Source organism: Schistocerca piceifrons, chromosome 2 (genome assembly GCF_021461385.2).
Source record: "Schistocerca piceifrons isolate TAMUIC-IGC-003096 chromosome 2, iqSchPice1.1, whole genome shotgun sequence".
NCBI lineage: Eukaryota > Metazoa > Arthropoda > Insecta > Orthoptera > Acrididae > Schistocerca > Schistocerca piceifrons.
In genome coordinates, this window is record NC_060139.1 from 820,414,661 (window position 1) to 820,991,376 (window position 576,716).

At 41.4% G+C, this 576,716-nt stretch overlaps 1 protein-coding gene across 1 annotated transcript; it reads right to left on the reverse strand.

Moving 5' to 3' along the window:
• Nucleotides 1–171,551: 171,551 nt before the first annotated feature.
• LOC124775898 (protein NDNF) lies at nt 171,552–437,779 on the reverse strand. Its single transcript, XM_047250733.1, has 8 exons — nt 437,668–437,779; nt 261,822–261,937; nt 253,999–254,245; nt 244,467–244,728; nt 218,765–218,992; nt 204,779–205,000; nt 194,501–194,790; nt 171,552–177,621 (listed from the first exon to the last, which is right to left on the reverse strand). Coding segments are annotated over exons 1-8 (1,512 nt in total). The 5' UTR covers nt 437,670–437,779; the 3' UTR covers nt 171,552–177,476.
• Nucleotides 437,780–576,716: the final 138,937 nt, after the last annotated feature.

Genomic DNA, 576,716 nt, shown 5'->3' on the forward strand with positions numbered 1-576,716 from the left:
TTTTTTGGATTACTACAGTTGTCATATATTGATGAGCCAAAACATAATGACCACTGCCCACCATGAGATTGCATGTTGCCTGGTGGTGTTGCAGGCATGTGATGTGGTAAGGAAAGTATGTAACCATAGCAAAGACAGATAGGAATCATACTTGTGACAATAAAGCCTGTAAAGGGGGAAATCAAGTGGTAAGTATCATGTCTAAGAAAAGATACACCAAAGTCAGTAAACAAAGTGTTAACAATCTTGGTACATCCTTTGTGGTAGTCAGAAATTGCAGGACAGACGCAACACACGTATACAGACTTTTTCTTCTTCTTTGTGAATAGCAATATTTACACTACTTTATCATAACTTTTATCCATATTCCCAACACATTTTTACTGATTGTTGATAGTTTTAAGTAACCTTTTACGGTAATATTCTACTATGAACAAACAAAATTTGAAAAATGAAACTTCCTGCTACTATATACAAGTTGTAATGGATATAAGTGCAGACATTTTTGTTGTACCTTGATATGTACACAAAGTGTGTTGGCAGCTTTTTCATTGCACTGAACAGTCTTCACACAAACATGTCACGAACTTCATGCTCTAATGTTTTCTACATGGTCATAATTGCATCACTAACTAGACTAATTCTGTCAGTAAAGACTTATCATTTTGTGTCCACACATCCACATTACACTACCTGATCTACTGCACAGGGGAAAATAAACATTAATGGCTTGCTCTTGCCACATGTACTTGGAGGTACTGTGCAACCTAAAAACATACAACTTGCAATAACTATAATTATTAGAATGCAAATGACATAAATACTGATTGATGTTGTTCATTACTCTATCCTCAGTCACCATGAGAAATATGTGCAGTTATAACTGTTACACTGTGTATTTATTATATGGCTGATGTGCATTTAATACAATCAGTTGTAAATTATAGACAAAAAATTTAGAAGCTACAGAAGGAGTTTTATTTCACATGTGTTACGCATAATTAACTCATACTGCTTTTCAACAGTACATCCAACCCATCTGATTTTCCCTTCTTAGGGTAAATTTTCCAAAAAAATTCTGAGTAACTGACACCACAATTGAAACTACTGGCATGTAGCAGGAAATGTTTTAGACTAGCAGGATTGCCAGTAAGAGTTACAGAATTATGGGGGAAGTCATTGTAGGCAGTGATTTCAATACTGATTTCCTCTCAAACAGCATTGATCAAGTACACATGATCACCTTTGGTTTGTTCCTATTGTAGGGTTCTCAATAAGAATAGGAGGACTTGAAGGATATAATGCAACGGCAGCTGATAACTGATTTCTAAATTCAACTGCATTTCAAGGAATGCACTGCATGGCAAAGAGTGAAGGTCCCAAAAGAGCAGGAGGAAACAAAATGAAACTTTGTGGGTTGAGATGTTATGTGATGCTATGACAGTGATTACAAATTCAGGTCAAATTAAAAAAGAACTTGGCAGTACATGTCTACTTGCCAGTATGATGTTAAAACCCCTCTACCTGAATATGATGAATGGCCCACAACTGTTGTAACAGGTCATTGATGTAGTGGCACTGGGATGGAGTTGACATCCAGGCCTACCAGGCCTAGTAACAACATTAAACACAAACAACACTAATGCACTCTGGTGACTGTTCTACCTCTCACAGAAAATTCCAGTCCTAATCATTCACATACTCACCGATGATGTATCTGTGTACAAGCAACATTGACATCTGACCATGCCATTTGCGTTCTTCACTTATGAGGCAATGTGGACATGAACCCCTTAATCAATGGTTTGTCTGACAATGTTAGTGAAATGGCTGCAATAAACCTTTCCCATAAATTAAACTTAGCTAAGGAGGGGAAAACACATTTTCAAAAAATTGTAAATACTATCTCAAAGAGTTAGACAAACAATGAGAAGAAGTTTACATGGCTCCAAACTAGACGAGAAATTTTATTTTGCTTTAAAATATTATTGTAGCACTATAAATCTAGTTTTCCTGTACACAGTGGAAGTGGAAATTACAGTGGGAGCTAAGACAAAGATCATCTGACATTCAGATACCTGTGTATTGCAACAGGAAAAGAGAGCTTGATTTACTGCAGAGGACTAGATGTAGTCTAGACTTGAAATACAAGAAATACTGCAAAGTTCTTAACCATCTTGAGATAGCAAAAAACCTTGCATTGTGCACAAAAAGCACAGAATTTCAAGCAAAAAATGATGGCAGTTTGAAACATACAGAAAAATGAAATAAATATTGAGCAACAAAAATGATATTCAACTGACTGATGAAAGGATCTGCCAGCCAGACAATGTTGCACTCAAATCTTTGATGTTTAAATTCAATGCATACATTCTAACAGTAGTAGTAAACAGAGGGACAAAAACTGGACGCTTAAAAGCAGATCCATAAGAATTAAATAAACTAGGCAAACTGTCTAAGGGAAGCATAGTGACTTTCTTATAAACAAACATATTTCTAATTATTTCAACAAAGTCAATAATATGAAAGGCAAACATCCCAAAACATTTCACTGGGGCATACCGTAAGTTATTTCTACACTTGTCGATGACTCTCCATTGTGTTGCTCCCCTACTTATGTACAGATATTTCCAGATATGAGTTCTCTCAGATTTTCATATTTTTAATTTTCTGCACATGAAATAACTTATGATGGTGCCAGAGCAGCAGGACTGGACTTCGTTGAGACTGCAGTCTTGAGTATGCTGGAACAGACAAGCTTCAACACGTGTAATACTTTTGTTAATCAATATGAAGAGTTTCTTCTGTTACTATCTCCATAAATTGTCTCAAAAATTGGCAAATCTTTCTCTTTGAAACTTTACATCATAGGGAACATGCAGAGAGGTTGGGTTCCCAAGATCGGAATGGAAAAGTAACAGGAAAGCATATTTACAAATGGATATCCCACCATATTGTTGGGTGGCATGCCTTTATATTGGGCTTGTTACGTTGCTCCAACCTCGGATAATGATGCATAGCACGTACATGAAAGCTCATGCACGTACTTCATCTCCGGGAGAGACAGCATCTGCCATCCTGCCTTGAAAAAAAAAAAAAAAAAAAAAAAAAAACACAGTTAACAAAACCTCCAAACAGTTTTTCAGACTCTTAATCACTAAACTGTTACAGCATTTGAAGATTGTGACCATTATTCTTCAGCTAGATACACATAGGGTTAAATATCACTCTATAAGAGTGATATGTAACACCATATATTCTACCAACCAGGTGAGTGATGTCATGGTAGTTACATAAAATTAAGCATTTAAGCGGTTAGTACTGCAATAACAGAATTCTTTAGTAATTATATCTGATACTGTGCATAACATATCTACCTAACTCTAGAGGCTATGACAATAGGTTGTGGTTCATTTTCAATTCAAAACTCCTTTTCTCTTACCCTAAATACAATATTTGAAGCATTTAATTATTTATAATAACAGTGTGATTACATAAGTGTATCACTGGTTTCCAGTTTAAATCAAGTTTATGAGTTATTCTTGACATATCTTACTTCATTTTGTTAATTAATAATGTTTGGTACTCTCTCCTATCCCTAGTTGAGATACATGGACACTTAAGTGGTAGTACATAATATTTATTTACTTTTTTGCGTGTAGAAAACACTACATTTTGTTATCACACCTCTTTTATGTTTTGTTCACTCTCTTTTTAACTCTAAATATAAAGGACATGTTATACTGATATGCAGTCCATACAATTTTGTAATAGTTTTGTCACATTCAGTCGTTACAAATATGCAGGATAAGCTATGTTTGGAGCACCTAGTAATGTCGTAAGTTTTTTATACCAATCCTTATGTCTGCTAATCTTTGAATCTGGTGAGTCTACAAAACTTTCCCATTTTTTAATACTTTATTAATCCAGTGTAATTAACAGATCACTAAAACACACATAGGTTCCTCTAGTATACAATTTTGGAGTAAACCTCAAAACAGTTAGTATTCTAGTACTGTAGAAAGAATGTACAAAATTTACATCTCTCCTTAAAAGCATATCTCATTTCTCACACCTCATACAATACTTTTCACAGTGATATAAGAGCACCCATAAAATAGTCAGTATGGGGCAGGGTGGTAAGAGAACTAGACCTAGGCATATGATGTATTTTTAATATTTTGGAAGGCAAGTGGTGACATGTAAATAGCCACAAAAAATTGCAGTTCTGGACCTGTTAAAAACTTGTGTAGTACCTACCTTAAAATCATTTTCTTGAAAGAGAAACACCTGACTACACTGTACTTTTTCCTTTCCCTGTAGCTGGAGAGAGGGGGTGGTAGATGCCCCCCTTGTCCCCAGGTCTGGGTACACTTGCAGTGATAGTGTTCCCATACAATGTCACATTGAAACCACATTCAAGTCCAAATCAGAAGTCAAGGTGGTCAATGAAGTACAACATCTAGAAATGGAAGCACATTTATCACTGACATTGTACAACTGGAACTGATTTGGATGGAGAGTGCAGCTATTTATATAAACATTGAATGGTGCAGAATGCTGGTATTTATACATGCATGGAATATTTCTCAGTATACTAACATTAGAAATGTAAGATATTTCAAGAACATTCCAGAATTGATAAATATTAAATAACTAATAGTTGCCAGTGGTCTGGTTTGAACTGATGATCCCAGTATGCTGACCAGCATGATAACCACAAAGCCACACTGCATGTAATGTAACTCATACTCTCTTTCCTGGAGAAACATCAATCTGATGTTTCAGAAATTCTCATGGGAGCTGACTTCAACACCATGGATCTAGATCTTGTTAGTGGTCCTCTGTATGACAGATCCTGACATCTGCACCATGTTCTTACAGCCTCTTCACTATGATGGGCATTGAAGGTAGCCCCTCCTTAGAAGCTTTGTGATTGTTGAGTGGGTCTTCAGCTTTCTTGAACTTCCCATCGTTGACTTGCACCTCTGGACTGTAGTAGAGCTTCATACAGAGGACATTGAAGATGATTCTGGGCTCTTGTCTTCTTTATGAAGAGCCATCATCCTTGACTTAATATGTGACATCTGACAATAAATGAAGTATACAATATGGCCCAGAGTAGAGCTTTAGTAACTTTTGCAGTAGTCCTACTTTCTTCACAGATGTAAGTATCCAAACCAACTCTCATAAGCTATATGTTGCTGGTCAGTGCTTAGCACTCCATCACTGTCGGTCCTCCTCCTGAGTGTCCAGGTCCTGATAATGCGGTATTTCATGTAGTCATGGTGAGTATCATCTGTTCGTAACAGGAACAGTGCATCCACTTTAATACAACTCGCGACCATGGAACAGAATGGTATGAAGCCGATAGTGTCTTGCTTCACTGTGTTGTATGCAAATGTCACAGTGGGCCGTATTATATCCCAAACTTTCTGCTCCACATCAATGTACATTGAAAACATAGCTGCCAGTGTCTTATTAAGCATTATGTGAGGCCATTTGTCTGTGAATAGTAGGCAGAGTCATCCTGCGGGTGATGTTAAAACCTGAAATTACCTCTGATGTCAGTCTCAGCTGGAAAACTTTTCCACATTCAGGTATCATCATATAGGGTATCCTGTGCTTCAAAATGGAGTCTTATACAAGGAACTTTGCAATTTCCAGAACTTCGTCAATCGACAGAGCTTGAGTGACTCCAAAGATGATGAAGTAGTGAGTGCATCGATTTCTGTTTGTCAACTTCGGGAAGCTCCAAAAGAGGTCAAATCCAATGCTGAGGAATGGCACAGCTGCAGATGGGATTGGTACCAGATGACCTGAAGATAAATATGGCAAATGCTTCCATCATTGACATCCTTTAGAGTGGGTCATGTAGTGTGTAACAGATTGGTAGAGACCCGGCCAGAGGTATCTGCATATTATTATGTCTAGAGTCTGCATGAATCCCTGGTAGCCAGATGTTGGAACATCATAAAAAAACTTCAGGGTAGATGGCCACAGATGAGCTGGAACAATGAGCAACCATTTTCACTCCATTGGATCATACTCCTGCATATATAATGCTCCATTAATTAACTGGAATTGTCCCTTGGTTGGTTTCTCCTTCTTCAATGCTTCTATGGTTTTCAGCAGTGATGGATCTTCTTTATTTTAAGTCATTTAATGCAGCAGTGACTGAGATATCATCTTTGTTGTTCTGTTCTCCCAGAGTATTACTTGAAAGACAGTCAGTGTCCTTGTGTTTGCATCCAGTTTTGTATAGCAGTGTGACACAACTCATGAAGCCTCAGTGCCAATCTTTCTTCTCAACCTGATCGATCCTCCAGGCTAGTCAGCCAGCAGAGAGAATAGTGGTCTGTCACAGAGGTGAATAATTGGCCAAATAAATATGGGCTTAACTTGTTGATGACTCAAACCACTTCAAGGTACTCTTTCTTGGGTGTAGAGTAGTTCAACTCAGACTTGAAGACTAGTCTGGAAGCATAAGAGAGCATCGCTTCTGCACCTTCCTGAATCTGCAATAGAACTACTCCATTCTAAAACTGCTAGCATCACTGTGAAGTTATTTCTCTGCATTCTTGTCGTACAGTGTTAGAACTGTATAAAATGTTAGTGGCTCCTTAAAGATGAGGAAAGAGACTTCTTGGACCTTGTTCCAGAAACATTTGTTGTTTTCCGGGAGTAGTTCTTGCAAAGGACACGCTGTGATACAGAAGTCCTTTATGAATAACTGGTAGATGAACACATTCTAAAGAAACATCTCACATCATGAATGTGCAGAGAAGTTGGAAAATCTGTGATTCCTCTGGTTTCTTCTGGATTGGAATGGATTCCATTGCCATTCACTAGATGCCCCAACATTTTTACTTCTTGTCTGATGAACATGCACTTTTTTCAGATTCAGGTAGAGGCCCCCAGTTTGAAAACACTTCAACACTATTGTCCAGTGGCTTAAATGTTCTTCAGATGTCTTCAATAAAACAACAATATCATCCATATAACTAAGGCATTTAATCAATTTAAGGAGCCAAAGCAAGTTGTCCATCGTATGGTCAAAGGTAGCTGGAGAGTTACATAGTCCAAATGGCATAACTTTAAACTCAAGAGGCTGTCAGGAGTTTTGAAGGCAGTCTTTACCCAGTCAGTCTCATCATTCTTGATTTGATCATTGGTAATTGATGAAGAAGTGCCATGAGCTATCCTTCTTCTTTATATGGATGACAGGAGAGGACCAAGGCCTCTATGAACATTCAATGATGTTAGCTTTCAGCATCTTCTCCACTTCCTCTTGGATTATCTGTCATTCAACAGTGATGATAAAGTGTTTTACCATGGGCTTCAGATAGTGTGCTTGTTTTGGGAGTAATAATTGAATTTAAATTTAAAGTGTGAAGCACAAGCTGTCTTGTCACTAGACCCACAAGTCTTCAGTAGCCATGCACTTTGACTGAAATTAGATGTTGCAGGATCTACACATAAAATGAAGAACCAAATATCTCATTTGTAAGTCCAAAATGGTAGCTCCTACTGGTGATGGCCAGGTCTCATACAGTCTCTAATAACAATTACACACAGGTAGCTAGTACAGACATATGCAGAGGTTAATAGTCACTGTATTTTTCAGAAACAGAATTGAACACAGTACTTAGGAAGTGCTCTGAGATGCTTCAATCTTAATTAAGTAAATACATCACAAAATTAATGTTTTGGAGCTAACCAAAACTACACATTTTGACACATACTGCTCATATGAATGAAATGTGCCCACTCAGCCTTAATTAAACCAAATGTACAAAAAGCACATACGGGTCTCAAGGCTGGGCTGTACATGATGCCAAGCTAATACTGAAGTTAGACTGATGAAGACTGAAGCAGAACTAAATGAAGACTAAGAGCAGACTGACTAAAATGGCATGAGTATTGGCCTTGTAAAGATTCGCTCCATGATATTAATGACCTTTGTTAATTCATAATAGGTATAATTTCATTTCTGTAGGTTAGAAGTTCATCTTCTATTGAATACTGAATCTGTCATTATATTTGGTCTGCATTTTATTTATCATCAGCAACATCTTCTAAAATATGCATTACCATTTTATGCCTGTGCAGTGCGAACCCCAGGTTTATGACCTTGGGATCAATCTTGTATATCACAATTTAGTTATTGTGAAACTAGAATTTTTTAATTATGGTCTCTTTGTCATCAACATAGGTGTCACTAGATTCACAAAAATCTGGAATTCAAAAGTATATCAATATACCCCTGAAATTTACAGTAGTCTGACTATAACTGGTACTGAAACTTCAGACCACATGAAATCTTTAATAGAGTATATCTTTTGAACTAATTAAGTTTGGGGTAATGTAAATATGTTGAGGAAAAATAGCTTTTTAATTTGAAAGCAATATCTCCTTTTGAATCTATGTATAATCACATAAGATTTTCCCTATTGTTAGTTAAATGAAACTTTATAATTGCAATAACTTCTCTTTGTCATGATTTCTGATACAACTTGCAACCAGAACAACAAACTGAATGATCTGAATAATAAAGTTTTATGCACATTGGGATATTTGTTTTTACAATTTTTGAAAATTTGATAACATGTGCTTTATATGGGAACTTGAGCATAGTAATTTTGAAAAGAACATTAGTGAAAATATTATATGGAACTTAATATTTGATAAAGGAGTGTACTAAAAGTAGTATGATGAGTGCTAACCTGCTTTATCACAAAGTGACAATTGCTTTTTCAGGAGTGCGTAATGTAATAATCACTTTCAACAAACCAAAATATACATTTTAATTATAACTGTACATACTCATCTGAATTTTGGTGTTATTTTTGATGATGATCTCAGGTGTTAGGGTAGAGGCCTGCTTGGAATAATCCTATGTGTGAAAATGTTTTTCTGAATAATGTATTTAGTCCCTTTAATCTACAAACAAACATATCGAAGAATGTAGATGATGCCAGGTTTTTCAATTAACTCTTTGTAATGTTTATTGCAGTCACTTCTTTTCACATAATTTTGAAAATACATGATAAAAGTACTGACATGGGCCATAACCAAATTTTGATACACACGTGACTATCTGACTTGCTAACTGAGTGGCTAACTGGTAGACACTGCCATCATCTATGAGGGTCACTCCAAAAGAAATGCACACTATTTTTTTTGAATCCATCTTTTATTCTACATGTTTGAAAGTTTTACAGTGTGCAGATACATCCTTTAGGAACAATATTTTCATTTCTCCATATAATTTCCATCCCTCTCAATTGCCTTTCACCATCTTGGAAGCAGCACCTGTATGCCCGCACGGTAAAATTCTGGACCAATCTGTTGGAGCCACTGTTTGGCAGCATGCACAAGGGAGTCATAATCTTCAAACCTTTTTCCAAAAAGAGAGTCTTTCAGTTTCCCAAAGAGATGATAGTCACAAGGAGCCAGGTCAGGACTGTAAGGCAGGTGTTTCAGTGTTGTCAATCCGAGTTTTGTGATAGCTTCCATGGTTTTTTGACTGACATGTGGCCGTGCATTGTTGTGCAACAGCAAAACATCCTGCTTTTGCCGATGTGGTCGAACACGACTCAGTCAAGCTTGAAGTTTCTTCAGTGGCATCACACATGCATCAGAATTTGTTGTGGTTCCACTTGGCATGATGTCCACAAGCAAGAGTCCTTCGGAATTGAAAAACACCATAGCCATAACTTTTCCAGCAGAAGGTGTGGGTTTGAATTTTTTTTCCTTGCGTGAATTTGCATGAAGCCACTTCATTGATTGCCTCTTCGTCTCTGGTGAAAAACGATGGAGCCATGTTTCATTACCTGTCACAATTCTTCCAAGAAATTCATCTCCACCATTCTCATACTGTTCGAAAAGTTTGCTGCATACCATTTTTCTTGTTTCTTTGTGAGCCACTGTCAACATCCTGGGAACCCACCTGGCACAAACCTTTTTTAATGCCAACACTTTCAGTATTCTGCAAATACTTCCTTCCCCTAGCCCAACGTAGTGTGACAATTTGTTCACTGTGATATGTCTATCAGCAATCACTAATTCATTAACTCTCTGCACATTGTCTGGAGTGTTTGCAGTATGAGGCCTGCTGCTGTGAGGACAATCCTCAATCTTGCTGTGCCCGCTTTCATCATGTAACCTGCTTACACACCAACTAACTGTACTGCGATCGACAGCAACATCTCCATACACATTTTTCAACCTCTTGTGGATGTTTCCCACTGTCTCGTTTTCACAGCACAGGAATTCTATGACAGCATGTTGCTTCTGACGAATGTCAAGTGTAGCTGACATATTGAAGACATGCTGTGATGGCCCCACTCACGGGAACAGGTTGAACCAAGTTTGAAAACAAGTGGGAAGGATGTATCTACACACTGTAAAACTTTCACACATGCAGAATGAAAACTGTATTTTTACAAAAATAGTGTGCATTTCTTTTGGAGTGACCCTTGTATAAATACATGATGACAATTGCTATTTTTCATAGAATTGTATGGACATGAGCAAAATTGAAATTACAATCAATATTTGTGGAATTTTGGTAACTTACCTATAAATTTTGTTATTGCAACTGCCAATAAAAAGCTTCTTATGGCCAGAACTTACATGGAAGTGTCTTTTTTTTTAAATACTGAAAACTGATGAAATGTTCTTTGCCAACATCTGAAAATAATTTTAAATTATACACTAATTATTTATTGCCTTTTTCTACTAATAACCACACAGCTTAATGTTCTTGGATGTAATGCAAAAGTATAGTTAATTTTTGATAGCACAGTTTTTGTTCATAACATAGTTTTGAACTTGACTGTATAAATTGAATGTTCTACTGACTTGTACAATTATTGATGATTTTATACTGCACATCCTAGTTGGAAGAAGAATTCATGCAATCTACAGTTGAAAAGTATGCAAGATCTGGTATCGATCTAGCCACTACAGTATGGTATTGTATGATTCATTGTATCCACCCTGGTCTTCTTAATTACACACCCTTCTCTCCCACCCCACACCCAAGTATCTCTTGCAAAAAATTTGTGTGTGAGATATTGTAAATGTACAACAGATGAAACAAGATGCTATATAAAAATTATACATTTAAAAAAGAACCAGAAAAAAAACTGTGATGGTAAACATTGTTATGTAACCGTGCTTAGACTGGGGCCAGAGAATGCAAGGTACAGACCATTCTAGAGAGAGCAGTCTCTCTATGGAAGCTGGCCATAGTATTCCAGGTGGAAATACAAACTATTGAAGTATGTGTGTGTAGAGGAGCATTTGCATAGGTACTACAACTATTGTACAATCTATATTTATTCAGGCAGCCAAGTAGCTCTGAAATCTATACCAGCTCCTGTGACAAGATCAAAGATGATTCCAGAGTGCCATGAAACATTTGGGGGCTAAGGGAAAGCAACTGGGTTACATGGCTTTGAGTCACTGGTCACTCAAGATTGGTTGTCTGATTTGAGGGAGGGGATCAAACAGTGAGGTCATTGGTCCTGGTTACTCAGGAACTATCAACAATGAACAAGCTGATAGACTAGCCAGGGCAGGCACTATGACTTCATTTATGGATGTCCACGCTGAGCCACATTCTAGCCCTCAACTTGAACAAAAAGCAGCTCTCTATGCGAGTTTAAATGCATACAAGACAACCTGCAACTCCCTATCCATCAAGACGTAGCTATTCTACAAAGAAACCAGCTCCGGTAAAAAAAAAAAAAAAAATAAATGAAAACAGCCATAGAACTGCAAACGTCTCAGTTCAGTTTAACCAGACTCATGGGAAAAAGACTAAACTTCTCATTGCCAGAATTTTCCCTATGTAAGAAAGAAACCCCCTACCTTAGATCAACAGTAGAGAACATGGACAATGTTTAACAGAATACACACCAGTCATGGTAGAAGTACGGACTCTTCCCAGAGAGGGTTAGTCTCCATCTCCAAAACGCAGCTGTGCAGTAACCAGGCAAACCATTCATCAAATTGTTATATAATGTTCCAACATTGTCATGGAACTTTCAATGATTTCTAGATGGCAATGAATTATGCTACTGATTACATTAAAAATTTAGATGTCTGTTTGCAAAATACATGTATCATTGCTTGTATTATATTTGATATTGTAATTAAAAAGGCACATGATGAATGGATAAATAAATATGAATTGGGTCAGAACATGTTCTAACCATTGTTAAGGTGATGATAAGATCCCAACTACATAGCTGGATCAGAAGGCAGCACATAGAATATTAAACTATGGTCCAAAAACAAAAACAGGTGTGGTGTCCCTTCCCTCCTCCTTCACTCGCCAGGAGGAGACGCGACTCATAACAATGTTTGTCACCATTGGTATGATGTGGAACAGCACTTGTAACTCTCATAAGAACACAACTCCTAGTGTGGTTTAGAAATATTCTGTTATCTGTCCACAACAGTCTTCCCAGTTTGTGTGACCTGGCAAACTGGAATTGTTTATTTTTATTTTTATGCCCAGTTAGCTCTGTGATGAAATAAAATCTTGATTCTTGATTTCATCTTTACAGTCGTTTTTCACATCATACATAGTGAGGATGAAATTTTGCTGTTTACTATTCCGCTGCTATGCCATTGCTATGTCAAGTTATTAACACCGGTCCGACGTAACGCCAGAGATAACTTATGTTGGAGTAAATGTTTTTTTAGCACCATAATACTGGTTTAAACTAATCATTTTTCACTGTCCATTATTCATGTACTTGCTTAGTCACTTAAAATGTTTAAAAATTAAATCAACTTGCCTCAATACACATTGTATTGTCTGTTTAATGAGTTAGGTGACACATAAGATTTATCTTTTGATTCAGATTTTATTGTTCTTTCTGTAATTAATTGTTTGTCTCTATTACACACACACACACCAATATATCATTCAAGATTAACTTCTGATCAGTTCAGTAATCGTGATGCTGACGACATCTTTAGACTTATCGGTCTACTTCTCTTTCTTCGTGTCTTTGTTTTATTGTGTCCTCCTCAAGACTAGAAATTGTTTTTCTGTCGGTGATCCATTGCTAGGTTCGATAAACCAATATCACTCAACTGAAGTCTAACACTTGTCTTACTATACCGTTGCATTGAGAACAGTAAAGATTAACTTTCCTCAGTTGAATGACTGAGCAATACTTCAATCTCTACCTCACGAATTATCAAACTTCCAAAACTGAAACAATCTAATAGCATTTGCATCCTGACAACTATCATAAAAGTACTCTAGAGTGACTCAAGAGCAACTAACTAACTGAACATTTCCATATTCGAGTTGAATTGTAGTCGCATGGAATTTCCTTTTCAAAGTGGCTGGAACTCTCTTCCATGGTAAATGTTAGCTTTGACTCAATTACTTTCTTGGATTTAACCTTCATTCATATAATTTTGAATTTATTCTATAGATGTTTGATAAAGAATCTAACACAATCCTTTCCTTTTATCTCCCCTTTTTGTATGCTATTCTCAGTATTTGAATGATATAGGTGTTAATCAAAATATTACCAATGTAGATTTTATCATCAATAGTTGCCATCACTGTCAAGATGACTCACTTCTCTACTTTAAGTTTCCACAAAGTTTGTTAATTGGAGTTTTCTGTCCTTGGGGTGTTACACATGCCCCCCCCCCCCCCCCCCCCCCCCCCGGATGATGAAGTGGGTACGTGACTTCCCGCTTCAACGTCCCTAGCCAGGTCAGTTCCTTGTTTTTGTTTTTGCACACACACATTTACACGAACACATATACAAGATTGAATTGTTACATCATTTGGTACACTCATATGAACTTAAGATCCATAACTTATTAAAATCATCATTATTGTTCATTTTCTTTTTGAAGCATCACCACACTGATGCTGCATCTGCACCACACCATGTGAGCTGCAAACATGGTCCAGTTCAAAGCCAGTTTCTTCTTCTCCTGCACCATGGCAAGGCTGCCACAGCATCGGATTGTATAAGGCAGCAAGTATGATCTGATTACTTGTGTTCATCTGGTGACCTTCATTGTCCAGTGGCTGGTCTCCTGGTAAACTGCACTAATAACTCAGTACAATCTGCCATAAGACGGTCCGCATCAACACTGTCATTTAGTCTGTAACAATTAGCTCACTTCTCTCTTATGCACATATATTATACTACATGTTCTTTGTTTTCACCATGGCATATTGTTTCTACACTTAATTGATCATGTTTGCATTTAGTCTGACTAATCTCTTGTCACTTCACATGTGTCCTATCGGTCTATTAACCAGTACAGCTTTTTAAACACTGTCACTGTTTTATTAGTAATGTTCTATCATTGAAATGTTTTTCACCCTTTTTAAGTTTAGAGGTTTATCTGTTTATATTTATTTTCCTTTACTCATCTCTTACCTCTTTTTTTTCTTTTTTTTCAAAATAAGTGATTTTTACTTTTAAATCAATTTCCTTATTCCAGAATGATCATGACAAGATGTTTCAGTATGCTTGCATACTTTATATTAAGTTGATGCCTCATTTATTGCATAACATGATGAGGCACATCAGTAGAAGAATGACAAACAAAAATTAATAATTAACTTAAAATAGACACATACCTAATTACTTAATAAACTTTTAACAAAAGCCACCATCTTTCTCGATGGCTTACTAAACAAAACTTAAAGAAACATGTTGCAGTTACTTAGTAAACTTTCAATGAAACTTGTCAACTTCTTTGATGACTTAAAATTTAACTTAAGTGTTACAAGAACTACTACTACTGATTAATTGTCTACTAATTCTACATAGAAAAATTCATAAACATTGTTCATGTCTTCTTGCTTCCCATCTTATCCTACTTTATATGTGCAAAAAAATTAAATTCTTAATCAATTAAAATATTTCTTAGATTCTATATGAAGATATACTCCTTTTATCTTCTTGTTATCTTCATCTACCAGAAGGTAACTTCCTGTGTGTGGTATTTCAATAATGCTGTGTGGTCGTTTGTATAAGCAACACGATTTTCTATTTAACTTCTTTATCTTTGAAGATTTGGGATGATTCATTAATAACACACAATCACCAGCTTTATAGCTAACTCCTCAACCTAGCTTCTTATCGAACTGACTTTTTCAAACATTAGCTTTATGTTGTAATCTTAAATATACTTTATGTATAACCTCATCATGATCCTTTGTCTTATTACGTAAGCATGGTAACTTACCAAGCCACTTATTACTACATTGATTATTAAATAAAATCTCATTAGGTGAATAACCGGTTGACATATGTGGTAATTCATTATACATTTCTTTAAATTTTGCGATTAATTCTATCCATCTATGATGTTGGCTACGCACATATGTTCTTATGAATCTGTTCAATTCTCGAAAGACTCTTTCTATGGGGTTCCCTGACGGATTAAAGTGGGCAATGAATACATGAGGAATTCCCCATGTCTTCATTGTTTTGCGCCACACTTTACTTCGAAAATACAATGCATTATCAGAAATTAGCATTGCAGGTTTCCCCATTTTAACTAAATAATCATCTATGATCCTTCTTAATATAGGTTTCACATTAGTTGATCATAACACATCAATTTTACATATTTTGTGAAAAGATCATACATTACAAAAACATATTTAAAATTTCCTTTTGCTACCAGAAATGGCCCACACATATCACATGATACGATGCTTAGAGGTTTCCCAGGTATTATCAGATGCAACAAATCTTTAACACAATAATTGACCGGGTTTGCCTTTTGGCATACCCTACACCTCTTGAGAATTTCTTCAGCTCTTTTCAGTAAATTTGGATAGGAACATAGTTGTTGTAATTTCATTACACACTTATGAGCTCCAAAATGTCCCCATCTCACATGTGTGAACCACAATAAGGAATCAATACGCCATGAGGGAATACATATCTTCCACTCATCCTTCTCAGTTTTATGATAAAACAAAACACCTTCTTGCAATTGGTAATGACTATTAACTTTATCAGTCATTCCTGTTCTTAAATCACTTATTATTTTTCTCCATTTATCATCTACTTTATTCATTCGCCCTATTCGCGAAGACATTTCATTAACCTCGTTCTTATATGGAAGTGTTCATAACATCATCACCTTAAAATCCATTACTCGCTCTTCTTCAACCTCATCAATCTTGGTATTGTGTAACCTCAACAATGTGTCAGCGACAGCATTGTCTCTCCCTTTGACATACTTAACTGTTACATCATATTCCTGTAATAATAAGGCCCAATGCGTAAGTTGGCCTTGTAACATCCTACTTATCATTAAGAATGTCACTGCTTTATGGTCACAATATATTGCTATCCATTTACCATACTGAAAATATCGGAACTTTTTTAGTGCCCATATAATTGCTAATACTTCCAGCTCAGTAGTACCGTATGAGTGTTCACAACCTGATAAGGTTCAACTAGCAAAGGCAATAATTTTTATAGTTTCTTCTTTATTCTCAGCATCCATTTGGAATAATGTAGCTCCTAGTCCTGTTTCCGCTGCATCTTTTGCTATGAAAAAATCTTTATCCATCTGTGGATAATGCAACAACGGAGCATTTATTAATGCATTGCGAATCTCGTCAAAGGCTTTTCTACAAGATTCTGTCCAGTGCCATGATACATTTTTCCTCAACGATTGCAACAGACAGTCTTTATTTAATAACTGCTGAGATACAAACTTTCTGAAGAAAGATGCCAGACCTAAAAATGACTTTGCTGTTTCTTATTTTGCAGATACAGACAATTTCTTATTGCATCCAACTTTTAGGATTTGGAATAATTCCTTCAGGAGTTACAATATGACCCAAGAATTTAATCTGATTTCTTCCAAATTTGGATTTTGCTAAATTAATCATGACTCCACATATTCCAGGAATTTCTCAAATACACAATTCACTAGCTCAATATGTTCTTCCCAGGTCTCTGTGGCGATCAGTAAGTCGTCACCATATTCAGTGACCTGCTCTAGTAACTCCAGACCAAGTATTGTATCCAAAGCAGTTATAAAAACACCACCACTAACATTCAGTCCAAACAGCATTACTTTAATTGGTAATTACGTCCTAGGTAAATGAACGCCGTATACTTTCTTAATTCCTTAGATATTTTAATTTGCCAATACGAGCTTCAGAGGTCAGTGGAGGTCAAGAACTTCACCCTGTGAAATTTCTGTAATAGTTCTTCCAAATTCTCTGGGTGAGTCCTCATAGGCTTAATAATCTTATTAATATCACAAGCGTCTAAGACTAACCGAATGTCACCATTAGGCTTAGTCACTGTCAATAATGGGCTTGAGTATTCAGACTAGGAAGTCTCAATAATTCCCCAGTCTATCATCTTTTTGATCTCTTTGGTTACAGCTTCTCTTTTTGACCAAGGGACTGAATATGTAGTTTTACAAAAAGTTGAATGAGGGTATGTTTCGATACAATATTCAAAGTCCTTAATTACACCTGTTTTTTTATTAAATACAAAGAAAAATAATTGCAAGACTTCTCTCAATTCAGTTTGTTGTTGGGGCATTAAATATTCTGATTCTTGTACTTTTTCAGCGATGCTCGATACATCGGTCTCAGCATCAGTTTGCCTAACACAATCATTATTCTTGAAATGCAAAGCAATTACAGGAAGACAATTAGTGGTTAGATTCTGGAAATACTTTCCTAAAATAATCTTCTTCTTCAACAAAGTTATCTTTAATGGTTTGCCTTTAGCCATAAAAGTACACACACCTTCCTTAATATCAATCACTGCACCATAATCATATAAAAAATCCATACCCTAAATACATGGCATTGACATTCTAGACACTACCAAGAAAGTGCAGTCTATGGCTACTCCTTGTAGTTCCACTGTCACCCATGTCTGCTTAATTACGCATTGCGCTTTTGTGCTAAATGCCCCTGACACTGTGCAGCCTGTTATTGGTAAGGTGAGTATTTTTTGTTGCTGGCTAACCATATTCAAGCAACCCAATGTCATCACACTAACTGTCATCCCTGTATCTATCAATAGATTAACTGGTAAATTATTAATCTTTACTATTACAATCACTTGCAAAGTAACCCTTTTTCATTTGTTTCATTCCTTGGTTCTTTCATGAGATCTTCCCCAATATCCGGTTTCATATTATATTCAAGAATATTTACTGACTCGCAATGTTTGCCTCCCTCCTCAATACCAGCCACCTGAGGAAGGCCTAAAATGACTGGTACTAGTTTGACCGTCTGTCATTTAGGTTCCTCGGTGGTTCAAGTACCTCTACTAAATGAATTTCATTTCCTGTTGGTGGATATGTATTATCTGCAACTTCATTTCTCTCATCTGTCAACGGTATGGGTCTGGTAGATCCAGAAGACGTACCTGTAGTATTAGTGTTTGTCCAACCTACATTATTCATGTGATACATTCCCCAATTTGATTTATTCAGTGGCTCCATAGGAGTACAATTATTCCTAAGGCCATCGTCGCAACATGGATTGTTTGACAACTGCTGCCCCCAAACCTTCTTTTCCTATTTGTATTTACAACATTCACCTGTTGAAAACCTCCTGCTCCTGGTATCTGGTTATTATTTCCTATGAAATTCCCTTTAGAGTATTTCTAATTCATATTCCAATTTTGATTATTCTTTTGTGTAAGATCCACATATCAACTACTGTTCTTAGGATTATTGTTGCTTCAGTTAAAGTCTGGAGAATGACTATTACTTTGATTACCATTATTCCATTGATTGCTACACACATTATTCCTAGAATAATAATTACTATTATTATTCAGACATTGTCTCGCATCTTCCATCAGCATGTCGATCAAATCGATTACTGACATAAATCTTTCTAAATCACTATTGGATACATGAATAAGTTTCTCTCTGATATTAAAAGGTAATCTGCCTTTTAATATTCTAATAACCTCCCTACTCGAAATCAGTTCAGTTCAATAATGTGTCTTGTTGAAATAATGTTCAAAATATTGTCTCAATGTTTCTTTCTTTGAATTGTAAAATTCAAGCTGATAAACCTCTATACGTAATCTCTCTTGTCTACTGATTGACCAATATTTTGCTAGAAATAGTTTTTCAAATTTGGAACACATATTGCAGGTTTTGCTTATCTCAGTGGCCCACAATGCTGCTTCTCGTACAATTTTTGATACTATGAATTGTAGTTTGTCATACTCTGTCCAACTACATAGAAATATCCTTTTTAAAAGAATTAATAAGTACTTTGAGATTAATGTTATTCTTTTCACTCAAAAAAATAGGAAATTGTCTGCTTTCGAAAATACTATGTTTTACCTTTAATGATGAAATACAACTTCTTTGAACATAGGGATCATCCTCTTCATCCCATTGGCTGTTTACTTCCTATGGTTCATCTGTATACACACTGTGTTGTACTTGCGGACATTTTCTCTTGCAGTTAGATTTTGTATGGCTACCTATTCGTTCATTTTCCGGCTTGGCATTACTATTTGATTGTTGCTCTGGTGAGCGAATGAAACTAATTGCTGAGTGACACCCTTTGGTGCATTCATTGACAAATTTGTGTTTAATATGTTTAAATTCCTTAACAAGAGTTTCTATTGAAGAATTATCCCTCAGTGTCTGTCCTAGTACCTGCTTCTATGGGCACTTGATGGCAGACTGTACCTTGCCGTCAACTTCTATAGTCTGCTGTTCTATCCATTCAGATAGATTCTCTTCTAGCTTCTTACTTTGGTCTAATAGGTAAGTATCTATTTTACTCAATGACCCGCTCTCTAAATCATTTAAATGACCAGTTAATCCTTCTATTTTTTCAGTAATACTGCAATTATTCTCAGTCAAGGTGTTAACCTTTTCTGATACGACCCCAAACTGTTCTGAAAAATTACTAACAGTTTTAATGGATTTTGTCTATACAATCAATAATTTTAACTCCTTCTTTTTCTTGATTAACTAATCTGGATTCTATACTACCAATTTTATTATCAATGTTAACCTGCTGTTGAATAAACTTGTCCTCCCAAGCAGTGATCATTTTAGCCTGTGGTTCTGCAAATTCATTTTCTAAGACCGCTTGTTGATCCCTAAATCTGGCATCAGCAGATGCTTGCTGCTCCACTATCCTAGCATCAATGTCAGATAATCTACTTTCTAACATCTCCCACTGTTCAGAAAATTTAGTATTTAAAGATGCTTGTTGTTCAGCTACATCAGAAAATTTAGCATTTAATGTCACTTGTTGTTCAGCTAGCTTAGTATTTAAATCATCCAACATATTTAGCTCTGATAGTATAGCACTAAGTACATCTATATTTCCTGAACCAGTTTGTGCAACATTCATCATGCATTCATTGCCTGCTTTATCCTTGGGATCAAAATTATTATCATCTCATTCCATAACCTTACTTTCCATTCCAGAACCAGATACACTAGGAGTAATAATTTTGTCCAACCCTGTAAATGATTCTTGTCCTACGTTAATGATTGTTCTGTTAATCTCCTCATTTTCAGATAATTCACTTAGTTCACCACCAGATTCTGGAATGGTTTTGTCAAAATCACTATGTAATCTCCTACTTCACTTTGACATGATGGAAAATCTTGTTAACTACAGTCTATTACAATTAAAATATTCAAATGACACTACATTTACTCCTACTTGACACGAGCACAATGAAAATCTCACTATTACCAATATGGTAAAATAATGAAATCTACGGTACCTGAATAATCTCTTATTTTGATTAGTGCTTACTGTTTATCGCCTATTTGAGGTTGTTGCAGCTTCACCCACATCCCTGCAGGCAGCATATGTTGTTGTTTGAAACAATGTTCTGCTCTCGAACAGTTCTCTGACAAGTTGTGTCACTCCATCTGCAGATATCTTGTAGTCGCCAAGCGTTGACCCTCACGTGACACGTGGCAGTCGTAGAGACGTCGAACTCCACGCATCGTCTCTGCTGGCGTCGTCGATGTGAAGTGCCAAACGATGTGTAGTCCAGCATCATCAGGCCTCACGCTGTAGGCGAACAATGTGTTGCTTGGTGTCATCGAGCCCCGTGTTGTGGGCACCAACTGATGTGACATCACTTCCCTCCTACTTCACTCGCCGGGAGGAGACGCAACTTGTAATGATGTTCATTCCCGTCAGTATGATGTGGAAGAGCACCTGTAACTCTCCTAAGAACACAACTCCTTGTGTGGTTTAGAAATATTCTGTTTTCTCTCTGCAACAGTCATCTCAGATTGTGTGAACTGGTAAACTGCAAGCATTTATTTCTATTGTTATGCCCAGTTAGTTCCATGATGAAATAAAATCATGATTCTTGATTTCATCATTACGGTCATTTTTCACATCATACATAGCAAAGATGAAATTTTGCTGTCTACTATTCTGTTGCTATGTCAAGTTATTAACAACAGTCTGACGTAACTCCAGAGATAACATATGTTGGAGTAAATGGTTTTTAATGCGCCATAATACTGATTTAAACTAATCACTTTTCACTGTCCATTATTCATGTACTCACTTAGTCATTTAAAATGTTTAAAGAGTCAATCAACTTGCTTTAATACACATTATATTGTCTGTTTAATGAGTTAGGCAACACATAAGATTTATCTTTTGACTCAGATTTTATTGTTCTTTCTGTAATTAATTGTTTGTCCCTACAACACACGCACACCAATATATAATTCAAGATTAACTTCTGATCAGTTCAGTAATCGTGATGCTGACAACATCTTTTGACTTATTGGCCTACTTCCCTTTCTTCGTGTCTTCGTTTTATTGTGTCCTCCTCAAGACTAGAAATTGTTTTTCTGTCATTGATCCATTGCTCTCAAGGCTAAGTCCGATAACCCAATATCACTCAACTGAAGTCTAACTCACTCATCTTAGTATATCCTCACGTTGAGAACAGTAAAGATTAACTTTCATAAGTTAAATGACTGAGCAATACTTCAGTCTCTACCTCAAAAATTATCAAAGTTCCAAAACTGAAACAATCTAATAGCATTTGCATCCAGACAACTATCGTAAAAGTACTCTAGAGTGACTCAAGAGCAACTAACTAACTGAACATTTCCATATCCGAGTTGCATTGTAGTCACATTGAACTTCCTTTTCGATGTGGCTACAACTCTCTTCCATGGTAAATGTTATCTTTGACTCAGTTACTTTCTTTGATTTAACATTTGTTCATATGATTTTGGCTTTATTCTGTAGATGTTTGATAAAGAATCTATGATAATTCTTTCCTTTTATCTCCCCTTTTTGTATGCTATTCTCAGTATTTGAATGATATAGGTGCAGATCAAAATATTACCAGTGTAGATTTTATCGACTATAGTTCCTGTCACTGTCAAAACTACTCACTTCCCTATTTTAAGTTTTCACAGAGTTTGTTAACTGGGGTTTTTGTCCTTGGTGCATTACACAGGGAAAGCTAATAACACAGACTCCATGTTTCAAGGTAAGTTCTGTAATTCTGAACTTTAACAGAAAACAGATTAAAGTCATGGCAGGACTCATACCTCAGCATGGGAACTGTAAGAAACACCTACACACTTCTGGTATAGACGAAAAAACCGCTAAGTGTATGTGGTGAGGAGGATGATACCACACATTAATCTTCCAATGCAAAGCTCTGGAGGATGCAAGTCACAGACTATTCAGGTTGGTAGAGCCTCAAGAAATAATGCCTAGTAAGGAACCAGCAAAGGGTCTCTTACTACTTCTTAAGGGTACATGCAAGCTTTTCAAGAATCACAGCGGGCAAAACCACAAAATAAACTCAGTTTTGGTGCAGGCAGCAGTCGGCTAAGACCACTGTTATTTTCGTCTCCCTGCATAAATCAAGTCAAATCAACTGTGCTTTGTGAAATATGTAATTTCTTATAACTGTGTAGTGCAACTAAAATCTTTTTAAAAATTAATTTTTCAGTCCTATGTTACATAATATACAGGCAAAATATGAAAAATTTCTGGCAAAGATTTAAAGGACAAATTTGAAAACAAATATTTCAGTTTTCACATGTGATTCATAAAAAAAATTTAACTGCAAAGAAAACATTACATAAATATCCTAATTATAAATTATATTTCATGTATTGACCTTTTAAGTGAATGTTGTAACTTAACATATGATAATTTATGCATGTACAAATCTTCTTCTTCTTCTTCTTCTTCTTCTTCTCTTAAGTTGCCAATCCTAAGATTGATTTGCAGCAGCTCTCCATTCAGTGCGATTGTCGGCCAGCCTCTTCAATTCCGTGAAACTTCCGCATCCTAGGTCCTGCATTTTTTCTAGGTCTGCCTCTTGCCCTTTTGCCCTCCACAAGGCCTTCCATTATAGTGTGGAGAAGACTTTCATGTCTCAGAATGTGTCCCATCCATATATCTCTCCTCTTCTTGACCGTCTTCCAAAGAACTGGAACTTCCTCCGCTCTCTGCAGGACTTCTTCATTTGTCATCCTGGCCGTCCATGGAATTTTTAACATCCTTCGCAGACACCACATTTCGAATCCTTCAATCCTTCTTCTTTCGTCCTCTCCAAGTGTCCAGGTTTCGCTGCCGTAGAGAAGCACACTCCCAACAAAGGTCTTTATTAACCGCTTCCTTAATGACAGACTTATCATATTTGATGTGAGGAGTCCTTTCCTTTTATAGAATGCAATCTTTGCCTGATTTATTCTACTTATTACATCTTTCCTACTACGACCATCTGATGTTATTCTGCTTCCCAAGTAGACAAAGTCTTGTATTTCTTTCAGCTTCTCTCCATTCAGCCTTATATTCGTAATTGCTTGATTATTTTGTTTGCTTGCAACTAAGATTTTTGTTTTTGACTTATTAATTTTCATGTTGTACCATGTAGCAAGGGTGTTTTCCATTTCCTCCAACACTACTTGTAGTTCTTCCTCATTTTCCGCTAGGACAGCAATGTCATCCGCAAAACGCAGCATATCAACTATTTTTCCCTGGATCCTGATTCCATTAGCTTGTCCTAACTTTTCTCTGACCTCGTCCATTGCTTTCTGTAGGTACATATTAAAGAGGACAGGGGAGATTGCACATCCCTGTCTCACACCCTGTTTAATTTTTGCTTGTTGTTGATGTTCCCCACATCTCACTATTGCCACCTCTTCTTTGTATATGTTCCATATCATTCTCCTATCCTTGTACTTAGCTCCAGTTTCCCTCAATATCTGGAATAGTTTTTTCCATTCAACCTTATCAAAGGCTTTTTCGAGGTCAATAAATGCTATGTAGGTGTCCTTTCCTTTTTCCATTCTTTTTTCTATTATGAGCCTTAGGGCCATAATGGCTTCTCGCGTACCTCTCCCTCTTCTAAAGCCAAACTGGTCTTCTGTGAGCATGCATTCCACGTTCCCTTCAATTCTTCTGAGGAGGATGGTCGTCAAAATTTTTGATGCATGTGATGTTAGGCTGAGGGTTCTGTATTGTGCACACGATTTTGCTGGCATTTTCTTTGGTAATGGAACAATAATACACTTTTCGAAGTCCTCAGGCAGCTCTCCAGTATCATATATTTGGCAGATTAATTTATACAATTTATCTTTTATTTCTGTTCCAGCTGCTTTGATGATTTCTGCAGGCAATGAGTCAATTCCTGGTGCTTTTTCGTGCTTAAGTGCCTGTAGTGCCTGATCAAATTCAGACCTTAGTATGCTGTCTCCTAGTTCATCTTTATCTACTTCGTCCTCACTTTCAATCATGTCATCTTGTACGTTGCCTCCATATAATTTCTCTAGGTATTCCTTCCACGTAAGTGCTATATCTTCATGATTATACACCATCTTATTATCCTCTCTTATTAGGGCATTACATCTAATCCTTTGTCCTCCTGAGAAGAAGCGTTTCACTGTTTTGTATGCTAATTCAAGGTTCCCTGTCTTCAGAAGGTCTTCAACTTCTCTGCATCTGTCTTCAAGGAATCTTTCTTTTACTTGCTTCAACTTCCTGTTGATTTTGTTCCTAAGCACTCGGTATGCCATTTTCCCTTCTTCCGTTTCATTATTTTTGAGCTTCCTTCTTTCCTCAAACATAAGTATTATTTCATCAGTTATCCACTCCTTCCTCTTTTCAGGTTTTTGTTTTTCAATTATCTCTTCAGCTGCTTTTATTAGGCCATCTCTCATATTTTCCCAATGTTGTTCTACATTCTCTATAGGATACTGTTGAATTAGATCCTTAGCCCTTTCTTGGAACTCCTTCTGTGTCTCACGGTTTCCAAGCATCCCTATATCCAGTTTTCCATTTCCTATTTTCTTCCTTATGCATTTGAACTTGAGTCGGCATTCCGCAACAACCATGTTGTGATCACTCACAATATCTGGGCTTGCGTATGCTCTAGAGTCTTTTAGTTGATTTCTAAATCTATTTTTGACTAGAATGTAATCAATTTGGTATCATTCTCTATCCCCTGGTGACTTCCAGGTGTATCTTCTACGGGGGTGATGTTGAAACCACGTGTTCGATATTATCAGTTGATTCCTGTTACAAAATTCTATAAGTCGGTCTCCTCTATCATTCCTTTTACCAAGGCCGTAGCGTCCAACAGCTGGCTGTACCTCTTTATCTCCTACTATTGCGTTCCAGTCTCCCATGATTATTAAATTTGTTTCTCCTTTGATTCCTCTCAAGGCTCCATTTAACTCTTCATATACAGCTTCAACTTCCTCATCCTCCTGGTTTGTGGTAGGCATATAGACCTGTATCACAACCGTCTCTGTAGGTTTGGTATCCAGACTGACAAGTATTATCCTTCCTCCATATTGTATATATCCCTTAACTCTCTGCCCCAATTTTTGACTCATAACTACTCCAACCCCACCTGCTCCAGGTCTATCTTCTATCGTTCCTGTGTGAATTATCCTGTACTCATCACTCCAGAAATCTCCGCAGTTAGGCCATCTCATTTCAGACACTCCTAGTATATCCAACTTCATTTTCTTCATTTCTTGCTTAAGGTTTTCAAGCTTCCCCATCTGCAGTAAGGTGCGGACGTTCCACGTTCCAATTCTACTATAGCTCTTTTTATTTCCTTTCTTCCTATGAACTGTTGAAACGAGATCTCTGGTAGGCCCCTCCCGGAGAACCGAATGAGGGGCTATTACTCCGGATTGCATTTTTACTAGAGCTTGTTTCATATTCATATTATGGCTGCTGATACTTGAGAAATCTAATTAGATCTTTAATGAGGTGGTTTCTCCTTGCCTTCTTCATTCTATGCCGTTGGCCATCATGTGGCTCTTCCGCCTTTAGGGACAGTTTCCCATCCCAAGGACAAGAGAGTGCCCTGCCTCTATCTGCTCATCCACCCTCCTAGGAGGCCGTTTCGCTTGGTAGAGGGTGTCTCCTTATTCCGGGAGATACTCGGTCGCCATATCCTCGTTAGTGGTAACAGGGTGTACCGTGCAGCAATCCTTGGCTGCAAACCGTGAAGGTGAGGTTGGCATTTGTATGGAGAGGCTGTTTGAGACACATCACATACCTTAGAATTTATTTATTATTCATGCTGATCATACAAGCAATGGTGTTTAAGAAAACATCATAACTGAAAATATATAATGAAACGTTGGTAGTCCACCCTAGCTTTTATCTTCTGCAAAACATCTGTTATATGACAGTGTTACAACATTATTCCTGTTTACACTGCATTTGCATAAACTTTCAGTTGTGATATATAATAGATTACAGAATTTCATTGCCTTTCACCTTAGTGACTAATTTAAAAAAAAAAGTAAACATGAGGTTTTTGGTATCTTTAATCTTGTTGGAGTGAGTGTGCCTGGAATCTTATGTACATATCGAGGTGTTTTTCCTGTTGTGGCTTGATTTAAAGTGATTGCTATATTGTGAGTTGCAAGTCTTTACTCATTCTCTGTAATAACAGTTACCTTCTTTTCCAAACTTCCCAAGTGCCATCTTGTTTTCCCTTGATGTTGTGGTCTTGCTACGCAATGCTACATATTTGATCACTGACTTCTTTCCCAATTGCCGATTGCAGAGGAGTGAAGGTGGTAAGAGAGCTTCTATATTTAAACAACTCACTATGAAATCACAAAACACAGATTCCATAATTCTTCTATATTCAAATAAGCTCTCAGCTCACAACAACTGATAATTAAAAAGCCTTTTCAGGCAACATGTTCATAAATGATGATTCAGTGCTTGACTAAATCCACAAGTTTGCACTTAATTTGAGATAGCATAGCATAGAGTCTATTTAGTAACATTCACTTTTCTTTTGTGCTCAACTGTTTTTGTCAGGACCCTTTATTCTTTGGAGTCTACAACAGCCCTAAAGCATGACTGCAAAGTGCAAGTAACTCCTCACTGGCCAGTCCAAACTATGCATTCATCATCCCTTTCTGCACTGTGCTCACATTTTTCTTTATCATATCTGCAAATAAATTCCAACAAACCTGAGCACAGTACATGCTCTTCACATCACTCCTAATTAAAATCATGTTTTTCACATGCACATCTTTCATCAGTCTAGTAAAAGCTTTATAGCATCATGTATCACTACAGATTCCCCTCTAAGATAAAAGATGTTGCATGGAATAACTTATACAACTAAAGATTGTGTAGCTTATCTTATAAGTTATCCATAAATTAATCTAACTTTTATATCCAGGTCTCATGTGACCTAAATTCAGTGCATTCCTTCCAGCATCAAACCAATGCATTCAGTCATCATCAATTTCCTTACATTAGTCACCATGGCTTAAAACCGATTTGGTTTCTGAACATATAAATATTTATGTCTTTGTATTTCAGAAAGATAGTACTGTAAGATTAACCTTAATTGAACAAGATGTAGTTTCAGGATCTTGTAGTAACACATTATTCATCATGTAGTTGTTGTCATTTGTCCTAATGTCTTTGTGGGTTTTCTGGCTATAGCAACTGACTGCACACAGAAAACTCCAACTTACTATGATCAGGCACTTTTATTAAGGTTTGTATAATTACACAAAACACAAGAAAAACAATACAGAAACTCACAACACACTTATCATAACCTGCATCCACAAGACTGAACCAAAAGAATGAGTCCCCAAAGACTGTTTACTCTACACTTCATAGGTGGCGGTTACTGGCAGTCGATAGTCACAAAAAAAAAACCACCCTCCCCGGGGGGTACGGAGCACTGGGGGAATGACGTGGGCATCTTCCTGTGTAGTGGTGTTGTGGATGCTCGCTGGTTGCTAGAGGCGTGTGCAAAGAGTCCATGCTGTCAGTGCAGGGTGTACTAGCACTGGTATAGTCCACCATCCAGTGGGGGGAGGGGGGGCGGGAAGTACTAGTCAACCTGTATGCATGAAGTGGACTGGCACAGATGATGTTGGTGTTGCAGTACAGGCGAAGAGGGGGATGTGAATCTCGAGCATCCCGTCAGTACTGAAAGTTGCAGCTATGCCAACCGTATCCACCCCATTTGGGATGGGGACTGTGCTCAGGATGGTGATATGTGACGTGGCAGTGGACTCATGTGAAGTGTCCCCTATGCAGAGGAGATAGATGGACCCCTCGTAGAGTTGCAAGGAAAGCTCATCATGTGGGCAATCAGAGGCATTGATCAAGATGCAAATTTCATCAACAGTGGACATAGGGGGCACTAGGGGAGGTGGTGAGGAAAAATAATGTAGTTCAGGAGGAACACTGGAATACTCTGTGGGGGCACTGGGTGCCGCCACTTGCAATGAGATAATGTCACACACAACATGTGGTTAGGCCTGAGGTTGTGGATCGTCACACACAGTGCCTGAGTGAAACAAGGATAGAGTATCGTCACACACAACAACTGAGCTGCCCACAGGCTTGCTGCACATATGATCATGGTGGTGCACAGAGGAGTGGGCCATCTGTGTGAGATCAAAGTTGTCACCTGACAGGGGAACACTCGATTCAAGAGGGTGTGGTACAGATTCCTTGACCGTCCTGGCTGGTTTCACATGCTGAAGGGAACTGTCTGTTGATGTCCACTGACAAGAATGTCCATAGTATTGTCTGTGCGAGCCACTACTCAATGTGGGCCAGAGTAAGGTGGCTGTAATGCCAGGTTGACTGTGTAATCCCGTAACATAACGAACTCACAAGAGTCCAGTGCTGAGTGCAGAAAGACCCGAGGACAGGTGTGCGGTCATGGAGGGGCATGCAGATTGCAGCTATGTGTGTTTAGACATGCTCAACAAGAGTGGGGAGTTCAGACAGGTTGATGATTGCTTCATCATTGATGAACTCTGTGGGAAGAACTAGGGTCTTGCCATACAGTAACTCCACAAGTGAAGCCTGGAGATCTGTCTTGTAAGCTGTGTGTATTCCTAACATAAGCCAGGGAAGGGTGTTGGAGCATTCACTGCTGTGCCACATGAGGGCTCCTTTCAGAGTCGTGTGCCACCACTTGACTAGTCTGTTGCTTTGTGGTGGTAAGCTGTAGTGAGGAATCTATCCACCCCACAGAGTACACAGAGTTTGTTGAACAGCAAGGATTCAAACTGCCTTCCCTGGTCAGTGGTGATGGATGTAGGGCACCTGAATCGAGCTGCGCAGGAGGATACAAATGTGTGTGCTATGTAATCTGCTGTGATGTCCTGCAGGGGTATTGCCTCCGCCTAATGTGTAACATCAGGGTCACCAATGTGGTTTTCTAGCTGTAGCAACTGACCACACACAAAAAACTCCAACTTACTATGATCAGACACTTTTATTAATGTTTGTATAATTACACAAAACACAAGAAAAACAATACAGAAATTCACAATATGCGCATGTAACCTCTATCCACTAGACTGAACCAAAAGAACAATGAGTCCCAAAAGACTGTTTATTCTGCTCTTCATGGGGGGCAGTTACTGGTGGTTGATGGTCACCACATCTTTGTCAGTCACCTCTGAGGATCTTAACAACCATGCAGGTAGTTGGTCATTCTATATATACCCAACATGTGACAGTTACTACTACTTGGAAAAATGTATTACTCATTCTAGTAGTTAACCTCCCCCATAAAACATATATAAAACTCAACCTATTTTTTATATGGAAGGAAAAATACAAAATCTCACATACAAAGTATATAAAAGTATTTCAATTTTTTTTTGTAAAGATTCTACAAATAAATATCTAATTTTATTGCACTCTAGTTTTTTCTTCAATTATTGTAGTAAATCTTTACATTCCTTCCTCTACTTACAAAGATTACACTGTACTTCTGTATTTGAAATATAGATCTATCTGTACCTGTAAGATAGTCAGAAAAAATTGAAAGACAATAGAATAGTTAAAAAGGAAGAAATTTCCTCATAGAAAACTAAATTGGAAAAAAAATGAAACAATTAATTTGGAACCTGGCAGTTGTTGCCATACCTAATCTGCACAGAGGGCAGATTATCCTAAGGACCTAAACATTTTTATTATATCAGTGCTATAAAGTCTTTTTTTTTTTGCATCCTGTTTTGGAATTGATTAAAAATACTGCTTTGAGGTGTAGATCCCTATTATCTTGAAACGCCCAGCACATTTTAGGAAAAACTCACTCATCCATTTCTTTATGTTTGAACACTGACAATACTCTTGTATTAGCACTAAATCCTTTATATTAAATAATTGTATTTGCTCCCTTTCTTTGTATTTGTGTACTGTTAATTATGGCTGATTACTCAGATTGTCATTTACTATCTTAGTAACTTACCTGGAATTTGACTATTTAAATAGCTTTAGCAGAGGTTTTCTGATCAAATTCTTACTTAATACTTCGACAGGGGACAATCCTGTTGACATATGAGGTAGTTTGTTTAGTATTTACATGGAACTCAGGGATCATCTGAACCCAAGTTGTAACTCAGTATGTTTGTCAGAGCAACATGTATTACATAAATGAACAATTTCCTTCATAATCATCTCACCTGGATCATTTGCAGATGGTATTTCAGTATCAGTAGTTTTACATTGGGTACTACTAATAATATGTGAATAAATTCAACATCACTTATTTCTAATGGTAGCCAAGTTTACTACCCACTATTCCAGCAATATATACTCCTGTCACAAATAATAAGGGATATTTATTATTATCTTATTTCTAAGAGTGTGCAGGTATTCTTGTGAAATTAATGAAATTAATGAAATTTCCTCCTGAGTCTATATAAATATCTACATTTATATATAATACCTTTCCCCTGATTATGGGTTTTAATTTCTTGTCCTCTTCTATATTATCTTCTTGTAATGACCATTTTCTTGTAGGTATCATATGAGTGACTGCAATTAATTTTTCTTTGTTAGACATAGGATGCATTCTGTTTTACTGCAGTATCAATGGTGTTTGAACCTCACATCCTTATTACATGTAGCTGTGTGGAAAAAATCGGATTATGATGTAACAAGGAAACATATGGTACATACAGGTAAATATCATCTGATTCAAATACTGATCTATTCCACAAAATACAACTTAATGCCATGATTTACATGTTGTTAGTGTGCAGTGTATAATTATAATGATGCCTCAGTGGTAATCGCTTCTGTTCCTTATCAGTTTTCCTCATAGAGTGCTTTACTAGCATGTGATATCTGTGCTATGATCAGAGGATGGTCTTCAACTTATTCAAAAAACTTCCATATTATGGATGGTGTCTGACTGAATGCACAAGCAAAACTTGCCACATAAATTAATGCAGTTATTGTAACAATATTCTTCATTTAAACAACAAAATGAATTTTGCAAGTAGCTTTCAATATTACTGTCTCAAAATGAGATGGAAAATTCAACTTTTCAGCAATCTGGCTTACTTATAATTAGCACATGAATATATTTAACTGTTTATCAGAGTAATGGTGTCCATACTCACATGTTCATTACACTATTCTTCACTACACATCTTGCTTCTTGTAATGACCTACATCCTTCCTCAGTATATACATATATGGGCATCAATAGCATCTTCCACTAATATCCCTATCACAATTTCATTGTCCGCCCCGATAGGTGAATGGTCAGTGGGATGGACAGCCATCCTAAGGGGCCGGTGTTCGATTCCAGGCTGAGTCGGTGACTTTCTCCACTCAGGTACTGGGTGTTGTGTTGTCTGCATCATCATTTCATCCCCATCCAGCATGCTGGTCGCCCAGTGTGGCGTCGAATGTAATAAGACCAACACCAAGGGGGCCGGACCTGCCCCATAAGGGGCCTCCTGGCCAGTGACGCCAAATGCTCATTTACATTTCCACAGTTTCATTATTACCTTCTTTTGAAAGTAATTAGTCCCATTGTATCATTACACAGTATTCTACATTTCTACATAAACTTTTCAATTTCCATCCGTTATTCCAAACTTTCCCAGTACTACAACATGAAAATGGAACGAATGGTCATTATGACACTATTTCATCATAGTCCATATAGATTTACGTATATTAATATATTATATCAGCCTAATAATGTCTGACATAAAAAGATGCTTCACTGTTTGCTAGTACATCTGACCTTTCTAGGTAAGACGGCTCTTTCATATTTAAAGGTAGGTAAACAGGACAAATTTTTCCTCACATTGGTATCTAGTTTTCACTTGGTAAATTTTACATCTGTTACTACATAAATGTTATAATGCCAGTTGTTTGTACTAATGGTATTTGACAAGTGAAGGTGTGGATTACTGATCCCCTTCATTCCACTTACTTTTATCCTATGGTATTCATGTGCTTATTAGTACATTACAGTTAGGCTTGTAACCAATTATATTATGCAAACTTTATCTTTACTGTATCATATGACAATTGATAAGTAAAGCAAAAATGAATCAAATTCATATACAAATAACCTTATAAACACAGGTTTGGCAACGAAAAAGCCAGGTTAACATCTGTTATTCCCAAATCTTACATTAATAGTTGACTTAGTCCTTATATTCACTGTTTTTTTTTTTTTATTATTAAAGTAACAAGTTTTCAGGTATCTTGTAGTGTAAGGTATCTATAACTCTGTGTGACATAATAAACAACATAGTAATAAAAAAATCAATATTATTTACAACTATATACAGTCTTTCACTACCTAACATTCAGTAATCTCTAAAACCAAATAAGGCATCCCTTCCCATCCAACCAATCTACACCTACATCTAAATCTATATGGATACTCTGAAAATCACATTTAAGCGCCTGGCAGAGGGTTCATTGAACCACCTTCACAATTCTCTATTATTCCAATCTCGTATAGCGTGCCGAAAGAACAAGCATCTATATCTTTCCGTACGAGCGATTACCCTTATTTTATCATGGTGATCATTTTTCCCTGTGTAGGTCAGTGTCAACAAAATATTTTCACATTCAGAGGAGAAAGTTGGTGATTGGAAGTTTGTGAGAAGATTCTGTCGCAACGAAAAACACCTTTCTTTTAATGACGTCCAGCCCAAATCCTGTATCATTTTGGTGAAACTCTCTCCCATATTTCGTGATAATACAAAATGTGCTGACCTTCCTTGAACTTTTTCAGTGTACTCCATCAGTCCTATCTGGTAGGCATTGTTTCAGAAGGAATTTTTTGAAATTCATCTCTTTATGGGCAGAGGAGGAAAGATTTTTTTGACACTATGTTGCTATTTAAACAATTTTGAAGGTAGACCTAAAAAAATTGGTATTTGGTTTCACACTCAGAAATAAAGAAATGTATGTTTCAATATTTTTGGAAATGTAACCCCTATGAGGGTGAAATAGTGAGTGAAAGTGTTTCTTGAAAATAAGTCATTATTGAAGAACTACTTATGTATTTTTAAAGCCACTACTATGAAGAAAACTGGCATTTGGCTTCCCTGTTACAAATAAAAAAAAAGTCTTTCAGTGTTTCTGGAAATTAAACCCACAGCGGAATGAAAATGGAGATGAAATGTTTTATGAAACTATTTCATTATGAAAGCAGTTTTAAAGCTAAATCTATAAACATTCGAATTTGACTTCTCAGTTATAAGTAGGAGAAAATACATTTAGCTATTTTTGGAAATTTAACCACTAAGGGAGTGACAAAAGCATTTTCAAAGCTAAATCTATGAAAATTAGTTTTTAGCTGCTCAGTTATATATGAAAAAAAAATGTGTTTCACTGTTAATGTAAATTCAGTCCCTAAGGAGGTGAAATATGGCCGACTGATTCACTGCCTCATCATCACCCAGTGTACACTGCTAAGGATAGAAACTTGAAATTTGGTGAGGGACATAGATCTTATAACTTAGAAGGGATTGTTAAAAATACCATTCCAAAGTGGGTAATACCGGGGATAAAAGGAGTTCAGAAAATATATCACTATTATGGCAGTTTTGAAGACAGAACTACCAGAATTGATGTCAGTCAGAAATTAAAAAAATGTGTTTCAGCATTTTTGGAAATTTAATCACAAAGTGGGTGAAGGAGCAAGTGAAAGTTATTTTGAAAATAAGTTGTTCTTAAAAACTACTAATGTTTTTCAAAGTTAATCTATGAAAACTGGTATTTGACTTCTCAGTTTGAAATAATAAAAAAAATTGTTTTGGTGTTTCTGGAAATTCAGCCCCCTGAGGGAGTGAAATAGGGGATGAAAAGTTTTATGTGATTATTTCATTATGAAAACATTTTCAAAGCTAAATTTATGAAAATTTGAATTCGGCTTCTCTGTTAGTAATAAAAGAATACACATTTCACCATTTTTGAACTTCAACTCATAAGGGGTTGAAATAGGGCACGAAAATTTTTAAGAAAATATTTCTTTATACTAAAAATTTTTTAAAGCTACACCTATGAAAACTGGTATTTCACTTCTGGGTTAGATATAAAGACATATGTGGTAGGGGATGAAAGTTTCTATGTAAATATCACCTCAAGCATGCAAAAGGCATGATAAAGAAAACCCTTGGACACCAGCAACTAGAATGCTTTTTGGTCAGACATACATTTGAAAAAGACCATACTTCTATGGCCTTAATTAGCTTGAATTTTGAAAGAAAACAAAAAAAAAAAATCTGCATAGACCATACAGTCTACATGAGCTACAGCAGTTGGCTCTAAGCTTCTCTTTACATATAAAAGGAAATTTTCTGACTGATTCACTGACTCTTCATTGCTCAGACCAAAAGAGTACGGATATAAACTTGAAATTTGGAGAGGGTGTTGATCTTATACTATAGGCAATGTTTCAGAAGGAATTATTCAAAATCCACCCCTAAGGAGGTGAAATAGAGGATGAAAGGTTTTTTGAAAATATGTCACTATTAAAGCAATTTTGAAGCTAGAAGTATGAAAATCGGTATTTGGTTTCTCAGTCAGAAAAAAAACAAGTTTCAGCTGTTTTGGAAAATCAACCTCCAAGGGTGTGAAATAGTGGGGAAAAGATTTTTTTTAAAAATAAATAGTTCTTAAAGAACTACTAACACATTTTAAAGGTACATTTATTAACATTGGTATTTGATTTCTTGATTAGAAATAAAAAGATACATGTTTCAGTGTTTTTGGAATTCCAAACCCTAAGGGGTTGACATAGCAAATGAAGACTTTTATGTAAATGTATCATTATTTGAGCATATTTAAACCCAAATCTATGAAAATTTGTATTTTTGAAATTCAGGCCCTAATGGGGTGAAATAGGGGATGAAAATTTTTATCACAATATTTTATTATGAAAGCATTTTTGAAGCTACATCTATGAAATTTAATATTAAGCTCCTTAATTAGAAATAAAAAGTATATATTTCAGAATTTTTGGAAATTCAGCCCCTGAGGAGGTGAATATGGTTAAAATTTTTTATGAAAATATTTCATTAGATTAAACATTTTTAAAGATAAATCTAACACAATTGGTGTTTGATTTCTTGCTAGGAAATAGAGGAATACGTGTTAGGGAATGAAAGTCACTATGTAAATATCACAACAAGTAGTCAAAAGGCAGGTTAATAAAAATCTATGAATCCAGCTACCACACACACCTTTTGGTCAGAAGTACATTGAGAAAAGACCATGCTTCTATGACCTTAATTAGCTTAAAAAGATTAGAAGATGTTGCAGTTTGTGAACTAACTGAAAAAAAACTATTTAACACTCGACACCACATCAAATCTGCTTTGTCAGTATTTTTATTTGAATAATCAAAAACTAGCTGCCCAAAAGAAATTGCAATAAGAAGTGTACTAGGTCCCTGAAACCAGTAAAGAAATAAAATTTCTTTTGTGTGACTCATAGCTGATTATTTCAGTAAATAGAAGATGAATAAAATAGTAAACTTGTCAGAGTTGCATGGAAAAAGAAATGGCTCTTTGATACATTAACTTTTCATTGGATCTAATATATGTTTATTTATAAAATTATTTTTCTCATAGGTACTATACAAAAGACATGAGTAAAACAGGTAGGTGCTAAGCTTGTCAACAATAATGCAAAACATTGTACATCACCATTATGTGTTATAATGTCCTAGACAGTATATCTTTTCTTAAGGAAAACAATGTTTATCATCATGCAAAACATTTTCCTATACAAAAAATTTCCTAGCACTGCTAATAAATTCATCAACACAACAGTGCTTCTCACTAGCATAGAGCAAAAATAGTGCTTAGCATAAGATTCTATCATGAAAGTATAGTTTGTCCAAGGTACATCATTCACATCATACAATAAACAAGACGAATCAGTCCAGAATGAATTTTTCACTCTGCACTGGGATGCATATTGATACGAAGCTTCCTGGCAGATCAAAACTGTATGCTAGACTAAGGCCTTTGGTTTTCACAAGCAAGTGCTCTACTGACTGAGCTACCCAACCATGACTCGTGACCCAACCTCAAAGCTTTACTTCTGCCAGCACCTTCCAGACTTCACAGATTCTCTCCTGCATAACTATGAGGACTAGCACTTCTGAAAGAAAGGAGATTGGGGAGATATGGCTCAGCTGTAGAGTAGGGGATGGTTCCAGAATGAATTTTTTGCTCTGCAGCAGAGTGTGCACTGATATGAAATTCCCTGTCAGACTGAAACTATGAGCTGGACTAAGACTCAAACTCAAGAGAAACTGAAAATGTAAATTTTGGTGCAGATAGCTTGGCAGTAGTGGATGTTTGTTAACAAACTGTTACTCATGGTATGAATGAGATTGCAAATTGTACTGACATTTTACTCAAAAGTTGCACAAATATTAACAGAAACATAAATGAAAGCATTGAAATGGAGTTGAAGTATCTCAAAATGAACCTAAAAAGAAAATTTCTAAGTAATGGTGAATATGTATGCAAAGCAGTTTTTGTCAGAAGACACTGTGGAACTTTAGAGTATTAACTCAAACTGTCAAAAAAATGTTATTTCAAGGGTAAATACAAATGAAAGTAGTTATTTGTTGATGAGAGTGACAGAATTAGTAATGATACCAAGGAAAACCATTATGGACCAAGCCTTTGAATGAAGCACTTGTGAAATGGTTTGAATTCACAAAACCCAGGTATTTATGACACTGTATGGCATTATTGGTTAATTTGAGAGATACTTATGGGGCCTGAAGATAGCATAGTGGAATACTCTAATTGATTGTCATCAAAATAAAATAACATCATAGTTACAGAGCTGTTGGAGAATTTCATTGATACTGACAAAAGTGTATGGGTTTATGTAATGAAAAAATGAATAATAGCTATGTAGTGTAGTGTACAGTAAAACAAAGAATTATTTAAAGTCAAAAACATATTCTAGCCAAATTATATATTTTTCAGTGTGTACATGCAATGTTGAGTTAAAACAAGTGCATTCAAAGAAACTCATGTTAGAAGTAGAAACAGACAATTTCAAAAATAATGAACATCTGTGTACACCATAACATTAAAGACTTCAGGAGTGTATACATTCAGTTGTATACAATGTGTCTGGTGAACACAGAGTTTTAAGCTGATGAGGATCTTGTTTCAAAAATTTTGATTTCCAGAACCACATCCATCCTCTAACTATCCTGTGAATCTTTCAAGTTATCTTCTATTGTCATGCTATTTCGTTCAATAGCTGTTAGGTATGTATAAACCAGAGAATTTTAAGTATAGTTACACAGCAGTAATAATGACAAGTTTATTTACCATTTTTTCAAAAGTCATGTATGAGTCTGAAATGAAGTCTGAATTCAGTTAGTTAAGGCAGAGAAATTCTGGAACATGGTTACACTAAAGATATTTTATACTGTTCTGAATGAAAGATATATTTATATTTATGCTTGTATAGTGGAGAAGTTGTCTTACATTTTGAGAATGTACATTTTGGCTGTCTTTCAGGAGAAACATTTTTTACATTTGTTGTACTGTGAATTACTGTGCTGTTTGGTTTCATAGAAGGTGCATAAATACAAATTTTGGAAATACTTGGAGAACATTTGTACTTTATTTGTAACTGGAAAGAAAGGAAGTCACACTTGTTAGTTAACTATTCTTGTTTTAAAGATCTGTGGTCAGCAAATGAATACAACCATTGCATACAATGAGAGAAATGATAAAAATTTATTTTGAGGAGTGGATACTAAGCTGAAAATTTCAAACCTAAAGAGCGCTTCTCAATTATTTCAAGAACATATAAGTCTAAAAGAAGATTAGATTGAGGAGATCATTTATCTCACCACATATGTAATATCTGAAAGCTATAACTGGTGAGAACTATGTTTTATATGAGTAACTTAAGTGTGGACTGGAACTTACATTTTTTCCAATATGTAAAAGAACTTTTATAATTTTCGAAGGTATTAAACATGTGATGGAGAGTAATGATCTGAGAGCTGATACACTATGGTCACAATATCTTGTAATATAGAGACAGTACATTATACATTTGTGGTTAATTATGAGGATTTGTCTATGAGTAGTGTGATGATGCGATATGGTAGGATTATGTGTATGCTCTGAAGATATATAGGATTTTCTTCATGTTTACATGAAAACTGATGAGATACATGGTACATTATACTACTTTGGAGGTAGTGATTATAATGTGAATGCTACATGTTAGTGAATTTTATTTTGCACAGATGATCAGCTACATCATATAATAAATGTTTGTACTTTCTAATAAGATGGTTCGTAATGTGTCTGGCCTGCTGTCAGTCTCACAGTAATGTGAGGAAGTATGTATTTATAATGAAACTTATCTTGAGATGATGAAAGTTGTAGAACACCTACTTTTGGAAAATGTCTGGGATGAAGTAATGTTGCTGAGTAATTTTTGTAGCCAGTCTGCATATGGCGAATCACCTAAAACTTGCACTGCAAATATTGCAGAAATAGAGAGTGCTAGTGACGTGCAGTTTTCACAGAATGGCTCATATTGTTAGCAAATCAACAGATTCTAACAATACTTAGAAAGTGTATTTTTTGTGCAAACATACACTTTTTAAATGGAACAATGCCTATTGAAATTAACCAAGCAAAAGTGAGGTAAATTAGAATACCAGTGGTGTTTGTTGCAGGATTCTACTGTGAGTTGTTTACAAGATACCACATTTTGTAAAGTTCTCCCACAACAACACTTGTACAATACCTATGGTAGCACACATTAAAGAACAGTGTAAGTGCCTACACCAGTTATGTGGATTCTGACCAGTAATGAGACAACTGACCATCACGAATTCTGTTCAAAATAACCACTGGCAGTTGCAATACATGCTTCTAGTCTGCTATGTGCACTGTGCTGCAGCACACATGCTAGCATTTCAGCAGAGGTGTCTGAGCAGGCTGCAGCAATTCATGACTGCATATCATTGGCTGTAGTTGCTGTGTCCTTGTAGGCAGCATCTTCCAGCTTTCCCCACAGAAAAAAGTCTACAGACATAAAATATGGGGAACAGGCTGGCCAAGGTACAGATCATCTGCTCCCAATCCAATGATTTCAAAACAATTTGTGAAGACCTGCTGTAGTACTTTGTGCACTAACGGCTGGGCAGCCATAATGTTTGCACCACAGGTTCCTCTTAGTCTGTTGAGGAAAGTGTTCCAGCACCCATGGAAGATGGCCTGTTAGGAGGCTGTAATACTTGTGCATGTTCAGTGTTCTGACTATGAGAAGTGGGCCTATGAGATGACGGTTCACTATCCCGCACCACACATTCACACTCCATGGATGCTGATGTTTCACCTGATGAAGCTAATGGGAATTGTCAACAGACCAATAGTGCATGTTTTGCTGGTTTATTTGGCCATGATTGGTAAAGTGGTTTCATCACTAAACAAGATACATGGTACGTTTGGAGTATCCTGTCTTAATGGCTATCTACATAAATTAACATGATTCTCATAATCATTTTCAAGAAGCTCTTGATAGAGAGAGATGTGACAGGAATGGAAACTATGTTGATGGAGAATGTGTAGGGCCCTTGCCTGATTCATGCCACTTCCTCAAGCAGTTGTGTGAGAGCTGACGTGTGGATAAACTGCAACACAGCAAGAATATTAATTTCCCCCTGTTCTGTTCTCACATGTTTCCTTCTGTTATGTTGCCTAGGTATTACAGTACAACTTTCACATAAATGGTTGAAGAGGTTGACAAAAACTGCCAAGATGGTTGATGTCTATTGCGATATCTTGCTACATAAACCATACAATAACAAACTGCATTTTTCCTACACTCTCCATACGTCCTGAGCATGCCAGCTTTTTCTGTATTGGTAAGTCCCATCATCCACTCATGACCTACTGCCTGGACTGTCACATACGAACTGACTAGCAAGTCACAATGCACTCAAGGAACATTCAAGCATAATACAAGCAAATAACAAAATCATACCTAGCAACTATGCAGAATGAATTGCACAAACAAGAGTTGGTGTGGAAACTTTTCAAAATATGATATCTTGTAAATGACTTGCACTAGAATTGTGCAACAAACGCCACTGGCGTTCTAGTTGACCCTACTTTTAGTATGCTAATGTCAACAGGCATTGTTCAATTTAAAAAAGTGTATTTTTCCACAAAAAGTACACTTTCTAAGTATTATTACAATCCATTTATTGGCTAACAAGACAAGCCCCTGACTATTAATTCATTCTGTTAAATCCTCATATCAATAGCACTTTCAATTTCCACAATATTATTTGTGGTACAAGTTTTACGTGGTTCACACTTTGTACGCATATATGTGTGTGTGTGTGTGTGTGTGTGTGTGTGTGTGTGTGTGTGTGTGTGTGTGTGTGGGTGTGTGGGTGTGTGTGTGTGTGTGTGTGTGTGTGTGTGTGTGTGTGAGAGTGCATGTGTGTGTATACTTCTGTATGTGATGAATTTAAAACACTACTAATGATGACTATACTAGAAGACTATCAAACTTACACACTGACACTTATTTGTAGGAAGAATCATTTTGGAAAATATTTCTTAACACTGAAGTTGACTACAAGTTATCAAAAGTAAATGGAATTTATCTCGATTCAAGACAATGAAATGATTATTAAAAATTGTGAACACATGATTTTGTGGTGATGCTTTTGATGCAAAAAATATTACTGTTTGTGTGATATGAAAGTTAGATACAGAAAATATTGATATAAGCTTACTCGCAATGCTACACTTTATGTTCTTCTGGATAAGTTGATAAAACACCAGAACTGAATTTTAGCCAAAATAATTTAACTGGATAAACAAAAAATCTACTCACCAACTTGCAGCAGAATGCACACATAAAAGAGGATTATAATTAGCCAAGCTTACAGAGCCAGTGGCTCCTTCTTCAGGCAGAAGAGTTGAAAGGAAATGAAGAGGGATGAAGAAAAAGGACTGGAGAGATCTAGAAAAAGGGGTAGATTTTGGGAAAGTCACCCAAAACAACAGGTCAGGGGATACTTACCGGACGGGATGAGAAGGAAAGACTGATTGTTGGGGACTGCATCGGATGAGATTTGAAACACCTGAGACTTAATGGTGGAAGACAGGGTAGTATGCAAGACAGAGGTTACTGTTTAAACATTGTGCATGAGTTAGTAAGAGTGAAGAGCTAAGTGCATTGTACGTAACAGAATTGGGGGGGGGTTGCTAGTGAAAAATACACAGGTAAGACAATGAAAGATTTAGAAAACTAAAATGGAGTGAAGAAAAGAATAGCTACTGTGAAGAAATGCTGGGACAGAAGAAATTAACATAAATTAAGACCAGGTGGGGCTCGTAGCACTAGTTTGCACTTGCGGAGATCTGAGAAACTGGTCTCTGGGGGAAGAATCCAGATGGTCCATGTGGTGAAACAGGTACCGAGATCACAATTGTCATATTGTAGAGCATGCTGAGCAACAAGGTGTTGCTAGAATACAGCTTCTGCCTATGCCTATTCATCCTAATTGGTAATTTGGTGGTGGTCATGCCACTGTAAAAGGCTGAACAATTATTACATAAAACATGGTATATGATGTGTCATTTCACAGGTGGCTGTCCCTTTGGTAGTATTTGTTTTGCCTGTTACAGGACTGCTATAGGTGATGATAGGAGCATGCACAGGGCAAGTCTTGCAGCAGGGATGGTCACAGGGGTAGGAGATATAGGATCTGACAAGACTTTTGCAGAGATTGGCGGGGCAATGAAAAGCTGTTCTGAGCAAAATCTCAGGCAGCATATGATCTCATTTCAGGGCATGATTTTAGGAAGTCATGGCCTTATCAATTGCAGCTGGTTAATACATTCTAGACAAGGATAATACTGAGTGACCAGTGGTGTGCTTTGAAGCTGTGTTTTGGAGGGATCAGCAGTACCAGGACTGGAAGTGATGGCCCAGGAAATCTGCTTTTGAACCAGGCTGGTGGGGTAATCACATCCAGTGAAGGCTGAGTCAAGAATGGTGGTGCATTGCTGTAAAGAGTCTGTATCTGAACAAATACACTCCTGGAAATTGAAATAAGAACACCGTGAATTCATTGTCCCAGGAAGGGGAAACTTTATTGACACATTCCTGGGGTCAGATACATCACATGATCACACTGACAGAACCACAGGCACATAGACACAGGCAACAGAGCATGCACAATGTCGGCACTAGTACAGTGTATATCCACCTTTCACAGCAATGCAGGCTGCTATTCTCCCATGGAGACGATCGTAGAGATGCTGGATGTAGTCCTGTGGAACGGCTTGCCATGCCATTTCCACCTGGCGCCTCAGTTGGACCAGCGTTCGTGCTGGACGTGCAGACCGCGTGAGACGACGCTTCATCCAGTCCCAAACATGCTCAATGGGGGACAGATCCGGAGATCTTGCTGGCCAGGGTAGTTGACTTACACCTTCTAGAGCACGTTGGGTGGCACGGGATACATGTGGACGTGCATTGTCCTGTTGGAACAGCAAGTTCCCTTGCCGGTCTAGGAATGGTAGAACGATGGGTTCGATGACGGTTTGGATGTACCGTGCACTATTCAGTGTCCCCTCGACGATCACCAGTGGTGTACGGCCAGTGTAGGAGATCGCTCCCCACACCATGATGCCGGGTGTTGGCCCTGTGTGCCTCAGTCGTATGCAGTCCTGATTGTGGCGTTCACCTGCACGGCGCCAAACACGCATACGACCATCATTGGCACCAAGGCAGAAGCGACTCTCATCGCTGAAGACGACACGTCTCCATTCGTCCCTCCATTCACGCCTGTCGCGACACCACTGGAGGCGGGCTGCACGATGTTGGAGCGTGAGCGGAAGACGGCCTAACGGTGTGCGGGACCGTAGCCCAGCTTCATGGAGACGGTTGCGAATGGTCCTCGCCGATACCCCAGGGGCAACAGTGTCCCTAATTTGCTGGGAAGTGGCGGTGCGGTCCCCTACGGCACTGCGTAGGATCCTACGGTCTTGGCGTGCATCCGTGCGTCGCTGTGGTCCGGTCCCAGGTCGACGGGCACGTGCACCTTCCGCCGACCACTGGCGACAACATCGATGTACTGTGGAGACCTCACGCCCCACGTGTTGAGCAATTCGGCGGTACGTCCACCCGGCCTCCCGCATGTCCACTATACGCCCTCGCTCAAAGTCCGTCAACTGCACATACGGTTCACGTCCACACTGTCGTGGCATGCTACCAGTGTTAAAGACTGCGATGGAGCTCCGTATGCCACGGCAAACTGGCTGACACTGTCGGCGGCGGTGCACAAATGCTGCGCAGCTAGCGCCATTCGACGGCCAACACCGCGGTTCCTGGTGTGTCCGCTGTGCCGTGCGTGTGATCATTGCTTGTACAGCCCTCTCGCAGTGTCCGGAGCAAGTATGGTGGGTCTGACACACCGGTGTCAATGTGTTCTTTTTTCCATTTCCAGGAGTGTATGTTTGCCTCGAATGCCAAGGCTGTATGGGAGGGAACGTCTGACATGGAAAGAATGGCAACTCTCAAAATGTAAGTACCATCATTTGTTGGTAGGTTTAATGTGGACAGAAGTGTGTAGCTGGCCTTTGGTGAAGATGAGACCATCAAGGAAAGTAGCATGGGATTTGGAATAGGACCATGAGAAATTTAATTGGGAGAAGGTATTCAGAGATTTTAGGAATTTTAGCATGTCAGCCTCACCATGAGTCAATACGTAAAGACATCATCAATGTTTCTAAACCAGACTAGAGGCTGAAGGCTTATAGATTCTATGAAAGCTCCCTCCAAGCAACCCATGAAAAGGTTGGCATAGGAAGGAGCCTTCCTGGTTTCCATGGTTATACCCCTGCTCTGTTTGTATGTCTGTCCCTCAAGGATGAAGAAATTGTTGGTAAGTATATAGTTGATTAAGGTGAGTAGAAAGGATGTCATAGGTTTGGAATCAGATGTGTGCTGGCTGAGAAAATGTTCAGCAGCAGACAGCCCACATTTGTGGGGGATGTTGGTATAGAGGCAGGTGGCATCAATGGTAACAAGAAAGGTGTGTGGTGGGAGTAGGATGGGCATGGATTTCAGATGTCTAAGAAATGGTTGGTATCTTTGGTACAAGAGGGAAGTCTTTGTACTATAGGTTGCAGGTGCTGATCAACTAAGGCAGATATACATCCGGTGGGTGCTTTGAAGTCAGCAAACAAATAGGGCGGCCAGGATAATTAGGTTTGTGGATCTTAGGAAGAAGTTAAAAGGTGGGGGTGCATGGATTAGATGGGGTGAGAAATTCTATGGATTGAGGTGTTAGTCCTTGTGAAAGGCCTGAGGTTTTAATGACAGAGTAATGGTCAATTTGAAGCACAGGGATGGGAACTTGATGGCAGACACTGTACATAGAGGTGTCAGATGGCTTCACTAACATGCTCCTTTCAATCAGTTACCACAGTGGTACATACTGTGTCTGCTGGGAGGATAATGATGGAGTCATGATCAGTTTTTAGAGCATGTAGAGCCTGGAGTTCTGCAGAGGACAGTTTAGTGTCATGTTGTAGAGACCTGGGTTGTGAAGCAATGCTGGATGTGAGGAATTCTTGGAAGGCTTGGAAGCAATGATTTTTGAGGTAGTGGTGGTGGATCAAGTTGGGATCATGGTCAGAACTGTTCTAGGCAGGGAATAATGTCAGGTTTTCTGTTGGAAAGGATTTGAGATTGGGTTGCAAAATGATATTTCCAACTGACATTATGTGTGAAGGAAAATAGGTCCTTCACCAAAGCACCATGATCAAATGCAGCTTTAGGGCTGAAAGTGAGACCCTTAAATAATAAAGATAATTCAGGAGGGGGCAGTGCTTTAGATGAGTGGTTGAGGACACTGTACTGTTGTGACTGGTTCTTGTAATTATGGGTTATTCTTGGTCTGGGTGGCAGTGGTGAAGTCTATGGGATGTTAAGGAGGTCGGCCAAGCTTGGTTTGTAGGAGAGAAGTGATGGTTGATGGTGTGGCTATTTAGGGAGCTACAGAGGGACAGAAAGCAAAACACCACTGTTCAGTTAATTTAGGAGAAGGTGGGATAGCTTTCTGAGGTGAAGTCTGTCATGTTTGAATTTTAGTATATCTGAATTTTAGTATTACATTTCATGATTACCTAATTTTGTCACATGACTTTATGCTGTATCATTTAATAAGATTGCTATGCATTAATGTGACAGTATGAGAGAGAGAGAGAAAGATATTCTTTATTACTCTGCAGTGAAGTGTGCTTAGATAATTATTCTTAGATAGTAAGCTTTTGTTCTTGTTAAGATTTAATTTCATGAGAGAGGAGTCTGTTCTTTATTGTGTAGTACAAATCAATGCCATTGCAAGATTTTGAAGAAACTTTGTATATACGATAGAGAACCACTAATTCATGTGCGAGAAGAATTTCATTGACACTAAGGTCAATAAAACTTAGTTCATTTCAAAAAGTTACATGTTATTTCCACAAACAACATACACTCAAGTGTGATCTATTAATGAATACCAGCTCGAGAACAATTCCAATGGGATCATTCAGTTCTAATTAAATAATTTGATGCTTTCTTCGGAAAAAAAGTAATTTTACAGATCACTTTTTTTGCCACCAGTGTTTCTAAGAACTGAAGGCAAATCTAATTGCTATGCAACAGAGCCCAAATGAATATTTCCCCGCAAGTTTGATTAACACTTTCAGCTTCAGTACAGCATCTGCAGCAGCTGGAGCAGATCGCCGTAACAATGGAAGCTTATAGTGTGAAAGCAGTTTCACCCACTGCCCTGTGTCCCATCAACGGTGTATGTATTCACTACAACAGAACACACCCACAGACAATCACTCATACATATAAAGCCAAAACACAAGTTGGTGTGGGAAACATCTCAGTATAAAAGTCTCAGTATAGGCAAAATACAATTAACAGTAAGTGAAGATAGCTGAGCGCTTTTATAACTAACATGCATCCCCAGTGCCAGAACAAAATACTTTAGTTGTTAAGATCGTATGTATGGGGCCATTTTGTCTTAAAGTTGAATTAGTAGGTAACAAGATTTCCTGAACCATTTAAACTTTAAATGTATTGTGTTCAAACTGGTCAAATTTTAATTGTGCATCAACCATTTAAAGAACTTTATATTCAATCTGTAGTTGGGTTCTGACTCAGCTACAGAACTTTATTTTCAATCTGTAGTTGGGTTCTGACTCAGATACTAGTAATAGAAACTGAAGATGGTTATTTCAGAGAAAAAAAACACATTTTGAAAAAGTTTCAAGGAGAAATGAGATGTCAACAGAATACCTCCTGGCGAAACACTGTAACCCTCAAAATAGAATTTTTTTAGGAGAGAAGAAAAGTAAACAAGCAAAATGTTTTCAAATGCTTAATGACATGCGAGGTAGACTGTATAAGGCACCTTGTCATGGTTCACACAGCTCCCCCCCCACCCCCCCACCCCCCCTGTTGGAGGTTTGAGTCTTCAATCAGGCATGTGTGTGTGTGTGTGTGTGTGTGTGTGTGTGTGTGTGTGTGTGTGTGTGTGTTTGTGTGTGTTGTCATTAGCATAAGATTGTTTAAGTTAGATTAAACAGTGTGTAAGTCTAGGGACCAATGACCTCAGCAGTTTGGATGTTTATTATGCCGCTGATAGTCAGTTTGATCAATTTAAATGAGTTCACTAATAATTAATGTACCATAATTTTGAAAATTTCTGACTTTAGAATCAAGATATGAGAGTTATCATTGGATGTCTATGCAAGAACATTGTAACTCTTTTGGAAGTATCTAATTTATTCAGATTATAATGTTTACGCCACTGAATGTATTTAATACAATTCCTTGGCTTTATTCCGTATAAAAATAATGAAAGAGAAACCATAATTGCAATTTGCATTACTCATTTTTGTATTTCCCTTTGCTTAACAAAGTTCATCGAACACTAGAGGTACCATTGCAAAAGAAAGTTCTGCAGTGATTAAGTATCACATTGGGAGTTCACTTTGAAGTTCTCATAAAAGGGTTTATATTTTTCAGGAATAGGAATATAACTACACCAGTCTAGCAGATGAATTTTAATTTTCCACAGATAGCAAGTCTCCATACAGTCTGGGTAGGCCATTCAAGATAATTGTCCTCAGGTGAAAGTGTAATGTTATTTTTACCTCTATAAAGTTTTGAAAAATCTGCAGAGTATATCATCATGCAAACATAATCCATTATTTTGTATTTTGGATCTTTGAATTTGCTTAGCAGTATCATCTTGCTCTTCAATATCATCTTGCTTTTCAGTATCGTCTTGTTGCATGTAACATATCAAAAATAGTTGTTTGGTCTTGCACTGCTGTTACCTTGATCCATTCAAATGGCTCATACACAATATGGTTCTTCTCGTTTCTCTCAAATACTGCAAAATTTCAATCACAAGGCAAAAAGCTATGCTCCATGATTAGAAATTTTTGCTCCACGGAATGAAGTACTTCAAATTCAGCAGGTATTGATACCAAAGAATAGTTTTCCAATTATTGTTCTGTATTGTTCATTGATCTGACCACATCACTAATATTCTTTCTTTACCCAATTTCAGTTCTAAAACTTTAGAGGTTCTATAGTTCAGGAAGCAAGAGGTAATTTCTACTGATCCCCTTCTTCTGCAATCTCCTGGACAGTCATCTTTGACTGGCATGCGCAGTTTTATTGACGTTCCCAACATGAGCATCATTAGTAAACGGCGAAGGCCATCCTGAACGAAGGTCATCTTTAACTTCTGCCCATCCATTTTTAAGCCATGTGAATGATTTGTAAAACCAGGTACAGCTTAAGTACTCATTGATGCAGCCTTCCTGCATCATTTAGTGTGTCTCTGTAAAGGTTTTCTTGAATTTCACACAAAATATAATGCAGACGCATTGCTCTTCTAAATCTGCTATCTTGAAATTTACAAACTGTTTGACACAATATTCTACTCAATACAGCTCTGAACAATAATTAACAGACATACAATGATGAAACTTCCAGCAATTACACTTTAAACAGATGCATGTGCAGGAATGCCAACTGCATTCCACTCCGGCACGTCATTGGTGTGAAATTATGAATCTTCCAGAATATTTTGAACGGACCTTATCAGTCTTATCAGTAGCTTCCACCTCAAATGGAGCAGTTTTCTCTCTTCTTCAGTTTTCTTTCTTTTTGCTTAAAAAAAAAATGGTTCACATGGCTCTGAGCACTATGGGACTCAACTGCTGTGGTCATAAGTCCCCTAGAACTTAGAACTACTTAAACCTAACTAACCTAAGGACATCACACACATCCATGCCCGAGGCAGGATTCGAACCTGCGACCGTAGCGGTCGTGCGGTTCCAGACTGTAGCGCCTTTAACCGCTCGGCCACTCCAGCCGGCTTTTTTTTTTTTTTTGCTTCATTTTCACTTTTTACTTACTGAACTGAACTCCTTACTGCACAACCTCATTTGCTGTGCCAGTCTCTTCACCTCAGAATAGCATTTAGCACCCAGTCACCTCAGTTATTTGTTGGATGTATTTCAGTCTTTGTCTTCTCCTGAAATTTTTTTCCTCTAGTACATTGGGAGCTATTCCGTGATGTTGTAACTCTTACTGTAACAGAGCAAGGTAGAACCATCATCCTATTTGTTCTTATACTACTCCTGGTATCAATATAATTTTTTCCCTTTTTAATATCACTTTGTTAATAGTACATATTGAACTGTTACACAAAATAGTTAATTATGATTCATGATTCATATCATTGAAGTTTATTTTGCACTGGACAGTCTTCAGACTGCTAATGATAATAGTTTACATTTGGTTCTATCAGAAATATTTTATTTAAAAGAATATCCACACTGTATGAGTTATATAAAACACATAGAGGTGAAAGTTTCAGTGAACAAATAGGTGTTTGTTCTTAAATTTTGGTTATTTTATGTGTGAGACCCCATTCTCCTCCTCTCCATGAACTCTTTTATTTTTCGAAAAATGTCCTATTTAAAAAGTTATTTGTAGTCAGAATTTTCATGTTCTAGAAAATATGAATCTCAAATAACAATTATTTACAAAATTCAGTACAATAGTTCAGCAGTCCAGATTTTTCTTATTTAAAAAATGCCTACTTTCATTAGAATCACTCTTTAGTGTGTTAATTACTTGTTTTGGAAAATTTCACCTTCTAGAAACTTTTTGGCAGGCTTTTGAATCTCTGCATATGTAGAAATCATTTTTGTAAAATATTACTTATAACTTAGCCTTTTTTCTGCTTATACAGCTCATAGGTAACCATTGAGAGGGCGCACTGGTGCGCGGATTGCGCCACTCATTAAAAAATCTCTACATGAAATATAATCAGTTGCTACCACTGTGTTCTTCTCTTGTGTATTCCTTCATTCTTGTCTTGGCTTCTGCTGTGAACAATTGTTTCTGTCTGTCATTGTTACAAGTGGAGTTATTTCATATTTCTTTCACCTGTAGGTAGTTGGTGCACAAAGTCGCCACGCGCCTACTGATGTCCCGATACCAGTAAGTATTTTTTTTTTTTCGTTTTATGTGCTGTACAAAACCTTAATGTTATAATACTTAATTGTTTTACATATTTTGTAATTATTTTTGCTATTATAGCACTAAAAGGTGCCTTAATGATGCCGAGGTTGAGTGGCTAGTCATTGAGAACCCAGATTTTCTGGTATCATATTTTGAGTTTGATTATTGTGAAGATGGGGATGATGAAGAAGAAGAAGTGATCACACAGAGTGACCATGATTCAGCAAGTGAGCAAGAATGTACCTCTGAAGCCAAAGAAAGTGATATTGAATCTGTTTCAAATGACAAATATTATATTGGAAGGGATAAAACGTGTAAGTGGAAGAAATCTTGCAATATAGCTGTAACAAAGACAAAAAGTAAGAATATTGTCAAGATATTTCCCAGACCTAAAGCCATAGCCAGGGATGTCAAGGATGATATAAGTGCATTCATTAAAATAATCAGCATTTGCTTGATCGATGAGGTTGTCAAATGTACCAACATGTATAGTTAACATAAAAAGACTAGTGTAAATTATGTGCAAGAAAACGATGCCAAAGACACAATGAGAGATGAAATAATGTGTTATTTGGATTGATCTACATGTTAGGAACAAAGAATGCTAACCATACAAATGTGAATGAACTTTGGGTGACTGATGGATGAGGCATGCAGATACTTAGAGCTGTGATGAGCTCTAGGCATTTTCTGTTCCTATTATGGTGTCTCAGATTTGATGATAAAAGAACATGACTAGTGAGACAAGAAACAGACAAGTTAGCTGCTATTAGAACAATTATTGATGAGTTTATTGGAAACTCTAACAACAGTTACAGCGTGAGAGAATTCGCAACTGTGGATGAAAAGTTACAAGCATGTAGAGGATGCTGTAACTTCATTCACTATTCCCAAATAAATCAGCAAAATATGGAATAGAGATGTTTGCTCTGTGATGCAAAAACTTTTTACACCAGTACCTTGGAGATCTATTGTCGCAATCAACCTCAAGAGCCTATGCTGTTTCAAATTCTCCTTCAGGTTTTGTCAGCAGGCTTACCAGTCGTATTAAAGGAAGCAATAGTAATGTGACTATGGATAATAGGTATACCAGTAATGCACTAGCACTGTCCTAACTGATCAAGAAACTCACATGCATTGGAACAATGAGGAAAAATAAACGTGTGATTCTGCCAGAATTTCTGCCAAAGAAACATAGAGTAAAAAACAAAATAATAAATAAATCAATAGGTAAAAATAAAAAAAATAAAAAAAAAATATATCTAAAAAGAATAAAGCTGTGATTCTCCTATCTACGATGCATGATACTGGAGCTATCAGTAAAGAAACTAACACGCCTGAAATCATTATGGAATATAATGCCGCACAATTGACAGTTTTGATCAAATGTGTGACTCCTCTTCCATAGCAAGAATTATGAGAACATGGGCTTTGGCAATATTTTTTGCACTGATGGACATTGCAGGTATCAATGCCCAAATAATCTACCATACAAACTCTAAGCATCCTAAAATCCCAAGAAGAATGTTCCTGAAAGGATTGCCACATAACCTAATGAAACCACATCTGCTACAGAGAGCTAAGATTCCATCTCTATCATCTGACATTTCAGCTTTCCTTCAAAATTACAAAGAAGCAGAAGTAGCAAAAGTTGGAGAGTCTTCTTCAAAGGAGCATGGACAATGTGTTAACTGCAGACATTCTAAAAACCTAAACACTACAGTCAAATGTAATTTTTGCTGCAATTTTGTCTGCAAATGGCATGTGACTGTTAGATACATGTGTGAAAACATGCCGAATCAGAATTAAATGTTACAAAGAAATGTGTGTGCATTGTTCACTTTCATAATAATGTAAAGTTTTATAGTTGATTATCACAATAAAGAAATAACATTGCACTGTCTCTATACAATGTTTAGTGTTTGACATGTATGACATGGAATACAATCTCCTGCTAAATGTGTGTGCATTGTTCACTTTCATAATAATATAAAGTTTTATAGTTGATTATTCCAATAAAGAATTAACGTTGCACTGTCTCTATGTAATGTTTAGTGTTTTACGTGTAAGATGTGGAATACAATCTTCCGCTAACCCAAATATATTGTTCCTTTTTTTTGTTATTTACAAATCCATGTAAATAGCAATAAAAATACAAATGAGACGTAAGAAACAGAAAAATGTGCCAAAGCGCACAGAGTGCGCCATGCGCCCACTCGTGTAAATAATGGAAGCATGCCCGCTAGAGGGTTAATCAGACCTTGCTCTTTTGCACATTGTGATTTTGTGTCCTCTAATTTAGCTACAGTTTTGTTAAGACAAGAATTTAACACTACCATTTGATCTTTATTCTTATGCACATCTGTAAGTAGTAGTGCCGGATGATGATGGAGTCAGTTAGTAGCTGGCTGTTGAAAAGTAAATTTCCTTGTGAATAAGCCACCACCAACATCTGTGTATCAATATGGGTCAGTTAGGCAGAACCTTTTGCTTATTTACTTTAATCACATTTCTCTTTTGCTGCCACTAAAGCACTCAATGTATGAGGATTATTTCAAAAGTCCAGCATACTGCAAATGCATAACTGTTACAGTGGCATGATCAAGTTTAAATTCATGTTCGTTATGAGCATGACTTAGGTGTGATGGCCATATGAGTATTTGCCAATTCGTGTGTCTGTGTTATGAGTAATTATATTTTAAGATGGAGGCTGCAACTAAGTCAGATCAGATTACATGACCAGTGTTGCTACATCAAAATTGAATTCCTATGTGAAAAAAATGTCTATAATAGGGGCTTACTATAAACTGTTTCTATAAAATGTTTTGTGCCCAAAAATTCTTCAAAGAACACCTGACATGCTTGCAGCTGATGTCCTCATTTATATGAGAATGCAAGACCCCATGCTGCCCTACCACTGGCAGAAATGCTCAACAAAGATTGAGAGGAAATACTTCCTTACCCTTCATTTACTCCTGATAAGAGCCCAACAGACTCTGATTTGTTTCTCAAATTGAAGCAACTTTTGATACAACTAATGAATCTTACAGTGAGGTAACCCAAGTAATCAGACAGCTCGACAATGAAGGTGCTCTATCCAGGTCACAGAAGTTTCCAAAACACTGTGAAGCTGTTATAAACAAGAATGATGATTATATCAATGGCCTGTAAAGATATTTTTTAAAATAAATTATTTTCTTCAGTTCTGTGTGCAGAACATTTGAGCTAAGTTCCTCTATTGTCATTTTGTTTTGTCAGATGTAAAAAAAGTCATAAATTATCAATAATATATTAATCTTCTGGTTGCACATATCAAGTCTGATGAAAACCATTGTATTAATCATTTTCAAATTTTTTATTTTGTTTTCTTCTGTGTCATAAATGGTGTCATACTTTTACATTTGTATTCAACATACTTTTCAGCTGCTTATACTGTGCTACAATCTAGGACTTAGGCTGTGAACTCAGTGATACAGAGATGGCTTTTCCTCTTGATGTGTGTGTATTCATTATGCATCACAGTTTTGTACTCATTTAGTGAATAAAACTTTATCAGATTATTGACCCAATAATCACAGAGTGAGAAACTTTATGTATGTAAATAAAATGGAATACCAGATATAGTGAGGAAGGTGTTTTGTGGTTATTTCCACCATGTGAAAGTGAAAAATATCTTAAAATGATGGAAGGAAATATTACAAAAACTGAAAGCTCAAAGACATCAGGAGCTAGCTGGCCTGGAAATTTCAAGTGCATATAACCTTAGGTAGCATAGGAACTTGATATATTGTCATAGGCTAAACAATTAAACCTGTGCATAATGATGATGTGAACACTGCAGCAATACAGACACATAAAAGTGATGTTACAGCATACAAAAAGATGATCAGTGCAGGTCAGAAAATCATCAGAATGCCACTTGAGGAGAAGCTATTGATATACATTATTAACTGTGATCTAACCTTGATGTACCATCCTTTGAGTAACCCTGCAGAAAGATGTATGAGAGTGATTGGAAGACTGTTTACAACATACTGTAGTAAGAATCATACCAGTTGGATAGATTATGTTAGTACTTTGAGGATATTATGAACAGCTTACAACATTATCAACAGGTTTTTCACCATTTGAAATCATGTTTAATTACATACCAGCTAACTTTATTTCTGAAAATGTTGAGTTTCCACTATGTGAAATTCTGTTTCCACAAGAGAGGGAAGAGGGTGTTATGGAGATGATGAAAAAACCGGGGGATAGGAAAAAGCAGACACATGATGGTAAAGCTAGATTTTCTAAGTTTGGAGTGGGAGATGTTGTGTTGGTGAAAGGCAAAAGAGAAATCTAAAGTGTTGACATCTGAGATTAAGAAAATTTTCAATATTTATATTGGACCATTCAAAGTTCTTGAAAATCCACATCCTAATGCATACAAACTTGTATATCCAAAATCTAAGAAGCTGTTTGGATTACACAATATCACTGAACTGAAAGCATATAGACATGACCCATAAGTGTCTGCCTCCATAGCACAGCAGTAGCATTACAGACTACCGCGCAGAGCGTCCAGGTTCAGTTCCCAGCAGGGGACTGGGTGTTATGTGTCCTTCATCATCATTTTCATCATCATTGACTCACAAGTCGCCGATGTGACATCACCTAAAAAGGACTTGCAATACGGTGTCCGAACTCCCCTGCATGGGGCCTCCCAGCCAACAATGCCATACGATCATTTCATTTCATTTCCATGATCCGTAAGTATCTAATTTTTGTTTGTTTGTACTTTTTCCATTGTCATGAACTTAATATGTAAGATCATGTAGTTTCTAGAGTTTTACCTTATCAGTTGACTGAGTTTAAGTCTATCTGTAAAATCCTAAGACTATATAACTGTGTTTTGTTTGTCTGTAATTTAGTGTGTAAGATGTGAGTTTTGAAATTTTTGTCTTGTCCATTGACTGGGTTAAAATCTATGATACACTATATAATTGTGTTCTGCAATGGATTTGTGCTTTAGAATTAAATATGCAGATGCCATGAGACTAAATGAGTAGATCCTTTTACAGTTTTGAAACGGGACAATAACCATAATTTGTACTGCAAAAATTAGGAGTAGTATCTGAGCGTATCTGTGTATTACCTTACTGGTCCATTCTTTTTCCTGCATTTAACTCTGATTGTTAATGTTTCGTATGTGAACACTTTTAAATCTCAACTGATATAAATCCCATATAATTGAGTTTTAAATGTTACTAAGGAGAACATATCTCATGTGATGTGAAGGAGGTGTTGAACAACATATTTAGTACACATAACAATGTTTCAGGATTTGATGTGAATGCTAGACAGGAAGTTATCTATTCGTTTGTTGGAGCACGTGATGATAACTCTAAGGAGGAAGCTGAAAGATGTGGGTAGATTCACTCCTCACACTGCTGTATGGCTGTACCCTGCTGGACCAGTCATCTTGAAAGAGATCGTGGTTGCTGGGTAATGTACTTGACCAACTGTTGACTGGAATGTGTGTTGTGTCTGATATTTGTGAACTGTTAGCCAAGACTGATAACGACAGTGTTATTCAGCATAAATGCATTTTTTTATTGGTGGATAGACTCTCCAATCATTGTGTAACCTTAAATCAGTATGTATTTTTTTTATTGATTGCAAATGAATCTTCTAGGTCTTTGTGTACGTAGGTTAGTGTGTAAGATGTTTACTAGTGTGGACAATATAATAAGATGTATACATGTTTGCTTTCATACTCTGATTTTGGTTGTCAAGCTACTGGGTCATGTCATCATTCAAAGCTAATTTATGACCATATTTACCTGAATTTATTCTGAATATTGCAATATTTTATCTGATTGGATCTTGAGTTGTGGGCAGACTTATGCTTAGCTTTGTTTTGGGTATCCCTGGTCATCACAACTGTGGGAGTGTCAACTCAAGGAGAGTGAACAATCATTGATTGAAGCTAGATGCTTCTCACAATTACTCTTTTGCATATGACTGAACTCATTGATACAATTATGAACTTTATTCATTTTGTTTTGTCAAAACATTGTTGTTGGTTTGTACACAGTTTGGTTTGGATTCATGGGTTGGTTCCCACATCGTAAACATAGGCCCTAATATTTTTCCATTATTTTGTTCCTTAATGAATCAACATATTCTTGAATACTATGGTTTATATAACTGATTGATTCCTACTCATGACTGAATATAATTTTGCTGGTCTGTACCCATCGTGAGTTTTTTGAGTCAGCTCACTTGTCGTACACTTACACTCTGAAATTTTTCTCTTCTCTTCTGAAGATTTTCAGCGAGTGATTTTATGGATGTAAACTTAAAAATTGTAATACTAGTAATTTACATTATCTCTGAATTTATATATATAGTTTAGAGGTGTAATCTTGTAATTTTGACCTTGTATTATTTGTCTTGCGATAGTATGTTCCACAGATCGTAAAAACTGATTTTATGAGTTGTATAGCAGATATTTTTCTTATGTTTTCTGTAAAATGTTATATAACATATATTTCTATACATCTATATGATATCCTGGGTATCATTTTGTACACCATTTGGCAAACCTTATAGTCTGTCACAAAATATTGTAAACACCCTGTTTCCAAATTTTGTGAGGGGGATATTGTAATGAATCTTTCTCCTCAAACATTATTACCTGTTTTTTATAACTTACCAAATGAAAGCGTTGGTATGTTGATAGGAGACAATAAAAAACACAAACACTCACACAAATTTCAAGCTTTCGTGACCCACAGTTGCTTCATCAGGAAAGAGGGAAGAAGAGGGAAAGATGAAAGGATGTGGGTTTTAAGGGAGAGGGTAAGGAGTCATTCCAATCCCTGGAGCGGAAAGACTTACTTTAGGGGGAAAAGGAACAGATATACACTCACACAAACACACATATCCGTTGGCACATATACAGACACAAGCAGACATATGTAAAGGCAAAGAGTTTGGGCAGAGATGTCAGTCGAGACGGAAGTACAGAGGCAAAGATGTTGTTCAGTGACAAGTGATGTACGAGGGGCGACAACTTGAAATTAGTGGAGGTTGAGGCCTGGTGGGTAGCGGGAAGAGAGGATATATTGAAGGGCAAGTTCCCATCCCCGGAGTTCTGATAGGTTGGTGTCAGTGGGAAGTATCCAGATAACCTGGACGGTGTAACACTGTGCCAAGATGTGCTGGCCGTGCACCAAGGCATGTTTAGCCACAGTGTGATCCTCATTACCAACAAACACTGTCTGCCTGTGTCCATTCATGCGAATGGACAGTCTGTTGCTGGTCATTCCCACATAGAACGCTTCACAGTGTAGGCATGTCAGTTGGTAAATCACATGGGTGCTTTCACACGTGGCTCTGCCTTTGATCGTGTACAACTTCCGGGTTACAGGACTGGAATAGGTGGTGGTGGGAGGGTGCATGGGACAGGTCTTACACCTGGGGGGGGGGGGGGGGGGGTTACAAGGGTAGGAGCCAGAGGGTAGGGAAGGTGGTTTGGGGATTTCATAGGGATGAACCAAGAGGTTATGAAGGTTAGGTGGACAGCGGAAAGACACTCTTGGTGAGTGGGGAGGATTTCATGAAGGATGGATATCATTTCAGGGCAGGATTTGAGGAAGTCATATCCCTGCTGGAGAGCCACATTCAGAGTCTGATCCAGTCCCGGAAAGTATCCTGTCACAAGTGGGGCACTTTTGGGGTTCTTCTGTGGGAGGTTCTGGGTTTGAGGGGATGAGGAAGTGGCTCTAGCTATTTGCTTTTGTACCAGGTCGGGAGGGTAGTTGTGGGTTGCGAAAGCTGTTTTCAGGTTATTGGTGCAATGGTTCTGGGATTCAGGACTGGAGCAGATTCATTTGCCATGAAGACCTAAGCTGTAGGGAGTGACCTTTGATATGGAATGGGTGGCAGCTGTCAAAATGGAGGTACTGTTGCTTGTTGGTGGGTTTGATGTGGACGGATGTGTGAAGCTGGCCATTGGACAGATGGAGGTCAACGTCAGGGAAAGTGGCATGGGATTTGGAGTAGGATGGTTGGTTGTTTTGGGGAAGGAGACCAGACAGCGAGGTCATCGGTCTCATCGGATTAGGGAAGATGGGGAAGGAAGTCGGCTGTGCCCTTTGAAAGGAACCATCCTGGCATTTGCCTGTAGTGATTTAGGGAAATCACGGAAAACCTAAATCAGGATGGCCGGACGCGGGATTGCACCGTCGTCCTCCCGAATGCGAGTCCAGTGTCTAACCACTGCGCCACCTCGCTCGGTGATTTGGAGTAGGACCAGGTGAATCTGATGGAACCAAAGGAGTTGAGGTTGGAGAGGAAATTCTGGAGTTCTTCTTCACTGTGAGTCCAGATCATGAAGATGTCATCAATAAATCTGTACCAAACTTTGGTTTGGCAGGCTTGGGTAACCAAGAAGGCTTCCTCTAAGTGACCCATAAATAGGTTAGCGTACGAGGGGGCCATCCTGGTACCCATGGCTGTTCCCTTCAATTGTTGGTATGTCTGGCCTTCAAAAGCGAAGAAGTTGTGGGTTAGGATGAAGCTGGCTAAGGTAATGAGGAAAGAGGTTTTAGGTAGGGTAGCAGGTGATCGGCGTGAAAGGAATTGCTCCATCGCAGCAAGACCCTGGATGTGCAGGATATTTGTGTATAAGGAAGTGGCATCATTGGTTACAAGGATGGTTTCCGGGGGTAACAGATTGGGTAAGGATTCCAGGCATTCGAGAAAGTGGTTGGTGTCTTTGATGAAGGATGGGAGACTGCATGTAATGGGTTGAAGGTGTTGATCGAAGTAGGCAGAGATAAGTTCTGTAGGGGCTTGGTAACCAGCTGCAATGGGGCGGCTGCGATGATTGGGTTTGTGAATTTTAGGAAGTAGGTAGAAGGTAGGGGTGCGGGATTACGGTGGGGTCAGGAGGTTGATGGAGTCAGGTGAAAGGTTTTGTAGGGGGTGTAAGGTTCTGAGGATTCCTTGAAGCTCCACCTGGACATCGGGAATGGGACTACCTTGGCAAACTTTGTATGTAGTGTTGTCTGAAAGCTGACGCAGTCCTTCAGCCACATACTTCCGATGATCAAGTACCACGGTCATGGAATCCTTGTCAGTCGGAAGAATGACAATGGATCTTTTGTGGCGGTGTTCGTAGCGACAAACAATTCGCTGTAGAAACGGCTTATGAAGTCACCGCCACACTTTTAATAGCGGGCTGACCGGTCCGCTGGAACAGTGAACAGAAAGATGAAAACCCAAACACTCTGATTAAATAAAAGTCGGTACTTATCTTTATTAACGAAGATACAGAAACACAGGGGTGAACTCCGTGTCTACAGAAATCTGTCTAGTTCGAGTCGGAGCGGCTAGGTCAGCGTCGGCTGACGACAAACAACAACTCTGCTGCGATGAACACACAAATGACTAGCAAGTACACAATTCGGTGGCGAGTATACAACTGAGCGGCGAATACAGAACTGTCCTAGCGCTCGCAACTCCAGCGCTTAAGAAGCCAGAAGCCAGCGGTGGCGCGCGCAGACTTGCGGCGATTTTCTGTCTCCCTGGCGCTGCTTATGCGGACGGCGTCCGGACTTTGATGCTGCCAACCTTTTGGCAGCGGGCTCGGGTGGCATTACTGGCTAGGATATAACAGGATCGGTCAGCCTTCAGATCATGGATAGCCTGGGCTTCAGCTGTGGTGATATTGGGAGTAGGATTAAGGTTTGGAGAAGGTGATTTTGGGGAAGAGGAGGTGGATCCCGCTGTGATGGAGGATGGAACTGTTCCAGGCAGGGTTCAGTTTGGATAGTCTCTTGGGGAGTTGGATCATTAGGAGTAGGATCAGGATTATTTTTCTTCATGGCAAAGTGATATTTCCAGCAGAGAGTATGAGTGTAGGACAGTAAATCTTTGACGAGGGCTGTATGGTTGAATCTGGGAGTAGGGCTGAAGGTGAGGCCTTTGGATAGGACAGAGGTTTTGGATTAGGAGAGAGGTTTGGAGGAAAGGTTAACTACTGAATTGGGGTGTTATGGTTCCAGATTGTGTTGATTAGAATTTTGAGGTTTTGGGGGGAGTGGAGCTGGAAGTGGGAGATTGAGTAGATGGGAGAGAATGGGTCTGTGTGCAATGAGGGGAGGTTGAAGTTTGTTGGAAAGGTTGTGGAGGGTGAGTGAGTTGCCTTTCCGGAGGTGGGAAACCAGGAGATTGGATAGTTTTTTTTGAGGTGGAGGGTGGAATGCTGTTCTAATTTGCGGTTGGCCTGTAGGAGGATGCTCTGAACAGCTGTTGTGGATGTGGGAGAGGAAAGATTGAGGACTTTTATTAGGGATAGGAGTTGACGGGTGTGTTCATTGGCTGAGTTGATGTGTATGTGAAAGATTAGGTGGGTGAGGGCTATGGATTGTTCAGTTTGAAACCGGTATAGGGACTGATGGAAAGAAGGTTTACAGCCAGAGATGGGAACTTGAAGTGTGAGGCCTTTGGGGGTAATGCCAAATGTCAGACAAACCTGAGTGAATAAAATATGGGAGCGTAATCTGTCTAGGGCGAAGGCATGTTTGCAGAGGGATTATAAATAAAACTTAATGGGGTCATTGTGAGGATGTTGTGAGGGTGACATGGTATCAGAAGGTGGAAAGTGTAACATGAGGCTGAAATGAAAATAAAAATATATGGGGAGAGATAAAGATGAACTAGAAAGCAACTGGAGATCTGGTGTGAAAAAAGTCGAGAAATTGTTGGTTAAAGCTGAGCTATGTTGATCCTGTGGGGAAATTAGGCTGGTAAACAACAATGTGCACAAAGGTTAGGTGGTTGTGTTGCCTCCAAAACATGTTAAAGGGTGGAGAAATTCAGAAAAATTTCGAAAAAACTGTGTGTAAATATATTAAAAGGAGTGGTTTTGTGGTGCCTGAAAATGAGGCTAGCAATTGTCTGATGAAGAAATAATGACGTTAAAACCTGTGGGAAGCAGCTAAAAAATGATCGGTGATGTGGGAAAAACGGAAATGGAATTAAAGGTTTGTAAACTCTTTTGCTTTGCAAACTCTTTGAAAATTGTGAGTACTTCAGAATGTAAGTAGTGGTGGGCATGCCTCTGATGGTAGCAGATGTTTTTCTGAACTTGGCAACAACAATGTAATTTTTTGGTGTGATAAAAGTGAAAATTGTAAAGTTGGTGTGATTTAGAAGAATGGAATAAAAATAAAAGGTATTTATAGCAACAGGCAAATCTTCAACAGTTATTTTGTCATCAATAACTTAAGAAATTGAAGTTTCAGCTGCAAGACTGTATCCCTAGATCAGACCTTGAGCCATCGACAATGACAACGAGATAATCAAGACAAATAAAAAAGTTATTATTTTGTAATCTTACTCCTCTTGAAGCTTTTGAAAATAGTGAAGACACTAAGACAGTGAATTTAATAGTGATGCATGGGAGGGTAAGATTACAAAATCTTTAGTATTATTATTCAGAGTATTAGTTGAAGTATATTTTAATATTTTTTGGTTTAGATTGGTTTCCACTTCCCTTGCAATATTGACATCAAGTGCATCTATCAAAAATAATAAAAGAAGAAATTCTTACATCCATCTTCATCATCAAAAAATGGTAACAATATGCCATCAGCACTTGATAAACAAGAGTGTTTTGTCATAAACGCTTTTTGTGGTAGATCAATATTAGTCTGTTTCCCTATAGGGAAAACAGTGTTGCATGCAAATGTGAAAATCAAACTACACTCAAATAGAAAAAAAAAACAGTTGTTATTATTTCTATATATGTAAATCATTCATGAGAAATGCAATTGTCTCACCATCAAGTAGTGGTGACATATACTAACAACACTCGATAAATGAGCACACTTACCAGTGCCATCGCTATCAGCATGCATGGAATGTTTCATGACTGATCGGACTGAAGTGAGAAGGAGCTGATCAGTACAGAATATTTATATGGCCAGCACACACATCTGATTACAGGTGCATGTGTCTCAAGAAAGAAATCATCAGGCAGGTCACTGAATTCATGTGAATCTAGTGCAGTGCTGATGTTTGTGCATGTCCCACGATGTTCACACTTTTTCATGAGAATGACAGTGTGTTGTAGTTCACATGTACATACTTGAAATCCAGCATGCCCCTGCATACTATTGAGCCATAGATGTGCATGTTCACTGCACCTGTAATCTGATGCACCTCTGTGTTCTATTGAGTGGTGCTACATGCATGTGGCACAGTGACAGAGTTCTGCACGAGTTGGCAGTACATTATCAGCAGAGTAAGCTAACCAAGGTCACAACACAATGCCTGCCAGATCCCACAGCTGCCTGTTAATACCTGTTGGCACAAGCTGCCTGCTTATAAGCCACAGCTAATCCCATCTGCTGGATACGACTCGCAAGGGTCCATGGTGCTTCAATTGTCATATTCTTCTTCTTTAAAAGAAGTGCAGCAGACAACATTAGTTAAAAACTTATCTACAGCCTGTCAGTTAGGAGGTGGAAAATAGGAAGTGAATGAATAAACAAGCAGAATTTTGTAAAGAAACAATGTACTTGACTGGGAAGCTAAAAGAATAACAGTTCTACATTTTACGAAGCGATCGTAAAACCATGTTATCTCCTCTTCAACTGCTTGAGAGCAGGACTGTGGAAGTATTTGGTATTCAAACAACTCCCATGAATGGAAAGTCAAACGCAATTAGACTCCAGAATTCAGTATGCACAATAGTTTCAGATTTTGTTTGGCTGATAGAGATAAGTGAGGTACTTTCCATATAAATTATCCAGCACATTTTGTGCTCTTCTTTTCTTTGTCCTAAAATGTATGAGTTATCATCTGTAGCACTTTGAACTAAAATCAGCTCATCAAAGGGCCCCATCAATATTTTGAGTGGAATGTACACACTAAAGAGTTATCTATTGGTCTATGAACCATCTTTTGTTTTGTGTGGCATTCACATTTGATGTTGATGCAGTGACTATGTACTGAGAGTTAATGTGATATGATGTTTATAGCATGCCTGTTTTCAGTCCCATTTAGTTTATTTCTTGACATACACAGGTGAATGCATTACTTGAAGGTGTGATGTTACTGATAGTGCCAAGGCCTTCTTGGGTGTAAATATACATTCCAAATAGGGCAAACTCTTGCTTGGAAGTATCAGTCCATCTCAATGCTGAATAATACAAGATTATTCTAAATGATGGACCCATTTTCAAAAATTCATATGTATTCAAGTACAAATCCAAAATTAACAAGCTTTATTCCAATGAAAAGGGGAAGTTTCAAAGTTTCTGGAGGGCGGCGGTGGGTGGGCAGTGGTGGTTTCAGAAGCAGCTGGTAGAGTTCGTGCAGCAATAGGGCTGTCATTCAGTTTCACTGTCAGTTGTGAATGAGATGGCGAGTGTGGAGCACAAGGTTTTCTGCATTCTTGAGTTCACGAAAAGTTAGTCACAAATTGCAGTGCAGCAGGCATTTTGTTACAAGTTTGGTTTTCATCCACCAACTTGCAAAAGGAATGTAAACAGACTGCAAAGGAAAAAAGCACAGGCCGACTGTGTGTGTCAGAGGATGACATCTGGTGGATTCAAGAAAATTTGGTGCGCAGTCTCTGAAAGTCTACCAACAGAGCCAGTAGAGCACTTGGAATACCCCAACTAGCTGTATGGAAAGTTCTGAGATGGCATTTGCTGTACAAGCGCTACTGTCTACAAGCCCAATGACAAAGAGAAGTGTCTCACATTTTGTGGTTATGTGCTAGCAAAGATGGAGGATGACACATTTCTACAGCATGTAATTTTTAGCAATGAAGCAATGTTCCACCTTAGTTCAAAAGTCAACAGACACAATGTTCACATGTGGGGTTTGGAAAACCCACATTCACCATTGCAACATAAAAGAAACTCACTGAAGAGCAATGTGTTCTGTGCCATATCCTGTACAAAGGTTTATGGACCAAGATTTCCTAATCTCACATATGTGACAATTTCTTATGGGGTTATGTGAAGGAAGCTGTTTATGTCCTGTCTCTACCAACCCCTCTGAACAATCTGCAGAACCGATCAATGCTGCCGTGCACTCAGTAACAGAAGATACACTTTCATGTGTGTGGGATGAATTTGGCTATCACACCAATGTTTACCATGCAGTCAACAGTGGCCACATTGAACACTTATCACATTTCTCATTATTAGATAATTATAAAAACTAATTACTTACAAATTATTAAATTTATTAAATTGATATCAATTATTATGAAACATCTTTGGAACTCCCTCTTTTCATTGGTATTAAGCTTGTTCATTTTGGACATAAAGTATTGAAAATGGGTCCATCATTTAGAATAATCCTAATTCAGATCTCGTCATTATTATTAAATTTTGTTGAAGCAAACTATTTGTTACAATAATGTTCCTTGCTAATGATACACTCTTCATACTGAATTGAAGATGTTAAATTGAGTGATATCATTGTGAATTTTCAGTCCTAAGTAGCTCATAATTCTTGTGTGTTATTACATTCTGCTTCCACTGCAAAGTTGTCTTTTGATGGATGGGCATGCCATATTTATACTAAATACTAATAATTCTGCCTTAGATGAAGAATACTGTAATTTCCTCACCACAACTAGATTTGCATTCTGATCTGTGATACTCAGCTTGAGATGGTCTAATGTCTGAACAGTCACTGGGAGATACATTGGCAGACTGGGAACCTCTACAATTTTATAACTTGAATCCACTGTAGGAAAAACTTTGTGTATATAGTATGGAATGATCTGTTATTAATGTGCAAATTCTTCATGACATTGCATTCTACATGAATAATACAGACTGGCAGTATGCCCAACACAATACTGAATCAACACATAGATTTTATCAGTATTATGCTCCCGCATTCATCCCCTTGAAAACTTAGTAGTGATCCTATTGATGCTTCATGACTCAAGTCCAATGTCTCTCCTGGTGTTTTATTCTTGGTTTTAAACATAGGTACAAACTTTTTCATGTTACTCAGATCCTTTTACAATGTATTTTATACATGCATTTATATTGTAAGTGCTATAAGAGAGATTTCCAGACCAATAGATACTCTAATCCATTTCCCTTGCTTAGACCTGTTGATGGAAAGTAGTTCACTTATAATTTAGACAAATATTCTTTTAGAGTTAGAGCAAATGACTTTGCACCTTGGCCTGAAATCACGTAGTGATGTGCATACTGCTTGTTTTTTGCAGTTGTCAGGAGAAACATTAGACAAAATGTGCACAGAGAAATGAAATGAAGCTTTGGTAGCATCAAAAATTTTAGAACACCTGGTTTCTCTTGGTGAAGTAATCACACAAATCTCCTTGTGGTCTTACATTGCTGAACTAGTCAAAGTATTAGATGGTATTTCATTCTTTTTGACACAATGTGACACAATCTATTCCATACCCCCTCTAACATCTAAACTGACAATCACGCATTCTTCAGATTTCGACATTTTCTCTGGTAATGTATCCCACATGGTTGCTGTTGTGGTCTTCAGTCCTGAGACTGGTTTGATGCAGCTCTCCATGCTACTCTATCCTGTACAAGCTTCTTCACCTCCCAGTACCTACTGCAACCTACATCCTTCTGAATCTGCTTAGTGTATTCATCTCTTGGTCTCCCTCTGTGATTTATACCCTCCATGCTACCCTCCAATACTAAGTTGATGATCCCTTGATGCCTCAGAACATGTCCAAACAACCGATCCCTTCTTCTAGTCAAGTTGTGCCACAAACTTCTCTTCTCCCCAATCCTGTTCAGTACCTCCTCATTAGTTATGTGATCTACCCATCTAATCTACAGCTTTCTTCTTGTTCAAACTATTTATCATCCATGTTTCATTTCCATACATGGCTACATTCCATACAAATACTGTCATAAACGATTTCCTGACACTTAAATCTATACTTGATGTTAACAAATTTCTCTTCTTCAGAAATGCTTTCTTTGCCATTGCCAGTCTACATTTTATATCCTCTCTGCTTTGACCATCATCAGTTATTTTGCTCCCCAAATAGGAAACCTGCTTTACTACTTTAAGTGTCTCATTTCCTAATCTAATTCCCTCAGCATCATTCAACTTAATTTGACTACATTCCATTATCCTCATTTATTTTTGTTGATGTTCATCTTATATCCTCCTTTTGAGAGGCTGTCCATTCCATTCAACTGCTCTTCCAAGTCCTCTGCTGTCTCTGTATCCCACATAAATGCAGCAAAGAACTTGGGATTTTGAGTTTTCCAATGAGTTTCAGAAGATCAATGTTTGTAAGTGAAGTGGAAAGAAAACAAAGATTTCTGGGCAGATGAGTGTAGGGTAATATCAACAGCAGTAGAAAATTGTAAAACACAAGTAGGATTCATTATGAATAGAAGGGTAGGACAGAAAACGAGTTACTGTGATCAGATTGGAAAGCAATCAACACTGGTATATATGCAGAAGGTGCAAGCTGAAGATGAAGAGATCAAGAAAGTATATGAGAATATTGAAAATTTAATAAAGTACATAAAAGGAGATGAAAATCTAATACTCTTGGGGGCTGGAATACAGTTGTAGGTGAAGAAGTAGAAGAAAGGTTACTGGAGAATATAGACTTGGGACAAAGAATGAGAGAGAAGAAAACTTAATTATGTTCTGTAATAAGTTTCTGTTAGTAATAGCAAATACTCTGTTCAAGAATCACAAGAGGAGGAGGTATACTTGGAAAAGGCCAGGTGATACAGGAAAATTTTGGTTGGATTACATCATGGTCAGGTAGAGATTTCAAAATAAGATACTGGATTACAAAGCTCACCCAGGAAGAGATATAAAGTCAGATCACAATTTAGTAGTGATGAAGAGTAGGTTGAAGTTTAAGAGATTAGTCAGGAATAATGAATATGCAAAGAAGTGGGATATGGAAATACTAAGGAATGATGAGACTTGCTTAAAGTTCTGTAAGGCTGCAGATACAGTGATGAGGAATAGCTTAGTAGGCAGTACAGTTAAAGATGAGTGGACATTTCTAAAAAGGACAGTCACAGAAGTTGGAATGAAAAGTACAGGTACAAAGAAGGTAACTGATGAGAAGCCATGAGTAACAGAGGAAATATTTCAGTTGATAGGTGATAGAAGGAAGTAAAAAATTTTCAGGGAAATTCAGGAATACAGAAACACAAGTTGCTGTAGAATAAAATAAATAGCAAATGCTGAGAAGCTAAGACAAAACGACTGCATGAAAAATGTGAAGAAATCAAAAAAGAAATGATTTTCAGCAGGACTGACTAAGCATATAGGAATGTCAAAATGACCTTTGGTGAAATTAAAAGCAAGGATTGTAACATTAAGAATGAAACGGAAATTACGTTGTTACATGCAGAGGAGAGAGCAGAGTACATTGAAGGCCTCTATGAGGGGGGAAGATTTGTATGATGTGACAGAAGAAGAAACAGAAGTGGATTTAGAAGAGACAGGGGATCCACTATTAGAGTCAGAATTTAAGAGAGCTTTGAAGGGCTAAAAACAAATAAGGCAGAAGGGATAGAAAAAATTTCATCAGAATTTCTAAAATTGCTGGGGGAAGTCACAACAAAATAACTAATCACGTTGGTGTGTAGAATGTATGTGTCTGGTGACGTACCATTTGACTTTTGAAAAAATAGCATGCACACAATTCTGAATACTGCAAGAGCTGACAAATGGGAGAATTATTGCACAATTAGCTTAATGGCTCATGCATCCAAGTTGCTGACAAGAATAATATACAGAAGAAAGGAAAAGAGAATTGGGATGTGTTACATGACAACCACTTTTGCTTCAGGAAAGATAAAGGCACCAGAGAGGCTATTCTGTTGTTGGGGTTGATAATGGAAGCACGAATAAAGAAAAATCAAGACACATTCATAGGCTCTGTTGACCTGGAAAGAGCGTTCAGCAATGTCAGATGGTGGAGAAAAATAGGGCTGAGCAATAGGGAGAGATGGCTAATTTACGGGGTGTTCAAAAAGTCTCTCCGCATTGCCTTATGATTGTTAGCTGAGCATACCATATGCCACAGTGAATATACCAAAATGAAACTCAGTAAAATACAAGTTATTAATTTATTGAATATTCATTTTTATTTACAAATTTTCACATTAAATGTTGAAAGATTACCCCCTGTTGTTGAATACACAATTCAATTTGTCTAATCATGTTTACAAACACAAGCTGTAACATTTCTTCTGTAACAGAAGCAGTGAAAGTGGATACTGCAGTTTTCAATTCATCGATGGATTTTGGACGGTTTTTATAGACAGTTGCTTTTGCTGCACCCCAGAAGAAAACGCCAGGTGGTGTTAGGTCAGGTGATCAAAGAGCCCAAAGTCCCTGTGAAATTATGTGATCACCAAAACCATCAGCAAGTAGTGACACTGAAATGCGAGCTGAATGCGCGGTTGCACCATCTTGATGAAAATAACTGTTCAGTATTTCACTTAACACAAGTTCTCCTATGAATCGGTACAGAATATCACTGCAGTATCATTTTGCATTTATGGTCTCATTGAAAAATATGGGACCCAAAATCTGACATCTAGAAATTGCAATCCAAACTCCTATTTTCACTGAATGAAGTGGTTCCTTATGAATACACAGTGGATTTGCAGTACTCCACATACAAGAATTTTACGAGTTCATGTACCCAGATAAATGAAACCACACCTCATCAGTGAAAAATGTTTCATTAAGAATATCCCTTCCATTTTCTTGAATGAAATTTTTGAACCATTAGCAATAATGCAGTCTCTTGCCATGATCAGTATTTTTCAGTACTTCTATGACTGTCACTTTTTATAGGAAAAATTCTAATTTTTTCCTTGCAGCTGCTTGGGCCGTTTCAACACTAACATTGATTCCATTTTCTTACTGACTTGTTTGGACGCATGGTCATTTTATCAGAAATATTGAGTAGTTTATCCTCAGACAAAATGCTAGGGCAACCACTTCTTGGTGCATCTGTCACTGAACCCATACTTCGAAATTTGTTAATCAAATCTCACACAGTATCGCGATGTGGAAGTGTTGTCTCTGGGAAAACTGAATTAAATGTTTGATGAACTGAAACTGTATATTTACCATTAGCTTTGAACACTTGTTTTATTAAAAACACACATTCATCAATGATTAGCATTTTAACAGTGAGAAAAACGAAACAAATGAACAAAGGAACTAAACTTAAACATTCACGTCGACATGTAACGACACACACCAATGATACTTCTGATGCTGGCTGAGATAAATGAAACAGAGGAATCTTGGGAGAGTCCACTTGAAGGGAACTAACCCAGGCAGGTGAACAATCATATGGCATGCACGGTTAACAATCATACAGCACTTAGAGACTTTTAGAACACCCCGTACAACATGTCCAAGAGCCAAGATGGAATAATAAGAGTGAACCAATTAAAAATAGTATAAGAGAGGGATGTAGTCTTTTATCCCTGCAGTACAATCTGTACACCAAAAAATCAATGATGGAAATAAAAGTAAGGTTCAGGAGTGAAATTAAAATTCAATGTGAAAGGATATCAATCATAAGATTCACTGATGTTGTTGCTATCTGGAGAGAAAGTGAAGAAGAATTACACTCAAGAGCCAAAGAAACTGGTACACCTGCCTAATATCATGTAGAGCCCCCTCAGGCATGCAGAAGGGCCGCATCACTACATGGCATGGCCTTGACTAATGCCTGAAATAGTGCTGGAGGAAATTGACACTGTGAATCCTACAGGGCTGTCTATAAATCCATAAGAGTATGAGGGGACGGAAATCTCTTCTGAACAGCATGTTGGAAGGCATCACATATATGCTCAATAATGTTCACGTATGGGGAGTTTGGTGGTCACCAGAAGTGTTTAAACTCAGATGAGTGTTGCTGGAGCTACTCCGTAGCACTTCTGAATGTGTTGGGTACCAGGCTGTACTGGAATTGCCCAAGTCTGTTGGATTGCACAATGGACATGAATGAATACAGGTGATCAGACAGGATGCTTATGTGTATGTAACCTGTCAGAGTCATACCTAGACAAATTGAGGATCCCATATCACTCCATCTGTACATGCCCCACACCACTACAGAGCCTCCACCAATTTGAACTGTCCCCTGCTGATATGCAGGGCCCATGAATTCATGAGGTTGTCTCCATACCCATACATGACCATCCACTTGATACAATTTGAAACAAGACTCATCTGATCAGGTAATAAGTTTCCAGCCATCAACAGTGCAATGTCGGTGTTGACGGGCCCAGGCAAGGCATAAAGCTTTGTATCGTGCAGTTATCAAGGGTACACTGGCAGGCCTTCAGCTCCAGAAACCCAAGTTGATAATGCTTCATTGAATGGTTCACATGCTGACACTTGTTAATGGCCCAGAATTGAAATCTGCAGCAGTTTGCAGCAGGGTTGAACAATTCTCTTTATTCATCATTGGTCCCATTCTTGCAGGATCTTTTTCTGGCCACAGTGATGTCAGAGATTTGAAATTTTATCGGATTCCTGATATTCATGGTACACTTCTGAAATGGTCATAAGAGAAAACCTCCACTTCATTGCTACCTCAGAGATGCTGTGTCCCATCACTCAAGTGCCAACTATAACACCATGTTCAAACTGATAACCTGCCATTGTAGCAAAAGTAACCAATCTAACAACTGTGCCAGACACTTGTTGTCTTTTATAGGGATTGCTGGCCACAGTGCCATATTCTGCCTGTTTACATGTCTTGGTATTTGAATACACATGCCTATACTAGTTTCTTTGGTGCTTCAGTGTTCCTGATCTGCTGAATGGAATGAACAGTCTAATGAGTGCAGAATGTGGATTGAGAGTAAATCAAAGAAAGATGAAAGTAACGAGAAGCAGCAGAAAGAAGTGCAGTGAAAAACTTAACATCAGGATTGATAGTCATGAAGTAGATGAAGTTAAGGAAAACTACTATCTAGGCAGCAAAATAACCAATGATGGCTGGAGCAAGGAGGACATCAAAAGAAGACTAGCATTTCAAAGGGCATTCCTGGCAAGAGAAGTCTACTAGTATCTAATGTAGGTCTTAATTTCAGGAAAAAATTTCTGAGAATCTATGTCTGGAGCGCAGCATTGTATGGTAGTGAAACATGGACTGTGGGAAAACTGGAACAGAAGAGAGTCAAAACATTTGAAATGTGGTGCTACAGGTGAATGTTGAAAATTGTGTGAATTGATAAGGTAAGGAATGAAGAGGTTCTTCGCAGAATTGGAGAGGAAAGGATTATGTGGAAAACACTGACAAGGAGAAGGTACAGGATTATAGGACATCTGTTAAGACATCAGGGAATGACCTCCATGGTACTAGAGGGAGCTGTAGAGGGCAAAGACTGTACAGGAAGACAGAGATCAGGATACATCCAGCAAATAATTGAGGACATAGGATGCAAATGCTGAGATGAACATGTTGGCACAGGAGAGGAATTCGTGGTGGGTGGCATGAAACTAGTCAGAAGACTGATGACTCAAAAAAAAAAAAAAAAAAAAAAAAAAAAGTGGTCTGTCCAGTAGTATTGTTACAAGATTATCAAAGCCCAAGCCCTTTCCTATATACAACAGTGCAGTGCCTCTGCTAGCCTGATTATGATGCAAAGTTCCTTTGGACATGTGTGCGATGACCACAGCTGTTACGAAACACATCAAATGAATTCATAATTGCAAATAAGGACTACCATCAGCTGTAGAATGGAATGATGACATTGAAGATTAGTGCTGGATCAGGACTCGAACCCAGATTTCCTGCTTATCGCTAGTGGTTGCCTTACCATTTTACAGCTGATGGTAGTCCTTCTTTGCAATTGCGAATTCTTTTGATGTGTTTTGTAACAGCTGTGGTCACTGCAGTTCTTATTCCTTTGGACTTGCAAGCATGTCCAAAGGAACTTTGCGTCATAATCGGAATAAACAGGCACTGCACTATTGTATTTATCTGCCAATACTGGGCAAGTGACTTTCAAGTACAACATCTGACCTGTAGGGGAATATACATAATGGATGTATGAGTTCGGGTCATAGACGCATGATTGATGACATATATAAGTTTGAGTTTGGCCATGAGTTGTGCATGGATAACCCAAAGGTAAGGGGACCACTCATGATAAGTGGGAAATTCGAGTTTGAGTCCCTGCCCACACAAATTTTCGTAGTCATCATTTCATTCTGCAGCTGATAGTAGTCCTTATTTGCAATTGCAAATTCATTTGATGTGTTTTGTAACAACTGTGGTCACCACAGTCCCTGCTTCTTTGGATGCACATGGATGTCCAAAGAAACTTTGCATCACAATCAGAATAACACATGTGCTGTGTTATGTATTTGTCTGCTGATACCCTGCAAGCAACTTTCAAGTACAACATCTGACTTTTACAGGAATCTACATAATGGATGGACAAGTACTGGTCATAGGCACATGGTTGATGAAACTGGGAGTTTTGGTCTTGCCATGAGTCATGAACGGAAAGCCCAATAGTAAGGCGAATGCTCATGATACGTGAAAAATCCGGGTTCAAGTCCCAATACGACACAAGTTTTCATTGTCGTCATTCCATTATACAGCTGATGGCAGTCCTTATTTACAACTACGAATTCATTTTATGCATTTCCTATGTGATTTGTAAATATAATGCTTTACTGATAGTGATGGCCTCCATTGCCATATTATGTCATACATGTCCATGGATATATTGTGTCTTTTAGCTTCCTGTTGCTGAATCTTTATGTTTTGCACATTACTGTGCATTACTTACTACCTGAGTTATGGGAGTGGCTCCTCCAGCTAATAAATCCATGGATTATAGCCCACCTTATGATGAGATAAAAATGAAATTATTCCACCAGATGGCTTAAGTATTGGCAAAACACTGGATGTTGGACATTTTAACACGTCTTTTTCTTCCACCTTTCTGCCTCAAGGCACCTTTCACCACTGTCACAGTTGGCTGGGTGCAAATTTTTAAACATTCTGTATGTTTTCTCTCCTTCTTTAATGTGCACCAAGCTGAATTCATTATGTGATTTAAGGTTATTGAAGCACCCTATTTAAGTTAGACACACATCACCTTATTAACCATGATTGCAGCAATACACTGTCCTATACCAGTGTCCTTTCTCCAATGTATCTGTGTAGCTCTATCAGCTATTATTTGGTCTGCAATACAGTCTTCAGAATATCATCTCGACCTCTGTTGGTACATTTCCTAGCACTCATGCCAATCTACTGTGTGGTTTGAGGTTTGGATCACCTGTTATACAGCAAAAAGTGAGCGTTCATCCAACTGTTGTGCTTTGATTAGGAGCTGAGCCATTTCATTAATGCTATTTACCCTTGATGTCTTATAACCCACTGTACAAGGAACACATGAAGTTCAGTGCTTTTCTGTAATTCCTCTGTGTAAAAAATCCATGAAATTTCTTAAGCATCACTATCCTTTAAAATGTATGTTCTCATGTCTGTCTGCAGCACCTTGGAAACTGTATATATCACACCAGTTTGATGGGAAAGATATCTCACAATTTTGTATTTTCAAGTAAGTCCAAATCACCTATGTTGAACTTCTGCTTGCTTGTGTCTACCAACTTAATAAGCTTGTATCCTGTATTTAAAAGCCCTTTACCACAGAAATCAATAGGTCTCTCCTTAACTGTGTGATGAGTAGTGCAATTGTATTCATCAGTGATATTTGGTAGAATATTTAGCCATTTGTATGACACCTGAGGATTAAATTGCTTCCATATCTGGTTTTTGATCATTCTGAGCAACTAATTTTCAAATGGGAGAATGATGAGCAATGGTTTATTCCATAACAATGCAGTATCACTTTGAAATACATATTGTAAAATTCACCTCAATGGTCAGCTGGAAGGGTGTTGGGACACTGATTCATTACAGCCATTGCCAAGGTCTATATATCATTATGGGTCAGTTGATGTGATTCCAAATATTAATGTGTTAACAACTTTGTGACTTTGCCATAAAAAATTACAGTTTATGACTGGGTTGAATAAATCAACATATTAGCATAGCAACAGCAACATATATGTGGATGATGTAATGACTGTAAATGTGGCCATTCACGTCTTTCATTGGCTTAGATTGTTGCTTGAGACAAAGCTTACCATCAGACCATAAATAATGGTTATAAATAAACATGAAGAAACTGAATATTCATGACTATAGTTTGGTGTACACTATTTGGCATTTGTCCATAATATAGTTTCACAACCATACAGTTTCACACAGGAACACTAAGTACCAGAGCAGCTACATAGTGTAGAATACCAGGTGACCAAAGTCAAAATGTCTGCTTAATTCTCAGCATCCTCCTGTAATGCAACCAGTTTTACTACAGGCTATGAATCATTTCCTGACAGTGCTGTACTCCTGAAATATACACTCAAAAATGTCTTCCTCAAGTTAAAGCCTTTGTTTGATGTTATTAAATTTTCTTTTATTGTATTTCTTTGTCTTGGATTATACAAACAGTGTCATGGGAGGTTTTGACTTATCAGTAGGTCATCACCAGGTGTCCTGAATCCATTCCACAGTAACTTTTCAATGGAAAAGTCCAAGAAATACATTCTTCATGTGAACATATGCACAAATATCTTCACATTGTAAACACTTATTGTGACTTGTTACGTTGATGGGTTATTACGTAATGAATTAAAAATGTCTGACAATGACTTACTAGAAAAATCTTTATGTAGACTTTTCCTCTTTGTCTAGAGTCAAGAGCAGAGTTTTGTACACTGCTGTAGCCAACAAGCTCCCACCAAAAGTAAAGTAAGACCTGGGAATCACTACCAATTCAAAAGAAAATTACAACTTGTTTTTTGTGGCTTCACTAACATCAGCATGGAATACCTTTGCTGGTTCAGTAGAATGCTATTATCATTTATCACAGTATACACCACTGGCCATTAAAATTGCTACACCAAGAAAAAAAGCAGATGATAAACGGGTATTCATTGGACAAATACATTATACTAGAACTGACATGTGATTACATTTTTACATAATTTGGCTGCATAGATCCTGAGAAATCAGTACCCAGAACAACCACCTCTGGTCGTAATAACGGCCTAGATACGCCTGGGCATTGAGTCAAACAGAGCCTGGATGGCGTGTACAGGTACAGCTGCCCATGCAGCTTGAACATGATACCACAGTTCATCAAGAGTAGTGACTGGCGTATTGTGATGAGCCAGTTGCTTGGCCACCACTGACCAGACATTTTCAATTGATGAGAGATCTGGAGAATGTGCTGGCCAGGGCAGCGGTTGAACATTTTCTGCATCCAGAAAGGCCTGTACAGGACCTGCAACATGCGGTCATGCATTATCCTGCTGAAACGTAGGGTTTCGCAGGGATCGAATGAAGGGTAGAGCCATGGATCGTAACACATCTGAAATGTAACGCCCACTGTTCAAAGTGCCATCAATGTGAACAAGAGGTGACCGAGACGTGTAACCAATGGCACCCCACACCACCACGCTGTGTGATGCGCCAGTATGGATATGACGAATACACGCTTCCAATGTGCGTTCACCGCGATGTCATCAAACACAGATGTGACCATCATGATGCTGTAAACAGAACCTGGATTCATACAAAGAAATGACGTTTTGCCATTCGTTCACCCAGGTTTGTCATTGAGTGCACCATCGCAGGCGCTCCTGTCTGTGATGCAGCGTCAAGGGTAACCACAGCCATGGTCTCTGAGCTGATAGTCCATGCTGCTGCAAACATTGTCAAACTGTTCATGCAGATGGTTGTCTTGCAAACATCCCCATCTGTTGCCTCAGGGATTGGGACATGGCTGCACATTCCGTTACAGCCATGCGGATAAGATGCATGTCATCTCGAGTGCTAGTGATATAAGGCCATTGGGATCCAGCACGGCATTCTGTATTACCCTCCTGAACCCACCAATTCCATATTCTGCTAACAGTTATTGGATCTCGACCAACACGAGCAGCAATGTCGCTATACGATAAACCACAACCGCGATAGGGTACAATCTGAGCTTTATCAAAATCGGAAATGTGATGGTACACATTTCTCCTCCTTACACAAGGCATCACAACAACGTTTCACCAGGCAATGCCGGTCAACTGCTGTTTGTGTATGAGAAATTGGTTGGAAACTTTCCTCATGTCAGCATGTTGTAGGTGTTGCCACCGGCGCCAACCTTGTGTGAATGTTCTGAAAAGCTAATCATTTGCATATCCCAGCATCTTCTTCCTGTTGGTTAAATTTTGCATCTGTAGCATGTCATCTTCATGGTTTAGCAATTTTAATGGACAGTAGTGTAGATTCCCTTCACTGCATGAACCACACTTGACACTTACTCCATTTCTCTAAAAGAATTCATAGACATGACCTCTGCTCATGTCAATTTTGCAAAGAATCAATGGGTACCAGATTAGCCTCAGCAAAACAAGACTTCTCAGGCATCTTCATTTCAGTTAACATCATAGAAAAATGCCAAAATAATATGTCTGTTGCATTAGCAATAATATGAATTCACAACTATTGTTAGGTGAATTCAATGACAATCCTCTGTCAAGGGTGTTGTGTTTGGTGAAACAAATTCCTCCTAGCAGTGTACATATACAAATCATTTTGCATATGACATGAATGACACAATTTTTCAGAACTTAGAAGCCAACAGAATTCATCATAAAGTACTACCAAAATGGTCTTAGCCATATTTTGAAAGACTGTTAATACACGTATCCACTCATCATGATGTGTTAAATCATTTGTAGTCCCTGAATCAAATATCCACACATTTATATCATGTTCAGTATTCATGAAATTTATGGGTAAATGATTGATTCCTGGGAGCTCTGTTAAAACTGTTCTCTTTTCTTTGTGTTTGGACAGTCTTTGCTAATACATCCCTTCTCCTAGAAACAAAAAAACTTTAAACATAACTTCTGGTTTTTCTGTTTTGCCAATCTGGCAGAACCTTTCACTTGATTATTTAATCACATTTATCTTGTGCTGCCACTAATGCAAATGATATATGAGGGTAATTTCAGAAGTCATACACACTGCACATGCATTACTGTTATGGTGCTGTGATCAAGTTTAAATTCATGTCAGCTGTGAGTGAGGCTTTAGGCATTATGGTGGTATGAGTATTTGCTGGTTTGTCTGGCTGTGATATGAGTAACTTCATTTTAAAATGGAATTTGAAACTGAATCAGGTTTGATTATGTGTAGTGACCAGTATTGTTACATGGAAATTAAATCCCTACATGGAAAGAACCCAATGGAAATTTACAACACTTTAAGAGAGATATGTGGAAATAGTGTATTGGTTTATATCACAGTATCACGATGGTCTACATCAGCATCTACTTCTTCAATGATACTCTGCAAATCACACTTAAATACCTGGTGGATGGTTCACTGAACCTCTGCTTGTTTCCCTGAAGGTCAGTAAACTGCAACAGACCACTCCTCTCAGATCATTGTTAACCTTCTAAATAATTAACTTGAGATAACTCAGGTCAAACTGTTTTACTGAGAAATATTATCCTGAGATAACTCAGGCCTCCAAATTTTGTGCATCCCTGGCAATGATCCTGATTATAAATATTGTAATTTCTTTCACTGCCTCTAGTTAGCACCAGCACACAGATTTTAATCATTGTAGTTCTGCTGTCTATGGTTTGCATTTTTTGCAGTTTTGCATTTTGTTACAGTGTATTATTAATGACTTGTGCTCATGAAGTTGTTGCGACAATACCATGTTGTTTCATTGCACTTAGGTGCAGTTGTTCCAGTATTACATCTGCTGGCAGTTTTCTGAAATGAACAGTGATCGCTCCAGTGATGTAGAGCAGTGGAAAGACATCCCTGTCTTGGAATCTGGTGATAACTCTTTTGGACTTTCATCAAGTGAGGAAGAATGTGAAGAAGACACTGATATAGACTGGTCTCAGGTGAGAGAGTGGCATGTTGTTGATCAAAATACTGATTGTGCTCCATTAAGATTTCTGTTTACTGTTAATCCTGGCTGTACATTTCCTTTTGCTGAAATATTTCATCATTTTTTGATAGGTATTTGATGGAAATGATACAGCTGTAAACAGCTACATATATCAGCTACTGCATTTCAACCACTGGATGTAAAGATTTGCTGCCATCATGTGAAGAATTTCAAATTTTTCTTGCTCTAACCATTTTACAAAGTGTTGTTCAGAAACCTGAATTGCAAATGTATTGGTTCCAGCAGGCAAGCATAACAACTCCATTTTTCAGTGATGTAATGTGCTGTAACAGGTTTAGCCAGTTCAAAAAGTATCTCCGTTTTTCTGATAACAAAGTTTATGATGCTGCAAATCACTCAAATCCTAAGTTGAACAAAATTTTGTCAGTTTACCAGCACCTTGAAAATAAATTCAATACTTTTTTTGTTCCTGAACAGCACATTATGGTGGATGAAAGTCTACATTATTACAAGGGCTGCCTGCAGTATACACTGATGAAGAGAGCAAGAGTTGGAAAAAATTCTATGTGCTGTGTGAATCATATAGTAGATATGTGTGGTCCCTGATTATTTACACAGGAAAATGAATGAAGCTGGGTGCAGACTTCACAGATTTTCCAATGTCATTACAAGTTGTTTTGACACTTGTAAAACCACTCCTGAAGCAAGGTTACTATCTAATGACAGATAGCATTTACACATACCAACAGGTAGCAGATTTCCTAATATTGAAGTCCACTGATAGTTATGGGACAGTAAAACAGTAAGACTGACCCAGAAAGAAGTGTCAAAATCTCTACAAAATAAAAAAATCATGAAAGGGGGTGTCGCAGGTGAAAGATGACGAAAAATTCTATCAAAGCATTGGAAAAACCAAGTAGACATGTTACTTCTTTCAGATATCCACACTATGGATATGGTGAAGACTGAGAAAAAGTGAAAGGAAAATAATGAAGCCAATCTTATGCTTACAATGAAATGAACACCCTTAGCTGCTTACAGGCGTTGACGTACGTCAACGGGGACAGATGAAAATGTGTGCCCCGACCGGGACTCGAACCCAGGATCTCCTGCTTACATGAAAGACACTGTATCTGTATGAGCCACCGAGGACACAGAGGATAGTGTGACTGCAGGGATTTATCTCTGGCACGCCTATTGCGAAATCCACATTCTCAACGTATTGTCCTGCACTACATTTGTAGTGCCCCCGCTCATTGTACTCATTACTTGTGGCATACTGCCGATTCCCGTAAGAGTTCAGGCACTGTTTGTGCACTTGCACAGAAAATATATATATATATATATATATATATATATAAAATTAATAGGGAAACATTCCACATGGGAAAAATATATCTAAAAACAAAGATGATGTGACTTACCAAACGAAAGTGCTGGCATGTTCTTTCGGACATGTCCGAATGAAAAAATACCATCGGTTACCATTCAGCTCATTAGAATCATATTACAATGAAATGAACACCCTTAGCTACTTACAGGCATTGACATACGTCAACGGGGACAGATGAAAATGTGTGCCCCGACCGGGACTCGAACCCGGGATCTCCTGCTTACATGGCAGACGCTCTATCCATCTGAGCCACCGATAACACAGAGGATAGTGCGACTGCAGGGGCCACTTGACCATCTTCTTCTTCTGTGCGAATGCACAAACAATTCCTGAACTCTTACGGGAATCGGCAACGCGCCACGAGTAATGAGTACAATGGGCAGGGGCACTACTAATGTAGTGCGGGACAATACATTGAGAATGTGGGTTTCGCGAGAGGCATGCCAGAGATAAATCCCTGCAGTCACACTATCCTCTGTGTCCTCGGTGGCTCATACAGATAGAGTGTCTTTCATGTAAGCAGGAGATCCTGGGTTAGAGTCCCGGTCGGGGCACACATTTTCATCTGTCCTCGTTGATGTATGTCAACGCCTGTAAGCAACTAAGGGTGTTCATTTCATTGTAATTTCATTCTAACAAGCTGCATGGTCACCGATGCTATCTGTTCTTTCAGACATGTCTGAAAGAACAGATACCATCTTAGTATATATACAATCTTATGCTTGACTAGAATGACACAGTGGGAGGAATGGATCAAGCCAATCAGCGAATGGTATCATATCCAATACCCAGAAAGCAAGGCAAGAAATACTACAAGAAAATCTTTATCCATTTGCTGGAAATTTCTGTGTGGGATTCTTTTATTTCATATGGAAAATCTGGAGGGAAAAAGGACTCCCTGGAATTTAGGTTGAACCTCTCAGAAATGATAGTTGAGAAATACAAAGGGAGCATCATTGTTCCTAAGTCAGACTGAACAGGACAAATGCCCCACTGTCTTCAGTTGACCAAAAACATTTCCCAGAAGTCACTAAACCAACAGAGAGGAACTGCAATCCAACACAAGTATGCACACTTTGCTCCAAGAAGCAGGATGCTATTGCTTCAGGATCTATTATACAAAAATGGATTTCTGGTACCAATGTAGTGTGATATATATATAAAGACACAGGGTGTACATAAAGTCTGGAAACACTTTCAATTATTTACTGCACAAGAACTAAACATTGTACAGATGTCACACATGTTGCATTTTGAAGAGAAACCCTGAAAGGTTTTTTTCATGTATACCGCCACAGCGTAGTAGTTTGATAATTTACTGATAGTCAACGCTAGTCGCAAACATGGTGAGTTCAGGTGTGGAGTGAGCTTTTTGTGTTGGAGTTCAAACAAGTGTGCTACAGCTGTTCAACAGATGTTTAGAACTAAGTATGGTAAGAAGCCACCAACAAGGAAGGTCATTTACCACTGGCACAACAAATTTGTTATGACAGGTTGCTTGTGCCAGCAAAGCGAAGCACATGTCCCATCTGATTTTTGCCTTTAAATAAAAAATTTCGATTTTTATAATGAAAAATGTGTTGTAACAAATATTTTCAGCGATTTGTGATGTGCCCAAGTTATCTCATGATAATACCTTTTATCCACTTCTGCCTACATTATCTCCTTAGATTTTTAAGATAAATGTAGGGATGAGTTGCCAAAGCAATATATTTTCAAAAAAGTGTAAAATTGCATATAAAAAATAGGTAATGTGCAGAAAGTTTTGTGACAGAAATAGGTATGTTAGGACGTTAATGACATTTTGAGGAAGCATCGATGAAAAACTTGAGAGGAAAATGTGTATGAGGCCAGAATGTCTGTCACTTCAGTTTACAGAATCATAACTAAAAAGTTAAAGTTGAGAAAAGTTACTGTCAGATGAGTTCTGTATGATCTGAGTGAAGAGCAGAAAGTAGGTTTTAAATGAATTGCAGAAGAACTGCTTCAACGTTATTGAACAGAAGGAGAATAGTTTCTATAAAGAATTGTTGCATTTGATGAAACCTGGATATGAGATTTTGAGCAAGAACAGTAGCTTCAATCATCACAATGGAAAAGTTCCAACTCTTCATGGTTGAAGAAATTCCACTGCCAACAATCACAACAATCAAAGGAGGAAGTGATGATGACCTTTGTGGATGACATGTATGGAGTCATAGCTGTAAACAGAGTGTCCAGGGAGATAGCTGGAACAGGTGCATACTACAAGCTGTTTATGCAAAATGTTTTGTGCCTGAAAATTCATGAAAGAAGGCCTGACAAACAGCTGATGTCCTCATTTTGCATAATGATGCAAGAGTGTATATTACCCTACCAGTAAGAGAAACACTCAACAAATATGGATGGGAAATATTTCCCCACCTACCATTCACTCCTGATATGAGCCCACCAGATTTTGATTTGTGTCCAAATTTGAAGGAACAACCCTGTGGAAAACATTTTGATACATAAGATGAAGCTTCCAGTGAGGTGACCCAAGTAACTGGACAGCTCTACAATGAAGGTGCCCTATCCACAATACAGAAGTTTCCATAATGTTGGGAAGCAATCAAAACAAGAATGTAAACTATACTGAAGGCTTGTACAGGTATTTTGTAAAATAAATTATTTTCTCCAGTTCTGTCTTACAGTGTGCAGAACTTTTCAGCCAATTTCCTCTATTGTCAATGCATTTTGTCAGATGTTAAAAGCATTTGTTGATCTTCTGGTTGCACTTATCAAGTCTGATGAAAACTGTTGTGATAATAAGTTTCCAATGTCTTAATTTTTTTGCTTCTCTGATATTTATTAACAGTGTCATATTTGACATACTTTCCAGCTGCTTATTCTCTGCTGCCATCTGGGAGTTATGCAGTGAACTCAGTGGTACAGAGACTTCTTTTCTTCTTGAAGTGAGTGTGACCATTATGTATTACATTTTTGTACCTGTTTATTGAATAAAACACTGTCAACATTCAACAATAAAAATCAGTGCTGTTTTGCAGGGACTATTTTATCATGTTATGGACACTGTAACCACAGAGTGACAAGTTTTAAGTGATATAGATGAAACGGAATACCAGGTACAGTGAGAAAGAAGTTTTGAGATTATTTCCACCACATGCAATTGAAAAAATAATCTTAAAATTTTGAAAGGCAATACTGCAAAAGTTACAAAACTTGAAGGTATTGAGATCTAGCTGGTCTGGAGATTTGGAGTGCATATAACCTTGAGTGCCATAGGAGATTGGGATACTGTCATAGTTTAAATAATCAAACTGCAGCACTGTAGCAGATGGGCAGTGCAACTCAAAAAATTATCAGAATGTCATTTGAGGAGAAGCCAGTGCTATGCACTATTAATTGTGGATCTTCAGCTGTCATGTGGACCAAACTAGTTTCAGTTTACAAATTGGAAAACAATATAAGCATATAATTACTCCAGCAGCAACTTAAAAAAAGGATGTTTCAAGTGACATGACTACAAATATTTTCATTGTTAAAAGATGTGATACATCACTTGAGGGATTACTGTGAAAACTTTTCAAACTCTATGGCAATCTTAAAACTGTTAATGGTGTTACCAATGATGTATAACCATTTTCGGAGTTCTTGGGAATCAACACATTATAAGACAATCAGCTTTTGTGGCCATATTTCCATTACTTTACTTGATAATTGTTGAAGTGGATAGTGAGGTGCACAGCTCAGTTTTAATGTAATTCCTCCATTTAAAATATTATGTGGATCAGTTGTTATGCATTGAGAGACAGTTTTCAATGTTTCACCAACAAATAATGTAGCTGAAATACTTTTTAGATAAGCTTATTACATCACATCACGGATAAAACTGACATGGGTTTACTGCTCACAACACTGGTTCAAGACTGGCTTGCCATGGCTACAGGCATGGTGATTATATAACAGCTAACAATTACAGTACCTTCTTGTGCATTATCTAATGTGTACATAATTAAGCTCACAAGTGAAACTGATATGCTTTCATAAAACTTACTACAGATTTTAGCTTGACAATGATGTTAACACATCTGATACAATCAGTATGTTTGTATAATTCAGCTTTTATGTTGAAAATTCATGAAACATTCACTTGCAAAAACGCATTGGCTACTTTAATTAACTGCTTCATAATTTCACTGTGAATTTTGATGCTAACATGATTTTTGTATTTTTACATCGAGTTGCATCATTAATACTACTGTCCTTTTGTGTATTAGTCTTACAAAGAATGATCTCAGTTTGTGTTTACATTTGGTTTAAAATGCATTGGATTTGTAGTGGAGTCCTTCCAGAAATTTATTGGTATTATTTATCATGAGCGTCATTTCATCATAAGTTAATTAGCTTTCATAGATATAGTAAGTGAGTAACGATACGACTGAAACTTTAAGATGTATTTGATGTTGTGTAAAGATCACATGATAGCATCACTATCTCTGAAATGTACAGTATCTGTGTTTTGTACAGTCCTATTCTGCTACTTGTCTTCTTCTGTTGGCCTCTTCAGTTGCAATCCCAGCAGAGGAAGACATTTGTGCAGTGGCAGCTGTGTTAGCTGACCTCTCTGCCAAATGCGTCCCAGGTGCAGACATTAGGTAATGAGTCTTTCTTCTTCTTCCATTGGCACTACATCCCAGCATGGGACTTCGTCTCCTCAATAATTTTTCCACAATTCCTCTTTGGACTTCACTGTAGATCTCCAGTTATGGCAACCAACTTAGGCAGTGTCTTCTCCAGCATCATCACTCCATCTCAATCTCAGTTGTTCTCTTGCTCTTCTTCCTCCAGGTTCACTGCGAAAGGTTTCCTTGCAGGATCTGTCTTATCGAATCATATTACATGTCCAGCCCACCTGAGTCTACACAACTTTATGCACTTGATCATATCATCCTCCTAATAGCAGTCATAAGGCTCATCATTCCTGCACCTTCTACATCTCCTACTTTCATAAACAGATCCAAAGATTCTCCTGAATATATTTCTTTTGTGTGATCCCCATCTGCTTTCACCCTGGTTTGTAATTGTCCATGATTCTGAGCCATACATAAGTACTGAGTGTATCAGCATTTTCTGGAGTAATTAGTCTCTCATGATAGAAACTTGGATTTGAAATGTCACAGCATTCTAAAGTAACATCAATCAGAAGCACTTATGTGGGAAATAATTTCAGTCAAATTTCTGCCATTTGCTTCTATTTTTGTGCCCAGGTAAGTGAAACATTCTAGTCACTCAAAAATCATTCCACTGATGGTTATTGCGGGCTGTAAGAGTTGATTTGTACCATTATACGTATACTTGGTCATTCCTTCATTAATTTTAAAGCCTATCGTCTCTCAACTCTATTTTAAAGCTGAGAATGAACTTTGTAGAGCTCTAAATGTTCTAGTCATTAGGTCCAAGTCATCCGGATGTTCCAACAGTTGTACACACTTATAGTAGAGAGCACTTCTTGTCTGGATACCTGATTCATGCACCACTTTTTTGAGTGCCAAATTGAAGAGTAGGCAGGAAAGCCCATCCCCTTGTCTTGGCTCAGTTCATGTGGGAAACTGGGGTAATAGCCTAGACTGCACTCACACAGTACACTGGGGGAGCCTTATGGTGACCTCTATCAAACGCACCAACTTCCCAGGTGCCCAAAATTCCTGCATTGCCTCATAAAGTTTAGCCTGCTTGATTGTGTCATATGCAGATTTGAAGTCAATGAAATGATGGTGCACATCAACATTAAATTCATCGATCTTTTATACTATTTGCTGGAGAGTAAATATCTGGTTCACAGTTGACTTTTCTGGTCTGAATACACACTGATAACTTCCAATAATGTTTTCTGCCACGGGCGAGAGTCTACTAAACCAGTCATTTAACCATATTTTATATGCAATATGTAGTAGTGTTATGCCTCTGTAGTTGCCCCATTTAAATATATATCCTTTCTTGTGTATGAAACAGACTATCCCTACATTCCATTCTTCTGGTATCACTTCCTTTTCCCAGATGAGGCACAAAATCTTGTATACCCTGTGATTTAACTCAACTCCTCTGGCTTCCAATAGTTCTGATGTTATTTTATCAGTCCCTGGTGCTATATTGTTCTTCAGTCAGGCAACTGCTCTGTTCACTTCTCCTTGAGAGACAGGAGAAACTATGGCTTCATCATCTTCTTCTGGGTGGATTAGGATCTCTTCAAGAGGGGGCTCTGGAGCATCCAACAGTTCACTAAAATACTCTACCCCACGTTTCAATATACTCATACTTGGTTATCAGTTAGTCATTTCCCATTTTTAATTTTACATACATTGATACACGGCTTAAATGTTCTTGTTTTTCCCCCCTGGAAGGGACTGTTAGCTGCTTGCTCAACCCCCACCTAGGAGGACCAGGATTTCTATCAGGTTTATTCCATTAGGGAAGTTGATTTCACCATGCCTCTAGAGCCTCCTTATCCTATGTTGTGGGACACACTTTGTCTGGCTTCTCCATCAAGACCACTCTGGCTTGGGTGACCCTGCCAGTAGCTATGCTAATGCTGGCATAGCTCTTGAGTTTGATGGAGCATGCAAGGCCTGCTGCCCAGCACTGAAGGTGGCTCTGACAAGGCAGTGTCACTTGGGAGGGAGGTGGTGTGACTAGTTGCCTTCTTTCGGAGAAATCTACGCAGGTGAGCTTCCGCATTCTGAAATATCTTTCACTCATTGTAGCTGACAATGTAGTTGCTTCTGTTGTTCTGGCACCTGGGTGGATGGGTCTTCAGCTGTGGGTACGGGATTGCCCATGTGATTGCCCATACACGTCACACATGCTTCGGAGAATTAGCAGTAGCGTGTCACATGTCCCACCTTTTTAGCAATAGATGCACTGTGGTGAGCCCTTGTTACATTTCAACAGTTCACTTGTGACTCCTGTATGCTGTATGAGCCATCCTCCACATGTAAAAGAGCTTTTGGTTCTCTGCATTGTGATGATAAGCAGAGCAGGTGACTCTTGCTGTGTCTTGGGCAATTTTATGTGTGCCACTGAGTGTGCAGCATATCAAAGGTCTTCCAGTTCTTCTTTAATGTGACCAGATCCACATAGTGAGGAAAACCCTTGAGCACAATGATCAGAAGCTTCTCAGGATGGTGCCATCAGTGAAGAATGGCATCTTGCTTATCACCTTTGTATAGTCTTCATAATTGGTGCTGTGCCCATGCCAAATGTTTCTCTTGGACTTGATAGTGTTTACAGTTGTCATCCTGTGCTTGAGGTGCTGCAGGAGCCCTCTGTAATCTTCTTTTACTTCGGTGATAATGGAATGTATCCTCTGCTCAGACCCTCTGGCTGTGGGTTCTGGGTGGGAGCCAGTTACATCAGCATTTGCCTGCTGCTTGGTTGGCAACTGATTTGTGCAGTCTTCTTGTTGTGCTGCAATATTAGTGCCCTGCTGTCTGCTCTGCACCTGTTCTTGCATCCTAGGGTCAGGAACTGCAAATGCTTGAAAGCAGTTGGCTGTTGTCATCTGCTGGTCTTCTTGCTAGTTGGTGCAGAATGAGCCACATATCTTGATCTGATTGTTTTTCAACTGTCCTTCAAGCTTGTGTCAGCTGTGTCTGGTGTGGGGGCAATACACTTGGATGTACAGATATCCACAATCATACCACCACATTCATACCAGCCATAGCTCACTTCCTCACTTCTGACTACCAGTTATGGAGGCCATGATTGGCCTTCCCATCTTGGTGACCTTCTCCTTGCAGGCATAGCCTCTGTACTAGAGTGGAAGAACACTGCCACTGCCTCTCTACCAAACGTTTAGTGTTACAATTCAGTCCAAGAGGTGGTGCTCCACATTAGTGTTCATGTCCCTGTACATATTCGCAGACCGTGTGATCTCAGTTGGGGGGACCAGATGGGACTGCCAATGAAACAGGCTCCATTGGACAGCAATCAGCCACAACCTTCTGTTTATCAAATGTGAATTTGAACAAATGGCACACCCACACCACTCTTGAGGCAATGGTACAAGGAAAGTAGCTTCCAGAAAGCCACTTGGTTCCTCAGAGGTCCTAATGCTGCCTTGTCCACCACACTCACTTAGTTCTTGAGTTCTTGGTTGCACTATCACAACATACTGTAGTCTGTTTCCTTGCTACCCAGCAAAAAATTCAAACCTCTTCTGATACCTCCACTGTTCTGGTTCATGACAGTTTCAGTTTTCTGGACACACAAATGAGCCCAAATTAGCACCCAGTCTGCTGCCCACTCACTCACCATATACATCCCTCTCAGTTACTCTAACATAATATTAAAAACAAGCTGCCAAGTTCAACTGAGGGGCATTTGAAAAGTCCATGCAAAGTCCGAGAGATGGCACCACTGGCACGTATCAAGGTCATGTTTAGTTAGTACCCTGTTTGGAAAGAACACACACCAAGTTTCAGCCATATTGGTCTATTTCTTTGTTTTTTTGCATTTGTGTGAATCAAGGAAGTCAAGTTATTGTCAAGAAATGGACGAAAAAGAATTTCATGTGGTGATTAACATTACTTTATGAAATGCAAAACGTCTCAGGAGACTAAAGAGAAGCTTGATAAACATTACAGTGACTCTGAACCTTCAATTAGAACAGTTTATAAGTGGTTTCAAAATTTTTGGAGTGGCCATATAGCCACAAGTGATGCTGAAAGTTCTGGACGCTCTGTGGAAGTTACGACTCCAGAAATCATTGATAAAATCCATGATATGGTGATGGATGATGGAAGAGTTAAGGTGCGTGAGATTGCTAATGTTGTGGGCATCTCAAAGAAATAGGTAGATAATATTTTGCGTAAACATTTGGACATGAGAAAGCTATCCACAAGATGGGTTCTGTGCCTGCTCACGCTTGACCAAAAACGGAATCATGTGAAGTTTTGCAAGGATGCTTTGCAGCTGTTTAGGGAGAATCTGCAGGACTTTAAGAATCGTTTTGTCACTGTGGATGAAACATGGATGCATTACTATACTCCTGAGACCAAATAACAATCTAAACAATGGGTTACCAAGGGAGATTCTGCACCAAAAAAGGCGAAGACCATTCCTTCGGCCGGAAAGTTAATGACGACTGTGTTTTGGGATTCACAAGGGATAATCCTCATTGAATATCTGGAAAAGGGTAAAATTCTTACAGGTGCATATTATTCATCATTATTGGACCAGTTGAAAACCGAGCTATAAGAAAAATGCTGGCGACTGGACAGCAAAAAAGTCCTTTTCCATCATGACAATGCACCAGCAAACACCTCAGCAGTTGTGGTCACAAAATTATTGGAAATAGGATTCCAAATAGTTTCACATCCCCCCTGTTCTCCAGACTTGGCTCCCTCAGACTACTATTTGCTCCTCAATTTGAAAAAATCGCTGGCGGACAAAGATGTGATTGCAGCAACTAACAGCTATTTTGCAGACTTGGACAATTCCTATTATTTGGAAGGGATCAAAACATTAGAACAGCATTGTATGAAGTGTATAAGTCTAAAAGGAAAAATAAAGAATATTTACCCCAAACACATTAGTAGTTTTTATTTTTGCATGGACTTTTTAATTGCCCCTCATATTGTAACAAAAATTATTTAAAACCATACACATTATTACAAAAAACTGTGTGCTAAGCTGGATGTGTTAGTTCAGGAATTGCTATCCAGAATGATCCAAGTGGTGATAGACACAATTTATTGAGTTTATACCCTGGGTAATGTAAGGAGATACATACTCAGCTGAATGCCTTAGTTCAAGAATTGAGCTCCAGGGTGTTTAGGGTGATGATTTATGTAATTTATTGAATTTATATCCTGACCAATGTAAGGAAATATATTGTATTTACACAAGAACTTGCAAAAAACACATTGTAGTCATTAATAAAGCCACAACTACTCTGGTGATAAAGTGATACCTTTCCATATAACTCAACATTGCTCATTCTATATGGCAACAATCAAATTCTTCATCTGCATGAGCCACACAAATAATGCTCCCCAAATCTCATCAACCATCACTCAGAACCCTTATTTTTTATTCAAACTTTCCATTATTTGGCACTTTTTACATAACAACAGCCTTAAACATATGAAAACAGTAAATGCCAACATTCAAAATTCTTCAGTAAACATTCCCAAATGCAGCAAACAATATCAATAAAGAAAAGTTCAATCAGGCAAGCACATGAACAATAAAACACTAGTAGTTTGAATTTATACACGCTTCATCCATCACAGACATTTCAACATACACTGAACAAATTATATGACTTTCATAAGCCTTAAGGTAGAAATGAATTTTTTAAATTCTCTGTAAAACTTGGTCTCAATGATGAACTGGTTATGATTTAACTTGTTACTGCCTTACCCTTTTCTTCCATCTTACTGCAATCTTCTTTCCATTAAGTGCACGATAACAATACTAGGACTCTTTTCCAGTGACTTTCTTTTCAAATTACCATCAAATAATTTCTTAAAAGTTGCCTTCCATGACCTATTCCATCTTACTATGTACAATAACACCTTGGAAAACTTGAATTTATTGGCTTTCCAATAATCCACATATATCTGCCAAAATAGATAATTCATCCCAGGCCTTCGGATTGCAAGTTTTGTAAATCCCAGTCTCCCTCACATTGGAAGAATGTCTTTCCTGTAGCCCCTTAATAACTTCAAATAAATCACCTGTTCCCATCATTTCACCAGCATCAACAGCCTTACCTCCATAATTAACAGTTTCCATTACTGCATTGTCTGATCCTATGCTCTTTTGTTTCACAGTATCGAATTCTTTTTTCCATCTGTTGCATCTGATCTCATCACAAGAAACACTCCTTTCCATTAAGTTTTTCTGCATTACCAAAAATATCAGCTATGTCATCAATAACTGCACCACCGTATACATCAAAAGCAACTCTAGTATTAACAGCTTCACTACCATTCAATTTGTCATTAGCAGAAATAAAATCATCAACCTGACTAATAAGACTAGCATATTTTACTTCTGAAACCACAGGGTTTTTATCTTCATCAACTTGAACATTATTCCCTGCCACATTCATTCACATTATTTGTATATTTGTATTTATAATGCTCTAACACAGAACATTTGGCTCCTTACTTACTATCTATCCTGTTGATCTTATTCCATACCTCACCATTCAATCTTATGCATTTGTTGAGTTATTTTCTATCTCTGACTTCAGCTTGTTTGATAACAGTTGCCCATTTACAGAAAATATTTTCCATTGACTGGATGCTTTTGTTAACATTGGCTCCTTGGTCTTTTATATCTATTTATTTTCACCTTATTGGCCTATCATTTTCGGCAGTGCTTGCAACATTAAATTTACAGGATCCATTTATATTTCAGAGTTATTCAGTCTGCTTACACTGATTTCATTCTCTGAAGGTTTACAGTCACTTATGACTTTGTTAACACCATTTCTGTTTGTGTTATTCATTTTTAAATTCTCACTACACTCAATGAAAATTTCTAAAATAGACCTCTGCACAAGTCCATTCACATTTCATCATTTACACTTATTTTTTGGAATCCTGCTGCCATTGCACCAGTGTCAGCCACTGCTTGGTCTGCAACCAAAGAGGAAAACGCAAGAGGTTGTTCATATATGCACGAAATCTGTAGGACTGCCATTCCAGATGAGTGGTGACATGTTCTCCCCAGGGGGAAGTTCGCCATCCAGCCTATAATGTCACCACTATGGCACGCAGAAGTAGTAGAAATGTTACCACTGCTGACCACAATGATGCTATTTCTTTCCAGGCTGCACCAGTAGCTGTCACCAGTGGTGACCTGCCAATGTGGCTTGCCTTGCTGTCTGCAGTTCTCAGCCAGGTCTTGCTCCTTGTTGAGACACCGTAACAGGTGCGTGAGGCAGTGATGAGAGCTACCCAAGCAATCAAACTGGCTGCCCCATAGCTGATACCTAGAATGTCCTCCCAATGCTGTCTGCACTGGGAGCAGTAAGAGAAGATCAGTCCAATCTTATACAAGCAATGTCAGTGCTGCTGGTCATGCAGCAAAAACAACACTCGGAAGGAGGGGGCAACCAGTAGCCACCACAAACCAAAAAGCTTTCTGTTTTTACATTGTGTCAGATTTTTTTGGAGGAATAGCACCTGTGTTTAACCTCTACCAGTCCAACTACTTGAAGTTTTTGTCTGGAGTAGTACTGTTCTTTAATTCTGAAGTTTATTCTCTGCACATAGCTGTCACTCACCCACCTCCTGTACACAATGTCACTGTAGTGGTTTCTAGCTATTAAAATTGGGTTCCTTTTCTGGTTTATGATTTCTTCTTTGATGCTGCCTTGAGAGAATTTGTTAGTAGCAAGGCAGTGTACATTCTGGCTCAAGAATGTGATGTCAGTGTCAATGTTTTCTCATCTGTCATGTAGTATTACAGCTGAAACATTGTGCTTCTCATATTTTGCTGACAGCAGCATCAGCACTTCCTTATATCTAAGGCCATTGGGGGAACCATGTGCCAAGGCCAAGGAGGGGAGTGAGAGGGAAGGGCCTGCACTCCCCCCCCCTTCCCCCCCCCCCCCCCCCCCACATCCCCCATCCACATGTGAACTTGCAACTTGCACATTTGCATGTGTGTTGTCAGCATGAAGCACTCCCCACCTCGAATCCAATAGAGAAGACTGTGATTGAGACATTGCAAGAATAATTTAATATGCGAAAAACACATAACACCATAATTTATTTGCCATCAGTGCAGCATGTTTTCAATTAATGAGGCAATTGTGTTGAGCAAAGAAGACTTTGATAAGTTTATTTGTTGTAAACCTCTATTGAAGAAATGTACTCACAGCTTTCAGCATCAAGAATGGAAGGACATGGTATTGGAGCATCTATGGAGCAGAATGCCAAGAAGACACATTACATGCTTGGGTCCATTGACTCAAAGTGCCACATATATTGGAATTGTTGCTATCTTTAAAATGCCTATCCAGGCTCCTGCCATGAAAGACACATAACATTTTTATCTATCTATAATTCTTATTATATTCCACATAATGTTATACTTGGTGTTTATATTTTTTGTTTTGCTATTACAGTACTTGTGGAGGTGTTCATTGCAATAGCAGCTGGTTGTAGCTTTTTAAAAATGTTAATGCACAGGACTCTGTCACCGCATTTTTTTCTTGATGCGATGACAACTGATGATGACATCTGTTCCAAGTCCCTTAAAACAAAAAAACACTGCTAAGCATTCACTTCACTGTATTTACTTTTTTTCCCCACAGCAATACATGATGGGAGTGCTGATGATGATGTGATTGAAGCATCTTGCTGTTGTCGTTGTTGTGGTATTCCAGAAAATGTAAAGATATTGTTGGCAATTATGTAATAATAAGTAATTATTGCTTAAATAGGCCAGTGTAATGTCACAGAATGCCCCAGTTCTCACAACAGTCAGGAGGAATATTGTAAATAAACACTTGCAGTGTTTTTAAACAGCATAAACAACAAATAAACAGCATGCACCTCTGGCAATGAGGAACTTATCACCCTTGTAGTGTATGTTAGCACACCAACTAGAGCATCATCCTGAATGTCTTAGCCACACTGGCATAGGTAATTTTACCAAAAATACTAACAATGGCAGTAAAGGTCATGAATATATGTACAGAAATTGACAAATAGTTCACCCAATTGTGAGAGAAGTGGAAAAGGGTTAGGATGTGAAGATGTATATCAACACTAATTGCTTCAAGGCAGTATAAGTATTAATGTTAACAGTGTGTAGGAGGAAAAAGCAGATATGCTTAACTGATAATGCTTGTTTCCTTGCAAGTGAGTTGAAGTCACTCCAGCAACAGCCATCTGATTTGTGAAAATAATGCTGCTCAGTCAAACATACTGTGTGAAATCCTGTGGCATAAGCATGTCAGTGTTGGTATGATGTTGAATCAGGAATTTTACTTGGTGTTAGTGTTAGAAAACCCTTGATTTACAGACATAATATTATCCATGGATGAATAGCATCAACTATATGATGTGTCAATACAGATTTCACCCTTGTTCCATGGAGATGTTTACTCTTTGTCGGTGACACTAGATGAATGGACAATCTCTGCAGGACGCTTCTCTGATGCAGTTAAAATATTTACCAACAGACAGTGCATACATCTACAGGAGCAGACTTTTAAGAGTTTAATGAATGTCATCTAAGCACTACAGCCTCAGCTAGACTGTCAACAAAGGTGGCAGTCATACATCTAGCAATTCTATAAGATATTGTGGAGTAATCTGCTGGCATTAGGTCACCAAACTCTCTGTCAATAGGAAGAAACCACAGCTCAACACTATGATGAGTGATGTGCATCAATGAAAGTGGAAGCATATGATTCAACATAACCAAATATGAGCATAGAGCAAATATCTTATTTAAATTTGTTTGTATACTCACTTTAATGTAAGAATTTTATAAAAAAAAGCTCTGCATCCCAATGTATTATCAGGACTTCAGATTGTAGGAAAATGAATGTTGTTCTAACACTGATAACACATTCTTAGGAAGTGTACTTTGAGATATATTTTTTCAAAAATCTTGTTTCAGCCAAAACATCAGGTACTTCAGGAGAGTGTGCATGACATTGAGAGAGTAACATATCGTTAAGAGCTGCAAAAGCAGCAATGTTCCACTACCTGAAAAAGGAAATCCAGACAGCATATTTGCATTAGACAACATCACAGTGGAAAATCAGGACAAAATCTGGAGATATTTCTGCATTGGTTATCATATGCAAGTTAATATGTTTTATTTGAACCAGACATAATCAAGGAATGGAGGGAGTTGGTGTGGGATAATGTGAACTTTCTTTTTTCCTTAAAACAGGAAAATCTGAATTTAAAGCATTATCACCAAACACATGTGGGAACCAAACAGGTCATTCGATGAATTCAATACCAAATGCAGGGTTTGTTGGAATAACTTGTGATGTGGTTTCCTGGTTATAGATAAAACTAATAAACTGAATGACGGCCAATACAAATGAAACTTTGATAAGATTCTGCATAAAAGGCAGTGTACCATAATGTAACTGTATCGGTAAACTATACACAGTGGACAAATTTGCATGTGTTTTGCACACTCATTCAGAGGGTGATAAGCATATGCATCTACATGTTGACAGAAAACTGAGGTAATCAATGCAAAATTAATTGAACTAGAAAGTCTTATCAAGATGGGGTTATAAATGGAAAGGTGTTGAATGGTAGAATACTGTGATGTGAACCATAACTCATGAGAAAACTGAAGAAGTCAAAACAGAATGAACAGATACGTGTGGTTATATAAGGGCAATAGTTAAGTGCTTGACTCTCATCATCATCATCACCCACAGTCTCAAAGTATACATAAGCTGTACACTTGTGACATTTGCCTCCCTTATTTCTTTGTTGACAGTCCTCGGTGTTGATGTACTGCATTGTTATACTGACTGAAAAATGGGGGGTGGAAGTTCAACACTGACTACTGTAAATGATGTAGCTGAGACTTGCACAGTTGCATTTCACAGCCCTTTACTTTCAGTTAACAACCACCCAAATATTAGACAGTTATATGGCCAGTTCACTATTGGTCAACTTTTGATAGCTTCATTAATAGTTTGCAGGCAAACATCGGCATACTGCTGCAATAGTTTGCTGTTGAACGACTATGAGCAGTAAATACCTAACCACACAGTTCACTACTTCTCAAATAAATTAAACAGACACTGTCATTGTTTTAACACAGGGCCTATTTATGTTACACTAATTCCACTGTTCAGTTGAAGCATTACTATAACTGATACAGACTTCCAGTTCAAAAATCAGCAGTGGACTCACTGTATAAGGACCAGAAACCAGGCCTTTATATATACTCACAATAACTGGCACTGAAACTATGCACTGTTCAATGTTTAAGTTACGGAAATTACAATTAAAACATAACTCATTTAATTAACTGAATACAATGAAAAATTCTTTCTTTTTAACAGTTCCTTCTACCACAAAGGTTATGCCAAATTATTTGATTAAATAATGAAATTAACAGATAAAGTTGCACAAACATTGCTTCTGACAAACCTGGTAATTATTCTGGAATTAATTAAGGTCTGGCTTTGCTAACATGTTTTCGAATAGAGCCAAATAAATATTTAAAGGTTCCTAGTAGTTCTTCTTCAAAAGCCAACAAAAGACATTAACTAGGAATAGTCAAAATAAATTAGGAAATTAACTACATATACAAAACTAAGCACAAAATTAGATCAGGTGCTATATTCTTTAAGACTGAGGATCAACCTTTCTCTTTTATGAAAATGCAGATTATATTCATGTATGTTAATGGTAATTAGTCAAAAATGAAATAAAATGAATTTAAGGAGGCAGATGGCAAAACAAGAGAAGAAGAAAATTGACCCCAGCTTGCTTCGTCACACACTGTCTCAAAAATTGCTTAGTATAAAGCAGCTTGTCATCAACAAAGCATAAAGTCATTGAAGTGTGGAAGGTTATTTGACAGGAGATATGATTGTTAAGTTAGGGCATTTGCAAAAAGACCAGCATCTTTCATAAATATTTAAACCAATAACTGACAGTCTGAAAGGGCTGTAACACACTATGGACAGAAGCAGAAAAAGAAGAAGAAGAAGAAGAAGAAGAAGAGGGAGTACATGCTATTAATGACTTCATTAACCACTACAATTATGCCCAGTACACACAACATGCAGGTCAGTTGTATGAAACCATATATGTTAGGTAAGTGCCCAATACATTTAACTGAGAATTCAATATGAGTTATGGATAAGGAATTTGAAAGAATGCCCAGTTTATTAAAGCCAATATTCTTAAAATCTTTAAACATCAAAAACTATACTTCAAAAGATATAAAAGCATATGGTCAAATATTACACATGACTAATCCACAAAGAGGAGGATGAATCAAAGCCTCTAAGAGTGACAAATACAAGACTATAACTAACCAATATTAGCAGCAGTGTGTAGTGGAGGTAAAGCATTTGAAAGTCAGCATGAAAAACTGAACAACCTACCTGTGGCGTATAAACATTATGATGAGCCAAATGTAATCATAAACTGATTAAAGCTACTTACAGCATCAGCTGCTGCAGGGAATATAGGTCACATGAAAAAACTCTTATCAATCTTATCAGAGCTTTGAGAAAGATGCATCATTGAGTAATTATGGAGATGGGTGTTCATGAGCTTCACAGACCAGCATGCAAAACATATCTGGGATATGTATGTAATACAAGGACTAAATGATTTATGGGAGGCTGATCTTTTAGATATGTGAGATTGCTCACAATCAAATAAAGGTTTTGAGTACATTCTAATGATTGTAAATACATATTCCAAATTTTCTTTGGCTCTATCTGTGAAGATAAAGGTGAGAAAAGCTATTTCGTAGGTTTCTGAATGACTGCTACAGGTTGGAATGAATTGGTGCCCCAACAACCTTCCAACTTACTGTGAAGGCAAGTTTTACAATTGTCATTTCAAAGGGCTAATGGAATCATATGAGATAAACCACTTCTCATCATTCTCCCATCTGAAAGCTAATATTGTAGAACAGCTGATCAGGAAGATCAAAACTCAGATGTGGAAGCAATTTAATCTTCAAGGGTCATACGTACAGCTAAACATTCTACCACAAATCATTGATTAGTATAATCACAGTATTCATCACACAGTTAATATGAGACCTTGATTTCTGATAATGGGCTTCTAAATACAGTATACACCAATATTAAGATGGTGGACACAAGTGAGCAGAAGTTCAGAATAGGTGATTTGGTACTTCAAAATACAAAACTGCATTTGAAAAGTCTTACCACTACCAAACTGACCAATGTAGATATTTAGTTTCCAAGGAGCAGCACACAAACCCAAGAACACACATCTTAGAGGACAATAACGATGAAGAAATTTCAGGGAGCTTTTACGCAGATGAATTACAGAGAAGCACTGAACCACATGTGTTCCTCATAGAGTGAGTCATAAGACATCAAGGGAGCAAGGTGTTAATGAAATGGCTCAGCTTTTAATCAAAGCACAACAGTTAGTTTAACATAAACAATATGTTTCATGAAAGGACACACAAACCTCCAGACACTCAATAGCAAGACATGAGTGCTAGAAAACATATCAACAGGGGTGGGTGTGGTATTCTCAAGAATCTACCTGTTGGACTTCATATCGCTGGATACAGTTTTTGTGGACCTGGAATGAAGTTGAGAAAGTAAGTAACACATGGTGATAAAGGAATTAATATCCTAAATGAGGCATGCAAGGAGCATGATATCACTTACACTACAATGAAGATCATTGCATTTGCAGACCAAATATTAGCTGATGAAGGTAGTCAAAAGACACTGGTGTAATACAACATATTTCTGCATTCATGATCAATAAGGCAATGCACTAACTTCAATTGGGTGCTGGAATAAACTTCAGTTCAGATTGACACACACTAAAGAAGAGAGAAAACCTACAGAATATTTAAAAATTGCATCTAATCAGCTGTGACAGTGGTGAAAGATGCCTTTGAGGCGGAAAGAGGAAGAAAAGTATGAGTTAAAATATTCAGTGTTTTGCCAATACCTAAGACATCTGCTGGAATCATTCCACTTCTAACCCTTCATTTGCCTGGCTATCAGCCATGGGCTCATTAACTGTGGTGCCAATCCAATAACTCAGGTAGTAAATAATGCACAAAACAGAGAAGCAGCAACAGGAAGCTAAAAGACATAATACGGCCATGGATGCCATTACTATCAGTAAAGGATTATATTTTAAACCATATAGGAAAGGGATTCAGCTATGAAAATCTCATAGCAATACTGTTGGACATATGATTACAAACTTATATCTACTTAAACTCATCAGAAAATTCAAAATCCCAAGTTTTTTGGGATGTTTATGTGGGAGACATTGCCACAGACAATGTGGAAGTCCAAAGAATGTGAGATTGTCAACTTAGATGTTGCGAGGAGATATGAAGCTCACTGTGTTGCATATGTTTAAAAAAAAGTATTCCTGACAGTTGCATAAAAACAAGAGGGATGACTGTCACTATGTGATTTGAGGTTGAGATGCCAAGTAGTTTGTTCTAACTTTAAAAGAATATTTGTCAAATTAAAAGCAAACTACTTTCCACTAATAGATCTAAGCAAGGAGGCTTGGAATAGAGTATTGATTGGTCTGTAAACATACAACAGCACAGCTAATGCCATTGAGGTCAACAATTAATTGCATGTAAGAAGTTGTGAAGGTGTGGTAATACCTCCTGGCTCCTATGACACTGATGATTTAAATGCATATATAAAATGATTTGTGGAAAGATTTGAGTTACATGCAAAAGTTAATATGTTTAAAACAGAGAAGAGACAATGGACTTGAGTCACAAAGGTTCAATAGCTTCACTACTAGATTTTTTGAGATGCAAGTGCTAGAGCATTGTACCACTGATTACCTGATACTAGTGTTACCTGGCTTTTTTAATCTGACTGATGTGTACTCAGGAGATCAGACTGCTCACTGGATTGTGGATGAGAAGGTTAACAGGACCCAGCACCTGGAGGGCACAATAAGTGCCTAGAAAACGCAGTGAAAGCTTTCTAGAAACACTGACAATAGGTCATTAATGTTCCACAAAATTAATAACGCAGAACAGAGTGGGTAAGCAAACATTAGCTAAGTGGGAATGGCCTTCATAGACTCATGTTGGGCAGAATTAAAGGCAAGGTTGATACGTGGGAGCAAGGCATCCAACTTGGTATCAGTCTTAGTATGATAGATAATAAGAGTGGCCTTAAGGTTCCTCTCTCAGCAAATGTAGCCTGGGGACAGGAGGGCATTCTGAAAACAAAAGTGGTTAAACTGCTTTGAAAAAAAGTCACTGATTAGGGCCCTGGATTGAACAAATATAGAAAAAACTGTAGAAAGATGGTAGATAGTAGTTGCAGTGGTAACTCCCCTACCAGGAACAAGCCAGATGAACCAGGAAATGCCATTCATGACAGCTAAGATGTAATGGTTCACTACCTTAGTTTGGGGAAGGGGGCATGTGTAACCAATGAATAACTTGTCCATATAATGTTGTTCTCTCTCCAACTGGAGGAGGCTCTAGGGTGAGTTGTGATTAGGTTTTCCCATTTTACACAGCTTGCACTCCCACACTAAATGTGAGACACCCTTACCTAGCAATGGTCAAATTATGTGTTGTTTCACCTTAGTGATGGTCTTGTGAAACCTCAAATGTCCTCCAAGTAAGGAGTCATCAAAACAGTGAAAAATGGGGCATGACAAGTTCCATGGGCAAACAAACCTTTGACTAAGGTGATTTCACAACCTCATGACATAAAATTCCCCTAATCAACAGATACTCTAGCGTCTGCTCCCCAGCAAGCAGATGCTTCCTAATAGTGCCCAGCTCAGCATCCCAGTTCTGCTTAACACCGAGGTCAGCAAAGCGCTCCAGCACCTCATTTAAGATGGCACCAACCAATTCCTCAGATGCTTTGTAGCTCTCAGTTATCTCCTTGCCATCCTCCTAAAACTTTTGGCTAAGTGCATTGGCCATTGGTTGTTATCCCCTCTTATATGCCACACTGGAAAGCAGAATGTGGATCTGCACACCACCCTCCTAGCAATTCTGCCAGTTTTCCTGGGAAGGGCCAGGACACAGCTTAATACCTGATTGTCAGTTTCAAGATCAAACTCCCTATGCTCCAGGTAGAATTTAAATTTTTCAAGTTGAAAGAGCATGGCCAAAACCTCACACTGATAAATGGAGTATTTTAATTCAGCCTCTGTCAAGATCCTAGAAGTGTAGTCTCCCCAGAGCATACTTGTAGTACATTGGAAGCACCAGCATTGGAGGCACCAGTCTGGATGACAAACACCTTTTGAAAGTCTGGGGTGGCCAAGACTGGAGGGTTACTCAAGGCAGTTTTAATGGCCTCATAGGCAGACTGCTGACTATACCCAAATGAAGGGCTCCCCCTTTTTACGTAAACTTGCCTTTTCCCTTGGGAAAAAGAAAAATTGGTGACCAATAAGGCAACATAGATGGCCCAATAACCCCACCCTTCTACATTTGGTTCTCTTTCGGCCATAATATACTCATTTTTGGGAGTGACAAATGATATGGAGCTTGCTTCACAGGAACATCAGTTGATAAATGAATTTTATGCTGAATTTTGTCCATTATACCTAAATGGTTAGTGAGGACATTGGGATAGTCTCCTGAGATCTTGAACTACTGTAGAGCCCAACACTGCTCAAGGTGGTTAATGACAAACTCAGACGGCATGAGTTAAGTAGTTTGACCTTGCCACTGCTACAATGAGAACAAAGGCCTATTTTTTCCAACTTAAAGGAAAAGGTCCTACTGGTGCAATCAAGCACCAGCCCAGTTTGCTGAATAAAATCACAACTGAGGATTGAGGGAATGGGCAAATTTTTAATGATGACCAATTTAATTGCCCATAAAAAATCACAAATGGATAATTTCCCCTGAATCTCACCTGTCACAAGCAACACTTGGCAATTAACTGCCTGATACCTCTGAAGAGTGGTGTGCAAAGGTGCCATTCTGCATAACTCACAATATTCCAATTACCAATGGTAATCTAAAAAAGACACTGACCTGACTGCATCTAACAGGCCACAGAAGGGTTCCTGGTTAAATTGAGTACAAACATTTGGCAAGGAACAACCATTAATGCCTTGGACATGAGCACATCGGCTATGAGGTTTTCACCAACCAGTCTCAACTTTGTGGATATGGCGCTATCTGTTTGGTATAAAACCTTGTTCAATTGGACAGTCACATGCCAGAGGATCCCTTTTCTACACCAGAAACTTGCTTTTCAAGCAGAAGGTTTAAATGGTAACCAATGGTTGGAATTTCGACTCTAATCCATTTTGCTGGTTGCATTGCTCATCTGTCAACCTCACACCCTTCACAGAAGACAACAATTCATTTAATTCAGAAAACACAGTGGGCTTCCGGGTGAATGCAGCCTACTACTGATCTTCTGGTGTTGTGTCCTGGAGAATGTTGAGGACACTGTCATGTTCTGTAACCATCATCTACAAAGCAGAAACTGTCATGTGCACATGCTCTATGCATTTGAACAAATTCTCAGTTGGCCATTGTACCCACCAATATTCATTGTGGACATGGGGTAATAACTTTAACTGTATTGCGTGACTCCTCGGATTTCTTAGAGTACCCCATTCCTAAAGTATTTCCGAAAGTACGCTACACAGCAGACACCAGGTTCAAGGATATAATAGATGCAATATATTAGGGTGGGGAACCTGCAAGGCATCAGCATGAATCTCAAAATGGACAATCAGCGATAACAGATCTTTGGTCTGGGGCAGTTAGTCAATAGCTAGATTGGGAACTTACAGAAACAAAAGTATAATTGTTTTAGGTAACTTAGCAAATAATTCTACAGGTGATCTATTGGGAAGGTAAGCATCAGTATTCTGACTTCATCTGACAAAACCCGGATGACATCACCTGCCACCTATTGGTTGCCACTGTAACTTAAACTCACATTGAAGCTGGTCCCTTTTTAAATAGGTCAGGCCAAGGCAGCTTCTTCGACCATCCCCCATAATATGCCTCTACAAAATTACAACAAATATTAGACAACAATATTAACCAATAATACAGTTCAGTAATGAAACCATGACTGATGTCATCAAGGCGAAGGCAAACTCCCCCCCATCCCCTTCCTCCTTGTGGAATAACCACACTATGCAGATACAATTGAAATGTTCTTTTATTGGTGGTGGCAGGAATTCACGGAAGGACCAAGCTCCAAGTTCAACATCACTGCTTTTGACAGCAACAATAATCACAGAGGGCCAGAAGATCCTAAAAATTTGCTTTGAAATTTATCCCCACCATATTCTTTAAAGAAAAGTTATAAGGAGATCAACATCAATAATCACAGAGCACAAGAAGGCTTAGAATTTGCTTTAAAAGTTCTCTTGATAAAATTTACAAGTTTGAAATCAATAATCACAAGCACCAAAAGGCTTAGAAATTGCCTTGAAATTTTTAAGTATGAGGGTAAGTCAATTATTATCCACAAAGTAGTTATAAAATTTTATTGTAATCAAATAGGAAACTTACAAGAAATTCATTTCTCAACATAGTCTCCTTGCATTTCAATGCACTTGGTCCATTGTTGCACAAGCTTCCTGATGCCCTCATAAAAGAAGGTTCTCGGCTCAGCTGCGATCCAGGAATGCACTGCTTCTTTCACTGCTTTGGTCTGAGGCAAATCGATGGCCCCCTAATGCCTGTTTGAGTGGACCAAACAAGCGATAGTCAGAAGGGGCAAGATCAGGACTATATAGAGAATGATCCAGTACTTCAAATTTCAGTTTCCAGAGTGTTTCAGCAGTGTGGACAACAGTATGTGGACGGGCATTGTCATGCAACAACACAACACCTTTTGACAGCAAACCTCAGTGTTTGATCTGAATTGCATGCTTTAGCCTGGCAGTAAGCATCTCACTGTAATGTAGACTGTTTTTTGTTGTGCCTCTTTCCCCATAATGTGCCAATACTGGACCTTGTGCATCCCAAAAAACCATAAGCATCTGTATTCCTGTGGATGGTTGGGCCTTGAACTTATTTTTGCACAGCAAATTTGGATGTTTCCATTCCATGCTCTGCTGTTTGCTCTCCAGCTTGTAATGATGGATACATGTTTCATCACCAGTAATGACCCTGTCTAAGAAGTTGTCTCCTTTGTTACCACAGTGATCCAAATGTTTTTTGTAGATGTCCAAGCGTGTTTGTTTATGTAACTGTGTGAGTTGTTTTGGGACCCATCTTGCACAATCTTTATGAAACACAAGTCTGTTGTGAATGATTTCATAGGCAGAACTGTGACTAATTTGCAGATGATGTGCCACTTTGTCAATAGTTAATCATCTGTCTAAGAGAATCATTTCATGTGAACACTCAATGGTTTCTTCATTTGTGGTGGTAAACAGTCATCCAGCCCCTCCATTGTGTGTAACACTTGTGCGACCATTTTGGAATTTTTCTATCCCTTTGTAGACACTCCATTGTGGAAAAATACTGTTCCTATACTGTATCAAAAATCTTTGATGAATTTCGGCCACTGATGCGCCTTCTGACCACAAAAAGTGTATCACTAAACATTGCTCTTCTTTGGTGCATATAGACAGTGCAGCAATAACAAAACTAACCTAGCAGCTTGAAAATTGCAAAGATATGACAACAAATACATAAATCATGCATCATAAACATAAAATGACAGTACTACCAAAATAAACAAAAATATAACTAAATTGTGGATAATCATTAACTTACTCTCATATTACAACAAGGCCAAGATCAATACAGTATCCCAGAATGCTTAGACATATTTCCTTTTACAAAAATTAAAAAAAGAGAACTTTAACAGAAATAGATCAAGGTATTTTACAATTCTTCCACAACAATTTAAGAGAGTAAATACCTCACTTCAAAACAACTAGGTCACGGTGGTGGCTACCAGGAAAACAACAAATGTAAAGACAATGACAGCAAGCACACTTGTAGGGCTTAAACATTTGGTAAATTGGCAACAATAAGTGACTGATGACCTGCTATCACCACTTGGCATGTAATGGCAGTCCTGGTGAGGTCCTAGTACCGGTCTCTATCCAGGTGCTCATTTCCTCTCCCGTCATCAAGGTGGCCGGCTGGTGAGGCACACCAGAACAATTTGTTGACCTTACCAATAAAGGGCATTCATCAACAGTCCACAGTGTCTGCTACATGACAGTTGTCTTCCTGTGCAGCTAGGACTAATGAACATTGCACTGGATAGCAATGTAATTCTAAAACATAATTTAAAAAAAGAGTTTAACAACTGAGCACAATAACTGCCCTGTCTATCCCAGTAGGACTCCTATCCTTCTCAGATCCACCAAAAAACAATACCACAAGCAGCTCAAATGATAATAAAACCAGTCACTGTGCATAAACAGGGATGAAATGCAAGTCATCAGGGGCACACGGTCCCCAGAAGTGGCCAGAAGACCTAAACACATTGTCTGTTGAGACAACCGACTAACCAACCAACAGTTGTTCCCAATAAAATCACAGGCAAGGGAAAAGATTGCAAGTGGATTGTTACCAAGAGGTCACTTTGAGAGACAACAACATGACGGGCAGTGATTCCAGCAGCACACTTTTGATGCAAAACCAGTAGCCATCAGCTTCTCGAAGAATGGAGCCTCTGGTCACTTCCTGCACAATGGGCCAACCTTCATCCCAACTGCTTCTGCTTGGAGCCCCAATTTCCTCCCAGCGTTATCCAAACAAGACTTGCACGCTGAAAAAATTCAGCCCACAGCCCATGGCGTTGTGGCAGCCCCACCAAAGACCAGAGGAAAAACCATGTAGAGGAAGTTACCTGGAAGAGAAATTGATATGAGCCAGCATGGCTAACTGATGAAGGATAGTTGTGGAGTTTGTAGGGCTTAGATCAAAGCTGTATGCATACCATGTGGATGCAGGTGCCACCCATAGATGGGCTAAGGTGTGCATCATGTGGGCTCATTGGCGGCATGATCGAAGACTGTCTTCTGATGATGTATCTCCTTATATCGTGCAGCAAGTAGTGTTTCCATTGTGGGGCCATGATGTGCACACTGCACTACAACTGAAAGTCAGTCCATCAGGTCATGAAGACATATGCTTCATCTGTGTGGATGGGATCAGGACACTCCCATCCTCACATATTCTTTCAATCTACCATAAATGATCAATCAACAACTGGTACTGTAACATTTTAACTGATTATGTATCTGAAGTTGTGTGTAAATTGTCCAATTGTCCAATGAGCTGTCACAGACAGACAGGAATATTTCAAGAATGAAAAACATTCTGAGAAGGAACAATGGCAATGAAAACTTCTTAATATTTAGTAATAAGCTAATAGAGATAAAATGACCTTTTGATTATTGGATCTCAAGTAACGGAAATATTTAAAAATTGCTAAATTTTTTTCTAGGTGACTTTCATAAAACAATTCCACCTAGATCCTGGAGTAATAAATAGACAAATAAATTTAGGTGGGCCACCCAGGGCACCAAAATTTCCAGAGTAATGAGTATGTAACTGCACAGAGAATTAAAATATTACAGCATATTGACCCATGATCCAGGGGTAGCATCTCTGATTAGAAATTAAAAAGTCATCTGCACTGGGTTTGAAACCCACCAATGCTTAAATTTTGATTAATAATCAGCATTGGTGGCCGAAGACATCCAGCATAGTAAGTCACCCTCATTCTACCAACAGCCTCATCAAAGTAGGTGCAGGAGCGGACAGAGGTTCAGGGCACTATCTTGTCCTTGGGGTGGGAAACTGCCACTAAAGGAATGATCAATGGCATGAGGGTGCAGAAGGCAAAGGAAACCACTGCATTAAAGACATATAAAGTGTTTCCACAGGACATGTGGCCTGTAATTAAAAAAGTGTCATGATGATCTCTCCATTGGCAAAATATTCTGGAGTAGTCTCCCATTCAGATCTGCGGGAGGGGACTGCCAAGCGGGAGGTGACCATGAAAAAAGATTGAATAATCAACAAAAGGATAACATTCTACAAGTTGGGTTGTGGAAAGTCAGAATCTAGAATGTAGGCAAGCAAGAAAATCTGAAAAGAAAAATGCAATGGCTTAATCTAGATATAGTAGGAGTTGGTGAAATGTAATGAAAAGAAGACACAGATTTCTGGTCAGATGAGTTTAGGGTAATATCAACAGCAACAAAAAATGGTGTAATGGGAGTAGGACTTGTTGCAAATGGGAAAGGTAGGGCAAAGAATGTGTTCCAGTGAACAGTTCAGTGATGAGTTTGTTTTCATCAGAATCAACAGCTAACAAACACTGACAACAATAGTTCAGATGTATATGCTGAAGATACAAGCAGAAGATGAAGAGATGGAGAAAGTATATGAGGACACTGAATGGGTAATTCAGTACATAAAGGGAGATGAAAATGTAATAATCCAGGGGGACAGGACTGAAGTTATAGGGGAAGGAATAGAAGAAAAGGTTGCAGGAGAACATGGGCTTGGGATGAGGAATGAGAGAAGAGAAAGACTATTTGAGTTCTGCAATAAATTTCAGCTAGTAATAGCAAATACTCTGCTCAAGAATCACAAGAGGAGGAGGTATACTTGGAAAAGATCAGGTGATATGAGAAGATTTCAATTAGATCACATCATGGTCAGACATAGATTCCGAAATCAGATACTGGGTTGTAAAGCATACCCAGGAACAGATATGGACACAGATCACAATGTAATAGTGATGAAGAGTAGGTTGAAGTTTAAGAGATTAGTCAGGAATAATCAATATGAAAAGAAGTGGGACACGGAAGTACTAAAAATGATGAGACATGCTTGAAGTTCTGTAAGGCTGTAAATACAGCAATGAGGAATAGCTCAGTAGGCAGTATAGTTGAGGAGGAGTGGACATCTCTGAAAAGGGCAATCACAGAAGTTGAGTGGACATCTCTGAAAAGGGCAATCACAGAAGTTGGAAAGAAAAACGTGGGTACAAAGTAGGTAACTGCGAAGAAACGATGGGTAACAGAAGAAATACTTCAGCTGATTGATGAAAGAAGGAAGTACAAAAACATTCAGGGAAATTAAGGAATACTGAAATACAGGTTGCTGATGAATGAAATAAATATGAAGTGCAGGGAAGCTAAGACAAAATTGCTGCATGAAAAATGTGAAGAAATTAAAAAAGAAATGATTGTCAGAAGGACTGACTCAGGATACAGGGAAGTCAAAACAACCTTCAGTGGCATTAAGAGGAAAGTTGGTAACATTAAGAGTGCAATGGAAATTCTACTGTTAAATACCAAGGACATAGAGGATAGGTGGAAAGAGGACATGTAAGACCTCTATGAGGGGAAAGATTTCTCTGCTGTGATAGGAAAAGAAACATGAGTGGATTTAGAAGAGAGATGGGATCCAGTATTAGAATTAGAATTTAAGACAACTTTGGAGGACTTAAGATCAAATAAGACAGAAGGGATGGATAACATTTCATTAGAATTTATAAAATCATTGCAGAAAGTTGCAACAAAATAACTATCATGTTGTTGTGTAGAATATATGTGTCCGGCGACATACCATCTGACTTTTGGAAAAATAATATGCACACAATTCTGAAGACTGCAGGAGCTGACAAGTGTGAGAATTATCACATAATCAGCTTAATGGCTCATGCATCCAAGTTTCTGATGAGAATAACATACAAGAGAATAGAAAAGAAAATTGGGATGTATTGGCTGATGATCAGTTTGGCTTCAGGAAAGGTAAAAGCTCCAGAGAGGCAATTCTGATGTTGCGGTTGATCATGGAAGCAAGACCAAAGAAGAATCAAAAGAGATTCATAGGATTTTTTGACCTGCAACAAGTGTTCAACAATGTCAAATGGTGCAAGACGTTCAAAATTCTGAGAAAAATAGGGGTAAGCTATAGAGAGAGACAGGTAATACACAATATGTACAGAGCCAAGAGGGAATAATAAGGGTGGATAACCAAGAACAAAGTCCTCAGATTAAAAAGGGTGTAAGACAATGATGTAGTCTTCCCCCCCCCCCCCCCCCCCCAATACTGTACAATCTGCATATCGCAAAAGTGATGATGGAAATAAAAAGATAGGTTCAGGAGTTAAATTAAAATTCAAAGTTAAAGTCTATGAATTATATGATTTGCTGATGACATTGCTTTCCTGAGTGAAAGTGAAGAAGAATTACATGATATGCTGAATGGAATGAACAATCTAATGGGTATGGAACATGGATTGAGAGTAAATTGAAGAAAGATGAAAGTAATGAGAAGTAGCAGAAACGATAACAACGAGAAACTTAAAGTCAGGACCTAGGGTCATGAAGAAGATGAAGTTAAGGAATTCTGCTACCTAGGCAGCAAAATAAGCAATGGCAGATGGAGCAAAGAGGGCATCAAAAGCGGACCAGCACTGGCAAAATGGGAATTCCAAAGAGAAGTCTACTAGTATCAAACGTGGACCTTAATTTGAGGAAAAACTTACGAGAATGTATGTTTGAAGCACAGAATCATATAATAGTGAAACACGGACAGTGGGAAAACCAGAACAGAAGAGAACTGAAGCATTTGAAATGTGGTGCTACAGGCAAATGTTGAAAATTAAGTAGACTGATAAGGTAAGGAATGAAGGAGTTTCTCCAGAGAACTGGAGAGGAAAGGAATATGTGGAAAACACTGACAAGGGAAAGGGACAGGATTATAGGATGTCTGTTAAGATATCAGGGAATGACTTCCATGGTAGAAGAGGAAGCTGTAGGGGGCAAAATGATAGAGGAAGACAGAAATTGAAATACATACAGCAAATAATTAAGGACATAGGTTGCAAGCACAGGCTCCAACTCCATGGGGCCTGAGGGGGCTTGAGCCTCCTCAAAAATTCGTTTGGGCGGACGCAGCCCCCCAATAATTTAGGAAAATTATTAGTTATATTATGTTTGTAAAAATCACAAAATTACATTGGAAATTTTTTAGTTTCCTTGTTTGATGATTGTTACCTTTTAAAATACATTCAGTAATCAGTCAAAACAAATAATTATTACAGCAGTAAGCAGGTTAACTGAAAAAAAGTGGTGTGAATCATGACAGTGTTACGGTGCTGCAGGTACACTTAAAATTTGTCCTGATGCACGAACCTTTGGGTAAAGTCTGGTGCCAGCAGGCCAGCACTGTGGCCATGGCAACATCAAAAGGACTGGAGTAGAAGCACCTGGAACCCTCCGCCTCAGGTTGCCTTGATGATTCGAGACATTATGGTGCCACGGAACTATAAAGCCCACCCCACTGTCCTAGTCATTCAGTGTTGATAGTTTCGTTCAGTGCATGCCGCAGGCATGTTTAGTGTTACAACTTTCGTGTCTAGTGGACTATTTTGTATATCTATATTTTATTCATTTACTTTAGTCTCTTAGTGTATTGTGGATAAAATTTGCAATGGATAAATTTGTTACCGAAAAGGAGCACTTGGAAGTTGATGATACTGCAAGTCAGCCTTGAACAAAAATTGATGTGTTATCAATTGCTTCGTCATCTTCAGATGAGAACTGTTCACAGTCAAAACCTGGACAATCCATAAGGGAAGATCATTTCAGAAGTCTTGGTTGATCAAATATACATGGCTAGAATATGTAGCATCTACTGATCTACCAAAAAAGGTTTTTGAAAAACCTGCAAAGGGTCAGAAACTAAAAATCTATTACAATTTTCTTGAAAAAAGAAGATGCATTTTCTTCCATAGGGTTTTCTAACTGGAAAAAGGCTTTGGAAAAATTCCATCTTCATAAAAATACATTTATGCATAAAGAAGGTGTTCTGAAACTAAATTCTCTCACTAACCGAAGTGAGGTTTCCCAATTGAATGAACAGTTAGATAGTGGTATGAAGAAAGGCCGTTTAGCTCGTGAGACAATTCTTTCTACCGTGCAGTTTCTATGCTGACAAGGACTAGCAATTAGAGGGTACAAAGATGTAAACTCAGATTTTTTCAATTGTTGGAACTCCAAAAGAATGACATACCTGAGTTTAAAGAATTGGTTAGGGTATTCGGCGTATTAGTAGATGTCCCACGATATTCAAAATGATATCATTGATCTACTAGGAAAGGCTGTGTTGAGAAAGGTATTGGCTTCAATCAAGAAGGTTGAACATTTTTCTATTATGGTTGAAGAAACAAGTGATTCTTTGATTCAAAAACAAGTGTCATTTTGTATTCGTACTGTCGATGATTCCTTAATCATCAATGAAGACTTTATTGGCTTGTACGAGACCCCCAACACTGAATGACAAACTCTGTTTAGTATTTTTAAAAAATGTATTTGCTCATCTTGATTTGTCAATGGATAACTTAAGAGGACAGTGCTATGTTGGTGCCTTGAATATGAGAGGTAAGTTCAAAGGACTAAAAAAGTTAGTTTTGGATATACAACCAAAAGCACATTAGGTGCATTGCACTGCTCACAGTTTAGACTTGTCAGTTGTAGACAGTCTCCACCATCTTACATCTATGAGGTATATTATAGCTTTAACCAAGGACTTAATAAACACTGTAAGGGAATCCAACAAAAGGATGAGACTTTTCAGTAGCATACGCTGTGAGAGCGCCAACAACCAAGCTGGTCTATGACCCATTTGCCTCACTCAATGGACTATGCGAGCTTCTTGTATCTTGAGAATATTGAAAACTTTGAAGAACTTCTCGAGCTTTTTGAAACATGCTCTGCAGAGGACAAAACAGAGGCAGGTTACAAATGTGCAGGCTACCTTGAGTCAATGTTACAATTCAAGACATTTCTTTTTATGTCTTTATTGCCATACAATGAACCCAGTAGATGATGCCAATGAAAAAGTTCAATGCCCTCATCTAAGTGTTGCTGATCTGGAAAAAATATATGAGGGCTTGATTTGTACATTGAATGGAAGGCATGGTAGTTTTGAACACTTTTGGGAATTCGGTTTAAGAGAAAAACCTTCACAAGTTGATGATCCTTCACTTCCTCAGAATCAAAGTATACCAAAGAAGTATGAAAACAATGAAGCCAGCTCACTGCACACTTTGAAAACCCCAAAGGAATACTACAAAGCTATTTACATTGAAGTTTGTGAAACAGTGCAATCTTGCGATACTGAATGGTTTGCTTCAGTTGGACTCACATAGGTCGTTGCCGTTGAACAAGAGTGCTTGCTTTTAGTAAACAGAGGTGAAACAAATTTGGAAAAATCAACTGAGTTTTTTAAAAAATGACCAAGACATTGAGAGATTGCACTTACACTTGAATATGTTAGCTGATATTGCTAATAAAAAACAACTGGTCTTAATAAACATGTGTGATGTAAGAAGAAAGTACATTACATAAGAGCCTGCAATTGGAGAAATGTTATGTGGGGTAGTGAAGCGCATTAAGCTTCTCCAAATAGTTCAAATCATGACAGTAACAGCAGAATGGTCATTTAGCATCCTTAGATGTCTGAAGTCATATCTCTGATCAACAACGAGACAGAAGCGATTGAACAACTTGGCTGTTCTTCATGCCCAGCAAGATGTTTTGGATGAATTGGATATCCAACCAGTCATCAACAACTTCATATTCAATAATCCAGTCAAACATTCGACACTTGCACCTTTCGAAACACACTCTAGCCCTAATAACAGCATAACAGTAATATTAAAAAATCTTTATAAACTAGAGAATTAAATACATACATAATGTTTAATTTTCAGTTTCAAAATATTGGTACTAGTATAGTATGTATTACTATAGTACTGTATTAGTTATTTTCAAATAGTTAAATATTTTTAGGGTGTAAGATCCAATTAAAACCCACTTTTTACATACTTTTTGACTGAAAGTATTAGACATACTGTATTAACTTTATTAACTGTATTAAAGCATTAACTCTGAGATATTGTTTTTATTTAATGAACCCTGAGCCTTATTCAGAGTAAGATTAAATTAGCTGTTTCACTTATTAATCAAAGTGCTATTACTGTGTGACAGCAATATTTTGTTTCATTCTTTTAATGATAGTTAAGGATTTATTTAAACATAAATTCAGTCTTTTCAAAGCTATATGTTCACTGCTCTGTAATAGTCTATAAGCATGATTATTACTGTAAATTAAATTATCTTTTTAGAAAAATACCTTGTGTGTTTATGTTTTGTTTCTTTTTTCAAAGCCAAAAAATGTGTCAGGCTTTTGGTTTGCCGGAGTGTTGAGTTATCGAGAGTCCAATTTTAGGGGTTCTAATGTTGATCATATGACTCTAAAATGCTTAAAAAACTTTAAAACTCACTATTTTTCATCTAAAATTTCCCATTGCAGGACCCCCAGTATGCTTCCCCCCCCCCCCCCCCCCCCCCCCAAATATTTTTTATAAGTCGGCACCCCTGGTTGCAAGTGCTACTCAGGACAGGAATTCATGGCGGGATGCATCAAACCAGTCAGAAGGCTGATGATCTGACCATTCCCCCCCCCCCCCCCCCCCCCCTCACACCTCCCCTCCCAAAATAGATAAATAAATCAATATATTGATTTTATTGGATAACAATATGTTAGACTTTGCAAAACTATATTATTAGGGAGACTGTGAAACTATTGGCAAAAAAACAGATAATTTTCAACCACAAAAATAAGTCAAATGCTGTGTGCCCAGTTATTAAATCTGAATTAGGTGTAACCAAGAAATTTCAAAAACTAACTTTGAAGGAAACACTTTTGCAAGTCCAACACAAGCATCAGAGGGCTCCAATGAATTGTTTACAAATATAATAAAATCTGATGTCAATGTAACAGATTATTACAACAAAGTAAATCCCTTTGACCTGGAAGAAAACCTCTGATCATCCTACAGTTTTTTTATAAAGTTTTCATACAGTGGGTGCAGTCTTAGCATTAAAAAACTGTTGGCAAAATCAGTGCATAGACAAGTTGGCACAAGTAACAACTCAGAAAATGTACCATGACTGATATAAATTTTGCATCCAGGAGATCATTATGTAATTTAGTGTCTGTTTTGAATGGTTAATTGGACAGTGAATGTGTAATTGGTATCATGGACAGTGTTAAACTTCAGTAATAGCTAATGCAAACTGTGACAACAGTATTGGACTGTGAACTGTGTTATTTCCAAATTATACTTACTGTGCACAGCGTGTTCTTTGTGATTTGACTATCCACTTAGAAGGACAGTGCAATTAGTGAATGTGTAAATGATTTACTTCCCACACTTGAACTTTTGTGTCACTTCATTGTTAAGTTACAGAACAGAACAATCTCATTATAGGACACTGACAGGGTGTAGCATGTGGCTAACCAGTTATCTATGCATAAATTATAATAAATGAGACTTGATCTGGCCATAGTCCACCCCGATAGCTGAGTGGTCAGCACGAAGAATTGCCATCCTATGGGCCTGGGTTCGATTCCCAGCTGCGTTGGGTATTTTCTCTGCTCAGGAACTGGGTGTTATGTTGTATGTATCATTTTATCCCTATCTGGCACACAGGTCACCCAATGTGGCATCGAATGTAATAAGACCTGCACCAAGCTGGCCAGATCTGTCCCATAAGGGGCCTCCCGGCCAATTTTGCCAAGTGCTCATTTCCATTTTCTTCTGGCCATAAACCATAGGTTATTCCACATGAAAGCGCAACTAAAATATTTCAACCGAAAGCCTGTTGTAGACCATGTCATCTGAAGTAAGCTACTTTTGACAACCACTTTCAACCAGATTTGATGGAAGCTTAGCCACCAGAGCTATATTAGCACAGGTAAATATGTTTATGCTGCATTTAGTATCATTTTTGGATGAGGATTGTTCCACCCAGGCATGTTTTAGACTTACAAAACATGTGGCAAAATAATAATAGACAGTGATGGTAACAATAAGAAGTGAGAGGGAGTGGACAGTGTAATATTACCCTCCCACATATCACCAGTAGATTTTCAGTCTCCTAAATAATTGATTTTATTTCATAAGCTCTGAGAGGCATAAGAGGTACAAATAAACTTTCTTACTTATCTTCATTTTCTTGTTGCTGGCTGTAGTTCACCACATCTAGGGATTGATTCTTGAGGCTGAAATTTTTTTGACTTCGCAGGTTCAAGATTATATGATAATTATTAAGGAAGCCTGTTGCATAATTTCTGTTTTTGCACTTTTTTTATTATGTCACATTCTTCTATACTACACTGCCTTTACAATTTCCACTCCAATAAAACCAAAACTTAGTCTTATTGCCAAAATTAAAAACATGTCCAATTTCATCAGATGCATGCCCACTACTACTAATTGATTCTGTGGTACTAACGATATTCCAAAGAGCTTACAAAACAAAAAGAGTTTATAAACTTTCTTGACAAAAGAAGAATCTTCACCAAGTTATACTATTATTTTATAAATTAATCCAGAAATAAGTTAGACAAAAATTGTCAGATTGTGCAATTAATAATAGGAATTTTGAGTATGCCAGACATTTCCTAATTTCAAATGTTTCTTAAAGAAGAGTAATTTTAACTGTACATACAGAGTTAATACATATCAACTGTAATAAAATAGTTTCTTTTTATACATTTCAGATTAAAAAGTGTTCACAAATGAAACATTAATGAACAGAGTTAAATGCAATGAACAAAAATGAACTAACAAGGTGGTACACACAGATATACTAAGATACTACTCCTAATTTTTATAGTACAAATTATGAACATTATCCCATTTCAAAATTGTAAAAGGATCTACTTACTAAGTCTCTTGTCATATATGTATCAAATTCCAAAGCACAAATCTATTACAGAACATAATTATATAGTGTATAATAGATTTTAACTCAGACAATAGATAAGACAAAACATTAGAAATCACATCATCTTACATGCCAAGTTCATGACAAACAAAACAGTTATATAGTCTTATGAATTTGCAGTTAGATTTAAACTCAGCAAATAGATAAGATAGAACTTTAGAAATCACATCATCTTATGTACTAAATTGATGACAAATGAAACACATTTACATAGTCTTATAACTCTACATACATAGTGTATATTTTCCTCTAGACTAGGCATCATTATGCATCCACATTCAAAGGTCTTGTTCTCTATACCAAATGATAGCAGTACTTGACATTGAACATACTTGCTTTGCTTACCAATAGGTCCTCTTAACTTAACAGAGTTAATTCTCACTATACAGGATTTTGTATCTAAATTGTTCATATATGCTACAAATTGGGCTATTTATTTTTTTATTTTTATTTGGCATGTGTATTCCATGGATCTGTACATGCAATCGATTTGCCTGGATGTGGAACATGTCAATATAATTGTAAAAATACAATTAATGCTCCAGAATAGTAATATAATACAATGATATAGATATTAATAAGTATCACTTTTTCTCATTTACAAGCTGGCATTGAACTAGTATAGCAATTCACACTATAACATTATAACTATAACATTAACACTATAACATTAACATAATATTGTATCATCCATCTAATAACTAAGAGACTAAATACATCTATTATTAAGGGAGTGCATTACTTCTGGAAAAGAATTCATCTAAGGAGTACAGTGGATGGTTAAGCAGGCTACCTGTGTCAGCCAAACAGTTCCCTTCCCACTGATCAATCTTAATCTTAAGGTAAGGACATCCAAACTCTGAATCATCATCTCTGTTATTAGACTCTTCATGTAAAAGAACACTTTTAATTTCATCACACGCTGTTTTTGCGAGGTTTTATCAACTTAACTGGTATCAGAGCATTACTTTGATTACTCATGTTGTCAGGTAAAGACTGAACACACTAAATGGATACCACAGCACAACTAATATCACTTATTACTGAAGGAATACTAAATATATTACTGTCAAAATTACATTTCCTACTTAGATCTTCTTTCACTTCATTCCACCAATTTGGATACAAATTTTGACTAACCACTGCTAACTTATTCCAGGTCGCACATTTATCTATGTTATCATCAATCTGATCCCAAACAAACTTCAGAAAGCTTTCACCTTTATTCTCTAGGCTTTCAGATAACTCACCTTTACTATTTGGATCATTACTGTGCATGATGTTAATGAAAAACTGCTTTGACTGGACTGGTATTCCATGACTCACTTACATCATCACAAACCTCACTTACCTTACCTATATTCACAAAAAACTCTGAAACTTCATTGATCTTAAACTCTACAAATACCTGATGCTCATCATCATCATATTCTTCAAAAATTACTTCATCAACAATATCATTAATAACACAAGTCTCATGACCATCAAAGTCACACATCTCACCGTCATTTATTTGCTATAAGCTACCAGTCTCAGACTTAACAACCTCAGTTATTTCACAGCTTTGATTCACATCTACATAAAAAAATACCACCTAATTTAGATCCAATACAGTCATAAACTAATTTACATACATCAATAACACTGTTTTCTGACCAATAGAAGAAGTCATTAGTACACATTACATCAAAATTCTTGTTTCTTTCACATTCTGATTTGTGATTAGTACCTACATCACTACATTAAACATAGTATCCCAAAACTTTTGATAAAAACATAAATGAGAAATCTGATATTCCTTCTGTTCAACTTCAGACACCTGTACCACATTATTAACACTGTTATTATTGTCTAATTGCAAGTCTAAATTGGGGGTCCTGTAGTTGATGTGTTTCCTCACCCCAAAACTGTGAACCTTCAATGAGGTGGACTGCCATTTTCTGAATAGTTACCTCTATGATTGTTTCTCCTATTAAATTGCCCATAGTTATCCCCATTATTCCTATTCCGCCAATGTTCAAAATTTCTTTCTCTATTGCCATTCTGACACTGAGAGAAGTTGCCATTATCTCTGCTTCTGTAGCTATTCACATTGTGATCTCTATCATGTCAATTTTTATGGTACATGCTTCTTTATAATGCCCTGTCCAGCATGTCAACATATCATAAAAATTCTTCATCAGGTCCATTTACTAAATCCCACTGCAACCTTTCTGGTTATCTCCTTTTGAGTGCATCAATTGATGTCATTTTGTCAAATGTTTTGTTAAGGTGTGTTAATTTCTTAAATCGATTCTTACAAAACTCTTTCAGAGTACCATCCCTATCCCTATAATTAGGACAATTTAAAAAATCACTTTTAATTCTCCCATGTTCAGCTTCCAATCAAAATTTATTTAAAAATTTTTTTTCGGAACTTTTATATGTTTCCCACTGACTTAAATTTAGATTTGCCCAAGAAAGAGCTTCACCTTCCAGACATCTTTTAACAAATTTAATTTTTTGATTGTCACTCATACCCATCACGAAACTATCTCTACAGTGCTGCAGAAAATCCACTGGATGTAAATTATCTGATGGAAAAATTGTTTGGAATGTTGTACCATGCAATACCATTGTTTGAATACAGATTTTTTTTTAAATACAGTTTTCCTGAACTGCTGAAATTTTTTGACCTGAAACATTTACATTAGATTGCATACTGTTTCCAACATTTAAAATTTTTTGATCTAAACTACTTAAAGTTCTGTTCCATTTTTTCCGCTATTACCTTATGTTCAACTCTCACATCATTAACATTTTTCTTATGATTTGCAGACTTGGCAATAAACTCATTTTCCAAAAACAATAAATTTATTTTCTAAGACATCAACTTTTTCATTCACACTTTTTAATCCCTCTGACATCCATTTTTCAGCTCTGAAACCTAATTACTAAGTTCATCTATTTTTACTATTGTTTTCAATTTTTATGTAATTTAACTGTCCTTGTAGTGAAGTAAATTTGCTATCATTGTCTGTCCCACCTAATTTGCTGTTGTTATCCATATTCATTTCCTCTAGTTTTGCCAAAATTAACTGCAAAATATCCATTTTTACTGTTTCTTTGCTGGCCACACTTTCACTCAGTTCAAACATGTCCTGACTGGGACTCACAGCTTTCACTTCTACATCACTACTACTCTCGTCTCTATTGATTTTCCTAGCAATCTTGTCTGTCATTGTTGATAGTATCTCATCACAGTTGATACAACTTTGTTGGGCAGTCCTTGGTCTTCTTTCTCCACATCATCAGGAATCTGTATATATGTATATATAAAAACCGAAAATGACACAAATCACTGTGCTTTCTTCTTTTGCAAGAGACATAACTTCATTATCAGTCAACTGATCCCAGACGATGGCCAAAATTGTAATCTTACCCTCTCATACATCACCAGTAAATATTCAGTCTCCTAAATAATTGATTCTTTTCATAAGCTTCAAGAGTAGTAAGATGTACAGATAAACTTTTTTACTTATCTTCATTTTTTCATTGTTGGCTGCAGTTCATCGCATCTAGGGGTTGATTCTTGAGGCCGAAATTTTTTTGGCTTTCTGAGTTCCAGGTGATACAATTATTATTAAGTAAGCCTGTTGCATAATTTTTGTTTCTGTACTTTTTTTTATTATGTCACACAGTTTTTACAATTTCCACTTCCATAAAACCAAAATTTTAATTCTTATTACCAAAATTAAAAACATATCCAATTCCATCAGATGCATGCTCACTACTACTAACTGATTCTGTGGTACTAACAATATTCCAAAGAGTTTACAAAACGGAAAGAGTTTATAAACTCTCTTGACAAAAGAAGAATATTCACCAAGTTAGATCATTATTTTGTAAATGAATCCAGAAATAAGTTAAGTAAATATTGTCAGATTGTGTAATTAATAATAGGAATTTTAAGTATGCCAGACATTTTGTAATTTCAAATGTTTATAAGAGTGAGCAAATTTATCTGTACATGCAGAGTTAACACATATCGATTGTAATAAAGTAATTTCTTTTTATTCATTTTAGCTGTAAAAATATAAAACCTCATTTACAAAATCATATGAAATTCATTTAGTTAAACAGATGAGATAATGTTCACCTCTATAAGATTTTAAAATATTCTCGATATCAACTACTTCTGTCAATGAAAAGTAGTGGTAGAGCAGAGGATGGTGTTCCTTCACAACAGGGACAATGGAAGTACATTTTATGTGGCATACAAAGAAATTGAAATTATGTATGGCCAATGATTAGAATATTGCTCACACAGATTTTAAAAACAATAAAAATTTTAATTGCCTGGTGTTGTACGTGGAAGTGGGGTCGACTATGGAAGAAAGTAAGACCAATGAGAAATGCAATACTGCCTGATGTCATAAACATTGATTACGTCTTGGATGGCCACCAGTCAGCATGCAACAGACATTACACTGCAGAGCTTGATACCTGAATGACATAAGGTGGAGCAGTTGTAAATAACTCCAGATATGAACCAACACAAAGATTACTTGCTGCAATAGTCAGCAAATGATGCAATGGCAGCCACAACTGGTGGCAGAAAATTGTCAATATAAAAATGTTTATATCATAAACTAATGGGTAGTTGTTCAGGCAATATGAGTAACTCAAAAGTTAAGGACAGTGTGTTTGGGGATAGAAGACAAAAGTGGGTCAAGAAAGAGGTTGGATGAGTCTGTTTAAATATTTAGGACAGAATTTTAGAGAACTGAGTAAGGAATACTAAAAGTGATATTTCTAGTTTATATTCAGGAATAACTGAAATGTGTAGTGACATAAGAAGTAGCATCAGAGAGTGTTTTGACAGTCTAGAACCAAAATCAACCAGCAGTACTGGAAGTGTAAGTATTGACAGAGTTCCAGCACCAAATTTTTTATGAAAAGAAATGACAGAGAACAGAACATTTTGATGAGGAATTAGAATCTTTTGGTAATGACAGGTTGTCAAATACAAATGTAATTCAAAATGAATGCAATAGGGAATGAAAGTTTTTGATTTTTGTTGTTTTGATTTAACTGAAGTAGTACAAATGTGTTCTCTTGGTGATAGCAATGGAATGAGTTAGAATACAAAGCAGGTAAATACTGTTGACATTGAGAAGGTGGAGGTAGTCACAGAAGATGTTGGTATAAATATTGATGCTCCTGATGGTGATGTGGTAGAATGTGTACCAGTATTAAATGAAATGGTTGTCAAAGTAGTTATTAATGTTGTGGATCTGGGGGTAGTGCAGTGAATATGGAAACAAATATTAATACATGTGATGATGGTAATAATAACAAATTGACTGCAGATGCAATGCAAGTAAAATATGTTAACATTCAGGATCTGTGGGTCAATCAGAAAATCATTGATGTAAATACTGATGTTTTTGATGTAGAGCAGGAGTGTGTATAGGTACTAAATGAAAGTACTGATGAAGTTAATGATCTTGTTGGCAAGGAATGCAAAGCTTTAATGATTAGTAAAAAGCTACTGTTGAGTGAAATGAAATTAGTAATTGTCAATGTAAATAATGTTGTGCTGATGTGTGAACTAACTGAGAGGAGAAAAGTCATTACATTAAAGAAACAAGTTTTCAAGTCATCAGTGATGGATGTGTACAGCACATTAGAGACAGATAAAGAAGTTAAAGGTTACAAAGAGTAGTATTCGATGAACAAGTGCAAAAAATTATTTTCTGTGTAAAGTCACTAAAGAAATTTTCACTGCCAAGGCTTAAAGAGTAAATCGTGATTTGTGTGCAAAGGGATTAATTTTCAATGCACAGGCAATGAGAACCATTCTGAACATCAAATTTCAAAGTAAATATGAAGGGCAATGCATTGGTGTTTGCTGGGCACAAATATTTGAGGAATTTGTGATGTTCTGCAGTGATCTTGTAGAGGTTCTGAAGTCAGTAGTGCAAGATTGATAGGAAGGGCAGGTGTCCAGTTAATTATGGACATACCAGCATGTAGGGGGTTCAGTGCTCTCTACTGAATTCATTATGTGGCAATAATGTTTATCGCAACTGGGTGTCTCATCCTTTTTTATTTCTTGAGTGAGTCAACTTCTTCTAATATCCTTTCAATAGCTTGTAAGTCAATTAGTAATTGCCTTAGATTTTGTATGATCTTTGGTACAATAATATGTTTGAGTAAAGATTCTTCTATGATTCTAGTTTATATTGGAGTAACCATTAAAAATTATGGGATGATTAGAGACAGTGTTGTGCTTCAAGAATTTCCACGTAAATTCTAGAACCACTTGGCCTTCCTCCATCACAAACCCACATTTTTTTTTTAATAGAAGTGTGAGAGAGATGAATCTGACCTACTGCGCATTGCATGTTTGTGTGTGCAGATCTAAAAAACAGTCACAAGTAAAATGTGAATGCAGCAGCCGAATGGCGGCCAACAGGTACCTGATGTACAATCCATAGAGTTTCCTTGTGTGTGTAGAGAAGGGCCTGTGCTATCCTTTGCTGGTTTAGTGACTGTGAGGATTGTTAAGAACAAATGAAGAAATGAGATTAGACTTTTAAGTAATTCGTGTGTTGGACTTGCTAAAAGCAAGCCATGTTCATAAATTATGAGTGGTTTTTAAACCAACTTGATTATGAATGTTAATTTAATGCATTTATAAAACTTGAAATATGAGTGAAATGTGAGAAGACAGAGATATTTGCATGTGAAATGTGAGAATGTTATTCTGCATAATCCAATACATCATTAAGTGGTGAAAATATAAATTTTGTATATTTACTCCACACGTTCTATTATCTAAAGCATTAGAACTTGGTGGCCAGTGAAAAAGGACCCGAAGAAATGGGAACTAGAGACGAATACGAAAAAAATGGATGTTGCATGTTGCCATAGCAACTGAGCATAACAAGATGAAAAAACCATTATGAGAAATGGGATTTAGCCCAGAAATCAAATGAAAAAGAAAATTTGTGTGAATGCAGCAAAGGGAAAGACGTAAGGAAGTAATAACATTGAAAGAACGGAAAGAAGACCTCGACGTATTAGCCTAAGAAGAGATAACAACGAGAATAATTCAACTAAGAAGATCCAGTGTGGGGAGTATACAGCTCTCACACGCATCACGGCAATGCTGACATGGAAACCAGGAACCGTTGACACTGGCATTAGTTGCTGTTCACCGGTGCTGATACCACACCTGCCACCGATGCAGCCTAAAACTTTAGGCTGGGTGAACATAAAACAATAATTGTTTGAGTATAAAGTTGAAGAAACTGTTCATTAGACTGTATTTGTGTATTTATTATACTTAGAATTATTTTTTTAAATGCTTACTAGATTTAAAATTGGTAAAACCATGGAAAATGTACAGTTAGTCGGAGAAAATTCAGAACCAGCCATGGCTATGAGAATCAGTAGAGAAATGAGCCAGACTGGACTCAGTTAGTAAATACAATTAAAGCACAAAGCGCAACTTCCAATGCTCAAATTATGACTTTAAGTGAAAAAATAGATGCCCAGAGGGCAGATTCAGTGGCTTTAAGAAAGAAATTAAATGAAATTTTAAATTCTAGATTAAATGCTCAGAAGGAAACTCTAAGGAAAGAATTAGGTTTATTAATGAGTTCTTTAAACCTTCATGTAAATCAAGTATTCACTGACTTTAGTCAGAAACAGAATGATAAAATCCAAGATTTAGCAAAAAGGTTAGAATGTGATATTGAGGAAAAATGTAATAACATAGAAACTGAAATAAAATGGGCAAAAGTCTGGGTGAAATTAACGTCATTAAATTTGTATATTCTATTAATATGAATCATACTTACAATGATTCCAAAAATGGTTTTCTTGAAAGGTGCCTGGTAATCCAGTATTTGTCACATAATTCTAAGTAAGTAGGGAGAACCATACCTAGCACTAAGAAGGCCAAAGAGTCAGACAACACCAAAATACTTCCGCATACACACAAAGAAATATGAATAAACAAACAATGAAGTTACAGATTAAAAGGATGTAAGAACCACCAAGGGTTGTAGGGGAAAAAAAAGTGTACATCTGGAAAGATGCACACATTGTTTTTTAAGTGACAGTTCTACATCGTTACTTTTTTTTTCTTCTTATCTTGTATATACATACATATATATAGATGTGTGTATATATAAAGAAAGAATGGTAGCAATCAACTCAAGTGCCAAGAGAGACAGGAGCAGGAGAGCTTGTGGAATAATTATAAAACAGTGATAAGCAAGGTTGCAGTTAATCGTGATAATCATTTAAGAAAAATCAGGGTAGCAAACACTCTGATGAAGTGATGAGTCATAGAGTAGCGCGACTTGATCGTAATGTGTAGACATAGTGTCTACTAAGATTATAGATGTCAAGAAGTGGAAGAGGACTCTAGGTTACTAGAGGAAGTACTAAGAAGTGAGAGTGAAGTGTAAAATAGTGTTTAATTTTACCAAGATATATTTAATTATAATGTACATAAACATGTATACTAGGACAATGAACCATGAGGCCTACTCATAAAGGATAAGGGGGACATACCTGCCATTTGCTAAGGATATAGGGCAGGCGTACCTACATAGAGATAGGATGACCTGTGGCTTCATGAATAGGGATGTTTTATAAAGAGCCTTACCTAGCAGAATGAAAGGAGTAAGTGCGCTCATAGGGTCAACCCACATGTAAGGCATAGGTACTGATCCTAGGAGAAAAGGACAGTTATCCTGACAGAAGTCACACATTTAATAGGAATTATTCAAGTAAGTTTGAATTCTATATACCAATAGCTTTATTATGGTTTAGGTTGTTTACAAGTGTCAAAAGGGGACACTTTTATTTTGCCCAGAGTTCCCCCAGACTACAAAAAACTATAAATAACGATACTAGTACATACTACAGAAGAAATAGTACAAGGAATTAGAATAAGGAATAAAGCACTCAAGTGTCTTGAACACCTGGAATTTAAGATTGGATAAAGAGCAGAAAAAAGAAAAAAAATTGGTCTTTATGATATCTTAGATATTGAAAGAGCTAACTCCAACATTGATTGAAATATTCACATTTTATAATTAAAGCAAAATGAAAAAAATAAGGAATAGCTAAATAATAAGGAAAAGGGTATTCACGGTTATTAAAAGAACAAGGTATACTGTTGAAATATGAGTTGTTATTATATGTGATATAAATGTACATAATGATTGTGTATAAAATACTGTGTCTTCAATCTGTAGGGAATATGCAGTGCTTCGAGAATTTCCGTGTAAATTCTAGAGCCACTTGGCCTTCCTCTGTCTCGAACCCTTGATATTTTAAATAGAAGTGTGAGAGAGAAGAATCCGAACTAATACGCATTGCATGTTTGCATGTGCAGGTCTAAAAAAAGTCACAAGTAAAATGTGGATGCAGAGGACAAATGGTAGTCAAATACCTGCTGTATGATCCATAGAGTTTCAGTTTATGTGTAGAAAAGAGCCTGTGCTATTCTTTGCTGGTTTAGTGACTGCGAGGATTTTTAAGAACAAATGAAGAAATGAGATTAGACTTTTAAGTGATTCATGTGTTGGACTTGCTAAAAGCAAGACATGTTCGTATTTTCTGGTGGTTATTAAACCAGCCCTGTTTGAAATGTATCCTAATAGAGCCTAATGTTTGATGACTTGGTTCACTCGCATGACTTCAAATATTTATATGAGAAGTGGTGAATTTGTTTTTTGTGGAAGTTGAAATATAACACCACTGAACTAAAAGTATTCTTCGAGTGCCAAATTATTTCAAGAGTAGAGAGGGAGTCTGATAAATTCCTTTAATGAGCATTATTCTTTGGAGAAGAAATTTTTGAAGATTGATGTGGCTGGATATCCAGAGAAGATCGGCTATGCACACCAAGTAAGTCAATCTATGGGAGAGAGGTGGGAAGTTTGCAAACCAGCTCCAAGTTGCTTCTTGTCGTCTAAAGTGTTAGAGCAGGAAGCAAGTGCAATATACAATGTGTATGGTATATGGTAAAATTGAGGCGGTATTGTCTTTATTTTAGTTTTGATGGTCACAATGACACTAATTTTATTTCAGCATTAATCAATTTCTTTAAACTGAAAGATAAGGTGGATTTAAAGGACAAGTGTGTCAGGATATGTGGAAAATGTGAAAGTATCTGAAAATCATATTTAAGATGTAAAGTAATCAGCTAATGTGTAGTGTGAGCAGAAAATTGTGCAGCAGCATAAGTAAAGAAAGAAAGAACATCTTGAATACATGGTTGAGTTCTATTTGTGGTAACTTTAAAAGTTTAGTGTGTAGTGCAGTTTTTTATGGAGATTTTAGTCTATCCATGTTAAAATGTGTCATGATATAGTCCTTTTGGCATCAGTAAAACAGAATAAAATTAAGGTACAGTTGCATACAGTAATGTATGGAGCATGAGAGAGAAAGGTTTGTATCTGTATTGTCCTTCAGGTTTCAGAATTTAAAATTATATGATGGGATACAGTGAAGTATGATTTTAGCTATGGGTATTTTGTTTGTTATGTTTCCAGAGAAAAGTTTGCATATAATGCTAGGATTTGTTTCTGTGGAGTGTGGGTCTGTACATTCTCTTTTGTATATGAGGAGCAAAGCAGATGTAATGAAGTATAATGATACTTCAACAATGAATGAAGTAAGATGAGAAGTAATAACAAATGTGTTAGGTATGCCATTAACGGTCAGGAAGCCTGGCTGTGCAGGAGGGTAATTATTGGGAATGCACTTCTCTGTATAACAAGATTAAAATGGGAAAGGCATGATGGGATTTCAGACATGAATGAGTAGTGTAATGCTAACTGTATATGGGTACTTGTGGTTTTGTTGTACTGAAAATATGGTTGTGCTGGGCAACATTTAGCACTATTTTTCATGACACTGAAAATGGAAAAATGACTGAGTGAGTAATATTTTGTTAAAGCAGTAGTTATGCACTGCTGCATATTTGGTTTTAAATGCTACTACTGGAAATGGCTATTTGTGTTCTGCATAATGAATGGTTTAAGGTAAAGGTGATACATTGAATGAAAAATATTTTTGCTAGTTAACTGACGACATTAACTCAGAAGTAATGTAAATTCTGACAAGAAGGAATTATTTGGTGACATTTTGGAGAATTTCATGAGGATTTAATTTCCTGGAAGGTAGTACTCTAATTTGGGCAAAATAATGTAATGATTTGAAGCAGCTTCCCTCTCCTTCATTTGATTTAACTAGTAATTATGTAATGATATTATCATCATGGTTTTGTTCTCTTTGTAATATGCTTAGTCTATCTTTCTTGAATGAATAGAACTGATGTCAAGAAAGAATGAGCTCCACAGTTACTAGATAACTTAATATATTTTCATTAATGCCCAAACTATAAACATGGCGATTTAGCACCAAGACGAACAAGAGTGAGCAGCAGCGCAATAGAACAAAGAAGTACATACATAAAGATAAAACGAACTGATTCATATCACTTGCCCATACACCAGACCTCCCCCCCTTCCCCTTTCCTGAAATTTGGTGCCCCAGGTATATTGGGGTACTGGTGGCAAACAGTTGTTCTGGCCTGTTCAGTCACTGGAGAAATGGGTGGAGGGTCTGTAGGCGGAATGGTGTAATCCTTCGCTGAAGATCTGTGGAGCCTCTGAGAGTCATGGTTTGTAGCAGCTGCACTCAAAGTCCCATTGTCCTGAGCATCAAGGTGAGTAGGTTTGAGCCACTCTATGGAGACTGATCCATGCTTTCCATTCCAGTCTATGATGAAGTCATTCGGCAATCTGCACAGTACTCAGAATGGACCTGCACTTGGTTGGTGGAGAGGGGAGTACAGTATCATTTCATAGCCATGAGTGTATTGATGTGACCAGATTCCTGTGTACAAAAATTGCTTAGTTGCCATGATGTTGTGGAGGATGCATCTTGATCCATGACATTCCCTCTTTTAATTGTCTAGGAAAATTGGATGTGCGTTCCTCAGGTGGCAGGATGGTGTGTTTGTCAGTCAATAGATCAGAAGGCAGGCATACTTGCTCACCAAACACCAACTCTGCTGGTGAATAACCTAAGTTTTCCAACACCAGAGGCAAAGCTTCCATCAATTTAGAGCTGTTTGCCATAAACTCAAACTTCAGAAATTGTCTAAATCTTCCAACTAATCTGTTGCTTGCTGGGTGGTAACTAGTTGCTGAAATGTGACTGCAGCCACATATCTGTAGCAGCTCTTGAAACAGACAAACCTCTAATTGTCCTCTGCAATCGGATGTGATCACCTGTGGTATGCCATACCTAGCAAACCAGCTTGCCAATAGTATCATAACCACAGAGTATGCCAAAATATTGGAAAGAGGGAATGCTTCTGGCCATTGGGTAAACGTATCCACCATCATCAACATGTAGCTATAATTTTCAGAACACAGAAGATGTCAGACCAAATCAATATGTCGGTGCATAAAATGGGCTGTAGGTTCAGTGAACATTCCCACATCTGCATGCATATGTTTGCTCACCCTACTCTTCTGACACTGTAAACAGCATTGAACCCAGTGGTGGGAATCTTTCCTTATTCCAGAGCATGTGACGTATTTTGCCAACAGTTTAGTTGAAGCTCTGACTCCCAGATGTGCTGAATTTGGAAAGGAGCAGGAAACCTCTTTCTAGTGTCTTGTTGGAATGTAAGGACCTAATCTACCCTGTGATGTATCACACCATAAGGTAAGTGCCAGCTCTTTCACCACTGCTATATCAAACACCAAACCATGAGATTGGTTAGCCAACAAGTGAACCATTTCAGAGACTTTCTCTTAATCACCTGCTTTTTTCTCCCAGCACACTGCCTTGATGCTTGCACAGCTATGTGATAAGTAATCAGCCACAACATTATATATCTAACATCTGTGGTGTACCGTGTTATGAAGTCCACCATGTGACATTGATGCGGCAGTGCTAGGTCTGTCATCTTCGAAAAGAATGCTGTAAGTGGTGCATGATCTGTATAAATTGTAAAGTGCTTGCCTTCTTGGTATTCTTCAAATAATTTAACCACTTCATGAATGGCTAGTAATTTACAGTCTTTAGCACTCCATTTGTGCTGTGATTCTGTCAAGAGATGGGAAAAATTGACAAGGGTTGCCAATCACTATTGATCCTCTGTTGTAATGTCACACTGATTTCCACCTAGATGATGTTGACAATGACTGCCAGTTTGGAATTGTGAATAAGATACTGTAATAGAACAGCCTCCACCACAGCATCCTGAACATTGTGGAAGACCTGCAATAGATTCTCATTCCACAGTACCTTCTTGTTCCCTGAGGCAAATTTTCCCTTCAAAAGTGGGGTCGAAAGAGTGTTTCACAGCTGCCTGTGGAAGTTGGCATTGGTAGAAATGACTCTTTCCCAAGAATCTTCATAATTCTTAGAAAGTCCTCAGAACTGGAAATTCATGGATGAGTTGTATTCTTTCATGGTTTGGAGATAGAGCTATGTGGGAATTGTGAACTACAAATCCAAAGTTCTTAAGCCTCTGGAAAAGGGTTCATAGGTGTTCCTTATGTTGTTCCACATTGTCAGAGCAGATGAGAATGTCATCCATGTATCAAAACAGGATTGAAAGTCCTCCAAGAACCTGGTGAACAAACCTTTGCTAGGATTGTGCAGCATTATTAAAAGGAAAGTGCATAAAGTTGAAATGGACAAACGAAACAGAGTAGTGATAGCAGTCTCCTTCTTGTCATCTTCTCTGACTGGAATCTGTGCATATGCCTTGCAGCAGTCAGTAACATTTAAAACTCTCATTCCTGCTAAGGCGTTGTTACAGTCATTCTTATTTCTTGTTATTATATGGTATGTGATTCTGTATTTGAGTAAGTTTTGAATAATTTATAATTCCTTGTATTATAAGTTTGTTGCCAGGTTAGCTAACCAAAATATTTCTGAATCTGGATGTCTGAATTATTTTGTAAAAAAAGTTGTGACTTGCTGTCTAGGTATTGGATTGGTCAGCTATTTGGAAATATTTGCCTAAATAACCCAGTGGGTGAAGCAACAAACGAGGAGGATACTTTCTTCCTGTTCTGTTTTTCTTCCCCCCAAAATTTTTATTTCTTTGCAAATAACTCAAGTCATGTTATTTATATGACATGTGCACAGTACCTAAAAATTTCAAATATTAACTCAGTGCTTTGCCAACTTAACTTTATTATCTATTACATTCTTTTGGTTAATGGGAGCTCATAAGTGTAATTAGTTTGCCTAGAAACCATACTAATTACAAATACCCATAATAGAGAAATTTGCTATCATTATTCTTGTGTACATATACCTGGTCGCTAACTCAGTTAGTTCTAGAGTAATTAGCAATATTAGTTAGAATGTTGTTGCTGAAATAGAAACCCATATTTCAGCAAACCAGGCAGCACAGTCTACATCTACATATACATCTACATCCATACTCCGCAAGCCACCTGACAGTGTTTGGTGGAGGGTACTTTGAGTACCTCTATTGCTTCTCCCTTCTATTCCAGTCTTGTACGACTCAATAGCAGTTCAATAGCAATTATGGTTCTGTCTAAAAGTCCACATTTAGAAGAATCTTCCTTTACTATTTATTTGCCCAGAAACATAAATTCTTAATTGTAACTTATGAAAATACAGCAAACAATAATGGCTAACTTCAGCTTTGATTATTGTGATCTTATAAACAAGGCTCCTCAGCAGTCATTTTAGTCAGTCTATGGTAGGTTATGATATGAGCAAGATCTATGCTCAAAATTACTGTACAGCACACACAGAATATTTGGTACAAATTACAGTTTGGAAAATGTACCATTTTGGTCAAAATTTTGCCACTGGAAGATCATTCTGTAATCTAGTGACTGTTTTAAATGGTTAATTGGAAAGTGAATGTATAATTAGTATCATGGACAGTTTTCAACTTCAATAATAGCTCATGCAATAGTGATATGAGTGTCCACTTGGAAGGACGGTGTAATTAGTGAATGTGTAAATGATTTACTTGCTGCATATGAACTTCTGTGACACTTCAGTATTGTGTTACTGCACTCGAACAATTTCACTATAGGACATCAAAAGACTTTCATATTTGACTAACCGTTTATCTGTGCATAAATTATAATAAATGAAACTCAATCTGGTCATAAACCATAAGCTGTTCAAAGTCAAATTTCAATTACACTACTGGCCATTAAAATTGCTACACCACAAACATGAAGTGCTTCAGATGTGAAATTTAACTGACAGTAAGAAGATGCTGTGCTATGCAAATGATTAGCTTTTCAGAGCATTCACACAACGTGCTGACATGTGGAAAGTTTCCAACCGATTTCTCATACACAAACAGCAGTTGACCGGCATTGCCTGGTGAAACATTGTTGTGATGCCTCATGTAAGGAGGAGAAATGTATACCATCACGTTTCCAACTTTGATAAGGGTCAGATTGTAGCATATCGCATTTGTGGTTTATCGTATCGCAACATTGCTGCTCGCTTTGGTCGAGATCCAATGACTGTTAGCAGAATATGGAATCGGTGGGTTCAGGAGGGTAATACAGAATGCTGTGCAGGATCCCAATGGCCTTGTATTACTAGCAGTCGAGATGAGAGGCATCTTATCCACATGGCTGTAACGGACCGTGCAGCCATGTCTCGATCCCTGAGTCAACAGATGGGGATGTTTGCAAGACAACAATCATCTGCACGAACAGTTCAATGATGTTTGCAGCAGCATGCACTATCAGCTCGGAGACCACTGCTGCCGTTACCCTTGACACTGCATCACAGACAGTAGCACCTGTGATGGTGTACTCAACAATGAACCTGGGTGTACGAATTGCAAAATGTCATTTTTTCAGATGAATCCAGGTTCTGTTTACAGCATCATGATGGTCGCATCCATGTTTAGCGACATCGCGGTGAAAGCACATTGGAAGCGTGTATTCGTCATCGCCATACAGGTATATCCCCCGGCGTGATGGTATGGGGTGCCATTGGTTACACGTGTCCGTCTCCTCTTGTTTGCATTGATGGCACTTTGAACAGTGGACATTACATTTCAGATGTTTTATGACCTGTGGCTCTATCCTTCATTCAATCCCTGTGAAACCCTACATTGCAGCAGGATAATGCAGAACCACATCTTGCAGGTCCTGTACTGGACTTTCTGGATACAGAAAATGTTCGTCTGCTGCCCTGGCCAGCACATTCTCCAGATCTCTCACCAATTGAAAATATCTGGGCAATGGTGGCCAAGCAACTGGCTCATCACAATACTCCAGTCACTACTCTTCATGAATTGTGGTATTGTGTTGAATCTGCATGGGCAGCTGTACTTGTACATGCCATCCAACTGTTTGACTCAACGCCCAGGCATATCAAGGCCGTTATTACGGCCAGAGGTGGTTGTTCTGGGTACTGAGTTCTCAGGATGTATGCACCCAAATTGCGTGAAAATGTAATCACATGTCAGTTCTAGTATAATATCTTTGTCCAATGAATACCTGTTTATCATCTGTATTTTTTCTTAGTGTAGCTATTTTAATGGCCAGTAGTGTAAAATGTTTGAACTGCAAACCTCTTCTAGACCATGTCATTTGAAATTGCTTACTTTTGACAATCAGTTTTCAGCCAGAGTCAATGGAGGTGCAGCTGCTGGAGGCATATAAGCACAGATATAAATGATTCTGTTACAAACTGGTTTAAGACTGAAGCAAGCTAACACACTTTGACTACAGCCATTCCAACTATTGCAAAGTCATGTCTTGTATTGTTATATTGAACATAATCAAATTTTCAATTAACACTTATGTGCTTTCATAGTACTGGTTATGGATTTCAGTTTTACAAATCATGAAACAGTTAGTATGTTGAAATATTGTAGTTTTCATACTAAAATTTCTTGAAATGTACATCAATGACAATGTTCTAATCATTTCTGTTAATTACTTTTTCATTGCAGTATGGTATAGCATACACTTTTATTCCTAACATGAATCCTGTGTTTTCACAATGGGCTCTATTGTAAATGCTATTACTCTTCTACATCTTAACTCCACAAAGGAAAAGTTGGGCTTGTGGTTACATTATATTGGACATATTTTTGATTTGTAGTACAATATCTCTACAGACTTACTGGTATTGGTTAAATTTCATCTTAGGTCAACTAGTTTTCATTAACACAGTAGGCTGGCAATATTGCAGTTTAAACTGACGCATGTCTATAATTTTGTGTGAACATCGCATCAAAGTATAATCTCCAATATGTCTGGAATCATACTCTTCATTTAATGCTGTCCTATTCTGGTACCAGTACATTACAAGTTCCATTACATTTGGTGCTTTGTGGTTTCAGAAAACTTTATAATGAAAGTGTTGAGTGAAAGAACTCTCACAAAAAAGTGAACTAACAGACAATTGAAAGAGGTCTTATTTAAGTGTGTATTAGACAGAACAATGTATTTTTGAACAGCACAAAAAACTGAAATAACAAGTGGGCTGACAGATATGACAGAACACAGATCATTTTATTACTTGAAATGCAGACTGAACTGTGTGCAACTGCATGAAGTGGACTTTGACCAATGGGAGAGCAGGACTGCCTGATGCCATCACCTGTGCCATTTTGAATAGCAGCCTGTCATCTGGAGCCTGGGTGACAATATTGGAGACTGACATGGCAAAATGAAAAGCAGATAGCAGTTATGATATACAACAGCCAACAATAGATTCTGGTGGCAGTAGCAATTGGTGTGAAAATAATTTGGAGTTAAGATATTTTTGTTATTCACGTGTGAATAACTGTTTGCCAAAATGAGTGACAAGGTAGAAGGAGTCAATATGTGTTTGACAATGATGAGCAGAAACAAATATTAAGAATGAGGCTTGTGATGATCACTTATTTGGAGATATGGAGGAAGAACTAACATTTGTAACTGAATGTAAAGTGGTTGTTAAAAGTGGATTTGATGTTGACTGCAAGGTAAAATTAGAGCAATCTTGTTTGTATGAAGAGGCTACTGCTAGGCAAATTATAGATGAAATGTCAAGGGTTTCACCTACTGAATATTGTGATGACAAGGTAGACGATCATAATGTAGGAATAATGGGTAAATTAGAGGTACAATTGGGGGACAATCAGACAGATATGTACAAGAAGGAATAGGTTGAATGAGGGAGAATAATCATGTTGTATTTGAATTTTTGAAAGTAATGAGTACTGACTTTAAACAAGAGTTTAAATGTGATACTGGTGGTTTGAATTCAAAAATAGTAGTGATGTTGTTGTTGTGGTCTTCAGTCCTGAGACTGGTTTGATGCAGTTCTCCATGCTACTCTATCCTGTGCAAGTTTTTTCATCTCCCAGTACTTACTGCAACCTACATCCTTCTGAATCTGCTTAGTGTATTCATCTCTTGGTCTCCCTCTATGATTTTTACCCTCCACGCTGCCCTCCAATACTAAATTGGTGATCCCTTGATGCCTCAGGACATGTCCTACCAACCGATCCCTTCTTCTGGTCAAGTTGTGCCACAAACTTCTCTTCTCCCCAATCCTATTCAATACTTCCTCATCAGTTATGTGATCTACCCATCTAATCTTCAGCATTCTTCTGTAGCACCACATTTCGAAAGCTTCTATTCTCTTCTTGTCCAAACTATTTATCGTCCACGTTTCACTTCCATACATGGCTACACTCCATACGAATATTTTCAGAAATGACTTCCTGACACTTAAATCAATACTGGATGTTAACAAATTTCTCTTCTTCAGAAATGCTTTCCTTGCCATTGCCAGCCTACATTTTATATCCTCTCTACTTCGACCATCATCAGTTATTTTGCTCCCCAAATAGCAAAACTCCTTTACTACTTTAAGTGCCTCATTTCCTAATCTAATTCCCTCAGCATCACCCGACTTAATTAGACTACATTCCATTATCCTTGTTTTGCTTTTGTTGATGTTCATCTTATATCCTCCTTTCAAGACACTGTCCATTCCATTCAACTGCTCTTCCAAGTCCTTTGCTGTCTCTGACAGAATTACAATGTCATCGGCGAACCTCAAAGTTTTTATTTCTTCTCCATGAATTTTAATACCTACTCCGAATTTTTCTTTTGTTTCCTTTACTGCTTGCTCAATATACAGATTGAACAACATCGGGGACAGGCTACAACCCTGTCTTACTCCCTTCCCAACCACTGCTTCCCTTTCATGTCCCTCGACTCTTATAACTGCCATCTGGTTTCTGTACAAATTGTAAATAGCCTTTCGCTTCCTGTATTTTACCCCTGCCACCTTTAGAATTTGAAAGAGAGTATTCCAGTCAACATTGTCAAAAGCTTTCTCTAAGTCTACAAATGCTAGAAACGTAGGTTTGCCTTTCCTTAATCTTTCTTCTAAGATAAGTCGTAAGGTCAGTATTGCCTCACGTGTTCCAGTGTTTCTACGGAATCCAAACTGATCTTCCCCGAGGTTGGCTTCTACTAGTTTTTCCATTCGTCTGTAAAGAATTCGTGTTAGTATTTTGCAGCTGTGACTTATTAAGCTGATAGTTCGGTAATTTTCACATCTGTCAACACCTGCTTTCTTTGGGATTGGAATTATTATATTCTTCTTGAAGTCTGAGGGTATTTCGCCTGTTTCATACATCTTGCTCACCAGATGGTAGAGTTTTGTCAGGACTGGCTCTCCCACGACCGTCAGTAGTTCCAATGGAATATTGTCTACTCCGGGGGCCTTGTTTCGACTCAGGTCTTTCAGTGCTCTGTCAAACTCTTCACGCAGTATCGTATCTCCCATTTCATCTTCATCTACATCCTCTTCCATTTCCATAATATTGTCCTCAAGTACATCGCCCTTGTATAGACCCTCTATATACTCCTTCCACATTCCTGCTTTCCCTTCTTTGCTTAGAACTGGGTTTCCATCTGAGCTCTTGATATTCATACAAGTCGTTCTCTTATCTCCAAAGGTCTCTTTAATTTTCCTGTAGGCGGTATCTATCTTACCCCTAGTGAGATAGGCCTCTACATCCTTACATCTGTCCTCTAGCCATCCCTGCTTAGCCATTTTGCACTTCCTGTCGATCTCATTTTTGAGACGTTTGTATTCCTTTTTGCCTGTTTCACTTACTGCATTTTTATATTTTCTCCTTTCATCAATTAAATTCAATATTTCTTCTGTTACCCAAGGATTTCTATTAGCCCTCGTCTTTATACCTACTTGATCCTCTGCTGCCTTCACTACTTCATCCCTCAAAGCTACCCATTCTTCTTCTACTGTATTTATTTCCCCCATTCCTGTCAATTGCTCCTTTATGCTCTCCCTGAATCTCTGTACAACCTCTGGTTCTTTTAGTTTATCCAGGTCCCATCTCCTTAAATTCCCACCTTTTTGCAGTTTCTTCAGTTTTAATCTACAGGTCATAACCAATAGATTGTGGTCAGAGTCCACATCTGCCCCTGGAAATGTCTTACAATTTAAAACCTGGTTCCTAAATCTCTGTCTTACCATTATATAATCTATCTGATACCTTTTAGTATCTCCAGGGTTCTTCCATGTATACAACCTTCTTTCATGATTCTTAAACCAAGTGTTAGTTATGATTATGTTGTGCTCTGTGCAAAATTCTACCAGGCGGCTTCCTCTTTCATTTCTGTCCCCCAATCCATATTCACCTACTATGTTTCCTTCTCTCCCTTTTCCTACACTCGAATTCCAGTCACCCATGACTATTAAATTTTCGTCTCCCTTCACAATCTGAATAATTTCTTTTATTTCATCATACATTTCTTCAATTTCTTCGTCATCTGCAGAGCTAGTTGGCATATAAACTTGTACTACTGTAGTAGGTGTGGGCTTCGTATCTATCTTGGCCACAATAATGCGTTCACTATGCTGTTTGTAGTAGCTTACCCGCATTCCTATTTTCCTATTCATTATTAAACCTACTCCTGCATTACCCCTATTTGATTTTGTGTTTATAACCCTGTAGTCACCTGACCAGAAGTCTTGTTCCTCCTGCCACCGAACTTCACTAATTCCCACTATATCTAACTTCAACCTATCCATTTCCCTTTTTAAATTTTCTAACTTACCTGCCCGATTAAGGGATCTGACATTCCACGCTCCGATCCGTAGAACGCCAGTTTTCTTTAAACCTGATAACAACATCCTCCTGAGTAGTCCCCGCCCAGAGATACGAATGGGGGACTATTTTACCTCCGGAATATTTTACCCAAGAGGACGCCATCATCATGTAATCATACAGTAAAGCTGCATGCCCTCGGGAAAAATTACAGCTGTAGTTTCCCCTTGCTTTCAGCCGTTCGCAGTACCAGCACAGCAAGGCCGTTTTGGGTATTGTTACAAGGCCAGATCAGTCAATCATCCAGACTGTTGCCCTTGCAACTACTGAAAAGGCTGCTGCCCCTTTTCAGGAACCACACGTTTGTCTGGCCTCTCAACAGATACCCCTCCGTTGTGGTTGCACCTACGGTACGGCTATCTGTATCGCTGAGGCACGTAAGCCTCCCCACCAACGGCAAGGTCCATGGTTCATGGGGGGGATAGTAGTGATATCAAAGGAGAATTTAAGAACGACATTGGTAGATTAAAGGTTGAAATTAAAGAAACTAAAAAAGGTATTTGCAGGTCATATTGAAAAAGAGATAAAAAATAGGGAAACTGGTGTGATTAATGTTATACTTGCGATTTTGGACAGCAAAATAGTCTGCAAAAATTATTTTTGAAAATAAGTTGAAAGAAGTGGTACAGGACACAAAGGTGAAGATAAAGACAGTGAGTAAAAATTGTGAGGATAATATTAACAGCACTGGAAAACTATGTGAAAAGAGAACAGAAACTGTTACTGATTCATGTGAGAATGAGTTTTTATTACCAAAAAAATCTTGTACTGACAATAGGGATGAGACCAAAAGAGAAATTGAACAAACTAAAACAGATCTACACAGCAAAATAGGAACTGAAGAAAGAGATACAGAAAATGAGTGTATGGCAGTTAGTGAAAAAAATAAGAAAAGAAGAACAAAAATATAGATTAGAGTATAAATTTGTTGGAATGAAAAACTGGGTCAGTAAGGTTCACAACGTAAGATATAATGCTTGTGTTGTATCTAGTACAACAATCTTCAAAAACCTGGTTTCAGATAAAACACAGTTTAAACAGAGTTTGAACAACTTTTTGATAGATAACTCCTTCTACTCTATAGATGAATATTTTAACAGGGAATGATAGACCAGCTTAGTAAAAATGTCTGCTAGATTTCAGTTTTGTCAGCAATTAGATGCAACAGTTAAGATTAAGTATTTTGTGTATGATAAATTTATTAAAAGTGCATAACAATGTTTCATTCTGACAGTGTACTAAGTCTATAAATATTAGTAATTCCAGTTTACTATGATGTATTCACATGTTTTGAGAGTCTCCTGATAAATGATCAGGATGGTAAGTATTATATTAACATGTTATTTGTTTTTAATGTTATACTCTCCTACATGTTCCACACCCACAAGAGTCATCTCTTGGTTCTCAGACTAGATTAGATTAGATTACAAATTAGATTTACTTTCATTCCAATTTATCCATAGTGGGGAGATCCTCCAGGATGTAGAACATGTTAGAAAATCAAAAATACATGACAAATATTTACAACTCAAACAAATAAGCTAATGTGCCATTCCACAGGTCCCAAGTGAAATGATCATAATTTTTTAATGAACACTATATGAAAGAATCATTTTAGAGACACTAATGCACTGAATTTAAAATAAAAAAGTTTTTTATTTATAAACATGTAATAGAATGAACACATTGCTGCACTGAAATTGTGCAGAAGTTATATTATATACAAATCAGTTGGTTCTACTGAGAAATTCATCAATGGAGTAGAAGGAGTTGGCCACCACTAAATCCTTTAGGCTTCTCTTAAACTGAGTTTCATTGGTTGTTAAGCTTTTTATGGCTGCTGGTAAGTTATTGGGAATGTGTGTTCCTGAATAATGCACACCCTTTTGTACAAGAGTAAGTGACTTTAAATACTTGTGAAGATTATTCTTATTTCTAGTATTGATTCCATGAACTGAGCTGTTCATTTGAAAAAGTGATATATTTTTAATGACAAAGTTCATTAAGGAATAAATATATTGGGAAGCAGTAGTTAGTATCCCTAATTCCCTAAACAGGCTTCTGCAGGGTGTTCTTGAGTTCACACCACATATAACTCTTACTGGACGTTTTTGGTGCCCAGAAAACTTTAGCTTGGCTTGATGAATTACCCCAAAAAATAATCCCATACAACATTTTGGAATGAAAGTAAGCATAGTATGCCAGCTTTTTCATTTTTATATCCCCTATGTCTGACACAATTTGCATTGCAAATAGAGATTCATTAAGACACTTCAGCAGTTCTGTGGTGTGCTCCTCCCAGTAGAATTTATTGTCAAGCTATAATCCCAAGAATTTAACACTGTCCACTTCTTCTATCTGCTTGTCATTGAATATTAGGCATATACTTGTGGAACACCCCTTACAAGTTCTGAACTCGATGTAGTGTGTTTTATCAAAGTTTAGTGACAAAGAACTGGCTACGAACCAATGATTAATGTCCACAAATATTTTATTAGCCAATCTTTCAAGACTACATTGATATACATAAGAAAAAGTAAGGGGGCTAAAATGGAACCTTGTGGGACCCCACATGTAATTAGTTCCCAGTTGGATGAGGCCTGATAGCTTAATACATGTCTCTTTTCTAATAATACCCTTTGTTTCCTGCCAGAGATATAAGATCTGAACCACTTTGCAGCATTTCCTGTTACACCATAATATTCTAATTTACTTAAAAGGATATTATGATTTACACAGTCAATGCCTTCGACAGATCACAAAATATACCAGTTGCCTGCAATTTTTTGTCTAATGAATTAAGCACATTTTCACTGTAAGTGTAGATAGCCTTCTCAATATCGGAACCCTTTAGAAATCCAAACTGTGACTTTGACGGTATGTTATTTGAGATAAGATGGTTATAAAGCCAATTGTACATAAATTTGATGCTATTTCTTTATCCCTTTCTTAAGCAGTGGCTTAACTTCAACGTATTGAAACCATTCTGTTCTGTGGAACAGAAATCGAATCTACTCTAATCTAAACTTTTTTTGTTAGTTATAAGAAATTTAATGATCTTCAATTATACAATGAGGTACATCCTCTAGAATTTATTACATAAATTAATGATCTGCCTTAAAACTGGAGTTATAAGGAGGAAGTGTCTTTTGAGAGAGAATATCGAAAGTAGATTCCTATAGTTGGGCAACTGATGTTGCAGAATGAAATAATTCATAGGAAGAGTTTTAAAAAAATCTTTTTTTAACTGAGCATTGGTATAGAGACAAACAGTAGAGGATTTTAAATGAGTGATAGGTATGATTCAAAAACAGGCACTATTAAAGGTTTGTCAATACTGGATTAACAAAACTTAAATATTTGGACCAGGAAGTGGGCATTGAATCTGTAAGTATTGGCTTATAAAGTAAACTTGCACTTAGAGTTGGACTGTTGCTTTTGCCATCTTTTAGGAATAATATTAATGATTTTTTGAGTTATTTGGGAAAGGTATTTTACTCCACCCCAAATCATCAGTCTTCTGACTGGTTTGATGTGGCCTACCATGAATTCCTCTTCTATGACATCCTTTACATCTCAGAGTAGCAGTTGCTCCCTATATCCTCAGTTATTTGCTGGAAGTATTCCATTCTCTGTCTTTCTCTTTAGTTTTTACCTTCTGCACCCCCTCTAGTATTATGGAGTTATCCCCTGATGCCTTAACAGTTATCCTATCGTCCTGTTCTTTCTTCTTGTCAGTGTTTCCCATATGTTCCTTTCCTTGCCAATTCTGTGGCCTCATTCCTTGTGTTATCAGTCCATCTAATTTTCAACAATATTCTGTAGCATCAAATCTCAAAGGTTTATGATTCTCTTCTGTCTGGCATTTCCCCACAGTTTATGTCTCTCTACTATAGAATGCTGTGCTCCAAACACACATTTTCAGAAGTTTCTTCCTCAAATTATGGCCTATGTCACTATTGCTAGACTGCTCTTTATGTCCTCCTTGCTCTGTCCATCTTAGATTATTTTGCTGTCTAGGTAGCAGAATTCCTTAACTTTGTCTGCTTCCTGATCCCCAACTGTAGTGATGTTAAGATTCTTGCTATTCTTGAAAGTCTCTTCGGGTTTACTGCTGGATCCTAAAAGCAACTTGACTTGATATTTTGGTGATACAACTAGTCACCATCTTCAGGATAATGCTGCTTCTGCTGATAAGACCCGCTGTGAACTGAAGCCAGGCTGCAAATCAACGTGCTATATAGGCCACCATTCAGTACACAGTGCATGCGCCGCCCATCATGGTTTCTGCCCTCCAAGACAGGGAGGTGGCACCGCCCTTAGTAGAACACTGGTGGTAATGATATATCACACTCAGGGCTGCACCAAAGGACATTCAATTTTGATGTGAGATAATACAGGATTCCATGTCTTGCTAAGAGGAAACCCATTGTCTATGTGGATTAAATTATGTGTCAACCTAATTTCAATCGCCTCTTTATAGACACTGTTTCAAAAACTGGAAATGATGGAAACTACCACAGTTTCATCAAATTTCATACTGTGTCCCTCAATTAAGCAGTGTTCTGCTACTGCAGAGTTTTCCGGCTGTTGTAGCCTCCTATGATGGCAATATTCCACACACCTGTCATGAACTGTGGGAATTGGACGGCCAATGTAAGTCTTCCCATATTGACACAGAATTTTGTACACACTGGGTCTCCTAAGCTCCAAATCATCTTTCACAGAGCCAAGTAGTACCCTAATCTTAGAAGGTGGACGGAACACACTCTTAATGTTAAAACTCCTTAAAGAAGCGGCATTCTCCTGAAGATGGTGACCAGCTGGATTGCCAAAATATCAAGTGAAGTTGATTTTAGGGTCCAGTAGCAAACTCAAAGAGACTTTCAAGACTTATTACGCTGGGAAAGCCTACGTAGTCACTTCTCACTATTCTCATTTTTGCTACTGCTCATTTCTTTTGTCTTCCTTCAGTTTACTCTCAGTCCATATTCTTCACTCATTATACTGTTCATTCCATTCAACACATCCAGCAATTGCTCTTCACTTTCATTGAGGATAGCAATGTTGTCAGGAAAGGTTATCATTGATATCCTTTCAGCCTCAATATTAATCCCACTCTTGGGTCTTTCTTTTATTTCCCTCTTTGCTTCTTTGATACATAGATGTAATAGTAAGGGCAAAATACTACATCTCTGTCTTACACCCTTTTTAATCTGAGCACTTTGTTCTTGGTCTTCCAGTCTTATTGTTCTCTCTTGGTTCTTATAGATATTGTGTATTACCCACCTTTCCCTTTAGCTTACACCTATTTTACTCAGAATTTTGAACATCTTGCACCATTTGATACTGTTAAATGCTTTTACCAGCTCAATAAATCCCATGACCATGTCTCGATTCAATCCCACATCCGGCCATCCTGATGTAGGTTTTCTGTGATTTCCCTAAATCGCTCCAGGCAATCATCTTTCACAGAGCCAAGTAGTACCCTAATCTTAGAAGGTGGACGGAACACACTCTTAATGTTAAAACTCCTTAAAGAAGCGGCATTCTCCTGAAGATGGTGACCAGCTGGATTGCCAAAATATCAAGTGAAGTTGATTTTAGGGTCCAGTAGCAAACCCAAAGAGACTTTCAAGACTTATTACGCTAGGAAAGCCTACGTAGTCACTTGTCACTATTCTCATTTTTGCTACTGCTCATTTCTTTTGTCTTCCTTCAGTTTACTCTCAGTCCATATTCTTCACTCATTATACTGTTCATTCCATTCAACACATCCAGCAATTGAAAGGGCATGGCCGACTTCCTTCCCCCATCCTTCCCTAAACTGATGAGACTGATGACCTCGCTGTCTGGTCTCCTCCTCCGCAACAACCAAACCCCCATGTCTCGATTTTTCTTCAATTTTGGTTCCATTATCAACTGCAATGTCAGAACTGCTAATCTGCTGCTTTTACCTTTCCTAAAGGCAAACTGACCATCATTTAACAGATCTCCAATATTTTTCCATTCTTCTGTATGTTATTCTTGTCAGCAACTTGGATGCATGAGCTGTTAAGCTATTGTGGAATAATTCTCATGCTTGTTGGCTCTTGCTGTCTTGGGAACTGTGTGGATAATGTATTTCCAAAAGTCTGATAGTATATTGCCTGTCTTGTACAATCTATGCACTAACATGAGCAGTCATTTTGTTACCAATCATCCAAATGATTTTAAAAATTTCAGTGGAATGTTATCTATCCTTTCTGCCATATTTTATCTTAAGTCTTCCAAAGCTCTTTTAAATTCTGATTCTAATAATGAATCCCCTATTTATTCCCTGTTGATTCCTGATTCTTCTGCTATTACATCTCTGGACAAGTCTTCTCCCTTGTAGAGGCCATCAACGCACTCTCTCTACCTATCCACTGTCTCCTCTGCATTTAACAGTGGAATTCCCACTGAGCTCTTGATAGGATCATATCCTTGTGACAGACCCAGGTGCAAGATCTGCCCAATCCACCCACTCAGCACTTCTTATTCCAGTCCTGCCATAGGTTTATCCTACCCCATCAGGGGCTGAGTCACCTGTGAAAACCCTAGTCCATCGCTATGTCACTCCCAATCCCAACCCCTTACCACAAGGAGCATATCCTTGCGCAAGACCCAGGTGCAAGACCTCCCCAGTCCACCCACCCAGCATATCCTCTTTCAGTCCTGTCAGAGGTTTCTCCTAACCCATCAGGGGCTGGGCCACCTATGCAAATAGCCATGTCATTTTTCAGCTCTTCTGCAATCATTGTACAGCTTTTTATACTGATGTGTCTACCAACCAGCTGTCCACCAGGATGAACAGTCATAGCCAAACTGTGGCCAAGAACAAAGTGGACCACTGTGTGGCACAACATGCAGCTGAACATAACATACTTGATTTCAATGGCTGCTTCACTACTCAAAATACCTGGACACTTCCTTCTGTTATAAGGTTTTCTGAACTGCACAGATGGGAATTATCCTTACAAATATTCTCTGCTCTCATGATTATCCTGGCCTAAACCTCAAAATATGGTCCCCACACCCTCCACCAAACAGTTTCCACCCCCTCTGAACTGTCATCTCCTCTGCATTCTTGTCTCCCACCCTCTTTGTTTTCCACCCTCCACCAATGTACCTGCCCACATTTCCCCATTTCTCTCCTCTTTTCCTCCTTTTTTCTCCACCTTCTTGCCCCACAACATCCTGACATTGTACTTGATGGAATTCTAGTCACGTACCTGCCCACATTTCCCCATTTCTCTCCTCTTTTCCTCCTTTTTTTCTCCACCTTCCTGCCCCACAACATCCTGACACTGTACTTGATGGAATTCTAGTCACTCATACTCTGCCAGCCAGCATTTGTCTCTCCCCTCATCCATACACTACTATCCCTTCCCCCTTCACCTTTCACTTCATACTGCTGCTTGTATCTGATGAGACAACAGTTGCATTCTCTCCTGAGCTGCTGGCGTTGGCAATCATGTGTGCATGAGGTAGGATTGCTTGCCTATATGAATGTATTTACCATTTGCTGATGTAGGCTGTGGGCAAAAGCTTTATGTAAGTGTCTTTTAATTGTGCCTGTATGCAACTTAACGTGTCTTCTTTATGATAAGTAGCAATCTACTTTTTTTCTAAATTGTTGTTGCTGCTGCTGCTGTGGTCTTCAGTCCTGAGACTGGTTTGATGCAGTTCTCCATGCTACTCTATCCTGTGCAAGTTTTTTCATCTCCCAGTACTTACTGCAACCTACATCCTTCTGAATCTGCTTAGTGTATTCATCTCTTGGTCTCCCTCTATGATTTTTACCCTCCACGCTGCCCTCCAATACTAAATTGGTGATCCCTTGATGCCTCAGGACATGTCCTACCAACCGATCCCTTCTTCTGGTCAAGTTGTGCCACAAACTTCTCTTCTCCCCAATCCTATTCAATACTTCCTCATCAGTTATGTGATCTACCCATCTAATCTTCAGCATTCTTCTGTAGCACCACATTTCGAAAGCTTCTATTCTCTTCTTGTCCAAACTATTTATCGTCCACGTTTCACTTCCATACATGGCTACACTCCATACGAATATTTTCAGAAATGACTTCCTGACACTTAAATTAATACTGGATGTTAACAAATTTCTCTTCTTCAGAAACGCTTTCCTTGCCATTGCCAGCCTACATTTCATATCCTCTCTACTTCGACCATCATCAGTTATTTTGCTCCCCAAATAGCAAAACTCCTTTACTACTTTAAGTGCCTCATTTCCTAATCTAATTCCGTCAGCATCACCCGACTTAATTAGACTACATTCCATTTCCTTGTTTTGCTTTTGTTGATGTTCATCTTATATCCTCCTTTCAAGACACTGTCCATTCCATTCAACTGCTCTTCCAAGTCCTTTGCTGTCTCTGACAGAATTACAATGTCATCGGCGAACCTCAAAGTTTTTATTTCTTCTCCATGAATTTTAATACCTACTCCGAATTTTTCTTTTGTTTCCTTTACTGCTTGCTCAATATACAGATTGAACAACATCGGGGAGAGGCTACAACCCTGTCTTACTCCCTTCCCAACCACTGCTTCCCTTTCATGTCCCTCGACTCTTATAACTGCCATCTGGTTTCTGTACAAATTGTAAATAGCCTTTCGCTCCCTGTATTTTACCCCTGCCACCTTTAGAATTTGAAAGAGAGTATTCCAGTCAACATTGTCAAAAGCTTTCTCTAAGTCTACAAATGCTAGAAACGTAGGTTTGCCTTTCCTTAATCTTTCTTCTAAGATAAGTCGTAGGGTCAGTATTGCCTCACGTGTTCCAGTGTTTCTACGGAATCCAAACTGATCTTCCCCGAGGTTGGCTTCTACTAGTTTTTCCATTCGTCTGTAAAGAATTCGTGTTAGTATTTTGCAGCTGTGACTTATTAAACTGATAGTTCGGTAATTTTCACATCTGTCAACACCTGCTTTCTTTGGGATTGGAATTATTATATTCTTCTTGAAGTCTGAGGGTATTTCGCCTGTTTTATACATCTTGCTCACCAGATGGTAGAGTTTTGTCAGGACTGGCTCTCCCAAGGCCGTCAGTAGTTCCAACGGAATGTTGTCTACTCCGAGGGCCTTGTTTCGACTCAGGTCTTTCAGTGCTCTGTCAAACTCTTCACGCAGTATCATATCTCCTATTTCATCTTCATCTACCTCCTCTTTCATTTCCATAATATTGTCCTCAAGTACATCGCCCTTGTATAGACCCTCTATATACTCCTTCCACCTTTCTGCTTTCCCTTCTTTGCTTAGAACTGGGTTTCCAGCTGAGCTCTTGATATTCATACAAGTCGTTCTCTTATCTCCAAAGGTCTCTTTAATTTTCCTGTAGGCAGTATCTATCTTACCCCTAGTGAGATAGGCCTCTACATCCTTACATTTGTCCTCTAGCCATCCCTGCTTAGCCATTTTGCACTTCCTGTCGATCTCATTTTTGAGACGTTTGTATTCCTTTTTGCCTGCTTCATTTACTGCATTTTTGTATTTTCTCCTTTCATCAATTAAATTCAATATTCTTCTGTTACCCAAGGATTTGTACTAGCCCTCGTCTTTTTACCTACTTGATCCTCTGCTGCCTTCGCTACTTCGTCCCTCAAAGCTACCCATTCTTCTTCTACTGTATTTCTTTCCCCCATTCCTGTCAATTGCTCCTTTATGCTCTCCCTGAAACTCTGTACAACCTCTGGTTCTTTCAGTTTATCCAGGTCCCATCTCCTTAAATTCCCACCTTTATGCAGTTTCTTCAGTTTTAATCTACAGGTCATAACCAATAGATTGTGGTCAGAGTCCACATCTGCCCCTGGAAATGTCTTACAATTTAAAACCTGGTTCCTAAATCTCTGTCTTACCATTATATAATCTATCTGAAACCTGTCATTATCTCCAGGCTTCTTCCATGTATACAGCCTTCTTTTATGATTCTTGAACCAAGTGTTAGCTATCATTAAGTTATGCTCTGTGCAAAATTCTACCAGGCGGCTTCCTCTTTTATTTCTTAGCCCCAATCCATATTCACCTACTACATTTCCTTTTCTCCCTTTTCCTATTACCGAATTCCAATCACCCATGACTATTAAATTTTTGTCATCATTCACTATCTGAATAATTTCTTTTATTTCATCATACATTTCTTCAATTTCTTCGTCATCTGCAGAGCTAGTTGGCATATAAACTTGTACCACTGTAGTAGGTGTGGGCTTCGTATCTATCTTGGCCACAATAATGCATTCACTATGATGTTTGTACTAGCTTACCCGCATTCCTATTTTCCTATTCATTATTAAACCTACTCCTGCATTACCCCTATTTGATTTTGTGTTTATAACCCTGTAGTCACCTGACCAGAAGTCTTGTTCCTCCTGCCACCGATCTTCACTAATTCCCACTATATCTAACTTCAACCTATCCATTTCCCTTTTTAAATTTTCTAACCTACCTGCCCGATTAAGGGATCTGACATTCCACGCTCCGATCCGTAGAACGCCAGTTTTCTTTCTCCTGATAACGGCATCCTCTTGAGTAGTCCCCGCCCGGAGATCTGAATGGGGGACTATTTTACCTCCGGAATATTTTACCCAAGAGGACGCCATCATCATTTAATCATACAGTAAAGCTGCATGCCCTCGGGAAAAATTACGGCTGTAGTTTCCCCTTGCTTTCAGTCGTTCGCAGTACCAGCACAGCAAGGCCGTTTTGGTTATTGTTACAAGGCTAGATCAGTCAATCATTCAGACTGTTGCCCTTGCAACTACTGAAAAGGCTGCTGCCCCTCTTCAGGAACCACACGTTTGTCTGGCCTCTCAACAGATACCCCTCCGTTGTGGTTGCACCTACAGTACGGCTATCTGTATCGCTGAGGCACGCAAGCCTCCCCACCAACGGCAAGGTCCATGGTTCATGGGGGGGGGGGGGGGGGGGGAAATTGTTGTTAAGGAAATTGTATTGATAACAGTAGCATTATTAGGACCCCCTGGAATTGAATGAGTGCATCTATGTTGCCTCCATAGACAAAATATTAACACTGTTATGTGGTAAGTCATGAACCAGTAGATGTAATTGTGAAGGAACAGGTAAACTGATATCCTAAGGAAAATGTACAGATATCGCAAGTGGATTTATACTACATATTCAGCAGACAATACAGACTGAGAAAATCTTCTGAGATGTGCTACATAATGTTAACATATCCATGAAGGAGTTCCCATATGGAACTAAAATACAAACAGATAAAGATGAAGATGGAGAACTGCACTTCCTCGCATCTATGAGTATACATCACTCACAGGACCTAAAAGGGAAATGGCAACATATGCTAAATTAGAGAAAGAGTGGCAGAGACTGACAGATACAATAGGTAAAGAAGCATTTTTGCCTGTGCATTAGTAACCATCAGCACTCTTGTAACCCTAAAAGTGGTGCTTAGACATCTCAGACATGGCATCCAGAAATGGAAAATGTGGAAAGACGGGAAGTGTTACGATCATCTGCATGTGAACTGTGATTCAGCTCATGGGAAAATTTCACAAAGAAGTGCACTCTCTAACTGAAATTATTCCTAACCCCTGTGTTTCATGATCACATACATCAGATTCCAGTTGAGGGATGGAGAAGATGTGATTACTTGGTGTATATATTTTTGTTACAGGGATGTATTAAAAGTATCAATGAAAAATCTTTGTTTCTCTGTTTTTATGTTAAAATAGAAATCTAGTGTTAACATATTTATATGTACACAGCAATGTAACTTGTGTAAGAAAGAAGTCTAAAACTAGTATCAAAGATTTGAGGGCAAATCTTCTCCTGATATGGGATGTGCAATGACTGAATCATTAAGAATTGCCAAAAAAGAAAAGGAAAATCATCCAAGTATGAGTATTAGTTGTAAGTCTTGAAACTTGGGAAGAGATGTACAATGCAGCCACTTCTGTCAGTCCATTAAGAGGTCTCATTCATTGGGAAACCACTGATTACATGCTCACAGCAGCGTCAGATGAATGAGCCTACAACAAATACTATATGAGTGAGCATTATATGGAATTAAGCATTTATACTAAGAAGGACTTGCAAAATTTATCTGTACATATCCCTCTACTAGGATTATCATAAATTTGCCTGCATGTAGCTATCTCTGTATGTCACTTTCATTGTGATGAGTCAATCCGCCATTTCCTGGTGGAATGTCCATTTTTTGGCCACTTACATTCTCGTTTGTTTGCCATCTGAGATATTAGCCATTTTAGTGAACAGCGCATGGGCTGTTCACTGCATTTTACTTTTTACCCATAGTAGCAATATGGCAAAGGAAATTTAATTTTTAGTTCAGGACCTCTGTTTCTCTGTGGCATATATTATAGGCCTTTCTCCATGTCCCTGTTTTTAGCTGTCTTTCTTCTATCAATTGGGATTAACATGCAGTCATTTTTAACTCCTCTCTCTGTCTTCATGTTCTACAGTTCTGATATGGGCGCATATGACCCTAATTGTTTTTGCACCCTAAAACAAAACAAAGCAAAACAAAACAAAACTTAAACCTAAGGGTTCAATTAGAGCAACAGAACGTGTCAGTTCAATGGTTAATGGTCTGCAGTAGCATATGTTACTATGTATACATGAATCTTGAAAAAGTTATGGGCTGGGATGGCCATTAGTTTTGGTAACTGGCTGGTAAATCAAGTAAGCCTCGTCTAGGTTTTGTATTTACTTATGTTGTAGAGTAGTGTCTGAGCTCTTCTGCATGTTCATTGCAAACACTTGAAGAAGTCATAAAAAGCAGATGAGAAAGCCAATCCAGAGTATTATTTCTGTATCATCACCATATTTACCTCCTTATCCTAACATCCAAGCCATTCTGCACTGTCTCTTACCACAGATATCTGAAAAGTCTCAACTGGACCCTGCTGCATTTCACTACTACACACAACTGCTCATGTACCAAGAAATGGATGAACTAAAATCCTATGTCATCTTTGATTTGAGAGTGAGTTTTTGACCAAGTATATTGTGACCCAACTCAGGTTACAACACAATCCTGTGATATCACAACACTAAAGACAGAATGAATCGTCACTCTAGAGCAGAGTGTGCACTGACAGAAGTTTGGAAGGTCAGAGATGAATAACTGGCAGAAGTAGAGCTGGTCAAGAGTTGTACTTGGATAGCTCTGTTGTTAGAACACTTGCCTGCAAAAGGCATTGGTCTCAGGTTTGAGGTTTGGTCCGGCACACAGTTTTAATCTGCCAGGAAATATGGTAACACTAAAGCCAGTTTATTTTGCATTAGTACATTCAAGTATTTTGCAAACATTCATTTTATGAGCTAAATACTGATCAGGAATCTAGATGGGATAAGATATATGGACAATGTGCGCTACAATAAATAATCCCTATCTTTTTGTGAAAACATTGATACATTTAAGAGTAAAGTGAAGAACATTTTACTTACATGCTCTTATTTCAGTTGATTGATATCTAAAAGCCAATTTGTATTTATACTACTTGAACCTTTATTATACTTACTGTTATTATTGTAGATCTTATTAATTTGAACACTACAGTGTTATGTGTAGTGTAGACTATAAGACCGGCATACAAGTTACTTAACCCATTACCAGCCATTGTCCCTTTTTTGGGACGCATATATTTTACTTATTTCTACATAAGCAATTGAGCTTTTAGGATTTATTGTTGCACCTGTAGGTTCAACTAACTGCTATAATGCCTGTAAATGTAAAATAAATAACTTTTTTCTAAGTACTTCATGTCAGGAAAATTATAAACTTGCCAATTTTTTGTTCTCGCACTTGGCAGCACTGTATGCCTGCTGGTAGTTCCTGGATGACAGTGAGTTGTGATTTAGTTGTCTGGGCGTGTTTGTTATGAACATATGGATGTTTGTGTAAGATTAAGTATACTTCAGATTTTTTCAAGTAAGTGCAATATCGATATATTTTATGCGTCCCAATAATGGGACAATGGCATGTTACACTATCATTTATTGTTGATGTGCCATATTCTTGTATTCATGTATTATACAGAGAAGAATTGCATTTTACATTCTTTATATCTGCTTTTTTTCATATTCTATTCGAATTTTATGATTCCATCAGGATAAAAATGTGCTGCGTGGACTTACGCTTGAAGAAATTCTAGCAGAACTAGAGAACCATCAAGAGAGTGACGATGAAGGTGTAGAATTGGCGATTATTCCACCCGATGCAGATGTTATAACAGATGAAGAAGACATTGGCGAAAATGTACTGAACAATGAGTCTGTTGTACAAGATGTAGCCGGTACGTTAGAGCTCATAAGCAGCCGAGATGAAGCTAATGCTACAGTTGTACCTCCAGAAGCCAAAAGAAGGAAAGTGTTAGGAGATGGAGCAGAAAGTGGTACTTTATCTACAAAAAAATATAAATGTAAGTGGTATAAGTGTCAACCAACGTACACAAACACTAGTGAACCAGGGAAGAGCAAGGAACAAAATGTTGGGGAATGTCTAGCAAATAAAACAGTGCCCCAGGTGTTTGAGGATTTTTTTTTTCTGAGAAACTAATGGATACTATTATTGAACAAAGTGCAATCTATGCTTGCCAACATAACTAAATTTTCTGCTAACCAAAGAAGAACTAAAATCATTTATTGGCATATTACTTCTGAGTGGCTATCATAAGTTTCCCCATGAGGACGTGTACTGGGAACAGGCTCCTGATGTCGGTGTTCCTTTAGTCTTCAACTCCATGTCAAGAAATAGGTTTCGGGAAATAAAGAGATTCATTCATCTCAAAGACAACTCCAAAATAGGCAAAAACGACAAGATGTACAAACTGAGGTTGTACTTTGAAATGCTGAAAGAAATTTGGTAAATTTGGCGTATTTCATTCAGAACTCTCAATTGATGAAATGATGGTATGTTATTATGGCAAACATTCAGCTAAAATGTTTGTGAGGGGAAAACCTATCAAATTTGGATACAAAATTTGGTGTCTTACAAGTTCCAATGGCTTTCTTTATAATTTTTCGCCATACTGTGGCAAGACTGACAACAAACAGGAGCCTTTAGGTGCAAGAGCAATAAATGAACCAACCAGCATGATTCCAGAATGAGAGTATCCGAATTATAAGCTTTTCTTTGACAACTTTTTCACCAGTGTTGACACACTGATCACACTCGGAAAGAGTAAAATGAAAGCTACAGGAACAATAAGAGAGATCCGAACTAATGCATGTCCTTTGATTGACTCAAAAAGAATGGCAAAAGAAAAGGAATGAGGGTTCTATGACTACATGTTTGAAAAAGAGAACAAAGTTCTGGTTGTGAAATGGAGTGACAACAAACCAGTATGTGTAGCGACAAATTACAGTACTATTACTCCTCTGAGTTCTGCTAAAAGATACTCACAGGCAAAGAAAAAGGAAATATCTGTTACAATGCCACCTCTCACTGAAGCATACAATGCCCATATGGGTGGTGTAGATCTGCTGGACAAGCAGATATCACTTTATAGGATGAGGATAAGGTCAAAGAAATGGTGGTGGCCATCATTCACACAGATGATAGATATCTGCATAGTAAACACATGGCGTGCATACCAAATCGCTAACTCTAATGAGAAGCTCTCACTTTTGGATGTCCGACGGAGAATAGTGACGTTTTACCTATCAAACAAAACAGAATCAGTACCAAAACGCAGAGGACCACAAGGAAGCAAATTGATGGTAGGATGGTGAAATATTACTGTATCTCATTGCTACCTATCAGAACCCCTCGGAGAGCATTAAAGATAACCACCAGTCCTAATTGCCCAATTGTAAGGTGACCTGTTTCCAAATTACATACAAAAATAACAACTATTTCAGTATACATATAATTCGAAAATGACGCTTTGCTGATTAACATTGTTCTTATGTGAAAAACACAATATAAATGTGAAATTAATACTGTAACTAATCGAAAGAAATGTAGCACATGGTCAGGATGTGCCAGTAAACCTATCATTACAAAATTACTACAACAATTTAAACAGAACATATAAATAAAGAATGTTAATTGAATCTCCGATATATGTTAGCACTAAAATTCAGGCACTAGTTGATTTGTTATAAACAAATTTATAAATGTAATTGTTACCTGTAACATAATTAGTCAGAAAATGTTATATTAACTCGTAACTAAGTTGAAAATAGGTTCACCTTGTTCAGCACTGAGATTGTAAATTTTTACCAGCGTGTATCATATTCGGTTTAACTTTTAATTGTGATTTTACATAAAATTGTAATTTTAATTGTAGGTAATTGTTAACAAAAGTATAAATTGAGGTCACGCAGGCGCCTTGGGGCACTCGTTTTTTGGCTGGGGTTGCGAGCAAATGTATTGTAGGCTCACTCGTTTGTTGATTGTTGTCAATTCTGTCGTTTGATGTCAACTTTGGGTACATGTGATGTAACCGGTACAGTTCAACAGGCTCGGACTCAGAGTCCTGGAAATATATTGGTGTTAAAACTGCACTGTACTTTGGAATTTATTTGGGAGTCTTCCGCAATCCTTTTCAAGGGCTGCACAGCGACGAGACGAATCCAGGAATTTTACAACACCCCGAGAACTAATCAACTCTCACTGTTGGTAGAATTGGCGTGAAAACAACAGCACATCGACTGGGCATTTCACTCAAAAGCCAAAACATTTGCAACGCGGAGGTGGGAAAATACAAACATCTGAATGTGGTGGAGGAGCTGGGATCAAGTGGAAGACTGTGCAGAGGACGACTCGCAAGAATTCCATGTACAAGAGGCAGGAACCATAATCTTGTACGTTGCAGACTGCGCCACGGACGTCGCCAGGAGCAAAAGTGAAATTCTGGGGTGACGTTGCGAATGAATCAGATAAGTACCCATTTTAATTGCTTTTATTTCAGTCGCAGACAGTGTCCTACAATTTTCTGTTCTTGTTTCATTGTGTGTGTGTGACAATTTCACCTGATAGGCAGGAAAGTGTTTTTTCTAGTGTCTAGCCACTTTGATCAAAATGAGCGAAACTCAGTTAAATCAAATAGGCATGACCACGCGGTCAGGCCGTCAATTTCATGCTTCAACTCCAATTGTACACTTAAACAGTGAAGCAAATTCCGTGAGCAGTAGCTGTTCGCCTTTTCATGGTTTTTCGGGAGCAAATCAGCAACCGAATTTAATTGATCAGATATCTCAATTGTTGAATAATAAACTAGAACAACTGGTAACTCAAAATAACCAATTAGGTAGCAACATTAAAAGAGGTCACAGAAAAGCTGGACCAAAATCTGAAATCATTGAGAGAGAAGAAATCAACGCAACAAATAACAAAGTACAAATTGTTGCATGTGACATAGAAAGGGTAGAAACCAAAGTTGACTGTTTGGAGGCTTTCACAATCTCCGAATTTAAAGAAGCAAACAAAAGCATTGAATTAGTTAACGAACGTGTCAAAAACACGGAAGTAGTCGTTTTAAATGAATTAGTGAACCGAAAAGACGAGTTAAAAATGTTGCAGGAACTCATTGTTTCAGAAAAAGAATTGGTAGGGGAAAGATTGAAATTAAATTCTGGAGTAGTTTCTGATAAGATATCTCGTATTGACGAGACAGTAGAAAGTGTAACAATAGAACTGCAAACAGTCAGCTCTGAAGTTTCAATATTGCAAAAGAATATAATGCCCAATTTTGATTCAAACCAGATGTTTGTGCATAATTGTAACAATGTTTGTTTAAAATGTTACCCAGGTGATGCGAAATTGCATCCGGTTGACTTTGTGCATCAGTGCAAAGACAGTTTCCAACCTAACATGCCAGAGACTGCTAAAGTTAAATTTGCGAAACGTTCTTTGGATGGTGAAGCCCTTACATGGGCGAACGAAAACATTAATACAAATACTACGTCTTTTGCTGATTTTGAACGCCAATTCTTGGCAAAGTTTTGGTCGGAAAACAAACAGGCAAGAATAAAATCTGGATTTCTTAATGGTGGCAAATATCACACAGGTTTTGTGAAAAACAATTAGGGACAGTGTCACATTTGAGCAAACCATTGGACGAACTGATACAGATTGACGCACTGAAACGGCGCCTACCACACCGTTTTTAGTGGGGACTTGTATATGTACCAGATGACAGTGTTGACGAATTTTTACGTCATGTAGACAAAATTGACCGTGCATGGCAGCATGATGACAGACAATACAATCAAAACCTCAGAAACACTCACAATAGGAATGGGGGGTCACAACAATATAATGGACACAGAAATAATCCTGGCGTGGTAACCAAAACAGTAGTTACAACAGACACGAAAACCATCAAGAACAGAGAAACAGTAACCAGCTTCACAACAGAAATTCCAACCAGGGAAACAGGTAACCACCTCGTTGGGAGCCTGTCAATTTGAGGTGAATAGTTATGGCACAAACCAGGCGAATAGGAAGTTAAAGAGACAGAAACGTAAAAGCAATCATAAATGTAATATAAATAGGGATTACTACTTAGATGATACTAGTTATAAGCAAAACTTTTGGGATCACATGTTGAGTGAATTGTATAATGCACATACTCAAGCAGGACTACAGTTTGAACTTAATGAACATGACTTAGCATTAATTGATGACACATTAACACCTGATGTAGACAGAACTTATGATATGTATGGTATCACTAGCTTGTTTTCTGATGAAGGTAAGGATAATGAGGTATCTATATTAGTAGAAATTGGTAGCCAAAATGAGGAAATAACACCTGACTCAGATATCGAAATAGGTAGCGATTTCAGTAGTGTAACTTCAGATGTTGAACGCTTAGTAGTTATGGCAGATGTGCATGCAGAGGCATCACCCACAGATTATTTTGATGATGATTTTGGTAAAGATAGTGCTGTGAAGGATGATGTATTTGATGATATATGTACACAAGAGGAATTAGATGGCATTATTTACGTTGAAGTTATTGATAATGGTGTTGAAGCTGAAAGTAACTCTGAACACGAAGTTGGTTCACGGGAAGATATTAAGAGTGCAAACAATGTATTGGTACCAATTTGTGTAAAAGAAATCTTAAGTAAATCTACTAATAAGAAGGAAAAAGCTAAGTTGATAGGTGAGAAGATTTTGGAATCTATTATCAGTGAAAATGAAGTTTGTTTAGAAAATAATAAGGAAAGTGAAGTCATCAAATCAGATCCATCTAGGAAAGATAATTTTAAGTCTAGTGAAAGTAAGGTACCTGTTTCATGTGTATTTGATTCCAGTCACAATGACACTCAATCTTATTTTGATTCTGACATTGAAACCTGTAGTGAAGCAGTATGTAACAACATCGGAAATACAGAAACGTCCGATCCTACCCGTCGGCTTTGACCCATGACGTCACAAATATGGCGGAAACGATAATTCCAATATGGCGGATATAAAACCATTCCATACGTATCATAAACACGAAAATACACAGATAAACAACACACACACAGGTTTCACAAAAAGCCTAATGACTCTAACGGGACAAGCGTGGGAAATTGGGGGTTTTTGGGTGGGGAGAAACTAAATATAAACAAATTTAGCCACCCATACAAACCCACGCAAGACGACGAAAAAAACCGACATCACAAAACTCAACAAATACCACAAAACACAATCTTATCTGGAATCGGACACTTCCCTTGACCTATATAGATCAACAGTAGCTCCCGATCCCATAAATTGGGATCGAACACTTCCCTTGACCTATATAGCTCAACAGCATCTCCCGATCCCATTCCCCAATACAAAAATCAAAATACATCGCAAAACATAGCGAACAAACACTTCCCTTAACCTACATATATCTACAGCAGCTCCCGATCCCATAAATTGGGATCGAACACTTCCCTTGACCTATATAGCTCAACAGCATCTCCCGATCCCATCCCCCAATACAAAAATCAAAATACACCGCAAAACATAGCGAACATACACTTCCCTTAACCTACATATATCTACAGCAGCTCCCGATCCCATAAATTGGGATCGAACACTTCCCTTGACCTATATAGCTCAACAGCATCTCCCGATCCCATCTCCCATTACAAAAATCAAAATACACCGCAAAACATTGCGAACAAACACTTCCCTAGACCTACATATATCTACAGCAGCTCCCGATCCCATAAATTGGGATCGAACACTTCCCTTGACCTATATAGCTAAACAGCAACCCCCGATCCCATCCCCCAATACAAAAATCAAAATACACCACAAAACATTGCGAACAAACACTTCCCTTGACCTACATATATCTACAGCAGCTCCCGATCCCATAAATTGGGATCGAACACTTCCCTTGACCTATATAGCTCAACAGCATCTCCCGATCCCATCCCCCAATACAAAAATCAAAATACACCGCAAAACATTGCGAACAAACACTTCCCTTGACCTACATATATCTACAGCAGCTCCTGATCCCATAAATTGGGATCGAACACTTCCCTTGACCTATATAGCTAAACAGCAACCCCCGATCCCATCTCCCATTACAAAAATCAAAATACACCGCAAAACGTTGCGAACAAACACTTCCCTTGACCTACATATATCTACAGCAGCTCCCGATCCCATAAATTGGGATCGAACACTTCCCTTGACCTATATAGCTAAACAGCAACCCCCGATCCCATCTCCCATTACAAAAATCAACATACTCCACCAAACATTGAGATTGAACACTTCCCTCCAACTATATAGCTCAACAGCAGCTACCAATCCCATGACTTAGGATCGACCACTACCCTTGACCAATGTAACTCAAAAACATCTCCCAATACGAATACCAATACCAACCTTCACAGCCACAAATTTCATTGAAACACTTCCCTATACCCCAATACACAACACATACGCCGAAAACAAAAGGGAACTTACCACAAGAAAGTTCCAGCCCCACAAACTAGATTGGCCACCCCCCCCCCCCCCCCCCCACACACACACACACACAAAAACCAACGAAAAAATACTGAACCAAAAGAAAAACCCAACCCACCCACACCTCAACCCACTCCCCTTCCCCACAACCCCAAAATAAAAAACCCACAAACAAAAACCAAATACAACATAAAAAACATCTCAATCACACACTACAACTCAACAAAAACTTCAACAAAATAGATCCTCCACAACTAAAACAAAAAACAAACACACTCCCCCTCCCGCCCCCCACCTTAACAAACACTATACAACAAAATAAACCACCCACCCCACCCTAAACCACAGCCAGCCACCCACCTACCCAGCCCCCCCTAACTAACCACTTTCGGCCTATACATTTTACCCACAGCCCTTAAAAAACCCGAAAAATACAATAGCCCTCTGGGACACTCTTCCGCCAACAGAACTCATCTAAATGAGACTGAAGGTTGGAAGAGCGCCTCTTCCCCCTCCCAAGAACTGACTTAACCACCCCCCACATCCCCTCTATTGTATTAGTACAAGCCCCTGTATCATAATTCTTAAACTCTAAACTATGGTTCACTACTAAATGATTAAATCCCCTCTCACCCAACCCCCTATAAGAAGAAAAAGCATCAGAAACTGTTGTGGACCCCGACTCTATATATTCCTCAATTAACCCCACTAATTCGGCCTTCGACCTCCCTCCCACAACCCTAAAAACACATTCGGAACCCCCACCCCCCGGAACAACAGCCCCCGACACCCAAAGACCAGCCACAGACTTCCCCCTCCCATACTTCCTTTTCCCACCTCCACAACCACCCCATGCCCCCCCCCAACTTACCCCTGTACTTAATAAATTCCGAACACACTTCATGACAAAAGGAATACCAATCTAAAACAGTCCTCTCACTCACACCAGTCTCATGCGCACAAAAATAATATGTAACAAGCACAATCTCACGCATGCCCAATCTAGACTTCTCGAACCAGGTACCGCGCCGTATGGAACGCCATATGTCATCTTTACGACAGCGCCACAAGTAACCGTCCTTGGTCCGAGAGGCCGGAACTTTAACCAATTTCATTGGTTCGCGGCACACGCCGCACTTCACGACTTCGGCAATTAAGCCAAATAGCTGAAGAAATTTGATCAGCTCTATAGCTGTCTCCCCCACCATAGCCCTCAACCGAGCACTATTAATGCGGTCTTTCATATCCATTCCTGAACAAAAAACCACAACCGAATACACTTAATAACAGACTCACCCGACGTACAGCAATCATCATTGCATTAACCATCACACAAAACCGTTAACTCACTGATACAAATTCCTCTTCAAAATGATGCACGCAGCACTCACCACTGAGCAACAGCAAACTGAGCCCAACGCACCAAACAAACGAAAACCATGAACGTACCACCAGAGGGCACAACAAACAACAACACGACATCTACAAACACGCCACACTCACAAACCAAACTCCGCGCCGTAGTGACGTCACACACCACAGCACCCTTACGTCACGGGTCAAAGCCGACGCGTGAGATCGAATCTTTCTGTTGACCCACAACATCGATACAACTGAATTAGAAAGTGACTTGCTGGCAGAGAATGTGAATAGTGACCCAAATATTACCTTAGGTAGCCCTTATGTAGAAATAAGCATTAAAAATTGGTCAGGTCTTTGTTTGATTGACACTGGCAGTCCCATTAGTAGTATCTCAGACAAGTTGAGGAACAGAATAAAAGACACGGAAAGTTACATCGAATTTCCAATCACAGGTGTACGGATTAAAGGTGCCACTGGCAAGTTTAGTAAGTTAATAAATAAACAAGCTTTAATTACATTTTCTGTTGGCAACATTAATTGTGAACATGGTTGTTTAGTTATTCCAGACCTCAATGAGCAAATGATTTTAGGGATGGACTGGATAGTTAAAGCAAAGGTGAGTTTTGATTGGCAAAATTCAGAATTACTGTTCACTGAACCAAACACTAGTATTCAAGGAAAAGTAGTGATCCAGTTAAATTCAAGTACAAGCAGTAGTAACCATATTAGAGAAATAGTTTATCCAGAGTGGAGCCATTACATGGAGGAAGAGGAAAATAGGGATCACAATAACCAGAATTTTGTTGATGATAGTTACTCCCTAACCATATCAGAAAAGGTAAAAGAAGCAAATGACTTGACTGAGTCTGAAAAACAGGAATTAGAAAATTTTCTCTGGGAAAACTGTAACATTTTTTGTGATCAACCTGGTAGTGTCAAAGATTATGAATGTCATTTGAAGTTAAAGCCACACGAACTCTTTTTCATTAAACCTTATGGGGTACCCATCTGTAAAAGGAAAGAAGTGTAGAGGGAACTCCAGAAAATGCAAAAATGGAGAATAATAGAGAGAAGTCACAGTCCATATAACAGCTCGATGGTCTGTATTTCTAAAAAGGATGGTGGTGTTAGGCTGGTATTGGATTCACGTCACCTGAATAAGTTTATAGAAAGAGAAACAGATCATACTGAATCCATGCAGGAACTCCTGTACAAATTCAATGACACAAAATATTTTTCTAGCCTGGATTTGACCTCAGGTTTTCATCAAATCACATTAGCACAGGATTCAAGGCAGTACACAGCCTTTTTATATAATGGTAAATGTTTTCATTATTGTGTTGTTCCATTTGGGCTGAATGTGTCTGTAGCCAAGTTTATTCGAGCTTTGGATCAGTTGATTGGAAGTGAACTACTATCTAAACTAATTATTTACATGGATGATATATTAATAACCAGCAAAACTTGAGAGGAACACCTTGATACTTTGTACAAATTAGCCAATAAGTTCAGACAAGGTGGTATGACCATTAAATTAAGTAAATGCAAATTTGGAGTATCAGATTTGAAGTTTTTAGGCCATATAATTATAGTCTGGGAGACGAGTCTTTGGTATTGACAGCTCGGAAGCGTCTTTCCATTGCCTAGCGACCGCAGGCAGGCAGCCAATGACGACCTGACTTTGAGCGGGTAGCAAGGGCCCCGTTGCCTCTCTGAAAACCGTCGCGCGCGCTTATGAAACTTATCAGTGTCTCGCGTGCAGGCGGTGCGGTCGTTCGTCGTTTGTCTGAAGTTGAATTCACAGTTTATTTCGTTTTTGTTGTTTTTAGTGTTTCTTTGTTTTACGTTTCGTTGTAAACAATGTCTAGTGCGGCAGGTAGTACCAGCCCAACACAAGAAGTGAAACGGAGGAAGAAAAGTGTGCTACACACCCAGGCCTGTGAATTCTTGTGCTCTGTGAGGGATTACTTTGAGAAAGAAAAGGACAAAGGTGGGCCCTTGATTCCTGTTGTTCAGGTTGTGAAGAGAACTGCAGCAGCATTGAAAATAAGTAAGAACACTGTTGTAAAGATAGGGAAAGAACAGTATAGTGTAGATTGTGACGAGAGTGGCAAAACAAAGCTGCACACACCAGGAAAGAAGTGACCGAGAAATAAGCAGGTGACAGCTTTGGACGATTTTCAGAAAGACGCTATTCGTCGTCATATATACAGCTATTATAAGAGAAGGGAACATCCCACTCTATCTAAATTACTGGTGTTGCTTCAGAAGGACGATCTTTTTAAAGGGAGCAAATTTTCATTGCGTACAGTGTTGAAAGACATAGGCTTCAGCTATTCACTGTTTAACGGATGCAAAATATTAATGGAAAGCACAGATGTAGTTGCGTGGCGGTGCAGATTTCTGTGTAGGATTATGGGTGTGGAATTCGAAAGTATAGTGTGGTTAGATGAAACTTGGGTCAATGCCAGCCATTCTTTACGTAGAGGCTGGAATGATGGAACGCCCGAGGGGACAATGGCAGTGCCTGTTGGCAAAGGAGGGTGTATTATTGTCTTACATGCAGGAACATCGAAAGGTTTTGTGCCAAACTGCTTGAAAATGTTTCGGTCAAAAAAGACGGGAGATTACCATGAAGAAATGAACAGTGTAGTATTTCAAGAATGGTTCGAGACATCGCTTATGACGAATCTGACAAGTCCATCAGTGATTGTTATGGACAATGCGCCTTATCATTCCATTGTTCACGATAAGGCACCAACCTTGGCAACAAAAAAAGATGATATCATTCAGTGGTTGAAACGGCGAAAAGTAGATTTCAGAGAAGATTTAAGGAAGGCGGAACTGCTCGAAATTGTGGCACAAAAGAAACCCCAATTTCCAACATATGTAATTGACGAGATTGCTAAAAGGCACGGGCATGAAATCGTTCGGCTTCCTCCATACCACTGTCACTTCAATGCAACTGAAGGAGTGTGGGCGCAGATAAAAAATTACATTGCTGCAAACAATAAAAAATTCACGATCTCTGAAGTGGAAACACTCCTTCCAGCAGCTATCAATAAAGTGACAAGCGAGACGTGGGCTAAAATTGTAAACAGCACTGCAAGTGACATCAGAGAGGCAGCCAAAACCGAAGGGGTTGTGGAAGAATGCATCGAAAATTTAATTATACATCTGGGAGAGAGCAGTGATAGTTCGAGTAGTGCTGAGGAAGACAATGTCAAATCAGATTCTGACAGTGATGTGAGTGGTGTTTTTCCATTACAGTAACTACAACGTATTCAGGAATGTAAGGAGGGAGTTTGCTATCGATATACAACCAGATCATCATATTGTGAGTGCTTTCTTCAGATTATAACTCTTAATACACTGACCAATTATTCTGTAGCTTGTAGTATAACAAATTAATAATGCTAATACTTAACAATGGAAACCAAAACTGCTAATGTTCAACAACTTGCGAAAATAGTTTTCATTTCAGTTGTGAAGTTTAACAAATAACTTTATTATGTTTCAGCATTTTAGATACTTGTACTAAATAGCTCTTATCAGTTTTTGAGTTAATATATTTCAAGCATCAACTTTAAATAAATTCACGCGTACCAATACGACTTGTATTTTGTCTCGCTTTTATTTCTGCTGTTAGAGAATGCGTGTAGCAGACAGGGCGCCGCGTGCTGTGAGCCACATTCGGCAACAGCGCCGTCTGCCCATCGGAACTGTCAGTACCAATCACTCATCTCACGGACTATAACAGAGAAGGCATTCTACCTGACAGTGATAAAATTTCTGCAGTTGTCCAGTTTCCATGTCCAAAGAACAAGAAACAGCTGAGGTCATTTTATGGTTTATGTAATTTTTATCGTAAATATGTCAGCACCCAACCTTTAAATGCACCGTGTTTGAGAGAGCTATTAAAAAAGAACACCATATGGGAATGGACAGATCAGTGTCAAGCAGCATTCGATGAGATCAAACAACAACTAAATAAAAGTCAATTACTCCACAGACCTGACCTTTCACTACCATTTTGCCTAATGACAGATAGTTCAGATTACGGATTGGGTGTAAATTTGTTTCAACAGAGGGAAATTGATGGAAAAATAGAACATCTTTCAATCAGTTTTGCCAGCCGAGGTCTGGAGAAACATGAACGTAATTACACAGTGACTGAGAAGGAACTACTTGCCATTGTATGGGGTTTTACTAAATACAGGAACTATCTAGCAGGCCATAAAGTCATAGTTTTCACAGATCACAAAGCTCTATGTTATATTAAAGACTGTAAACTTTTCAATAGTAGATTAACCAGGAGGGCCATATTTTTACAACAATTTGATTATAGCATTCAGTATATAAAAGGGGATCAGAATATAATTGCTGATGCATTGTCTAGATTACCTGTGGGGTAGGTCAGGAAGAAGAACTATTGGATAACTGATTTGAAACATGTGAAAAGCCTTATCGGTAAAAAGGGTTATGTAAAGGTTGGCATGTATTATCAAAACTTTAAAGGTATTTTATTCAGGAGACATAACACTGACTCTGACACCTTGAAGGTTTGTTGGCCTAGACAATGTGTTGACAATTTAATTAAGTACACACATGAGAGCTATGGACACTGGAATCGTGAAATGCACTGACAAACTTAAGGAAAATGTCTATTTTAATAATATGTTCAGAAGAGTAAGACAGGTTATACAAAAATGTGATCGGTGTCAAAGAGTAAAAGTCACAAATCAGAAATACCAAGGTTATTTACAAAGTATTGTGCCAAAAGGCAAATTGGAACTGATAGGAATTGATTTGTTTGGTCAGTTGCTGAGAACTAAAGTGGGTTATACATATTTGTTTGTAGTTGTTGACTTATTCACTAAACTAGTAAAATTGTATCCACTAAAGAAGGCTACAAGCAGGAAAATTTTAAACTGTTTCGGTAATGATTACTTTACACAGATTGGAAAACCAAAAGCCACTCTTTCAGACAATGGGAGCCAATTTACATCTAACGTTTGGAAAGATTTCATGAAAGATGAAGACATTAAGCACATCCTTATTTCTGTTTATTCTCCATCTTGTAACCCAACTGAGTGCTATATGCGTGAAATAGGCAGGCTTTGTAGAACTTACTGCTCTAAAGATCATACAAATTGGTCAAGTTACATATGTGATTTTGAAGATGTTTCGAACACCTTACAACAACTGGCTTTACGCCATATGAAGTCCATTTTGACAAACACCCACCAAACATCTTGTATGACTTGATCAATTTTCCTGTCTGTAATGAGTTAACACCGGACGAGAGAATGGAAATAGTAAAGAAAAATATTGAAACACACTGTGCCAAGAGAAAGCTTAAACATGATTCAAAAGGAAAGTTTACACAGTACAATGTAGGTGATCTAGTCTTAACCAAAAGTTATGAGAAATCCAAGGCAATCAATAGAGAGATCAAGAAATTTTTCGATATTTACATTGGTCCATTTGAAGTTTATGAAAAACCACATCCAAACGCCTACTGACTTATCTATCCCAAATCAAAAAAGCTATTTGGTTTAAGAAATGTCACTCAGTTGAAACCTTATGTGCAATAATTGCAATCCCTCAGGGGGGTACACAATCTTTGAGTACTGTGCGTGTGGCTTGTGCAAGGTGCCCCAGCTAATGTGACATTTTCTTCTTGAAAACACCGATGCCACATTCTACGATACCTTTCTGACACACAAACTTCCGACAATACATACATTAATTTTTTGTACATATGTTTGCTTATATTTGTTATGTAAGATATTTTCATGTGATTTAATTTGTAGTATAAGATACATTTTGTTTTGATTGAGTAATCTGCATCATCAGATGTATTGACAATTTGACATTTACATCCTACCGATTGTGACTATTACTGATATGTGAGGACTTTGATTGGCTAGGAAAAACCAATATGTATTTTCTAGTGAGGAACAGTTACACATCTTTACAGACAACAGACCATACTGTATTTATATCAGCTTATGCAGAAATGAAAGGTGGATTGTGTAAAGATACACTAAGCTTATTAATACATACTCAAAGATTTTATGGTACATTTGTACAGTTAAGAAGAACTATATACATCTTTTCACTGTTTTTATCTTATGTAGGTTATCCACAAGGAAGGAATTACTATGTTCTGCTTCTCATACTGTTATCCGATTGACAACTGAATTAATGTGTTACTATATATAAGACCACATGAGATGTTGAAAGACGTTATGATTTATGAAAGGTTTGAAGTGATATATGCTGTGAAGAAGGGATTAACACCATGATATACTAGATACATGTTTCACTCAGTTATGTACAAACGAGAGAGATGTTGAAATTGATATGAATTGTTGAGGATTGTCTTGAAATAAGGTAAGTGATGATGTGATTTGCATTTGTATTAAGGATTTGAGGTTGCCGACTCATTCCTGTTTCTGATTCACATGAATTGATGTTTACGGTTTATTGATGGAAGATGGTTTGATTTAATATTGCATTTTCATAGGGGTATTTGGATGAGGATTATTATTATTATTATTATTATTATTATTATTATTATTATTATAGGTTTAGGTTATATGATATGCAATGCTGCTGAGGTGGTTCGGTGGTATTCAACCCTCATTTATTAATGGTTTTGATGATTAGTTTAATTGAGAGGATTATGATGATGATGATACTGTGCAGTCACACACAACAGAACTTATAAATGATTTGAATCAGGTGAAATAGAACTCTTATACATTTTGATTGAAGGAAATGCTGATGTGAAATTACAATTGAGAGTTATTTTTGAACAACTATGACAACACACAGCACACAAATCACATTGAAAGACTATTATTTTACACTACTCACATCTCACTAGACATGATATGGAGGCTAGTTAGGTACTGAGGGGTAGGAAATGACAACTTTAATAGACAGACTGAGGACTTTGACAAAATGAAATATAAGATACCATGTGACAAGGTTCTGGATTTTTTTTATAAAATCTCCTTACTACAAAGTTGCTAACTATAGGACAATTGCATTTTCACTTGCTTAACTGTATCTTGCCACTTTCAGGAATTTTATTGACGTATTACTTATTGTCTCACAATTTATAAAATCTTAAAGCTGTCTCTCAGTTTAATTTGATCTGCCTTTCTGGATGTCTGGTAAACATTTTGAAATGTTATTGCATTTGATGTACAAAGCCAAGAAATATAGATACATATATATATATTGTGACTGTACGTAGTATATTCAGGTACTTGTGACAACAACCCGGATTGGACATAAATGAACAGTTTCTATACTGTCACAATATAAATATACATATATAATTTTGAATGTTCATGTTTGACAAGATTTGTAGAATATTTTATGGTATTGCAAACTGTTAGGATAAATTTTATTCTTCTGTCTTTTCTATGATACTATTATTCTAGAACATGTCATATGGACACTTTGAAAGTGCAACGTAATCACTTTAATCAAATTTGAAATTTGTTAGCTTAGTTGTGTTTGAGTGTTTGAAGGAGGGAAAATTAATGGATGCTCTAGAAGTGGCAAAAACAAGGACGCTCTAGAAGTGATAGTTTCTGAAAAACATTCATTCAGAAAATTTGATGTAAATTATGATTTTGTAAAAGTTTGGAAATTTCTTTGTAATCTCATATTTCCAATTCTTGTTTTCTTGATGTATATGTTTGTAGCTATTTGGAAAATTTATCTGTATGTAAAGTTTCATGATTCAGTTTTGTATCTTTTAAAATATATGCAGTTTGTGTTATTTTGTCCAACTAGTACTGTATCACATCAATCGCACTAACATTTCTGTTGGAAGAAGTTCATCTAGGCAAAACTCTTCAGGGGGGTATTGAAATATTACTGTATCTCATTGCTACCTATCAGAACCCCTCGGGGAGCATTAAAGATAACCACCAGTCCTAATTGCCCAATTGTAAAGTGACCTGTTTCCAAATTACATACAAAAATAACCACTATTTCAGTATACATATAATTCGAAAATGACGCTTTGCTGATCTACATTGTTCTTATGTGAAAAACACAATATAAATGTGAAATTAATACTGTAACTAATCGAAAGAAATGTAGCACATGGTCAGGATGTACCAGTAAACCTATCATTACAAAATTACTACAACAATTTAAACAGAACATATAAATAAAGAATGTTAATTGAATCTCCGATATATGTTAGCACTAAAATTCAGGCACTAGTTGATTTGTTATAAACAAATTTAGAAATGTAATTGTTACCTGTAACATAACTAGTCAGAAAATGTTATATTAACTCGTAACTAAGTTGAAAATAGGTTCACCTTGTTCAGCACTGAGATTGTAAATTTTTACCAATGTGTATCTCATATTCGGTTTAACTTTTAATTGTGATTTTACATAAAATTGTAATTTTCATTGTAGGTAATTGTTAACAAAAGTATAAATTGAGGTCACGCAGGCACCTTGGGGCACTCGTTTTTTGGCTAGGGTTGCGAGCAAATTAATTGTAGGCTCACTCGTTTGTTGATTGCTGTGAATTCTGTGTCGTTTGATGTCAACTTTGGGTACATGTGATGTAACCGGTACAGTTCACCAGGCTCGGACTCAGAGTCCTGGAAATATATTTGTGTTAAAACTGCACTGTACTTTGGAATTTATTTGGGAGTTTTCCACAATCCTTTTCAAGGGCTGCACAGCGACGAGACGAATCCAGGAATTTTACAACACCCCGAGAACCAAACAACTCTCACTGTTGGTAGAATTGACGTGAAAACAACAGCACATCGACTGGGCATTCCACTCAAAAGTTAAAACATTTGCAACGCGGAGGTGGGAAAATACAAACATCTCAATGGGTGAGCACAAATATACAACTAGATCCAGGAAATCATTTCTTTGTGCCAAGTAAAATACAGAAAAGATGTGCTTACTGCAAGAATAAAACAACAAAAATTTGTGATAGGTGCAATGTTGGTGTACACGACATACTGAATAGACATTCAATAGTATTAAGACATTCTTTATTTATTGTTTGTTTTGTTTCTTACAGTATTATGCATGGAGAATAAGATTGTGAATTTGGATAGCACATTTGGCCAATGTCCCAAAAATGGGACAGTCTGTAGTTTTTGTTCTAATAAACTGAAAATTTTCGAAACAACTTTTTATTCAATTAATCACTCGATGTAACGTATTTATGAATAAAAGTTTGTGAAAAATGATCTGATAAAGTTTTGGTTCAGTAATGGGTTAATTTTTGTTGAGCTGTGCTGTATAGTTTTATTATTACAACTTATTATTATGCTGCCTGAATTTCTGTACAACTTTTTTGTATCTCTATTTACATGATTTCAATTACATCTTATGTTCAATGTATAATGCAAGATTCAAGGCCAAAATAAGTAAAATGAATACAAGCTAGGCAATATGTTAATTTCCTTGGCCTGGCTCTGTATGAAACCAAACAGGGAATATGTTGGTAAATATTATTTTCATCATACAACTGTTCTGACTCTGATCAAAGAAAAATATTTTTGCTGTGTATTTTAGCTTCTATAATGGGTTTTACATATATAATGGGATTCATAAAAATCAACTGAGTAGTAAAACAGTCAAAAATGTTTATTCACAATTTCATTCATATGTACAGTAACTCATATTAAGAGGCAGTTTCTTAATAATAAATAAGAAAATCATTACTTAAGATTATATACACTGGATGGTTTATTATGTGGAATCTGCCACATTCTCAATACAAAAAGAAAACTAAGCACACAATACATTAGGAATGAAAATGGGCAAGAAATATGAAGAAACACGGTTCTGTTATTTATTCGCAAAGAAATACTTACAAGATAAGAAAATCACTAGAAGTATTGTTTGATTAGCAGACTAACTTGCAATCAGTGAATGTTCATATCTGAGGTGAAGAAAGATGAAGGAACAAAAAAAAAAAAAATAAAATAAACAGTTTTGTTATATTTTTTAATTCTGTACTTTCTCTAATTGCCTCACCTGATGAGATGGAAAACAGGTCTTTTGAGAAATCAGTACTTTGTTGCTCTGTTGTTGTACTGTGTGTAATGTAAGTGAAACAATATATCAGGAATTATGATGATTGTTTGCAGCATAATAAAAAAAGATGATTGTAATTTAACATTTGACAGACAGAAAACAAAAATATATAAGGGACTGCAATATACCATGTGGTATGGAAATAGAATGACATGAAGGAATTGTAGGAAAAGCCACTAGTAGTATAATTGTGAAACCACCAGTGGTCCACTGCTCTTTATAATTTGAGTGCATTGATCTAAATTTTAGTCGCTTACTTTTATCAATCTCTTGTAATATACAATTGGTGATTTTTGTGGTGAAGAATTTTCTTTTCCAGAAAGAGTAGGCTGTTCATCAGTTGAGCAATTAGAAAAGAAAATCAGATAAAGTGACTTATTGTCATCACAGTTTTGAGTGTTTGAAGAAAGATATTTTACATTTAGTTTGTGTTTCTGGTAACAGTAGTTCAGATGGGTCTTAGCCCTCTTATCGCTTGTCATAAGGTATTTATACAGTTCTTCAGGTAAATGACTCAAATAATATACTCACTGATTTCTACTGTGCCCATGTTCATTCCTATTTCACAAAAATTATTTGTTCAGTCTATAAAACACAAATAGCCTCATAAAAAACTTTAAAAAACATGATTCATAAAAATTTCTTGAGGTATATTATGAATACTTTTGTAAATAAAGGTAAATGCTCACTGTGTCTAAAACATATTGACTAAGTATAAACTTCTTTTGTGTTATTATTTTTATGTAGATAATAAAGATGTACAGAAGACAAAAAAAAATTAATATTAAGAAATTATTCAGAATAGCTGCTCTGTATGGTAATGGGCACTGTAAAATAAAATCACCACTTGTGCACTTTTTAACTCTTCTCTTTCTATATATTATTGTACACCAATTTAGACGAAAAATGTTCTTATTGTTTTGATGGGTCCTTACATGACATTATGATTCAAGTGCCTAATATTCATAATTGTAAGAGTCTAATAGTTTGCATTTGAGAAGTTTCATTAACTTGGAATTACAATAGGTGTGCCTTAAAAAAAGACGAAATTGTATATTAAGAATGCTCCATACAATTTAAAATTAATTTCTTGGCAAACCTTAATGAACTTATCATTCCTGACACATCAGCTCAACAACTGATCTCAGTGTGCTGTTCAGATATTTGCAACTTACAACATACCAGAAATTTTTGGTACAATGCTATTTTGTAGCATTTTAATTAACAGAACAAGGTGTGGAGTGTACACTGAAATCTTTCTTCAGACAAGAAATTAAAACTCACTCCACTTTTTTACAATACTACTGATAGAATGTGAAATATGATAGTGTTTGATCAGAAGCAATTTTAGAGTTATTTTATAACTTTGAAGTTGGCTGTATAGAGTTGACTGATTAAATCTGTAACTATGAAGAAAGACAATGTGAAAACTATTTCATATCAAGACTTAATGCTTGAAAGTGTAGGTAACACAATGCAAAACAGAAGATGAGCAATATTAATATGTAAGGGAAGTTCATCTGAACAATGAACAGGAAATGCAAACATTATGGGAGATTAAGAAAAAATAACAATAACAACAGACTACAATTGCTGAGATTCAAAGTCCAGAGCATGAACTGTATCAGCTATCCTTAGCATTCACCTGTCTCCTCAATGTCCCTCTCACTCAACATGAAAATACTGCTTTAAACAGTTATGAACTTAAGAGATTCAATACAGTGTTTTTATTTATGTGTTGTCACCTTCTCTGTTTGTGTTTTAACAGCTCAGTTGTCAGACTCCTTTCCTTTGCAACGATGATTTCTATTTTTTATTTTCTGAAACAAGAGATTCAATTTATGTAAGAAACTGAATTAGTATGTATGCCTGAAGCTTCAATATACTTCTAGAGTCAGTTGTAAAGAAAGGAACACCACTTGGGAAATATTTATTATTTTCAAAAATATGTGAAGAATTGCATATCCAGTAACAAATTAAGAAGAGGGCTGATTGTCGATAATACACAATAATTGCCAGGTGAAATAAATGAAAATATTTAATGTGCATTCTGCAGTTTGGCTCATACTTTAAAATTGTACTTCGTTATGAGTGAGACTTACATAGTAATTGAATCAGTAACTATTCAGATTCAAAAGGTCATTCAGTAGGCTGGATGAAATTGAGATGATGGTCCTGGGAATTTTTTTTCATAGTCTTTGGAAACTGCTAATGAGGGTGTGGAAATACAGATGACATAGTTTCTGTAATGCATACAGTAAATAGAACCTCTGTCAAAAAGTGATATTGATGTTATACAAACATATAGTCTTATACTGTGTGTGTTGGTATCTACACAGATATACAAATGTAGCAACAACTATGGCATTAATATAACTTGGCTACTGTCACAAAAGAAGCCACTAAAACTAGCTTTCTGGAATCATATTAATTAGAGAAACTGCTACAAATACTCTAATCAGGAAAGGAAAACAACTATATAATTGTTTACTTGAATAGTATTATGCTGTGTGTGTGGTGTGTGTGTGTGTGTGTGTGTGTGTGTGTGTGTGTGTGTGGTGGGGAGGGGGGCTGATAATGAGAGACAACAAGAAAGAAAGAGATAGAGTAATTGCATCAAATTATCATATTCTAAAATGAAATATATATTTCACATTCTCTGTTATGAAAAGGATCATTGCTACTTACCATATAGCGGAGATTCTGAGTCACAGATAGGCACAACAAAAAGACTGTCAGAAAGTAGAAAGTGAGCTTTCGGCCAACAAGGCCTTTGTTGAAAACACACACACACACACACACACACACACACACACACACACACACACACACACACACTCAAGCAAGTGCAACTTGCACACACATCTGCAGTCTCAGAGAGCTGAAACTATAGTACTGTAGTTTCAGCTCTCCAAGTCCAAGTTGCACTTGCTTGTGTGTGTGTGTGTGTGTGTGTGTGTGTGTGTGTGTGTCTACTGCTGACAAAGGCCTTAATGGCCGAAAGCTATGATTGTGTGAATCTCTTTATTGTGCCTATCACAGCTCAGCATCTCCGCTGTATGGTGAGTGGCAACTTTCCTTTTCTCATATTGTAAGAATGATATTTGAAAGAGAGACTAAATGACTATTTTATCATACTATTCGATTCAGCCATTTAATCTAAAAGAGGGACAGTGCATTGCTTAGTAACCCTCCCGGATGCACAAAAGTTTGAAAATTACAGAGGTAACAGGTAACTTAACAAAAACAGTGCAACAGAAAATAACAGGAATAGAGAACTGCTTCACAAAACAGCACTTCAGAGAAGAGATGCAAAAGAACAGATGGAGGAGGAGAGTAAGAAGAAGAATGGTAGATATGAGGAAAGGAAACAAAGTAGGTAGAAAGGAACTTAGGAAGAAAGAGAAAGATCTGAATAGCCATCATACTCAGTGGAAGGTGGTACACAGAAAAGCAGAAGGGTTAGCAAGAGTATTTTTAAAGTAACATGGAAACAAAGAATTCAGTTTTAATCAGTATGAATTGTGATAGAAACATGAAAAGAACTGTATAATACAATTTGGCTAATACGTGCAGCCCAATGGGGGGAATTGATTGTGCTATATTGCATTTAAATAAGGAAAAAAAAAGAACAACATAAAAATTAGAAATAAGGTAAACTTAACGGTTTCATTCTTAAAGAATCGAAGATTCCCTCTCATGCAACTACTAATGTAGAGCAATAGAGAAACAAAGAAAGCAACAAGGCAAAGACATAATCATTCAATAGTACAGGGTGTGAGGAATGCATACTTTCTAAAAGATGAACAACTGACAAAATTCAATGAAAGAAACATATATTTCACTTCTTGGTTCTGAATTTGACGCACATCATGTTTGGTTTTGCACTGATTTTGTAGTAAGAGAATTATAGTTTTCTCCCATAACTTGTTTCTGTTATTGGCAGTAGATGCATAAATTAATTGCTTAATGGGAATTCTGCAAAAATAAAGATTTGGTCCTAGGTTAGCTCTGGGAATTTTTGCAGTACATTTTGTGGAATTACCTCTGACACTGCTTTGCATGTGTGAAAATTTCCAAGCTGTACAGTGATTTGAACTTTATAGCAGTAGTAGTCCTTCCTGTAAATGATTGGGTTGAGCTAGTTTTCATGCCAAAGCAAGGCAAGGATTACCTCAAATAATCAACTAATTATCAGGCACTATTAATGATGCTATAATTAGCTCTTATTTGTAGCTTTATGTGCTTTTGTAATTGTGAAGGTATTTATTTAAACTAATTTGGAATAATGTTTTTCATTTTTGAAGCTGATGAACTTCCCCTTACCAGTAATTACAACTATTCTTTACATTTGACACATTTGCTTCAAGTTTAGTTTTGAATTTATTTTCAAGATGTGAGTTACTTACTTAAAAAAATTGGCAGATAATTTCAGTTGTTGATTGAGGACAATATGTCAGGCTGATTGTTCTCAGTACTAGATAGGATGTAAATAAGTTACTTTCAAATATTAATACTTCCGTACAACACCTGTGACACCCGTTTTCTATCTTACAGTTTTCTCCTTCATCTTTCTTATTAGTTTTGTTGTATATGCTAATAGTGTTGTAGCTCTTAAGAAAAATTTTATTAAAAAATCATATGCATTAGAATAGATTACTACTTACCACAGACAGGTAGGACTGAGCAGTGGGCAGGCATTTTAAAAGTAGACTGTTTGGTATTAGTGTTCAGACAAAGTCCTTTGTCAGGTCAAGAAGAAAAAAAACATACTCAAAACCTCACACACATATGGCCACTGTCACATCTGGGTGCAAAGCAATCTCTGTCATCTGAGTTTGGAGGCACAAAAGAGGTGTGGTATGAGTTGTAAGTGTCGGGGTTAGCAGGGTGTGGGTGGGGGAAATGCTCTCTGTGGGAGAGTACAGGGATGTGGGATCATGGAAAAAAGAGAGAGGAGAGAAACAGAGAAGGGGAAAGGGTTATGTAAAATCTGGATTATTTTCTAGCAGTACCAGATTTTCTAAATTGCGCCTGTGGAAACTCCCCCTGCAACATTACCTTTATTTCTGTAACCTCCCTGGCCTTAGTTTTCACTAGTCCCGTTCCTCCAGCTGCCTGTAACCCCCTTCTGGGTTCAGCCTTGCACATGCCTTTTATCCCTAGAGCAATCAGAGGTGACATTAACCATATATGTGAGACTTGTGTGTGTGTGTGTGTGTGTGTGTGTGTGTGTGTGTGTGTGTGTGTGTGTGTGTGTTTCTTCCTCACTTAAGAAAGAACTTTGTTGAAAAACTAACATCCAAGAGGTTACTTTTAAATGAGACTGTTTACTGCTTGATGCCTCCCAGCAATCTGTTCTAATTCAAATTATTATTCAACTCATGATTTACATTGTTAGGCAAGAAAATTGTGTGTTATTAAAAAGTTTTGAGCTCCTGAGAACAGATAATTATATTAGTATCCTGAGCAATGAGCAGACTGTATTTACTTCTAGTACAAGGACTATTCTATGTGCTTTTGTCACTAATATCCTAAAGAAGAGAGACTTTTCTATTTTTCAAGTTAAATAAATTCATTCAATCTGTAACAAGTATGAGTCACCAGAATTTGAATACTGTTGGCAAATTTTTTTGCTTCGATGTTTCATTGGAGTCAAACAAGATAACCTAAATGAAAATGTTTAAGATCCCTGATGTCTATAGTAAAACTAATGGCATAAATTGTATTCTGAATTGAATTAGGATGTCATCACATGTCATTTCTAAAGAGAAACTTAGGTACTACTATATAAAATATGACACTTGCTTCCTACATATCCTTTTTGCAATGCTGTCTTGAATTCGCAAAAATATTTCACTTCACATTGCACAGTTGACTGAAAATAAAAGTACAATTGGTGATTTAATATTGCAAATTATTAAAAAAGATAAACTGTTACCTGTCTTAGTAGTGTCGCATTCTGCTCTCTTAACAATTATATAAATTTTACAAGGTTCTGCAAGGTTCACAGAAGCTCCAAGTTTGGAAGGTAGGAGATGAGGTATTGGCAGAACTGAAGCTGCGAGGATGGGTCATGCTTGGGTAGCTCAGTCAGAAGAGCACTTGTCCATGGGTCCCGAGTTTGAGTGTTGGTCTGGCACACAGGTTTAACCTACCAGGAAGTTTCAAATGTTACACTTTTCATCAAAAGGTGCATTGGAAGGTAGTAACTTCTGACTCTTATAAATGAAGCATGGGATAATATACTTCTTTACATATGTTGAGAGGGAGGTGTGTGTGTGTGTGTGTGTGTGTGTGTGTGTGTGTGTGTGTGTGTGTGTGTGTGTGCACACTAATGTTCAGGGAAGGCATGAGTATGTTATGAGTAGTTGACCAAGGATGACATGATGCTTAAAGCCATTTGCAGTAGAACATCAAGAACCACTGTTTAATAAGTAACATAGACAATTTCTATGTAAGGAAATACATGGAGCAGGGTGTATCTGGCAGAAGAATTTTTATGGAATGACTAGGTACTTCTTCAATACTTGACATGTTCCAAGAGACTCTTCAGGGGTACTAAATTCAAATGGAGTTCCAGAGAAACACGTGCATGTGAAACTCAAGAAGACATGTTCATCCCCAAAACTGCTATCCATGAACTACTGAATAACTGATCACAGACAAGAAATCAGTTCAATAAATTTCAGTCCTTTATTGACTGTACATACTGTTATGTGTTATCATCCTCTTTGAAAATGTACGTAGTTCCAACTGATTGTATTAACTATTGTAATGCACAGGTCTTATGGCAAAAGGATCTACAGTTACAAAAGATGTATGTGATGTTGCATAGAGCTTCTAATGTGGCATAAAGAAGAGTGGAATTAATGACTTTGTTCTTTTCCTAAAAAGATTATAATCAATCTACATTAAAGTAGAGGCTTTTAGCAGGATTAATTCCTCCCTTTTGCTGGATGGATCTGAAAGTCTTTTGATTGTGATCCCTATAGCAGATGTGACTGGTTATTAATATAACTGCTACACTGAATAGATTGTGGCCAATTCTGTATTTGTATAGTGATACTTGACAAAAAGAAAAAAAGAACTCTGCATGTATGGGACAAGTGCACATATTCTATTGTATTCACAAAGCTGCTTTTTGTGAATGGTTGCAGACAGAACAATGAAGATATAGCAAATAACCTTCAAGAAATTTGAATACTGGTTTAAGACTCTTTTTGAACCATTTACAAAATACATATCTGATACACTATTGCAGTATCTGTCATTTCATTTATATAAAGTTTGCATTTTTTTATGCTGTCCTTTTAGAACATGTTTCTTCAGACTAGTGAATTTTCCATCTTTGTTCAATGTATGAAGAAAATAACAGACATTCTCTCAAAAATAGAAAGCATTATTGGTGGATTTATGTAAAATGTCACTTTCATTGTATGTTACTTAAGCAACCTGCAGAGTATACAGCACTCAAGCTACATTTATACTATTGTGACAGTTACATTCAGGGATAGCACTGCAGCTTATTTCTGAACTATTCTTACAGGAACCCAGGTCAAAATGTTAATAATGTATTTGTTTTGATATTCTACTTCAGTAATACTGTACAGCTATGCATGGATATTCAAGACCAAGAGTAATCTGAATTTAAAGCATCTTCACCATTACGCACATTCATTGCATAATATATTGAATGACTGTATTTAAGATTTCCAAGAGAAATCAGTGGTAGAAAATTAAGTACAATTTAATGTGAAAGAGTTCGGTGGAGGTATTGCTAACACTGTGTAAGAAGGCTATAGATTTGTCACATGTAGAGACTAATCTTGAATGTTGTGAGGTCTGTGCTGAAAAGTGGTTTAGAGTTTTGATATTTCATCTACAATCTGTGAAGACTACATTGTGTTCTCTATACATTTCACTTGGAATTTCTTCTCTCCTTGATCACAGTGTGGGAAAAGCAACCATTCTACACAGGTATGCTGGATTCCATATGTAATATTGCAGAAGCTTATTAGTTATTGGCACATACTTGGAAATTAAATTCCTATTACATAACAAATCTAATCAATATTGTATCAAACATGGTCAGAAAATATGGACTTAACTAACTGTGCCTAGAATATAAATATTGCGCAGTCTACAATTCAACATTGGTTTGATCTTAACTAATAGAAATAATACTTCAACAAAATTAAATTATCAAATGATTCACATACAAACTCATGCCACTAAGACAGTACATATCTTGAGCAGCAAATATATGAAGGCCCTATACCTGTTATGTCCATAGCCTCTTATAATATTTAGTCTTAAATGTTTCCTTACATGGAAAGGTAAGAGTCCAGGTACAGACATTCCTGCTACATTCACAACATCATCTGTTATCATTCTTACATAAGTTGATAGATGCAAGAGAATGCACACATAAACTTATTGTAGACATTCTGTTGTGGTGCGCACTGGCAGAAGATCATATGAGAGAGGTCGTCCACCTGGCCGTTGCACTGTGAGCTGAACCACATAACTGCGACCTGGTTCTAGGCCAGTGACTTCATGTGTGGTCACATTACTCGCTCTGTAACAATTATTATCAGACAATGCAGTGATAGCTATCGTACAGAAGTAGTTGTATTATACTATAAGGAGAGACTAAAGAAAATACTTTTCTAGTTATACAAGTGAGTGAGCTGAATTTATGTATCATTAAACTTTACAAAATATGAAATGCCAAAGGACTAAAATTTGTATCTCTTGCACACATTTAACTATGTATATTTTTTAGTAAGCACTCATTCCATTTCTGTCTTACCAAGCACCATGCTCTGCAATCCAGTCATAAAATTCTTTCCCAGAATATTATGAGAATGAATCTCTCCTTGAAATATTACAACTCTCTTCACTGGAAGCCCAATAACTTTGTAATGGTTCAGTTTGTGAAAGTCAAGGTTTCAACTACTCCATGTATAGTGCAATCATAATCTACAACACATCCATACAGTATGTCTTTTCTTAATTATTTACACCTAAAAGAACAAAACTGTTCACACAGAAAATGACTAACTTCCACAATGAGCATTTTCAGTGTGTACAGCCATGTCACAATTTGTGGCAATACTTTCAGTCTGTTAATGCCCATGTGGCATTATAGCAGCAACATATTATCATACCAGTGAGATGTTCTACACATCGCAGTTGAAATTAATACCAATTCAGCATTATTCTCAGAATGATAGGGTATCAACATAGATCACAAAGAATGCAGTGATTTTTGAGTAGCAGTGCTAGATGCAGTCAGAAGGAGGTGTTAGCAAAGCTGTGCAAGTGGAGCACCATCATAGTGCCTAGTCATCATTTGTTGAACCAGAGTTTGCTGCCACCACCTGATCAATATTTTTCTGTCTCCATCATGGTAGGTGCCAATGGCTTTCTGTGGTAGTTTCTCTTGTACTGATGAGTACAACACTGGTATACCTTATTTGTAATCTTTAAGAAAACTACTGTAGCACTAGCTAAAAAAACAATGTCAAAAAATTCTAAAACTTATTCTCTTTACTTAATTTTGTCTTAGTGATTTTTTTTCTGCTGCATCTGCTTTCCCATTCTGTATCGTGCTTCTGTGAATGGTTTAATCCAGACAGACAAAACTGTCTGTCCAGCAACTTAATTTGGGTTTTTTAAAATTGTTTTCAAAACTGAGAGTGCCAGTGAATTTTAGTGTTCCTGAGTAAATGGACAAAAGGATTAATGTTGAGACTGGCACTTACAATTAAGCGCATAATTTGACAAAAAGGAAATCATTATCATGTTCATTCATGCCAAAAAACTGTGTAATTATTCAATTAGTTACTCTCTCCTACATTTGCAATATGAGCTTCATCAAAGATAAAGTTTTGGCAAATGCTCTGACTGATGTAAAATCACTTAATCACCAACATAATAATATTCTCTCACACACAGGGATGGCTCATTTTTAAGGGCTAGCTGGCCCAGCCGCACCAGAAATTTTGTGATATAATTTAATTCTATGTATTTTTTCAGTATTATATCAAGTAGTTTGAGCATGGCATGATTTTGATTTAGAAAGAGTGACAGAGACCAAAGGTAATAAGGCCTCAGTTCCTACTGCTCTGTCACAGAGATCTGATGTTACTCTGAGCTGCCAGTAGCCAGTTCAGGTCCTGCTGCTACCCTCTTACATCTCTCCCAACAATTATCCTTCCATAGTGATGAACCTGTTTTCCTTTCCCCACCACATACATTCAACATTGAGGACCAGAGTCAGGTGCTCATACTCCCTCCATAGCCCCAGATCCCAAAACTGGAGTTGCAATAATGTGACCAAGCTGTTTCCCTTTCTCCACCTAGCCTCTTGCCATAGCACAGCTTAGGGCCTGCTGGATGTACCATCTCACACGTACCACTCTTTCTCTGCACCCTAGCAAATACTGTAGCCTCTCCCTGCTCCTTGCCCACCTGCATACGGGGTGATCTCACACCTATGACACAACTATCAAAGCTCCAGCTTTCATCATGAGCATCATAACTATGAGGCTAAGTTCCTCACATAAGATGGCTTACTCCTAATATGCAATACCATATGTATCGTAAAACCTGACTGTCTTGCTTATAGGGCTCTATGTTTGATAATAGGGTAACTTAACCTTGCTGCCTTAGTAGATGGTTCAGATTCACATATGTACTAAGCAGTCTGACAATTTTGTGAACTTTCTCATGATGATTTTGTTGTGCTAATATTTGATGGGCAGCATATTACATTCATGTGACAGACAGAGCTAGAGAAAACTGTGTTCACACCATCTATATATCATACTTTTCCTCACATAAACTGCAGCCTCTTGTGTGAAATCCAGAAAGTGTTTAAAACACATTATCCCCAGAAAGTAGAAACCTGGGAGGCAAATAACCCAAGTCAAGTAGCAGTCTTATTCTTGATTGTGAAGTTATTTGAAGCAAGCCTCCTTGAGCCCAGTAATAATGCAAAATGCTACAAATGACTTCTGGTAAATGGGACACCTTCCATGTAATAGACATATACTTAGAGATGAGTTTGACATACAAAATGTAAACAACAGAGAAATGTGAGTTCAATTAGTATCCAGCCAGCTCCCACAATCAGCAAGCCACATCAAGAGCCACTTGATATACTAAAACCATAACATTCTGAATCTGTTAAGTAGCTAACATTGTATCTATACAGGAAACGTTTGAAATAATTCAAAGAGATTACAGCTGCAGCAGAATCAAAGGAGACACGAGTGAAAGTTTTGCTCTGGAAAAAGAAAAAGAGAATGACATAGGAAACAATCTTCTACTTATTCATAGTCTGATACAAATTTTGTTGAAGACAATGCTTCAGAAATTCAATCTGAAGAAGAAGACATTGAATTCATATTCTGCAGTGGTCATTTCTCTTGAAACTAACATATAGAAATGGACACAGTGCACTGAATGTTATCCTTTGACTTCCAAAGAGAGTTAACTTGAAAATGAGCCTTTGTATGCTCTGAATGCACTTCTTTTGCACAAAAGATGCAGGAAATGTTGGAAAGGCAGTAAGGAAGAAAATATTACTATTTTAAGGTTTACCTGTCTTTGTATTGGTTGATGTTAAGTGTTTTATCTGACTGTCTCATACAAGGACACCATTTCTATTTTTATTCAAATTGACTTGTTTATGATTTTTCCAAAGTTGCTTATGTTAACAATTAACTGCCATGAATTCCGTAAATAAAATGTAAAGTACAATGATTTCAGGCACATTTCTGATTAACATACATACACCTGTGTCAGATGTTGTATTATAATGGAGTAATGTGAGATGATGAAAGTTTCACATCAGTGATGAGGCCAGTCTCAGCTCCACCTACCATTAGCCTAATCAAGTGAGGCACAGAGGTGATTAGTCTCTGGAAACATGTCTCTTTGTCCATGAGACTGCCATTCCCAGCTGTTCAACACCAGGTCCAGGATATAGTGTCAGCTGGTTTAAGTTCACGTGACACTTCAGTTTGGCCCACAAATTTTCAATGAGATTCAAGTTCAGCTCTCAAAGAGGCCAGTTGATCATTTATGAAAACCATTGCTAAACAATTCAACTCATGTGAAATGGTGAGTGACCCTGCGGCACTGTATCGCTTCATTGGGATAGCACACTGAAACCATCATACTGGACAAGTGCCAGCAAGCTTTCTCTTGTGGCCTACATATACTGCGACATACTGGCAATAAATGACTGACTGTCACATAGTCATCTATGGTACAGTGTGTTTTCAAATTTGCAATACCTTGGCTATGTTTGCGTTACACTTACAATAAATCAATAAACAATACAACATAAATAAATGTTATCAAGGGGACACAAACCTTAATTTCTTTTGTGGAGTTATAGATCCTCAGAACACTGCTATGTGGCTACCACAGATCTACATAGCACTTCTCTTATTTGTCTATTCAAGGCAGAAACATCTCAGTGTTTCAAACAGATAAAAGTAAATGTTATAGTATGTATATGAAACAATGTGCAGCAATTGTACACAATCACAGAAAATCAAGAATGTCTGTAAGCAAAATCATTACATTGAGAAGGGAACAAGTACACTGCTAAAAGTGTGTTATATGTGACGCTGGAAGTGTAAGAAGGCGGTCTGATAAGTCTGGTAAATTTCCATGAAAGAATGGAACATTTTTGTTGCACTTTCATTGTTGGTATGCTTGATTATTCCCAGGTCCGTATAGAGATTTTCAACTATGCACAGTGTACAGTTCATTGTTGACAGCTGTCTGAATCGGTCGGTGTGTTGATCATGATTGAAACTGGTTCCTTGCTGTTATTTTCATCTGAATTGTTGGAATGCAGCACAAGTCAAAGGAGAATTGAATGAAATTCACGCAGACTCTACAACATCATAGAAGCCCATTTACTTTTGATTAATAAATTTAAATGCGGTCAGAGAAGTACAGAAGATGAAGCGTACTCCAGCCATCCAATTGAGGTCATCACAAAGGAAACCACAGACAAAATCTCAAGAATGTCAAATGAAAATTCGTGAGATTGCTGAGACTAGGTATCTCAACTGAACGAGTGCGTAATATCCTGCATGGAGAATTGGCTATGAAGAAGCTGTGTAAGAGATGATGAGGAGTGCATCTGGCACAACATTTCAATGTCTGGCAATGTTTCATCTCAATCTGCAAGACTTTTAGCACGGATTTGTGATTCTTGATGAAACCTGGAACCATTAGTACAAACCAGAGACAAAATAGCAGTCGAAACAATGACAAAGGCTGGTAAAAGAGCTCAGAAGAAAGCAAAGACCATTTTGGCAGCTTGTATGGTGATGGCTACCTTCTTTTGGGATTCCCAAGGAATAATCCTCACAGATTACTTGGAAAAAGACAGAACCATAGCGAGATGCTATTGTGCTTCATTGTTGGATTGTAGTCGACAAACTAACCAGTTCAGATGGCTGTCAACAATGAACTGTACGCTGTATATACTTGAAATTCTCTATATGGTCCTTGGAATAATCAAGAGTACCAACATGAAAGCGCAACAAAAATGTTTCACTCTTTCATGGAAATTTACCAGACTTACCGAGGTTGGCACTCAAGAAAGTGGTCTTTCACTAGGATAATACACCATCACTCACATTAGCGTTAACAGTGTCAAAAGTGCTTGAATTTGGCTTTGGACTGGATTGGTTCCTAATCTACCCTACTCATCACACTTGGTCACAAGTAACTTCTCTCTGTTTCCAAACTTGAAACTAAGGCTTCCTAGGAAGAAATTTTCATCAAACGAAGAAGTGATAGTTGCAGTCAACGAGTATTTTGCAGAGTTTGACAGAATCCATTTTTCCAGTGGGATGGAAAGCCTGGAGGATAGCTGGACCAAGTGAATATCCCTCAAAGTTGACTAGTGAGTTATTTACGAAACAAACATTTTTCTCACTTTTTTACCACACTTACCAAACCACACTTGTACACTAATGTTCTGAAAAAACAGCACCTTGAACGACTACAGATAGGACATCTTATTCAAGGGCACATACATTAATATGTCTTGCAGAATGATTAGCATTTGAACTATGTTGGCCCACGGGATCAAGGTCAACACCGATATCGTGGCCCAACACCACCAACCAGTAAAATGTGCCTACGGCTCTCGTTGTTTCTATAAACCGAAGGTAATGGATCAGTGTGTCTTGAGCGGACGTGCAGGATGCCTCAAAGACATATGTGCGAACCATACTGTCAAATCAGTGAGTTTGAAAGAAGGCACATTGTTGACAAGAGAGAATGTGATGCATCCATTCGGGAAATTGCTGTTTGTGTGGGGTGAAGTGTTTTGGCAGGTCGCACCATCCAGACCACCCCCCGAGATGATCAACATCTCATCCTAATGGCATTGCAGGAGAGGTCTGCGTCCTCCTCAGCTTTGGCGCAACAATGGAACAGTGTACCACATCGTATGCTATCAGGGGTGACAGTCCATCGCTGTTACATGCATGTCTTCCACTATTCCGCCTACCTTTTACGAATTTCCAGAAACATGCCAGATGACAACGGCATGTGGAACGGCATCACTGAGGACAGGAATGGCATCAGATGGTGTTTTAGGACGAATGCAGGTTCTGTTTGTTTGAAAAAGGATGGCCACATTTTGTTTCATCACAGACAGGTAGAGTGGCATCACAGTGACTGCTTTCGCACCAGACATACTGACACTAACTCAAGGCTTTATGGTGTTGGGTGCAATTGGGTGGAGCCACAAATCGCACTTGGTGCATGTCCAGGGCACTGTCACCAGTGTGATCTAAGTGAATTACATCTTGCAACCTGTAGCTGTACCCTTTCTAAACATCATACCAGATGTCATTTTTTAGCAAGACAACGCACGACCACATGTTGCTGCATAAACTCTTGTTTTTCTTGGTGTCATAGGGTGACAGCTTTTTGGTCTGGCCTGCCGGATCACCAGACTTGATACCATTAGAAAATGTGTGGGATATGGTGAAACGATAGACGCAACACTGTGACACAGTGCCAGCCACCACAAATGAACTTTGGAACCAGGTGAACGCAGCATGGATGGCTATACCATATGTGCCATTCGCACCTCATGTGCGTTGATGCCATCACTCATGGAACAAGTTGTTTGGGCCCATGGCGAACCCTGCATCTACTAGGCAACAGGATACATTTTGAACCGAGGTAACTGAAATGCTAATCATTTTTGCAGAACATACTAATGTACATATCCTGTTAATATGAACGTCGTTTTCTAGTCATTCGAAGTGTTCTGTTTTTTTTTTTTTTTTTCTGAACATGAGTGTATATTGCATTGCCACTGGTGTGGGCTGTACACAACCGAAGGTATCTGAGCTTAATACATGTGAACAGTTTTGTGTTGTGGACTGTACATCTGTAACATTAATAGTAATTACAGACACCTTCATTATGTAACTGAGACTCCGTAAAGTCAGATGACATTTACTTTGTGTCAGTTTAGCCTTACTTTGTCTATAAACATAGTTTAAAAATTGTGTCCTTTAGTTCCTGTAATTGCTGTATTCAATCGTCATCTTTCCTGTCACCACATTGGCCAAGATAGTTCAAGAGAGGGAAGTGTGCCATCTGTCGGCAAGTCATGTAAACTTTACTCCGCATCTTCCATTTCTAGAGGGGGCTGGGATCGCGCCACCATTTGCCTAAATGAGCGTGGGAAATCACCTAAAAACCACAGAGAGACTAACTTGTTCATCATCCAGCGATTATTAATCTGTACCGCGAATACAATCCAGGTCTATCTCATTTTCCTGTCTTCCTAGTTAGTGCACTGCTCGTCATGGTCTATGAACAACAACCAATATGGTTAAACAGTTTGTTTGTTGAAAAATGGCAGCCTTCTCTAAATCTCTGAGGCTTCAGCGTTCAGGAATACTGCTGCAACATTAAGCGTTAACTGTTGGTTCACATGGTCTGGAGGCTGAGTGTAACTCTTGCAAGAACAAAGTGAGCAAATGAGACATACTACTCGCTCGATGCAGTGTTTAAAACCTCAGCTCCTGGAATCAACAGATGGCATACAAAAATAGCAAAAATTTGTATTACCAACCAGACAGCATCATTTGCTGCAGTTATTGTCAGACACAGCTGGCAAGCTAAGTTGCCAGCCATTAAGCCTCCTCATAACGACCAACTCTACCTTGGTGGTGCATCTCCGCAAGCGAAAATGTTGAAGTCCTACAAAGAACTGATTTTAATGGAAATTGCCATCTTGGCAGTATTAGTAACTTTTTAATGGAACTATGTAATGACTGGCCAAAATCAGAGAAAAATACCTCTACACCTAAGTGCCATCACTATTTTTTAGTCATCTCTCATTATTCCCTTGCATCATAAATAAAACTGACGTGGACATTTCCCTGCTTCTTAATTAATGTAATTTCTGAATTAACTTTGAGCCAGAAGCGCTTCATTTTCTTTAGTCTGTTAGTTCTATCACAATCCATTGAGCGCATTGTTTCTCACACACTGGATAACAATAGATCACTTTGCAGTTTCATATCCTAGAGTGTACGTTAAAAACTTTGCTCTTATATGTAAGACCTTTCCAACAATTACTGAAAAGTAACATGCTCCTAAAATTACGAGAGACTATTACCAATTTTTTCTGTGGCAGTTATATGTAGTCACAGGAGCAAAGACGTACATGGCAAAATATACTATTTCAGAATGCTCTATAAAGTAAGTTATAATCCTCCTAGTATAACTTGGGCTATGACTTGTTCTTACATTCAATACATAAGTGACACTAACGCATCCAATGTATGTTTCTCTCATTTCAGGTAGTTGAAAATGATCGAAGATCGAACCGTCAGCTGAAGGCATTACAAAATAGTTCCCAAAAATATGCTAGAATGTTGAGGACTTACCGTGCACACTTTTCCCATATTTTTTCTTGGTTTGCTGGATACTTGTTCGTCAGGAGGTAACTCATATTTTGTACAAGGTGATCAGAGACAGTCTGAAAAATTTGTAAGGGTATTGCAGTGTAGATAGTGCTGAGAAATAATTATTACGAACAAAAAGTCGATACATTGCGCCATTTCTATATCTGTTAGCAATCAGGCCATTGCGCGCGCAAAGTCAAGCGGCCCATCAGATATGGTGTTGTTAAATGAGTTCTTTGTTTTGTTACCTAAAACCAAACAAGAGAACATGTAAGGCGACCGAATTTTATGGACCTTACATGAGCTTGATTCATAACGACAGTACGATACAGTATGATATCCTCAGGCAACAAAAAGCAACTGCAGTAATCTCATGTACCTAAAACTAACAAAACAATATCTACCAATAAGGACAGGGGCATGCATAAGTAATTTAAAGTGAAACACATTTTGGAGACAAACCGAACAGGTGGTTAATGGCATTGGAAAACCCCACTTAACAAGAGAATAGCGAGCTTCAGTGCAGAAAGGGAGAAGGCCAGAACAATATATTGTCCCTTTCAAAGTAAATACAGCCGGGACTGAGGGTAAGGGGCTGGGCGGCTTTAACAGGGCTAGGTGACGACCTGGCAAGAAAAATAAAATTCACTTTTAGCAAGACGGGGATTGGCTGAAGCCATACTGGGCGATGCAGACGTGACATTGTGGGGAGATCCCCATTACATAAAAGAATTTTGAGAACTAAAATTTCAAAAAATCTCTCTCATCTCACGGTAGACCACACAAGTGTGTGAATAATAACGAGGGCATTGAGAGCTTTACTTCTGCGAAGTGTGGACGATATGCTTCATGTATCATGGCGACAGATAGCAAAGAGGTAGTTAATTATTCCTGAGGGAACTTTTGTGGGCAAAGAAATCGTGCACGTCTCTCCAACTGTCAGCGAGTGTGCAATAGCCATCATTTCGACTAGGGAAAAATTAACATTCTACAGAACACAGGAAAGTTGAGACTGAGTGAATTCAGTCAAGGCCAGAGTAGGGAATTAGCTTTTGAGATCCAGCACACACACAACACCGTTGCAGATCCCGCTTGGTGAAGTACCATTGCACATCAGGCCACAGTAAATGTTGAGTCGAGATTTTGCTCACTCCAACTTGTGTACGCTTTGACCATTGAATATCAAAAGCTTTTCTCAATTTTTGTACCTCACAAACAATACAAAAATTGGACGTCGGACGGTGGTAAGGGCCAAACCCGAGCCAGAGGTTGAGCATTCTCGTGTACTATCACCTATGCTATGGGAACAACTTACACTAAAATAATTATATCTATCAGACCACTTGAATTTGCATGCACATTGCCTTGATTCGCTAACTTCAATGCTAAATAACTCGGAAACTGCACCACATTTCGAATTTTATTCTTAACAATTATTTCTCAGCACAGCCTAACCTGCAACACTTTTACAGGCTTTTCAGATTGTTTCTGACCGCCCCATATAAGACAAGTTTGCTCATGGTTTGTGGTTTAATACTGGAGAAGGCTGCGAATCTGTTACTAATGTGGTCAAACTCTCGAATGTGTTGTTTTCAAACTAATTTGTCTGTCCCCTGCAATAACATCTCAAAATACGAATTTTGACAGCTATGATGAACACGTTGCGAAAATCGTCAAAACGTTGTAATTTGCTGGCAACTGGAAGTAACAATACATGTTCGCACCCTTATTCCATCTAATTGTTCTTGAAACTCTTAGTAAGTGGTGACTCTTACTTTACTGTATTCTAGTATAATGTAGCGGGACGTTATCAAAATTAGCATGCGTTTGCAACGGTGGATAGAATTACCAGTGCCAGAAACAGCAGAAGTGTCTTTCACACTACTAAAACGTAAATGTTGAACGGCGATTGAAGATGCATAAACGTGTAAGAGAGAGACACAGAGACGGATTCGAGAGTGGGGGCCTAGTCACTCTGTTGATTCCCACCCCCTCATTGTAAGCAACAGAACCTGAAGACCAGATCAGGTTGGTACGGCTCCCCTACTCTTAGCTACTTGAACTTTATAAATGCCTATAAGTGTTGTACTCCATAGTAGCTAAGCCCCTACATCTCTATTACTTGAAGCTAAGAGACATTCCAGGGCGCAGCCTTAAGAAAACATCAGTCGATATCAACAGTTCTAAAAATGTTGTCTGTCATCACTTAAATCTGTATGAAAAATGTTCGAAATGCTTCCTTTCTTTATTTATTTTTTTATTTACTTCTTCCATTAAGCCTACAGTCTTCTCACTGGTTTTATATGGCCTACCACGAATTCTTTTCTAGTGCCAACCTTTTCATCTCTGTCCTCGATAATTTGTGGGATGTATTCCAATCTCTGTCTTCCTTTACAATTTCTATCCTCTACAGCTCCCTCTAGTAGCTACCCTGGAGGTTATTTCCTGATGTATTAACGCATGTCCCATCATCCTGTCCTTTCTTGTCTGTGTTTTTCGTATCCTTTCTTTGTCACTTCTATGAAGAACCTCCTCATTCCTTACAGTATCAGTCCACCCAATTTGCAAGATCCTTGTACACTACCACATCACAAACGTTTCGATTCCCTATTTTTCCGGTTTTCCCACACCATACAATGGTGCGCTCCAAACGTACATTCTCAAAAATGTCTTCCCCAAATTAAGTCCTATGTTTTATACTAGTCGACTTGTTTTGGAAAGGAATGCACTCTTTGTCTGTACTAGTCTGCTGTTTGCTACGTCCATCAAGTTTTATTTTGCTTGCAAGGTAGCAGAGTTCATTAACTTCGTTGTTTACTTTCAGTGCGTATTCCCACATTAGACTATTCATTCCGTTCAACAGGTCCTGTAAATCGTGTACACTACCACTGAGGATGGAAATATCGTTGGTGAATCTTATCTTTGATATCCTTCCCCCAGGAGTTGTAAGTCCACTGCTGAATCTATTTTATTTTCCTCACCCCTTCTTTGATAGACAGCATGAATCACGTGAAACTTGGGCGCAAATATTGCGGGAATGGGAAGTGATATTGTTGCGCCGTTTTCACAGAATGGATTGGTTGTCAGGCACTCTTGTTGTTAGCCAATCAAGAGATTATAATAAGACTTAGAAAGTGTATTTTTTGTGCAAACATACACGTTTTTAAATGGAACATTAACAAACTAAAAGTAGGGTGAGTTAGAAAGGCTGCGGTGTTTGTTGCAGGATTCTAGTGCGAATCGGTTACGAATTATCTTATTTTGAAAAGTTAAAACACCAACACCTGTTTGTGGCATTCAACCTGCATAGTTTCTAGGTACGATGTTATGTTTGCTTACAGTGTACTTGTGTGTTCCTCGAGAGCATCGCTACTTGCTAGCCTGTTAGTGTGTGGCAGTCTAAGCAGTGGATCGTGATTGAACGATGGGATTTACCACTGCAGAAAAAGCCGACACGATTTGGAGAGTACAGGAAGAAAACAGTTAATTCTTGTAAGGTGTTGCGGCAAGATAGACGTCAACCTTCTCGGCAATTATTTATCAGTCTCTTCAGCCAGTTACGTGAATGTTGTGGTGCAACACCTAGACAACTTAACAGAAGGAAACATATGACAACAGAAGAGGCGGAAATTACTGTTCTTGATCCGCACATTAGCTATTGCACAATCGCACGAGGAAGTGGCATGATTCGTGCAAGTGTGCTTCACATTCTCCATCGACATAGGTTCTATCGTTATCGCATCTCTCTCCATCAACAGTTGCAAGCTGTCCAGCCCACAGTGCACGAAATACAACGACATGTCCTCACGAACTGTTCCCAAATCCTTGGATTGCATGCAGCGGACCTGTACCTTGGCCGGTCCGTTCCCTGTGGGCTTTTCTTTCTGTTGGAAAAGCTGAGGGATACTGTTTGCAAGGATATACCAACTACACCCGTCGATATGCAACGACGTATTACTGCAGCCTGCACGGAAATCTCGGCTGAAATGCTTGCACAGGTGCAGCAGTCGTTCCATACCACACTGGAAGCGTGTATCGCCTTTGGCGCTGATAATTTTGAACACAATCTATGATGGTCAGTTGTCTAGTTACAGGTCAAAATCCACATAACTAGTGCATGCACTTACGTTGTCCTTAAGTGTGTGCTACCACAGGTAATGTGCAAGTTACGGTGTGGGAACTTATCAAAATACGATATCTCGTAAACGACTTGCACTAAAATCGTGCAACAAACACCACTGAAATTTTAATTTATTCTCCTTTTAGTTTGTTAATGTCAACAGACATTGTTCCATTGAAAAAAAGTCTAAGTATTATTACAATGTGTTTATTGACTGCCAATTTATGCCCCTGCCTACCAATCCATTTTGTCGAAAGCGCGCATCAATAGCACTTTCCGTTTCTGCAATATCTGGAGTGTAAGTTTTAGGTGATTCACCTTGTGCAGGTTGAAGGGTACAGGCGAATGACTGCACCCCTATCTTATACCCATTTTAACCCGATCGTTTTTGCTTTGTCTTCAATTCTCGTAGTTCCTTCTTGGTTCTTGTACATACTGTATATACCTGTCTTTCCATTCAGTTTGCTCCCACTTTTCTCAGAATTTAGACCATTTTTTACTATTTCCCTTTAATTCAGATTCTGTCATACTCTACTGGAAAATATTAATTCATATCTTTCGGGGCTGCTCTGCCTCTGTGTCTTAAGTACGAGCCGCGCTGAGAGAAGACCAAAAACTGAACAGTCTCTGGTAATTCACCAGGAAAGTGGGACAGCAGCCAGACACTTAGTACTTGAATATGATATTAAAACCAGTGGCTGTATTTGAAACTAACGTCGTTTATGCTCTTTAAAGCATGCCACCAGTTTCGACACCACATGGTGTCATCCTCAGGCTGGTGATCGCATATATCGCATATATCGCTTCTGTAGGAGTGGTGGAGTTGTAAAGGTTGCGTAGAATTTTGTGTTTTATTAACCTTTAACAGTGGCTTGTACCAAAGTGGTTATCTTGGGGCTGCGCGGAGTGACCGCGCGGTTTGAGGCGTCATGCACGGACTGTGCGGCTCCTCCCGCCAGGGGTTCGAGTCTTCCCTCGGGCATGGGTGTGAGTGTTTTTCTTAGCATAAGTTAGTTTAAGTAGTGTGTAAGTTCAGGGGCGGATGACATAAACAGATTGATCCCTTAGGAATTCACACACATTTGAACATTTTTGTTATCTTGGGGAGTAGGGTTAAGAATAGTGTTGCTTAACACTGTTCAGCCGTAATTATGGCTGTCACTTCTGGTGGCTTTTACAGTTGTCCGAATAGCGGTGACTACTATGTTTTTGCTTGTGGCAGCTGGGTGTTTCCTGAGTGTTAGATGATGTGGGTGTCGCACATATGGCCTCCTGTTCTGTTGCATTGAACTGCTCATTGCCCATGCTGCTGGCCTCCTATTTTCAAACGCTTCTAGGTTGATGGTAGTACTGTTTGTCTGTTACGAAGTATTGAGTAGTTTATCGTACTAGGTGGTGTCACTATTATCTTCCGCATGTACGGTTGTGTTGTTGCTTTGGGTGACTGTATGTGTGCCACTCGTTACTGTGCAGGTATTCAAATGTTTCGCCGTTCTGTGTTTCTAGTACGTGTATATGTTTCCTATGACTTGCCGTTCCCAGCGTGAATTTCTATTTAGTTTTAGAGCTTTTTAATGTTTTTTTTTTATAGTTTCTGTGGTGCCTGTCTAATTAGGCTCATTTTAGTGGCCAACATATTTGCTGTGTTTATGGTTAGTTCCAAGTGACTACTGAAGTCAGTTGTGGTATGGTTGGTGGGGGTGTTACTTGCAAATTTTCCAGTGTGTAGTATTGGGATGGTTGTGTGGACTGGTTGGTCTGGAAACTTAACGAATGCTTCCGGTTTTTAAGGGGTGTGAGCACGTCGTTGTTTTGCCCTTTCGTTACTTCATATTTGTGTGTGCAGTGTTCGGTTGTGATTTTGCCGCGGTACAATGAATAGCTTCAAGTGGCATTTTTATTTTTGTTTCGAATGTGTGATTGTTTTTGGTTCATGAGTAACTGAGAGTGGCATGAAGCACCTTGTGGACGCACAGGTGTGCCACTACCATAGTGCAGTTTAGGTGTACGGAGATAAAAGATATGAACTATGCGTTTCGACTGGGACGTGTATCAATGCGCTCAACGTTTGTTACGTTTGCGGAAGTTATTAACTGGGTTCCCATTATTATGAAAGCTTTGGAGTTCTTTGCCCTGTTCTTGTGTGTTAATACGTGCATGTTCTTGGTTTTATTCTGCCGGGTTTTCATATGGGCCTTTTAAGTTCATGGTACAGTATGTGTAGCTTCATATATGTGGCTACTGGTTTTACTGATTGACCTTTTCTAGATTATCCTTTATAGCCTATTGTTGTGTGTAAATTGCGGGTTCGCCATGTGAGATGTTCCTCGGCAACAGCTTGTAGACGTATGTGCTGTGTCGTGCGTTCATACAGTACGGTTGCCGCATGTAGGACACGGCCACCGCCTTCTCGAGCACCGTGTGCTAACTCTCCACGCAGTATACTGTCCACAGTGGGAGCTCCACAAGAGATGCAGCAGTCATATCGCTGGAGTCGACGGAGCCAATTAGGATGCAGTCCCAAGTGATTAAGTCGCGTCGTCGCAGCCTGGAAGGGGGAGTCGTCTGGTGGGCCTCCTGACGTACAGAGAAGCTCTCATCTCAGTCGCGACGCTGTTACTGTGATAGTGTTTATGGGAGATGAACTCTGGTTACGGACCTGGACGCGAGTGATTGGGCTATGTTATGTTTCACCTTGATAAATTTAGACAACGTAGTCTATGGAGAACAGAGACCTGATGCTGTATTTAAGTTAGAATGAAAAATCAAGCTCGTGGTATCACGAGACATCCAAGGAGCCGCCGGCACCAGCCATAGGGGGCCAAAAATTCTGAAGATGGCTTTTACTTAAGCGGAAACGAGTAAGTTGCAATCTTGAGTGTTCATTCTAATTTATATGTTTCACCTTGTTTTCAGACTAAATCTTCTAAGTTGTAATTAATTCCAACTTTTCATTTGGTAGTTTGCATCTGGGATGTGACAATATGCATACTGCTTTAACTGTGTGGGCAACGGCCTTGCCGCAGTGGAAACACCATTTCCCGTCAGATCACCGATGTTAAGCGCAGTCGGGCGTGGATGGCACTTGGATGGGTGACCGTTCGGGCCGCCATGCGCTGTTTCCATTTCTCAGGGTACACTCAGCCTCGTAATGCCAACTGAAGCTACTCGACCAAATAGTACCTGCTCCGGTCAAAGAAAACCATCATAACGACTGGGGGAGCGATGTGCTGACCGCGCCCCTCTTATCAGCATCGTCAACTGTGAGGATGACGCGGCGCTCGGATGGTCCCAATGGGCCACTTGTGGCATGAAGATGGAGTGCTTTTAACCCTGTGGGTACATATTGACAGTGGCTGTTAGGGATATAAGTGACGGCGATCACTTTGCTGGTGTAACTGCTTGTACGTGTGGGTTCCCACCAGTCCATTACGTCATTGGTGAAAAAAATTGCGGTGAAAGTTAGATACTAATTTTGTTTTGTGTGGATAACACTACTATATTTTTATTACGTAATTTTTTCATCATCATTATTTTTTAAGGCCTTTGTCCCACTTCAACGTGGGGTCGGCCTTGTTACTATGGATTTGGCAATGTTGGTGTGACAGGGTGGTCGCATGCCATTCCTGTCGCCACCCCGCATCCCCCGGGACGGAAATTAGTGTACCCCAGCTGCCTGCGTCTAGTGTAAGCCATGAAATAGTGTGAACGTTTTCAAATGTCTGCGAATCGTGTAACTGAGGCGGTACGTGGGGACCAGCCCTGTATTCACCTAGTGGGATATGGAAAACCGCCTAAAAACCACATCCAGGCTGGCTGGCACACCGGCCCTCGTCGTTAATCTGCTGGGTGGGTTCGATCCGGGGCCGCGCACCTACGCGCCTACCTGAGTCCAGAAAGCAGCGCATTAGCGCTCTCGGCTAACCTGCCGGGGCCTGTTACGTAATTTTATGGTGAGCCATAAACTATGATTTATGTTGTCTGTGCTCTCATACTGTTCTATCATGTTGTGTATGTTTCCATATGCAGGCGCCTGAAGATGACACCATGTGGTGCTCTCATACTGTTCTATCATGTTGTGTATGTTTCCATATGCAGGCGCCTGAAGATGACACCATGTGGTGTCGAAACTGGTAGCAAGTGTTAAGAAAAATAAAGGACGTTAGATTCGAATACATACGCTGGTTTTGTTATAGTCGTTCAAGTAAAAACTGAAACGTCTGGGACTCTACTGTGCAGATTTTGCTGTCGCAAAAATTTTGTCGTTCGGTGCTTCGTTGTGTGGTAGTACGACGAGGAGAGCTGCGAATACGTCCAGCAGTTTCCGATTAGAGAGACGGAGGGAGGTGTGTGCCTACCTGTTGGCGGTGGTCTCCCCCTCGCGGCAGGTGCTGGAGAGGGGCTGCGTGGCGGGTGCGCGGCGCAGAGCGCACTGGTTGGGGCGCGGCGCGAGCTCGTCGTCGGCGTGCGCGCGCTCGCGCACGCTGAGGCAGTAGCGCAGCGGCTGGGCGCTGGAGGCGGCGCTGGGCGACGGCAGCCAGCCCACGGTGACCGAGCGGCAGCGCCGCAGCGACTCGTACTCGTGTAGCTGCGGCCGCGGCGGCAGCTCCACCAGCGGGAACCGCTCCGGCCGCGTCGTCGCCAGCACCTGCCACCAACGCCTGCGTTGAAGAAATCGCTCCGGGAGGAAGAAAGATTGAACTTTAACGTCCCATCGATGACGAGGTCATCAGCGACAGATAACAAGCTCGGATTAACGAACGTGCCGTTTCAAAGGAACCATGTTTGCATTTACCTTAAGTAATTTAGGGAAATCATGGAGACATACAAGAAGGTTGCATTAATTACTGGTTATCTACACTACTGGCCATTACAACTGCTACACCAAGAAGAAATGCAGATGATGAACGGATATTCATTGGAAAAATATATTATACCAGAACTGACATGTGATAACATTTTCACGCAGTTTGGGTGCATAGATCCAGAGAACTCAGTACCCAGAACAACCACCGATGGCCGTAATAACGGCCATGACACGCCTGGGGATTGAATCAAACAGAGCTTGGATAGCGTGTACAGGTACAGCTGCCCATGCAGCTTCAACACGATACCACAGTTCATCAAGAGTAGTGACTGGCGTATTGTGACGAGCCAGTTGCTCGGCCACCATTGACCAGACGTTTTCAGTTGGTGAGAAATCTGGAAAATGTGCTGGCCAGGGCAGCAGTCGAACATTTTCTGTATCCAGAAAGGCCCGTACAGGACCTGCAACATGCGGCCGTGCATTATCCTGCTGAAATGTAGGGTTCCGCAGGGACCGAATGAAGCGTGGAGCCACGAGTGGTAACACATCTGAAATGTAACGTCCACTGTTCAAAGTGCTGTCAGTGCGAACAGGAGGTGACCGAGACGTGTAACCAATGGCACCCCATACTATCACGCCGGGTGATACGCCAGTATGGCGATGACGAATACAAGCTTCCAATGTGCGTTCACCGCGACGTCGCCAAACACGGATGCGACCATCATGATGCTGTAAACAGAACTTGGATTCATCCGAAAAAATGACGCTTTGCCATTCGTGCATCCAGGTTCGTCGTTGAGTACCCCATTGCAGGCGCTCCTGTCTGTGATGCAGCGTCAAGGGTAACCGCAGCCATGGCCTCCGAGCTGATAGTCCATGCTGCTGCAAACGTCGTCGAATTGTTCGCGCAGATGGCTGTTGTCTTGCAAACGTCCCCATCTGTTGACTCAGGTATCGAGACGTGGCTACACGATCCGTTACGGCCATGCGGGGAAGATGCCTGTCATCTAGACTGCTAGTGATACGAGGCCGTTGGGATCCAGCACGGCGGTCCGTATTACCCTCCTGAACCCACCGATTCGATGTTCTGCTAACAGTCATTGGATCTCGACCAACGCGAGCAGCAATGTCGCAAGACGATAAACCGCAATCGCGAAAGGCTTCTATCCGACCTTTATCAAAGTCGGAAACGTGATGGTACGCATTTCTCCTGCTTGCACGAGGCATCACAACAACGTTTCACCAGGCAACGCCGGTCAACTGCTGTTTGTGTGTGAGAAATCGGTTGGAAACTTTCCTCATGCCAGCACGTTGTAGGTGTCGCCACCGGCGCCAACCTTGTGTGAATGCTCTGAAAAGCTAATCATTTGCATATCACAGCATCTTCTTCCTGTCGGTTAAATTTCGCGTCTGTAGCACGTCATGTCCGTGGTGTAGCAATTTTAATGGCCAGTAGTGTAATTTTTGTGTCGAACGACCAATATAAAAATTCAGAATGTCAGAGTTAAACATTCTGGAAGTGACCATCATCTGGTGAACAGCAGAATTTATGTCCCCTGTACTTTTAGGAGTAGTGGCGAACAGAAGAGGTCGCAGTATGCAGACCAACCAAAGATGGTAAGGTATAACTTGGACAGATCAAGGGAAGATAAACATTTACATTAACAGCGACTGGAAAACAAGTTGTAGACTGCAGAGAGAACAGTAAAAGACGAATATGAGCATACAGGGTGTTTCCGTAAGAGCGTGCAAAAATTTAACACGACGCAGAGGATGCTTAACTGAACAATTTGAGGTAGGGAATCTGGGGTCGGAGAAGCCAGCTTAAGGAGGTGAAAGGAATAAAATCACATTACCGTCTACCTTTTTATTTACATTAGTTACAGTTAACTGCAAATACCATCATCGATAAAACGATCGTAACATTTGAACTTGCAAGATCCCCTCGCTACTAAACAGATACCGTTACTACTCAGCTAAGCCGCGAGTCCGTAGAGGGTGGTATATGTGACGTACAGTATAACTGGTCAGCATTTCCACCCGGAATTTGCGAGTGGAGTTCGGACCTTCCTTGATCCGCCTTGGTGGGTCGTGTCGTCGGATTTCCTCCTACCTGTGCGCGGTGCAGCTCTCGTACCGTGCAGATTCTTCATTTGCGCATTGGATGTCTCTGTCAGTGGAAGCTAATTATCTGAAATTGCTGTCGATCAACTTTGGGGGTATCTATTTACTCGAAATTAACATTCAGAATGCCGTAATATCACTTTTATTCCTATTAGATCAATAATGAAATACTCATGTCACAAAGTACTCGCAACCGAGAGCATGGCTACCATCGAACAAGCCAGGAAGAGCTCTTAACGCCGACTGCCGACTTTGGCGCGCAGTCCGTATCTCTTACGAGTTTCGTCACAGTTCGTGGATTTCCGATAAAGTTCGTACTTACTAAGATATGCATTTGTTAATGAACGGGTGTGAATTTTAACGAGGCAAAATTATGATAAATAGTTTTAAGCATCCAGAGGCTCCTCCTAGTATTCATGTTGTCATAAATGACTTTAATTATTAAATATAAATAAACAAAATCGGTGACTTTGGCGCCAAGATGGCGGTACTTCCCGTCGTGTATATTTCCCAGGCTGACACTTGTTGCTATGGTCCAGCGCCGAGCCCCACCCCACTACGCGCGACATATGGTCGCTTCGTCACCTAGCCAGCCAGCATGGGAAACGCTCTCCGACTCATGGCCAGCTACGGACTACAGCATTTCCTAACTATAGTGAATACATCAATAAGAGACAATAATTTATTAAAACTGGTAAAAATGTCTTCCTCACGTAAGAGGCACCTTACACACTGTATCTTACAAAATGTGCTGAAACTGACGGCCATCAGCCTCAAAGGAAGCAAGACATCGGCGAACAAGTTTCTGACGCAACTTGAAAAATATCTCTGGCATCTTTCCAATCACATCACAGGCATCTACAATTGTGGCAACTAATTCCATCTCCATATCCATTGAGGTCTCACACACAGGAGACTTTAGATATCTGCATAGGAAATAATCATGGAGATTTAGGTCAGGTGACCTAGCAGGCCATGGAATAGGACCTCCCCTTTCAATCCAGCGACCAGGAAATACTGTACCGGTACTGCTCCATCATATTGTACTGTACGTCTCTGAATAGCATTGAGTAATGAATTGGTCTGTCGCTGATTCATAGCACGTTCCGTCATGGGACAATGTAAATACGATACAACAGAGCCACCTCACGGACAAGTAAAGTAAACAAAACCTGCATCATGTTTCCCTGGTAATCTGGCTCGTCCTCCCTGTTTCTTTGTAGAAAATAAGGAATGTGCATGTAAATAAACAGCACCGTAATGCTAGACAAAGCAGTAGACAAGTTTACTTCCATTTCTTCTTAAGCTGACTTCTCAGACACCAGCTTCCCTAACAAAAATTGTTCAGTGGAGCGTTTTCTGTGTCCTGTTACATTTTTGCACGCTCTTACAGAAGCACTCCGCATAAAGAAGGCCATAGATGAGGCAGCGAAAGAAGCACTTGGAGAATATGAGAAGAAGAAGAAACTAGTTTTATAGGATACAGAAACAGCAGAGATAATTTTAAGGATAATGAAGCCTATTTGACATTCCTGAATGTGAATCGCAGTTAAACTAGAGATAGAGACAGGATACTAAGTAGAGAAGTAAAAAATGAAGCGTTAAAAAGCAAAAACAAGTTGTGGGAAGAAAGATGTGAATATGAATGATGATGGGTGGGTCTCGTAGTGCTGAGCCATGGAAAACAATCAGGTCAAAGAGGGTGTCAACTAATGAAAAGTTACGTCATAATAAACTAGTCGTAGTCAATGGACAAAGTATTTTAAGGATTTATTCCAGGAAAAAATGGCCCTGAATTTTCACATAAATGTGAGGTGAGGATGCAACAGGTGGAATTATGACGTTTGGATATAAAAGTTCTTTAACGGGCCTGCGGAGCTGTAAGGTGAAGAAGGCACCAGAATATGAATCAAGAAATCCAGATTGGTCCAGTAAAATTGTTGGAGACGCTAAGGAGGCTGTTTGAAAGAATATTAAATAGAGTAGATGTTCCAACGGAATCTTACATAAGACCGGTGGATAAGAAAGGGTCACGTAGTGATCCAAATAATTGTAGGGGATTGGCAGTGATCCCCTTCTTCCGAAGAATATACTCGAAGGTAGGGAAAGATCTGGTAGAGAAAGAGGCAAGTCACAAGCAGCAAGAAGAGTAAGAGGATTCCGAGCTGGAAGATCGGTAACGGACAACATCTTCACAATGAAACTAATATGTGGAAAACGTGCAAAAGTTCGACTGGGGACGCACGTTGCTTTTATTGGCCTAGACAAAGCATACAATAATGTACCCACCAAAAAATTGTGGGAAAAGTTGAAGGAGACAGAGCTAGACCGAAAATTGCTAAAGTCTGCTATGAAACTGGATGAAAATAACGTAGCTAGAACAAGTATTGCGAATAGCTGGACACAAGAATTCGAGATGAATAAGGATCTGCGAGAGTGATGTGGGCTGTCACCAATCCTCTTTAAGCTGTATCTAGGAGTATTACTGCAGACTAGGCATAGAAAATGCCACGTTATAAGAGTGGCAGCAGAGGACAACAAGGTATTTAACTCATGTTTTGCTGATGATCAGATTTTACTAGCAGAAGATGAAGATGATCTGAGCTGTATGACAAGAAAACTTAAAGAGGAATACAGTAAGGCTCGCTGAAGGTGAACATGAAGAAGTGCGATTATCTGACTGTTGGAACGGAAAAAAGCAAATAGTTTGTAGGTAGATGAAGAAGTAATTGTAGGTGTGGAAAAGGCAAAATATATTGGGGTATTATTTGATAAACAAGGCAGAAGCAATGACAAAATCACTAGTAAAATTAATAAAGGATGAGCTGTAACAAGGGCAATGAACTCTGTGGAATAAAAGGAAAAGAAGAACAACGAAGAAAGAAATGTGTAAGACTATAGTCCAGAGTGTAATTTTGTGTGGAGCAGAAGACTGAGGCGTTAGAAGAAGAGAGAAGAATAAACTGCTTGGCACTGAGATGGATTACTTGAGACGAAGCTCAAGCTGTACTAGGATGGATAGAATAAGAAATGATGTAATCCCACAAAGAATGAAAATGAATGGGGATACTATTATTGTTCTTTCAGTATTTAAGAAGTGATTTGCTTTCGGTTCTTGTGTACCAAACCAACTCCAATCGGAGAAGACTATTCATGTGCGTTACAATAAACTTCATATTCATTTTCTACCAGGATACTTCTCCTGTAGCCAACAGCCTTGCCGCACTGGCAACACCGGTTCCTGTTAGATCACCGAAGTTAAGCACTTTTGGACTTGGTGGGTCGGTGTCCGAGTAGGCCATGTACTGTTGACAAGTGGGCTACACTCAGTCTTTGTGAGGCCAGTGGAGGAGCTACTTCACTGAAAAGTAGCGGCTCCAGTCACGAAAACTGATAACGGCTGGAGAGCTATGTACAGGCCACATGACCCTCCACATCCGTATCCAGTGACGTCTATAGGCTGAGGATGACACGGCGGCTGGTTCGTGCCGTTGCACCTTCCGAGGCCTGTCAGGCGGAGTTAGTTATTTTTCCCGTGCCACCTGCGGCAGACATATCAATTCCATTTCCCAGTTTGTGCTTGGTTTGCTTCATAGCTTCCTTGCTGTGTGGACTGAATAATGTTAGGGTAGGCTACAACTGTAGATAACTCTGTTCTTAACTACTACTTCCCTTTCATGTGTTTTGAACCTCATAGCTGCAGTCTGGCTCCTGTATAAGTTGTAGGAAACATTCTGCTCCTTTCTGTCTTCAAAATATTGAAGAGTGTAGCCCAGTAAACACCGTCAAAAGGTTTCTCTAAATATACACATGCAGTAATTGTAACTTTGCCTTTATTCAATCCAGCTTCTAAATGTTGCCTTGTGGCTTCCGACATTTCTCGTGAACATGGACTGGTGTTTTTGGAAAGAGCGCTAGTCTTCAGAGGGTTACGCCAGAGCAATTTACAAATCGAAGTGACGCAGTGGTTAGCACAATGGGCTCTTCAATTCAGAGTTGAGTTTACAGTTTCCTCCTTCTCTTCCTCCTCTTTCTCTTCCCCCTCCTCCTCCTCCTCCTCCTCCTCCTCCTCCTCCTCCTTCTTCTTCTTCTTCTTCTTCTTCTTCTTCCACGGCAGGTGCCGCTTCTCCATCCCCCAGTCGCCCTCTTCTTCTTTCTTGACTTTCCTCAACTCTTACATTCCTTGCCTACATTTCCTCCTCCACATCATTTTGCCAGTTGTGTCGTGGACGACCCCTTTCCCTCCGCTGTATCGTAGTATCCTATGTAGTACCCTATCCTCTTTTATCCCATTCACATGAACAAAAGACATCAGCTTTTTCAAAAATCCAGTCTTCATACAGTACGCATGCCATGGAGCCTGGAATGGATATGGAAAACTTAAAGTCCCAAGGGGACAAGTAAACATTGAAGTTCCGAAGGGATAGTCAAAAATTTAAGTCCAGTACATTACTGATAAAAAACAAAGGCAAATATTACGATGTCAAGTTACTGGTAATGTCGTTGGAGGTCACGTATCTTTGATGTAGAGATCGCAACTGGTGTAGGTTCATCGCTGGCAGTTCCTTGAGCGCGAAGGTCAATGTAGATAGCGGCGTCGTCATAGTAGAGGCTCCAGAGTGAGATCCTAATTGTGGGAATGCTTTCGCAATTGGCGCCTGTCCCAGGAAAGTTACTTTGTGCAAGCTGGTCGAGCATAGCGTGCGTGCTCAGCTACATACAGCCCGGGTGCCAGGATACTGAAGGTACTACTTCTGATCACATGGCCCATGGACGAGAAAAGGTCCACAGGGTCAGTGACCTTTTGCGGCGCTTCGGTTGCCATCTCGTGGTCAGGCAGAGTACGGTAATTCCTTGTTTGTCGTTTGAAGAGCATTTCCCAGCGAAGTCCTTGCCTGCATAACGTGCTTGTGTTGTTGGTTGCTGGCTAAGTAGGGGCAAGGCCTAGACACAGCAGGAATTAATGTTAGACGAGAAGAAATAAGAACTCTGAGGTTTGCACATGACATTGAAATTCTGTCAGAGACAGTGAAGGACTCTGAAGAGCAGCTGGACGGAATGAATAATGTCTTGAAATGGAATTATAAGACGAAAATCAACAGAAGTAAAACAAAGGTAATTCATTATAGTCAAATTAAATCATGGTTTGAGAAGCCACTTAGATTCGAAAATGAGACACTAAAAAAAGTAGATGGGTGTTGTTACGTAGGTAGCAAAATAACTGACGATGGAAAATTAGGATATTAACTGCATACCGGCAACAACAAGAAAACCATTTCTGAAAAAGAGAAACTTCCTAACATCGTGTGCAAATTTGAGTGCTTGGAACTATTTTCCGAAGATTTTTGTCTGAAATATAGCCTTGCATGGAAGTGACAAGTTGACAATAAACAGTTCAAACAAGAGTAGAATAAAAGCTTTTGATTTGTGGTCTTAGAGGAAGGTTATATGGGCAAACAGGATAACTAATTAGAAGGTACTGTGTGGAATAATGGGCACTTACGTGGTATGCTGATGAAGAGGATTGGAGACACTCAAACAAGAACTGTAGTGCTTAAATTTGCACAATTGGTAGTCACTGTATTCTTTTCTCTATTTTCTGTAGGACTCAGTAACAAATTTTTACTCACGAGCAGATCTTCAGAAAATACAGTGGATAAATTAATACCGAACTACAAACACGGATTTTATAAATCGTCTCTCTTCTATTCGACAAAGCATTTAAAAAAATAAAATATGATCTGAGCCATGGATCAGCATATGGTACAGGTATTATTGACGAGATACGTTGTTATTTTAACGAAAAGACCATTTGAGCATGCACACAAGTTGACTCCGAACTCTACCCGATAACTTTCCGAGATTGTACTGGGATATTTTCCGAGTATTTTGGTGTAAGAGACGCGTGGTCTCAGGTGGCTCGTTACAGAGTTGTTGCATGTCTTTTGATTTCTTACCTCTTGTATCGGCACTGCATTGAAGGTATCCGCACAACAGTGAAAATATCGGCGGTGTGCTATGTGTCTTGTTTGAAAGCAAACTTGTTGCATTCACTTACGTTACTACCCGAGCACGATATTGTTGCGCTTGAACTGCCACGACCGTTATCGGAAAAAATCGGTGACGTTACATTAAACAAGTACAGTGGTGACTGAGGAAAATGCACCGCACTGTCAAAGTTTTCAAGACGGATGTGAGTATACTATCAAGTTAATAAGTGTATCCTATGAAATATCACAGTAAAAACTCACGACAAGCCGACCGAAGCGGCCTCACTCCCATGTGCAGTAATATTGCCCTCAACTAATTCTTGCCGTTGCCAACCTTGATGGCCACTTCATTCTCCGGCCTCAAGCTTGCATGAAGCATTTCTCAGTTCTGTCTCGGTTTTGTTTTTTCGGTAGTGTTCCCTGTACGTGAACAGTGATACAAACTGATGAAGAATCGGCCGATACGCATCTCGTCCATGGGTTCACCGAATGTAATGGAAAAACGGCACAATGACTTCATGTTCAGCTTTTCCCACAGCGACGGCAACCACATAACAGTAGTTTTACAGCTGTATATAGGTGCTCACTAAGAACCAGAGCCTCTCGCGTTACTACTTTGGGATGATGTTTTACTGCAGTGGAAGTGTTTTCACAGAAACAAAGATAATTCTGGTACCAAGGCAAATAAATCATAATTATATTATTATTCTGTAATGAGCTACCGGAGACCACTGGTCCCCTATATACCAAAATACTCAGAAAATATCCTAGAAAGACCTTCGAAATATTGTCGGTAGAGTTCTGGTTCACCCTGTGCAGGTGACAATGAGTTGTACGCAGCTTCTTCTCCAACTGCGAGGTCTACATGTGCACGTCTGCCATATGTGACTTACAAACGTGGAAACAATGTTGTATATGTCAATAATTCTACATATACATCTACTTCCGTTCTGTGAAAACCACTGAGAAGTGTATGGCAGATGGTACTTCCTATTTTTACCGTTATTAAAGTTTCTTAACGGTCGCTTCACGTATGACCTAATTCCTCAGTGGGTGCTGTTCACTTTCGTCATGCTTGGCCTCCCAGGGTCCCAGACCTCAGTCTGTTCGATTATTGGCTTTGGGGTTACCTGAAGTCGCAAGTGTATCGTGATCGGCCGACATCTCTAGGGATGCTGAAAGACAACATCCGACCCCAGTGCCTCACCATAACTCCAGAAATGCTTTACAGTGCTATTCACAACATTACTCCTCGACTACAGCTATTGTTGAGGAATGATGGTGGACATATTGAGCATTTACTGTAAAGAACATCATCTTTGCTTTGTCTTACTTTGTTACGCTAATTATTGCTAATCTGATCAGATGAAGCCCCATCTGTCGGACGTTTTTTGAACCTTTGTCTTTTTTTGGTTCTAATAAAACCCCATGTCATTCCAAGCATGTGTGTCAATTTGTACCTCTCTATCTACATTATTCCGTGATATATTCAGTATTCAAATTTAAAAAACTTTAAAACCAAATTACTTCACAGAGCCTAAAGCAGACTAAAACAAGAAGAATGTTTGTTGGTATAACTCATTTTTCAATAGACCTATTGGTTTGCTTGTAATTATAACTTAAACTCAAGTCTCCGTAGTAAGCAATCAGTCGCCCCAGAGATGGGGCCAACGGAGAGCGGACGTCGGCGGAAGGGTGTCCGGCTGGTTGCCTACCTCGACGGCGTGCACGCGGCGCAGCTCCTCTCGGTGGGGCGCGGCCACCTGCAGCGTGTAGCGCTGTCCCTTGCGCGGCTGGCCCAGCTCGAGGCGCGCGTACCCGTCGACGCGGGTGCGCCCGCCCGCCTGTTGGCCGTCCACGCGCATGCGCACGTCCACCGAGCCGCCGCCGCACGCCATCACGTACGCCACCAGCTGCGGGCCCGGGTTGCGCCCCACCTGCCAATGCGCCACATCGCACTTTCATCTTGCACAAGTCACATAACAGGGATAAGTGGGGAGAAGAGTGTGCACTTAAGCAAAAAATTCTACGACGGTCTTTTTCTAAAGCGTTGCACAATGCGCAGACGCAATCGCTACGGTGGCGCGATCAAGTTGAAATTAAATTAAATTAGAATTATATTAATACCTTCAGCTGCTGACGGGTGTTGATGTATATCAAAGGGGACAGGTGAAAATGTGTGCCCTGACCGGGACTCGAACCTGGGATCTCCTGCTTACATGGCAGACACTCTATCCATCTGAGCCACCGAGGGCACAGAGGTATTCGTGGAAGACATTCTTAGCAAGTCCCATAAGAGTCCGGCGAATATGTGTGCATCCGCACAGAAGAAGAAGGTCATGGCCGGTATTGCCAGAACTATATACTTATATGGCTATGGTGTCTGTGCTTTCCGACATGGCCGAAAGAACAGACACCATTAATGACCTGCAGCAGTCTAGAATGAAATTAGAATTATATTAATACCTTCAGCTGCTGACGGGCGTTGATATGTATCATGTCCGAAAGAACAGGAACCATATCCATATAAGTATATAGTTCTGGCAATACCGGCCATGACCTCCTTCTTCTGTGCGCATGCACACATAATCCCCGAACTCTTACGGGACTTGGTAAGAATGTCTTCCACGAGTAATGAGTGTGCTGGGGTGGGACACTACGAATGTAGTATGTGGACATACTAGGTGAGAATGTGGGTCACGCGGGAGGCATGCGCAAGATAGTCCCTGCAGCCGCAGTATCCTCTGTGGCCTCGGTGGCTCAGATGGATAGAGCGTCTGCCATATAAGGAGGAGAGCCAGGTTCGAGTCCCGGCCAAGGCACACATTTTCACTTGTCCCCGTTGATATATATCAACGCCCGTCAGCAGCTGAAGGTATTAATATAATTCTAATTTTATTCTAGGCAGCTGCTGGTCATCAATGGTGTCTGTTCTTTCGGACATGTCCGAAAGAACAGACACCTTATCCATATAAGTTGAAATTCATGTCAATTGTGGGAAAGACTTTAGGTGTGACGGTCGTATATGTATTTGCTGGTTCGAGCGGCTGTGACGTGAGTGATTTAGATTTAAAATGAAAGCTGAAATCGAGTCAGGTCGGATAACACGTAATGACCAGCGCTCCTATATCAAAATCGACTGGGGGTAAAGAACACAACGGAACTTTACACTGAATAGCCAAGGAAACTAGTACAGGCATGCGTATTCAAATACAGAGATATGTAAACAGGTAGAATACGGCGATGCGATCGTCAACGCCTATATAAGACAACAAGTGTCTGGCGCAGTTGTTAGATTGGTTACTTCTGCTACAATGGCAGGTTATCAAGATTTAAGTGAGTTTGAAAGTGGTGTTATAGTTGGCCCATGAGCGATGGGGCACAGCATCTCCGAGGTAGCGATGAAGTGGGGATTTCCCGTATGACCATTTCACGAGTGTACCGTGAGTATCAGGAATCCGGTAAAACATCAAATCTCTGACATTACTGCGGCCGGAAAAAGATCCTGTAACAATGGGACCAACGACGACTGAAGAGAATCGTTCAATGTGACAGAAGTGCAACCCTTCCGCAAACTGGTGCATATTTTAATGCTGAGCCATCAACAAGTGGCCGCCCGTTATGGCCGAACGGTTCTAGGCGCTTCAGTCTGGAACCATGGGACCACTACGGTGGCAGGTTCAAATCCTGCCTCGGGCATGGATGTGTGTGATGTCCTTAGCTTAGTTAGGTTTAAGTAGTTCCAAGTTCTAGGGGACTGGTGACTTCAGATGTTAAGTCCAATAGTGCTCAGAGCTATTTGAACCATTTTTGAACCATCAACAAGTGTCGGTGCGCGAACCATTCAACGAAACATCATCGCTATGGTCTTTTGAAGCCGAAAGTCCACTCGTGTACCCTTGGCGACTGCATAACACAAAGCTTTATGCCTCGCCTGGGCCCATCAACAGCGACATTGGACTGTCGATGACTGGAAACACGTTGCCCGGTCGGACGAGGCTCGTTTCAAATTGTATTGAGCGGATGGACTTGTATGGACATGGAGACAACCTCACGAGTCCATGGACCATGCAACTCAGAAGTGGAGTATTCCAGGTGATGGAGGCTCTTTAATGGTGTGGGGCGTGTGCAGTTGGAGTGATATGGGACACCTGATACCTCTCGATACACTCTCCAGATAGACTCTGCCTGCATCTCGGATGTTTGACTGTAACATACCCTAACGGAACATTGGGAATACTATTTCATACTCCAGGTCAACATAACGAATAGCAGCTCTCCACTGAAAAACTCAGTCGAATACGGGAGTCCATAGGCTTCAGTCTATCCAGCATGCGCCTGGCTACCCTCCTCCCCCCCCCCCCCCCACCCTACCCCATTTGGGAGTCTGTAACCTGACAATGCTTTGTGCTTTATGCAGAAATTGGACGACAAGTATTAATGAAAAAATTCTATAAAAATATATGAAGTCCACTCTGTCTTTCATTACAAGTACTGTTCTATGGTATAGCTCTGGTCAGGCGTATTGGCTGGTGGTTGTTAATGTGCTGTTACCAGACAGTGAGTCAACAGCACTTGGTAGTCACATGCGCCTCTGTTACTCGTTATAGTAGTTTCTGCTTGGACTTGGATCAAAATCAGTATAATTACATTTTTACGGTGAAATATTGATTTAAGCTGTTCAGTCATATCATTATGGAAGCAGTATGCATGGACATTATTTGAACTTAAAACATTTTAGAAGCCTTAGCATTCAATTCGTTATTTGCATTCTACAGTGTGTAAAATTATTGTGGACAACGTTAGGTATTATACGTTCATAAGAATTGTAAACATAGTTAAATCACTGGAAAAAGCGCATATCAGAGCACAAAATACTGTAACTTCTGAAATTTCAAGCAAATTGACACGCTCGTGAAAAAATATAGTTGCTCAAATTAAGCAGTGTTCATTTCTGAATGGCAGTCTTCAGATTTCTTTGTTTTCCTTTTCCTGCAAACTAATTTACTTTCTTTTAAAAAAAGAGTCTTCGTTGACCCAAGATACACAACAATCATCCTGGCCCTTTCCCCAACAGGAATCTCAAGGTCCTTACTTTGGCTCGAATTTTCCCATATGTACTTCAGCGAGTGGATCTGACTAATCCAAGTTTCCTTCAAATAAAATAAGATGACGGCACCTGAAGTACGCGGAGAATTCATCGTTTGACGCATATATTTAAATCCTATATCGTTTAATATGCGTTTCGTAGACCTAGCAGAGCCAGTAAAATTTATTTTTTCAAGTAACTTCTTCCCCAAATTTTTTGATGTTGAGTACATGCCACTGTAGTAAAATACATAGACTGTCAATCTGACATCGTCTTTTGTGAGTCGTTTAGTTCTGTTAAAAAGCTGTTTTATTTAATATTTTTCCTTGGAGATTTGAACGTTGGGGATTTTCCCTCACGACACAGGCAGTGAAGAGTTCTTAAACCAACATCACAAGCTGCAGCACAGATACCCTTTACGGTAGTAATGATTTTTCTTGCAATGGATGTTTTTATTCGGCAACATACCACTGCTATTCTTGATATAATTACTATTGATTATTTCTACCTTCCACAGATCTTTCCTAGCGACTGAGCATGCAGATGTTTAAATATTTGAGGATTCTGTGAACTATGGATTTGCTTTGCTGTCAAAACTATGTTGCCTTTATCAGATGCGATCTTGCTTGCTGTCAAACCACGTCTTGTTGGGGGTTCTTCAGAAATTCTACCCACGTGCTCACAGGAGAAATCTCTCCTTGTTCCTGCTTATTCATTTTCAATTTACACAAATACTTCCATTCAGTAAATAAATTGAGACAAGTAAGACCACAAGGTACACTTTTTGACTTCAAATCAAAGTGCTGAAACTAATTACACAATAAGGAATGGAAAACAAGAATTGCACGAAAATCTACACATAGTCTCGCTACTGAAGCTCTACTGGTGCTCGAACTAGGTGACTACGGAGGCTCAGCGGTGCCATTTTCTAATGTTAGAGAGAGAGAGAGAGAGAGAGAGAGAGAGAGAGAGAGAGAGAGAGAGAGAGAACGCTACCCGAGATTAGGCTCAAGGGTGGCACGAGCGCACTAGCAGCCACCCGCCGGTACCCTCGCCAGGGCTGTAGCGATAATGCGAATACGGCTTCGTGACATCCCTCTTATTCACAGCGTTGCATATGCTCACACAAACACGTGCACATAACGTAGTCATATCTATTCCCGTAGATAGCAGGTGTCACATGAAAAACAAACAATGTCACACCACTAACAATATACCACCCGAGACGAAACTAGTGGCGGTCTTCTTCAATAAAATTCTTCAGGGTATCAGACCGCATCGTCATAATTTAAAATGCGCCAACGTTTCGGCCAGCGTTGCAGCTAGCCTTCATCAGGGCCTTACGTTAACTGCTAAATGAACACACTTGGTTCCTTAAATAGCTGCACGAGAAAACCGTGTCGTTACTTGATTGGCTGTAAAAGGAGGAGGAGGAGGGGTGAAAGGTATGCTTTATTGGTGTTTCCTTTATTATCTATCATTGCCTGAAATAGCTGTTTTCTATTGGTCTTTATATTAATCCACCCCATTGGAGGAGACGGACGAATAGCGAACAGGTGATGGCTGTGACGTCACACTGTTTCCATGCTGTCCAGAAGCCGGCTGCGGCGTGCCATTGCTTTGTGTGCTCGCGACCACTACTGCGGCTCTCCGCGTGTCTGCATGGGCCGCCACGGCTCTGCCGCCGCTCCGTAGCCCTGCTATTGCAGGCAGCCAAGACCTCGGAAGCTTGTACCCGTCCTCTCTATTCATGTTGGCGGGTCTTTTGGCTATTTCTATCGCCTCTCTAATCTTTCTTTTGAAAGTGAGAGGCTGTTTCGCCAGGACGCGGGCTTCTTGAAAAAATATTGGTTTCCCGCACTCGTCTCGGTGTTCCACCACTGCTGACTTAGTGTGTTGTTTCAGGCGGATATATCTTTCATGTTCCGAGAGCCTTGCGCTAATCGGACGTCCCGTCTCACCTATGTAGACTAATCCACACGCACAACCAATTTCATACACGGCAGCTGTGTGTAGTTTGTCAACTGCATCCTTGGTAGAACCGAGCATGTCTGATATTTTGTTTCTGCTTCGGAAAATTGGTTTGATGTCGGCATTTCGTAGAATTTTGCCAATACGTTCGGTGACCCCTTGTACATATGGTAACACAGCAATGCTCTGTGCCTCCTTCTCCTCTTCCCTATTAGTCTTCTCCCTTGTCGACATGGTGCTGTCTATCATCTGCTTTCCATAGCCATTAGTTCCGAAGTTGGACCTGAGGCGTTCAAGTTCTGTCTTCAGATGTTCTTCGTCGCTTATCCTGTACGCTCTCTTCGTTAGCGTGTGCAGGGCGGACTTCTTCTGCGTGGGGTGATGGTGGGAGGAGGCGTGAAGGTACCTGTCCGTATTGGTTGGTTTCCTGTACACTTTGTGGCCAAGTTTACCATCAGGTTTTCGATAAACTTCCACGTCGAGAAAAGGCAGCACCCCATTCTTCTCTGTTTCCATTGTAAACTGAATTTTCCTATGCTGTTGGTTAAGGTGCTTGTGGAAGTTCTGTAACTCCTCTTCTCCGTGGGGCCAGATGACGAAAGTATCATCGACACCGAGACGAGTGCGGGAAACCAATATTTTTTCAAGAAGCCCGCGTCCTGGCGAAACAGCCTCTCACTTTCAAAAGAAAGATTAGAGAGGCGATAGAAATAGCCAAAAGACCCGCCAACATGAATAGAGAGGACGGGTACAAGCTTCCGAGGTCTTGGCTGTCTGCAATAGCAGGGCTACGGAGCGGCGGCAGAGCCGTGGCGGCCCATGCAGACACGCGGAGAGCCGCAGTAGTGGTCGCGAGCACACAAAGCAATGGCACGCCGCAGCCGGCTTCTGGACAGCATGGAAACATTGTGACGTCACAGCCATCACCTGTTCGCTATTCGTCCGTCTCCTCCAATGGGGTGGATTAATATAAAGACCAATAGAAAACAGCTATTTTAGCCAATGATAGATAATAAAGGAAACACCAATAAAGCATACCTTTCACCCCTCCTCCTCCTCCTTTTACAGCCAATCAAGTAACGACACGGTTTTCTCGTGCAGCTATTTAAGGAACCAAGTGTGTTCATTTAGCAGTTAACGTAAGGCCCTGATGAAGGCTAGCTGCAACGCTGGCCGAAACGTTGGCGCATTTTAAATTATGACGATGCGGTCAGATACCCTGAAGAATTTTATTGAAGAAGACAACGGCCGCTGAAGCCTACGCTTACATAGTGGCGGTCTTGTCGATCCCTTACCACAGAATACTGGCGTGGTTATAACGTGTTCATGTGTCCAAAATCGGATTCACACACGGCGGCGACCCAGGCCATAGACTTTTCGGGGATAATGGGTTTCCTTTCCTTGGGTTCTGTCCTTCAGTTATGAAATGCATCGTTTAATGTAGCAGGCGTTACTGACTGTACATGGTATTGTAAATATTAAACTTATGAGGCGCTTAGAACGAAAGCATGAAGACCTCATGAACTCGCAAACTGGAAAATATTAACACTGTGATGATAATCTGATATCGAAAACGGTCGTGGAATAAACATATATATTCAGATATCCTGTGTACCACGGATTTTGTTGAGTTAGGAACTTACCAGAACGTTCAAACTGCCTTTAATACAACGTAGAAATATTGTTACTGACGTATCTGGGATATCTTTTGGCGCCTTTTCATTCCTCAACGGTTTGCACAAGGTGATAAAGGTCATGGATTAGTCAGTCTGTAACGGTTTTTTATGGACTGCTATGAATTTTACATTCCCCTACCATGATAATGTTTCATTTTTGACATATGTTAATGTTTATTAAGTGAAGGTGGCTGTAAACTCAGTTGACAAGGAACAATATTTTGTATTATCTGTATCAGTATACGAAAAAATGAGTTTCAAAACTCATTCATGTCCAACGTCCGCGTGTCACAATGCTTTTCGCGGTTGGAGACGAAATGACGGGTAAATAATTTGTAGCTGCAGTTCTTCAAGTTGGAACGCTCAAGTGAAACTGACCGAAAATTCGATCGGGACCTGGAGAGTGGAGCTACTTTTTAATTTATTTCATCAGCAGTACGTTCCAGATAGCAATATGAACATATAACAGAATAGAAGATTTTGAAATGTGGTGTTGCAGACGAAGCCTGAAGATTAGATGGATAGATCACGTAACTAATGAAGAAGTACTCAATGGATACGGGGAAAAAGAAATTTGTGGCACAATCTGATTAGAAGACGGGTTCGATTGGTAGAATACATTCTGAGACATCAAGGGATTACCAGTGTAATACTGGAGAGGAGCGTGGGGGATAAAAACCTAAAGGTAGACAACGAGATGATTCAGAAGGATGTAGATTGGAGTAGTTACTCGGAAATGAAGGGGCTTGCACAGGATAAAGCAGTATGGAGAGCTGCATCATACTAGTCTTCGGACTGAAGACCACAACAACAACAACAATTTGTGTTTACGTATCTTTTAGTGTGTGTTAAGCAGATGATGTTGCTGCATTTCCACGTAATGGGTGCCTCGAATCGCTGTGTAGCTATGGTATCCATTTTGTACGGAAGAGGGAGGTGCCTAATAGCTACAGTCTTTGGTGAACTTTACATGCAAACGGGCTTCGGAAAGTTTATTTTCGTTCAATACTGGCGCGTCATACAGCATTAAGAATGGAAAAACGTTCCGAAACTGGTCTAAAAATTAAGGTGTTATGTGAATTCTTCTCTTATGCGAAGCTCTTCATCTCAGAGTAGCACTTGCAACCTATGTCCTCAGTTATTTGCTGGATGTATCCAATCTGTTTTCATCTGCATTTTTTGCCGTCTACAGTTCTATTTAGTACCATGGAAGTAATTCCGTGATGTGTTACGGTGTGTCCTACAATCCAGTCCCTCCTTTTTGTCAGTGTTTTCCATATATTCCCTTCCTCGCCGTTTCTTCTGTGAACTTCCTCATTCCTTACCTTATCAGTCCACTTCATTTTCAACATCTTCCGTAGCACCACATCTCAAATGCTTCGATCCTCTTATGTTCCGGTTTTCCCACAGTCCCTGTTTCACTACCTCATAACTCCGTGCACCAAACGTACACTCTCAGAAATTTCTTCCTATGTTTGATACTGATACATTTCTCTCGGCCAGGAATGTCCATTTCGGCAGTGCTAGTCTGCTTCTTATGTCCTCCTTGCTCCATCTTTCATGGGTTATTTTGCTGTCTAGGTAGCAGAATTTCTTAAATTTGTCTACTTCCTAAACCCCATCTGTAATGTTAAGTTTCTTGTTGTTCTCATTTCTACTACTTCACTTTAGCTTTGTCTTTCTTCGAGTTACTCTCAATCCATGTTCTTTACGCATTAGGCTGTTCATTCCATTCAGCAGATCCTGTTATTATTCTTCACTTTCATTGAGGACAGTAATGTCACCAGCGAATCTTATCATTGATAACCTGTCATCATAAATTTTAATTCCACTCCTGAACCTTTGTTATATTTCTGTCATTGCTTCTTCGAAGTACAAATTGAACAACAGGGGCGAAAGATTGGATCCCTGTCCTACATCCTTTGTAATCCGAGCACTTTGTTCTTCACCTTACCTGTTATTTTTCCCTCTTGGTTCATGTACTTACTGTATGTTACCCGTCTTTCCCTGTAGCTTACCCCTGCTTTTTCTCCGAATTTCGAACATATTGCACCCTTTGACACTGTCGAATGCTTTTTCCAGGTCGACAAATCCAATGACCGTGTCTCGAGTTTTCTTCAGTCTTGCTTCCATTATCAGCCACAACGTGAGAATTCCCTGTCTGGTGCCTTCATCTTTCCTAAAGCCAAAGTGATCGTCATCTAACACATCCTCAGTTTTCTTTTTCATTCTCCTACATCCATACTCTGCAAGCCACCTGACTTCGAGTTGCGGAGGGTACCTTGAGTAACTCTATCGATTCTCCCTTCTATTCCAGTCTCGTATTGTTCGTGGAAAGAAAAGTTGTCGGTATGCCTCTGTGTTAAGCTGACTGTGCGATAATTCTCGCAATTGTCGGCTCATGCAACCTTCAGAATTGTTTGGATGATGTTTTCCGAAAGTCTGATGGTACATCGGCAGACTTATACATTCTACATATCAACATGCACAGTCGTTTGATTGCCACTTCCCGTAATGATGTTAAAAATTCTGATGGCATGTTATCTATCCCTTCTGCCTTTTCGATCCTAAATCTTCCAAGGCTCTTCTAAATTTTGATTCTAATACTCGATCCCTATATCTTCTATATCGATTTTTTTTCTTCTTCTATCACGTCAGACAAGTCTTCCCCATCACAGAGGCCTTAAATGTACTGTTTCCATCTATCCGCTCCCTCCTTTGCATTTAACGGTTGAATTCTCAATGTTCCCACTCTTGCTTTTCTGTATGCTGAGTCAGGGCTTCTGGCAGTCATTTCTTTTTCGCTTTCTTCATATTTTGCATGCTGCATTTCACCTTAGCTTCCCTGGACTTCCTATTTGTTTCATTTCTAAGCGCTTGTATTTCGGTAGTCCTAAATTTCCTTGAACATTTTTGTACTTCTTCTTCCATCGATCAGCTGAAGTATTCCATCTGTTACCATTGGTTACTTCGAAGTTACTCTCGATGTACCTACGGTTTTCTATCCAATTTCTGTGCTTGATCTTTCTAGAGATGTGTATTCCTCTTCAACTGCCTACTGAGCTATTCCTTATCGCCGTATCTACAGCCTCAGAGAGATTCAAGCGTATCGCCTCATTACTCAGGATTTCTGTATCCCAGTTCTTTGTGCACTGATTCTTCCTGACTAGGCTCTTAAAGTGCAGCCTGCTCTTCATCACTACTAAATTGATTTGCGTCTATATCCGCTTCTGGGAACGCCTTACAACTCAGTATCTGATTTCGGAATCTCTAACTGGCCATGATGCAATCTAACTGAAATCTTCCCGTACCTCCCGGCCTTTTCCATTCATACCTTCTCCTCTTGTGATTCTTGAACAGAGTATTCCCTATTAAAAGCTGAAATTTACTGCAGAACTCAGTTAGTCTTTCTCCTCTATCATTCCTAGTATGAAGCCCTTATTCTCCCGTAACGTTTCTTCTACTCCTACAATTGCACTTCAGTCCCCATGACTATTAGATTTTCATCTCTCTTTACGTGCTGAATTACCCGTTCGGTATCCTCATATACTTTCTCTACCTTTTCACTTTCGTCTTGCGACGTCGATGTATGTATCTGAACTACTGTTGACGGGGTTGGTTTGCTGTCGATTCTGATGAGAACAACGCTGTACCTAAACTACTGTTGCGGGTGTTGGTTTGCTGTCGATTCTGATGAGAACAACCCTGCCAGTGATCTGTTCATAGTAACACACTCTTTGCCATACTCTCCTATTCATAATGAATCCTACTCCAGTTATATTATATTTTGCTGCTGTTGATATCCCATATACTCATCTGACCAGCAATCCCTGTATTCTTTCTATTTCACTTCACTGGTCCATACTACATCTATATTGAGTCTTAGAATTTACTGTTTTAGATTTTCTAGTTTCCCTACCACATTCAAACTTCTGATATTCCACGCTCCGACTCGTAGGACGTTACCCTTCCGTTAGTTATTCGATCTTTTTCTCTCGGTCATCTCACCATTGGCAGTCCCCTTCCGGAGGTCGAAGTGGGAGACTAGTCTGGGATCTTTTGAAAATCGAGAGATCATCATAACACTTTTCCAGTTACAGGTCACATGTCCTTTGGGTACACATTATGTGTCTCTAATGCACTATTTCAATTGCCTTCTGCAGCCTCATGTCGTTGATCCAGACGTACATTCTCAGAAATTTCTTCCTCAAAGTAAGGCCTATTTTTGATAGTAGTTGATTTCTCTTTGCCAAGAATGCACTTTTTGCTTTTGCTAGTCTGCTTTTGATGTCGTCCTTGCTCCGTCCGCCACTGGTTATTTTGCTGGATAGGTAGCAGAATTCTTTAATTTCATCTACTTCATGATCAACAATCCTGACGTTAGGCTTCTTGCTATTCTCATCTCTGCTGCTTCTCATAAATTCCGCCATTCTTCGTTATAATCTCAATCCATATTCTGTACTCATTAGACTGTTCATTCCATTCTGCAGATCCCCTAATTCTTCTTTACTTTCACTGAGGACAGCAGTGTCACAAGCGAATCTTATCATTGATACCCCTTCATCTTGAATTATAATTCCATTCTTGAATCTTTCTTTTATTTACATAGTTACTTCATCGATGTACAGATTGAACAGAAGGGGGCGAAAAACTACATCCCCGCCTTATACCCTTTTTAATCCGAGCACTTCGTTCTCGGTCTTCCACCTTTGTTGTTCCCTCTTGCCTCTTGCACATACTGTGTATTATCCTCTTTCTCTATAACTTAACTCCATTTTTCTCACAATTTCGTACATTTTACATCATTTGACATTGTCGAAGGTTTTTTTATTTCGACAAATCATATTAATGTGTCTTGAATCTTCTTTATTCTTGATTCCTTTATGACCCGTCGTCAGAACTGCCGCTCTGGCGCAATTACGTTTCCTGAAGCCAAACTGATCGTCGTCTAAAATATCCCCAATTTTCTTTTCCATACTTCTGAGTAAAATTCTTGTGAGCAATTTGGATGGACGAGCTGTTAAGCTGATTGTACGATAATTCTCGCGCTACTCAACTCTTGTAATCTTGCGGTTACTGCAAACGAAATAAGAATGACTGAAATGCATGTCTGCTGCCAGTGCGACCGACACAGTATGCAAGCGTAAAACTTGGAGGATACTAGGAAGAAAGGAATCTTTGAATTTTTAGCATTTACATAGATCAACAACGCATGTGGCCTTTCGAGGGCAATGTGGAAACAAATCAGTACAGGGTGAAAAGTATTTAAACCGACAAACTCTGGGAGCTTATAGGGCACATCAAAACAAATATTTTCCCCTAACGTCATTTTTTCCTATGAGGAGTATTTAAACCGGTAGAAGAAGATTTCTCTGGCGGCAAATTAATTAAACCAACAAACATTTTTCCATGTTTTTATGACCAAGAGACAACACATTAACACGACCAAATTTCAATTACAGTAGATTTTAAAAAATGCCGCCATTGACACGTAAACAAAGGTTACACCGTCGGATCATGTTCTGTCTCACACGGGCAAAAACCTCAGGAGTATCCTGAAGTGTTCGTGCTGCTGCTACTATCCGGGCAACCACATCCTCTTCTGATGCGACAGGAGTTGCATAAACAACGTTGCGCATCTATCCCCACACAAAAAAGTCCAGAGGGGACATATCTGGGGATCGAGCAGGCCATGGTACAGGACCATCAATGCCAATCCACGTTTCTGGGAACCGTCGGTCCAGGAATCGACGCACACGACAACTGAAATGTGCTGGCGCCCCATCATATTGAAACCACATGCGTTGTCTTGTAGCGAGTCTTCCAGCAATTCTGGCAATGCTCTGGCGACAAAATTGTAATAGTGCCTGCCATTTAATGGCCTAGGTAGCAGATACGGTCCAATTAAACAGTCCCCAACAACATCGGCCCAAACATTAACGAAGAACCGCACTTGATGAGCGCTAGAAAGAGTGCCACGTGGGTTATCCTCACTCCAAACATGCGATCTGTGCATGTTGAAGACTCCATCACGCTCAAACGTTGCTTCATCGGTAAACAACACAGAGGATGGAAACGTAGGATGCATTTCACACTGTTCCAGGTACCACTGCGAAAACTGTGCTGTGGGTGGATAACCAACTGGTTCGAGGTTGTTGACACGCTGTAAGTGAAATTGATGTAATAATTGCTCTCGAAGGACTGTTCTTACATTCGTCTGATTCGTCCCCTTGTTACGTGCAATTGCACAAGTGCTGATTGAAGGATCCCACTCCACATGCTGCAAGACAGCTTCCTCAAATTGCAGCGTTATACCGTGCGATGGCGTCCCTGTCCTGATAATCTGCTAAATGACCCATTCTCACGCAGACGTTTGTACACAGTAGCAAAGGTCGTATGATGCGGGATACGGCGATTAGGATATTGTTGTTGATAAATCCGCTGTTCAGCTCGTCCGTTGTGGTGCGCTACGTAGTACGCACCAACTATATCAGCGTACTCACTCCAGGTGTATCACTCACTCTATTAGTAAACAGAGACAATGCCCTACTACACTGGTGGACAGCAGTTGCCTACAACTGAAGATCGTAATACGGCCTCTAACAACTGAAGAGCGTAATACGGCCTCCACCGGTTTAAATAATGCTCATAGGAAAAAATGACATTGGAGAAAAATATTTGTTTTGATGTCCCATACAACCTGCCAGAGTTTGTCGGTTTAAATACTTTTCACCCTGTATATTGGCATTCCGTCTCGTAATAATAGTGACTTAAAACAATAACAATTATTATGCATCTCAGGTAATGCATACAAAAGGAAATCGTAATGTAGGTAAAGTCCATTAACTTTGAACCTCACGTAATTATTATTTCGGATGTCTTCTGATATCCCCGCGGATATCTTCATCGACACAGGCGCCGGCTTTTATCCGCAGAGGCCTGCAGCTGAGCGCCGGCGGACCTACCTTGAACTTGAAGGAGGCGCGGCCGTCGAGGTGTCGCAGGTTGACGCTGGCGCGCTTTCCGTCCCTGAGCGCGACCGGCCGGGCGCGTTGCTCGTACTTGAGCGTCGTGCTGCCGTACGGGAAGCTCAGATTGGTGCGCTTGTTCACGGCGAACAGGTTCACGTGGTACACCTTGCCGTGCTGCAGGTGGCACAGCGTGTACTGCGTCTTATGGCCCACGCACGTCACCTGCCGACCACACGAACCCACTCAGCACCTTTCTGCAGTCAGGAGCAAGAGGAATGAATACACATGGACTCAATATCACAGTTACGGGGGGTAGCTCATAACTGTTTCACCTCTTGCTTTAAGAAAAAACAGCAAAAGGTCATTCTCCACAGTATGGCTATGATGTCGAGACGGAATGGGACACAGTTAAATGGGAGTGGGGGTTACCCCAGGGATCAATGCTGGGGCCACTCCTGTTCCTTATTTATATAAACGACATGCCTTCTATTATTAGAGGTGATTATAAAATATTTCTGTTTGCAACACTAGCTTCGTAGTAAAGGATGTTGCGTGCAACGTATGCACTGCCTCAAATAGTACAGTTTAAGACAAAAGTTCATGGCTTGTAGAAAATAAACTAACGCTGAATCACAGTAAGACTCAGTTTTTACAGTTTCTAACGTACAACTCAACTAAGCCCTACATTTTAATTATACAGAATGCGCATTTCATTAGTAAGACTGAACAGTTCAAATTTCTAGGGTTCAGATAAATAGTAGACTGCCTTGGGAAGCCCACGTTCAGGATATTGTTCAAAGACTTAATGCTGCCATTTTTGCTATTGAACAGTATCTAAAGTAAGTGATAGTTTGACACGAAAAGTAGTTTACTTTGCTCATCTTAATTCGTTTGTGACGAATAGTATTAGTTTTTTGGGTAACTCTTCCCATTGTCAAAGGGTATTTTTGGCTCAGAAACTGGCAGTTCTGGCAATAAGTGGTGTAAGTTCGCGAACTTCTTGTCGACCCCTGAGCATTAGTCTGTTTATTGTGACATTGTGCAGAAAGGCGTGCAGTATCATATATATATATATATATATATATATATATATATATATATATATATATATATATATATATATATACAGGGTGTTTCAAAAATGACCGGTATATTTGAAACGGCAATAAAAACTAAACGAGCAGCGATAGAAATACACCGTTTGTTGCAATATGCTTGGGACAACAGTACATTTTCATGCAGACAAACTTTCGAAATTACAGTAGTTACAATTTTCAACAACAGATGGCGCTGCGGTCTGGGAAACTCTATAGTACGATATTTTCCACATATCCACCATGCGTAGCAATAATATGGCGTAGTCTCTGAATGAAATTACCCGAAACCTTTGACAACGTGTCTGGCGGAATGGCTTCACATGCAGATGAGATGTACTGCTTCAGCTGTTCAATTGTTTCTGGATTCTGGCGGTACATCTGGTCTTTCAAGTGTCCCCACAGAAAGAAGTCACAGAGGTTCATGTCTGGCGAATAGGGAGGCCAATCAACGCCGCCTCCTGTATGTTTCGGATAGCCCAAAGCAATCACACGATCATCGAAATATTCATTCAGGAAATTAAAGACGTCGGCCGTGCGATGTGGCCGGGCACCATCTTGCATAAACCACGAGGTGTTCGCAGTGTCGTCTAAGGCAGTTTGTACCGCCACAAATTCACGAAGAATGTCCAGATAGCGTGATGCAGTAATCGTTTCGGATCTGAAAAATGGGCCAATGATTCCTTTGGGAGAAATGGCGGCCCAGACCAGTACTTTTTGAGGATGCAGGGACGATGGGACTGCAACATGGGGCTTTTCGGTTCCCCATATGTGGCAGTTCTGTTTATTGACGAAGCCGTCCAGGTAAAAATAAGCTTCGTCAGTAAACCAAATGCTGCCCACATGCATATCGCTGTCATCAATCCTGTGCACTATATCGTTAGCGAATGTCTCTTGTGCAGCAATGGTAGCGGCGCTGAGGGGTTGCCGCGTTTGAATTTTGTATGGATAGAGGTGTAAACTCTGGCGCATGAGACGATACGTGGACGTTGGCGTCATTTGGACCGCAGCTGCAACACGGCGAACGGAAACCCGAGGCCGCTGTTGGATCACCTGCTGCAGTAGCTGCGCGTTGCCCTCTGTGGTTGCCGTACGCGGTCGCCCCACCTTTCCAGCACGTTCATCCGTCACGTTCCCAGTCTGTTGAAATTTTTCAAATAGATCCTTTATTGTATCGCTTTTTGGTCCTTTGGTTACATTAAACCTCCGTTGAAAACTTCGTCTTGTTGCAACAACACTGTGTTCTAGGCGGTGGACGTTGGCGTCATTTGAACCGCAGCTGCACACGGCGAACGGAAACCCGAGGCCGCTGTTGGATCACCTGCTGCACTAGCTGCGCGTTGCCCTCTGTGGTTGCCGTACGCGGTCGCCCTACCTTTCCAGCACGTTCATCCGTCACGTTCCCAGTCCGTTGAAATTTTTCAAACAGATCCTTTATTGTATCGCTTTTCGGTCCTTTGGTTACACAAACCTCCGTTGAAAACTTCGTCTTGTTGCAACAACACTGTGTTCTAGGCGGTGGAATTCCAACACCAGAAAAATCCTCTGTTCTAAGGAATAAACCATGTTGTCTACAGCACACTTGCACGTTGTGAACAGCACACGCTTACAGCAGAAAGACGACGTACAGAATGGCGCACCCACAGACTGCGTTGTCTTCTATATCTTTCACATCACTTGCAGCGCCATCTGTTGTTGAAAATTGTAACTACTGTAATTTCGAAAGTTTGTCCGCCTGAAAATGTACTGTTGTCCCAAGCATATTGCAACAATCGGTGTATTTCTATCGCCGCTCGTTTAGTTTTTATTGCCGTTTCAAATATACCAGTCATTTTTGATACACCCTGTATATATATTACTTTAACATCGTTTCTTGTTAACAATATCAGCTGATTCCCAAGAATTAGCAATTAGCAGCTTTTACTCAGTTAATAGTAGTCAGAAATCCAATCTACATTTGGATCGCAGCTCATTAACTCTTGGTGCGAAAGGCGTGTAGTATTCTGCTGCATCCACTTTCAGTAAGCTTTCACAAGACTTAGAAAATCTTAGCAGTAATACACGCCCTTTCAAATGCGAACTGAAGAGTTTCCCCACGAGTCACTCCTCCTATTCTGTCCAGGAGTGCCTTGAAAAATTAAGCTTATTTCTGTGTTACATTGTTGATGGCGTTTATATAAACTTATACCTTGTCATCTTTGCAGGATTCATAAACATTTTATTTTGTCTACAATTAATTTTCTGTTGTAACTTAATGTACTGGCACGTTCCATGGCCACTGATATTTGCTCCACAATTTGGTCCTACGGAACTAGACATGAAAAATAAAATAAAGAAAATAAAATTTAAGAGGCTCCGGGCAGGTGAAATTCTGAAATTTTCAATCCTTTTCCATTGTTCTAAATCTACGAAATTTCCGCTTTCCAATGGTGTATAATATATGTATATTATTGCCTCATTTCTGGTTTGTTCATTCGTTTAAACAAAACACTGTGCGGGAGTGACCTTGTACGTTTAACTGTTCTAAGAGTGAAATTTGGTTTTTTGAACACCCCCCTCCCCCCTCTGAGGGTAATGCAATAATTTAGGAGGAGGAGATTCGATAGTTTTCAAATCAGTTCACGAAGATAAGCCATATCGAGAAAATGTAACTATCACTAAACTGGAGTACATAGATCATGTACAAAAGCGAATGAATTCGAGGTTGCGACGACTGAAAACTGCAATCAGTGGAAAGAAATTGGAAGATGGCTGAGGATTAGATGGTAAGAAAAGACTCACAGAATCTGTCGTACATAAAATTCAAAAATATTCTAGCATGGCCATCAGGAAAAATGTCAGCAGCACAGAATTCATGAGCAAATCTGTATGGGCAGTTTTGTTTCACTCCTCTTCAACAGACGATAAGCCCATTTACGGCCTGTGCCCTCCAGGAAATGCTTCTTTTGTGAGTAGTTTCTTGGCCAATAAGAGATTAGAGTCCTTGGCCGGTGCTCGTAGCGTTCAAAGGGCACTGAGACTTGTCTTGTGCTTAGTCTGTATCTGCTCTAGTGTATGCACACGGAACGGTTGGCTGGTGAGTAATCTTGTGTTAGTGTTTTAAAACTGCAAAGATATTTTCTTCCTGCATTCTTTAGTTACGACTTAATAGTTAGCGTGTAACGCACTACATAGTAACGGATTGCTCAACATAACTAAACGTAGTATCGCAGTGCAGAGAATTTACGGCTGTACTGCACCATTACGAGTAAACAGGATTCATGCTCTGTACTGCAATCGCGAATCACGTGGGGGAGAATTCGGATTCTCTACATATCATAGCCGAATAATAGACGAAGTAAATAAATCTCTTCCTAATTCATATAACGATTCTCGATATTTTCGTAAGTCTTGAATCCTTTGTGGGTAAATTCTTTGTTATGCATTGGTATAGAATGCCACCTCCGACTTTCGTATATTAATCTTCTATTTCGGATGGAGAGTGGGACATTGGCAGGTTAGTATGTAAGAAGTAACAGTAGCACCTTCAGTGGTGTATTTAAATCTCTTTATTAAAATGCGATCGGTTTCGCTGACATATTGCAACGTCGTCGAGTCCCTTTACTGGGAAAATTGGAACTATAACGAACTTGCCGTACTGCTACAATAAAGGATAAAACTTGAACTCGGCGTCCGCAGGCCTCTTCAAGCATGATGTAAATCACAGCACGTGTGTATCGGGCACTTCATGCTTGAACAGGTTTTCGCACGCCGAGTTTGAGTTTTATCCCCTGTTATGTCAGTATGGAAAGTTGCTTATAGGTCGAATTTTTGCCGGTAGAGGTGTCTGATGACCGTGCAGTGTGTCAACGAAACGGTCGCATCTCAAGAAACTTAAACACACTGCTGAAGGTGTCACCCTTAATTCCTATAGAATGCCACATAATCTGAATCGTTTTTACGTATCTTGCCAATATTGAACCAATAGCTGAAATTTCATGATTCTATGTAATATATGTGCTCAGTATGTTCATGGACTTCGGAAACTGAACTGTATAGTGCTACTGACGAACGATGGCGTTCGCACAGGTCGAGGCAAGGAGGGACACTGCACTGTTGGCAGTTCCAAGCGACAGTTGCGGTAGTGTATACATGCGCTTTGGCGCTTGACAATCTGCATATTAAATCTCTTATGTGGATTTGTTGCTTGCGACCACTGTCAGCGATGACAACTCGAAACAAATGAAATAAAAACGATTAAATAGCTCGCTAGAATCACGTTTAATGCTTAAATTGGCTACAACATTCACGGCATTACTGTACGCTCATTGTCTGTCGGAGAATGCGTGATGTAGGTGCGTAGAGCAAGCCTAAACTCGTCGTTATAGTTCACGAACGAATTGCCGGATGTCGCTTTACAACGGGCAAAATATTTCGGCAAATGACCGTGTTGCCATTCTCAAGTGTGCAGATGAACTGGTTGATTGTAGGAAGGGGGGATAGCGCCGCGGTTTTTCTCCCCCTCTCCCCCTGGTCGGCCGCTCCATCGGCCGTCCGCACCCAGAATCCCTACCCCCACTCCTCCCGCCGACACAGTGTTCCGTCCAAGGTTCACGACCAGGTGTGCGGTTGTAGCTCTGCTGTTCCTCCATTTGCCCCCGAGGTCAGGTTGAAACCTGGTACCTCATTTCTCTTCTTGAGCGTTTTAATAGGAGGGTCTCATGCCTTACTAAGGATGTACCCGCTATCACGATTTATCAGTGTTTCCCTTTCTCGAATCTCAATAGATTCCTTAATGGCCTAGGCCCAGAAGTTGCTCGTCTGTGTCAGAATCCTGATGGGGTCATAATCCATTCTGTGTAGTTTTGCCGATTTGTTAGGATGTTGTAATTTGGTGTGCCGTTGGTGTTCCCGGCAACGATCTTTGGCACTACAATGTCTTACCACATTGATGGGGTACCTGAGAGACCCTGTATTTCCGTAGTCCAAGGTCTTCACACCACCAAGCAGTGCGCGAGTTTTGGCTGGTAGGCTGAAGATCGTCTTCACTCGGTGTTCCCGGAGAATTCGTGCTATCTTCCCCGATAAAAAGGAACAAATGCAATGACCGCGTCCTACTGAGAATCCTCTTATGTTTCCGCCGATTGTCCAGAGGATACAGAACGTAGGGGTCTCCGACTTTGCCACTCCTTGTAGCCATTTTTCAGGAAAACCGCTCTCAGATGTCAAAGTTCTTGATTGATATTTTCGTTACCAGAGATGGTGCGAGCCCTGTGGACCGAAATTGACAGCAGTCTCAGGCAACTGAGGCCACATTCAAATTTTCGCCAAACTGATTTATTGTAAAATATTGAGCGCATCTCCTTCTTTCTCATTCGCTTCATCTGTGGCTGATAATGAGTAACATATGAATCACTGTTGGTCACAAAGTGGCGTCATTTATTGAAAAAAAAATATTTTTACGATCTTGACAGTGTTCCTGTTTAAAGGTGATATGAAACAATAGAAATAAAATCTTATCTTTGGAAAGCATGCAAGTATTTCGTTAGAGTAAAAATCATAAGAATTTCAGAACAGCTAACCTTCCGTTACTTCAAATATTGTTGAAACAAAGAAATGACCGTGATCAGTTAAGTAGGTACAGATTACACGTAATACTTGCAACAATGCAGCTTGCGGAGAAGTAACCGTTCAGCTTGCCACCTTTATTTATATTTATCTCTTGCAACTGGTTAAACCACACAACACGGGAAAAGACGCCAAAATCTTGCGTGAAAAGAATTAAGTTAAGCAGAAGTACAAAATGTTTAGTAGTCACATAGGTAATGTCAGCTGCCAACGACTAATTTGGAAATCAATTTTTACCTTCTCGATAAATCTTGAGTTCAGCATAACACACCGTCAGTAGTGTACAACGGCTTCCTAACGCCTCCTGGGCGTACGTTTGATTTAGTCACATAAATTGTACCAGTAACATCACAAATAATTAAGGGCTATATGACGAACGTCTAACTCCAAAGACAGACATCAGAAGAAGATCCAAAATGGTAAAAAGAGTTCCCATGTTCTAGAATTTCATGAGACTAATGAAATAAGTCAGGGAATCTAGCTCACTATTAGACTTTCATTGAGTATTTTTACAGATAACACAATATTAACAATGGTATGCAACTTGTTCATATACCCTTTACGTTACAGCAATCACGCAACGAAGTCAAAGCTTGTTCAGATCGCTTGTGAAGCTCACATGTCTAGTTGTGTTGAATTTGTCTCAATTCTAGTTGTGTTAAATTTCCATATGGTTGCTTAAAAGTGTATTAAAGTGTCGTGCAGTGCAATACCATAAATAAGACGAATGTTACGATTTAATTAAAACCTTTCAAGTGAAGAAGATAATTATTTAGTGTGGCACAATGGCCAGGTGCTAGTCTTTCGAATGGACGCCACATCAGCGACTTTCGGGTTCTAACTTACCGTAGGTATCCAACCAGGGAAAGGGAAGTTACAGTTTAACGTAGAATCCGAACCACGTGGCGTTCTTGTCGACTCCTCACATCGGTCAGAGGTGAAGGATAGATTATAGACAGACTGAAAAATTTCCTGGATTCGATCCTGCAATCTCTCGGCTGCCAGGCAAGCACTTTACCATTAGTCAGTTAGGGCCGACGGAAGATAAGAGAAAGTATTTTAGAAAATTCCGGCTGATGCTTCTTCCCAGGGTGTTATGTTAGAGATTGGCATTGCTAACTTGGACTTTGTGCAGATGAACTAGTCTGAAAATGAAAACGAACAACTGGATCTATTCTGACCACAGTTGGTGCTGTGTACATTTCGTTCCACCGAAACTCTGTGTGCAGAGTTCATCTAGTTTTCATTTTATTAGTTTTTATTTAATTGCAGCTTCAGATAAATATTTTAGAAAACGTTTCTATCAATAACTTGGGCTAGGACTAGTTTCAATTACTAAGAGTTAGTGAAGTTTCACTTTACTAGTAAAAACGAGATTAAATTTATTAATACTGTACAATGTCTCTGTTCCTTTTGGTCACATACGACGATTTCTCGCCAGTGTCTGTACTGTGGCACCTCCTTTAGAATCGTTGAATAATTTAAGAAATATTCTCATTCTTTAAATAATTTTAAGTACATGTTGAAAAAATAAACTTAGCTTACAGTGCTAATAATTTATGTAAAGTGTCATGTTCGTCTAAGAATAAGTGTAGAGTATGGAGCTAGTGCTCCTGGTCTGTTTCGTGTTTTACTGTGTATTCTATTACACGACAATGAGTCGTTCATTATTCTTTCATTATCTTATCTGGTCTGATCTTAACTTGGTCTGTGTGATTACTGTCTTTGTTCTGATGAATGCAAGTGTAACTTCTGATTGATATAATAATTATTGTAAAGATTCAGCAAACCTTCTTTACGTCAATTCCTATCCCTTACTGTCCAACAGTACCTAAAGTTTGTAGCTGTACTAGCTTTGTAGTTTTGCGGACTGATATTAAGTTGTTTCCAGTCTTAATAGTCATTACTTGTCTCTTCCGTTTAATATATCCTGCACAGATCTTATTTGTTTATCAAGTCCGATATTTCCATGGAGGTTAAAAGAGAGGGGAGATGATGCTACAGATTTACACTGCCTTGTTTTGAAGCCGCAGTAGTTGGGGCCTGCCACCATCTTAAATAGCCAACAAAGCAGACTACCGTTTACGATTGTTTCTTGTCCATTATTTCTGTCTTGTTCACACAACAACTGTTTTAAATAGTAAAAACTACAGTGCTTATATGAATAACACAGTGTCAGAAAGGCAATTTCGAACGTTTTCCTGTTCCTGAATGCATATTTGCCCTAGCAATACGACACATTTGGCCTCATTGATGTAACATGCTCTTTTTGTTGATACATGTCGAATAACCAAGAAGAGCAGGATGTGATGTGAAAGTGATCCTTTCGTAATCAATTTTTTTTTCAATTTTACTGTACTTTTATCTATAGAAAATGAAGCTGGAACTCCGAAACCAGTGATTGTTTGCTTATTGGTACTGTTTCTCGTTAGTTACATTTTCAGATTTCACCTAGTATGCACATTTTTAACGATCACGTTTGCAAAAAACTTATCTACATCTTTATTAGCCCATAAACGTGTGCAATGAGGAAAGAAGCAAAGCATTCTATCGTATCTTGTGCATGTCAACAAAATGAACAATTATTGAAAGGCCAAAGGCCAAAGAAACAGAACTGCACAGAGGTATACCTCCAAGCGGAATAGAGTTCTTGTTCTAGTAGATTGTCAGTGCATTAGTCTCACTGTAGTTTACACAGCTTGTCACTTTTAAATCTTACCTATGATGCGTCATTCAGTGTGTGGCCAGTTATAGGAATTTATGGGGCTAGAAAAGAACTAAAATAAACGTAAACAGCACAACCATAATTCATGTAAAAAGAAAATATCACTTGAACGCCTCCACTTACGAATGAAATGTGATTGCTTTTATCTTTAGACGACGATAGGATCGATTATTACACCCATGAATGACACAAACTGGAATTTTTGATGAAACAACAACGACTCCTCACAGTCACATCACCTGATACTATTTCGGATACGACCACGAAGGCGCTAGAAATCCCCAACGGTCGAAAATGAGCACGGGCGCATCAGAGTGATATGAGGGGGAAGTACCACCACGGTCAACCACCGAGGTACAAATGTGATGAACTAAAGTTTCGGGCTGTGTAAGATGACCGTCGTCAGTTTCATGTCTGTGACAGCTCCATTCTCTTTTTACGTTCATGGAAATTTTATCAAGTTGCGCGGTGTAGATCATTTATTCAGTAAAGATATTTTAAACGCAACCGCACAAGGCGAAGCTACTCAGTATCTTTGGTCCGAGCAGAATTTAATGTGTTTTCACTGAGAGAAAAGATAATCAATTATAACGGTACTTTGCGGGCAGGCGTGTCAAATAGCATCACATTAATTAAAATCGGGGATAAATAGACTTTATTTTGGAAGAATTAAAAAGGTGAAAGTAATACGAAACTTTAATAACTGCACAGTATTACTAAGAAGCAATATAATGAAAAGTAATAAAAAGAAAAGTAGCAAAGACCAAGCGGGACAGAAAGTTACAGGGGCGCGTTTGTTTTTTAATACATATAAAAGAACATGTAACACAATATTGAGCTCTCTACCTTCAGTTATCGCGATCAGGCTAGTCGGTGAAAAAGTGGTACGCGACTGCGAAATACGTTAAGGAGATTATTTAAAGACTCTTCAACCATGTTTAAAATACATGAGGTATTACGAATTGATCAGAGACGTTTATTGTCGGGTGAAGTGAAAATGATTCCGACAACATAATTCGAACTTTGTGTTAGCTGGGAAAAATACTCTAACTATTATGGTTGTGGAACCCACGAAAGTTGTACGCAACGGAAAGCTATAGTTACGTAATTCTGCAGTTTATAAAATTGTGAAACCCGTGTGCGCGGAACATTAAGAGAATCTTATCCTTGGACGGTTGCGGGGTAACTGATACAAACAACGCGCCAGCATAAAAATAGTTCGCTTATTAACTACCAGATATTAATTAACGGGGACCTAAAATACTAAAAACAGTGCATACACCGTTAAATTGACCCCTGCGTGTGAAAGACAATCACATCGAACATTTCGAGAACGAAGAATAGACATTTAAGTGCCGAATTGAGAGCCTGGGTCGTGTCGATATTTGGACATTATATGACACGCGTTATTCAGAACACGATATCGACCATTCTAATACTGAAAAGAAGGATAGGATCATCGCCTCAAATCCCGATTCATATTTCATATTTAGTTAGTGAAAAGAAAAGTGTTAATAAACAAACTACATTTCAATTTTATCCACGACTTTGGCTTCATTACGTAGTCTTGACTACATGATAAACAATATCTGTGGAAGTTGTATACAACGTATCGTCATAATATTTAGCCAACCAATATTGTGGGACACCAAAAACGTAAATGCGCGAAATTGTTGTTACAGCAGATGTATAATGTGTGAGTGCGACGAACTATATCGAGAAACTGAACATCCATTACGTACTTGCATGTTTATCTGCGAAAATGGTCCATGTCGGTACATTAGCATAGAGTTCGAATAGAATCGCTGGAACATTGCAAACCATTCAGATTAATCGAACATCTAAATACGCATAATGCTGGTAGCACCAGGATGTGTTCTTTCTCCTCACCCCCGTGGCAGTAACTGAATTAAGAGTCAACCGGGAATAACATTTAAATCAATTGACGACCATTGAGCTAGCGTCACGAATTTTCAAACGTCCACTGCCATGTATGAAGGCGAGTGACACCACGAGTGCTAACGTCGATCGAGGGGTGTCGTCGTGATCGTATTGAATGACATTGAGCGCTCACACAATCTAAATATGAATGAAAAGCAAATTATTACGACCTGTCTTTGCCCATAATTCAAGGAAGAGCAGAGATATCGTTTAACGCTGAATCACATTTCTCTCTGTTGCGACGAATTTATAACTGGCACTCTTGAAATATTCGTCCCACCCAAGAAATTTCTTTTGAAATAAATTGAAGTAATATTAGAGGGCAGTTTTAGTATGCACGATTTTAGTTTCGCGTTTAGATTTTACAACACAGAGGGTGGTGAATTATTTCCCTTTAGGGTCAGGTAACTGCGGCGAATACCTCCAGACTTGTTACGCGAATGCTGGTGTGTAATGAGTGCTTCAGCGCATGTACTGGTAGCTTTACATAACGCGTAAAGATAAATAACGCGTTTCAGTCGGTTACTCGTGTAAGCAGATGGAATGAAGCTGCAACAGCGTAGAAACGGAACCGGAGGACTAAAAAGAAAGAAAGAAAGAAAGGAAAAAAAAGAGACTCGTGGAAGACGCACGGGTTCAAATAATGGGCGTTCAGAACACGATGGTAATCTTACGACACGTTCCTTTATTTAATTACGGACATCTCTCCGCTGACAGCATACATGAATGTGTAGTAGAAAACGCATTGCGAGAATTACCGTGATGAATTCCGAGTGCGCCGGGCGTGGATGACACGGGCATTAGCGTTCAATTACAGCGCCGTAGCTCTCGAGGGAGCTAACTCAGCGGGCGAGAGCTGGCGGCGGGCCAAGCGCGCCGCTGCTGAGATATGCCTATTGTTGGGGCGGCGAGAGTGGCGGGCGCCGCCCGCCGGCCGACGCCTTTCGCGTCGAATTTTTAAGCGACACCGAGTGGGCCTGGCCGTGTTGTAATCACTCCCATAAGTCTGCTCGCAGCGGCGGAAATAATTTTTGGAGGTTCGGTGAACCCGGTTTGACATCGCCCTCCAGCACGCTATCCAAAGTCCTTGCGGTTCGTTGCAGTTAAGATTCAACTTGGTCGACAACATTCCATTACGGAATAGTGTGCATATAGTGTGTGCTGTAATGAAAACGAGCACTGTAGCTTTAGCTTTTTACGTTCTTACATACGGAAACAGTACGCAACTCATGGGCCGCGGCTCGCTTGTGGCCCGTGGGCAGCATGGTACTGGACCATTAGCGCTGGTCGAGAGTTCAAGCCAAGATAAAAAATATCGGGAGCTTCACTGATTCCACTCCTCATCAGTCGTCAATGCCAGCCAGTACGGAATGCAACAAGAATTGAAAAACTTACCAATAATTTTTCTTTTTATGTTCTAAATTACCAGTATCGTGTGCCACTAGGCGTCTGGAAGAGTACACCCTCACAAACTCCTCCACAGGGCTGGCGCGCGACCTTGGCTGGCTGTTCATGGCGTACACACATAATATTTGACAATCAGATGGTAATTTGTCGAATTGTAGTTTCTCGGACACAAATGTTCGCAAGAACGACTCGCTTGAATTTTGCTGACTGAATATCGTGACACAAGAAGAAGGAAGGTCCGTTGGTGTTATACGCTCATTAGGCAGAATATCAAGACCACATACCTGGTAGCCGGCATGTCCACCTTCGGTACGAATAACAACGGCGAAGTGCCGTGGCATGGAAGTAATGAGGTGTTCGTAGGTCGCTGGAGAGAACTGGCGCTACATCTGCACACACAAGTCACCTAATTCCAGTAAATTCCGGCGAACTCTGACGCCACGTACAATAACATCCTAGATGAGCTCGATGAAGTTCAGATCTGGCGAGGTGGGCGGCCAGCACATCAATTGGAACTCGCCCCTGTGTTCCTCGAACCACTCCATCACACTCCTGGCCTTGTGACATGGCGCATTATCTTTTTGAAAAATGCCACTGCTAGCGAGAAACATGTTTGTCATGAAGGAGTGTATGAGGTCTGCAACCAGTGTCCGGTACTCCTTGGCCGTCATGATGCCGTGCACGAATTCCACTGGACCCTCTACGTCTCGCGATACAGGTTCTACCACTGTAGACCACTTGCCCGCGAAAGGCAAAGGTACCGAGTTCGAGTCTCGGTCCGGCACACAGTTTTAATCTTCCATGAAGTTTCATATCAGCGCACATTCCGCTGCAGAGTGAAAATTTCATTCTGGCAACATCCCCGAGGCTGTGGCTAAGCCATGTCTCCGCAATATCCTTTCTTTCAGGAGTGCTAGTTCTGCAAGGTTCGCAGGAGAGCTTCTGTAAAGTTTCGAAGGTAGGAGACGAGGTACTGGCAGAAGTAAAGCTGTGAGGACGCGGCGTGAGTCGTGCTTGGGTAGCTCAGTTGGTAGAGCACTTGCCCGCGAAAGGCAAAGGTCCCCAGTTCGAGTCTCGGTCCGGCACACAGTTTTAATCTGCCATGAAGTTTCATATCAGCGCACACTCCGCTGCAGAGTGAAAATTTCATTCTGGCAACATCCCCGAGGCTGTGGCTAAGCCATGTCTCCGCAATATCCTTTCTTTCAAGAGTGCTAGTTCTGCAAGGTTCGCAGGAGAGCTTCTGTAAAGTTTCGAAGGTAGGAGACGAGATACTGGCAGAAGTAAAGCTGTGAGTGCCGGGCGTGAGTCGTGCTTGGGTAGCTTAGATGGTAGAGCACTTGCCCGCGAAAGGCAAAGGTCCCGAGTTCGAGTCTCGGTCCGGCACACAGTTTTAATCTGCCTGGAAGTTTCATTCTGCCACAGATAATCCGTTTGGTATTCCTTTTGGTAACGAGCTGGGTTAATTACCATAAGCTGGCTGTTACGAGTGACTGCGATTGCGTGTGAGAGTTGAAACTAGAATATAAGATTAGCACGGGCTTCGCAAAATTTAACTCTTGGAGGTGTTGAGGTGTGAGCCTCTTGCGCCCCAGAAAACTGCGATTCGTCAGCAGAAAACTGCCAAATTTTAGGACGGTAGGAGAAGTTGACAGAATACATGTCACTTACAACTCACTTTCCACAATCCAGATTCTCAACATTAATTCTTCTGAACCGTTGAGGCACTGGAGGCAAAGGAAATCTACGAAAAATTGTAAATAATTCAAATCCAAACGGAAAAGCCAAGTCAGTGTGGTTTAAAAATCCCAATAACATTTGAATCCAATACACTTCCAAAATATTCTTCAAGCTGAGAAAGATTTTCATGTGCAAACGTCACATTGTTCCGGAGTTTAGTGATGATTTTATCCTACAGAATTAAAAAATAATCTCTATGCTAAGCTTCGTTTCATAGTTAACTTTCATGGATGAGTTTTTTACTTTACCCATCCCAGGGGAACAGCAGTAACGTGGACCATTCCACAGGAACAGTGGTCATTTTCGGAATTTAGGGTGGCCTATGTGTGAATTCAGGGTATAGGCTATCTCCTTTCCAAAATTCATCCAAATCCGTCACTCAGCGTGAGGAATACAAATCAAGAGAGAAAATAAGCAATTTCTAGTTTGGTGCAGTGCAAATTTTATAATACTCGTACGTGCTTGCGACAACATAATCTGTCCTCATCTGTGTGCTTGTTACTAGCGGATATCCTCGCGTATCATAATCAAATCCAGCTTCACTAAAAGCCTACCACATTCTCCATTAAAGGCACAGCGTCTCCCTGTCGTATAGCATTTAACTGACACCGTCGCTGTTGGTCTTCAAGCATCTCTGAAGTTATAAGAAACGGCTGACACTCAGTGGCAAAAATGCAACAGGCTTATACAAAGGTATGACTTAAACACTAAGAGGACTGTATAAGCATAGTATTGATTACGTTAAATCGTATTATGTTGGGCACATTGAACAATAAAAGCATTTTCACAAAGACGATGCAGTTCAAAAGTCAACGAGCAAATAGCTTTTTCTAAGAGTAATTATTGTTCCACATTTGAAATTATATTCCTCAAATCAGTAAACGTCTTGTACACAGTTTTAAAAGTAGCTTATTAGTTAATTCATGGTATAAGCTAATTCCATTCTACATTTCTTCCAAATCCGTCCAGCCGCTTCAGCATGAATGAGTAACAAATATAAGGGGCGTTCAAAAAGAAACGAGCCGGAGGCATAATTTCTGAAACCAGTACCTGTATATTAGAAGTATTGACCCTGGCTGTTGAGACACTTGTCCCACTGTGTCACAAGGTGGTGAATGTCTGTCTCATAAAATTCCTGGGGCTGCGATGTTAACCAGTTCCGCACGTACAGCTGGACGTTGTCGTGCGAGGTGAATCGTTTGCCCCTCAGAGCCTTTTTAAGGAGACCAAAAATGGCGTAATCACAGGGAAAGAGGTCCGGACTATATGGAGAGTGGCCGAGAACCCACCATTTGAATTTCTGCAGGAGTGCTGCTGCTGTGTTGGTCGTATGAGGCTTTGCATTGTCGTGGAGCAGAATGACCCCACGGGTGAGATTGCCTGGTCATTTTGATTTAATCGCTTGGCGAAGAGTGGTCAAGGTTTTCGAGTAACGCTGGGCAGTCACTGTTGTCCCATGCTGCAGGAAGTGAATCAGAAGGAAGAACGTCAGAAAGAAGAACGTCAGCATAGGGGCACACTCAAGGACTGTCAGTCATAATGTACTAGCTGACGGACACAGCGTTGTCCGGATATTTATTTTGCCTATTTTCTATTAGAAAAAAATGGACTCTGTAGTGTAACATTGAAAAAATTTCATTTCCATTTATTCGTGAAAACACTTTCGAAATTATGAAAGAGTCGTACAAAGAACTATACCTAACGTACAAATGAAGAAGTGCATATCCCGGGCAGTTTCTGTATGCTGGGCACAGCTGTTTCGTGTGTCTACATCGCTTTGTAAACGTTTCTAAGACACGCCATTTCGTAGATCTGTAGACGGCTATTGTTTTCGTCTGCAGTTGAAATCTGTCAAACGTGCTGCCTAGCGTCAGAGACCTAGAAGCGTCTTAGTAACAAACGTACTGAAACCTCATGCATGATGCTGCGCTACGGTTTTTCACTCATCTCACTGTTTATGACGCGATATATTTTGAACTATGAGTTATAGAATGGTATATTTGTGTAGGTACGTTCAGCGGAATATGTACATAACGTCTGCGAAATATGTTGCGAATAGACTTAGTAACAAAGAAGTAACAAATTTAAACGTCATGCATGATGCGGCAGTTTTTCACGCATCTCGTTGTTTATGACGTCATATTTCCTGAACTACGATAGGGAGGGTCTTAACCCCACAACGACTGTTGCTTAACAATAAGGGATACGTGTACTAAGTTTGGTAGAAATCGGTTCAGTGGTTTAGAAGAAGATGAGGAACATACATACATAAATACATCCATTTTTATAATGTGAATGGTTATTGGATTTTCAGCATTATTTCGATCTCGCCACAGAGTCAGGGTGAAAATCATTAATAGCTACAATAAACCTCTAATTCGCATATAATTTTAAATACGTCCACGTCCGTCATTGAGAAAGACGGCCTCAGCTGCCACGTGTCACATTTTCACGGTGAACTGGATGGCACGTATCATATGGTTGACCCACGTGACAGAATGTGTCATACGATCGTCGTTCCTACCTGTTTTTTTACATTCCGATCAAGTTCTAGGCTTCCAAGATGAAACGATAGAGTTTCGCCCTCTGTTCTCGTGTATCACTTGGAGGCTATTTCTGGAGACAAGCAGTTCCATTTCTTGCTCCGCTTCCGACAGCTGGAGAAGTTTCTCCAGATTTCACTTTTCACTAATAAGACAGATTTTTCATTAAACCTCAGGACAAATGGTTTATTAGTGACTACGTTCTGACTAATAGCTCTCCGACAATCTTTCTTTGAAGAAGTTTTCGGATCTGTACAATCTCGACCAAGAATAGTGTATGAATGCTCAATATACTTCTACGAATGAGTGGGAATATGTGTAATTGTCGTCTACAGAACGTAATGAAACGAGGTCTCACGAAACACACGCAGCAGCGACATGTGAAAAGACGCAATGGGACAAGTCAAAGAATGGAAACTCACGCCGTACGGTTATTACTATATTTCCTTGTAAAAGAAGGAAACTTTTTCCTTTATCGAATATACACCCATAGGTAATATTATAGCGGAAACGAAAGCCATAATTCCTAACGTGATATGTGAAGAAGGTGGAGAAAAACGGGCTCAGGGAACTAGTATTCTGAACAAGAAAAAAAATTGCGGAGTAGTGGATTCAACAGGAAAAAAGAGCAAGCAGTTAAGACCCATGATCTTTCTTGAAGACACGGGTAATTCAAATAAATGTGTGCCCAAATGAAAGGAAGACTACAATTATGTGTAAAAAATTTTTGATAACAGTATTATCAATACAGTTCGTGTGGAACAGTACAACTACGCACGGCTGCCATTGACATCGATACCTCGATCACAGCTCGTTTGAAGAAAGTCGAGGGCTTCAGTGTAGAAAGTCTTGGGTTGCCGACGTATCCACTTTGCCATTGTACCCTTCACATCCGTGTCACAGGACCTTTCAGGGATTGTTTTAAGGGGTCGAAGATACGCGAGTGACATAGGAAGATATCGTGGCTGTAAGGAAGATATTCCAGAACCTCTCATCGAAATTTTTGAAGGGGTTCGATGGTCTTCTTGGCCACACATCTCACCTCATAGCCCTGACACCATCGGAATATTGTGCGCCGTCCGACAGACTGCTCTCCATACAACTCTTCCACCTCGCAATAAATTTGTGGAGGTCGCTCCCCTCCTGTGCGAAAAAACTGGATAACCGTCCTTTGCGCTACTAGAGAGAAACCCATAATGCAACGAAATGTGGAAACAACTCGACAGAAATTAGGAAAGTGCTGCAAAGCCGTTGACTCCGCTGGCTGGGAATACCACCAAGCTCTCCCTCGGTAAATACACTCACCAACTGGGACTTCGTACAAAGCCGTTAAAGCGAAGGCCTTCTTTTCAGTTGGGTGCACTTTAGGACAAAAAAAAAAAATAGCTATCCGAATTGGATGGAAGTCGGTAGACGTGATATAGGTGTACAAACAAACAAGTTTTTCAGAAAGTTTAGAAGATTTATTCACGAGAAAGAGCTTCACAAATTGACCAAGCCTATAAAACGTTGGTCCACCTCTGGCCCTTTGCGAGCAGTTATTCGGCATGGCGCTGACTGACACAGTTGTTAGATGTCCTCCTGAGGGCTATCGACCCAAATTCTGTCCCAGTGTCGCGTTAGATCTTCAAAATTCCGAGTTAATTAGAGGGCCCTTCTCAAACCTTCTCAATTGGGGCGAGATCCAGCAATCTCTCTGACCAAGCCAGGGTTTGGCAATCAGGAATGCAAACCGTAGATATTCTCGCCGTGTGCGGGTGGTCATTATTTTGCTTAAATGCAAGCCCAGGATGGCTCTTCATGAAGGACAACAAAACGTGGTGTAGAATATCGCCGACGTACCGCTGAGCAGTAAGGGTGTCGAGGATCACAACCAAAGGGATCCTACTAAGAAATGGAATGGCACCTCAGACAACCTCTCCCGGTTGTCGGGCCGTATGGCGGGCGTCCGTCAGGTTGGTATCCCACAGCTGTCTGTGGCGTCTCCAGACACGTCTTCGCTGTTCATCGAGGCTCACTTCGAAGCGGGACTCATCATGAAGACAATTCTACTCCAGTCAGCAATATTCCAGGCCGAATGTGGCCGACACCACTGCAAACAGGTTTGTTGGTACACATAAGTCAAAGGTAGCCAGCCGAAGGTACGCCATAAGCTCAGCCTTCTTGCTGTGAGTAGCTTCTTAACGGTCCTCGTGGTCACTGAAGCACCAATTGCACGGCGGTTCGATGATAATGATGCATCTGGTGCTCTGAGTGCCTCTGTGACGATTGCTCGGTCCTCAAGTTCCAACGTCTCTCTCGATCGAACACTTCGTTCTTGACGTTGTGTTCAAATTTCGAGTGTTTCGCCGATTACTCCAGCCGGATTCTTTGAGCCCAGATTCTCGTTCTCTCTTGGCTGCGGTTTTGTGAAAAAGACTGGGTTAATTCTGGATTATTCGAGCAGGGTTTTATATTTCAAGTTTTATCCTTTGATAAAGTTTAATATATGTCGGCATAGTAATTTTTCGGGTATTTATTCTGTGTTAGTTGGCTGTGAAATGGGTCACTTGGCCCGGGAAGAAGCTCAAGAGTTATTCACGGTCTTGAAATAGTTCCGGGGTTTTGACAGATAAATTAGGTGTCATCAATAAAATAGACTATTGTGTTGCTTGTCGGATGACGTGTCAGTTAGGCAATCATCTTACATGCAGTCATCCCCGAAAATCAAGGTATTGAGGGAGATAATTGGGAACATGTTGAATGAGAGTATCATGTACCCTTCTGTTTCCCCTTATGTTTCTCCTACTCTTTGGGTCACAAAAAAAGGAAAAAAATGTGGAGGTGTGTTCCGGGCAGTAGTTGAATGCTCGGTATTTTACCGTGCTGGATCTGAATCAAGATTATCACCACATCCCCCTGGCGAGGGAATCTAAGGCGGCCACGGCATTTAAGTGGAGTGGAACTTATACTAATTAAATAGGGTGAACTAGGGTTGTGAAACGGAGCAACCCTTTTATCTGGGCTTCGAGATTCGGTGTTGAATGATATTAAGTTCCAATTCGTGTATAATTACCTAGATGGTGTCATGGTCTATAGAAAGTCTTTTCCCGAACACTTGGAACACATTCGTCAGGTTTTGTTCAGTTAGGGGAGGCTGGACTCACAATAAAACCTTCCAAGGTTGACGTGGCACGTAAAGAAATTCCCTTTCTGCGGAATTTGGTCTCAGTCATTGGGGCGAGAACTGATCATTCGCGAATTCGGGATATAAATAATTTTCGACGAGCCACGACCAGGAAAGGAAATAGTCGATTCGTGGGCATGGTAAATGTTTTTCTTAATTTCAGTCCTAGGTTTGCAGAAGTTGTGGCACCTTTGAGTTTGTACGTTGAAAGCAAGAACCTTTTAAATGATCTGAGAGCCAGCAAGCAGCCATTGATGGCCTGAAGAACGTGTTAAGTAACGCTCTCGTGTTGGCCATTCCATATTTCGGCCACTCTTTTTTTTGTCCAGGAGGATGCGCCTATCTTTGATGTTGTAGCTGTATTGTTACAAGAGAAGAAAATGGCTTTGAGCACTATGGGACGTAACATCTGAAGTCATCAGTCCCCTAGAACTTAGAACTACTTAAACCTAACTAACCTAAGGACATCACACACATCCAAGCCCAAGGCAGGATTCGAACTGCGACCGTAGCGACAAGAGAAGAATGGACAGAGTCGACCCATCGTCTTGGTCTCGCGATCGTTAACTCGTAGTGAGAGTAGATAATCCATCTATGAGCTAAAGGCTCTTGCTGTGTTGTTCGCTGCCGAAAAAATGCGTCGCGAATTTCCCCCGAAGCGGACAACCAAGCCCTCACTTGGGTGCTGGCGCGTCCTCGAAATATGCGTATCGCCCGTTGGGCACTCCGAAACTCGGTGTTCAAGTCCTCCGTCAAGCATATAAGGGGACGGGAGAATGTGGTGGCGGACACCCGCAGTCGGGTGTTCGAGGAAGAAGAGTCCTCTTCCTCCCGGACCCAGATGGGAGAGAAATTGTTCATGCAGTGCTTACCGTGGTGCCGAACATGTTCACTGAGTTAAGGGAACAGCAAGAACAGGATCCCGAGTTCGGCCCTAGTAAAGGTCGCCTACAATCTGGTGGGGATGTACCGGGATACCAATTAAGGGAGGACATCCTTTGTTTGCGCACTAAAAGGAACGGAAAATTCAGAATTTTCCTGCCAAGCGCCCTGATCCTAGCCGTGTTTTGGTACTATCAGTACTATGACGAGTCGATTAGAGTGGGACACTTGGGAGCTTATAGAACACTACATAAGATCAAGGAACCATTAACGTAGCCATCTCTCTATAAGGATGTGCGGAAAATGATGAGTCAGTAACGTGATTATAAGATTGCTGAACCTAATTCTGACCAACAAAGGGAGTTGCTGCCGTCTACCCGAGTTGATTGATCAATGGAGCGTTTATTTATTGGCTATGGAAAGCGACTGACTGGCACGCAAGCAGGTTAGAGGTACATCTTTGTGGCTGTCGATGCCTTTTCCCTATTTGTTTGACAACTGCTGAGTAGAGAGGTAATGGTGGGTGTCAGTGTTAAGAACCTTGGTAAAATATATTTGTTGTTTAGTTCTCCTAAATTCCTTGTGAGCGTTAACGATCCGGCGTTTACTTCGAGGGAGCCTTCTGAACAAGCAATCAACCATGTTATTAGAACACCTTACTATGCTGAACCATCCTTTGCGGAAAGGTTTAACAGAAATCTCTAAGTGTCACTGATTGGGTATCAAGCAGAAGCCCAAACTAAGTAAGATAGCTCCTAGCCACGGCTTAATTTGGCGTTCAGTACTGAAAAACACAAAACTTGTCTCCTCTCCTTTGAATTACCCTTTATTTCTCAGAATTGTCGAGGGAAGATGTATTTAAGAGTTTATCAGGGATAACTGGTGCAGGCTAAGAATAACTTAGAAAGGGCCCATAAAAAGAATCAGCACAGTACAACCACGGCCGGCTGCCTGGAAAGATCGAGATGGGAGGTGTAGTTTTCATCAGGAATTGCTGCACGAGACGTTGGAAGCAAGGCTACAGGTAAGCTGGTGCCTCATTTTACAGCTCCATGGCGCGTCTTAGAGGTGCTAACCCCTATCACTCTCAGTCAAGAATGAGGAGATGGGTCTTTGCTAAAGCGAGCATCTCAGCCAGATGAAGGTGGACGATAATGATGGTTTTGCTTTTGTGTACTCTGTAAACCATACATCAGGGGTTGAGTTCAATGGGACCGGGGGAGGGGGGGGGGGAGGGGGTAAGCGGGGGGGGGGGGGAGAGGGGAGCGAGGAGGGGAGGGAGGCTGAGCCATGTCGCAAATTAACCTATTGCACCAGGCTTTCATGTGATCTTGCGTAGGAGGTCTCTAGCGAGCTTGCTCGCTCTCACTCGGTAGTCCGCCGAAGAGGGAGCTGATGCCTAGGGTGAAACCTCGGGGACATGAGGAGCACCTAAAAGTCCAGCGTTGGTGGCTGTGCTTCTGACAATAGGCACGTGGGCCACTTTTCACCGTAGCTGGTGGTATAGTGGGAAGAGGGACCTTTTCACCACAGAATAAGCGCTGGTAGAAGCAGAAGTACAACTTCTAACACTCAAGATCGCTATTGTGCAGCATTTATTGTGATGATCCGTTTCAGCAAACTGCTTTCCCATCGTTAGATCTTCTACAGCACATATCACTGAATCTTGCATATTATATCATGTCAGTCATATCATAGAACGGTAGTTTATGAACATTAGAACAACAGTAGGTCAGTAAGTCAAGCACAAAACAACTATTACATAAAAGAGCAAACATATTGCACTGATTGTAAAAAAAATGGTGTAAATGGCTCTGAGCACTATGGGACTAAACATCTATGGTCATCAGTCCCCTAGAACTTAGAACTACTTAAACCTAACTAACCTAAGGACAGCACACAACACCCAGCCATCACGAGGCAGAGAAAATCCCTGACCCCGCCGGGAATCGAACCCGGGAGCACTGATTGTAAAAGCTCATGTTCGTACATTAACAAAATGTGTAGTGTTGCGAGATTCACTGTGTCATTTTGTCTTTTTTCGCTATCTGACATAACGGACCACTGAGATACGCCACATCTTGCAGCCCTACCTGACAACCCCAGGGGAAGTGTAGTGTTTGCAAAGTTACGACCATGATTTGCTTCGTTCACTGCAAAAGCTTCTCGTTCATTTTGCGACATGACAACAAAAAATGTGACTTATAACTGATGGAAAAGAAAATTGGGGATTGTTAAATAAACGGTCAGTTTGGCTTTAGGAAAGGTAAAAGCATTAGAGAGGCAGTTTTGAGCTTACGGTTGATAATGGAAGAAAGACTAATGAAAAATGAAGACACTTTCATAGGATTTGTCGACATGGAAAAAGAACTCAACAATGTATAGTGCCACAAGTTGTTCAAGATTCAGAGAAAAATAGGGATAAGCTATAGGGGTAGGCCGGTAAAATATGTACAAGAACAAAGAGGGAGCAATAAGGCTGGAAGACTGAGAACGAAGTGCTCAGAAAAAAAGGATGTAAGACAGGGATATAATCTTTCACCCATGTTGTTCAACGTATACTTCGAAGAAGCAAGGACATAGATAAAAGAAAGGCTCAAGAGGGGGATTAAAATTCAAGGTTAAAGGATATCCATGACAAGATTCGCTGCTGACATTTCTATCGTCAGTGAAAGTGAAGAAAAGACCCGCCAGGGTAGCCGAGAGCGCTAACGCGCTGCTTCCTGGACTCAGGTAGGCGCGCCCGCCCCGGATCGAATCCGCCTGGCGGATTAACGACGAGGGCCGGTGTGCCGGCCAGCCTGGATGCGGTTTTTAGGCGGTTTCCCACATCCTGCTAGGTGAATACTGGGCTGGTCCCCACGTTCCGCCTCAGTCACACGCGTCGCAGACATTTGCAACACGTTCGCACTATTTCACGATTTACACTAGATGCAGACAGGTGGGGTACACTGATTCCATCCCGGGAGTACGGCATGGTGGCAGAAAGGGCATCCAGCCACCCCTAAAACTAACTTCGCCAAATTCGTTCTAACCTGCCGACCCTGCAGTCGCTGTGGGACTCTGGCGTAAGCAAAACAAAGAAAGAAAGTGAAAGTGATGAATCACAGGATGTCTTGATTGTAATGGGAAGTCTGATGAGCACAGAATAAGGATTGAGAAAATGAGAACTAGTAGGCACGAGAACAGCAAGAAACTTAAAATCAGTATTGCTGATCACGAAGTAGGTGAAGTTAAGGTATTCTGCTAGCTAGGCTGGAAAATAACCCATGATGGACGGAGCAAGGACGACATAAAAAGCACACTAACACTTGTGTAAAGGGCATTTCCGGCCAAGAGAAGTCTACTAGTATCAAACGTAGGACTTAATATGAGGTAGAAATTTCTGAGAATGTACGTTTGGAGCACAGCATTCTATGATAGTGAAACATGACTGTGGGAAAACCGAAAAAGGAGATGATCGAAGCATTTGAGATGTGGTGTTGAAAATTATGAGGTCTGATAAGGTAAGGAATGGGGACGTTCTCCACAGAATCGGAGAAGAAAAGAATATATGGAAAACAGTGACAAGAAGAAGTGACAGGGTAATAGGACATCTGTTAAGGGGGGTAGGACGTCAAACGGGCCGACTTGGAGCAGGAGTCACCACAGGACATTTTAATTTCTACTGTCTATACTTTTACAAATAAATTCATAAAACTTCGTGACCATGACCGGGAAGGATTGAGGACTAACACTCATCGCAGTGAAAGTTCAAAAACGTAGCAAAATACCTTTTTTTACATGTGAAATTTCATCATTTTTTCACTTATTACTGGCTGCATTTGTTGCTATAGGTACACTTTTCGTCCTAAGTAAGAGAGATTCTTCGATGAATTTTTCATAGCATAGAAACAGTAGTTACAGGTGTATGAAACTCTAGAATTTTCCAAATCTATTAAAAAACTGTGGAAAAATTGAGATTATTAACTATAAAACTTGAGTTTTTTCTAAACATGAGGTTTAAAATGTAACAGTTCATTCATTTTTTCATAAATTAAATAACTTCTAGAGTTTCAACACCTGTAACTATGGTTTGTATGCTGTGTAAAAGTCATCGAAGAATCTCTCTTACTTAGGAAGAAAAGTGTACCTATGGCAACAAATGCAGCCTGTAGTAAATGAAAAAATGATGAAATTTCACATGTAAAAAAAATGTGTTTTGTTACGTTTTTGAGCTTCCATTGCTATGAGTATGAATCATGAATCCTTCCTGGTCATGCTGTTAAAGTTTTATGAATTTATTTGTAAAAGTATAGACAATGGAAATTAAAATGTCCTGCTGTGCCTCTCCTGCTCCAAGTCGGCCCCCTTAAGACATCAGAGGAAAACTTCCATGGTACCAAAGGGAGCTATAATTGAGGACGAAGGTTGCAAGCGCTATTATCAGATGAAGAGGTTCACACTACTCTAAGATGAAGTGGTTGGGACATTAGAGAAATTCGTGGCGGGTTTCATCAACCTCCCCTCCCCCCCCCCCCCCCACCCCTCTCCAAGAAAGAAAGAACTAATGGCAACAGGCAACTTTGAGGCTGGAGCGTGGTATACTCACAACTATGTCCTCGTGCGTCTCTGCGCCCGAGCCGCGGCCGAGGCGGCTGGCGTTGTGCCGCTCGGCCTTGCTGGCGAGCGACGCCTTGGTGGCGCCGGCGACGTCGTGCGGGAAGTTGAAGCCCACCGGCGCGCCGTCCGCCGGCTCCGGCGCGTCTGGCGGGATGACGCCGTAGCGCTCACCGCGCGCCTCGCACAGCGTCGAGTAGTGTCGCCGCGGGTTCACCACCAGGCAGTAGTGCATCAGGTGCGGGTCCACCGAGCTGCGGCACGGCACAGAACACGTCTGTCACAGGTGAAATAGTGTGGTAGCGTTGGCTGGGAGAACTTGAAGAGTTACTAAGGAGGCTACGGGCAATTGGTTTTCCTCCAACTACGATGGACTTTCCAAAAGTCAGTTTCATCATCGTTTTCCACATGGAAACCTACTTCACTTAAAAAAAAACTTCTCAGCCGTCGATTTGTATACCCATTCGCCAACTTTCACGACTGTGGCAGTATTCCTCTCTCAGATCTCTCTTCCTCGTCGTAGTAAATACTCACGCTCTCGATGTTACTCTCGGCCGTCCACGCTTCCTCCTTCCCGGTGGCGACCATTCCAGGACTGCATCTGGCCATTAGCCGGCCGCGGTGGTCGTACGGTTCTAGCGCTGCAGTACGGAACCGCGGGACTGCTACGGTCGCAGGTTCGAATCCTGCCTCGGGCATGGATGTGTGTGATGTCCTTAGGTTAGTTAGGTTTAAGTAGTTCTAAGTTCTAGGGGACTGATGACCTAAGATGTTAAGTCCCGTAGTGCTCAGAGCCCCCCATCTGGCCATTGTCCTTGCTCCATTCGCCACTGCATCTGGCCATTGTCCTTGCTCCATTCGCCGTACGTGGCCGTACCACTGAAGGGCTCTGGTGTCAGTTCTTTGCACGACTGGTTGTTTCACACCTATTTCCTCATTTCTACTCCGCTCTGCCCGGGACGTCCTGGCTGCCTTGTTATTCTATCTCCACTGCCCATATTCCGCTTCTCTGCCATTCTTCCAAGGACCATCCTTCTGAACTGTGAATTAGTATACTTTTCACTATTGTTTGCAGACTCCTCTTCTTAGTTTCTTTTGGTATGGCTCGGCTCCGCAGAACATCACTTACCATTTTAATTGCATCTGTCGCCTGCTGGGCCCTGCGTTCCATATCTGCTTCACAGCTTCTCGAGGAACGGATAATGGCTCTGAGCACTATGGGACTTAACATCTATGGTCATCAATCCCATATAACTTAGAACTACTTATACCTAATTAACCTAAGGACATCACACAACACCCAGTCATCACGAGGCAGAGAAAATCCCTGACCCCGCCGGGAATCGAACCCGGGAACCCGGGCGTGGGAAACGAGAACGCTACCGCACGATCACGAGCTGCGGACAACGGATAATGGATCCTAAATATTTAAACTGCTTTGCAGCTTTAATAGTTCCTTGCGGCAGTGCTATGTTCGTTCCATCTGCTCCCACCACTAGATATAATTTTTTGCTCATCTTTATTCTAAGCCCGCCCCCTTACAAATGCTTCCATTAACTTCTTTATCATATATTTAACATCCTCTTTAGTTTGTGCTATCAGTATCTGATCATGGGCAAATAATAATGAGTAGATAGTACCATGCCGGAAAGGAAACCCCATACCTCCATGAGGCTACTGCATATGATTTTAAACAGGATCGGCGCCATACTTCAACCCTGGCTAAACGCTTTCGATGTCTGGAATCACTCACTCAACTGTCTCCCTACTTGAACTACTGCTTCGACTGGTGGTATATTCTTTGAATTTGGGATATCTGTAGTACTTCTATTCCTATATACTCCATCGCTTTCCACAGTCCGTTGATGGGTGCAGAACCATTCGCTTTTTCTAAATCCACAAATGGTAGGTCTACTTTCTGACTCTTAGACTACATCTACTCGCTTATTTGTCCAAGGCTAAAAATATTATTCATGCAACTGAAAACCTGCCTGCTCCCCTCGCATCTTTCAATCTTTCCCTCGGTCTTATTTTCCAATCTGTTTAGTACAACACCAAAAATCTGCTGATAGAACCCATAACACTAATTCCTTAATAATTATTCGTCTGTTTCTTGTTTCCTTCTCGTTTTCTTTTTTTTTTTTTAATGGTACACACAACTCTTGGGTATTTCCTCTCACACCACGATCTGTCTGAACAGTTTACATATAAAAGGTGACAGCTATTACTATTGTATAAGAAAAAATGTAAATTGGTTACAAACTATGGCGTGCACACACTTTATTCAACATGTTAACATCACTAAAGATATTCGGATTTAGGTTAAGACATGTTCTATATTACTGCCATCATTGGAGATAATGTGGCGCGAAACTCTGCGTGACCCGCTGAAGTGTCGGAACATCGATGCTGTCGATGACCTCCTGAATGGCTGTTTTTAGCTCAGCAATGGTTTTGGAGTTATTGCGGTACGCCTTGTCTCTAATATGGCCCCACAAACAGGAGTCGGATGTGTTCAGATGCGACTAGACTGACTATATTAATAGACCGACGTCACTTAGACTTAATGAGTCGGACTTACTAGGAAAGTTCTCTGTCGTCTCTCTCTTGTCTAGGGTCCCTCTCATGGATTCTTTGCCACTCATAAGCAGTAATTTTAAAGCGGATATAACATCTGCTGTTTCATCATGCGCTTTCCTCACCTACTTTTTATTCAACAGTGAATACTTTGAGCAAATTGATGGTATTGCAATGGGTAGTCCACTCTCTCCTCTGGCTGCAAACTTTTTTGTGGAAGAGTCTGAGGAGAGGGCACTTGATTCGGCACAACTTAAAACAAAAGTCTTCTGACGATATGTTTGTGATACGTTTGTAGTACGGCCCCACGGTGACGAAGAGCTGTGATGGTTTTCGCAGCATCTGAATTCTATCCACCGAAACATCAGATTTATGATGGAAGTGGAAAAGAGAGGCTGTCTGCACCCGTTGATCAGACGGAAAGTGGATGGATCATTGGGGTATTCCTTTTATCGTAAGACTACACATACGGCCCTGTATTTGCAGGCGCCAAGCTGCCGCTGCCCATCACAAACTATGGGCGTTCTTCGAAAGTTGGTACACTGGACTCGCACTCGGGAGGACGATGGTTCAAATCCGTATCCGATCATCCAGATTTACGTTTTCTGTGTTTTCCCTGAATGGCTCCAGGCAAATACTGGGATGGTTCCGTTCAAAGGGCACGGCCGATTTCCTTCCCCATCCTTGAAACATTCCGAGCTTGTGCTCCGTCTGTAATAATCTTGAAGTCGTTGGGACTTTAAACCCTAACATTCCTTCCTTCCTCCTCCATTTCGAACTTTGGTGCAGCTGGTACATGTTTTGTCTGCTGGAGACAGCCTTGAAAAAGTGGTGGAACACCTACAGACCGTGTTCAAAGGTAATGGATTTTTCCAACATCAGATCAACACACCTTTAAGGAAGAAGAAACGTGATCATATACAAGACTAAGAGGTGTTAGCTGGATGAAACTCTTCATTACTATATCCGTGTGAGGTGTCGTGCTCGTACTTTCATGCTTAATTGGGCCACCCCTAGTACTTTTCGTTCGATAAGACACTACCTGTTGCACGACGTTAATTCTTTTAAATTTTCACGGTCTTATGGGGAGATTACTTTCCCTGTGGGTTGATGGAGACTGGACTTATAGGATCTTAGAGGTATGCTAAACAGCCCAGCTGACATTTAAAAAAAAAATGAAATTGTTTTAAAATTGTTTGAATTTTGTATAATATTTTATGTTTTTGGATCACAGATAAAATCATAGTGGTTCACTCCATTTTAGGCCTTGGGCATGTCAAGAAGAAACAATTAGCCAATACACATAAAATTCACCAGAGCCATATGGAAGGAAATGCTTCTGAAGTGAGCTAGCACTTGCGGGATGCACCAACAGCTCAGCTCCTCTACCCTTGTCAAGGTAAGTTATACGCTCCTTATCCGTCATGAGTCTCTGGCCCGCGTTCAGAATAATTTGGAACATTTGAAAATTAGTTCCCCATCATGTTCTCAATTGCTTGGAGTAAACGCCCATCTTGATCATATAAAGTATCGATTACACGAATTACGGATGTTAATTCAGATGACGAGAAAGTAGGAATAAGCCAGCAAGATGGGGGTGGAGCACCAGATGGTGATGATGTCGACACGTAGCAATTTTTTTTATCATTTTTCAAACCAATTATGGCCATTTTGCAACGTATTCATGAATTGTCCATCGATAATAGCGACCAGATTTTAGAGTTCCTTTGTTATTTTGTCAGTTGAGAAGCAACGATTTGTTACCCTGTTTCAAGTTCCTGATTTTTTGATCACTCAAGTTGTTTCCATTGGCCAAAGGCCAATTATGAAGTATTATACATCAAGTTATCGGGGAAGTAGGCACGTTAAGGGTGTTAAGAAGGAGAACCGTTCAGCTAAATTTATCTAATGGACTGAGAAACCGGAATTATTTTTGAGTGCAAGACTGTTAGGAATCTCTCTGATTATGTTGGAACTAGAAAAGTGTGCTGAAAAGTAAAACCCCCGAATTTCTTATCCTATTCACAGTGGCGGTTGAGGTATTAAATGCCATGCATGTCGACTTTCGCGCTTTACTGACGCAAGTTGCAAACCCCTGCCGTTAAAGTGCTCTGAATTGTAGAGTGTAGCATGGCCATGTGTAACGTAACCATGTTGGTACGTGAGTAATATCATGTTGTAATAAAAGAACTGAAAGAATGAATTCGAAGAGGTTGTCCACGCGTGGAGCACCCTCTCCTGCAGCAAGACAGTGCCAGACGGGACACGAGCGCTGCGACATCTGCAACAATCCGATGCCTTAAGTTCACTGCCGCTTTCTAAAACCTAATGAACACCTTCGAGGACTTCACTCTTTACAGTGATGAAGCGGTCCAAGCAGAGGTGAGGTTGTGGGTCCACCAACAAAGTCAAACATTCTACAACGAGGTTATCAATAAACTGGTCTCTCGTTGAGTGAAATGCGTTCGTAGACAGCGGGACTTCGTTGAGAAATAAATATGTAGACTTGAAGCATAACGAAGCTGAATGTTAATAAAGCTTCTTTTATTAAAAAATCTTTAAAAGTTTTCACAAGAAAACCAGAGGCATTATTTTTCAGCACGCCTTGTACTAAAAAGGCCGAGCTGGCCTTTTACGTCGAGGGTAGTGAAAGGGAGGTTGTAAAAAACAAAATTCATGGTTTGCAGCTTGAGGATCTACCTTAGGTAACATTCAGCAGCGATCCTGACAGTTTTCTCGAACTCAGAAATATTATTCGGGGTACTGACAGTATTACTTTTTCCAATCAAGAAAGAAGTCCATCGAAACCTACATTAAAAGGTCTGAAAGGCGCGGTTTTTTTAAATCAGGCAAGGGAATTCGGAAGCTTAAGACGTAATCAACACGGCCATTTGCGTTGGAGTGTAAGTACATTAACTGTCTGTAAATCGTGCGTGTTATTGTAGTTTCACGGCTTATGCATCGTACCCTCTGAGGGTACCAACACAGCAGTTGCCTGAACCCGTCCGAAAGCTTACTCACGAAGACCAGTATACCAGTCCTCGGTCGATAATCCACCATACTGATTTGTTCAGGGTTTGGTTTACCTCCCTGTCTTACAACACAGTACGTTGCGTGTCACACTATACAAGCAGGTTACTATTATTATAATTATGAACGTTAAAGTCGTTTAAAGCTGGGATGATGACAAGTATAGGGGAGGAGGTCGAGACTAAGAAGGTATAACTAAATTCTGCCCTCCCCCTCGCATCCTTTCACGCCCTTTCACCTTGTTCATGACACATTAAAATATCTTGGGTAACTACCTTGAAAATGAGGGAAGGCCAACAGTCCTCAGACCTGCAGTTATATATAAGAGGGAAGAACGGAAAGCAACGCACAATAACTTTATTACCAGAAAGTTTAACCGATAACAAAATAAAGAAATCACATATGAACTTAAATCTATTACCTACTTTTCTATATAGTCACCAAAGTTCTCAACACATTTCTCCCGTCATTGTACCGGATTCAATATGCTCTGTTCGTAGAAGTCTGTTTGGTTGGTGTTTTCCCACCTGCGGATTGCTGATATCATTGCCGCATCTGTCGCAAAGCGCTGGCCGGCCAGGAATTTGTTCACGAGTCCTGGCCCCTGTGGTTGTCTGTCAGGTTCTTCGGCACCCAACGAGCTCTAACTTTACGAAATTTCAATGTGTCATGAACAATAGCATACACTGCACCATGGGAAATGTTGAACTGCTGCGAAAGGGCCCGCAGTTTCACATGCCGGTCGTTTGAATTTGCGTCTTTTATCCGCCGCGGCGACTCATTAAGATTCAGACGGGCCTCTCGGAAGAATCCACACCGCCTGGAGACATTGGTATGATCCATATAGTTGTCCCTATAAACGCCACGCATATCCCTGTCAATTTCACTCTGTTTATGGGCTTGGGCCAGGAAATATCGAACTACATTTCGCTGCTCATCACAAGTTGACTGTAATATGAGCACTATGTTTGCTTCGTAGCTAGAGCTGTAAATAAAAACAATATACCATCTATAGCACAAACTTAAAACTACAGGATCTTTCACAATTCATGTTATACACTTCTAAAAGTTGTAGGTTACACGTTTCTAGAGGCTGTAGAGTGGACTTAGTAGATCAAGTATTACGTAGGAGCCAATGTCCTGCAACGTCATGCTACGACGCTACAAAGCGGCAAAGTCGTAGGCGCCGGCGCCTGTAAATGTACGTTTATGCAGGGTGATTCCGTGATGGTGTTACTTTCAGAGATGATGGAGACGTATAAAAATATCAATTGGAGGTAAGTGTTCCTGTACGAGAAACGAAATAGTCGAAAGTTGTAAGCGAAAACCGTTCTAATACCTGTCACGATGGGATATATGTACCGGTACTGTTGTTGCTAAGATTGTAGGGTAGGAAACTTCCAGAGGTGGTAGTATCGATCAAAGCAAGAAAAAAAGTCTCTAAAGTGTTCTCTAAAAAGGATACGTTTAGAAAAAAATGGTTCAAATTGCTCTAAGGACTATGGGACTTAACATCTGAGGTCATCAGTCCCCTTAACTTACAACTACTTAAACCTAACTAACCTAAGGACATCACACACATCTATGTCCGAGGCAGGATTCGAACCTGCGACCGTAGCAGCCACGCAGTTCCGGAGTGAGCGCCTAGAACCCCTCGGCCACCAGTTGATACGTTTAGAGCTATGAGCACTTGTTCAGTAGAAGAGATGTTTCACACTACTGAAAATGGAACAAGTTTTGAGAACGGTTTTCAAGATACAAGGGAATTACAGACATTGGCTGCAGGCTTGTATTAATTGAAATCAGTCGGGAGAGTTGAAAATTTGTGCCGGACAGGGTTTCGAACGCGAGTCTCCTGCTTACGGGGCAAATGCTCTGACCATTACGCCATCCGGACACGGTGCTCATTGCAGCTGCACGGACTAAACTAGCATCCCCCCTTCCTCCCCAGACACAAATTCTCAACTTATCCTTACACTATGAATGTAGACTTCAATTTGTGGTAAGGTCTTATGGGACCAAACTGCTGAGGTCATCGGTCCCGAAGCTTACACACTACTTAATCTAACTTAAACTTTCGCTAAGGACGACACACACCTATACCCGAGGGAGGACGCGAACCTCCGACGGGGGGAGCTGCATGGACCGTGACAAGACGCCCTAGACCGCTCGGCTACCCCGCGCGGCTGAATGTAGATCCCCTTGCTCATTTTTGTCATGACCTGCAGAATTTCACCGATGTAAGAGATTATGTGCCGTCTCGCCTTAATATATATACAAAAGGGAAATTATATATATATATATAACTTTTGACTCATTCGTTACCGGTAGAGGGGCCTTTAACCTTTAACTCAAATTGATCCATATATCCTTTTCCAATACCGCAAAATGTTTGTAACGTCATTGCGGAATCATTCCGTATATACATACATTAATTACAGGCACCGGCACCTATAAATTTTGACGCTCTGCAGCGTCGTCGGATGACGTTTCAAAAATGGTTCAAATGGCTCTGAGCACTAAGGGATTTAACATCATAGGTCATCAGTCCCCTAGAACTTAGAACTACTTAAACCTAATTAACCTAAGGACAGCACACACATCCATGCCCGAGGCAGGATTCGAACCTGCGACCGTAGCAATCACGCGGTTCCGGACTGAAGCGCCTAGAACCGCACGGCCACCGCGGCCGACGATGACGTTTCCTGATATGAGTTTCTATGTACAACTTTATCTACTATGTCCCCTCCACAACCTCAAGAAGTGTGTAACACGAAATAGTGAAACACTCTGGTGAAATGTCAACATTCCAGCTGCAATAGCAGGGGAGAAAAAAAGGTTACTGTGTGTTACTTTTGATCACCCCACGTAATATGCGGGGCATGAAGATGATTGTGACAGTAATACTGACAAGGGAACCTCCCCATCGCACCCCCTCAGATTTAGTTATAAGTTGGCGTAGTGGATAGGCCTTGAAAAACTGAACACAGATCAATCGAGAAAACAAGAAGAAGTTGTGTGGAAGTATGAAAAAAATAAGCAAAATATACGAACTGAGTAGTCCATGCGCAAGATACGTAATATGAAGGACACTGTGAGCTCAGGAGCGCCGTGGTCCCGTGGTTAGCGTGAGCAGCTGCGGAACGAGAGGTCCTTCGTTCACGTTTTCCCTCGAGTGAGAAGTACACTTTCTTTATTTTCGCAAAGTTATGATCTGTCCGTTCGTTCATTGACGTCTCTGTTCACTGTAATAAGTTTAGTGTCTGTGTTTTGCGACCGCACCACAAAACCGTGCCCTTAGTAGACGAAAGGACGTGGCTCTCCAATGGGAACCGAAAACATTTGATCGCAAGGTCATAGGTTAACCGATTCCCCCACAGGAAAACACGTCTGATACATTCTATACGACACTGTTGACCGCATGTGCGTCACATGACAGGAATATGTTGTCGACCCACCTAACTTGTACACTTGGCGAATGGGTAAAAAGATTCTTCTACCTTGCCCGATTTAGGTTTTCTTGTGGATGTGATAATCACTCCCAAAAAAGTGATCGCATCGGACGGACAGATAATAATTGTCTGAAAATAAAAAATTAAACTTTTCACTCGAGGGAAGACTTGAAACAAGGACCTCTCGTTCCGCAGTTGCTCATGCTAACCACGGGACCACGGCGCTCCTGAGCTCAGAGTGTCCTTGATGTTGCCTATCTTGCACATGAACTACTCAGTTTGTATATTTTGCTTATTTTTTTCATAGTTCCACACAGATTCTTCCTGTTTTCTCGATTGATCTGTGTTCAGTTTTTCAAGGCCTATCCACTGTGCCAACTTATAACTAAATCTGAGGGGGGTGCGATGGGGAGGGTCCCTTGTGAGTGGCGGCAGGACTGAGACCGGCAGCAGGTGGCGGCTTACCTGGGCTCCCAGCGCACGGTGAGTCCCTTGCGGCGCTGGCGCCGCTGCAGCTTGAGGCGCGGCTTGTGGCGCACGGAGAGCGGCCCGGGCCCGCCCGGCTGCTGCGTCGCGTACAGCATCACGTACGACTGGCCCTCGAGCGGCGCCACGCGCACCGTGTACAGGCCGGGCGCCGCGGGCCGCACCTGCAGCGTGCGCAGCTGCCGGCCGCGGTACTCGCCCAGCGACTGCTCCGGCTCGGGGTCGCCTGCCGACAACACCACGGCTGGCGTCACCGAAGCTTGTGCGGGGAAAGAGCCATCAAATGAAGGGACCGTCACGGCAGCCAATGCTTGGCCCACTACTGAGTGCTCCGAGCAGCTATCTTCGTATTGAATTTGAGGACTTCTTTTTATTCTGCTACTCCCATCAGCTACCGTACTGAATGTCTTGTTGGAGGTCGAGGACACTGTACATCTACAGCTACATAATTACTGTGCAACTCACAATTAAGTACCTGTCAGAGGGTTCCTTGAACCAGCTTCAGGCCATTTCTCTACCGCTCCAGTCTCGAAAAGCGCGCGGGAAAATCGAACACTTAAATCTATCCGTGCGAGTTCCGATTTTTCTTATTTTATTAAGGCGATCGTTTGTCCCTACATAAGCAGGGGCCAACAAAATATTTTCACTCTCTGAGGAGAAAAATGATGAAATTTCACGAGCAGGTCCTGCGGCAACCCCAATTAGAATATGATATCTGTGGCACTGTCTCCCCTATTCCGCGATAATACAAAACGAACTGCCCTCCGTCAATCTACCTGATGTGCACACCACACTGCACAGCAGTACTCCAGAAGAAGGCGGACAACCATAGCGCAAGCAGTCTCTTTAGCAGACTTGTTATATTTTCCGCCAGTAAATCACACTTCGTTTTGCTTCTCCCACAACATTATCTGTGCGATAGTTTCAATTTTAAATGCGAAAATTTTAGGTTGTGCTTTACTGTGACTGTTATTGACATTAGAACAAGCAACAAATTTACTGTCACCAGTCACTGTTTATTTATCTCCATGACGCGTTTCAAAGGTTTAAACCTCCATCAACTGGTGAATTTACATTTGTTAGTATGAAATGTGTGTGTGTTTTTACGTGTCACGATTTTTTGGAAAAAACTTATGGCACTGTGTTGTGGAGAAATAAAATACTATTTTAGGACATGATTCTTGGTTTCTTCTGGCAAAAAACTAAACGTATATCTAAAGGTAAAAATAAAATAACTAAATTACACTATCTACAGTGCCACAGGCTCCTTTAACTGTCGTAACATGTCACATGTATACTGTCATATTTTGTAAACATCTATGGCGTCTGGACACCATTTGGTGCAAGGATCATGTAGCAGAACATTATCCCGTCAGGCCTATAGTCAACTGCAGGAACAGCCCTACATTCAAACTCAATAAAATGCTCTTCAAAATTCTCAAAGAAGCATACACAATCAATAATGAGCGGACACTTAAAACACAGCAGAATTTACACAACATGTCAAAAGCGTAGAAGTTCCAGATGGATCCACATTTGCTTCATTTGACATACAAAATCTTTATTCCTCTCTGCCAATAGATCCCACACTACAGGTAATTAATGCCAGCCTACAAAATCACAAAAAAATCCATTCAACTGACATTACTGAACTAATGGACCTGCTCGAATTCACACTTTCACACAACTATTTTAAATTTAACAATAAAATATACAAAGAAGCAGATGGCCTCGCAATTGGCTCAAACCTTTTCAGATTGCTAGCTGAAATATTTATAAGTAATTTAGGTGACAAAATCCTGAATTCTAGTCACCACCTCCTAAAAAATATCATCTAGGGCTGCAGATATGTAGATGATACCATCATTTTAGTCAATGGCACAAAAGATGACACCAGTGAGTTGAACCAATTATTCAATAACTCCAATGAAAACATAAACGTCACAGTTGAACACCAGGCAGGTGACAGTATAAATGTTTTAGACCTTAGCATTAGACTAAAGAATAGCAGAACCAGTTTGAAATTTATCGAATGTATACTACAACCCACAGCTCCTCTTTCAACCACACACACCACAAAATGACAGCCTTCCGGTACATGATCAACAGAGATATCCAACTATCACTCTCTGAAGACAAATGTGAACAAGAGATCGAAATAATAAAACAAACAGCTATTGCAAATCGTTATAACAGTACCATAGGTGACACCCTAAAACACTCAATAATGGTAAAGCAATCATATCACAAAAAACGAAAAGAAAAAAACATCTTCCATAAAATCCCCTTTTTAGGTAATATTTCATATCAGACTGCCAATGTCTTCAAACGAAAATGCTTAAACGTAACCTTTTCCATAGACAACAAAATTGGACAGACGTTACCTCACACTATCAACACACGAAACCTACTTTATCACACAGGTGCGTACAAAATTGAATGTTCGCACGATGAATGCTTCTACATAGGCCAAACAGGCAGATCATTTGAGATTAAATTCAAAGAATACAGTTCAGTACTAAAAAACAAAAAATACCGCAATCAGCAACAGCCACCCACCTGCATGAAACAAAATATCACGTTAACAACACAAGTATCAGCATCCTACACATCCAACCTAAAGGCAAGACATCCTTGAAACACTGCAGATACACTTACACCAAACAAAACAACCAGAATCCATCTTAAATAACAAACATGACAATATTTATAATAGCATCATCTCTGTTTTCAACAACTGCCTACGTTATTAGATTTGCGACGTGCGCGCACACCACACACACAAACACACACAAAAACACGCACTCTCTCTCTCTCTCTCTCTCTCTCTCTCTCTCTCTCTCACACACACACACACAGACACACACACACACACACACACACACACACACAAACAAACCTTCATATTTACAATATTTAATTATGTTGCCATGATATCCCCCAAATATGCAAGGGATTCACCTCATTTACAAATATACCATCACACTAATAGCTTGTATCCCCCGTCAACTTGAAACTATATGTACATCAGCCAATGGCACAAACTGTACACCCATCTGCATATTTTAAAGCATTAACCAGATTTACTACCCCAAGCTTTAGGCAGTTATTACATGTAACAGATATAATCTTAAAGAACCCAGCGCTTTGGAAAGTTTGCTCTCATCCAATCACTCCTTCCACCCTCTCTCTCCCTCTCACTTGCTCTTTCTCTTCCTCTCCCTCTGCCTCCAGCCTTTCACTCATTTCTCTGAATCCCAACCAAAACTGTTATTTATGTATAATTTTACCACTGTAGCCAACTTAATTATTGTGATTAAAGTTTGCAGCTTGTAAGCTGATTATATAAACGAATACAAAGTTTAAGCTATATTAACTTGAGAAAATCGGACATCTACCACCTGAAATATTTATTCCAACACATGTATTCAACACCTCAAAACAAAGATCTCCTAAGGCCTTTAAAACTTATACCGTAACGATGTTGTTACGATGTATATTCTTTGTACTTTGGCATAATGTTCCTCTTCTGCTATATGACCCTTGTGCTTAGTATTTTTCAGACGCCATGTTTGTTTACGAAATATGACAATGTACATTTGATGTGTTACGGCAGTGAAAGGAACCTGTGGTCACTGGAGGTACTTTAATTTACCTATTTTATTTTTACCGTTAGATATACGTTTAGTTTTTTATCAAAAGAAACCCAAAACATGTTCTGAAATAGTGTTTTGTTTCTCCACTAGACAGTGCCGTAAGTTCCTCCACCGAGCGAGGTGGCGCAGTGGTTAGCACACTGGACTCGCATTCGGGAGGACGACGGTTGAATCCCGCGTCCGGCCATCCTGATTTAGGTTTTCTGTAATTTCCCTAAATCGCTCCAGGCAAACGCCAGGATGGTTCCTTTAAAACGGCACAGCCGACATCCTTCCCCATCCTTCCCTAACCCGATGAGACCGATGACCTCGCTGTTTGGTCTCTTCCCCCAAACAATCCAATCCAAAGTTCCTCCAAAAAATCGCAACACCACACACACACGCGCACACACACACACACACACACACACACACACAATTTCATACTAACAAATGTAAGTCCACCTGATGATGGAAGTTTAAACCTTTGAAACGCATCGTGAAGATAAATAAGCAGTGACTGGTGGCAATAAATTTGTTGTTTCATTTAATGATCGTTCCAATTTAAGTTATTCGTAATTGTAAGCCCTAAGTACTCAACAGAGTTTACAATCTTCAGAGTTGTGTCATTAATCGTGTAACTGAAATTAAATTTAGAGGATTCTTGTCAGTGCTCGTGTGGCTGAGTTGACACTTTTCATGATTTAGAATCATCTGCCAGTTTTTGAACATATAGTCGTCTAAATTATTTTGCATTAGTTTTGATCATCTGATGACTTTACATGACCGTAAAATCTAAGAGGACTGTTCAGATCGTCTCCTAAATCGTTTATGTAGATCGGAAACAATAGGGGGCTTATAAAACTTCCTTGGGAACGCTAGATATTACTTCACTTTTATTCGATGATTTTCCGTCAATTACGAACTGTCACCTTCCTGACAGGAAATCATGAGTCCAGTCACACAACTGAAACGATACTCCCTAGATACGCAATTTAATTAGAAGTCGCTTGTGAGGAACAGTTTCAAAAGACTTCTGGAAATCTAAAAATATGGATCAATTTGACGCCCCCTGTTGATTGCATTCATTGCTTCGTGAGAATGAAGAGCGGGTTGTATTTCACAAGACAGATATTTTTTTGAATCGGTATTGGCTATTAGTCAATAAATCGTTTTCTTCCAGGTAGTTCATAATGTTCGAGCACAGGATATGTTTCAAAATCCTACTGCAAATCAACTTTAGTGATATGTGTCTATAATTGAGCGCATTACTCCTGTTATCTTTCTTCGGTATTGGTGTGACTTGTTTAACTTTCCAGTCTTTGGGCACGATATTTCTACGAGTGTGTGGTTGTATATGACTGCTTAGTATGGAGCTATCGTATCAGCATACCCTGAACTCAGTTCTGTACGTAGGATGGCCATAATTAATACTGAGTGATTATAATTAAACTAAGGATGTTTCGAGTGTTACAGTGCGGACCGTATGCATCGCAGGACACTGAAAAATTGTAGGTATGCTCATTAATAATTGGTGCGCTCGGAGAGTAAGCTGAAAAAAATAATACTTCCACTTTCTGCCACCATGTGAAAATAGGGTGCTGTAAGCAGTCAAAATGTGTAATATTTCCTGTTTCGACATCGGTATGCTGTTTGTTTCTTGGCAACTTGTTTTTTGTTTATTGTTATTTGACCGCCCTCCCCCCTCCCCCGCCCCACGTGGGTGGATGGTGGTGGAGGGCGGGTGGGCTGTCAGTGGTATTAATAAACTGCTCTTCAGCCTGTAGAACTAACTTAGACGCAAAGACAAAAAACAAGGAGGAATATATGCTATGAATTTAAAATTATTCAAAAAAGTGATGTGAGCGGGAGAAAGATAAATGTATAATACTGTCTTCATGAATTATTTAAAAAAAATGATAAAAATATGGACAGACAGTAAAATTAAAAACATTTGTGAAACACCTGAAGAACACTAAACACTTAAAATAACACCTGAAAAACACTGAACACGACAGATGATACATAGGGCATTAAAAACGGAGCGCCATCCACTTTCACTAAAACGTGAGAAAGACCTGCCGTGGCACGGTAGATTGTGGATGACAACCGGGGTGGGGAGAGGCTTAGAGGGAGATAGGAGAGTGACGATGAGGAGGACTGAGGACTGGTAAGAGGTGGGGATGAGACGGGTGTGGCTATGAGGAACAAGGAGAGAGGGGGAACTGGTGTCGGGATCTGTGGATGGAGAGGAAAAGGGAGGGGGGGGGGGCGACAGGAAAGGGGAGAAGGAAGTTGTGTGTTAGAAACACACTATTAAGCGAGTTGCTCGGAATATGGATCTCAGTACTGCGTGGTGAGAACTTACAGTTCCTCAAGAACAGCAAAGTGTGCCGAACAGCACCAGACGGTTTCTATGGCGCGATCCTTCAAAATTCTCTCTCCAGATGGTAGCCTGCTACCGATTCCTTCAATCTACTTGGTCTTTTCCAACACTCCACTTCGAAAAAATCTACCCAGAGGGAGCGACTCTATGCTGTTGCCAATGTCATGGGCGATAATTGTTACGAAAAAGCGTTGGAAAGCACGTGTAATTTCCCTCTTTTTGTGTACAAGCTTCACATATTGAACACAAAGTTGGTACTGTGCGAATGCAGTGTCTCCATAACTGGTCAGGCTTACGTGCCAAGAACACTGTCTACAGTGGCGTAGATATAAGTCATGAATGCGATGTCTATCCTTCCGGGTATGTCCGAAAGAACAGACAATGTTTTGGTCCTGTAGCCATCATAAATCAAGACACGAAGGAATGAACGACATTTAGCTGCGTAGTAGGCATTAATTTATGTAAATGGGAAAGTTGAAAATGTATGCCACGCCGGTCTTCGAACCCGTGTCCCCTGCTTAATAGGTAGATGCTCAGAGCAGTCATCACAGCTGCACGAACATTTCCGAAAGAATAGACACCTCATATACAATCAAGGCGAGGCTGGCCAATGATTCCTTCAGTGTAGATGCACAACACTCTCGAACTCTTATGGGAATCGGTGAAACGCTGCAGGTAATGTGGATAATGGGCAGGGAATATTAAGAAACTAGGCGTGCTGGGAGATTTTGTGCAGTTGTTATGGTTACTCTGTCCGGATGGCTTAGTGATCAGAGCATCTCTAAGTTAAGCAGGAGACACTGGCATAAATTTTCAGCTCTCCCCATTGATGCAGCTTAATTTCGTTCATTCCTCTGTGTAGAAACCAAATTTCAGAGCAAATGCAACTGACAAATGAAACTGATACTCCCACATTGGTCAGATGGTACCGTGGAATATTGCTCTAAGATGCTTGCAGAACTGGCAAGTAAGTCATTCTCTGGAGACTGTAGATAATCTAAGGCGTTCACTGATCACAGCTTTCAAAAGCTGCGGAGAGGGTCACTATCCGACTTGCGCGAAATGTACCCGTATCGGCAGAGGAGTCGCTCTTCACCTAATGAGATTCACAGACTGCTTTCTGCCGACAAAAGAGGCCGTAGAAACGTTTCCAGTGACACACTACCCCAGCATGGGTGGCACAAGGTTACCTCTCCAAGCACACAGTTCCAGTGTTCTCACTAAAATAAACACTAAATAGCGGCAGAAAATGAATCAATGTGACTTAACGATCTGTGACAGTAACGTGACAGTATATTACCCCATTTAGAAGAAACTGTGTCTGCTTCACACAAGCCAGAAAATTACGTGCCACCCGGATTACCATCGTTTGCTGGAACCTCGTTTCGATGTCTTGAACCATTCAAGGAATAAAAGGTTTATTACACATTATGAGAATCATCTTGAAAACTGATATCTGATCCCACCATCAATTGAGTTCAGCATTACAGAACTTGATTTTTGAGCAGATGTCACCATTGGGGAGAAGAGTGACTGATGCTATTTATTGCTAGGATTCTTTATTTATATTTCTGTTCCCTAGAATTGCAAGATATTAATTTTGGGTAGCACTGAAGGTCAAGAGCTGTATATGGCCCAATAGCAAATACATCGCAGTGATGAAGGCTAGTTACAACGGTGGTCGAAATTTTTGTCACATATAAAAAATTTTTTATTGAGGATTTGTGAACGAAACTGAACTTTGATTTTGCTCTGACAGTAGGACGACGCCAGTCACTTACCCATTTCGGTGTCATTGCTGACGTTGCGGTAGCCCACCGACCAGAGGAGGCTGGATGTGCACGGCGTCACCGTGATGGACAGTGGGCCCTCACGCTTCTTCTTCACCAGGAAGAACCTGAGGGCAAGGAAACTAGTTACTCACAGCACCAGCGTTTGGCGGTAGTGCGTTTCTCAAATACATTCACTGAAATATATAGGTGCCTGTACGGTTTGTGAATGTGATCATCAGGACACCATGATGTTACGCTATCAGGATTGATGGACTGCAGAGGCGTTGACTGACCACTACTACAAGACATCCCAAATGTCTACGACCAAAAAATTATGTCCAAATACAGCTTAAATTAAGCAAGTATGTTGCATTCATGGACATGTGTATTTCATTAGTGTGTTATACCTATTTCCATGTTCGTTAGCGCTCTATGTAGAAATGATAACGCTAGTGAAACTACTACTTGTGCTTTGACACAACGTTACATATATATATATCTCGCACGTTTGAAGGATGTGAATGCTAAAAGGAAATGGTTTGTATTTTATAAATCAACATGTTTCAGTTGTCTTAGCTAGAGTCCTGGATACCTACACTCAGGCTCATAAATTAATGATAACTGCAGAATGTGATGCCACACAACGTGGCACTGCACAAAACTGTTGATAATAGCATAGGCACATAGGGAACACACACGACACAGATCTGCACGTCAACGGTATTGGTGAGAAGTTGGGAAAACCGTCCCGAAACACATGTGCTACAAAACGCCACTGTTCCCTGCGCATGTACCCCGACATCAGTATGGGATATGATCGCCATGCTCAAGTACACAGGCCGCAAAACGGGCTGGCATACTCTGGATCAGGTGGTCGAGCAGCTGCTGGGGTATAGCCTCCCATTCTTGCACCAGTGTCTGTCGGAGCTCCTGAAGTGCGCTAGGTGTTTGAAGACGTGCGTCGATACGTCGACCGAGAGCATCCCAGACGTGCTCGATAGGGTTTAGGTCTGGAGAACAGGCAGGCCACTCCATTTACATGATATATTCTGTTTCAAGGTACTCCTCCAGAATGACAGCTCAGTGGGGCCGTGCGTTATCATCCATCAGGAGGAAGGTGGGACCCATTGCACTCCTGAAAAGGCGGACATACTTGTGCAAAATGACATCTCGATGCACCTGACCTGTTACAGTTCCTCTGTCAAAGACATGCAGGGGTGTAAGTGCACCAATCATAATCCCACGCCACACCAACAAACCACGACCTCCATACAGGTCCTTTCAAGGACATTAAGGGGTTGGTATCTGGTTCCTGGTTCACACCAGATGAAAACCCGGCAAGAATCACTGTTCAGACTATACCTGGACTCGTCTGTGAACGTAACCTGGGACCACTGTTCCAATGACCATGTACTGTGTTCTTGACATCAGGCTTTACGGGCCCGCCTGTGACCAGGGGTCAGTGGAATGCACCTTGCAGGTCTCCGGGCGAATAAACCATGTCTGTTCAGTCGTCTGTAGACTGTGTGTCTGGAGACAACTGTTCCAGTGGCTGTGGTAAGGTCCCGAGCAAGGCTACCTGCAGTACTCCGTGGCCTTCTGCGGGCACTGATGGTGAGATATCAGTCTTCTTGTGGTGTTGTACACTGTGGACGTCCCGTGCTGTTGCGCCTGGACACGTTTCCTGACTGCTGGCATCGTTGCCATAATCTTGACATCACACTTTGTGGCACACGGAGGGCCCGAACTAGCCATTTTCAACACACAGTCACTTCTAGCACGTCTGAAAACGTCTGCACACTTACTGGCTGCACCGTACTCTGACATGCACCAACACATCTCTGCGTATGTGGACTGCTGCCAGCGCCACCGTGCGACGACCGCAGGTCAAATGCACCGCATGGTCATACCCCAACTTGATTTAAACACGCAAACCGCCCACCAGAGCGTTGTTTCACCATGTATCAGCATTATCCTTAATTTATGAGCACGAGTGCAGATATTTGATTTTTTAATGCAATGTAAGCCATGAGAAAATTGCCTGTTGATCTGGGTCTGGAACCTACAGCCTGATCCTTCGCAAGCATTTCTCTTAGCCCACTGGACTCGCACGTCCATGGCTCGGCAGAGGTTTTCAGTCTCCTATCAGGACTATTCTGTATCCTTAGACGATATAACGAAAGAGCACGAAGAAAGAAAAGTATAGTTCAGCACGTAATCTATCCAGAAACAGTGCACGAAGAGAACAGAACGCATCAATGGAAGTGTGTCATGACATATGTGATGCCTATAAAATTTCTAGAAAGTCTTGTTCGACGAAATTTCTTGCAAAGGGAAAGGAAAACAATGTAGACTACGAATCGCTGAGACATTGGACATGCTCAGGTAGTATACAGATGGAAATCAGAACTTCTTTACTTCTTCAAAGGAAATATTGTGGCATTCACATTAATCGATGTAGAGAAATTACTGAGAACCTTAAACTAAAAGGCCAAATGGAGATGGAATCTCTTGAAACGATGCATTGACTTTATGGTGGCAAAGCTGAGCGTTGTAAACTAAGCAAGCAGTGCTGTGGGAGTACAGCCACATGAAATTCTACTCTTCCCTTCCCTTATACCTCAAGGCATACACTAGACAGGAAGCTATTGAAAATGTTATCCCATTTTACGGAATACGGAATCAATAATAACGTAAACTCGACAAATGGCTGCCCAGACTTCACCATTTTCCAGCTTGCAGACTGATTTTAAGAAAACGGGGAGTTAAATAGAATTATTTTCTGTCCTGTTACTTCAGTGCTCATATTGACATGCTAGTCGTGACAAAACGTTAGCCAGTGTGGTCCGGTGGTCGTACCCGTTTTGGATCAGGTTTGTAAGTTTTCATCTTTTTTGAGGAGCCTAACTCATCTGTGTCTCGCTCTGTTCCGCCTTCCTCTTTCTGTCTTGGCAGACCAAAAGAAACTCTACCAAAGACATCATAAGATTAAGAAGGTCCATATTACTGTCTTTCAAAGACTGGTTTTCAGTACACTATTTTCTGTAGAGAAACCAGCAGTTGACAACCGGAAGATATATGAAGTGCAGAAAACACTGGTGTAACGCCACTGAAATCGGAATCCTCTGACAGAACGAATCTGATCTTCTATTAGACGTGCGCAATACAGCTTCCTCAAAAAATTTGTGATAGAGCAACCGTGTCCATTTAAAGTTGAAATTATGCCGGAAACACCTAACACGCTCACTTCTGGTAGTACAGATTTAATGTCCGATGCATATCTATAAGATTCTGTGTAGAGTATGTGGAACAATGTTCTCTTCTGCATCTTTTACTGTACGCTTTACTCTCTTATTTTCCATTTTTGAGTTGACTGCAGGTGCATGTGGAAAAGAAGTGTCTTCTACCATCCCAGCTAAAAGTCTGTGCGGGTAAGAAAACTGCTGATCTCATCCGCAGCTTCTCCAAAAGTCTCCTATTCGCATCTTCGAATATGAAAGTAGTGTAAACCATTGGTTTTGGTTCCATCCGTTTTGCGGCAGCTCTGGCGGTTTACCTGTGCCCAGCCTGAATTTTCGTCTGCTGAAATCACTTTATAATCCTCAGGCTAAAAAGCGTATGGACCGATCATGACCACGTTTTGAAATAATGTAATCTGTCATATTCTTCACACTTTCCTTGAATTACAACATTCTATCATAATTACGTAAATAGATTTTACAAAGTTTCCCACAGAATATTTTACTCAAAACTGGGAATTCAAATGAAGTCGTGTTGGAGCGTTATTCATATAGTTTATTTATCTAAAGTTGTTGGTTTCACCACTAACTTGGATAGTGTTACGTGATTCTCGTTGCACTATTGTTTTGTTAATACATGTTTACCAGTAAACGACTAAAACGGTCACCAAATCCCAATTGCACGTTGCCTCTCTAACAGCTTCCAGGGGCACAAAAATTTGATTTCCAGTGTTTTGTGTAATTACTGACCGAATTTAAAAATTAAATATGCCCTCATAATCCACTCATTAAACGTCTGACACACTGAGCAAGTATTAAATATACAAACTTTGAATATGTCCTAAGGCAGCTAACCCATGGTGTACAAATTACCCAAACTTCATTCATCCATTATTTGAGAATGAGGGCACATAGGAAGTTTAAACAGTCTTTACACTTAATTTTACACCTTTTCTAATTTTTTTCTCGCTAACATCCGCCAAAAAATACACTGAGATGACGTAGTTCATGAGACTACGATATGCACACCCATAGACGGCGGTAGTGTCCCGTACACAACGTGTACAAAGTCAGTGCATTGGCGGAGCTGTCATTTGTACTCAGGTGATTCACGTGAAAAGATGTCGACGTAAGTATGGCCTCACGACCGAAATTAGAAGACTGAATGCGGAATGGTGGTTGGAGCTAGACGCGTGGGACATTGTATTTCAGAAATCGTTCGGGAATTCAATATTCCTGGATCCAAAGTGTCAAGAGTGTTCCGAGAGCAGCAAATTTCAGGCATTATCTGGGCATTATCTGTCACCAAGGACAACGCATTAGCCGACTGCCTTCATTTAATGACCGAGAGCAACGGCATTTGCGTAGAGTTGTCAGTGCTAACAGACAAGCAACAGTTGTCATGTGGATAAAAATCAGCACATTACAAAAGGTTTTTTATAACAAAAATATTTAAAAACATATAGCAGCTTGTTCAAACGGTCATGTCTATACATGCATCGCGCGCAGATGCTTGTTACATCTAAAAACACAGTAGACAGTAGCGACATCTGTTTACATAACCTGGACATATTCTAAACATTAAAAATCCACAGCTTAAGTAAACAGATATACTACTGTGAGCTGTGTTTTTGTGGTGAAACAAGCATGTGTGAGCGATATATAGATGGTCATGGACATTTGACGAAACTGCTTTATGTTTTTAAATATTTCATGTATGACAAACATTTTATAATATGCTGATTTTTATCCACATGACAACTTGGCATGAAGTCCAACGTAAAATGAACATGTTTCATTAGAAATGACTTTTGAAGTCTTAAGGATGACAGCAAAGTCTGTCGAAACCGTTTGTTTTCAATAAAGGAAAATTTGTGCGATCTTCCCTGCTGAATGTTTCTAGCAAGTAAAACTGATCGCTCCTTCGGTCTTCTCAAAATGAGAAAATTCAACCGTCAGCATTACTGCTGTGGCGTTTGTCACTAAGGGCACGACGCAACTTAGTTTTAATGTAGGCTGTAGCATTCCCCTGTTCAGCAAATTCCGCCAGTAACACACCATGCATATCCCAGAAGCCTGTCACTCGCACTTCCTTAGCAGACTGAGTCACTCTGAATATTTTCTTTGTTCTGCGGAATCAGCGTGGTTTCACTTCATAGGAGCCTACTTGATTTCGGATGTGTAGTGGTACGGCCACGACTCATCATCAATGACGATTCCTTTCAGAAAGTCATTCCCTTCTGCGGCATATCGCGTTAAATAACCCAAGGTTATCATCGTTCGCCATTCGTTGGCTCTTGTGGTTGTCTGTCAGGTTCTTAGGCCGCCAAAGAGCACTAAATTTACGATATTTGAACGTGTCATGAAGAAGATCATACACCGCACCTCAGGAAATGCTCAACTGCTGCAATAAGGTTTGCAGTTGCACACGCCGGAAGTTCAAAACTGCTGCCTCGATGGCTCTGCAGCTGTTAGCGGCCTCCTACAGCTGGGGGATGACTAACGTTCACCCGGCCCTCTTGGAAAAATGCACCAGCTGAAGACATTTCTACGGTCCATACAGCGCAATCATACATGCCACGTACATCCTTACGAATTTCATTCGGTTTATGCTCTTGGGCCCACAAATATTGAATTACACTTCGCTGCTCTTCACAAGTTGACGATAGTAACATACGCGACACATTTGTTTTGTAGTTCAGGCTTCTCTCGCTAGAGCTGCACATGAAAACAAAATACCCTCTGCACCACAAACTTGAAACTATATCATCGTGAAATTTCAACATTCCAGCTGCAGCAGCAGGGAGAAAAAAATTATTACGCTTTACTTTCCGATCCTCCCTCAAATTTCATACTCGCGTATTATGACTCTCTAGAGACTGAAAATCTTCTTGAAGGAATCAACAAGGATTCCACAAATAATGATCATGTGAAACACAGTTCCTTCTGTCTGTTCACAGAATCAAAATGCAGCAGATAATGCGCTCTAGCAGATGCCGTGCTCCGTGACTTGTGAAGGCGTTCATTACAGTACATCATTGTAATGGAATGTAATACGAGACACACTCGCTTTTATTATTACATTGACAGTCATATGCCATCCACAGCCTAAGGGCAGACAGATCTCATTTCGCAATAATTATATTTGTTCCAATGCATACTTAGTATTTATTGATATAGCTTAGCTGATTTAAAAACTGGAACACGCGTTTTGAACATATTGAAGAGACTTCTTTTCACCTTACACTTTGTAGGGAAGTACTTGTGTACGTCACAGTCTACATATTTGAACTTCTGTGCATTCGTCTGTATTGTCTCCACAGAAAAGGAATATTTATGGACGCGTCTGTTCTGATAGCAGGTTCATATCAGCAGATACAAGCAAAGACAGTCTTCTATAACTACAGTTTTAAAACTGTGCCTATTACCGTGTTTGCTAAATTACTTGTAAGTGATGGTGGCTGGGGAATACCGTCTACTTTTCCTTGTACGAAAATAACTGACCAATAGCATGCATAAGGATCGCGAGCAATATTCTATCCCTATCTTTGCTCTGTCCCTGCCATTACTCTCGTTTCAGGACTACGAGTTCCTAAAATACTCCTCCTGGAGGAGAAATATTTACTGACTCAAAGCTCCGTCTACTGGAAGCGTGATGTATGTCTGCAGTATGTTACGTCGTCCGGAAAAATCACCATAATCGATCAGATTCGAGACATTTAAGAGGCACAGTCCTTACCACGCTGACGATTTCTTTAAAAAGTCTACCGCTTATTTACACCATTCAGGTCACATCTGTGAAGGACATTAAGAAAAAAGTGATAAAGCTAGTATACAAGAAGTTTCTTTTCGCGTACGTCAATTAATTACACGAAAGTAAAAAGGCCACTCCTTACAGAGCACCTTGTGACTGTCACAGGCCCGGTACGTCACTTTATTCACTCATAGTATTAACACTGACTTTCAAAACAATATGTTTGATTAGTGAGACCTGTTGTTACTCAGCAATTGTTACCGAATAGCTCAGCTTTAATCCTTGCGATCGGATTAGAAACTTAAAAATGCGGCATCGTAATGGATACTGTCGATTTAGTAATATCTACATTTTCCATTTAGCCACTCAGTCCATTTAACTGGAAAATGTTTCATAGTTCCGTCCAAACCAGTACTATTTAAATCTACTCCGAATCTTTTACGGTCATCTCATCACACCGAACGAATTCATAGATGCGTTGCTAGGGTTGTAACTCGTCGGTACAGCTCACACGAAAGTGCAACAGAAGTGGTCGAGCAACATAAATTGGAATACCTGGAAGACAGACAATATAATTTTCGCGAAACACTGTCGGATACCTTTAGGTACCCCGTATTTGAAGAACCATCGCACATCACGCCACATAAATGACGTAAGTCAGATTAGGCTTCACAAAGAGACAGACAGTGATTTTTTCCTTGCTCAAAACACGAATGGAGTAGGACAGAAAACCGATATACCCTCTGCCATACGCTATACTACCCTTGCAGAGGATATACACTGCGCAAAAGAACTGAAGGGTCACTTTTTTTAAGCCCCGTCATTTATCCCCTTTGAGGGGCAGAAGAATGAAATTGGGCTCAAAGGGGCCTTCAGACTTCCTCTGTGATGACAAAAAAGCATGGCGCCCTGGGATGTCACCGTCTACCTGCGCGGCGCTTCAGACGGCTAGTTTATAAAAATGAAAGTTACGTTTGATTTATACCTAATGAAATACAACAAGGGATTAACTATAAAATGCCAACGCCCTTGTCGCAGTGGTAACACCGGTTCCCGTCAGATCACTGAAGTTAAGCGCTGTCGGCCTGGGTTGGCACTTGGGTGGGTGACCATCCGATCTGCCGAGCGCTGTTGGCAAGCGGGGTGCATTCAGTCCATTTGAGGCAAACTGAGGAGCTACTTGATTGAGAAGTAGCGGCTCCAGTCTCGGAAACTGACATACGGCAGGGAGAACGGCGTGCTGACCACATGCCCCTCCACACTCACACAGGTGACCCTTGTGGGCTGAGGGTGACACGGCGGCCGGTCGGTGCCGTTGTGCCTTCTTGACCTGTTTGGGTGGAGTTTAGTTTTTTAGTTTATTAACCATAAAAGACCACCAGTGATTGAGTAATCATCAATAAAATATAAGTATATACGAAACGTAAAGTAACCACATTGTCATATAGTTACAATAGCAGGAATATGTTGTTCTTCATACAGATTTTACAATGAATGGTGAAAAAATTCGTCACGATAAGAAGATAGATGATGTGATGGGTGCCACCTCACGTGAAGCAAGAGAAGTTCTGCTTTCAGAACTGCAGGTAGGTTGACGGCAGCGCACTCTCAGCCCCTGTCGGGAGCTGTTCGATCGCAGATTAACAACCACTTTGGTTGTAAAATTACCGTAGACTACCTTAGACTATCAAAAATAAGCGTAGACCACCGTAGATTTCCTAACAGTCGTGGTCAGTTAAGGTAGTAACCACGTTACCTGAACGTTAGGTGCATTGTGTACCTTTCGAGCGTTACCTAATGTCGATCTCTTTGTTGCGTATGAGATCGGTGTCACACTAGATTAGCCTAGAAACGGGAACCGGTGAACCGTTCAAATCGTTCAAATGGCTCTGAGCACTATGCGACTTAACTTCTGAGGTCATCAGTCGCCTAGAGCTTTCAACTAATTAAACCTAACTAACCTAAGGACATCAAACACATCCATGCCCGAGGAAGGATTCGAACCTGCGACCGTAGCGGTCGCTCGGCTCCAGACTGTAGCGCCTATAACCGCACGGCCACTCCGGCCGGCACCGGTGAACCGTCTAGTGACTTTGTGAGGATATATAAAGGGCCGCCTATCCTATGGAATGTTTATAGTCTACGTAATTTTCCTGTCTGATATTGAAATATAAACAGTATTTATAGCAGAACTGAATTTGTCAATGTTTAATTCCGATTTTGTTCGAAAGCTGTTGATTTGTTGTATAAAACAGAGGAACGTTGTAGTAAAAAAACATAAAAACAATACAGATTTATCATATAACGCTAGAAAATTTCCTCAAAAAAGGTAAAGTTAAAAAGAGAAATGAAATATGTTTCCGTTATTTACAAACAACTTTCACATTTATCAATAATAACAGGAAACTCTTGTCTTTGATCATGACGAAGAACGATATGTTGAGTACAAGAAACAACAATAACTGTATAGATTTTTTGTGTTTGTCCATGTAAACTGTACTTACACCAAATTCAATTGTTTTGTTTACATACAGGTAAAAGCGCAGAAGTTATGCAATCAACTAATTGTTCTTAGTTATAAAATTCAGTTTATATTTTTTAAGGACGTAAAATGTAATGGACTAACACTGTACGATGTGCGGTTCTAATTACATGCAAAATGTAAAACGAACAGAAACAAAGAAACTCCGCCGGTTCCCAGTTTCTTTCACACGTTCTTCGCGTTTCTTTTCGTACCGATGCTACCATTTACAATGTCATTTACATAGTGTACAAAAACTACAGCACCGTCGTTTTGGTAGAATTCAACTCTGGTAACGACTATAATCTCTGAAAATTTTAATTGAAACTACCGAAAAGCTAATCCTATTCATTCAAAATCTTATAGCAGCCTTTTTTTTGTACCAGAATAAATATTTTTTTACGAACTTCCAGCATGCTGGAGCAAATTATCTTAATCAGCAGAACGAAAAACTAGTCCAAGTTGCAACTGGGGCTGGTTTTTCAGTCTATTAAATAATTTTTATAATTAGTACTTCGTGATATTTCATCAGGTATAAATTAAACATTACCTTCAAATTGTCAGTCATTACCATGTTATTTTGTATAAAAATTTCACGTACGTTAAAATTTACTTCTTATTTGTGTCAATCTTTGTAAACGCAAGCGCTTTCACGCCACCTGTCGGCTTTGTTGGTCACTTCAGTTAGCCACATGAGCCCTTGCATAATATTTATTCACTTTTAACGTGTCTTGCCATGATGATTGAGCTTGTGGCATTTTACTTTTAATCTTCAACTTATCAACATTTCGTAACGATGACTATGCTCGCCCGGATAGCATAGCTGTCTAACGCACAGATTTCCGGAGTGGGAAGGAGCACCTGGTCCCCGGCGCGAATCCGCCCGGCGGACTTGGGTCGAGATCCGGTGAGCCGGCCAGTCTGTAGATGGTTTTTAGGCGGTTTTCCATCTGCCTCGGCGAATGCGGGCTGGTTCCCCCTGTTACGCCTGAGCAACTATGTCGGCGATTGCTGCGTAATCAAGTTTTCCACATACGCGTACACCACCATTACTCTACTACTCGTCTGGTGTGAGTCGTTCCCGGGGGGGGGGGGGGGGGGGGAGGGAGTAATCCACCGGGGACCGAACCGCATAATAACCCTGGGTTCTGTGTGGGGCGGCGGAGGGGTGAAGTGGACTACGATGGTCGTCATGGGGTTGTGGACCACAGCGGCTGCGGTTGGGACGGAGCCTCTCCGTCGTTTCTAGGTCCCCGGTTCACATACAACATACAACGATGACTATTTTATACGCGATAACGGACCATTCCTTTGTAAGCCATGATATGCTATTTCTCTCTCTGCTTTTATGCCTATTGATCATATATCTTCATTTATAAAATTATTAGGTCAGCTTTGTTTATTGCTTACAGCTTGGAACAGCCGAAAATTCTTGTTACAATTTGTATCACTAAAATATATACTGTACAGTTGCATGCAATGGGTATTTGGCATGATTTTTAACTTAACTACTGGTCGTTTTCGTTCTTCATTACCATCATCTTGCTAGATTGTGGTATGCTGTTCTTATTTTTAGCGGTACTCTGAAATCTGATGTTTTTTGTCATTTGAAAATTACGTAGTATCTGTCTGTAACACAACTTCCTGTCTTGTAAGTTTAACTTCATTCCCTTGTTATTTTTATAGTATTACAATTACTTGGATATAGATACAAGCCTTCTAAGATTTTTTTGTCCTGAATTGCTCTGGCAGACTTATAGCCTGCCTTGGTTTCTATGATGCTTTTAACAGCGTACTGTTATGGTCTTATTGGCCCATAATACGAGTGCCTGCCATTGAATGGTTGTTCTTATGACGACATTTTTCGATGTATATTCAGCCCATTTGTACAATCTGAACGGTAGGTTACCTTAAACACAGCAACATATTACCTATATGACAATGTTAGTGGATTTGTTATATGTTACTTTTTACTGTTGGTGTTGGCTCTCCTTACATATTTTGTTTAGCTTTTACACATTTTTTATATTCTACTTTACTGTACAAAATTTTCTTAGCCTATTTTTTCTCTGCTTGTTTATGTATTTGAAGATTATTGTTGAAAGCAATCGAAACTAGTCACCACGTTTCAACTGTATAATGTAAACTGCTGTGTAGGGAGTTTTTTATATGAAAAATTTTTATTCAATAAACGATCAGTTCTTGTCGACGAAATTCTTCTTTTTATCAGTGTCTCCGTCAACAACTACTTCCATTCATTATTTCTAGACACGCTCTCCGTGGATATTCTCGCTTCTCAAGCACCTAACTTACTTTCGTGTAGGGGGAACACGTTAATATTTATGAAAAAGGAACCTTAATATGTTTGGATATATAAATAACTACTGACAGAAATGTAACTGCGGTCGAAAATTAAAATGTAACACATATGCGGAGTAAACAATGACATGTCTGTGGGAGACAACGGAAACCTCAGCTTTATTGACTGGCTGTATGGTCTACATATTCACAGCGAAGCTACTGCAGCGGTGATCCAGGTTTAAGGGTGAGCATCTTGGATTCTTCTGAGCGAGTAAGTGAGGTTGAGAGAAGCTTCTCGAATAAGTAAACAACGTCACTAGCAAATATGTCACTGAAGTGCCATCAACAAGAAAAGCTTTCATATCATGTTGAGGAAACGCAACGTATGTGAATCTAACAAGGTAACGGTTACGAAATATTTTACCCAAAAGTTAAGTGTCCGTATAGCTCGCAGTTCTGTGTTTCTTCACGACTGGTTTAGACTGTGAATGCGATCTGTGGCACACTCGTAACTTATTTAACTCGTCGCTTAAAAAAAAGTCGTTATATGGATCAACGCATGTAATAGATCCAAATGCCTAATTTAATTCAAGGTGATTTTACTACAACGAGATTTCCAGTTTGAAGATTTTAGTTCAGTTCTCATTTTTCAGTTATTTAGAATTTTCACAATTTCCATGAACAGTTATTTTTATCTAAACCAATAAGATCAGAGTATTCGAAAAAAAACTATTTGAGAAAGGTCTGGTGACAAGAATGTATCTTAAAATATCTTGGTTTTGTTGCAGTAAAAAAATTGGTATAAGCCGTGTGTTGATTATGGAGCAAAAAACTGTCAAAGATCGACAGTGAACGACGAGACTGTTGAAATTTCCTTGTTGCCTATGACTTCGTTGATGAGTCAGTCCTAAACCGAACTCTTTGCGAGTCCGTGGCCTGTTTATGAAACTCTGGTTTTGCACTTGTGTTGTATAGGGAAACTGTCCAGCCGACTAAGGCGCGTCGTAACCCGGAGAGACGAAATATCCAGTCAAAGAAATTGAGGCTGGCGCGTCCCCAAAATAATGAACCATTTTTTAGGATCAACCTCTGATAGAAAGAGCAAGGGCCTGTGGCAGTAGTCGACTGTCTCCCGGAGGTCTTCATAGCTGGAGAACAGAGGTAGCAAGCCGGCTCCTTCAGCTACACCATTCACATTGATAGACAGTAGTCGAAGACTTCACAAGCAGACAGCGTCTGTCTCAATCTCATTACAAGCAATTCTAACCACTTTGTTCAGCTGTCACATGCTGCTATGTTATCTTTGTTTATTGCGAGATCATCCAACGTTCGTAAATGATATGATCACCTCTGACAACAAATACTACTTACTGCCAACTTCCTAGTAACGTTCATGCAGTTACTACGATTGCTTCAAAAACACTGCGATTCATCCATTAACGCCGGATATTTACGCAGATGAAGACTACTTGGTAGAACGGATCCTTCAAAAGAATATGGACTCCATAACATTCTGTGATGACGTTTCTGTGGCAGATCTTTCAGGTGATGACTACTACAAAGACGTCAACAAAGAAGTGATGATGGTTGATAATTTGCAAGTATCACTAGGCCTGTACGGCCTGATGTTCGTGTTCAGCACACCCAGGTAATTCAACCAAGAGCTAACAATGTTCAGAGACCTTGACCTGGACGTCATAGAAAAGCAAGCTTGAAGTAAAGAGGAAAAGAAGAACAATAAGAACGGAAGTCTAATGATAAAAAAGAAAAGGCAAAGAGGTCGAAAGAAAATATGAGTAATGAGAGGTTTGATGGTAGAAATGGAGAAAACGAGGAACAGCAAAAAGAAAATGAGAAGGGCAGTTTTTCAATCTGACATAGATATGTCTCTGAGCTAAGAAGAAGAAGAAGATGTGAAGATATGTCTGAAGCTTGCATAAGCCTAACGGAAAAGGGAAAAGACATTTGTGTTAATTCAACAGGAATAGATGACGAACTGCGCCCTCGCTGCTGACACTACGGTTTGTGGGCACATTCAAAGTGCTCTCGTTTGTGCACTCCTGAGGGATATTTATGTGAGATTTGCTCTAGGAAGTCAATAAATTTCATGTAAGCAAATTACACTCCTGGAAATTGAAATAAGAACACCGTGAATCCATTGTCCCAGGAAGGGGAAACTTTATTGACACATTCCTGGGGTCAGATACATCACATGATCACACTGACAGAACCACAGGCACATAGACACAGGCAACAGAGCATGCACAATGTCGGCACTAGTACAGTGTATATCCACCTTTCGCAGCAATGCAGGCTGCTATTCTCCCATGGAGACGATCGTAGAGATGCTGGATGTAGTCCTGTGGAACGGCTTGCCATGCCATTTCCACCTGGCGCCTCAGTTGGACCAGCGTTCGTGCTGGACGTGCAGACCGCGTGAGACGACGCTTCATCCAGTCCCAAACATGCTCAATGGGGGACAGATCCGGAGATCTTGCTGGCCAGGGTAGTTGACTTACACCTTCTAGAGCACGTTGGGTGGCACGGGATACATGCGGACGTGCATTGTCCTGTTGGAACAGCAAGTTCCCTTGCCGATCTAGGAATGGTAGAACGATGGGTTCGATGACGGTTTGGATGTACCGTGCACTATTCAGTGTCCCCTCGACGATCACCAGTGGTGTACGGCCAGTGTAGGAGATCGCTCCCCACACCATGATGCCGGGTGTTGGCCCTGTGTGCCTCGGTCGTATGCAGTCCTGATTGTGGCGCTCACCTGCACGGCGCCAAACACGCATACGACCATCATTGGCACCAAGGCAGAAGCGACTCTCATCGCTGAAGACGACACGTCTCCATTCGTCCCTCCATTCACTACTGTCGCGACACCACTGGAGGCGGGCTGCACGATGTTGGGGCATGAGCGGAAGACGGCCTAACGGTGTGCGGGACCGTAGCCCAGCTTCATGGAGACGGTTGCGAATGGTCCTCGCCGATACCCCAGGGGCAACAGTGTCCCTAATTTGCTGGGAAGTGGCGGTGCGGTCCCCTACGGCACTGCGTAGGATCCTACGGTCTTGGCGTGCATCCGTGCGTCGCTGCGGTCCGGTCCCTGGTCGACGGGCACGTGCACCTTCCGCCGACCACTGGCGACAACATCGATGTACTGTGGAGACCTCACGCCCCACGTGTTGAGCAATTCGGCGGTACGTCCACCCGGCCTCCCGCATGCCCACTATACGCCCTCGCTCAAAGTCCGTCAACTGCACATACGGTTCACGTCCACGCTGTCGCGGCATGCTACCAGTGTTAAAGACTGCGATGGAGCTCCGTATGCCACGGCAAACTGGCTGACACTGTCGGCGGCGGTGCACAAATGCTGCGCAGCTAGCGCCATTCGACGGCCAACACCGCGGTTCCTGGTGTGTCCGCTGTGCCGTGCGTGTGATCATTGCTTGTACAGCCCTCTCGCAGTGTCCGGAGCAAGTATGGTGGGTCTGACACACCGGTGTCAATGTGTTCTTTTTTCCATTTCCAGGAGTGTATATACTTTATTTTGATTGTATGCCTGTGACTATAGGCTGTATGTAAATTTTGTATTTTTTCCTAAAACTTACACTGTGTAATATAAACAAAAATACAGATTTTGAGTTATAATTATGCCTTCGTTAAAAAGTACTCACATTCCTTGTTGTGTAGTCAGTAAATAAACGTTAACACCAGCCGAATATCATTACTCCAGTCTCCTCTGATGTTCCTTTGTCAACTCAAATACGACATAGTATTTACTGTTTGTTAACAGTTTCAGCGAAATGACTGTTTTCCGCACAACGAATCGCTTACCTGTAGCGATTCAGTAACATAGAGGCTGAATATTCCTTAAAAGAGTTTATTGTGGGGTAGTCACGAATGTCTCTGAACGATTCTAAGAAACATTCATGATATCGACACATTGTTAGGCGCTTCAATCATCATTGTCGTACTCGTCATCGCCAAGGATTCATTCTGCACTAAAAAATCTCTGTCCATGCATAATTTCTTTCTCGTACCGTGGCTTCTAGATTAGCTTGTGGTTGAGAGTCTCGTTCCGTCGATTCTTTTCACTTATCCAAGTTAACAATATTTAGTTTTTATCTGATAGCCTCGTTTCTGTTTATATCCAGCAGTACGTTTCTACTCGACACTTCTAGGGATCGCGCTCTATTCTTCTGGTGGTGTTCTTAGTTTTCAGCATACAGATGAAAAACCAGTGACTGCACAGCCATTACTTCGTAGCCTTTAAACGTTTTCTCCTGTGTGCTGTTTTCAAAGTTCCCCTTGGTTTAACTGCACAAACACCGAATTATTTCTAAAAATATTATCACTGTATGTGTGCGTAACAGACAACAAGAATACACGATTTTTATGCACTGTTCTACAGCTCCGCTGTAAGTAATTATCCTCAATAGTATTAACTTTCTTTAAATGCCACAGCAATAATTTCTGTAATGATTATTATAGTACACCTAAGCTACTTTTATCAGCGGCAGGAAGGGCATCTGGGCTCCCTCTGCAACTAACACTGCCAAATCAATAGTAACACGGCCGAACCCGCGTTGAAGCGGGACAATGGCCCTAAGAAAGAAAGAAAATCAAATATCAGATGGCGCCGAACAAGATGTGCAAATTATATTTGTGTGCTTAATTTTGTTACCTGCAAGGAAGATGATGGTGGGCGGTTCTAGCAATTGTATGTTAGGGACTTTGATGGGAACATGGAACGCGTATGGTGGAGGGAGGGGAGGAGAAGTTACGGGAAGGGGGGGGGGAGGTGACAGAAGGTGGACATTTGAGTGATCATAAACTGACAAGTAAACCTACCAAATGGATACACTTCGATATTAATCAGCTTTGAATATGTTGTACTGCAGAGCAAAATAAGAACCACATAATTTCTTATAACTACCGATATGGCCTCTGAAAAAACTGGGTCGTAATATTTCTGAATGAATAGCGTCTAAAATGTAACAGATATGCAAAAAAAGCTTCAAAGAAAAGTTCTATGGTTTTCAATGTACGTTACAATAGTTCACCCCTCTTTGTAGAAATAGTCATTTTTTTCGAAATCTCCAACCCACAACCATTTGGTTTTTCATTTCTACATTTGACTAATAGTGAAACGTATAGCATTGTTAACATAAAGTTCAACCATTTTTGTTGAAATGGTATTCCAAAGATGCATTTGTCGGAAATAAACTAGAAATATGTCTATATTACAGTATTCGTACACGATATGTGTCCCCTTGAGCATCAATGGTCATGTTGGGTTCTTTAACAAATCTTTCCCAGTTAAAGATATTATAAACGTATATTCTACATATATCGTTATGCGTACATATTTTCTTTTAATTGTACGAAATACAAAAGTACCTTCTGTTGTATTTATGTCTTCTTTTTACGTTTGGCGGTTGTTTTCAAGTTGAATCTTTTCAGGTTTACTTACGTTATACTTGAAATAGCTTGTACATTATTGTAACATTACCGTGAATCCGGCAATAATGAGGTAGCGCAGAATTGTTCACGTCAAAAAATGCTGAATGAACTTCGATTTTCCTCAATAGGCACATCGAATAATTGCAATACCACTTCATCAAAATGATTGAATTTAGTGCTAATGGTGTTACACTCTTTGCTGTTAGTCAAATGTCGCAGTGAAAAACAAAATTGTGGAGGGGGGTGAGTGAACTTCGAAAAAAACTGGCGTTATCAACAAATCTGGGTGCACCACTGTAACAAACATCAAAAACCATAGATCTTTTGCTTGAAATTTTTTATATCTGTTACCATTTCAACGGAAGACCTCTTCATCCAGAAACATTAAACTCATTTTTTCAAAGGGGTGTTCCACACCCTAAATGGCCGCATGGGCACGTGTAAAAAGATGTGTCTCTTCTTTTGGTCCACACTACAACACACTCAAACCAGATCAAAATCGAAGTGTATTCCTTGGGTAGGTTTACTTGTGAATAAGGCGTGTTACAAATGATAGAATGTGGAATTTGTAGGGATGTTTCACACTGTGTGTCGACTTCAAGAGAATCATCCCAGAATTGGGTATAAGTGATTTAGGGAAACATAAATTTGAATGGCCAGACGAGGATACGGTTCAAAATGGTTCAAATGGCTCTGAGCACTATGGGACTTAACATCTGTGGTCATCGGTCCGATAGAACTTAGAACTACTTAAACCTAACTAACCTAAGGACATCACACACATCCATGCCCGAGGCAGTATTCGAACCTGCGACCGTAGCAGTCCCGTGGTTCCGGACTGAGCGCCTAGAACCGCTAGACCACCGCGGCCGGCCGAGGATATGGTATTACGAGGCAGCAGAATTTGTTTCGGAAGATGTGAGGTATGATGGCATGTTAGGCTTCAAACTTACGGAAGATTTTCTTTTTATAAATTGTTGGTTTTCGAGATTTGCCCATGCGCAAAAATGCTGAATGAACTTTGATTTACCGCATCAAGCACACCTAACGATTGAAGTACCACTTCATCACATATGACTTACTTTAGTACAAATGTTGCTCTGCGTTTTGCTGTTAGTCAAATGTCGAAATGAAAAATAAACGTGTGGAGGGCGTGTGTGGGTATTTCGAAAACAAAGAAAAAAAAAAAGAAAATGGGCCGGGACCCTAACCCGCGCTGCTGTGTTTAGCAATCTGCCTCGCTGATCGCACGGCTACCGAGGCGTACAATTGGTAACAAAGTTCTGTGGGCAACGAAAATTTTTCTTGCAGTTTTACTTTTCGATGTATCTTTCCATGAATCAAAATCTGTATTACCAAATAAATATTTCCTCATTGTAAAGTTAAAGAAATGTTAGCTGTAAGCTAACGGGGTCATACGATATTGTCAGAGGGTATAGTCAACTGGCTGTTGCATTATCGCTGAGCGCGCAAGTAGTTCCGTACCGTGCAGAGAAGAACGCAGGAGAGAGTTGATGGAGACAGTTGAGTCGAGTTACCCTGCAAGACTCTTTTTATTTGCGTTGGTGCTAAAGTATATAATGGCCCGACGTATAGTCTGGAGCGAACTGGCGAAGTATATGGCATTGAATAGGCGCAGTATAATTACCGAAAGAGGATGCAAACCAACATGAAGAGGATTGTGGGCCCAGTTTCTTTTGTTAAGGAGCTACAAGAAAAATAACCTGTGCTATACAGTGTCAACATACAATGTGTTACATTGCACCAACGGCATCTCAACCAGCAGTAAGACCCAACTAATTACTTGGTCAGACTTGTATGCGGCTAGCTATCGTCCTGGTACATTTTCTAATTGAATAATACCGAGTTATACTAAAGTTTTGACCTTCAGTTTTACCTAAGACAAAATACCCAAGTAGTGACCATCGTATCTATTATTGATGATCCAAGAGAATCCTGATGATTGAGAAACTGTTGCAGTGTTTTATGAAACAAATAATACTAATTAAAATTTCAGTAATTTGCATGACTACAATTAACAGAAGTTCTGAAGTCTAGTAAACAGTAATTTGAAAGACACTACTTAACAGAGCCAAATTCAGTAAGAGATTATTTTGTGTATTCTTCATGGATCAAAAAGTTTTCAATTTTACGCAACAATCAGTCGGAAATGTTTGTTATCGTCTTGAGCAAATAATAGTTGTAATTGCACAAAGTGATTAGCAGTAGTCGTTAATGAAAAGAATAAAAGTTGAAGTTGCATGAAACCAATAAGTCAGTAGAAACGTATCACGAACTTTGCCACCCTTTCACAATCGAAATCTTGACTTTTGGAAAAATGGCTCTGAACACTATGGGACTTAACGTATGAGGTCATCAGTCCCCTAGAACTTAGAACTACTTAAACCTAACTAACCTAAGGACATCACATACATCCACGCCCGAGGCAGGATTCGAACCTGCGACCGTAGCAGTTCCGCGGTTCCGGACTGAAGCGCCTAGAACCGCTCGGTCACCGCGGCCGGCTGACTTTGCAAATTACGTAACTTTAACTCACAGTAAAGTGATTACAGAATGACGCGTATCATTACCATAATTTTCAAGCTAAAAACAGCATTCAGGAATGAATGAGTAAAATGAAAGATAATAAGCATTGCAGTGAGTGAAGCCAGGAAATTTTTGCATTTACGTAACTGTTTACTCGTGATGAGGTTTTGTTGTTCTTTGAGGTTTACTAATTGAATTCCAATGAATTACTAATTAACTGAAAGGTAACTGTTCACTGTGAAATATCCGCTTGAAATTACGCTAGGGTAATATTTACCAATTTCGCGCTGTTTTTGCCTTGCAACAAAACCAGTCATTCTTCCGTAAAGGGACTGATGATCCTGTGGTTTTATCCCATTATACCCCAAACCAACCAATCTTACGTAAATTTCTCAGTATTAACAGACACTAATTATGGAGAAGGTAAATTTTGCTTATGTAGTGAGCTGGCGACCGTTGATTTTCATTGACTCATTTATTAAATTCGTAACATTTTCCACATTTAACTAACCACTGTTATTCCATATAGCCCAATTTTATATTCATTTAATTTAACCGGGTTTTCCTTTCTTGTCATCATCGATGCAGTTACTGAGCATTGTCATTGGCGATTAAGTTGTAACTGCACCTGCAATTTACGAATGTGATTTATTCTTCGGAGTAGATGCCTTTCTCGCACAACAGGAAATTTCAGGGACACGGTTTAAGTCATAATTAATCGGAACTGTAGAGAGAAGTTATAAGTTTACGGAAGATGTAGAGCTAGTTGTACCAGGTGATCAAAAAGTCAGTATAAATTTGAAAACTGAATAAATCACTGAATAATGTAGATGGAGAGATACAAATTGACACACCTGCTTGGAATGACATAGGGTTTTATTAGAATAAAAAAAAAATAGAAAAGTTCAAAAAATGTCCGACAGATTGCTCTTCATCTGATCAGAATAGCAATAATTAGCGTAACAAAGTACGACAAACCAAAGATGATGTTCTCTACAGGAAATGCTCAATATGTCCACCATCATTCCTCAACAACAGCTGTAGTCGAGGAATAATGTTGTGAACAGCACTGTAGAGCATGTCCGGAGTTACGGTGAGGCATTGGGGCGGATGTTGTCTTTCAGCATCCTAGAGATGTCAGTCGATCACGATACACTTGTGACTTCAGGTAACCCCAAAGCCAATAATCGCACGGACTGGGGTCTGGGGACCTGGGAGTCAAAGCATGACGAAAGTGGCGGCTGAGCACACGATCATCACCAAACGACGAACGCAAGAGATTTTTTACGCGTCTAGCAATATGGGGTGGAGCGCCATCCTGCATAAACATCGTACGTTCCAGCAGGTGTTTATCAGTCAGGCTAGGAATGATGCGGTTCTGTAACATATCGGCGTACCTCTCACCCGTCACGGAAGCAGTTACAAAACCAGAATCACGAATTTCCTCGAAGAAAAAAGGCCCGATAACGGTAGATGTGGTACATCCAACCCATACCGTGACTTTCTCGTCGTGCAATGGAGTTTCCACGATAGTTCTAGGATTTTCGGTAGCCCAAATTCTGCAGTTGTGGGCGTTGACTAACCCTCAAAGCGTGAAATGAGCTTCATCGGTCCACACGTTACTCAACCAATCGTCATCTTCCGCCATCTTTTGAAACGCCCACACCGCAAATGCCCTCCGCTTCACTAAATCGCCCGGTAACAGTTCATGATGTCAATGGATTTTGTACGGATAGCATCGGAGGGTACGCCTCAGTGCCAACTAAACAGTGGTGTATGGAATGCCGGTGCGACTGCACGAGCGCTGACTTCCCCGTGCATAGACGAACCCGCTACAGTCTCCTTTTCTTCCTGAACTACCTCAGCAGCATTACGCCTTGTGCTCCGTCGGCCACTACGGGGTCTATCGTCTATAAAACCTGTGGCTTCGAACTTCGAAGTCATTCTCGCCACAGCTACATTTGTCAACGGACTTTTACCCGTTCGAATCCCCTTCCTATGGCGATAGGATCGTAACGCTGAACTAGCACATTCCCCATTCTGATAATACAGCTTCACTAAAAACGCCTTTCCAGGTAACGTCAATATGCTGCGACTGCTGGCGCATCTGATTCTGTCTCTCATTACAGCTCCTTTTATACACGATTGTCATGCGCAGTCACTGACGTTTTGCTGTCCAGCGCCATCTGTCGGACATTTTGTAAACTTTTGTTTTTGTCATTCCAAGCATGTGTGTCAATTCTTACCTCTCTATCTACATTATTCCGTGGTTTATTAAGTTTTCAATTTATACCGACTTTTTCATCACCCGGTACATCAAGGTTCAGTTCTAGTAGCATGCTTCGCTTTCCGTAGCAAAGAAGAGTGAAAGAAAGACCAACGTCATCACGAGCCATCGCGCCTGATAAGCAGACAGGTAGACGGTGGTCGGGTTACTCATAAAGTACACAAAACACGAGTCGCCGCCAAAGAAGGAGGCGGACTGGATCTCGAGGTCGGCGACCAAGGTGGGAGGCGCCGCGGAGGTTCGGCAGACGGCGTGGTGGACGGCGGGCGGGCCTACGTGCCGGCCGGCCGGGGCAAGGGCCGCGGCCGGATCGTTACCTGCCGGGGCCCGCTTTGTTTACACTGCGCCGCGGCCGCCTGACCTTTCCCGCGTCCTCGCGCCGCCGACGCGACGGCCGCGATCTGTAGACGTCCGGCGTCGCCGAGCGGCGCGTACGTTACGCCGAGATTTGTGGCACGCCCGCGCTATCTGGCCATCTGCGGGGGTGCTCGTATTTGTCAGGTCGCCGCTGGGTGACTGGACCGGCTGTCTTCGGTTACCTCATCTTCCTTCCCAGAAGGTAGAGGAGCCCTGCAGGCTGAGCAGTCCTCCGTGGCTCACGTGGCCCCTACAGTTCTACGAACTGTCCGCGGTGACGGATTATGCAACCAATGGTGCTCGACGGTACCCGTTGCCCTTTCGACAGTAATAGTCCAAGGAAGTGACAGCTACTAGGTCTTCTACCCTTTTTTTTGGACCATCAGTTTTCTGTCAGATTTGTTACCGCTCGCCATGAATTCGTTTCCTGTGCCAATCTTTTCATCTCAGAGTAGCACTTGCAACCTAGGTTCTCAATTATTCTCTGGATATATTTCAATTTCTGTCTTCAGTTTTCACCCTCTACATCTCCTTCTAGTCCAGTGGAACTTATTCCCTGCTGTCTTAAAAAAAATGTCCTACAATCCTGTCCATTCTTCTTGCCAGTTCCTTTCCTCGCCGATTTAGCAGACAATCTCCTCATTTCTTACCTCACCAATCCACCTAATTTTCCACTTTCTTCTGTAGTACCACATCTCAACTGCTTCGATTTCTTCTGTTTCGGTTTTCAAACAATCTATGTCTCACTACCTTGCAATGCTGTGCTCCAAACGTACGTTCTCAGAAATTTCTTCTTCAAGTTAAGACCTATGTTTGATACCAGTAGACTTCTCTTGGCCAGAAATGCCCTTTTCGCCCGTACTAGTCTGCTTTTTATGTCCCCATTGCTCTGTCCGTCATGGGTTATTTTGCTGCCTACGTATCAAATGGTTCAAATGGCTCTAAGCACTATGGGACTTAACACATCTGAGGTCATCAGTCCCCTAGACTTAGAACTACTTAAACCTAACTAACCTAAGGACACACATTCATGCCCGAGGCAAGATTAGAGCCTGCGACCGTAGCAGCAGCGCGGTTCCAGACTGAAGCTCCTAAAACCGCTCGTCCACAGCGGCCGTCTGCCTAAGTATCAGAATTACTTAACTTCATCTACTTCGCGAGCAGAAATTTTGATGTTAAGTTTCTCGCTGTTCTCAATTCCGCTACTTCTCATTACTTTCGTCTTTTTCTGATTTACTCTCAAACCATATTCTGCACTCATTAGCCAGTTCATTCCATTCAGCAGATCCTGTGATTCTTCTTCACTTTCCCTGAAGATAGAAATGTCATCAGCGAATCTTATCATTGATATCTTTTACCGTGAATTTAAATTCCACACTGACCCTTTCTTTTATTTCCGGCATTGGCTCTTCGATGTATAGCTTGAACAGTAAGGCCGACAGGCTATATCCCTGTGTAACACCCTTTTTAATACGAGTACTTCGTTCTTGGTCTTCCACTCTTATTCTTCCCTTTTGGTTCTGGTTCATTTCGTATATTACCGGTTTCCCCCTATAGCTTACCGCTATCTTTCTAAGAATTTCGAAAGTCGCCCACTTGACGCTGTCGAACACTTTTTCAGCGTCGACAAATCATATGTATGTGTCTTGACTTTTCTTTAGTCTTGCTTCCATTATTAACGAGCAACGTCAGAACTCACTCTCTGGTACCTTTCCCTTTCCTAAAGCTAAAGTGATTGCCATCTAACACATACTCAGTTTCCTTTCCCATTCTTCTGTATATTAATCTTGTCAGCAAGTTAGATGCTGATTGCGTGATAATTCTCGGTGTGTCGGAACTTGCACTCTTCGGAAATCTGTGGATGATGATTCTCCGAAAGTCAGATGGTATATCACCAGCCTCATAAGTTCTACATATTAACCTCAACAGTCGTTTTGTTGCCATTTCACCCAATGATTTTAGAAATTCTGATGGAATGTTATCTATCCCTCCTGTCTTATTCGATGTTAAGTCTTCCAAGGCTCTTTCAAATTCTGATTCTAATACTGGGTCCCTTTTCTCTTCTGTACCGATTACTGTTTCTTCTGTCACTCATCAGACAAGCCTTCCCCATCATAGAAGCCTTCAATGTACTGTTTCCGCCTATCCGCTGTCTCCTCTGCATTTCACAGTGGAATTCCCGTTGCACTCTTATTGTTACCACCCTTGCTTTTAATTTCATCGAAGGTTGTTTTGACTTTTCTGCATGGTGAGTCTGACCTTTCGACCACAATTACTTTTATCTATTTCTTCACATTATTGCTGCATCCATTTCAAGTTAGATTCCCTGCACTTCCTATTTATTTTATTCGTAAGTGACTTTTATTCCTCCATTCCTGAATTTTCCTGAACGTTTTTGTATTTCCTTCTTTCGTTGTTCAACTGAGGTATTTCTTCTGATACCCCTGGTATCTCCGCAGTTACCTTCTTTATACCTAAGGCTTTCTTTCCAACTTCTGTGACTGCCAGTTTTAGAAATGGAAGTGGCTCTTCTACTGACCTGCCTACTGAGCTATTCTCTGTCGCAGTATCTATAGCCTCAGAGAACTTCAGTCGTATCTGCTCATTCCTTAGTATTTCCGTATCCCACTCCTTTGCACATTGATTCTTCCAGAGTAGGCTGATAGTCTCTTAAACATCAGCCTACTCTTCACTAGCGAACGAGAACATTTGAAGACTTTTTTGTAAATAGCAGTACCACAGCTACATTTTTTTCTTTATTTTACATTCTTCACTACTGGTTTCCAGATCACAATCCTATTCTCAAGCGCTCCTTCTCGTCAAACAACCAAGCTCTCGTGCTCCAACCTGTGATGTATTCGCCTTTCTCTCTTTTTTCTATCACTATATTGTCTTTCCAATGAACAACGTGTAGTATTTTTTTTTTACTTGTCCCACATAAACTACACAGGACTTTCCGGGAGGAATGGTCAGTATTCAGGGGTACGATGGGAACGACCATTTGAAGCAAAGAAGTTTACTAAACATGGTACCTTGGATTGGCAATAATTGAAACAAAGGGTTTTTTGGTCGTGGCAAGATCTTTTCACGACATTTCTCCCCCGAATGTGAAAATATTTTGCTGACACCCACCTACATAGGGAGAAATTAGAACTGCAATAAAGTAAGAGAAATCAGAGCAAGCACGAAAAGATGGAAGTGTTCGTTTTTTCTCTAGCTGTTAGAGAGTGGAACGGTAAAGAAATAGTGTGAAAGTGGTTCGATGAACCCTCTGCCAGGCACTTGTGTGAAATGGAGAATAGCCATATAGATAGATGTACATTAAGATTCCTCCTGGGATACCCTGTATAGTTATGAACCTTGTCGCCCCTAACAAGGAACTTAGAATATGATAAAGATAGCATAGTTCGATGGTTACCTGTGAGTATGTTCCTCGGAACTTAAAATTTCTTAATTATTTTCATTTTTCTGCTACCACTCACATTTGTTTGATATTTAATCTGACATATGGCAACGTGTTTCGAGCCTGTTTTGCTCATCGTCACGGGTTTTCCATATAGAATTGGACATAATTTGGCATGATATCCCTCAGGAGGTCATCCAACAACACCATGAATCAAGGCCAAGCCGAATAACTGTTTGCAGAAGAGCCAGAGGCGTCCACCCAGTTAGCTGATTGGCTAGCGTGTATGACTGCAATGCAACGGGCCCGGGTTCGATTCCAGGCAGGGTTGGAGATTTTCTCTTCTCAGAAAAGGGCGTTGTATTGTTCTCATCGTCATTACATCATCATCGACACACAAGTCGCCCAATGTGGCATCAACTGCAAAGATCTGCAATTCGTCAGCCGAATTTCCAGGTGAAGATTCCAGGCCATCCGTACCATACGATCATTTCATTTCACTTCAGCCTCAGAGGTGGACCAACGCGTTATTGAGTTGCTCAAATTGTGAAAGTCTTTCTCTTGAATAAATCGTCCAATTTTTCTGAAATTGGAATGATTTGTTTGTCTGTACATGTATGTCACATCTATCGATTTCCATCCCATTCGGATAACTCCTTCGTCTGTGTTGTTTGTTTCTCTTCTTTGTTTATCTCAAAGTGTATTTTAGTTTCCTCATCCGTCAGTATCTCTCTTTCAGTAGTCATCCAACAGCTTTTTCGTTTAATACACACCCATAAACTATTAGTGAAGGAACAAATAAAATTAAAAACAATAAATTTAACTGTCGAACAACAATTTCCACGGAAATGTATCCGTCTACCATTCGGCGTAAGGATTTGTGAATTCTTAGAAGTACAGCAAATGTAGATAAAGTACTACATAGACAAGAGCGTACCGCGCGTGCAGCCAAATGTTCCACACTGGTACCAGGTTTCTGTCAACTGCATGTAGGGCATTTTACCCCATCTCAGGGCTAAGGAATGAGTGAGGTTTTCCATCCGCAACCTTTTTGGTTGCTAGAGAGCCGCAAACGGTAGACGCTGGAAAAGTTGTGTTTGAGCGTAGAGGACATGGTCTCACAGGTTACATCCACTTGCTGAACCATTGGAGAAAGTCACATGCGCCTTGTCATTTGTGGAGTAGTAAGTTCCTGCTGCTGGAAAGTAGTTGACAAAACAAATAACTGAACCATTCGTACGTACAAGAAACACAATGACGGAAAACATGTGACTGAAGTAATCTGCGTAAGCAGGTAACCATCTGCATCTACATATAAACGCCGTATGGTGCATGGTGGACGTTACCTTGTACCCCTATTAATCAATTCGTTTATCGATCTATTCGCAGATGAAGGGAGGAAAAACGACTGTGTATATGCTTACGTACTAGCCCTAATACGAGGCATATTCCGAAAGTAATGTCCGATCGTTCGCGATATGGGAACCATAGTGCAAATCGCCGCTCCGTCTGAGACATTTGTCGTAGCGGTGTACCAACTTTCCAATACTCTCATCGTGGAAGGAAGCCTCCTGCACTTTATACCGATTCTCTACAGTGATCTGCAGTTCGTTGTCTGTGACAAAACGTTCAGCGGTTCATGTCAGCAGAAATGAAATACAGAGGGAACAAAGTCCTGGCTGTATGGAGGGCGATCGAACTCTTTCCATCGAAAACGCTGCAGGGGCAGCCTCATTGCCCCTGCAGAGTGCGGCCGAGAACTGTATGAAGAAGGAAATGCATAATAGTTATGCTGTGTGGGCTGCATCAAATCAAGAGAAATCTCTCACTGGCACTCATACTTGGCGGCAGACACTGTTTTCCAGTCTTCTTTACGTGCTCAATGTTCACTCAGAACTGAAAGTACAGACTTGACGCGGTCAATTGGCGTACTAGAGACACTGTCCAACACAACTATGCAAAGATTTATCGGATTTTCACTGTGGTTTTCATTTCGCGACCGATCGGACCTTACTTTCTTAATACAACTCGTATTTCTCGTCTTCGCGGACCGAGAAATATACGTTGACGGCAACAGAATAATTCTGCAGTCAATTGCAAACGTTTCGCGAAAAGAACGTCGTCTTCCCTCCAGGGGTTCAATTTGAGTTAACGAAGCATTACCGGTAACAATCTAGCATAATGCGTCTGTACTGCTTAGATGTCTTCCTTTACTCTGACCTGGAGGGGATTCCAGACTTTCTTAGTGTACTCAGGAATGTGTGTCGCTGATGTTCTATACGCGGTCTCCTTTCGTAGATGAGCAACAGTTTTCTAAAATTCTTTCAACCAATTAAAGTCGAGGATTCTCCTTCCCTACTACTCTCGTCACATTTCACACCGCTTTCCAACGTTACGCACAGGTATTTAATCGATGTGACTGTGTCAAGGGGCTCACAACTTACTTTGTATTGGAACATTACGGGATAGTTTTTCCTACTCGTCTGCGTTAACTTATATTTTTTCTAAATTTACAGTAAGCTGCCATTCATCACACAAAATGGTAATTCACTCAACGACGATAGTTTCCCGTGTACTACAGCGACATCAGTAAACAGCAGCAGATTGCTGCTTGTCCTCTCCGTCAGATTATTTACGCATATGACACCACGATACATACCAGGTGCTGGGAGTAACTCACTATACAATAACACACGTGAGTTCGAATGAAATTTCAGTATAATAGAAACTGTGTTACACATCAGACTGAAAACTTCCCAGTGATCACCCTAACGTGTGCCTAGAGTGCTGTGACAGCGAACGACAGCATAACAACCTGTTGATTCACGCCAGTGCAACAACTGTGTTCGTATCTACACCCTCTACCATGAACAAGTGTTGAGATCTCACGAAATATCCGTTTCCAGACTAACGTTTATGGAAATTCTTCCCTTGTTGTTATGAGTACTACCACCTCTCTAAGTATTCGACACTTTCCAACTCCCTGCTTCTGTTAACACGTGGAGTACTTGGGAATCCCATTTCCCAAAATAGAATTTGCTGTGTTGACCCACGTTCTCTACTCATTCGTTATTGAAGTAGAAAGTGAATGAAGCGATTAAAACGCAGCGGAATGGAAAAGTATGCAAACTTGGTCAAGATAACATCTACGCTTGTTTCGCTACTTTCGTTGTATCCACGCTGCATTAGTCCCACATTAAAAGGCCACAGTGATCGTTTTATCAGATGATGCAACAGGACTATCACTTGGTACCCTGGTGTTTTGACGCGTAAGATAAAGTTCTTTTATATCTTAGTGAAGAAAGTGGATTGTAAATAACGGAAAGACGGATGATAAAACATCGACCATGTAATGCGACCCACAGTTTGTCTGATTGCAAGAGTACAAACTCAACGAAACTTTTGTTACACGGTTTGTACCGTGTAAAAAATAAAATTGCCCCTTATATGATATTATTTGTAGTGACATGTGCATCTGTATTCACTAGCTCCGTTAAGTTTCCATTTTTTCTAAATTTTGACTTGTTCATCGTTATGGTGGAACTGTTTTGTACTGTACTCTGGCTAAAATGTTTTGTTAGTATCGATCTTTGCATCTCACTGATTGCTCTTTGTATTTCGTGAACTGTGCTCACACTATTATGCAGCTGACCTGTTGATACCTCACCTATTCGTATGCAGTTCTTCTTGTCGGTTTCTAATAATCTGTAATGTTATTTTTCAGCTTGAACCAGACTGACGCATTTTTTGTTTCAATGCCGGCCGCGGTGGTCTCGCGGTTCTAGGCGCGCAGTCCGGAACCGCGCGACTGCTACGGTCGCAGGTTCGAATCCTGCCTCGGGCATGGATGTGTGTGATGTCCTTAGGTTAGTTAGGTTTAAGTAGTTCTAAGTTCTAGGGGACTGATGACCACAGCTGTTAAGTCCCATAGTGCTCAGAGCCATTTGAACCATTTTGTTTCAATAAGTGTGTCAATATCTGCATTCCTATGATTCCATTTTTGTAATTTGTGTTTTTTTTTCGAGTTTCGTAAGTACTACAGTGTATTGCTTCTGTCATTCACATTGTATTTTTGTGACTGTATTAACGCTTGTGACTCATGTTCCAATTACGATGATACAGGTACCAGATGATGGCTTGTAACTGAAGCCGGTAATACAACAAAGGAAGAAAATACAGCTTTTCGTTCTGAATTTAGTGAAACTTTCTTATTTGCTTTAACACAGAATTTCTGCAGTACTTGCGTGTTGATGGAAACTACCGGGAACAAGTTTAGAAGCAGTTATCTGAATTACTTCGATGTCTTCTTTTAATGTAACCTGGCGGAGATCCCAAACACTCGAGCAGTGCTCAAGAATGGATCACGTATGTGTGTGTATACGGTCTCCTTTATCGATGAGCTAAACTTCCTGGAATTCTCCCCAAAAAAACCAAAGTAGGCCATTGGTGTTTCGTGCGTCTGACCCTACGCGCTCGCTCCGCTTCATGTCGCTTTGCAACGTTATACTTAGACATTTATTCAAGGTGACTGCTTGTGACTGATTTAAGCAGAAGACTAATACTGCCTTCGAACATTACTGGAACGTTTTACCTACTCATCTATTTTAACTTACATTTGTTCCCATTTACAGCAAGCTGCCATTAATCGCACCAAACAGTGCTATGTTGCCTACACTTTTTGAAACGTAGACTCTTACAACTGAGACCGTAAACCGGTTGTAGTAAGGTTCGCTGATAGTGTACGATGGGTGTTTTAGGAGGCGAAAACTAGTGGAAGAACACACAGAGCTTTAGTTATCGTTAATTACACCATCTGCCTAACAGGATCAATTTTGGGCCGCAATAGAATAGTGATTTTGCATGGGACTGATCCGACAAGTCTACTGTTCATGGGTGTCGAGATAATGCCGGATAGTGTCCCAGATGCGTTCCATCTGATTCAGATAAGGCGAATTTGATGGAAAAGACATCAAAATGAGTTCACTACTACTCTTCTGAAACCGCTGGCCTTGTGACACGAACAGTTATCCTGCTGGAAGAAGCCGTCGTCGTCGGGGTGGACAGAAAACATAGAAGGGATGCAGATGATGAACAATATTGTTAACAGCTGGGATGGTATCTTCGATTACTACCACGGAAGCCCACGTGAACGTCCCTCACAGTATAATCTCGTTATCACCGGCCTGCGCCCATTTTGCGGTGCATGGTTCGAGTAGCCGTTCGGCTGGACGACGGCGTATCCGGGGACGACAACTGACCTGATGTAACACGAAATGTGGTTCACCCGACCAGACGACACTTTTACATTGATCCGCGGTCCAATTTTGTTGAAGTCGCTACTGCTGGAACCGTAAATTATTATGTCGTTCGGACGACATCGGAACATGTAGTGGTCGTCGGCTGTGGAGCTCCATGTTCAATCAAGAATGTGCACCGCACGATTGAATGCTCTGTCAGGCACTTTATTGTGAATAGCAGAGTGATTACGTGGATGTAGATGTGTAGACGTCCCACATTTCAACTAGTTGTGGTTCTTCAATTAATTTCCATAGATTCTAATGACAGTACCACGAGAAGAGCCGAGCAGATTGACCGTTTCCATGATGCTCGTTCAAAGCGCCAGGATTAAATAATCTTTTGTCAAATTGGATTTTTCCATTTCCTCATTTGTCTCTCTGCTCCGTTTACATACTTTTCTTATCGCGTCAAGTGCCTTTGTCAACACCAGTTGGCATTCAAATTGACGGTGTCCAGTGGTTTTAATGTTTTGGCGCATCAGTATATGTGTTATGCAGTCGGTGTTTTCCGCAGTAAGTAAGGCCAGCTATGCTGCGGAGTTGGTAAAGGATACAGTAGGACTCGTAAAGCCAACCAGTTGTACGTTGAAAGTGTATTCGCTTCTTTATCTAGGTTACAACGGATATAAACCTATCTTCCTCAGAGAGGTAACAACACCTGCAAATGAGATATACTGCAACCAGTACATGGAAGTCATACATGAGCACAAAAGCCGGCCAGAGTGGCCGAGCGGTTCTAGGCGCTACAGTCTCGAACCGCGCGACCGCTACAGTCGCAGGTTCGAATACTGCCTCGGGCATGGATGTGTGTGATGTTGAAAAGAGAAACGAAGACATGTGGCTTAGTCAACAATAAAATGATCCATATAAATGCTATGTCCTAGTCATATGGCTTTATTCTTTTTTTCTTTTCTTTTGTCATCAGTCTTCTGGTTGGGTTGATGCAGCCCGTAACGGATTTCTCTCCAGTGCCAACCTCTTTATCTCAGAGCAGCACTAGCAACCTACGTCTACAGTTATATGCTGGACGTATTCCAATTGTGTCTTCCTCTACAGTTTTTACTTTCTACAATTCCCTCTAGTACCATGAAAGCTGTTCCCTGATGTCTTGATGTATGTCCCATCATCCTGTCACTTCTTCTTATCGGTGTTTTCCATATATTCCTTTCCTTAGCGATTCTGTGGAGAATCTCCTCATTCGTTACCTTATCAGTCCACCAAATTTTTAACGTTCTTCTGTAGTACGACATCGCAAATTCTTATGTTCTCATCTCTTCCGGTTTCCCCGCAGTCCATGTCTCACTGCCATACAATGCTGTGCTCCAAACGTACATTATCAGAAATTTGTTCTTCAAGCTATGACCTACTTTTGATACTAGTAGACTTCTCTTGGCCAGGACTTCCCTTTGTGCCTGTGCTATTCTGCTTTTCGTGTCCTCCTTGCTCCGTCCGTCACGGTTTATTTTGATGCCTAGGTAACAGAATTCCTTAACTTCATCTACTTCGTGGTCACCGTTTATTGTTAAATGTCTCTCTGTTTCCATTTCTGTCGCTTCTAATTACTATCTTCTTTCTTCGATTTACTCTCAATCCGCCTTCTGTTCATTGGACTGTTCCTTGCATTCAACAAGACCTGTAATTCATCTTCATTTTCACTGAGGATAGCACTGTGATCATTAGATCTTGTCACTGACATTCTTTCACCTTGAATATTAATTCCTGTCTTGAACATTTCATTTTCGACATTATTTCTTCGATGTACAGAGTGAAAAATGGGAGCGAAAGACTACATACCTGGCTTGCACCCTTTTTAATCCTAGCATTCAGTACTTGGCCTTCCACTCTTATGGTTCTCTCCTGGTTCTTGTACGTATTGTTTATTAGCCGTCCATCCCTACAGTTTTCCACTATTTTTCTAAGGATTTTTCACTGAGGATAGCACTGTGACAGTAGATCTTATCACTGACATCCTTTCGCCTTGAATATTAATTCCTCTCTTGAACACTTCATTTGCGACATTATTTCTTCGACGCATAGAGTGAAAATTGGAGCGAAAGACTATATCCCTGGCTTACACCCTTTTTAATCCTAGCATTCAGTACTTGGCCGTCCACTCTTATTGTTCCCTCCTGGTTCTTGTACGTATTGTTTATTAACCGTCTATCCCTACAGTTTGCCACTATTTTACTCAGGATTTCGAACATGTTGCGCCTTTTGACACGCTTTTTCGAGGTCTACAGATTCTTTGAACGTGTCTTGATTTTTCTTCAGTCTTGCTTCCATTATCACACGTAAAGTCAAAACTGCCTCTGTGATGCATTTACCTTTCCTAAAGCAGAACCTTCCCTAAGCCAGTCTACCTTGGCAAAGGTTCGAATAAACTTTTGACGTGCAACTGGTTGAATGTGTGATTCTCGGTGCATCCATAATTCGACAGTTGTTGACTGCTGCCATGTTCAAGGTTTTGAAGTAGTAAACGCTCCTTCGGCAGCGCGAGCAGATGGTTCTCACGTTGGACCCCACGGGCGGCAGCATCGCTGCCCCCGGCGTGAGGTCACGCGGCAGGCCAGACACAACACGCGTGCCTGAGAGCGCCTCGCACCGGCCACGGCGGCGCGGCTGGCAGTAGGCTAGCGCGCCGGGACACGGCGCTTTTCCCTCCCGGTATTTCTTCAGCTTGTAAAAGCAAGTGGCGAGGAACGCCGGCCATTCTCACGACGTCGTCATAGACTACTACTCCTGCGAAATGGTCAAGTTTTGTTGTATTGTATCCACAATCGATCGACAGAGTTTCTTTTAGGGATGGGCAGAAAATGTGGATATATTTTTTCAGCATAATATCGATGTATAACGTCGACATATTATTTGTCTATGTATAGATTAACATTTGTCTATGTATAGATCAACACCCCCCCCCCCCCATGAACCATGTACCTTGCCGTTGGTGGGGAGGCTGCGTGCCTCAACGACACAGGGACACAGATAGCCGTACCGTAGGTGCAACCACAACGGAGGGGTATCTGTTGAGGCGCCAGACAAACGTGTGGTTCCTGAAGAGAGGCAGCAGCCTTTTCAGTAGTTGCAGGGGAACAGTCTGGATGAATGAGTTATCTGGCCTTGTAACACTAACCAAAACGGCCTTGCTGTGCTGGTACTGCGAATGGCTGAAAGCAAGGGGAAACTACAGCCGTAATTTTTCCCGAGGGCATGCACCTTTACTGTATGATTACATGATGATGGCGTCCTCTTGGGTAAAATATTCCGGAGGTAAAATAGTCCCCCATTCGGATCTCCGGGCGGGGAGTACTCAGGAGGACGTCGTTATCAGGAGAAAGAAAACTGGCGTTCTACGGATCGGAGCGTAGAATGTCAGATCCATTAATCGGGCAGGTAGGTTAGAAAATTTAAAAATGGAAATGGATAGGTTAAAGTTAGATATAGTGGGAATTAGTGAAGTTCGCTGGCAGGAGGAACAAGACTTCTGGTCAGGTGAATACAGGGTTATAAATACAAAATCAAATAGGGGTAATGCAGGAGTAGGTTTAATAATGAATAGGAAAATAGGAGTGCGGGTAAGCTACTACAAACAGCATAGTGAACGCATTATTGTGGCCAAGATAGACACGAAGCCCATGCCTACTACAGTAGTACAAGTTTATATGCCAACTAGCTCTGCAGATGATGAAGAAATAGATGAATTGTATGATGAGATAAAAAAAATTATTCAGGTAGTGAAGGGAGACGAAAATTTAATAGTCATGGGTGACTGGAATTCGACAGTAGGAAAAGGAAGAGAAGGAAACGTAGTAGGTGAATAAGGTGAATAGGGATTGGAGGTAAGAAATGAAAGAGGAAGACGTCTGTCAGAATTTTGCACAGAGCATAACTTAATCATAGCTAACACTTGGTTCAGGAATCATGAAAGAAGGTTGTATACATGGAAGAATCCTGGAGATACTACAAGGTATCAGACAGATTATATAATGGTAAGACAGAGATTTAGGAACCAGATTTTAAATTGTAAGACATTTCCAGGGGCAGATGTGGGCTCTGACCACAATCCATTGGTTATGAACCGTAGATTAAAACTGAAGAAACTGCAAAAAGGTGGGAATTTAAGGAGATGGGACCTGAATAAACTGAAAGAACCAGACGTTGTACAGAGTTTCAGGGAGAGCATAAGGGAACCATTGACAGGAATGGGGGAAAGAAATACAGTAGAAGAAGGATGGGTAGCTTTGAGGGATGAAATAGTGAAGGCAGCAGAGGATCAAGCTGGGAAAAAGACGAGGGCTAATAGAAATTCTTGGGTAACAGAAGAGATACTGAATTTAATTGATGAAATAAGAAAATACAAAAATGCAGTAAATGAAGCAGGCAAAAAGGAATACAAACGTCTAAAAAATGAGATCGACAGGAAGTGGAAAATGGCTAAGCAGGGATGGCTAGAGGACAAATGTAAGGATGTAGAGGCTTATCTCACGAGGGGTAAGATAGATACTGCCTACAGGAAAATTAAAGAGACCTTTGGAGAAAAGAGAACCATTTGCATGAATATCAAGTGCTCAGATGGAAACCCAGTTCTAAGAAAAGAAGGGAATGCAGAAAGGTGGAAGGAGTATATAGAGGGTTTATACAGGGGCGATGTTCTTGAGGACAAAATTGTGGAAATGGAAGAGGATGTAGATGAAGATGAAATGGGAGATACGACACTGCGTGAAGAGTTTGACAGAGCACTGAAAGACCTGAGTCGAAACAAGGCCCCGGGAGTAAACAACATTCCATTAGAACTACTGACAGCCTTGGGAGAGCCAGTCCTGACAAAACTCAACCATCTGGTGAGCAAGATGTACGAGACAGGCGAAATACCCTCAGACTTCAAGAAGAAATTCCAATCCCAAAGAAAGCAGGTGTTGACAGATGTGAAAATTACCGAACTATCAGTTTAATAAGCCACAGCTGCAAAATACTAAAGCGAACTATTTACAGACGAATGGAAAAACTGGTAGAAGCCGACCTCGGGGAAGATCAGTTTGGATTCCGTAGAAATGTTGGAACACGTGAGGCAATACTGACCCTACGACTTATCTTAGAAGAAAGATTAAGAAAAGGCAAACCTACGTTTCTGGCATTTGTAGACTTACAGAAAGCTTTTGACAATGTTGACTGGAATACTCTCTTTCAAATTCTGTAGGTGCAAGGGTAAAACACAGGGAGCGAAAGGCTATTTCCCATTTATACAGAAACTAGATGGCAGTTATAAGAGTCGAGGGAGATGAAAGGGAAGCAGTGGTTGGGAAGGGAGTGAGACAGCGTTCTAGCCTCTCCCCGATGCTATTCAATATGTATATTGAGCAAGTAGTAAAGGAAACAAAAGAAAAGTTCAGAGTAGGTATTAAAATCCATGGAGAAGAAATAAAAACTTTGAGGTTCGCCGATGACATTGTAATTCTGTCAGAAAGAGCAAAGCACTTGGAAGAGCAGTTGAACGTAATGGACAGTGTCTTGAAAGGAGGGTATAAGATGAACATCAACAAAAGCAAAACAAGGATAATGGAATGTAGTCGAATTAAGTCGGGTGATGCTGAGGGAATTAGATTAGGAAATGAGACACTTAAAGCCGTAAAGGAGTTTTGCTATTTGGGGAGCAAAATAACTGATGATGGTCGAAGTGGAGAGGATATAAAATGTAGACTGGCAATGGCAAGGAAAGCGTTTCTGAAGAAGAGAAATTTGTTAACATCGAGTATTGATTTAAGTGTTAGGAAGTCGTTTCTGAAGGTATGGAGTGTAGCCATGTATGGAAGAGAAACGTGGACGATAAATAGTTTAGACAAGAAGAGAATAGAAGCTTTCAAAATATGGTGCTACAGAAGAATACTGAAGATTAGATGGGTAGATCACATAACTAATGAGTAGGTGTTGAACAGAATTGGGGAGAGGAGGAGTTTGTGGCACAACTTGACTAGAAGAAGGGATCGGTTGGTAGGACATGTCCTGAGGCATCAAGGAATCACCAGTTTAGTACTGGAGGGCAGCGTGGAGGGTAAAAATCGTACAGGGAGACCAAGGGATGAATACACTAAGCACATTCAGAAGGATGTAGGTTGCAGTAGGTACTGGGAAATGAAGAAGCTTGCACAGGATAGAGTAGCATGGAGAGCTGCATCAAACCAGTCTCAGGACTGAAGACCACAACAACAACAACATAGATTAACAATAGTTTAACACTAAATGTCGAAAGTGATATTTTTATTTTCTGCCTTATCCTGATTCATCGGCATTATAGTTTTCATCAGCAGATTTATTGCCCATTCCAAGTACTACCAATGCTTAAAGCCTGATAACAAATGTCTTATACTGTGCTTAATTCAATTTCATATTCAATACCACAAATGAGAACCAGATTTCGAAGTGAATGTATCTATACTGTATATTAATGTAAGCTTGTTACTTCTGTGAGTCATTTCTACCATTGCAAATGACAGGTACAACATGGAAAATGCAAACATGTGGCGACAGTACTGTATGAGAAAGTTGCAAACTATTACTCCTGACTCCCAGCTATGAGGCAGAATGTGCGCCTCTGTAACCCCCCCCCCCCCCTGACTGCTTGAATCCTGAAAAGGTAGACACACTGTAAAACTGATTTACACTCGGTACAAATATCACACACACTACTGCACTGGTATCAGAGGGAAAATGGATTCTGTTACCTGAAATGTTTAGTCACAATTGTTTTGTCAGAAGTTGCTCAGAAATACTTTATATGCCAGCTCTCTTCTGTTTCGTCCGAATGAGTGTCTTCATTAGCAAACTTGGTTGTGGCAGATTACAGAAGCAAATTGACAGGGTATTTATTAAACAAAGATTTCTACTAATGACTGTCGGTCATGATTATTGGTTTCATTAGTTAGTTTTTTGTAAATAAGTGATTTTGTCGTACATTGTGTGCCTTTTATTGTTTAATGTTGAGTATAATAAACTATTCATCGGTATTTAAATTCATCTCTCTGACTTTGATAAGTTTTTTGGAAGTTTCTGTAAATAAAAAATATCGATGAATATATCTAAATGTTGATATTATAGTCTCAATAATGTCGACATCTATCATACATACAGATACGATGTATATCAATATTTTTATATTATCCCCATCCCTAGTTTCTTTTAGCGCTACGAAAACAGGATAAACGAAAAAAGGGTGAAAGAATTGGAAATATTGTACCACGCGTTATCAACTGTCAACAAAATTGCAAATTCTAATCCACTCATTGAATGTCAGTGTGCGTGCCGCAACAGCAATTATAGTTGTCGTAACACCACATTGTTTTACTTTTCCAGCAAAGAATGAAACTGTCACCTCTCAGCGTTACCTAGACTTATGGCTACAATACAGACCTCTATGCCACTACAATGAAAGATTTCATATCTCATTCATTAGCTTCGCCAACTTACAAACAGACTCTCACGTTCCAACATAACATACATCTCCAGCTACGATAGAGATCAGTCGGTCAGCACTACTTACATACAAAAAAAAAAAGTGTACGAGGGAGGATCGGACAGTAACTCACAACAATTTTTTTGTCTTCGCTGGTATTGCAGCTGGAAAGCTCAAATTTCACGGCGATATAATGTGAAGTTTTCGCTACATAGAATATTTTGTTTTCGTATACAGTTACAGCAACGGAAGCTTCAACTACGAAACAAACATGTCACACTCGTTACTGCCGTCAACTTGTGAAAGACAGCGAAGTGTAGTTTGATATTTGTGGTCGAAACGGCATAAACAGAGTGAAATTTGCAGGGACATTCGTGGCACGTATGACGACGACTGTATCGACCGAAGCAATGTTTCCATGTGGTGTGCATTCTTCAAAGAGGGCCGTGTGAACCCTAGTGATTCACCACACGCCGGGCCGCCGGTAACAGTTGCAAACCCACAGAATGTAGGAGTCATCAAGGCAGCAATTTTGACTGAGCGGTGTGTGCAACTGTGAACCTTATCGCAGCGGTTCAACATTTCCTATGTTGTAGTGTGCGATTTTGTTCATGATACGCTGAAATTTCGTAAAGTTAGTGCTCGCCGGGTGCCTAAGAACCTGTCAGACAAACACACGGTCCAGCGAATGAATGATGAAAAACTTGGATCAGTTAAGGCATTAGGCCACAGAAGGGCATACAGTACATTTCTGAAAGGAATCGTCATTTGTGATGAGTCGTGGGTTTATCAGTACACGCTATCATGCACGTCGCAATGGAGTGGAAACATGCTGATTCCAGAGTACGAGATAAATTCAGAGTGACTCAGTCTGCTGGAAAGTACTTGTGACAGTGTTCTGGGACATACACAGTATGTTATTGGTGCTCTTCCTGACAAACGCCACAACATTGATGCTGACGGTGTCAAACCTTTTCATGAGACTGCTCGTCCGCATTTTGCTACTCCTTTTCTTGAGAAAATCGATAAACTTGAGTGGAAGGCGCTCCATCATCCATCGTACAGTCTGAACCTTGCACCGTCGGACTTCCATCTGTTTGGCCCCATGAAGAAATTACTCTCCGGACAACGCTTTGTGCCAGATGCGGAAAGTGAAATCAGCAATCCGCAGATGGCTATACTCGAAACAAATGGCCCTCTACGCACAGGGCATATTAAAAATTGGTACCACGATGGGAGAAATGTGTTGAGAACATTGGTGTCTATGTAGAAAAGTAGTCACCAGATTTAAGTTGCTTTGTAATTTTTTTCTTACTTGTCAAACTTTTTGGTAAAAATATTATTGTGCATTACTTTCCTATCTTCCCTCATAGAAGCAAATTAATTTTTATCAGTGTTCTAATTGTTTGCTCATGTATGTCACATGCCATAACAACATTACGTCTTGAGTCGATTCCGACATCTTTTGTCGGTAGGTTCACAAGTCCCAAGGAAGGCGCAAGGTTATTCAGCGAAGCGAATATCTACGTTTACATATATGGTGTTTCAAAGTCTTTTCATCAAACGTCTAGGGGAAATAGATCACGTTATAAAGAAAATCCCATCGAGCACTTGTGGGATGCTCTCGGTCGACGTATCGCTGCACGTCCTCAAACCCCTACGACACTTTCCCAGTAGCTCCAACACGCACTGGTGCAAGAATGGGAGGCTATACCCCAGCAGCTGCTCGACCACCTGATCCAGAGTATGCCAATCCGTTGTGCGGCGTGTGTATGTGTGCAAGGTGATCATATCCCATACTGATGTCGGGGTACATGCGCAGGACACAGTGGCGTTTTGTTGCACATGTCTTTCTGGACGGTTTTCTCAACTTATCACCAATACTGGGGACTTACAGATCTGTGTCGTGTGTCTCCCCTATGTGCCTAAGCTATTAGCGCCAGTTTTCTGTAGTGCCACGTTGTTTAGCACCACATTCTGCAATTATCCTTAATTTATGAGCATGAGTGTAGATGAAGAAAAGGAATTCTGACCTTGGCAGCAAAGTAATCCATGACGAACGGAGAAAGAAAGACATAAACATAGCTCTTAATTTGTGCTGTGTAGTATCAAACATAGCTCTTAATTTGAGGAAGAAATTTCTGAAAATGTACGTTTGAAGCATGGTGGTGTGTGGCAGTGAGACATGGACAGTGGGAAAACTACAGCAAAAGAGAATAGAAGCATTTGAGATGGGATGTTACAGAATAATGTTGAAAATTGAGTGGACTGATAATGTGGATTTTCTGCAGAATCGCCAAGGAAATGAATACATGGAAAACTCGGCCTAGAGGAAGGGGCTGTACGGTAGGCGATCTGTTAAGACATCTAGCAATAACTTTCATGGTGCTAGAGGATGCTGTAGTTGGTAAAAGTTGTAGAGGAAGGCAGAGATTGGAAAATATCCAGCAAATAATGGAGGACATATGGTGTAAGAGCTACTCTTAGATGAAAAAGTTAGCACAGGAGAGGAACTGGGGAGGGGGGGGGGGCGCAAAAAACCAGTAAGAAGACTGATGACTCAAAAAAAAAAAAAGACCCAAGACAAAAATCGTGTCATGCTGTTTACTGAAAGCGTTAGTAGGTCCGTATGGAACGAAAAGAATCTATAAAACTCGTAATGGCCGTAATTAAAAGGGTAGTTAAAGTTAATCGTTCAACAAAAATGCTATGCTACTATAGAAAATGACACCTTCAGGAGTGAAACGACGGAAGATTTTCATGGGTGACATCTCTTTCCTATCACGTAACAGACTTCTGTGTCTCTAGTATAGATGTTTAAAAACGTGGCAATGTTCTTCTGTTGCGGAACACGTTACTGTCCAAACTACAAATATGTTATGAACGTCTGATGTGGTGCACTAGAATAATTTCCAGAACACGCTTTGTGTTAAAGTAGTGTCGTACATGGTTTAGTTTACTCTTAACTATTGATTGTTAGAAATTTGCATACAAGTGTAACGTAAAACACGTAAAAGATTCATCAGATCGGTATAATCTAAACCTTTTTCGAATGACAATCTCTAAAGCAGTGTATGGATTTTGCCCATTTGTCTTGGAAGCTGAGACTATAGTGGTTTTGTCTTGGCTATCATATTAGGATATCTGAGGTGGAAACAATATAGCCTATTTACATCAATTTGAAAGCAGTGCTTTCAAATAACATGATAATCAAGTGCTTTGATAGTTCTCGGGAAGAGGAATGCAATATGCCGTTGACGAAATGTGGCGCTCCATTGCACCTACGAGTTATGCAATTCATAAAGCCTCACTGCGTTCTGCATATCTCACAGGCGAAGTCATAAGAGGGCTGCTAGCTTTGAAGCTCACGTCAGGAGGCTGCCAGCACCTACTGATAGTGATGGTTAGAATGAAAGGTGATATTTACATTCAGTTGTCCTCCTGAAAGTCTCTTATGCATATTCGGATGAAATCTAAACTCGTACGGAAAAAGTCTGATAGCAATTAAGTTGTTGCTCAGTGTTTGTTGCGGCGTTGGTTAAGCGAATAATTTTTACAATTAACGAAAATAGAATAAAAACTTCAACTTTTTAAATAGTTTGTAGCTTGAAAAAGTTTTGACATCAATGTAGAGATTATGGCATCTGTAGACAGCATTTGACAGAAATGCGAATGGCTGTTCGAAGATGTTCTGTGGAATATGCGTTGTTTTGTACTCTGACTATTCGATTTCTTCTGAGAATGAGTTCTTAGAGATACCTTTTCTTTTCTATGCTATACAGCACCACTTAATTTCGACCCTTACATGTTCAACTTATTTTTAACATTGTTCTATCGCATACATGTCGAAAAGTTCTGGTTATTTTTGCTGAGGTTTTCCTCTTAGTCTACGGTTCACGTCATGCAGAAGCAAAATTTACTGCGTGTCAACATGAAATTGAACTTACAGTGTTGCACAACATGTGGCAATGTCATAAAAACAGAATTTGAGATCAGAGCAGTCTCTTTGTCTGGAGGAAAACTGTTCACCCTGTCCTTGTTATTAACATGATACTGGACTGCGATAGGTGGATTAAAACTTTAGGTGTGACAAAAATTAGGATACACTAAATAGATTATATACATGTTTTTATTGTAGCCGGTACATACTGATTAGAAGAAAACTAACCCCAGCAGTATATACGTCTACATCTAGATCTGTACTATGTAAGTTACTTTACGATTTGTCGCTGAGGATGTTCCTAACACTTCCGATGTCTTATAATTTTACTTACTTTTGAGGGCTTGTCAACTCTTCAGTAATTGCCCTATATACCCATTCGTCAACTTTCACTGTTATGACGGTCTTCTTCTTTCAGATCTCTCTTCATCATTTCTACTACTCCCGCTCTGCACGTTGATCTCGCTTCTTCCCGGGCGCGACCATTCCAGGACTGCTTTTGGGCATCGTTCTTGTTACATTCGCCTTACGTGGCTGAACTTCTTAATAGCTCTATTCTCAATTCTTTGCACGACCGGTTGTTCCATATCCATTACCTCCTTAATTTCCTCGTTTCTTCACCGCTCTCCAATAGATATCCTGGCTGCCTTCCTTATTCCATCCATCTCCACTGCTTGTACACTGTTTCTCCGCCGCTCCTCCAGGGTTCATCCTTCCGCGCCGTATGTTGCTTTCCACTACTGTTTGCAGAATCCTATTCTTTGTTCATTTTGGTATTGCCCGGCTCCACAGGACTCATTTAGAATTTTAATTGCTCCTCTTGTTTGCCGGATCCTATCTCCCACATCTGCCTCACTGCTTCCCGATGAATGGATAATTGATGCCAAGTATTTAGGCTGCTTTACGGCTTTAATAGTTCCTTGCGGCAGAGCTATATCCCTTGCATCTCCTCCCACTGGATATCCTGTTATGCTCATATTTATTCTAAGCCCGTCTCGTTCAAAAGCTCCCATTAACTTCTTAACCGACATTCTCTCTGCTTCATGCTATCATTGCCTGACCGTCGGCAAATAATAATGAATAGATAGTACATGCTGTAAAGGAAATCCCTAACGTCCAATGTATACTACGTTTTAAACTGGGTCGGGAACGTACTGCAGCCCTGTCGAAATCCCTTCGATGTCTGGAATGTCTCACTCAGCTTTCTCCCTATTTTAACTGCTGCATACGATTGATGGCATATTTTTTGAATTTGGGATATCTGCTGTGCTTATACAGCTATTTACTCCATCACTGGCCGGCCGAAGTGGCCGTGCGGTTAAAGGCGCTGCAGTCTGGAACCGCAAGACCGCTACGGTCGCAGGTTCGAATCCTGCCTCGGGCATGGATGTTTGTGATGTCCTTAGGTTAGTTAGGTTTAACTAGTTCTAAGTTCTAGGGGACTAATGACCTCAGCAGTTGAGTCCCATAGTGCTCAGAGCCATTTGAACCATATGAACTCCATCACTTCCCGTACTCCATTCATGGGTGAAGAATCATACCCTTTTTCTAAATCAATAAATATTAGGTGTACTTCCTGATCCTTAGAATACACCTACTCACTTATTAGCCTAAGGATAAAAACATTATCCATACCAGAAAGTCCAAATGTAAAACATCCCTGTTCCTCTCTCGCTTCTGATGTCAACTTTCTTATTCCACTCGCGAATGGTGGGTGGGAAGAACAATCGTATTTGAGAGGAAGCAGTCTATGATCACTAAAAGAACGAGTGACAAGCACCATCGTCTCTGTCGCGTGTATTAATCCTACCTGGTAAGAGTAGTAGTCTTTCAATCAGCCGCCTCAGCCTGGCGCTCCTTAACCTACCGATAGTTTTATACAATCGTTCCAAATAAGGTCGTTCTGAATGGGTAGCTCTTAATACAGCCTGACAAGAAAAGTGAAGCACCAGGAAGAAATGGTCGGATATCACTGCAACTTTGTACACGCACACCCCATCAGCGGGAACGTAAATGATTAGTTGTGAATCTCCATTTCGCCTGCTAGTCGATTCGTGTGATATTCAGATTTGTGTTTCATTCGCATGTGAGACTGCCCCCTGTTGGGCTGCACTGGAACATTAGGGCAGGCATACTCGTCGTCTAGGTACCGACCGACTACAACCACCACACTGGAGATGCGCGCTATAGTGAACCAAACACATCGTAGCTCTTTCACGTCTTCGCCTGCCATCCGATAGCAAGCAATTGACTCAGCCTTGATCAGAGACTAGCAACAGACGGACTAGCGAATTACTGTGTCATGGGTAGGCTGCCGTTAGCACCACAACAGAAACTGCCATCTCTGTAATGGTATCATAACCGGGAAGAATGACGTGCTGATGGGTGGTGTCGCGCTGTGTTCAGAAATTAATCGCAGTTTTCCACTGTGTAAGGGAACGTGAATGTAAGGACGCGAAACGATTGACTGAGTATGAGTTGTGATACATTTGTTAAGATATACCAAGCGCATAAAATCTGAAGGAAATGGCAATAAAATACCACATTTTTCAAATGCACACTAGACTGATGCATCAGAATGCGTACGCGAGCCGATAGAAAAAGCACTAAACTAATGACCAATGATGTAGCAGATCCAAGGGATCCATCAACGATTCAGTCATAAGCTTTCTCAGAAACGCACAAATAATTGAACCCCCCCCCCTCAGACACACACAAATATGCACCAGAAAATTAATCATTAACCGACGTCAACATGAATCTAGCCAACTGGCCACAAAATTACTCACTCCTCAGGTTAGCATTAATCTCACAAACATGAGAAATTAATTTAACGAAACCTTTGAATTGTACCAATTGTGAAAGTGGAAAACTAATACTTACACTATGAGATCAAAAGTATCAGGACACCTGCCTGAAAATGACTTACAAGTTAGTGGCGCCCTCCGTCGGTAATGCTGGAATTCAATATGGTGTTGGCCCACACTTAGCCTTGATGTTAGCTTTCACTCTCGCAGGCATACGTTCAATCAGATGCTGGAAGGTTTCTTGGGAAATGGCAGTCTATTCTTCACGGAGTCCTACACTAAGGAGAGGTATCGATGTCGGTCGGTGAGACCTGGCACGAAGTCGGCGTTCCAAAACATTCCAAAGGTATTCTACGAGGTCAGGACTCTGTGCAGGTCAGTCCATTACAGGGATGTTGTTGTCTTGAAACCACTCCGCCACAGGCCGTGAATTATGAACAGGTGCTCGATCGTGGGGTGAAAGATGCAATAGCCATCACCGAATTGCTGTTCAACAATGGGAAGCAATAAGGTGCTAAAACATTATTGAAGACCTGTGGTGTGATAATGCCACGCAAAAAGCAAGGGGTGCAAGACCCCTCCATGAACAACGCGACCACACTAGAACACCACCGCCCCCGAATTTTACTGTTGGCACTACACACGCTGGCAGATGATGTTCACCGGGCATTCGCCATACCCACACCCTGCAATCTGATCGCCACATTGTGTACCGTGATTCGTTACTCCACCCAACGTTTTTTCACTGTTCAGTCATCCAATGTTTACGCTCCTTACACGAAGCGAGGCGTCGTTTGACATTTACTGGCATGATATGTGGCTTCTGAGCAGCCACTCGACCATGAAATCCAAGTTTTCTCACCTCCCGCCTAACTGTCATAGTACTAGCAGTGGATACTGATGCAGTTTGGAATTCTTGTGTGATGGTCTGGATGGATGTCTGCCCTTAACACATCATGACCCTCTTCAGCTGTCGGCGGTCTCTGTCAGTCAACAGACGAGGTCGGGATGGCTCTGAGCACTATGGGACTCAACTGCTGTGGTCATCAGTCCCCTAGAACGTAGAACTACTTAAACCTAACTAACCTAAGGACATCACACACACCCATGCCCGAGGCAGGATTCGAACCTGCGACCGTAGCAGCAGCGCGGCACCGGACTGGAGCACCTAGAACCGCACGGCCACCGCGGCCGGCTACGAGGTCGGCCTGTACGCTTTTGTGATGTACGTGTCCTTCACGTTTCCGCTTCACTAACACGTTGGAAACAGTGGACCAAGGGATGTTTAGGAGTGTGGAAATCTCGCATGCAGACGTATGACACAAGTGACACCCAATCGCCCGACCACGTTCGAAGTCCGTGAGTACCGCGGAGCGACCCATCCTGCTGTCTTACGGTGTCTAATGACTACTGAGGTCACTGATATGCAGTAGCTGGCAGTAGGTGACAGCACAATGCACCTAATGTGAAAAACTTATGTTTTTGGGGGTGTCCGGATACTTTTGATCACATAGTGTACCATCAATGCATTGGAAAGACGCTGTTAGGAAAGTCATCACTTCAAGCACTCAGCTAATAAGAATCAGCGAAATAACTGCACATTACGACCAACACTTTGGAATGCACCACCTTCAAGTAATGATGACAGGCAAATAACATGGATGCACTAAAATGATTCTGTCAAATACATTGTTACTTTGGTACTTCATAAATTCGACTTCGCAGAATGAGCATACACTAAAACCGTACCATAATGTTTAAAAGACAAAACAAATCTTCACTTATTCTCTGCGTAGTGAAAAGAGGCCAAGTTCCTGTCACATTCGCAACATATCGGCACCAATCGTGCCTCACGGAAGTTACACACCTATCGACATAACTCACTTTTCCAATATGACGTGCATCCACCACTTACAAGTCTGATGGGAGACAGAGAGCCCCGTAGGGTAACCGATATGAACTCAAGAAAATGGCTCTGAGCACCATGGAACTTAACTTCTGAGGTCATCAGTCCCCTAGAACTTAGAACTACTTAAACCTAACTAACCTAAGGACAGCACACACATCCATGCCAGGGGCAGGATTCGAACCTGCGACCGTAGCGGTCGCGCGGTTCCAAACTGTAGGGCCTAGAACCGCTCAGCCACACCGGTCGGGGCTAATACACACCTCCGAGTACAGCCGTCACACAGTGTTCTCGGAGCTGTTACGCCAAGCCACGAGGACTGATTGTTTGGGGATGCGATTCCAGAGACCAGCAGAAAGGGCGCACCGTACAATCCACAGTCTGACCAAGTCGGCTGCCACATCGTACCTGCCCGCCTCCGCCCCGGCTGTCACTGCCCGCTCCACCCACCACCTCGCCCTCTAGCGCGCCCCTGCACCACGCTACCTCGTCGCTTCATCGGACGGCGCAGGCCACGAATTCCATCCTTACAGACGTAGGAAGACAGAAAATAGGCTCCACTAGTGCCAACACGGCACAACTACCCCCGATAAACATCGTCGGCGAGTATGCTGGTGAACTGGGAAGAGGTCCCATTCTTCCAATTTTTTGAGAGGTATTAGGATGTTACACTTATCGTCATAGGGTATGAATTCTGGACGCGGCTCAAAGTTACTGAGAGAATTTTAACGACAGATCGGTACGTCACAGTCGTTCTTTATCCTCATGTGGTACTTCTCATGCGATTATATTTAGGTACCATTTTTCAAGAGGACAGTGCTCGTCCACACTTGGCATCTGTCCCTGTGAACTGTCAGTGTCTTGAGGAGGTACTTCAGTCGTCAGATTTCGGAAATCAACTCCATTCCAGTACCAGCACCCAGGATATAAAGGACCTACTACAAAAGTTATGGGCCAGTTTGCGTCGTGGGAGGATACAGGGGCTTTATAGCACCCCGGACTGAAAAAAAAAACATCATATACCCTCTCAACCTGTGAAGGATAATTCCTTTTCTCCTGTCACTCTTGGAAATTTACCTTTTTTTATCAGGCAGTGTATTTTTCTGTTGTTGTTCTTTCCAATGATTTATCGCTAACAGTGTACTACTTACGCACTGTTCGTTTATTTATTGACATTGAGGGTCAACTGCCATTTCATGTAGCAAGCGTTGATTCTCTGCATGAATATTGCACGTTTTTTGTTTTTATTTGATTTCGATAGATTTTTTGGATGTTAATTAGTTTTCTTTTAATTTTTCGCGTGAATACTGTTAAAGAGCATCCACAATTTTGTGTTTTTCAGTTATAACTATATTTATCCCAAAAACGTGCGTTTTTGGTTACCTTCTAAATCCTGTAGCACAGTTCAAACCAAATGGCAATAAGTGCTACTGGACTTAACATCTGAGGTCATCAGTCCCCTAGACTTACAACCAGTTAAAGCTAACTAACCTAAAGACATCACACACATCCATGCCCGATGCAGGATTCAAACCTGCGACCGTAGCAGCTGTAGCATAGTGACGACAGGTTCTTCCGCTATGGCTCCGTCATATTCAAGCTGTGTTATCTATTAATGATGTTGTGTCTAGGACGGTGGGCACATACCCAACTGACGCAGAGGTCTATCAGTGCATCTATAACAAAGTCGAGGTGCACTAGGGTCACCGGATGTATGTGTCAAGAAATAATATGCTGTCTGCCTCTACGTAGAAACGTACGATCTCGGAAGTTGTATAGTAAACTTCTCCTTACCGCACAGCGTCTCTCTTGCAGCGTCTAACCCCGTAACGCCTTCGCGCACACAAAACGAACTATTTATCAAACTTTTTGTAACCTGCATATCCTTTATTAATACTAACTAGTAGTCAGCCCTAAACAGAAAATGGATTTTACGTGCTACCTCCTTCGTAGTGAATTACATTTGCTTAATTTTTGCGATTAAAGCTGTCCAGATCGCCTAGTATACGCTTTTCTCGTATATATTACTTCTTATAGTTTATTGTCACCATCAGAGCAAAGGAAGAACCAGCCGAGTTGTAATACACTGAAACCTGCAACCTATTGTTTTTGCGTTGGTTCTGGAAAAAATCGGAAAATTTGAAAGGCAAATCAAACTCGACACGTCATCCGATAAAAAACTGAATGCAGATGCCCACTCATGTCTACTTCTACCCTCTCTTCAGAGCATAAAATAAATTCCATTGAAACACACGGGTGTGAAGAACTTACGGATGACAGTAACATTCGCATTATGTGTCAAATAACAGATTTCGATGAAACTTGGACGGTATATAGAAAAAACTGCTGTAGTATAGTGCAGTAGGTAGCTAAAAGAAATACGCAATGAGAGAAACAGGACTTTTTTGTTTAAACACTTAGCTATACTGAAACCATCGCGATTTATGGTTGTCGTCTGGACATTACAAAAGGATGGATATGGATACGTGCTCCCATGCTGGCCACCAGGTTGCTGAAAGGTTCTTGTGGTGATGCGCTCCATTCCTCCACCAGCGCGACTGAAAATTATTGGATTATAGGGATCACAAATTCAGCATTGGAGGGCAGCGTGGAGGGTAAAAATCGTAGAAGGAGACCAAGAGATGAATACACTCAGCAGATTCAGAAGGATGTATTGCAGTAAGTACTGGGAGATGAAGAAGCTTGCACAGGATAGGATAGCATGGAGAGCTGCATCAAACCAATCTCTGGACTGAAGACTACAACAACAACAATTGGTGCATGTGAGGGTGCTGCAATACGTTCCTGGGCGCATTACGTGTTTACACCTCTCACCACATGAGGATACGTCCAGCATTCTCGTACATGATCGTTGTGGTCGGGCAGGTGTTTCGCTATTTGGAGGCATAACGTTGTATGAGGGAGCTGATCTCTGTACCTTTGAACACGGTAAACTCACCGTTAAACATTACTGTCGTGCCGTACTCCTTCCAAATTTGGCCCTGGCTTCATTTTCATGGAAGAACTGCAACACTGCATTGAAATGCACAGATGGAGCAGCTCTTGGAAAGACAGGGTATTCGGCGAATGTACAGGTCAGCCCTTCCCCCGGGTGGGATGCATTCGGGTGACTTATTGCAGCATGTCCGCATGCGGCAAATACCTTCCAGCAGTAGTCAACAGCGCTGCTGGGGGAATGGGACGTCCTACCAGAAGAACTCCTTACCAACTTTCCAGCCGGTATGGGAGCACGTTGCAGAGTACGAGCTGCCGTCGGTGCTGATCACACACCCTATTAAGGACCCTGTCCCATCTTTCGTAATGTCCAGGGGGCCACCATAGATCGCGGTGACTTCGGGATAATTATTGCCTTCGAATAAAAGTGTCATTTCTGTTCCCCTCATTGCGTATTTCTTCCAGTACTATTCTGCATCGTTATTTCTAAATTTTATCGAGCCATTTTACTTGGCTGTGACACATCATTCTAAACTTACTTTCGTCATTAAGTTTTGCACACCAGTATATGACATACTGAGACGTCCACGAAACAGACAGAACGAAAGTGTGGGTCTTCCCTTCGCAGCAAAATCCATGCGTAAGGCATACGTACTTAAACAATATCATTATAAAATTACATGATATTTTTTGTACTTCTGTACCACTATTTCCGATGGGAAGTGAAATAATTTCTAAATTACACAATGAAAAAATATCATTATTCAACTGGAAGGGAACAGATAATTTTTATTTTCATAATTTTCACTCATGTTAGTTTTTACTGAAGCTTTCTCCTTTCATTAACGGGCACAGGCACTACGTTAGTAGTGTGTGCAGGAGTTAGAAGCTGGATCTGATGTGAGGCAGTTCCTATGACCGATATGTCCGGGAGGCACAATGGTCAGAGCGTCTGCATAGTAAGCAGGAGGCCAGGGTTCAAATCCTAGTCCAGCACGAATTTTCAACTTTCCCCATTGATTTCTATCAGTGCTCACACGCTGCCAGCGTCTGTCATTTGTTTGTGTTTTAATTCATAGTGGCTGCTGGATCACGTCCGAAAGAGCAGACACCACACACACACACACACACACACACACACACACACACACACACATATATATATATATATATATATATATATATATATATATATATATATATTGCTATAATCGTCCTGATTTTCATATAAGAGATCCTAGGAATTACGAGGACTGTTCGGAAAGTAACGTCCGATCGATCGCGAATGAAAACCACGGGGAAAATCAAATTTTTTTTATTCGCGACAGTTATCCGTACCTTCCAGCTACCTCTCTATATAGTCGCCGCTACAACTAAGACATGTGTCGGGGCGTTGTACAAACTTTCCAGTGCCTCGTCACAGAAAGCAAGGAATGCTACTGTTGTTATCAATAAAGAGGATTATAGAAGTAAGATTTTGGATCTTTTAACGTCAGGACAATATAATAAACTTAAGAAAAACCCGACAGCTAGCATATTGAGGAAAACAAATACGCTGATAAAGTCATCTACTTCAAAAGGAGGAGAAGAAAGGTTTGTTGAGGAGTGAAGCTATGTGTCCCAGACTTTATGGCCTATCTAAAGTTCATACGATTAACCTTCCTCTGAGACCCATTGTCAATGCTATTAATTCCCCAATGTACCAAATAGCAAGCTATCTGGCATCTTGTTTACAACCACATATTGAACGAACTGATTCTTATGTAAAAGATTCATGTCATTTCATTTAAAAGTTGAAGATACTAACTTTGGCTCCTGAGGATATTCGTGTCAGTTTACGATGATTCCGCTTAACGAAGTTATGGTTTACATAGCGGATGTTTTCTTAGCAGATTTCACTGCTCTTTTCAGACACTGTCTCACCTCTAGTCAGTTCCAGTGGGAGAATGAGTTTCATGAGCAGGTTGATGGTGTGGCCATGCGTAACCCATTGAGTCCTGCGATCACCAATTTTTACATGGAAAAATTCGAACAATTAGTTGTGGAAAAAGCGAATAAGAAACCATGTCGATGGTATCGATACGTGGATGATACATTTTTGGTTTGGTCACATGGCAAAAAAGCTATAGAGGAATTCTTTAATTATATAAGTGGTATAAATCCTAAAATCCAGTTTACCATGGAAATGGAGAAAGACAATGCAATATCCTTCTTGGATGTCTTCGTTATGAGACAGCTTGATAAATAAAGTCTTTCGGAAGGTTACACATATCGACAAATACTTGCATAACGATTCCAATCACCATCCACAACAGAAAAGAGGTGTAATTAAAAGTCTAGTCGACAGAGCTAAAAGGATTTGTGCACCGGAATACCTGGAGGCCGAGTTAAAACATCTAAAGTAGGCTTTCGAGAAGAGTGGGTACTCTGGTAAGGAAGTAGAGTTTTGCGACCGAATAACAGGAGGCCTAAGGACAACGATAGGACACAGCGATGGAAGAACACGGTTTCTCTACCTTTCATCAAGAAAGTAAGGATCAAATCGGCAAGATTTTGAGGAAACATAACGTTCGACCGATTTTCAGACGAACTAAGAAAATAGGCCAAGCACTTCATTCCGATAAGGATAAACGTCCCCCTCTGTCTGCAAGTGGTGTATACAAGATTCCGTGTACATATGGTAGGGTCTACATCGGAACTAAAAAGAGAAGTGTGAGTACACGGTTGAAGAAATGTAAAAGTCTTTGCCGACTAGGTAAAACAGACAAGTCAGCCGTGGCGGAACATGCTCTTCAGTCGGGTAATAACGCAGTGAAATTTTCGGCAACTGAAGTTTTTTGTACTATGACGAACTATTATTCACGGCTATATAGAGAAGCCATCGAAATATATAAACATGGGGATAATTTTAACAGAAAAGAAGAAGCCATGAAACTCCGCGATGTATGGACAGTGGCGCTACAGAATCGATGAGAAGTTTTTATCTTTGACGTACTATATGATCGATAGTTATATTTTATCCCTGACAAGGTTTATCTCTGCTGTCACGTGAAATCCAGACCACTCCCACTTTCCACGGTTTTTAGGCCGTTCTTCGACGTCCGACTCGCCAGTCGGCAAGACTCAGCACAACCAGCAGCACCTCCGAAGATGCCCAACGTAGCTTTGGACGAAACGTCAGAGATAGAAGAGTTCCATGGACCACGGCCATACGACCTGGAAGAATTCTCGGCAGCTGAAACATCCGGTCGTGAAAGCGTTCATTATATGGTGAGTGTCTTCAACATGTGGCGAAACCAAAGTGAAACCATATCCAGACATCGTGAGGTTGGACGGCCACCCCTCATTACAGATGTCGAACGTTGTAGTCTGGACAGACTGGTAAAGCAAAACAGGCGGCGAATGTGGTGCAACTAACGCAAGACTTTAACGCTGATCAGATTACTGGTGTGACAATCCAGTGCACCGAAAACTCCTACAGGTAGGTCTGCGGAAGCGACGACCCATGCACGTGCCAATGTTAACACCACGACTTTGGCTACTATGCCTGAAATGGGCACGTGACCATCGGTACTGGCGCAGTGGCAGAGGGTTGCCTGAATCCCGATACCTTCTTCACCATGCCGATGGAAGGGCGTGAATCCGTCATGTTCCTTGGGAACGGCTCCTTGATACCTGTACTGCGGGACGGAGACAAGCTGGCAGCGACGCCATTGTGCTCTGGTGTACTCGTACATTCACGTCGGCATCCACGGATCGAGCGGAACTCGTGCAAAGCATCATGGCGGCCAACGAGTACCGGACACTAGTTGCAGACTACGTACGCCCCTTCATTATCATGTTTCCCGACGACAATGGCGTTTTTCAACAACATAGTGTGCTCTGTTACACGGCCAGGAACGTAATAGAGTGGTTCGAGGAAAACAATGGCGAGTTCTAAGTGACGTGCTCTCTCCTCAACTCGCCAGATCTGAACGTATCGAACTTATCTGGGATGTGTTTGAACGTGGCGTCAAATCTCATCGACTCCTCCAAAGAATTTACAGGAATTAGATGACTTGTGTGTGCAGGTGTGGTGCCAACCCCTTCCAGCGATCTACCAAGGCCTCATGACTTTCATGCCACGACGCGTCGCCGCTGGTATCCGTGCCAAAGGTGGACATACGGGCTACTAGGTTGGCGGCCATAATGTTCAGGCTGATCATTGAGCACGCTCCTCTCCCCATGAACGGGACATGGCCGCCATGCTGAACACTGCCCGGCTCATCAATGTCCATGCCCCTTCCTGCACAGTTCGACATCGCGAACACTCCAGTTCTCTTTTGCAGAGGACGTTACGCTGCTCTACCAGGGTCGACTAGATTTGGTGACTGGCGGTACTTCAACTGCAGAAGCTTCGGACCAGCTCCCACGCCATTTCCAGCAATCTTCAGCTCGTGAACACTTGGCGCCACATCCACGGTTATACCACTATTCCGCTTCACAAGTATCTTGCCCAGCAGATTCGACCTGTTATATGTTGCTCGCTCACTGCAGACAGCGATATGCTATGCAGTGCTACGGCCAATAACCTTTTTCGGGTAACTCTGCCAACATCTGTGCCATTGCCCTTAGACTCCTCAGGGGTATGGCGAAGCGGAAGCCCATGGAAGCTCAATACCGCCAATCTGACCTGCCCAGTTTCTCGAGTAGCCGTATAAGTGGAATAAGAGTGTCTGCCATCGCGGTTTTGACCCCTCAAACCTAGGATGGTGGATTGATTGCACAGAGGCAGTAGAGAAGCTGCTGCGTGGCGCAGACACGCAATGAAATTTTACTTCACCATCCTCAGAGAATGTTCCGGTCAGCCACTCTTGCCGGACAGACAGGCATCAATCACCCGTGTCAGACTCCATTTAGAAGGAGCTGTAGCAGGCGCAAGGCAGCCTGCCCATGGAACGACCTACTGTGTATAATTGGAAGCGGACTTGATAGGGGACGTGACAGATGGAGTGTCGACAGAGCTGCTGTTTTTGCTGTTTGACGGAGATATGCCAATTACAGATGTCTCTAAATGTACCATCCCCTGCAACTTTCTTGGAAAGACTGATAGTAAAAATTCATAAATTGAATGGTGTGCCTCATATACATGATTGGCGGCCCTTGACGTTGCTGAATAACCTCTTCAAAATTTTCACCCGATTGATGGCTACGCGATTCAGGAGTACAATACAGTAAGAAACTTCGCATGGTAAAGCATCGTTGGGGAGTCCCCACAACTTAAGTGCAGCTCTGTGTCGATACAGGGACATAATAACGCTGCTAGAGGTTCGGCGCTTACGAGGTGCGCTGGCATCCATCGACTTTAGTCATGCATTTGACCGAGTTGACCACTCATTCTTGACTGTAATTTCTGGAGCATGCGATACACGAACCGCTTTATTGAAGTGGTGATGCGCCTACGTCGCTACGCGTCATCGAGGGTGTCGTTAACGTTCGTTTAATAGTGGCCGTCAGTATACGCCGATCAGTGCGCCTCGGCTACCAATTACTATTTTTATTGTTAAACAGTCTACAGCACTGACTGACTGGAATGACGCGCGGTACCACCACCTTCCGCGGACGACTTGATGCTAGTTCTCCATGGTGTTGATGATAAGTGTATTGTCAAGGAATAGATTTCGACCTACGGGGCAGCCTGCGGTAGCGGCATTAACGCCGAATAATCAGTCGCTGTGCATATCGGGACGGGGTTGCCACTTGACAATGTCACCTCCTAATGGGCCAGCGACCAGATGAGATGCTCGGGCTTATACTTCACGAACGATATAGGCCGTACGACTACCCGTAATTATAGGCAGGCGCCTCCTGCACCAAGTTGGAGCAGGGATAGCAGATCACACGTTAAACATACTCCAGAGGATACAGTATGCGAATGTCTACCCCCTGCCGCGCATCTTACACGTCGCATAGGTTCTTCCAATTACGACCCGAATGTTCCACAGCGTTATGGCGACTCTAGGTTACTTCGTTAGCACAGGAGTGTTGTTCAAAGTTCGATATGAACCTCTCACCCTCCCGACGGACAGGGAAAGACTAGGACTAGTAAGGCGTTGCACTCATGGACTGTGCGGCTGGTCCCGGCGGAGGTTCGAGTCCTCCCCCGGGAATGAGTGTGTGTGTTTGTCCTTAGGATAATTTAGGTTTGGTAGTGTATAAGCTTAGGGGCTGATGACCTTAGCAGTTAAGTCCCGTAAGATTTCACAGACATTTTGAACTAGGACTAGTAAACTTTTACGTTTGTTCACATTTATGTTTGTGGCATCACTGCCACACGAGCCCCGCAATCTTGTTGCTGGAAACACTAGCTCCAGCCTGCCTCGAGACCCCATTGTCGCTACGAAACGTCCCGGCAGCGTTCTTCTACCATGGGCGTTTGCCGGCAGCGGTGGCCTTGCGGTTCTGGCGCTGCAGTCCGGAACCGCGGGACTGCTACGGTCGCAGGTTCGAATCCTGCCTCGGGCATGGGTGTGTGTGATGTCCTTAGGTTAGTTAGGTTTAAGTAGTTCTAAGTTCTAGGGGACTTATGACCTAAGATGTTGTGTCCCATAGTGCTCAGAGCCATTTGAACCATTTTTGAACCATGGGCGTATCTATTTGGAACTCATAGGCTCCCTGCAACGGAGTCGAGAACAGAAAGTTGTGGAAACGGAATACCCTAGCACGCAACGGCGTGTCTCGTGACAGACAGTCCACGCAGCCATGCTCGACTCAGACGTTCAATTCAGTTGGTGTGTAACTGTTAACAGAAAACAGATCACACAGGAACGTCTAGATAAAATCCACGTGACGCAATCCCCCAACTGCATACAGTGTAATGCGACTGACATGGATGAACACCACCTTAGGTGCGGAGAGGCCGCGGCGGTCAAATACTTTGTCGAAGAAATGTTGGCTTTTCTATTGCGGGTAACACCGGCACACGTCACCGCTCGAGCTCTTCTTCTCCAGGGCGAGAGGTACTGTCCAAGCACCAAGATCAAAGCTGTCACGTGGACCTGAGGTCACGCAGCCCACTACTCATTCAGTGACGGCCCCAAGGATGTACTTGATTTTTGGAACTATGTGCAGGAACGGCATTGCGTGGTGATTAGGGACCCAGATATAGATAATATTTTTCGACACAAGCTTTGGTATGTAGAACATCCGCAACTGACACGCATAATAATTAATTCAGAGAGATTCGCTTCAGTTGTACTAACTATTTATTCAAACCATGATCGGTTTTGGGATTTTAAAATCCCATCATCAGGTGTATGAAATGTTTGTATTTGGTAACACGTGACACTTGGTCCGGCCAGTCAGTGCAAAAGCTCCAAATCACTGCCTGCTAGTGTTATGAAATACAATAATTTCATACACCTGACTATGAGATTTTGAAATCCAGAAACCAGTCGTGTTTGAATAAATAAGCAGATCTATAAATTAATTAAATATTTTCGAACTACCTCTGGAGTGCATTGCACAACCCACCGGACAGCCGGATCATCCACGGCGAGAGATGAACATGTTGTCATGCAGATGACTTTAGAAAAAACAACCGTGACCCAACAAAAGATACGAGAAGATAAGCTAAGATCTGATAACGCGAGGACCCTAGTTGAAACTACTAACGGCGTCAATGTTTATTTTCTCTCAATCGAAAGACGAATGTCCTTCGGTAAAAACAATTACTGCTTCTGGAGAGCGTGTCATGATTATCTCTCTAATGACAAAAAATTCCGGATTAGTCATTCATGCGGATACGCCGGAGGGGACGGTCAAAGGACAGGTGACCATGAGAAAGAGACGGAATAAGCAACGAAGTGATAACATTCTACGATCTGGAGCATGAAACCTCAGAAATTTGAACGTAGTAGGAAAGATAGAAAATCTAAAATGGGAAATGAAAAGGATCGATCCATATCTAATGGACGTCAGCCAACTGAAATGGAAGATAGATAAAAATTTCTGTTCAGACAAATATAGAGTGACATCAACAGAAGCAGTAAATAGTTTAACAGGAGTAGGATTTGTTATGCACAGGAAAGTAGGCCAGAGAGCGAGCTACTGTGGACAGTTCAATGACAGGGAATTTCTTATGCGATTCGCCAGGAAACCAACGTCAACAACGATAGTTGAAGTATACATGTCGCAAACAGAAGATGAAGAGTTAGCGAAGATATCTGAGGATACTGAACGGCTATTTCAGTATGTAAAGTAAGATGAAAATCTATTAATCATGGGGATAGGACCGCGGCTGTAGGGGAAGGGGTAGAATAAACGTTACGTGGGAATATAGGATTAATAGTAGGAATGCGAAAGAAGAAATACTAATTGAGTTTTGTATTAAATATAGCTAGTAGTAACAAATACTCTGTTCAAGAATCACAGGAGGAGGTTTGCTAGGAAAAGGGTGGAAGATACGGGAAGATTTCATTTGGATTATATCATGGTCCGGCAGAGATTCGGAAATCACATATTGGATCGTGGAGCAGATACGGACTCAGATCACAATTTAGTAGTGATGAAGAATAGGCTAAAGCTTAAGAGAATAGTCAGGAAGAATCGGTGCGCGAAGAACTGTGATTCGGAAGTATTAAGGAATGCTTGAAGTTCTTTGATGTTATAGATATTGTAGTAAGAAAAAGCTCGGTAGTTGGTAAAGTTGAAGAGAAATGGACTTCTCTACAAAATCACAGAAGTTTGAAAGGAAAACATAGTTACAAGGAAAGTAACTGCGAAGAAGCCGTAGGTAACAGAAGAAATACTCAAGCTGATAGACGGAAGAAGGAAATATAAAAATGTGCAGGAAAAGACATGAGTGCAGAAATACAAGTCACTTAGGAATGAAATAAACAGCAACTGCTGGAATGAGATTTTCACTCTGCAGCGGAGTGTGTGCTTTTGTGAAACTTCCTGGCAGATTAAACTGTGTGCCTGACAGAGACTCGAACCCGGGACCTTTACATTTCGCGAGCAAGTGCTCTACCATCTTTTTTTTTTTGTTGCTTTTGGTCTGGGCGTACGTCACAAGACATCCGTTCAAGTTGATCGTTGGTTCCTTTACTCAGTTTTTTTTACAGAGGGCGAGCAGCCCTGTGACCGAACACGTTGAGCTACCGTGCCGGCAGTCCATCTGAGCTACCTGAGCACGACTCACGCCCCGTCCTCACAGCTTTACTTCTGCCAGTACCTCGTCTCCTACCTTCCAAATCTCACAGAAGCTCTTCTGCGAACCTTGCAGAACTACAATGAGGAAAGATCCCGCAGGCTGTGGCTAAGCCATGTCTCCGCAATATCCTTTCATCCAAGAGTACTAGTTCCGCAAGGTTCGCAGAAGAGCTTCTGTGAAGTTTGGAAGGTAGGAGACGAGGTACTGGCAGAAGTAAAGCTGTGAGGACGTGGGGTGAGTCCTGCTTGGGTAGCTCAGATGATGCCGGCATGGTAGCTGAGTGTGTTCGGTCAGAGGGTTAGCTGCCCTCTGTAATAAAAAACTGAGTTAATGCGTCAACTCTGAACTTGAACGGGTGTCATGGGACATCCGCACCGAACAAATGGAACGAACAAAATCGTCAAAAATGGGAACAATAAAAAAAAGATGGTAGAGGACTTTCCCATGAAAGACAGAAGTCTCGAGTTCGAGTCTCGGTCCGGCACACAGTTATAATCTGCCAGGAAGTTTCAGGAACTGCTCATTTATTGTGTTTTTTTTGCGCCTAAACACAACTTTGCACTCTTTGATGTTCAAATGTTCAAATGTGTGTGAAATCTTACGAAACTTAAGTGCTCACGTCATCAGTCCCTGCCGGCCGGTGTGGCCGAGCGGTTCTAGGTGCTACAGTCTCCTGGAACCACGCGACCGCTACGGTCGCAGGTTCGATTCCTGCCTCGGGAATGGATGTGTGCGATGTCCTTAGGTTAGTAAGGTTTAAGTAGTCGTGAGTTCTAAGGACTGATGACCTCAGAAGTTAAGTCCCATAGTGCTCAGAGGCTCATCAGTCCCTAAGCTTACACACTACTTAACCTAAATTATCCCAAGGACAAACACACACACATCGATGACCGAGGGAGGACTCGAACCTGCGCCGGGACGAGCCGCACACTTTGAAGGCCTTATTTTACTCTCTACGCACCAAATACTTGTTTTATTTTGTTTTAGGGACACACTGTTTTATCTATGTGACAAACGCTTCTAGCGGTTATGAATATTATCAGTGACGTGAAGGACGGGGAGAGAGGCCCTTTAGAAAAGCATTAAATAATGTAAGTACCTAATGTGTGGGTCTGTTCTCCGCCGTGTAACAGTATTCACTAAATCTGTGTAAAAAGAAAAATTGTAAAATACTTCCTTTCTAATCACTATTTAGAATACCTAAGGATGCGCCTAAACTGGCGTAAAACCGGTCGTGGGTTTAATAAACTTTCTACAGCCACAGCGGTGTTTGTTGCCTTTTGTAAAAAAGTGGACATTTAGCTGCAATTGCCCGCAATTCAAGATAATACGTACAACTTTGAGAATTGCTTAATGTTTTACCAAATGTCTCCATTCTCTGTCCGTAATAGTTTCCAAGTTACAATTTTTATAAATAATAATAGAACTTTATGAACGCCCTGTATCTGGCTCACGGCTACACTTTCGCAGTTATCTGTTTACTGGAAAGTTTTTGCTTCTGTTATGGATCGTTTTTGCACGTGTCAGTTTTAGCTATTAATTGCGATACACTGTGTATATAAATAAAATTCGTTTCAGTGAAAGCTGCGAGCCAGGATGTCCGTGTGAGGGCGACGTTTGTATGCACGCGCTTAGGAAAGAGTAAGCAATGTTACTCCAGGGATCCAAACATTTTTCGGAGTGTATAAACGGAGAACGAGACCAAGAGAGAGCGCCGACCCGGCCGCCAAAAGAACTGCAAAGAGGATTTTCAAAATGAGGGGAATTTAAAGGGCGGCAGCCGTATGTGTATTTTCTCAGAGAAGACACCCGACTAAACGCAGACGATAATTCGGCCCCTGGCGCGTATTTACGCGTCGGTCCCGCTTGAACTCCAGTCCGGCGGAACGGCGGCCTCTGTGTGAGTGGAAGCGAGGCGGATGGACGCTAGCGCTGAGGGAGCGGCTACCAGAAATAAAACCGTCGAACGCCCGTCAGACTGGCGGACGCCTCGTTGGGGGCTTTGGTGTCGTGTTTGTCTTACGAAACGGGTAAACACCAAAGCCAAATTGCAGCAGCCAAGGGTCGCCGAAGGGAGGCCAACTCGTTTTCACCACGGCGACGAGTTCGTGTCTAATATCACAGTGGTACAGAGAGGATAATGCGAAGGCTGTAGTAAAAATAATACTTAGGTCTACTTCGACATGATTACTTTGCTGTTCTCTTTCACTTAGGTGCTTTGAAAAGGCTGCAAGACACCACTTTCAAACAGTATCTCTTCTTCTTCACTTCATGTCTTTGGGAAATTATCTGTTTTGATCTGTTGTACGTTTTCCTACATGTATTTTTCCACAGCCTTTACCGTAATTCTTTCTCTGATCTTACGGTATACATGTTCCTTCCATTCTCTCCATTTTCTTTTATTTTTTAGTTTACGTTATACAGATTAACTCACCTAAAACTTTCACCGCAATTATTGCGGAAATGGAAAGTGCTGTTGATGTGCGATTTTCACAGAATGGATTGATAGTCGGTGGTTCGTATTGTTAACGAATTAACAGATTGTAATAAGACTTAGAAAGTGTACTTTGTACGCAAAAATACATTTTTAAACGGAGCAATGCCTATTGACATTACCATACTAGAAGTAGAGTAAGTCAGAATGTCAGAGGTGTTTGTTGCAGGATTTTAGTCCGAGTTGTTTACGAGATATCGTATTTTAAGCAGTTCCCAGATCGATACCTGTGGAAGAACACACTAAAGAACAATACAAGTGCATACACCTGTTATGTGGATTCTGACCAGCAACAGGTTGTGTTGAAAATGACCACCGGCAGCTGTAAAACACGCTTCTAGTTTGGTACGGAACGACTGCTGAACACTTGCTAACTTTTCAGCGGTTATGTCCGAGAAAGCTGCATAATACGTCATTGTATATCATAGGCTGTAGTTGGTATGTCCTTGTAGACAAAGTCTCTCAGCTTTCACCACAGAAAAAAGTCGAGAATGTCAAATCCATGGAACGGACCGTACGAGGTGCAGCTCTACTGCCTTGAATCCACCGATTTGGAAACAATTCGTGAAGACAATCTCTAGCACTCCATGCACTCTGGGTCGGACAGCCATCACGTTGGTACCAAAGGTTCCTCCAAGTCTGCAGAGGAGCGTCTTCTACCATCTGTGAAAAATGGCCTGTTAGGAAGCTGCGACACTTGTGAACGTTCAGTGTTTTGCCCATGAAAAAAGCTCATAGAATGAAATTTTCACTCTACAGTGGAGTGTGCGCTGATACGAAACTTCCTGGCAGATTAAAACTGTGTGCAGGACCGAGACTCGAACTCGGGACCTTTGCCTTTCGCGGTCAAGTGCTCTACCAACTGAGCTACCCAAGCACGACTCACGCCCCGTCCTCACAGCTTTAATTCCGCCAGTACCTCGCCTCCTACCTTCCAAACTTCACACAAGCTCTCCTGCGAACCTTGCAGAACTGGCACTCCTGAAACAAAGAATATTGCGGAGACATGGCTTAGCCACAGCCTGGGGGTTGCTTCTAGAGTGAAATTTTCACTCTACAGCGGAGTGTGCGCTGATATGAAACTTCCTGGCAGATTAAACTGTGTGCCGGGCCGAGACTCGAACTCGGGACCTTTGCCTTTCGCGGGCAAGTGCTCTACCAACCGAACTACCCAAGCACGACTAATGCCCCGTCCTCACAGCTTTAATTCCGCCACTACCTCGCCTCCTACCTTCCAAACTTTACAGAAGCTCTCCTGCGAACTCATGGTGCACAGTCCCACAGCACACGTTTGCACTCCATGGACACTGACTTTCACTTGACGAAGGAAACGGGGATTGTCAACAGACCAATAGTACATGTTTCGGCTGTTTACTTGGCCGTGATTGGTAAATGTGGCTTCATCACTAGACAGCATATGTGATACATCTGGAGTATCCTATCTTATTGCTCATGTAGAAAAGTTAATACGATTCTCACAACCGTTTCCGTATTATCCTTGATGGAGAGAGATGTAATAGGGATGAAACCTAATTTATCGATGGAGAAGTTGTTGGACACTTGCCTGACTCATGCCACTTCCTCCTGCGATTGCGCGGGAGCTAACGTGAGGATCAGCTGCAACAGCAGCAAGAACATTAATTTCCCCCTCTTCTGTTACGTTGTCTAGATGTTACACTACAACTTTCACGTAAACTGGTCGAGTGCTTAGAGCCATTTGAACCATGGTCATGTCGGCTTTTTCTGCATTGGTAAATTCCATCGTCCAATCACGGCCTACAGCTTGGATTGTCACACGCTAACCGACTTGCAAGTCACAATGCGCTCGAGGAAACACAAGCACGGTATAAGTAAACGCAACAACATCGTACCTAGCAACTAGGCAGGTTGACCCAACAAAGTGTCGGTCTGGAAACTTTAACGACTCACACTAATCTCCTGCAAGAAACACCACTGACATTCTAATTTTGACTACCTTTAGTTTGTTAATGTCAGTAAACCCTGTTGCATTTAAAAATGTGTATGTTTGAACAAAAATATACTTTCAAAGTATTATTGCAATATGTAGATTGGCTAACAATACAAGTCCCTGAGTAACAATCTATTCTGAGAAAAACGCAGTTTCATACTTTACCTAAGTATGTACTCAAATTATCATCGACTGCAAGGTAGACTTGCAGTCGCCATTGAGAGATAGATGAACATATAAAAGTACACTGGATGATACGCCTTTTCATGCTGTGGCAATTAGACGGCCCATTTCGTCTGGCGTAGTTGGGGCTCCATGACACACTGCATCTTTAGTGCTACTCATAGAAAGAAATCAAGAGAAGTCAAACAAAAGACCTGGCCATCTACTGTACGGCAGCATTCCATCCTATACAACGGTCAGGAAAACTTTCATTCAGTATTTGCGTTGCAACAGTGTGTGAGTGAGATGGGCAGCCCTCGTGCTGGAACCACATACTCTGTCGCTTATTCAATGGTAGCTCTTCTAAAGTAACAGATATAATCTTCATAAGGAAGTGTGCATACGTATTTTCATTTAATATCCCTGTGATGAAGTAAGGTCCCACAGTGGAATTTCCTATGATGGCGCACCATAGGATTACTCTTTATGGTCGTTGTAGTACCTGACGCAGCCAGCGCGAATTTTCTGTTGCCCAGTAGTGCGAGTTACATAAATTTACATTGCTGCGTCTGTAAAGACCACACATTGGAAAAACGTATTATCGTCTCCGAAGCGATACAGAGCAAACCGAAAAAATTCTATAGAATCTTCGAAATCACATTGTAAGAGGTCCGAGCAGATGTAATTTCGGTGTATTGCTCATGCGCTGCCTGCGATATGCAAGGTAGAAGAGAATCTCTGACCAGAGAGCAGTGTTGACTGCAATAGGAACTGTGTAGCTGTAGCAGTAAGTTGTTTCTAGTCTGCAGTCTGCTCTGGTCTGGTCTGGTGTATCGTGTTGGCTGGGCCGGTCGCGGCGCAGCGATGCCGGAGCCTGAGTATTATTGTATAAGGTAAAAAGCAGCCTCGCGCATATGTAGTAATGTCATCTCAAGTCCCATGTAAAGGTTTTAAAAATTTCGTAATAATAATATTTCTCATAAAAAGTAACTTTTAACAACCATTCATTTCAATTTAAAGAATTTACTAATTTCTCCCATCCATGATCATCCCGATAGTTGCAAAAGAAAAATCAGTTGCTTCCTTTCATAAATGACAAACTATCGGCCAGCATTGCACAGGGCTGTGCCAGAAAACATTATTTTAAGAGCAGATATATATGCGTTATCCGGCGACTTCATTGAGGTAACAATTTTTCTCTTTTTTATTCAGAATGATCTTTCAGGGCCATGACGCAGCACTGCTGACGTCCAAAATTCACCAGGTTAAATTCACAGTCAATTATTGAAACGTTATAAGTGAGCGACAATTTAATTGAGAGGTTAGTTACATTGTATTATTACCAGGTTACGGAAATTATTTTGTTGGGACGTTACACTGAATGTGAACGACATAATTATAATTTTTTACTGTTGAGAGGTTTAGGAATTTTTCTGTTTTGAGCTTAGATTAAATATGAATAAATATTTGTAGGGAGGCTAAATGTGAATGAATTTTGTGGGTAGATTAAATCAGAAAGAATTTTGTGGGGAGGTTAAATGAGAATATAAAATTTTGTGGGGAGGTTACACTAAATTAGAATATTATTCCTATTATTTATAAAATTTTGTGGGAGGTTACACTAAATTAGAATATTATTCGTATTATTTATAAAATTTTCTGGGGAGGTTACAACATCCTCCTAGTGCCTGATATAGTGATAGACGATAAGGGTGGAATTTATGAGGATGCAAGATGCGAAACGCTTCCGTCTGGCTGGTATTGCATTTCTTGGCAATACGTCTCTTGTCGACATTAGCAATATAAAGGTAGTACGTATAACTTCCCATCATTGCTGAACAAATCTGCGTGTAAGGAATGTTGAAACAAAAATGAGCTGCCAATTGGCGCCAATTCCCGCTAGTTCTGCAGTACGGAGAAATAAACAGTCGAAAGGCTTGATACAACGACGTAGCCTGGCAAGAGTGTGTTCACAACGTAATAGCCAATTCCAGCCGACAAGCCTTTCAATTTCAGAATATTTCTCGGGTTAGTTTGCGAAGAGTTTCAACATCAACATCAACAAGCATTCTATCACTGTACCCGTAGGTTCAAGCATTTTCAGATGCCGTCAAAAAGTATATCATTATATTTTAAAAAACCATAGTTGCTTCAGTATCTCGATAGATGCAATCGTTAAGACTTTATATCACATGTCAAAGTACATGCTCCTTAGCGTACTATCAAATGGCGCAAACCTCGTTTCGGTATCTGGAACGGATGTTGCGTTTTAGCTGACTCACCCTGTGTACACATGAAGTTGTCAACAATATCTCTGCCGAAGGCCAAACCTTTTGAGTAATTGGAGCCACGTGTCACAAGTCAATAATATAAAATATGTCGAAGATTTGGAGATAATATTCTGGAATGCTGTGGCTTTCATAGTGGATTTGGAGAAACCACAAACAGAAAATAAACACAAACGATATGAAAAGAATCGCTACAGATAATTCGAACCTAGAAGTAAGGGCAAACACTAAGATAGGAGATACGATACTAATGCAAGTAAATGATTTTTAATGCTTGGGAAAACACAAGATGTGACGACAGAAGTTAGATGTGACTACAAAGTCTTTCGCGACGGAGTCCTTGGATAAAAATTTCTCGTTTAACTTGCGGAAACAAACTAAGATAAAATAATCCCGACCTTTCGACGGTTGCTTCGTCATCGTCGTGAAGCTGATTTTATTCTATTAATATTTATTTCATTCCCATTGCTCCATATGGGCGGGGTGTGGTCTGTCAGAGTAAAAAGTTCCGCTAGACAATAAAATCCTTTTAAGAATATAAAACAAAGATAGAAAAATTAGCCGGTCGGAGTGGCAGAGCGGTTCTAGGCGCTACAGTCTGGAACCGCGCGACCGCTACGGTCGCAGGTTCGAATCCTGCCTCGGGCATGGATGTGTGTGATGTCCTTAGGGTAGTTAGGTTTAAGTAGTTCTAAGTTCTAGGGGACTGATGACCACAGCAGTTAAGTCCCATAGTGTTCAGAGCCATTTGAACCATTTTTTAGAAAAATTATGTTTAAAAGGTGAAAAGTTTGCAGATGCTTTGAAAATACGTAAAAAGAATAAAGTTTGTTGGCATTTACGTCAAAATATTACTCAGTTCGAGTTATGGTCCGGAACACCGTTTTAAACAGCCGTCAAGATTCGAAATATATTTTCTCAGAGTAATGTTTGTAAACAGTACCAACACAGTTGCAGTCAAGATGTAAATAAAGCGGTCATAATGCACTCTGTTCAAATTCCTATAGTTGGTGAAACTAATCGTTTCATTTTTCTTAATTGCAAGTGCCATTCTCAAGCTTAGGTTTAATAAATAAAAGTGTTCAGGGCATCTGTCCAGTGAGCAGAGACCCGGATTCGAATCCCTGTCCGGCACAAGTATTCAACTTCCCCACTGAAGTAATACAATTCCTTTGTGTCTTCATTCATAATACCTGCAAGATCGAAAACATGTCTGTTCTATTATACATGTCCGAAAGAGCAGACACTACATATAAAAATTATTTTTGCCAATGTGCGACTGCACACATCAGCTACCCAAGAAAATGGACTGTTTTGTGGTCTTCCATTCGCTGCACAGTCCGAATACGACCCGCTCGGAGTTGGTACATTGAAGGTCGATCTTCGGGCCAACGATTTAATGTCGCTTATGACGTGGAAGTGGCCGCTTAGAAGTGGATAAGGTAGGCTACACCAAAGTATTTCCAAACAGGTTACAAAAATTATGTTTACCAAGTGTGCACACAGATTATTTTTAATGGAGAATAGATTGACTAGTACTGTATAGAGAAGAATGCAAAAGAAAACTGAGGATTTGTTAGATGACAATCAGTTTGGCTGCAGGAAGTGAAAAGGTACCAGAGAGGCAGTTCAGGTGTTGCTAATGGAAGCAACAATCATAGGAACTGACAAGCTAAAAAAAGCGTTCAACAATGTAAAATGGTGCAAGACGTTCGAAATTATCAGAACGATACGTGTATGCTGTATGGAAATAAGAGTAATATACAACCTGTACAAAAACGAAGGCAACAGTAAGAAGACCAAGAACGAAGTGTGCAGTTGGAAATATACACACCTGAAGAAAATTTTCACATTACCCCGTTTCCGAGAGTTCCGGATTCTGTGCGGAAAACTGGAATGGAGATCAACACAAACATCATTTCCGCCCTTTTCGTTGCTCATGAAAACCACACACTGCATGTTACACCACCATATAGCGAGACCTTCAGAGGTGGTGGTCCAGATTGCTGTACACACCGGTACCTCTAACACCAAGTAGCACGTCCTCTTGCATTGAAGCATGCCTGTATTCGTCGTGACATACTATCCCCAAGTTCATCAAGGCACTGTTGGTCCTAATTGTCCCACTCCTCAAGAGCGATTCGGCGTAGATCCCTCAGAGTGGTTGATGAGTCACGTCGTCCATGAACAACCCTTTCAATCTATCCCAGGCAGTTCGATAGCGTTCATGTCCGGAGAACATGCTGGCCACTTTAGTCGAGCGATGTCGTTATCCTGAAGGAAGTCATTCACAAGATGTGCACGATGGGGGCGCGAATTGTCGTCCATGAAGACGAATGCCTCGCCAATATGCTGCCGATATGGATGCACTATCGGTTGGAGGATGGCATTCACGTATCGTATAGCCCTTACTGTGCTTTCCGTGACCACCAAATGCGTATGACGGCCCCACATAATGCCACCCCAAAAGAGCAAGAAACCTCCACTTTGCTGCACTCGCTGGACAGGGGGTCTAAGGCGCTCAGCCGGACCGCATTGCCTCCAAACACGTCTCCGACGATTGTCTCGTTGAAGGCATATACGACACTTATCGGTGAAGAGAACGTGATTCCAATCCTGAGCGGTCCATTCGGCGTGTTGTTGGGCCCATCTGTAGCGCGCTGCATGGTGTCAGAGTCCCTCAGAGCCATAATCCATAGGTAGCGGTCATCAACTGCAATAGTAGCCCTTGGGCGGCCTGTGCGAGGCATGTCATCGACAGTTCCTGTCTCTCTGTAGCTCCTCCATGTCCGAACAACATCGCTCTGCTTCATTCCGAGATGCCTGGGCACTTCCCTTGTAGAGAGCCCTTCCTGGCCCAAAGTAACAATGCGGACACCATCTAACTACGGTTTTGTGCGTCTAGGCATGGTTGAACTATAGACAACACGAGCCGTGTACCTCCTTCCTGGTGGGATGACTGGAACTGATCAGCTGTCGGATTCCCTCAGTCTACTAGGCGCTGCTCATGCATGGTTGTTTGCATCTTTGGGCGTGTTTAGTGACATCTCCGAACAGTCAAAGGGACTGTATCTGTGACACAATATCCACAGTCAACGTCTATCTTCAGGAGTTATGGGAACCGGTGTGATGCAAAACTTTTTTTGATGTTTGTATACGATAGGTTTGCGGAAATTCGCCCCATTGTTCAATCTAAATTTGCCGAAATGCAATGAAGGAGAGAAAAGAAAGTTTCAGGAGAGGGGTTAAATTCAGTCTGAGTACAGAATATCCATTTAGGGTAGCCCGAAGAAAGACGAAAGCAGTCAGGAGTAGCAGAAATTTGATAAGCAATAAATTTAACATCAAAGTTGGTGACTACAAAGTATATGAAGTAAAGGAATTCTGCTGCTTTAGAAGCAGAATAATTGATGACGGACAACGCAAGGTGACATAAAAAGCAGACTAGTACAGGTGAAGTGGACATTCCCAGCCAAAATAAATCTACTAGTATCAAACATCGGCCTCAATTTGAGGCAGGAAATTGTCAGAATGTACTTTTGGAACGCTGCATTTTTGGAAGTAAATCGTGGATAATGGGAACATGGAAAAGAGGAACATCGAAGTGTTTGGGATGTGGTGCTACTGAAGAAAGTTTAAAATTATGTTAAATTATAGGAATCGGCTAGGAAGAAACATGTGTGAGACACTGACGAGAGGAATTGACAGGGCGATAGGACATGTTACGACCTCACGGAACAACTTACACGGTACTTTAGGGGAAGACAGAGATTGGAATTTGACCAACAAATAATTGAGGAAGTTCGATGCAAGAGCGAGTTGGAACAAGAGAAAAATTCGTGACTCACTATATCAAACCAACCAGAAGAACGATGACGAAAAAAGAAAAGGAAAAAAATCCGACTAGAACTTCAGTTCCCAGGGACACTCTCACTACATCTGCTATTTGAATTATGAAATTGATAATTACCTGTAGCCGACCGGAGTGGCCGAGCGGTTCTAGGCGCTGCAGTCTGGAGCCGCGCGACCGCTACGGTCGCAGGTTCGAATCCTGCCTCGGGCATGGATGTGTGTGATGTCCTTAGGTTGGTTAGGTTTAAGTAGTTCTAAGTTCTAGGGGAGGATGACCTCAGAAGTTAAGTCCCATAGTGCTCAGAGCCATTTGAGCCAATTACCTGTAAACAACGTGAAAGTGTTCTGCTCTCTTGGAAGAAAAATAATGTATGGCGAATGAAGCAAGGGGATTAAGAAACAGGTGAATAAAACGTTTCTCGCAAGATGAAGTCTGCTAGTATCAAACATAGTCCAAAATCTGAGGAACAAATTTCGCAGAATGTACGTCTTGAGCGCAACATGGTATGGAAGTAAACCATGAACTGTGAAAAAATGTAGAAAAGAAGGGATACGAAAATTTTGAGATGTGGCATTACAGAAGTAGCCTGTGCTGGAAATAAGTATACTGATCAGATGAGCAGTGAGATTTCCCTCAGAATCGGCGAAGAAAGAATTATTTGAGTAACACTGAGAAGAAGGAGAGGATGATGCGGTATATGCCAAGACATAGGGGGAGGACGTGGATGGCACAAGAGCCTAAAAAACTAGGGGGTTGGAAGATATCCTATAGATAATACGGAGGAAGAACTACTTCGCGATGAAGAGCTTGGCAAACGAGAGGAAATTAGAGTGTACCGATTCAAGTTGTTTTTGCTGCATCTGGCATTGAACTTTGATTTACGAGTTCTGAGATTTGGATCTGGTGATAACAATAGCCGAACCACGTCACTAATACAGTAACTGAGGAACGCCTTACGCGATATAGACGGTATTATTCGGCTGGGCAGCCCCACTGGGTCTTCTGTCCTCAATGCCATAAAAACCCTCTCTTCCTTTTTCTTTTAGTAACACACTGTGCGGATACTTCTTCAGTACAACCTCCTCGAGGTTCTCTATAGGCGCTGGTCGACCATTTTATTACTGTAGGCTAGTGATTAACGGTATTTCTGTTTCGAGATCCGTCCCGGTTTAAAAAAGTAATTATTCCAGCCCTTTCTTCCGAGGTAGTGTGACAATCCTTAAAAATTCCTGATCAGTGTCAGACTGGGACCCAGTTTCGAATCGCGGTCTAGTCTCACAGTTTCCATTGTGGCAGCATTTTCCAGGAAAAGCAAGGTTCCGGATTCGAGATATCGACGCAACTCGCCGTTTTATTCTGACACGAACTTTCGAAATGATGTGTTCTCCCCCGTGTATGAAAATATTCATTCTGGCCCTCTGGACTTTGCCACAAACTGACTGATTGACCCTTTAAATAAAAAAAAGGCTCTTAGACAAACGGGCTGTTTCGTCTATCGTTACTGCTACGATCATACTAATACCTACTCTAAGCGAAACTGAGAATGATTACCAACGTGTGTGTAGAACTGGAGTGTTAGCGCTCTGCGGTTAGGTTGGTACTGGAGATTAAGAGGCACCGGTCACGCTTTCAACGTGTAATACGAGCCCAGCACAGGCGCCTGCGAGAGGGTCTCATCGGGCTCCGGATTATAAACGGAGATACTCCTGCCTGTCAGCTCCATTTGTTTACGGTCTGTGGAAGGGCTTTCCCGTGGAGGCGGCTAATCTGGCGCCTCGACTAGCACACACATGCATTGCATTCACACCCTGTCAAGTCAGAATAACTCGTGCAGCGCTCGTCACTTTGTGTGTGTGTGTGTGTGTGTGTGTGTGCGCGGGTGGCGTGGGTGGGGTGGAGGGGCATAGGGAGGCAGGGAACATCCGCTTCACTGGTAGGCATGTAGCTTTGTAGTATAAGACCTCTGCAACCATTCGTAAGATGATCTCGGCCAGAACCGCAGCAGGATGTAAGTAATCCTGCCGCCGGTTGCCTAGCAACCGACAGCCGAGACGCTTTCTAGTATAGCGTCACATCCACGTCCACCCACTTCGGCACTTGTTGACAATTTCATTTCTTCTCACAGGAGGGCGGTTTACATTAGGAACGACAATCAGGTTCCAGGAATGGCCGCTAAGACAGGTATCGTGGCTCAATGCGGAAACGTACTGTAATTAGGACTCGAGTGCAAGTAGAACAGTAGAATCAGACATATCGCGTTGGCTAGCGTGTTACATTAACCAATGTGCAGGACCGTATTCATATACGCAACATAAATAGCGTTATAAATCACAGTGTACATAATTTATAAAACGACGTTCCTAAAAAGAGGAGCAAAATTAGAATCCACCCAATAAGATAATTATACCTTTTGGAAAAGTTGTCATAAATATAAAATAGAATTAAATTCTGCCTAAGAGATAGGAGATTAAAACATATAACGAAAGAGATACCAGCATACTGCTCAGCAAAGAGGTTAAACTTCTTTGAAGAAGGCATTATTATATCAAAAAATGATTGAGTTTTGCTGATCAGCTGATCACTGACGAGGCCATCAACTCCAAAAAATGCGTTTAACGATCTCAAACTCCTCAAGTAAGCTGAGGTTCCACTCCTTATGGGAAAAATGCAAAATTTGGGTATTATTGACAACAGGCGGGCTATAGCCAGATGCCTTCAGATGTTCAAAAAATGACGAGTGTTGTTTTACCCGTCCTCTTCTTCTGAGCAGGTATTCCTGAAATCTGTTTTTAAACAAAAAAAAATATTTTTTAAATATACTCTTCCTTAACAGATACTGCTTCTTGTCTTACAATCATTAGAACTGTTATTGTGTTACGATAACAATGTTTTTATCGAGGCTGACAATAAACAGTCAAGTTTTACCAAGTGTTTTACCAAAGCACGGTCAAAAAAAAAAAAAAGTGGTGCATATCCTCCACTTCTTAGCACAAGCGTAAGAATGTTGCCACACCAGTACGACGAATAAGCTTCTTGAGGCGCCAATCTTTGGATCTGATTATTGAGGTCATCGCCCTTAAAGAGCATGTGACAGGATCTTCATCGCTTCAATGGCAAGGCAGTAGTGACAGTACGAGTACAGTGTTATTCTATGATTTATGTTCTCCAGACGTGATGTTGTTACAAAACTTCCGGTATAATTAATTAATTAATTGCATCATCTTTAAATATTTATTCCGTAATGTAAGAACTATCTGTTAATCCCTTTGACCCTGAAAATGTTATTTTTACATCTTATTTGCGCAACGATTTCATTTTTGTGTGATCAAATCTGACTTCAAAAGGAAACGTGAAGCAATCTGCGACATGCAGCACTGAAACCCATAATCATCATGTTACTGTGTGTCTTCATCTTTCCATTATCGCTTGAAGGGATAATTTCTGGAGCATATCGATAATGTGCCCTGTTTCACGTGCATCATGATGGCGATCCCTGGTTGAGCGCGTTGCTCGTTTCAATGAGACTTCACTCTAAATTCTTGTTGTAGTAATTTTTACGGAAAGATGATTAAATTAAAGAATGAATATATAGTTGGGTTCTTAATTGTAAATTATTATTATTCTCCTTGATTTTTGCTACGAACTGTTAGCGCAAAAGAAGAACCTTGACCAATCATGTTTGATACTTCGTCGAACACTGACATAATTCCTACACTTGTTTCATTATTTTACTTGTAATACTTCTGTCTGTATTCCACCGTCGGCATCCCCTCCCAAATAATTTTATCAAATCGTCAAAAGCACTCCCACGACATCTATATAAAACTCAGTCATTCACTACTATCGTCCAACTCACACTGAATTGGGTTTTTGTTCAGTCAAGTGCCTCAATCTGCCTTCGGCGCTAGCTCACATGAACAGCACGCAATAGCAGCAGACAGTAACAAAACATGCAGGTTCACGTGATCGTCGGAGGAGCGGTACACTCTCCTGAAAAATTCCTTTTATTTACAGTACTTTCATAATCAGGGAGCTACACCAAAGGAGCACTGAGTACATGGACAAACTCAGATTTTCATTTAAATATAAAAAGATTTAATCATCTGTTCGATTGTAAAAGTGTCAGACGATGTTAGATGTGTCTAAGGATATGGACATCGTAGCGCCAAACTTTTCTGACTCGTTGTGATCCTACAGAGCTGAGTGATGTTAGGGAAGTTTGTGTTATGTTTCAGTAAAGTATTTATGGAATTAGGTTCAAAGTGCACTCTGCGACAAAGAAAATGACGATGACCACGAATGAGTTGTTCAAACTGGTCACAAATTGATATTCATATGGGTCGACGGAAAGTCCAAAACTGTAAACTTTGGCGGCCGATGGATGAATGTGTGACGCTGCAGTGCAATTTCACAGCACAACTGGCAAGGATAGTAAGCAGGGGACACGTCGACAATAGGGGATAAAAATCGTTGTGAATTTCATTCCGTGTACTCAGTTGGACAATAGCTATGCCTCACGGACAGGAAACTGAACAATATATGCAGATTTGGCTTTTGACACAGGACGTGTAGATGGATTCAAAGAAGCTGGTTGGAGTAATCAGTGAATCGTTGAATACAGGTTTCGCCCCTATTCATATATCGGTGGGAATGGATGGACCGTTGTCGAACGCAGTGTCAAGAAGGAAGCAGTCGACCTAGAGAATCAACAGAATGTGAGGAGCTAGCAATCGTCAGGGAGGCCCTCAGCGCCCCGGTTTCATCGATGTCATCAGTCCGACCTGCAACTGCTGTTACAGTAACCACGGGGTGCACTAATAGGCGGCTCACTGCGCCATTTGCGCCAACACACTTGCTGTGGTGCAGTGGTGTCGGACACATTAGGCATGTAATCTCATTGACTGGAATGGAATTGTCTTCAGTGATGAATCCCACTTCAAATTGTGCCCCGATTACTAGCGAAGAATCGGCCGCTGTGGACGAGTGGTTCTAGGCGCTTCAGTCCGGAACCGCGCTGCTGCTACGGTCGCAGGTTCGAATCCTGCCTCGGGCATGGACGTGTGTAATGTCCTTAGTTTAGTTAGGTTTACGTAGGTCGAAGTCTAGGGGACTGATGACCTCAGATGTTAAGTCCCATAGTGTTTAGAGCCATTTGAACCATTTAAACTAGCAAAGACGTGTCTGGAGACGCCCTGGAAAGCAGTGGGATACCAAACCAACTGTCTGGGGTGTCATATCATTTCATGGCGGGACCCCTTCGGTTGTCATCCGCGGCGCCTCTACAGTACAACAGTGAGTCGACTATATCAACGCCCCGTATTGTTTCCCTTCATGGCAAGCAGTCCTAGGTTTACATTTGAGCAAGATAATGCCCGCCCGCTCACAGCGGGAGTTTCCACTGATTGTGATCGTGCTTGCCAAAAACTATTCTGGCCAGCAAGGGCACAGGCTATGTCTCAGCTGAGAACGTTTGGAACTTGTTGGCAGGGTCCTCCAACCAATTCGGAATCTAACGCTCCAGTTGGAAAGAATTTGGCACGATATCCCATTTTTCTGAAATTGTATTCATTTGTTTGTCCACAGATGTACGTCTACCTATTTCCTCTCCATTCGGATGATTCGTTTGTGGTTCTTCGTCTTTTCGATTTGGAGTGTATTAAATAAAACTACGTAATTATGTTCATTTTATCTGTTCCATGTCAGCGAGCAAGAGCAGAGGAATTCGATGTCGTATATTTCCTGCGTAACGGATATGATCAACATCAGTCGCAGAAAATCTAGCAGACGACGTCCAGCCCCAAGGAGAATGTTCCGCTGCACTTGGTTGCGTCGCTAATGTTTTTGTGCATTATTAAAGAAAAAAAAGAAAACGTACAGAACTAGAGGGAAGAAAAGTTTTGAGATACTGAGATCAGTTAGTGTTTATTTGTCAATAAAAAAAGTCTATGATCATCTTCCAAAGTGTAAAATGTTCATCTTTTTCTGTTTATTCATTATTAACTATGTCGAAAGTCCTAATTTTATTACATGGTAGAGTTCTTTTATATTACGTGTGATTAGTTGCGAAGAGTATAGTAGATTTGGTTTACAAGAATGTTACTGTATATGAGGAGTGAAAAAAAGTTTAAATATCTATCATAAAAAATGTTTAAAGTCTGTTGGTGAATATCGCTGTTTAATCGCTTTCACAGAAACATATATGAGCAGTTAAATAATTTATTATCACATCTGGAGACGGAAACAAATTCACAAAGTTTAATCATGATTTATAAATTCTAGTTATGTGCATACTGAATATCATGTAAACTGTATAAAGTATGTCAATAAGATACGCATCATAGCATATCATGTTCAAAAATAGTTTTTATGGTAAAAAACAATGCTGATTCCATCATCAAGTCCTCCATTCGTCGTCACTTTCACATGTAATCAGCGAATTTTATCACTGGTATCATTTCACCCAGAATTTTAATTCCATTCCTGTACCTTTGTTGTATTTCCAGAATTCCTTTTTTGATGTATAGACTGTTCACAAGGGGGCGAAAACCGGCGTCCCTGCCCTATTCTCTTTTTTCTCACTCTTTCATTCTTATTATTCCCTCTTCGCTCTTGTACCAGTCCTCTTCCGTAGCTGATTCGTATTTTTCTCAGAATTTTGAAGTCTGGCACCATTTTGTGTTTTCGAATGTGTTTCCTAAATCGACAGATTCAATGAACGTGTCTCGATTTTTCAAAAACTCCTTATAAAGCGCAGTCCCAGAAGAGCTTCTCTAGTGTTTTTTCCTTTCCTAAAGACGAAACGCTTGTCGTCTGACAGATCTTCATCTAAACTGCAAATACATCTGCACCTATACTCAACAAGGCAACTCGTAGTGTGTGGAGGGTACCTTTTCTACCACTGAAACTTCCTAACTATCCTATTTCAGTAGCAATTGCCGGCCGCGGTGGTCTAGCGGTTCTAGGCGCTCAGTCCGGAACCGCGCGACTGCTACAGTCGCAGGTTCGAATCCTGCCTCGGGCATGGATGTGTGTGATGTCCTTAGGTTAGTTAGGTTTAAGTAGTTCTAAGTTCCAGGGGACTGATGACCACAGATGTTAAGTCCCATAGTGCTCAGAGCCAACCAGTAGCAATTGGTTGGGGGGAAGAACGATTTCAGGCAAGCGTCCTTATGAACTCGAATCCCTCTGCTTTTACCTTCACGGTCTTTTCATGAGATATTCGTAGGAGGAAGCAATTCTAGGAGCGAAAGCTTTCGGAACTTTAACAGTAAATCACTCCATTATGCAGAACGCCTTCTTTTAGCGTCCGCCACAGGAGTGGGCTGATCATCTATGGGGCGTTTTCGCGCTTTCTGAATGAAACTGTAGCGAAATGTGCTGCACTTCGTTAGATCTCCCCTATCTGCTCCATCATGTCGACTGTGCCTATTCAAGTATTGGTCGATCTGGGGTCTTGTGAGGCACCTCCTTTATTGATGGACTATATTTTCTGAGGATTCTTCCAATGAATCTCAGTCTGGCATCTGCTTTACCTGCGGCTAGTTTTATGTAATTCTCCCACTTTAAATCGCTCATATGCACATACTCATAGATATTTCATTTAAGTAACTGTTTCCAATGATTATTTTGGAATCGCGTAATCACACAACAATGAGTTTTTCTGTCTATGTGTACGCAATACGTTATATTTGTTTACGTTGATGATCTATTTCTAATCCCTGCACCAAGCGTCGATCCCCAGCGTGCCTTCCTGCGATTCAGTACAATTTTATAGCTTGGCGGCTTCTCTCTATACAACAGTACCGTCTGCGAAAAGCCACACTGAACATCCGACGTTGTCTACTAGGTCTTCCGCATACACTGCGCAGTCATATTTGTGTGGTCACCTGTTAACAGCCTGAATAGCCACCTTTTGCAATGCGGGCCTCTGAGGAACGTGCAGGAAGGGAGTTAATGAGGTTCTTGAAGGGACAGACAGAGATGTGAAGCCATGCCGACTCCTGTGCTGTGCCCAGTTGCGCTAGATTTCTCTGTTGAGGATCCACGGCGCGAACAGCCCAATAGAGGTGGTCCCACCGATTCTCGTTTCAGTTTGAGTCCGGGGAATGTGTGACACATTGCATTGTCCTCCTGGTAGATGCCATCGTGCCGAGGGAAATCAAGCTGCATGCAGGGGTTTACATGATCCCAGAGGAGAGATGCATACTTGTGTTGATCCACTGTACCTTCAAACATACAGTATCGACAGCAAATAGATAGATTCACACCGTATAAGTTAATAAGAGGCGGGACTGACTCACCATGGTACACAAAACATGTCCGATCTCTGTTGCAGAAGAAACGAAAAAAGCATGTCAAATTCAGAAGAACGCAAAATCCTCAAGACTCGCTAAGTTTCACGGAAGCTCGAAATTTAGTGCGGACGCCAATGCGAGATGCTTTTAATAGTTTCCACAATGAAATATTGTCTCAAAAGATGGTAGAAAACCCAAAGAAATTCTGGTCGTATGTAAAGTACACCAATGGCAAAAAGCAGTCAATACCGTCACTGCGCGATACGATGGAAATTTTACCGATGATGGTGTCACTAAAGCGGATTTACTAAATACCATTTTCCGTAATTCCTTCACGAAAGAAGACGAAGTAAATATTACAGAATTCGAAACCGGAACAGCTGTTAGCATGAGTGACATAAAACTAGATATCTTAGGTGTTGTGAAACAACTCAAATCACTTAAGAAAGGCAAGTCTTCCAGTCCAGATGGTATACCAATTAGGTTCCTCTCACAGTAACCAGACAAAATAGCGCCTTTCTTAGCAATCATATACAACCGCTCACTTAAAGGAAGGTCTGTTCCTAAATACTGGAAAGCAGCGCAGGTCAGACCAATATTCAAGAAGGGAAATACGAGTAACCCATTGAATTAGAGACCCATATCACTGTCCTCAATTTGCAGTAGGATTTTGAAGCATATACTGTACTTGAACTACCAATCACCTTGAAGAAAATGACTTTTTCATACATAACCAATACGGATTCAGAAAATATCGTTCTTGTGCAACACAGCTAGCTCTTTATGCCCATGAAGTAATGAGTGCTGTCGACAAGGGATCTCAGATCGATTTCATACTCCTAGATTTCCAGAAGGCTTTTGACACCGTTCCTCACAATCGACTATTAATCAAATTGCGTGCATATTGAGTATCGTCTCAGTTGTGTGACTGGATTCGTGATTTCCTCTGACAGGTCACAGTTCGTAGTGATAGACGGTAAATCATTGAGTAGAACAGAGGTGATATCTGGCGCTCCGCAAGGTAGTGTCATAGGCTGTTCCTGATTTATATAAATGATCTAGGTGATAACCTGAGCAGCCCCCTCAGATTGTCTGCAGACGACGCTGTAATTTATCGTCTAGTAAAATCATCAGACGATCAATTCCAATTACAAAATGATCTAGAGAGAATTTCTGTATGGTGCGAAAAGTGGCAATTAACATTAAACAAAGAAAAGTGCGAGGTCATCCACATGGGTACTAAAAGAAATCCGATAAATCTTGGGTATATGATAAATCGCACAAATCTAAGGGCTGTCAATTCGGCTAAATACCTAGGAATTACAGTTACGAGCAACTTAAATTGGAAAGACCATACAGATAATATTGTGAGGAAGGCGAAACAAAGACTGCCCTTTGATGGCAGAACACTTAGAAGATGCGACAAACCCACTAAAGAGACAGCCTACATTACACTTGTCCGTCCTCTGCTGGAATACTGCTGCGCGGTGTGGGATCCTTACGAGGTAGGATTGACGGAGGACATCGAAAAAGTGCAAAGAAGGGCAGCCCGTTTCGTGTTATCGGGCAGTAGGGGTGAGTGTGTCACTGATATGATACGCGAGTTGGGGTGGCAGTCACTGAAACAAAGGCGGTTTTCTTTGCGGCGAGATCTATTTACGAAATTTCAGTCACAAACTTTCTCTTCCGAATGCGTAAATATTTTGTTGACACCCGCCTACGAAGGGAGAAATGATCATAATAATAAAATAATAGAAGTCAGAGCTCGAACGGAAAGTTTTAGGTATTCCTTTTTCCCACGCGCCATTCGAGAGTGGAATGGCAGAGGAGTAGTATAAAATTGGTTCTATGAGTCCTCTGCCAAGCAGTTAAATGTGAATTGCAGAGTAACCATGTTGATGTAGATGTAGGAGAAGAGATCAACCAGGGAATGCCTCGATATTCCCGTGGCCAGAACGCTTCATCCTCCGCCTTGTCCCTTCCGACGATTGTTGCAGGGTGCTTGCTTTCAGACATTTCACGGCGACGGGTCATAAAACATGATTCATCTGAAAATACCACCTGTCGTCACTGAGTGGACGCCAGTTGCGGTACTGGGGTGGAAATTCCAGCCTTCGTCGCCGATGAATGGCAGTCAGCATGGTGCATGGTTCGGAGGCTCATGCGTTCAATGGTCGTTGAGGAGACACTGTTGGTAGCCTGTTGGTTCATCTGGACGGACAGTTGCTCAAGAGTTACACGTCTGTTCGCAAGCACACATCTCCGCAGCAGTCGTTTACCCTTGTCATCTAAGACCGTGGTGCACTGCTGTTACCTCGGCACCGGTTTTGGATAGCACCATTTTGTGATTCACAGTATGCTTTAAACACTGCGGCACGCGAACAGCCTAGAAACTTAGCTGTTTCTGAAATGCTCTCACCGTTGGCCCGAAAGCCTACTGTCATTCTCTTCTGGACGTCAGATAAATCGCTCCGTTTCGGCATTACACCAACAACTGCACAGTCCCGCCGACACGATTTACGTACCCTTCACCTGTTGTCTGTGACTGATTATCCTCAAGCTGACGTCGAACCTTGATGTGACAGGACTGTGTATATTAAAATTGTGAAAATATAAACAAGCAACACTCCTTTGCAGTACGCCCGAAGTTACTTTTGCTTCTGAAGACTTTTTCCACTGATGAGCATATATGTTGTGTTTGTTAGAAACTCTTCGGTGCAGTCCCACGCTTAATATTCTGTGCGCTCGTATTTTGTTCATTAGGTGACGTTGCAACAGGATGACGCCTCAATCCTATGGAACATACTTTCTCCTCCGAGAATACTTTGCGCCCTGTGCAGATACTTAAGAGCTTCAGTATTTATTTTAATTAAAGAATTTCACTCGCTTGCATAGTGGGTTTAAAATGTTAAAAAAAGATATATATTTTTCTTTTTTAGTTCTCCGTCTTTAATTTTTAATTTAAAGTAGCAAAACAGCACCATATTTAGTCTTCAATTGTTGTTATAATTTATTGTTTGTTTTTTAATTTGGCTGAAGAGTGGAATACTGTACCGCTGACAGCCCGCCCTGCCCATATGGGCATTGCTATTTCATTCCCCTCTCCCATATATATATATATATATATATATATATATATATATATATATATATATATATATATATATATACAAAGAGCACGGCATCTCCCTGGACGCTGATACCTACCTCCTTCTGTGTCTCATGGGAACACTGAGCGAGCTGTGTTTGACATGATGTTGTTTTCGGTAGCCATGTTGATTCCTACAGACGAGATTTTCTATCTCCTCGGATGTACTCTGTATAACAGAGTGAGCTGGGACGCCTATTGGGAAGAGTCAGTAGGACGACCGTGAGGCGGCCCCCGGTACCGGTGTCCTCTGCCGCGAAAAGCGGCCGCCGAATTCAGAGCTGCAGCGACCCCGCGGCTCGACTGCCGCACAGCCCAGCGCAGCCCAGCCCAGGCTTTCGGTCGCCGTATATAGCGGTCTGCCAACCGTACGGAACCTTGAGCGGCCCCCAAATCCGTCGCGCCCGTGACTCAGGAGTCGTTAGTCAATGCCAGACGCAACATTAAGTCGCCCCGATGGGAGGGGCGTTCGCACGCCATCCCGGCGGACGGTCTCGTCTGCCGAACACTGGTCTTAACACTGGTCTTAACTGTGACCTTTTCTTCTTCATTGAATGATACAGGGTGTTTCAAAAATGACCGGTATATTTGAAACGGCAATAAAAACTAAACGAGCAGCGATAGAAATACACCGTTTGTTGCAATATGCTTGGGACAACAGTACATTTTCAGGCAGACAAACTTTCGAAATTACAGTAGTTACAATTTTCAACAACAGATGGCGCTGCAAGTGATGTGAAAGATATAGAAGACAACGCAGTCTGTGGGTGCGCCATTCTGTACGTCGTCTTTCTGCTGTAAGCGTGTGCTGTTCACAACGTGCAAGTGTGCTGTAGACAACATGGTTTATTCCTTAGAACAGAGGATTTTTCTGGTGTTGGAATTCCACCGCCTAGAACACAGTGTTGTTGCAACAAGACGAAGTTTTCAACGGAGGTTTAATGTAACCAAAGGACCGAAAAGCGATACAATAAAGGATCTGTTTGAAAAATTTCAACGGACTGGGAACGTGACGGATGAACGTGCTGGAAAGGTAGGGCGACCGCGTACGGCAACCACAGAGGGCAACGCGCAGCTAGTGCAGCAGGTGATCCAACAGCGGCCTCGGGTTTCCGTTCGCCGTGTTGCAGCTGCGGTCCAAATGACGCCAACGTCCACGTATCGTCTCATGCGCCAGAGTTTACACCTCTATCCATACAAAATTCAAATGCGGCAACCCCTCAGCGCCGCTACCATTGCTGCACGAGAGGCATTCGCTAACGATATAGTGCACAGGATTGATGACAGCGATATGCATGTGGGCAGCATTTGGTTTACTGACGAAGCTTATTTTTACCTGGACGGCTTCGTCAATAAACAGAACTGGCGCATATGGGGAACCGAAACGCCCCATGTTGCAGTCCCATCGTCCCTGCATCCTCAAAAAGTACTGGTCTGGGCCGCCATTTCTTCCAAAGGAATCATTGGCCCATTTTTCAGATCCGAAACGATTACTGCATCACGATATCTGGACATTCTTCGTGAATTTGTGGCGGTACAAACTGCCTTAGACGACACTGCGAACACCTCGTGGTTTATGCAAGATGGTGCCCGGCCACATCGCACGGCCGACGTCTTTAATTTCCTGAATGAATATTTCGATGATCGTGTGATTGCTTTGGGCTATCCGAAACATACAGGAGGCGGCGTGGATTGGCCTCCCTATTCGCCAGACATGAACCCCTGTGACTTCTTTCTGTGGGGACACTCGAAAGACCAGGTGTACCGCCAGAATCCAGAAACAATTGAACAGCTGAAGCAGTACATCTCATATGCATGTGAAGCCATTCCGCCAGACACGTTGTCAAAGGTTTCGGGTAATTTCATTCAGAGACTACGCCATATTATTGCTACGCATGGTGGATATGTGGAAAATATCGTACTATAGTTTTTCCCAGACCGCAGCGCCATCTGTTGTTGAAAATTGTAACTACTGTAATTTCGAAAGTTTGTCTGCCTGAAAATGTACTGTTGTCCCAAGCATATTGCAACAAACGGTGTATTTCTATCGCTGCTCGTTTAGTTTTTATTGCCGTTTCAAATATACCGGTCATTTTTGAAACACCCTGTAAATACCGGCTGGGTCACTATTTTTTATATTAATGACTAGCTGAGAAATCTGCCGTTGCTTCTCTTCATCTTTTCTTGTTCTTCTTCTTCTTCTTCCTTTCCACCTAGGCTAAAACCTGTTTCCTTCTGTACACCTCACTTCACCCTGAGGTTGTCATTCCATCTTTTCTTGGATGGCCAATATTTCTTTTGCCAGCTGGTCATTTATTTCTTACTATTTTCGCAATCTTCTGTTCGTCCATCCCGCCTATGTGTACGTTTAATTCGTGCTTTCTTATACGTACCCACTTCACATCGTTTTCTAATCCTTCCACTTCTCCCTCCGTCTCTCAGTATCCTCCCTGTAACTCTCTGTATAATTTTCGTTTCCCTGGTCTCCAAATGTCGTTTTGGTTTGATGTTTCCGATCTTGTCTCAGCTGTGTACGTCGTAATTTATCTCACTATTCTTTTGCATATTCTTGCTTTTGCATCTTTTCCTATATGCTTGCTTTTACAAACAGGAAATGCGAAGAAACCGTGGATAACAGAAGGAATACTTCACTTGATCGATGAAAGAAGGAAGCACCAAAATGATTAGGAATACAGAAAGACAAGTCACTTAGGTACGAAATAAATAGAAAGTGCAGGGAAGCTAAGGCAAAATGGCTACATGAAAAATGTGGAGAAATGGAAAACGAAATAATTGTCGGAAGGACAGACTCAGCATACAGAAAAATCAAAACAACCTTTGGTAAAATTAAAAGTAAGGGCGATGACTTTAAGAGTGCAGTTGGAATTTCGCTGTTACATGCAGAGGAGAGAGCGTATAGGTGGAAAGAGTACACTAAAGGCTTCTATGAGGGTGAGCAGTTGTCTGATGATGTGATAGAAGAAGAAACAGGAATCGACAGGGAAGAGGCAGGGGTTCCAGTATTAGAATTAAATTTAAAAGTGAGTTGAATGACTTAAGAGCACATAAGGCAGAAGGGATGCATAACATTTCATCGGAATTTCTAAAATCATTAGGGAAGCGGAAACAAAACTATTCACGTCCATGTGTAGAATGTATGAACTGGCGACATACCATTAGACTTCTGCGAAAAACATCATCCACACAGTTCCGAAGCCAGCAAGTGCCAACAAGCGCGAGAACTATCGCACACTCAGCTAAACAGCTCATGTACCCAAGTTGTTGACAAGAGTAACATACAGAAGAATGAAAGAGAAAACTGAGGATGTGTTAGATGACGATCAGTTAGGCTGTAGGAAAGGTAAAAGGACCAGAGAGCATTTCTCACTGCAATGGGGTTGATAATGGAAGCAAGACTGAAAAAATACAAGATACGTATATAGGATTTGTCGATCTCGAAAAAGCTGTCGACAATGTAACATGGTCCAAGATGTTCGAAATTCTGAGAGAAATGGGGGTAACCTATAAGGAACGACAGGTAATATACAATATGTACAAGAACCAAGAGGGAACAATAAGAGATGAAAACCAAGTACGTCGTGCCCGGATTAAAAAAAGGTATAAGACAGGGATGAAGTCTTGCGTCCCTACTATTCAGTCTATACACTGAAGAAGCAATGAGGGAATTAAAAGGAAGGTTCAAGAGTAGGATTAAAATTCGAGGTAAAAGGGTAGCTGTAAGTTTCGCTGAAGGCATTGCTATCTTTGGTGAAAGTGAAGAATTACGGAATGTGTTAAAAGAAATGACCAGTCTGATAAGTATATAATATAGATGAAAGTAAATCGAGGAAAGACGGAAGTAATGAGAAGTAGCAGAAATCAGAACAGCGAGAAACCTAACCAGGATTTGGGATCACGAAATAGATGAAGTTAAGGAGTTCTGTTATCTAGGCAGCAAAATAACCCATGACGGATGGAGCAATGAGGCTATAAAAAGCAGACTAGCATTAACAAAGGGGACACGAGCAAAAATGTCACTTCTGGCCAAGACAAGTCTAATAATATGAAACACAGGTCTTCACTTGAAGAATGAATTTCTGAGAATGTGCGTTGGCGCACAGCATTGTTTGGTAGTAAGACATGAACTGTGAAAAAACCGGAACAGCAGAGAATTGTAGCCTTTAAGATATCGTGCTACAGAAGAATGTTGAAAATTAGTTGTGCTGATCAGGTAGGAAATGAGATTCTCCGCAGAATCGGCGAGGAAAGGAACATATGTCAAACACTGACAAGAAGAAGCGACAGGATGATAGGACATCAGTGAATAACTCCCATGGTACAAACCGGAGCTGTAAAGGAAAAAAAAAAAAAAACTTAGAGGAAGACTGGGATTGGAATACACCCAGCAAATAGCTGAAGACGTAGATTACAAGTGTTACTCTGAGATGAAATATTGGCACAGGTAAGGAATGAGCGGCGGGCCGCTTTGTTTGAATTTGCTACATCTTCTCTAACTTCTTTTTCGAAATTTACACTACTAGACAGTCCAATATCAAGGCATTTAAATGTCATTATCTGTTGAATAACTTTTCCATCCTTCCAGTTTAAATCTAATTGGCACCACAGATCTGGTTATACATTTGGGTTTGTGGGTACATACGACCACATTAGATTTTCGGCTGCTTTGTTAAACATATGTAACAGTTTCTGCAGATCATCTTCACTTTTTAGCGGCAGAACAGCATTGTCAGTTATTTCCCCATTCCCCATTCCCCATTCCCTATTCTATAATTATTACCACCCAATACCTTCTGTATGACCTCGTCCATGACTATATTAAAAAGTAGAGGGCTTAAAGAGTCACTTCCTATTCTTTAACAGACTTGCAGTTCTCTATATGTGAAACAATCAAATCCTCATTTGCTTGTATACTGACCTCTGATATCTCTTCGTTTTGTGACGATTTTGTAGCTTTATGCTACTCTATTAATTATTTAACCCATGATTTCTCATTTATATCACTCCTTTACAAAATTACATTTAATTCCTTTCTCTTCTGTCCTATCATCCTCCAAATTTGTTTCTGCAGCCCATTGAAGACATATTCTTAATTTTTAGAAAACATTTGCCAGTGTAACGGTTTAAAACTATTCGGTAGTGACTTTGTCTCATTATGAGCTCTTTTGTAGTATTCATAAGATTCTTGTCTTATGAGTGTTTTATGTTTCCAGTAGATAACCTCTTTTTTACATGTTTTTTAACCTCTTTGCAAAACTATAGTGTTCTTTCTGTTTACCTCTCTTCCTCAGTAACTAGCGTACTTAATGCTTCTTGAGCTGCTGCTTCATAATTTTTTATTTTCTTCCAACCCTAATCTACGTTATCGTCTCCATTGTTGCGTTTCTCTCTTATTTTCTCTGCTAATAATTTCTGGTATAAAAACTTTGTAGGTTGATTGCAAAGTGCCTTACATAAAATTTTTCTTGTTTTAAAATTGGTTCTTTAACAATCTCGTAATCTTGTTTCTTCCAACATTGCAATCTTATCTTTGCCATTATTACCGCCTACGTTGGTAGAGTTTTAAGACCTAACATCTATCACTGACTGAGGATGGATGTTCCTGTTAGTAACAATTTAATATATGTTGGTTTTGTAACTTCTTGCCTTTGAAAAGTGTATTTATACTGCTCTTTGTGGTCATAGACGGTATCATTTACTCTTAGTTCGCTGCTTGAGCATAAGTTGATCATAACCACACCATTATCATTTACAAAGCCTTAATGAAATCTTTGTTTAGCTCCAGGGATGAAATATTTCCAATACGAGCAATGAAGTCCCCGATTATGGCTGTAAGTTCGTTTGAAGGAATCAGATTGATAATTTCTCGTAACTGCTCATAGGAGGCCTCTGTGTCCTGGGTTTACAATCATCTAGGGTGTACAGGGAGATACAGCTCAATTTGTCATGAGCCAGTTTCAGTTGTAGTAAAACTGTTCTCTCAGAGATGTGCCACTCCTCAGGTTTTTGTTTATAGCTGTGCTCGAGACTTCGAACGCATGGAATTTATTTTTTGCTTACAAAGCTTCTTTGGATACAAAATTTGTGGTAGTATGACTGGTGGCAAGAACGAAGGGCTTGTTTGCTTTTCTGCTGTGAGAGCAAAAGGCAACTGACTCTAAGATCTTCGCCCGTAGCAGTCAGTGTCTGGCCTTGTGCTTTTTTATGGTCATTTGGTAATATAAACTTACCGAGAATTGTCCACGTTTAAGGCGGAACAGTAATTTGTTAGGAATACGTGGGATTCGGGTTGTAAAAACTCGCTCATCTGCGCCAAAATTCCCGCTTCTGTGATGTTACGTTGGAGAGAAGTAACTTTAAGCCTATGTGAGTGTAGAGGTCTGAGGAGCGAGACAATGCATGACGCTCTCGATCAGTTATGTCGTGCCTGCCTTTCGCAGAAAGTTTTCCAAGAGTGAGTTAAAGCCTGATGTTCTCGAGCCACAGCAAATCTCGCCTCACGATGTTAGTTGAAATTCCGAGACCGCACAGTCCTCATTATTTTAGCCTAAACACTGCTGTTTATCGTCGCTACATAGCGGGCTGCTCATTGCCATAATAACCCGCCGTCATGTTGGAGTTTTAATGGTCAGATGATGAACTTACCACGATCAGAACTGGCCACTTGAATAATAGATTTTGAATTTGGACAACTTACATGAGATCTTACACTGTTTTATTTAAGAAGGATCTATCTAGTATTTTTGCGTGCTGTCAGTTAAGGGTGCCTCAAGGTATGTACGGAGATACTAACTGTAATAAACTGAAGAGCCTAACATCGTGTAGGGCCCCCCTCTAGCATGAAGAAGTGTCGCAACACGACGTGGCATGGATCCGACTAATGTCTGAAGTAGTGCTGGATGGAATTGGCACCATCCTGCACGGCTGTCCATAAATCCGTAAGAGCAAGACGGGGTGAAGATCTATTGTGAACAGCACGTTGCCAGGCATCCCAGATATGCTCAACAATGTTCATGTCTGGGGAGTTTGGTGGCCAGCGGAAGTGATTAAGCTCAGAGTGTTCCTGGAGCCACTCAGTAGAAATTCTGAACATGTGGGGTGTCCCATTATCCTGCTGGAATTGCCCAAGTCGGTCGGGATGCACAATGGACATGAATGGATGTAGGTGATAAGACAGGATGCTTACGTATGTGACACCTGTCAGAGTCGCATCTAGATGTATCAGGGGTCCCATATCACTCCAACTGCACAAGCCCCACACGATTACAGAGCCTTTACCAGCTTGAACAGTCCCTTGATGACATGTAGCGTCTATGGATTCACGAGGTTGTCCTCATACCCGTACACGCCCATTCGCTCGATACAATTTGAAGCGAGACTCGTCCGACCAGGCAACATGTTTCCAGTCATTAACAGTCCAATGTCGGTGATAACGGGCCCAGTGAGGCGTAAAGCTTTGCGTCGTGCAGTTATCAAGGGTACACGAGCGGGCGTTCGGTTCCGAAAGCCCATATCGATGATGTTTCGTTGAATGGTTCGCGCGCTGACACTTGTTGATGGACCAGCATTGAAATTTGCAGCAATATGCGGAACGGTTGCACTTCTGTCACGTTAAACGATTTACTTCTTGCAGGATCTGTTTCCGGCCGCAGCGATGTCGAAGATTTGATGTTTTACCGGATTCCTCAGATTCACGGTACACTCGTGAAATGGTCGTATGGGAAAATCCCCAATTCGTCACTACCTCAGAGATGCTGTGTCCCATCGCTCGTGCGCCGAGTTTAACAACACGTTCAAACTCAATTAAATCTTGATAGCCTGTCATTCTAGCAGCAGTAACTGATCTAACAACTTCGCCAAATACTTGTTGCCTTATATAGGCTATGCCGGCCGCAGCGCCGTGTTCTTCCCGTTTACATATCAGTGTATTTGAATACGCATGCCTATACCAGTTTCTTTGATGCGTCAGAGTAATTTAATATATGAACATATGAAATAAAGTTGGTTCCATTCCATGATTGGGGCCTGGCACAGCAATCGGTTATAAGTTTCTTGATATACGACAGTATTGGTTGCAAAATGTTTTATCCATTTATCGCAATGACGCGTTTCGTCCTTTTGGGGCATCTTCAGTTTATTTAAGTAGTTACAGCACCGAATTTCTGTCATCGAGAACTGCTAACCTGGAGCTAAGAAGTGGCGTCGTTGTAGATCTATATAAATAAAAATCAGTTGCTGTATGTGTGAAAAATAGCCACCTGAGAACGAGATGGCCGATTTGGTTGATTTTTTGATGTTGTGTTCCTTATTGTCAGCACAAGGTTTGTATGAAAGAAAATCTTGTGCACTGTTCACGGAGTCAACAGTTCAGAGGGAAGTGCGGTGTACGGAGTACCGCCACACGTCGTTAAGTACGAGGGTCGTCCGTTAAAGAAAAATCATAATTTTTTGACAACATACGTTGACTGAACCTCATAATTTCGACAGTCCTCAAAATTCTCTACTTCGGAAGCGATGCGCTAGTCCACGCAGTTTTCCGTCTGTAAAGACACACTGGAAACCCTTTTTTTTGACAGGACCTTCAGAACCGCCTGCGCAGCTTTCACTACTCCTTCTGATGGTGGAAAACGCATCCCTCGAATATGTTTCTTCGGGTTAATAGAAAAAAGTCGCACAGAGCTAAATCCAGACTATAGGGAGGGATAAGTGCGCACTTTGTAACACCGAAAATGCAGGATGCATGGCACCTGCTACAGATATATAATTTTTTTTAATTGTATGTAAATATTTATATTTCTTTTAATAAGTAAGGACATTGCTTCACTGTATGTGTACATTTAGGTAGAAGTCTGTTGACGTTTCGTTGTATTTATCTGTGTTTTACTGTGAAACTTATAAGCTCTGGGAAAAAGCCAAAGGGACTGTCATTTGCATCGACTAGGAACGATAATAGCAGTGTTTGTGCGTTGTAAAACCTTTGGGTAGGGGATTGTTGCGCAGAGCGTGCGGAGAGAGCGGGAGACGGGTTCCAGCTCTTGTAGTGTGCGGAAGTGTGGTGTTAACGCTCTTCTGGAGAGAGTACCATTTCGGCGGCATCATGTACGCGCGCCGGCCAGATGACTAGTGGCAGGAGGAAGGACAGTGGACTGGCGGAAGAGGCTGTATTAATTACGATTTCCCGTTCCTGTAATTAGCTGTGGCACCATAAGATGCTACCGTCTTCAAAATCAGCAGCAGTTCCAGCAACACAGATTCGTCGTCGGATCCGAGTTTCGTCGCACGCACAGCGCTGAAGTAAGAAAATGGCTCTGAGCACTATGGGACTTAACAGCTGTGGTCATCAGTCCCCTAGAACTTAGAACTACTTAAACCTAACTAACCTAAGGACATCACACACATCCATGCCCGAGGCAGGATTCGAACCTGCGACCGTAGCAGTCGCACGGTTCCGGACTGCGCGCCTAGAACCGCGAGACCACCGCGGCCGGCGCTGAAGTAAGAGTGTTCATTGGTAGAAAGTATTAACGGCTAACCCAGCAGCACAACTGAACGTGATTTCATTAATGAACTTTATTTAAATAATAATCAGTTAAATTCAGGGCGATTGTGTCTTCATTGCCTCTAGACATTGTTACCAAGCCGGGTCCTTGTTCCCTTTTTTCCTTATATGCTAAACGAAGTTTGAGAATGTATCACAGGAAAAAATCCAAATCTAAAGAAAATGCACAAATTGAGAGTGCGGAAGTTTTATTTATTTTACGTATAGCTTGGAGCACATGGCTGTTTGGCTTGGTATGTATTCTAGTATTTAATTCTGTTCAGTCAGTAAAAAAGGTTCAGTTGTTGAGACAATAATATGAGATCCAATTTGAAAATGAAGTAACTGCAAAGCAAAAAGTGCTTACCTCTCACTAAATTTCGTTGATGACGTTTTGTTGAGGTCCCTGAATGGTATTGTTCACGTAACGATTTCAATAGTAACATACAGTTTAAGTGCATATTTTAAAATCATTACTCGATTGCCCTTTTCAAAATTTAATGTCAGTCTTAACGTAACGTAAAAGTGACTTCTCAGTTTTCTTTATCATTACATAATCACTTAAAATTGGTGTAAAAAATCGTGACAACCTTCACTTCCCGCGTCAGTGTTTTGGATGTAAATCGCCCTAGTGGGCTGGCGACCGTAATTATTTCATTTTCGTTCATTAGTGGTCAGTGGTACCCCTTTTCTGTCCAGTGTTGTTCGTGAGTGAATACACAAAATAACTTTCATTTTTCCAAATTGAAGCCCTGTTCGGTTTAATTACTTTTTTAGTTTTGGTAGACTTTTCTATAAGAAAGATCGGTTGTACACTTTCCCCCTACTTTTCGGTATTACTTCATGAGGAAAGATAGCATTATGCAATTAAAAAAATTCCATTAGGTATACACGCAATCCACTGTCATATTTTATACCGCAAGCAGGATAGGCCGATTAATAAGGGGGAGGTTACAATTTCACATTGATTATTGCAGGATATTCAGTAACAACATTCGCTACACGTTGCCGTGCATTTTCGTGATGCAGCATCTAGCCTGTTTTACGGCCAAGTGCTCGTTTCCGGCTGATACGGGCTTGCGAAGTTTTCAGTACATCCCTGTAGTATTGTCCCATTAATTATATGTGTGTAGGTAGAACATGGTGATAAACCATTCCATGATTATAAAAAAAAAGAGATGATCGTAACTTTCCCAGCAGAAAGAATCACACTCGATTTTTTGACGGTTAATGACGGAAGAGATTTATACATTGAGCTTTGTTGCTTGCCCTCAGGATAGAAATGATGTAGCCAAGTTTCACCATCAGTTATTGCCTTTGGAACAAACTCCGGGTCATTCTCTAACAGCAAACTCAACTCCATGCAGACCGGCAAACCACCGAGCACAAACATATCTCATGTTTAAATTTTCTCTGACAGTTTGTACGTGCCACCCAATGAAACTGGAACAGTGAATTACGCTAGGGGGAGTATTTTTCGTGGTTACGGTGTGGGTTCCCTACTGCACTTACGAAAATACTATATGCGGAAAGACACGAACACATTTTGCAGGATGGTGTGCTGCTTACAGTAAAGGGACTTTCCGAAAAGATGACAATGCACCCTGACATAAAGCAGCGTCTGTGACGCAATGGTCTGTGGAGAACAACATTCCTGAAATGGACTTCCTGCCCAGTGTCCCTATCTCATCCCAATGCAAGACCTTTAGGATGAGTCACAGCGTCGACATCGCTCCAGACTCCAGTTTCCAGCATCGCTGCCCTCTCCAGTTTCCACTGTTAAGGAATAATGGGTTGTTATTCCTCCACAGACATTTGAACACCTCAGTGCAAGAGTCCCCATCAGAATTCACAAGGGGTCGACAAAATCTCTGTTAGTGTCCAATAAAAATATCCAGATACTTTTGGTCAGATTGTGCAAGTCCTTCTACGCAACATGGACAAACCTAATGTTTCTTAACTATACGAAATAACGGACCAAGAGCTTCAATAAGTAATCCGCTACTTTACCGTACGGGTATTGCTCTCAGTTTACGGTGAGAATACTATATTCTTATGTCGCACGGTAACACACGATACAGCGGCCACAAGTTAGTCATTAAAAGGGCACGCAATTACTGCAGTTCTTTCTAAGTGAAAATTATCACGTGAATTAATGTCCAAGTAATTTAGAGACAGTTTGAGAATCTCATAAATGTTACTACGCAAGGGTATCATACAGCTACTCTAATTACGCTTTAACGGTATTGTATTTGCAATTTAAATGCAAAACAAGCCCTCTTGATGAACTCTTTTTATGGTCTTGTACTTGACCTTTCATTGCTGAGTTAATGAAACTTTCTAGTTGTAAACATTAAAACGCATGTGCTGAGCTTCACTTAATAGAAAGGGCAACAATTAATCCTTCTAATACATACTTCGTAAAGGCAATCCAGCATCGCCTTCTGTCTGAGGAAATGGACTACAAAAGCTTTGTAATTATACCTTCGATGGTAATTTTCGAGAAATTTCGAAACGGCAGGTAGCACTTGTTAGCTCTAAAGAAGCCAAGGGAAAGCAATGGCAGGATTTATTAGTATATTCTTCTTGTCTTGTTCACTTGTAACATAACGTCTTTGAGGAGATCTGCTACATTTTCTATGCATTTCATGAAATTTTACGTATGAGTCACAATGGAATTATTTATTCTATATCCAGCTCGTAACGCGTTCCATTGTGCACCATCATCAGATCTATGACTCATATTAATACGAAGTATTTTTTTCCGCTCGGTACTAACGTAAGAGCTGTAAAAATAAGAATATACTGTCTGTTCAAAAGTATCCGAACACCTGTTAGTGTGCATTAAACTTGGGTGCGTCCGTCCTTCGTCTTTATGACGACTCGTACTCTTCTGGTGAAGCTATCGATGTGTCTTGATGTCCGTGCAAAAGTTTTTCCTCCAAAGCGTAAAACAGAGGCAATAGTAAAACAATAGACTGGTAGCCAAAAACGCAGGAATTCTTTTTATTCCGTGACTACCGGTTTCGGCGAAACTAAAGCCGCAATCATCGGATCAAGGGAGGACAGAAAACACTACAAAAGTCGGCTTGGATTCCACTTATGTAACATGTATGCATATAAATTTAGTTACATTCCTTAGGACACATACAGGTTACAACATCAAGGCAAACAATGGTGATATTAATAGTTGCCTATAACACGCAGGCCTTACAAAATTGTTGTAAGTAGCACATAGGCGTCCAAGAGAGATGACGTTATAAATGTAAAGTGTCTCCATCACATACAAGCGCAAGCTAGGTACTACTGGAACTCCGGCTCTGTTCTTACACTAAAGGCCGCGTCGCGAGATGGCGCCAGCAGAAGAGGCGCCAATGAATGTGTCAGCTCGCGTCATAACAGGCTTGTACATAATTCTAGAGATTACTGTATCACATAAACATATACAAAACTTATGAAAGCTGCAGACCTACACAACCGCACATTTGCCTGGTCACATATACGACATATTTAAAAGCAAATGCAAATTTTATTAGAACTACGGAAAAAATGTACATCTGTCTGATCTTATAGATAATACGATACGATCACACATAGATATTTTATGGGATCTGCAGGGCTACATACAGCATATCAATCTGGTGATATATAAAATCTACCGAGAGTAGAAGCCCTAATGACGTAGTGTTACCACACACGCAGAGCCTGTTATGACGCTTTATGTGTGTGTGTGTGTGTGTGTGTGTGTGTGTGTGTGTGTGTGGTGCTGAAGTCGGATCAACTTCGTTGATTTTTACTTCTGTAGGGAATGGAAAGGGTAAAAATTTTCCCTTTATTTATTTATTCTTCTTTCAGCTTTAGTTTGGGCACACAGAAGGGTCGTTTAACTCGCTGCTTTTGGTGTGTGTGTGGAAACATGTCTGTAGAAGTGCTAAAGGACTTTATGTCCTTAAATTATGGAGAATTACGTAGGGATAACATTTACCGAGGCTCAAATACTATCGCCTTCGGTATTTTATATTTGTGGTTGCGTAAGGATTCTACCGTACCTATTGTGGTGAGTTGTGGTGTACAATCGCGTGCCGGCCGGTGTGGCCGTGCGGTTTTAGACGCTTCAGACTGGAAACGCGTGACTGCCACGGTCGCAGGTTCAAATTCTGCCTCGGGCATGGATGTGTGTGATGTCCTTAGGTTGGTTAGGTTTAAGTAGTTCTAAGTTCTAGGGGAGTGATGACCATAGATGTTAAGTCCCATAGTGCTCAGAGCCATTTTTGATGACCATAGATGTTAAGTCCCATAGTGCTCAGAGGCATTTGAACCATTTTGTACTGTCGCATATCATGTCCAACTTCCGAAATAAGGTTCGAGCCTTCTCCTTGACCTTGCCTGAGAGGTAAGATTCGCTTAAGGCTCGATGAATATCATGATTCCGGATCCACCATTGGGCTCCAGTGATCCATCGTAGGCATATGCTTTGTACAACCTGTAACTTCTTGTAGTTAGTGGCACACGTAGTACCCCAAGAGGTCGATCCATACAAAATAGATGGTTCGACTGTGGCGTGGTACAGCTGGAGTTTCGTACGTTGGCTGAGGTAGGAGCTCTTCAGAAATGGGAGGAGAGCTCCCAGCATTTTGAGGCCAGACGTCTTCTTCTCCATAACGTGATGACTGTACAGCCGTTTGGCGTCCAGATGCACTCCAAGGTATTTTACAGTTGTTGCCCAGGGGAGTGGCTGGTCTGATATCCGTAGGCGTTCATTGACGATGGGTCTCCGACGTGTGAAGACAATAACTTTGGTTTTCTCTGCATTCACCGTTATTTTGTTCCTGTGGGTCCAGTGGTCCACTAAATCTAGTTGGCGCTGCATCCGTGTGACGAAGTGGTGCATTCTGGTGCCTGCAGTCAGGAGCGCTGTGTCGTCGGCGTAGAAACAGGCAGTAACATGTGGCATCGTCGGGAAGTCGTTGATGTATAAATTAAACAGCAGTGGAGATATGGCCGATCCTTGTGGAAGTCCTTCAAGGACAGGCCGTGTTGTTGAATTCTTGTCATCAATGCGAACATATAATCTGCGATCCTGGAGAAACTTGTCGAGAAGTTTTAAATAGCAGTCTGGTAGGGGAGTGGTACGTCGGAGCTTGACGATCAAGTTGCGTCGCCATACTTTATCGTAATCCTTCTCTGTATCGAGAAAGACTCAAATGGTATGTTTTATCTTGTTGAAATTGTCTTGGATAGATTCCGTGATGCGTATGAGCTGTAACTCTGCTCCGGTCGGATGATGATGTGTGCCACAAGGATGTCCAACATGCGTTTCAGTAGGACACGTTCCAGTACCTTTCCCAGCGTCGGCAGTAAACTTATGGGTCTGTAGCTGTCAGGGTGTGAGAGATCCTTTCCCGGTTTTGGTATTGGCACTATTCTGGCAATCTTCCATGACCCTGGGAAGTATCCAGTCCTGAGACAGCTGTTCACTATCCGGGTGAGAAGCACAATAGGCTTTCTCGGTAGGTGTTTCAATTCCGTATTGCTGATTCTATCTGTTCCAGGTGAGGTATGTTTACTATAACTGATAATCCTCCGAATTTCCTCCGGCGTTGTCAGCCGGGGCATAGTGTTAGTTGGGCCGTTCCGAATAGCTTCCCATTCCGCCGCGGTGCCCTCCTCTGCACGGTGGCGTGCATCATCTCCATCCTCCGTGGGGGGCGTAGTCATCTGTTGTTGGTATGTATCCGCATACAGCTCCGCCTGCGCCAGTGAGTTGTACAAGAGGCCATGGGGTCCTCGAATTGCCCTTTTGGGGGGCTGTTGCTGTCTGAGACTTTTAACTATTCGCCATTCATCTTTGGTGCGTAATAGAAAGTTGTCCATTCGGAGTTCCCACGTGTGTTGCTTCCAGTCCTGAACCTTTCGCCGGAGTTCTCGGGTTAGTCTGTGAGTCTCCCGTCTATCATCCGGACGGCGATAACGGACCCATCGTTTCCGAACTCGATTGCGCCTTGTCTTAAGTTCCTGCAGTGGTGGTGGAAACTCGTCATATTTGACTTCCGGTTGCAGGCGCTCCGTGAGTGCTCGTTGTTTCGCACTGTTAATCTTCTTCGTGAGTACTGCGACTGCCACATCAATCGCTTCTCTGGTAGTAACAACCTGGGTTGGTCGCACATTGTTGTTGAGGTACGTTTGGAACTGCTGCCAGTCGTAAGTTCTTGTAGTCGGCAGTGGGAGTTGCAAAGTAGCCCTCTCTATGAGTCCTAATACCGGTCTGTGGTCCGACGAAAGATCATCCAGCGTCCGCAGATGGAGATTCGGGTTGATGTTCTTGATTATGGCGATGTCTAGAACATCAGGGTCTTGTGTCTGGACGTAAGGTATCCTCGTCGGTTCCCGTGGGCCATGGACGGAAACATGTAAATTCTCAGCCAGTGCAAACAACATATGTCCTTTTGGGTTAGTCTAACGGGAATTCCAGGCAACATGTTTACTATCGAGATCCCCTCCAAGGAGGATCTTGTCGTAACCCTCTGTAACGGCATAAAGGTCTGGGTGGAGAGGCTTCTTTGGGCTAAGGTAAGCCGCAATACAGTTAATGTTTCCGAGCGTCGTGTGGATTGTTACTGCCGTGGCCACTAAAGTCTGGAGTTGGGGTAAATGTTCTTGGTGGTGACGAATGCGTTTTTTGATCAGAACTACAGTCCCTCCACACCTTTGGTCCCGTCTGTCCGTTAGGACGTTCAAACTGCACGAGTGACCGCGGGGCTTTTGGTCCCGTCTGTCCGTTAGGACGTTCAAACTGCACGAGTGACCGCGGGGCTTTATGGGAATTAGTATTCGCATGCGCACGCGCCTTATTGTCGGCCATTTCCACGTGATCGGTTCGTCAATAAGCAAAATTAGAGCATTTGGGTGGGGGGGGGGGGGGGGGTTGGAACTGAGAATCTACATTTCGCGATGGAGAAGTCTCTTCACCCTCAACGGGTGACTGTGTGATGCTCAATGTCCTGTCACGGATGTCGATGCAATATTCCTTGACGGCGCTGTGACTACCACAGTACGTGAAGATTTCGGAAGATGATTTCATCCCCACTATCCGAAGTGACGCTGATTTTGACAAGATGTGGTTCATGCAAGACGGAGCTCTACACCATGGAAGCAGGAGAGTATTTGATGTCCTGGAGCAGCACTTTGGGTGCCGCATTCTAGCTCTGGGGTATTCACAGGCCACTAGCAAGGGCTGTGATTGGCCGCTAAATTCTCCGGATCTGAACACATGGGACTCCTTTTTGAGGGGCTATATTAAAGACAAGGTGTTTAGCGATAACCCCAAAACCATTGCTGAGCTGAAAGCAGCCATTCAGGAGGATATCGACAGCATCGATGTGCCGATACTTCAGCGGGTCATGCAGAATTTCTCTATTCGTCTGCGCCACATCATTGCAAATGATAGCAGGCATATCGAACATGTCACAACCTAAATTCGAATATCTGTAGTGACGTTCGCATGTTGAATAATGTGTGTGTACGCCGTATTTCTAACTAATTTACGTTTTTTTAAATATAGTTCAATAATTGTCACCCTCCAAGTGGCGTGAACAGCGTCAGCTGTTGAAGGACTCGGAGATGCCGCGTACTTGTGTGAGTCATCAGTGTTTGATGGGGCTTGGAAGGAGAGTTTGTATTTGGCCGGCTGCTCGAAGTGTGCAATATCTAGATTTTTCGGGCACTCGGTTGCTGACAGCAGCCCGATGTTGGACGGCATGGCAACATTAGAGCAGGCATAAACGTCGTGTGTTCTAGTCGATCACGTCTGGCCATCGCAACCACGGTATTGTGCACCAAGCACGTCATAGCTCGCTCATATCACTGCACTCTCCATCTGGGAACAAGTACTAGACTACCTGCGATATTCTGTGTCGACCCGCACCATGCGTTAGAGACTGGCAGCAGCTGGGCTGGGAATTACCGTCCCGTGCCCATGCTGCCGTTAACGGCACAACACTAATGACTGCGTTTTGTGTTGCGCTGTCACTGGGAAACATGGACTACTGAGGCGTGACGTCGCATTGTGCCCAGCGATGTATCGCGGTTTCATACCACTGCATGAGCTTCGTCGGTGAGTGTGGCGGCGGCCTGGGGATATGTCTCATCTTCCAATGTTTTGAAGAGGCACTGCGGTGTTACCCTTGCCGGCATTGAGTGGGGAGCCGTCGATCACGACTTCAGGTCACGGCTGATACTGGTTGAGGGAACTCTGACGGAAAAACGGTACATCGCGTGCATCATGTGCCCTTACCTGTTACCTCTTATGCCACAGTATCGTCATCATCTCAATCCAAGGATTAGGTGTTATAGTCACCTGTTATAGTCCCTGTCATCCATCCATCTCTTATGATGTCTACTTAATCCTCTCTTTCCATTCGCCCGATAATTTATTTTCTATGTTGGCAGTCTATCTTTTATCATTCTGTCAATATAATCCTTCCATTTCATTCTATTCTCTTCTACCTTGTTATTAAATTAAAATGTTTTAAAATCATGTCTTATTGTTTCATTCCTTATTTTATTGATTTCGATGCAACCCCTTACACATCTCAAGAACTTCATTTTGCTGACTACATATGTGATCCCTCAATTTTTTGTTGCGCTTCGTGATTCGAAACCTTATACAAGAGTAAGTACAACCATAACTTTACAGAATTTCATTTGTGTTTCTTTTCTTCTTTTCCTTCCTGGTGTTCTTCCTATTGTTCAGCATATTGCTGGATATTTATTAACCTTTCTCTGAATGTCTTTGTCGTATTAAAAAATAATATCACATGCTTTATAACTGAAGTCAGATGCTCGTCCTAAAGATTTCTCCTTTATTATTTTCGATCTAACTGGATTCTTTTCTTTGTAAGCCATTAACTTTGTCTTATTTGCAGTTGTGTTAAGTCATAGTGTGCTACGTTTAGGCTCAATCTATACACTGCTCTTCTGTTTCCTATATAAGTATCTGGCCATCAGCATATAACAGGTTATTTAATGGTATGATAGATGCTATTAAAGTTCTTAACTGTTTTTATTGTCTATCCTCTTTGTGAATAGGTCGTCAGTATGTAAATTAAATAAAGTGGGTGATACAATGCACCCTGATTTATTAGCATTTCACCCACAATTTTAGAACCTGAACTTATAATTATTTTCTGATTTACATATAGGCTCTTTATGCTATTAATAAGGCATTTAGGAATATCTTTGATTTCGCATGCCTTCCACAAAAGGAGTCTTTTTACGTCTTTCAGTAATTTGTCTGGTTTATAAACATATCATTGTTACATAGTCCCTTTCTGAAGCCCGATTGTTCTTCTGACATTATAGATCGTAACCTCTGATTAAAAATTTTCCAGTTAATTTTATATCATGCTTTTAGTAAACGTATTCCTCTATAATTTCCTTTGTCTTTCCTATTGCCTTTTTAAAATATAGAATTAACTTGAGATGTGCTCCATTCTTCAGGTACGGAATGTTCTTCCACCACATATTTTAAAATATGGAGAAACCTAAATTCTAAAATGATCGTATTTGATTAATTCAGCGATAATTCCAACTAGGCCAGTAGCTTACCTACTTTTTGACACGTTGAATATTGCTTTTAATTATTTCATGTCTGTTCGGTCTACGATATCGTTATCAGTTTTTATGCAGAGTGCCCCAGAGAAACACCGACACATTTTAGGGACAGGATCCTTACACCAAAACAAGAAAAAAAGTCTAGTGAACAACGACTGTAAAGGGCATACCTTAAGAGATACGAGCATTTGTTCATCTTGGATACTATGAGACATACCTCTCCTACTGCAAGATCTTTGCTTTTAATATGTTTGGAGGAGGTATTATGGACCAAAAAAAAGTCTAGTTAACATGGGATCTAAAATGTATGCGTTGTGAGCTGTAACCATTTATTCAGTATCAGGGATGTGTTTACATTAGCGAAGATGAACAAGTGCTCGTAGCACTTAAAATATGGATTTTAGACCCCTTGTTTACAGATATTTTTTCTTGTATTGGTCAATACTTCCACCTCCCTAAATATGGAAAGCAAAGACCGTTGAGTAGAAGCAATCAGTTTCATACTATCGAAGACGAAAAAGTGCACATACTTCACTTTTGAGCCATCAAACCACATATTTCTGTTTATCCATTGATTTTTTTGTTATTATATTAATGTTTGCAATATCTTTCCCTGTTTTATTCAAATGCTTCACAAGTTTACGCGCTATATTCTGTCTTCTTCATGTTCAACTTCAGGAGATAATTTTCCCAGGATTCACTATACTATCTTTTTATTAAATTTTTTGTTTTATTTTTTTTCTGTTCATATATTTCCCAGGCTTCAATCGACCGTCTTTGTAAATAGGCATTATAAGAATTTTTTTCTAAAATTGTTGGCTATTTTCATATTCTATATTTTCAGACTTCCTGTTCGGTGCTTCACTTTTCGTAAGTACCTCGTTAATTATTTTCATTTGCTGATTTTAATCTTTGCCAATTCTTCTTCAATACTGGCTTGAGTTTCGCGTGTGAGTGTTTGTTGACATTAATTCGTTATACCTTCTTCCTGTAGAAGAAGAGCTTTAAATTTAAAGTATTGGGTATGGGTTTTGTTTACATTTATTTGTTTCCTCGAACTTCCCCATAAGTCAATCTTTGAAGTAAGTAGGATGTGATCAGACGGCACATCGTGCTGTGACTTTTCAACAGGACGAAGTTCGCCCACACTTGAGTCAAGTTACTATAAACTTTCTGCGTGATTTTGAGGCAGTGCTATGGGAACAAGATCCCAAGATCTGTTTCCAATAAAACTTCTGTGGGATCAGCACGGATGTCAACTCCGTTGCAGTGCCAGTATCAGACATATCAGAACATTAATTGGTCTTTTTGCCTTAGTAGGAGATACAACGGATTTATAGTACTCTTCCCTACCGAATCATTGCATACATCCAGCCCAGAGGTTGTGCAAAGTGATTCTGATAAGTGGGCTCATACTGCCACGTTCTGTGTAAATTTGGTTTGATTTTAATCACAGAAATAACATATCTATTAACCCTCCCAACTCGTGAGGTTCCATTTAATTTCCTCTGTCCCTTTTTAGTGGTCGCCCACTGCCGACTGGAAACCCCTACTGTTTTGTCAGGATGCAGACAGATGACATGCGTGGTATCGTTAGATGCAATAAAACTATTGAAGGTTATTCCCTTTATTACTCAGATCGCAGGCCGTTACCATGACTTCTGGTGTCTATGTAATCCGGAGATGAATCCGCTGAATCCACCAGCGAACTCAGGAGTGCCGAGGACTCTGTATCAGCTTGAAGCAGAAGTCGATTACTGTCCACTTACGCGAGTAACGGTGTTGAAATGTTTACGCTTCCCTGTTATAGACTGTAGAAACTTTCACGTGACTGAGTAATACTGGCTGTTCGAACTTGGGAAATTTTACTCTCCCGTTTCCTTTCTGATTTGACACGTAAGCCCCTGCTCGGTGTATCACGTTTTGTCAGGCAGAATAGTTCATTCGGTAGCAACATTGCCTACCACAGGCGATGTTCCAGGATTGAGTCCCCGTCCTGCCCACAGTTTTAATCTCCAATTTGACTGTTGAAGTCATTTATTTTGAAGATAAGCGACCATTCAGACCTGGCATGAAGTAGTACCTTGGAAACGTCTTGATCGCTAAGTGCTTTGTTTAAGACGTGTTTCGATTAATCATCATCAGAAAACTGTTGCCAAAATTAACACAAAAGACAAAATTAGAAAAGCTTAAACGCAAATACTTCAAGACCAATGTAATATCGAGAACGAAGTACAGATTGAGAATAAGTACTTACAATATGCTTAGGAAGCCTCATCCAAGTGAGCAATACAATAAAAATGTTCATTCTCGTATGCAATTGCCGTTAAGATTGTTTTAAAATGACCTGCTTTTGGACGTCACAAGCCAAACTGGAAGTAGTAAACGATAACTGCAGCTTGGCACGAGATGGCGTTGATCTCAAAGATCTAATATACCAGGACACAGCGTTTACAATACACAAAACATCGTAAATATGCCTTACCACATTACATCTGTTTTTTACAATAAGCGTCTTATCGTCAATGAAAAAATACAGCAACATAAAATACTAAATCATGAATTAACCCTATCATGGGACAAACACAAAGAACATACAGCACAGTTTTCATCTGCCAGTAAGTTTCAAATCAGCGCACATTGGACTGCAGACACATACTCTGCTATACAAATGTTGCAGGGATCTCCGCCCCACCGTAGTTCAGTGAGGCCACCCAAATCTTGAAACGCCGGGCAGTCCGTCTCTCTTTCCGCATCCGTTTACCTTCCCCCACATCTCATCAAATTCCCATCCCTTCTCAACCACACTGAACACCTCTGCATCTCCTATACTATCCGCAAACTAGATTCCAATCGCCCAATTGTCTCTCCTCTGCTCGCCAACACTGCTATGACGCCGCGCCTTCATTCACATCCCTCCGTCTCTACACCTACAAGCGAAGCATCTCCTATCCCATCGCAACTTTAACCGAAACCCTCCGTCAGACATTGAGATCCGCACCGATTTATCCCTTCTACCAACTGTGATTCATGTTCGCCCATCTTCCACATCAGTGTTCACTTCACCTTTTCTCTCTCCACCTATCCCCATTCTTTTCCTCTTGTAACCACTGCACCGTCCACACAACACAATACCACTCACCTTCTGTCTTTCCTAACGACTGTATTTCCCACTATCTACCTCAACTCCTATCTACCATCTCCATAGTTTTCTTACCTAACAGACCCTTATCTTCTTACCCACACGCCTCAACCCTATGGAGCACAGTCTCTCCTACGACTATGCTTCTCACCCTGTGTAGCTCCTTCAGTTTTTGACAGTGCAGTACTTCACTGTTTTTATCAGAAGACTTTCATCTTCCTGCGATATATTTTTGGAATCTATAAAGAGTGAACATTAATAAAATCGACAAACTGCAGGGACGGATTCCTGACTGGAAATGGAGGAAAAAATATCGTATGAAAATGTGTTCGGAAATGCATCGTTGCCACTGTAGAAGGCGCTGACAATTGAGAGTTCCTCTGACCACGTGCCTTGTGTTGCTAGTGTATTGCAGACTGTGTGATTGACGCAGCGTACTGAAATCAGCAGATTGGTACGGTATTCATGTCGGGAACAAGACGTGATGGTGTTTGTGTACGGCTAAGCAGATGGAAATGGTCCAGAGGCAGCGAGGCTATACCAAAGAAGTACCCTCACAGACACCAAACTCATCATACAACATTTAAAACTCTTTTTGGACGTATGTCTGATCATGGGTCCCTTCAGACGGACGAACGGTAGGGAGGCGTCGGACTGTGCATACACCAGAGTTAGTGGACCGGGTTCTACATATTTTGAAACGAACACTAGTGGAAGCTCGTGGCAAGTGGCCCGCCAACAAGGTGTAAGCCAAAGTGCGATTATTGGTACCCTGCATGACAACTGCTGCGCGGGATTAGCCAACGGTCCGGGGCGCTGTAGTCATGGACTGTGCGGCTGGTCCCGGCGGAGGTTCGAGCCCTCCCTCGGGAATGGGTGTGTGTGTTTGTCCTTAGGCTAATTTAGGTTAAGTAGTGTGTAAGCTTAGGGACTGATGACCTTAGCAGTTAAGTCCCATAAGATTTCACGCACATTTGAACATTATGCTACTGCTCCTGTCATCTGCAATCCCACGGAGGCCACTATGAACGTCTCTTGTGACGCGGCTGCGTGGCAACTCTGTACTGTGTTCCGGGACGATTTGTTGTCGTTGCACGCACGCCGTACATTGCTGGACGCATGTCCATAGGATCTTTCTTCCTGTATTTCCAGTCAGGAATCCGTTCCTGCAGTTGGTCGGTTTTATTAATTGTCACCCAATATATTTTTATTTTAACAGTGCGTCATCGATTTTTCATTTTCTACTCTATTCTATTCATTTCATTTCTCATTATAGCATTTTTAATTCGCTTTGCTGGAGAGTGAAGAACTGTACTGCTGACAACCCACTCCCCTACCCACATGGAGCGAGAGGGGATGGAATAACAATTTAGAAAAAAGCTGCAGAGGAAAGGGTTCATTCTCTTCCTTACTTGTTGACTTTCTCTTGTAGGTGGAGATGTAGATGTAGACCTGAAAACAGCGCTTTCTGCCCAGTACGAAGTGTCCAACCCCATCGTGAGACGAACACACGTGAACGTACGAGCAGGGAAGTCGCTTCGGTAACAGCCTCTTTATGCGCACTTGCACGGGGTGACGGTGCGAGCACAAGGTGAGGCGACGAGTGCTCGGGGGGAAAGCATATAAGGCTGCAGCCGCCGTCGCAAATTACGAGCTACGCTGGGTAATTGTAACTGCCACGCTCGGAAATACGGCCGAGCGTTTGCGCCGGGCATCGCCGCTATTATGAATGGACGGAGGCGGCGGCGACGGCGGCTGTGGAGGATGACTCGGGGCGGGCAGCGCGAGTCGGTCGTAATTGCATAAATCAGGCGGTAAGTACCGGCCCGTAATAGCTGTGTTGATAGCCCTCGTTGCGTGGTGCGCTGCGGTCGGATGAGAACAAAGTGATTCCGAGCGCCCCGGCTTGCTTAATTTAACGTGCACCTGGCCGGCCGTCATTACGGATGGGGAAACCAGTGTCGTAAACGTAATGGACTTCTCCAAACTGTTCATCCATTACGGCGCCTGCGGGCCACTGATTGAATTATCGGCACCGCGCCGCGCTGATTACAAGCAATAGACGCCCCGGTCCAGCCGCGAGTCTCCACACACAGACACACACACACACACACACACACACACACACACACACACACACATGTACGTACACGAGCACACGCAGACACACAGACTGCGGCCAATTACCGGAGGGAGACCTCCTCTCCTTTGTTGTTTGTTAGTGCCGCGGATGAAAACTTTTCCCACTTGCTCCCGATTCGGCTGCGTCACGAACACTTGTTGCTGCCGCATCAAACGAGCCGCTGAGATACTATCGAGCAGCGCTCGGCCCCTCTCCGTGTTCGCTCGCTCGGAAGGCACCTGTACGACCCGAGTGCATGCTGCGGCGTTCGAACGTGAAAGGTGCCGACAACAGCGAGGAGGAAGGAAAGAGGACCTATGTATAGTTCGGGTCTCGCTAACAACGCAAGGTGGTGGGGCTGCGCCATTTCAACCATACTCAGTTTCTTATACACGTAATGTTGTGAAGCCTCGTACCTGTTCCGGCGTACAGATCACACAAAATAATTTTTTATGTAAGTTAAATGGAGAAAGGAAAGGAAAGGGAAGGGAAGGAATTGCTGACGTCAGCTGCATCGTGATAATATGCGGAATCGGCGGCGACGAGTCAACATGCTTGCCAGTGAAAATATATGCCGGACCGGGACTCGAACCCGGGAGTATCCTGCTTAACCCTGCGCCATACGGACACAGAGCTTATCTCAATTCCGCGGATTGTCTCGCCACGCCTCTCAGCCGACTCACATTCCCACTTAGCGTCACCTATCTGCAGTCCCTGACAATGTCTCCCATACTCGATACTTGGAGATTTCCGCAAGAGATCGAACATAGTTGTGCTTCGGCAATGTAGGTGGTGGATTCATTACCCATCGAGGCTTTCGGTTGTATGACTGTACGGCGTCTGCTTTGTCGGACATGTCCGGAAGAACAGACACCACACATTCATATAAAATAATTAATTCTCTCTAACTGAAAATCGCTTTTTGATGTCATCAATTGTTAATGTAGCCCATCAGAAAGCTTACCGCCACTTGATAGACGAGCATATTCTGCGCTCAAATATTTTGATGTTCCCGTAGAGAAACAGACTTCTAAACCAATCAGCATGGATTCAGGAAAAGCGTCGATCTTGTGAAACACAGCTTGCCTTACAATACTTTTGAGACTTTCCTAGCCAGTTGTTGGAACGTTGCCAATTGGCTTTTGTCTCAGGCTCTTCGATCGACGTTTGCCTGACGAGATTTTTTTGACGTCTCGACAACACGATTGGCCGTCATTGCGAAAGCTTCGTCCTGCATTGCTGGTAGCGGACTGGAGTCGAGCTCGCGGCCGAAGATTATACAGGGTGTTCGGAAATTCTAGTTATAGACCTCTAGAACCTGTAGAGGGGAGTGAGCACATACTATTTTGAATCGAAACCCATGTCCAGAAACGTAATCCAACGATGCTACAGAGCGTTAAAATTATAGTCGCCGGCGCCTGCAAATATATTTGTATAAAGGATGATTCCGTGATGATGATACAAACTTTCAAGGATGATGGAAACGGATAAATCAGTCAATTTGAAGTAAGTGTACCGTGCCGGGCACGAATGAGACGAAAATTACAACTGAAAATCCTTCTGATTTCTCTGACAGTGGAATACACGTACTAGCACTGTTGTTGCTAAGACTGCAACGTATGCAACTTTCAGAGGTGGAGGTATGGCTCAAAAGAAGAAAAAATAACCAATAAACATGTGCTCTAAAATGCATACCTGTGAAGCTATATGCATTTGCTCATTTTCGCTAGTGCGAAACACATTTCATGTATCGAAAAAATGCTCATAGCCCTTAAGCTAAGCATTTTGGAGCCCATGTTTACTAACCATTTTTTTCTCGTTTTGGTCCATACTGCCATCTCTGAGAGTACAGTACCGGTACATGTATTCCGCTGTCAGAGATATCAGAACGGTTTTCCGTTGTAACTTTCGACTCGTTCGTTTCCGGTACAGGGACCTTCACTTCAGATTAATACATTTCCTTCTCCATCATCATTGTAGTATCATTACGAAATCACTCTGTATATACATATACGTACAGGCGCCGGCTCCTATAACTTCGACGCTCTGCAGCGTCATAGGATGATGTTTCCGGGCACGGGTTCCTATTCAAAATGTTATTTACTCACCCTCTCTGCAAGTCCTAGAAGTTCGTAAAGGCAATTTCCGTACACCCTATATGTATCTGTCGCAGCAACGTCCGGGAGTTTTTCACTGCTCATTAGCGCTGTGTTTCTTCTCTTGCTAACTGCAACGGTCGCTCGCTTCAGCACGGGAATCCAGGATACTGTCATCTTACGGCCTTTCTTTTTCTTGTTGAGGCTGTTTTCATGCTTGTGGTTTTCTATTGTCTCCCTGGACAAACAGGCGTGGTACCTCTTCTCCATAGCGAGAACTTACGCTTCGGAGAATTTTGTTATGTGGTCGCTCTCAGGCATCACGTGCTGCCATCTACTCGTACTTTCCAGGAATGTAGCCCTGCGCTCCTGCCGTTCATCTTAAACCAAGGAGTTTAACTAGTTGTCACAACCATCTTGATGACCACCAACAATTATAGTTTGAAAGTCGTTGTCTTAAAATTTGCGTGGCCCAAAATTAGTCCTGTACAGAAGAAGCAATGTTAAGTAATTTCCGTTTCGCTTTCGTAGCATGGGCACACGAAAATTGGGAGGCAGGGATCGTTATTTTAATTTATAGCTTAATTTCCAAGCAAAATAGATGACCACAGGAGAAGTTGTTTGATAACATGTCAGAAGACAAAGTCGGACTGAATGCGGATGACGTAGGAAATGCAGAGCTAGGGCACTGAAATACTTGTGGTCTATTAAGGCAAAAGGAGTAGAAAAAGTCCTTCAGAGTTTCTGAAATCACTGAGGGAGCTGCAATCAAACGATTATTCAAACTGGTGAGTAGAATCTATGAGAATGAAGACATACCATCATCCAAGCAAACTCGAAGATAGCAAGGACAGTTAGGTGCGGAAACTATCGAATGATCAGTTTAACAGCTCAGGCATCAAAGGTGTGGTAATAATAATGTACCGAAGATTACAAATGAAAATCGAGTAGCTGTTAGATGACGAGCAGTTTGGCTTCCGTAAAGATCATATATATATATATATATATATATATATATATATATATACTCCTGGAAATTGAAATAAGAACACCGTGAATTCATTGTCCCAGGAAGGAGAAACTTTATTGACACATTCCTGGGGTCAGATACATCACATGATCACACTGACAGAACCACAGGCACATAGACACAGGCAACAGAGCATGCACAATGTCGGCACTAGTACAGTGTATATCCACCTTTCGCAGCAATGCAGGCTGCTATTCTCCCATGGAGACGGTCGTAGAGATGCTGGATGTAGTCCTGTGGAACGGCTTGCCATGCCATTTCCACCTGGCGCCTCAGTTGGACCAGCGTTCGTGCTGGACGTGCAGACCGCGTGAGACGACGCTTCATCCAGTCCCAAACATGCTCAATGGGGGACAGATCCGGAGATCTTGCTGGCCAGGGTAGTTGACTTACACCTTCTAGAGCACGTTGGGTGGCACGGGATACATGCGGACGTGCATTGTCCTGTTGGAACAGCAAGTTCCCTTGCCGGTCTAGGAATGGTAGAACGATGGGTTCGATGACGGTTTGGATGTACCGTGCACTATTCAGTGTCCCCTCGACGATCACCAGTGGTGTACGGCCAGTGTAGGAGATCGCTCCCCACACCATGATGCCGGGTGTTGGCCCTGTGTGCCTCGGTCGTATGCAGTCCTGATTGTGGCGCTCACCTGCACGGCGCCAAACACGCATACGACCATCATTGGCACCAAGGCAGAAGCGACTCTCATCGCTGAAGACGACACGTCTCCATTCGTCCCTCCATTCACGCCTGTCGCGACACCACTGGAGGCGGGCTGCACGATGTTGGGGCGTGAGCGGAAGACGGCCTAACGGTGTGCGGGACCGTAGCCCAGCTTCATGGAGACGGTTGCGAATGGTCCTCGCCGATACCCCAGGAGCAACAGTGTCCCTAATTTGCTGGGAAGTGGCGGTGCGGTACCCTACGGCACTGCGTAGGATCCTACGGTCTTGGCGTGCATCCGTGCATCGCTGCGGTCCGGTCCCAGGTCGACGGGCACGTGCACCTTCCGCCGACCACTGGCGACAACATCGATGTACTGTGGAGACCTCACGCCCCACGTGTTGAGCAATTCGGCGGTACGTCCACCCGGCCTCCCGCATGCCCACTATACGCCCTCGCTCAAAGTCCGTCAACTGCACATACGGTTCACGTCCACGCTGTCGCGGCATGCTACCAGTATTAAAGACTGCGATGGAGCTCCATATGCCACGGCAAACTGGCTGACACTGACGGCGGCGGTGCACAAATGCTGCGCAGCTAGCGCCATTCGACGGCCAACACCGCTGTTCCTGGTGTGTCCGCTGTGCCGTGCGTGTGATCATTGCTTGTACAGCCCTCTCGCAGTGTCCGGAGCAAGTATGGTGGGTCTGACACACCGGTGTCAATGTGTTCTTTTTTCCATTTCCAGGAGTGTATATATATATATATATATATATATATATATATATATATATATATATATATGGGAGGTAGCGTTGCTCACGTCCGTAGGTTTAACCTTAAAATACCCTACACGTGCCTCCCGGGTGGTGCTAATTGAGCAACAGTGATTACAGGCAGCCAGACTATCCATAGGATCTCCTGGCAATGACATATCAACTAAATAGCAGAAACAGTTCTTTTCAGAGCTCATTAACAAGAAACATTGGACCAACTATCAGACTCCTTCAACTGAATATCGAAAGCATTAGCAGGGCAAAGTGTGACTACCTGTCAAAATTTTTGCTGGACAACAATACCGATGTCGTCGCCATTCAAGAAACTCGTGTTTCCAGCGAAGAAATATTCCGAAGCCGAGGTCGAATTCCTGGATATTCTGCACTTGGTGTAACTTACCACGAGGTGTATGGAATTGCTACGTATGTCCGTAACAACATAAACAAAGCTTCAATGATTTCTGTAAGTGTGGAGGCAGATATACATACAGTTGTCATACAATTGAACGGCATTACTATTACAAATGTTTACAAACCACTCAAAACAACATGGCCCGATTTTGTCCTACACACAGCAGAACATCCTGCAATTTACATAGGAGACTTCAATAGTCACCATGAACTTTGGAAGTACTCTCAAAATGATGAAAATGGGAGCATGCTTGCAGATTGGATCGAAGAGGATAATCTTCATCTAGTGTTTGATGCCAAAGACCAGGTCAGCTGCTTGGGACAAGGATTCAAATCCTGATTTATGCTTTGTTAGCTGCAACGAAACTGGCTTTCCCATCAACACCACAAGGAAAGTGATAGATCCTTTCCTCACAGCCAACACAGACCTGTAATAATACAAATTGGCTGCACTGTTCCTGTCATACAATCAACTCCGCATGCTCGATGGAATTTCCAGAAAGCCGACTGGATGAAGTTTTCAACGGAACTGGATAAGACCATTCGATGGATACCTCCATCACATAATAACTATCAACGCTTCATTGGTGCAGTAACAGCAACAGCTAAAAAGTGTATGCCAATAGGATACCGAAAAGAATATGTTCCAGGATGGAATGAGGAAAGTGAAACACTGTACCAATACTTCCAGCAAAGTGGTGACCCAGAGATAGCTACGGAACTATTGTCCAGCTTGGACATGTCTCGGAGGCAGAAATGGGCAGAAACAGTCAAAACTATGGACTTTACCCACTCGAGCAGGAAAGCATGGAGTCTTCTGAGAAAACTGGGAGTAAGTGCACCAGCATGCAGAAAAAATTCCGAAGTAACACCAGACCAAATTGCTTCCCACATCATTACCACCTCAAGAGTACCTCCTGACAAGAAACATACAAGACATGTCAGACGACAGCTTCGTGACCTTAAAAAGAAGGCATCTCCCTCATCTGAGTATACCCATCTCTTCACAGTTTCAGACATTGACTCTGGACTGAAGGACCTCAAACCTCTTAAGGTACCTGTATTCGATGGTATCCACCCAGATTTCCTGATCCATATAGGAGGAAAAGCTAAGAAATGGCTGGCAGAATTCTTCACTGACATCCTGCTGACTGGTCAACTTCCATCTGAGTTTAAAAAGGTGAAGATAATATCTGTTCTGAAACCTGGCAAACCCAGCAACAGGGTAGAAAACTATCGCCCCATTTCCCTACTCAGCTGCTGCTACAAGCTTTTTGAAAGGCTAATATATAACAGAATAAGTAGCGCTATCTTAGAGAACGTTCCAGTTGATCAGGCAGGCTTCAGACTAGGGCGTAGCTGCTGCGACCAAGTATTGTCTCTCACGTCCTTCATAGAGTCAGAATACCAAATGAAGCAGAAAACATCTGTGGCATTTGTTGATCTAACTGCCGCCTTCGACACTGTGTGGAGGGAAGGCCTTATCTACAAATTTCTCCTCATCATACCCTGCAGAACAATGGCTCGACTGATTAACAGCATGCTAAGTGATCGGAAGTTCCAGGTAATCACTGGAAGCAACATAAGTAAGGAGAGGAAGCTGAACAACGGATTGCCTCAAGGATCAGTTCTCTCACCCTCACTGTTCAACCTATATCTATCTGATCTACCTGACACTTCGTCCAGAAAATACTGCTATGCCGATGACCTGGCTCTAGCCGTCAAACACCAGGAAATGAAGACAACAGAAGAGATTTTAGCCAATGACCTGTCTGCATTAGACAATTACTTCAAAATCTGGAGACTCCAACCCAGTGTGAGTAAAACAGAAGTGTGTTGCTTCCATCTAAATAACCAGTTGGCGAACGTAAAACTAGAGGTAAGTTTCAGAGGCAGAATTCTTCGTCACAACTGGAACCCAAAATATCTTGGTGTCATCCTGGATCGTACACTATGCTTCAAACAACACCTTCTTAACTTAGCTCAAAAGCTGAGGACTCGAAACAACATCCTCCATAAGCTATGCAGAACTACCTGGGGATCTTCACCAACCACCCTGCGAACTTCAGCTCTGGGCTTGGTATACTCAAGTGCTGAGTATTGTGCACCTGTATGGATGAATAGTCATCATACAAGGCTTGCTGATACCCAGCTGAATACGACAATGCGCATAATATCTGGCACAATCAGATCTACTCCAGTTTATTGGCTTCCACTGTTAACCGGTATAATGCCTCCTGATCTACGCAGATGTACTGCCCTTATGAGAGAATTCCACAAGATCTCCAGGAATTCTAACCTACCCGTGCATAGCGGCCTGCCACTTTTAAATCGCAAGAGACTGAAATCACGTCATCCAACTCTGTGCGATGCTGCTGACATGGTTGCTAAGAATTTCAAACCTCTTGAAGAATGGAAAGGTCGATGGGAAGCAGTGACAGATGTGCACCTGCATAACATCTTCTCAGGTGCTAAACTTCTAAGTGGATTCGACTTACCACGCAAGACGTGGTCTACTCTCAACAGAATCCGTACTAGCCATGGGCGATGCAGGGATGCTCTCTTTAAGTGGAAGAAGCTGCCTGATCTAGCTTGTGACTGCGGGGCTCCATAACAGACTGTTCACCACATTGTCAGTGAATGCAGGATTCGAGCCTATCACGGCGCCAAAGAGGACTTCCTGCTAGCAACTCCAGATGCAGTGAGCTGGATTGAAGGACTGGATATTCAGTTATAAAGACAAACTTAAGTTTCTTGTGTGTCAATATGTACATATGTATATGTAATTTCATGATTTGTCTGTATTAGCCATACGCTATATATATATATATATATATATATATATATATATATATATATATATATATATGTGTGTGTGTGTGTGTGTGTGCGCGTCTGCGTTTCGTACGGGAATCGGTGAGATGCTGCAAGTAATGAGATTAATGGGCAGGGGCACTACATCAGTTGTGTGTGGTATAAGTTGAGAATTGTGGTCTAATGGGAGGCGTACTAGGGTAGTCAGTGCGATTGTGGTGACCACTGTGTCTGGATAGCTACTGGTCAGCGCATCCACCTAGTTAGCAGGGGACCCGGGTTAGAATCCCAGTCCGGCATAAATTTCCAGCTTGCCCCATTGAAATAGATCAGTGCCCACTGGCAGTTAATGTATTTAATTCCTTTGTGTTTCAGTTCTGATATTGCAGATGATGATATAAGCAAGATTTAAGAAAAAAGAAAGCCGGCTAGAGTGGCCGAGCGGTTAAAGGCGCTACAGTCTGGAACCGCACGACCGCTACGGTCGCAGGTTCGAATCCTGCCTCGGGCATGGATGTGTGTGATGTCCTTAGGTTAGTTAGGTTTAAGTAGTTCTAAGTTCTAGGGGACTTCTGACCACAGCAGTTGAGTCCCATAGTGCTCAGAGCCATTTAAGAAAAAAGAAGACATATTTATATCGTTTGTCGACCTAGAAGAAGCGTTCGATTAAGTTAAATGGTACAAGATGTTCGAAATTCTAGTAAACTATAAGGCACGACAGTTAATATACAGTAGTTGCATGAACCAAGTGGGGACAAGAAGAATGGGAAACCAACACCGAGATGCTCCGATAAAAGCAATACGTGGCAAGAATGTAACTTTTCTCTCCTACTGTTCAATCCCTGTACCGAAAAAAGCCGTGAGGGAAAGAGAGACTAAGATTTTGGGTGAAAGGATCTCTACGAGAAGATTTGTTGATGACACGGTTATCCACAGTGAAAATGAGAAAGAGTTACAGGATCTGTTCAATGGAGTGGACAGTGTAACGGGTACCGAATATGGATTGAGAGTAAACCTAAGATAGACGAAAAGAATGAAGAGTAGCAGATACGAGGTTAGCAGTAGACACTTAGTAGAAGAACTGAAGGAAATCAGTTAGGAGGACATAAAAACCAGACCAGCACAGGCGTATAGTCAAAAGAAGTATATTCGTATCAAACAAAGATTTAATTTGAGGAACAAATTTCTGAGAATATACACCATCTGTCCAATAGTTCCGACTCTAATGTTATTTTGGCATATGAGCGACGTCAGCGCAGTAACTACTGTGGAAAGTTGAAGTAACAACTGTAAGCAAAAGAAAGGCTAAAACCAGTCAGTTGTGAGGAGGCAGTGTTCAGCAGTCGCCATGAGGCTTTAGTGTGTCAGCAATGTTGTCTCACCATCCGAAATCGAGCAACGTATGTTTTAAATTTGTCCCATACACCATGACTGCTGACCAAAAACAACAAGCATTCACGCCAGCCGCGACTTGACTGAAATTCAAAACGCGGACAGCTCTGTTCTGGAACTAATCACCATGGTTGACCAGACTTTTTATTATCAATATGAACCTTCAACAAAACGACAAAGTGCAGAAAATCATATTAATGGTCAACGCTTTGACGACATAATCGACATTCAAGCCGATCTGACACGCAAGTTGGCGGTTTCAAGTGTACCCAGTGCGAGAGACTACATAGAACACAAAAAGCATTAAAACCACTCTTTTAACTTCTCTCTCTCTCTTGTTTTATTTTAACCCAGTCACGGTTTTTGAACTGACGCGGTAGTTATGAGTAACGTAAAGAGTAACATTGTGTGTTAGTGAATTATGTACTGCAGGAAAACCGAAAAAGAAAAGAATCGAACAGTTTGACATCTGCTGCTATAGAAGGTGTCGGAAATTAGGTGGACTGATAAGATCAGGAGTCAGGAGGGTCTCTGCAAAAAAGGGGAAGAAGATTGGGTTTAATGTCCCGTCGACAATGAGGTTATTAGAGACTGGGTCTCCTCAGGATCTACGAAATAAGAAACGTACGGTACAGCATAACATGCACAGGCTGAACATTAATGTCCAAATGTGTGTGAAATCTTATGGGACCTAACTGCTAAGGTCATCAGTCCCTAAGCTTACACGCTACTGAACCTAAATTATCCTAAGGACAAACGCACATACCCGTGCCCGAGGGAGGACTCGAACCTCCGCCGGGACGAGCCGCACAGTCCCTGAACGTTAATAAAAGCGACAAACTATAGGGACGGATTACTGACTAGAAATGGAGGAAAAAGTGTCCTATGAACGTGTGTTCGGAAATGCATCGTTGCCACGGTAGATGGCGATGACGAATGTAAGTTCCTCCGACCACGGGCCGTGTTTTCCGTGTGTGTTGCAGGCCTTGTGATTGACGCAGTATACGGTGAGCAACGAAATGGTATGGTATTCATGTCTGGAACAAGCCGAGATGGTGTTTTTGAATATCTAAGCGGATGGAAACGGTAGGGGGACAGCACAGCTGTAACAAAACAAGTGCCCTCACAGACACCAACCCCATCGCACAACATTTCAAGCCCTTCTTGGCCTTGGTTACACCAGGTTTGGAGCACCGGGTTCTATAGGATATTGAGACAAACTCCAGTACCTTCTCCAGGCAAGTGGCCCGCCAACATGGTGTGAGCTAAAGTGCAATTATGTGTATCATGTATGACAACAGCTGCTGCCTCTATCATCTGTAACACAAAAGGAGCACACGGCATGTGGTCAGAGAAACTTGCATTCGTCAGCGCCATCTCCCGAGGCAAAGATATATTTCCGGACAATTGTACATAGGACCTTTTTTCCTCTATTTCCACTTAGGAATCCGTCCCTGCAGTTTGTGGATTTTATTAATGTTCGTCCTGTATTAGGACATCCGAGAATAAGTCCTGTGTTACTACATGGAGCTGTAGAGTGTAGAGGATACAGCTGTAGGGGAAGACAGAGATTGTAATATATCGAACTAATAACTGAGGATATACGGTGCAAGTGTGTGTTATGCATGGGCACGGTGTAAGTTTTTCTTTACTCTTGTTCGGCATCTGTGTGCAAATGTGTCTTTTTCAAACGGCTCTAAGCACTATGGGACTTAACATCTGAGGTCATTAGTCCCCTAGACTTAGAACTACTTGAACCTAACTAACCTAGGGACATCACCCACATTCATGCCCGAGGCAGGATTCGAACCTGCGACCGTAGCAGCAGCGCTGTTCGGGACTGAAGAGCCTAGAACCGTTCTGCCACAGCGAAATGTGTCTGGAAACAAGGTTTGTGTACGCAAAAATGTATGTATTATATATTATGTTTGTTGTAACAAGTAGATATAGGATTTATTGGAGGCCAAAAGGAGATTAAAGCGCGAAAAAGCAGCGAGGCAGCCACTGGTCGTCGCAGAAACCAGAGAAGTAACGACACTGCGGAATAGATGACCGCCGCTGGATCTCGCCAAAGGCTGACAATAATAATGAAATCATTGTCAAAATTCGAGGTGGCATTACGTGTTTGTTCGCAATGATGCTTGCAAATGACTTTTACTTGAGAGGGATAGGCAGTCCACTGGTAGTATTTGCTCCTACGCATTGTTTAGTACTTGTAATGGATATATTTCGACACGCAAGTCGCCGAAGTGGCTTCAACTCGAAAGACTTGCACCAGGCGAACGGCCTACCCGCCGGGGCTCTAGCCACACGGCAGTGGACATATTTATTAGTCAATAGTATTTTGTGCGAGGAGGTAATGACTCATCGCTTACGTGTCACGTGGAAGGAACCCTAGTAATCAAGTCTTCGTTTTGGAGCTGGTCACGGGGTAACTGATTGTATCAGAAATTATGCGGATTCTGTCCGTAATCATCCTGCAAGTTGTCTGAGAGCACTTAAGAGGTAAGGGGCTGTAGTTCTTCTTTTGTGGAGAATTGGAGGGTTTTTGGTGCCTCGAGAGAGAGATATCGACTGGAATGAGTATTGTTGCATGTGTTGGTGCTAGGAGATTACGACAGTAAATACTTGGCTTGTTAATACTGACTCTGCCCACAATAGTTTGAGTTGATCCTACCCTTAACCGTTGTTTAAAGCAAAAACCAAGTAAAGAGGAGCCATCGAACAAGCAGCACGTAGCAAAACTGAGACTTGACTGATCATTAAAGACGAGTGACCAGATTTCATTTTAGAAACTGTAATGGGTCGCGAATTGCCATTGTCTGAAGAGGCAGAGCTTTGTTTAATTGTGTAAGATTCAAGGATCAAGTAGGTGGTGTCACGTAGGATTTTTCTTTTTTTGTGTGTTTCCTTGTCGTTTGCAGGGGAAATTACTAGTTTTGTTGCTGGCAGTCGTACAAGCCTATGTTTGAGTGTATAGAAAAATCTTCAGTCCAAATAAAGAAAGCTATGCGCGTTGCAGAAGAGTAAACTAAAATAAAGAATTTGCATTGATTGTTCATTTCCGTAGACAGTAACAGCTCTTGTATCTGGTCGCAATATTTTGTTACTGCGTACTTCGTAAACTTAATTTTACTAAGAAAAAAATATATTTAGTAATTTCACTTTTGCCAAGCAAGTGACCATTATTGATGAGTTAATTTCGTTACGGCAGAGAAACTCTATAATGAAAGTAACTGATTATAACCGATTAATACCGAGTAACGAGTATTCATATCCTTGGTTATGAAAAGTCAGTTTGTCGTATATTTCCTGTTATCATAAAACAGGGAAGCAAAGATAATTACATAATTAACGATTGCATAAAAAGAAAAATAGTTAACGGACAAAAATTGAAGTCACTCTTAATTGGGAAATTAGTTTTGTTTAAGAAGCCAACGTTTGTTTATGTGATTCTTTTCCGTAGTTACTGAAAGTGATGGCAGATAATTAGAGGTTGCTTTATCGCTGCGATACGTTACGACCAGCTAACAATTCCCAGATATTCCGAATTAAGGAGACACATTTTTATAATAAACGAAAATATTTCGATACGATCTTAGTTACAGCGTATTATAAATAAAGAGAGATAAAGTTTTTTCTTATATCTGTATTGAGAGAAAAACAATCCGCATCAAATTAAATCTCCAATACTCGGTAGCAGTTGCGGATGATCTCAGACTAAACGCAAATGATCTCAGACTAAACGCTCAAAGATATAATTTATCTGTCACGGTTAAATTTATCGCCATAAACTGAAAAGAGCAATTTTCACATGTTTCGTTACGAAGAGTATTTTCAAAGTTTTTGCTCGTAAGTAAATTTTCGTCTATAAAGGCGGTGCCTCTTAATGTTAGTCTGAGTTGAGCCGACTTGTTAATTGTTCACTAGTCTCCAGTAGGACGTGTGATATCTGAGTTTTTGGCATTAGTCTTTTAAGCCTGCGCTGCGTTTTGTAAAGTACAGTGTGTTTACCTAATTTTTTGTGTCTAAGATTTTTTCCCTTACAAGGAACAATATTCATAGTCATTAAAAGAGAGTGCGCTGGTGTAATAAAATTTTACTTTCAACGTTCGTTAAGATATTGTTAGGACTATCAACAATTTTTAAATCTAACGTGAAAAGTCAGGCGTAACGACTTACGAAAACTTTTACATATTTCTGGTGTTTTGGACGGCAGGTGTACCGGGCAAAGAGTGCGACAGGAAACTAGTTAAACGCAGTGTAACGTCTTGTAAAGTGACTGACTCTGGTGTAATATCTTAAATGAAGAGGTTTACCATAAAAGAGAAAAATGGATCAAATTGCTCTGAGAACTATGGGACAACATCTGAGGTCATCAGTCCCCTAGAACGTATCACTACTTAAACCTAACTAACCTAAGGACATCACACACATCCATGTCCGAGGCAGGATTCGAACCTGCGACCGTAGCTGTCGCGCGGTTCCGGACTGAAGCGCATAGAACCGCTCGGCCACAGCGGCCGGCTCATAGAAGAGAAATTCGTGGCGGGCTGCATCAAACCAGTCTAACGAATCGTCAACAAATAGCGCGGATGTCAATTTTTTACACAACGTAAAACACATTTAATTCTTTAGGGGATACGGAAAATCGTGAATTTCATACACGAAGATTTTGAGAAACGCCCCTCTCTCTGTTCACCAACGGTACTCAGATGTCAACAGATACCAACGCCTAGCCGCGCGGGGTTAGCCGACCGATCTGGGGCGCTGCAGTCATGGACTGTGCGGCTGGTCCCGGCGGAGGTTCGAGTCCTCTGTCGGGCATGGGTGTGTGTGTTTGTCCTTAGGATAATTTAGGTTAAGTAGTGTGTAAGCTTAGTAACTGATGACCTTAGCAGTTAAGTCCCATAAGATTTAACACACATTTGAACATTTGCACCAACGCCTATGTTGATGGATTCCGGAAGGCGTCCGGTACAGTTCCCTAATTCGCCTATTGAGCAAAATGCGACCGTACGGAATGTATTTTTTAACAATTATAGACATCTAAGACAGGAATTTCTTTCTTTGGTTTGGCTAAATATACAGGCTCCCGAGTCAAATTTCAAGTGCGCATGTACACGAAATACTGTTTTTCCGACTTTACAAGAAATATTGAGCTAATTCGTCTTATTTAGTATTAGTGTTTGTAGCTCCACCTTAACGAATTAGATGACGATCTTATCAACGAGATTAGTATTCAGTTACAGGATAATGCTGCAGACGATTGCGAAGAATTCGTATTGTAAAATGAAGTCACAGGTATTTTGTATAAATTCTCATTATCGCGTCTGAAAAATACGCTTCATTACAAATATTTTATGCTTTTTTGTATAATTTTTCCCTATGTTTCAGAATATTTCAGGCCTTTTAATCACATGCCAGATAACTTTCTAGATCCATTTGCTAAAATAATACACTGTCTGAGAAAAATGTGGAACACGTAAAAAACGTGGTGGGACGCTAATGTAACTTAGCAATCGTGCACACCAGCGGCAGTTACGTGAATTATTATAGACTTGCTATTCTCTGTGACAAGAAGTACGGCCACCAGAGTACATTACTATTGTTCGTGTTTAGCGTTGTTACCAGGGCTAGTAGGGTACATAAGGGACGTGAATCACAAAAGGTTTTATCATGACTTGGAGAGGCGGTGTACACGTCTGAGGCAGCGTCATCAGTGCTCAACACATTTAGAAACATATACTTATATGGATATGGTGTCTGTTCTTTCGGACATTGGTGGCCGGCAGCCGTGTAGAGCGAAAGTAGAATTATATTAATACCTTCAGCAGCAGACGGGCGTTGATATATGTCAACGGGGAAAGGTGAAAATGTGTGCCCGGACTACATTCGTAGTGTCCCACCCCAACACAATCATTACTCGTGGAAGACATTCTTACCAAGTCCCTTAAGAGTTCGGGGAATATGTGTGCCAGAACTATACTCATATGGATATACAAGGTGAGAATGTGGGTCTCGCGGAAGGCGTGCCCGAGATAGTCCCTGGAGTCGCACTATCCTCAGTGCCCCCGGTGCCTCAGCTGGATAGAGCGTCTGCCATGTAAGCAGAAGATCCCGGGTTCGAGTCCCCGTCGGAGCAGACATTTTCACCTGTCCCTGTTGATATATATCAACGACCGTCAGCTGCTGAAGGCATTAATATAATTCTAATTTCCATTTAGAAACAGGCCTCATTGTGGGACTCCATTTGGCCGGCTGGATCAATAGTCCAATATCGATATCTGAGAGGCATTCGGATGTGAAAGTGGCGCAATGAACCGCATGGGAACGTGGGAATACTGCCACGGTTTTGGTCAACCACGCTTGACAACCAAGCACATCGTGACCCCTCCACATCTGCTCCTGCCGTCTGGGAAGAAGTAATGTATTCTCTGCAACATTCTGTGACACCATTCATCAGGATTGACTGGAGACTATCAGCAGCCGGACTAGGGAATTGCCGTCCCATGCGCAGGCTGCAGTTAACACCACAACACAAACTTCTGCGTTTGGAGTGGTGCTGTGACCGGGAAACATCGACTGCTGACGAATAGTGTCGCAATACGTTCAGCCATGAATCGCGGTTCTGCATTACCTAAATGATCATCGTCAGCGAGCGTGGTAAACGACTTGGGAAAAGGTCCCATAGTTTCAATATTTTTGAGGCCCACAGTGACGTTACTTCTTGCATTACACCGTGGCGACCTATCGGATATGACTTCAGGTACTGTATAATTAATTGTTCCTGTTGAAGAAGGTGTTCAAAGTGTCGTATTAGCAGCACTTATTCGTCTCCTCATTGAGTTTAGAATTCCTCCGAACAGCTTCGGAATATTTCCACGTTTTTCACAGGCATTTACAGTGTCCTGGTTTTAAGTCTTCGAGGATTTTAAGTTCCGTACACGACGGCTTTAAGCTGGACCTCGTCTTAAAAACCCAGAGGACTCAGTTCAGATGAGCGTGAAGGCTAACATAAATGACATCTTCCTTTGTCTTTTTGTTTCCAAGTAGTAGTTTTGTATCTTTCTCAACCATAAGGGAATGAATTTGAGATTCAGTGTGTAGACGTATTCTGTTAAGCTGATGATTTGAACATCTCTTGTAACAGATGAAGTGTGACTTACTTCTTCAATAAAGCCAACTGTACTTCTACAACAGAATCTAATAACTTTTCTTAGCCATTAGAATTATCAGTTCAGGTGTTAGCGGTCTGAGCTTGTGCTTAGTCTGGAGGACGTCAAAATCGACGAGACGTTAACTTCTTCCTGCGTTAACTACTAAACTTTGAGAAAGAGCTTTAAGATAATGGGAATTATTTTGATTACGGGCAAAACTTAGGATTTTCGCTACATACCTTAATTTTTTCACACGGCTAAATGTAACCAAAATTTCAAACTGCAGCATTAAGGAAGGAATCGAGGTCATTGGAGACGGAACTCAAGCTCGGATTGTGCCACGGTTTGGGAAGGAAATGTGCCGTAGCCTTTGAGAGTAACCATCCCGGTATTTGTTTGGAGCGATTTAGGGAAATCGCGGATAACCTAAACTGGATGGCTGGACGCGGGTTTGAACCGTCGTCCTCACGAATGCGAGTGCAGCGTGCGAAGCAGAGCGCCACTTTGCTCGGTTTGTAACATAAAGAATGCAGTTGTGTTGCTACTGGCACTCGGCATTATAGACACATTTCTAAAAAAAATACTGCTGTAGAATTCACTGCAACCAATAAATTTATTGTAAAGTAGATGTATACTTTTTTCAGTTTAATAGTTACAGAGCATTTATTGATCACTCTGCTCTGTCCGCCGCGTGCAAATCATCCTGGCAGGTATCAGCCGGTTGGCTTTAAAAGAGGGGAAGTTCATCGACACTTTAGGGAAACCCAATTCCGAAGGCCGAATGGCGAAAATAGCGCCCATTGGCACCGTGGCTCTGACGTCAGGCACGTGTTGCCGGCGTGAAGGAGCCATTGTCCGACCGCGAATGACGCGCTTTCGCCGGATCACCGGTGCGGGCAGGCCGGCGAAGCGCGCCCTTGGCGGTTTACGGTTCCGTCCTCCCGTTTCGAAACGCATACGTTACGCGCCGATTTACAATGACCGCGCCACATTGCTCTTTTTTGTGCGAACGAAGTAATGAGTTGAAGGATACTAAATTATTTCTATTTTAGTTATTCTATTTAGTCCCAGACAAGTTCAAGGTAAAGCATTCAATGAAGAAAACAAAATACTCGGTGTTTCACAATTCCAGTACACACTTCTAGCGGTTGTAGAGAAAACTTAGTAGACCAAGTTTACATAGGAACCCACATCCCGAAATGTCATCCAATGACGCTACAAAGCATCGGCGCCTGTAAATGCATGTATAAAGAGGGTGATTCAGTGACGATATTATAAACTTTCAAACTAGAGCGTCGCGTGCTGGAACGCCCACTGGGCAAGGCAAAGTAGCTAGAACGACCATTGTTGAACTAAGACGCGATTGCACGTTTCCAACACTGTATCGTATTGTTCCAACCCACAGGGGTTCTCGGAGACACTGAGTGCATCCCGGCGTACCCCTGAAAGCTTCAACACCAAGAAAAATCGCTTCTCGGCTTTTGGCAACATCAATGTGTAATTTTGTTTTTGGTTCAAGATCAACTTAATTTAATAAATAAAACACTTTATACATTCAAGGTCAAGTTTATTGTCAATAATACAGTATAAAATCACCTACAATCTTTATTTTAAAATTTGCTATTGCCTTCTTTAGCCCATATAAACAAATAATCGTCAGAGTGCTTGCTCTTTCTCCTAGTTGACAAAAGAAGGTTTATCTGGAACTAAAGTACTACAAGACACCTTAGCTAGCAGCCCAGTACTTTCTACTCCACGTCTTCCAAGCAAGAATATTTGCATGAGGGAAAGCTTCAAGGCCACCATAAACTGCATGACTGCCCCATACAACAGCAAAGGTGAACCACGTACTGCCCCCAAACACCGCTGAAACATCACACATGAACTGCATTCCAAGTCCACGAAAGACATTTGGATCACCAATAAACTGCTGCTTATTGAACTGTCCAGTAAGGTCTATGTTTACTACTTTCAATGACCTGGCCGGCCGGAGTGGCCGAGCGGTTCTAGGCGCTACAGTCTGGAACCGAGTGACCACTACGGTTGCACGTTCGAATCCTGCCTCGGACATGGATGTGTGTGATGTCCTTAGGTTAGTTAGGTTTAAGTAGTTCTAAGTTCTAGGGGACTGATGACCTCAACAGTTAAGTCCCATAGTGCTCAGAGCCATTTGACTCATTTTTCAATGACGTGAACACAGGAACATAGTGCCTCATGCGGTGACGATGCGAACGCCGACCAGGTGTTGCAGCGGTTCGTTAACACAAGTGAACCCTGGACCGGAAACGAACGAGTCAAAAGTTATGAACGAAAACCATTCTGGTACCTCTGACAGTGCAATACAAGTACCGATACCGTTGTTGCTAAATTTGTAGGGTAGACAACTTTCACAGATGGTAGTATCGACCAAAACAAGAAAAATATCTCGTAATCATGAGCTCTAAAATGCATACCTTAAGAGCTATGAGCACTTCTTCAATAGAGGAGATGCGTTTCACACTATTGCAGATGAAAAAGTGTTCGTAACTCCTCACTTATGCATTTTAGAGCCCACGTTTGCTAGACATTTTTTCTTTTCTTGGTCCATACTACCACTCCATATAACCATCTTTGAAAGTTATCTACCATACATTCTTTGCAACAACCGTCCCGCTACTTGTATTCCACTGTCATAGGTATCGGAACGATTTTCGTTTGTAAATTTCGATACCTTCGTTTCCGAGCCAGGGAGCCTTACCTCAAGTTGATACATTTCTCCGTGTCCCTTGAAAGTCTTTAACATCATTACGAAATCAAACTGTATACAGGGTGTTACAAGGTACGGCCAAACTTTCAGGAAACATTCCTCACACACAAATAAAGAAAAGATGTTATGTGGACATGTGTCCGGAAACGCTTAATTTCAGTGTTAGAGCTCATTCTAGTTTCGTCAATAAGTACTGTACTTCCTCGATTTACTGCCAGTTGGCCCAATTGAAGGAAGGTAATGTTGACTTCGGTGCTTGTGTTGACATGCGACTCATTGCTCTACAGTACTAGCATCAAGCACATCAGTACGTAGCATCAACAGGTTAGTGTTCATCACGAACGTGGTTTTGCAGTCAGTGCAATGTTTACAAATGCGGAGTTGGCAGATGCCCATTTGATGTATGGATTAGCACGGGCCAATAGCCGTGGCGCGGTACGTTTGTATTGAGACAAATTTCCAGAACGAAGGTGTCCCGACAGGAAGACGTTCGATGCAATTGATCGACGTCTTAGGGAGCACGGAACATTCCAGCCTATGACTCGCGACTGGGGAAGACCTAGAACGACGAGGACACCTGCAATGGTCGAGGCAATTCTTCGTGCAGTTGACGATAACCCTAATGTCAGCGTCAGAGAAGTTGCTGCTGTACAAGGTACCGTTGACCACGTCACTGTATGGAGAGTGCTACGGGAGGGTCAGTTGTTTCCGTACCATGTACAGCGTGTGCAGGCACTAACAGCAGCTGATTCGCCTCCACGGGTACACTTCTGCGAATGATTCATCCAACAATGTGTCAATCGTCATCTCAGTGTAAATGTTCTCTTTACGGATGAGGCTTCATTCCAACGTGATCAAATTATAAATTTTCAAAATCAACATGTGTGGGCTGACGAGAATCCGCACGCAATTGTGCAATCACGTCATCGACACAGATTTTCTGTGAACGTTTGGGAAGGCATTGTTGGTGATGTCTTGATTGGGCCCCATGTTCTTCCACCCACGCTCAATGGAGCACGTTATCATGATTTCATACGGGATACTCTACCTGTGCTGCTAGATCATTTGCCTTTATAAGTACGACACAACATGTGGTTCATGCACGATGGAGCTCATGCACATTTCAGTCGAAGTGTTCGTACGCTTGTCAACAACAGATTCGGTGACCGATGGATTGGTAGAGGCGGACCAATGCCATGGCCTCCACGTTCTCCCGACCTCAACCCTCTTGACTTTCATTTGTGGGGGCTTTTGAAAGCTCTTGTCTACGCAACCCCGGTACCAGATGTAGAGACTCTTCGTGCTCGTATTGTGGATGGCTGTGATACAATACGCCATTCTCCAGGGCTGCATCAGAGCATCAGGGATTCCATGCGACGGAGGGTGGATGCATGTATCCTCGCTGACGTAGGACATTTTGAACATTTCCTGTAACAAAGTGTTTGAAGTCACGCTGGTACGTTCTGTTGCTGTGTGTTTCCATTCCATGATTAATGTGGTTTGAAGAGAGGTGATAAAATGAGCTCTAACATGGAAAGTAAGCGTTTCCGGATACATCTCCACATAACATATTTTCTTTCTTTGTGTGTGAGGAATGTTTCCTGAAAGTTTGGCCGTACCTTTTTGTAACATCCTGTACACATAAATACACAAGCGCCTCCGCCTATAACTTTGACGCTCTGTAGTGTCGTTGGATGGCGTTTCCGGAAGTGGGTTCCTATGTAAAACTTGATCTACTAAGCGCTCTCTACTACCTCTAGAAATGTGTAGCATAAATTGTGTGACTCCCTGTAGAATAAGGCAATAAATGGAAAAGATTCCAGCTCAGAGTTGGATTAAAATGCTAAATAAATTACAAAGCTTAGGTGAAGGCCATAAAAGGGTCGATGAACGTCGAGAGAGGTTTTCTTATACCTTCCTTTCTTTCGTCAACGCCTTTTTCCTTGAATCATGCACTAATTGAAAGTCTGCCTTTCCATGCTTTTGGCATCTCAATCAATGGCGCACTGGCGCACCATGTTCTTTAATGCAAGGGTTGTTGGTGGTTGTGAAATGACCCTTGCCCGACATGTTTTCTGCAGTTAGCGATTTGCACAGCGCCGTGTGCGAGCTAGGACCAAATGGTTTTCCTGAGTGAAGGCTTTCACGGCCAGGATGACATAGCTGCTGGTAAACCTGTCGGCATCTGAGGTCGTCGTCCAAGAAACTTTTCTGTTCATGACGTTTCGTCCAGGACTGCGCTCGACATCCTCAGAGGTGCTCCTCGGCAAGACTCAGCGGAGGAGCGCCTCTGTGGATGTACAGCGCAGTTCTGGACGAAACGTCAGGAAAAGAAGATTTCCTTGGATCACGACCTCACGTGCCGAAAGGCTTAGCAGTAGCTACCAAATGGTTTCCCTAGTTTTTCAGAACTGAGACCATTCAGCACTCAGAGCCGCAAAGTCCAGTGAATTAGTAAGTATATACATCTGCATACAAAATCTGATCAAAAGTATCAGGACAGTAATACGGGCTGTGTCCACCCTTTCGCTTTACGAGGGCTTGAATTCTGTGTACACTTTAAGTGAAGTGTCGGGAGGAATGACAGTCCATTCTTGCTCAAGAACCGGATCTAGAGAAGGAAGAGATGCTGGAGGCTGGGGTCTGGAGCGAAATCGACGTTCCAGCTCATCCCAAGGTTTTGGTATGTTCATTCTTCTGAGTGATGGTCTGTAGCACTTTTTTCGTTCGTTTACGCAATACAAGGAAACACCTAGGGCCATCATTTTGATGTTATTTTATTGATGTGCAACTAGTTTCGTAGATTCTGTATAACATCCTCAGGTCTTAACTGACGCCGATGAGGTGAACTTCGATCGTATACAGAATCCATCAGTGGCCAATATATATGGACTGGTTTCCACAGAATACTGTAACAGCCATGTGTCTGCAACGATCAAATACCTACCTTGCACATGCAATAGATTTCAGCCTAACCAAATCTATCCCACTTGACCCCGCCAAAAATGAAGGAAGAGGTTCGGATGTACTGCGACCAAGCTGTCGGCCGAAGTTATCGGGTGACCTCTGGCAGCTGGTACTACCACCGAGCGAGGTGGCGCAGTGGCTAGCACACTGGACTCGCATTCGGGAGGACGACGGTTCAATTCCGCGTCCGCCATCATGTGTTTTCCCTAAATAGCTCCAGACAAATGCCGGGATGGTTGCTTTGAAAGGGCACGGCCGACTTCCTTCCCCAATCCGATGAGACCTATGACCTCGCTGTCTGGTCTCGTCCCCCAAACAACCCAATCCGGTACTGCTGTGAACGAATCCGAAGTCCTCAGTAACTCGCAACAGTGTCTACTAAATGGGCAGCACGAGTCCGTGGGAAGCTAAATCGGTTGTTTGTTGCGCAGGTCGGTCAGTGGCACCGGTCAGGTGCATCTCCGGGGCGAGGGGCGTTTTGTAAGAGGGTAGTAAATCTCGCAACGGCAACCAGTGGTTATGCTAATCTCCCGGCCGGGCTGACGGGGCATTATAATGTCATTAGTTTCGCATTTCGGCGTGCGCTGCCAGCAACAGCAAGTGAGCGCTCGGCACCTCGCAGCAGCCGCGGCGCGGCTGCGGGCTCGGCCGCGACCTTGCTCAACGGGGGACCTTCGGCGAACACAATGAGGGGCGTGGCCGGCCAGCGGCTCTGCAGACATCAGCCCGGACTCTGCAAGAGCGACGTGCCGGCCGGCAACCTCTGCACCGTCCTCAGCAGCACCACACGCAGCTCTTCGTGGTGAGAGGACGTTGCCCGTAAACAAGTCACACGCTCGGCGTTCACGAGCATCTGAACGACAATCCGGAGCAGCTGAATTAATTGTTACGGTCACGAGATAACCAAAGAAGAGGCGGGTAACCACAGGTATTTAAATACATGGTGGTTCTAATTAAACTCGCTACTTGAGAGGGCCGCCATGAAAAACTTTGAAGAAACATTTGTAAGAACACGCGAGAGACATACACAACCCGAGGAAAATAGTACACCTGGAAAGAAAATATCAATCCGCTGACGGCAAATGGCACCTGGGAGATAGCAGATGTAATGATAATGGTAGCAACGTCGTAGTGGTATAGCTACCAGAGTGCCATCTGTATCTACCCTTCAATGAGGAATCCTCACAGCCAGAATGCCCAGTGTGGTGCAAAAATGTGAAGTAGGAAGACCCCTTCCTACAGTCAAGTGAGCAAGTTTCAAAGGGGTCAGCCGGCCGCTGTGGCCGAGCGGTTCTAGGGACTTCAGTCCGGAACCGCGCTGCTGTTACGGTCGCAGGTTCGAATCCTGCCTCGGGCAGGGATGTGTGTGACGTCCTTAGGTTAGGTTTAAGTAGTTCTAAGTCTAGGGGACTGATGACCTCAGATGGTAAGTCCGATAGTGCTTAGAGCCATTTGAACCATTTGAAAGGGGTCAAACTATGGCCTTCCGAGTGGCTGGATGTTCCTTTCGGAGAAATGTCACAAGTTGGACATGCTGAGCCAGTTGTGCAACGATACTGATATTAGTGGTCACGTGAACATTCTCACGCCTATAGATGAGGTTCCAGGCGTCCAGGCAATACAGACGCCCTCTAGGATGGTCGTATTGTAGGGACAACAACGGCAGATCGTACAAATACCACAGCAAAGATAAGAGAGCCTGTGAATCCAAACGTGTCAACAGGAACCGTTGCGAACTGGTTATTAGCTGTGGGACTACGCGTACGCACACCTATGGCCCGTTTTCCACTCACGTTCACAGCACCGACGTGCAAGGCTCGATTGGTGCCCTCAGAGGGTAACTTGGAATGACGCTTCGTGAATTTCAGTGATGAAATCATATTCTGCCTGCACGAAAACGACGGTTGTTTGTGCGTACGATGTAGACGTAGCGGGCGCAGTCTCGTAGATGCATTTGTCTAAGACACTCTAGCCCCAACCCACGCCTTATGGTTTGGTGTTCGATAAGCTCAACTCTTGTTCAGCTTTGATATTTGTGGAGGGGACGTTAACAAGCGCTCTTTATGTGTAGAATGTTGTTAGACCCGTTCCTTTGCCATTCTTGAGGCAGAAATGTGATGTGTAGTTACAACAGAATAATGCTCGCCTACACACTCCTCGTGTAACTCAACGTGCTCCACAATAGGTGCAGCAACTTCCCTGGCCAGCACGATCGCCAGACTTATCTCCAATCGAATGCGTGTGGGGTATGGGACGAGAAGTGACACGTACGACTCGTCAACCAACAATCCTTACAGAAGTACTGAGCAGTACGACCAGGCAAGGCATAGCGTATCTCAGGACAGTCCGTCGACTGGCGGCAAGAGTCAGCGCCTACATTGCCGCCAGTGGACGCTACACCATGTACTAATGTGGGTGTTTCAACACAGGTCGATACCTGATACCTGAGAACCGCTTTTGCTATTGATCTGTAAACGCAGTAATTTCATATACTCATGATCTGTTGCAACAATAAACCTCGAGTGAATTGGAAACCTGTTAAAGGGTGTACTATGTTTTTCCGTCAGTGTATAACGAATAAAAGTTTGTCAGAAATTCATTCTAATTCCGACATGAGAAAGTAATAATCGTTAACTGCGTTCCGTGTTTACGTCCTAGGTTACAAACCTTGCTCAGTGTGACGACCATCAGCCTGGACGCACACTGGAGGTTGCTCTTCTGCCGCCCGAAACTTCTCAGGAGAGATGTTGGTTACCTCCCTCACTATGCTCGTCTTCAAAGTATGTTAGTGGTCCGGTGATAAACCTTCTCCTTCAGGTAATCCCACAGCCAGAAATCACACTGGTTCGAATCTGGTGATACTGATGGCCACGCACTTTGCAACTACTGGCCAATGATTCAATTTGTAACAATGTGGAGTTCCAGAGTGCATCGAAACAGCTGAGACCAAGAACCTCTCTCCTGTAGAGCAGCGATAAGACGTTGGCGAAGCAGATCACACTAAAGTTTGCCACCGGCCGGGGTGGCCGAGCGGTTCTAGGCGCTACAGTCTGGAACCGCGCGACCGCTATGGTCGCAGGTTCGAATCCGGCCTCGGGCATGGGTGTGTGTGATGTCCTTAAGTCAGTTAGGTTTAAGTAGTTCTACGTTCTAGGGGACTGACGACCTCAGAAGTTAAGTCCCATAGTACTGAGTGCCATTTGAACCATTTGAACTAAAGTTTGCCGTTCAGATCACGCTAAAATTTGGCGTTTATGATGCTTGTCCTTAGTATCAGAGGTTAGAGTTTCTTAAAGAAAAGTGGACCGGTCATGAATCGTGACGTGAAGTCACACCACACAATGAAGCGTTCACTGTGCAGGAGAACTTCATGATCGTGCATTTGCAGTGCTGATACCCAAATCCAACATTTGTGAGTGTTCACTTATCCAGTGAGCGTAAAGTCTGCATCACTATACAAAATGTTCCAAGGCCACATGTCGCCAACTTCAGCCCTTGCAAGAAGCGTGAGAGCAAAGTCTACTCGAACGTCTGTGTCACGTAGCAAAAGTTGATGCGTAATGTGTAACTTGTACGGATAAAAGTTCACAATTGTCGGCACCACTCTTCGAGCGGTGGACCATGGAATATTCAGCAGTAGTGACACAGCTCGTGACTGCTTGAAGATCACACATTGCGTCTAGCACTCTCAATCGTATCAACATGAGCTTCTCCAACAGTTTGTAGCGCAATTGACCGTCGGCCTCTCCCAGGGGCATTTCACAAATCGCCAGTTACTTCGAAATTTCTTTGAACCGGTGCGGAAAGACGACCTCTCCGTATTGCTTTAAGGCGTCGATACTCACGAAGAGCAGCAGCCTCATTGCTGTTGTTCTGATAAAACAGTTTACGAGTAAAGCCCTGAACACTTTGTCCAGATCGTTGTTGACTGCATCTGTAACGCACTATGATGCTTCTGTTCAACCCTACGTCACCGTATCAGTATCGGCGGCTAACGGCGAGTCATGACACTAGTGCTACTAATAACGCAAATCTCGCGGCGCACAGTTTAAAAATCATTCCTATAAAGTTGGGCCCCGCACTGTAAATAGTTTTCCGTTTACATTGGCGCAATTAGTGGTAGTTAAGTTACAACCAACCTCTAAATCTAAGATTGGTATCTGGCCAGAACTGCTATACTATTTATCGGCCTTAATATGAAGAAGAAATTTCTGAGAATATGCGTTTGGAACGTCGAAATGAATCATGGACTGTGGGTTCAAAAAACGGTTCAAATGGCTCTGAGCACTATGGGACTCAACTGCTGAGGTCATTAGTCCCCTAGAACTTAGAACTAGTTAAACCTAACTAACCTAAGGACATCACAAACATCCATGCCCGAGGCAGGATTCGAACCTGCGACCGTAGCGGTCTTGCGGTTCCAGACTGCAGCACCTTTAACCGCACGGCCACTTCGGCCGGCTCTGGACTGTGGGGAAAATCGGAAAAGAAGAAGAGTTTCAGATGTATGGTGCTATAGTAGGATGTTGAAATTCAGGCAGTCTAATAAGAAATGAAGTTCTTTTGAGAATCGGCGAGGAAAGGAACGTTAAAAGGTGACTGTTTTTTGCGATCACGTCTTCGCCACTACAGCATTAGCTATCGTCTGCAAAGAGCTTCGTGTACAAGCCATGCGTGGAGTAGACCTCTGTGATAGCTTGGTATGGCTGTTAATAGCTCACGTCGGAGATTTTCCGGCCAAGTTAATGAATATGTAGTATTTCTCAGCGGCACACGTTGGCTTCCGGGACGTTGCCTTGAGATTGACCGCTGCTGCTTTGCCTGCTGGCCTCTGCGTGCTGACTGTAGTAAAGTGTTCGAACGCTTTTGTGCACACTGAATTTGTAACATTTTGTAATACGATTAGGGCAGAAAAATATTATACAGATTATTCGTCTTGTAAGCGTACTGTCATATCGCTGGCTTAGTTGTGGAGTATCTTTGCGGGCAGCCGCGTCTGTAGAGTCGAGCGCGGGACACGGAACTGTTATGTTGTGTTGTGTGTAGCTCTGCATGTGAGAGGCATTGTTAGTATGGAAATTGAAGTGTTGCTACAAGTGCTATTACAGTAAAGTGATAAAATATGCAAGTGATTCAGAGGAAAGTGTGTCAAGAAGTAATTAAAAGAAGAGCAGTGCCGCCGATAACGTGTTTGTGTATCCTCTCGTTGCGTGTCGTACCGTACAGTATCAATCATCCGCACAGTGTTCGGTCTCTCAGAATAAACTAATATGAATCAGCAAAAATTAGTTACCATAAAATAGTGCAGTAAAGTGCCAGTGTCTTGTAACGAGCGTGAGAACGTGCGTTCGATCATCGCGTTTCCGCATTATCAACAATCAGCCGTGCTGCGACGGTTACGCACACGGTCGTACAAGTGAGAACTGAGAACTGAAAAATTAACTTTACGAAACATGCACTATTGGTCTGTTGAGAACTGGCTTCATGAAGTGGAACGGCAGCATCCATGGAGTGTAAATGTGTGATGCGGAATAGTGAACCATCAACTCATAAGCTCAGTTTTCATAGATGGAACGCTGAAGGCGCACGAGTATCACAGTCTCTTAACAGACCATCTTCGACGGATGCTAGAAGACGATCCTCTGCATACTAGGAGGAACCTGTGGTACCAGCATGAAGGCTGTCCAGCCCATAGTGGACGAAGCACTACAACATGTCTTCATGAGTTGTTTCCAAATCATTCGATTGGAAGCGGAGGACTTGTACCCTGGCCGGCCCGTTCCCCGGATTTGACACCTTTAGACATTTTTCCCCATGTGGCTAGCTGAAAGACGTTGTTTACAAGAACATATCAACTACCCCTGATGATATGCAGCCTGCTCGGACATCTCTGCTGAAACTGTACTATGTATGCATACCAGCATGGAAGCGTGGATTTCCGCTGACGGTGGTCACTTTGAACACAACCCGTGGTGGTCAGTTGTTTCGTTATTGGCCAGAATCCATGAAACTGATCTATGAACTTGTGGTGTTCCTTTGTGGGTGCTACCACAGGTATTGTAATTAAAGTGCTTCTTCTATTTTAAGTCATCAGTCTCCTGAATGCTTTGATGTGGCCCGCCACGAATTTCTCTACTGTGCCAATCTCTTCGTCTCAGAGTAGCACCTGCAACTTACGTCCTCAATTATTTGCTAGATTTATCCCAATCTCTGTCTTCCTCTACAGTTTTTACCCTCTTCATCTGCCTCTAGTATCTTCTAAGTCATTCCCTGATGTCCTATCATCCAGTCCCATCTTCTTGTAGGTGTTTTCCATATACTCTTTTCCTCGCCGAATCTGCGGAGAACCCTCTCAATCCTTACCTTATGAGTCTACCTAATTTTCAACGTTCGTCTGTAACACCACATCTCAAATGGTTCTACTCTATTCTGTTCCGGTTTTCCAACACTCCATGTCTCACTGTCACACAACACTGTCCTCCAAACGTACATTCTCATCGGTAAGACTCGCTATTCCGGTGTCGCGCGCCTCAGATATGTAGTTCGAATAATGCTGGAACGAATGTCGTAGTTTACAAACTCTGATTAGTATTCAGTTGACCAATGGTCTCATTTAAATCGAAAGACTCTGTGAATTGCGTTATGAGCAAAATTTTGACACCGCTATTGTCAACCATCCACCAGGTGGCTATTTTGATCTTAACTTCTCACTTTGCGAAATCCAATGGAAATACATTGTGTGCCAGTATTGCACTGCTCTAGTCACTCAAAACAGCCCCAAGATAGCTTTATACTTCACAAGTACTGACTGATATCACCAACACGATGTTGTTGTTGCCGTCTTCAGTCGGAAGACTGATCTGATGCTACTCTCCATGCTACTCTATCCTGTGCGAATCTCTTCGGCTTAGAATAACTACTACAACCAGCATTCTTCTGGATCTGCTTACTGTATTCATTTCTTCATCTCCCTCTACGATTTTTACCCGTAACACTTCTCTCCAACACGAAATTGGTGCTCCTTTGATGTCTCAGAATGTATCCTATCAACCGATCCCTTCATTTGGTCAAGTTGAGCCATCAATTTCTTGTCTCCCCAATCATGTTCAGTACCTCATCATGAGTTACCGTGATCTACCCATCTGATCTTCAACATCCTTCCGTAGCACCACATTTCGAAAGGTTCTATTCTCTTTTTGTCTAAACGGTTTATCGTCCACGTTTCACTTCCATACATGGCTGAAATCCACACAAATACCTTCAGAAAAATCTTGCCATTGCCAGTCTTCATTTTACATCCTCTCTACTTCGGCCATCAGTCATTTTGCTGCCCACGTAGCAAAACTCATGTTCTACTTTAAGTGACTCGTTACCTAAATTCATTTCATTAGCATCATCTGCTTTAAATCGACTACATTCCATTATCCTTGTTTCGCTTGTGTTGATGTTCATCTTTCATCTTCATTTTAAGACACTAACCATTCCGTTCAACTGCTCTTCCAAATCCTTTGCTGTCTCTGACAGAATTACAGTGTCATCGGCAAACCTCAACGTTTTTATTTCTTCTCCATGAACTCTAATTCCTAATCCAAAGTTCCCTTTGGTTTCCTTTACTGCTTTCTCGATGTATAGACTGAATAACATTGGGGGTAGGCTACAACCCTGTCTCACTCCCTTCTCCACGACTATTTAGTTTCCTTTCATGCTCCTCTACTCGTATGTCTGCCGTATGGTTTCTGTACAAGTTATAAATAGCCTTCCGGTGTCTTTATTTTATCCCTGCTACCTTGAGGATTTCAAAGAGAGTATTTCAGTCAAAACTGTCAAAAGTTTTCTCTAGGCCTACGAATGCTATAAACATAGGTTTGCCTTTCCTTAACCTATCTTCTAAGATAAGTCGTAGCGTCAGTATCGCCTCCCATGTTCCTACTTTCTCTGGAATCCAGATAGATCTTTCCCGAGGTCGACTTCTCCAGTTTTTCCATTCTTCTGTGAAGAATTCGCGTTATTATTTTGCAACCATGACTTATTAAACCGATAGTTCGATAGCTTTCACACCTAGGACAGAAGAATGTTGCAGTATGTCTTGCGAGCTGATTGAACTACAATATTAGGGATCGTCTTGCTGAGAAGGAAGGTTCTTCTCCATAGTCTAACACATGTACCAAGGTTTAGTTTCATTCTTTTTTCGTTAATCAAAAAAAGTTGCTAATTCTCTACTAGCAGAAGACTGTCCGCTTCTTCTCACCCCAGAAACCTTGTAGTCAAATGGCTCTGAGCACTATGGGACTCAACTGCTGAGGTCATTAGTCCCCTAGAACTTAGAACTAGTTAAACCTAACTAACCTAAGTACATCACAAACATCCATGCCCGAGGCAGGATTCGAACCTGCGACCGTTGCGGTCTTGCGGTTCCAGACTGCAGCGCCTTTAACCGCACGGCCACTTCGGCCGGCAAACCTTGTAGTCTTTGTCAGTTTCAGGCCAGCGCAGAGAAGCGACGCAGTGTCCCAAAGAAAATTTGAAGGATCGGTTCAAAGAAAAAAAGCGACACATACCAGTGAAAGTATGATGTGGCACGAAAATGATACTAAAACGGTAATGAGACGTTGGTGCTAAAGGAGCTCCTGTAACATCACTTAGACTGTTAGAGCAACAAACACTATGACAGGGGACTCTGCTACAAGGTTATGTATTGTGTACATTGTTTACTGTTTGGGGGTAAGAAATAATACTCGACTGTGGGGTAGCATATACCACGTTAATATGAATATAACGTAATAAAATATTCGTAAAACCTTCTAAAGTAGCACCGCGCTAGCTTGCTTTAACTCAGATCAGAATTCAACGATGATGCAGAGCAGAGTGAAGTTTAAGACAACCGTCCGGAACAATGAGTGTGGAAATACTGAGAAATGATGAGACGCTTTTGATTATCGCTAAAAATATGCATACTGTGCCAAGTAGGCAGTTAAGCTCGAAGAAGATTGCACAGCTTTAAAGATAGCCGGTGTAGGTGACGCACAGGCTAGCGCATGTGCGAGGAAGATAACTGCGAAGAAAACTTGGATAGCATTGCAGATACCCCAGCAGACTGAGGAAAGAAGGGAGTAGAAAAATGTTCAGGGAGATGAAAGAACACGCAAATGAAAGTCATCGAAAAAGAAATGGAATTCGGAAGGACAGACTTAGCGTTCAGAAAAATCAAAACAACCTTCCGTGAAATTAAAAGCAACGCTGAAAATATTAAGAGTGCACTGAAAATTTGGCTGCTAAACACAGAAGTGAGAGCGGATAAGTGGAAAGAGTACATTGAAAGCCCGTATGAGGGGGAGGAATTATCTAATGACATGACAGAAGAAGAAAATGGTGTCGACAGGGAAAACACAGGGATCCGTTATTATAGTCAGAATCTGAAACAGCTCCGGAAGACTTGGAATCAAATAAGAAAGAAAAAATAGGTAACATTCCATCGTTATTTCTAATATCAGTCGGGGAAGTGACAGTGAAACGACTGTTCAAGTCAGTGTGTAGAATTTTTGAGACTGGTGAGATACCATCGAACTTTCTGAAAAACATTATCCACACAGTTGCTAAGACAGCAAGCACGGTTTAAGTGCGGGAACTATTGCATAACCAGCTTATTAGCTCGTGCAGTGAAGTTGCTGACAAGAATAACTTGCAGAAGGATGGAAAATAAAATTGAGTATCTGTTAGACGACGATCACTTTGGCTGTAAGGAAAGATCGTAATTACCAGAGAGGCAGCGCTGACGTTGCACTTGCTAATGGAAGTAAGACGACGAAACATCAAGATAGGTTGCAGGACCTATCAACCGAGAAAAAGCGTTCGACAATGTTGCAGCATGTCTAAAATTATACGAGAAGCAAGACGAAACAGTAAGGCCGAAAGCTAAATGATAGTATCAAAAAGGAGGTAAGACAGGTGCAGTATTTCGCCCATACTGTACATTCTAGTACATCGAAGAAGCAATAACGGAAATAAAAATGGTTCAAATGGCTCTGAGCACTATGGGACTTAACTTCTAAGGTCATCAGTCCCCTAGAACTTAGAACTACTTAAACCTAACTAACCTAAGGACATCACACACATCCATGTCCGAGGCAGGATTCGAACCTGCGACCGTAGCGGTCGCGCGGTTCCAGACTGTAGCGCCTTTAACCGCTTGGCCAACCCGGCCGGCGGAAATAAAAGGAATGTTCTAGAGTGAGATTAAAATTTAGAATGAAGGGATATGAACGATAAGATTCGCTGATGACATCGCTTTCTTCAGTGAAGTTGAAGAATTTCAGGTTCTGTTGAATGGAATGAACAGTCTTCTGAGGACGAAGCAGGGAGGGCATAAAAAGCAGACTAACATAGGCGAAGAGGGCATTCCAGGCCAAAAGAGGTCTGTTAGTTTCAAACATAGGTCTTAATTTGTCGAAGAAATTTCTGAGAATGTACGTTTGGTGCACGGTATTGTGTGATAGTGAAACATGGACTGTAGGAAAAGCAACATAGATGATAATCGAAGCAGTCAGGATGTGATGCTGCAGAATAATGTTGGAAATCAGGTAAGTAATGAGGGGGTTCTCCGCAGAATCGGCGAAGAAAGGAAAATACGGAAAACACTGACAAGAAGAAGAGACAGGATCATAGGACATGCGTTAAGACATCAGGGAATAGCTTCCACAATACCAGTGGGACCTGCAGAGGGTAAAAAATGTAGAGAAGTCAGAGATCAGAATACATCCAACAAATAGTTGAGGACATGGGGTGAAAATGAAACTCTCAGATGAAAAGGTTGGCTCACGAGAGGAATTGGTGGCGGGCCGCATCAAACCACAACCAGCCTGAAAGTGATTTTTAGGCAGTTTTTCACATTTGTATAGGAAACTGTGGAACTGGTTCCCATGTACGCCTCAGAAACGTAAGTCACGAAAGATTTAATCGCGAATGCACACAAAACAACATTTAAATGGCTCATATACTGACGATTTCTCCCCTTCAGGATAAGTAATAATTGCGACACCAGGCGGGGAATCTGGTGGCAGCATTGAATTAAATGTAACTGCCAAATCACGGATGAGGTATTTTTCAAATGTAGCCCCTGAAACGGTGAAGCAAACGTTACTTTTAATTTGGCTAGTTTCTACTATACTGGTCATCATTCAAAAAATACCTATTGTGTGTTGTATTTACCGAGTAGTACTTAAGAATAAAAAATACACTCTGCGCAGGACTGACCTATTACACACGTGGTTCAACGCGAGATCCTAATCTTGTACCTTAGCGACCAACTTCTTATCATCTGTGCTCATAAGAGCTGTGTAAAGGTCCTTGTTGGAATTCTGCCCTGAGACGACTCATTAAGTGATTCCATGATCCCTCTACGGGCCACGTAAATGTAATTTTGCAGAGTATCCACGTAGATGTAGCTTTCAACATACGTTCCCCTAAAGAGTAAAATTTTGATTCTGAGCTAATGATTATTAACAACACTTATGACCACTCTGTTGTTGCTGCGTCAGTGTTAAAAATTGAAGAAAGGTTATTTAACGTGTCTTTCTCATCGAGGCCGTTACAGATGGAACAACAGCTCAGTTAGAGGGGATGAAAATTGCAGTAAGGTATAACCGCACCAGCTGAAGCTCATTCAGAAGTATGGCGGTTAAGATCTACGTCCCGATATTCAGTCTTGGCTGTTCCGTCATTTCCCTAAATTGTTTAGCGAAATTGCCTAGAGGGTTCCTTCGAGAAGGACACGTCCGATTTCCTTCCTCAGTCCGAGCTTGTGTTTCGTCTCTTATTACCTCATTGTCGACGCTGCTTCCTCTAACAAGGGATCACTCCATTCAAGGCGCTCTTTTCCACTGGTGACGCAATCGTAAACTCCATTCCGCATATTGAAAATAGCCGTTGTTCTGTCTCTGTATTTTATATGTGGATTTCCAAGTGACGATATCCGAGATCATACCTGTAAATTTTCTTTCTTTTTGCATTTAAAAGTAACCCACTTCGACGTTTCATAAAGGCTCTCTCCGTCCGAATAGGCCTTGGAAGGCCCAACGGTACCGACCGACCGCCGTGTCATCCTCAGCCCACAGGCGTCACTGAATGTGGATATGGAGGGGCATGTGATCAGCACACCGCTCTCCCGGCCGAATGTCAGTTTACGAGACCGGAGCCGCTACTTCTCAATCAGCTAGCTCCTTAGTTTGCCTCACAAGGGCTGAGAGCACCTTGCTAGCCAGCAGCACTAGGCAGATCGGATGGTCACCCATCAAAGTGCTAGCGATTCATTCTTGTGAACTCTCAGATTATCCACAGTGATATGTTGAAACTTTACCGTTTATAATTCATACTTTTCTTTCCGCAAATAGGCAGCGTAAATAGTTACAAATATTAAGTTATTCGGTTACCTTGTTATATAACACAGTCTTCGATGAAGCTGTCTATTTTCCAGTGAAAGACCCTAACAATTAAAAATGCTAATTTGTTGCTTCACTTACTAACAGCGGCTCGCACGGAGAGGAATAACGGTAGAATGCAACGAAGAAAGTAAAGACATAAAGTCCCGCCGATACGAAATTATTGGTGGATATGATAGTCAGTGATTAGGAAGGAAAACTGCATTTTAAAAGAAATCATCCTGGTATTCACCTTAATAGATTTGGCGATCCAACAGAAGGTTAAAATGAGGATGGTCGTAACCAGATTTCAACGGTTCTTTACTGGAATAATGAATCCAGTTTGGTAATCACTACAGCAGTTAGTTTAGTTGGTGAAGTCAGGTTGACTAAAAATAAATACTTGTTTTTCATAACAACGTCTCTTTAACAACGCTGTTGTGTTAAAAACTTTATTTGTTATGATAGAAAAATGACACGGACCTGTGTAACATCATTTTAGCACAGTCTTTAAGAAAATTTTGTTAAGAAAACTAGCTTCCCATGGTAGCTGGTCTCAAGACATTCAGTATTCTCCCTACTGATTTAATTAACTCTGGAGCTGAGTAATTTTTCTGAGAGGGTAATTACTTCTTGAGTCCAGTTACCATGGAAAGTCAGTTTTCTTAACTAAAAACTAGCGTTCCATGGTAACTGGACTCAAGAAGTAATCACCGTCGCAGAGAAATTACTCAGCGCTAGAGTTAATTAAATCAATAAGGCGAAGACTCAGTGTCTTGAGGAGCTTATCTCTCAGAAGGAACAGTGAATCATCGTATCCATGAGTGTCGTTATTTACTATCATGCCTTTGAAAGATCCGTTAATGTAAAAATTACACAGTCGTATTGTTGCCCTGCTTATATGTTATACTGTGCGTCCATTATTACTTTAAACTGTTCTTGGACCTTTCAGGCTTTCGCTTCTAGCCAACCTTTTGACATAAGTTTAATATAGAGAGTTTTCCAAAATAATTCTGCAAACTTTGGGGAGAAAACCAGAAAAAATTTTCCTCTAAATGTATGTCTGAATATCCTTCCATTTCGAGATATTAATGAAAGTCTACAACTTAGGCGATTGGAGCTCGTCAACACATAAGCACAAAATAAATGCTCGAAATATCCTCCTCATGCACGCACTCGTCGAATTGTGGACTGTCGCAACCTTTCAGATAATCCATGGCATTTTCGAATGGTTTCTCAAACTTCGATGATACACCGATGAAGAGTTTCTGACACTGGGTGATTTGACGTGCTCCCATAGATAATAATACGAAGGACTGAGGTCGGGCGATAGTGCAGGCCATGGAACTGACCATCTTCTACCTATCCATCTGTCATGGTAGATACCAGCCAATGCATTTCGAACACCGAGCCAAGAGTGAAATGTACGGGAGCTCCATCGTGCATAAACCTTATGTTTCTTGTTCCTTTCAGGGTCACATCTCCTAGTAGATCCTGGAGGATGTTCTAAATATAGTGTTTGTAAACAGCACCTGTAAGACATGCTGGGAGAACGTATGGCCCTACCAATCACCTACGATTCCAACCCACACATTATTCTTAAACTGATGCTGATGTCTATTCCGTACTGTAGTGTGAGGATTATGATCAGTCCGTGTGTACTGGTTGTGGAAATTTGTTATTCCATCTCTTTGAAACGTTTGGGTCATTCGTAAACAAATCTGAAGAGACAAACAACGTACTGGCGGTTTGTGCAACATACCATCGCTAAACGTCCTCCCGTGGTGGTTGATCGGCAGGTGCAAGGACTTGTACACGTTGAAGGTGACACAGATATGGAAATGCTCGAGAAGTATCCTCCATGCTGACCATTGAGATATACCACAAGGCAGCGCCACCTGTCTTGCGTTGGTACCTGATTTTTCTTCGACAGCATATACACTACCGACCATTAAAATTGCTACACCACGAAGATGACGTGCTACCGACAGGAAGAAGATGCTGTGATATGCAAATGATGAGGTTTTCAGAGAATTCACACTAGGTTGGCGCCGGTGACAAAACCTACAAGGTGCCGACATGAGGAAAGTTTCCAACCGATTTCTCATACACAAACAGCAGTTGACCGGCGTTGTCTGGTGCAACGTTGTTGTGATGCCTCGTGTAAGGAGAAGAAATGCGTAACATCACGTTTCCGACTTTGATAAAGGTCGGATTGTAGCCTATCGCGTTTGCTGTTTATCGTATCGCGACATTGCTGCTCGCGTTGGTCGAGATCCAATGACTGTTAGCACAATATGGAATCGGTGGGTTCAGAAGGGTAATACGGATCGCCGTGCTGGATCCCAACGGCCTCGTATCACTAGCTGTCGAGCTGACAGTCATCTTATCCGCTTGGTTGTAACGGATCATGTAGCCACGTCTAGATCCCTGAGTCAACAGATGGGGACGTTTGCAAGACAACAACCATCTGCACGAACAGTTCGACGACGTTCGCAGCAGCGTGTATTATCCGCTCGGAGACCGTGGCTGCGGTTACCCCTGACGGTGCATGACAGACAGGAGCGATTGCGATGATGTACTAAACAACGAACCTGGGTGCACGTATGCAAAACGTCATTTTCTCGGATGAATCCAGGCACTGTTTACAGAATCATGATGGTCGCATCCGTGTTTGGCGACATCGCGGTGAACGCACATTAGAAGCTTGTATTCGTCATCGCCATACTGGCGTATCACCCGGAATGATGGTATGGGGTGCCATTGGTTACACGTCTCAGTCACCTGTCGTTCGCATTGACTGCACTTTGAACAGTGGACATTACATTTCAGATGTGTTACGACCCGTGGCTCTACCCTTCATTCGATCCCTACGAAACCCTAATTTCAATAGGATGATGCACGACCACATATTGCAGGTCCTGTACAGGCCTTTCTGGATACAGAAACTGTTCGACTGCTGTCCTGGCCAGCACATTCTCCAGATCTCTCACCAATTGAAAAGTCTGGTCAATGGTGTCCGAGCAACTGGCTCGTCATAATACGCCAGTCACTACTCTTGCTGAACTGTGGTATCGTGTTGAAGCTGCATGGGCAGCTGTACCTGTACATGACATCCATGCTGTGTTTGACTCAACGCCCAGGGGTATCAAGGCCTTTATTACGGCCAGAGGTTGTTGTTCTGAGTAGTGATTTCTAAGGATCTATGCACCCAAATTGCGTGAAAATGTAATCACATGTCGGTTCTAGTATAACATATTTGTCCAATGAATACCCGTTTACCATCTGCATTTCTTCTTGGTGTAGCAATTTTAATGGCCAGTAGTGTAGAACATCCTCTTCCTGGCAAGGCGTACGAGCAACACGTGGTCTTCCTCAGTCAGTAGTCTTTGGTGCTACGGATCCTGCTTCGGCAAAGCCACGACAGAGGACACTAAAGGTTAGATGACTCGCCTGTCTTCGGTCTGGAAAGCCTTCTGATGCAATCGTGAAGCCCTGCGTCGATTACCATTCGCGCGGTCGTATATAAATATCATATCCGCCTACTCACGAAATGAATATCCTGCCATCTTTGAACGGAGAAATTTCAGTTAATTCACTAACTGTAGTACATGCACCCAATGGACACGATGGAAACAGGCGAATGACGAATGAAAACAAGTCTCTCTGGCAACACAGCGCCACCTAGGATATAATGAGTGAAGTTGTTGGGTTGTCCACGGAAAGCCGTTGAACGTCTACTTTCGTTAATAACTCTAAAAAGAAAGAGTTTAGGACATATGTCTATATCAATTTTTTTCTTGTTTTGGCAAGGAAGGTGTCTCCAAAGTTTTTAAAAGCATTTTTAAAACATATTGTATTTTTCTGCTCCATTTTGAAAATTTAGCATTTATGTTTGCTGGAGTTTTTTGTGAAATTACATAAATTACTCCGGAAAAGTAAGGTTTATCCAAATGAGAAAAACCATTCCAAGATACTACATGGTGAGGTATCTAGAAACAAATATTCTATTCAAATTTAAAATGTTGCAATCGAGAAAATCCTGTCAATCATCAAGTTACCTTTAATTAGCATAGTGGGTGCACTCAACGACTGTGATATGACTTTCAGATGATAGAGCATGGCAATCAGTCTTCTTTTTGTTTCAGGTTTTATTAGGGAAATCTACATTATTGCTAGTGCCTAGCCATTATCAATGCACTACTTCGTGGTATCAATGCATATTCTAGTAAGTCGGTACCCTGTTGTTTGCGGTTCTGTCACAATTCGTTCAAGACTACTGCATAATAAGTCTTGAACGAACTGTGACGTAAGCCCGAAGAACAGGGGACTGAAGTACTAGGACATGCATTCATACCACGAAATAGTGCATTAATAATGGCTAAGTGCTAGCCAGAGTCTAGATTTGCCTAATAAAGCCTGAAAGAAAAGGACGACTGATGGCTGTGATCCATCATATGAAAATCCTGTCAGTACTGTGCCCAATACTGTGTATTACATTATTACTCTACTACATACCGATAATCGATAAGGGAAACCAAATTAAGAACAATTGTTATCGAAAGCCAGTTACAAATTAAAAACATCTGGTGTGAAAGCTGTTAGCAACTAACACAGGTTTCCACATAGTTGGAGAGAAAATGTTTGAGACGTTAAAGAAGTCCAGTTCATTTGCAAAAGTCACGTGCTCCATGGTAAAGAGATCCTCTGTTTCCGGGTACCAGATGGTGTACGACTGGTGAAATATGGCAGAGTTCTCCACACGTTACGTGACTAGTTTTAAAAACATAAAGAATTTTACTGAACATGAAACGCTGTATTATAACGATTAACAATGTCCTCCTAATAGGAAATGTATATTATTCAGCATTTAAATATGTAGCACTCGTAATACTTACAAACGATGCACAAAATCCAACCCCAAGCCTCACAACAACAACAAAAACAGTAGAATATGCGGGAAACTACATTTAGCGCGCGTTCCTTCATGTGATTCAATATTGCGTCACTAGACTGGAACTTCGTCTAGGAAACATCTTGTGTTCCTAGGTATATCATCCAGCAGGAACAACAATCTCCCTCTACAATATGTAAGTTTATCGGACTGAGAGGGCATGCCAACCCCACAGATATAGATATGGCATTTGTTCTGTTTGATAATTATCAAGACAGTCCGCTGTAATACTTTCCGAAATTACGAGGTAATCCATCTTAGTGCTTAGTTTTGTTGAACGTCCACAGCTCTTTTTGTCACACATAATCACGAGTTTCTTTAAAAGTTACTTCGTAGAGCAGTTCTGGGTGTTTTGGAGCTTTTGAGATGTGGGTTTTTATTATTCATGAAGGAGAACGTCGAGCCTGTCTTTGGAAAGCACCGCAGCGTCTGCAGTGTTCTGGATCCTTGCTTATGAAGGCGGGACCTCGAACTCGTCGACCGCTGCCAAGGATACGAAACAGAGGCCAGCACACCTGCTGTAACAAGGTCACCTATCAAAGCTGGGTCAAGGCGGTAAGCGCAAATTAGTTTGGGCACTATGACGGATTCTCAAGTGCAGTTGAGGAGAAACTATTCCAATCATGATGAGTTACGGAAGCTCTTCTCGTGAGATCATGTTTGACAAAGTATTTGTGAATTAAATCTACTCAATTTGCAAATTTTATTGTTGTTTCAAGAAGTTAAAATTGAACTGCAGTCTATTGATGTAACGTAGTACGTTACTCCAAGAAAAAGAAGTATGTGATTTAACTTCCATCAAAGTACAGATCATTAAAGTCGGAGTGGAAGCCCGAAATTGACCAGGACGAGGCAGCGGGACTTTCTGATGTAATCAACTCGCCATTGGTCTAAAGTGATTTGGAGGGAATGGAAGTTAATTATTAAGAATTCGCTGACAATTCCCTAACGTATGTACTACTCGATCTACACTGATTTTTAGCTTTGACTGGGTTTGAATGTTCGTCTAACAGTCAGCAGGTGACGTTTGACGTGATCGCTGTCTCAAAAATCTACGGATATCAGTCACTGAATACTGGTCCCTATTTTGACTGAACGAAAGGTGAGGATCTTCCTCCACGTCGGCCAGGGAGTCTAAGAAGAAGTTTCGAACTTTAATAGTGGCAACTATTTACTACAGCTCGCACAAAATAGATACATGTTTCAAAGTTTTACTGAACTTCAAGGTAGTCACCAGCACTGTGTATAACCCGTTGCCAGCAATGTGGAAGTCATAGGATACTCTTAGCATGGCCAGTTGTATTGACAGTACGAGCGGCGCGGTCTATTGCCCGACGAAGTTGTAGAAGTTCTGAAGCGAATGCCGTGAAGTGTTTTCTTCAGTTCAGAAATCGAGTTGAACTTACGAGGGCTTAAGTGAGGGGAATACAGTAGGTAGTATAGTTTTTGATAATTATTCTATTCATTGATCCTGTTAGTTAATTTACTTTACCTTGGAGGTTATTAGACTGAATTAATTTTCATATTAGAGTCTGTAATTGTAGTCTTTAATAAGTTCGTTACTAACTGAAATTTCAGAACTTAAAGGTTGAATCCTGTCTTTCATTGAAATTCTGTCTCAAAATTATGAACCCAATTTCCCTGGACCAAATCAAGTTAGCTTTTAGCATTTTTTTTTAATCTGTTGCGGAGTTGTGCTGCGTTGCTGTTTCTGCCAGTACTTCATTTTCCAGGCGAGATTCGTAATACGTGATTGTTTCGTTTTCTTTGCGCAATGTAGGGTCTTTCAGTTTATGTATTTTACCAGGGTCACATGTCAGTGCAAAAATTTTCGTGTGTTTCAGGTTACATTCTTCTACAAGTCGACATTACAGTTTTTTTTTATACAGTTGCGGTTTTTCTTAAACAGTTTGCACTGACCAAGACTATTGAGCGTGAAATTGTTGGTTTGCTTGTGAATGAGATTGGTTTTCACATACACATTATTCTTGTGTGTCATGGAACCGATGTGGCTATGAGATCAGTAGAACATTTAGGTTGTCAGTTTACAATTCCAAGTTTGTATTTACGATAACACACAAAGTAAAGGCAACTGACCTACAACGGTATCTCGACACAAGGATATAAGATGAACATCAACAAAAGCAGAACGAGGATAATGGTATGTAGTAGAATTAAGTCAGATAATGCTGAGGGAATTCGAATAGGAAACGATACAATTAAAGCAGTAGATGAGTTCTGATGTTTGAGCAGCAAAATAACTGATGATGACCGAAATATAGAGGATACAAAATGTAGACTGACAGTGACAAGAAAGGCGTTTCTGAAGAAGAGAAATTTGTTAACATCGAATATAGACTTAATTATTAGGAAGTCTTTTCTGAAGGTATTTTTCTGATGTGTAGCCTTGTATGGAAGTGAAACATGGACCATAAACAGTTTAGACAATAAGTGAATAGAAGCTTTTAAAATGTGGTGCTACAGAAGAATGCTGAAGATTAGATGGGTAGATCACGTTATTATGAGAAGATACTGAACAGAATTGGGAAAACAAGATATTTGTGGCCCAACCTGACTAGAAGAAGGTATCGGTTGATAGGACACATTCTGAGACATCAAGGGGTCACCAATTTAGTACCGGAGCGAAGAGGGGGGGGGAGGGGAGGGGGAAGAATGGGGTATCATAGAGGAAGACCAAGAGATGAACACACTAAGCAGATTCAGAAGAACGTGGGTTGCAGTTATTCGGAGATCAAGAGGCTCGCACAGGGTAGATTAGTATGGTGAGCTGCATCAAACCAGTCTTCGGACTGAAGACCACAATAGCTTGCATATTTCGCTTTTTATTGATATTTGAACACTTCGGTTACCACACAAACACCATGAGGTTTCCGATCCATAATTCCCTATCTACATATTTTTGTACTGTAACCTTCCTCAAAGTTTTTTTTATCTGCGCACGGAACCATCCCTTGAACCTAATAGATTTCATATAATTAGCGTTAAGTGCTATACTAAGTGAATGCTTTAACAAATTAAAACTTCAATATCAAACCTAAAATGAAAGGCATAAACCTACTTTTAGAATATACTTAGCTTTTCTTTATATCATTTTTAGACGACTTTAACCCTGTATGTGGCAGTGTTGCTCTCAAGCAACGTCAAAATTGCAACATGTTTCCAATTTCTTCCTTCAGTGGATAATGGTGCTTGCAAGGGACGTTTAAGCTTGCATGTACAGCAGTATTCTGTTTTCTCTGACGGAAAGTTCCTGAACAGTCTGCATCTTTAGCAGACATCGTGCAAGGTTATGTGAGCATCAGTTACCAGTGTAGCAGTTTCATTCGATTTTGTTTGCCGCTGTTTTTTTTATCGTGCAACGAAAAGTCATGGTAAACGGAAAGAGAAAGGGTTGAAAGTGAGTTATTACATAAACATGTTAGCGAATTCTTAACTCGTACACTGCAAATGAACTTAACTGTTCTGGGAAGAGAAACCTGTCTTTGAATGTTGTACTGATAACAAGACCAGAAGAAGAAGAAAACAGAAGCTCCAGTGTTAGTGAATGATATACGGTATGACAGTTTTGGTCACTGGACAGAGCATGGGCCGAAAGGGAACCTGTAGACTTTCCTCTCAGGCACAGTAAAATCCGGAAAATGTGGAATTCTTCTGCGCTTTATACCAAAATGGAATTGTTTCAAGACATTTCACATGCATTGGTGCAAAATGCAACCATTTTTCAGGCACAGGAACAACACTCTAGTACTTTTATTGTAGCACATATGAGCCTTTTGTGGGCAGCTAATATGCTGTATTTTGAAACAATGTATGTAAACTTGTTTTCAAGACCATATACATCTGATTTAAGTAACTTAATACTTTTTCTTACCATATTTCTGTGTGTGCGAAATAAAGACCTAAATACATTGTGTTTTAAAGACACGAGGCTCACTTTTTGAGAAGCAAATGAATACAAATTTTCAAATTAGGGATTATCAGAAATAACGTTCCGTGTACTGGAACTGCCTTACGATTATGACTGCTGACAGCGAATCAGTTATTTTCTTACTAGCACGCTGGTAGTATGCAGCGGACGCTGTTCATGACTACTGCTGTGGCCGGCCGGAGTGGCCAAGCGGTTCTAGGCGCTTCAGTCTGGAACCGCGCGACCGCTACGGTCGCAGGTTCGAATCCTGCCTCGGGCATGGATGTGTGTGATGTCCTTATGTTAGTTAGGTTTAAGTAGTTCTAAGTTCTAGGGGACTGATGACCTCAGAAGTTAAGTCCCATAGTGCTCAGAGCCATTTGAACCATTTTGAACTGCTGCTGTGGTTCCCTACTCGAAACTCCGCACTGCTGGAAAGAGGCCTGGCAAGGTGCGAAGCAGACGCCGAGCAGAGCTGCCAGTCAGACACCCATTACAGGCGATGTGGCGGTCGCAAATTTCGTTACAAGCAGCGGCCGTGAGATCAATGAGGCGGGGCGAGAAAGGGCAGGTGCTCGCCGGTCGCAGAGCAGTTCGCCTTCGCAGTGATTGGCGGCAGCCGGAAACATCGTCGCCATCGGGCCCACTCGTAAAAACAAGGCCCTCTGTGCTCCGAACGCGGAGCTGTGCGTAAATGCTTAGTGGTTCCACAATCTTCTGAATTCACTGCAAGTAACAGAGCTATTACTGTCACCACGCAGTTGGATTTGCTTACTGTGTTCATCTCTTAGTCTCCCTCTACGATCTTTACTCCGAAGACTTCCCTCCAATATTACGATAGTGCACCGTTGATTTCTCAGAGTTTTCCCTATCAACCGACCTTTTTCTTTTCCTAAAATTGTGCCACAAATTGCTTTTCAAATGGTTCAAATGGCTCTGAGCACTATGGGACTTAACATCTATGGTCATCAGTCCCCTAGACCTTAGAACTACTTAAACCTAACTAACCTAAGGACATCACACACATCCATGCCCGAGGCAGGATTCGAACCTGCGACCGTAGCAGTCGCGCGACTCCGGACTGAGCGCCTAGAACCGCTAGACCACCGCGGCTGGCACAAATTGCTTTTCTTCCCCAAATTCCTCCTCATTAGTTACGTATCTATCTAACCTTCAACATTCTTCTGCAGCACCACATTTCGAATGCTTATATTCTCTTTATATCTAAACTGTTTATCGTGCATGTTTCACTTGCATACATGGCTGCAATCCACACAAGTACCTCCAGGAAAGTCTTCCTAACGTTTAAATCTATATTCGAAGTTGACAAATTTCTCCTCTTCCGAAATGTTTCTCTTGCCATTGTCAGTATACATTTTATATCCTCTCTACTTCGACTATCATCAGTTATTCATCTACTACTTTAAGTGTATGGTTTGCTAATCTAATTCCCTTAGCATTACCTGATTTATTTTGACCACATTCCATTATCTTTATTTTGCTTTTTTGTGTTCATCTTATATCCTCCTTTCAAGAAACTGTCCATTCCATTCCGTTCAACTGTTCTTCCAAGTGCTTTGCTGTCTCTGACAGAATTACAATATCATCGGCAAACCTCAAAGTTTCTATTTCTTCCTCCTGAACTTTAATTTCTATTCCAAAGTTTTCTTTGCTTTCATGTACTGCTTGTTCAGTGTACAGATTGAATAACATATGGGCTAGGCTACAACCCTGTCTCATTCCCTTCTCAACCACTGCTCCCTTTCATGCCCCTCGACTCTTATAATTGCTGTCTGCTTTCTGTACAAATTGTAAACAGCCTTTCGCTCCCTGTATTTTACCCCTGCTGCCCTCAGAATTTCAAAGAGGGTATTCCATTCAACACTGTCAAAAGCTTTTCCAAACTCTACAAATTCTATAAACGTGGGTTTGGGTTTCCTTAACCTACTTTCCAAGTTAAATCTCAAGGTGAATATTGCCTCGTGTTTTTCTTAGTTTTTCCGGATTAAAAACTACTCTTCCCTGAGGTCGGCTTCTACCAGTTTTACATTCTTCTGTAAGGAATTCGTGTTAGTATTTTGCAACCAAGACTTATTAAACTCATAGTTCGGCAGTTTTCACAGCGGTCATTTGCCATTATATTTGTTGTTATAATATAATGATAAAAAATTTCAGCATTCAGTATTCAACCACAAAACATGAACAATGGTAATAATACGAAGCTCATTTTTGAGAGAGACTGATCAATTTCCCAAAGACTTGGCTTGCAGTTGAGTCAGTCGTTGAAATGAGAGCAAGGAGTTCATCTATTGTCTCCTCGTTGTTCTAATCGTTTTGTCTGGACAGACGTCACATGACACCCCTCCAAGTTCATGCTAAGGACTAAGGTCCTTTTGCGGCTTAAAATATGTTATCTTCTAAGTCAATGCAGTCAAAAGATACGGCCGTTTTTGTAACATATTTTGGTACTCCTGCTCATCAAAATTTGTAGTTGAACTGCCAGTACACATAGTTAATCTCGCATAGAGCCCAAAGGGCACGAAAGTTACTCGCACTTGCTCCTTTTCCTTTTTTCTTCAGTTTATTCTGAATCCGTAGGCTGTAGTCATCAGACTGTCCACGCCATTCAGTAGATCATGTAATTCTTCCTCACTTTCACTGAGAATAGCATTGTTATCAACAAAGCTTATCATTGAAATCTTTTCACCCCGAATCTGAATCTCACTCTTGGACCTTTCTTCAGCGTACAGGTTGAACAACAGGAGCGAGAGACGCATCCCTATTTTACACCCTTTTCAATCCGACCACTTGATTCTTGGTCTTTCATTCTTATTGTTCCCTCCTGTTTCTTGTACACATTGTCTGACATCTGTCTTTCCGAAAAACTTACGCCTATTTTTCCCAGAATTTCGAATGTCTTGGATCACTTTACATTGTCGATCAGTTTTCTAGGTCGACAAATCTTGTTAATACGCCTTGACTTTCCTTAAGTCTTACTTCCATTACCAATCGCAACGTCCGTACTGTCTCTCTGGTGCCTTTATCTTTCCAAAGCCTAACTGCTCGTCACCCAGCAGATCCCATTTTCTTTTCCATTCTTCTGTACATTATTCTTGTAACAAACTCGTTCGCATGAGCCGCTAAGCTAACTGAGCGATAGTTTTTGCTCTTACCTGCTCTTGCTTTGTGTGGATTATAGTTTGCCTAAGGTAGTTTTGACTTTTCTGCATGCTGAATCTCTCCTTCTGATGACATTTCATTTTCGGTTCTCTTACATTTTCTTGCAGCCATCTCGCTTTGGTTTCCCCGTACTTCCCGTTTATTTCATTCCAAAGTGTTTTCCATTGCGCAATTCTTGTCTTTCCTGAGGGCTTTTGTGCTTCCTTCTTTCATCGATCACCTGAAACATTTTTTCTGTTATTCACGGTTTCTTCGTAGTTACCTTCCTTGTAGTCAAGATTTCTCTCCAATTTCTGCGCTGCCCGTTTTAGAGATGTCCATCCGTCTTCAACTGAACGGCCCACTGTGGTATTTAGACATTGATTCATTTGGGTAGCTGTCTTCGGTCTACTAGCAGATACTAATTCGATGTCACGTGGAACACCATTATTTCCACAATTTGCTATAAACGAAGGTGACACAGTACGCCAATGGCCACATGTAGCGGCAACCCTCAAGACAGCTGAGTCCCGCAGTTCCAACAACGAGGGCGTTGGCTACTGGACTTGTGAGATTCTTCCCTCACCGCCATGTTAGAAAATGCCTGGAAGATAGAATGTACAGTAATAAAACGCGGAAAGGGGTGATCTTCATCCCTCTTTCCTTTATGGCTTATGAACCCAGCACATTAACAGTAAAACCCAGACTCTACATCTAATACCTTACCAACCTATCACCAAGCCAGATACGCTGATGCACGCCTACGTCCTCATTTCAGCTTCCATACACAGATGGGTTATCTTCTCCCGCCGGAACTTCAACAAAATTCCTGTTATCCAGCAATGATACGTCCTGATATAAACACTTCCTTCCAACCGTAGTCTCAACGCTTCACAAAGCACCAGCCACTTTCCCCTCTCCCTTTCAATAACGTCTAGTCGCTTTCTGCGGTTCCACAAGATTCGGTAATTAAACTCATTATCCCAAATTCCTTACGTGCATGATCATATCACTGCACCAACAGCATCCACTTCTTATCACGGTTGCATTAAAATAGTCGTCATTAAGTATATTTTAACTATACTATACTATAAAATCTTATCAGAAGTTTTAAATAGACTAAAAAAATAGTTTAAAAACACGTTATTTGTTTCCATATTTTTTGTATACTTTGAGACATTAACATGTGAAACCTTCGGGTGAAGAGCGGTTTTATCCGCTGCCAGCTTGCGCCTACGCGAGGGATTCATAGAGAAAAAAATGTCTTCGTCAGTCTGAAGAAAACTGGCAGGTATCGAGACGAAATAATATTTAGTGAATGACGAACTGACGCAAATGCGAAACTTTGAGGAAAGTCTGTAAAAATTGTATTACCCTATACGAATGACGACGCATGATCAAAACGGCCGTTATTTGAGAAATTAGTGATTCAGTTGTCCTGTGAAAGATTCCAAGACTAAATGAAACATACATTTATTATGTAATTATGAAGTGCATACGACCGCTCGTGTGTTCTTCTTATCGAACTTGTCTGCCTGAACATAAGAGAGTGTGCCAAAGGGTCGCTAGATCTACTTTTCCTACTGAAACCTGGCTGGGATGCATGTGAGAGTTCTTTGTTCTCACACAGTTTGGTACTCGAAGACAGTAGTCGTAGAATTGTTTACACTAGGACGAATTTTCGCTGATAGTTACTATCTGATAGTTCCTTGCGAGTACTTTCTGTAAGTAACTGAGAGTCTTGTGACAGCACATGTTGGAATAGGTTACACACAGCAGGATAAGAATGTATGTGAGAGCTGAGAGATCACTCTCCGCGAATTTTTTTTTACCGTAGTTGTGTGCGTGAAGAAAGAGGATGCGGTGGAGGAGTTCCGGGCTGCAGCTGCACTTTTAATGATTTTTAGTGGCAAAGAGAAAAACGACCGTGTTCGTGTTGGTTAAGAGAAAGGACTAGGAAGTGCGATGACGTTGGTGCACGTATGAATCTCGGTGTAGAGCTTGTGATGGAAAATCCATAACAATATCCAAATTATGCGAGCATGATAGCGGTGGAGATGGAAGAATTGCAGTTTATTGCCTTTATTATTGTGATCATACCTCAATTTATTTTCGGTGACTTTAGCATAGAATCGGTATGTGAGTTCAGTGCTTTGAAATTCCTGGAAGAAACTAAAAACTGTCAGGTCTTCACTTAAGCATTCTTTACCAACTGATCTTTTCCCTCAGATAGTGGCTTTCATGCTTTGGTATCGCGTTACCATGATCAACAACCAGTTTATTACCTTCTTCTGTATATTTTCGATGTTTTGCCTTATTTCCTCGCTTTTCTTCGTAGACAATCTCACCACTCTGCTACAACTGTGTTAAAGTCCGAACTCTTTTTTGGTCGAACCGAGAAGATCACAAAATGTTCCTTTACATAATATTGTTTCGTCTCCCTCACCATCAGGTAATGTGTAGCACATAGCTACTTCTTTCTTGTTTGGTATTATCGTTTGTTCAGTGCTTTCTTCAGTAAAAAGCTGAGCAGTTTCATGACTACCATTATTTACTTTTTATCTTAGACTCTTCACTTTACATACACGTACGTGAGACATTGCATAGGTATTTATCTTCACTGTATCTTCTTGTCAGTAGATATAATTAAACAACTTGAGTTTCTAATCACATAAAATCTGTCTGTATTTAAATGAACGTTAAAAGGAAATATGAAAGAGTGAAACAGTATATATAATAACATTTTTTACTCAACCTATCTATGTCTCTGCAGGTAAGTAAACGATTCTATAATCAAAACAATGATTGTTGTCGATACGAAATTAGTTTCAATAATGACGTAAACGCATTAAACAACCTGAACACTACTTATGTTGATTCCAAGCCTTATAATAAATGTTAAAACTACTTTCAAGGCCTACCTGATGCTTGGGAGCCTCTTTAGCTGGAACCACAATACTGGAAGATAATCGGGGAGAAACTACTACCCTGTCTTACTCCATTCTCAACTACTGCTTTCCTCCCATGTTCTTAGATTCTTATAATGGCACTCTGGTTTCTGTACAAGTTGTAAATAACTTTCGTTTTCTGTATTTCATCCCTACTACCATGTATTCCGGTCAACATTGCCAGAATCTTTCTCTAAATCTACAAATGATATAAAAGTACGTTTCGATTTCTTTGATCTGTCTTCTAGGGAAAGGCGTAGGACCGGCACCACCTCTCGTGATCCTAAATTTCTCCGTAACCCAAAGGGAACTTCCACTAGGTCAGCTCCTACCAGTTTCTCCATTATGCTTAAAAAAATTCGCGTCACTGTCTCAGAACCATGACTCATGAAACTGATGATTTGCCACTATTTGCCTTCTTTGGAATAGACATTAGAGCATTCTTCTTGAAATTTTAGTGCAGTCATTCTTTTTGAGCCGGCCGGTGTGGCCGTGCGGTTCTAAGCGCGTCAGTTTGGAACCGCGTGACCGCTACGATCGCAGGTTCGAATCCTGCCTCGGGCATGGATGTGTGTGATGTCCTTACGTTAGTTAGGTTTAAGTAGTTCTAAGTTCTAGGGGACTGATGACCTTAGCAGTTAAGTCCCATAGTGCTCAGAGCCATTTGAACCATTCTTTTTGATATACGTTGGACACCAATTGGAATAATTTTCTGATGGTTGCCACTCCCAAAGATCGCAATGATTCTGGAGGATTGTCTTCTGTCAGATTCTTCTTTCACTATCGTGTCTCCCATATCTCCCATCTCTAATAATTTTATTGAAATATTTTTGTGCCATTATCATTGAAATTCAAGGGCATAAAGGTGCGAGAACTTTCCTACAATCAGCATAGTAGCTCATCAATCGAAGTTCCTGATAGCAATAACAGGCAGAAGAATAGAAAATAAATTGAGAATCCATTAGGTGATGGTCAGTTTGATTTTCCGAAAGATAAGGGCTCCAAAGAGGCAGTTCTGAAACAGCGATTGATAACGGATTTAAGACTCAAGCAAAATCGAGACACGTTCACAGGAATTGACGACCTGTAAATAGCATTAGACAGTGTAAAATGATGCAAGGTGCTCGAAATTTTCAGGAAAATAGGAGTAAGCTACAGGGAAAGATGGGCAATACACAATGTGTACAAGAATCAAGAGGGAAAAATAAGAACGGAAAATCGAGAAGGAAGTGCTCGGATTCAAACGGGCGTAAGGCAGGGATGTAGACTTTAGGCACTACTGTTCAGTCTGTTCAGCAAAGAATTAATGACGGAAATGAAATAAAGGTTCAGGAGCGGTGCTAAAAGTCAGGGTGTAAAGAACTCAATGACAGATAAGATTTTCTGATGAAATTGTTATCCTCAGTGAAAGTGAAGAGCTACAGTAGGTACTGAATGGAACGAACAGTCTGATAAGTACAGAGTATGGACTGAGAGTAAACCGAAAGACTAAAGTAATGAGAGAAGTAGCAGATATGAGATTAGCGACAAATTTAACATAGCGATTAGGGACCACGAAGTATGCGAATTGTAAATATTTACGAAAATATACTTAACCTTTTAGTAACAAATAATCCAGAGGAAATAAGGAGCAACTTGACGAATACACGGATGAGGGACCACAACATCGCTGTAGCAAGACTTAATATTGTAGCATCCAAAGACATTAAAAATAATCGCAAAATTTATCTAAGAAAATGAGGTAAAAATTTGCTTCACACCTGCCTAAGAGACAGTCTCCCTTCCTTCCAAACTGTGTAAACATAAACCAAATGCGGTTTAAATTCAAGGAGGTAGGATCGACATAAACTGAGAGATTTATACTTAATAAATCAATAAGAGACGGAAATGATCCCCCAGTAGTATACAGGAAAGGTCAGAACACTGTTGCAGAAGCCGCAAGAAACATACGACAAATTTAAAAGAACGCAAAACCCCCAAGATTGGATTAGTTTTACGTAAGTTCGAAATTCAAAGAGAACTTCAGTGCCAGATTCTTTTAGTAGTCTCATAACGAAACTCTGTCTCGAAAACTGGTTGAAAACCCAAAGATATTCTAGTCGTATGTAAAGCACACTAAGCAGCAAGACACTATCAATACCTTCTTCGTTGTGTGATGGTGATGGTTATGTTACCATTGACAGTGGCACGAGTGGAGTTACTAAATACGATGTTCTGAAATTTTTTCACCAAAGAACTGTAGACAAATTAAATTTTCCCTTATTCGAATTAAGAACAGCTACAAACATCAGAAACTTAGAAGTAGATATCCTCGGTGTAGCGAAGCAGCTTAAGTCATTTAATAAAAGCAAGTCTTCCGGTCCAGATGGTATATCAATTAGGTTCCTGTCAGAGCATGCCAGTATAACAGCTCCATACTTAAAAATCATATACAACCACTCGCTAAACGAAAGGTACGTACCTACAATACTGGCCATTAAAATTGCTACAACACGAAGATGACGTACTACAGACGCGAAATTTAACCTAGCTTTTCAGAGCATTCACACAATGTTGGCGCCGGTGGCGACACCTACAACGTGCTGACATGAGGAAAGTTTCCAACCGATTTCTCATACAAAAACAGCAGTTGACCGGAGTTGCCTGGTGAAACGTTGTTGTGATGCCTCGTGTAAGGAGGAGAAATGCGTACCATCACGTTTCCGAATTTGATAAAGGTCGGATTGTAGCCTATCGCGATTGCGGTTTATCGTATCGCGACATTGCTGCTCGCGATGGTCGAGATCCAATGGCTGTTAGCAGAATATGGACTCGGTGGGTTTAGGAGGGTAATACGGAACGCCGTGCTGGATCCCAACGGCCTCGTATCACTAGCAGTCGAGATGACAGGCATCTTATCCGCTTGGTTGTAACGGATCATGTAGCCACGTCTAGATTCCTGAGTCAACAGATGGGGACGTTTGCAAGACAACAACCATCTGCACGAACAGATCGACGACGTTTGCAGCAGCATGGACTATCAGCTCGGAGACGATGGCTGAGATTACCCTTGACGCTGCATCAGACAGTAGCGCCTGCGATGGTTTACTCAACGACGAACCTGGGTGCACGAATGGCAAAACGTCATTTTTGCGGATGAATCCGGGTTCTGTTTACAGCATCATGATGGTCGCATCCGTGTTTGGTGACATCGCGGTGAACGCACATTAGAAGCTTGTATTCGTCATCGCCATACTGGCGTATCACCCGGAATGGTGGTACGGCGTGCCATTGGTTACACTTCTCGGTCACCTCTCGTTCGCATTGACTGCACTTTGAACAGTGGACATTACATTTGAGATGTGTTACGACCCGTGGCTCTACCCTTCTTCATTCGATCTCTACGATACCCTACATTTCAGCAGGATAATGCACGACCACATATTGCAGGTCCTGTTCGGGCCTTTCTGGATACAGAAACTGTTCGACTGCTGTCCTGGCCAGCACATTCTCCAGATCTCTCACCAATTGAAAACGTCTGGTCAATGGTGTCCGAGCATCTGGCTCGTCACAATACGCCAGTCACTCCTTTTGCTGAACTGTGGTATCGTGTTGAAGCTGCATGGGCAGCTGTACCTGTACATGACATTCATGCTGTGTTTGACTCAATGCCCGGGGGTATCAAGGTCTTTATTACGGCCAGAGGTTGTTGTTCTGGGTAGTGATTTCTCAGGATCTATGCACCCAAATTGCGTGAAAATGTAATCACATGTCGGTTCTAGTATAACATATTTGTCCTATGAATACCCGTTTACCATCTGCATTTCTTCTTGGTGTAGCAATTTTAATGGCCAGTAGTGTAAAAACTGAAAGGTTGCACTGGTAACACCAATACTCAAGAAAGAAAAGAAGAGTAATCGCTTGAATTACAGATCTATATCTCTTAAGTCGATCTGCAGTCATATTTTGAAACATATACCGTGTTGAAACATCATGAATTACTCGAAGAAAACGATTTATTGACACACAGCACGAATTCAGAAAATGTCTTTCTTGTGAAACACATCTAACTCTTTTTTCTCTTGACGTAATGAGCGTTATCGACACGGAATTCCAGATTGATTACATATTTTTGGATTTCCAGAAGGGTTTTGATACCGTTCCTTACAAGTAGTTTCTTATTAAATTGCGTCCTTATAAAGTATCGTATCAGTTATGCCACTGGATACATGATTTCTTATGAGAAAGATCACAGCTCGTAGTAAATGACGGGAAGTCATCGACTAAAGCGGGAATAATATCTGGCATTCCCCAAGGAAAATTTATACGTTCTGTCATGCTCCTAATCTGTATAAATTAATTAGGAGACAATCTGGGAAGCCATCTTAGATTGTTTGTAGATGGTGCTACCATTTAAGGTATAGTAGTCGTCACATGATCAAAACCAATTGCACAAGCAGTCGTACGAGATATGTGTGGCAGTTGACGCTAAATAATGAAAACTGTGAGGTCATCCACATGGGTTCAACTAAATTCAACTAAATACCTAGGGTTAACACTTACGGACAAACTAAACTGGAACGATCACATAAATAATGTTGTGGGGAATGGGAACCAAAGACAGCGTTTGGTTGGTAGAATACTTAGAAGGTGCAAACAAATATAATAAAGAGACCGTCTACTTTACACTTCTTCGCCCTCTGCTAGAGTACTGCTATGCTGTACCGGATCCTACCAGATTGGATTGACAGAGGGTACCAAAAAAGTTTAAAGGAGGGCAGCTCGTTTTGTGTCATGGCGAAAACGGGGAGAGAGCGTCACTGATATGATACGCGAGTTTGTGTGGCAATGATTAAAACAAAGCCATTTTTCATTGCGGTGATACCTTTTCACTCTGTTTCAGTCTGTAACTTCCTGCTCCGAATGAGAAACTATTTTGATGATGCACACCTAGACAGGGATAAATTATTATCGTAATAAAATGAGGAGGATGAGTACTTGCACGGAAATAAGTACTGTTTATTTTCCCGCGCGCTGTTCGAGAGTGAAACGGTGGAGAACTGGTGTGGCATTGGTTCCATGAACTCTCTGCCAGGCACTTAGGTATGGAAATGAGCGTTTGGCGTCATTGGCCGGGAGGTCCCTTGAGGGGCAGCCAGGCACGTCGGTGTGAATTGCGGAGTAGTCACTCGTAGATATAGTATTCTGTTACCTTGGAAGCAAAGTGACACCTAACAGACGAAGGAAGGTGGACATTTAAGATAGACTTTTTTTTTTGATCATCAGTCTTCTGATTGGTTTGATGCGGACCACCACGAATTCCTAGACCAGCACAGGAAAAAAAGGCATTCCTGGCTCAGAGAAGTCTAAGGCCTTAATGCGAAGAGAAGTTTTTGGGAACGTACGTTTGGAGAACAGTATTGTATGGTGGTGAATCATGGACTGTCGGAAAACAGGAAAGAAGAGAATCGAACTGTTTCAGATTTGATGCTACAGAACGATGTTGAAAATTAGGTTGACTGATAAGGAATGACGAGATTTGCTGCAGAATCAGCGAAGAAAGAAGCGTGTGGGAAACATCGGACATGTCTATTAAAACTAGACGTACTTGTCATAGGGAGTTAATTATCAGCGATCCTTATTTATACGAAATAGCCTGAATGCAAATACAGGATTAGTGCGCAATTATAATTTTACCTTGGGAGAGCCAGTCCTGACAATAAGAGTCGAGGGGTATGAAAGGGGAGCAGTGGTTGGGAAGGGAGTGAGACAGGGTTGTAGCCTATCCCAAATGTTATTCAATCTGTATATTGAGCAAGCAATAAAGGAAACAAAAGAAAACTTCGGAGTAGGTATTAAAATCCATGGAGAAGAAATAAAAACTTTGAGGTTCGCCGATGACATTGTAATTCTGTCAGGGACAGCAAAGGACTTGGAAGAGCAGTTGAACGGAATGGACAGTGTCTTGAAAGGAGGGTATAAAATGAACATCAACAAAAGCAAAACGAGGATAATGGAATGTAGTCGAATTAAGTCGGGTGATGCTGAGGGAATTAGATTAGGAAATGAGACGCTTAAAGTAGTAAAGGAGTTTTGCTATTTGGGGAGCAAAATAACTGATGATGGTCGAGGTAGAGAGGATATAAAATGTAGACTGGCAATGGCAAGGAAAGCGTTTCTGAAGAAGAAAAATTTGTTAACATCGAGTATAGATTTAAATGTCAGGAAGTCGTTTCTGAAAGTATTTGTATGGAGTGTAGCCATGTATGGAAGCGAAACGTGGACGATAAATAGTTTAGACAAGAAGAGAATAGAAGCTTTCGAAATGTGGTGCTACAGAAGAATGCTGAAGATTAGATGGGTAGATCACATAACTAATGAGGAGGTATTGAATAGAATTGGGGAGAAGAGGAGTTTGTGGCACAACTTGGCAAGAAGAAGGGACCGGTTGATAGGACATCTTCTGAGGCATCAAGCGATCACAAATTTAGCGTTGGAGGGCAGCGTGGAGGGTAAAAATCGTAGAGGGAGACCAAGAGATGAATACAATAAGCAGATTCAGAAGGATGCAGGTTGCAGTAGGTACTGGGAGATGAAGAAGCTTGCGCAGGATAGAGTAGCATGGAGAGCTGCATCAAACCGGTCTCAGGACTGAGGACCACAACAACAACAACATTTAATAGACCTGAGTATAGGTACCATTACCGGAAACCGATCATGAAATACAGACAGTATAAGACTATTTTGATAGAACTGCTGTTAAGACACTAAAAATATTTTCCATGTGCAAAGACTGGTAGCTCGCTTCAAACGTTAGGAAAGTAAAACTGCGCATTTCACAAAACGAAAAAGAAAAACTTAATATCCTATGTATATAATTTCAGTGAGTCGCAGCTGGAATCGGTAAACTCTTACAAATATACTGACGGAAAATATAGTTACACTAAGAACGAGTTGCGCATCATAAATGAAAGTGGTAGGCGTGTTTCAACATCTGAAAGATGACGTTTGTTAAAATTTTTCAACAGTCGTTTAAGAGTGACGCTAGTTGCACCACTATGAGGATGCAAATCAGCTTTGCTTTCAATACACACTTTTATGGTCGTGAGCATTAGTACCTTTGAGATGTGACCTGGGAAGTTGATGTTAGTCAAGAATGTCTTTATGGTGACAAAGACGCCTCTTCATCATCTCACTCAGTTTGAACGAGGTCCTGTAATAGGGCTACGAGAAGCTCGATGTTCCTTCTGTGATACTGCACAAAGACTTGGCAGGAATGTAGCCACTGTACATGATTGCTGGCATCGGTGGTCACGAGAATGTACGGTCGCAAGAAGACTGCGCTCCGGACGGCCACGTGACACTACCGACAAGGAAGACCATCGTGTTCGGCGTATGGCTCTGGCGCATCGTACTATATCTGCAGCAGTAATTAGACAGCAGTTATCACCATAGCGACACAACGAACTGTTACATATCGGTTTCTTCCAGGACAGCTACGAGCCAGATGTTCTCTAACGGGCATTCTACTGACCCCAAAACACTGCCATTTGCGATATCAGTGATGTCAAGCGAAAGATCATTGGAGGACAGGATGGAGTCTGTTGTGTCTCCTGATGAAAGCTGGTTCTGTCTCAGTGCCAGTGCTGGCCTTGTATTGGTAAGAAGAAGATCAGTTGACGGCCTGCAACCAGTCGGTTTGCATGCTAGACACACTGTACCCACACCTGGGGTTACGATCTGGGGTGCGATTTTGTATGGCAGCAGTAGCACTCTCGTGGAAATTTATACATCAGTCTGGTGGTTCGACCTGTTGTGCGGCCATTGGTGAACGACATTCCAGGGGTTTTTTCAACTACATAACGCACGCCCACATACCGCTGTTATAGCTCAACACGTTCTACAGAATGTCGACACGTTGCCTTGTCCTGTTCGATGATCAGATCTGTCTCCACTAGAGCAAATATGAGACATCATCGGACGACAACTGCAGCGTCATCCACAACCAGCATTAATGTCTCTGTATTGTCGTCCAAGTGCAACACGGATGAAAATATCATTACACTGATATCTGGCACCTGTACAATAAAATGCATGCATGTTTGCATGTTTTCATCCAACATTCTACGGTTGCGCGGTTATTAACGTACCAGCATTTCACATTTGCAATGGCTTCTCTCGCGTTTACTTAAACGTGTTACCTAGACGAATGTATTCCAGAAATTTCATTACTCTACATCAATCTGTTTTTGGTGCTGTGATTTTTTTTGTCGATGTATTTGGGCGTAGTACGTAGTACAGACATGAAATGGAACGACCAGTTAGGCTCAGTCGTTGGTATAACAGTTAGCAGACTTTAATTTATTTACAGAAATCAAGGGAAATGCAGCCGTCTACTAAGGAAATCACTGGGGATATGGAACGCATATTGAGAAGAGCTACATAAATCACAGGTTTGTTTGATCGTAGAGAATGTCATAGAGACGTTGAAAGAACTGAAGTGACAGTCTCTTGAAGATAGATGGAAACTATCCAGAAAAGTCTGATAACAAAGTTTCAAGAGCCTGCTTTAAATGATGAAGCTAGGAATATACTACAGCGTTTTACATATCGCTCCTATAGGAATCGCGAAGACAAGAGAAGATAAATTTCAGCACACGCAGAGGCATTGACACTAACATTCTTCCTTCACTCCATGAGTGACCAGAATGGGACGAAACCCTAATAACTGGTACAATGGGACGTACTCTCTGCCATGCGCTTCACAGTGGTTTGCAGAGTATACAGGGTGACTGGCGCTGCCCCTATCGATGGCTGTTATGCAACATGCAAGACCTTCAAGAACCACGCTCACTATTTTGTATTTCTCGACTGCTACGCTCTACCTGTTAGTTCTGCAGAAAAAAATGAAGGGCTCGTTTTTGTAAGAAATTTAATATGGTTAAATTTTGTACTGAGATACGTTCTCGTTGGAGACCACAGTTGTCGATTCACTCAAGAAAAATGCGTTCGAAGGTCACTTTTGTACATTTCTCTAGAATAATTCGAAATGTACGGCCTCTAGTGAAAATGTAGTCCAGCACAAAATTTAATTACATTAATGTTCTACAAAAAGTTCATGTTCATTTTTTCTGTAGGACTAACTGTTTGCCTGTAGCAAGCGGGAGAAAATCTATACCTTTTGCGTGGAATTTGAAAGCGTTTCGGGTTGCATAAAACTAAGTGAAGTCCGTCAGCCATTGTGTTGTTCACGGTGAGAGGTAATGCCTGAAATGTGATCTCGGCACACTACTGACACTTAGGTCTCGGAATATTGAATTTCCTAACGATTTCCACACTGGAACGTCCATCCTTCTAGCTCCAGCTACCATTCCGCATTCAATGTCTGTTAATTTCTCTCGTACAGCCATAGTCACGTCGAAGATATTTTCACAAGAATCAGCTGATTCCAATTATAGTTCTGCCAATGCGTTGCCCTCTTAACCCTGTGTACACGACACTATCGCTATCTCATTACTTTCGCCACCTCAGTGTACGGTGGTATTACTACCTGAGATGATAAGGTACTCAGAAGAACGGCCCCGTAGAACCAGTCAGGAAACGAGGAAAGGCACTTTTGCGCAGCTGCTCCAAAATGGGGCGAGTGTGCGGGAACAGTGACCCAGTGCTGGCCGCCGGCTGGGAACAGGTTCCGCTGAATGGCCTTACGTGACGCGGCGGCCGCGTGTGCCATTGTGTAATGCGGAGGGCGCGGCCTTGCCCGCTGCCAGGGACCACCTTACCTTACCTCACCTCACCTCACACCGGGGCAGGGATCGTCGCCGGCACACACACACCCAACTAGCACCCTGATCACAATCATCGCATTACACGAGATCTCAGTCTGAAAGTCCGTGCTAAGAAGAAGGCAACGCAGGATTCCAACTCGTCATCACCTCACTCAACTTGTCTTTGGAAGATACAGTGTAGGAAGCTGCAAAAAAATTTGAAAGAGGAGTACAAGTGCAATGGGAAACATTAAAGGAGAATGACTATTATCATCCCAATTACACACATTTTAAGATCACAGTTAAAGCTACATAAACAATCGCATCCTTTTCATCCAGTTGTTAATAACCATATGGTACCTACTTACAAACTAAACAGAGATCTTAATAAGAGGCTAATAAAACTCCGGAAAAGTCCTTTTCAATAAAAAGCATTCTTCATTTTGTAGACTAAGCATCACAATTAAGACAAACTCTCATCGATTTAATTTAGTTTGTGTTATTTTATTTTAACTACTGAGTCGTTGCATTAGTCCTACTGTACCTGATTTACAGTGCACTCATCCACTACACGTAGGCATAGCTGCTTAAATCGTTTTCCAGACTCACAGTTTATGGCTTACTTTTATTTCTCCCATATTTTTATTACGTCTTGTGCAGCGTGGATGGACCGTGCTCTTTTATATGATTGTGTTGCTATTCCTGTTACGTACATTATTATTCAAATGCTGGCATTGTGTTTTATAATCAGACTTTGTTTTTGGTCTTTAAAACGAGTCTAAACACGATTACCTCTCGTAATGGTTGACATCATTCTCTTACCACCCTTCACCTGCCGTTGTCGTATTGCTCAATTTTTAGATATATTACTGTATAATATCTGTCCCTCTGTTTTAGTTGTATTTTGTCTTTTATGTTTTTGTTCTGATGCTCTCTGTCTCGTTGGCTTGTTAGCCTTTTTGCCGAACGCTCATGTTTATATCTTACTATATTTATTGTGGTGTCACCGCCAGACACAACACTTGCTAGGTGGTAGGCTTTAAATCGGCCGCGGTCCGTTAGTATACGTCGGACAAGCGTGTCGCCACTATCAGTGATTGCAGACCGAGCGCCGCCACACGGCAGGTCAAGAGAGACTTCCTAGCACTCGCCCCAGTTGTACAGCCGACTTTGCTAGCGATGGTTCACTGACAAATTACGCTCTCATTTGCCGAGGCGATAGTTAGCATATCCTTCAGCTACGTCATTTGCTACGACCTAGCAAGGCGCCATTACCAGTTACTATTGATGCTGTAAAACATGTACCGTCAAGAGCGATGTTCACCAATTATGAATTAAAGTTAGGTATTCCAGTAGTTACGTATGTTCTTTGCTACTATAAATTCCTTGTCCTATTCCAGACCTCACTCCAGCCTACGTGAGCTTAAACGCGTGCCTTTCGGCTTCCTGTCATAGTGGATTGGCTGTCTTGCCAGTCCACAACATTTATTAAAATATTTGTGGTAACACACTGAGCTGACAAAAGTAAAGGGATAGCGTTGTGCACATATACAGAAGGCGGTAGTATTGCGTACGCAAGGTATGAAAGGCAAGAGCATTGGCGGAACTGTCGTTTGTACTCGAGTGAGTCATGTGAAATGGCTTCCGACGTGGTTATGGCCGCAAGACGGGAATTAACAGACTTTAAAACACGGAATGGTAGTTGGAGCTAGACGCATGGGACATTCCATTTCGAAATCGATAGGCAATTCAATATTCCGAGATCCGCAACGTCAAGACTGTGCCGAGAATACCAAATTTCAGGGCATTACCTCTCACAACGGACAACTCAGTGGCCGGCGTTCTTCAGTTAATGACGGAGAGCAGCGGCGTTTGCGTTGAGTTGTCAGTGGTAACAGGCAAACAACACTGCGTGAAATAACTGTAACTGCAGAAATCGCTATTGGACGTATATCGAAAATATCCGTTAAGTCAGTAGGGTGAAATTTGGACCTAATGGGCTGTGCAGTAGACAACTGACGCGAATGCCTTTGCTAACGCCACCACATCGCCTGCAGCGCCTCTCCTGGGCTCGTGACCATAACGGTTGGTCTCTAGACGACTGGAAAGTGGAGGCCTGGTCACACGGGTCGCGATTTCAGGTTGTAATAGTTGATGGTAGGTTCAGCGTATTGGGCAGATCCCACGCAGCCGTGGGTCCAAGTGGTCAAAAAGGCGCTGCGCAAACTGGTGAGGGCTTCATTAGGATGTGGGCTATGTCTGCATTGAATGGACTGGATTCTCTGGTCCAGCTGAACCGATCACTGACTGGAACTGGTTTGTTCGGCTACTTGGAGACAATTTCCAGCCATTAATTGACTTCATATTCCCGAAAAAGCATGAAATTTTTATGGGCGACAGTGCGCCGTGTCACCAGGCCACAGCCGTTCGAGTATATACAGGGTGTCCCAGCTATCTTGTCCACCCAAAATATCTCTGGAACAATAACAGCTATTGGAAAACGACTTTCACCGGTATCAATGTAGGGCTGCGGCCCATGAATGTACATATTTGGAAACATTCTAAAACGAAAGCATATGTGTTTTTTAACACAAACTTATGTTTTTTTTAAATGGACCTCCTTTATTTTTTTCTTCAGAAATCCATAGCATGACAAAGCACATACACAATGGCGTTGATTGCATCGCAATATTCCCATTACATCCCGAGATATTGAGACGCGAAGTTGACGCTTGAAACACCAGACATGCGCTGCTAGCGCACGTCCTGAGGCTCAGGCGTGAACCCCATGCTGCCCGTAATCGCGATATGATTGACATGTGTAATCACACCTCCATACTTATCAAGAGGGACACTTACTTGTCAATCACATCGCGACTACGGGCAGCATGGGGTTCACGCCTGAGCCTCAGGACGTGCGCTAGCAGCGCATGTCGGGTGTTTCAAGCGTCAACTTCGCGTCTCAATATCTCGGGATGTAATGGGAATATTGCGATGCAATCAACGCCATTGTGTATGTGCTTTGTCATGCTATGGATTTCTGAAGAAAAAATAAAGGAGGTCCATTTAAAAAAACATAAGTTTGTGTTAAAAAACACATATGCTTTCGTTTTAGAATGTTTCCAAATATGTACATTCATGGGCCCCAGCCCCACATTGATACCGGTGAAAGTCGTTTTCCAATAGCTGTTATTGTTCCAGAGATATTTTGGGTGGACAAGATAGCTGGGACACCCTGTATATGAAGAATATTCTCAATAGTTCTAGAGAATACTTGGGCCTATCATCCAACACTTATGAGACATAATAGAGAGGTTATTTCGTGAACAAAATCCACACTGACCTAGACGGCTATAGAGCCCGTATGGCTTCATTTCTGCAGGGGACTTCCAACGCCTTGTTGAGTGAAGGTTGTCGGTCACTGCGCCGTCCGCGGTGAGAGGTAATGCTTGAAATGTTGAACTCACTAACGATTTCCGAAACTGGAATGACTCATGCCTCTAGCCTCAAATACTATTCCGTGTTCAGTCTGTTAATTCCCGTCATGTGACCAGAATCACTTCGGAAACCTTTTCACACGAATCACCTGATTACAAATGACAGCTTCGACAGCGTAATGCCATTTTGTACGTTGCGTACGCCATATTACCATCATATGTATATGTCCAAATCGCTGTCTCTCGCGTTCCCATGGCTTTTGTCACCTCTGTGTGTTCATCAGTTTGGCTGTTCGTCTTCCTCGCCAACACAAAGCCCCTACTACCAGGGCTGGTTCGGGAACATTTTCCCACAAAAGCGGCTTATAATTTTGAGTCCACTCGCACACTTTCAATCACTTTAATTTTCGCTGGTAACTGTGGTACGCATTGTACACAAATATTGCATTTGGACGCCCCCCTCAGGTTGACGCCCCAAGCAGCCGCTACTGTGACAAGTCCTTTATATAAATCTTACTTTTTGAGAGCCTCTTGCACCCACCCCTCTGAGCTTGGCACCCAAAGCGGTGGCTTGCATAGCTTGGGCCTAAAATGGGTTTTGCCTGTGATACTGGGATGTCGTGCCAGCTCTTCTGGAACAGAGGCCAGGCCTAGTGGAGCCTGCCACACCTGCTATAAGTGTCTGAGCGTGGCAGTTCTCCCAGCAGAGCTCAGCCTGTGGAATGCTCAGTAGCTTATGGCCGGTCCCGCGCCTGGCTGCCAAGAGCTACCTACTGCTCACTCGCAGGTTCTTCCAGCTCTGCACGTTCGCTATGGGTAGTTTTGACACTGACTCTTATCTGCAAGATTCAGATGAGACCAGCACTTTGGGACTCTTGATCTGAGGTCTGTTCAAACGGTGAACTGAAAATCGAATAGACAAATTGGGAATCATTGGCGTCTTAAATGAAGCCCAGTTTGAAGAAACTCACCTCTGGATATCACAATGAAAGTATGCTAATGCACTTCAGGACACTGACTAGTTGGAGAAACTGGAAATTATGGATCCTCAGTTTCCTTACAATCTATTAATAATGCTCATTCCAATCATAAGAACTTTCCAACACAAAAAAGTACAGTACTATCGCATATTTGAAAGCTGTCCTCAAAACCTGCTTCCAGACCAGTACGATACAGATACATCTCCTGCTGCAGCAAATGATGCTAATGGTTCCGATACAGTAGACGTGGTAGAATTCTTTTAAGAATCGAGGTATGTAAACAAATGAGATAGGTTTTATACTTGTTATCTAAAATATTTCTAAACTGAATTTGATTTTGTAGTAATGCACTTTTCAAATTAAAACTGAAGAATCACTTCTGTGTGTACATTTAAGTTACAACTAAAACTATGAACATCATTGCAAACAACAAATAATTAGCTGCTGATTAGACAGATGAGGAAAATCTTTTTCTGGAGAGACGACTTTCTTTCACACTGTGTCCTCCTTCTTCAGTTCATCTCGGGGGAACTCCACTATCTCATCAAATGAACATACTGACATTCTCACGATACTGAAAAATTGAACACTGTAATTTCTTAAATCACTGTAGAGTGTGTGAAATAAACTATTTACGTTACGTGCAGCAATGAAAGGATGTACCCAGAACTTCTTCTTTCTTTATATTGTCATTAAGAATTCATACTCGGGTTCTAGATCTTATACTGGTTGCAGACTGAAGTATTTCTTCTGGCGTCTCTGGTGGCGTCTTCTACCTCCAAACCAGGGTGCTGTCAGCAGAACTGCCGTGGTATCCCAAAACGCTGGGTCCCAAACAGGACAATGGAGTACTCCGAAGAACCTTGGAAGGTAGCTGCCATTATAGCCACCGTGCACTTCATACTCAGCGGCATGGACAGCGACATGGTTTGCGGCAGTCTTCAGAAACTGTAAACAGACACCGCACTCGGAGGGAATTTAAATATTCACTCCGTTGGCGACGTTACAGATGCAACCTCTAACTCAACACTCACTGGAAGCTTCCGACTGTCCCAGCTGTCCATTAACAAACAACTCTCTATTGCGTTTCCCTCTGACCGTACACTCTCTGTCCCAGCAGAGCCAACACTCGCTCCACAACGGAGCTAGTCAATGACTTTCCAAAAGACATCGTATTGCCAAAACTAGCCCCGGTTGCTTCTGATATTTTTATGAAATACATCGTTGGCAGCTGATATAATGTGGCAGAACGACACCATCGTGAGGGACAGATGTTTCACTGCACAGTGCTCACTTTAGAGGAGTTTAACATGGTGTCAGCAGGGATAGAAATGGGGAGACTCGAAGTAGGAAACCGTTAATGACTGTGAAGGAGTCAGTTAATCCCACACTCGAACTCGGCCACCCTGTACCCAAGTAAGATGACGGCCCGACCCTAGTAGATATGAGTCAAGGGGTGGTGTTTCTAGTCCTAACCGACTGACAGCGACGCACTAACATTCGTGCAGAATCTGTGTTTCGTTGTGTTGTTCAAGTTAGTTATCAAATCGAAAAATGCGAGAGGTCACATTTTGCAACCTATTCCCAGTGATCGTGGTAATATACATTCAACCAGCGATGGTTATAAATTCAAATCTTAAAGAAGAGTTCTGGGAACTGAAGAACGTGGATGGCGATGCTGTGATAAAAATGCGCGGTATTCTGTTAAATTATTTTACAATAATGAGCTGAAACTGAAGTTCGTGTTTGGAAGGTACTCATGGCCACACACCATTTCCAAAACACTTATTAAACAGGAATGCTATTAAAAACCTTTGAAACAAAATGGGAAGCTTTGGATCAAAGATCATCAAAGCTTATTTGCAAAGAAGTAGATGACAGGCCGACAACCGTCAACTCATTAACGAAGCTAGATGTAAGGCATATTCTCTACAACATTACTCACGCTCGTTTGAAGAGTATGCCGAAACTGTCAAAATCCACGATGGAAATTCAGTTTGCCTTATCACAGATGCAGGTAACAACTACAGAAGACGAAGCTTTTGTATTAAATAACGATATGGAAAATGGTCATATTATTTCTCAATCTACTCCAGTCTATAGTTCTTATGTCAGCAGGATACTACATTGATGGATGGTACTTTTCATTATGCAGCGAAACACTTTCTCCGTTTATTCACGATCCACAGTTACTCCTGAGGTTCTTGAGTACCATTAACGTTTAGCCATTTAAAAGATGAGAAGAAGCAAACACATTTTAGAACCATATAGTGTGTTCAAGACGAATGCTGGAAGAGGCAGCTGTATTTTAATTTGAAACCGGTGGTAAATGACTTCCAACATCCATCCACTACAATATGAAACCTGCATTCCCATCAGTCAAGATTACTTGTCGTTTTCATCTAGTTCAAGCTTGGTAATAGCAACTGTAATTGCCATATTAAGAAAACTTTATTACTGTTGGATGATAAACTGCCGAAATTAATATAGAAAATTTTTTGCCTTATTTAAAACGCAGCAGAATAAAGTTATTCCTAAAATTAAGTTATTCTTAAAACCTAAAATCAAGTTATTCCTAAAATCAGGTTATTCCTAAAATCAAGTTATTCCTAAAATCAAGTTATTCCTAAAATCAAGTTATTCCTAAAATCAAGTTATTCCTAAAATCAAGTTATTCCTAAAATCAAGTTATTCCTAAAATCAAGTTATTCCTAAAATCAAGTTATTCCTAAAATCAAGTTATTCCCAAAATTGGGTTATTCGTAAAATTAAGTTATTCCTAAAATTAAGTTATTCCTAAAATTAAGTTATTTCTACAATTACGTTATTCCTAAAATTAGGTCAAGCGTTGTGTACACTGCTTAAGTTGCAGACCTTAAACTTTTGCCATTTAAATTTCCAGAAAATTTTTTTCTAGATGTTTCAGGTGGCGAAAAATACAGATTCTTGGCTTGACTTTGATATACAAAGACCAAAACAGTGAAAACTGCCAGTGGCCGCATTACGTCTTTGGGCTGTTACTTAAATCCTCAAGATGCTACTGGTGTTTTTGATCATATGGTCAGCATACAGCCACAAGACCAAAAGCTCACCAAATTTTCCAGTTACCTAACTGAAAATTACATTGATGACTAAGAAAATGCACTATTTCCTCCTCATAGTTTGGCAAGAGACTGCGCATCCTTGTGGAGAACGACTAACGTTTCTGAAAACATTTATTCCTGTTTCAGTTCTTCGTGTGAATCTCCTCACCCAAACATCTTCAAGTTTGCGAAAAGTCTGAAGCTTGAACGAACTTATACATACGTCAAAATTAAGTATGCAAAAAATGGACATCTCATCAAAACGACCACAAAAACCATAGAGAGGCTGGATTTCCTACAACACAAATTATATTTATTCATAAATGGCGGAACTGATAGATTATAATTTGTAAAGTGCGCTTAATACAAAGCAGCCGTGAGCAGAACGTAACATAAAAATAAAATGCAGTTGATTGCAGAATGAAGCTTTCACTCTACAGCGGAGTGTGCAATGAAAAAAAACTTGCTGGGAGATTAAAACTCTGTGCCGGACCGAGACTCGAACTTGGGACATTTGCCTTTTGCGGGCAAGTGCTCTGCCATGTGAGCTACCCAAGCACGACTCACGACCCGGTTTCATATCAGCGCACCATCCGCTGCGGAGTGAAAATTGCATTCTGGAAACATTCCCCAGGCTGTGGCTAAGCCATGTCTCCGCAATATCCTTTCTTCCAGCAGTGCTAGTTCTGCAAGGTCTGCAGGAGAGCTTCTGTGAAGGTACTGGTGGAATTGAAGCTGTGAGGACGGGTCGTGAGTCGTGCTTGGGTAGCTCAGTTGATACAGTGTATTCCCGCGATAGGCAAAGACCCCGAGTTTGAGTCTTGGTCAGGCACACAGTTTTAATCTGCCAGGAAGTTTCAATACAGTTGTTGTAAGGGATATTTCTGTATGTGAAATCTATATAAATAAAAATCAATTGCCGCATGCATGGGATCGGCTTGGCCGATTTCGTTTTTTTGTTTTGCCGTGTTCGTCATTGTCAGGAGAGGATTTGTACCCAAAAAAAGTTTGAAAAATCCAGCAGAAAAGTCGGAAATTAAAATTAGCTGTGGAAGATCATCACTTGACAACGGCTCGACTGATATAATTGATTTTTTTGTGCGTGATTGTGGATGGTATGCTGTCACATGCTTTCATGACAAAAAAAATCAGTTTGACAGTTGTACACATAGCGTAGAAATACATAGGTAATATACTGTATAAAGGAGTAACGTTGTTACCGACAATATCGAGAAGTTCTTGACCGACGTACCACAAATTTTTACACGACGTTCTAATGAACGTTTGGACTGATATAGTCTACTTGTTTTTTGTAGTATATATAATATATACATATATATGTCATATGTATAGGAGAGGCGTAGTTAGTACAAATTTCAAAAAGTTCTCTACCGATTTACTTGAAAATTTTACAAGATACGCTAATGAACAGTCGGACGGACACAGGTTTAATTATTTTTTATAACATATTACATATATGAATGTATGTAATACAAATAAAGGGGAAACGTTCTTACCAAAAGTCTTGAAAAGATCTTGATGGATTTACTTCAAAATTTTTCAAGAGACTCTAATGAACATTCAGGCTAAAATGGAGGTAGAGAAAGGAGAGATGGAGATGAACAGAGAGAGAGAGAGAGAGAGAGAGAGAGAAGGGGGAGGATATTATGCGCAAGAGATGGGGGGGGGGGGAGGGGAAGGACATGTACGGAGCTACTGAACATCCTGACGGAAATGGACATACAGGAGAGGGAGGCGGAGATGGACGGAGACAGGGGGGAGGAGTTTACGCACAGAGAGATGGGGCAGGAGGAGATGTATGGAGAGAGAGAGAGAGGGGGGATGAGAATACAGGCAGAGAGAGGGTGGGTAAGGAATTTAGGGTGTAAAAGAAATTCCCATACATGTTTAGCAATTGCGAAGCATTGTCGGGCTCCTTAATTCGTATAAAATTTTCTTGTTTATGTATAATTTGTTTCGTTTTACATCTTGTTCATTGGTCTAGTATTTACGATATTCTTTCAGAACGTTGTAAGCAGTGGTGGAGGTCATGTACTTGCTCCGTTCAATTTTAGAAGAATTTACCAAGCTTGTGCAGCTGGTCTGCCATGAGCATCTAAAAGTTGTCTATTTCGTGCGTGCCGATCAAGAGGGCGCTTGTTGCGAATTCGAGTGTTTCGTTTTGCACCAACAGATAGTTGATGGTTGCAGACACAGCATTGCTGTTATAGTATTCTGCAACCATCAGCTGACAACCGGTAGTTGATGGTTGCAGACACAACATCGCTGTTATAGTATTCTGCAACCATCAGCTAACAACTGGTAGTTGATGGTTGCAGACACAACATCGCTGTTACAGTACTCCGCGGAAGCGAGTTCACAGCTGTTGGCCACCGATGGGATCGTGTATCGTGTATGTGTCAGCGTCAGCCTATGCCTGAAGATGGTGTAGTGAGTCACCGAAACTGGTTGCTGTATAGGAAAATAACATCAAATCTATGGTTTGCAGGTGTTTTAATATATTACAGAAATAAACGGCCGAAGTCCCGTCGACTGTCGATCACAAGGATGAACGTACAAAAACAACTAATATTGGAGTGTGGTTTTGAGTTTGGAGGGGGTTCAAAATGGTTCAAATGGCTCTAAGCACTATGGGACTAAACATTTGAGGTCATCAGTCCCCTAGACTTAGAATTGCTTAAACCTAACTAAGAACATCACATACATTGACGCCCGAGGCAGGATTCGAACCTGCGACCATGGAGGGAGGGATCATACATAATTCTACGGTCGCACGTCGCAGGTTCGAATCCTGCCTTGGCATTGATGTGTGTGATTTCCTTGGGTTAGTTAGGTTCAAGTAGTTCTAAGTCTAGGGGACTGATGACCTCAGATGTTAAGTCCCATAGTGCTCAGATCCATACATAAATAGGATACAAAAACTGCAATGAGTATTTATAGCAGAAATAAGAGAAAGAACTCAGCTTGATGAAGTCATTTTGCTGAGTTTATCGGAAGAATAAGTGATTGTTACTTTGTAATCGCTTTGCACTTGAAACACAGCCCTGGAGCTGGAGGCGGTACTCACATCTTGGTCTCGCCCTTGTAGAGAAACTCGGAGACCTGCTGGTCGAACGGGATGACCTTGTTGTCGCTGAAGATCTGCTCCTTGGGGATGGTCCAGCGGTAGCGGGAGGCGCCGCCGGCCTGGCCGCGCGCCACCGCCAGCGCCAGCGCCACGCCCGCCAGCACGCAGCACACCGCGGGCGGCGCGCACATCTGCAACACCGCCACTGTCTCTGGTCACCCGGGCACAGTGATACGTAGCGACGGCCTAGGGGGCCTACAACAAACTACCTCGTGACATGCGCTAGTGTCACGCCAGACAGGATGCAGTGCTCTGTGGGCCAAGTTAGTGTGCAAACACGAGAGTATGCATTCTACTTTCTTTTCGTTTGATAGCCATCTGTAAGAACGTCAGAAGCACAATTAGTCATCACGGTCAACCATCCCCTGCAGGCACACACTTGACAATAACAGGTTAGGAAAGCTGAAACTGAAGACCATGTCTGACTAGCAGTCCAGGTGACGCTCCTATCATATCGATGGTAGGTCGGTGGTCATAATGTTCTGGCTGATCAGTGTATATAGCACTTGATTTTCACATTCTTCTGTCTCAATGTAAGTCTAATAACCTAATAAAAACAAGAAAATTCCACACATTTAATTTTTGATATTTAGAATCTTAAAGAGTTGTTTCGTTCACCCGCTCGTCAGCCCCTTTTGCGCTGTGCTCTTCTGCTTTCATCTCATTATGTGCAATGTTAGTCGCTGTCCATGAGGAAAGTAAAGCAGATTCTATCTAGTAGCAACATTATGGTCAGCGTTTTACGGGATGCCGTAAGCATTCTTCTTTTTCATTAACTTGTTACAACACAAGTATTCTGAATCAACAGTGTAAATAAAAAAATGAGAAGATTTATGGATCATCATTTCTTTGGACAACCAAAGTTGCTTCGGCAATGGGAAAGCTGAGTGATGTGAAGTGAAAATTGTTAGAACACCCTCCCTGTTGATTCTATTTCGCACTCTCTGAGAGATATCTTTCAGATTCTTCTGGTATCCTTTTGCTTTTCTCATTGGCTTTTGGTAAATGATTGTGAATGTAACCAACCCCTTGGGAAAAAGTGGACCATTGTATTCTTTACGTTAGGTTGTTTGATGAATGAAAATCTGGGTCCGCACTTCTGACTCCTTTCCGAATCCAGCTAATATGAAAATCAAATCCGACAACGGATGAATTAATAAAAGAAACATACAGGTTGATGATTACTGAACTACAAGAAAAAACTTAAATTAGTTACAAAATATGGCGTTTACGGACATTATTCAACATTTAAATGTCACTATAGATATTTGGATGTTAGATATGCCTGCCATCATTATCGGTGAAGCGGCGCAGACGAATAGCGAAATTCTCCATCACCCGATGAAGTGTCGGAACATCGATGCTGTCGATGACCTTCTGAATGGCTGTTTCCAGTAAGCAATCGTTTTGGGCAATTTCTGTGCACCTCTTCTTTAATATAGCCCCACAAAAAGGGGTCGCACGTGTTCAGATCAGAAGAGGCCCATGGCAGTGTCCCCTAGGTACCCCAGAGCCAGAATGCGGTCCCCAAAGTGGTCCTCCAGGATATCAAGCACTTCCCTGGTTCGATGGGGTCGAGCTCCATCTTGCATGAACCATGTCTTGTCGAAATCACGGTCACTTTGGATAATCGGGATGAAATAATCTTTCAAAACCTTCACGTACGGTGCGGTAGTCACCGTGCCATCAAGAAATATCGCACAGATTATACCGTGACTGGACATAGCACACTACACAGTCATCCGTTGAGGGTGAATAGACTTCTCGATCGCTAAATGCGGATTCTCAATCCACCAAATGCGCCAATTTCGCTTAATGGCGAACCCATCCAAATTAAAGGGGGCTTCGTAACTAAACCAAACCCACAAATTCCCATCATGCCCTGCGGCCAACCGTGCAGTTTGAACGTCCTAACGCATCCTGCTCAGAAGTTATGACGATTTTATTTCATATAGTTCAATAATTGTCACCCTGTAGGAAGATGCTGGCGTATGTCTCACTACTGGCACTTTGACTGATACATTCACCTGGTGTGATTACAATTCGTTGGTTTCCGCTAGTAATTTCTGTGAGCATTAACAGATCGGAAGTAATTGCAACCACCAAAGTAATGAGGTCCTTTTAAAAGAATCGAGATAGATAAATCGACACTCCTCTTAGCAGGGCAAGGAATAAGAAATAAAGATTTTGTTGATATTACAAAATCTTTCGTCTCATGTAGTTCTTACTTCAGTCGCGTGCCTCTATGGGCAAAGCGGCCTCTTAGGTCCCTCGGAAAATGAAGATCATCCCGTTATGTGGGCCTGGCGAGCAGGCATTACGAGATATCTTTTCCAGTCCACCAGGGGTCGCTCACAGCTTATGTTTAGTGAAATGTGCTGTGGAGGACAGCCTTGTGATTAACGGTGCAGTTACGCCTCTTCCAGAAATGCTGGCTGGCTCCAGTAGCAAGGAGACTGTTTAGAAACTGACGATGGGATAAAGCCACAACAGATTTTGTCAGAGCAAAATTGATTGACTCGGAAGCTACGCCCCCACCAGACTTAGTGACGCTGAAGGTGTGAAAACTTTCGTGGATTAGTTAAGATGCTTTCGAAAATAATGTGAACTGTATGAGATGTGACGCTGCGACAAGAGCTCTCATTAGCCACTAACGTGTGGCATGGATTTTTCTGAGACTCATAAGACGAGAAGATGGAGTTGAGTGCTAAATTTTCTCACTTCTGATATTGAAAAAATAATCACGAGTCCTGGTTGGCTGACATAGGTTTCTGGCGGAATTATTTGTATTTAGGTGAGACGACAGAGTTAGGAAAACGAAAAGCACAGAGGGCACTCGGTGTCAGAGACCGTTGGAGAGAGTACTCTGGTTGTGGGGACGGTGATGGAAAGCACCTTTTAGGCACCCAGTTTGATGGAGAGCAGTTGGTGTTTGTTGGAGGTACAGACAGCAACAGAAGTGGCAAGTGTTCCCGCTGCAGCGCCAGGATTTAATTGAGATTAGCATCGTGTGAAGATTAGGAACCCTGCAGTCAATTGTTTCAAAGCCATAGATATGAATCTTAATTTTATCATTTCAGTTCTTTTACTGTTTGGGACTCAGCGTTTAGTACCGTGAATCATGAGTTACTATGACTTGCTCGTTAACTTGCACAATGCACTTATTAATTGCGGCGCATACCTAACTTCTCCTTAACACCGTGGGTAAAGAAGTTATTTCTGCCATGTAATTTAAAGCCGGTTTATTCGCGATCTGTTGAAGTAATATCTTTTCTTATAGCGTGTTTCTTAGTCTTTTGCGAACCCACCACATGCATTTTACTTTAATTGCGACAGTTTAATACTTCATACGTTTCTTGTTATTTTGAACGGAGACGTTCGTCACGTTTAGCTTTCTTCACGTATGTAGACCATTTGTGAAATAAATGTGTAGTAATCGGATTCGTCTTTATACGAGGGCTGTCCAGAAAGTAAGTTACGATCGGTCGCGAAGCGGAAACCACTGGGAAAATCCGATAAAGCTTCGCTCAGATGTGTTGGTCAGTGTCTCTAGTATGCCCGTCAATCGTGTCGCGACGCCCTTTTCAGTTTTGAGTGAACAGTGAGCACGTAAAGATGCGTAGGGAATAGCGTCTCCAGCCAAGCATGAGGGCCCGGTTAGAGATTTCGCCTGTGTCATGCAGCCCACATAACACAACTGTCGAGCAGTTCCTTCTTCAAGCCAATTCTCGGCCGCACACTGCAGGAGCAATGAAGACGCTCCTGCAGCGTTTCCGATGAGAAGTGTTTGATCACCCACAATACAGTCCGTAATTGGCTCCCCCTGAGTTTTATTTCTGCTCACAAAAACCTCTGGCCATGAAGACAAAATTTTTCGACAGACAACGAGCTGCAGACCTGGCCGAAAGCACAGGCGGCTGCTTTCTATGACGAGGATATTGGAAAGTTGATACAACACTACGACAAAACTCGAAGTTGGAGCGGCGACTATGTACAGAAGTAGGTGGAAGGTGTACCTAACTGTTGCAAATAAAATGTTTCTGGTTTTCACTGTGGTTTCCGTTTCGCGACCGATCGTAACTTACTTTCTGGACAGCCCCGTATCATTTTGGTAGTTAGTTAATCCCATGTCACTTGAATACAGATTAAACAAGGCAATCAGCCAACCTTATAGGGGAGAGATGTCGGAACTTATGACAGCTCTATGGTGCAAAACTTCTTTTAAATAACAGATAGTGTCCGATCAGCCTACACGCCACAGGATATCGTCATATGTGTAATTTCTCAAGTCAACATTCCATTTCCTCAACACATACTAATGGTACAGAGATGACTGAGGTATCGTTAGAAAGGTTTTATACAGAGCTTCTGATATTACATACCGTTTACCGCTGACACACTATTTGTGGAAAATTTTAACGTCAAGCACACTTTTACCTGTCATAGGCAAAAGGGCATAATTCATGCTAGATTCATACTTGTAGTACTTATTAATTACAAGAGACTCTCTTTCGATACTATCTTATTACAAATACCGTTTTATTTGTTTTAAAGTATAAAGTGGATAAATTATATGCAGCATTGTCATAGAAAACAGCCATGATGACTGCGGTAATCTATTATTTCTGCCTGTCATACAAGTTGACTTTTATAATCGAAAAATGAATCTGAGCACTATGAGACTTAGCATCTGAGGTCATCAGTCCCCTAGAACTACTTAAACGTAACTAACCTAAGGACATCACACACATCCACGCCCGAGGCAGGTATCGAACCTGCGACCGTAGCGGTCGCGCGGTTCCACACTAAAGCACATAGAACCGCTTAGCCACACCGGTCGGCTTTTATAATCGAATATACTTTCCGAAAGAAGAAAAATATTTGTAATTTTAGCCTTGAATTGTGATTTACTTGTTGCTACTACGGCCTATTGTGCTTACTATAACTGAAAATGTCTGTCGAGTTTAAGTTCTAGGTTACGTTGGTATACCGACAATCCCTCGTCTCTGCCCGTCGTAGGAGCCGGAGCAATTATTCCGAATGCAAAACACCGTTTTAAACACTTAGAAATGTATATACGAGGATATATCATAAATCATGATTATTATTTCAAGTCGCTCGGTTCACTTTGAAAGTAGTTTTCCTTTCATTCAAACAACTACCCTTATCCCAACGCCTATATTTATAGTCCAAATACTGTCATACAATTGCGAAAGTTTCGCAGGCTCCCCTGGTGTTCATTTGTTTAATCATTGATGGTCCGGCATATGGCGGCTCTTGTATGAATCATTCATAGAATCAAACAGCAGTTTACGTAGCCCCCCCCCTCCCTCCCCCATCTACCTGTTTCCAAAAACAAGCATATCTTCGTAAATTTAAAAGGCTGACTGATTGCTGCAATCTACAATTTAAAAGTCAATATAACAGAGTCTGAATGCAACCGCTTTCCGAATGGAAGGTAACCTGATGAAGCATATCTTTAGTACGATCAGCCCTAGCATTTCGGGGATGTTATACCTGCATCTAAATGGGGAATACGTCTCAAACTAAGTGCATTGTTTTTACTAAGAGACGATACCTTTCAATACCAAGTGGAGGAATTTTCTCGAAGCCATCATATGTTTGTGTTTAGTGCTAATTTACATGTGCTCGTATGAAATCATGAAGTAAATCGTCACCATACAACACAAAGGGTTTATCGCTTCCTGGGATGAATTGAAGAGGTGGCCTTGAAACTGAAGGCAACAAAACATGTTTTCATGTTAACAAAAGGGGAAATTCTTTGAGACAAAGGACGCGTGGGAAAAATGAGACCTAATTAATGTTATAGGGATGTTGAAATATTGTGTTTCTTGGAGAAAATCCTTAATGAGTGGTTGTACATATTTCTAATGCTATGACAGGCTTTCGTTCAATCGAAGCATCTTCAGTTGTGCGCATGTTGAATACAATTTCTATAAGCAATATACAAAACGCAACGTCAAACAACAGAGTTGTGTAAACTTTTATCGTTGAACTACTCTAAATTATAATCATGTAAGCACTTTTCAGTATTCTTCCGGTTTCTAATTCGTTAGGAGTTTGTCGTAGAAATAGTTTCGGTCATCCAAAAATTTTAAAGTTTAAATTACAATGCATTTTTTAAAATTAAGTCTGAAAGTATTTTATGTGGCTTTTAAGGACTCCAACCACCTAGTAACAGTTGTCTTGTAGGTCCATATTAATAACATTAGTATTGCTACAGTATTTTGTTGACCTATGAGGCAACACATATGTTGTTCATAGAAATGAAGGGGTAACTGAAGGTCTTTGGACGGAATAGAGATCGGTTATTTTACAATAAAGTACGTAATTGCTACGAAAAATTAATTTTTTATTATAATTACTTGTCAGTTGACACTTCAAGCGTCGAAATGTTGTGTCTTTAATCAGGGCTTTCTCCGTCACACGAGAACTGTCGGTCGATGCCAATGCGCCACAACAACGTGATAGTCCATTTGCGGTTCTCAAGAAATGTGGAGTGTAAGAGTGTTCCGGTATCAGGCATCGCCGAAGAGTCATGTTATGCCTATTTCGGTTGACTGCTTCCTGTTGTCCCTCACTTCAGGGAAGCGAAGTGTGCAGTAGATATGGCAACGCTGTCGTATCACGAGAGAAATGTCGAATAACAAATATTGTTAATTAGGGCAGAGTCATTCACCACGCGAAAGTGGTGAAGATCACAGAAATGATTCAAAGAGAAAATAATGGTAACCCGCTTAAAAGAGCACACTAATTGCTTTGGAACGCTGCACGGTCGCAGATGACGTGCAACTGGTACCAGGTTGTGATGTGGCCATCCACCGCTAACGTAAGAAATGGTAATGAAGTGGTTTGTACCCGCCCGACGTTTGTAAGGAATTAACACAGTAAGATTCTTCGATATGGAGACGAGAAGAAGTTATCTTGCTTGGACGTGCCCATGGTTACACCGCGAATCAAGTTGCCCCATCCGTTGGAGTATGAACGCTAACTCTACAAGGGACGCTGCACCAATCGCAGCCGTTTAACATAGTATAAGAAGAGTGACCGTAAAAGTGCCTAACGGATAGGGACGTACGGATAGAGGCAAACAAATGACTGCAATTTCAGAAAAATTGTATGATTTATTCAAGAGAAATAACTTCTCAAATTGAGGAAGTCAGTAACACGTTGGTCCACATCTGTACCTTATGCTAGCAGTTATTTGACTAACCATTGATTGATAGGGTTGTTGGATGTCTTTCTGAGGGATATTGTGTCAAATTCTGTCCAATTGGCGGTTAGATGGTCAAAATCCTGAGCTGGTTTGAAAGCCCGGCCCATAATGCTCCAAACTTTCTCAATTGGGGAGAGATCCGTTGACTTTGCTGGCCAATGCAGGGTTTGGCAAGCGCAGAGACACGTAGTATAAGCTCTGTACATCTCTTTGTTTGCGGGCGGTCATTATCTTACTGAAATGTAAGGCCAGGATGGCTTGTCATGAAGGACAACAAAACGGGGCGATCCGCTGTGCTATAAGGTTGCTGTGGATGACACCCAAAGCGGTCCTGCACCCAAGATCATCACTCTTAGTTGTTGGCCTTGTGGCGGGCGACGGTCGAGTTAGTGTCCCACCTCTGTCTGGGGCATCTCCAGACACGTCTTCGGCCGGGAATCTCACTGAATGAAGCAGAACTCTCTTCGGTGACGAGTCCCTTTCCGAAATAAGGCCCAATGTCCAGCGAAGACGTCTCTGGAGACTCTCCAGACAGCGATGGGATACTAGCCAGTCTGTCACCCACCATTCGACCTAATACTCAAGTACGCAATTTTATTTCGTAGCAGGAGACCTTTGTCGTCCGCGGCACGCTTTCAGCACAGGAGTACGTCGACGATATTCTACGTCCCATTTTGTCTTAGAGTGTATTTCAAACCGGACAGGAATTACTGCAGTCAGTGAATGGAAGTCCATTTAAATCAGTTTTCACGTGAACATTGCGAAAGGAGCTTCATGAAATGAATATTTGGGATCGTGTATCAAGAAACAGGACGTTGTTCACAGTGGCACATACATCTGCAAATTTTCAACAGGACATCAACAAAGAAGCTGGACAGTGGTTGATTGGGAACCCAATTGGAGGAGATGCCACACCGTGTGGTCTCAGAAACATCTGTTTCTTTGAACACAGACTAGTCAAACCTGATTATGGGGATTTATGTAAACAGGAAGACAGTACCACAATCACGGCAAATTCGACTCCTTAACTGCTATACACATTACACATCCAAGATGAGTATAAGCACTGAATTCGGGTGAAAAGCGTGCACCAATCTTCAGTATCAAGTCCCGTGTTATAAAAAATTAGTTAATACAAAAATTATGATGTTGCAATGAATGAAGCCCTTATAAATATTAGGCGAGCTAGAGAGAAAGATGACAGAAACGTGGACCATGACGGCTCGATCCCTATTCTCTAGGCCGTAACATCTCGCCTTGTTGTGCAGACAGTGACATATGGTTGCCCACAAGGTCCTCTGTGATAGACAAGGACGCTTCGTGTTGATTTCTGCAGGACACCGACAAAGGTAAGACTGAGTGTCCCTGCTGAGACATAATTAAAAACTCGGTCCAAGTAGGAAAACAGCAGACCAGCTGGGTTGACACAATTTTTTATTGCCACCAAAACTCGCCGATCCTACAAAAAACCAAGTCTGCCTCATTAGCCAGTTGCTCCCCAGGAATGCACGCCTTCGATCCAGTCATTCTTCTTCAAACTGAGGAGCTTTTTAAATGGTCAATATCATCTTGGTGACAATCAACTGGTGCAGTCTCAAAGGCGTGACCTTACAATTAAGGTGTCCAAAATACTGTTAAGTAATTTCTGTCTCACTTTTATCTCAGGGACACACAGGGAATCCTCAGGCAGTGTTTCCTTTATTCTAATTATAGCTTAATCCATACATGTTACAAAAATGGATGTATGTGTAAGGGACAGTCAAACGAAAATCAAACATATGCCACAACTATCCCATGGAATGGATTCATACACAAGTAATCACCACATGCGTTAAGACATTTATCCATCTGGGAGGCGAGACGATCAGTTCCTGTTTTGTAGAACGTGGTCAGCAGCTGATGGATACACAACTGTATCTACTCTTGCTCTTCTTCGTCCGACGGAAACCGACGTCCATGCACGTCTACCTTCTCGCCAACGATGTGAAAATTACACAGTGAATGGTCTTGGCTGTACGGAGGACGTTGCTTTGCTTCTCAACAAACTTGATACAGCGTAGCCTTCGTCCGATTGGCATTGTGGGGCGGACATTATCGTGCAAAAGAATGATTCCATCCGATAGCATTCCTGGGCGTGTTGACTTTATGGCCCGTCGCAGAGTCTACAAAGCGTCTACGTAGCACTGTGCATCCGTTGTGACTCCATGCCCAAGGATCTCGTCGAACAGACGTCATCAGTCGAAGGAAAAGGTCATCGTGACCTTACGGAAATTGCGTGAATAGCTTGCAATTTCTTTCACGGTGGGGCAGGGGGCAATGATGGATCATTCCATTGCTGGCAACCGTTTGCTCTCGGATCGTCGAAATGCTGTCGGACGGAATCAACCTGTTGCACAATAACGTCTGCCTCCACACTGTCAATCAGAAAAAGGATACGCTTCGGGACTTGTTTGGAAAACACTGCAACATCCGCCGTACAGCCCGGATCTCTTTCACTGTGCGATTTCCATATCTTTGGCGACCTGAAGAAAGACATATGTGGACGTCAATTTTAGTCGGACGAGGAAGTTCAAGAGTGGGTACGGTTGTGAATCTACGTGCGAACGACCGTGATTTAAGAAACAAAATTGATCGTCTTGTCTCCCAGTGAGATAAATGTCTTAACATGTGTGGTGATTGCTTTTGAATGGAACCTTTCCCCGTTCCCATTGTGCCACGTGTTCGGTATCGTTTGTCTGCCTCTTACATATACAACCATTTTTGTAATATGCATGGATTAAGCTATTTAACTGCCCCTCATACGTATTTATGTTCCACATAGCATCCTAAACCAAGGGACCGATTTCAACCTAACTTGGTGTGTACACATATCACTTCCTGTGTGGTTCTGCACAGAATCAGAGAGGAAAGGAATATGTGGAAAACTCTGACAATGAGAAGGGACGCAATGATAGGACATCAGTTAAGACATCAGGGAATGACTTCCATGGTACTAGAGGGAGCTGTAGAGGGCAAAAACTGTAGAGGAAGACAGAGATTGGAATGGCTGCACCAAATGATTGAGGACGTAGGTTGAAAGTGTTTCTCTGAGATGAAGAGGTTGGTACAGGAGAAGAATTCGTGACGGGTGGCATCAAACCAGTCAGAATACTAATGACTTACAAAAAAGTGTAAAGATTCACTGTGGCAGTAAGAACCACCTACCTAAAGGGATGGGAGTGTGGATGAAAAGGAATAGAAATAATTTATCCACCCAGTATTGGAGAGTGAGAGTACTTAGTGGCTTGCAACAAACATATAATTTCAAACCTTTTTGAAACTTTTTCTCGCAGAAAACCCCTACAGAATGACGAAAGGAAAACAGGTTTGTCGCTTACTACGTTTTTGCTATCCATGCAGTACTGCCGCAATAGGTATGGCGTTTTTATTTATTATGTATTTACTATTCACTGTATTCGTGACACATTTTGCAGACAGTGTTCACATAAATCACTGAACGTACCTGCAAAATTATATGATTGTAAAACATGTAGCTCAGGCGATATGACATCATAAACAATGGGTTACGTGAAAAACTCCTGCATCATGCATGACGTTTAAATTTATTACAGCTTTGCTAATAAACCTACTGCCAACACATTTCGTAGAAAGCTTCCTCATACGCCACTGAATGTACCTACAAAATTTCATCATCGTACGAAGTATAACTGGTGAGAAATGACGTCATAAAGCTCGAGCTGCATGATTGCGAAACTGCAGTGCAAAATTCGCTAGAGATACAGGTGAAATATGCGTACAAATACGTGTGAAGTATTGTAATTATGTGTGTAATATATGTGACGTGCGCACGCGGCCGAAGCCACGTGTTTAACGTCTGGATAGAAATACTGGGGGGGGGGGGGGGGTGTAACTACCAGCAATCATTTACTGGGGTGAGGATGATAATGTGGCGAGAGGAGATAGATGGACAGAGAGGGAGAAGGAGGAGATGGACAAAGGAGGGGAATGGAGGAAGATGTGGACCGAGGCAGAGGGAGGGGAAATGGAGAGGAAAAAGGGAATGGAGGAGGTGGACAGAGAAAGCGACGAGTAATAGATGGACAGAGGGAGGGGGGAGGACGAGATGGATTGAGAGGGGTGGGGGAGAAGGAGATAAAAAGTTAGAATAAATGCATATATGCCATGCACTAAGCGAGTTTCCTTATAAAAGGAATATACTACCATATCATGGTCAGACAGGTCGTGATCTTATCTCTTTCCAAATCATGCGAGACGTCGAGTGGACCGGCGGTAGAGTGAGGCATGTAATTCTCAGTGTGTGGAGGCTGCAGTTCGTGCCTGTGGTGGTTCTGTCATGTATTGGGGCTGTTGCTATGACTTTGGCTCACTCATTCAAGTTAGAGTGAACCTGAACCAGAATGTTTACATCAGAATCATCGGGACGAAGTGTTGTCCTTCCGTCTGCATTTTCATGATGAGTGTGCTGTGCACACTTCCGTCTGCCAAGATGGTAACAGCACTCGCACGTTCCTCGTTTGAAGAACACTTAAGTACCATTTCTCACCTCGACTGCCTCTCTGAATTAACCAATCTTACTCCCAAAGAAAGTACGTGGCCGGTTGACACGTAGAAATCGACGTCCCCACTGCTTGGTGGCTCTACGGGATGTGATCCTCAATCAGAAGCTTGAGCTGATAACGACATTGGTGAAGGGACTTATAGACTCTCTTCGTAGTTGGTCTGCTTTTCTTAAGATTTGGGATGAGATTGAATGATGTTAGCATGATGAATCTTAGGAACGCTTAATTTTTTATCTGTTGTGCTTACAACATGAAACGATCGTTCTTAAGAAGATTTAAAATTGTGCAGGATTAGAAGAGAAAGAGACCGAGAGGAAGATAGAGAGCAGTAGAGAGAGTGTAATGGATGGGGGTGGACATAAAAAAGAACCGTGCATGAAAGTAACAGGGAACGGAACAATGAGAATCCACGGGTACCATGAGTTTGTTAGTTCCGGAACCAAATCAGTTAAGGTTGAAGCTGAGGAAACAACTGTTTGTATCATTCCATTAGGCTAGCGTGTCAGTATGCAGCACAAAGAAAGGCACATTGATATGAGCTTATGCTATCCAATAGATACTGTAAATAACATGGTGGAGTTCTATACTAGTGTGAATCCCAACTCTCCACGGTCACATTGCTGCGGCTGTAATGTTGTGGCAGCTGGCTCGCTACACGTAAATAAACCGGTCTCGTCACAGAAGACTATAGAACAACGACCTGTGCGCCAATTTCCTTTTGGCACGCGGACAACGCAGTGCTTTCGCACAATGTCTCCGGGATACATTACGCACTTGATGTGCGACGACGTTCCATCGTAGGAGCAGACATAACCTTCAGCAGTAACTGTGAGAAGCTTGCTGCTCTGAAGCCGTGGTTTTCGAGCTATGACTCACCGTGGATCATTTTTTAGGCAGAGTTCATGTAAATAAGGAAAATATGCATACAGAACAGTAGGAAAAAGGAGCCATAAAATAAGCTCAGCTAGATACGGCTTTAACGCTAAGAAATCACAAACGAGACCGCTTTCGTGTAGTGCTAGAATTTTGTTATGTAAGAATTTCTAAGAGGCAACGGCGGATTTTATGTCGTCTTACCTTGACACGAGTTTGCAGGCCTTTAATTTATGTTTCAAGGCACTCCAAATCCTGTGAAGAAACTCCACAGGTACCGTTCTCGCAAGAGTCTCGCACAGTGACCTCCAGTAGAACGTGCAGTCTGGAGCAGCCACGGCATTTATCACAGTTACAGTTGTCGCCTGAGGTGCACGAAGACACTGCAGCGTGAGGTACGCACAGTATTTCTCTGCAACTTTAATCTGCCCGTTTAGTAATTACGATGAAAAGACAAATCGTAATGACCATTGCCAACCGGTGGCATCTGTTGCATTAAGGACAAGACACGATGAAAGTTGCAAATTCGGAAATCCTTTGACACGAGGGACTCTAACAAAGGACAAATTGTCTAGGTCTGACTCCTGATATGGAGCATTTCATAATTGTGAATCTGATTGGCTGTTCGCGTGATACTATCTTGGGCATGTATGAAAAGTGGTTGAAGCATTCTGAAACAAGAATATGTTCGGCGTCGACGCCTCGTGATCTCGAATCAGATGCTTGTTCATTCTTTTAAACAGGGTAGGCGGCGATCTGTGGCAAATCAGACTGCAGTGTTGATGCAAGCACGCTATTCAGCGCACAGTGTTCACCTTGGAGTTCACAAGCGACCAATATTTACACTGATCAGCCAGAAAATTATGACCATATACCAAATGGAAGGTACGTCCACCTTTGGCACGGATATACACTGAAGACGCGTCGTGGCATGGGAGCAATGAGACCTTGGTAGGTCGCTGGAGGAAGTTGGCATTACATCTGCACACACGTCACTTACTGTAAATTCCGGGGAGAGGGTCGATGAGCTCTGACGCCACGTTCCGTCACATCCCAGATCAGATGTGTTCGATCGGGTTCGGATCTGGCTAGCTGGGGGCTAGCACATCAATTGGAACTCGCCACTGTGTTTTTCGAACAATCCCTCACACTCCTGGTCTTGTGACATGGCGCACTGTCTTGATGAAAAATGTCACTGCCATCAGGAAACATGATCGACATGACGGGGTGTATGTGGTCTGCAACCAGTGTACGGAACTTCTTGACCGTCATGGCACCTTGCACGACTTCTGTTGGACCCACTTGACGTGCATGTTCCCCAGAGTGGAGACGCCACCTGATTTTCTCCGTCCCGAAGTACAGATGTCAAGGAGCTGTTGCCCTGGAAGGCTATGGGTTCGCGCCCTCCCATTGGTATCTTGAAAAAGGTATGGTGATTCATCAGGCCATGCAACGATATGCCACTGTGCCGACGTCCAGCGCCGATGGCCTCGTACCCCGACGTCGGGGTGTTAACGTTGGAACACACATGGGTCGTCGGCTGTAGAAGCCCATCGTCGGGGGTATTCGGTGCACTGTGTGTTCAGGTACACTTGTACTCTGCCCATCAGTAAAGTCTAATGTTAGTTCCGCCACAGTTCGCCGCCTGTCCTATTTTACCAGTCTGTCCAACCTACGACGTCCGACATTTGTAACTAGAGGTGGCCGCCCAACAAAACAACGTCTGGGTGTGGTTTCACCTTGTTTTCGTCACGTGTAGAAGACACTCACCACAGCACACCTCGAACTACCGAAAAGTTGTGCAGTTTCCGAAATGCTCGTGCCAAGCCTCCAGGCCATCACAGTCTGTCCTCCGTCAAACTCAGATAGAGTGCCTTCCCCATTCTACACACGGGCAGCACGTTCACCGTGCGTATGTCTTACTAGCAATTATTTTTCGCCAGGTGACGCTGCTATCGCCCGGGCGGGTTTATATCTATCGCAGGTCGGTGATCATAATATTATGACTGGTCAGTGTGTTCCCAAGTTGAGCCAACGATATGTCAGTTACGAGTCCAGTGGGCACGAGACAATATACATTGGACCGTGATATAGCATAGCCTCCTGTAAAAAACGAGTATAAATAGATTATCGATACGCAACAATAAAGAAGCGTGATCTGCGCTCTCCGAATCGAAATAATTATGATCTTTGTCCATTTGTATAAAAAGAATGATCGTTTTTTGTTTCATTATCTTCTCGATTATGATGTTACAGCTGACAGACGCTTATTTTTCACGGTCTGTAATTCATACAATTATCTGTGGCAATATCAGAATTTGTTTGAATATATATGAAACTCCTGGCAACAAAATGTGTTTTTGTCAGTGGAAAGTATCTTTCCTGAATATGATTTAGTTACGTAATAATTAAATGTTGCCCTGACCATTTTTGTGTAGGCTCATTGTTGTAGCGACGCCATTAATGATATATAAGCTCTTTTAATAGTCATCTCATGCTAAAAGTATTGAGAAGAATAATCTCAATAAATGGAAAACGGCGTCTTGTAAAATTTTCCAATTCATATTAGGCCAGAGGAACAGTTTTTTTATTAACAGGAATTTCTGTAAATAGTTACACTGCCATTGCACATAGGCAGCTATCCTGGAGCGTCAAGCCTCACACAAAAAAATTAAGCATTGTGTTTAGTGGATTATCGCGTAATATTAAAGAAAGGTTTTTAATCTATCGTGAATAAGACGGATGTCTTCACGTTGGGATACGTGTGATATTTTGTTTGGCGGTAGCTCCCTGAGAAAATTTATCCGTGGCTTTTAACACACATAAAAGAGTATTTTCAAAACCATTTCATACACCAGGAATAACGGCACAGTTATCGTTGTATGAATTAACAGCATTTTCAAAAAGTTACGCGATAGTGAGTACAAAGAAACCTGACGCTTGTGTTGATGAAACTCGTTACATATCACACTAGGTCGAGTATCGTCGTCAGATAAGCCGTCATCCAGGCGAACGGAAGTTGTTCAGAAGTACAGTGCCGTATTCCTTCGGACATCCGTGCACCTCGAGAGGAAAAATCAATGCGGCGACTACAGCCTTTATGAATTACATAAAATGTATTCGCAAACAGCGATGCATCATAAACCTTGAGCCCATCTGGATAAACGTAATCATTCACGCCATTGGGGCGGCATCTCTATTTTGGGTGCTGATCATTTATCGGAACATTATGTGAGTCGTCGTAACCGTTTACCATAGTCCGTAGCACTCGCAAACGTTATCCATTCACATATAGCGCCAAGAGAAGGAGCACAGTCGTTTTCACAATATGCAGTATGTCAAAGTGCATAAACCATGTGCATTACTGTCTGCAAACGTTCGGTCTCACGAGTTGTTTCGTTCTTGGGCACTCCGGCCGTCGGGCGGACTGTACAATAATTGCAAAATAAATTTTGTATTTCGTATGACAAATTATCAGCTTATGCTGTTCTTGTAGGTACAGCGTGACAATTATTGAACTACATGAAATAAAATCGTCGTGACTTCTGAACGGTTTGCATTAGGACGATCAAAAGGCACGGTTGGCTGCGGGGCGTGATTGGAATTAGTATACGCATAAATACGCATAATGGTTTGGTATAGGAATGAGGGAGGGGAGAGACTCATTAAGTTCTGTAACAAGTTTCAGCTAGTGATAGCGAATACTCTGTTCAGGAATCACAAGAGGAGGAGGCATACTTGGAAAACCCTGGGTAATACGGGAAGATTTCAGTTAGATTACATCATGGTCAGACAGAAATTTCAAAATCAGGAACTGGGTTGTAATGTGAGAAGATACAGACTCAGATCACAATATAGTAGTGATGAAGAGTAGGCTGAAGTTTAAAACATTAGTCAGGAAGAATCAATACGCAAAGAATTGGGATACGGAAGTTCTAAGGAATGACGAGATACGGTTGAAGTTATCTAAGACTACAGATGCAGCAATAAGGAGTAGCTCAGCAGGCGGTACAGTTGAAGAGGAATGGAACTCTAAAAAGGGCCATCACAGAAGTTGGGAAGGACAACATAGGTACAAAGAAGGTAACTGCGAAGAAACCATGGGTAACAGAACGAATACTTCAATTGATTGATGAAAGGAGGAAGTACAAAAATGTTTCGGGTAACTTAGGAATACAGAAATACAAGTCGCTGAGGAATGAAATAAATAGGAAGTGCAGGGAACCTAAGACGAAATTGCTGCAGGAAAAATGTGAAGACATCGAAAAAGGAATGATTGTCGGAAGGACACAATCAGCACACAGGAAAGTCAAAACAACCTTCGATGACATTAAAAGAAAGGGTGCTAACAATAAGAGTGCAACGAGAATTCCACTGTTAAATGCAAAGGAGAGAGCGGATAGGTGGAAAGAGTACATTGAAAGTCTCTATGAGGGGAAAGATTTGTCTGATGTGATAGAAGAAGAAACAGGAGTCGATTTAGAAGAGATAAGGGATCCAATATTAGAATCAGAATTTAAGCGAGTTTTGGAGGACTTAAGATCAAATAAGGCAGAAGGTTCAAATGGCTCTGAGCACTATGGGACTTAACGTCTATGGTCATCAGTCCCCTAGAACTTAGAACTACTTAAACCTAACTAACCTAAGAACATCACACAACACCCAGCCATCACGAGGCAGAGAAAATCCCTGACCCCACCGGGAATCAAACCCGGGAACCCCGGCGTGGGAAGCGAGAACGCTACCGCACGACCACGAGATGCGGGCAAGGCAGAAGGGATAGATAACATTCCCTTAGGATTTCTAAAATCATTGGGAGAAGCGGCAACAAAACGACTATTCACGTAGGTGTGTAGAATGTATGAGTCTGGAAACATACCATCTGAGTTTCGGAAAAGCATCATCCACACAGTTCCGAAGACGACAAGAGCTGGCAGGTGCGAGAATTATCACACTATCAGCTTAACAGCTCATGCATCCACGTTTCTTGCAAGAATAAAATACAGAAGAATGGAAAAGAAAATTGAGGATGCGCTAGATGATGATCAGTTTGGCTTTAGGAAAGGTAAAGGCCAGAGAGAGGCTGATATAGCGGTTAATAATGGAAGCAAGATTAAAGAAAAATCAAGGCACGTTCATAGGACTTGTCGACCTAGAAAAAGCGTTCCACAATGTAAAATGGTGCACGATGTTCGAAATTCTGAAAAAAGTAGGGATAAGCAATAGGGAGAGACGAGTCATATACAATATGTACAACAGCCAATAGGGAAAGCAGTGATGGAAATAAAAGAAAAGTTCAGGAGTGGAATTAAAATACAAGGTGAAAGGATGTCAATGATACGATTCGCTGATGACATTGCTATCCTGAGTGAAAGTGAAGAAGAACTACATGATCTGCTGAACGGAATGAGCGGTCTAATGAATACAGAGTATGGACTGAGAGTAAAACGAAGAAAGACGAAGGTAGTGAGAAGTAGTAGAAATGAGAATAGTGAGAAACTTAATACCACGGTTGATGGTCACGAAGTAGATGAAGTTAAGGAATTCTGCTACCTAGGCAGTAAAATAATCAATGACGGACGGAACAAGGAGCACATCAAAAGCAGACTAGCAATGGCTAAAACGCATTCCTGGCCAAGAGAAGCCTACTAATATCAAATATCGACCTTAATTTGAGGAAGAAATTTCTGAGAGCTTACATCTGGAGTACAGAATTGTATGGTAGTGAAACATGGATTGTAGGAAAACCGGAAGAGAAGAGAATCGAAACATTTGAGATGTGGTGCTACAGACGAATGTTGAAAATTAGGTGGACTGATAAGGTAAGGTGTGAGGTTCTGCGCAGAATCGGAGAGGAAAGGAATGTGTGGAAAACACTGATAAGGAGAATGGACAGGATGATCGGACACCTGTAAGACGCAAGGGAATGACTTCCATGATACTAGAGATAACTGTAGAGGGCAAAAACTGCAGAGGAAGACAGAGATTGGAATACATGTACCAAATAACTGATGACATAGGTTGGAAGCACTACTCAGAGATGAAGAAGTTATCACAGGAGAGGAATTCCTGGCGGGCCGCATCAAACCAATCAGAAGACTGGCTGAGAAACGGGATGTTTGGGCAATACGTGGTGTCTTTCGCGAAACTCTTGTCGACCCTTGATCACGAGTCTGGGTAGTTTGACATTGGCCTCTCAATATATATATATATATATTCCTTACTGTCATTTCTTGTTAACAATATTAGCTTATTCCCAAGAATAAGTAGCTTTCACTCAGTTAAAACTCGGCAGAAATCTAACCTGCATTTGGACCGGACTTCCTTAACTCTTGTGCAGAAATGTGTGCAGTATACTGCTGCATCCATTTTCAATAACACTCGAATTCAAAAATTTTAGCAGCAATCCATGCGCTTTCAAATCGAAACTCAAGTTCTTTCCTCATGAGTCACTCCTTCTATTCTGTCGAGGAGTTCCTTGGAAAATTAAGCGGATCTTGTTGTATAGTTGATTGCGTTTACTTAAACTTACGGATTGACTTTTTTCAGGTTCATAAATATTTTATTTTTATCTGTTATTACTTTTATGTTGTAATTTCGTGTACTGACACGTTCTATGACCTTGGAGATTTGCTCGTCAGTTTGTTCCTACGGAACTTGACGTGTAAATAAATAAATAAGTAAATAACACAGATAATCGATTTACAAAGAACAGCACTTCGTTTTACTCTAATTTCAGTTCACAAGATTAAACACTGAAAAGTTACACAGTGGATGTAATCCCCGATCTCTGTGCAAACCACGTTCTCGATTTGCAGAGTTTTTGAGCTTAAATGTGTCATGCTGATTAATTATGAATTTTTTTACGATGTTAGTCAGTGAAGACGAAAGTAACGAGAAGTAGTAGAAATAAGAACAGCGAGAAACTTAACATCGTAATTGGTGATCACGAAGTAGTTGATGTTAAGGGATTCTGCCACTAGGCAGCAAAATAACCCATGACGACGGAGTAAGGAGAACATAAAAAGCAGAGTAGGACAGGTAGAAAGGGCACTTCCGGGCAAGAGAAGCGTACTAGTATCAAACCTAGGTCTTAATTTGAGGAAGAAACTTCTGAGAGTCTAAGCTCGGAGCACAGCATTGTATGGCAGTCACAAATGGACTGCGGCAACACAGGAACTGAAGAGAATAGAATCGTTTGAGAGTGGTGCTACAGAAGAATGTTGAAAATTAGGTGGACTGATAAGGCAAGGGTTCTCCGCAGAAACGGCGGGAAAGGTAAGATGGCAGACACCGACACGAATGAGGAACAGGATGATAGGACTTCTGTAAGACTTCAGTTTAGGACATTAGGAAATAACCTGTCTTCAGTAGAGCTGTAGAGGGTAAAAGTGTAAAGGACGACAGAGATTGTGATACACGTAGCAATGTGCTACTCTGAGATGATTGGTGAGTCTACTACAGTGCGAGGTTTGTAGCATATGTGGATAAACAGCTTCTGCATGTTTTCTATGAATTCCGTCTCGTATTCTGTACAACAGATGCATATAAAGAAGACTTAGTGTGTGACGTGTACAGCATTTTTTGGCCGAGTCCGAAGGTAAAGTTGACAATAAAGGAAGCATCAGCAGACTGTCAGCCTTAGACGGATCGGTGTGAGTCACAAGTTGTACCTGCCAACGGCTGTGCTGTGTGTGCGTGAGTTTCCCCTTCCAGATGGCCCGTCCCGCAAAGCACGCACGCGGCGGTGGCGAGTGACGATATCCCTCGCTCCAGCAAGATGCGACACGCATGTTCCGTATATACACCGCAGACGAGTTGGAGCTTGCTGCCCGAAATGGTGCGTCAGCCACCTGTCCCTACTGAGCCCATGTCTGCTCTGAGGCGGTGCTTACATCACGTCCGTAACGGATTCCCGCGAACGGGACCACATTACGGAATCGATCCGTGTTTAAGATACGGTTTCTCTGTGAATACTGCCTTTCTATGCGAGAGAGGCCGCGGGTTGTTGTGGACGTAATTCAATACAGCGGACAATCTTTTACAGAGTTCGTTACCTAAGCCATTAAGCCCAAATAATTCTGAAACTGTTTCAGATACCATAGTTCTGTTTTCTCCCAGATGGATTGTAAGAAAACCTTCTGAATAACTTATAATCTCCGTCATAGCAATATTAATCAGAGAGACTAAACTCCGTGGCTGACAAACACTGTAACCTCATCTTTGACGGGCAATTATCTTACCAGCTAAGCTATCCAGATACGCTCATAGTATGCCCTCAATTCTGTTAGTATCTCCCATTTTCCAAAGGTCACAGGAGCTCTCTAAGAGTACCTAGGAATACTCTCACTCCGTGCCTGGAGAGCTCACTTAACTTTGGAAAATTTCTGTTTTCAATTTTTCGAAGATTTAGATCACTATACTGCAAGGGTTCCCAAACTTTTCCTCTGACTGTCTGACAGATTTGTCTGCACTGTAGCGTCTGTATAGGTTGTGGAGTTTTGTGGTCTTTGTTTCCGTTGCTTGTTTTAATTTTTCTTCAGTTGCGTTGCTATTTTATTATTATCTGCATTATATGAGTATTGTATCCATTGTTTCTGGCTATGAGCTGTGTTGTTGATAATTCTTCGTCTTAGCTTCCGCCGCTGAATGATGTTTCATTCAAACTGTGTATCATACATTGGAGAGTAATTTTTGCTACTACTATGGTAAAACTTCAAGGCGTTGCACCCCGCAGTACCGACATGAAGAGGCAGAGGACGGGACAACAATCCGTCTCTTCCCTATCCGACTCAACATTTCCTGTTCTGGCTGGGAAGTCACTTCTGTAGCAAACAGTTCAATTTTTAAACGAGAGAAATTCGAAGTTTTAAATATTATGGTCGCTCAGAAACTTCTTAACAAGTTTAAAAAGTGAAGCCTCACTGAACTCTAAACCATATCCACCGTAATACTAGTAATAATTGAAGAAGTTCCACTACAAAGGAAAAGGAACTAGTTGCCTCCATAATCAAGAGTTTAGTGAGTTCGAGTTCATTACAGTATTAAACTGTCTGATAACAGAACTGAGATATGATAGCAGTTCTGTGAATACTTTAGGTTAATATTTAGGCACATTTTAATAATTATATATAAGATACGCGGTAACGTAATGCACCAGTATTAAAAACGGAGTATTAGTACATTAGGGACGGAAAATGTTTTTACTAATATCAAGTAAGGAGGTTAGCACACTGGACTCGCATTCGGGAGGACGACGGTTCAATCCCGTCTCCGGCCATCCTGATTTAGGTTTTCCGTGATTTCCCTTTGCAACGGCACGGCCGATTTCCTTCCCCCCCCCCCCCTTCCCTCATCCGAGCTTGCGCTCCGTCTCTAATGACCTCGTTGCCGACGGGACGTTAAACACTAATCTCCTCCTCCTCCATGAAGTAAGGAAATTAGCGATCTCTAATTAAGCACTGATTTTGTAAGGAATAAACTTCTAAAATGGTTGCTTTTAGTTACCAGATGACTTTCGTCATAATTGACGAATTAACAACTGCTGTTAACATCCCTATTGGCCACAGTGCCGTGACCTCCAAATGGCAAAAATGTATGAAAGCTTGTTTAAAGACAGGAAGATCCTTAAGCATGTGAGTGTCATCCAATATTTTCAGATCAAATTCACATGGATACTTCCCTCACCTAAACTTCACGTAATACCCACATTTCTTGAATTCTTGACAAACTTCTTCATTCTACTTATCCTTTTTGCCTTGTATTTACCATTGTGTTCAAAGCTTATATATATATTCTGCTGTTTTCCCTGCAGTAAGTGCAGTTCTTCATACTTGCTGATGCACAGCTTTCCAAGCTCGTTGCTATTGTCAGTGACAGTTTTAATTCTGTTTCTGTATTCACGCGTATCATATTTTCAAGCTATTGTCCAACACTCTTGCCTTCAATTTATTTTATTTCTAATTTAATTTTAATCATTGTATGTGCTGTTTTTCCGCAAGTAGATCTTTTCTACTAATGAGAGCAATTCTTTGCTCATATTTCCTTTCTCATACCTTACGTCATCGTCAGAGACGAAGACACACACACACACACACACACACACACACACACACACACACACGCACATTTACTGTTTGGTCTTGTAACGACACATCCCCGACAAGGCCCGCCGGAACGCCTTCATGTGTGTTCGTGAAAACACATTAACAAAAGAAGAAATCCCAGATAATTAAAAATCAATATATATCACTGCAGATCCACACCCATTTTTAACGGCTGACTCACTGGTGAACTTATCACATTATCAGTTTTATTCCGAAGTTGCCGAAACATTATATGCAAGTTTCACTCCTCGTTAAACATGAGATAAGAGGCCATAACAGATTCCTGACATACTGAACAACATTATGTGTGCATCTTAATTTAGATGCGATAATTCTGAGAGGATTCGATTATTCTGTAAAGATGGTGCTTGGAATCAAGGCGGGATAGAAAACCTCTGTGCGCAATTCTGTTTTCTAAGTCCCAGAAAGGAGTCCTTGATCACTGGCCCTGCTAGCAGTTGATACTGGACCTATAGCTTGAAATCGGATGCACACCAGTGTGCGGACATTTAGAAGCCATAAAACGTCAGGGTGAAGCCGCCCTGTCCTCAGTTGGGCAGCTTCTCTTCGGACCAACGGCTGCAGCAAGACGGGTCGAAGTGCACGCGATACACACTCAGCGCTTGCCACCTCGAGTAAGAGTAGTGTACTGTAGGCTCATTACCTCGATAAGGAGGGAAGATTGTCGATCGCGTATGAGCGCCACCATTTACAGTCGCAAGTGTGACTACGTGTGCTGTTGTAGTGACACAACACACTCTGCCATGTGGTAAGCCATCATCTCAATCATTCCCTTTTCGTGTTCTCGATCGCTACATCAAAGATCATCTCTCTCTCTGTTGAAATTCATGGTGAAACTTTTACTACTAGTTTCGGTTAATGACCATTAGTAGCGAATTGTGCAAGATAAATGACAGATGAAAGTTTCACCATAATTTTTAACAATTATTTGGCGGCTGAATATCCCCACCTGCAAACACACATAAGTTCAGCTCTCTCTCTGTAATCGGACTTTCATATAAATTCAACTTTCTCTTGCACTTTAGACTCCAGGTATCGTTGAAGTTTATTTTTTCTTTTCCTTTTTGATAGTTATGTATATCGATTCTTGCATTGACTGATTATTATCTTTGTATGTCATTGCTTCGTCTGATCAGTGAAGACTTCTTACGCCCACATGTTTGTATATTCCAGAAGAATCTATCAGTTGCTTAATATGGGTCTCTTAAGTAATTGGGATCCCTTGCGACTAGGAATAGTGTTGATAGCCTTCCACTCTCGGTACTAAGCTGCTTCTCTATTAAAATTGCTGACAGTTTGAAAATGTCCGCTCAAGAGGGGAGCCACTTGCTACACTCTGAGCACTCTCTAACGTGAGCAGTCTCTATGATTACCAGTATACGTCCAGCTGTACGCTGCTTAAGGTCACAGCGGGGGTCTTACAGTTTTGTGGTGTTTTCATTTTCCATTTATTTAGAGCTCAGCTTTATGATTTCCAATCATGTCGTCAAAGATGATGTTTTCTCCGTTTTTTCACCTTGGTCTAGAAGTGTAATATCTGTTTCGGTGTTGTTCAGCGGTACTGTATCATGTTTTGACGGCGATAGCCAGTTATAGTCTGCTGAAAGTCTTATAAACCGAAAATTGCCGAAATCCATAAATTAATATTGTCACAATTTTGCACTTTTCATTTGTAAAAAGCTTCCTGTTCTTTTCGGAGGAACGGAGAGAGGGTACAGTATGCAGTGAATATTACATGGGAGGACAATGCCTGGAATATTAATATCTTGCGATACGCACTATAACTTGTATGTGTAGCTGAATTAACAGATTTTGTATGAAGTGGAATGAAGCCTCTTAAAGTTATACTTCATCTACATCTACATCATACTCCGCAAGCCACCTAATGGTGTGTGTCGGAGGGTACTTTCGGTACCACTGTCTCTTCCTTCCAACCCTGTTCCACTCGCGAATAGCGTGAAGGAAGAATGATTGACGGTAAGCCTCTGCATTGGCTCTAATTTATCGAATTTTCTCCTTGTGGTTAATACGCGAGATGTATCTGGAGGGAAGTAATATGTTGTAAGACTCCTCCTGAAAAGTGCAGTCCTGAGATAGTAAATATCTCCGTGACGCACAACGCCTCCGTAAATCTCTCCGTGATGAACTACGCCTCTCTTGTAACGTCTGCCAGTGGAGTTTGTTTAGAATCTCTGTAACGCTCTGTCGCCAGCTAAACGATCCCGTGACGAAACGCACTGCTCCTCTATCAGTACTGCCTGATAGGAATCATAGATACTCAAGAATCGGGCGAACAAGCTTCTCTCGTGGATGACTTACATTTCCTTAACATTATTCCGAATAGTCCGGGTCTGGTATCTGTTTTTCCCACTATCTGTTTTATGTGCTCATTCCACAAAAGGTCGCTCTGGATAGTTATTCCTAGATATTTTATGGCAGACGCTGTCTCCAGATTGTCATGCACGTTCCGAAAAATCACAAAAGATGTTTGTTTTCTGGAACAAAGATCAATATGCAAAATATAATATCGTGGGACAAAGCGCAAAATCCCTGCTAATAATATATCTTAAGACTTACAGGTCATGATTTTTTCTGGTAGAAGCCCTACATTGCAGCCATCACTGGACATCTCAGTTCAGGCACTAAGGGTACGCCAAAATGCATGTAAATGTGAAGCAATTTTCCCCTCGTCCATTTGTGATAGAAATTTAGTACAATAACTACGGGATCCATTTGGCTGGTTTCTCTGGAGGTATAGAGTAGATTAGAAGTCCCCGGTATGGGATACCACCCCATTGCCAGACTCTAAATATGTAGGGGCTGCCACATTTTGGTCTGATGACTTGCCAGTAATTTTTAACGTAGAGTTGCTTGAATACGGGGATTACTGCTAGAACTTAAACTTCTCCATTTATACAATTTGTGTTGCCAAAGACGCCAAATGCCAAAATCATGTACAGCTGCAGATGTCGTTTCAGTCTTTAAAAGGGTAAACGAAATGAATGCAATAATTATCATAGTACAACAAAAGCGGACACAGCGTATAAGATCTACGCAAAGATAATAAATCAATGTCTACAAATTGTGGCCGAAAATCCACACTTAGCCAAATTATAAGAAAACAAAGATAGTTCAATAAGGAAATACATCGCATTTATACTGAAAAAGCCTTCGACCCTGTAGATATGAAAATCTTATGGAACATATTGGATTGGAATGGATATCCTCAGCAAATAAAGGTCTATGTAAAGGTACAAAAATAAGAATAAAGACTAACCGTACTATATCAGAGGACATAACGATAAGCCAAGGGCTTCGACAAGGGCGTAGCTTATGATCCACGCTTTTTAATATATACATTCGCTATATGATTGAAACATGGAGATAAAAATTTATCCAGTCTTGAAATTATCATAGAACACTTTTAATACGATTCTTTTCGCAGACAACTTTGCAATTGTACAGGGTAGCGGGATATCGAAACAAAGATCCATCTGTAGACTGGGTCAGATTTCTAAAGAATATAATATGAAAATATTCATTCCGGAAACAAAGTCGTGGCTTTCAGTGGTACAAAACCGCTGATAACTTTGATCATAAAAGGAAACAAACCAATAGTACAAGTTAGTCACATCAATTACCTTGCAAATATTGTAAGCTACCGGAGTGAACTCCACATTGTCAACAAACTGCAGAGATATCAAATGATATGTGAAACAGTCAATAGAACGTTAAGAAATAAAGTGAGAAGAGACGCAAAAATCAAGTTTTATAATGTAATCGCCATCCCCACATTCCTGTTTGGACACGAACCCTCGACAACTGCTAAGAAGCAAGAAAGTAGAATCCAAGCGACAGAAATCACATTTCTAAGAGGAGTTAACTGCTGTACGGGATTAGATAGACTAAGAAACGAAGATGTAAGAAGAGAGCTTGGGATATATGCTGTAAATGAGAAGATTAAGTCTAATCGACGAAGCTGGATGGAACATCTAAAAAGGATTCCAGATTCAAGATTAGCATAACAAGCCTTAAATTTTAAAACTTTAGGTACAAGATCCGCAGGAAGATCAAGAGCAAGATGGATGAATACTTAGATGACGGAGCAGGCCTATGGCCTAGACCATGATGAAAGAACAAGAAGAAATTACGGGATATGTTCCAAAATATCGCAGCGAAAAAGCAGAGATTCTCACGGGAGGCTGGAAATAACGAGTTGGCGGAGGCGCATGTACCACTCAGTGCTCATATTATATGCTCGTAACGTCGTGAGGTACGGACTTGTCGATGAATGAATTATGGAGATACGTCTGTAGATAGTTGTTTCGGACGTGAAGTCATGCACCTTTGGCCGTCCAAATGGCGGACACACACACACACACACACACACACACACACACACACACACACACGCGCGCACACACATCGGCTGTAGGAAATAATTTCGGCAGGCGATCTCGGCATCAGAGGTAAATGCGAACGGCACAGACGGGCACGAGAGATTACTCAGTTTATCGGCCGGCTCGGAGAGTTATAGCTGCGACGTGATCGCCGAGTACAACACGCGCCGTAGATCCCAGACGGTCACACGAGCCGTGCCACGTAATAGGCAACAGGCGGGTCGCGGGTCACAGCCGCGCCAGTGTGGAAAGACCAAGAAGGCGATCCATCACGTCTGGTGCGCGCGATCGCGCCCGCGAACGTCCTCACAAGGAAGAACAGGTGAAAGTTGTGTTGGTGTGTCTGAGACCTGAGTCGAGAAGCGTAAGTGCAATGCTCTTTAAAAAACAGGGCGAGCGACCGCAAGTGCTCGTTCTTTTCTGCGAATCCTTAATACAGCTGACTGTTGAGTTTGGCCACTGCACACAACGGAAACACCGCCACAATGAGAACAATACAACTGCGTGTACAACAGGTTATATTTTATTTGTGGATCACCTAACCAAGGAAAAATCGTCAGGCTGTGATGTACCTTGAAATACGTGTCAGGACTGAGATTAACATTTCTTTATTTGCTCCAATGATTGATGTAAATCAAAGTATTTTATTTTAATTAATTAGTTAACTTTTTCTTTTTTTTTATTCATCAGTTCCCTGACTGGTTTGATGTAGCCTGCCACTAATTCCTCTCTTGTGGTAACCTCTTCACCTCACAGTACCACTTGCACTCTACTTCCTCAGTTATTTGTTGGATGTTTCAAATTTACGTCTCCCCGCAGAGGTTTTACCTTCTACAGCTTCCTCTAGCACCACGGAGCTTATTCCCTGATGTTTATTCCCTGTCCTATCGTCCTGTCTCTTCTTCTTGCCGTGTTTCCAATTCGCCGGCCGCGGTGGCCAGGCGGTTCTAGGTGCGTCAGTCCGGAACCGCGCGACCGCTACCGTCGCAGGTTCGAATCCTGCCTCGGGCATGGATGTGTGTGATGTCCTTAGGTTAGTTAGGTTTAAGTAGTTCTTAGTTTTTGGGGACTGATGACCTCAGATGTTGAGTCCCATAGTGCTCAGAGCCATTTGTTTCCAATATGTTCATTCCGCTACCAATTTTGCGGAGAATCTCCTCATTTCTTATCTTACCAGTCAACCTGATTTTCAACATTCCTCTGTACCACAACAAGTCAAAGCCTTCGATTCTTTTCTGTTGCCCACTATACATGATTCGCCCGCCCGGTTAGCCGTGCGGTCTAACGCACGGCTTTCCGGATTGGGAAGGAGCGCCTGGTCCCCGGCACGAATCCGCCCGGCGGACTTGTGTCGAGGTCCGGTGAGCCGGCCAGTCTGTGGTTGGTTTTTTAGGCGGTTTTCCATATGCCTCGGCGAATGCGGGCTGGTTCCCCTTATTCCGACTCAGCTACACTATGTCGGCGATTGCTACGCGAACAAGTTCTAGATGTACCCTACACGACCATTCCTCTACCACGTAAACATAGGGGCTACACTCGTCTGGTGTGAGACGTTCCCTGGGGGGTCCACCGCAGGCCGAACCGCACAATAACCCTGAAAGAGTGGTCCGGTGTGGGGCCGCGTAGGGGTGAAGTGGACTGCGGTAGTCGTCGTGGGGTTGTGGACCACTGCGGCTGCGGCTGCGGCTGCGGCTCTCCGTCGTTTCTAGGCCCCCGGTTAAAATACTATACAATACAATACAACCCATGATACACTACCTTACAGTGCTGGTGCGCCAAACGTACATTCTCACAAATTTCTTCCTCAGATTAAGGCCAGTGTTCGATACAAGTAGACTTCTCTTGGCCATAAATTTCCTGCACTAGTCTGTCTTTCATGTCCTCCTTACTTCCGCAATAAAATTAACAGATTGCGAAGTTCTCCAAAACTCATATCAGATTAAGTAACATGGAGGATGGGAAGTAGAGTGGTACCTAAAGTGAGGAAGGCTGTATGATGAGACAGCACAACAAGATCTGCTCGTCTGGGAAGCTCGCAAAATCAAAATTAACAGTACAAATGTATGCCACAAATTATAACCAAACGAAGCAATAGAAGCTCCATGGCAAGAAAGCAAGTAATTAACTGCTCAGAGTGCATATTGCGCTTCTGCGAGACGCAAGACAGTGATAGTCTGGGGGGCGAATTCCGGAATCTAAGTTGACACCCCTCCAGTCTTTACAAGGGATGATTCAGTACTGTTGACAACGTGATGGGCGAGAATATAGCTTATTTCTCCTGTGTTCAAGGAAACACAGGAGAAATGTCCCACTTTTGGCGTGTACAACACACATTAACAAACACCAACTTGGTACCTTCTTGGAGCTGGTGAACTATGGCGACATTATTACCAGATACGTCCAAGCAGGATGGACGTGCTGTTATTCTTCTTGGCGGTCGGAGAACAAATACCGGTAGACATTCACTGGAGAATGAAGAATATGGATGGGGCAGCACGTCCGTCGAAAACCACCGTTGTGGAATGGTGCGCCGGGTTCCTTGTTGGTCACGATCGGACACAGGACGCTGGTCGATGTGGGAGAGATTAGAAGTTACGCCAACTGAAGTGGGAGATACTCGAGTAACCGCCCTACAGTAACGATCTCTCCCCATGCGATTATCACGCCTTCGGTCCCCAAAAAAAGGACTTGAATGGTCAAAGATTCCTGTCGGACGAGGATGCGCACCAAGCAGTTACGGATTTCTTCACGCAATAGGACACGGTGTTATGTTAAACGGGTGTCTTGAATCTGGTGCGGCAGTGGAACATTTGCCTCAACCCTCACGGCGATGTTGCCCGATTGGTATACCAATTTTAGACAGTACGGCCTTCGCATGGAAACTTTTTGATCACCCGTTATATAGACTTTAAAATTCATATTTTACGTAAAAGAATTCCTTCGATGCACGTATAACCTCTCTTCTTTTTTATTTTGTTGGAAGCTGTTATATGAAGTTGTTGCGAAGTTGCTCTTCTGTGCACGTCTTGTTGTCTTTTGAGTTTGAGACACTTCTGAATACTGAAATTGTGCTTTGTCTGAAAGATGAGAATTAAATATTGCGTGTGAGAGATCAGGTGCCTGGAACAAGTTATTTCACGAACGTTTTGAATATCCTCCTGCAAGCCGCGAAAGGCGACGAAATACGCTGACAGAAGTCTTGGGATAGCGATATGCAAGTATACAGATGGCTGTAGTATTCCTTACGTGAAGTATGAAAGGGAAGAGCATTGGTGGACACGTCATTTGTAATCGGGTGATTCATGTGAAAAGGTTTCCGACGTGCTTATGGCCGCAAGAATGGGATTAACAGACTAAACAGGGAATAGTAGCTGGACGCATGGAAAATTCCGTTTCGGAAATCATTACGGAATTTAATATCCTGAGATCTGCAGTGTCAAGCGTGTGCCGATGATATGGTAGGGTTAGAGTGTGGCGCAGAATGCCCCCCCCCCCTCCCCCATGGAACCAAGTTGTCAACAACGCACTGCGCAAGCTGCTGGTCTCTCTACAATAGTGTGGGCTGTGTTTACATGGAAAGGACTTGGCCTCTGATCCAACTGAACCCATCACTGACTGAAAATAGTTATAAATAATTACTATTAAAAACAGTCTTGAGCACAATTTATTTAATAAGGTGACCGGTTTCGACCACTACTGTGGTCATCTTCAGACCATTGAGTAGGAACCTCTTTGTTGGAGATGACCGGTTTCGACCACTACTGTGGTCATCTTCAGACCATTGAGTAGGAACCTCTTTGTTGGAGATTCTCCAACAAAGAGGTTCCTACTCAATGGTCTGAAGATGACCACAGTAGTGGTCGAAACCGGTCACCTTATTAAATAAATTGTGGTCAAGACTGTTTTTAATAGTAATTATTTATAAGACATTGATCACTGCTGTTCCCATAATGCATTCAAAAGAAAATAGTTATGTTCGGCTACTTGGAGACCATTTGCAGCGAGTCATGGTCTCTATGCTCCTAAACAATGATGGAATCTTAAGGATGACAACGTGCCATATCTCTGGGCACAGTTGTTCGCGATCGGTCTGAAGAACTTTCTCCACGATTCGAGTGGATGATTTTGTGTCCGAGATCTCCCGACGTATGACTTCAAGTTTCAGGTATGTATTTATCTCCCGTGACGCTGTTTTAATATCCTGTATCTCCGATGCGAACCTATGATCGAGTTGACTAACCAGTCTTGCAAACTTGGCAGTATCTGTCGTTATTCCGGAACACAGAACACTTGCCTCTACTTGCGGAAACCAGAGCGCCGGGTTGTGTGACTAAAATGGTGGAAATCGTACTGCCAGACTTGAAGTAATGGGTGCGTCGATATCCGACCTGTTTCTGTCGCGCGATGCAGTATCTTATCTTGTAATTCGTATTCCTGGCCACGACCATGTCGGGGTTACCAGTGTCGCTGATCTCGTCGGGATACGAGGCCGCGGCTTACTTTGTCGTGTTCGGAGTGTGGACTATGGACGGCACTTATTGCATTCAATAATTCGCTCCTATGCGTTAACATACGTTGCTTCCAAATACTCTTTGTAATAAACTCGAAAAGGAGAGAGAATATGAACATTTATCCTTCAGTTGTAATGAAAACCCGGGTTCTATTCCCGGCGGGGTCAGGGATTTTCTCTGCCTCGTGATGACTGGCTGTTGTGTGATGTCCTTAGGTTAGTTAGGTTTAAGTAGTTCAAAGTTCTAGGGGACTGATGACCATAGGTGTTAAGTCCCATAGTGCTCAGAGCCATTTGAACCATTTTTGTAATGGAAAAACTAGTTACCAGTCAATAACAGCCGAACAATTAGTTGCTAAATCACAGAATTCACAGAGCTTTCGTGCCTCGCCTAGGAATAAGCTCGAAGCAGCGCTCCAAGCGGCAGGCGTGCGAACTCTTTGACATTCAGTGGCGATCAGCTATTCGTGATTGCCAAGCGGGCGATGTTATGTAGTCACATCATCGACCATTTATGGGACGTAATCGAGAGATCAGTTACATTACATTTATCGTTTTCCGTGGATCCCTTGGAGTGGAGTCTCTGGGATGTGGAAAGAGTCGAAGTAGTTTTTTTTCTTTTTACTCAGATACGTGGATATTGTACAATTCTAATGCAGACAGAGTTATGAGCTATAATCGATATGAAGATATTGATCGATGGAGTAAAAGGAGTTAGTCATCAGGAATTTTTTTAATCCACTCTGAAACCGATCTTTCACACTTACAAGACCTCCTTAGATATGCTCTGGTGAGTTATTCAATATATGAGTACCCATGTATTTGACTCCTTTTTGTACTAATGTTAAGCTTTTATAGTCCTTATACAGATTGTTTTTGATTCTGGTATTATAATTATGTTTTGCACTATTTTGTGTAAAAAAACATGTTGGAACTGACAAAGTACAGTACATAAATGAGTATATGTACTGAGAAGTAGTACTTAGAATACCAAGTTTCTTATAGAGGTCTATATGATCTAGGACTGACAGCAAATATAATTCTGACTCGTTTCACAGAATATTCCAAGTGGTAATAACTTCTGATTTATTGATTCTAATATATCATCTGTAAAAGTGAATATAGCTTGATCAGTTGACAATCCTTTCCGAAATCCAAACGGATTGCGAATGAGAATATTTTTTTGTACTAAGTCTTTATAAAGTCTATTGTACATAATCCTTTCAAACACCTTTGAAAATATTGCTAATAATGAAATGGGGGAGAAGTTTTCCACTGATGATTTGTCTCCCTTTTTGTGTAATGGTTTGACAATAGCATATTTAAACCTATCTGTGAAAGTACCACTGTGGAGGGATTCATTACGTAAGCAACTCGGTATGTCACAAAGTTCTGAGGAGCAACATTTAATTATGGTAGTGCTGATTTCATCATAACCAATGGAGCATTTGTTTTTAAGAGCTAATGTTTTGTGTTGTTGTCTTCAGTCCTGAGACTGGTTTGATGCAGCTCTCCATGCTACTCTATCCTGTGCAAGCTTCTTCATCTCCCAGTACTTACTGCAAGAGAGCTAATAATATTATAAATCTTTTTCGGTGAGGTAGGATATAGTTGAAATTTGTCAAATTTCTGCGAAAATGCATTTTTTAAATATTTTAAGCTGTCTTCTGTGGAACTATGCAAACCTAAGTTGTCTGCTACTGAAAGGAAAAAGTTGTTGAAAGTGTCTGCAATTTTGGAGGTATCTCTAATCAACTCATTATATACATTTAACATAATTTCCTCATTTGCCTGATAAGTTTTTCCTGTTTCTCTTTTTACTACACTACTGGCCATTAAAATTGCTACACCACCAAGATGACGTGCTACAGACGCGAAATTTAAGCGACACGAAGAAGATGCTGTGATATGCAAATGATTAGCTTTTCAGAGCATTCATACAAGGTTGGCGCCGATGGCGACACCTACAACGTGCTGACATGAGGAGAGTTTACAACCGATTTCTCATACACAAACAGCAGTTGAGCGGCGTTGTCTGGTGAAACGTTGTTGTGATGCTTCGTGTAAAGAGGAGAAGAGCGTACCAACACGTATCCGACTTTGATAAAGGTCGGATTGTAGCTTATCGCGATTGCGGTTTATCGTATCACGACATTGCTACTCGCGTTGGTCGAGATCCAATTACTGTTAGCAGAATATGGAATCGGTGGGTTCAGGAGGGTAATACGGAACGCCGTGCTGAATCCCAACGGCCTCGTATCACTAGCAGTAGAGATGACAGGCATCTTATCCGCATGGCTGTAACGGATCGTGCAGCCACGTCTCGGTCCCTAAGTCAAGAGATGGGGACGTTTGCAAGACAACAACCATCTGCCCCAACAGTGCGACGACGTTTGCAGCAGAATGGACTATCAGCTCAGAGACCACGACTGCGGTTACCCTTGACGCTGCATCACAAACTGGAGCGCCTGCGATGGTGTACTCAACGACGAACCTGGGTGCACGACTGGCAAAACGTCATTTTTTCGGATGAATACAGGTTCTGTTTACAGTATCATGGTGGTCGCATCCGTGTTTGGCGACATCGTGGTGAAGGCACATTGGAAGCGTGTATTCGTCATCGCCATACTGGCGCATCACCTGGCGTGATGGTTTGGGGTGCCATTGGTTACATATCTTGGTCACCTCTTGTTCGCATTGACGGCACTTTAAACAGTTTACGTTACATTTCAGATGTGTTACTACCCGTGGCTCTACCCTTCATTCGATCCCTGCGAAACTCTACATTTCAGCAGGATAATGCACGGCCGCATGTTGCAGGGCCTGTACGGGCCTTTCTGGATACAGAAAATGTTCTACTGCTGCCCTGGCCAGCACATTCTCCAGATCTCTCACCAACTGAAAACGTCTGGTCAATGGTGGTCGAGCAACTGGCTCGTCACAATAAGCCAGTCACTACGCTTGATGAACTGTGGTATCGTGTAGAAGCTGCATGGGCAGCTGTACCTGTACACGCCATCCAAGCTCTGTTTGACTCAATGCCCAGGCGTATCTAGGCCGTTATTATGACCAGAGGTGGTTGTTCTGGGTACTGGTTTCTCAAGATCTATGCATCCAAATTGCATGAAAATGTAATCACATGTCAGTTCTAGTATACTATATTTGTCCAATGAATATCCGTTTATCATCTGCATTTCTTCTTGGTGTAACAATTTTAATGGCCAGTAGTGTATGTTCCATGTAGTTTTTATCTTGTTATTAGAGACATTTAGTTTTTTCTTGCACAACATCCTACATCGGCAACATTTTCACAATTATAGACAGCTATAGCAGGCAGCATGGCTCGATATTTCTGCAGGAGACTTCCACGAACTTGTGCCTGTGCCACGACGAGATGTTGCTCTAATCGGGATAAAAGGAGGCAAGCACGGCATTAGGAGGTGTCTCATGACTTTTGTCACGTCAGTGTACATCGAATAAGGAAAACAAAATAAGCAGAAACTACTAGTTCTCTATTTCATGAACAATCCAACTTGTAGTCGCACTTAGAAGTGGTTTACGAGGTTTGTTATAAAAGTATATGTTGACAGTGTAGTAGATACTGGTGTTAACGTTTGAACTTGGAGACTCTGAAGTCTGCCGCACAACAACTGGTCTCTACAATGTCTATGACCGTTGACGTACAAACGCCTGACGGCAGCAGCTATGTTCCGGCCACTTAGCGTAGTGTGTGGAACACTTTATTTAACGTTATCGGCTATCGAAAAGCCGGCGATTCGCCGTACAGTGCGTGACCATTGCGTGTGAAACAAGTCGCTTCTGCTTTGCTAGAAGTTTGTGTCCGTTGTCGTGCTACTGTGTACAGCGAGCTGTTCTGGCAGCTAACCCGTGAAATAACGAGTGTTGAAACCCTTTCCGAAACTGTGGCAGGAAGCAAACGAGTTTTCAGGTTTCGCAGAGAAACCGCCCCTCGCGAGTAAGGCAGATAGCGAGCGAAATTAGGAGCGACGTGTGTTGGGAATTACTGATGACTTAACCATCAGCACAATGATATTTTTTCTATCATTTGTAACGTTCAGTGACAAGAAAATCGACATACTCAAGTCATTAAACTGTTGCAGCCCTCACTTTACATGAGCGCCAGTAAGAGTCAAATCTCTTCCCTGCTTGTTGAGTCTCCAAGATTGAACGTATGCCTGCGAGAGTGGAAGCTGTCATCAAGGCTAAGGATGCGCCATACCATATTGAATTCCAGCATTACCGATGGAGGGCCCCACGAACTTGTAAGCAATTTTCAGCCAGGTGTCCTTACATTTTTGATCACAGAGTGTAGTTATGCACGAAAATTCCTAGTCATATTATAACATAATGTTCTGTCAGTTATTCTTCGTACATCAGAATGTAAATATACCACTGCACAGAAAAACTGGAATAATGTTCAGGTAATGCCTTTTATTTTTACTAGGTTACTTTCATATCTGCTGGCCGGCCGGAGTGGCCGTGCGGTTCTAGGCGCAGCAATCAGGAGCCGGGCGACCGCTACGGTCGCAGGTTCGAATCCTGCCTCGGGCATGGATGTGTGTGCGGTCCTTAGGTTAGTTAGGTTTAATTAGTTCTAAGTTCTAGGCGACTAATGACCTCAGAAGTTAAGTCGCAAAGTGCTCAGAGCCATTTGAACCATTTCATATCTGCTTGGTACAAATTTTGTAACTGGTTTTAAACTATCTTTCCTAATGAGACAGAGACTTGAAGCTTTTAACGAAGGCCAGATCTAGACGACAATGCAATACTAAATCTCTTCTGTATCTAGTGTGTGGTCGAGGGTAATTCGTTTTTCAGCTTTCTCTGTTTGGTACAAATTTTGCAATTGATTTTAAACTGGCTTCACAAGGAGATAGAGACTTTTAACTGTCATCATATTTCGGAACTGGATGTGAACTCGCTTTCTTGTCAGGTATGTGGCGGAGGGTACTTCGTGTACCACTGTTGTTTCCCCTGTTTCCTGTTCCACTCACGAACGTTTCTCGGTAAGAACGGTTGCTGGTAAGCCTTCGTATAAGCTCGAAGGCTCTCTAACTTTTAGTTTCACCGTCTTTTCGAGAGACATACATAAGAGGAAGCGATATATTGGTTGAGTCAGATGAAGATAAACTTAAAGAAACCAGAAATTTAGCATAAGTCTCTGTTGTAATCTCATCGAAATGTTTGAAACCGGTTGAAAAATTTCGCAGACAAGAATAAAGGCAGAAAATAATTATTTAAATAAAAAACCTTTTCAATATAACAAGTTTTAACGTGATCTAAAAAAATATAAAATAAATTCCCCTAGCCCCATACACGTTCCTAACTCCATACAGAAAGTCCCGAAAATTTGTGATTGTGAATGTTTAGTTGCTACGACAGTAACTGTCAAATATAAAATGGATAATGTGAGGCGCATGCAGCAGATAATAGTATGCAGTGTAGAGCGTAGCTGCTGTTGGGAAAAATCACAGAACAACTCATATCATTTGCAGTGCCATAAAATGATTAGTAACTTAGGTGAACTTAAGACGTATCAATCATCTATTGCATGCGCCCAACGTTTCGCGTTTTAAACTTCACAGGTATTGGCATAGCCATTAAAAATTGACAAGCACAAATTTTCAGGAGTATGTGTGAGGTTAGGAATCTGTATAAGGCTAGAACAAATTATTTTGTACCTTAGGGTCCGTGTTAAAACGAGATAGATTGATAAGGTATTTTATTTGAATAATTATTTGTTGTTAAACCTGTCTTACTACTTTGTGTGATTCCTTTAATACTTAAAAAAGGCTTTTCTTGTTTAGGGTAAATCATGTATTTCTTTGTTGATCTGTTCCTTAGTAATGCAATGTCTGTCATAACTTCAGTTCCCTCGTATATTGAATTTTTTACCATACCTTTAGTAATTCCACTATAGAAATGAAGTCGGTAGTTCTCTGAAGCTGTTGAACACGACAGAGAGATCGCACCGTAAGACATTTTGCCTGCCAAATGCAACATGATCTGCAAAGGTTGGTAGTTCATCCTTAACGCAAACAAATATAGAAAATGGCCTAAATGGGAGAAATCTGTCAGTTATGTGTGATTATACTGTTGAGGTAGCAGTGGAATTGCTCATATGCACTGTGGAGGATTTAGGTGTATTCAAGCTGAGCCTTTTAAGTAGAAACTACCTAGTTCCGGGAAAGCAAATAATCCAATCAAAGTTTCATTGCAAATGTCATAAGTACGAAATAAATTAATGGAGACGACATAAATAAATTCAATGCAACTCAAATTTGAGCGATTTGTCACTGGTTTGTATAGAGAGCGTGAAGTCTTCATTCAGAGAAACTAAAGGAAAGACATTTGAAGTCACCTACAGTTTCACAGTTAAAATACCGTGAATGTACATTCTAAGATGATTAAAGAAACTATTACAAACTCTTACATACACAGTCAACAATAATGATGACGGTAAAATTCGACATTTTCGGCTTTTCATGGAAGCATACGTATAACCATTTTCCCCATTAACTATCTGCGAATCAAAATCGTTCTGAAACATTGTTTGCATGATTTAGATACAGTAATGTACACACCAGCCTGTCGATTTCATTCTCTCTCAGTACTCGTAAAAACCACTCCAATGGGGAACGTATTTATTGTCCAGAAAGCTTTTTTCTGATTTAAAAAAAATTGCTAGGGCAGTCTAGCACGTAGGGTCGGCAGATACGTGAGAACGTATCGTCAAGGCTATAAAAGGGATTGGAGGCTTATTGGCAAACTTATTAAGTCTCAGTGTCACTATAATACTTGAATTACCTGGCAGTCTTTCGGAAGATTAAAGCTTCGTAAGGATCGTCACAAGTATCAAAGATTCTTTGTGAACTACACATTCTAAGAAGAAGGGAACATCTACTTAATCATGTAGAACTCGTCTAATAATTCATTTCCTTCGGCTTGCAACTGAATACATTCAAAAAGGATCAACTAGACATATGAGGGGAGGTATATTAAGTGGTCGGCGACTTAAAAGTTTAATGTCTTTGAAGATACGTACTGGGGATATTGTACGAATAAAAGAGTCTGGATTAGTATGACATACCGACAAGTTGCGCACTTCCTATCCTCTGAAGAAATATCGGATTACGTTCTGTATAACGTGTCTGCTAGGTATTGACTTTTCATGTGGCAGAGTCCAAGGACTTTTTATTCCTGATTCAGAGTGAGTCCGTAAACTGCCATTGACCTTGTGAAAACTACGACGCTTGAATGCAAGGTACATGTCCTGCTCCCTGATAATCGTGATCGGTAACGCTGGTGCTATTTGAATGATAGTCTAGTGAAGTACAGAAAGCGTCACTGATGATGACTTGATAACCGAGTAGCGGTGAAACTGGAATATGCCTCCAAAATATTAGATACAGAGGTGACATTGAGTGCCGTAGCACACTCAACGTATATAAACTCTTTAGTCAGAACAGGAAATGCGGATACAAGAGCCGAAGAAATGTAGAAACACGCGAGACAAAACGACCCTACTAATTATTTTAGAATATAGACTGAAGAAATGCAAACCTCATAGCATTCGTAGATTTACATAACGCTTTTTACAATGTTGACTGGAGTACATTCCTTGAAGTTACGAAGATATCAGGGATAAAAAACCAGTTAGTTAAAGCTTATCTGCGGCTTCTAAAGAAACCAGATTGTACTAGGCTGTGGTTGTAAGAGCCGCAGGGCATGAATAGGAAGAAGTAACTGAGAAGAGCCGCAGAGCATGAAAAGGAAGAAGTAACTGCGAATGGAATAAGACAGGTTTTTAGCCTGTCTATGTTTTTCAGTCTGTACACTGATCAAGCTGTGAAGGAAACCAAACAGTAATTGGGAGAGGCTGTGAAGGAAACCAAACAGTAATTGGGAGAGGCAATTAAAATTCAGGGAGAAAAGTTTAAAACTGAGTTCTGCCGATGGCATAGTAATTCTGTCAGAGACCGTACAGGATATGGAAGAACAATGTCTTGACACTAGATTACAAGATCAGCATCAACTAATGTAAAACATAAAATTTATGTTTGTTATTTGGGCAGCAGCTGGGTTGTGGAATATACGTGTAGATGTACATGCAGATGCAGCATTGCATAATGACACAGAGACCAGACGTTGGCTGTTCTTGCTCTATTCCTTCTTGGTATTCAGGTAAACGTTTTCGTTAGAATCGAAAGATACATACCCACTTCGTAATTATAACGGTTTCAACTAAACAATCGCTGTAGCATAATTAACTGAACTATCTGTTAAGTCTACCAAGTATTTTCTCCCTTGCCCACGCGTTAGCAGCTGTCTGTCTTGTAGTGGCATCAAACGACGCACTTTTCAGGGTAGTCGGGCCACTGCGGCGGATAACTCAGATGTGCCTACTGCCGGTCAGCAACAGTTGAGAAGGCAGCAAAAGCATTTGAAGTAGCAGGAACATGCCCCTAAAATCCTAATGCTTATCGGCGCAGGATTTTGCACCTTAGCTAGTAATGGCAAGAGACGAAACTTCAGCTCATGCTATCGATCATAATAACACGACTGGAGACAGTGGTCCAGTGTCGGAAATCCAGCCAAGAACCTCTTCGGGAGTGCTAGAATGCAGATCCACAACCATGTAAGCGCGTACACCCCAATCTGACACGTCCTCTTCCAAAACTGTAGTCAGCCAACAGAAATAAGCGAAGGGTACAAACATTTGAAATCCTTTCCCCATTGCTGGAGACGCAAAACGGAAAAGATGAAAACCAAACACGATCTTCTACAATTGGAAAAGGAAATCTTCCTGTAAGTCTTCTTACGTCCGTATAACATAACGACAGGATAAAATGATCTCAGATATAAATGAGACAGTGTAGTGAATTTGTTATAACCAGGAATAACACAATAACCTCGTCAGTCTGGTTTATTAAATCACAAATCACTTTTTAACAATTATGTTAGCCAAGCGTCTACCCAGGCTCACACTCAGAAGTAATGCATAATTAATGTTTGGTTATACCAATGTCCGAAGGTGCATGGTGGGGTGCACGTCCCGTAATTATTCCCAAGTCCAGTGAGGTTCAGTCTCTCCAAGTGAAGTCGCTAGATTTCCGCCGAGCAGACAGGTAACCTCGAGTGGTGCGGGGAGTCATCCACAAGCAGCTGGAACACGGCGTACTGCACTTCCCGATGAGAACTGTCGTTTTGCGGCGGCGGCCGGGTTTATATAAGGCTTGCTAGTTAATGGATCCGTCGGCTGGGGTCGCTGTTTTCCAGGGAAAACCAATCGCAATGTTTCCTGGCGTAGCCAATTGCTGTGTGCGGCCAGCGATGGTAGCCGCGAGCCGCCCGGAGAAGTGCGGCCAGCAATGTATTTCTCGGCCACGTCAGGGAGCGTGCGTGTGAAGACGGCAAGCGATGGAAGCAGCGGGCCGCCCAGAGAAGTGCGGCCAGCGATGTATTTGGCGGCCGCGTACTGGAGCGCGTTGTTCGGTGTTTGTTAGAAATGGTGTATACCACAGAATTATTTGACGCTGAGACTGGGAGAGGCAGTTTGGTCAGAGCAGTTGTGACGTGCTGGATGCTCAGCACCTGCGTCGGTGTGTGAGGACTCCCCAGGCGCCATGGGCGTCGCCCGCAGGCGTCGTGGCGCCAGCGTGGCGGACAGGGGTGAAGGTCGCTCCGCGTGCGTGCAGCTTGCGTGCGTGAGGCCTACGCACTTATCGCTACACGCGGGTGCGTTACTTCGCCGCCGGAAGCGGTGGGCACCACATCAAAACAATGGCACCCTCATAAAGCACCCTTGCAAACAATGCGGGGTACACAGTTTCAATTCGCTGCAAAGCTTCTGAAAACAAAAAAAAAACAAAAAAAAAAAAAAAAGAACCAGATAACTCTGAGTATGACTCGCACTCCCAGGGTCCCGTACAAACTTAATTACGTTTATAGAGGGTATTTCACATTTCATGTAATACACTCCTAGAAGTTGTTAGGGGGACGTAGTAGATCAAGTTTTACATAAGAACCCATGTCCGGAAACGTCATTCAACGACGCTACAGAGCGTCAAAGTTATAGGCGCCGGCGCCTGTAAATGTACCTATATGCAGGGTGATTCCGTGATGGTATTACAAACTTTCTAAGATGATGAAGGCGGATAAATGTATAAATTTCAGGTAAGGATCCCTAGACCGGAAACGAACGAGTCGAAAGGTATAAGTGTTGTGTTAGCAGAAGAGCCAACACCGTGTTACTAGTGGAGGCCGAAATGCACGCGTTTTAGCTCACGCAGGCTGGCGTGAGGAGGGAAGGACTATACTGATGTGAGGTCTGGAACATGACTAGGAATTAGAATTCAGAAAGCGGGCGTAATTAGTTTGATACTCAACTTTAATCCATTAATGGTGAACGTCGCTCTTGACGGTACATGAGTCACAATATTATCTGTTCAGAAGACATAGTAACTGAATATGGCGCCTTGCTAGGTTGTAGCAAATGACGTAGCTGAAGGCTATGCTGAACTGTCGTCTCTGCAAATGAGAGCGTCTGTAGTCAGTGAACCATCTAGCAAAGTCGGCTGTACAACAGGGGCGATTGCTAGGGAGTCTCTCTAGACTAGACCTGCCGTGTGGCGGCGCTCCGTCTGCAATCACTGATAGTGGCGACACGCGGGTCCGACGTATACTAACGGGCCGCGGCCGATTTAAAGGCTACCAGATAGCAAGTGTGGTGTCTGGCGGTGACACCATAATAAGCGAAAGCCCTTCTGATACCTGTGACAGGGGAATACATGTACTGATAGGGTTGTTGCTAAGACTGTAGGGTAGGTAACTTTCAGGGGTGGCAGTATGGACCGAAAGAAGAAAAAATGTCTGGTAAACATTTGCTCTAAAATGCATACCTTAAGATATATGCGCACTTGTTCAATAGAGGAGATAGATTTTACAACTAGCAAAGATGAGCAAGCGCTCATAGCTCCTCAGGTAAGCATTTTCAAGCCCTTGTTTACGGGACATATTTTATTTTCTTTATCCATGCTACCACCTTCGAAAGTTGCACACCCTATATTCTTAGCAACAACAGTACAGGTACATGTAGTCCACTGTCAGAAATATTAGCATGATTTTCGCTTGTACCTTTCCACTCGTTCGTTTCCGAACCAGGGACCCTACCTCAAACTGATACATTTATCCGGCTCCATCACCCTTGAATGTTTGTAACTTCATAGCGGAATTATCCTTATACAGGTACATTTACGGGCACAGACACCTATAACTTTGACGCTCAGTAGCGTCACTGGATGAAGTTCCGAAACATGAGTTCGTACGTAAAGCTTGATGTTCTAAGTACCCTCTACAGCCTCTAGAAGTGTGTAACATCAACTGTGAAACACCCTGTCGATAGTTCATCCATCCTTGAGAATCTCGGTTTTTTGCCTCTTTTCGATATCGATACTAGCAAGATATCAGTCCTGGAAATTCCAAGACTTTATAGAATGACAAGAATTTTTTTTTCGTGCGATATATTTACAAATCTACAATTTTAGAATTTTTTCTTTTCTTGTACTCTGTATGTTGCTTTTTGCCAAATTTGATGGTTGTATGAGAAATGAAAGTATCCTATAGGTTATAATGAGTGAGTTTGCGAGTATCGAGAAATGTGACATAAATTTCCGTACATTTTGATTGTAGTCATTTAGAAGCTTCAGTTTTGTTACATCGCCAAGGGACCGTAGACGTCAGTATATGACATAAATTTCAAATCGATTCGTGCTTCTACTCCTGAGGAAACGGGTTTTTAACGGTCGGATCGACAGACAGGTAGACGGACAACAAAATAATCCTGTAAGGAAGAAATGCAGCTCCGGGCCAACAGCTATAGAAATACACCTTTATTATCTACCGTTTTGGTTAACTAACCATCTCCAAAGGAGAAGAAGCTAAACAATGATGGGTCACGAAGACATCATCTTCAAATCAACACCAGTCATACTTTCATACAATTGCTCCATTACTCAGATGAACTAAAATTATTTTGTCTGATATAAATAAAGTCCTGAATAAAACGTAATCCTTAGCTGTTACAACAATTGTAGCAGCTAAGGATTGGGTATAAAACGAGAAGTGCGTGGGCGAGCATTATCCTGTTGGAAAAAACGCATCACCTTCCTGTCGCAAGACTGGTAAAAGAACAGGTCTAACAACATTCTGCACGTATTGAGAGCTAGTTAGCGCCTCCTTCAGAAACACCGAAGGTGTACGAGAGTTGTAGCTTATCGAACCCGGGAACATAAGGCCTGGGTTGGGATAAGTGCGTCTTGGAGGAACGTGCTCTACGAGACAGTGCTCACCAGGTCTACGCCGTACACGCAAATTACCATCACTTGTGTGAAAGCAGAATATGCTTTCATCCGCGATAGATGCAAAATAGAATAAGCATCAGTTATTGCTGTTACTGTAAACGTCATTCACATTTCTGAGACCACGGGTCGCCATTCCATTTCCCAAGTGATCTTCTGACGGCACCAGTCGAGCTGTGCGCATAGAGCCGGACGAAGTGGCCGAGCGGTTCTAGGCGCTACAGTCTGGAGCCGAGTGACCGCTACGGTCGCTGGTTCGAATCCTGCCTCGGGAATGGATGTGTGTGGTGTCCTTAGGTTAGTTGGGCTTAATTAGTTCTAAGTTCTAGGCGACTGATGACCTCAGATTTAAGTGGCATAGTGCTCAGAGCCATTTGAACCTTTTTTTTTTTGTGTGCATAGATGCTGTAACAATAGTGGAAGACAGGGTAGTGGTATGCGTACCCGTAGTTCCACCGCTGAAAACTGCCGCCCAAAAATTTGTGTTGACACGTCGGGACTCACAAGTCCTCTTATTCTGTGCTGTGGTAGTTGTACCATCTGCCACTGCCGCCATTGCAATACTTCGATTCTGGCAGACAACTGTGCTGCATGGACGTCCAGAACCACGTCTACAGATGTGCAACAGTGCCTAACCGTTACTGCAACTGTAGATGCTCTTCTGAACAGCATCCCGTACGACCAAAACATTTGTGCGTTCACCTGCGATTACTCGTGCTTGCGCTACACTCGGCTCTGTTTAGAAAGAATAGCTTGACGTAGTCATAGTGTCGAGCCATGCCCAACAATTAATTCGCTGCAAATAATAACTTGTGGTTACGATCCTGCAGTCAAACTGTCTATAAATTGGCAAGAATTGCGGGTTAATGAAATACACAGAAATAAAAAATAAAAGTTAAAAGAATAATGACAAGGGTTCAACTCTAACGTCTGCAATTGATGTAGACGACAGAGAATTACGTTGAATGATGTTTATTCAAGAAAGGACATCTCAAATAAACGAGAAGTGATCCTACGACATTCAGTTAAATGGCTCTGAGCACTATGGGACTTAACTTCTGCGGTCATCAGTCCCCTAGAACTTAAACCTAACTAACCTAAGGACATCACACACATCCATGCCCGAGGCAGGATTTGAACCTGCGACCGTAGCGGTCGCGCGGTTCCAGACTGGAGCGCCTAGAACCGCTCGGCCACCCTGGCTGCGACATTCAGTTAAAACACAGAAGTCCAGTAAACATGAAGTGTAAAACGCATACCTTCAGATCTATGAGCACTTGTTCATCTTTGTTACTGTGAAACTCATCTCTCCTACTGGAAGCTCTTTACTGTAACGAACCAGCTACAGAATGCAGTAAACAAATGAGGACACATTCCTCTGTTATTGTCTATGGATACATCATGCAGTAAACATATGTTAGTGCTGTTAATGTAAACCGTATTCACAGTTCTGAGTAAATGCTGCGCATATACTAGTTCTAATGGAACCAATTTGTGTTTCATAAGCCTGAGAAATGATTTTACATCTTAGTTTTATCTTTGAACTTACCAGCATGTATGTATACATGCATGCATAAACACCCTATTGGGTACCTCCTTTAACTATGAACTGGAAGTACAGGCTGTATGCAATACCAAGCAGATCACATTTGGAACTCTGCTGTTTCACAGTAGCACAGTTAAGAGATATCATTTATTTACTGATTTCTGCAGGTCGTTTCTCGCCATAGCGAAGATGAACAAGTGCTCTTAGGTTTCAAGGTATGCCTTTTAGTGACCATGTTTAGCGGACATTTTTGCTCGTTTTGGTCTATACTGACACCTCTCAAAATATGAAACACTTTGTTTTACGACAATGTATATCCATTCATGAGATCTCATTCTGCTTCTAGTCACAGTACCTAGATTGTGGCCAGAAACAATCCCTACAAAAACTGTACGTCACGTAATTAACCCTGGAACACTAAAGGAGGGAAAACGCTACATTGTTGCTAAAGCGTCGTCCATTTTTACGACTTCATATTTTAATCAAAGGAAGTCATAATGTATAGTTAATGCAAAAGTTAATTACAATTATAATGTCTCCAGTGGTATGTCACAAACAAATGAAGTACACAATGCTCTGTTTAACACCCTGCTCTGACGACACTAGACTGGTGGGATGGCGAATTGGCGCCAGTTGCAGCCGTAAAATTTAAGAGGGTTTAGTAACTGTCCAGTTCAATCAAACAACACACTACCCTCACGTGTAAAAAAATTTAATTAATTACAGGATAAGCGTATCTAGATCAGTATCATACATTAACTTCATCAGAATGATAGAATGCAAGAAAGCACTCTGTTTATAAGGCACTATATTAAAAGGTCGAGGTACATGAACAGATGCATGATATTCCGGCATGCTACGTGTCATTCTACAAGGATAAAATGATGAAAATGTTTTTTTATTTTATTATTCTCAATATGTGAATCGAAATTATTGATCATATGTAAACAGAGTGATAGCAAGGCTTTTTGGCCCATAAAATAATACCTTTGTGACTGATATTGGTTTTTTATTATTGGCTAAAGGAAGGTACGAGGAAATGGTATTCTTTTTCATTGCGTCTAATAATATTATGTTTGTATTGCATGTTAACCGGGGGCCTAGAAACGACGGAGAGGCTCCGTCCCCGCCGCAGCCGCAGTGGTCCACAACCCCACGACGACTACCGCAGCCCACTTCACCCCTCCGCCGCCCCACACCGAACCACTCGTTCAGGGTTACTGTGCGGTTCGGCCCCCGGTGGACCCCCAGGGAAGGTCTCACACCAGACAAGTGTAACCCCTGTGTTTGCGTAGTAGAGTAATGGTGGTGTACTCGTACGTGGAGAACTTGTTTGTGCAGCAATCGCCGACATAGTGTAGTTAAGGTGGAATAGGGAGAACCAGCCTGCATTCGCTGAGGCAGATGGAAAACTGTCTAAAAGCCATCCACAGACTGGCCGGCTAACTGGACCTCGACACAAGTCCGCCGGCCGGATTCGTGCCGGGGACCAGGCGCTCCTCTCCAATACGGAAAGCCGTGCGTTAGACCGCACAGCTAACCGGGCGGGCAATATTCTGTTTGCTTTTCGTCTCATTGCACACAGTTTTCCTCTCAGAACTGAAGCACAAATCCTCCTCTGTCCATCTTCCGAGACCCTTACAAATTTCATTCTCATTCTCTGAACCTGTCCAGTTATTTTTCCCTGTTCTGAAATAAAAGCAGTACTGTCCTTCCTTGTTCTGACTGCTCCGAAGGTTAATACAACTGACAGCAGGATGTTATTGTAAGGCAGTTGGATCGCGGACTCTGATACACACTCCTCTTCTAACAATAAAAAGGCCTGTGAGTTGTCGAAAATCGTATTTATAAAAGCAGTATACACTTGGGATGAATCTTGAAATTGCTGACGCGCCTAGTATTTGGTTGTAGGAAACAGGAGGTTGGAATCTCAAACCACCCGCAGTACCATATCGGTTAGAGAACGAAATATGTTCAAGAAGTAAGTGAATAAAAAAATAGCAAAAGTGTGTGTGTGTGTGTGTGTGTGTGTGTGTGTGTGTGTGTGTGTGTGTGTGTATGTGAGAGAGAGAGAGAGAGAGAGAGAGAGGGAGGGGGGGGGGAGGGTAGGCGAGAAGTTTCACATGTAGTACGTGATCAGCACCAAGAGTGAGAATGTTGCGTTAAAGAATATTGCTATTGCATCATTGTTTAAAAGATACACGGCCGCCAATCTGTACAGACAGGCAATGGATTCCAACACGTCAAAATTCGCAGCATCATGTTATCTTTGTTCTCGTAATAGAATCCTCTTGAAGACTTTTCTAATTCACTCCATCACGACCCTCTGTTGGTTTTTAAGGCTTTGGAAACAGAAATATTCAAGTGCAGGAACAGAAAATGACCTTTTGCACATAATTCTGCATAGAAGTGAAATCTCACTGTCATGTGCAATGTGCAGGTGGGCACTTCATGAGGGCCGGCCCGGGCGGCCGAGCGGTTCTAGGCGCTACATTCTGGAACCGCGTGACCTCTACGGTCGCAGGTTCGAATCCTGCCTCGGACATGGATGTTTGTGATGTTCTTAGGTTAGTTAGGTTTAAGTAGTTCTAAGTTCTAGGGGACTGATGACCTCAGAAGCTAAGTCCCATGGTGCTCAGAGCCATTTTGAACTTCATGAGGATCAATGGTACTCCAAGACAAGATGATTATGAGCAACACTTATTAGTTACAGAAAATATTCAACCACGACTTAAGGGTGAAGCCAAAGCTAAATTATGCTATGTCGAACATGTAGATATTGGAATAAAACTGACTGACGGGATATAGAAACTCCCGGCTAGCAAATACGATGTTCATAGAAGCCTCGAATCGGGTCCAATACGTTTCCGGCCAGTAAGAAAATCTGTTGTACCTAATGCTCCGTAAGAAAGAGTCATAATCCCTTGGTTAACCTTTAACCAAAGAGGTGCACAACGTTTCTCTCCTGTAACAGAGTTACCTGTTCACTGAAAGACATAGGCTGATATATCATGAATATGGCTTTAAACCTGAGGTACCACGCATCGATCCATGCTGAAACACTCATATTAGTATGTGATGTAGTCTTCATAGTCTTCACAGGCGCTAACTCTGGCATCCACTTAATAGTACAATGGCGACTACTGTCCTGGAATACGTTACGCTATACCTGCTCGACGTAGTTGTGTAAGCTTTGTTGGCTGACAAATCGCACAAGTCACTTCCCGTTCCATCATATCCCACACGTGCTCAACTGGAGACAAATACAGAGATCGTGCTGGCTAGGAATGTTGCTTCAGGTCTTACAGAGCACGTTGAGTTTCACGGAAAGTCACCTAACGTTACCGCTGGATACATTTCGTAAACCACATCAAATACTGACGAACCGATTTCACAGACTGAACGTGAGGAGAGGGGCTAGTGTAATTGTTTAATACAAACCATAAAAAAATGCACGGAAGTATGTTTTTCAACACAAACCTACGTTTTATTAAATGGAACCACGTTAGTTTTGTTAGCACATCTGAACATATAAACAAATACGTAATCAGTGCCGTTTGTTGCATTGTAAAATGTTAATTATATCCGGAGATATTGTAACCTAAGGTAGACGCTTGAGTACCACTCCTCCGCTGTTCGATTGTGTGTATCGGAGAGCACCAAATTACGTAGGGATCCAAAGGGAACGGTGATGGACCTTAAATACAGAAGAGACTGGAACAGCACATTACGCCCACATGCTAACACCTTTTTATTGGTCTTTTTCACTGACGCACATGTACATTACCATGAGGGGTGAGGTACACGTACACACGTGGTTTCCGTTTTCAATTACGGAGTGGAGTAGAGTGTGTCCCGACATGTCAGGCCAATAGATGTTCAATGTGGTGGCCACCATTTGCTGCACACAATTGCAATCTCTGGCGTAATGAATGTCGTACACGCCGCAGTACATCTGGTGTAATGTCGCCGCAGGCTGCCACAATACGTTGTTTCATATCCTCTGGGGTTGTAGGCATATCACGGTACACATTCTCCTTTAACGTACCCCACAGAAAGAAGTCCAGAGGTGTAAGATCAGGAGAACGGGCTGGCCAATTTATGCGTACTCCACGTCCTATGAAACGCCCGTCGAACTGCCTGTCAAGGGTCAGCCTGTTGTTAATCGCGGAATGTGCAGGTGCACCATCATGCTGATACCACATACGTCGACGCGTTTTCAGTGGGACATTTTCGAGCAACGTTGGCAGATCATTCTGTAGAAACGCGATGTATGTTGCAGCTGTTTGGGCCCCTGCAATGAAGTAAGGACCAATGAGATGGTCGCCAATGATTCCGCACCATACATTTACAGTCGACGGTCGCTGTCGCTCTACCTGTCTGAGCCAGCGAGGATTGTCCACGGACCAGTAATGCATGTTCCGTAGATTCACTGCCCCGTGGTTTGTGAAACCCGCTTCATCGGTAAAGAGGTAGAACTGCAACGCATTCTCTGTTAATGCCCATTGACCGAATTGCACTCGATGATTAAAGTCATCACCATGTAATTGCTGATGTAGCGACACATGAAACGGGTGAAAGCGGTGACGATGCAGTATGCGCATGACACTACTTTGACTCAGTCCACCGGCTCTCTCAATGTCCCGTGTACTCACGTGTGGGTTCATGGCAACAGCAGCTAACACACCAACTGCACCCTCTTCTCCTGTGACGGGCCTGTTACGGACCCGTTTGCGTGCTACGACCATACCTGTTGCATACAGTTGGCGGTAGATGTTTTGCAATGTGCGGCACGTTGGACGCTCTCTGTCCGGGTACCGTTTTGCATACAACCTGCAGGCTTCAGCTGCATTTCGCCGACACTCGCCATAGATGAGTTTCATCTCGGCCTTTTCAGAGTTCGAATACACCATGGTCACAGTTCCTACAACACTACACTATTACAGACGTCTGGTAACACGGTGCACTACAGTTGGTCTGCGTGCGGACACTGCGACAGCTAGACCAAACCACAACAGTGCACTACAGCCACACTCGAAAACACAGTCTTCATCGTAAACATGTCCCTGCAGATGCTGCTCGCCGACGGTGGCCCGTGTTTGTTACAACACGCAACTGAACGTCGGAGGTGTCAAGCGTCAACTTCAGGTTACAATATCTCCGGATGTAATCAACATTTTACAATGCAACAAACGGCACTGATTACGTATTTGTTTATATGTTCAGATGTGCTAACAAAACTAACGTGGTTCCATTAAAAAAACGTAGGTTTGTGTTAAAAAACATACTTCCGTGAATTCTTTTATGGTTTGAATTAAACAATTACACTAGCCCCTCTCCTCACGTTCAGTCTGTGAAATCGGTTCGTCAGTATTTGATGTGGTTTACGAAATATATCCAGCGGTAACGTTAGGTGACTCACCCTGTATACAGGGTGTTACAAAAAGATACGGCCAAACCTTCAGAAAACATTCCTCACACACAAATAAAGAAAAGATGTTATGTGGACACGTGTCCGGAAACGCTTCATTTCCATGTAGAGCTCATTTTAGTTTCGTCAGTATGCACTGTACTTCCTCAATTCACCGCCAGTTGGGCCAATTGAAGGAAGGTAATGTTGACTTCGGTGCTTGTGTTGACATGCGACTCATTGCTCTACAGTACTAGCATCAAGCACATCAGTACGTAGCATCAACAGGTTAGAGTCCATCACGAACGTGGTTTTGCAGTCAGTGCAATGTTTACAAATGCGGAGATGGCAGATGCCCATTTGATGTATTGATTAGCACGGGGCAATAGCCGTGTCGCGGTACGTTTGTATCGAGACAGATTTCCAGAACGAAGGTGTCCCGACAGGAAGACGTTTGAAGCAATTTATCGGCGTCTTAGGGAGCACGGAACATTCCAGCCTGTGACTCGTGACTGGGGAAGACCTAGAACGACGAGGACACTTGCAATGGACGAGGCAATTCTTTGTGCAGTTGACGATAACCCTAATGTCAGCGTCAAGGAAGTTGCTGCTGTACAAGGTAACGTTGACCACGTCACTGTATGGAGAGTGCTACGGGAGAACCAGTTGTTTCCGTACCACGTACAGCGTGTGCAGGCACTATCAGCAACTGACTGGCCTCCACGGGTACACTTCTGCGAATGGTTCATCCAACAATGTGTCAATCCTCATTTCAGTGTAAATGTTCTCTTTACGCATGAGGCTTCATTCCAACGTGCTCAAATTGTAAATTTTCACAATCAACATGTGTGGGCTGACGAGAATCCGCACGCAATTGTGCAATCACGTCATCAACACAAATTTTCTGTGAACGTTTGGGCAGGCACTGTTGGTGATGTCTTGATTGGGGCCCCATGTTCTTCCACCTACGCTCAGTGGAGCACGTTATCATGATTTCATACGGGATACTCTACCTGTGCTGCTAGAACATGTGCCTTAACAAGTACGACGCAACATGTGGTTCATGCACGATGGAGCTCCTGCACATTTCAGTCGAAGTGTTCGTACGCTTGTCAACAACAGATTCGGTGACCGATGGATTGGTAGAGGCCGACCAATTCCATGGCCTCCACGCTCTCCTGATCTCAACCCTCTTGAGTTTCATTTATGGGGGCATTTGAAGGTTCTTGTCTACGCAACCCCGGTACCAAATGTAGAGACTCTTTGTGCTCGTATTGTGGACGGCTGTGATACAATACGCCATTCTCCAGGGCTGCATCAGAGCATCAGGGATTCCATGCGGCGGAGGGTGGATGCATGTATCCTCGCTAACGGAGGACATTTTGAGCTTTTCCTGTAACAAAGTGTTTGAAGTCACGCTGGTACGTTCTGTTGCTGTGTGTTTCTATTTCATGATTAATGTGATTTGAAGAGAAGTAATAAAATGAGCTCGGAAAGTAAGCGTTTCCGGACACCTGTCCACATAACATATTTTCTTTATTTGTTTGTGAGGAATGTTTCCTGAAAGTTTGGCCGTACCTTTTTGTAACACCCTGTATAAACTGAAAACATTGTTCTTAGTATAAATATGCTCATAATGATTGCCCTGTGCAGTAAAACATTGTTAACTCGTTTTACCTTGTTTGAGGCTTCTTCTCAAACCTAGTTGACATTCATATTTGTCTCCGTTTTCATGTTAATCTTTAGTTACGCCATGTGTGCGACCTATTTTTGCAGGCTCTCCCTTTAACTAAACTTCACAGGAAGAAGCCCAGAGATCTCAAATAGGGAAAACGTGGATGCCATAATCCTTTAGAAATGATTCAAGCACCAAAAAATTTGCTTAAGAAATGAATTGTTTCATTTAATGTGTGACACGTGACACTGTCCTGCTGCAACCAATGGAAATGGAAATGTCGTGTGGCTAGGGCCTCCCGTCGGGTAGACCGTTCGCCTGGTGCAGGTCTTTCGATTTAACGCCACTTCGGCGACCTGCGCGTCGATGGGGATGAAATGATGATGATTAGGACAACACAACACTCAGTCCCTGAGCGGAGAAAATCTCCGACCCAGCCGGGAATCGAACCCGGGCCCTTACGATTGACAGTCTGTCACGCTGACCACTCAGCTACCGGGGCGGACGGTGCAACCAATAATAACGTATACCTGCCTGAAGAAGCGAAACAAATTGTGTAATGGTACCTACGCCACCCTTTTCACTGTAGTTTGAGAGAAGACTGGACTCACGAATTGACGACGCGATACTTCACGCCACACTGCTTAACACTAGCCGGGGTTAGGCCTTAGGATTGTTCCGACTGGCCGACTGTTGCCCGTATGAGGGACATACGATCAGCAGGTTACCAGTGTCTCTAGCCGTCGTTGCCAATAGGTGAATCCTGACGGTTCCCCTGCTTCTTTATTTTGTCGGCTACTGATTTGTGGCATCACGAAGCTTAGTTGACACCACTCCAGACCTCCCTAGCTCAGAATAATTCTGAAGAGATACCGACAATCGCGCCTGGATCCTTTCGAATCGGGGGCAGTTATGCAGACCTTTCGGCTACGGAGGCTGTCCATTACCCTCCTATTTTCTGGAAATGCGAGGCGTTTTCATGACGGACACGTAAATTTTTTGGTTAACCAAGTGCTTGTGTTTTGACTATTCATGTAACGGTAAGATGAAACCATACCGCATGAGTGAAGAAAATGCGGTCCAGTTCTGCGATTCAATGGATGTCAACAAATGGCCCAAACAACGTACAGCACGCTAGACGCTTTTTTTTATCCGACTCCAACTCCAGTAGGCTACGAAAACGGTATGCACGAAATTTTAGCTTCAGCCTGGTTTTCTGAGCGTTACCCTATGAAATCTGAGACTGGATGGTCTCTCGAAATTTGTGAAGGCGAACGCAGCATCAGAACCCTCCCACTCGTCAGTTTAGCGTCTGTGAAAATGGCCGTCTCCCGGTTCTATTCTTGTCCGCAACTAATCCGCACTACGGCAAACTAGCTATTAATCTCGTCGTTGAGTAACTGTTCGGTAGAGCGACGTCTAAATATTTCCCACGAAATACGTCTACAACACGTGCATATGAATGACTGGTGTGAGGTAACGGGGAATTGTGGCGCCCTGAAAACGTTCTAAATTCGGAGTTGGCGTGGTCGCTCGGCCAGCCGGGGCCCGGCAGCAAACATGTAGTGCGGAACGTTTTAGCCGGACGAGAGGGGTAGCCCCAGCGAATGGTCCAGCCACGTGGCTGGCAATTCCATTGTGACTTTGTCGATGAAGGAGACACGCTGGGAGTGCCAAAGATGGCGGACTTTGTGAAACCATCATGGCAGACATTTCACAATTCGTGGAGAAATTAATAGTAGATGAATCATAATACCTCAAAAAGAAACATGTACATTACCATTATTTGTACGACGATTCTGATGGTGTAAGCAGATTTTCAATATATTTATTAGTTTAAAGTTTAGTATCTCACGATAACACCAACCAACGTATTTCCAAAATATAAACGCTTAATCCGATTTCGTCGATCGACGTGTGTTTAGAAAGCTATTAGTGTAAACGTAAATTGGTATGAACTTGACATGTAACTTCAATAGTACATGAGTTATTGGAGGTCAAAGTGGACAACTACTATCGATCGCGTCACGCCATAAGTACTCCACAGTTACACGATAAAACGGTAGCAGCATGATTATAAATATATTTATTCATTTATGTCTTTGTTTATATCCGATATATGCTATCATGAAGAAACTGGTCAATTATTTACTGTGTTTTAGAAAGTACAGAGACATTAGGCTACTGGCTTAATTTTGTTTCTGTTCCTTTGATATATGTTTATTTAATTTGTTTGTGTATTTAATAATGTGTGTTAGAACGTGTTTATGGTCCAGCCGTAGGAATATTTAATAAATTTCAAGTTATTTAAATGTCAATCCAGTATTTCGAATGTGTTTCAAAATGTTTGTGAGTGTCTGTTGGCTTGGAGACAGAAGCGCTATCGCCAATCACAGCACTCGTTACTAACAGAGGCGACTACCGAAGTGAATGGAGGGGGAGTTCTGGGCAGGGCGGCGCGAGGGCAGAACGGCACAGGAAACGGGAAGTGCTGGACGCGACGGCGCGACGGATGCCGCGTCAGCGGAAAGACTTGGACAGTGGAGCAGTTTGCACGTGATCGTGGAGTATAGAAATATTTCGGAGTGACGACCTGTGCTCTTGTGTGATTTGCATGGATTCTGCAGTGAAGTTGTAGTATGCGTTCAGAAGTGAATATATCGCGAGCTATGTTGTTGTTCACAACTAATTACGTGAAGTAGGACTCTATTGTTTCCCTGTTATGCAACTTATATTTTATTTAATTGCTGGACCATCGACACCAATAAGTGTTTTGCAGAAATATAACGTATTCTCAAAAGTACTTCTACCGTCGTACTCATCATTTAAAGTCTCTAATATAGTACCAGCAGATTTTATTTAGCTGCAGTCTTTTGCTTATAAATTTATATGTTACACTCATAATTCGCAATTGCCGAGTGATAGAAACCTTTGACCATTCGATTCATGTGTGTATTCTCGTCGTATACAGTAGACTCAGCAGTATTAGAAAGCCCGCACTGGTAAATTACGAGTGGCCCTCAGTAAGCAATGCAACGCTTTTTTCTGTACGCTGATTGGTTTTATTCACGATTCCAATACATCATATTATCCTCCACACTTTGGCTACAAAGCTCTGTTTTTTAACACAATTTTCGTTCCATGTGACGACCTTACGCCACTTTACTGAGAGGGTCTATACGCCCGCATGGTACCACTCTACTTGTCACCGTCGGAGCCAACGTCTTGCTGCATTTATAGCCTACCTATTATCCACTTAACTGCTTCCCAAGGAGTGCATCCTTCACTAAGTCAAACAAATGGAACTCGAAAGGTGCGGATGCAGGATATAATGTGAATGAGGAACAAGAGTCCAATGAAGGTTTGTGAGCAGCTCTCTGGCGTGCAGACTTGTATGAGGCCTTGCGTTGTCATGGAGGAGAAATTAATTTTTGCGACGACGAGCACGCTGAAGTCGTTTCATAATTGATCGATGTACTGTTAGGTAGCATAACAAACAGAATAACCCCTTCAGAGTCCCAGAAGAAATGGCTCTGAGCACTATGGGACTTAACATCTGAGGTCATCAGTCCCCTAGAACATAGAACTACTTAAACCTAACTAACCTAAGGACATCACAAACATCCATGCTCGAGGCAGGATTCGAACCTGCGACCGTAACGGTCGCGCGGTTCCAGACTGTAGCGCCTCGAACCCCTCGGCCACACCGGCCGGCAGTCCCAGAAGACCGTCGTCATGACTGAGGCTGCAGCTTTAATCTTTTTCCTCTCCTTAGAGATAATATGGTGCCATGCAATGGACTGCCATTTTGTTTCCGATTCGAAGTGACTGAGCCGTGTGGCTCGATCAGCGATATTCCCGCCGCCGGTATGGGTGATCTTTCCTGCGGTGTGCGCAGAGCGCGCGCTGGCTCCACCTACCGGGCCGATCGGGAACGAGAGGAAAAGCTAAGGAAGAAGGAGTGATTTTGTTTTTGGACGCCGGCGAGTAACGGCGTTTTGGAAACTATGGCGGACAGCTAAGCTCCGGTGTCAGCCAGCAAGCAGGGCACATCTAAAAGGAGCTGTTACCCGTGTGCAGGCGCCGTGGGAAATATCGCCGGCGTGGAAAGAGAGGTCACTGGGAAGCCGTTGGTGTTTTTTCCGCTGGCTTCATGTCTCCTGGCATCGGGATCTGCGGCGGCTGGCTTCCTCGAACAGCAAGAGGGTAAGGGCCTTGCTTGTCCTGTAAATTGTGGTAGGAAGCCACTACTGGGTTCTATGCGGTTGACTGTATTTTCTTGGGCGGCCGTCGCTGCTCCTACTGAGTCTGGCCTTCAGTGTGTTGATTTTAATTGGTTTAATACGTAATGTTTTAAGGTGTATGTGGTGTGATCATTAACATTTACGAGTGCCTGCAGTGCTGAGACATTCCGTTGTAGATCCCTACTGTCGAGGTTTAACCACCATTGAAAGCAGTTTGCTGGCCATTGTTCAAGTACCGCCTGGTTATTGTATTTATATCACACCACGGAGTTAAGATGGCCAGTCGCTACTGATATAGATAAAATATTTCCCTAGATACATTTATCTCTGAATTGTAATAACATTACTGTTACGTTTCTGTTGGAACTAACAGTGTCTGAGAGACACGTGTATAATTTTGAAACCAGTAGTTTCCTAAATTCTTACCAGTTATTAAGAGGCCAGTTGTTATTGTGTGTTTAATAGCCTGAAACTGATTCTGTTGATGGTGTTACTGAAATTACTTCGATGTCAGTAGATCGATACTGTAATTAATTTCATGTATTAATTTTACTGCTGATGTGGTGTAATGAGTTACTGTGTTTCTAGTTATTTAAGGCAGATGTCAGTCTGTTGTAGATACCCACTAGTTCTGGGATTTTCTCATGCCCATTCGTGACCGTTGCTGCTCCCGTCTGGTGGTCCATGTCAAGCCTGAACTGGAGAAAGGTGAGCGGGCGGGCGTCCGTTTTCTGAGCGTAGTTGTTGAATCTCACGAGCTTGTTTGCTCACATGGAATTTTATATTTTATATGCTAAATTATGTGGTGCCTACCATTTAAGTAACCTGTTGTGTACCATGGTATCTTATTGTTGCCTGAACTCTGAATTATTTTGGTAATAACAATCACTGTCGTAATGAAAGAGTACATTACTAAAATTTAATTAAATTGTTCTTCACCTTGATTACAATTTGAGTATAGAAACTTTAACTCATTTCAGTAAATGTGTAATAGGATATATGTGCCGCATTTTTATGAATAAATTGAAGAAATTTATTTTCACCTGATTGGTGATTTTTAAAGATGTGTGGTAGTTTTAAACATTTGATGGTTTTATTTGTAAAGCTGTGTTGTTTAAAGGTACCAAATAAAATGTTAGGTGCAACTGTCGATGGTGATCGCCTGATGTATTACTTTGGTCCAGTCCTACCACCCTACGGCCTACTGTGCTGAGTTTGTGTCGTTGCGTAAAAGGTGAAATTACACAATGTTGTCTCGACACTTCAGTGATGATCCCTTGTTTCGCCACCTGTGACGACTTACAACAAAAGTTGCCATAATCAGCCTTCTAAGGCGCAAGCAAGTCCTCAGGTTGCTCTTCATGGGCTTTTTTTAGGCGGCGAGGAACCCAGCGAGCAGACACCTTTGAGTAACCCAACTGTCAGCACTACCAACAGAGTCGTCCACTTGAGCAGTGAGGTGTTTGTAATTTGTCGATCACCTCGAATGAGATTGTCCGCACGATCCAATACTGCATGAGACGCAGATGTGTGCCGCCAGCTAGCACGCTAGAAATCGGACAGGTTTGCTTGACCAATTTGGGATGATGACAGACGCCTCACCCAACGACTCAACGAGATTTCGTTCACTGCCAGGTCCCCATAGACATCTTGCGTGCAATCTTTCTCTGTTCTTGGTGAAGCAAGAGGGATAGAGTTAGTGCTGCTACCTCGGATGTTGGTTATTAGTGTTTACTATCGGTAATGACTGACGTCGGTCAGCTTTGATGGTGTGATGACGCTAGAGTTTACTGTGTGTGTGTGTGTGTGTGTGTGTGTGTGTGTGTTTGTGTGTAGATGAATATCTACGACGATCAGGTTTCTGACAAAAAGAAAAATACCTCTCTGCATGCAACGCACATCCGTTACATACGCCACATTGAAGGCTACGTATAGCGCTGCCACCTATCGGCACATCATGGAACTAAAGGAACTGAAGGGGTAATATTTCATGACGACCCACAACAAATGAGATTCCAGAATTTGAAACACGAATAGCTGCTAGCATGTGTTTCTTAGAAGTAGATACCTTAGGGGTTGCGAAGCAACTCAAATCGCTTGATACGGGCAAGTCTTCAGGTCCGGATTGTATATCGATTAGGTTCCTTTCAGATTACGCTGATACAATAGCTCCTTACTTAGAAATCATATACAACCGCTCGCTCACCGATAGATCTGTACCTACAGATTGGAAAATTGCACAGGTCGCACTAGTGTTTAAGAAGGGTAGTAGGAGTAATCCATCTAACTACAGACCTATATCATTGAATCGGTTTGCAGTAGGGTTTTGGAGCATATACTGTATTCAAACATTATGAATCACCTCGAAGGGAACGACCTATTGATACGTAATCAGCATGGTTTCAGAAAACATCGTTCTTGTGCAACGCAGCTAACTCTTTATTCGCACGAAATAATGGCCGCTATCGACAGGGGATCTCAAGTTGATTCTGTATTTCTAGATTTCCGGAAAGCTTTTGACACCGTTCCTCACAAGCGACTTCTAATCAAGCTGCGGGCCTATGGGGTATCATCTCAGTTGTGCAACTGGATTCGTGATTTCCTGTCAGGAAGGTCACAGTTCGTAGTAATAGACGGCAAATCATCGAGTAAAACTGAAGTGATATCAAGTGTTCTCCAGGGAAGCGTCCTGGGACCTCTGCTGTTCCTGATCTATATAAATGACCTGGGTGACAATCTGAGCAGTTCTCTCAGGTTCTTCGCAGATGATGCTGTAATTTACCGTCGAGTAAGGTTATCCGAAGACCAGTATCAGTTGCAAAGCGATTTAGAAAAGATTGCTGTATGGTGTGGCAGGTGGCAGTTGACGCTAAATAACGAAAAGTGTGAGGTGATCCACATGAGTTCCAAAAGAAATCTGTTGGAATTCGATTACTCGATAAATAGTACAATTCTCAAGGGTGTCAATTCAACTAAGTACCTGGGTGTTAAAATTACGAACAACTTCAGTTGGGAAGACCACATAGATTATATTGTGGGGAAGGCGAGCCAAAGGTTGCGTTTCATTGGCAGGACACTTAGAAGATGCAACAAATCCACTTAAGAGACAGCTTACACTACACTCGTTCGTCGTGTGTTAGAATATTGCTGCGCTGTGTGGGATCCTTACCAGGTAGGATTGACGGAGGACATCGAAAGGGTGCAAAAAAGGGCAGCTCGTTTTGTATTATCACGTAATAGGGGAGAGAGTGTGGCAGATATGATACGCGAATTGGAATGGAAGTCATTACAGCAAAGACGTTTTTCGTCGCGGCGAGATCTATTTACGAAATTTCAGTCACCAACTTTCTCTTCCGAATGCGAAAATATTTTGTTGAGCCCAACCTACATAGGTAGTTACTCGTTAGAAACTAAAGTTGCTACAAGAAATCTATGCCGCAGGCTTTTAGCACCTTGTAAAGCGGAGGGGTAAGTTCAAATGGTTCAAATGGCTCTGAGCTCTATGGGACTTAACATCTGAGGTCATCAGTCCCCTAGAACTTAGAACTACTTAAACCTAACTAACCTAAGGACATCACACACATCCATGGCCGAGGCAGGATTCGAACCTGCGACCGTAGCGGTCGCGCAGTTCCAGACTGTAGCGCCTAGAACCGCTCGGCCACTTCGGCCGGCTGAGGGGTAAGTGCTTAAGTTTATAATGGGAGTGCGCTGAAAAGCAAAATAAATTTCAAATTGGTACACGCGGCTCTGATGTCCCTAATCCAGTTTGCGACTTATTTATTGGCTTACACGTGCGTATAACATGTCACACCTGTAAGGAATACGATAGACAGCGTCATTAGGCAAACCAAGAACGTCCCTTACGGATCCTAAAACGCTCTAGTCTTAGATCAGTGATCGTCAAACTGTGGCCCGGTTCAATTACCAGTGCGGCCTCAGTTTATAGTAATATGCTTGTAGTTAGTGAAAGTCCTGTCAAAAAACGTCAACTAACGTTAAGAGCATCTTAAGACTGTCGTTTTCCTGCTTAGTAAGAAACTAAAACACAGGGACAGTAATATTTTAGGAAGTGCTTAAGTTTACTTGACTTCCTTGAAAGTCACCGTGAGCTAAGTAGAGTTGGCCCATTACCTCAGGAGTAGAGGGACAACTATTGGGGCCGTGTGTGAGAGAGGGAATGCTTTACTGTTTCTCTTTTATCATAGACAACACATAGGCGTGCGCGACTTGTAGTGACCAGCACCTACAATATAAATTTTCACACACGTGTAACGCGGATCTGTGAATGCTCATTACAGATACGGTCATCTTCAAATTCGATACACATTTCTAGCAAGGAATGTGAAATAAAATTAAGGCTGCTGTAATACAATACAACGAGTAGAATGAAAATTACATTCGAAACATCTAGTAAGCATTTTTGATCGTCTCATATTGCATTTAAATGTAAATACAATTATCCATACAAGAACTGATATTAATCATCTGCTCGCACACACAACAACACCCAGTTTGTCAGACATTTACAGTGATACAACGTTGGGGTTACTGAGAGTGGCAAAAAAGTTAAACAGACAAGAAGTGTTCCGAATATTGCTGAATTTTAACGATCGGTAGTTGGGGCAGCTATGGGTAGTCTGTTGGGGGCCAATAACATACTAATTTATGTAGGTTACCAGTTAATTATTAGATCGGTACATATGCAGCCCGAGGTGCAGCCCACAGCATCAGTATTCGCTCTTGAGCAAAAAAGTTTGACGACCACTGTTTTAGATGGTGCTCGAAAAACACATTCCTGCATAACAAGACCAATGTTGCCGGAAATGATTTCTGTGTAAGATAAAGGGGCAGCAGACTTAAGTGGCACTTCATTACTCACCAGATTTACTGTTAGTCGATAGCGCAACATGCCCCTGATCTTTCAGTATAATCAGTCTGACGAAAGGTGACTTCGAGATGGGCTAACTTAGCTGATAAACTTTCAGAGACTGAGATGACGTGGCCCTTTGAACCGAGGTACAAAGTACACGGTGTGTCAGAGCACCTCTGTTATTGACAAAAGACCTTATAGAAACGCCTTCCTTGTGGGTTTTTAGCAAGGCCGTACAATCTAGGTGGAAAGGCACAACAGGAAGTTAGACTTTTGTTAGTATTCTGCGACAGGAAAGTTTTCTTCAGGAGTCTGTTAGTCTTTCTCTCAACCCTTTTCGTCGGGTCAGCACTTATACTGGTATACACTGAAACTTTTGAACGTAATACTGCTCGTCCAAGACAACTGTAGTACCGCACTGGACTGCAGGTAAGATAACAATATCAAGATCCATCCTGAGTGAACGCAAAGCAGCCCTATCACCTGCTGTTATATTCTCTTGGACGAACGTGCCCCAGTGAACACACGACATGCTTAACCTCCTTGGCAACAGGAGGAGGTTGTTTAAAAACAGCCTGTGCTCCTTCGTGTTTTCGCAGCGCAGTAACTGCTTCATTACATATCGGACGTGTAGCCGCATAAATTCCACTCCGTCTGATATTTCGGTTATGTATCTTTCAGGCATCTTCAGAGTGAGCCAATGACTGACGCTCCAGCACTTGCTCCCTCCTTTTAATCTCGTGCAACTGCCAATGCGACCACAGATACACAAGGCGCCAGGAACTTCAATTGGCGACAAAGAACTACAGCAATGCTGGGGTATCGATGTACCACTGCGAGCTGTACTGTGCTGACATCTTTGTAAGTTTATCATAGATAGTGCCGGATTTCATGATTCATACAAGCTGAAGCCGCTATCTTTGTTAGTTCAATTCGTCACCAACCGAATTTCACTTGCTTCTTTTTAGTACTGACCCCCGGAACAATGGGGTTTTTGTGCATCCTAGAGTGCCCAGTGTCAATACAGTGCCCCACCATTGCCGATTTATCAGGTTGTAAGAGCCGCCTGTCCCTACGGTGTTCTGTGCATCTTTTCTGGACTGTACGTGTCGTCCACCCAAAGTGTGAATAGCCACATTCAGAGAGGATTTTGTGCACCCCAGGTTTCTGACGCACCAAATCATCTTTAATGGAACCGAGGAGCACTGCTCGTGGGATACGGCAGTTTCTGTAATAAATGTACAAAACCGTCGCAGCAGTGCAGCTCGCAGTCATGCATTGATATCCCACCGTGAATCGACTGCGGGCCCACGCCCAGTTCATGCATATGTTGTACTTCTTTGCCGCCGATCAGTGTCTTTAGCTTCTTGTGAAACGTTGGTCGCATCCGCAGTAGCGCTGTCCATGACTTTAAAATGACGGAGCGAGTGATGGAGCGTTAGTGATTCAACACACTCTGAGGATAGGTTAACGATACACAGCTGAAATATCAGAAGAAGCAGTGGGATTTGTGCACCTGCACACCCGAAAAATAGTGGCTCAGTCATTGCGCGGCGAAAACATGAAGGTGCACATTAAATACCTTTTCTGGGAAGAGGTGCTTTTAAATGTTCGACTATTGGATAAATTACGTACACTTGAGAACTAGGTTATTGAACTCCTGAAGCTTTTTATCAACCTGTCGTGACCATGGCATAATACCAAAGTTTGCCATGTTAATAGATTTGCTAAGCTCGAGAGCCACAAGTAAGATTTTAAGGAAAGCTGGTGTTGCTACTGTTAAGGAGAGGCTCCGGTTTACCAGTCGAAAATTAAACTGTGCCTGAACAGCTTTGCTGCCTGCATCTGAAGATGTCTGTGGAGTTACCCTAAAATTCGTGAAACTGTATAGATGGCATAACATAGGCAAAATCAGATTGCGTTTGTGAGGTCGCCACACCGAGACAGACGGCAAAGTTTAGCTGGCTTGAGACGTTTTTGCAGCAGTAAACTGTTATTCGACGCTCCATCATTAATATGGCTACGATGATGGTTCCATGTAAAGAAATAAACTTTGAACCAACGCCAAAGGTTTTACCAATCCCTGCGTTCATCAGTGAAGTTGAAAAAGCTGTTCTACCTCTTTCAACGGATTCAGCAAAATAAATAAAATGCGAGCTACTACGGAGGCTCACCCACAAAGCAGTAATACATTATGTGAGGAAAAGTATCTGGATACCTGCCTGAAAATCACTTACAAGTTCGTGGCGACCTCCATCGGTTATGCTGGAATTCAATATAGCCTTGGTCCACCCTTAGCCTTGATGACAGCTTCCACTCTCTCAGGCATACGTTCAGTCAGGTGTTTGGAGGTTTCTTGCGGAATGGCAGCCCATTCTTCACGGAGTGCTGCAATGAGGACAGGTATGGATGTCGGTCGGTGAGCCCTGGCACGAAGTCAGCCTTCCAAAACATCCCAAAGTTGTTCTATAGGATTCAGGTTAGGACTCTGTGCAGGGATGTTATTGTCGTGTAACCATTCCTCCACAGGCCGTGCATTATGAACAGGTAGCTCGATCGTGTTGAAGGATGCAGTCACCATCCCCGAATTGCTCTTCAACAGCGAGAAGCAAGAAGGTGCTCAAAACATCAACGTATGCCTGTGCTGTGATAGTGCCACGCAAAACAACAAGGGGTGCAAGCCCCCCCCCCGCATGAAAAACACGACCAAACCATAACACCACCACCTCCGAATTTTACTATTGGCACTACACGCGCTTCAGATGACGGTCACCGGGCATTCGCCATACCCGCACCCTGCCATCGGATCGCCACATTGTATACCGTGACTCGTCACTCCACACAATGTTTTTCCACTGTTCAGTCGTACAGTGTTAACGCTCCTTACACCGAGCAAGGCGTCGTTTGGCATTTACCGGCGTGATGTGTGGCTTATGAGCAGCCGCTCGACCATGAAATCCAAGTTTTCTCATCTCCCGCCTACTTGCCATACTACTTGCAATGGATCCTAGTGCAGTTTGGAATTCCTGTGTGGTGGTCTGGATAGATGTCTGCCTATTACATATTACGACCCTCTTCAACTGTCGGCTGTCTCTGTCAGTCAACAGACGAGGTCGGCCTGTACGCTTTTGTGCTGTACGTGTCCCTTCACGTTTCCACTTCACTACTACATCGGAAACAGTGGACCTAGGGATGCTTCGGAGTGTGAAAACCTCGCGAACAGACATATGACACAAGTGACACCTAATCACCTGACGACGTTCGAAGTCCGTGAGGTCCACGGAGCGCCCCATTCTGCTCTCTCACGTTGTCTAATGGCTACTGAGGTCGGTGCTATGGAGTAGCTGGCAGCACAATGCACCTAATACGAAAAACGTACATTTTTGGGGGTGTTCGGACACTTTTGATCACATAGTGTATATCTGTGACAGAGAGGACTGCACTATGTAAGCTTCAAGAGGCTACTGAGTCGGTGGTTCTTATAGCTGATAAAGGTACGTAATGTCACTGTTTCAATGTCTCGTGAATTCTATCATAATAAAATGTACAGTTTACTGAGTGATAGCACATACTTGAAGATCATTACAGACCTCACCAACCAAGTGGTAAGCAAGACTACTTCGCTTCTGAACGGCGCAGCCACCCTCTTCCCTTTCCTCCGAGGTTGTACGGACTTCCAAAGATCCGCAAGAAAGATGTTCCTATGCGTCTGGTAGTAACATTGGCTCTCCAACCTATGACAGTGCCATCTTTACTAAGGCCGACGGTCTATTGTGGCAAAATGCGTTCAGTACATACACAACTCTGTGGACTTCTTTGACAAACTAAATTCACTAAAACTGAACAGTTCTGATATATTAGTCAGTTTCGCTGTAGTGAGACTATTCTCTTACTGGCAAAACCTTTGATAAAGGGATTTCAGCTTTGTTTGAGCCTATCATGACCTCCACGTGCGTTTTGTTTGGTAACGAATTTTTTGAACAGGTTGACAGTGTCGCCACACGTAGTCCCATTCGCCTTTAGTGGCCAATTTGTTTATGGAGGACTTGGAGGAAAAGGTGCTGGAATCTGATAGCTTGAAGCCCACAGTATTTTTGAGGTATCTTGATCATACGTTTGTGGAATGGCCCCATGATGAAGATAAATTACAAGACTTTCTAAACCATCTGAATTCCGATACGATGTTGCAGTGCCTATGTTATTCTGATTACGATGCAAAGTTCCTTTCGACATGCATGTCTGTCCAAAGGTACAGGCATTGCAGTGACTACAACCGTTATGAAATCTTCTTCTTTCACTTGAGACTTTATTCCCGCGGCAATGCGGAGTGGGTCTTGTTCCTATTGATTTGGCAGTGTTAGTAGCAGAGGGTGGGCGGATGCCCTTCCTACCGCCATCCCAAACACCTCAGGACAGAATTAGTGTACCCCAGCTCTCTGCGCCTAGTGTAAGCCGTGGAATAGTGCGAATGTGTTGCAAATGTCTGCGAGACGTATAACTGAGGCGGAACGTGGGAACCAGGCCTGTATTCACCTAGTGAGACGTGGAAAACCGCCTAAAAACCACATCCAAGCTGGCCGGCATACTGGCCCTCGTTAATCCGCCGGGAGGATTCGACCCGGGGCCGGCGCTTCTACCCTAGTCCAGGAAGCAGTGCGTTACCGCTCTCGGCTACCCTGGCTGGTTACAACCGTTATGAAATACATCTTGCGGATAAGGACTGCCATCAGCTGTAGAATGGAATGACGACAATGAAAATTTGTGTCGGTCGGTGACTCGAACCCGGATTTTCTGCTTATCGCGAGCGGTCGCCTTATCATTTGGCTATCCGTGCACGACTCACCGCCAGACCCAAAATTTCACATCTTGCTCACCCCAATCCCCCAGTGGCTTTCAGTACTGTAGTATTTCCTTCTAGACTGTAACTAAAATGTGCACCAAATTTGATTGAAATCGTTCATGGGTTTGTGATGAGCTTTTTAACCGTGTCTTTGCCGTTCACGCACTTGTCAAATGTGTTTCACATATATTTAACATATTTCAGAAGTATTTGTACACATATTTCACGTGTATCACCTGTGAATTTCGACCTACTAAACGCTGATCAACGATTATAACGTCATACCTCCTGAACTACGCGTGTACAATGATATTATTTTGCAGGTACATCCAGTGCTATATGTGGCTACTCTCTGCGAATTGTTTTGGGAATAGAGTTAGTAGCAAAGAAGTAATAACGTAAAACGTCAGTGCTTAGTGCTGCAGTTTTACTTCATGAACAACGAAAATGTAGTAAGCGATAAACTTTTTCTTACATCATTTTCTAGGCGTCAGTTAGAAAAGTCTTGTAAAGGTTTGAAGTTACGTGTAATATTTGTTGCAAGTCTCGAAGTGCTCTAATTCTCAAATAATGGATAACTAAAATACTAGTATTCGTTCCTCGTGGACTGCACTGGTTTTCCACCGCCATCCCCACCCCCACCCCCACCCCTTTGATAGGTGGTCGGTTCTTACTCCCACAGTCATTCTTTCGAGACAGTAACTGATATGTGTACAAAGTTTGGTTGAAATCGGTCCAGTAGTTTATGAGGAGATGGGGAACAAACACACGCACATACATATACGAGGGTTTTTGGGAAAGTAAACAATGTTTTGCTGCGACACTTGACCGCTCCCCCCCCCCCCCTACCTCACCCCACCCTCCCACCTCACCACCACCATTACTGTTACCGACCGAGCGATGGCCTTGGTACTCATCCTCGTTAGTTTGGCGGCAGCTACGGTTCAATGCGGTTGCTTCCTGCTTAGCTGTGAGACTTTAAGATCTGTGACAAAATTGACGATCCCGCCAAGTGTGAGGTGCGCAGTGTTATCCGCTTTGTAAACGCGCAAGAAGTCCGTCCCATCGGAATTCATTGAAATATAACTGAGGTTTATGGTAATGTAATGAACGAAGCGTCAGTTCGAAGTGGTGTATCATGTTCCAGGTCAGACGAAAGAATGTACACGTCGAAGATCGCTCTGATCGGCGCACAGTGGTGACTGACTCAAAGCAAGGAGTGAAAAAAAAACCCAAGAAGATAGGAGTTTAATGATTAGTGGAGTGCAACACCCTACTGTCAGACGGGTTCGCCGCGCCATTGAAATCAAGCGGCACGGAATCTAACCAGTCAAGTCATCTTTCTTCACCATACTGCACGTCCCCATGCAGCAAGAGTGAAACAGGACTTGCATCAGCGGTTTCAGTGGGAAAAGTTTGAACATCCGCCATACGATCCGGACTTAGCCCCAAGCTATCATCACTTATTCCTCAAACCGAAATATTTTTTGAGTGGACAACGCTACGGAAGTGATGATGAATTAAAGAAGCCTTTAATCATTGGTTCACCAACTTGTCGGTAACTAATCATACGAAGGCAATGAAAAGCTGCTAAAACGATACGTTAACTACTTGAATTTGAACAGCTTGGATATCAAGTCGTGTTTACACTGAAGCACCAAAGAAACTGGTGTAGGCACGCGTATTCAAATACGTAGATATGTAAACAGTCAGAATACGGCGCTGCGATCGGCAACGCTTTTATAAGTCGAGGGTCTGGGGCAGTTTTTTGAACAGTTACTGTTGCTACAATGGCAGATTATCGAGATTTAAGTGAGTTTGAACGTGGTGTTATACACCACAGCATCGCCGAGGTAGCGGTGAAGTGTGGTCTTTACTGTACAACCATTTCACGAGTGTACCGTGAAGCCGGTCCGGGTGGGCGAGCGGTTCTAGGCGGTACAGTCTTGAACCGCGCGACCGCTACGGTCGCAGGTTCGAATCCTGCCTCGGGCATGGATGGGTGTGATGCCCTTAGGTTAGGTTTAAGTAGTTCTAAGTTCTAGGGGACTGATGGCCTCAGAAGTTAAGTTCCATAGTGCTCAGAGCCATTTGAATCATTTTTATACCGTGAATTCTGGAATACGGTAAAACATGAAATCCCTGACGTCGCTGCGGCCCGAAGAAGATCCTGCAAGAACGGGACGAACGACGACTGAAGAGAATCCTTCAACGTGACAGAAGTGCAATCCTTCAGCAAATTGCCGGCCGCGATGGTCTCGCGGTTCTGGGAGCTCAGTCCGGAATCGAGAGACTGCTCCGGTCGCAGGTTAGAATCCTGCCTCGGACATGGATGTGTGTGACGTCCTTAGGTTAGTTAGGTTTAAGTAGTTCTAAGTTCTAGGGGACTGATGACCATAGATGTTAAGTCCCATAGTGCTTAGAGCTATTTGAACCATTTTTTCAGCAAATTGCTGCAGATTTCAATGCTGGGCCATCAGCATATGTCAGCGTGCGAACCATTCAACGAAACATCATCGATGTGGGTTTTCGGAGCCGAAGACCTACTCGGGTACTCTTGATGACTGGCCGACACAAAGCTTTACGTCTTGTCTGGACCCGTCAACACCGACACTGGACTGTTGATGACTGGAAACATGTTGCCTCGTCGGACGAATCTCGTTTCAAATTGTATCGAGTGGATGGACGACCACGGGTATGGAGACAACCTCATGAATCCATAGACCCTGCATGTCAGCAGGGGACTGTTCAAGCTGGTTGGGACTGTGTAATAGTATAGGCCGTGTGCAGTTGGTGTGATATGGGAGACCCCTGATACGTCTAGATACTACTCTGACAGGTGACACATACGTAAGCATCCTGTCTGATCACCTGCGTCCGTTGATAACCATTGAGAATTCCGACGGACTTGGCCAATTGCAGCAGGACAATGCGACACCCCACACTTCCAGAATTGTTACAGAGTGGCTCCAGGAGCACGCTTCTGAGTTTAAACACTTCCGCTGTCCACAAAACTCCCCAGACATGAACATTGAGCATATCAGGGATGCCTTGCAACGTTCTGTTCAGAAGAGATCTCCACCCTTTCGCACACTTACGGATTTACGGACAGCCGTACAGGATTCATGGTGTCTATTCCTTCCAGCACTACTTCAGACATTAGTCCAGTCCATGCCACGTCGTGTTGCGGTACTTCTGCTTTCTCGCCGGGGCCCTACAGGATATTAGGCAGTGTACCAGTTTCTTTGGCTCTTCAGTGTATACGTACATCAATTTATTATGATTTTCTTGGATAGATGTGGTGCCTCCTCGCAATGACTGAGCGAACCAAAGCAATTCATCTCCCATTTCGACGTGAACGTAATTTATTTGAAAATAATATCGATAAACTGTCAACTAGTAAAGCGCAGGGAAGATAAAGTGATGTCTTGGATCTGGGTACGTTGAGTTGCGTTGCGTGTGAGAGACGACAGCGCCACTTACCGCGGAGCTGAGCGTTTATTTCCACGCGCAGGTCATGCGCGCCACGTGGCGGCCATTTGACTGTGAGGCAGAGGTCAGTTGCACGCGGAGGTCGTAACAGGCGCGAGAAGTGCGCCGCCGCCGCCGCCGCCGCCGCCGCCGCGGAGATAGCGACTGCAGTGGGCGGCGGGCATGGGGTCGACCCGCATCCACGCTGCCACGCGCCGGCAGATAAGGCGACGCTGCTGCTTCCCAGCTATCAGGGGGGAGATAAAAAACAGCTGGCGGCCCGAGGCCAGCGGGGGGAGGGGGCCGACCTTGACCGCGGACACACGCGCGCGCCCCGGGCAGGACCGCGGAAATCCGCAGCTCTGCTTATCTCTGTCGCGTGTCACACCCGGACATTCCAGCGCACTCCGCTACGACGGCGGCGGGTGACTTTCACAGCATCCAAGACATGCATTCGCTTTTTGTGACATCACATTCGGTATCGCTTCTTGCTACTTGTAAGACTCGTGCCGCTCTGATTAATGCCTCTAGCGCCAGAGAGCTGTAATTTATGTCGTACGACTGATGCAGCGATAGTATCTGCCTCCAGTGGCTGCACGTGGAAGCGAATTAGCCCACAAATCTCGTTTCTCACCCGGAATTAAGTTTCACTCTGTAGAGGAGTGTGCCGTCATTTTCAGGTAAATTATAATTGTGTGCCGAACCAGGACTCGAACCTGGAGGCTCTGCCTTTAGCGATCAGGTTTTCCAGTAATGTCTCAATTGATGAGCTCCTCTCCGTCCGAACCGGTCTTAGAACAACCAACAGGACCGACCGACCGCCGTGTCAACCTCAGATGACGTAGTTTCACCGGTTGCGGATATGGAGGGGCATGTGGGGTCAGCAAATCGTTCTCCCGGCTGTTGTCAGTTTTCGTGACCAGAGCCACTGCTTCTACATCTGCTTCTACATGGGTACTCTACAAATTGCACTTAAATGCCTGGCAGAGGGTTCATCCAACCATCTTCACAATAATTCACTGCTATTCCAATCTCGAACGGCATGCGGGAAAAACGAACTCCTGTAGCTCTCCGTGCGAACTCTGATTTCCCTTGCCGGGCGTCGTGGCTGAGCGGTTCTAGGCGCTTCAGTCTGGAACCGCGCGACTGCTACGGTCGCAGGTTCGAATCCTGCCTCGAGCATGGATATGTGTGATGTCCTTAGGTTAGTTAGGTTTCAGTATTTCTAAGTTCTAGGGGACAGATGACCTCAGATGTTAAGTCCCATAGTACTCAGAACCATTTGAGCCATTCTGATTTCCCTCATTTTATTATGATGGTCGTTTCTCCCTCTGTAGGTCTGCGTCAACAAAATATTTTCGCACTCGGAGGAGGAAGTTTGTGAATGAAATTTCATGAGAAGATGCCGCCGCAACGAAAAACGGCTTTGTTCTTTAATGATGTCCACCCCAAATTCTGTATCATGTCAGTGACACTCTCTCCCTTATAACTCAAAAATACAAAAGTGTTGCTCTTATTTGAACTTTCTCTATGTACTCCGTTATTGCCATCTGATAAGGATCCCACATCAAGCAACAGTACTCCAAAAGAGCCTCGCGGGATTAGTCGAGCGGTCTTAGGCGCTAGAGTCATGGACTGTGCGGCTAGTCCCGGCGGAGGTTCGAGTCCTCCCTCGGGCATGGGTGTGTGTGTTTGTCCTTAGGATAATTTAGGTAAAGAAATGTGTAAGGTTAGGGACTGATGACCTTAGCAATTAAGTCCCATAAGCTTTCACACACATTTTTGAACTCCAAAAGAGGACTGACAAGCGTAGTGCAGACAGTCTCTTTAGTAGACCTGTTTCATTTTCTAAGTGTTCTGCCAATAAAACCCAGTCTTTGTTTGATGTAATTGATAATTTTCGAAAGTTTTCTACGTTTTCTTTCCAATTTATGTTGTTCCTAATTGTAATTCCTAGGTATTTAGTTGAATTTGCTGCCTTTACGTTCGACTGATTTATCGTGTAACCGAAGTTTAACGGATTCCTTTTAGTATTCATGTGCGTGACCTCGCAATTTTCATTATTTGCCAATTTTCGCACCATACAGATATGTTTTATAAATCGTTTTGCAATTTGTTTTGATCTTCTGATGACTTTACTAGACGATAAACGACAGCATCATGTGCATTCAAACTAAGACGGCTGCTCAGATTGTCTTCTAAATAGTTTATATAGGTAAGGAACACCAGAGAGACTATAACACTACCTTGTAGAACGCCAGAAATCACTTCTGCTTCATTCTGTCACATTCCGTCAATTACGGTGAACTATCCCCTCTCTGACAGGCAATCACGAATCCAGTTAGGCGACTCATATGATATTCCATATGCACGAAATTTCACTAAAACCGCTTTTGTGATACAGTGTCAAAAGCCTTCCAGAAATGTAGAAATACGGGATCAATTTGAAATCCCTTGTCAATAGCACTCAAAACTTCGTGTATTTAAAGAGCTAGTTGTGCTTCACAAGAACGATGTTTTCTAAATCCGCATTGGCTATGTATCAATAAACTATTCTGTTCGACGTAAATAATAATGTTTGAACTCAGTATGTGTTCTAAAATTCTGCTGTATGTCGATGTTAATGATTTGGTCCTGTAATGTAGTGGCTTATCCTACTGCCTTTCTTGAATATTGGTGTGGCCTGTGCAAATTTCCAGTCTTTGGGTACGTATCTTTTGTCGAACGAGTCGTTGTATAAAAATGTCGAATGTGTGTGAAATCTTATGGGACTTAACTGCTAAGGTCATCAGTATCTAAGCTTACACACTACTTAAGCTAAATTACCCTAAGGACAAACACACACACCCATGCCAGGGAGGACTCGAACCTCCGCCGGGACCAGCCGCACAGTCGTTGTATATGATTGTTACGTATGGAGCTATTGCATCAGCGTACTCTAAAAGGAAGCTAATTGTTATACAGTCTGGACCGGAAGACCTGCTTTTGCTAAGTGATTCAAGTTGCTTCACTACTTCTAAGTTACTCATGTTAGCATCTGTTCTTGATTAGAATTCTGGAATATTTGCTCCGGCTTCTTTGACGAAGGAATTTCGGAAGGCTGTGTTTAGTAACTCTGCTTTTGCGGCACTGTTGTTGATAGTATTTCCATGGCTATCGCGCAGAGAAGCCTTCTCAGTCAAGTAGCTACACAGTTGGCCTCACAACGGCTGAATGCACCCCGATAGCCAACAGCGCTGGCATCCAAGTGCTAGCCTAGGCCGTCAGCTCTTAACTCCTGTGGTCCCATGGGAACCTGCGTTACCACTGGGGCAAGGCCTTTGATAATTTGCGAGCTTAGTTTCTGTAATTATTTTCCAGTTAAGTTCTTTTTGTGCACCGTCTTAATATACACGTTTTTTCCTAACCGTTATGAAAAACAAATAACCAGTTATTTCACAGACAATTTAAAAATGTCATATTCGGATTAAAACCAAAATGTTTCTTTTTTGGTTAAATGTTTTATTGTACAATAAAATTACTTTTTTCTTCGTGAAAAATAAATTAAAATGTTTCTTGCTTCCATTAGAACAATAGGCTTCATTTGATGATTAATAAAAACCAGATCAGCTCTACAAAATTTGGTGAACAGGACATCCGCAACTGAGCTTCGTAGAATCAAATAATAAACGCCTGAGCTGTAAATAGTTCTATTGGTTCTGTCACGTCTGGTTTCGGACGGTTATAAGCACATATTCAGGTAGGAATGGGAAAAACCGATCGGTTTAAACCGATACGAATATTTTAGTTCTGAATAACCGATATTTTCTGGTATTTATATGATCTCAGTTATAACAGCTGTTTTGTATTTTTCACTAATAAACGAGGAAAAATCGAAATAGAAACTAGGCGTAACGCAGGTCTAAATTTTCTTTGTTTGTAAAGAAAACGTTATTTTTTTAAAAAAGGAGTGATTTTATTCGTAAAAGTTGGATTGGTTTGAAATATTGCGTTGTTATAGAAAATGGGAAGAGAGAGATCAGTGTGTTTTTTTTGTTGTATTCTATCACTTGCTACTTTGCGTGAAAAGCAGCGAACGGTTGTTGGTCTAGGTTTTCTTTTATTTTGCTATTTAATTCAATATTTTGATTGCATGTTCTTGAAACTGAGAGAGTCAACATTTTTCAACTTTTGTTTATTTCAAGAGCTAACAGGAATAAAAAATCGAAAATCGGTTGTTTCAGAAGTCGGTTATTTAGAGCGGGTTTAACAGTCAGTTTAAATTGTCATAAATAACGAACGATAAAACCGAAAATCGCCTAAGGCCTAAGGCGAACAATACCCACGAGGTGCGTAGCCGCTGGACACTGGCTACCAGCCAGCGGGAAGTTGAGAGCCGAACGTGAAGCCGATTCCACATCACGGCTTCACTTGCGTGTCTCGCCTGTCTGCAGGGTGGGCTCCAGTATGAGGCAGCCACGCGCCTCATCGTTCTTGTTCAGCTGAAGATGGGTTTATAATCACCCGAAGCCGGTCGTGATTGAACCAACAGAACTATTTACAACTGAAACGGTTTATTACCTGATTCAACACCAGCTGTCTTATTACCGACTTATTATTGCCGAGTTCTGCAACCTGAAGATTTCCCAAGAACGAAACCGGTCTTAGCGCAATAAATGTGTGGTAATGCAGCTGAGATGCTTTTCATTAATCGTTAAAATTAGTGTCAGCTGTGGTGCTTAACTTGAGCACGGACTTCGCTGTTATAGGACAGAGGTTTACAAGAAAAGCAATCGTTTCCTTAACGAATAAGACTGATAATAACATGACTTTAAAAGAAATCACTTGCAGTACATTAAAATAATACATTCTACACCAACAATAAATATATAAAACGGTTGTGTCTGTCTGTTTCTCTTTAAAGACTCTAATCTATAAAAGTATTAGACGAATTTTTAAGGGGTTTTCAGAGGTAACCTGAGTATAGTTTGGGGCATCCTATGGGCCTTAGTTTATCAGAATACGATCACGGAAAAAAAGGTACTGTGATTTAAAATTTGACAAAAATTTAAACATATCCCACGTCAGCCACACCATCATCGAGAAGGAGTTCATCGGTGAGGGAACATGTTTGCTGGGGGGTCTGCAACAGTCGCCGAGGGTGATGATGTCCGACGAACACCGCTTCACCGTAGAGAGTGATGCTGGCTACCAGTTAGTGTGGTGAGAGAGAAGGGAATATCTCACACACCACAAAATGTTCATGCCTGCTGTATGGCAGAGCTGTTACAGAGTGGCCAGGCATTGTGCACAATAGCCGCTGCATATCTTTCCGCAAGCTACCGTTACAGCACAGCGGTATTTCTGGGCGATTATTATGGATCATATTCGTCCGTCTTTCAAATTCTGAAGGTGGCAGGGGTAAAATACAGGGAGCGAAAGGCTATTTACAATTTGTACAGAAACCAGATGGCAGTTATAAGAGTCGAGGGACATGAAAGGGAAGCAGTGGTTGGGAAGGGAGTAACACAGGGTTGTAGCCTCTCCCCGATGTTGTTCAATCTGTATATTGAGCAAGCAGTAAAAGAAACAAAAGAAAAATTCGGGGTAGGTATTAAAATTCATGGAGAAGAAATAAAAACTTTGAGGTTCGCCGATGACATTGTAATTCTGTCAGAGACAGCAAAGGACTTGGAAGAGCAGTTGAATGGAATGGACAGTGTCTTGAAAGGAGGATATAAGATGAACATCAACAAAAGCAAAACAAGGATAATGGAATGCAGTCTAATTAAGTCGGGTGATGCTGAGGGAATTAGATTAGGAAATGAGGCACTTAAAGTAGTAAAGGAGTTTTGCTATTTGGGGAGCAAAATAACTGATGATGGTCGAAGTAGAGAGGATATAAAATGTAGGCTGGCAATGGCAAGGAAAGCGTTTCTGAAGAAGAGAAATTTGTTAACATCCAGTATTGATTTAAGTGTCAGAAGTCATTTCTGAAAGTATTCGTATGGAGTGTAGCCATGTATGGAAGTGAAACATGGACGATAAATAGTTTGGACAAGAAGAGAATAGAAGCTTTCGAAATGTGGTGCTACAGAAGAATGCTGAAGATTAGATGGGTAGATCACATAACTAATGAGGAAGTATTGAATAAGATTGGGGAGAAGAGTAGTTTGTGGCACAACTTGACCAGAAGAAGGGATCGGTTGGTAGGACATGTTCTGAGGCATCAAGGGATCACCAATTTAGTATTGGAGGGCAGCGTGGAGGGTAAAAATCGTAGAGGGAGACGAAGAGATGAATACACTAAGCAGATTCAGAAGGATGTAGGTTGCAGTAGGTACTGGGAGATGAAAAAGCTTGCACAGGATAGAGTAGCATGGAGAGCTGCATCAAACCAGTCTCAGGACTGAAGAACACAACAACAACAACATTCGTCCGTCCAACACAGGACTACTGAGGTGGCGGACACACGGGATAGTGAAAATATTGATCGCATGGAATGTCGTGCGTACTCTCCAGACCCAAACCCCTAGAGGACATGAGTGGATGCTCTTGGCAGACTTGTTTCTGAACGCACACTCCTCCCCGAAATTTATATGAACTGAAAACCGTCTTGAGAGAGCATCGGGTCAATATCCTCAACGATTTGTCAAGAGCATGGTAGAGTGACGGTACGTCACATAAATATTAAGTATTTTATGAATATAATTAGTGTAAAAGGTATAGTTAATGTTCTTGAAACAACAGATATGCAGAGTTAATTAAAGAGTAGCATCTTTATTTAATGTCAATGAAAATAAGAAAAAGGATCAAAAGAGACGCGATTCTACGGCCGAGGAGGAAGGACGTATTTTGTGGTACACACACTGTTTTGTTTCGCTATACGGAAGGCAGCCATTGAGCAGTTACACATATTTTATGTAAGTTATTCGTATTTATTGCTAAAATAAACTTGTTATTATTATTACAAAACGAATTTCTTTGTAATAGTTGTCACCTCAAATGCTCGCAATGGCTAAGTATTTTTAACAAGCATTTTTTCAGTAATTTGCGCTGCGAGAAGCTCATCTTCCGATGCAGCCTCTGGTCGGCCATTACGCGCTGAAGTATCAATTTATTTTTCAGTGTTAACAGTAACTGTAAATGCGAGAGATTTCGTTATAAGAACCTTTTTAAACTGCAACAGATAATTAATTTACGTTAAACCAGAATGAGATTTTCACTCTGCAGCGGAGTGCGCGCTGATATGAAACTTCCTAGCAGATTAAAACTGTGTGCCCGACCGAGACTCGAACTCGGGACCTTTGCCTTTCGCGCGCTAGTGCTCTACCATCTGAGCTACCGAAGCACGACTCATGCTCGCTCCTCACAGCTTTACTTCTGCCAGTATCTCGTCTCCTACCTTCCAAACTTTACAGAAGATCTCCTGCGAACCTTGCAGGACTAGCACTCCTGAAAGAAAGGATATTGCGGAGCCATGGCTTAACCACAGCCTGGGGGATGTTTCCAGAATGAGATTTTCACTCTGCAGCGGAGTGTGCGCTGATATGAAACTTCCTAGCAGATTAAAACTGTGTGCCCGACCGAGACTCGAACTCGGGACCTTTGCCTTTCGCGGGCAAGTGCTCTACCATCTGAGCTAGCGAAGCACGACTCACCCCCGGTCCTCACAGCTTTACTTCTGCCAGTATCTCGTCTCCTACCTTCCAAACTTTACAGAAGCTCTCCTGCGAACCTTGCAGGACTAGCACTTGCCCACGAAAGGCAAAGGTCCCGAGTTCAAGTCTCGATCGGGCACACAGTTTTAATCTGCTAAGAAGTTTAATGTATGTTAAAGTTCATGTTTTTAAACTATACAGATTTCATGAATTCAGTAAGCTTTATCTTGGCCGCTCCACGGCAACAATCGAAATTCTCTGAAGCCTTGCTTTGCAATCAATAAATAGAAATTAACAAAATTGCATTCAATTTAGCTAACGGCAAATATATTTTAGTCATCACGTTCAAAATCTAAAGTTGGTACATGGATAACTAAGGCCCTTCAAGAACCCGTTTCATATTTACTTATGCACGTAAGTAAAAGTGATAAGAAAAGACAATATCCCTGAGAGAAAGAAGCATGCTGATAAATTAAAAATAAAAATATATAAAATATATATGTAATTTTTTTGTTTGTGACGTAACGAATGACAACGACGTCACAGTAGCCGGTACGCCTAACAGGCATAAATGTGCGTTAATGCTCGAGGGGGGCATATTCCCTACTGAGAGTCGAGTAACGATCTTTATGATGGGAGTCTGACCTGTGTCAAACACGAACGTTATTTATGTTATCCTGCTTTCTCATGTGGTGAAATCTGTACCATTTTGTCCTTATAAACATGTTCTGTGTTTCATGTCGTCCAACAATTCCTTAGCTGCTGTCACTGTAAATAGAGTCATTGTACTGCGCACTGTTAAGCCGCCAGCAGCCGTCACAGCGCCCGGTAACGCTGAAATCACCGGCAGGCAGTGTGGCCGTTGTGGCCGAGAGCGCTGTAGGCGGCGCACTACTTCCCTACGCTACGTCATGTGCCCTCGCAGCGCCACGCGGGTATCATTCCGCTGGAGACTATTCAAGCTGCCACTGGACGATGCTCGAGCAGTCATCTCCTAGAGCTTCAACCGGTCGCACCAGCAGTTCCCGTACGAAGTCATCACGCTCGCCGTGAGTGCATGTCGCTCCCGGATGCGACTGCAAGCCGCACGTCGTCCCACCGGCAGTTCTCGTCGTCCGAGCCATCTTCTCCGACATGCGTCGAAGCCCGTCATCTCAAAGACATACTCTAAGTACTAGGTTGGCTTCTAACGTCGATCATCCCCTGACCCTTCTGCTCCGCCGCCTACCACGACTTGTGAACTTCATCGCATAGGTACAGCTCAGGCAATATCTAGCAGAGATTGTTCCGTTTGTACTTTAGTTACACATTGAGATGTCAGAAGTCATGGGATACCTCATAAATCTTGTCACACCTCTTTTTGTCCACGTAGTGCAGCAGCTCGACCCGGCACAGACTCAACAAATCGTTTTAAATACGCTATAGGCCTCCATTATTTCGAAAGTGTTGTCGCTGCAGGCTTTTGTGCACGAACTGACCTCCCGATTAGGTGCCACAAATGTTCGATGGGATTAATGTCAGACGGTCTAGGTGGCCAAATCATGCGCTCGAATTGTCCAGAATCTTCTTCAAGCCAATGGCGAACAACTGTCGACTGGTGCCATGACATGGATGTTTGGAATCGGTAAGTCAATGACTGGTCTCAGAGTACCGAACATTACCATTTTCAGTCTGGTTCAGTTGGATCAGAGGACCCATCCCGTTCCGTGTAAACGCAGTCCACATTATTATGGGACCACCACCAGCTTCCACAAAGTCTCATCGACAACTTGGGTCCATGTCTCCGAGAGGTGTGCGCCACACTCGAATCCTGCTCTTACCGGACGAAACTCGAACTCCTCTGACAAGGCCACGGTTTTCCTACCGTCTAGGGTTCAACCGATATGTGTAATGTCGGCTGAAGAGCCAACACCGTGTTACTAGAGGAGGCCGAAATGCACGCGTTTTAGCCCACGCAGGCTGGCGTGAGGAGGGAAGAACTATACTGACGTGAAGTCTGGAACATGACAAGGAATTAGCATTCAGAAAGCGGACGAAATTAGTTGGATACTTAACTTTAATCCATTAAAGATGAACGTCGCTCTTGACGGTACATGGTTCACAATATCAATATCAATAATAACTGAATATGGCGCCTTGCAAGGTCGTAGCAAATGACGTAGCTGAAGGCTATGCTAAACTGTCGTCTCTGCAAATGAGAGCGTATGTAGTCAGTGAACCATCTCTAGCAAAGTCGACTGTACAACTGGGGCGAGTGCTAGGGAGTCTCTCTAGACCTGCCGTGTGGCGGCGCTCGGTCTGCAATCACTGATAGTGGCGACACGAGGGTCCGACGTATACTAACAGACCGTGGCCGATTTAAAGGCTACCAGCTAGCAAGTGTCGTGTCTGGCGGTGACACCACAATATGGTCTGGAACCCAGGAGAGGAGCTGCAGGGGATGTTGTGCTGTTGGCAAAAGTGCTCGCGTCTTTCGTCTACTACAATAGCCCATTAACGTCAAAATTCGCCGCACTGTCCTAACAGAAACGTGCGTTGTTCGTCCTACATTGATTTCTACGGTTACTTCAATCAGTGTTGCTTGTCTGTTAGCACTGACTACGCAAAGCAAATGCCACTGCTCTCGGTCGTTAAGTGAAGGCCATCGGCCACTGCGTTGCCCACGGTGAGAGGTAATGCCTGACATTTGGTATTCTCGGCACGCTCTTGACACTGTTGATCTCGGAATATTGATTACTTGAACGATTTCCAAAGTGGAATGTCCCATGAGTCTAGTTCCAACGAAAATTCCGCGTTCAGAGTCTGTCAGTTCCCGTCGTGCGGCCATAATCACGTCGGAAACCTTTACACAGATATTCCGAACACAAATGACAGTTCCGCCAATGCACTGTCCTTTGCACCTAGTGTAAGCGATGCTACTGCCATCTGTATATGTGCTTATCGCTATCCCATTACCTGCTCACTCTGTGTATTAGTCTCAATAGAATAATATATGAACTCTTTATTTTACATCGATAATTTTTATTTCTCCCCCCCCCCCCCCCCCCATGAACCATGGACCTTGCCGTTGGTGGGGAGGCTTGCGTGCCTCAGCGATACAGATAGCCGTACCGTAGGTGCAACCACATCGGAGGGGTATCTGTTGAGAGGCCAGACAAACGTGCGGTTCCTGAAGAGGGGCAGCAGCCTTTTCAGTAGTTGCAAGGGCAACAGTCTGGATGATTGACTGATCTGGCCTTGTAACAATAACCAAAACGGCCTTGCTGTGCTGGTACTGCGAACGGCTGAAAGCAAGGGGAAACTACAGCCGTAATATTTCCCGAGGGCATGCAGCTTTACTGTATAATTACATGATGATGGCGTCCTCTTGGGTAAAATATTCCGGAGGTAAAATAGTCCCCCATTCGGATCTCCGGGCGGGGACTACTCAAGAAGATGTCGTTATCAGGAGAAAGAAAACTGGCGTTCTACGGATCGGAGCGTGGAATGTCAGATCCCTTAATCGGGCAGGTAGGTTAGAAAATTTAAAAAGGGAAATGGATAGGTTGAAGTTAGATATAGTGGGAATCAGTGAAATTCGGTGGCAGGAGGAACAAGACTTCTGGTCAGGTGACTACAGGGTTATAAACACAAAATCAAATAGGGGTAATGCAGGAGTAGGTTTAATAATGAATAGGAAAATAGGAATGCGGGTAAGCTACTACAAACAGCATAGTGAACGCATTATTGTGGCCAAGATAGATACGAAGCCCACACCTACTACAGTAGTACAAGTTTATATGCCAACTAGCTCTGCACATGACGAAGAAATTGAAGAAATGTATGATGAAATAAAAGAAATTATTCAGATTGTGAAGGGAGACGAAAATTTAATAGTCATGCGTGACTGGAATTCGAGTGTAGGAAAAGGGAGAGAAGGAAACATAGTAGGTGAATATGGATTGGGGGACAGAAATGAAAGAGGAAGCCGCCTGGTAGAATTTTGCACAGAGCACAACATAATCATAACTAACACTTGGTTTAAGAATCATGAAAGAAGGTTGTATACATGGAAGAACCCTGGAGATACTAAAAGGTATCAGATAGATTATATAATGGTAAGACAGAGATTTAGGAACCAGGTTTTAAATTGCAAGACATTTCCAGGGGCAGATGTGGACTCTGACCACAATCTATTGGTTATGACCTGTAGATTAAAACTGAAGAAACTGCAAAAAGGTGGGAATTTAAGGAGATGGGACCTGGATAAACTAAAAGAACCAGAGGTTGTACAGAGATTCAGGGAGAGCATAAGGGAGCAATTGACAGGAATGGGGGAAATAAATACAGTAGAAGAAGAATGGGTAGCTTTGAGGGATGAAGTAGTGAAGGCAGCAGAGGATCAAGTAGGTAAAAAGACGAGGGCTAGTAGAAATCCTTGGGTAACAGAAGAAATATTGAATTTAATTGATGAAAGGAGAAAATATAAAAATGCAGTAAGTGAAACAGGCAAAAAGGAATACAAACGTCTCAAAAATGAGATCGACAGGAAGTGCAAAATGGCTAAGCAGGGATGGCTAGAGGACAAATGTAAGGATGTAGAGGCCTATCTCACTAGGGGTAAGATAGATACCGCCTACAGGAAAATTAAAGAGACCTTTGGAGATAAGAGAACGACTTGTATGAATATCAAGAGCTCAGATGGAATCCCAGCTCTAAGCAAAGAAGGGAAAGCAGAAAGGTGGAAGGAGTATATAGAGGGTCTATACAAGGGCAATGTACTTGAGGACAATATTATGGAAATGGAAGAGGATGTAGATGAAGATGAAATGGGAGATACGATACTGCGTGAAGAGTTTGACAGAGCACTGAAAGACCTGTGTCGAAACAAGGCCCCCAGAGTAGACAATATTCCATTGGAACTACTGACGGCCGTGGGAGAGCCAGTCCTGACAAAACTCTACCATCTGGTGAGCAAGATGTATGAAACAGGCGAAATACCCTCAGACTTCAAGAAGAATATAATAATTCCAATCCCAAAGAAAGCGGGTGTTGACAGATGTGAAAATTACCGAACTATCAGCTTAATAAGTCACAGCTGCAAAATACTAACACGAATTCTTTACAGACGAATGGAAAAACTGGTAGAAGCCAACCTCGGGGAAGATCAGTTTGGATTCCGTAGAAACACTGGAACACGTGAGGCAATACTGACCTTACGACTTATCTTAGAAGAAAGATTAAGGAAAGGCAAACCTACGTTTCTAGCATTTGTAGACTTAAAGAAAGCTTTTGACAATGTTGACTGGAATACTCTCTTTCAAATTCTAAAGGTGGCAGGGGTAAAATACAGGGAGCGAAAGGCTATTTACAATTTGTACAGAAACCAGATGGCAGTTATAAGAGTCGAGGGACATGAAAGGGAAGCAGTGGTTGGGAAGGGAGTAAGACAGGGTTGTAGCCTCTCCCCGATGTTGTTCAATCTGTATATTGAGCAAGCAGTAAAGGAAACAAAAGAAGAATTCGGAGTAGGTATTAAAATTCATGGAGAAGAAATAAAAACTTTGAGGTTCGCCGATGACATTGTAATTCTGTCAGAGACAGCAAAGGACTTGGAAGAGCAGTTGAATGGAATGGACAGTGTCTTGAAAGGAGGATATAAGATGAACATCAACAAAAGCAAAACAAGGATAATGGAATGCAGTCTAATTAAGTCGGGTGATGCTGAGGGAATTAGATTAGGAAATGAGGCACTTAAAGTAGTAAAGGAGTTTTGCTATTTGGGGAGCAAAATAACTGATGATGGTCGAAGTAGAGAGGACATAAAATGTAGGCTGGCAATGGCAAGGAAAGCGTTTCTGAAGAAGAGAAATTTGTTAACATCCAGTATTGATTTAAGTGTCAGGAAGTCATTTCTGAAAGTATTCGTATGGAGTGTAGCCATGTATGGAAGTGAAACATGGACGATAAATAGTTTGGACAAGAAGAGAATAGAAGCTTTCGAAATGTGGTGCTACAGAAGAATGCTGAAGATTAGATGGGTAGATCACATAACTAATGAGAAAGTATTGAATAGGATTGGGGAGAAGAGACGTTTGTGGCACAACTTGACCAGAAGAAGGGATCGATTGGTAGGACATGTTCTGAGGCATCAAGGGATCACCAATTTAGTATTGGAGGGCAGCGTGGAGGGTAAAAATCGTAGAGGGAGACGAAGAGATGAATACACTAAGCAGATTCAGAAGGATGTAGGTTGCAGTAGGTACTGGGAGATGAAAAAGCTTGCACAGGATAGAGTAGCATGGAGAGCTGCATCAAACCAGTCTCAGGACTGAAGACGACAACAACAACAACAACAATTTTTATTTTGATCATCAGTCTTCTGACTGGTTTGATGCTGCCCGCCACGAGTTTTCTCCTGTGCTAAACTCTTCATCTCAGAGTAGCACTTGAAACCTACGTCCTCAATTATCTGCTGGATTTATTCCAATATTCGTCTTCATTTCCAGTTTTTGCCCTCTACAGCTCCCTCTAGTACCATGGAAGTCACTTCTTCAGGTCTTAAGGGATGTCCTATCATCCTGTCCCTTCTCCGTATCAGTGTTTCCCACATATTCCATTCGTCTCACATTCTGCGCAGAACCACGTCGTTCCTTACCTTATCAGTCCACCTAAGTTTCAACGTCTGTAGCACCATATCTCAAATGCTTCGATTTTCTTCTGTTCCGGTTTTCCCACAGTCCATTTCACAGCCATACAATGCTGTACTGCAGACGCACATTCTTAGAAATTTCTTCCTCAAATTATGGCCGATATTTGATATTAGTAGTCTTCTCTTGTCCAGGAATGCCCTTTCTGCCACTGCTAGTCTGCTTTTGATGTCCTCCTTGCTCCGTCCGCCATTGGTTACTTTACTGCCTAGGTAGCAGAATTCCTTAACTTCATCTACTTCGTGACCGTCAATCCTGATGTTAAGTTTCTCACTTTTCTCTTTTCTACTACTTCTCAGTGTTATTACAAAGTATCTTTTATCACACTTCACTTCGAGGATACTTCGGACATGGGTTTGGGGAAACTTAATTTATGTGCCTGAGCTCACTTTCTACTTGTCTTCATGTGTGACTGATTATGTAACCACAGCCACAGAAAGTACCAGAATTACCTAAAACATTTTCTTACATTAATTGCTAAGAATATCCCCTTCGTTACGTTTGGTTAGAATATATAGTAAGTTATAATTTGGAGGTCCACCGCCAATGTTTGTTGTTCCAATTGAGAGAAAGCAATGTTGACACGTGTCTCACTTCATTACTTTTGTTGATTTGTGATCCAATTCTCTTACTAGCATCAAGCACGTAGTATCAAAATGCTTAGTGTTCATAACGTTCTTGATTGCCGGTACGGGGCAATGGACATGAACTCAAATGGGAGATGGCAAATGCCCATTTTCTATACAGACTTGCAGATAGTAACGAGAGTGGCGCTCAACGTTCGTATTGGGAGATATTTCACGAACGACGGTGCCCCGATAGCAGGACGTTTAAAGTAAATGATGGTAGTCTAAGTGAGCACGGGAGTTTTAAGCCTGTTACTCGCGACGGGGAAGGCGTGGATGTACGAAGGTACCTCAACAGGAGAATGAACTTCTTCATGCAGTTTAACGTCAACAGTGTAACGAAAACCATAATGTCAGAGCAAATTAGCTGCAACAAGTAATGTTGACCACTTGACTGCCTGGAGAATGCTACTTGAGAACCTGCTGTATCCGTATCAACATATGGAGTGTAGAAACGAGCTCCAACATGTAAATAAAGCGTTTCCGGACCTATCTCCCTGTAACACGTGTTCTTCCTCCGCATGTGAAGGACGTTTCCTGAAAGTCTCGCCATATCTTTTTGAGACACCCTGTATAAGCGGAGAAATGACGAATCATTCTAGCAACTATGCGGATAGCAAAGGGGAAAATTCATAAGAAAATTCAGCAAATGGCTCGGCGCACGGCGCCTGGGAACCAGCATCTCGGAATGGGTGAATTGCGTCGACTGTTCGCGTGCTACTGCCGTGAAAATCTAAGGAAAATGGTTGAACGATGATGAAACCAGGAGTAGGAGATAAGGTGTTAAACGTCTGTGACTCTTCTCACATTGTGGATTTCATAGTCTTGTCTGCTATGCAAGTGGCATATCTGACAACAGAGAATAATGCTGGTGCAGAGGTAGAATTCAGTGGATATTGCTGAACCTGAGGCTCCACAGCAGGTGACACCTACACATTTCCATGTTCCGTAATGACGTTATCAGTTTCGTAAGTCTGCAGGCTTCCGTGGCTGTTATCACTGAGATTAAAATCTTCTAGGTTGTTAGACCACGTTTCACCCCTTTCATACTTCTTCAGTATCTTGTGTTGTCTACCATATACTGAACACTCAAAAACCAGTGTCGCCTTGTCTTACGCAGGAAAGTTTCCCTGCGCTTCTGTTAGGCAAGTGGGATTATTTGTCATTGGATAGTAAGAGAAGTTTTCCCGCGTTAATTCCGAAGAAGGAGGTTATTGGCTAAAATTCTTGTGGATACCATTTGTGGGCCAGCGTCACTGGTTAGGAGGGCATTTTTCCCGCACTTATGGTGGAGAAGAGTTATTGGTTAAAATTTTTCCTGGTGCTATTGGTAGGCCCACATCATTGGCTAGAAGTGAAACTGGCAGAACATGAGAGGGGGGGTGTTCACACAAAATTATTTCCCACAGAGGTGGCTTCCAGGGCGTTGTTTGTATTGCTCGCAGGCCACGTCCGCCTATTCACTTCCCAGATGCCGGAAGCAACAATGCCGGAATCGTATAGTCGACCTCTCTATTGGCTACATGCGTTCTTAGAAATGGCTTATGTTCTGTAAATGTAGGTTTCCTTAACCAGCGCACGTACGTTATTGAAATGGGTGTCAAGACCGCTGTTCTCGTGATGTACCGCTACCGAGGATTTCATACTTTGTTTCAGCCGCCTGTGGCGTTCGTGTTCCTTAATACGTTCTTCAGCAGTCCTTCCCGTTTCCCCTATTTACACTTGAACGCAGCCACACGTGGATAAACACTCCCTCTCTCACGCTCTGTCTGTTTCGCTTGTAGCCAATGACGTGGGCCCACCAAAAGCAGCAGGAGGAATTATAACCAGTAACTCATCTCCTCTTCCCAATGTTCTTATCCTCTACCAACAGTAACTGGTAGCGCTGTGCTGGAACAATTTAATCGTAACATAAATCAACAATGCGTTAAGAGAGACAATGCTCTCATCATATCTTAACCACTTGGTCACTCAGGACATGAAGTTAAAAAACTAAGTACGACTAAAGTGGTTGAATGCTACCAGTCACTATTGAAAAAATGCGACAAAACCTATCTGAACCCGAAAAAAAGGTGATCTTTGTAACTGTCACTATTTTCCCTCCATATAGATGTCCGGTGAGAAAGATTCCGTAAATTGAAGTGACATTTGCTTGTGAAAAGCAAATTCTTAATTGTTCGGTGGTGCTGTTTTGATGTCACTGACTCGAGAATACGTGGAGTCAACCGTCTAGTTCTGTGAGCCGTACGAAGTTAGTTTGGCATACTGCCCAAACGTTCTGAGCCTCCGTCTCTCGGTTCGAGGGGTAACTGTAGCTCCTAATGTAGTTAAGGCCTCTCCAAACAGTTACCTTGCAGACATTGATGAACAAGCAGTAGCTAACCCTGATCGAGCATGAACAGGGTGAAAGTCGTTCATTAAAATGTCATCTTTGAAGCTATTCATTCCTACTCAGGGTCTGAGTGTCGAGTTTGTTGCAAAGACTTTCTACACCCAGCTTATCGATTGCTTAACGTACCACTGTCTGTGACTGGTAAAGTGAAGGTAGGTCTTCAGGAAATACTTTCGAGGCGTAGTGTACGGACCAATCGGAGGCCTGCACGGGTCGAGTAGCGTGTTAGTAAGCTCCGTTCAATCAACAAAGCACTCAGTCTTTCTCGTGTTGTATTCTGGGTTACTCTGATGGTTTGTCTTTCTACTTGCTACCAACGACTGGGATCACAGCTTGCTTGCAGACTCTTTGCATTTGAATTGAGGTAGTTTCTGGTGGCTATTCTCATGCGACGAGCTACGAGAACTACGGTGAGGTTGCGGCTTGCATTTACAGCTCGGTGTAGTATTTTGTTTGCAGCGCTTACAGGGCTTTAGAAGTAAACTCATGTTCCGACTGAACTTCCGTGCTCAGAAAGGTAGTCGTGTTCCATGCTCGTGGTATAGTACCGGTATTTCAGTTGTTCATCCTTGACGTTTGCGTACTGTCTTCATCACATTCCCACTGAATTAAGTGTCTCCAGGACTTTTTGTTGTTTTTCAAATATCGTGAATTTGTGTACATCGTGGTAAAATTGTAAAAATATTATCTGTTTATTAATAATCAGGAATTTCACTCAGATATCTACTGTTTATTTAACTTACCCAGTCACTCTTGGAATTATTACAATACTTGTACTGCACACGTGCTCCTATATTCATTCTTGAACCTATATTTGATTTGAGAACTAACTTTACTGTGAATTCTGCTTTCACCGGTGTTATTACTAAAAGCGAAACCAAACGCAGTCAGTGGAAATATTTTGAATTCCTTGCATACATTTACAGCTCGCAAAGGAGGTATAGCTGTGAGACTTCGAGATTGCGTGTTATTCCCCGCGTGTGTTCGACATGATTATTATATTTCATGTTCTTGTGTGGACAGACGTTAGGCCTTCACACGTGGTTTGCCTACAAGAATGTTCAAATACACACTCTCGAAGAACGTTAACAAAGCACACGATTTAATCGTGATCTTGAATTCATTCAAATAATAATTAATGCCTCCATTTCTTCCCATTGAATAATGTAAGCATGTTGTGGTCAGATAGAGTTCTTATTTTTGCTACGGTCGCAGGTTCGAATCCTGCCTCGGGCATGGGTGTGTGTGATGTCCTTAGGTTAGTTAGGTTTAAGTAGTTCTAAGTTCTATGGGACTGATGACCTCAGATGTTAAGTTCCATAGTGCTCAGAGCCATTTGAACCATCTTATTTTTGGGGGCAAAATTTCTCCCAAAAGAGGCACATTTTCAGATCATTTTACTGAAGGCGCATAATTCCAAGTTCTCAGTTCAATTCTAAAAACAGTAGGAGGCTTTCAAGCGTAATAGACAGAGTGGTCAAAAATCATGGTAAGGTACTGGATGTCACGTCGATCGTCGATTGTTGAGCCTACGCCGTGTATGTGCCTCTGTACAGTCCTGATAGATACGGATTCCCGACACCCACATCCAAATCAGGGGACATCTCACAGTCGAGAGAGTTAGGCGCCCCAAGCGTCAGTGCGTTTGCTGCACTCCACATTTCACGTCGCTTTTGTGAGATATAAACGATGGTGCAGCATTCACCTTTGCTACGTTAATGTGAAAGGGGCACAAAATCAGTTAATCGCAAAATCCTTGCAATTTGCACATTTATTTATTTATATTTACGTATACCTGTATAATTCAACTTCCGTTATTTCTTTTGTCTCTGAGTCAAATCATTTGCGCCAGATAAAATCGTTTCGAAAACTTAGGTCCAAAACTCGACCCAAATTTTAAACCTATTTTTCTGTTGATGTCCTAAAAACATGTGCCTGTATCATGATGTATTATATAATAACATTGCATCGGTCCTAAGCTGAGTCTGTGCTTTTCAGAAAAGTAATGCAGGCTTGGAAACTGCTGCGAATAGGTATGATGATAGAGCTACCAAGAGTCATTCACCACAGATATCCATGGTACCTCTAGTACCACCCTCTCCTGTGGATACTGTCTCTTTTGTAGGAAATACAGGATCGATCATTAATCGCCAATTTGGTTGTGAGTGACTTATCAATAGTTGGTCCAAGCATCCTGTACAGAAGAGACAATGACCAGTGAGCCAGTGAGACGCACTTCACTTGTTGGGGACCTGCTGTGTCGTTTGTCAAGAGGACACGAAAAAAACAGGAACGTGCCTATCAATAGTTGCCAGTTCCTACGTATAACGGATAATGGTCCCCTTACGGAAATGGCAGCGAGGGAAGGGAAACAGCACCACGTACACTCAGTGAGTATGGCTGATGGCGTCATTCAGCAGGAAAGTGGCTATTCTGGAAGCCACCCAGGGAACTGTCTACAACCAACTGCAGATCGTGGCACGTTGGATCAAACGAAGCTTGTTGTCTGGGCTTTAAGGTCGTACTTGGATCATTCCAGCGACTAATAGATATGGTTGAGAATACCAGTTTTCCTCATGGAGTTTCAACAAAGGTCACGATATGCAGCATTATCACCAGAACAGATCGTGGCCGCATGATTCTGAGTCGAGTGGAAGGCTTGAAGCAGGTTCTGTCACAGGCTGTGAGTTTCTAGACTGTGTGGTACCCCTAAGTTGGTCACGTGTGCACCTCGCATCAGATGGAGTGTCCAGAAGAATTTCTTATGCACTGATCAACCAGAACATTAGAACCACAGATCTGCTGCGTCACCTGGCAAGGAATGACTACTAGTCAGACACACGCATGGCGCATGTAGTAACAGTTATCGTGCTGTCCGTGAAAAGAATGGGCAAGGCGCGCTATCTATCTGAGTTTGACCGATGGAATTTTTGCACGGCTTGTCGGAATTCGAGGAATGCTGTGGTGATTTCAACACGTGGCGAAACCAAGGTGAAACCACGTCTAGACATCGTGAGGTTGGCGGACACCCCTCATTACAGATGTCGGATGTCGTAGGCTGGGCAGACTGGTAAAACAAGCCAAGCAGCGAACTGTGGCGGAACTAATGCTGGCAGAGTACAACGGCGTCTGAACGTGCAGTGCACCGACCAATTGTAACAAAAGTCTTCTGCAGCCGACGATCCATGCATGTCCCAGTGTTAACATCACGATATCGGAAACTACGACTGAAATTAACACGTGACAGTTGGCACTGGATGTTGGCGCAGTGGCAGTGCATTACATAGTCTCATGAATCCCGACACTTTCTTCATCATACGATGAGAGGGAGCGAATATTTCATATTCCAGGGGAACAGCTGCTTGACACCTGTACTGCGGAACGGAGACAAGCTCGCGGTGGCTCTGCGGAACATCCACTTGGGCATCCAGTGGAGCTCGTGCATGGCACAATGAGGGTCAAGGAGTATCGTACACTGGTTGCAGACCACGGACACCCTTTCGTGCCATCATGTTTCCCATTGGAAATTTTCAGCAAGATGTCAAAAGGCCAGGTGTGTGATGGAATGGTTCGAGTTCCACTTGATGTGCTGGTCCCCCAACTCGACAAATCTGAACCCGATCGAACACACTTGGGATGTTATTGAATGTGGTGCCAGAGCTCATCGCTCATCACCAAGGAATTTATGTGAATTAGGTAACGTTTGTGCGCAGATGTAGTGCCAACTCCCTCCAGCGACCTGCGAGGGCCTCGTTGCTTCCATGCAACACGCGTCGCCGCTGTTATCCCTGCCAAAGGTGGACATACCAGATCTTAGGCAGGTGATCATAATGTTCTAGCTGATCAGTGTATTAGGCGAATGATTGTATTAGGTGACGCTCCATTCAGTCGAGATAATGACAGCTATAGGAAACCCATAAATTTCAGTGTAAGCCCCAAAGAAACGCCCTCCCCCTTGCCCCCCCCCCCCACACACACATATATGTGAAAGTATTTCAATCCTAGTGCCTAACTGCTGGAGCATTTGCAACTAAGTGCCAGAGATTGAAGCACTCCTAAAAAGCAGTGAAGCTCACACTAGGTACAGAGAGCTGATTAAAATCTATAGCTGACAGGAGCAAGTTTTTTAGGGAGATTTAAGCATGTACCAGACGGATAAGCAAATGGAAAATGAAGGTAGTGTATTTATCGCAGTAGGGAAGAAATTCAAATTCAGCGAGATGGCGAGATGGAGACTGAAGCTGCTCGCGAGTATGTTGGGCGAGACTCAGAATCAAGGAATGGGGAGGGTGTGTGTGTGTGTAAAATAATAATTGGATCATTCTACCGACAACCAGACTCGTGTGATGTAACTAAAAACTTGAGATAAAGCCTGTAAATCCTCACTTTGCTAACATGTAAGATTCCTAATCGTACTGCAATCATTGGAGGATATTTTAATCATTCTACAATCACTTGGCAGAACTACAGTTTCGTTAGTGGTGACAAGACATCCTGTGAAACATTACGAAATGCATTCTCTGAAAACTACTTAGAACGGTCGGATAGGGAACTTACACACGATGGAAAATATTAGATCTAATGGCAATAGATAGACCTGACGTCCCAGAAGGTGTTCATATAAAAATTGGTATCAGTGAAGTGCAAAGGTCAACTGAAACAGGTAGAAACGTTTAAACCAGACAAAGAAGCAGCAGTGTCATGTATTAAGTCTGAAAGAATAGATGACCATGCACTGGATAGACTTGTACCAAGTACAGCAGTTCATTATTGCGAGGAACCCCCCCCCCCCCCCCCCCATGGTATACAAGGTTCTTCATGTGTGTAACATGAATTGTGATATACGCTGTATAAGATGCAGTAATGCTGTTGAGAAACAATTTCCTACGAATTGATACGTCCGCAGCTCGTGGTCTAGTGGCTAGCGTTGCTGCCTATGGATCACGGGGTCCCGGGTTTGATTCCCGGGCGGGTTGGGGATTTTCTCTGCCCGGGGACTGGGTGTTTGTATTGCCCTCATCATTTCGTCACAATTCTTGAAAGTGGCTAGACTGGACTGTGTAAGGATTGGGACATTGTAAGGGCGCTGATTCCCGCTCAGTTGAGCGCCCCATAAACCAAACATCATCATAAACCAAACATCATCCCAATTTCTATCCTCAAACCAGTTTTGTGAACGAAACAAAATTATGATTGTTCTTGAAGAATAAGTTTCGGTAATATTTTGAGTGGCGGAACGGCGTACCCTAGCGGCTAGGTTAAGAAATTGACGTTGCAGGGGGAGAGGAACATGGAAGACGTGTCGTCCGTCGAGTGGTGTTAGACACAGGAGCATCTGGAACTGATTGTAGTAGGGACTTAGCTCGTTGATTCCAGCACTCTGTGAGCCAGTAGGAAGCTTGCCACTTGGTGCTATGGGAAGGGTTCGGCTCGTCTCTACAGAAGACAGAAGATAGTAGAAGGGGATTCACAAAAAATTTTATATTTTTGAAACGATTTCATGATTTTCCGGAGTGTCCATTACAGTGGACACTGGGCCTTAGTGACATGTAAGTAAGCATTAAAAAGAAAGTGAAAAATGCCGGCCCCCGGTAGCTGACTGGTAAGCCCAACAGAATGTCACTCCTAAGGGCCCGAATTCGATTCACGGCTGGGTCGGAGATTTCTCCGGTCAGAGGCTGGGTGTTGTGTTGTCCTAATCATCATCATTTCATCCCCATCGACGCGCAAGTCGCCGAAGTGGCGTCAAATCGAAAGACTTGCACCCGGCGAACGGTCTACCCGATGGGAGGCCCTAGTCACATGACTTTTTTACTTATCAAATCACATTCTTATTCGGCAAATATCACTCGAATCATAGACTTATTATAAATTTAAAAAATAAATATAGATTATGACAATTTTATTTCTGCTTATACTCAGAAAGAGATTTGTTCTGTGAGTTCAGACAGAGGAAAGCTGAAGAGACTCGGCACTTTATGTTGGTTTTCTTGATGCAGTCAGTGTTCTTACATTTCATGCTCTTGTGAGGGCAATAGTCTTCGCTTTTTAGGAGTTTAATCATCATCTTCTTTTTCAGAATGTTGTTCCTCTTGGCTACTTAACTAAGGCTCTGCAACTGATAGTTTGTAATCAAGATATTGCAGGATATTTTTCTTTGGCTCATCATTCTGAATTAGGTCAATCCTGTTTGCAGTTCCCAAATCAACGAAGTGACAAATAGTTTTTTCAGTCCGCTTTCTGGTTCTGGTACATATTCTGTAGTAACGTATTATACTGTCAGACATGTCTATGCCACTCATATTTTTAATGTAGCAACCTGTAGCTCCCGCCATTCTTCGACAATCTTTTACATTGATCCATAAGCTCCTTCCCAGTCTTGGTCGATGCAGTTACGGTTGGCTTTTGTCATAATATTTTACAATAGAAATTAGTTTATCTTCTCACACTGGCCAACAGACTCATGCCTTTGATTTGCAAGAATCTTGTCCGCTATCAGATGGATTGCTTTAGGTATTCTTGACTTCATTATTGTTCCTGAAAATGATTGTATTAACATCCTACCAACTTAATTTACAAAAATTAATAATAATCATACAGATAAGGACATTTAACAACAACCACAACGGAAATGTATTGGAAATCGGCTAAGATATCAGCTTCCACCGATGACCAGATACCAGTGCTGTAAAATGTGACACGAAGTCTCAACGTCCATTTCAGAGGACATTATTATTTTGTAACGCTAATTAAAGAAACATGCAGTACTGCCAGAACTTATTACACAACAAAGCCGTACGGACATCACTTACAGATATTGTCTACAATAGGTATACATTTTCATGAAATAAGTTTCGAAAATACACATTAATGAAAGAGTACTCATCTGCAATGGTAGAACATCATCAACAAAGCTGCTACTTGACGTCAAGTGATCGTAGTGACTGTATTTTCCACCAAAAAGTTGCACCATAGTGTACATAGAAATGGGTTAAACGTATTATCAAGGAAAATGCAGAACCTTTGGTAGCAGGAGAGCCAACTCTATGTCCGTTATAATGGTTATCAGGTCCCAGGAGCCTTTCTGCCGTAACAGCACCGGCTTTGTGTAGGCGGTGTTGGCCTGAAGTAGCAACGGGTCGCACTATCTGCGAGCGAGTTGGTATAGAAGTACAAACACCTTGAGTTTGCTTTGGACCCGCCAGCGTTACGAGGCCATACGACGATGGACTAACACAAGTAGTTGACTGTAGCATATTCCACGCTATGGATAAGCTTCTCAACTAAAAACAACAGTGTAAGGAAAGGATACACATAAAGTGCAAAATTGTTGGGAGTTGGGCAACAGTACCACTCACCGCGACTGGTCGGCACATCTGCCCTCGTAGTTAAACGAGCTGGCGGACTCGAACTGCTGCTGGGCGCATGCTATTGGGATGGATGATGCGATAAAATTTATCAGGCGATTATCATCCGAACTGGAAGCTTCTTAACTCATGCGTTGCTGCCATGTTCACCGCACACCTCTCTGTAACAGACTGCCAAGTTATGGTGTCAATTCAATTACCACGGCATCAGGCATCAGGTCCTGAGTGATCAGGCTATCTGAATGGTTTGGGCCGGCCGCAGTGGCCGAGCGGTTCTAGGTGCTTCAATCTGGAACCGCGCGACCGCTACGGTCGCAGGTTTGAATCCTGCCTCGGGCATGGATGAGTATGATATCCTTAGGTTAGTTAGGTTTAAGTAGTTCTAAGTTCTAGGGGACTGATGACCTGAGATGTTAAGTCCCATAGTGCTCAGAGTCATTTGAACCATTTTTGACTGTTTTGAAGCGACCCGCCACAAAATTCCTCTCCTGTGCCAGACTCTTCATCTGAGAGTAGCACTTGAGACTTACGTACTCAATAATTTGCTGGATGTGTCCCAATATCTGTCTACCTCTACAGTTTTTACCCTCTGCATACTTCCTCTAGTATCATAGAAGTTATTCTGTGATGTCTTAGCAGACGTCCTACCATCTTGACCCTTCTCTTGTTGTAGTTTTCCACATATTCCTTTCCTCGCCGATTCTCCAGAGAACCTCGTTATTGCTTACCTTAGTGGTCCACCTAATTTTCAACATTCTTCGCCAACACCCCATTTCAAATGCTTCGATCTTCTTCATTTCCGGTTTTCCCACAGTATATGTTTCCTACCATACACTGCTGTGCTCCAAAAGAACATTTTCAGAAACTCCTTCTTCAAATTAAGGACTATGCTTGATACTTTTAGGCTTCTCTTGGTCAGGAATGCCTGTTTGCATTTTATGTCCTTCTGTCATAGGTTATTTTGCTGTCTAGGTAACAGAAGTCTTCAATTTCGTCTATTTAGTTATCTTCAACTATGATGTTAAGGTTCTCGATGTTCTCGTTTCTGCTACTTTACATTAATTTCGTGTTTCTTTGACTTGTCACTCCATATTCGCTACTCATTAGACTGTTCATTCCAATCAGCAGATCCTATAATACTTCTTTGCTCTCACTGAGGATATCAACGTCATCAGCAAATCTTATCATTATATCCTTTCACCCCAATTTGAATTTAAATTTTGAATTTTCCATCATTGCCTCTTCGGCGTATAGATTGAACAGTAGCGGCGAAAGACTATATACATGTCTTACACTCTTTTTAATCCGAGCACGTCGTTTTTTGTCCTCCACTCTTATTATTTTTTCTTGGTTCTTGTACATACTTCCGTTATCTGTCTTTCTTTGTATCTTACCCCTTTTTTTCTCAGGATTTTGAACATCTTGGACCATTTTATGCTGTAGAACGCTTTTTATAGGTCGAAAAATCTTACGAATGTGTCTTGATTTTTTTAGTCTTGCTTTCATTATCATACTCATCGTCAGAACTGCCTCTCTGGTGCCTTTACATTCCCTAAAGCCAAACATCGTCATCTAACAGATACCCAATTTTTTTTCAATTCTTCTCTATATTATTCTTGTCAGCAACTTGGATGCACGAGCTGTTAAGCTGATCGTGCCATAACTTTTTCACTCGTGAGCTCTTGTAGTCTTCGGAATTGTGTGGATGATATCTTTCCAAAAGTCAGATGGTTTGTCGCCAAACTCATACATTATACACACCAACGTGAACAGTTGTTTCGTGGCAACTTCCCCTAATGATTTTAGAAATTTTCGTGGAATGTTATCAATCCCTTGTCAGATGGCTTGTCGCCAAACTCATACATTATACACACCAACGTGAACAGTCGTTTCGTGGCAACTTCCCTTAATGATTTTAGAAATTTTCGTGGAATGTTATCAATCCCTTCTCCCTTATTCGATGTTAAGTTTTCGAAAACTCTTTTAAATTCTGATCCTAATACTGGATTCCCTGTCTCTTCCCTATCTAGTCCTGTTTCTCGTGTCAATCATCAAACTTTACCCCTCATAGAGCCCTTCACTGTACTCTCCTAATGTTACGACCCTTGCTTTTAATTTCACCGAAGGCGGTTTTGACTTTTGTATATGCGGAGTCAGTTATTGCGATTTCTTCACATTTCATTGCTTAGCTTCCTATTTATTTCATTCCAAAGTGACTTGTATTTCTATATTCCCAAGTCTCCCTATACATTTTTGTACATCCTACTTTCGTTGATCACTGGAGTATTTGTTTTGTTACACCAGTTTCTTCACAATTGCCTTTGTTGTATCATACACCATGTCTAAACCCAAAATTTTGGCTACATACACGGCACAGCTTCAGAAGAGACAACGCTTCCTGTTATTTTTCATCAGTCTCACACTGAAGAAAGCATTTGTCCTCTGGGCCTAAGACTTGCAATAAAAGTCGCTGGAGTACCTTGTCAACAGGTCGATAAATAGTGTTTAATATTTCGGGATAAGAAGTTAAATCACAATAAAAGTCGTCTGCTGTGAGACATACTTCGTGCCCTGCGTTTAAGAGCGCGTAGACGCTTTTATGTCTCATAAGGCCTGTAGTGATCTAAATGGCTGCTGGGATGGTATATCGTTGGGCATGTCTTAGGAAGCCGTCTGAACACTGACGTGACGCAGCCAATAGGAAAGTTTGGTTGTCAGACGCATTCAACGAAGCCTGCGTGGTCAGTAGGTCGTCACTCTCGGCTGGACACGTGGTTCTGCCGCTGTCTGCTGTGAGGACCTACTAGTCTGTCTAACATCGACACATTGCTTTGTGATGATGAAATGGACGCACTCAAACAAATTCGTTCTCGATTAAGTGCATACTTGCACTGCATTTGAATAATTTTAGGTTTCGTCGTTTCACATTATGGAACATTAGTTTTCTTTACATGAGACAGTTCGCAGTCGTATTTTACATGGGTAATGTCAGGTTGTTCAAGAATCACAAGAGAAGGAGGTATACTTGGAAAAGGCCGGGAGACACGGGAAGATTTCAATTAGATTACATCATGGTCAGACAGAGATTCCGAAATCCGATACTGGATTGTAAGGCGTACCCAGGAGCAGATATAGACTCAGATCACAATATAGTAGTGATGAAGAGTCGGCTGAAGTTCAAGACATTAGTCAGGAAGAATCAATACGCAAAGAAGTGGGATACGGAAGTACTAAGGAATGACGAGATACGTTTGAAGTTCTCTAACGCTATAGATACAGCAATAAGGAATAGCGTAGTAGGCAGTACAGTTGAAGAGGAATGGACATCTCTAAAAAGGGCCATCACAGAAGTTGGGAAGGAAAACATAGGTACAAAGAAGGTAGCTGCGAAGAAACCATGGGTAACAGAAGAAGTACTTCAGCTGATTGATGAAAGGAGGAAGTACAAACATGTTCCGGGAAAATAAGGAATACAGAAATACAAGTCGCTGAGGAATGAAATAAATAGGAAGTGCAGGGAAGCTAAGACGAAATGGCTGCCGGAAAAATGTGAAGACATCGAAAAAGGAATGATTGTCGGAAGGACACAATTAGCACACAGGAAAGTCAAAACAACCTTCGGTGACATTAAAAGCAAGGGTGATAACAATAAGGGTGCAACGGGAATTCCACTGTTAAATGCAGAGGAGAGCAGATAGGTGAAAGAATACATTGAAAGCCTCTATGAGGGTGAAGATTTGTCTGATGTGATAGAAGAAGAAACAGGAGTCGATTTAGAAGAGATAGGGGATCCAGTATTAGAATCGAAATTTAAAAGACTTTGGAAGACTTACGGTCAAATAAGGCAGAAGGGATAGATAACATTCCATAAGAATTTCTAAAATCATTGGCGGAAGTGGCAACAAAACGGCTATTCACGTTGGTATGAGTCTGGCGATATACCATCTGACTTTCGGAAAAGCACCATCCACACAATTCCGAAGACGGCAAGAGCTGACAAGTGCGAGAATTATCGCACAATCAGCTTAACAGCTCATGCATCGAAGCTGTATACAAGAATAATATGCATTTCACAAGATCAAAATAAAGTCAAACTTAAATACAGTTCGCTGTCAACAAGGAGATAGACACGTTAAAATATACAAATTTTCCGGGTGGTTTTCGAATCTGACAGCAACTCTGGAAGAGGTATTTGTGCTTCCAAGAGAACGTCATATACGATGTTGAATAACATTTAGCTAACACAATTTTTGATTAACAGAAATAAGTTTTGGAAATTCAGGATTGCACCTCTTGTAGTGTTTTTAAATTATGATAGACATAGACTGCTACCTGAACATATTAGTTAATGGTTCAAATGGCTCTGAGCTCTATGGGACTTGACATCTGAGGTCATCAGTCCCCTAGAACTTAGAACTACTTAAACTTAACTAACCTAAGGACGTCACACACATCCATACCAGAGGCAGAATTCGAACCAGCGACCGTAGCGGTCGCGCGGTTCCAAACTGAAGCCCCTAGAACCGCTCGGCCACAAAGGCCAGCGAACATATTAGTTAGAAAAACAAACATTGAGTGAAGAATCACCATCAGAACTAATTATCGCCCGCATCTCGTGGTCGTGCGGTAGCGTTCTCGCTTCACACGCCCGGGTTCCCGGGTTCGATTCCCGGCGGGGTCAGGGATTTTCTCTGCCTCGTGATGGCTGGGTGTTGTGTGATGTCCTTAGGTTAGTTAGGTTTAAGTAGTTCTAAGTTCTAGGGGACTGATGACCCTAGATGTTAAGTCCCATATTGCTCAGAGCCATTTGAACCATTTGAACTAATTATCGTATATTTACTATAGAAAATGTCTCTCTCTAGTTGTTCGATCTAGGTAATACTCGATTCCTCAGACGAGACGACGTTCGTTTGAGAATTGCTTATATGCAACCTTTCCTTTTTTTTACAAGAAATTTAATAGATTTCAGCATCGACTTGAGGTAATGAAGTGACTACTCCAGAAATCGTGCAACTATGTCCTGCGCCTCACTCCAGCAAGAGCAGGGGTGACGGTTTCGGATTGCCGATACGCTCCGAAGAATACTGTAAAGTAAATTCAAAAATTCATTCCATTAATAATATTCTGTAAAAATGAGACAAATATTGTGCCAATGCAAATTTATGGGAAAGAGAAGTCAGCATCACATCTGTCTTTAATGACCCCGACATCGATGAGATGACCGAATCCGTCCTTTCGCTTCAAAATGGCGTGTGGCATGAACCGAAATCCAAGACTCAGTCGCGAAATTACGTAGACAGGTTCCAAACAAAAATCCCCGCAGAAACGATTAGGTACTCGCATTAAAAGAAGTTCACCGTATCAGTAATATAAAGCAAGTACAATTAACAAAATGTTACTGAGGAATGGAAGATTTGCAACGACGAACCTGTTGGACCGCTCATCAAAGCAGTATAAAGCGATAAACAAGGAGCAAGCATGTCTTTACGCTAGCTTGGGCGTTAATTAGCTCAACCAACGGGCAATTCCAGTGTATGTAATGAGACATAATTTCGAATTGTTATCTCTTGATCAAGGTGTTCTGACTGTTGTAGAAGGTTCAATACAGCGTCAGAATGGCATGTTAAGCGTATGGAACGAATAAATTCATTCCGGTTATTTTAATCCTTTACATGTCAATGTTGCTCTCAAGCAAAGTTAAAAAAGCACATTGTTTTCTGTAGAATGTTTAAGTTCCGTCCTTATATAGGTAATGGTACTTGCAGGAAACGTAAAAGGTCTCACATACAGCGATGTTCTGTTGCCTCTGGTAAAAAGATTCTGTGTAGTGTAGATCTTTAGCAGACACCGTTATTCGGACTTGCGAGTGTCAGTTCTGAAAAGTGCTTACAATCGGAAAGCGGATGTCTTCAACTAGAATTATTACATAAATTTGTTATTCGTACCTGGGACATTCCAAATGAACTGATCTTTCCTGGGAGGAGGATGCTGGCTTTGACTATCGGATGGACATGTCCAGAAGAAGAAAAGGACCGGCAGCTGGAATGCTACTGAAAGGTGTGTGGTAAGACGGCTTTGGTCACTGACCAAAGTATGGAGCAAAAGCGAAGATTTAGGCTTTGCCCTCAGAAGTATTTGATTGTAAAAAGGAAAAAAAAGTGGATTTTTCTGTGCTTTGCACCGAAAAGGAACTGTTTCATAACATTTCAAATGAAATATTGTAAGATGCAATCATTTTTTTCAGCCACAAGAACGACAGATCAGTATTTACATTGTAGAGCATGTACCCTTTATGGGCAACGGTACCTACAGGCAACATGTTGCATTTCGAAAAAAAATGTTTGTAAAATTATTCACACGACCATATACATCTAACTTACGTAACTATATATATTTTCTTCAGAATAGTTCTATGTGTACCAAATAAAGAGTTAATGTAACATAGGTCTTGCACAGTATTGCGTAAGTCAAAAGAAATTCTCTCCAGTTTTTCGATCTTTGATTCCATTATTTGTTCATTTGGAAACACATGTACTATAAAAAAGAAATCAGTCAACCTGGTTTGGAACCGGATATTAGCTCAGGTGCTTCTCATCTGACCAAAAATACACATGACACGATGTTGTAAAAGTAGTGGAGTATGTTGGGCAAGTATCCATGACCAGCGTTTTTGGAAGTCTATTTCTAGCGAATGTTGGCGATACCAGAGCTAAATTATGAATCACGGTTTTCTGTGAGCCCGGGCTATCAGCCAAAATTAAACAACTTCTTGGTGCTACTGAAGTGTTTTATACTGTGAAATGTTTCTACATCGGTGCCAAATATTTAGCCTGCTTGAATCTTTGCTTGCAACAAACTGTAACAATGTTTTCACAGTTTGTTAAAGAGTTCCCGTGTGATCTTGTCCTCACAATCAACGTTCATCGCAACGAAAATGGAGTCTGGCAACGTTCCTTGACATAATCACATTTGGGTGTTGACTGGTATTCAAGTGAAATATAGAAGTGAAACACAGAACGTAAGATTTAATATTTTATTTTGCTCTGGTCTTATCTCTTTCTTGTAGTAGAACATTTGCTATGTGGTGGAGGTTAATAAATCAGTGGGCTGGTTATTGTGCACACAACGAGGACTATATTTTTAACATAGAAGAGGATCAGTTATATAACTCACTGTCAGTAAACTTTAAACGAAGACTTCCCTCCTCCGTGATACCTTAGTGATGGGAAAATGCTGTTTCGTTTTGTATCAGCGATGACTGCATGAAATATCTTCAATAGTCCGTTACATCACTTGCCTACTTACTCCATTTTTGCCTCCAAAAAGCTGTCCCATTAACTTTCGTAAAGGATTTTACATACTTCTTGCGTTGCTACTATTTCTAGTCCTTCGTTTTACAAGCGTAGTTAATTTGTAACATACTTCTGTGGAAAAAATGTAAATGTAACGAGCTTCTCCAGTACCACTGGTACAAAACACTTATGTCCGAATGTGTAATATACTGGTATACTGTTACTGGATAATATACTCAGCTGCTTTATGTGTGGTATTAAAGTCACGTTATCGATTCCGAAAGAATCTCCAACTCAAACGAAACACTGCAGTAGGTAAGGTTATCTAAAACAATTTACATCGCCAATCACTACTACCACTATAAGCATCAAACAACCCCATATGAAGCTGAAACACGCAGTTACTGTCATTATTATGCTTACAGTAGCAGTCATTCTGTTCCATGTAGTTAAACTTTTTCGGACTGCCACAAGCACGTCTGAAGATGTATAGTTTAGAAATCGATCGCCGGCCGGTGTGGCCGTGCGGTTCTAGGCGCTTCAGTCTGGAACAACGTGTCCGCTACGGTCGCAGGTTCGAATCCTGCCTCGGGCATGGATGTGTGCGATGTCCTTAGGTTAGTTAGGTTTAAGTAGTTCTAAGTTCTAGGGGAATGATGACCACAGATGTTAAGTCCCATAGTGCTCAGAGCCATTTGAACCATTAGATATCGATCGTGCGATCGAAACGAACATTCAAAGAATAACATATTAATTAAATACAGCTGAATGCCTATAAGGTTCCATACATGGAAATGAGCGTCAGTAAAATTCGTGTTTTGTTTTGGTAAACCTTTTTCATCAAACAAAGCTCTCTTCATTTGCATTAACGTGCCGTTGACGTCGACTTTCACTCGCTGTTTTGTGTAATCTTTGTACAAGGGACAAATTTCTTTCATGAAGTGCATTTGCAGTTGCGAGTATGGGCAACCGTTAGCTGTATAGTAGAATGACGACAGTGAAAATTTGTAGCGGACCAGGGCTCTAAATCGGATTTCCCCGCCGCGTGGTCTGAGGCGCCTTACCACGGTTTGCGCTGCTCCCCCCGTCTGAGGTTCGAGTCCTCCCTCCGGCATGGGTGTGTGTGTTGTCCTTGGCGTAAGTTAGTTTAAGTTAGATTAAGTAGTTTGTAAGCCTAGGGACCGATGACCTCAGCAGTTTGGTCCCATAGGAACTTACCACAAATTTCCAATTCGGATTTCCCGCTTATCGTGAGCAGTAGCCTTACCATCAGGCTATCCAAGTACGCTGCACAGCGGGCGTCGGCGGATAAATATGATGGTGCAGTGCCTGTGTTGTTCAGAAGTGCGATACAGTATTCCTTCGGTCATGCAAACTTGCTTTTCTGAAGGAACATTGCATCCTACTTTGAAAAACAAATGCTCTGCACGATCATATCGTAAAATTCTTTCAGTTTCTCTGATTTTAATGTTTTCTGCATCCCTTTTTTTATTGTTAAGCCAAAAGCTGTCCTAGTTCTTCGGCCATTTATCTACGTTTTTAAGTCCTTCTCGCTTTCCATCAGAGAGGTCATATCGTCCTGAAATTTTACCAGTCTCTCCTGTTCCCTGTACTCTTTGATCTCCTTCTTAAGGAATTAGGATGACAAGCTAGTTTCTTTTTGGATCAGTGTGTGTAGAGAAGTAGTAGGCTCGTACCAGGGCATGCGAGGCATTAGGAGAGTGGACAAATGGAGAGTGGACAAGGTGGGGGCACCGTTGTGATCGGTCACGCGGGGGAGGTGGGGAAGGCGTAGTTCAACAGCTGAAGTCCTACGCACAGACGTGTATCTCGTATAACTTACAATCGAAAACAACGAAGTCTGTAAACCACCTTATTAACAGGTTATGTCATTGCAATCAATAGTTCGACAAATATGGACGTTCGGCGTGAGTAGTTTTTCACTATAGTACCGAAAAAGAATAATAAGTAAATGATCAAACGGAGCAAAGCACGTAAGATCACACACTGTCAGAAGGAAAAATGGGAAAACAAAAAATGTGGTGAAAATTAACTGTACGTTACTAACAATACAAAATTAAAGAACATATGTCTTTTATGTCAGTCCCCCGATGACCTGCTCGTATGTATTATCTAAATACCCACTTCGTCTCCTTCATCTTTTCTTAAGCGGTGAAGTCTCGGGAAAGAATCGTAGCTATATCTTTCCCCTCCTTCTTAATGTCCTTTATTATGCGACTGGGATAGCTATCGGTTCCTTCAACACTCTCAAGCTTACTTAGTATTGGGGTTTATGCTTCCTCGTTTGGCTCTCCGACATAAGTTTAATTGCACTGCGTATAGTCACAGGTGCTTCATTATGAAGAAGTTTTACTGCACCTCTGGTTCACAAAGACTGCGGTGCCGTTCTGTAAGGCAGATAATAACGAGAACTCCCGAAGAGCGGCAGGCAGGCGACAGTAAACTAAGGATCGTCTCCCTCCCTCTCTCCCAGCCTTTCAGAAAAAAGCGATGGACTCGCCTAACATTGAGGACAAGACTGCTTTTCGATATGTGGGTACAGTTATTCTGCACGAGCTTTACAGTATTTACTATTAAACGGCATAAAACTGACAAGAAAATAATTTCTCTGCCGTTCCTGCGAAACGCTCAAAACTGTGATCTGACACTGGGTCATTCCTTTCGCACCTTCAAAGCAAGCCCTCCGCATTATACGGCACATATACATTTCACTCGACGTCGTTCTGTTTGAAGTGAGATTTCGACGAAGCGGCTACAGTCGGGCAACAGCTGTCAGTCACGTTAAGAAGATTCGAAACAATGTTCCGAGAACTCCGGAATGTGTTGACGGCACGATCTCGCGGAACGGTATGCATTGTGTACCCGCCAGCGATTTCAAGACTGACGATTTCTCTTGCTTCTTTTGTGGCAACAAGATGGCTATTTTCGGCAAGTCCTGTTGTAGAACATTTTGCGCCATATTCAAAATTTTCGTAAAGAAACTGAACTTCGCGATCAGGCTCTAAAGACCATGTAGTTGTCTGGTCATTCTCCGCGGATGCGGTATGGAGTGCCATGGGTTCAGAACATCGCTCTCCCAGCAGTTGTCGACCTTTCAGAACTTGTAGGCGCTACTTCCCATGCAAGCAGCTCCTCAGTTGGCATCACCAGGCTGAGTACACACCGTTCCAGTCGTCATACCATGGAAAAATCCGTGGCTGTACTTAGAATTGACGTGCGGGTCCTCCGCATGAGAATCAGTCCGGCTGACCACTCGGCTACCGAGGTGGACAAGGTGGTTTTTTTTAACAGCCTTTTATTGATGTGGAACGCCACGAATTCCTTACTTGTGCCAATATTTTCACGTAAAAGTAGCAACTGCAACCTAGGTAGTCAGTAATTTGCTGGATGTATCCTAAACTCAGTTTTTCTCTTCAGTTTCTACTGTCTACAACTCCCTCTAGTACCATGGAAGTTATTCCTTTATGTCTTAACAGATATCTTTTTATCCAGTCCCTTCGTCCTGTCAGTGTCTTCCATATATTCCTTTACTAGCCGGTTCTATGAAGAACCTCCTCATTCCTTTCCTTATCTCTCCACCTGATTTTCAACATTCTTTTGTAGAACCACATATCAAATATTTTGGTTCTCTACTTTTCTGATTTTCTCACAGTCCATGTTTGACTATCATACAGTTATGTGCTCTAAACGTACATTCTCAGAAATTTCTTCCTCAAATTAAGATCTATGGTTGATGATGATAGACTTCTCTTAGTCAGGAAAGCCCTTTTTGCCAGTACTGGTCTGGTTTTACGTCCTCTTTGCTCCGTCTGTCATGGGTTAATTTGCTGCCTGGCTAGCAGAATTCCGTAACTTCCTCAACTTCGTCATTACAAAAAAAAAAAAAAAAAAAAAAAAATCTTTCTTGCTGATCTCATTTCTGCTACTTCTCATTTCTTTCGTCTTTTTAAAATTTATTCTCAACGCACATTCTATAGTCATTACACTGTTCATTCCATTCAGCAGATCCTGTACTGCTTCTTCAATTTCACTGAGGATAGCAATGTCACCAACGCATCTTATCATTGATATATTTTCAACTTGAACTTTAATCCACACTTGAATCTTTCTTTTATTTCCGTAATTGCCTCTTCAATGAATAGATGGAACAATAGTGGTGGAAGACTACATCCTGCCTTATACCCGTTGTAATTCGAGCTCTTCGTTCATGGTCTTCCGCTCTTATTACTCACTCTTGATTCTCGTACATGTATCATGTTACCCGTATTTCCCTACAGCTTACTCCAATTTTGCCAGAATTTCGAACAATTTGCACAATTTTACTTTGCCGAACGCTTTATCCAGGTCTTCTGTCTTCCTTCCACTGTCAACCGCAATGTCAGAACAGCTTCTCTGAAGTCAAACTGATCGTGATTTCCAGCGCCAGAGGGCACATCGGTTTGCCTTTGTAGGTAAGCTACCAGCTCGAGTGGTTCCCGATCTGCCCGATTCTGTCTGATTCTAGGTACTGCCAACGAGTTTTTCTTGTACGACGAACAGGGGGCAGGATCCATCTGGTCACCTCAAGACAATCGAGAAACTTCCAGAAGGACGGAAGGTTCAAGTTCAAGGTTCCGTAGGAATCGAGGTCACTACAGAGGAAGCTGTATTATGAATGAGAGATGCTCTGGTTCTAAAACCAGATAACAAAGGTTGCGAGAGGTGGCTGTCCTACTCCTCTAGTATTCTCGTTTTTCAATTGAACGATGAAGGACTTGTCGATGAGAATTTCACAACCTCGTCAGCATAATGACGAGAGTTTTTTTTTCATGGTTTTCACTTGTATCACGTAAATCAGGAAGTATTATTTCATACTGCAGTACTAAGTACGTTGTAAGAGAATGTGCTTCTCAACGAGGATCTGAATTTAATGCAATAAGGAAAAAAACTGACGACTGCAGCCTCAAACATAAAGTAAAATAACTTTGCGAATCATAAAAGCAATGATCCTAACAAGGAATCGGCACTGATGGAAAAGTGAACCTAAGAAAGATGTTCTATAATAACTGGTTGAGAACACAGGACAAACATGATAGAGCCTTGTCTATTAGAATGGATGGAGTAGTAAAGCAGGGCATCTGAAAAAGGAAAACTGAAGCCTGGGATGATAAATGCGAAGAAGTCGATAGATGTATGGGGGCACAAAAGTAGCGGGACCATGTAAAATGGTTACAGAGGCGAGGAAAGAAGTAAAAGAAAGAGAAAATCTGTCTGTTACTAGTCTGCTTGAGTGGGAGAAGCATCCTACAGGCATATTAACGGAAAAAGGACAGAGTACAAGGAAATAAAGTGGGAGATACAGGAGAACCAGGAGGGTCAACAGGTAGAGAAAATAACTGCCAGAGAGGTACAGCAAGCGGCTACACAAATGGAAATTGGGATATCACAAGGGCTTGTATATGTACCATTCAAATTAGTGAGGTGTGATTATCCAAGCAAGTTATTTAATAAATGTATGTGGAATGGGGAGAATATTCCTACAGAGTGGAACTTAGCGTATCTAAGTCCCACACATAAAAAAGGAAGCAAGGAAGTATGTAGCAATTGTCGTGGCATAAGTATAGTTAGAAGGCTGTGCAGGAGGATTTTAAAATCAAGAATTGAGAAGCTTGTAAATGAAGTAGGACAAAGTGGCTTTATTGGGGGAAGGTCATGTGCACGTAACACAGACAGATCATGGTGAAATGATTGGATAGGAAACGAAGCAGTCACTTGTTTTTCATAGATCTTGAGGAAGCATATGACATAGTACCAGTAAGGCTAACCTTCGAGGTGCTGTGGTCAGGGGAACTGCTAGAACTTGATGTAAGAAACGTCATAACCCCTACAAGTCAACAGAATGTGTCATTAAAGTAGGAAACGAAATTTTTAGAGAGGCATTCAGAATAACTAAAGCACTGAAACTAGGATGCTGTCTGTCTCCCATACTCTTTAAGACGTATGTGCAGAAGGTGCTGAATCTGTGTTGTAGAAAGTGCATGGGAATGGGGATAGAAGTAGGGAACCAGTGTATGTACACACTATTGTGGTGATGTTTAGCTCGTTGCAGCGTACGATGACATATACCTTACACGCCCAGGAACTTGTTGGAAGAGTATAGAAAGTGACGGTTGAAAATTAATTTTAGAAAACGGAGTATCTATGTTCTGGAGAAGATGGGCGTGAGCAGGACATTGACGGATATGTTATTAAAATGTGTAAGAAATTTAAGTATCTGGGTAGTCTCCTATCACATGATGGAAGATGACAGAAATAACCATCAACGCATTGGGAAGGGAAGGGCAGCTATCCAAAAATTAAACCTTATACTTTGGTCCTCAAAAATGAGTTTAAAAGTTAAAATTCATTTAAATAAATCCATCGTTAAACCAGTGACAATCTATGGGAGTGATTGCTGGGAGCTCACAGAAACAAATAAAAAGATGCTTAAGAGCTTTAGAAATGCACCACTTGAGAAAAGCCTGTAGAATTTTCCGACTTCGCCACGTAACAAAATGAGGAAATAAGAGAAAGGGCAAAGATTCATCATAGTATTATGGATAAAATAGAAGAAAGGCAGCTAGGCTGGTTTGAACATGTGAAAAAAATGTATGTAGACAGATGGCCCAAGAAACTAATATCGTGGCAACTTCCTAGAAAGAGAAGAAGAGGAAGACGACGGGAACTGTGGCTAAGTCGTATCCAAGAAGCGATGGAGGGAAGAAGAATGGCGAGATCGGGGCATTTAGCGACAGAGATGCGGGATGCGGCGACAGCTGTAGGACTCCCGCAACAAGGAAACGCATCTGAAAGTAAAACTTTTGGCAGAATATACTTTCTATTTTAAGGAAGGAAGATTAGAGTTTAGCCTCCCGTCGACTGCGCGGTCACAACACACTGAACAAAAGCTGGGATTACCAAAGGACGAGGAAGGAAATCGGCCGTTCCCTTTACGTTTCCAGCATTTGCCTGGAGCGATGTAGGGAAATCACGGGAAACCTAAATGTTGGTGGCCGGAAGGGGAATTGAATTGTCGTCCTCCCGAATGCGAGTCCAGTGTCCTATCCACTGCGCCACCTAAGTCGGTCTGCTGCATCCGGTAATGCGTACGAAGAAATTTGTTTGACATCATTCTGCACAATGTGCAGTTAATATGTATTTACGTTTACGGTCTCTAGTCAGTTATACAACTAAACCGTTGCCGAATAATCACAGATTTCGCTCCGGAAGTCGAAACCTGGAATTTTTTAAATACGTTATCGCGTTATGTTAGCATCTGTTTTCAGTTCCTTGTTACCTGAATTTTTTCAGCTTCTGTGCTGCACCCTCTCGAAATTTTCCCCTCGCTCCGTGGGTAAAGTTGCCAATACTGATACGCAGTACTGTATGCCATGTACTGTACAGTGTCTTACGTCGTTTACACGGTGAATCACCAAAAACTCGCACAGCACATATTGCGGAAACTGAAAGAGCTGTTGAAGGTGGTTTCCACAGAATGGATTGGTAGTCAGGGGCTCGTATTGTCATCCAATCAACAGATTGTAATAACATGTAGAAATTGTACTTATTATGCAAACATACTCTTTTTTAAATAGAACCATACCTATTAATAACTAACTGAAAGTAGGGCAAATTAGAATATCAGTGACCTCTGTTGCAGGATTTTCGTGCGAAAACGAGACATCATATTTTGAAAAGTTCCCACACAAACACTTTTATAATACCTGCGGTAGCAAACACTACAGAACAACACAACTGCATACACTAGTTATGTGGATTCTGATCAGTAACGAGACAATCGACCATCACAGATTGTGTTCAAAGTGACCACCGGCAGCAACAATACACGCTTTCAGTCTGGTATGGAACGACTACAGCACACGTGCTAACGTTTCAGCCGAGATGTCCTAGGAGACTTTCAGTTATACGTCGTTGCGTACCGTGTGGTTGGTATGTTCTTGTAGACAACGTCTCTCAGCTTTTCCCACAGGAAAAAGTCTACAGGCGTCAAATCCAGGGAAAGTGTCAGCCAAGGTACAGGTCCTATCATGTTAGTATCACAGTTTCCTCCTAGTCTGTAGAGAAACGGCTTATAGCATCCGAGCATGATGTTCTGCTAGGAAACTGCGTTACTTGTACACCTTCAGTGATCTGTCTATGACAAACGGGCTTATCAGCTGATGGTTCAGTAGCCCACACCACACGATTATCCTCCGTGGACGGTGACGTCCCACCTGACGATGCCAATGGTGACTGTCAACAGACCAGCAGTGCATGTTTCGGCGGTTTACCTGGCCATGATTGTTCGACGTGGCTTTATAGCTAAACAAGATACATGATGCATCTAGAGATCCTGTCTTAACGCACAAGTTCAGAAGTTAACACGACTCTCATAGTCGTTTCTGTGCAGCTCTTTATGGAGAGAGATGGGATCGGGATAAGCTATGTCAATGGATGAAGCCTGGGACACCTGCCGGGCTCATGTCACCATGCCACTTCCTCGTTTGATCCTGCAGGAGATAACGTGCAGATCAACTGCAATAGCAGCAACGACATTAATTTCCTCCAACTCACGTCGTCAGCAGTTTCTTTCTGTTAGGTTTTCTAGGTGTTACACTACCACTCCACGTAACTAGCTGAAGAGAATGATAAAAAAATTGCCGAGAGGGTTGACGGCTATTGCGATATCTTCCCGTGTAGATTGCACAAGAACGAAATGATTTCTTCCTACACTCTCCAAGCACCATGTCGGCTTTTTCTGCACTGTTAAATCCCATCCTTCCACTCATGACTTACAGCTTGGACTTTCACACACTATCTGACTAGCAAGTCGCAATGTACTCAAAGAATAGACAAGCACACTGAAAGCATATGACAACATCGTACCTGGCACCTACGCAGGTTGAGTGGCACTATCAAGGTACGATATGGAAGCTTTTCAAAATAAGATATCTCGTAAACGACTCCCACTAGATTCCTGAAACAGAGACCACTGACCTTCTAATTTACACTAAATTAAATTTGTTAATATCAAAAGAAGCTGTTCCATAAAAAAGTATGTTTGCAGAAAAAATACATTTTGTAAGTATTATTACAATCTTTTGATTGGCTAACAATAAGAGCCCAAGAGAACGAATCCTTTCTTTGAAAACCCATTTCCGCAATATCTGCGGTACAAGTTTTAGTTGTTGTACCCCGTATATTGTGATTTGGGTGTAAATGTTCATAAACCGAGAAAGATTCCTGTGTTCTGTTTCGACTGAAACTGTGGTTCCCTACTATCGTACCAACAGAAATTTCACTTTCTCCGACGACGAAATCGTTGCTGCTCCCGAGTTAAGATCTGAATAATACTTTCGTGATTACAATCGCATTATAGAACGATGATAAAATTACATTTAACATTTTCGTCGCAGTTGTCGTCTGCAGCGTTTGGTGTACGCAGATACGTCCTTTGTAAGAGCGTGCAGCATTCTAGTGCACGAAAGTAAATCGTTAGCGAATAAGTTAATTGCCCATCGTACTTGCACGTCGCTGGTAGAGGCCACATTTTCCGCAAATATCTATGATACTAATGCGACCGTCTTACCATTCTCGATGGTACGTTCAGTTTCATATCGATATATCGATCTGTTGAACGTTAACGCGACACAGTGACAAAAATTGTAATAATCTTCACGTTTCGAACATATGACACAAAAATTCATAACAACGAATGAAAATATAGACACTCTTCGTATCGAACAGTGACTGAAAGCATAGTACTATTTTTTTAAAAGGACGTGTTAGTTACGTGCGGAAAACAGCTTGAAAATACTTTTGGCTGTAAGGATTGGATGAGCCACAGGTACTGTATGCGGATGGGGTAGTTTCTAACGCTCGTCTGGCCACAACGGTCTAATTTTTACGTGGTTTTCCTCAATTACTTCGCGTGAATGGCGGGATGTTTCCTTTAAAAGGGCACAGTAGAGTCCTTCTCTAATCTTTTCAGTGAGACAGTCTAGAATCATCTAGATTTTCATGGGACCCTGTTTCCTTTAAGAGAACAGGAGAGAAGAGGTAGTATGGAAAAGTATCTCATCATCTTCGTACCTTTTCGCTGCCCATCCTTTTTTTCGTTGAACTCCTCTCGCATTACTCCACTGCATCTCAGGACAGCAACACTTCATCTTCCATGTATTGCCGAACGGACGCCCAAATGATTTTGCAATATTCTACTTGACGGGAAAAGTTAAGAACCACTTCTCCTCTGGTTTCTACCACACACAAAACAGCTATCGAGAAGATAAGTGTCCATAAAAATAACGCCGCAGTAGGTACTGAGCATATCTTATTGCTTATAGCATACTGAATACAAAAGTCCCTTGGAAACATTTTCAGACATGCAAATGACAAATAATTATGAAGTTATAATTTATTAAACATAAATAATTGTTGGAATTGCTCTTTTCGCACATCTAAGCCAAACATACCCTCTATGAATATAACTGTTCCATTTTATGTGTATGACGCAAAGACAGACAAGGCAGTTACTTTCAAGTAATCGAGATGTGAGCTAGACGATTTCTCGACGCCTCACATTCATGTACAGATAGTGGGTACATTGTAAATTTTCTCCTTATCTTGAATATTCTTAATTTTTAATGTTAAATTTACATTTTAACTTCTCTGTGTCTTTAGTTCTGATAAAATTTTAATATTAATTTTGTTTCATCCTGGCAGTATTTTTCGATTTCGTCAGTTAAGGCCAGAAGATGGCGTTTTGAGTCACCGAAACTGGTTGCAATGCAATGAAATAAGATTTAAACGACCGTTGCATGTGTTTCATTTTATTACGTTAAGGAGAAAGATCAAGCAGACTCTGGTATAGATATCACTACTATCTCCTCTCTGCCCCATTCATAAACCTAATTCAAACATAAAAGTGATATTCTTTAAATATAAATTATTCTTTGTAGTGGCAGAACCGAAATATATTTCCCGTGCCATCGAAACGGAAGTAATAGCCTTAAGAGGTCCACTTACAGAGCGTGACATGTGAGTTCGGTAAACACGCTGTAGGCGGTCGCTTCCGATACGGAGCACACACAAAAGCGTTCTTCAGTGTTCACCGATGTTTAGAAAACAACGCTTCTAATATAGCGATTGTCAGTATGATAAGACACTGGATCTTGAATGATAAGACAGTGGAAATCAAAGCTTACGGAATGGGAGTACATTTGATAAGACAAAGATATTAAGGGGGAAAGACACACACCAAGATATCCAAATTATCAGATTAACAAAATATTTATCTGCAATGAGCCATTAGGATTCGGTGTAAAATTGCCAATGACTCCACAGACCAAAAAGTTTGCTTCTCGCCGTCTCCTGTTTATAAACGTAGCAACAGCTTCAACATTCGTTTTCTTTTTACTGAAGTTAATTGTTTGAGGGGAAGCATTAAATACTTTGCTTGTTTTAGTAAACGTAGATAATTATGAACTAACAATTTTTACTTTCCTAATTATCAAGAAAGCAGGTTTATTATTGGAAGTTCGATGTAATAACGTTGCTGGACAAATACAACGTATGCAACCATTTGAAACTCTTTAGATGTGAGGCAAAGTAGAGGAAACAATTTCCAGAAAAATGGTCGTGCATGAAATATTTAAAATAAATAAATAAATAAACAGTTCATACACAACGCTTTCTGGGGAATGCCAAGAGGGATGGTAACCAAAATACTGATTCCTTTTACAATGTAACACGCAGACAAGCAGTGAAACTTTTTATGGAAACACTCATAGATTACTCTGGGGAACGACCCACAATATCGTGGACAGGCACACACACTGATAACAGATGGATGTGTACGACTCTACGTAATGGCTCTACTGCAATGCTGCATTATTTTTCTTCCTGGTTTGAAAGCATGAAAAAAATTTCTACTGGCTTTTTGAAACACCCAAACTACGGGATGACATCTCCGCAAACATTAGAGAAAATCGTATACAATTATTAAAGATTCGCTCAAGGGATCTGAAGAAACTAAATCCTATAATTTGATCTCTGTAGCATTACAGTGGAGTAACGGTGACATAAAGGACTTTTTTGCACTACAAAAAGCGCAATTGTCGTCTTTGAGACCACCAACTACTTACCTGTCTATGCAATCGTCGAAGCAGGGCTGCACGAAGGGTTGCAGGTCAACAGGCGCTCCTAAACCTCACGATCTGAAAACATTTCGCGAAGAAAACCGACGCGGCTGCTCAGGCACTACTGGCACGCTATGAGTCCCTTAAGACTAATAGTGTCCTCGGCTGTTCGACTGGATAACTGATAAAGCAAAACACGATCTGGAGAGTAGGAGTACAGCGCGTCGTCGACGTCGTCGTCGTCGTCGTCGTCGTCGGTGGCGGCGGCGTCGTCCGGAGCGCGGAGGTCCCGTCGGCCGGCTGAGCTGCGTGGTCAGACTGGAGGTGGCCTTGCGCCGGTATTGTGCATGTTTGGCGCGGCTGGAGTCGAAGCGAGAACTGCGGGCGCCATGCGTCCCTCCACGCTTGTTATAGCGCAAGTCGCGCATGCGCCGTGCAGTCCGCGTCACGTCTGCGGGCGCGGCGAGGAGTGGGGTAGCCGGGTTGCGCGCTCCTCAGATGACTTCATTGAGAAAACCTGCCTCGCGCGGTCGGCCACGCCAGCGGGTCGCGGTATACCACGGCACGCCAGACGGGCTGCAGCCACGGTCGTAGCAGCCGTCCGGGCGCCTGGGCGCGCGAGTTGCGTTACACGTCTGTGTTTCGTTGGCACCGCGGCAGACGTGTGAACCAATGGTGTGATTAAAAATAACAAGTTTCTTTGTGTGGCCGTTTATCGCAAACAGGTATATAATTACTCGTTTCGTAAATTCGGAATTCCTTTTTCCTTGTTGCAATATAGTATTCATATGTTCAGGACGCGTTTCACCTTTTATTTCAAGAGCATCTTCAGTGGATTTATTTGTTGCTTGTCGTACTTGCTACTGCTACAATAAAGTTCACAGTTCTCGCAAGGTGTATGCGAGGTAGGAGAGGGAAAAACCGAGCGGTTAAAACCGATAGCGTTATTTTAGTTCTGAATAACATGTATTTTTCCACTTTTGTTTGATTTCGGTTGTAACAGGAATCTTTATTTTTTTGCTAATAACCGCCGGCTGCGGTGGTCTAGCGGTTCTAGGGGCTCAGTCCGGACCCGCGCGACCGCTACGGTCGCAGGTTTGAATCCTGCCTCGAGCATGGATGTGTGTGTTGTCCTTGGGTTAGTTAGGTTTAAGTAGTTCTAAGTTCTAGGGGACTTATGACCACAGATGTTGAGTCCCATAGTGCTCAGAGCCATTTGAACCATTTTTTTGCTAATAACCGAGTAAAGAAACCGAATTATCAATTTGCCATAGCATCAGTGCAAAAATTTTAAATGAAGGATTTTTCTAAACAAGTAATTTTTATTTGTAAAATTTGCATTGCTTAAAATATTGCAATATTGTAGGAAATGGGAAAAGCAGTCAGTGCCATTTTCACAACAACACCGACAGAAACGAGCAAAGAACACATGGCGTAAGACTTGCCGCAGCGCTGTTGAGACAATAATGTACCTGTTGCAGTGTGGAATGGAGAATTAGATGGTAAAAGTGTAAACGCAGTGTGCAAGACTTGCCCCATCAGGTCTGCAAGGTAATTTCTCACTGTCGTCGTCAGACAGCAGGCATCATCCCTAGCCCGGAAGTATTATACGAAATGCCACATAAATGAAGTGCAACACTCTTTTTGCCTTGAAAGATTAAAAACGCGACAAGCCACAACAAACTTGTGACATAACATAAGGAGAAAAGAACTTAAAAGTTAACCGTTCATTCATGGTTACAATAAAAATCGAGAGCAACTGATTTCCTGCTTGTCTCTACATAACACACCTCTGCTTGTAGCCCTTGAAAACGGACGAAGTTACACGAAAAATAATTCCTCAGCTTCAGTTTTCAACCTTTAGTACTTTTCGAGAAAAGGAGCGAACTGTGGATAGACAAAGTTTCCTTTTATTTACTTGTTTAATTTAATGGTTTGCTTCTATGTATCTCAAAAGTTAGGGAGTCAAAATTTTTGAATTTGTCTTCCATTCATATGTTCATTACAGGAAATGATACAAAAAACCAGAAATCAGTTATTTTAGAAACAGGTTATTTTTAGCAGTTTTAACAGTCCCGTTAAATTGGCGTTGAAATAAATCGATATAACCGACAACAGATTATTTCAGCGATAACCAGCATCCCTGTTCTGAAATTCTTGTCAGAACCATAGTGAAATCTTTCACATTACTGAGATTGCTAAAACAATGTATGAAAACTATACAAAAAATTAAATATCTCGAAGTGAATATGTGCCGATTTTTCATAACACTAGTGGAAGTGCGTTCAGAGAGAGGAAATGCAAATTTTGGAAAGGCACAGGACTAACTAATAAATTCACTGAAGATCCGTTTCACATAAACGGCGAAACACTTCTGGCACGCAAATAAGTATTATACTACCACAAGAAAAATTATTTTGAAGTTATGAAACGAATAATGATTAAAATTAATTGACAACTATTGTTTAAGGTCCGAAGTTGCGACATTGTCATGACAAGAGCTTTCTGCAGATAGCTATATCAGCGCTCGCAGCAATAGAACGTCACTTTGAAATCTACACTTCCCTACATTAAAAAATCAGGCAAGAAGTTCTGAAATTCCAACGGAATATACATCCCTGTAGCGACTATAATAAGGTCCTAAATCACTTGTTAAATTAAACTAGTACTAAAGTTTCGTTTTATTAATTATGTCTTGTCATGGAAAGCTGTTGAACTGACGATATTCTTTTTTACTTGATTACCAAAATACGCTGCTCCGGAACGATAAGTCTGTTCGCAATGTACTGCTTTTGCTATGTATCGCCTTGAAAACAACGTATTTCTTTGGTTATTTTCAGTTTTAATGAGGATCGAAATTATGTTTTTCTTCTTGTAAGATACAAAATTTTCGCGTCGTGAAAAGTCTCCTGCTTGAGAATCGATAGGAACAATGTTTTGTGGAGCTGAAGAGGCAATACTGTGGGAGCCGACAGTATATGTCTCCCATTGGTGCACTGATGACGGAAGCAATTAAACCAGCTACCTGTCAAACACCAAAGAATTAAATCGTAATGATAAGAGAAGTGCACCGAAGCACTCAGTCGCAGTGTAACGGGCGAGACAGTTCAAACCGTCCTACAGACGGGTCGCTCCTACATAAGGTATTTATGATTGGTAGGTCGATTTTAATTCGAGTTAATTAGTAATCTCGACAAAAAAGCCACTATTTCCATTGGAGATAGTCGCTCAATGAATTTCACCTTCATATCCAAGTTTATTGAAGGTTCAGGTCATAAATCGTTCCTTAGCGGCTGCTCTCCATGATATTTACATTAGATTTTTTATCAGCGATTGCCTGCAGAATTCACTGTTCCTTTGATATACAAATATTTCCTCCTGGAAAATACAATTAGAAGTACGATAAATTTTATATTTTTGCAAACGTGCTCATTGATTTTAAAGATTACACATGGAACGCTGATTAAAATGTTATCGTGCATTATTACTTCTTTTTCACGTGGACGTTCATCCGGTCATTGTACACATTGTGAAATAAAAACTTACCGGGGAATGAACACATCGATAGAAATACATTATAACCAGCGCTCACAGCGATAGTGACTGCCCCCCGGGGGCGTTCTGAGCACGTCACGCGGTAAGGAAGGTCCGTAAGCGGAAAGCGGAACAGAGACGTATGGGAAATTACTGTGGCGTCGATATGGGCCGAAATGCGGAAACCTGCTTGTGTAGGTGACAGTGACAAAGAGGAGAATGTAAAGACGCGGCGACTGGAACGGGCATCTCCGAAACGGCAAAGCTGTTCGGCTGTTCGCATGCTGCTGTTATGACCATCTATGGAATGTAGTTCAGTGACGGTGAAATCACGATTAGGAGACAGAGTGTTGGGCATCCACGTCTCATGACGGAACTTGGAGATCGGAGACTTGCTTGCTCTGTAAAGCATGATAGACGATACAGTATTACGTTGCTGCAGGCAGGTGTGTTGCGGAACACACCGATGAGTGCACTTTATTGGACCCGTAGCTCTGTTGCAGACGACCACTACTTGTCCCCATGTTAATCCAATGGCGTCGTCAATTACGGCTGCAGTCATTGGGAGACGACGGTGGATCAATGGAAACGTATCGTTTGATTGGATGAATCACTTTTCTTAGTACGCCAGGTGATGGTCGTCAGTGAAGCTGTCATTAGGCCGAACACGCACCGTGCCACGGACTCAGACCGGTGAGGGCAATGTTTTACTACGGGGCACATACACGTGGGCTTTAAAGGCACCTGTAGTAGTAACGAAAGGCGGCTTGACAGCAATAGTCTATGTTTACATTATTGCTGACCAACAGCATCCCTTCATCCTGGATGTCTTGCCCGACTAGTGATGACATCTTCCTGCAGGATAACTGTCTGTGTCAGAAAGCCAGTTTCTGCTTTGAGGAGCGTGATAGTAAACTCATGTTGATGTCTTTGCCACCGTACTGGTCTGGTCCGAGCACAATGAAACACATTTGGGACGATCTCTAGCTCCAGATCACGAATTGCGAGACCTGTGCTTAGACGTCTGATGCTACATAACTCCACAGCCCTACCAAGGACTTTCCGAATGTATGCGTCACTTACCAAAAGTGGACTATCACGCTATGAATCCGTATGAAGCCGGTGATCATAATGTTTTTGCTCATCAATATATAATTACCTGTACACTACAGTCACAGATTACATGCTTTACGTGGCTTAATTTTGAGAGTTAAAAATATTTTTCAGGAAGCAAGAGCTCTTAACTCATTCAGCTAACTATTCAATGACACAGACTCTCTGAACTTTAAATGACGCGTGACGAACAGTCATCCTAAACAGGTCAAAGAGTACGAGACGTGAGACGATGGAAGGAAGAGCGATCTCGCTCGTTTGTCTATGTGTGTGTACGCGCGTAACGATATCGAAGGAGTCGAGTGCAGGGCAAAATTTTAAAAATAAACAAAAATAATTTGCCCTATGTATTCAAACGAAAGACTGCAGCGCCAGTTACTAGGAGAAACAAAATTAAGTTAGATAGATTCACTTTCCTACGGTCACATTCAGCAAAATTATCCAGCTATTGTGGGTTTCAGAACATACCCCATCTCCTTTCCGAAACTTGTAATGCAATAAAATTAGCTTAGTAACTACATCTACATCTTCGTGATTACTCTGCTATTCACAGTTAAGTGCCTGACAGAGGGTTCAATGAACCACCTTCTAGCTGTCTCTCTAACGTTCTACTCTCGAACGGCACGCGGGAAAAACGAGCACTTAAATTTTTCTGTGCAAGCCCTGATTTCTCTTATTTTATCGTGGTGATCATTTCTCCACGTGTAGGTAGGTGCCAACAGAATGTTTACGCAATCGGAGGAGAAAACTGGTGATTGAAATTTCATGAGAAGATCCCGTCGCAACGAAAAACGCCTTTGTTTTAATCATTTCCACTCCAATTCACGTACCATGTCTGTGGCACTATCTCCCCTATTTCGCGATATTAAAAAACGAGCCGCCCTTCTCTGAACTTTTTCAATATCATCCGTCAGTCACACGGCACAGCAATACTCCAGAATAAGGCGGACAAGTGTAGACATTCTCTTTAGTAGATCTGTTGCACCTTCTAAGTGTTTTGCCAGTGAATCGCAGTCTTTGGTTTTCTCTACCCACAACATTATCTATGTGATCTTTACAACTTAGATTATTTGCAATTGTAGTCCCTAAGTATCTAGTTGAATTTACAGCCTTCAGATTTGTGTGACTTATCGCGTAATCGAAATTTAGCGGATTTCTTTTAGTACTCATGTGAATAACTTCACGCTTTTCTTTATTTAGGGTCAATTGCTACTTTTCGCACTACACAGCCACACAGATATCTTATCTAAATCATTTTGCAATTCATTTTGGTCACCTGATGGTTTTTCAAAACGGTAAATGACAGCATCATCTGCTAATAATCTAAGAAAGCTATTCAAATTGTCTCGTATGTCGTTAATATAGATCAGAACAATAGAGGGCCTATAACATTTCCTTGGGGAACGCCGGATATTACTTCCGTTTTACTCGATGACTTTCCGTCTATTACTACGGACTGTGACCTTTCTGATAGGAAATCACGAATCCAGTCGCACAGCTGAGGTGATATTCCATATGCACACAGTTTGGTTAGAAGACGCTTGTGAGGAACGGTACCGAAAGCCTTCTGAAAATCTGACAATATTGAGTCAATTTGATAGCCCCTATCGATAGCAGTTATTACTTCATAAGTATAAAGAGCTAGTTGTGTTTCACAAAAACGATATTTTCTGAAACCGTGCTACGTGTCAATAAATCGTTTTCTTCGACGTTTATCATAATGTTCGAATACAGTATATTTTCCAGAACCCTATTGCAAATAGACGATAGTGATATGGGCCTGTAATTGAGCGGATTACACCTCTTTCCCTTTTTGGGTATTGGTGTTACTTGAGCAACTTTCCAGTCTTTCGGTACGGAACATGCCGCGAGCGAGCGGTTGCATATAATTGCTAAATATGGAGCTATTGCATCTGCATACTCTGAAAGACATATAGTGACCTTCACGAAACGAGTTCAGTTGTTGCTTAAACCAGAAACGAACTCCCTAAGATAGGTGCAATGGTGACTGTGTGAGGCTAAACGGGCCGTGCTGTACCAAACGTGTGTTTCCGAATGGTAGAACAAGCGTGGACACATATTACCCGTCCTGATGCGCTCCTCGCCAGCTATAAACCCACTGTCACCTCATGAATCGGCCTGTGTTCTTTACAAAGGAAGATTGTACGACCAAGGCCGTTGTCACGGAACAGATAGCGTCTTAACAGCTGAGATAAGTTTTATAGCCCTCCTGAGAAACAGCCCAGGTATTGAGGTTACTGCTTGCATAAAAGGCAACGCTTACGAGCGTATAAAACAGGTCACTGCTTTTGGATGACAATGAACGAGTGTTTTTGCATGCACAGCAACAAGGGGAAGAGTAAGAGTGACGTACATAGCTTTGGTTATTTTAGTACTGACCATGGACGTGGGAAGTCTTCATGCTTTTCTTTAAGACAACAGTTCCCACCTCTTTGTTTCTGCTTAAAATGGTTCTGATCTTGTTATTACGCACTAATGGACGCTCAGTGAGGGTAGAATATGTGAATTTAGCGCGTAGTTGTCGTCAGCATTGTTAGAGATTAAATGTACAGTTACCGGCAGACAAGGATGAGGAAAGGCGCAGTGTACGAATCCCTAAATCACTGAAGGCAAAGCGGAACGATAACTTCATCAAGGTCACGCCTAACTGTGCTCGTTGTTCTCATATATCATCATCATCATCGTCATCTTCATCACTGTTGGGTCGATAGCCCTTTGTGAGCCTTTGCCATCTACAGAAAATTATTCCACTCTTTCATTTTTAGTGTCGAACGCCTCCAATTCTGAAATTCAATTTTCCTTGTGTGCACCATGCCACATTCCACCCACCTTAGCTTTGGTTTTCCAACTCTCTTACTTCCTTCGGACACTGCATTGAATATCTTCTTAATCTTTCTGTCATTAGCTCTCAGTACATGTCCCTCTCGTTCCAGCCTTTCAGTCTTAATGTACCTAACAATATTTAGTTTTCTTCCAAAATGCCGAGTTGCCTTTCATCGAATTTCCTTAGTGTCCATGTTTCAGCACCGTGTCTTAAAACCGACCTCAGTAAAATTTCATACATCGTACTTGTTGCTTTCCTGAACAGCAGCTTACATTTTTGTATTTTCTGAGATATACGTGTTATCATGACGTGAATAAAACGTGTGCATGCTTCACAAACCACTGTAAAGCGTACGATGGAGATTTCATTGTTTAAAAATGAGTGTTTTTTTTTTTTTGCCTATTTCGTTCGTGTGCTGAGTTCTTCTATCCTATTCTCAAGATTTGTAAGGGAGATATACGTTGATGACAGCAAAATCAACTCTTCCACTCTTCCTCGGAGATTGATAATCTAAATGCAACCAAAAGGGTTTCGAAAGCACAACCTCACCTTTTCCGACACTAGCAACACGGCCGGCCGGAGTGGCCGTGCGGTTCTAGGCGCTACTGTCTGGAACCGCGAGACCGCTACGGTCGCAGGTTCGAATCCTGCCTCGGGCATGGATGTGTGTGATGTCCTTAGGTTAGTTAGGTTTAAGTAGTTCTAAGTTCTAGGGGACAGATGACCCAGAAGATGAGTCCCATAGTGCTCAGAGCCATTTGAACTAGCAACACGTCTTTGAATTCGTTCGATTTCAGTTGCCATGACTACTTGATAAGGACTTGAAACCCTCTGTGCTGTAGAGTTCGTTGCATTGGCGTCGTGTATTTGATTTCCTTTCCAGATGCACTGCATTTTCTCAGAAAGCTTATAACAAACCTTTAAGTCTTCCACTCACCTTCCTTCATATTGATTTAACGTGTTCGTCCCGGGTTATATTGCTTCTTAGTTTTACTACTTAATAATTAAAGAGTGTGACTTGCTTCAGAAGGTAATAACTGACAATTTTTCACATTTAAAGTGAGCTCCCAATCATTATACCAGTTGCAGATTACGTGCAAGCATATCTGTACTTTTTTACGATAATCCAACGGCAGTAATTTATCTACACAGTAGCTCCGTCAGCGAACGATCTGATACTGCTGCTTACCATATCTGATACCCTATTAATGTCGAATGAGAAGATTCTAGATCGTATTACGATTCCTTCGTGTGGCTCTTCCGCCGATTCTCTTTCATAGACACATATTCCCGACAAACTCTCAGTGGGACAGCTACCAATACAAAACTGAAAAAGTCTGATTTAGTCTATAGTCGCTTTTCTGTATTTTGCATAGTGACTACTGTCTTCGGTACATAGTACCATCCTCACGCTATCATATGATAAAAAAATCGATAACATAGTTAGGAGGTTGGGGTTGTTTGGCGAAGAGTCCAAACAGCGAGGTCATCGGTCTCATCGGATTAGGGAAGGACGGGGAAGGAAGTCGGCCGTGCCCTTTCAAAGGAACCATCCCGGCATTTGCCTGGAGCGATTTAGGGAAATCACGGAAAAACTAAATTAGGATGGCCGGACGCAGGATTGAACCGTCTTCCTCCCGAATGCGAGTCCAGTGTGCTAACCACTGCGCCACCTCGCTCCGTTAACATAGATAGGACAATAATGCAGGAGCTGTTTATAAAATTTTGTCCTACAAAATTTTATCCTGTGTGACAGAAAATGTAAAAAAAAAACCCATAAAAATAAATCTGTAAATTGGGGAGGGGGGGGGGGGGGGGAAGAGGGCGGCTCTCTTATCACTGCTGGTCGCAATGTACATCTATTTGTAGCTCAACATTGACCTTTTCTTTCAGTATTTGGCACACCCACTTATGAAGGGAGAGTCTCGACTACGTGCCATAGGTATCTGTACCGCACTGTATTGTGTCGTGTGGCCTGGGCCTCCCGTCGCGTAGACCGATCGCCGGGTACAAGTCTCTCGATTTGACGCCACTTCGGCGACTTGCGCGTCGATGGGGATGAAATGATGATGATTAGGACAACACAACGCCCAGTCCTTGAGCGGAGAAAATGTCCGACCCAGTCGGAAATCGAACCCGGTCCCTGAGGATTGACATTCTGTCGTGCTGACCACTCAACTACTGGGGACGGACACATATAAGGTTTCAGCTACCTACACATTTGAAGGTTCACTATATGCTATATGTTTGCTGTGATAGAGGATAATATTTTGTAAATGGCTCTTTAATTATTGTTGTAACTATGTTATCGAATCTTTTGATCATAGGATGGTCTGTGGATGGTACTTTGTACCGAAACCGGTAGCCAGTAGGTAAAATAAATAAACTGCGCCTACAAACTAAAAACGTTTTCATCTTTCATTTAATTTTCATTATTCCTTTTATATCGCCTAATAATAGAATCGTATCGCATAGTTGACTAGGAGACCAAGAGGGGTATTTCAGCGACATAATCAAAAGGTTTCTTTTCTTCCTAACAGTAATGTGTGTCTTAATAGTACAGTGAGGCGCCATAATTGTGTTTTATGACGATAAGGGAACGACTGAAACACGATGTCGACACAAAGTCTACTCCTCTCGAATAGCACCAAGAGGGCCATCAAACTTAACGTCCCCAGCCGACAGACGGATCAATACATACAGTGTTACATGCCAGCACTCCCATTAGACGCTGCCGAGAGGTTGTGGTGTTTAATGTCGGACATCGGTTTTGAGACGATGCTACACTTCGACTCGACATGATATAACACTCCGGCGCATGTACCACAGCGTCTGTAAAACCACATTTCACCGCCAACTTGAATCCTCAGTCGTTCTCGCTGCGGTACAGAGAACGGTCGAATCTGTCACGGAACGTACCATTATTTTGGACACAGACCGTCTACGACATGGCTGATTTGAAGGAGTCAGCTACGACTAATCCTTAGAGGAGCTGAAGTTGGCCGCGCGAGATTAGCCAAGCGGTCTAAGGCGCTGCAGTCATGGACTGTGCGGCTGGTCCCGGTGGAGCATCGAGTCCTCCCTCAGGCATGGGTGTGTGTGTGTTCGTCCTTAGGATATTTTAGGTTAAGTGATGCGTCAGCTTAGGGACTGATGACCTTAGCAGTTAAGTCCCATAAGATTTCACACACATTTGAACATTTTGAAGCTGAAGTTGCAACTGAGAGTCGAGTAAGAGGGCTGCGACCATAATGTAACCCGGAGCACTTCACCCGAATGGGTCACTTGAAATGAACATATCAATTGTCGTTCAACAAAGCTACATTTGACGAGCGTCTCTAGACTACCTTACTAAATGTCTTCGTGCAAAGTGTGCCTCACTATCAGGGGTCATCAAGTTTCATTTCAAGGTATTCATTCAACAGCGATGTAACAAATGCTCTACATGTTAAATGGTATTACAATACAAACCGAAAAGAAAGATGGAAACGGCCAGCTAAAAGATGGAACCGAGAGAGAACAGGTCAACAGGTCTAATATGTGAGACCTGGAAGGGAGAGTAGGTCCTACGCCTAACCAAGGAGTTCGATCTGCGTTTGGCGGTCGGTGGGGGGGGGGGGGGGGGGGAGAGAAAGAGAATTAGGTTCTTACGTCCCGTCGACGAAGAGATGACTATTGACAAGTTCGGATACACCGAGTATGATAAAGGAAATTGATCAAGTCCTTTTTAAAAGAATCATGCTTTATATGATAAAGTAAACTGCGGAAAACCTGTACCTGGATGCTGGGACATTAATTTTATTTCCACTCACGTAAAAAATTAATCCAGTGAATCAACTTACTCATCACTTCTCTCGCTTGTTAATGGAACTTTTCCCGAAAGCATTTAAATTATTATAGATATTTATGCAAGCTAAACTAATGAACAGTTGAATTACAAGTAATTGCCTTGTTGGGGAGCGAGAGCGTTCTTGAACTGAATGGCAAGCCGAATAGTTAGGCGTAGTGGTGTATCTCATTAAGGTATTTGTTTATGGCATGGCTTTTTGACACATTAAAATCATAGATGAAAAAGAAATAGTAAAAGAATATACATTATAGCATACATTGCGTAAACAAAAAAGGGTACACCCAGAAGGGAAGAAGGTAACGAAATGACACTTTATGGGCTGAGAGAGTACTTAATGTTATTTAAGTGTTTATAACATCGAATAAGCTTGACCAGTGATCTAGGGGTAGCGTCTTTGATTCATAATCAGAAAGTCTTCGGTCCCGGGTTCGATCCCCGCCACTGCCTAAATTTTGATAAATAATAAGCATTGGCGGCCGAAGACTTCCGGCATAAGAAGTCAGCCTCATTCTGCCAACGGCCTTGTCAAAGAGGGCGGAGGAGCGGATAGAGGTTCAGGGCACTCTCTTGTCCTATGGGTGGGAAATTTCCCCTAAAGGCGGAAGAATCAGCAATGATCAACGACATGAGGATGCAGAAGGCAATGGAAACCACTGCATTAAAGACACGTAACGTGTATCCACAGGACATGTGGCCTGTAATTGAAGAAGTGTCATGATGATCTCTGCATTGGCAAAAGATTCCGGAATACTCCCCCACTCGGATCTCCGGGAGGGGACTGCCAAGGGGGAGGTTACCAAGAGAAAAAGATTGAATAATCTACGGAAGGATAACGTTCTACGAGTCGGGGCGTGGAATGTCAGAAGCTTGAACGTGGTAGGGAAACTAGAAAATCTGAAAAGGGAAATGCAAAGGCTCAATCTAGATATAGTAGGGGTCAGTGAAGTGAAGTGGAAGGAAGACAAGGATTTCTGGTCAGATGAGTATCGAGTAATATCAACAGCAGCAGAAAATTGTATAACAGGTGTAGGATTCGTTATGAATAGGAAGGTAGGGCGGAGGGTGTGTTACTGTGAACAGTTCAGTGACCGGGTTGTTCTAATCAGAATCGACAGCAGACCAACACCGACAACGATAGTTCAGGTATACATGCCGACGTCGCAAGCTGAAAATGAACAGATAGAGAAAGTGTATGAGGATATTGAAAGGGTAATGCAGTATGTAAAGGGTGACGAAAATATAATAGTCATGGGCGACTGGGATGCAGTTGTAGGGGAAGGAGTAGAAGAAAAGGTTACAGGAGAATATGGGCTTGGGACAGGGAATGAAAGAGGAGAAAGACTAATTGAGTTCTGTAACAAGTTTCAGCTAGTAATAGCGAATACCCTGTTCAAGAATCACAAGAGGAGGAGGTATACTTGGAAAAGGCCGGGAGATACTGGAAGATTTCAATTAAATTACATCATGGTCAGACAGAGATTCCGAAATCAGATACTGGATTGTAAGGCGTACCCAGGAGCAGATATAGACTCAGATCACAATATAGTAGTGATGAAGAGTAGGCTGAAGTTCAAGACATTAGTCAGGAAGAATCAATACGCAAAGAAGTGGGATACGGAAGTACTAAGGAATGACGAGATACGTTTGAAGTTCTCTAACGCTATAGATACAGCAATAAGGAATAGCGCAGTAGGCAGTACAGTTGAAGAGGAATGGACATCTCTAAAAAGGGCCATCACAGAAGTTGGGAAGGCAAACATCGGTAAAAAGAAGGTAGCTGCGAAGAAACCATGGGTAACAGAAGAAATACTTCAGTTGATTGATGAAAGGAGGAAGTACAAACATGTTCCGGGAAAATCAGGAATACAGAAATACAAGTCGCTGAGGAATGAAATAAATAAGAAGTGCAGGGAAGCTAAGACGAAATGGCTGCCGGAAAAATATGAAGACACCGAAAAAGATATGATTGTCGGAAGGACAGACTCAGCATACAGGAAAGTCAAAACAACCTTTGGTGACATTAAAAGCAACGGTGGTAACATTAAGAGTGTAACGGGAATTCCACTGTTAAATGCAGAGGAGAGAGCAGATAGGTGGAAAGAATACATTGAAAGCCTGTATGAGGGTGAAGATTGGTCTGATGTGATATAAGAAGAAACAGGAGTCGATTTAGAAGGGATAGGGGATACAGTATTAAAATCGGAATTTAAAAGAACTTTGGAGGACTTACGGTCAAATAAGGCAGAAGGGATAGATAACATTCCATCAGAATTTCTAAAATCATTGGGGGAAGTGGCAACAAAACGACTATTCACGTTGGTGTGTAGAATATATGAGTCTGGCGATATACCATCTGACTTTCGGAAAAGCATCATCCACACAATTCCGAAGACGGCAAGAGCTGACAAGTGCGAGAATTATCGCACAATCAGCCTAACAGCTCATGTATCGAAGCTGCTTACAAGAATAATATACAGAAGAACGGAGAAGAAAATTGAGAATGCGCTAGGTGACGATCAGTTTGGCTTTAGGAAAAGTAAAGGGACGATAGAGGCAATTCTGACGTTACGGCTAATAATGGAAGCAAGGCTAAAGAAAAATCAAGACACTTTCACAGGATTTGTCGACCTGGAAAAAGCGTTCGACAATATAAAATGGTGCAAGCTGTTCGAGATTCTGAAAAAAGTAGGGGTAAGCTATAGGGAGAGACGGGTCATACAATATGTACAACAACCAAGAGGGAATAATAAGAGTGGACGATCAAGAACGAAGTGCTCGTATTAAGAAGGGTGTAAGACAAGGCTGTAGCCTTTCGCCCCTACTCTTCAATCTGTACATCGAGGAAGCAATGATGGAAATAAAAGAAAGGTTCAGGAGTGGAATTAAGGTACAAGGTGAAAGGATATCAATGATACGATTCGCTGATGACATTGCTATCCTGAGTGAAAGTGAAGAAGAATTAAATGATATGCTGAACGGAATGAACAGTCTGATGAGTACACAGTATGGTTTGAGAGTAAATCGGAGAAAGACGAAGGTAATGAGAAGTAGTAGAAATGAGAACAGCGAGAAACTTAACATCAGGATTGATGGTCACGAAGTCAATGAAGTTAAGGAATTCTGCTACCTAGGCAGTAAAATAACCAATGACGGACGGAGCAAGGAGGACATCAAAAGCAGACTCGGTATGGCAAAAAAGGCATTTCTGGCCAAGAGAAGTCTACTAATATCAAATACCGGCCCTAATTTGAGGAAGAAATTTCTGAGGATGTACGTCTGGAGTACAACATTGTATGGCAGTGAAACATGGACTGTGGGAAAACCGGAACAGAAGAGAATCGAAGCATTTGAGATGTGGTGCTATAGACGAATGTTGAAAATTAGGTGGACTGATAAGGCAAGGAATGAGGAGGTTCTACGCAGAATCGGAGAGGAAAGGAATATGTGGAAAACACTGATAAGGAGAAGGGACAGGATGATAGGACATCTGCTAAGACATGAGGAAATGACTTCCATGGTACTAGAGGGAGCTGTAGAGGGCAAAAACTGTAGAGGAAGACAGAGATTGGAATACGTCAAGCATATAATTGAGGACTTAGGTTGCAAGAGCTATTCTGAGATGAAGAGGTTAGCACAGGAAAGGAATTCGTGGCAGGCCGCATCAAACCAGTCAGTAGACTGATGACCAAAAAGAAAAAAAAAATATATCGAATCAAATCTAGGAAGCATTTGGGAAGGGTGCCATACAGCCGTTATCTTCTATCCTAAGGTAAGCTGGCTCGCAACTGTACTAACGGCTCTTTGACATCCTGGATACTGGCACCTGGACGGCAATACCTTAAAATCGCCGTGTGCGGACGAGCGTTGTCCTCTTGAAAAATGGCACCATGATACTGTGGTATGAAAGGTGACAGATGAGATCAGAGGATATCCGTGACGTACAGTTGTGCTGTCAGAGTTCCCTGCATTACTACCAGCCACGACCTGAAGTCATACCCAATCAACCACACCGTATCACCAGGAGAAACATCGCTATGCCTCTCCAAAAGACTGAAATAGTGAAATATATCACCAGGTCATTGCATACTCGCCGATGATGGTAATTCCGTCAGTGCAGAACCGTGAGTCATAGCTGAAGGCAATGCGACACCATTCATCAGCAATCCATTCTTCGCGCTCTCACCACCATTCCAGACACCACCGTATCTATAGTGATGGTAACGGCAGCCAGTGCATGGGATGTAAATTCCCTTGTCTGGCTGGTGCTAGTGTCCAACCCATTTGTGCGGCGTGGCATAGAATGTTGTAGGGAGTTCACTATCTGCTCCAGGATGGTAGGTGCAGATATGAAGCGGTCCTACCTTGTAGTGGTCAGACCAATGACGTCTCTTTCAAACTCTCTCAGGTAATGATAACGCTATCTCACATCAGTATGTACACACATCAAAATAAAGTTTTGCATCACCTCTGTTCCGAGAGTTCCGGAAACTGTACAGAAAATTGGAACTGAGATCAAAATAAAAATCATTTCCGCCCTTTTTATTGCTCATGAAAACCACACACTGCATGTTCTACCACCAAACAGCGAGACCTCCAGAGGTGGTGGTCCAGATTGCTGTACACACCGGTACCTCTAATACCCAGCACCCAGCACCTTACATAGGTGCACGCCTGTATTCGTCGTGGGATACTATCCACAAGTTCATCAAGGCACTGTTGGTCCTGATTGCCCCACTTCTCAACGGCGATTCGGCGTAGACCCCTCAGAGCGGTTGGTGGGTCACGCCGTCCATAAACAGCCCTTTTCTATCCATCCCAGGCATGTGCGATAGGGTTCATGTCTCCAGAACATGCTGGCCAATCTAGTCGAACGATGTCGTTATCCTGAAGGAAGCCATTCACAAGATGTGCGCGATGGGGTCGCGAATTGTCGTCCATGAAGGCGAATGCCTCGCCAATATGCTTGCGATACGGTTGCACTATCTGTCGGAGGATGCCATTCACGTATTGTACAGCCGTTACGGCCCCTTCCCTTGCGGCGTGCGTCGGCCTAGATAATGCCACGCTAAAACATCAGGGAAACTCCACCTTGTTGCACTCGCTGGACAGTGTGTCCAAGGTGTTCAGCCTGGCTGGGTTGCCTCCAAACACGGCTCCGACGATGGTCTGGGTGAAGGCATATGCAGCACTCATCGGTGAAGAGAAAGTGATGCTAAACCTGAGCGGACCGTTCGGCATGTTGTTGGGCCCATCTGTACCGCGCTGCATGGTGTCGTGGTTGCAAAGATGGACCTCGCCATGGACGTCGGGAGTGAAGTTGCACATCGTGCAGCCTATTGCGAACAGTATGAGTCGTAACACGACGTCCTGTGGCTGCAGGAAAAGCATTATTCAACATGGTGGCGCTGCTGCCAGGGTTCCTCCGACCCACAATCCGTAGATAGCGCTCATCCACTGAAGTAGTATCCCTTGGGCGGCCTGAGCGAGACATGTCATCGACAGTTCCTGTCTCTCTGTATCTTTTCCATGTCCGAACCACATTGCTTAGTTCACTCCAAGATGCCTGGACACTTCCTTGGAGAGAGCCCTTCCTGCAGAAAGTAACAATGTGGACGCGATCGAACCACGGTATTGACCGTCTAGGCATGGTTGAACTACAAACAACACGAGCTGTGTACCTCCTTCCTGGTGGAATGACCGGAACTGATCGGCTGTCTGAGCCCCTCTGTCTAATAGGCGCTACTCATGCAAGGTTGTTTACATCTTTAGGCGGCTTTAGTGACATCTCTGAGCAGTCAAAGGGACTGTGTCTGTGATACAATATCCACAGTGAACGTCTGTCTTCAGGTGTTCCGATAACTGGGGCCATGCAAAACTTTTTTTCATGTGTGTAATATCTCCGTATCCTTCACAACGATCACTCAACATTCTACCCTGTTCACGCCCCTTATAAACCTGATTACACTAAAGACGAAAACCACTAATGCACTCTTTTGGCCGTTCTACTTGTAACAGAGAATTAAAATTCTAATCATTTACATACGCACCAATGGAGTCTAAATGTGCGAAATTGTACTGACATCCGACCGTGTCTTTTGGGTCCTTCACTTTCTCTGTCGGCAACTGTTTATGCTGTACAACTTTTATAAACGAACATCTTGGGAATTTATGTATTTATCAACTGTGTGGTCTACGGTCGTAAGATCTTGTGGGGCGTTCTTCTGTGACCTGTCCGATGGGTTGTGGTTCTCCGTATTCGGAAAGTGGGAATGGCTGTTTAGGCCATTTGTGTAGTGTGTTCTTTTGACATGTTGCATTCGGCTTAGCGTGGATCATACTCATCGTGGCATTTCAAAACCTTTTTTCTTTCTTTTATTTTAATTCGCGGCACATTATTATTTCCTTGTCCAGCGTCTAGTCCAGTCCTGAGTCCACGGGTCGATAAGGTTGAAGTCATCTTCCACAGCGATTAAGAGCAGAGTCCATTATGGTTGGTAGTATCGATATCTTGATGGATTGGTTGATTTGTATTACCCACGATCTTTATATATTCGTTCGTGGTGGCACTGACGCGTCTTAATTGAGGGGATGGAAAGCTTTTTAATATTGCTAGCTATTGTGCAGCGATTGATTTGATATCACCAGCACTCATTCTGATTACCCAGTCCGCACCCGGCTGTTAGCCCCCGCGCTTAGTGTTCCGCCGCCTATCACCTTTATTGGTTTCGGCTAGATGACTATCTGGGGTTTACATTCTGGTTTCCTATTTTATTGTGGTCGCTGTCTGAGCTGTTTTTTCTGCCTGGGCATCATTGTATTCAACCGCCACACGAGTCTATTTACATTATTTGCTCCCCCGAAACGCTTCGTTCTGCTTATTCTTTCAACGGACGTTTTATTTTGATTTTACTGAGAATTTTGGGTCTGTATTTTATATAAACTAATTACATATGCTTGAGGACGACCTATCATCTGAGAAACAGGTCGTTTCAATAAATTATCATTTAAGTGCTGTTGGGGTTCTTCATTTACCAAGACGTATTTCTACAGCTGCGGCTGCCCAGAGTAATGTTTTGTATTCTGACAGTGCTATTTAGCTGGAAGACTATTTATTGTACATCTGGGGCGTTTAGCCAGAATGGTTCATGATATTCAGCGGCTGAGAAGATAAAATCTGGGTCAGAAGAGCGCAGAGTGTATTGTGATGCACCCCTAGTTGTCCCACATAGCGCTTCGATGATGATGCATTTTGCATTCAGTTTCTCGTGTGTTCTGTGAGATACCTTCTGAGAGATGGTTCTGTAAAGAATTGCCCTCAGCTACATAGCTGTTTTGTTATGAGTAAGTGTAGTGTTTTGAACCTTTATGTTGAGTTTCATACCGTGAGTTCATTATTTAAGTGGAAACAGGAAACTTTTTTGTGGCTTTTGTTAGGGTCTCTTTCCATTACATCTAGGTCTGACTGTACCGGTTACACATTATTGCAAGTACCCAGTCATCATCGTAACCAGGCTTACTTCACCCTGCCGTTGGCATGTCTACTATGCAGTAGAAAATGAGAAAGGGAGCATGAACTAATCATGTGGTAGAACATTCCTTAGGGTTCTTGGGGAGCTGATATCGGAGACCATATCTATGTGAATCACTCTGTCGTTTATCTTACTGGCGAGCGGTTTACAAGGAATTGCAGGGACGGACTTTTGACTGGAAATGTAGGAGAAAAGGCCCTGTGAACAGGTGCCGGAAATGCATCGTTGCCACGGTAGACGGCGCTGACGAATGTAAGGTCCTCTCACTACGTTCCGTGTGTTCTTTGTGCCCCCACCCGGGTTCCCGGGTTCGATTCCCGGCGGGGTCAGGGATTTTCTCTGCCTCGTGATGACTGGGTGTTGCGTGATGTCCTTAGGTTAGTTAGGTTTAAGTAGTTCTAAGTTCTAGGCGACTAGTGACCATAGATGTTAAGTCCCATAGTGCTCAGAGCCATTTTTTTTGTTCTTTGTGTGTTACAGGCTGCGTGATTGACGCAGAATAATGTAGGCAGCAGAATGGTCCGGTATTCATGACGGTAACAAGGTACGACCGAAACGCACGGCTATACCAAAACAAGTACCCTCACACATGCCAACCACGTCACACAACATTTCAAGCCCGTTTTGGGCGTTTGTGTGATCAACGGTCCTTTCAGGCAGAATTAACGTGCAGGGAAACGGTGTATTGTGCGTACTCCAGATCTGGAGGATCGGGTTGTACAGGATATTGAGATGAGTCCTAGTACAAGCCCCAAGAAAGTGCCCACTAACGTTGTGTAAGCCAAAGAACGATTATGTGTATCCTGCACGACAACCGCTACTGTCCCTATCACCTGCAATTAGTGTTGCATCTATGGGAAGGATTTTGTTGACTGCTTTTGCACCAGACCACCACAATCGTGGGATTTGTGTCAATAGTCTTCTTTATCTACGAAACAGCCTTTACCAGAACTGGCATCTGTAATCTGTATAATCGTCATCTGTGGGCTATAGACAATACTCGGAAAATGGTTGAGACTTATCATCGGCATAAAGTATATAATAAGAAGAGGCAATCTACACGAAGATAATTTCTTTGTCATGTGACTGCGTCAGTAACCAACTGGAACTGATTTATTTTCGGTAACAAAAACCATTTGGGAAATAAGCCTTCCGAAGGTTTTAGAAACAAGATGTGTTCTTCAGACAACATTCTTACCGCTCGCTTTTGGTGAATAAACAACTGACTTGCTTTAGTTACTCTGCCGCAAGAGGAATTTCATAAAAGCAAATGAAAATTTACAGAAGAAGCAAACGCTGTTTTTAGTTCAGCACAATGAGATATGCATAGTAAAATGAGCTTCTTGAATCCACTTCAGCTTGTTATCCAACGTGACTCGAAGGAATTTCACATACGTGTTTCATTAAGCGTATGAAGATTGAGGTCTGTTTCTGGTGCAGCTCATCACTGCTTGTTTCAAACTGCAGAATATGAATCTAGTTACATTAAGGCTTGAAGTGTTAGCCGTTAGCCACCTCAAGGCCTGTTCAGCTAGCTATCCAATGAGCTAACTGCGTCAACTGATAGTGGTTTTTTTTTTCGCATCCAAGTACGACTAATTAGTCGCTCCTACAGATTTACTTTCAGTGTACGTCTCCTGCCTTTCAAGGTGCACATCCCGCCAAAAATTTTCAGATCTGCGCACACTTCAGAAGGAAGGAAGAAGTATTGGGGTTTAACGTCCTGCAGAGGTCTTAAAAATGGTTCAAATGGCTCTGAGCACTATGGGACTTAACTTCTGAAGTCATCAGTCCCCTATAACTTAGAACTACTTAAACCTAACTAACCTAAGGACATCACACATATCCATACCCGAGGCAGGGTTCGAACCTGCGACCGTAGCGGTGCAGAGGTCTTAGAGATGCAGCACGAACTGAGATTGTTTCCAGAATGGGGAAGGAAGTCGGTTGTGCCCTTTCAAAGAAACAAGCCCGTCATTCAGCTGAAGAAATTTAGGGAACTGTATGAAAATGTAAATTTGGACATCCGGACGCGTATCTGTACTGTCGTACTCACTAATGAGAGACCATTGTGCTAACAACTGCGCAACCTAGCTCGGTCGCACACTCCGCTGCAGAGTGAAAATTCATTCTGGAAACGTTAAGTTTTTGAAACGTCGTTTGGAGTCGTTGGAAGATTATTTTTCTATGTTAAATACTGGAAAGAAACCGATTACAATATAGAGCACCGAAAAAATAGGAAATAAAAACGACAGAAGAGGAGCTGAAGACGCCTACCGTTTCATGCACAAACTATGAAAAACTGTACGAAAGGATTTAATATTTGGGGAGACTTTTACCAAAGAAACTAATTACAGAGTATTACATTGTAATTCATGTATTTTGTTTGACATATGTACAAGAGACAAGTGGGACTTATGAGTTTCGTCAGGATATAATAATCATATCTGACTGGGTTATTTACTTAGTAGCACTCACGGAAGTAGGTATAAAAACATAGAGAACGTCGTTATTATTGTGAAATGTCACGATACATACAGAAACGCAGTTTATTATCGTTCAAGCACGTGGAGGCCATAAACATTTTAGAGTTTATGTGAGTTTTAATTCAAAATTGTTAGTTGCACACACTTCAAAAATCTTCTGTTTTTCACAAACACTGGTCGCTGCACTCCTCTGTTGCTTAACCCAATGTTCTTAGGCGGGGAAAAGCAATATTTTCTCCTCTTCGTTTTACTGACTGTGTTTGTGACGTGCTTCGTTTTTTTGTCCCCTTTCTTCCCCAACAAGTCTTTCTTGGCCATCAATGCTTGTCAAACCTTTCTTCAGAATTGAAACACAGGCATTGTTTCTCACAAATTACAATAAACTGCCTGGTAAATACTACATAAATAATGGCCGAGAACATTGTGTCCCACATTTTCGATGATTAACGATCAATATCGTGCAACGTCCCGAGTCTATCTGCCTTATCTACACCTTCGTGTAGAGCAAGGAGTCTTACATTCGTACAATCAGTCTGCTTTCTATCAACAGTGGCTGTTTCATTCACCTGGTAATCGGAGGCTAGTGTCACAGTTCTACTGTCTTTCCCCTTTAATACAGATTTCCCAAATTAGAAATCCTGTGCTCAGAGTCATCCATTTTTAATTTTTTGTCGTCTTTCATTTGAGTCACACCCTTTCTTTCTCTCCTAATTGTCACAGATGAAAGCATGTAGCGTGTTTTCAGAACCTCTAGCAAGCGAAGAGACAGAAAGTGATTATCGGAACATACAACTGAGGTTTTGTTCCTCATTAGATTTGTCAGCTTCAGAAATACTCTTTCTGCTCGTGTTCACGATTCTGAGAAAAAATCCATATTGATATGATAAATGAATATGTTAATTCAACTTAATTGATAAATAAACAATTTAGACAATGCCACAATAGTGTAATTACGTCGCTGTTTGCAAAAGAAAGCTATGTTCTAGGGGACTGATGACGTGAGGTGGCTCTGAGCACTATGGGACTTAACATCGCAGGTCATCAGTTCCCTAGAACATAGAACTACTTAAACCTAACTAACCTAAGGACATCACACACATCCATGCCCGAGGCAGGATTCAAACCTGCGACCGTAGCGGTCGCGCAGTTCCAGACTGAAGCGCCTAGAACCGCTCGGCCGCCAGGGGCCGGTGATGACCTGAGATGTTGAGTCCCATAGTGCTCAGAGCCATCTGAACCATTTTTCCTCTGTTACAGCAGAGGTAAACACTAAGGAGACAAAGGTCATGGGCTACCTCCTAATATTGTTTCGGACCACCTTTTGACCGGCAGCAGCTCGGCGTTGCATGCACTCCACAAGTCGTTAGAAGTCTCCTGCAGAAATGTGAGCAATGCTGCCTCTACAGCCAACCATAACTGCGAAAGTGTTGCTGCTGCGGATTTGGTGAACAAACTGATCTCTCGATTGTTTCCCACGTCGAGAGATTTGAAGAGCCAAATCGTTTGCTCCAATTATTTAGAATGTTCTTCAAACCAATGGCGTACAATTGTGGCTCGGTGATGAGGAACAGTGCCATCAATAAAAATTTCATCGTCTTTTGGAGACATGAAGTCCACAAATAACTGCAGATGGTCTCCAAGTAGCCGAACATAACCATTTCCAATCAGTGATTGGTTCAGATGGATACATTTCACGTAAACATAGCCTACACCATTATGGGGCCACTACCAGCTTATACAGTGCATTGTTGACAACTTGCGTACATGGATTCGTGGGATCTGAGCCACACTCGTACCCTAGCATCAGCTCTTACCAAGTGAAACAGAGACGCGTATGACCAGGCCACGGTTTTACGGTTGTCTTCGGTCCAATCGCTAGGGTCACGAGCCCAGCAAAGGTGCTGCAGGCGATGTCGTGCTGTTAACAGAGACTCTCGCGTCTGCTGCCACAGCCCATTAACGCCAAATTTCACCGCACTGTCCTAACGGATACGTCCGTCGCACATTACACATTGGTATCTGTGGTTAAATTCACACATTGTTGCTTGTCTGTTAGCACTAATAAATCTACGCAAACGCCGGTGCTCTCGGTCGTTGTGTAAAGGCCGTCGGCAACAGCGTTGTCCGTGGTGAGAGGTAAATAACTGAAATTTGGTATTCTCGGCACACTCTTGACACTAGGGATCTCGGAATATTGAATTTCCTAACTATTTCCGAAATGGAATGTTCCATACGTCTAGCTCCAACTATCATTCCGCATTCAAAGTCTGTTAATTTCCGTCGTGCGGCCATAATCACATCTCACACATTTTCACATGAATCAACTTAGTCCACGTGACAACTCTGTCACTGTACGGCCCTTTTATACCTTGCTTATGCTATACTACTGCCATGTGTCTATCCCATGACTCTGTCAGCTCAGGGTGCAGGACACAAGTGCACGAATTCAACTCATGTTGTTTTACGACTCTAGAAAGTGGACAGAAATTGTGAGTCCCGTCGGGAAGGAAACGGTTAAATGATCCCAGTTGGCCAGTAGGAAGATAAAATAAGAAGAAATATGGGAGTGGTAATGGTATCCACCAGTCAAGAAGACCGTAGCTCAGTGCAGGTATCGCGCACGATCATGTTTTATTTATTAAACGTCAGTAGCGCACAGTGTTGTAGGACCCTGGGCGGAGAGGAATTCAAGCAGATGCCGCTGCGTACAGCTTTCCTAATCTGCGCAGCCTCCAGATAGTCTCGCGAATGTAAATTCTCGAGTCCTCCAGAGTCTGTCGATCTATCACGCGAAGGCGCGGCGGGGTCAGATGGCAGTGAGCGCCTGCTAATCTATCACGCGGAGCTAGCGGTGGCGGCGGCGGCGGCGGCGGCAGCGGCAGGGTCAAAGAACCCCCGGCAGCGCGCGGCGAAACAAATGAGTCAGCGAAGCTCGGTTCACACGTGTTTATAATACATCACGGCGCGCGCCGGCCGCTGCCGGTTGGTTACTTTCACTTTGCGCGCCGGTCGCTCCTCTGGAGGAAACACGTTCCAGCGGTTAAGTGGGCTCCTGGCATCCGGCCTCTCCTCGCAAACTGTTTTACACGACGGCCGTATATGTTGCAGATCAATCACACGTGCACGGTACTTACCGCATCTGTCCTGCAACTGGACCGACAAGTACGCGGCTAGCACAATTTCTAACTTACGTACTGGCTACGCCCCAACGTTGTGTTGTTGTAAGGGTCTTCAGTCCGAAGACTGGTTTGATGCAGCTCTCCATGCTACTTTGTCTTGTGCGA

Excerpts from the sequence above, each read along its gene's own strand:
- LOC124775898 (XM_047250733.1), bottom strand. Across the intron at positions 205,001-218,764 it reads GCGCCTCCTTCAAGTTCAAG|GTGGGGCGCAACCCGGGCCC; the intron begins GTAGGTCCGCCG and ends GCGCATTGGCAG. Across the intron at positions 177,622-194,500 it reads GGGGAGACCACCGCCAACAG|AGCGAGTAATGTGACCACAC; the intron begins GTAGGCACACAC and ends TAATTGTTACAG.